Here is a 576,716-nt window from a genome sequence, read left to right on the forward strand (position 1 = left end):
TAAGACGTTTGTCATCCAGATATGGGCCAGGCCTGCCATAGATGGCACTGTCTATGTGATGTCATGCCATATCTGGCTCGATTGTGGTTTGGTTTATGTGGCCCAGGCTCATAGAAAACAGGCCTGGCCGGGATCCAGCATCAAGCTGGCACTTCTGACTGACTGGTGTCATGGCAGAGTGTATGTCAACCAGATGCGGGCCAGGTCTGGCAATGAGGCACTATTTATGTTCCTATTTTCCTATTTTAGTTAGAAGACCCAAATGCCATGTTGCAATACTATACCGCAATGGTAGCCAATGTTTCAAGTGCACGTTTGACAGGTTTGTGAGTGTACACTTTATCCAAAACCTAGTGAGGGTTTACTCATCTTTGCCAGTGAGTGGATGTAGCTCAGGCGGTAGAGCAGGTCACCTATTGATCGGAAAGTTAGTGGTTCGATCCCTGGCTTCTCCAGTCTGCATGTCATGAGTGCGAGCATATATGAATGTAGTTAGGAAGCACTCAGTTAAGAGAAAGTGTGTGAATGTAGCATGTTGCATAGAGCACTTTGAGTAATCTGGGAGAGTTGAAAAATGCTGTATAAGAATCATTCCATTCACTGTCTGAACAAAATTTGTCATGTTGCTTTTGCACTATTATGCACATGTTGTTATTACATGGCTTAATTAAGGTACACATTAGGCTGAATTCTGGGACCAGAGCTGAAAGTGTTCTGGGACAGCACAGGGCCAGCAGTGTGTCTGCAACTGGCCTTGTGCTGGCCCATGTGTGGGTCACCAAAGGGTCGTCATTCTTTGTGGTATGTGGAACATGTGTAAGCACATTGTGTGGCCCAGATTCGGGCCATGCCAATTTTGCTATGTGGATAACAGGTCTAACAGTTCGTTCAGGGTCGGAGGTCATGTTGGTTTCATCCAGCTGATATGCAGATCTGTGAGAGCTCATTAAATAGTGATGGGATTTCCGGCTCTTTTTAGAGAGCCGACTCTTTCGGCTCCCAAACGGCTCTTCAGGTTGTTTTGTTGCTTTAATTAATTTATAATTAACAACAATATAAAATTATGCACAAAAGGGATAACTAATGTTAAAAAGGTGGTTTTATTTATATATGTTTATATATAAATATATACAGTGGCCCCTACAGACAAAGCACGTACAAACTCCAAAACACATTTCTAGCGTTAACTGAACTTCCAAAACAGAGCTACCTAGATCACTTAAATTACACAATTGAAAGCGTGTATTGTTTGTGTATTTATACACAAATAATATATTGTTCATTTACCTGTTACTACAACACACCAAATCCGGTCATTGGTACATCCTGGCTTGTGTAGCCACTAGGTAACAAAAGCTCAACACTGCGCCTAGCGTCCTGGAGCACTTCTGTTTGTGATTTGTACGTGTTTTGAGTTTTTATGTGCTTCTGAGTTTTAATGTGTTTTGGAGTTTTTACGTGCTTCGGGGTTTGTACGTGCTTTGTCTCTAGCAGCCACCGTAAATATACTTTGATTTATTCACTCCACATAAAATGTAATAAATATATCATATAATACAAAAACCAACTATTCACATTTCAACTTTTAACTTTAAATTTTCAGCTTTTTCTTTTTAAACAAATTTAAAGTGAAACAACACAAAACACTGCAAACCACAACACAATAAAATATAAATTAAAATATGAAAACAAAAAGATGCACATTCTCTGTCATATGGACCTGCATGAATAAACTTTCTGAATCCTTTATCATCCGCAACTGAAAATAGTTGTGGATGATTACTATACCTTTCTAATGTGATGTTGTTGTCCCTGGCTCTCTTTCTCTCTCTCTCCCTCCCGCTCTGTTCCTGTGCTACTTGAGTGTAACTACTGCCCCTCCCCCCTCTGCCCAGCGCAAAGCACAAGGCTCGCATGTGGAGTGAAGCGGAAAAAAAGTGCGAGAGAGAGGGTGTGAGAAAGAAGAAATAAAAAACCATGGCTCCCAATAATGAGCCGGCTCGCGTCGTTTACTTCAAAGACCCGGCTCTAAGAGCCGTTTCGTTCACAACCGACACATCACTATCATTAAAACATGCCTGAGACTTTTGGAAGGTCAAATCCTCGAATTTCTGAAAATGTGTTTGTTTATTATGAGGCTGGAACATCTGAACCTTTGATTCAGTGACAACAGCTCTGTCACACCAAACAAAGTACACTGTTTACATAATTTACAATGTTTATATATGAAGCACTTCAAATACTAGGATAATAATACTAAAAGTGCAAACTGAAAGAGGATTCTTTTAACACCTCAGTGAGCTCAGTGTGATTGTGTCATTAACCCTGATAATTATTGAATTAATTATCTTTAATTTCCTAATACAGTTGTTACACAGGCAAACTGGGGTTTGTCAGTGTACAAAGCTCAGCTCGTATGTTCTCAACCATGAATGAATTAATTTTAAAACAAAATTCAGAGGAGATGATGATGTAAGAGAACAACAATTTATCACAGCTGGTCCAGATGTGTCAGGGATCACTGATGATTTCAGCATGAGAGGTTCAAATTTATAATGTGATCAGTCTCCTCCAAAGTTTGTAGAACGATCCAGGCAGTGATTCTGGAATTTGGAAACTGCTTACAGATTAGTAACTCTGCTCAGCTGGTCTCAGGAACATTACAGCAAGAGGGCAGAAACTAGAGCTGGGCGATATAAATTTTTTCATATCACGATATGTTTTTTTCATTTCAGGCGATAACGATATAAGCCAAATAACTATATTTGTAAGATTTAAATGTGCCGTTGCTCACAAGTAAAATGTGAAATAATCAGCAGCTTGTTTGGATTTAAATATTTATTTCTCATAATAAGTTCAACAGGGTAGATGTACTTAAGGAACATGAGACTTTTTCAGATAAATAAAGGCAAATATTGCAAACTACACAAAAGGCAGCCGCTAAAGCGTTTAAGTTTCAAAATAGAACAAACAAAACAGACTACTAAATTGTCAATTCCACTTAGAAACAAAATATTAATTCTAAAAATAAATCTTAGTTTGTTTTACAGAAGAACAGACTGTTACGGTCGCTGACCTCTAGTGGCTCTCCCTCTGTAGAGGAGTGTCTTTTCTCCTTTTCTTGTGTTGCAGGTCTGCCTCATGAGCCACAGCTGAGGTGTGTTCGTCAGCCACGGCATATAGTCTGCCATCCTAAACTGCCACACCCCTGCCACTTCCCCCATTTTTGCCGGAGCTGTGAGCTGTTGTGTTTTGGGCAGCGGGCCTTAGTGTGTATGTGTGTGAGACCTTAAACTCTGTGGAACTTTGGTTTTCTTTCTTTCATTGTAAGCAAAGGTTGTGCGATTGTGTTATTGTGTTAATTAGTTCATTGTTGTGGAAGCAGGTAGGGGTTCTCTGCCATTTTAGTTTCAACTGTTTTCTCCTGTTTTTGGTTAGACAGGGAACTCAGCCATTGTATCTTGTTTTGGTTAGTGAGTACTTGGTTTGATTTCTAGCTAAAGGGGGTGTTTTGTTTGTTTTGGCCTTGGAGACCCTGAAGAAAAGAGCTTCCCTGTGTTTATTTTTACTGTAGTAGTTTTGGGCAATAAATCATGTTTAATGACATCTATTCTCCAGTAGTTCATGTGTTCTCTTTCACTTTGTGTTACCCCTCACCCCAGTCAACACTTCATTTGTAAGTGGGGCGTAACTCAGACAAAATTGACTAAGTTTTGTCAATATCAAATCAACTGAGAACTAAAAGGAAATTCTCAATCTCTCCTTGTTGTATAGCTTAGCTTTTCAAACAGTTTTAACAATTACTTTAGTCTGACAAAATCCCAATGACGAATTAGCGCTTCCAGTCAGAGATGAGCATGCACCGGTTTACTACTAAACTACTATGCTACTACTACTATGCTACTGTTTTTTGTCAGACTTGAAAAAGCCGAAATACCTTCACACTACGGAACTTCTATGGCTCTTCCGTTCGACAATTGGAACCATCATCTGTTTTCTCTTCGGTAACCTTCGGTCACGCTCTCGGTTGATTTTTCTCTAGTCGGCGCACTCATTTCCTCCATTACCCGGGCGGCACGGCGGCTGGCTGCTTCCCAAACAAATACACATGTGCGGCTTGGCACTTGGGCTGTACGTAACAAGTCACGTGATGTGATGCTGCGGCTGTGATTGGTTCGGCTCTGCGCTACTTAATTTAGATTGGCTGTTCTTTTTTTTTTTTTTTTTTTTTTTTAAAAAGAGGACAAGAGAGATGAGGCCTATCGCAATAGTTTAACTTTTCTATCGAGAAAACGTTATTTTGCAATACATATCGTTATCGTTCTATCACCCAGCTCTAGCAGAAACACAGCTACAGTATTTTGCCTTGATTTAAACATGGCAGACTGACAACAAACACACATCAACAACCAGGAAGCAGCTTCACCTCTGATCACACACACACTCAACTCTATGGGCTCAAAATGTGGTCATAAATAGATTTGTGCGTGCGTAAAAAAGATTTGTGCGTGGACTTAGCCAAAACAAACCCCTGCAAGTTACAACTACGAATTTTGACCTTATTTTTCTTCCTGTCATCTGATTGGTCAATGTCATGTCAATCACAAATGTAACAATCCAATCAGAGAACCGATGGGTTTGGCTGTCAGAGGGGCGCTTTTTTGAACTGCAGGTCCTTGAAGGGTAATACAGTTTGAAGCTGGACGATCTCTATATAAATATCCGATAGCAGCTAGGTCCCCTAACTTTCAGCAGCTGTTGAAAGGATAAAGTTGTGGTATATCAGTGGTTAGAAATACCATTATTACTTTAGGATTAGTTTAACACAACGTCAGGGCTGACCCGGGACCATTGCTGTGAGTCACAGTGCGCAGCATAAAAGTCCTTTCACATCGGATGCAGGATGTGCTGCTAATGCTAACTGCTAACTAAAAGCAAAGGATCCAGAATTTGTTGCTGGCTGCTGGGCTCTGTGGGTTTTTGCAGCAGCTCTACCTGTACTAGATGCACCTGCTTCTTGTCTTTTCTATCTCTGACTTTATGTCCTCTACAAGAGCTTCTTTTCTTTTTGCTAGTTCTTCCAATGTTCAATAAAAACATGTATGCTAATTCATAACGAAGAAAGCTTTGTAATGAAGACTGTCATTTCCAAAGCACTGCCCCCCCCCACCCTGCATCTCCAGCGCTGTTGAAAAGGCTGTGGAAGTCCCTGTATTGAACACGTAGTCCTGTGACACAAAATCACCAAACTCGGACGACCACAGATTGTTTTCCTTCGTGGTGATGAAGGAAAACGCTGGGTTGGCATGTAAAAGGGCATTTATTCCCTTCAAAGACCTGCAGTTCAAAAAAAAGCACCCCTCCGACAGCCAAACCCATCTGTTCTCTGATTGGATTGTTACATTTGTGATTGACATGACATTCACCAATCAGATGAAAGGAAGAAAAATAGGGTCAAAATTCGTAGTTGTAACTTGCAGGGGTTTTTGGGCTAAGTCCACACACAAATCTTTTTTACACATACAAATCTTTTTTACAAGTACAAAATATTTATGACCACATTTTGAGCCCAAACAACTCTACTCACTCACCTGGAGGATCAACAACAGTCAGGGAGATGGAGCTGATGAGTTTCCATGAGTTTGTTTCTGCCATGAAGCCATAACACTTGTATGTTTCAGCATCATTAATCGTCACATCCTTCAAAATCAAAGACACGTCTCCATCCTTCATCTGTCTGTCCTGCAGATCCACCCGGTCCTTAAAAGATGGATGCTGGCTGTCTGGAACAAAGTAACCATCTCGGTACAAAAGCACATATTCTTTCTTCAGGTCATCTCTGCTCCACTCTACAGCTCTGATGTTGTTGTGTGGAGCTCGACATGTCAGAGTGACGTCCTGTCCAGACTCAGCTCTGATGGTTTTCTGGACTGAAAGAGGAAACAACACAGAGCAGAGAGGTTAAAGGTCAAAGTACAATTATGATCAGAATGATTGACTTTAAATATTTTGTTTATTTCCTTTGACATTTGAGTTTTTAGTCATGTTGGATTTAATGAACCTCTGAACATCCAGCAGGTCATCCATACAACAAACACACATCAACAACCAGGAAGCAACTTTACCTCTACTCACTCACCTGGAGAAACCCTGAGGTAGATGATGCTGATGAGCTCCCATGAGTGAGTTTCTTCCATGTAGACATGACACTCATATGTTTCAGCATCATTAATCGTCACATCCTTCAGAATCAAAGACGCATCTCCTTCATCTGTCTGTCCTGCAGATCCACCCGGTTCTTAAAAGATGGATGCTGGTCGTCTGGATCGAAACGACCATGCTGGTACAAAAACACATTTTCTGGCAACAGGTCAGCTCTGCTCCAATACACACGTCTGATGTTTGGAGATCGACATGTCAGAGTGACGTCCTGTCCAGACTCAGCTATGATGTTTTTCTGGTCTGAAAGAGGAAACAACACAGAGCAGAGAGGTTAAAGGTCAAAGTACAATTATGATCAGAATGATTGACTTTAAATATTTTGTTTATTTCCTTTGACATTTGAGTTTTTAGTCATGTTGGATTTAATGAACCTCTGAACATCCAGCAGGTCACCAGTGACCCACTGAGGGGGAATTTTAGCCTCATGCTAAACATGCAAAGTGTCAGAAACTACAAGATGTTAGCTTCCACAGAACAACAACATGTGCTGATAATAAGTGAACATAATGTGTGAGAGAAAGCAGCCTCTCATTATAAGACACTGTGAGTCTCTGCATGCTGCCTTTATGGAGCTACAGCTGTTTGTATACACTGAACAAAAAGCTTTGTAGCTGCATCCTGACTCCTGACACTACAACACACCACACTGACACACACATTACACTTCTTTGTCTCTGTCACAGCTGGATTACAGATGTTAAGTGTCCACCCAGGTTCATGTCTCATTCACACACAAATGGCATTCTTTACTTTTAGTCTTATGACCATATGTTGTATATTTATTAAGTGTGCCTATGCGAAGGCACACTTATTACTATTGCTCGGATTTATTATTATTATTGTGTGGATGCTTTAAGCATCCACACTATTGAGTTCCTGTTTCTCTTTATTCTTTATTGTGTGGATGCTTTAAGCATCCACACTATTGAGTTCCTGTTTCTCTTTATTCTTTATTATTATTATTATTATTATTATTCTTCAAGTTGCTCATTTTTTGTCCTTTAACTACTTCCACAATTTTTGTGCTATTTTCACCGTTCAAATTTTAAACTATTCTGCTATTTCTGCTAATTTGCGCTATGATTTTTGCTATTTTTTGCTATTATACTTTTTAAAATATTAAGCTTTTTTCCTTTAATTTGTCCCATTGAAATGAATGGAAAACTTCCAAAATTCTGCTAAATTTTGCTTGTTTTTGAAACTTAACTACTTCCTCATACTTTCGCCTAGAAAAACCATTCAAACTTTAAAATGTTCACAAATTATTGGGCTATTCATGTATGATTCAGCTTTTTCAAATCTTTTACCATTTTACTTTTATGCCTCTTAAAGTTTTCAGTTGCACAATTGTGATTTTTCACAAAATACATGCGTTGTTATGGTTGCTATGCTCTTGGCTTCCAGTGTGTCACTGAAGGTTTTGCAATTTTCACTTCATGTCCGAACAACTTCTTGCTACTTGCTCAATTTTCACTCAACTTCCACAAATTATACATCAAAACGTAGGTATTTTTGCTGGCTTTCAGAAAATGTCACTATCATTGTTGTGGGATTTATAGAATTTTGGCAAATCTCCTCAGACCAACACAAGGTCTCAAAACTCTCCATATAAAGTCAATGGAGAGCTTGTTCAAAATCATCGCTGCATTTCTGTAATGAGAGGCATATTCGAATCGTCATATCTCCTTAACGAAGCGACTTTAAGACATGAGGCTTGTCCCCGAATATCTTCAGACACTCCTGACGCTCACAATTCAAGAATTTCTTTCTCACCTATTACCGTTCTGAAATGAGTTGGACTTGTTTGAGGGTAGGAAATTCGTCCGTCGCTCAGATTTCTTCAGATTTCAAACTGTGGAAATGAACCACTTTTTTCTCTCGTCATAACTTTTTGTTGGATTTCCACAGAGACCTGAAAATTTCTATGACTGTTCACCAAAGCCTGCTGTCTCTTACGGTGAAAGAATGATATCGATACTCCAAATAGATTTAGAGTTAGAAAGCGTTGTTTGAGGGCAAGTCAAGGCAGTTTTTGCTTCGCTCTGCTCAGTTATGGTGCATTAGAAGTCAAATATCTTTAATAATTCATATTTTAATGATAAATTGTTAACACTGGAATATTCCCCCATCTCTTCTGAACAAAACGGTGTAAGAATGACCGCTCTAGCCCCTACGGTTAGGAAATTATGGTCATTTGTTTGAGGGGAGTCCTCACTATGAGAAATAGGCTGCAATAATCCTGTGCCTCTCTGTCCTGCGTGTGTAAAAAGATGCACCTGTTTTGGCGGGAAAACGTAAACAGCCACTCTGATTGGTGGATTTAAATTCGGCAGCTCTCTCCCTCTGTGTGTGTGTGTGTGTGTGTGTGTGTGTGTGTGTGTGTGTGTGTGTGTGTTTAGTGGGAGAGAGAGGACCCTGCCCTTATTTGGCAGCATGTCATTGTAGGATTTAAATTGAATATAGTTAGACTGGTTGACTGGATTAGAGCCTGTGTTTGTGTGTCCTTCTGTGCATTTGTGTTTCAATATGCCTCCATATTTGTAATTTTGTAAGTTATTACTATTCGGCTAAATCATACTATTTCTGCTTTTCATAAGATTTGTGCCCAATATAGTATTTCTGCTAAATTATAGTATTTGTTCTTTTTATAGGATTTGTGCCTAACATAGTATTTCTGCTAAATTATAGTATTTCTGCTTTTTATACTATTTGTGCTTAATATACTATTTCTGCTTTTATAGGATTTGTGCTTAATATAGTATTTCTGCTTTTTATAAGATTTGTGCTTAATATAGTATTTCTGCTAAATGTAGTATTTATGCTTAATCATATTATTTCTGCTTTTCATAGGATTTGTGCTTAATATAGTATTTCTGCTAAATTTAGTATTTCTGATTAATTATAGTTTTTCTACTAAATCATAGTACAGTATTTCTGCTTTTTATGGGATTTGTGCTAAAACAAAGTATTTCTACTAAATGTAGTATTTATGCTTAATCATACCATTTCTGCTTTTTATAGGATTTGTGCTTAATATAGTATTTCTGCTAAATTATAGTATTTCTGCCAAATTATAATATTTTTGCTAAAACATAGTCTTAATTTAAAATTACAATATTCATAGTTCATCACAGTGTCTCTGGTAAATCACAATATTTCTGCTCTGTTGTACTATTTTTCTAAATCATAGTGTTTCTGTAATGTTTAAGTATTTTTGGCTAAATATATTCTTTCTGTTATCTTATACTATTTCTCCTAAATTCTTGTATTTTTGAGAAGTTATCATGTTTCTGGTAAGTTACAATATTTCTGCTAAATTCTGCTATGCTATTGTATTTCTGCCAAGTATTATGTTTCCTCTAAGATATTGCAGTTCTGCTAAGTTATTCCATTTTAGCAAACTTCTTTTGCTTCTGCAAAGTTTTTACAATTTCTGCAACTTTTCAGCTTTTTCAGCTACTTTTTGCATACAGCTTCAGCTTTAAGCATCCACACTGCATTTTCGCAGGAAATGCAAATTTTTCTAGTTATTATTATTATTATTATTCTTCAAGTTGCTCATTTTTCGTCCTTTAACTACTTCCACAATTTTTGTGCTATTTTCACCGTTCAAATTTTAAACTATTCTGCTATTTCTGCTAATTTGCGCTATGATTTTTGCTATTTTTTGCTATTATACTTTTTAAAATATTAAGCTTTTTTCCTTTAATTTGTCCCATTGAAATGAATGGAAAACTTCCAAAATTCTGCTAAATTTTGCTTGTTTTTGAAACTTAACTACTTCCTCATACTTTCGCCTAGAAAAACCATTCAAACTTTAAAATGTTCACAAATTATTGGGCTATTCATGTATGATTCAGCTTTTTCAAATCTTTTACCGTTTTACTTTTATGCCTCTTAAAGTTTTCAGTTGCAAAATTGTGATTTTTCACAAAATACATGCGTTGTTATGGTTGCTATGCTCTTGGCTTCCAGTGTGTCACTGAAGGTTTTGCAATTTTCACTTCATGTCCGAACAACTTCTTGCTACTTGCTCAATTTTCACTCAACTTCCACAAATTATACATCAAAACGTAGGTATTTTTGCTGGCTTTCAGAAAATGTCACTATCATTGTTGTGGGATTTATAGAATTTTGGCAAATCTCCTCAGACCAACACAAGGTCTCAAAACTCTCCATATAAAGTCAATGGAGAGCTTGTTCAAAATCATCGCTGGATTTCTGTAATGAGAGGCATATTCGAATCGTCATATCTCCTTAACGAAGCGACTTTAAGACATGAGGCTTGTCCCTGAATATCTTCAGACACTCCTGACGCTCACAATTCAAGAATTTCTTTCTCACCTATTACCGTTCTGAAATGAGTTGGACTTGTTTGAGGGTAGGAAATTCGTCCGTCGCTCAGATTTCTTCAGATTTCAAACTGTGGAAATGAACCACTTTTTTCTCTCGTCATAACTTTTTGTTGGATTTCCACAGAGACCTGAAAATTTCTATGACTGTTCACCAAAGCCTGCTGTCTCTTACGGTGAAAGAATGATATCGATACTCCAAATAGATTTAGAGTTAGAAAGCGTTGTTTGAGGGCAAGTCAAGGCAGTTTTTGCTTCGCTCTGCTCAGTTATGGTGCATTAGAAGTCAAATATCTTTAATAATTCATATTTTAATGATAAATTGTAAACACTGGAAGATTCCCCCATCTCTTCTGAACAAAACGGTGTAAGAATGACCGCTCTAGCCCCTACGGTTAGGAAATTATGGTCATTTGTTTGAGGGGAGTCCTCACTATGAGAAATAGGCTACAATAATCCTGTGCCTCTCTGTCCTGCGTGTGTAAAAAGATGCACCTGTTTTGGCGGGAAAACGTAAACAGCCACTCTGATTGGTGGATTTAAATTCGGCAGCTCTCTCCCTCTGTGTGTGTGTGTGTGTGTGTGTGTGTGTGTGTGTGTGTTTAGTGGGAGAGAGAGGACCCTGCCCTTATTTGGCAGCATGTCATTGTAGGATTTAAATTGAATATAGTTAGACTGGTTGACTGGATTAGAGCCTGTGTTTGTGTGTCCCTCTGTGCATTTGTGTTCCAATATGCCTCCATATTTGTAATTTTGTAAGTTATTACTATTCTGCTAAATCATACTATTTCTGCTTTTCATAAGATTTGTGCCTAATATAGTATTTCTGCTAAATTATAGTATTTATTCTTTTTATAGGATTTGTGCCTAACATAGTATTTCTGCTAAATTATAGTATTTCTGCTTTTTATACTATTTGTGCCTAATATAGTATTTCTGCTTTTTATAAGATTTGTGCCTAATATAGTATTTCTGCTTTTTATAGGATTTGTACCTAATATAGTATTTCTGCTTTTTATAGGATTTGTGCTTAATATAGTATTTCTGCTAAATTATAGTATTTCTGCTTTTTATAGTATTTGTGCTAAAACATAGTATTTCTACTAAATGTAGTATTTATGCTTAATCATAATATTTCTATATATTTCTGCCAGGTCCCCAGGCAGCCAATCCTCTGTGAGGACTGAGAAATTCAAATTTTCAAATCAGGGCCTGCACAGCTTCCCAGCCAGCCAATCATATATGTGGCCTCAGGCATTCAAATTTGCATATTGGGGAATTCGTGGCTTCTAAGTCAATAAGTCATCCATGTCATATATCTCTAAAAAATCATATTTTAATGATAAATTGTCAACACTTGAAGATTCCCCAATCACTTCTGAACAAAACGGTGTAAGAATGACCGCTCTAACCCCTACAGTTAGGAAATTATGGTCATTTGTTTGAGGGGAGTCCTCACTATGAGAAATAGACTGCAATAATCCTGTGTCTCTCTGTGCTGCGTGTGTAAACAGAAGCACCTGTTTTGGCGGGAAAAAGTACACAGCCACTCTGATTGGTGGATTCAAATTCAGCAGCTCCCAGGCTGACCTAGAAACTTACTTCTCTCTCCCTGTGCATTTTTTTGCTGATTTTTTCATTTAACAAGTATATTTGAGGGACCCTCAGCATGTTCAGCATTTTTTCAGCTGTCCATTTTGCTTTTCCAATTTTTCTGTTTAACTTATTACTATTGTGCTAAATCATACTATTTCTGCTATTTTATAAGATTTGTGCAAAATATAGTATTTCTGCCAAATATAGTATTTCTGATTATTTATAGTTTTTCTACTAAATCATAGTACAGTATTTCTGCTTTTTATAGGATTTGTGCTAAAACATAGTATTTCTACTAAATGTAGTATTTATGCTTAATCATACTATTTCTGCTTTTCATAGAATTTGTGCCTAATATAGTATTTCTGCTAAATTACAGTATTTATGCTTTTTATACTATTTGTGCTAAAACATAGTATTTCTACTAAATGTATTTATGCTTAATCATACTATTTCTGCTTTTGATAGGATTTGTGCCTAATATAGTATTTCGGCTTTTTATAGGATTTTTGCTCAAACATAATATTTCTACTAAATGTAGTGTTTATGCTTAATCATACTATTTCTGCTTTTTATAGGATTTGTGCTTAATATAGTATTTCTGCTAAATTATAGTATTTCTGCTTTTTATAGTATTTGTGCTAAAACATAGTATTTCTACTAAATGTAGTGTTTATGCTTAATCATACTATTTCTGCTTTTTATAGGATTTGTGCTTAATATAGTATTTCTGCTAAATTATAGTATTTCTGCTTTTTATAGTATTTGTGCTAAAACATAGTATTTCTACTAAATGTAGTATTTATGCTTAATCATAGTATTTCTATATATTTCTGCCAGGTCCCCAGGCAGCCAATCCTCTGTGAGGACTGAGCCATTCAAATTTTCAAATCAGGGCCTGCACGGCTTCCCAGCCAATCATATATGTGTCCTGAGGCATTCAAATTTGCATATTGGGGCCTTCATGGCTTCTAAGCCAGCCAATCATATCTGAGGGCTGAGGAATTCAAATCCACAAATCAGGGCCTGCACGGCTTCCCAGCCAGCCAATCATATATGTGGTCTGAGGCATTCAAATTTGCATATTGGGGAATTCGTGGCTTCTAAGTCAACAAGTCATCCATGTCATATATCTCTAAAAATTCATATTTTAATGATAAATTGTCAACACTTGAAGATTCCCCCATCTCTTCTGAACAAAACGGTGTAAGAATGACCGCTCTAGCCCCTACGGTTAGGAAATTATGGTCATTTGTTTGAGGGGAGTCGTCATTATGAGAAATAGACTGCAATCCGGTTGTTCAGTGATGACGCGACGAATCCTACTTCCGGGTCTAAAGTAGTCTGCGTTTAATATGGCATTTGTGTTGTTAACATGTTTAATGTTATGTATTTTCTTCTATTTGATCTCAAAAAGCTCCTAAAACAGTCAGCGATCACTGTTGACCTCCCTCGGCTTTTATTACCGCTAATCATTTATTTAAGCTCAGTTTTTAAAACCTTAGGATGTAACTACAGCCCAGCCCATGCAGCAGTATATGAATGACTAACCTCGTATTGTGGATGGATTATCTCAGTTGTTCTCCTGGCTGAAGTTTGGTCCGTTTACAGCATCCTGCCATGCAATTACATTTGTTCCTGACCACCGAGAACACTCACGGTAACTTTTATCAAGTGGAAAAAAAGTTAGCTTGTTTATATTATACTAACATAGCTGTGTCGCTAGCGGTCACGTAGCACATCATTATATACCAGCTAGCCAAACTTCAGTAACCCTACAAACGTCACTGCTGTTTAGCTTTCTGTCTTCATTTATGTTGGAAGTGATAACAGAGCTGTACGTTTTAATTTGTTTCCAAAACCCCGCAGTCAGGACATGCTATATTGTATTTAGATAGAAGCTAGCGAGCTAACTCCCTGCTAACTTCTAACTCCGTTAAATGTCATAAATTCTGTTTTCATGGATGCCTGGATGTTAAACTCAATTGTTACACCTGGTAGAGCAGAACGCTGATCATTTTATTAAAGATGAAAGACTTTAGACAGTTTTTCAACTCACAGTAATGCCATAGTGATCGTTTGATATATGGACCTGCAGCGGAGTTTAGACCCAGACACGGCTAGTGACGTCAGACTGAACAACCGGATAATCCTGTGTCTCTCTGTGCTGCGTGTGTAAATAGATGCACCTGTTTTGGCGGGAAAAAGTGCACAGGCTCTCTGATTGGTGGATTCAAATTCAGCAGCTCCCAGGCTGACTGAGCTAGAAACTTACTTCTCTCTCCCTGTGTGTGTGTGTGTGTGTGTGTGTGTGTGTGTGTGTGTGTGTGTGTGTGTGTGTGTGACAGAGAGAGAGAGAGAGAGAGAGAGAGAGAAGGCCTTTTAATGGGATGATCTCATTCTAAGATTCAAATTCAATATATTTAGACTGGTTGACTGAATTGGATCTTGTGTGTGTGTCTCTCTGTGCATGTGTGTTTCCTTATGTGTACATATTTCTGATTGTGTGGCTGTTATATATTTTTTTTGCTGATTTTTTTCATTTTACAAGTATATTTGAGGGACCCTCAGCATGTTCAGCATTTCTTCAGCTGTCCATTTTGCTTTTCCAATTTTTCTGTTTAACTTATTACTATTGTGCTAAATCATACTATTTCTGCTATTTTATAAGATTTGTGCTTAATATACTAGTTCTGCTTTTAATAGGATTTGTGCTTAATATACTATTTCTGCTTTTTATAGGATTTGTGCTTAATATAGTATTTCTGCTAAATGTAGTATTTATGCTTAATCATACTATTTCTATATATTTCTGCCAGGCAGCCAATCCTCTGTGCGGACTCAGACACATATCACATATCAGGGCCTGCACGGCTTCCCAGCCAGCCAATCATGTCTGAGGTCTTCCGTTTCCTCTCTCGTCATATCTCAGCGACGGTTGTACAAAGAGCAATGAAAATCGCAGTCAAAGTACACCAAAGTCCGCTGATTCACCCAGTACAAGAATTATGCCTCTAGTCCACCTAGTTTTTGAGTTACACAACGTTTTGTAACTCCAAAAAACGGCGTTTTTCGCCTCTCACCGGGATCTAATTCTGACTGCTCATCACCCTGTTTTTCAAAACGGCTCCTCTCTTTCCCAGTGGCGCAGTTGGTAATGACACGGGTCTGCAAGCCAAAGATCGTGGGTTCGATTCCACCTTGGTCAAAATGTTTTTTTCCCTACAAATTAATACACTGTCACAGACCAGTAATTCATATTCATCATTTATTACAATTCTGCAAACTTTTATGATTTTACCAGCTTTTCTAATATGGACCTCACATTCTTAACACTCCATGGCACAAATACTCTTCCCTTTAGGCTCTGTGTATGTGTGTGTGTGTATCAATATTTCTCCCATTTTAAAGTATTACTCCTCCATAATTGTATTTCTGTTAAATCAAAGTACTTTTACTACATCTTAGTACTTCTGCTCAATCATAGTATTTCTGCTAAATCATTGTTATTATGCTATATTGTAGTATTTCTGCTCAATCATACTATTTCTACTATATTATATTTTTCTTTCTAAATATAGCATTTCTGCTATATAATTGTATTTCTGCTATGTTATAATATTTGTGCTAAACCAGAGTATTTGTGCTGTATCATAGTATTTCTGCCAAATTATAATATTTGTGCTAAAACATAGTCTTAATTTAAAATTACAATATTCATAGTTCATCACAGTGTCTCTGGTAAATCACAGTATTTCTGCTATGTTGTACTATTTTTCTAAATCATAGTGTTTCTGTAATGCTTAAGTATTTTTGTCTAAATATATTCTTTCTGTTATCTTATACTATTTCTCCTAAATTCTTGTATTTTTGAGAAGTTATGTTTCTGGTAAGTTACAATATTTCTGCTAAGTTCTGCTATGCTATTGTATTTCTGCCAAGTATTATGTTTCCTCTAAGATATTGCAGTTCTGCTAAGTTATTCCATTTTAGCAAAGTTCCTTTGCTTCTGCAAAGTTTTTACAATTTCTGCAACTTTTCAGCTTTTTCAGCTACTTTTTGCATACAGCTTCAGCTTTAAAGCATCCACACTGCATTTTCGCAGGAAATGCAAATTTTTCTAGTTGTGTGGATGCTTTAAGCATCCACACTATTGAGTTCCTGTTTCTCTTTATTCTTTATTCTACTTTATTATTCCAGTTGCTTCCGTACACTTTTTGGCACTTAACTACTTCCACAATTTTCAGCCGATTTTCACCGTTCAAATTTTAAACTATTCTGCTATTTCTGCTAATGATCGCTATGACTTTTGCTATTTTTTGCTATTATACTTTTTAAAATATTCCACTTTTTTCCTTTAATTTGTCCCATTGAAATGAATGGGAAACTTCCAAAATTCTGCTAAATTTTGCTTGTTTTTGAAACTTAACTACTTCCTCATACTTTCGCCTAGAACAACCATTCAAACTTTAAAATGTTCACAAATTATTGGGCTATTCATGTATGATTCAGCTTTTTCAAATCTTTTACTGTTTTACTTTTATGCCTCTTAAAGTTTTGAGTTGCAAAATTGTGATTTTTCACAAAATACATGCGTTGTTATGGTTGCTATGCTCTTGGCTTCCAGTGTGTCACTGAAGGTTTTGCAGTCTTCTCTTCATGTCCGAACAACTGTTTGCTACTTGCTCAGTTTTTACTCAACTTCCACAAATTATACATCAAAACGTAGGTATTTTTGCTGGCTTTCAGAAAATGTCACCATCATTGTTGTGGGATTTATAGAATTTTGGCAAATCTCCTCAGACTAACACAAGGTCAGAAAACTCTCCATACAAAGTCAATGGAGAGTTTGTTCAAAATCATCGCTGGATTTCTGTAATGAGAGGCATATTCGAATCGTCATATCTCCTTAATGAAGCAAAGTTAAGACATGAGGCTTGTCCCCGAATATCTTCAGACACTCCTGACGCTCACAATTCAAGAATTTCTTTCTTACCTATTACCGTTCTGAAATGAGTTGGACTTGTTTGAGGGTAGGAAATTCGTCCGTTGCTCAGATTTCTTCAGATTTCAAACTGTGGAAATGAACCACTTTTTTCTCTCGTCATAACTTTTTGTTGGATTTCCACAGAGACCTGAAAATTTCCATGACTGTTCACCAAAGCCTGCTGTCTCTTACGGTGAAAGAATGATATCGATACTCCAAATAGATTTCGAGTTAGAAAGCGTTGTTTGAGGGCAAGTCAAAGCAGTTTTTGCTTCGCTCTGCTCAGTTATGGTGCATTAGAAGTCAAATATCTTTAATAATTCATATTTTAATGATAAATTGTTAACACTGGAAGATTCCCCCATCTCTTCTGAACAAAACGGTGTAAGAATGACCGCTCTAGCCCCTACGGTTAGGAAATTATGGTCATTTGTTTGAGGGGAGTCGTCACTATGAGAAATAGGCTGCAATAATCCTGTGCCTCTCTGTCCTGCGTGTGTAAAAAGATGCACCTGTTTTGGCGGGAAAACGTAAACAGCCACTCTGATTGGTGGATTTAAATTCGGCAGCTCTCTCCCTCTGTGTGTGTGTGTGTGTGTGTGTGTGTGTGTGTGTGTGTGTGTGTGTGTGTTTAGTGGGAGAGAGAGGACCCTGCCCTTATTTGGCAGCATGTCATTGTAGGATTTAAATTGAATATAGTTAGACTGGTTGACTGGATTAGAGCCTGTGTTTGTGTGTCCCTCTGTGCATTTGTGTTCCAATATGCCTCCATATTTGTAATTTTGTAAGTTATTACTATTCTGCTAAATCATACTATTTCTGCTTTTCATAAGATTTGTGCCTAATATAGTATTTCTGCTAAATTATAGTATTTATTCTTTTTATAGGATTTGTGCCTAACATAGTATTTCTGCTAAATTATAGTATTTCTGCTTTTTATACTATTTGTGCCTAATATAGTATTTCTGCTTTTTATAAGATTTGTGCCTAATATAGTATTTCTGCTTTTTATAGGATTTGTACCTAATATAGTATTTCTGCTTTTTATAGGATTTGTGCTTAATATAGTATTTCTGCTAAATTATAGTATTTCTGCTTTTTATAGTATTTGTGCTAAAACATAGTATTTCTACTAAATGTAGTATTTATGCTTAATCATAATATTTCTATATATTTCTGCCAGGTCCCCAGGCAGCCAATCCTCTGTGAGGACTGAGAAATTCAAATTTTCAAATCAGGGCCTGCACAGCTTCCCAGCCAGCCAATCATATATGTGGCCTCAGGCATTCAAATTTGCATATTGGGGAATTCGTGGCTTCTAAGTCAATAAGTCATCCATGTCATATATCTCTAAAAATTCATATTTTAATGATAAATTGTCAACACTTGAAGATTCCCCAATCACTTCTGAACAAAACGGTGTAAGAATGACCGCTCTAACCCCTACAGTTAGGAAATTATGGTCATTTGTTTGAGGGGAGTCCTCACTATGAGAAATAGACTGCAATAATCCTGTGTCTCTCTGTGCTGCGTGTGTAAACAGAAGCACCTGTTTTGGCGGGAAAAAGTACACAGCCACTCTGATTGGTGGATTCAAATTCAGCAGCTCCCAGGCTGACCTAGAAACTTACTTCTCTCTCCCTGTTTGTGTGTGTGTGTGTGTGTGTGACAGAGAGAGAGAGAGAGAGAAAGGCTTTTAATGGGATGACCTCATTCTAAGCTTCAAATTCAATATATTTAGACTGGTTGACTGAATTGGATCTTGTGTGTGTGTCTGTCTGTGCATGTGTGTTTCCTTATGTGTACATATTTGTGATTGTGTGGCTGTTATATTTTTTTTTGCCAATTTTTTTCATTTAACAAGTATATTTGAGGGACCCTTAGCATGTTCAGCATTTTTTCAGCTGTCCATTTTGCTTTTCCAATTTTTCTGTTTAAGTTATTACTATTGTGCTAAATCATACTATTTCTGCTATTTTATAAGATTTGTGCTAAATATAGTATTTCTGTCAAATTATAGTATTTGTGCTAAAACATAGTATTGATTTAAAATTACAATATTCATAGTTCATCACAGTGTCTCTGGTAAATCACAGTATTTCTGCTCTGTTGTACTATTTTTCTAAATCATAGTGTTTCTGTAATGCTTAAGTATTTTTGGCTAAATATATTCTTTCTGTTATCTTATACTATTTCTCCTAAATTCTTGTATTTTTGAGAAGTTATCATGTTTCTGGTAAGTTACAATATTTCTGCTAAGTTCTGCTATGCTATTGTATTTCTGCCAAGTATTATGTTTCCTCTAAGATATTGCAGTTCTGCTAAATTATTACATTTTAGCAAAGTTCCTTTGCTTCTGCAAAGTTTTTACAATTTCTGCAACTTTTCAGCTTTTTCAGCTACTTTTTGCATGCAGCTTCAGCTTTAAGCATCCACACTGCATTTTCGCAGGAAATGCAAATTTTTCTAGTTATTATTCTTTTTCCGCCTGAAATTTTGGACCGTAACTCATCCCACAGTTTTGACACAAGCTTCATATATGTTATATCATTTTGTGCGGCTGGATCAGGAATGAGTTGCTATGCCTTTTGGTGTTTATTACTTCTATAGTTTTTTAAATATGAATATTTTAATGCAAGTTTTTGCCCATTGGAATGAATGGGAACGAACGAAAGTGAAACTTAACTTACTTTGTGGTGTGTTTGCTCACTCACTTAATTTGTGGTGTGTTGGCTCACTCTAGTGGTATGTCCCCGTATTTGGATTACCATAATGACGACAATATCAACGGCGCGCACAGCGTCGGTGCTTTCAGGAACCATTGGAATTCTTAAGGTTGCACGAAGCATTGAATAGTTACGGTAACGGCAAGGGTGTATGCTTGGTGGAAAACTGCATATCCCACAATTCAAAGCACGCCTCTACCAGTCAAACAATGGCGGCTGCCACTTGGTTTAATATATTCCTCTTATTTGTGTTTCTAGGTCACAAAGTAAACTTTTAAGATATTTTCAGGTGAGAATGTGGGTGTGTAAACGTCAAATATCTGCTCGTTTTGTCAAAACATCCCATATTGGCAACAGATTTTTCACGATGTTGCGCCGCTTCACTCAAAAGCACCCAGGCTTGGCTTTCAGTGAGGCGTCTCTAACTCCTTTCATCCCCGATACCTCCGCAAACAGTCTTTGTCTTAGCTGGACTTATTTTTCGTTTATATGGGCCGATGATGCTGGTCGATGAGGAAAAACTAACTGAGTTGTTTGGTGGTGGCTAACGCGGAGCTAGCTAGCCACCGGTATGTGTCTCTTTCCCCTCATATGTGGGGAAAGAAACATGCGAGGCGGCCGCCGATCGACCGGTTTTCAGGTGAGAATGTAGGTGTGTAAACGTCAAATATCTGCTCGTTTTGTCAAAACATCCCATATTAGCAACAGATTTCTCACGATGTTGCTGCTAGCCGGCTAGCTAGTTCGGCCGGCCGGCTAGCTAGCTCGGCTAGCTAGCAAAAGCACCCAGGCTTGGCTTTCAGTGAGGCGTCTCTAACTCCTTTCACCCCCGATCACTCCGCAAACAGTCTTTGTATTAGCTGGACTTATTTTTCGTTTATATGGGCCGATGATGCTGGTCGATGTGGAAAAAATAACTGAGTTGTTCATATACCGGTGGCTAGCTAGCTCCGCGTTAGCCACCGGTATATGTCTCTTCCCCTCGTATGCGGGGAAAGAAACATGCGAGGCGGCCACCGATCGACCGGTGGTGGCTAACGCGGAGCTCAATCGTGGATAAGGGGAACCCAATGCAGGAGAAGCAGGCGGCTGGTGAACTGAATTTCAGGTAAGACGTTATTAACTGCACTCTATTTGGGTCAGATATAAACCGAGTTTAGGTGTAGTTTATTTTCGTTGTGCTGACAGTTACAATAACTGTACTGCGTGCTAGCTAGCACCACGGAGTTTCTATACAGCTGTGCGCGCTAAGTTACTGATGTTGAACTTTATGACAGCCTCCCCTATTTTCAGGCGATAATGTAGGGGTGTAAACTTCAAATATCTGCTCGTTTTATCAAGAAGTCCCATATTTTATCAAGAAGTCCCATATCTCTCACGATGTTACTGCTAGCGCCGCATGGCAGCTAGTCGGCTAGCTGGCTAGGGCGGCTTGGCTGACACCTAGGCCGGGCTGACTGATACCCAGGCCGGCTCACGCTCACGTTTCACCGCCGCATGGCAGCTAGCCGGCTAGCTGGCTAGCGCGGCTTGGCTGACACCCAGGTCGGGCTGGCTGACACTCAGGCTGGGCTGGCTGACACCCAGGCCCGCTCACGCTGTCGTGTTATTTTTCATTTATATGGGCTGGTGATTCAGTATGAGTGTCCGGTGAACTGAATGTCAGGTAAGACGTTATGTATATTTAAGGTAGTGACTGGAATAAGTCACAAGGTGTCGCTGTTGAGCTGCATATATGTTGTAAATTTTAGCAATTTTGACCATTTGTCCTCTGCAGGACACCGTAGTTCAGATTTCTCGTTCGCGTGGGCGCCATCTTGGTTCAGTGTTTACTGTGATGTGCAAAGGTAAGCACTGTCAGTGGCGAACTGCATTGGTTTTGTTTAAAAATAAGTGTTCCACTGTGTAAAATAGCGGTTTGTCATTTAAGCCGAGCATATATTTTGTTTATTGAGAGGTTCATGTATTGTCTGATGAGAGTATGAGACAAAGATATACTTTTCTTTCTTACTCTCATATAAAATATTTAGCTTTTATTAAATAGTTATCTGAATCTTACAACCAAAGTTTGTATAATAATACACAAGATTGGCTGTAGACCATTGTTAATCATTCAGAACACTGTGTAAAAATAACAAAAAACAAAAAGTGAATGAAAAGTGCATAAATATTTATTTTACGTGTTTGATGTGTGTGGCAGGGCGTGGTCTGCAGTGCCGCTGCAGGGGAGGTGGACCCACCTCAGCGATATCTGCAATCACGCCTCTCAGGTGTAAAGTCTGTGCTCTCTCTGCTTTTTTTTTTTTTTTTTTTTTTTTTTGTATGTGTCGGGCTGTGAGATGAAAAGCTACAAGCCGGCTGTGTGGGTACAGCAACTATGTGTGAAAAGTGGTCCATAACGTAATGCTTCAAAGTGTGTTCATGCAAACATTGTCGGGTCTGCTTATGAACCTCTGCGCACAGCGTCTACAAATTGGGGCTGTACGAAGTCACCTCATCTTTACACAAAACTGTAAGCTGTCATCTGTGAGGCGCGAGCGGTGTTTGGTTTTACCATAGTTAATGGTGGAGAATGGCTGCTCTGCTGAGTTTTGCTCTCTGTAGCCGTTTGAATGGCAAACTATACTGATTAGCGGCGGCATAGGCACACTTAAAATTTCTTCAGAAATTTTCGCTTTCTAGTTGTATATTTATCACCCTTAAAAACCTATGTCAGACATTGGTTTATGGACTTTGTATTTTGAAGCCTCAACATTTGCTTTATTGCTATCGCTATGTGGGTTTTTGTGAGCCTTTTGGGACCATATGAGGACGAGGGATCAGAATCTGGAGTTGTGCACACTACTGTTTCTTTTAGTGTGTATCCATAAGATTTGTACAGCAGATTCAAGTTGTGCCTTGAAAACAGGAAAGTCATCTGCATAGAGGAGAACTTTAATAGCAGGCTTGTATAAAGTGAGGCTTTGTGCTCACATTTGCTGCAAACACTCGTTTTACTTCTGTCACCCTGTTTTGATGCAGAATTCACTTGAAATCAGGGAAGAACGGGACTTTCTTTTTAAATGTGTTCTTGTGAATTGATTGTGTACCTCATACATTTGATTTGACTTTCTGTGAGACAACAGTCATCTGCTGGCCAAATAAGTTTTCCAAATACCTCCACGTGATCAAGCCTGGATTTAGAAAAGAATAGCAAAAACAATCTGCACCTCCTGCTTCAGATGCAAGTTGTGTTTCTGTGTTGAAAGACAGCGGCGGTTGGGGAGACCTCGGCTCATCCAGCTGGAGAGCCTGACCAGGAGGAGTCGAACATTAACTCAGCTCTTCCAGGGCACCCTGCAGACTCGGCTGCTGGCATTGGCGAGGGAGTGCGGCCGCCACTGGGATGACGTGAATGCCAAACTGGCATCTATCACAGATCGACTGCAGGTATGCGAGTCAGACCTTCTGAGGAGGGTTTCACTTTTCTCTTTTCTCTATAATTGACTCTTTTCTTTCTCTTTAAACTTCTTGTCTCAGAGTGGGAGGGATTTGAAGCACAAAGGGAGGAGCTTGTCGTTTGGTTGGCTGATATGGATGTCTGCCTGAGTGAGGTTGACCAGCTGACAGGAAACACCTGTGAAAAACTGAAACAACTGCAGGTGTGGGCTTGTTTTGATATGACATATATTTGATATGATACATACGTCAAGATATTGTCCTAAACTGGACTAACAAAGGACCATGAGTCCAACATGAAACTTACCTTACATAACACTGCAGTTCATTGATAATTTTAATCAAAAACTTGTTGTTTAAATATTTTTACTGAACATGCAAACATCTGCTGATGACAATGTCTTTATTGGTCTGTTATGAAGCTATTGCTATTTCTAATGTGTTTTTATCACTTTCTGATGTTTTGTTAATTAAACAATACATGTATTAATTGTTGTGTTATCTATAGATATAGTATTGATATATATTTATTTATAGTATAGTAAAAAATATTATTATCACTGTTTAAATGACTGATAAGTGACATGTATTAGTTGTGATGTTGTGCTGAGGGTTAAAATGCCTTTTTGTCTTTTGGTAACTACGAAATGGCAATAAACCATTAATATATGTCTATGCTGTGCTCGTATTTATTTTAGCCTACTCAACTTCAATTTATAATACATTTTATTTTGAAAGATTTGAAATGGTTCCCAACCCAGCGGTCCCCAACCTTTTTTTGCGCCACGGACCGGTTTATGCTCGACAATATTTTCATGGACCGGCCTTTAAGGTGTCGCAGATAAATACAACAAAATAAAACTAGTACCGGTACTGAAAAAAAGAAGATTTATTCATAACACACGTGAAAAGACCCAGGAAAACTGAGTAAACGATAAAAACGATAAAAATGATAACAAAATAATGCTGAAAACCGATAAAAAACCCTGAAAACCATACATTTCACACCTGACGCTCAACTCTTGCGGCCCGGAACCAAACGACTCACGGACCGGTACCGGTCCGAAGCCCGGGGATTGGGGACGGCTGCTTTAAAGAACTCAGGAGGATGGAGCCAATGAATTTGGAAACCCCCTAAATGTGATCTGATGAAGTGTGAGGTTGTGAGAAAGTCTCTGACTGCATTCATAGATGTGTCCTTTCAGCTGCTCGCTCTGATCCAACCTTTGGTCTCTAAGAAGAGGCTTCAGGGAGACGTTTGCTACGTTGGACTGTAGGACCATCAGAAATGTGTGCAGTAACAAAACAGGCAGCACTGAAAGCAGCTCTAAGTGTTTGTGTTGTTCAATGATTTGTGCACAACAACAACAATGGGACCTCTCTCATCCATCAGTCACCATGTGGACATTTTTCTGACACACTTTGAAGCTGATGGACGTTTTGTGTCTGCATTAAGTACGTTTTCAGCAGCTATGGCACCGGCAGGATTCACTTTCACAGACTCACAAGCACCAGCTTCACCCCTCCCCTCCCCCTCCAGCTGTAGGCTTTAACATTGAGTTTCCCCACACATGTTTACAGACGAGTTAGAGAGCAAGAGAAGAAGAGACGGATTCATAAATGTCTTTGTTTCTGGGCTATGTGCTGATCAGAGGTGGCCCATACTAAGGTTTCAGCAGTTGTAATGAATAAGGTTTATTGACATTATTAACATATTAGGAGAAGATTTGATAAACAAAGAAAGAAAAATACCACTGTTGATCACAGGTGGATTTACTCTATTGTGTGTTTTGTCTGGGCTTTTTTTCGTGAATGAACTGAATAAATTATGGAGGTGAAGAGGAAGCTCTCTGTACAAAAAGAACAAGGACAGTTTTTACAGGATGTTGTGTTTGTTCTAAACATTTCATTTTGCTCTTTTATTGTGAAATAATTTAACTTTCATAGCAGCAGTAAATAGACGTCATTCATGACACTGAGATCTGTGAGCTCAGCAGAGTGAACTCAGATTTTCAAATTAAAATATTCATATAAAAATGAGCAAAAAACAAAAAAAAACAGAGAGACTTGCTCTCAGTCCAGGATGTCCTTTATTGCGTCCATCCTTCTCTTGTCCTCCTGTGTGACCTGCAGGTGAGAAACAGGTGTGAGGTGTCAGCTGTCAGGTAGGTGATGAGTGAAGAACAGAACAGAATCCGTTTCCTCTTCAAACTGCTGTCAGACATTATCTACTGCACTCTGATCACATCACTCAGACCAGCTGCTTTTACAAAGTCTCATTGATGGGTCTGTCTAGCAGACCAGACCAGATACAGAGTAGGTGTCCGCCACTCCCCTGCACCTGTGTCAGTTTCCCAGGTAAGGGGGGCTGGGGCCCAGTCGGTCCCTGCTTCAGTTTCTGGGGCCGGCTGGTCCCTGCACCCGTATCAGCTCCTCGGGTGTGGACAGCAGCTGTCCAGTCGCTGCCAAAATCTGCACCGACCCCCGAGGTGAGGTCCGCCAGGACAACGCTAACCTCCGCACCTGTACCCACTCCTCGGGTGGGAGTGGACCAACTTCACAATCTCTTTTGCAGCCCATAGCTCAGCCATTAGCCCCGCTACCTGTAGCAGTTCAGCCTGCTGTGCAGTCGCCCTCAGTTCAGCCCATTTACAACATGATCCGAAGATCCGTTGTATATGAGCAGGAATAGTTTAAAGTTATGGCTGAACTGTCCCAGGCATCTTCTGTTGCCCAACTACAAATGGGTGGACCTCCAGGTCAACGGAAAGCCACGTGACCGTGAGAGTTCCTTATATCACAGTGCAGTGGTAGATACAAAGCCCTGTACTGCCCTATATTGCACCTTAATTTGTTTTTATATAATTGCGTGGAATGAGTCTTGAGCTGAATTTTTTAATAGGCAAAAAATATTTAATATATTTAAATAAGTTAATAAGTAAATGTTAAAATTTTGTCTTTTTTTCTTTTTTCGCTGATCCGAAAATTGATCCGAACCGTGAGATGTTTGATCCGTTGCACCACTACACACAAGTGTAATGTTTTTGACTCATCTAGCTGATTTTTGTCCACATTCAATCATGCCTCACCTCACAAAGGCCTATTCTGTGTTTTTGAGTTAATACACAAGTTCCTTAAGATTTAACTCGATATCACTGCAAAGTGTGTAATAGACAGTCCACCAGCATTCAGAAGTTGCAGGAAGCTGCAGTGACAGTAGAGAGATTTTCCTGTGTCCTGGGCCCCTTGGCTCATGCTGGACTGCCAGTTGCCTCTGTTTCTCTGGCAGGGGTGTCAAACTCAAATACACAGTGGGCCAAAATTCAAAACTGGAACAAAGTCGCAGGCTAACGTTAATATTTATTGAAATATATTTATTCCTCCAGATATAAGAATGAATCTTTTCTCAAACACGTTTTGCTGAAAAACTGAATATGGAACAAGTTCTGCTCCAATTATTTGGGTAAAGATAATAAACACTTTGATGGCCTATAAGTGAAAGTGAAAACGTGATAAACCAATAATATAATTAATAAATAATAAATAATTATATTTTTTGATAAGTGAAGTTCACTGAACTGAAAGGAAATTTTGGTTTGATGATGGTTGACATGTTTTCCAAATAGAAGTTTTTCCTCTAGTGAGGAGATGAAGGTGCAGCAGAGCATTGCTGGAAGAAATGATCCCAAGGGTGGAATCTCCTGAGAAATCTTCAGAGACCCAGCGAGAAGTAGGGACCATAGCTGACAGCCCAGGCAGGGGTTGAGGTCAAAGGTCATGCTGTTTGGGGACCTACTGGTCATCATGAGAAGATTCTGGAACCACAGCAATGACCATAAAGCTGCACTGGATGGAGAGCTGTGCCACGGGGCTTTCCAGAGGTAATCACGAGGAGATTGTGGACAACATGTGAAATGAGAGAAAAGCTCTTTATTAGTAACTTTTACAACTTCTGGCAGGTTAATGTCTGAACTTTGGAGTGAAACACACCCTTAGTTACAGGAAATAACACCACTGTCTGTAACTAAGTGAGTCCACCTTAACACCACCTGTGTGTGTGTGACTGCATTACACTCCCACTGCTGGGAACCTGAAGAAGAACCAGAACAAAGTCTAAAATAGAAGCTGACAAACAGCTGCACCACCGAGTGACACTTTATTTTATAACCTTCACAACAGGTTTCATGTTGTGACCTGTGGAGGTGAAAAGACACAAAACCTCTTTTACAGCTTTTGAGCTGCAGGCAGGATTGAAACACACCTTAGTTAAAAGTCCAACAGCAACATTTTCTCCTCCCCTCACGTCACTCAAATGTGACAAACCAGGAAACAGAAAGTTCTTCGTCCTCAGTAAAGAGAGACGCACAGACGATCAGACTGAGCTCAGACCAAACTAGCAGCTTCCTCTGAGTGAGTCCAGCTACAGGAGAGAAAAGTGGAAAACTCCAACACTGCTGCTTCAAGCTGCTGACGCTCCACACACTGAATGTGAGTTTGAGCAAAAACACGACTCAAAGGAAGTTTCAGTGAAGGTGGTAGAGGAGGGAGGGGAGCCAGGACTGACTGTACTTCCTGTCTGCTGTTTTCAGCTTCACTCACAGACTCAATGGCTTCCAGATCAGAGGAGGATCTCTGCTGTCCGGTCTGTCAGGAGGTCTTCAGAGATCCTGTTCTTCTGTCATGTAGCCACAGCTTCTGTAAAGACTGTCTGAAGAGATGGTGGATAGAGAGACCAACACACGAGTGTCCAGTTTGTAAGAGAAGATCTTCAAAGTCTGATCCACCTTTAAATCTGGCTTTAAAGAACCTGTGTGAGTCGTTCTTACAGGAGAGAGATCAGAGAGCTTCAGAGGATCTCTGCAGTCTGCACTCTGAAAAACTCAGACTCTTCTGTCTGGACCATCAGCAGCCAGTGTGTCACATCTGCAGAGACTCAGAAAAACACACCAATCACAGATTCAGACCCATCGATGAAGCTGCACAACAACACAAGAAGGAACTTCAGGAAACTCTGGAGCCCTTAAAGAAGAAGTTAAAGGTTTGTGAAGAAGTTCAAGTGAAATTTGATCAAACAGCAGAACACATTAAGGTCCAGGCCCGACACACAGAGAGGCAGATTAAGCAGCAGTTTAAGAAGCTTCAGCAGTTTCTAGAAGAGGAAGAGGAGGCCAGGCTGGCTGCACTGAGGGAGGAAGAGGAGCAGAAGAGTGGGATGATGAAGGAGAAGATGGAGGCTCTGAGCAGAGAGATAGCAGCTCTTTCAGACACAGTCAGAGCCACAGAGGAGGAGCTGAGAGCTGAAGACGTCTCATTCCTGCACAACTACAAGGCTGCAGTGGAAAGAGTCCAGCGCTGCCCCCTGCTGGATGATCCACAGCTGCCCGCAGGAGCTCTGATAGACCAGGCCAAACACCTGGGCAACCTGACCTTCAACATCTGGAACAACATGAAGGACATGGTCTCCTACACTCCTCTCATTCTGGACCCAAACACTGCAAATCCAAAACTCATCCTGTCTGAAGATCTGACCAGTGTGAGAGGAGGAGAGAGGCAGCAGCTTCCTGATAATCCAGAGAGGATTGATTATTACTGCTCTGTCCTGGGCTCTGAGGGCTTTAACTCAGGGACTCACAGCTGGGATGTTGAGGTTGGAGACAGTACATGGTGGGTACTGGGTGTGTCAGCAGAGTCTGTGCAGAGGAAGGGAGTCATACTGTCTGGATTATGGACAATATTTTTCCATGAAGGTATTTACTACACACACTCACCATCAGCTGTCACTGCTCTCCCAGTCCAGAAGAAGCTCCAGAGGATCAGAGTGAATCTGGACTGGAACAGAGGAAAGCTGTCGTTCTCTGATCCTGATACTAACTCACACATACACACCTTCACACACACTTTCACTCACAGGATGTTTCCATACATTAGCACTGATGATGGTGGTAAAGTGAAGGTGTGTCCGTTGAAGGTGTCAGTGTCAGTGCAGCAGATGAGTTGAGGATGATGATGTTTCTAATGTTGTTTCCTGTCAGTGAGTTGAAGCTGTTAAACTGCAGCTGTCCTCCTGCTGCCTCGTTGTTCCAAAGCTCTTTGTTTCTCTTTTAGTTTCACTCTTTCTTTCTGTTTCTGCTGTCCACCTTTTCACATGGAAAATCATTTCACTGTTTCTCACTGAATGACTCCCCAAACTAGAATTGTGTAAATGGAGATGATTTAGTTTGCTGGGATATGGACTGACATGTGTTGAATGGGAGGAGCAGTTTGTTGTTGTCTTCTTGTCTGTTTATGACAACAATAAATATGTTGTTGAAACAATGATTCATGTTTAACTCCATATATGAAATGTTTCTGATCTTTGAATTCTGTTTGATTAAAGACTTTCTTCATGACACAAATGAGATTTCAGTGTATTACAGTTTTTCTCGATTGCTTAAACACTATAACCAGGCCTCTAAACTAAAATTTCAAAACCGTAACGCTATTGTTCAAAAAGCTCACCCATTTCCCTGAACTATAAACACTATTCCCTGCTTTGACACATAACTCAAATTTGGTGAACTGTTACTGCAAATCCCTACATTTTACAGTGCTTACACCATGTAGTCATTTAGAAAGCACTAGCATGCAATAATGTTAACTTAAGTCAGCATAGCTTGAGCTCAATTAGCACACAATTAACCAGGTGGAAACACTAGGAGTCAAAATTTAGCACACACCAATCAGAACCTGCGATGGATAGATAAAAGGGCCAAAGTCAGCTCATTCAGGTTTGAAACAATGGATCCAAAGAGATGCAAAGGAAGAGGACGTGGTGGAGAAAGAGGACGTGTTGAAGGAGGAGGACGTGGTGGAGGAAGAGGACGTGGTGAAGGAGGAGGACGTGGTGGAGGAAGAGGACATGACATGGTGAAAGAGGAGGACATGGTGGAAGAGGAGGAGGAGGTGGTCTAGGACAACAGGAAGGTGGTGGAGGAGGAGGGAGAGGTGGAGGAGGAGGAGGACGTGGTGAAGGAGGTGGAGGTGGAGAACGACGGCGACAAGGAAGGGGAAGAGCAAGGGCATGAAGACAGTCAGTCTCGTATGAAATTCGAGCCACTTTAGTTGACCATGTCCTTGTCCATGGGATGACTATGAGGGAGGCTGGGCAACGAGTACAACCAAATTTGAGTCGCTTCACTGTTGCCTCCATCATCAGAACCTTCAGGGAGGAAAACAGGTAGGTGTACTTGCAGTAAGACTGCTTTGTACAGTAACGTTTAAGTTACTGAACTTATGTGTCTTGAGTTTCAGTATGTTTCCATTATTTTCCTGTAAAATGAATGTGTGACAGTTACAGTAATGAGTGCTTCTATTTTTGTAGGACACAGAGACGACCACCTGGTGGAGGCAGGTTAAGGCTTTTGTCGGAGGAGCAAGAGAGGGAACTTGTAAACATGGTAATTGCAAATAATGTAATCCGCCTGCAAGAGATTCAAAGGAGAGTGATTGAGGATGATCATCTTTCTCGAGGCATAAATGCCATCAGCCTCTCCACAATTGACCGCATCCTCCGAAAGAATCAATTCCGGATGAAACAGGCATACCGAGTCCCTTTTCGAACGAAACTCTGACAGAGTGAAAAACCAACGTGTGGAATATGTTCAGGTATGAGTTTTGATACTGTATAAAGTATTGTGTACCATCACAGCATGGCAGTTTATGCTGCCATTGCAGCACTCTTGAACTGTGGTTCAGGGTACCGATTGACTCTACTGTGTTATGTGTTTTGCAGAGAATCTTTGAGATTGAAGGACGGCCTCTTCCCCATGAAATAATCTTTGTGGATGAGGCAGGTTTTAACCTGACCAAAAGAAGGAAAAGGGGGAGGAACATAATTGGCCATCGGGCTATTGTAAATGTCCCTGGTCAGCGTGGGGGGAATGTCACTATGTGCGCAGCCATCAGCCAACGAGGGGTACTCCACCGCCATGCCGTACTAGGACCCTATAACACTATGCTTCTCCTTGCTTTTCTTGATGGTTTAAGACAACATATGTTCCAGCTGGACTACAGGGAACCAGCACAGCCAGAGCAGCCTCACTACGTTGTTGTGTGGGATAACGTCAGCTTCCATCGCGCTGCTCTGGTTCGTGACTGGTTTACCAATAACCCAAGGTTTTCTAATATCTTTCTGCCTGCATACTCTCCCTTTCTAAACCCGATAGAGGAGTTATTTTCGGCATGGCGGTGGAAAGTGTATGACCGAGAACCTTATGTCCGTGTTCACCTCCTTCAGGCCATGGAAGAGGCCTGCCTAGACTTATCAGTAGATGCATGCCAGGGGTGGATCAGGCATGCAAGAGGATTTTACCCCCGCTGCCTGGCTGGGGCCAATATAGCCTGTGATGTGGATGAGATTCTCTGGCCTGACCCAGACCAAAGACAAGATGCTGAGGTGGGATAATGTTTCTGGTGTGTGTTGTACTGTATAGTACATGAATGACAATGTGCCACTGTACATACATTGGTTGCGTCTTTTGTGTTTATCATGTGACAAGGGTTTTGAAGGGGAGAACCATAAGCAACCTAATTGTTTTGGAACTATTGTTTTGAATTAATTGTACCAGTGTGCAAAACTCTGTTGTAGTGTGTGTGTTTTTGAGGGCTTCTGTTTGATGTCTGAGGGCAAAGTTTGGTTTTTCAGCAGGAGTGAATAGTTTTGGGTGTAGAGCTTCATTTTGACCTGGAAAAAGGATGTTTGGGAAATTGAGTGAGATGTTATGGGTTTGTGTTTACTGTTGTTGGGATTCAGATTCTTTTATTGATACCATATAATTTGCCTTATGAAGAATGTATTAATAACATGTTTCACAGTATCATTTATCAGTAATATTTCCTACAGGGTTTATATTGCATTGAATATGTCTGTCATTACATTGACCTTTCTACTTTTACAGGTTGAGTTCATTTTATACACAATGCATGAATGTGCTTGGTTAAGAGTTGATGTTCCATTCTAGAAGGTCTAAAGCTTCGCTGGCGTGACTGTCCAGGTGATACATGCTGAGGGAAGATGAGAACATAGCAGGTTAATTGCATGCATGCTTACAATACACATATTAATCTAGTGGCAGGTTTGAGTGAAGGCCTAAGCGTCTTCTTCTTCAGTTTGAGACTGGCTGCAAAGTACTCTACTTAGTGATTAATGACGAGGGTCCAATTATTAGCTCTTAGAGATGCTAAGACCTGAAGTTATTACCTTAAAAGGCAAGTAATGAAGAAAGGAGAAGTTATATGTCGGTGTAAGGTTATATGTATGTGATGTACCCTTGTCTGCACGGGTTGAACTTTTGCCCGTCTGTCACCATGTATTTTTGAACTGTATTGACGTAGGTGTGATATTTTGTCCTATAAAACCAGAACTCAATGTATTCTTGTCAGAGCAACACATTCCGTATGCTGATGGTTGGTTGTTCTCCTGTGACAATAAAACTCATCGTTTGATTGCACTTTTCCAGAGCCTCTGTCGTTTGTTGTCTGGTCTAAAGTTGATCGATCTCGCAACATTTGGTGGAGAATGCGGGCAACTGAGGATCAGTAGAACGAGGTTCAGGTGTTTGTTGTCGGCGAAGGTTGAGGCCGGATCGGTGGATCAGACGGCAGACGTCACGGTGATCACTTTGACTATTGGGCCCACAGAACAAAAAGGTAAGGCACAAACCTCTTAAACAGAAATTGTGCTGTATTGGAGTATAATTCTAAAACAAGTAGTCAAGTGGTCATCCGTTGATCTCTGTTTTGAGTTTTGTTTAAAATAGAAATCTTTATTTGCAACGAAAGTGAAATTTGAGAGAATTGGCAGAGTCACAGTGTGGTCAGAGAATTGTTGCATTCACGGTTGACTAGGAAAAAGCAGTACTGAGCTAAAAGTAACTTGAGACGTCATTGTTGAAGAAATAGAGAAGAGAGACTGATTTGTGTGTAAGGAATAAAGGGATTAAGAAGTGTCTAAAGTCACGGAACCGAAGGATTCCACCCCCCGGAAAGACGTTTTCTGGGTACTAAACTAGGGGTGGGGCCCCGCTGAGACTTTGTGGCCTCAGATATAGCCCTGGTGATCGCAGAGGTGATCATCTTGAGAGACACTTAATAAATACATGTTTTAAGAGTAAATGCCGGACAGAAGTCCGAGGAGTTGACATAGGATTTAAGAGACTCAAGCCAGCTGTGAGCTTGAGGGGCACAGTAAATTGAGTTTGAAGTGACATGTGTTGAGAATAAATACCGGACAAGAAGGTCCGAGGTGTTGATATATGATTGAAGAGAAACTTAGGCAAAGCTCATGTAGTGAAGTGTGCTGATTATTGAAAGTGAGAAGTCTGCTATTACCTGTGCATTTTTGGGCCCGCCGTGGTCCGTGAAAAGCTGTGTTTTTGTCGATTATTCCTATTGCCGTCTGAAAGACGAGCGGCAGTGTGCATATCCGGCTTGAACTGAACTATGGTTGTGACGTAAGAAACTGTCTGAAATAATTTAAAGTGCCATAATTTAAAGCGCCTGCAGGCTGGCTGTGTGAGGCTTTTTAAAAGTCTCTTTTTCCTTTCTTTTCTCTCTGGCGAAAAAGTGTGCAGTTAATATTTGGGTGCAGCCTACTTCCCCTTTTTACTTCCCCTTTTAACAGGAGAAGAAACCAGCACTGTAGGCCTCTTTAAGATTAAAAGAAATAACGTTGCTTGTCTCTTGGTGATTTAAAATAACAGGCCTTGCTGAACGGTGTGAGTTTGACTCTAACAGAAAGAGAAGAGAATTGTTTTTAACTTTGTGCAGGTCTAAGGTATCTGAAATATACAACTGCGCAGTTTTTGGGTTGGCCCGCACTTCCTCTTTTTACTGAGGATCGGTCTACAAGTTGCATGAAGTATAAAAGCTCTGTGATTGGTTTTTAGAGCAAGAGTTGCAGCTGGTGTGGTGTGTTTATTTTGTAGCGCTGATAATTGTGGCTGTTTTGAGAATTTATGAAGCAAATGCTGTTCTGACCCAGTGCTGGTCAGTGAGTGTTATACCAAGCAGGGTACGAAAAGAGGAAGTGACTGTTCGGTGGCTGCAGGACATCTGATAAAGAAATAGGGAAGTTGCCTCAAGGAGCTTGCTAGGAGGAGTCATATAGCAGCCATTTTGGGGAAATCTCAGAGGAACCAAAACAAAGAGCTCAACTATGACATCTAGTGAACCAACGCTATATAAGCCACTAAATGATCAGCTGGAGCAGCTGACCAAAGCCATCCACATGTCTTGTGCAAGAACAACTAAAGCAGCAGATAAAGAATTCAAAGCTGTAAGGAAATATGTGGAGAAATTATGTGCTGCCCAACAAAAACTTTGCAGGACGGACACCCTTTATACTTGATCTTCAAAGAGGAAGTCCGACAGAAAACACCTGGTGCTGTCAGGATGTTTAAGTGACACAGAAGTTCAGAAAATCGAGTCAGAAATGGTTTTGTGGCTCTTGGTAAACTGATTTTGAAGGAAAATCAGTGTTTATTGTACTGAAGTAACAGATCCGGCGTGGTCTGATGGGAAGAATCAGCTGTACAATTCTGAGTGTGCAGCTTTGTTGATATTAACAGATCCGGCGTGGTCTGAGGAAGAAATAAATCGGTGAATGGTTGATATACCTACATGAATTTTGGTGGATCCGCTGAGGTCCAGAAAAATAATAAGATAATATGCTTACTTTTGGGTCTATGAGAATTGAATTACCGTGAGAAGGGGATCTTCTGAATGCGCATGCCGGGGTAAAAAGAGTGAGCTCAGACAAGGAAGCCCGAGAAAAGGACACCGTGAGTTGAGCAAGGTGTTTAACTGACTCAGGATTCAGAGAATCGAGTCAGCTGTGATCTTGAGTTCTAATGGTAAATTGATTTTAAAGGAAAATCAATGTTTACTATGATGAAGTAATTCTGAAGATATTACTAGATGTGCTGTGATACAAGTGAAGATTAAGTTGTGTACATGAGGATACACAATTGTGTCGATATTGCTGGATCGGCTGCGGTCCATTTGATAAGTGAATGCTGACAAGAAAGTGTTTTAAATCCTCACTGGCAGCGGTGAGATACATGCGCTAAAGACTACTGGACCCGGCGAGGTCCATTTGATGAAGTTCTTGGGCAGATAAATGACAAACAGTTCTTCAAGTGTGTGGAGAATTTAAAAAAGAAAAAACTGAACTTGCAGGTTCTCTGTACTGTGTGGACTCATATCAGAGTTATAAGTCCAAAGGTTATGCCCTGGAGGCCAAGAGTTGTGTATAGAGAAGAACATGACTTAGAAAAGGACATTTAAGGTCACATTTTGTCTAAGATGGGGAGAATTGTCCCATATGTGTTTATTTCTTTTCTCTTTTAAGAGGACAGACACAGTTACTGAGTGTTGTGTACTTCCTCTTTCTGATTCTTGAAAGCATGTTTGATAAAATACTCTTAGGAAAGCGTATTTTGAGTGATTCTAAGTGTGTGAATGTTGTGAGTACTCGATTTGAATGATTGTTGTAAATATATGAATGGTGACGGCGTTTCTAAGTAGAATATAAGAATTGTTTGTGTTTAAAACCAACGTTTAGGTAAGAAGATTTAAGGTGGATTTGAAGGTATATACAAGAAATAAAGGTGTGATGTTAGTAAAAAGGGTTACAGTCTGAAAGGGCTGTTAATTTATGAGCTGTCTGGATGCAGAGTAAGTGGAGTGGTCATCCTGAAAGGATCGAATGATGCTCTAACTCTGTGGTCAAGTCAGATAGGCTTTAAGCAACCATGAGCCACTAATAAGCGTGACAGATTAATGAGTATATGTAAATTGAACTTGTTAAATAGCCTTAATAGGAGTAACTCAATGAGCACGCAATTAGGTGGACTTTTTAGGGGTAGTTTACCACCGATACTATAAAATGAAACTTAATTAGTAGTTCAATAACAAATTTTAAAGATAACCTTTGTTATTTGATAAAAGAGAGAAAATTCAGGTTACATATAGTTACACATAAATAAGGGAATGCTAATCTTGGCGTCATATCAGATTGAAATTTCAATTGTAGGGGATAGTCTGGAGGTGAATTGTGTGGGGCACGGGGAGACAGAGGAGTCACCCAATGATTTTTCAGTGTGCATAGAGATAGAGGAGGCTGAACTGGAAGCCTGCCTGGGTCGTTGTTTTCTTTTATTTGAGGGTCAGCTTGAAATTTGTGAGAACGACCACATTGATATATGGGAGCCTTCTCGGGCAGCAATTTTTGTTAAACATGTGGTAGGCTGTGCAAAACGGAGAAAGCTTTGATATAATGTAAGGTGATTTCTTGGTTTTAGATTTATTAGTACGGGATAAGTTGAGGGCTTAGGTGTGATGTGTACAAAATAATAAATAACTAATAATAATAACTCATAGGCGAGTGTGTGAACAGAGGAAGTCTGAGAGAGAAGTGTGTGCGTAGGCAAACTGCAGAGTGTGTGCGTCAAAAGAGGGTGTATTGTTTTTACATCAAGATTTAGTAGAACTAAAGTAGAACGTCACAAACAAACAGATAAAAAAGTAAAATAAAGAGAGAAAATAACTGACAATTACATTAATGAATAGAAAACATACATACACAAAGTGCCATATGTGAAATTATTCTAGGAAAGAATCAGAAGTGAGATAGTTTAATATAAGATGCAATGAAGGAAGCAGCTTACACTCCAGAGCCAGCGTGTCCCCTCCCCTCATAGCACCCTGCCCCCTTGGCCCCCGTATCAGGCGAGTATGGAAGGCTGGATAGCCCATGCCGGGTAAGATCCCACCTCGAAACCCTGGGACAACCTAAGGCAGGCACAGTCACGATTACTCGCCTCAGTCCCTGTGAGCTCAGACTCACTGGTGAGATGAAGTGAAGAAGACGGGGACTTCAAGGGTAAAGCCGCTGGGCTGAGGCGGAGGTGGTAAGTGGCAAGTGGAGCCCTAACTTCTGGCTGAGGACAAGGAATGCTGTTATTTAAGGTGGGAAATCAGAATTTGGGTTAGCAAATTTGGGAAGGAGAAAATTGACTGTTTAAAGGCAAAATTATGAAGGAGTCTGACACATTGCAGAAGCAACATATGCAAATTCACACACACAAGCAGAAAATGCATTAACCTTATAAAGACAAGACAAGCCCATGATGATTAATGCATAGACACTGATTAAACCTGGCTAAGTTCTCTTGTTACAGCAAATCATTGAGATATGACTCAGTATGCAAATTAGCTGGAGTGAGTGGTGACGAAGGAGCTTCCTGTGTGTGTGTGACTGAGGCTTTCAGGAGAGGAAGCATGCCAAAGAAGAGAAAGTGCAGATTTGGGTAGGAAATTTATAGTTTAGTGATTATATGTTGTCGTAAGGGAGTTATGTCTTATGCTGAATTTAAGTATGTTAAAGAGCATAAAGGAGGTGATTGTTGTGTGCAAATTGTGTGGTTTTAATGAGACTTTCGGTGTATTGAGGAGGTGAAATTATGAGGTGGCAAAAACTTTTGTGCTTAAGGTTGTTGAGGTTGTTGTGGTGATGGATTGATTCGGTCAGTTTTCTTTAGATGTTCTTGTTGTTTTAGTAGAGGGAGTTTGATTAAACATGGACATGTCTAGAATTGGGCCATTATTTTTGTAACAGTGCACTTAAAGAAAACCTGTCAGGTGATTTTGTTTTGTGCTTTCATGAGCTAATAATCAGCTCTCTTTTTTCTCATTTTCGTTCTAAGCAGGCCTGCAACAGCACTGACAAATTCTCGGGGAGAGCAAATATAAGGTGGGCTTTCCAGATTTCAACTGGCTGAGGAGAAGCCTACCTGTGATCAGGTCTAAGTCCCTGTCAAAAAGGATTGTAGCGATTCAATCCAGTCAAAAGCATCAAGAACTAGTTTCCTAAAAAAGAAACAAAAAACAAAACAGAATAAAACAAATGAATGAGCTCATGTTGCTGAGAGTGGAGAGGCTGATTATTTGCGCGAGGGTCTCCACTATTAGCAATACCTGGTGTGAATACGTATGAATGGATGTGTGTAGATGGACGGTGACTGGACGGACGAGGTGTACTAAGGTTGGACCAACTGGACACTGAGGTAAAGACTGGACTAAGGCTAAGCACATGACTGATGACTGTTCTGTTTTAAGTTTTCTTTCTTATAACACAGATTGGATCATAAGTGAGGAAAACTCAGTATGAAATGTGAAGTTTGGGTTAACACACAGGTTTTGTTTACCTGAGAGGAGGATTGCTGAGGTGTGAAATGATATGACTAACCTTTTTCTTTAATTTTCTAAGCTCAGGTGAAGCATTTTGAGTTTGTAACACATCTTATGTGTCACAAAAAGAGGGATTTAAGGTTTAATTTGAAATGGGTTTAGGATCATTTTAGGACTTTTGGGGTGTTTGATGATTTAGATATGGTAAAACTGAGGCAGAAATTGTTATTTTCATGTTTAAGTTGAAGGATTAAAATGAACTGAATCCTGGTTAGAAGATAAACTCTTTACACACATAAAGAGCATTGAGATTAAGTAAAGTTAATATAAAGGATAGAGCCCAGAACATGATATTTTGAACCAAGTTTGAATAATTAAGGGAACATTAGATGAACACAGTAGATTAGTGAGGTGTAGCAGAGAGAGGCTTTTTGTTTTCTATCCTTTACAGGAGAACATTCCAGTAACACAGCGGCCACAGGGGTGGCGAGAATCTCCAGTTTCACAAAACAGGTCACATCTGGAGTACACGCTGTGAACAGGGCGACCCCGGAGGCAAAGGTGGTGTGGCTGAAGGTGCTCAAACGAAAGTGGAAGGAACCACGCTGGAAGGGTCCTTACGAGGTCATTACCAGAACGACTACAGCAGTTCAACTGGAAGAGAAAGGCGACACCTGGTACCACTGGTCGCAGTGTGCACCAGCACATGAGAGCTTGGTTGAGAAAGAGGCTTCAACCAACACAGGTGTCAACGAACAGAGGCAGAATAAACCCTCTCACCTGTGCAACGGGCCATCCAGTGGTCCACCTGGAAGGCTGAAGAAAGAAAGAAAGAAGAGCAGCAGCCTAGAAGGTCTCCACGCCATCAGAAAGGGGCAGTGATAAGTTAAAGGCTCCACAAAGAGGGGAGTTTCAGTCCAGAATCTAAAATCTATAACAATTCTAGAATACAAAGTTTATATAACATGATGCAAACAAACGAATCAGAGACACGTAATGGGAAGAAATGTATTAAAATGTTCCTTACAACTACATGTGTATTGTATGCAATAATAGTAACCATGGCTCTGTTGTCTTTTGTCTGTATTTTGCAAGGCACTCCGGACCCCTTGTCTGAACACGGAGGCCAGTCCAGCACAGCAGTTCCTGAGACAATAGTTGCTAAAACGGGATCGGTAGAAAGGCTAAAGCGCGAGGTGTCAGGTAAAGGTGATGAGTGTCTCAGCACATACAACGGCATAGAATTAAATTATGTTAAAGGGTCCACCAGCTCATTCACGTTTGATTTGTGTGACGTCATTAAGTGTGCAGGAGCTAGTAGCAGCTGGAGAGCATATGATGTGTGGGTCTGTAATCACCCTATGATATGCTCCAGTTATGCTTATTGCAAAGCCCCTCCTGGGGCAAACACATCCATACATACACAGCAGGTCAGTGGTGCTCCTGGGAAAATGAGGTAGGTTGGACAGGAGTAGGATGGCAGCCAAATGTGCCAGAAGGCCTGCAAGGAGTAGTAATTCAAAGGGTTTATTCTGTTTTTCATAACCCTGTCACTATCTTCTTAGGTCCATGGAACATACTGCCTGAAGCAGAGAGCCCGGGAGGCGTATTCTATCAGGTAATCAGGGTGGACATGTCAGGAACAGATTCGTTTGGGGTAATTAGGGTACACTTATTTTACCCCAAAGCCTGAGTAACACTTAAAAACTCAATGACAAATCTAACTGATAAACTAATAATCTCAGCTCCAAACACGATAGGGCAAGCGGAGAATGCCAATTCATTTATGCCAAAACAAGATAACTATACATGTTTGAGGTTTTCTACAGATAATGTAAAGTACCACGTGGGAGAAATCAACCCTACTTGGTGTGCCGTCACACCCACGGGAAGAACCACGAATAATGTGAGTGACCTGAGCACATTAATGGGAACATGGGCAAGAAGTGGGTTGTATTATTATTGTGGGCAAAGCACCCTTTTGGTTCGTGTCCCAATGGGAAGCGTAGGGACATGTGCGATGGTGCGACTGGGAGTTCCACTCATGCTGATTGGAAATCAGGTAAAGACTATTCAGCAACACAACACACGTACCTTAGCAGCCAGACATAAGAGACATGTTTTGGTAAAAAGAGGGACCCAGGGTATACATGCATATGACCCCTGGTTAAACTCTCCGACTAGGATAGACTCCATAGGAGTGCCTAGGGGAGTTCCAAACGAGTATAAGCTGGCAGACCCACTAGCTTCAGGGTTTGAAAGTATATTCCTTGGGATAATGCTTAATAAAAATGATGACCGCATTAACTACGTTCATTACAACTTGCTGAGACTCTCTAGCCTTACCAGGGACGCCATGGAACAACAATACTGCCCCAGATGGCTCAGTAACCCGAGCTCTGGAGGGCCGGAAAATTTGTCTAAAACGATGCATGAGCACTCAGGTATTGAAAAAACCGCTGGCATTCTGGATGACATCCGTGTTTGGTCAATGGAAAGATGTGGCTATATCAGTGATGTGTTCATTGGCTGTATTTTTGGGAATATTGGTCATCGCTGGTTGTTGTATCATTCCTTGTGTCAGAGGATTGTTGGTAAAGATAGTGGCAAGGGTTACGAACCCTGGCTGGGTTGAGGGCATCTACCAGATGAACCTGGAACCCATAGAGTGGGGCAGGGAGTGATACAACATGGAGTATGGTGACATTCCTGTTGGAATGTCAAAAGAGGGAATGTTGGGATTCAGAGATTCTTTTATTGATACCATATAATTTGCCTTATGAAGAATGTATTAATAACATGTTTCACAGTATCATTTATCAGTAATATTTCCTACAGGGTTTATATTGCATTGAATATGTCTGTCATTACATTGACCTTTCTACTTTTACAGGTTGAGTTCATTTTATACACAATGCATGAATGTGCTTGGTTAAGAGTTGATGTTCCATTCTAGAAGGTCTAAAGCTTCGCTGGCGTGACTGTCCAGGTGATACATGCTGAGGGAAGATGAGAACATAGCAGGTTAATTGCATGCATGCTTACAATACACATATTAATCTAGTGGCAGGTTTGAGTGAAGGCCTAAGCGTCTTCTTCTTCAGTTTGAGACTGGCTGCAAAGTACTCTACTTAGTGATTAATGACGAGGGTCCAATTATTAGCTCTTAGAGATGCTAAGACCTGAAGTTATTACCTTAAAAGGCAAGTAATGAAGAAAGGAGAAGTTATATGTCGGTGTAAGGTTATATGTACGTGATGTACCCTTGTCTGCACGGGTTGAACTTTTGCCCGTCTGTCACCATGTATTTTTGAACTGTATTGACGTAGGTGTGATATTTTGTCCTATAAAACCAGAACTCAATGTATTCTTGTCAGAGCAACACATTCCGTATGCTGATGGTTGGTTGTTCTCCTGTGACAATAAAACTCATCGTTTGATTGCACTTTTCCAGAGCCTCTGTCGTTTGTTGTCTGGTCTAAAGTTGATTGATCTCGCAACACTGTTATGAGGATATGAGGCGTAGTTTCAAGAAATGTGTTTTAGCAATCGAGAAAAACTGTAATAGAATAGCTTGTAGCTCTGTGTGTCCAGCAGGGGGCAGAACACCTCCAAACTGTGCCAGCAGCTCTCACTGTGAGCTCAGACGTTTGTGGACACTCAGTTTGTTTGAACATAGTAAATAATCAGAGCTTCTCACACTGTTTATGGGGACACCACCTGCCCGAGGGTGTACTGTGTCACAGAGGTGGTGTATGGTGCTGGGTGTAGTCTCTCTGCTGGTTCACAGTTTTTACTGAGGAGCTGTGTTCATGTCAGAAAGGTTTCGTCTGATCACTGTGGTGCAGTTTGGTTTACTCTGTTTCTGAGTGTTTGTAGGATCAGTCTCTGCAGGTCACCTGATACCTGGCAGTGAAGTGTTTATGAATCAGCTCCGTCAGATTTAATCCAACAGAATAACATGTAAAACACTCCAGGGCTTTTACTCTGAAACTTTCTCCAGAGCTGTCTGGAGTTTTCTTACATTAAAATATTCTGGGATTACCAGACTGTCCACATCATGTGTCCTACCAAAACTTTCATCCACAAATATACCCTGACATTAAACCCAAATAGATGTGAGAGCGAGTCATTAGTATCAGTACTGTGTGTGTGTGTGTGTGTGTGTGTGTGTGTGTGTGCGTGTGTGTGTGTGTGTGTGTGTGTGTGTGTGAGAGAGATATTCAGGTAACTTACTGGGTTACTGCACATGCTCACACCTTTTCAGCACAACAGGTGCAGTTTGGTGTTTTACTGCCTCCTGCTGGAACAATGATGGCAGCTCTCAAGACTTTATTGGTTATTGTCATTTCGTGTTACACAGCCTGAAACGAAATACTGTTCCTCAGCAGCCTCTACAGTGCAATAACCAATATATTTTAAAAAGAATAAATACAGTTTAAAGGGAATAAGTTTAAAAAAGAGCAGCAAAAAAGGCATAAATAGCTTAAAATCTAAGTTCTAAAAAAACCTCCAGTTTTTATTAATATTTTATTATTTATCAAATTATTATAAACTAAAAATATTTTTTACGTGATAAACGACTTCAGTGCTTCGTCCATGACCTCCTGAAGGTAAAGGGCCCAAAGAGCCAATCAGCAGCTCTGAAACAGGAAACATGACTCATGGAGAAGTTCACAACAGTTTCAGCTGCCAATTGTACTCATCACCATGGAGACTGTCTCCATGGTGGAGGCAGAGTGACAGTGTTGTAGATGCTGCATTTTGAAGCCTCAGTGTTTATATTTTTGTTCACAGCCATGTAGACAGAGAGGCAGAGAGAGACAGTGCTGTCACTGAGCTACATGTGTCAGAGCTCAGATGAGGCCCACACATGTGTGTTATCTGTTGTTGCTACACACAGTTAAGATATGGAACATGTGTGTAACCAACTTTCATAGGTTTTAATATCCTGATGTTGACAATTGATGCAAATACAATAAAATAATAACTACACATGTTATGTGTTAGTCTTTAATACAGCTCTCCAACACACACACACACACACACACACACACACACACACACACACACACACACACACACACACACACACACACACACAGCAAATAAATAATCAGTCACTTTGATTTTTTAAAATCAAATTTATCATTATTTTACTAACAGATTTGCAAATCGTTACATAAAAATATTATTAACTGCTTTTAGAAGTAGAAATGATTTATGAGGTTTTAGATATTTAAGATAACTAGATTGCCACCTATTGAATTAATGCACATTTTAAAACATCAGAAGCTGGTGGATAATAGAAGACAACTTAAGGAAGCGTTTCCCTTTTTACATGGTGAAAAGAAGATGACCACTGAAGGTGGAATGGTGAAAATGATTGTCATATATTTTAAAACTAACCCAGAGACATAAAAACACCTGATCTCCAGTCTCTAGACGCAGTGAGGCTCCATTAGAAGCTGTTCCGAAATGTGAGGCCTGACGCTCCCACGCTGAAAAAATGCGTTCTCCATTCTTAAACAACACAACAGCTACACCATAAACAGGATCTCCAGGTCCACATACGTACCACTCAAAGTGGTAGGCTCCTCTCACTGGTGCAGTGAAAATACCTGTGGGACATTTGTTAAGTGGAAAATCAGATGTTCGAACATCGTGAACATCAGTCTGACATCAACATAGCTGAGAAGTGACATTCAGTCTTATTACCTGTGTGTGGGTTGTAGGCATTTCCAATGTTTGTGACAAGATGTTTAAAGACAAGCGTAGTGTGTGTGTTAAATGGGCCAGATATTTTAAGATGAAAATAATCAGAGCCATGTTGACTTCATCACATTACCTCGTAGCTGTTGATTAAGATTTTCAATTGCAGTCCTCTGCTTATCCACTTCCTCCAACTTTGCTGCATTGTCTGAAAAAAAACAGTTTAAAAAATAACATTCTCTAAAAATGTATAAATACCCTGTGTGTGTGTTAGGAGTTTTAATTATTGTTCTAACTACAGAGTGCTACTGAGGATATCGTCGGGTGGTGGAAGAAATAATTCGAGGACCTCCTTAATCCCACTGACATGTCTTCCATTGAGGGAGATGAGTCTGTGGACAAGGAGGATGGCTCGTCTATCACCGGGGGCGGGGTCACTGAGGCAGTTACACAGCTCCTTGGTGGCAAGGCCCCTGGGGTGCATGAGGTTCGTCCTGAGTTCTTGAAGGGTCTGAATGTTGTTGAGCTGTCTTGGTTGACATGTGTCTAAAATGTTGACCTTCAACACGTCCTGGCATCCAGCTCCCACTGGAGCAGTATGCAGCCATGGTCCTCAGTGGAAAAGGGTAGAGTGCCCACTCCGTGTTAGGGACGTGTTCCTGCACAAAGTGGAGGAGTTTAACTATCTCAGGATCTTGTTTAAGAGTGAGGAGAGTGGGAGATCAACAGACAGATTGGTGCTGTGGCTGCAGTGATGTGGACTCTGTATCGGTCCATCATGGTGAAGAGACAGCTGAGTGAAAAAGTAAAGCTCTTTCCTATCCAACACGTTGCAACACGTTCTCACTCCCAAAGCGTAACATTTTACGCTAGGTGACAAATCGTCAACATATTACGTTTTCGGCTACCCACAACGTTCCTAAATGACGACCTCGGAAAAAAGAGGAAATATGAGAACCGTCTGGACTCCATCTACACGTTTTCACTCTTTTTCTTCAAATCGCTTAGAAACACGTTATTTAACATCATTATAGTCCTGGATGAGGTCAGGAATAAGGTTATGGTCAGGGCTAGGGATAAGGTCAGGTTTACGGCTGGAATACAGGGCTGGAACGTCTGTTACCGCGGGAGCGTCATTGCACTGGATTCCAGCCATAACCCGCCGCGCACCATAAGAACGCCGAAGGTCTCCTTTCGCGTTCCTCAGGAACGCCGCGGGACGTGACAAAACGTCGACATGTTACGCCTCGGGAGTGAGAACGGGCTGTCCTATCAGTTTGTCCCCACCTTCGCCTACGGTCACGAGCTTTGGGTAATAACCAAAAGAATCAGATTCTGGATAAAAACAGTGGAAAAGAGCTTTCTCAAGCCTGGGAATGCCTTGGTGTTCCCCCGGATGAGCTGCAGGTGGGGGCCGGGGAGGGGAATGTCTAGGCTTCTGTGCTTAAGCTGCCGCCCCTGCGACCCAGCCTTGGATAAGTGGAAGATGTATGGTTGGGTTGAAACTACCCTTAGATAAATTATACTTTGCACATATTAGTACATATTACATTTTCCCCACTGAACCCATAAAAAGCACAAATTTTGATGATTTCATATACTTTAACCTATAATTATTAATCTCACACATTGGAATAAATGAACTCTAACAAATAATAATGAATCACTAATATTCTGTTATACAATGAAACATGTGTACATACAGTACCTTGTTGTTGCTGTTTAAGCTTGTCAATTTCAGACCTCTGTCGCTGAAGTTCAACGTTCTGCATTTCCAGGTCTTTCAGTTTTGCGACATGGTCTGACAGAAAAGAACATAAATAAGTCAATATGAATTTTATTTATCTGCATCATTTGAATCCCTTTTCATTTTTCGTAGGCTAGATTATTGAATAAATAATGAATAAATAATAAAAATAAAAAGATTAATGAGAAACGTTAGTGATAGATTCATGAAGTGACATTGATTGAATTTCATTATCTGCCTCTGTCTGATTTGTGGAAACAGAGCAGACCAGAAGCAACAGCGAGAACTTCAGCGTGATCTCCATTCTGTCAGTGAAAACTCAACAGTATCTGTGTGTCATCTGCAAATCTGACTGACTTTTATATTACACAGTACAGAGGGGAGGTCACTGTAGCATTAGATTCAACCTTATTCTAGTGAATCAGTGACTAATGTAATCTTTATGACTTTCAGATGCAGTACAAGGAGAAGAACAAGTGAGTATCAATGATTGTCAACTGATAGTAAAACATGAGCATGTGTGTTTCCACCAACTGACCAGAGCTTAGAGGACAAATATCAAAATGTGTGCTCAGATACAGATGTTTAAGCAGCTGTGAAAGAACATATCTGGAAGTTTTTGGCACTGAGGAAGTAATTGCCTTTGATTATGGAATTCCTCTAATAACTCAGAGCAAAAATACTCTAAGCGACAAAATGCATAAAGTAATCTTTACAAATTTTACAAGGTACAAGACTACAAAGAGATAAACAAGTGAATGTCAATGATTATCAGCCGTTCATAAAATTAATCAGCACGTGTTGTTTTAGAAAATCCAATGTGAATGTAGGAACCATGAAGGTCACTGACATGGTATAACTTGAAGATGAACTTCTACTCTTCATGTGTAACATGACACTTGGTTGACCACCCTTCCCACTGCAGTTCAATAAAACCACAGCTGTCCTTTTTTGTTTCTTTCTTCTCTGACCACTTAGGTGAGAAAGCTAGTGTTCAATGCTTTTCAGAGAATGAATTAATCTCTGACCCTTCCACTCCAAGCACTCCTCCAGATGCAGCGAACAGTCTTATAAGCAATACAAGAGCATGCTGAAGAGTCTTGGTTGCTAAATACAGCAAAAGTATTCGGCCCCCTTGAACTTTTCCACATTTTGTCACATTACAGCCACAAACATGGATCAATTTTATTGGAATTCCACATGAAAGACCAACACAAAGTGGTGACCACGTGAGAAGTGGAACGAAAATCATACATGATTCCAAACATTTTTTACAAATAACTGCAAAGTGGGGTGTGAGTAATTATTCAGCCCCCTTTGGTCTGAGTGCAGTCAGTTGCCCATAGACGTTGCCTGATGAGTGCTAATGACTAAATAGAGTACACCTGTGTGTAATCTAATGTCAGTACAAATACAGCTGCTCTGTGACGGCCTGTGTTCACACCGAATGCGATAGAGGTGGCCAGAGCGTCAGGTTTATGGTTTTTTTTTTTTCTTTCCTTCCCCCTCTTTCTTCTTCTCTTTCTTCTCCCTTCTCCCTTCCACTCTTCCCAGTCTGGTGCAGGTCTACAATACTTTTCCTGGTGTCCTTCGAAAGCTCTTTGGTCTTGGCCATGGCGGAGTTTGGAGTCTGACTGTTTGAGGCTGTGGACAGGTGTCTTTTATACAGCTGATGAGTTCAAACAGGTGCCATTCATACAGGTAACGAGTGGGGGACAGAAAAGCGTCTTACAGAAGACGTTACAGGTCTGTGAGAGCCAGAGATTTTCCTTGTTTGAGGTGACCAAATACTTATTTTCCACCCTGATTTACGAATAAATTCTTTACAAATCCTACCATGTGAATTCATGGATTTTTTTTTTCACATTCTGTCTCTCACAGTTGAAGTGTACCTCTGGTGCAAATTACTGACCTCTGTCATCATTTTAAGTGGGGGAACTTGCACAATCGGTGGCTGACTAAATACTTTTTTTTCCCCACTGTATGTGCACATCTTTACTTTTAATAAGACGTTTCAACATGCAGACGTGAATCTAACACAGTAACAGCTGCCTTTGTTTCAGATCCAGCTCATTCCAGTTCCAGTAATAACCTCCCAGCAGCAACTATGACAGACACGTCTCCTGACAGTGACACTCTTACAGATACACATTCAAGACTCAAGAGCTTTATTGTCAATACAGCAGTAGACACAGTATACAGCTTACCACATGGTGCATTTATAAGTATACAAATGATATCTCTCTCCAAGAGATATAAAACTCAAAATTACAAATACATAACATACTAAACTTTGTGATGCGGCTGCTGCTCCACATGTTAGTAAATCTGACCCTAAATCTTCCTGCTTCTCTTAGAGCACACAGGTAACGGCTGCCCTGAGCATGAAGGTGTGTCTGCAACACGATGAAGCTCGTCTAGAGCAATGATTACAATCTGCTCCGGGGCAGCTGGAGAGTCCTGTTTGCTGTTTGCCTCCTTTAGAAAATAGAATAAGAGCCAGAAACTTCTTCTCAACACAAAATAGTCTTTGAATGTGTTTTATCTTATTTTCTAGGGTCCATTAGAGTGACCGTGGATACAAAGTGATGTTAGTGAGAATTAAAGGTTTTAGTAAAAAGTGTGAAGGTTGACAGTTTGATTACAGCTGCTCAAACTGATTTCCTGTTCTTTGTATGTTTGTCACACTTATTAAATGTTTCAGATCAGGATGATGTAGCTTTGGATTTGTTCCCTTAATAACAAACATCTTCATTTACAAACTTCAGTTTGTGTTTTCTTTGTTTAATATTTTAATGTGTTTGATCTGAAACATTTAAGTGTGACAAACATACGAAAACCAGGAAACCAGGAAGGAAACAAACTCTGTTTCACTCTGTTTGTTTCCATCTTATGTTCTTATATGTTGTTTGTTTGAAACTTGTGATCAGTATTTTAAAGTTTTTAAACTGAACTCAGACACATAAACTACAAACTGGTCAGACATTAGAAATAAATGGTTCCTCTGAGTATTTGAACCTGCTGTTGTGTTGCTTTAGTGTGCTGGTGTCACTGATGGCTGCTGCTGCTGTGACAACAGACACACAAACAGTTTGATGTCATCAGAAATCCCTCTGCATACACTGAGAGAAAAGCTGCTTTACTTTCACACTCCAACACTGTTGTCATGTCCTGCAGTCTGAGTGTAAAACAACACTGCCCCCGTGAGGTCAAACTGGAGCATTGCACATGATAATTCACATCCAGCAAACGTCTTGGACCTTCACACACATCTGACCCTGATTTAGTGGAGACTTTAGAAATTTCAGTGTTTCTAAAGTCTACCTCCTTTTTTGTGATAGTTTTTAATGAATCGGGACACAGCTGGGACACGTTGGTTATTGATTTCACTGTTTAAAGCTTTAAACAGATTAGAGAGACAGTCCAGGCAGATGGGATCACGTGGTGAGTGAAATAAATACAGAGGTGGTCACCTCTGTATTTAATCATTAGTTATTATTAATCTCTGGCTCTCTTCCACATCTTGTCTTGTCTCCTCCCTTTTCCTGGTTCTGCAAACAAACAAAGGTCAATCAAATGGATGATCCACTTGGTAAAGGCTAAAGAACCAATCAGGACAGGCAAAAATAAAAAGAACTAATTTCATCATTGGATGAGATGATCCAGTGCTAACTATATGCTTTATCAACAAGGAAAAAGGGTTTCTGTCTCCCTTTTAAGCCTAATCTTAAAAGTAGAGATAGTGTCTGTCTCCCGAATCCAAACTGGAAGCTGTTTCCACAGAAGAGGGGCCTGAAAACTGAAGGCTCTGCCTCCCATTCTACTTTTAAATACTCTAGGAACAACAAGTAGGCCTGCAGAGCGAGAGCGAAGTGCTCTAATAGGGTGATATGGTACTACAAGGTCATTAAGATCAGATGGGGCCTGATTATTTAAGACCTTGTATGTGAGGAGCAGGATTTTGAATTCAATTCTGGATTTAACAGGAAGCCAATGAAGGGAAGCCAGTCTCAGACCAACAGAATAGACCCAGCAGAAGAAGCTACTTCCATTTAGGAGTTTTCACGGCCTCTGAGGATTTCCTCCAGTTTTTATCCATCTATTGGTATCAAGACTGCATCTGCGAGATTTTCTGCCACAGAGGGAATTTTCCACGACTCCTACAGCTGCCAAACGTCTTGATGCATGCTCAATCATCCAGGTAAGTAAATCTCCAAAAGTTGATTCTGTTCATCTGGACGCAGCGTTTTGTGGGAGAAACGTTTCGTCACTCATCCAGGTGACTTCTTCAGTCTCAGCTGACTGCAGGTTTCCTCAATCTTATAAACAGAACATTTGCATAATGACTGAAAGCAGCCCACTGAAGGAAGAATGGGCTGGGAGGTCAGAGATCAGTGGGCTTTGGTCAGTGGTTGTTGATCATGAACTGACAGATCTGTATCCTGTGTGTGCACCCACTGTGGGCCTTTTCTGTGCTTAGTGTCAGCCTGAGCTCCATGCAGGCCTCAAAGGCCAAGCAATTTAAAAGCTTCACCAAAACAAGGCACCACTCAAATAGCTGGACCCAGGCTCGCCGCCCTTATGGAGGAAAACATAGAAGATGATCTCTGTGAGTTATTTTTACTGTCATATTATAAAATGTGATGTTCTAGCATCATGTTCTTCTTCTTAAGCCTTTGAAAAGCTTCCTCTGTGTCCATTAAACTGATGACTTTAGTGCTGATGTCTACTTGTTACATTTAGTACTGTTTCATTTTCAACCTAGGAAGATCTGTAAGAAGGACTCACAATATAACATAATACTGTAAGATTACTTACAGGTAAAATACTCAGATTGTACTTAGATAAAAGTCATCACAGACTCGCCCAGCCTGACTGCCTTGAAGTTCAGGTGTCTTCACTGCCTCCTCTGATAAGAGCTGGAGACCTGAGTAGGTTCGTCACCCATCAGCAGCAGATCACCTCTCGATCGGGCACGTTTTCATCTGGGAGGCTTTTAGAGCTCACTGCCCTCGGCGTCGCTGCTGGAACAACCAAGTTTTGCTATTGAATCTTTGACCTGCTGATCTCACAGAGGCAGGAGACCCAGAACATCCATGCCAGCTTCAGTTTATGCTCTGTCCTGTGATCCAATCAGATTTGCATGTAATACACTGATATTCAGCCCCAGCCTGGTGTTCTCTCCATCTCTGACCTTTCACACAATTTAAACTAACAAACTTTCTCTTTAAAACTGTTTGTCAATCACAATTTACTCGATTTATTATTCTTCTATCACATATTTATATCAGTCATAATGAACTCAGTATGATCTGAGCTGTAAACCTGTATTGATCATCACAAACCTTTATAGCGCTTCAGAGCAGCTCCTTCAGTGGCTGCGGCACCCACGATGTGGGACGGAGAGATTTCCTCCCCTCTGCTGTCAGACTCCACCACAAAGACTTTGCAGCTGATCAAACACACACATGTGCAATAGGACTAAGTGTAACACTCTTTTTCTGACAACGTTGTATTTGTACTCAGTTGTATGTAGCATGTGTATTCTATTTTTATCCTATCATTCTATTCTATTCTATTGGGTACAGTTGTGTACAGTTTCTTATTCTATTCCAGTGTTCTCTCATGTTTGCTATGTAACTGCACTGTCCACTTCCTGCTGTAACAAAACAAATTTCCCACATGTGGGACTAATAAAGATGCTCTTATCTTTACTGTATAACCACAGGTTCACTTCACATTTGTTAGAATATAAAAGGACAAAGCTGGACAATTGTCATCACATTTCTCATTAGTTGCTGTTAGCACAAGCACACAAAGAAAGCAGAGCTTTAGCTTTAGCTCCCTACATCACTTTTAAGCCTGGATGTTGAGGCTTTTGCTTCCTCTCAGCTGTGATGACATCTCTGTCTGCTCCATCTCACCCAACATCATCCATCTGACCTGATGCTACCTGACAAACTAAAGATAAAATATTAAATTCATTTTGCATCACTTACATTTAAAATACATTTAAGGTGGATTTCTTAAAAGGGAAGGGACTGACCTGACTGTTGTGTCGAGACAGGTGTGAAGGGAGTTAAATCCAGTCTTATACTACGGACGTGTTTGGTTTTGGTCTGTAATACGTTGAGTTTATTATCTATAAGTTAACATAGCAAATCCTCCATCCAGAGGCTAAAGTGATATCAGAGCTAGACTACTTTAAGTGAAAACAGATGATCGTCTGAGCCTTAAATGAAATAAGGTTAAAAAGAAATGCTGCTATCGACAGTGTGAGGCAGTGAGCTCTGTTATACCATATTTTTTAATTTGCTTTATTATTATTATATTATAGTGTTATTACCTTCCTGTTACTTCATAATAGAATGACAGTTAATGGTAAAAGTCTTGAATAGTTTTGAATTTATTTTTCCATGATCACATTTCATTCAATCACTCGTGGACTTGTGTGAATGTTACATGTGTTATTTTCACCCGTGGATTTACAGACACTGTGTGAACAGTTTTCATTTTATCCAAAGTTTTACTTGATGTCCAACTGATAAAATCACTGACAGACAACAGAAGCAGGAGCTCAGAGAGAAATTCAATTCAACTTTATTCATAAAGAGACAAATCACAACGTTTGGTTTTATTTTACAGAAACTTCAAACTAAACCAAATTCAGGACGTGTATTAAACCTGCAGCTGATCCCTGTCTGCTGTTCACTCCCTTTGATTTCTGTTACCAGCATCATCTCAGGTTCCCCAGGTTCACTGACAACGCTGAAACCACCAGCGGGAGACTAAGAGTGCTGATTTAAAAAGATTCAGACATTTTATTTTGCTGCAGCTCAACATGAGGCTGGATCCTGATTCTTTGTTGTTTTTGTTTTCTCTACATGAAGAAAACAGCAGCAACAAGAAGCACAGCAGGAACTGACAGGCTGACCTTCAGTCCAACAGATCCTCCTGTGTGACCTGCAGGTGAGAAACAGCTGTGAGGTGTCAGGTAGGTGATGATGAAGAACAGAACAGAATCCATTTGCTCTTCAAACTGCTGTCAGACATTATCTGCTGCACTCTGATCACATCACTCAGACCAGCTGCTTTCTACAAAGTCTCATCAGCAACATCTTTACAAACCAACATCAGATTGTGTGTTTTGTGGTCTAAAGTTTTGTGCCTCTGGTTTCTCATTGGCTCACACTCTTGCAGAGCCGTAACACGCACATGAATGAGAGGTGGTGAGTGTAGTTCCTGTTAACAGGGTATTGCAGACCATCCCGCTAATTGCCGAATTTACTTTTGTCTGTCATATTTATGATGAAAAACAAATGTAATCAAATTAGATATTGATATTTTCATATGGGAATTGATCCTGCAACATGAAACGCTGGGATTGGAAGTTCAGCATCGCTCCGCACATCATACCTGTGAGATGACAGACAGCAGTGTGGAGGAGAGTGCGACACAAAAACACAGAAATATGACTGACACCTGCAAACGAAGCAGCATCTGCTGCAGGTGAAAGATATTGGGACTAGCAGAGCAGAGTGGCTTCACTGTAAAACAAAATTAGCAGTGAGTGTGAAAAGTTTCTGTGTGTGGAGTTCAACACCGTCCACTCAGAAGCTGCATCACTGGATGGTAGATTTAAAAAGCTTGCATTCAGTGACAACAGAGCTGTTGATGAGGCACTTCAGAGAATAACTGCAGCAGCAAAGTGCACTCCCACCCAGCTCCACCATTACAGGGCCAAGTGAAGGAGGAGCCACAGACGTCTGCTGTGTGGAGCCTCTTTGATGAAAGAGCTACAGGAGATGCTGCAAAGAGAAATACTACAGCTGATGTTATGATGGAGATGAAATGTTATCTTGAGGAGCCCCTCATCCAACAAGGAGAAGGCCCACAGAGCTGGTGGGAGGCCAAGGCCACAGTCTTTCCCTACCTGTTGAAGGTGATGGAGGGGAGACTGTGCATTGTGGCAACATCTGTTCCTTTGGAGGGTCTTCTCAAAAACTGGGCAGATACTAAGGAGAAACCACATCAGCCCATCCAAGCTGAGGCAGCTGGTTTTTCTGAATGTCAACCTGCACTGAGAACAAACTGTTTGGCTGCTGAGTTTGGTTCTGTTCTGTGGATTTGTTCACAGTGGGGCTTTTTGTGCTGAATTAAACTTAAAGGTTTGAGTAAAATATTAAACAACAGTAAGAATGCCTGCTTTTGTAACAGAACAAAAACACAAAATTAGGCAATTATAAGGCTTTTCATAAAAACACTACATGCAAAAGGGTTTGTCAGCACACAAAGCATTCACATTTGCCAAGTAAAGCTAAAGTATGAGGCTACAGAGGATAATAACTTAAGAGACATTTGGGAGCCACGAGACGTGCAAGATAATCCAGAGCTTAGATCTAAATAAGGAAGTCTTAACTCAGTAATGGAGAATATCCTCACACATTAAGAAGCACCGAGGGAGGGAAGTCCTTCATTACTCTGTCAGTCAGGTAGGTGATCAGTGAAGAACAGCACAGAATCTATGTACCTGCATGTTCAGCTCAATTTGTGGATGCAATAAGAAGTAAAGTGAGAGTGATCAGCTTACCAGTGACTGTGATATTAACCAGGTTACTGATGGCACCATTACTGGACTCACACCAGTAAACTCCGGTGTCGTGAGGCACCAGCGTACTGATTGAACATGATTGATCACGTTGCTGTTGTCCCCGCCCATCTCCACACTCAGCCCTCTGCAGTTTGCTTGTGTTTCTCCTCACAGTCCAATCAGAAAAGCTTTGGTCCTCCTCACAGATTACAGTCACAACATCTCCCTCAGAGACATCAGAGCTGTGAGGAAGAGGAGAGGTTAGATCAGGGCAAGGCTGGACTGGGACAAAAAGTCGGGATGAAGATTGAAAATGTGACGTCATTCAGGGGTAAAACCGCAAAGGATTCTGGGAACTTGTGGCAAGAGGTACTAGCGCACGCAGGCTTTCAATTGAACTCAGTTACACAGCGATAAAAAGAAACACAAAAATGGCAAGAAGCTGTTGTATTATTAACTGCAACAGCCGGTCGCATGACAGCCACGGGAAGCCGACGGGTAAAGAGATCGTTTTTTTTTTTTATCGGATTACGTCGTTGAAGTGAAAATTTTTAAGCCATGTTTCCGAAGTAAGAGCCGACGGATGGTCTGGATATACCAAACATAACGTCCCAGAACTCTCCAGCTCACATGTTAGTCTGCTCCAAGCATTCCCACAAAGGTCAGAGTTTTGTTGTAGTTAATGCGTCATTTTTCTTAACATAATTGGTGATATAGGTTACAAGCAAGTCTGGCGCTGAACAGAAATTGCTCCTTTGTTTATTGTGCATAAATAGTGAATTGTCCTGACACAATATTGTGTTTCGCTTCTGTTATTATGGTACATTGACAGAAACATATACTTTTATTCACAGGGTAAAACAGGTGTTTTGTATCACTAATTGTCCAGTACGATTACAGCATACAATATTATTGTCACTGCTACATTTCTGTAACGCGTACCAGAAATTATTTCCACTACTAATTAATTACCGCTGAGCTCAAAGGTTATATTAATAAACTGTTAACGAATGTGTATTTATGACGACGATTTGTGAGACTGGTAAACTTACCTTTGTTCGTACGATGGTCTTTCGTTCTACACGGTGCATTTCAAGGTCCTGCACCCATCCGTCGGTAAACTGTACCTGGGCTTGTTGCAGTGACCTGAAGTTACTAAACTTCATGAGTGTATGCACTCACTCCAAGAACCGTATGATTATAAATATGAGCGTGGTGAAAGTTGGGCAGCACGCTGACGTCTTTGGTCCCTCTGTGTGCTCGTAAGGGTCTGACCCTTTCACTCCTTTGATTTTTTCCTCGTATCTTTTCTTTGTCTTTTCGTCGAGACTTTTTTGTGCGGCAAAGAAAAAACAAGAAGGTATTGGAACCGGAGAATGAACGTTTTGCGGTGCTGCAAATGCTTGCATTTGATGCGGTACTTGGATTGTTTTGCCACGAGTTCCCGGCATGCAATGCGCGAAAATCACGTGATTGCTAAACAAGGGGGAGGGTGCATCCGGCCTCCTCGGCTGTAATTGGTCCAGCCCAGAGTCGATCATGACCAATTGGCCAATCCAACACCTTTCATTATATATACCCTTCCTTAAAAAAAAAAATCCATCGGCCCATAAAAACAAAAAATCGCCAGCTATGGATCAGGGGTGTCAAACTCAAATACACAGTGGGCCAAAATTCAAAACTGGAACAAAGTCGCAGGCTAACGTTAATATTTATTGAAATATATTTATTCCTCCAGATATAAGAATGAATCTTTTCTCAAACACGTTTTGCTGAAAAACTGAATATGGAACAAGTTCTGCTCCAATTATTTGGGTAAAGATAATAAACACTTTGATGGCCTATAAGTGAAAGTGAAAACGTGATAAACCAATAATATAATTAATAAATAATAAATAATTATATTTTTTGATAAGTGAAGTTCACTGAACTGAAAGGAAATTTTGGTTTGATGATGGTTGACATGTTTTCCAAATAGAAGTTTTTCCTCTAGTGAGGAGATGCAGGTGCAGCAGAGCATTGCTGGAAGAAATGATCCCAAGGGTGGAATCTCCTGAGAAACCTTCAGAGACCCAGCGAGAAGTAGGGACCATAGCTGACAGCCCAGGCAGGGGTTGAGGTCAAAGGTCATGCTGTTTGGGGACCTACTGGTCATCATGAGAAGATTCTGGAACAACAGCAATGACCATAAAGCTGCACTGGATGGAGAGCTGTGCCACGGGGCTTTCCAGAGGTAATCACGAGGAGATTGTGGACAACATGTGAAATGAGAGAAAAGCTCTTTATCAGTAACTTTTACAACTTCTGGCAGGTTAATGTCTGAACTTTGGAGTGAAACACACCTTAGTTAAAAGTCAAACAGCAACATTTGTCTCCTCCCCTCACGTCACTCAAATGTGACAAACCAGGAAACAGGAAGTTCTTCGTCCTCAGTAAAGAGAGACGCACAGACGATCAGACTGAGCTCAGACCAAACTAGCAGCTTCCTCTGAGTGAGTCCAGCTACAGGAGAGAAAAGTGGAAAACTCCAACACTGCTGCTTCAAGCTGCTGACGCTCCACACACTGAATGTGAGTTTGAGCAAAAACACGACTCAAAGCAAGTTTCAGTGAAGGTGGTAGAGGAGGGAGGGGAGCCAGGACTGACTGTACTTCCTGTCTGCTGTTTTCAGCTTCACTCACAGACTCAATGGCTTCCAGATCAGAGGAGGATCTCTGCTGTCCGGTCTGTCAGGAGGTCTTCAGAGATCCTGTTCTTCTGTCATGTACCCACAGCTTCTGTAAAGACTGTCTGAAGAGATGGTGGAGAGAGAGACCAACACACGAGTGTCCAGTTTGTAAGGAAATATCAGTTTATGATCCACCTTTAAACCGAGCTTTAAAGAACCTGTGTGAGTCGTTCTTACAGGAGAGAGATCAGAGAGCTTCAGAGGATCTCTGCAGTCTGCACTCTGAGAAACTCAAACTCTTCTGTCTGGACCATCAGCAGCCAGTGTGTGTCGTCTGCAGAGACTCAGAAAAACACACCAATCACAGATTCAGACCCATCGATGAAGCTGCACAACAACACAAGAAGGAACTTCAGGAAACTCTGGAGCCCTTAAAGAAGAAGTTAAAGGTTTGCAAACGAGTTCAAGTGAAGTTTGATCAAACAGCAGAACACATTAAGGTCCAGGCCCGACACACAGAGAGGCAGATTAAGGAGCAGTTTAAGAAGCTTCAGCAGTTTCTAGCAGAGGAAGAGGAGGCCAAGCTGGCTGCACTGAGGGAGGAAGAGGAGCAGAAGAGTGGGATGATGAAGGAGAAGATGGAGGCTCTGAGCAGAGAGATAGCAGCTCTTTCAGACACAGTCAGAGCCACAGAGGAGGAGCTGAGAGCTGAAGACGTCTCATTCCTGCACAACTACAAGGCTGCAGTGGAAAGAGTCCAGCGCTGCCCCCTGCTGGATGATCCACAGCTGCCCTCAGGAGCTCTGATAGACCAGGCCAAACACCTGGGCAACCTGACCTTCAACATCTGGAACAACATGAAGGACATGGTCTCCTACACTCCTCTCATTCTGGACCCAAACACTGCTCATCCAGAACTCATCCTGTCTGAAGATCTGACCAGTGTGAGAGAAGGAGGAGAGAGGCAGCAGCTTCCTGATAATCCAGAGAGGATTGATCGTTTCTATTCTGTCCTGGGCTCTGAGGGCTTTAACTCAGGGACTCACAGCTGGGATGTTGAGGTTGGAGACAGTACACGGTGGGGACTGGGTGTGTCAGCAGAGTCTGTGCAGAGGAAGGGAAGCATACTGTCTGGATTATGGACTATATTGTTATATAAAGGTGAATACTCAGCACGCTCACCATCAGCTCCTCTCACTATTCTCTCAGTAGAGAAGAAGCTCCAGAGGATCAGAGTGAATCTGGACTGGAACAGAGGAAAGCTGTCGTTCTCTGATCCTGATACTAACACACACATACACACCTTCACACACACTTTCACTCACAGGATTTTTCCATACATTCGCACTATCTCTGGTAAAGCAAAGGTGTGTCCGTTGAAGGTGTCAGTGTCAGTGCAGCAGATGAGTTGAGGATGATGATGTTTCTAATGTTGTTTCCTGTCAGTGAGTTGAAGCTGTTAAACTGCAGCTGTCCTCCTGCTGCCTCGTTGTTCCAAAGCTCTTTGTTTCTCTTTTAGTTTCACTCTTTCTTTCTGTTTCTGCTGTCCACCTTTTCACATGGAAAATCATTTCACTGTTTCTCACTGAATGACTCCCCAAACTAGATTTGAAATTCTATCAAGTTTCTAATCATTCCAAGTGATTCATGTTTCTATTTGATGTGTAAATGGAGATGATTTAGTTTGCTGGGATATGGACTGACATGTGTTGAATGGGAGGAGCAGTTTGTTGTTGTCTTCTTGTCTGTTTATGACAACAATAAATATGTTGTTGAAACAATGATTCATGTTTAACTCCATATATGAAATGTTTCTGATCTTTGAATTCTGTTTGATTAAAGACTTTCTTCATGACACAAATGAGATTTCAGTGTATTAATAGAACTAAATAAGCTCAGAGTTGAAAGGCTGGAGTATTATGTACGTGCTTCACTGTCAGGATCTTCAGGGGGATTCAAAGGGAAACATCAAACTGCTGTAATGAGATAAACTAGTTGGGCTGAACACACTTATCTGTAGTTTGTCTCCATCCAGGATCATCAGAATATAATGAACATGTGTGAAGAGCCACAAAATGCTGCTGCCCTCTCAGCATGATGAGCTCCAGCCTTTGTTAGCAGGACAACAGGAAACATGAGACAACTTTCAGAGACAGTAACCAACTGTGGCCACAAGATGGCAGCAGCTGATCTGAGATCCTTTATTGGACAGAAGGACTCTGCTCTGTGACGTCATCAGAGAGACGGCCTTCACTCTGATAGATCTGACGTCATGTCTGCACTGATGATGAAAGCTGATAAACACATTGTTATTGATCCATGAAATCACCTCTGTCCTCTCAAGTGTAGCTGTTTACAGAGCTGAAGAAGTCCTTCATCATCAAAACAGACAAACATGTATTTCCTGTATTAAGTGACGTCATCCTCACTCTGACCTCTTACATACATTCTGTTCAGTTTTCCTGCTGTAAGAAATAAACTGTGTGAAAATAGAAATGCAGGGAAACATCCATTAATCACAGCTGAGCCGTTTGTTTCTGACTCACATTCAATGAGGCTTCAGGTGTAAATACCTCAGAAGTGTTTGTGAGTTCAGTAGAAGCAGACCCAGTCGACCATCATGGCCTCCACAGCACTACACAATGCAACAGAAAGGCCTTCATCATCTGCTGAACCACCTCTGAACCACGACGCTCTCCCTGCATCTAAAAGCTGTTAGTCAGGATGAGATGCTGCTGTGATCGCTCACAATTTACCTGTGAGACCTTTGTAAATATTGTCTTTGTTTCTGGCGGAAACACCTTTAGTCTGTTTGTATTTGGAGTGCAGATCTGGGCGTCCATCACTTTAACCTGCACACGTTTAGTTATTGAGTGTAGTTGATGTTTGGCAGCATTTTATAAGTGACAGTTCATGAACGGTGAAGGAACAGAGGACGCCTGACCATCCTACCTGTGTCAGTAAGAAGACTTTCATCACAACTTCACAACTTAACACAACTGAAACCTGAATTCAGTGTTGCATAGTTTACTAACAGTGTGTGCTGACACTGAAGTTAGCAGTTTGTTTCCTAAGAGCTGCTGGGACAAACCACAGTGAGCGGCTACAGAGTTTAGTTAAGGTGGTTCTAACATGTGACCTGTTGAATTATTTACAGGGATTTATTTTTCATTTAAAGCATCATTTGTGAAGTTTTTATGAAGTTTACTTCTTTTATGTTCTTTGTGTAACGTTTAGATTTTCTTCTCTGGTGTTTTAACTCTTCAGGTTTCCTGTAACAGAGATGTAAACCACCGTTTTCTGATGCTGCTGCACTGTGACATAAACACTGTCACTTTATTAGGCACACCTTGCTGGCTGCAGGTTATAACCCCTGCTGGAAACATCCCACAGATTTGGATCCTTATTGCCATGACAGCACCACACAGCTGCTCCAGATGCTGCAGGATGCTGGTCAGGGCTCTAACAGTGAAACTTTACTGAAAGTAAGAAACCTGAGAGGAAATAAACTTTGACTTTAGTAAGCTGAGCTCTGAAGCTGTGATGGAGCTCAGTCGGTGTGAAGGCGGCTGCTGTGTAACAAACGTTTGTCTGAGGTGCTGCGACTGATCGTGGTCATGTTTATTTAAAGAAGTCGGTGATGAAGCAGGCTGTGCAGTCCGAGCTCTTCATCAGTTAACAGTCCTCCAGAGCTGCTGCAGGGAGCTGACTGTCCTCCAGGTGGCGCTAAGTGAACAAAGTCCAAAGAAATAAACTTGGACTGTTTTTTGAAGCCTAAATAAAATGTGAATAAACTTTATAGATACATTTGAAACCAGCTACTCTGTGACTTTACACACTCACACAGTAACAGAGCTGATTCCTGATTGGAGCAGCACAGAGTTAGACTTCTTTTCTGGCTTTGGATTGGTTCGTCAGGATTTCCTCCTTTACAGGTTTAAAAACAATCTCTGTTTCTACATTTTTTGACCTCCTTCTTGTGTCTAAAGGTGAAGCAGCACCAGCCTCCTCTGATCCTCATGTTGTAGCTCTGTGTGTCCAGCAGGGGGCAGAACACCTCCAAACTGTGCCAGCAGCTCTCACTGTGAGCTCAGACGTTTGTGGACACTCAGTTTGTTTGAACATAGTAAATAATCAGAGCTTCTCACACTGTTTATGGGGACACCACCTGCCCGAGGGTGTACTGTGTCAGAGAGGTGGTGTATGGTGCTGGGTGTAGTCTCTCTGCTGGTTCACAGTTTTTACTGAGGAGCTGTGTTCATGTCAGGAAGGTTTCGTCTGATCACTGTGGTGCAGTTTGGTTTACTCTGTTTCTGAGTGTTTGTAGGATCAGTCTCTGCAGGTCACCTGATACCTGGCAGTGAAGTGTTTATGAATCAGCTCCGTCAGATTTAATCCAACAGAATAACATGTAAAACACTCCAGGGCTTTTACTCTGAAACTTTCTCCAGAGCTGTCTGGAGTTTTCTTACATTAAAATATTCTGGGATTACCAGACTGTCCACATCATGTGTCCTACCAAAACTTTCATCCACAAATATACCCTGACATTAAACCCAAATAGATGTGAGAGCGAGTCATTAGTATCAGTACTGTGTGTGTGTGTGTGTGTGTGTGTGTGTGTGTGTGTGTGTGTGTGTGTGTGTGTGAGAGAGATATTCAGGTAACTTACTGGGTTACTGCACATGCTCACACCTTTTCAGCACAACAGGTGCAGTTTGGTGTTTTACTGCCTCCTGCTGGAACAATGATGGCAGCTCTCAAGACTTTATTGGTTATTGTCATTTCGTGTTACACAGCCTGAAACGAAATACTGTTCCTCAGCAGCCTCTACAGTGCAATAACCAATATATTTTAAAAAGAATAAATACAGTTTAAAGGGAATAAGTTTAAAAAAGAGCAGCAAAAAAGGCATAAATAGCTTAAAATCTAAGTTCTAAAAAAACCTCCAGTTTTTATTAATATTTTATTATTTATCAAATTATTATAAACTAAAAATATTTTTTACGTGATAAACGACTTCAGTGCTTCGTCCATGACCTCCTGAAGGTAAAGGGCCCAAAGAGCCAATCAGCAGCTCTGAAACAGGAAATATGACTCATGGAGAAGTTCACAACAGTTTCAGCTGCCAATTGTACTCATCACCATGGAGACGGTCTCCATGGTGGAGGCAGAGTGACAGTGTTGTAGATGCTGCATTTTGAAGCCTCAGTGTTTATGTTGTGCCCTTAAACAGGGGAAATAGTGAGGAGAGGTGAAAGAGCGGCACAGACACGCAGCTCTCACTCTCACTCGTCTGTATTGAGTGAAGGAGGAAGCGCGCGAACCCACCTACTGGAGCCCTGAGGCATTAACAATGGATCGACGCACAATCAACCCAGGCAAAACTTTCACTACTTATCTCCCTCTATATTCCCACTGCATATTCTATTCGAAAACAGTCAAAGCAACAAATAAAACATTAATAAGGGCATGACATGAAATGTAAGGAACAGAGATGTACAACTTCAAAACTAATCAAATTTATGATCCACCACATTTATATTTTTGTTCACAGCCATGTACACATCAAACTCTCATCTTTCTGTCCAAAAACAAAACAAAAAGATTCCCTGTAAATTTGACCTTTTCCTTCAACTGTCCATTATAGCGTGGTCTTCCTACTTATCTTGACACAATACTCAGTCGCGTTGCCTGCTGCAAACTTAAAAGAAGTCTGACGAATGAAGTGACTGTGAGTGTGTCTGACGTCACGGTGTGTGTGAAAAGGTATCCAGCTGGGGCAGACATGATTCTGCAGGTCACCTGCCCAGTGGACAAAAAGAAATAAAATAGTTGTGTGGATGATATATGAATGATAATACGAAGAGCGTTTTGTGTCTCTCAGCCTGAAACAACTGTAATGCCACTTTCTGTTTTGGAGAAAGGACAGTTAAAAAAAGATGTGTGTTGTTTTAAGCAGTGATGAGAATAATGAAGATGTGATGAGAGAGCAACACAAAAGTATAAGTACAGGGATGATGCTCTTTACAGGAAGGGTCAGAGCAGACTCTACCTGCTGAGGCGGCTGAGGTCATTTGGAGTCCAGGGAGCGCTTTTAAAGACCTTCTATGACTCTGTGGTGGCATCTGTCATTTTTTACAGTGTGGTATGTTGGAGCAGCAGTTTATCTCCCGCCCCATGCATGTAGATGTTGCTGAACTGCAGAGCTGCTTCAGTGACAGACTGCTGCATCCTCGATGCATGAAGGAGCGTTTCCACAGGTCCTTCCTCCCTGCAGCTGTCAGACTGTACAATCTGAACTGCTCCCAACAAACACAGATGTTTACATCAGCGCTGTATCGTGCACTGTTTTATCAACCGATTCACACTACAACCAGGGTTGCCTCTTATCTGTATTTAATTTTATTTAATTTAACAACAGTATGGTACTCAGTTTTTGGTAACCATTGTCCTTCATGTAAATATGTAAGAATTGTGTATGTTTCTGTTCTGTGTCATGTGTACTGTTTGTTTGTATATGTGTTTTCTTGCTGCTGTTACACCCAAGTTTCCCCTTGTGGGACAATTAAATTGATATAACAACACTCGTGGTAAAGTTGTGGACTGGAAGAATACCTGACCAAGATTATCTTGCAATGTTTTGCAGCCGCCAGTCAAGCCGGTAGATAAATGTCTGTGATTGTCGCAGGTGGCTGTGTGGCTGGCAGGAGCTCTTTCCTATCAGTTTGTCCCCACCTTCACCTATGGTCACGAGCTTTGGGTAATAACCAAAAGAATCCGATTCTGGATATGAACTGCAACTCTCTTTACATTGGCCTTTCCTCCACCCTTCTCGTTAGATTGCAGACTGTCCAGAATGCGGCGGCACGCCTTTTGACAGGTAGCAGGAAGTTTTCTTCCATCACTCCTGTTCTTGCTGGCTTGCACTGGCTTCCAATTAAATACCGTATTCAATTTAAAATATTACTTTTCACCTACAAAACCATTAATAACTTTGCGCCGAGCTACCTCAATGAGCTTCTCAGGTTACACACTCCTGTCAGAGCACTTAGCTCTGCTACCCAAATTCTTCTGGAGCAACCTCGTTCTCGGCTGAAGTCTCGCAGTGACCGCGCGTTTGCTGTAGCTGCCCCGGTCTTATGGAACAACCTTCCTGTCGCTATCCGGGCGTCTGACTCTATGCCACTGTTTAAATCACGGCTTAAGACTTATTTCTTTAATCTTGCCTTTCCACCCAGTTAACACTTGTGTGCGCTGGTACATTTTTTATGCTTGTGAACTACTTTTATATCTTATGATGGTTTTTATAATTGATACGTGCCAGGTCCTTTCTCTTTTCCCTCCCATCTCCCTTTTCCTATTTTATTTTTGTCAAGCACCTTGGTATACCCTTGTTTTTTTAGTGTGCTTTATAAATAAAGTTTATTTATTTATTTATTATTTGTTGCTGTTTAAGTTTGTCAATTTCAGACCTCTGTCTCTGAAGTTCAACGTTCTGCATTTCCAGGTCTTTCAGTTTTGCGACATGGTCTGACAGAAAAGAACATAAATAAGTCAATATGAATTTTATTTATCTGCATCATTTGAATCTTTTCATTTTTAGTAGGTTAGATTATTGAATAAATAATGAATAAATAATAAAAATAAAAAAAATTAATGAGAAACGTTAGTGATAGATTCATGAAGTGACATTGATATCTCTGTAACAGGGGCTCATATGAAGGTTTCCTCATGCTGTCATTTTTCTCACTACCTGACATCATACTCTACCTTTATTCTCTTGTTTTAAGGTCCTGATTTCCACTTTCTGTTCAGCCACTGAGGCAGTCAGCTCTCTGAGCACAGCATGGACTTCCTGTGGACAGGGTTGTTGGTTTGAAATCTGCTGGTCAAGAATTTCATTATCTGCCTCTGTCTGATTTGTGGAAACAGAGCAGACCAGAAGCAACAGCGAGAAAAACAGCGTGATCTCCATTCTGTCAGTGAAAACTCAACAGTATCTGTGTGTCATCTGCAAACCTGACTGACTTTTATATTACACAGTACAGAGGGGAGGTCACTGTAGCATTAGATTCAACCTTATTCTAGTGAATCAGTGACTAATGTAATCTTTATGACTTCAGATGCAGTACAAGGAGAAGAACAAGTGAGTATCAATGATTGTCAACTGATAGTAAAACATGAGCATGTGTGTTTCCACCAACTGACCAGAGCTTAGAGGACAAATATCAAAATGTGTGCTCAGATACAGATGTTTAAGCAGCTGTGAAAGAACATATCTGGAAGTTTTTGGCACTGAGGAAGTAATTGCCTTTGATTATGGAATTCCTCTAATAACTCAGAGCAAAAATACTCTAAGCGACAAAATGTATAAAGTAATCTTTACAACTTTTACAAGGTACAAGACTACAAAGAGATAAACAAGTGAATGTCAATGATTATCAGCCGTTCATAAAATTAATCAGCACGTGTTGTTTTAGAAAATCCAATGTGAATGTAGGAACCATGAAGGTCACTGACATGGTATAACTTGAAGATGAACTTCTACTCTTCATGTGTAACATGACACTTGGTTGACCACCCTTCCCACTCCAGTTCAATAAAACCACAGCTGTCCTTTTTTGTTTCTTTCTTCTCTGACCACTTAGGTGAGAAAGCTAGTGTTCAATGCTTTTCAGAGAATGAATTAATCTCTGACCCTTCCACTCCAAGCACTCCTCCAGATGCAGTGAACAGTCTTATAAGCAATACAAGAGCATGCTGAAGAGTCTTGGTTGCTAAATACAGCAAAAGTATTCGGGCCCCTTGAATTTTTCCACATTTTGTCACATTACAGCCACAAACATGAATCAATTTTATTGGAATTCCACGTGAAAGACCAACACAAAGTGGTGACCACGTGAGAAGTGGAACGGAAATCATACATGATTCCAAAATTTTTTTACAAATAACTGCAAAGTGGGGTGTGCGTAATTATTCAGCCCCCTTTGGTCTGAGTGCAGTCAGTTGCCCATAGACGTTGCCTGATGAGTGCTAATGACTAAATAGAGTGCACCTGTGTGTAATCTAATGTCAGTACAAATACAGCTGCTCTGTGACGGCCTCAGAGGTTGTCTAAGAGAATATTGGGAGCAACAACACCATGAAGTCCAAAGAACACACCAGACAGGTCAGGGATAAAGTTATTGAGAAATTTAAAGCAGGCTTAGGCTACAAAAAGATTTCCCAAGCCTTGAACATCCCACGGAGCACTGTTCAAGCCATCATTCAGAAATGGAAGGAGTACGGCACAACTGTAAACCTACCAAGACAAGGCCGTCCACCTAAACTCACAGGCCGAACAAGGAGAGCGCTGATCAGAAATGCAGCCAAGAGGCCCATGGTGACTCTGGACGAGCTGCAGAGATCTACAGCTCAGGTGGGGGAATCTGTCCATACGACAACTATTAGTTGTGCACTGCACAAAGCTGGCCTTTATGGAAGAGTGGCAAGAAGAAAGCCGTTGTTAACAGCAAACCATAAGAAGTCCCGTTTGCAGTTTGCTACAAGCCATGTGGGGGACACAGCAAACATGTGGGGGACACAGCAAACATGTGGAGGACACAGCAAACATGTAGGGGACACAGCAAACATGTGGGGGACACAGCAAACATGTGGAAGAAGGTGCTCTGGTCAGATGAGACCAAAATGTAACTTTTTGGCCAAAATGCAAAACGCTATGTGTGGCGGAAAACTAACACTGCACCTCACTCTGAACACACCATCCCCACTGTCAGATATGGTGGTGGCAGCATCATGCTCTGGGGGTGCTTCTCTTCAGCAGGGACAGGAAGCTGGTCAGAGTTGATGGGAAGATGGATGGAGCCAAATACAGGGCAATCTTGGAAGAAAACCTCTTGGAGTCTGCAAAAGACTTGAGACTGGGGCGGAGGTTCACCTTCCAGCAGGACAACGACCCTAAACATAAAGCCAGGGCAACAATGGAATGGTTTAAAACAAAACATATCCATGTGTTAGAATGGCCCAGTCAAAGTCCAGATCTAAATCCAATCGAGAATCTGTGGCAAGATCTGAAAACTGCTGATCACAAACGCTGTCCATCTAATCTGACTGAGCTGGAGCTGTTTTGCAAAGAAGAATGGGCAAAGATTTCAGTCTGTAGATGTGCAAAGCTGGTAGAGACAGACCCTAAAAGACTGGCAGCGGTAATTGCAGCAAAAGGTGGTTCTACAAAGTATTGACTCAGGGGGCTGAATAATTACGCACACCCCACTTTGCAGTTATTTATTTGTAAAAAATGTTTGGAATCATGTATGATTTTCGTTCCACTTCTCACGTGTGCACCACTTTGTGTTGGTCTTTCACGTGGAATTCCAATAAAATTCTGTCTGGACAATGTCATATCATGAGTAATAATTAAAAATAATCCATATACATAAAACAAACACATGCGCACACACAGTGACATTTTAGACCTTCAGAATACTGTATATACTTTGGGCATCTCGGTGCTGATCCAGAATCCTTACATTATTATTTATTACTAGAGCTACAATAATAAAGCAAAGAGGAGGGGGAAGTAATAAATATGAAATAATGTATTTATGATGATTCCATTTGTTTCACTATCCACTCTGTGCAGGGCAAAGCTTATTACATGTTTAAACTGTAGAGATACAATAATTTTACTGCTGTAAAATCCAAATTTTGTCTTATTTAAAATATAAATCTAATATAATCTGCTTCTTAATGTATGTTCTTTAAAATACAGTGTGGCGTGGGTGTGGTCTCTGGCCAGCTGCAGAGGAGGGGTGACGCAGTGAGCTCCCGGGGCGGTGCAGGGGCGGGGTGAACAGGTGTCCTGGGATCTGACAGTGATTGTGTCTCTTTATATGTTGGCAGTGACAGTCGGAGGAGGAGGGCGGACATGACAGCAGAGAGAGAGCGGGAGTGTCTGTGTCCCTGTACAAACGCACAGTATTAAATAAAAGTTCGGCTGTCGTCAAATTCGCTCCAGCTTATATTTCTTGGGTCCAACGTTACATACAGCTTATGTTTTTTAATATATCATAATTATAATAATGCATAATTATGTGGACATGCATATTAGATCGTTTTTTAGTGGAATATAATCCCTCCAGAAAGGCAGGAAAAGCTCAGTAACTTGCTTTAAAACTAAATATGTTCCCTAAAACGGTGACAGAGCTACAGACACATGACAGCCTTACACAGGTAGCCAGCAGCTATGACCAGCACTACTTGTGCAGTTAATAAAAGGACAGGTAATGTTTGTCACCCTGTTGCACACACAGCACGCTCATTTGTTTCAGTTCGTCAGTTGCAACAAGACAGCTTACCAACGTGTACGTAATAAGCTGATACTCCTGGGTGCTACACACTACAGTGTGCGCTGTACACCTACTTACTGGTTTTGTCGCATCAGTCTGTGTCTCTGAGTTAACTTGTGTTTCTCCTACAGCTCCGGACCGCTAAAACTGCGCGTGCTCTTTGTGAGCTCGTTCCCGGCTCGTAACCAGCGCGTTCTGCCGTCAAGGGCGATCATTGGTTAAATGTGATCATGTGACTGATGCAAGCCAGATCCTTTTATTTAGCAAAACTATGATTAATAGTTAAATATTATTGTTGAGGGGCACAGACAAGACTCCGCAAAAAATTTTTAAAAGTTGCCTCAACAAAAGGGCACTCTGGGCACCCATCAGGAAAGGGGCGGGTGCTCAAGCCCCCCCCCCCCCCCCCCTGCACGTGCCTGCTGTTACACCATCGTAGGTTATACAGGCACTGATCCAATAGGTGTTTTGGCAGCCATCTGCTGTGACTGGTTGGGGGTGACGGAAAAGAGACGAGGGCAGATGGCGACAGGATAAAAGACACACATCAGGAAGAGACAAAGTTTATTACTCCTACTGATTAAATATCACAAACAACAGCCAATACAAACTAAACAACAAGCTAACAGGGGTGCTGCAGTCTTGGAATAAAACTGCAGAGATGATCAGTCTATGAAACCAAAGGTGCGTTTTATATTGGGAGAAGTACCAAAAAATGTAAATAATGGGATATAAACTTGGCACTAGGACAAGCAAATGATTTTAAACTGGGCAGGAAAAATAAGATGCTTTTGAGTGGAGTCTCATGGGTCCCCCAAATATTTGTATCTTTACAAAAAATAATAATAACCAAAGCGCAAAAAAAGAGTAATATTTGGCATAATTAAAACTTGCCTACTAAGAATGACATAAAAATTACATAAAGTAGCACAAACACTTTAATATGCCACGGGTAAATTGAGCTGTGGCATTTTTCCTTTTTAAATCCGCCTTTTTTCTGAGCTAATTGAAAGCTGTTTAGAGATCCGTGGTTCTTTCACAGAAAATGATGCATTACTGTAAACTGAACACAATATAAAGTATTTAAAATGAGTTAAGCTTTACACATGTGCCGCAGTGACATTACTGCAGGTGTGATTCACTGACAATCACTTCCTCACTGAATGTTTCAGTGGTGCAGTTGCTCGGGCCTCTGAATCTCTGTTTTTTTGTATTTACCTGCTGCTGATGCTCCTCATGCTTACCTCTGGTCTTACCTTTGCTTCTTCCCCTCTGCTTGGATCTTCACCCATGTGCCTGTTGGACTGTCCTCTCCTCTGTAAACTCAGAGACCTCCTTGCCCTCCCCATTACACATTCTGGCTAAACTTGATAAAAAAAACTACTGTAAAACCAATGTGTCCTGCATTTGAGTCCAATTATCATGAACATAATTTCTCTCTTTTTAGTTAATAGATCAGATTGTGTGCTTTATAACATGTTTCCTTTATTTGCCTTTTCTTTCTGTGGTCATGTTAAAAAGCAGAGTGTAGTATATTGTTAGAGAATTGAGCCTGTCCACAGTAAAATAGTCACTTCTTTAAACTTAGTCCAAAATGGTGAGAAGAACCTTAACCTCACCTCAGAGTCTGACCTTAAACAACATTCAGTGTTCTGTTCTTCTTTCTGCTTTGTCCTCTCTTGTTTTCATCCATGTTTCTAGAGTTACATTTATTTATACTTTGTGTCGGCTCAGTGATTTATTTTTCTGTCTGCAGGTAGAAAAATCATTGACGTTTGCAGATGACACAGATGCTGTTATGTTTTCAGTGACTGAATGGAGATCATTGCAGTTTTCTTTGTTCTTTTTCCACAGATCAGACCACGAGCAGACTGCACTCCAACAACCCCGTCCACACTACATTTGACTGGTACTCACACTGCCCTTGAACATAAACTAAACAACATGTTGATTCCACCATGTTAGAAGATTTATAGAACTATCATATCATCCCCTTTATGCCTCCGTACTTAAGTAAGTACTTAAGTAAGTAAGTACTCATTCACCCCTCTTTCTGTCATGGTATAAAAAGCTCAGGTTTGCACAGACACACATACTACGTCTGAAAAGAAGATCCAAGGTAAAGTGTTGGGTCGGGTAGTGAGACTATGCTTAATGGTAATTTGTGACATGACAATATTGCTGTAATTTCCAGAGAAATTGATGGCGGAAGGAAGAAGATCTTGCACAGTTCATTTTGCACTTGCATTAGAGCATGAAGCAAAGGTGGAGAGTCAGAAGACTGAAACTGACCAGTTGAAACAACAGCAGTTTTTTTTAATCATACGCACTGGACTCTAAACTAAAAAGTGATTATTAAATGTGAAAAAATGTAAAATTGCTGTACTGCATGGTAATTGGTTTGTTTCAGTGTCATGGAGCTGCAGATGTTTTAGAACATAAATCCTGAAAAACGCAACCAAAACCACCCCAAAAAATTATATATATATATATATATATATATATATATATATATATATATATATATATATATATATATATATATATATATATATATAATTTTTTGGGGGTGCAACGATACACAAAATTCACGGTTCGGTTCGGTTCGATACTTTGGTGTCACGGTTCGATATTTTGTCGATACAAAAAAATGTTCATGCCTTTTTAATTTGTCATTTATTAAAATTATAAATATATATTTTAACTCAAAAGTACAGTTTTTAAATTTAACCCTAACCCTTGTGCGTGTTTTTTATTTTGACAGCGAATGCGCACCTGCGGACCACTTATGTGCAGCCCTGGTTATTTAGCTCGTCATATTGCAGCCACAGAAATTCTTTTGTCCATGAAACCATAAAGCTGCACTTTCTTTTTGCCTTATAGTCTGATTTGTCATAACTTCTCCGTTTTGTGGTAAGCTTTTCTTTGGCTGTCACTTCTTCACCCTGACCTGTCTTATTTGGCTCAGCAGAACTGAAATATAAATCCTGCTGGTTTTACACACACACTCACATAAGCTCAGCGATTCTCTGCGCGATCAACCTCTCACATGTTTAAGCTGCGGGAGATTTCACTTGTCATGTTTGCATAGTAAGCTAACGATTAATAAGACGATGTCAGAGGAATTGGTGCACAAATTATCATCACTCACAGATCAGTGCTGTCGCTCTCTATACACAGTTCGCACGATTGCAAAGTGAAAGCAAAAAAACAAGCGCAAATTCAAACGCGACTTCAATATGTCACATATTGACAGTGGCTCACCGATGCCAATGACATAATTACCCAGCTACATTTCTGAAAGAATGCAAAAGCATTGACATATATTTTTCCTACAATAGCCCGACGGGCAGGGAAGAGATAGATTTTGGTAGCCCGACTGAAAAAATCGCTAGCTCCGGGACGTCGGGCTAGCGATATTGCAAGCCCTGTATCTGATTGAGGAATCACTCATCTTTGGAAAAGAGAGTTTATTACAGAGAAATGGCTCTTTCCAAAATAAAAGCTATACTATCCGCTTCTTCTGGGCTATATTCTCAGCAGCATAAGGAGAATCATGTGCTAACAGCTGTCTAAATGACTCGGCTAAAGTTAGTAGCATGCTTGCTTTTTTTTGTCTGCTTCCACTTGTCTTTGCACTAGGATGATGTCGGCGTAAATGTGCAGTCATATTCGTTGTGTTCCCACTAGTGCTTTCAGGTTAATCTCGTTGAAATGACCTTAACGCCACAACACGGCAAATCTCCGTTAACGAGCTACCGCCGATCGCCCCGTGCATGGGGCTAGACGGCCAACACGTTAACGAGCTAACTGCGCTAACACACTAGTTCCCACCCATGTAATTGAGCATTGCATGGCACATCCAACATACTGTTTTACTTTAGTCCATGACTCGCTTACCTTCAGGGTCATACGTCACATTAAAACCAAAATAATTCTAAACGCCAGATCTGAATGAGGTTCAATTTGCCTGTTGCAAGGAGAGCTTAACTTCTGTCTCGCTAGCTTGCCCTGCGCTCTTCCTTCTGACGATGCTGTCTGTGTTGAGCGCTCAGTGGATCTGCGCTCGACAGTGCAGCCTAGGCGGAGTAGTCGAACACAGATTCACTGAGCGCTCAACACAGACAGCATCGTCAGAAGGAAAATTGATAAAATAAATTACAAATGTTGTATTGTTCGATACATATGCGTACCGAACCGAAAGCACTGTATCGAACGGTTCAATATCGATACGAATATCGTTGCACCCCTAATATATATATATATTAGGGGTGCAACGATACACAAAATTCACGGTTCGGTTCGATACTTTGGTGTCACGGTTCGATATTTTTTCGATACAAAAAAATGTTCATGCCTTTTTAATTTGTCATTTATTAAAATTATAAATATATATTTTAACTCAAACGTGCAGTTTTTAGATTTAATGTTGCTGAAACAACAAAGGGATAAAATAAATCTATCTGATCAAGAAATCACTCATCTTTGGAAAAGAGAGTTTATTACAGAGAAATGGCTCTTTCCAAAATAAAAGCTATACTATACGCTTCTTCTGGGCTATATTCTCAGCAGCATATTAAACATATCAGGTCCCCATAAGGAGAATCATGTGCTAACGGCTGTCTAAATGACTCGGGTAAAGTTTGTAGCATGCGTGCTTGTTGTTTTTGTCTGCTTCCACTTGTCTTTGCACTAGGATGATGTCGGCGTCAATGTGCAGTCATATTCGTTGTGTTCTCACTAGTGCTGTCAGCGTTAATCTCGTTGAAATGACGTTAACGCCACAACACGGCAAATCTCCGTTAACGAGCTACAGCGGATCGCCCCGTGCGTGGGGCTGGACGGCGTCAACACGTTAACAAGCAAACTGCGCTTCACCTCTTCAGTTCTGAAAGCTGATGGAGAGTCTCGGGTGTTTAACTCCCAGTGAGGTTGTGATGCTGGCGGAGGTCCTGAGAGTGGATGACCCACCCTGCTGTCAACTGAGTTACTGAGGTCACATGGGTCAATGTGTGAGGGGGGGGGGGGGGGGGGGGGGGTGAATGGCCCGGAAGTGATCCCAGGACTATGTTATAGGTAGCCAACACTTTTTCCATGTTTGAACTTAATGTGACCACTAGAGGGAGGTATGTGCCTGTTAGTGCCATAAGCCAGCTGTGCAGCAGGCAGGTTGTTTGGCTTCATTTTTGCACAATGGGAGGAGGCGCTGTCGCGTCGTCCATGTTTTCTACAGTCATTGATTTGGACACAGCCAATGTGTTTAGTTTTACTCTTCCCCATGTGATGTCATTATGTCCATTTGTGTCAGCTTTTTTCCCAGGTGCCTCCACTTCCCCATCACCTCATATGTGTATGTAAGTCTTCTGTCTCCCTTTGTTCATTGTTGCTTCGTCTGTGTTCCCACCCCCATGTCCTCATAGTCACAGAGTCATAGTGTGTGTCATAGTGCCCTCATATTATCACAGTATGTCATAGTTGTTCATAGGTTTCTTAGTTCTCCTGTCACCAGCCAAATAAAGGCTCGCTTTTGGTTTCAAGTTCCATCTCTCTGCCTATGTCTGTTCGTGGGTCGTCTACATACACTCCACAACCGAGACAGGAGAGGAACCTGATAACAGCTGAACGTTCTTTTGTTCACACGGAAAATAGGTGTGAAAGGCAAAATTATAAATTGTTTCTAAAAAAAATTAAATAAAGCTGTTTTATTAAATGAATATATACATAATGCAAATGTGCTCATAAATGAGTTGACTCTGTGTTTTCAGAGTTAACAGATTCATTCAGCGATATTGTCTGGATCTGAAATATTGCAGGTACACGCAGAGTGCAGAGGATTTTTACACATACACTGATAATTGTTTTCTATAAGTCTCTGGGTCAGGAAGTCCAAACATGACGTCCTGAACTGGGCCTTAGAATAAGCTGAAGGATAACATTAGATAATCAAGGCAGGATGTGTTTTTGTGTCCATGTGTTTCTGATTCCAGGAGGAGCAGATACCAGGTGAGGTCGGATGTGGACGGGGAGGATTCGCAGCAGACTGCCACGTTGGATTTGGGAGAAGATAATAATATTTTGTCATTGTCAAAGTATAAAAGCTGTACAGCCCATTTCAGGGTTAGGGTTGGGGTCAAAGTGAAACTAGAAATATTTAGAATCACAATGAGTTCAAAGCGTGAGGAGGTCTGATGTTCCAACAGTGTTCAGGATGAGAATTATTACCTGCAATGCTCCAGTTTGACCTCATGGTGGCAGTGCCGTCTCACTGTTATAATGGCTACACTCAGACTACAGGAGAGAACAAGAGGCTGTACTAAAACTCTGATGTTTTATCGTGTGTTTATGACATCATGCTGACGTCAGCCTGATAATACCTGTTGATTCAACTAAACAGCCAAGGTTTCCAAGGTTCTTAAATGAACCACAAACTACAGGGTAAGAGTGAGCTGCTGAAAGTCAGATCTGTTCTTCAAAGCAGACTTTCAGCTTTATTACAAACTAAGAGTCGGATCAGCACAAATACTGACACAGAGATGGCTGCTGGCACTGCGCTGCTCTGCTGCACTTTGCTGTTTGTCCTTGTCTTCGTCTCTGCAGGTGAGATTGAACTAAACTGAGGTTCTCTCTGAGATAACAAGAAGTACAGGAGGATTATTTTCATCTGGATTCAGTTTGTCTGTGTGTGAAGGAGACACCAGGCTGGATGGACACTTAACATCTGTAATCCAGCTGTGACAGAGACAAAGAAGTGTAATGTGTGTGTCAGTGTGATGTGTTGTAGTGTCAGGAGTCAGGATGCAGCTACAAAGCTTCTTGTTCAGTGTATACAAACAGCTGTAGCTCCATAAAGGCAGCATGCAGAGACTCACAGTGTCTTATAATGAGAGGCTGCTTTCTCTCACACATTATGTTCACTTATTATCAGCACATGTTGTTGTTCTGTGGAAGCTAACATCTTGTAGTTTCTGACACTTTGCATGTTTAGCATGAGGCTAAAATTCCCCCTCAGTGGGTCACTGGTGACCTGCTGGATGTTCAGAGGTTCATTAAATCCAACATGACTAAAAACTCAAATGTCAAAGTGTTGTTTCCTCTTTCAGAGCAGAAAACCATCACAGCTGAGTCTGGCCAGGACGTCACTCTGACATGTCGAGCTCCAAACAACAACATTAGAGTAATAAAGTGGGAGAGATTTGACCTGGGAGATGATTATGTGCTTTTGTACCAGGATGGTCTCCCTGATTCAACACACCAGCATCCATCTTTTAAGAACCGGGTGGATCTGCAGGACAGACAGATGAAGGATGGAGACGTGTCTTTGATTCTGAAGGATGTGACAGTTCATGACGCTGGAGCATACGAGTGTCGTTTCTTCATGGAAGAAACTCGCTCATGGAAGTCCATCAGCAGCCTCAACCTGATTGTTACAGGTGAGTGAGTAGAGTTGAGTGTGTGTGATCAGAGGTGAAGCTGCTTCCTGGTTGTTGATGTGTGTTTGTTGTATGGATGAGCTGGTGGATGTCAGAGGTAGACAGATGTTTCTCCAGCTGTTGTCTTTGTGGCTGGTAGTCTAGAGTTGTAGAGCAGCATTGTTTGGTTAGAGCAGAAACAAAGACATTTATGAATCCGTCTCTTCTTCTCTTGCTCTCCAACTCGTCTGTAAACATGTGTGGGGAAGCTCAATGTTAAAGCCTACAGCTGGAGGGGGAGGGGTGAAGCTGGTGGTGAGTCTGTGAAAGTGAATCACAGTCAACTACAGCCCCTTAAATTGCCTTATTACACAATGCTGAGAAAGCATTCGAACGGGTGGAGTGGGATTATCTGTTTTATACTCTAAATAAATTTGGATTTGGCCCTAATTTCATTTCATGGATTCAGTTACTTGACTCCTCACCTATGGCACGTGTTAGAACAAATTTGTTATTCTCTTCTTATTTCCCACTTCTCCGTGGTACGAGACAAGGATGTCCCTTATCCCCTCTCCTTTTGCGTTATCAATTGAACCATTGGCGATTAAAGCCAAGCTGACAGCTGACAGTTGCATTAAGGGCATCTTCAGAGCTGACCAGGAGCACAAAATATCCGTATATGCTGACGATCTCCTGCTGTATATGTCAGAGCCTTTATAACACTGAATAAGCATATCCCTGCATTTATTTGGAACGGCAAAAGTCCATGAATTCGTAAAGATTTCATGCAGAGGACTAGGCCAATGGGTGGATTAGCCTTGCCAATTTTTCAGTCTTATTATTGGGCAGCAAATATTCGAAATATGCTGGATCAGTAATTTTACCACAGAGACTCCAGCTTGGCTCCAAATTGACTCATCCAATTGTGGCAAAATGTGCCTATCAGCTTTGTTGAGTTCAGCTCTCCCATTAGAACTGTACACCTATAAATGTAACCCTTTGTTGTATGACTCGCTCAGAATCTGGGTGCAATGTAAGGTTTGGGTTACACTATCAGCTCAAATCATATGTTCCCACCCTCAATGATGGATTCTGCCTTTAAAATATGGGAAGGTAATGGACTTAGAAATATCAAAGACCTTTTTGCAGATGGAATTTTTCTCATTCACGCAGCTCCTGAAGCAGTTTAATGTTCCTCGCAAACATTTTTTCCGCTATTTACAAGTTCACCACTTTGTAAAGAGTCGATTTCCTTCATTTCCAGAAGTACCTGAGGAAACTTCTTTGGATAAAATTATTAATATAAACACTCATAAGAGAGGGGCGATTAAAGAAATGTATGCTATATTATTAGATCTTCAATCTCCTTCTCTCTCCATCCTTAAAGCTCAGTGGGAGAAAGACCTTGGGATGACTTTAACAGATGAGCTCTATGTTTTCTCCATAGGGTACACTCTTCTTCTATATGTGCCAGACATGGGCTGACCCCCTGTGTAACAGATGTAAAGCAGAAACAGGTTCACTCCTTCATAGTTTTTGGCCCCAATCTTCATAACTATTGGGTGTCTACCCATACGGAAAAGATGCATATAAATCTTATAAAGTTTGTATCGGTCTTGTGTGAAGCTTTTATGAAAAGCATACAAGAGTGAAAACAGATTAAGATCCCTTGAAAATCATATAAATGAAACTTGTATGTTTTGGATATTTACTAAAACAATATAAGAAAGTAATGAGAAAGTGGCCACTTTCATGAGTAAATCATATAAGCCTTATATGATTGACTGTATGAAGTAAGCCACATCTTATGCAAGTCTTATAAGTTTTTTCTATTTCTTTTCCATATGGGTATATTTAACACCTTTTCAGAGATATATAACGTTAATTATGATCCCTCTGCTCTAATCTTTGGGGTGATACCTCAAAACATCACTTTGCCAAAATACTATTCAAATTCTTTGCTTCACTCATTGCAAGGCGCCTTATACTTTTAAGATGGAAGCAGGAAGCTCCTCCCACACATGAACAGAGGCTTGCAGAGCTCATGAAGTTTTTGCATTTAGAAAAGATGAGATATACACTGGTAGGTTCAACCACCAAATTTCTTGAGGCATGGCAGCCTTTTCTAATGTACATGGAAACATTTAAAATGACCACATTGTCATGACCAGATACCATCCATCCATTTTATTTTTGTTGTTGTTGTTTGTTTGTTTTTTGTTTTGTAGGGGTTTCTTTAGTTTGTTTGTTTGTTTTCTTTCTGTTTTCTTTTGGGGTATTGTAAAAACTGAACAGCAAACTACTGTATGTTCAAAGTTTTGCTATTAACATGCTGCTGTAACTGAAAATAAAATGAAAAAATAAATAAAACTCAAATGTCAAAGGAAATAAACAAAATATTTAAAGTCAACCATTCTGATCATAATTGCACTTTGACCTTTAACCTCTCTGCTCTGTGTTGTTTCATCTTTCAGATCAGAAAACCATCACAGCTGAGTCTGTACAGGACGTCACTCTGACATGTCGAGCTCCAAACAACAACATCTTCGCTCTAGAGTGGGAGAGAGCTGACCTGAAGTCAGGAAATGTTCTTTTCCGAGTTGGTTGTGATATTATTCTAGACGACCAGCATCCATCTTTTAAGAACCGGGTGGATCTGCAGGACAAAGAGATGAAGGATGGAGACGTGTCTTTGATTCTGAAGGATGTGACGATTAATGACGCTGGAACATACGAGTGTCGTTTCCTCATGGTAGAAGCACGCTCATTCAAACACAGCTTCATCAAACTGGTTGTTGATCCTCCAGGTGAGTGAGTAGAGTTGAGTGTGTGTGTGATCAGAGGTGAAGCTGCTTCCTGGTTGTTGATGTTTGTTTGTTGTATGGATGAGCTGGTGGATGTCAGAGGTAGACAGATGTTTCTCCAGCTGTTGTCTTTGTGGCTGGTAGTCTAGAGTTGTAGAGCAGCATTGTTTGGTTAGAGCAGAAACAAAGACATTTATGTCTCTTCTTCTCTTGCTCTCTAACTCGTCTGTAAACATGTGTGGGGAAACGCAATGATAAAGCCTACAGCTGGAGGGGGAGGGGAGGGGTGAAGCTGGTGGTTGTGAGTCTGTGAAAGTGAATCCTGCCGGTGCCATAGCTGCTGAAAACGTACTTAGTGCAGACACAAAACGTCCATCAGCTTCAAAGTGTGTCAGAAAAATGTCCACATGATGACTGATGGATGAGAGAGGTCCCATTGTTGTTGTTGTGCACAAATCATTGAACAACACAAACACTTAGAGCTGCTTTCAGTGCTGCCTGTTTTGTTACTGCACACATTTCTGATGGTCCTACAGTCCAACGTAGCAAACGTCTCCCTGAAGCCTCTTCTTAGAGACCAAAGGTTGGATCAGAGCGAGCAGCTGAAAGGACACATCTATGAATGCAGTCAGAGACTTTCTCACAACCTCACACTTCATCAGGGCCCTGTTTCAGGAAGCCGGTTTAGTGGAAAAACTGAGTAAGTATACCCTGAGTTAACGAAAACTCTGGGTTTTCGGTTTCACAAAGCGAGTTCAGCTGAAGCCTGAGTGAGTCACTATGACGACACACGCCGTGAAGCTAACCTGCCCCCTAGCAGGTTTACTACAACTAACCCTGACTGTCTCCGCCCCTTTGTCGGAAACCTGACAGTAGGAAGTGTCAGACATGGCGTGTCCCTTCCTTGAAGAGCCAGTAGATCGTGAAGCCCAAATTCTCCGCAGAGCTCTCCGCCGGGAGAGAGTGATTAGAGCGCGTTTGGACATTTTATCATTTCCTGATGATTGTCTGTGCGAACGTTACCGTTTCTCAGCACAATCAATAATTTATTTGGATAACATCCTCAGGCCATATATTACGCATGTGACACATCGCGGACATGCTCTCAGTTCTGTACATATTATTTGTATTGCACTTCGGTTTTTTGCAAACGGGAGCTTTCTGTATAATATTGGTGACGCTGAGCACGTTTCCAAGGCTACCGTCTGTCGGGCAGTCAGGAATGTTACAGTTGCACTGAAACGTCTCCTGTACTCGTTTGTGGTGTTCCCCGGTCATAGACCCACACGATTTATCAAAGAGGGATTCCACAAAATTGCAGGTATCAGGATGACCAAAACTTAATTTATGATGTGGTGATACTTGAACTACTACTTAAATTTTACATTTATTTTCAGGGTTCCCAGGCGTGATTGGCTGTATAGATGGCACTCACATTCCAATCATTGCTCCTTCAGTAAATGAAGGAGACTATGTGAACAGGAAGTCTTTCCACAGCATTAATGTACAGGTACATAGTTCCCTGTAGCATTTCAAACTAACAAATTATTTCATCATAGTAATGGATGCTAATTTGTGTTCTCTGCACTGTGAAGATCATATGTGATGCTGCCAACATTATCACAAATGTGGAAGCCAAGTGGCCAGGCTCTGTCCATGACTCACAAATATTCCGTGAATGTACACTGAGCACAAAATTTGGACATGGTGAGTTGAGAATACTTTAAAATATATAAAGACCAATTGCTTCAGGGACATTTGAACTGAAGTGTATCCTTCTGTCTTAGGAGAGTTCACTGGCTACTTGCTTGGTGATAGGGGGTATCCATGTTTACCCTATTTGCTTACCCCTTACCCTGACCCTGAACCGGGCCCACAGCAGCGATATAATCTGGCTAATTGCAGGACAAGAGCCAGAATTGAAATGACTATCGGAATGCTTGAGGCCCGGTTCCAGTGCCTGCAAAGACTCAGGGTCACCCCAGAAAGGGCATGTGACATTATTGTGGCATGTGTGATTCTTCACAACATTGCCACAATTAGAGGAGAACACTGTCCTTCTGAACCAAACATCAGCAGTGATCCAAACCATGAACATCCTGACCCTCCCACGGACATACAAGATGGAAGCGCAGTCAGAGACACCATATGTCACAATCATTTCTTTTGACCCATCACCTCAACATGTTGAAAGAAGAATAAACAGATTTTTTGTTCAACTGGCTTTATTGGTCACCTGTATTTCCTGTACACAAAGTATTAAAAGATGTACACCTCATAAAGTGTCTCTGTTGCTTCCTCCTCTGTAACAGCTGTCAATGTTTCTTCATTATTTTCCTGTAGTAAAGAAATAAACAACATTGCTGTTCTACTGTAAACTCATATAATCTGTGGAGTATTACTCACAACTGCATGTTGGTCTGGCTCAACAGGAGGCTGCACCAGATGCAGTACACCACCACCATCAACTGATAGAATATGAGGTTTATACAGGTCACTTATAACTTACAAGGGACCAAATGGCAATTAACAAACATACCAATCACCTTACACTTCATTGTCATTATGCTCTCAAAGACAACCAAGACTGAGGGAAGGCAAAATCAGTAGGAAAATAACTTCACTACAAAATAATCCATTATGGTAAAGAGTTTATCAAATGAATGAGTAGCACTGCAAAGGTGACTGTGAAGAAAGGATGTATGCACATCATGTATTATTTTGAATTTACCCCCTATGTAGGCACTTGTGTCTTGCGGGGTTATTGACTCAGAGGATGTCCCCGCAGAGATGCCTTCGGCCACAGGGCGCCCACTGTTTTGGCTGAGGGCCAACTGCTCAGCCTCTGTGAGTGGTGGTGGTGGAGGACCCCCACCTGTTTTTCGGGCCTCCGCTTTTTTTCTGTTGGCTATAACGGGTCACATTTGAGCATACAGAGTAAGCAAATATGTACTTGTAATGTGCTCAGATAATTTCAATAAGTGCTTACAGAAAGAAAATTAATGTAGCCTCTAACTGCAATTGATTTACATGGGACAAACAGACCAAGCACTATGGCTCATAATACAATTACACCTTACCTGTTTGGACTATATTTTTATATTTCATTTTTACTTGCTGCCAGGAACGTTTGGGGCCTGTTGGGTTGCACCTGCGCTCACATCACGTCACCAAATAAAATGTATAAAACAACAAATAAAATAACATATGATAAAATAACGTGTTAAATGGGTGGAAATCCCTAGATCAATGTTTAAATTAACACTCACGCATTGACTCTGTCGGCTATGTTTTGCCATGCATGCTCCCTTTCTTTTGCAGCTGTGGCTGTGTTACTTTTTTCCGCGGAATTTGCATGTTATCGGCATATGCTGCCATCAGAATTTCGGCCTCAAGCGCTGTAAAATACATTGACCGCGCCTTCTTTCCCTCCGTCTCCATGGTGACTCGCTTAATCTGTGCTCCGCTTATCAGGGCTTTATGTATCCTCGTCCGCGCGCTTCACTTGGGGTTAAAGCAACTCCGCGTTGACTGAACTACTTGTTATCAGCCTTTCTGAAACCGAATATTCCGAGTTGGACAGTTCGGGGTTACTCAACCCTGCGTATCGTTTTTCACTCTGAGTTTTCTAAACCGGCTTCCTGAAACAGGGCCCAGGTCACATTTACACTCAGGTTCTCTGTTAGTCACTGAGATTACAGACTCGCACATTTAAAATAATCTGAATGTTGGATCAGATGAAGTTAATATTTTTTATTTCTTGAACATATGTTTAATTAGCATGTTGCTAAAGCTTTAAGTAATGCACTGGTGACCTGGTGTATGTTAACAGGTCAATTAATCAAATCCAGAATAACTCAAATGTAAGCTAAACAGCATAAATATTAAACATAAACAACATCATATTTCCCCCATGGCACAGTCCACTCAGCACTTCCTGGAGTTTCTCATTTGATCGTTCATTGACACTCATGACTTACAGAGACTCTGATCATCAAACACAGGAATAAAACAAGCAGTGAGCACAACAAAGGATTATTAAAGAAGGAATATTAACTCTATTCTAACTCTAGTAACTCTACACCAGGAAACCACCAAATCTTCTGCAAATGTGATTTTAACCAGTCAAAATGTTTTTGGATATTTATTCAGTGTAGAAACCTAAAAAGTCAGTTTTTTTTAGATGTTTGGTTGTTTTGAACAATTATATCAAACTGTAAGTATGATGTTTGGTATATAGTATTATATATTGCATGATATTGATATATTGCACTGTTTGAAGTGCTTCGTATATAAAAGTAGTAAACTGTGTACACAGTGTTTGGTGTGACAGAGCTGTTGTCACTGAATCACAGGTTCAGATGTTTCAGCCTCATAATAAACAAACACGTTTTCAGAGACTCGAGGATTTGACCTTCCAAAAGTCTCAGACATGTTTTAATGAGCTCTCACAGTCTGCAGCCAAACAGGTCAAATTATAAAGAACAGCTGGATCAACCCAACATGACCTCTGACCCCGAAGCAGCTGTTAGACCTGTGTATTTGAAAAAAAATATGATTTTTTTATGGTGAAAGCAAGATTCCAGACTGCAGTTTTGGTCAGATCATGTTTTTAAATAAAAAGCAGAAAAATCAACATTAACATTTTCTCACTTTATAAATATTATGAATGATTTTTTCATCTAATCTCCTGAACTAGAAGAGGACACCTCACAGCTGTTTCTCACCTGCAGGTCAGCCAGGAGGAGACAGAGATGAACTGTGAGTCGGACGATCTGAGGACAGACAGAAACTCTCCTGAACATCCAGCAGTCGACTCTGATGATCATCATGTTCAGACTCGGACCAACAGTGTGTGTCTGTGCTGTCAGTGACTCTGAACTACAGTTTATTCATCTTGTTCATGAGATTTACTGACACAAAGTCAAACTGTGTTACAAACACACATGAATTTCTGATCTCAGAGTCAGTGAGTGTTGGAGCTTCAGGTTAGACAAATTAACTATTTTATGTTGGTGTGATTGTTTATTAGCTTCATGTGACTTTTTCTTCTTTAAGTACAGTCCACTGGAAAACACTTTGTATAAAAATCATCTCTTTGGCTGGCATTGTTTTTAGTTTGTAAACCAATCTTACCCAGTTTAACAGATTGTACAAACTGTTAACGTCTCTCTCTGATCCTGCACTGAGAAGTTTGACAACCTCTTCAACTTTTCTTTAACATGACACACTGTTCAGCTCAGATTTAAACTGCTTTGACCTTTGACACCAGCAAAACATCCTGAACAACTTTGCTGGGTTGAGACCTGATTACTTTTCATAAACAGACCCATAAGACTCAAAAATATGAAACATATTTTCACATTTATACTGTTGTATAGATGATGCAAACTTTTGTACACTGATGCTCTTTTGGGTGAAGTTTGACTCATTTGTTTAGATGGATTTTCAGATCCACCAGTTTGGCTCAAGTTAGAAACATTGTGATTTTAGGGAAAATTGCCACTCATAATGTATAAATATAGACGTCATGTTTGTGTGGATTTGTAATGAGACAGCAGTGAAGCAGTGAAGTCATCCTGTTGCCCACAGAAACAGACTGTGAATTAGTAAAGTAACACATGGAGCGCATGAGGAACAAAGGTCATACATGTATCTCCTGAAGTGGATTCTGGGTCTCTGACTTCCTCCCACAGTCCAAAGACATCAACGGGTGTTTTTTATTTATCCGTGTATGCTGTGTGTGAATGTGTGGTTCCTACAGAACTTAATGGTCAGTAACACTAACATGTAAACATGAGTGCATCACATCAGCACATGAAAGAACAACAGTGTGGCATTAATATTACAGCAGTGAGGACAGTGTGATGAACTGATGCTCTGATCTCTGGTCTGACCAAAGCTTTAACTCCAAACATCTCTCCACTGTTAGAGCTTCTGCACTGTTTCAGGTTCAAATCATGGTTCATACTTTCATGGCCTGATGGTGTGACGCCTCCACCTACATCACTGAACTGCTCCACTTCTGTACTCTTCTCTCTGTGGCCTTCTTGAAACATCCTCTTGGTGTTTGTGGGGTTTTTCTCAGTTCATGTGTGCCTTATAAGAGTTTGTTTTTTAAAGACAATGACAATCAGTGAATTCCTTCTGTGATTGAATGAAATATGAGCACTATGTAAGTGTGTAAGTGTTAATAAAGATTTACATGTACCTGTTGAATTCTCTTTTCATTGTTTTTGTCCCTCCAATAACAGACAAACCTCTGTTTCTGAAGTGCCTTAGAGCAACGTCTTCCTCTGTAACTGAATGCTGTGGGTAAACATGTCTTTACTTCTGTGCCTGAAAACAACATCTCCCTGTAGAAAGTGAAGGCTGAGCTCACTCAGATCACTCAGTCAGATCAACTGAGCTTAGAAATAAATGGATTTGTTGATTTTACAATGCTGTGATTGCAGCTATTCCACAACTCTCTCTGTTAATGGTACACATGGCCACTGATTAAATGGTCATTGATCAATGATCATTATTCTTTCGGATAGCGATTGAGATTGTGGATAGAAGTGGCAGAAATGGGCTTCCTCCAAAGAGTGGTTGGCCTCTGCCTTACAGATAGGGTGAGCAGTTTGGCTATTGGGGGGGCTCAGGGTAGAGCTGCTGCTCCGTCACATCGAAAGAAACCAGTTGAGGTGGTTTGGGCATCTGACGAGGATGCCTCCTGGGTGAATTGTTCCATGCATGTCCCACAAGAAGGAATCGAATGGAACTGAAGAAATCACTTGGAAGAGTGACAAAGCATTTCTCCAATTGAATGCGTCCAGATAAACAGAATCAACCTTTTGTGACACTTTTATAATGTTCAACACGATTACTAACAGATAACACACCCAGTGCACTAAACTCACTGTGTGCAGGACTTTGTTTGGTGTTTACATAAACGGTAAATGGTCTGAATTTCTATAGCGCTTTACTAGTCCCTATGGACCCCAAAGCGCTTTACACTATATTCAGTCATCCACCCAGTCACACACTGGTGATGGCGAGGCATTCAGTGGGGCAAAAAAGTATTTAGTCAGCCACCAATTGTGCAAGTTCCCCCACCTAAAATGATGACAGAGGTCAGTAATTTGCACCAGAGGTACACTTCAACTGTGAGTGACAGAATGTGAAAAAAAAAATCCATGAATCCACATGGTAGGATTTATAAAGAATTTATTCGTAAATCAGGGTGGAAAATAAGTATTTGGTCAATAACAAAAATACAACTCAATACTTTGTAACATAACCTTTGTTGGCAATAACAGAGGTCAAACGTTTACTATAGGTCTTTACCAGGTTTGCACACACAGTAGCTGGTATTTTGGCCCATTCCTCCATGCAGATCTTCTCGAGAGCAGTGATGTTTTGGGGTTGTCGCCGAGCAACACGGACTTTCAACTCCCGCCACAGATTTTCTATGGGGTTGAGGTCTGGAGACTGGCTAGGCCACTCCAGGACTTTCAAATGCTTCTTACAGAGCCACTCCTTTGTTGCCCGGGCGGTGTGTTTTGGATCATTGTCATGTTGGAAGACCCAGCCGCGTTTCATCTTCAAAGTTCTCACTGATGGAAGGAGGTTTTGGCTCAAAATCTCACCATACATGGCCCCATTCATTCTGTCCTTAACACGGATCAGTCGTCCTGTCCCCTTGGCAGAAAAACAGCCCCATAGCATGATGTTTCCACCCCCATGCTTCACAGTAGGTATGGTGTTCTTGGGATGCAACTCAGTATTCTTCTTCCTCCAAACACGACGAGTTGAGTTTATACCAAAAAGTTCTACTTTGGTTTCATCTGACCACATGACATTCTCCCAATCCTCTGCTGTATCATCCATGTGCTCTCTGGCAAACTTCAGACGGGCCTGGACATGCACTGGCTTCAGCAGCGGAATACGTCTGGCACTGCGGGATTTGATTCCCTGCCGTTGTAGTGTGTTACTGATGGTGACCTTTGTTACTTTGGTCCCAGCTCTCTGCAGGTCATTCACCAGGTCCCCCCGTGTGGTTCTGGGATCTTTGCTCACCGTTCTCATGATCATTTTGACCCCACGGGATGAGATCTTGCGTGGAGCCCCAGATCGTGGGAGATTATCAGTGGTCTTGTATGTCTTCCATTTTCTGATGATTGCTCCCACAGTTGATTTTTCACACCAAGCTGCTTGCCTATTGTAGATTCACTCTTCCCAGTCTGGTGCAGGTCTACAATACTTTTCCTGGTGTCCTTCGAAAGCTCTTTGGTCTTGGCCATGGCGGAGTTTGGAGTCTGACTGTTTGAGGCTGTGGACAGGTGTCTTTTATACAGATGATGAGTTCAAACAGGTGCCATTCATACAGGTAACGAGTGGGGGACAGAAAAGCTTCTTACAGAAGACGTTACAGGTCTGTGAGAGCCAGAGATTTTCCATGTTTGAGGTGACCAAATACTTATTTTCCACCCTGATTTACGAATAAATTCTTTACAAATCCTACCATGTGGATTCATGGATTTTTTTTTCACATTCTGTCTCTCACAGTTGAAGTGTACCTCTGGTGCAAATTACTGACCTCTGTCATCATTTTAGGTGGGGGAACTTGCACAATCGGTGGCTGACTAAATACTTTTTTGCCCCACTGTACATACATTGTAGCCACAGCGGCCCTGGGGCGCACTGACAGAGGCGGGGCAAAATGAAAACAAACTACAAACTGCTGAGCTGTTGAACAGCTGATCCAGCCTTTAGTCTGAGCTGCAGTCAGTCACACAAACGGGTTGAACAGGGTGTGTTCTGTGCAGCACCTGCATGTAAAACAGAAGCAAAGCTGTTCCTGTGAAATGAAAGTGAAAGCCTCTCTGAGCGTCTCCCTGTAGAAAATGGAGGCTGAGCTCAGTCAGATCACTCAGCCTGCAGACAAATGGAGGCGTGTTTGAGACGTGCAGATAAACAGTCAGCTTTGTGTCGGCCTCTGAGGGCTCAGGGCCGTCCTGATTTCATGTTATCAAGTGCATGACGGCTCTCTGCAGACACTTTGAGTCCTTATGCACATTTTCACGAGTCCTCATCTCTGTGGACCTGAAGGGATTACCCACAGTTCATAGTGCTGTGATGGTGAAAGCATTAAGAACAAGGATGGAAAATAAATAAATAACCAAACTGAAGGTTCAGAGGAATGTAGCTCATCACAAATGCTTCATGATGAAGTTTTCACAATGATGAATAATTTGATTATTTTACAGTTTCTTCCTGTAAAGTTAGAGCCTGAAAACAGACAAAATCAATCAGTAAATGTCAGATCACACGACGAGGTCTGAGGCACCACGACAGTTAGCATCACAGCAGAGGTGACAAAGTGCTTTCTGTGGCCTGTTTATCTTCAGTTCTTTGAATTTAATTAGACATTAATTTCATTAATTAGAATTAATTTCAGTACATTAAACATTAGCAGAAGGATGGAGAGCGTGCTATATGTATTTCTTGCACTTGCACAAACACAAACAGCAGCTCTTCTTGTTTTTGCCACTCAATCTAGAAGAGAATTTAGATCAAGAAATTTCCACGATCATTATGATTTTATTTTATTTTATAGGAAATGCAGTTTGACGTGTTTCCAATACTGAGGATGAGGATACACTATAAAAAATTTAAAGCTGTTAGTTTTCCTGTCTTGTAAAAAGTAAAGTTTTTGTTCATGCACAGAAAATGAATATTTTTCAGATTTCAATGGACTTTCTGTCATTTTTGTTTTGTTTTGTTGGGGTTAAAACGATGCCACCTTAAAATGAAACTGAAAAATAAATATTGACATTAAGACAAGAAAAAAGTTTTCACACTTACATCTTTTTTTTTCTTTTTTGCTTACAGTTTTTTTTCAGTTTCAGTTTGCTGGCACTGTTTTGGCGTCTGGGGGCACGATTGTTAATAACAAACACACAAATATTACATCTTTTGAATCTGTGATGACATGTGACAATATGATGAAGTTCACATGATGTAGCTTCTCTGCCAACAACACAAATGAAAGAATAAATAATTTAAACCAAAGTAAGAGTTTATTGTTCAAATACAGAGACACTCTCACACTGACCTTTGTTGTTTGTTCTCTGTCCTTCATACAAACATTTGGGGCTTACAGACTCTGTGAACACTGAGTTTTCAGGCTTTTCTAATGCTGTGTGAGCAGCAGGAAAATACAATCAGAGCATAAACACACATACATACAAGGTCAAAGACGAGTAGCTACACTTTTTAAACGCAATAACTGATCACTGATGTGAAGTCAGCGAGTACCGAGGTGAACTTTTCTTATCTTTGAGATCTATTGAAACAACTACATTAAATCATACTGCTGAGTGACAACAATAGCGTTATCTAAGGTTAGAGGGTTACCTAGGCAACCAGGGATGTGCATAACCATCTGTCAGCTACAAATTGATGCATGAACGATGGGATGAGTTCATACTTGGATGTAATTTTAGTGAAACAGCTGATCGAGGATTAGTGTTGTTGAGGTTTTGTGGTCCACAGCTCACACTCACATAATGAGGTCATATTTGATCTTATAAACAAAAACACTGATCCCAGGTCTGTAACACTGTTCATGGATACTGAGGGTAAACAACACACACAGCTCACAAAGATAAAGAGAAAACTGAAACCAGATCTTGATGATTGAAACATTCAGGTGTGAAAAACTTCATAAATATGTAATCTGAGCTCAAAATGATGTAACTACAGTCAGTGGAAACAAAACCATCAAAGTGAAAAATGTTCAAGTGTTGATTTCATTTGTTTGAAGAGTTAAAAGTAGGCGTGCACAACAAAATGTCTCAGTGAGCTGTGTCACACTCAAAGTCAGAGCTTTCTGTGTCAGAAAGAGGCTAAATCACCATGGTAACTGATGGTGAAAGATCACCTGGTCAGGAGCATTTCATGTTCAGAGTTTTGTTTTTAAATCAGCTGTTAGAGCCACGTTTTCACTGTGATGTCGATTCTCTGCTGGAGGAAATGTTTCATATGTGCAGCTTGTTAAACTGTAACTTACTGAAGCCACTGAGTGAAGCTAAACTGCACATCACACTGTTACAATGTACCTGTATTCATGTAGTGGAGACATTAGTGAAGTTATCAGTGAGTAACGTCTCTGATTGGACTGGGTGGCGCTCACAGGGACCATTTTGTGTAGAAGAAAAGTCACATGGTACATGAAATGCTCCTTTTCATCTGAGCGTGCTCAGAGCCTGAAGCAGAGAAAGGTGATAATCACCACGGTGATACCTGCTGTCTCTGACTGCAGTTTCAGGTTTAGTTGAGCCAGCTAACACAACGTGCTCAGTTCATCTGTTTCTGCAGGATTTTAAACACTGACAACACCCAGAACTCTGAACAGCAGCAGCAGACTCAAAGCTGGAAAAACCTCTGAGACATTTTAAACCTGCTGCACTTAAACAGGAGGCTGGTTTGTTTCCTCACTCTGCGATTGTCTACGTTTGTAGATCAAAAAACAACAACAGCAACAACAAGAAGAAGCAGAGCAGGAACTGACAGACCAACAATCAGTGCAACAGATCCATCCTCCTTCTCTTTGTCTTCATCCTTCTCTTGTCCTCCTGTCTGACCTGCAGGTGAGAAACAGGTGTCAGCTGTCAGGTAGGTGATGAGTGAAGAACAGAACAGAATCCATTTCCTCTTCAAACTGCTGTCAGACATTATCTACTGCACTCTGATCACATCACTCAGACCAGCTGCTTTCTACAAAGTCTCATCAGCAACATCTTTACAAACCAACATCAACAACCAGGAAGCAGCTTCACCTCTGATCACACACACACTCAACTCTACTCACTCACCTGGAGGAACAACAACACTCAGGTTGGTGCTGATGATTAGAGTCATAGGTCCTCCCACTCGCTGGACAACACGACACTCGTATGATCCAGCATCATTAATCGTCACATCCTTCAGAATCAAAAGACAAGTCTCCATCTTTCATCTGTCTGTCCTGCAGATCCACACGGTTCTTAAAAGATGGATGCTGGTTGTCTGGAACAAAGTGACCGTCCCGGTACAAAAACACATATTCATCTCCCAGGTCAGCTCTGCTCCACTTTACAACTATGATGTTGTTGTTTGGAGCTCGACATGTCAGAGTGACGTCCTGTCCAGACTCAGCTGTGATGGTTTTCTGGTCTGAAAGAGGAAACAACACAGAGCAGAGAGGTTAAAGGTCAAAGTGTTCACTTCTACAGCAGCCAATCAGAAACACACAATAAAAGATTGTCTTCTGTTATTAGATGATGATCTTTGATTGTGTTTCTTCTTGTGTCCCTTCAAGCGTCACCACAGCGAGTCTTCTCCTCCTCCTCACCTGATCCCGAGCATCTTCATCAGGGCTGATTTGTGACAGAAGGACAGCAGCAAGAGTGAAAGGGAAGGTTTGAAGATGGCAGTGAGCTGCTGTCATGTTTGCTTTGGAGACTCTGACACAAAGACAGGAGGCCGAGCTGAACATGTTCAGATTTTCATTGAGAGCAGAATGGACGAGATTATGAACGAGTTCATCGGAGGGAAGCTCAGGCTGAGACGTTTGGAGACAAAGTTCATGAGCAAAGACTGAGATGGATGAAAAACATCATCTGAAAAACAAATCTTTGGTTTTAGAATCTGTTAGTTTGATAAAATGTTGTTGATGGACGAGTTCATTGAGACTCTGGATGTCTGTCAGACTGAGTCACTGCTTTTTATTGTAACAGCTGTACTGATGCTCCTGAATCTGGCCTCTGACACAAACCTCCAAACAGTAAGAATGAAAAAAGAATAAAACTATTAAAACTCTTCAAGCAATAAATAATCAAACCTGAAAAAGAAGAAAATCATCTGGAAACTAAACTGAACTAAACACAAAAAGTCCAAATGGAATAAAAACTCAAACTAATGAGAAAAAACTACAATAACTCTGTTCCACAAACAACAACATGTGCTGATAATAAGTGAACATAATGTGTGAGAGAAAGCAGCCTCTCATTATAAGACACTGTGAGTCTCTGCATGCTGCCTTTATGGAGCTACAGCTGTTTGTATACACTGAACAAGAAGCTTTGTAGCTGCATCCTGACTCCTGACACTACAACACATCACACTGACACACACATTACACTTCTTTGTGCCTGTGCTGCAAACTGCACCAACACACAGACTCCACCCAGCTTTGTGTCGATCGCAACACTGAATGAGTAATAAACTGCTTCTTAGAGAAATATAATCAGCATGTAAACCAGACTGAGACTCTTTATCTCAGAAATAAACTCAGTTTAGTTTCTATCAGTTAAATCTCACCTGCAGAGATGAACAGGACAAACATCAGCGTGGAGCAGAGCGACGCAGTTACAGCAGACATGTCCATGTTCTCTGTTTCTGCTGATCTGACTCTTAGTTTGTTCTAAATGTCTGAGTCTGTTGGTGTTTTCACTGAATAACTGAACCTGAGTTTAAACCTGAACACATCAGATTACATTTAAGGTTTAAATAAAGTTAAAGCTGCGGCTCAAACTCTTCCGTGTCTCGTGAGGACGTCGCGTTAGAGTGACGTTTGGTAGGTTGGACTGAGGATGCGCAGAAATAAGTGCATCACAACAAACGAGGCGAAGTAGAAAAGTTTTAGTGTTCAGCTGTTGAACGATCTCCACAGAACAAAATCAGAACCTCTCATGTGTCGTCATGTAGGAACAGTTTGTGTTTCAGTCGCTGAAGCAGAAGAACGTTTTGTTTCTGACGGCAGTTTGATTCTTGTTTCATCGTCACAAACAGAAAAACTGAAACAATATGAAAATAAGTCTCAGGGAAATATTTTTACTGTGCAGCCAAAACTTCCTGTTTTATCTCAGAGTTAAATCTCACCTGCAGAGACGAACAGGACAAACATCAGCGTGGAGCAGAGCGACGCAGTTACAGCAGACATGTCCGTGTTCTCTGTTTCTGCTCATCTGACTCTTAGTTTGTTCTAAATGTCTGAGTCTGTTGGTGTTTTCACTCAATAACTGAACCTGAGTTTAAACCTGAACACATCCGATCAGATTAAAGGTTTAAATAAATCTGAATGTCACTGAGGGTTAGAGCTGATCTGTTGTTCAGCTGCTCGTTTAAACTCAACACTTTGAAGATGCTTTGAAAGTCTGATATGTTCGACCAATATAATTTGAATTTTCTACCAATGATCTTTCAGGCTTTTCATGGTTAACATCCACTGAAAATGAAATTATATTTTAAATTTAGTTTCACTCGTTTTTGGAGTTTCTGTTCAAATATTTTTGTGGGTTGATGTTAACCAAACGTTAACCAAGAAAACTGAAACGTTTTACCTAAAAAACTGAAAATCTCTGTTCTTTATGGAGAACCAGTGAGTCCTACTTCCTGTGTCTAGTTTTACTTCGTCTGTCTCGTCCTCTGTGATTGGCCCATGAAGGTTATAGTTTCAGATGGTGATGAGTAGATGACACATGGAGTGTGTGGCACATTCACTTTGCTGTGTTGACACTGTGTTGGTGTGACACTGAAGGGCGATTGATTAATAATTGCCAACAACCTGGATAAAGAGTGTGAGACTAAACTTGGGTGATTCATTCTGACAGCTCTGTACTGTACTGTGTTACACGAGCGCTGATGGCTCACGTCTGCTTGTAGATCAGCTGATCACAGCCTGGAAACAGCTGGAGCTCACAAAACAAATGATTCCGACTTATTTCTTTATCCCTGCTGCACTCAGTCGTAGAGTTCCTCTACCTGCCACATCCACTTTAACCCCAGACTACCTTTTACTGAGTACTACGGTAGGACCTGAGTACTTTTCAGAGCCTGTAGTTTTCACTTTTACTTCTGTAAAGAAGTTTAATGAGTACTTCAGCTATTACCAGAGTATTTGTACAGCTTGAGTAGCTGTACTTCTTAACTACAGATTTTTTTTTTTTTTTACTTTTGTCCCTCTGAAAGTGTCTAATTATCAGTAATTATCTATTATTTACTGAATAATATGTAGAATATAAAGCAGAAGCTGTGGATGACTTACTGTAGTCAGTTCAGGAGAATCCTCAGAGTTTCTGCTCCTCATCATGATGGAAACATGAAAACATGTTGATGCTCTTTGAGCTGGAATCAGTCCAAAGCAGCCGTGAGTGTGAACCAACAGACATCCTTATAATAAATCTGACATGAATCCTGATAGAAATCCTGCTCACTGACCTCTCTAACTGTAACTCTGTCACTGACACATCTGCCAACATCTGTTCCTGTAACAGCTCAGAGGAGTTCAGCACTTTCTGATTATTATCAGAAAAATCAGAACAGGAGGAGCGTTTTTGTAAATGTGGCTGAAAGCGGCGAGGCAAGTTTATTTATATAAGTTCATTTATATAGCACAATTCAACAACAAGGTGATTCAAAGTGCTTTACAGAGACATTAAAAAACAAAAACAATAAAAAGCATGATTTAAAAAAACTGTAGATAAAATCAGAACAATAGATAAAATCAGTAGTTAAAATGTTAGTTTTGAAATTTAAGCTTAAAAGTGTGGATTTGGTGCTTTATTCAAATCCAGCTGAGAACAGGTGAGTCTTCAACCTGGATTTAAATAAACTGAGTGCTTCAGCTGATCTGAGGCTTTCTGGGAGTTTGTTCCAGATATAAGGAGCATAAAAGCTGAATGCAGCTTCTCCATGTCTGGTTCTGACTCTGGGAACTGATAAAAACTGGATCCAGATGACCTGAGGGATCTGGAAGGTTCATACTGGGTCAGGAGGTCACTGATGTATTTTGGTCCTAAACCATTCAGAGCTTTATAGACCAGCATCAGAACTTTAAAGTCTATCCTCTGACGGACAGGCAGCCAGTGTAAAGACCTCAGAGCTGGACTGATGTGGTCCACTTTTTTGGTCTTAGTGAGGACTCGAGCAGCAGAGTTCTGAATGAGCTGTAGTTGTCTGACTGATTTTTTAGGTAGACCTGTAAAGATGCTGTTACAGTAATCAAGCCTACTAAAGATGAATGCATGGACTAGTTTTTCCAGGTCCTGTTGAGACATCAGATCTTTTATCCTTGAAATATTCTTGAGGTGATAGTAAGCTGACTTTGTTATTGTCTTAATGTGTTTTTCTAAGTTTAGGTCTGCATCCATCACTACACCCAAATTTCTCGCCTGGTTTGTGGTTTTTAGGTGTATAGATTGAAGTTCTCTGGTGAGCTGTAATCGTTTTTCTTTGGCACCAAAGACTATTACTTCAGTTTTGTTTTTGTTTAGCTGGAGAAAATTGTGGCACAACCAGTCATTAATTTCCTCAATGCATTTACCAAGAGCCTGTACAGGGCCTCGGTCTCCTGGTGACATTGTGATATATATTTGTGTGTCATCTGCATAGCTGTGGTAGTTTATTTTGTTGTTCTTTATAATCTGTGCCAGTGGGAGCATGTAGATGTTAAACAGAAGGGGTCCCAAGATGGAACCTTGGGGAACTCCACATGTGATACTAGTCTGCTCAGATGTGAAGTTACCTATTGATACAAAGTATTTCCTGTTTTCTACGTATGTTTTGAACCAGTTTAGTACAGTTCCTGAAAGACCTGTCCAGTTCTCCAGTCGTTTGAGTAATATGTTGTGGTCAACTGTATCAAATGCTGCACTGAGATCCAGTAAAACTAAGACTGACATTGTTCCACTGTCTGTATTCAGACATATGTCATTAAACACTTTGGTCAGAGCGGTTTCAGTGCTGTGGTTCTGTCTAAAACCTGACTGGAAGGCATCGTAGCAGTTATTCTGTTTTAAGAAGTAATTGAGCTGTTGAGAAACTGCTTTTTCAATGATCTCACTTACAAATGGGAGATTTGAGATCGGCCTGTAGTTTTTCATTTGTGTCTTGTCAAGATTGTCCTTTTTCAGTATAGGTTTGATTACAGCAGTTTTTAGTGGTTCCGGAAACACACCTGACATTAAAGAAAAGTTGACGATCTGTAACAGGTCTGACTCCAAAGTCTTTGAGACCTTTTTGAAAAAACTTGTTGGCAGTACATCTAAACAGCAGGAGGAGGAGTTCAGTTTACCTAAGATGTCCTCCAGGTCTTTGCTGTTAATCGGGTGAAACTGTTTCATGGTGTTTAAACAGTTTTTCGGTGGACACAGTACATATCCTGGATCTGCTGTTGATGTACCTGCTTGTCTAATCTTTTGGATTTTTTCTGTGAAGAATTTGGCAAAGTCATTGCAGGCCATGGTTGAATGAAGTTCAAGCTCAGCTTTCCTACACTCTCTTTTTTCATTTTTCACCAGTGTGGAGTTTCTCCATGGAGACTTTTTCCTTCCAGAGATAACCTTCACCTTAATGGGAGCAATAGTGTCCATTACATTTAACATGTTAGCATTGAAGCTATTGACGAGCTCATTGACTGAACCTTTGGACAGGTCAGGTGTTATTGGGAAGACCTGGTTAAAGATCTCACTACTGTGTTCAGTTATACACCGTTTTGTGATCACAGCTGTTGATATATTTGTGTGGGCTGAGATTTTACTTTCAAAGAAAACACAGTAATGATCAGACACGCCCACATCAGACACAGTAATGTTTGAAATGCTCAGGCCCTTGGAGATCAGTAGGTCAAGAGTGTGTCCTCTATTATGTGTGGCCTCTGTTACATGCTGAGTCAGCCCAAAGTTGCCCAGAGTGTTACTCAGGTCTTTAGTCCCTTTGTCCTGAGGGTTGTCCACATGGATGTTAAAATCCCCAACAATAATTACACAGTCGAAATCAACACAGATCACAGACAGCAGTTCACTGAGGTCATTAAAAAAGTCTGTGCAGTATTTGGGAGGCCTGTAAACATTAAGAAACACAACTTTGGATGAGGCCTTCAGCTGTAAAGCCACATATTCAAAAGATAGCTGCTTACATCGAAATGATTCATAAAATAAGACAGCAAAATAATTATTCTGTCCTGATTTTAGTTTTTATAAAAAAAACCCAAAAATCCTCAGGAATAAAAACTGAATGTAAATAAATAATAAGTAAAATATATTACATATAATCAACACACCGTACTAAATGAAAGTTTATATAAATCACATTTATAACAAATAAATTCTAATCAGAAGCCTCTTTATGATTATGATTTCCCCACCATCAAATAAAACAGAAGAGATAAATGCTGATTATAGATCTTCTTTTGTTGTTGTTCCTTAAATTATTTATTTATTTAAAATATTCTGGAAACATCCAGAGGATGTGTTTTAGTTACATTTTTGGTCATGTGTTTTTTAAAACTTTATTTAAATTGAATGTTTTTCTCAATAATTACTCCAAGGTTTTTTTTGTCCAAATGTCAGCTTGTTGTTGTCATAGTAACAATGTCAGTCAGTGTACTTACTGCTTTCCTTGGGTTACTGTGTCTATAACATAGCTAGCATTGTTTTATCCTATTAAACAGAAATGAGGCATCTTTGGCACAATTTTGGTTTTAGATGCTGTGATTTGAAGCATTGGGTTTTGCATTATGTCCACTGACATTTTTACATGGTGTTCAAAATTACTGCCCAAATATCTGCCCAGAGATGTATGCAACACAAAAAATGACTTCCCCATTCAAGCACCAATGCCACAGCAAGTTTTACAGTTTCACCAAAACAAAATGTTTTATTTGTCTTTAGAGGAACATCAGAGGGACACATCTAACACAACAAACAAAGCCTTGTAGAAAGGAAACAAAAATGACGTAAAAGGCTTCCCACTCCTACAGCTACAAAAATGTATAATTAATTACAATAATAATAATTTCTACAAAAAACTAATTTAGCTCTTCTAGATGCAGAAACTTCATCACACAAGTAAGCACAGCCTGATTGGAAATGGGGCATAGGTAGGGACAACCAGTCTTGTAGTCGTCCCCATTCAATCTCCAACCGATGATCACCTTCCAGCTGGAACTTACATAACCATAAAGGTAAGGAAAGGAAAAACTCAATGCTTCATGGGAATCCCCCGGCAGCCTACGTCTATTGCAGCATAACTAAGGGAGGATTCAGGGTCTAACTATATGCTTTAGCAAAAAGGAAAGTTTGAAGCCTAATCTTGAAAGTAGAGATAGTGTCTGTCTCCCGAATCCAAACTGGAAGCTGGTTCCACAGAAGAGGGGCCTGAAAACTGAAGGCTCTCCCTCCCATTCTACTTTTAAATACTCTAGGAACAACAAGTAGGCCTGCACAGCGAGAGCGAAGTGCTCTAATAGGGTGATATGGTACTACAAGGTCATTAAGATAAGATGGGGCCTGATTATTTAAGACCTTGTATGTGAGGAGCAGGATTTTGAATTCAATTCTGGATTTAACAGGAAGCCAATGAAGGGAAGCCAGTCTCAGACCAACAGAATAGACCCAGCAGAAGAAGCTACTTCCATTTAGGAGTTTTCAAGGCCTCTGAGGATTTCCTCCAGTTTTTATCCATCTATTGGTATCAAGACTGCATCTGTGAGGATTTTCTGCCACAGAGGGAATTTTCCACGACTGCTACAGCTGCCAAACGTCTTGATGCATGCTCAATCATCCAGGTAAGTAAATCTCCAAAAGTTGATTCTGTTCATCTGGACGCAGCGTTTTGTGGGAGAAACGTTTCGTCACTCATCCAGGTGACTTCTTCAGTCTGAGCTGACTGCAGGTTTCCTCAATCTTATAAACAGAACATTTGCATAATGACTGAAAGCAGCCCACTGAAGGAAGAATGGGCTGGGAGGTCAGAGATCAGTGGGCTTTGGTCAGTGGTTGTTGATCATGACCTGACAGATCTGTATCCTGTGTGTGCACCCACTGTGGGCCTTTCCTGTGCTTAGTGTCAGCCTGAGCTCCATGCAGGCCTCAAAGGCCAAGCAATTCAAAAGCTTCACCAAAACAAGACACCACTCAAATAGCTGGACCCAGGCTCGCCGCCCTTATGGAGGAAAACATAGAAGATGATCTCTGTGAGTTATTTTTACTGTCATATTATAAAATGTGATGTTCTAGCATCATGTTATTCTTCTTAAGCCTTTGAAAAGCTTCCTCTGTGTCCATTAAACTGATGACTTTAGTGCTGCTGTCTACTTGTTACATTTAGTACTGTTTCATTTTCAACCTAGGAAGATCTGTAAAAAGGACTCACAATATAACATAATACTGTAAGATTACTTACAGGTAAAATACTCAGATTGTACTTAGATAAAAGTATGTAATCACAGACTCGCCCAGCCTGACTGCCTTGAAGTTCAGGTGTCTTCACTGCCTCCTCTGATAAGAGCTGGAGACCTGAGTAGGTTCGTCACCCATCAGCAGCAGATCACCTCTCGATCGGGCACGTTTTCATCTGGGAGGCTTTTAGAGCTCACTGCCCTCGGCGTCGCTGCTGGAACAACCAAGTTTTGCTATTGAATCTTTGACCTGCTGATCTCACAGAGGCAGGAGACCCAGAACATCCATGCGAGCTTCAGTTTATGCTCTGTCCTGTCATCCAATCAGATTTGCATGTAATACACTGATATTCAGCCCCAGCCTGGTGTTCTCTCCATCTCTGACCTTTCACACAATTTAAACTAACAAACTTTCTCTTTAAAACTGTTTGTCAATCACAATTTACTCGATTTATTATTATTCTATCACATATTTATATCAGTCATAATGAACTCAGTATGATCTGAGCTGTAAACCTGTATTGATCATCACAAACCTTTATAGCGCTTCAGAGCAGCTCCTTCAGTGGCTGCAGCACCCACGATGTGGGACGGAGAGATTTCCTCCCCTCTGCTGTCAGACTCCACCACAAAGACTTTGCAGCTGATCAAACACACACATGTGCAATAGGACTAAGTGTAACACTCTTTTTCTGACAACGTTGTATTTGTACTCAGTTGTATATAGCATGTGTATTCTATTTTTATCCTATCATTCTATTCTATTCTATTGGGTACAGTTGTGTACAGTTTCTTATTCTATTCCAGGGTTCTCTCATGTTTGCTATGTAACTGCACTGTCCACTTCCTGCTGTAACAAAACAAATTTCCCACATGTGGGACTAATAAAGATGCTCTTATCGTATACTGTATAACCACAGGTTCACTTCACATTTGGTAGAATATAAAAGGACAAAGCTGGACAATTGTCATCACATTTCTCATTAGTTGCTGTTAGCACAAGCACACAAAGAAAGCAGAGCTTTAGCTTTAGCTCCCTACATCACTTTTAAGCCTGGATGTTGAGGCTTTTGCTTCCTCTCAGCTGTGATGACATCTCTGTCTGCTCCATCTCACCCAACATCATCCATCTGACCTGATGCTACCTGACAAACTAAAGATAAAATATTAAATTCATTTTGCATCACTTACATTTAAAATACATTTAAGGTGGATTTCTTAAAAGGGAAGGGACTGACCTGACTGTTGTGTCGAGACAGGTGTGAAGGGAGTTAAATCCAGTCTTATACTACGGACGTGTTTGGTTTTGGTCTGTAATACGTTGAGTTTATTATCTATAAGTTAACATAGCAAATCCTCCATCCAGAGGCTAAAGTGATATCAGAGCTAGACTACTTTAAGTGAAAACAGATGATCGTCTGAGCCTTAAATGAAATAAGGTTAAAAAGAAATGCTGCTATCGACAGTGTGAGGCAGTGAGCTCTGTTATACCATATTTTTTAATTTTCTTTATTATTATTATATTATAGTGTTATTACCTTCCTGTTACTTCATAATAGAATGACAGTTAATGGTAAAAGTCTTGAATAGTTTTGAATTTATTTTTCCATGATCACATTTCATTCAATCACTCGTGGACTTGTGTGAATGTTACATGTGTTATTTTCACCCGTGGATTTACAGACACTGTGTGAACAGTTTTCATTTTATCCAAAGTTTTACTTGATGTCCAACTGATAAAATCACTGACAGACAACAGAAGCAGGAGCTCAGAGAGAAATTCAATTCAACTTTATTCATAAAGAGACAAATCACAACGTTTGGTTTTATTTTACAGAAACTTCAAACTAAACCAAATTCAGGACGTGTATTAAACCTGCAGCTGATCCCTGTCTGCTGTTCACTCCCTTTGATTTCTGTTACCAGCATCATCTCATGTTCCCCAGGTTCACTGACAACGCTGAAACCACCAGCGGGAGACTAAGAGTGCTGATTTAAAAAGATTCAGACATTTTATTTTGCTGCAGCTCAACATGAGGCTGGATCCTGATTCCTTTGTTGTTTTTGTTTTCTCTAGATGAAGAAAACAGCAGCAACAAGAAGCACAGCAGGAACTGACAGGCTGACCTTCAGTCCAACAGATCCTCCTGTGTGACCTGCAGGTGAGAAACAGGTGTGAGGTGTCAGGTAGGTGATGATGAAGAACAGAACAGAATCCATTTGCTCTTCAAACTGCTGTCAGACATTATCTGCTGCACTCTGATCACATCACTCAGACCAGCTGCTTTCTACAAAGTCTCATCAGCAACATCTTTACAAACCAACATCAGATTGTGTGTTTTGTGGTCTAAAGTTTTGTGCCTCTGGTTTCTCATTGGCTCACACTCTTGCAGAGCCGTAACACGCACATGAATGAGAGGTGGTGAGTGTAGTTCCTGTTAACAGGGTATTGCAGACCATCCCGCTAACTGCCGAATTTACTTTTGTCTGTCATATTTATGATGAAAAACAAATGTAATCAAATTAGATATTGATATTTTCATATGGGAATTGATCCTGCAACATGAAACGCTGGGATTGGAAGTTCAGCATCGCTCCGCACATCATACCTGTGAGATGACAGACAGCAGTGTGGAGGAGAGTGCGACACAAAAACACAGAAATATGACTGACAGCTGCAAACGAAGCAGCATCTGCTGCAGGTGAAAGATATTGGGACTAGCAGAGCAGAGTGGCTTCACTGTAAAACAAAATTAGCAGTGAGTGTGAAAAGTTTCTGTGTGTGGAGTTCAACACCGTCCACTCAGAAGCTGCATCACTGGATGGTAGATTTAAAAAGCTTGCATTCAGTGACAACAGAGCTGTTGATGAGGCACTTCAGAGAATAACTGCAGCAGCAAAGTGCACTCCCACCCAGCTCCACCATTACAGGGCCAAGTGAAGGAGGAGCCACAGACGTCTGCTGTGTGGAGCCTCTTTGATGAAAGAGCTACAGGAGATGCTGCAAAGAGAAATACTACAGCTGATGTTATGATGGAGATGAAATGTTATCTTGAGGAGCCCCTCATCCAACAAGGAGAAGGCCCACGGAGCTGGTGGGAGGCCAAGGCCACAGTCTTTCCCTACCTGTTGAAGGTGATGGAGGGGAGACTGTGCATTGTGGCAACATCTGTTCCTTTGGAGGGTCTTCTCAAAAACTGGGCAGATACTAAGGAGAAACCACATCAGCCCATCCAAGCTGAGGCAGCTGATTTTTCTGAATGTCAACCTGCACTGAGGACAAACTGTTTGGCTGCTGAGTTTGGTTCTGTTCTGTGGATTTGTTTACAGTGGGGCTTTTTGTGTTGAATTAAACTTAAAGGTTTGATTAAAATATTAAACAACAGTAAGAATGCCTGCTTTTGTGACAGAACAAAAACACAGAATTAGGCAATTATAAGGCTTTTCATAAAAACACTACATGCAAAAGGGTTTGTCAGCACACAAAGCATTCACATTTGCCAAGTAAAGCTAAAGTATGAGGCTACAGAGGATAATAACTTAAGAGACATTTGGGAGCCACGAGACGTGCAAGATAATCCAGAGCTTAGATCTAAATAAGGAAGTCTTAACTCAGTAATGGAGAATATCCTCACACATTAAGAAGCACCGAGGGAGGGAAGTCCTTCATTACTCTGTCAGTCAGGTAGGTGATCAGTGAAGAACAGCACAGAATCTATGTACCTGCATGTTCAGCTCAATTTGTGGATGCAATAAGAAGTAAAGTGAGAGTGATCAGCTTACCAGTGACTGTGATATTAACCAGGTTACTGATGGCACCATTACTGGACTCACACCAGTAAACTCCAGTGTCGTGAGGCACCAGCGCACTGATGGAACATGATTGATCACGTTGCTGTTGTCCCCGCCCATCTCCACACTCAGCCCTCTGCAGTTTGCTTGTGTTTCTCCTCACAGTCCAATCAGAAACGCTTTGGTCCTCCTCACAGATTACAGTCACAACATCTCCCTCAGAGAAATCAGAGCTGTGAGGAAGAGGAGAGGTTAGATCAGGGCAAGGCTGGACTGGGACAAAAAGTCGGGATGAAGATTGAAAATGTGACGTCATTCAGGGGTAAAACCGCAAAGGATTCTGGGAACTTGTGGCAAGAGGTACTAGCGCACGCAGGCTTTTGAACTCAGTTACACAGCGATAAAAAGAAACCCAAAAAATGGCAAGAAGCTGTTGTATTATTGACTGCAACAGCCGGTCGCATGACAGCCACGGGAAGCCGACGGGTAAAGAGATCTTTTTTTTATCGGATTACGTCGTTGAAGAGAAATTTTTTAAGCCATGTTTCCGAAGTAAGAGCCGACGGATGGTCTGGATATACCAAATATAACGTCCCAGAACTCTCCAGCTCACATGTTAGTCTGCTCCAAGCATTCCCACAAAGGTCAGAGTTTTGTTGTAGTTAATGCGTCATTTTTCTTAACATAATTGGTGATATAGGTTACAAGCAAGTCTGGCGCTGAACAGAAATTGCTCCTTTGTCTATTGTGCATAAATAGTGAATTGTCCTGACACAATATTGCGTTTCGCTTCTGTTATTATGGTACATTGACAGAAACATATACTTTTATTCACAGGGTAAAACAGGTTTTTTGTATCACTAATTGTCCAGTACGATTACAGCATACAATATTATTGTCACTGCTACATTTCTGTAACGCGTACCAGAAATTATTTCCACTACTAATCAATTACCGCTGAGCTCAAAGGTTATATTAATAAACGGTTAACGAATGTGTATTTATGACGACGATTTGTGAGACTGGTAAACTTACCTTTGTTCGTACGATGGTCTTTACTTTCTACACGGTGCATTTCAAGGTCCTGCACCCATCCGTCGGTAAACTGTACCTGGGCTTGTTGCAGTGACCTGAAGTTACTAAACTTCATGAGTGTATGCACTCACTCCAAGAACCGTATGATTATAAATCTGAGCGTGGTGAAAGTTGGGCAGCACGCTGACGTCTTTTGTCCCTCTGTGTGCTCGTAAGGGTCTGACCCTTTCACTCCTTTGATTTTTTCCTCGTATCTTTTCTTTGTCTTTTCGTCGAGACTTTTTTGTGCGGCAAAGAAAAAACAAGAAGGTATTGGAACCGGAGAATGAACGTTTTGCGGTGCTGCAAATGCTTGCATTTGATGCGGTACTTGGATTGTTTTGCCACGAGTTCCCGGCATGCAATGCGCGAAAATCACGTGATTGCTAAACAAGGGGGAGGGTGCATCCGGCCTCCTCGACTGTAATTGGTCCAGCCCAGAGTCGATCATGACCAATTGGCCAATCCAACACCTTTCATTATATGAATGAATGAATATTCTTTATTGTTATTGTCACAGGTACAATGAAATTGAAAGATGTCTCTGGTCAGTGCAACATCACAAAAGATAAATACTTAAAAACTATAATTAAATACTTAAAAAATATATAATGATAGGATATAAAAGATAGAAATACATATAAAATACAGTATTCTCATACCGTAGATACACCCAAGCAATCCAGGCCTAAGGCCCCATACAGACACTCAACATACGACCTAGTTGATATATCACTCAAACAATCAATCACTCAATCAATTTGTTAGCGCATCCAACAAAACATGTCTGAAAGCATTCCAACATCAAGGGCACAAATGACAACAGGGGCAATGAAAGTCATCTACTTTTAGTAGCATTGAGACATGATATTGCAATTGGGTAGAAACTGTGTTTGAGTCTGTTAGTCCCAACCCGTTCTCACTCCCAAAGCGTAACATTTTACGCTAGGTGACAAATCGTCACCATATTACGTTTTCGGCTACCCACCACGTTCCTAAATGACGACCTCGGAAAAAGAGGAAATATGAGAACCGTCTGGACTGAACCTACACATGTTCGCTCTTTTTCTTCAAATCGCTTAGAAACACGCTATTTAACATCATTAAAGTCCTGGTTACGGTCTGGAATAAGGTTATGGTTAGGGCTAGGGATAAGGTTAGGTTTAGGGCTGGAATACAGGGCTGGAACGTCTATTACCGCGGGAGCGTCATTGCACTGGATTCCAGCCATAACCCACCGCGTACCATAAGAACGCCGAAGGTCTCCTTTCGCGTTCCTCAGGAACGCCGCGGGACGTGACAAAACGTCGACATGTTACGCCTCGGGAGTGAGAACGCTCTGTTAGTCCTTGTGTATGTTGTTCTATACCGTTTACCTGAAGGCAGCAGTTTGAACATGGAGTGTCCAGGGTGTGAGGTGTCCTTTATGATGTTATGGGCTCTTTTGAGGCAGCGGGAACTGTGTAGGTCTTTCAGTTTGAGGAGAGGGCAGCCGATTGTCCTTTGGGCAGCGTTGATTACTCCCTGGAGTGCTTTCCTCTGAGCCACTGTGCAGCTAGCGTACCATATGCCTATGCAGTACGTTAGTATGCTTTCGATGGAGGCTCTGTAGAAAGACACCAGCAGTCTCTGTGTGATGTTGTTCTTCCTAAGCACTCTCAGAAAGTACAGTCTCTGTTGTGTCTTTTTCAGTAGCTCAGAGGTATTCACACTCCAGGATAGGTTTCCCTCTATGCTGACTCCCAAGAAGCGGAAGTCTGCCACCCTCTCCACACAGTCGTCGCTGATGATTAGTGGTTGGATTTCTGTCTTGTGTCTTCTGTAGTCAATTATGAGTTCTTTGGTCTTTTTTGTGTTTAGGAGAAGGTTGTTATCCTTGCACCATGAAGACAGCCGCTCCACCTCATCTCTGTAGGCAGACTCATCTCCCCCAGATATGAGCCCCACCACAGTAGTGTCATCTGCGAACTTTACAATGGCGTTGCTCTGGTGGGCGGGGGTGCAGTCGTGTGTATAAAGCGAGTAGAGCAGTGGACTAAGCACGCAGCCCTGTGGCGACCCAGTGCTTAGATTTAGGGCTGGAGATGTGTAACATCCCACTCTCACTCTCTGTCTGCGGTCGGTGAGGAAGCTATTGATCCACTTACAGGTGCTGTGAGGAAGCCCTAGGTCTTTTAGCTTGGCGTCCAGTTTGTATGGAAGAATGGTGTTAAATGCCGAGCTATAATCCACAAAGAGCATACGCACATAGCTTCCTTGCCTCTCCAGATGTGTTAATGCTACATTGAGTGCTGTTGCTATGGCGTCCTCTGTCGATCGGTTTGCTCTGTAGGCAAACTGGTGTGGGTCAAGGCTGCTGGGTAGGGCTGCTGTAATGTGGTAACGCACAAGTTTCTCAAAGCACTTCATCACCACCGGGGTTAGTGCCACTGGTCTATAGTCATTTAGGCTAGAGATATGAGATTTCTTGGGCAATGGTATTATGGTGGAGGTCTTGAGGCAGGGTGGGACGTTTCACTGTTCAAGGGATTGGTTAAAAATCCTGGTGAAAATATAGGCAAGCTGGTCTGCGCAGTCTCTCAGCACACGTCCTGGTACGCCATCTGGGCCGGCTGCCTTCCTCGGGTTAACAGCCCGCAGGGTGCGCCTCCCTTCATGCTCCTCCAGAGTGATGATGGTACTGCTGCTGTGGGCTGTATGGTGTAGCTGTTCCTCTGAGGCATAGGGTGCAGTGACCTCAAAGCGTGTGAAGAAGATGTTCAGCTCCTCCGCCAATGCTGGGTCACCTTCAGCCATACCTGATTTGGACTTGTAGTTTGTCAGCTGCTGGACACCCTGCCACACCAGCCGGCTGTTCTTACTCTCCAGGTGGTTCTCGATCTTCTTCCTATAGTCCGCCTTGGCCTTCTTAATGCCTTTTTTCAGGTTGGCTCTAGCCCTGCTGTAGCTCTCCCTGCTTCCGGACCTGAAGGCGCTGTTCCTCTCTTTTAACAGCTGCTGGACTTCCCGGGTCATCCATGGCTTTTGGTTGGTGTAAACCCGGATCTGCTTGTCTACTGTGACAGTGTCTATACAGTGTTTGATGTAACAGAGGACACTGTTTGTGAACATTTCCAGGTCTTGATGTTGGAAGATATTCCAGTTGGTTCTGTCAAAGCAGTCCTGTAGCTGTTGAGAAGCGCCCTCTGGCCATGTTGTTATAGTTTTAGTGATGGTCGACGCAGTTTTCCTGATTGGGGCATATGCAGGAATTAGGAGCAGGGATAAATGGTCAGATTGGCCCAGATGTGGTAAGGGTCTTGCCCTGTAGCCCTTCTTGATGTTGGAATAGACTTTATCTAAGGTGTTAGCCCCTCTCGTGGCACACTTCACATGCTGGTGGAAATTAGGGATAGCTGTTTTTAAATCCACCTGATTAAAATCACCCGCTATAATGTGCACTGCGTCAGGGTATTTATTGAGTTTATTGTTGATGTTCGTGTGCAAAAGCGCTAGTGCCACGTTAGTATTTGCATCTGGCGGTATGTAAACAGTTGTTATTACCACAACAGTGAACTCCCGTGGAAGATAGATGGGCCTGCATTTGACAGTCAGATATTCTATGTCCGGAGAACAGTGACGGTCTATGATCACTGTGTTAGTACACCAGCTGTTATTCACGTATATGCAGATTCCCCCTCCTTTTCTCTTACCGGAATTGTTTGTTCTATCCTGGCGCTGTGCGGTGTAGCCTGCTAGCTCAATAGCAGAGTCCGGGATGGACTGATGCAGCCAGGACTCAGTGATTAGAAGAATACATGAGTTTTTGATGTGATTGTCCGTTGTTATTTGTAACCTTAGTTCGTCCATCTTGTTCGCCAAGGATCTGACATTCGAGAGATATAAACTCGGGAGCGGTGGTTTGAAAGGCTTCCTCCTTAGCCTGGTTAGCACGCCAGCCCGGCAGCCTCGCTTCCTCCTTCTCTCTCGTCGCCGTCTGCGTCTCCCTCCCGCCGGAATAGTAATCCAAGGAGCGCCCGGTCTCCTCGCTACTTCCTCTGGTATTTTGTGTGAGTGGATAAATTCCATGGTCACGCTCACACGGTAACTCACTCCGATCTTAAGAAGATCATGTCTGCTGAAGATGTTATTCGCTTGACTGATCGCGCACAAAACAAAACACAAAACGTACAAAGATAACCAAACACCACACTGACCAGTTGTACATCGAGCTGCTGCAACTGTGGGCGCCGCCATCTTAGTTAGTTAGGGATATATACCCTTCCTTAAAAAAAAAAAATCCGTCGGCCCATAAAAACAAAAAATCGCCAGCTATGGATCAGGGGTGTCAAACTCAAATACACAGTGGGCCAAAATTCAAAACTGGAACAAAGTCGCAGGCTAACGTTAATATTTATTGAAATATATTTATTCCTCCAGATATAAGAATGAATCTTTTCTCAAACACGTTTTGCTGAAAAACTGAATATGGAACAAGTTCTGCTCCAATTATTTGGGTAAAGATAATAAACACTTTGATGGCCTATAAGTGAAAGTGAAAACGTGATAAACCAATAATATAATTAATAAATAATTATATTTTTTGATAAGTGAAGTTCACTGAACTGAAAGGAAATTTTGGTTTGATGATGGTTGACATGTTTTCCAAATAGAAGTTTTTCCTCTAGTGAGGAGATGCAGGTGCAGCAGAGCATTGCTGGAAGAAATGATCCCAAGGGTGGAATCTCCTGAGAAACCTTCAGAGACCCAGCGAGAAGTAGGGACCATAGCTGACAGCCCAGGCAGGGGTTGAGGTCAAAGGTCATGCTGTTTGGGGACCTACTGGTCATCATGAGAAGATTCTGGAACCACAGCAATGACCATAAAGCTGCACTGGATGGAGAGCTGTGCCACGGGGCTTTCCAGAGGTAATCACGAGGAGATTGTGGACAACATGTGAAATGAGAGAAAAGCTCTTTATTAGTAACTTTTACAACTTCTGGCAGGTTAATGTCTGAACTTTGGAGTGAAACACACCCTTAGTTACAGGAAATAACACCACTGTCTGTAACTAAGTGAATCCACCTTAACACCACCTGAACACTACCTGTGTGTGTGTGACTGCATTACACTCCCACTGCTGGGAACCTGAACAAGAACCAGAACAAAGTCTAAAATAGAAGCTGACAAACAGCTGCACCACCGAGTGACACTTTATTTTATAAACTTCACAACAGGTTTCATGTTGTGACCTGTGGAGGTGAAAAGACACAAAACCTCTTTTACAGCTTTTGAGCTGCAGGCAGGATTGAAACACACCTTAGTTAAAAGTCAAACAGCAACATTTGTCTCCTCCCCTCACGTCACTCAAATGTGACAAACCAGGACACAGGAAGTTCTTCGTCCTCAGTGCAGAGAGACGCACAGACGATCAGACTGAGCTCAGACCAAACTAGCAGCTTCCTCTGAGTGAGTCCAGCTACAGGAGAGAAAAGTGGAAAACTCCAACACTGCTGCTTCAAGCTGCTGACGCTCCACACACTGAATGTGAGTTTGAGCAAAAACACGACTCAAAGGAAGTTTCAGTGAAGGTGGTAGAGGAGGGAGGGGAGCCAGGACTGACTGTACTTCCTGTCTGCTGTTTTCAGATCCACTCACAGACTCAATGGCTTCCAGATCAGAGGAGGATCTCTGCTGTCCGGTCTGTCAGGAGGTCTTCAGAGATCCTGTTCTTCTGTCATGTAGCCACAGCTTCTGTAAAGACTGTCTGAAGAGATGGTGGAGAGAGAGACCAACACACGAGTGTCCAGTTTGTAAGAGAAGATCTTCAAAGGATGAACCACCTTTAAACCGAGCTTTAAAGAACCTGTGTGAGTCGTTCTTACAGGAGAGAGATCAGAGAGCTTCAGAGGCTCTCTGCAGTCTGCACTCTGAGAAACTCAAACTCTTCTGTCTGGACCATCAGCAGCCAGTGTGTGTCGTCTGCAGAGACTCAGAAAAACACACCAATCACAGATTCAGACCCATCGATGAAGCTGCACAACAACACAAGAAGGAACTTCAGGAAACTCTGGAGCCCTTAAAGGAGAAGTTAAAGGTTTGTGAAGAAGTTCAAGTGAAGTTTGATCAAACAGCAGAACACATTAAGGTCCAGGCCCGACACACAGAGAGGCAGATTAAGGAGCAGTTTAAGAAGCTTCAGCAGTTTCTAGCAGAGGAAGAGGAGGCCAGGCTGGCTGCACTGAGGGAGGAAGAGGAGCAGAAGAGTGGGATGATGAAGGAGAAGATGGAGGCTCTGAGCAGAGAGATAGCAGCTCTTTCAGACACAGTCAGAGCCACAGAGGAAGAGCTGAGAGCTGAAGACGTCTCATTCCTGCACAACTACAAGGCTGCAGTGGAAAGAGTCCAGCGCTGCCCCCTGCTGGATGATCCACAGCTGCCCTCAGGAGCTCTGATAGACCAGGCCAAACACCTGGGCAACCTGACCTTCAACATCTGGAACAACATGAAGGACGTGGTCTCCTACACTCCTCTCATTCTGGACCCAAACACTGCTCATCCAAACCTCATCCTGTCTGAAGATCTGACATGTGTGAGACGAGAAGGAGAGAAGCAGCAGCTTCCTGATAATCCAGAGAGGTTTGATTGGTTCTACTCTGTCCTGGGCTCTGAGGGCTTTAACTCAGGGACTCACAGCTGGGATGTTGAAGTTGGAGACAGTACAGGGTGGTTACTGGGTGTGTTAGCAGAGTCTGTGCAGAGGAAGGGACGCATACAGTCTGGATTATGGAGAATAGGGTTCTGTTTAGGTAAATACTACACACTCTCACCATCAGCAGAATCTTTTCTCTCAGTCCAGAAGAAGCTCCAGAGGATCAGAGTGAATCTGGACTGGAACAGAGGAAAGCTGTCATTCTCTGATCCTGATACTAACACACACATACACACCTTCACACACACTTTCACTCACAGGATGTTTCCATTCATCAGCACTGTTGATAAATTGAAGGTATGTCCGTTGAAGGTGTCAGTGTCAGTGCAGCAGATGAGTTGAGGATGATGATGTTTCTAATGTTGTTTCCTGTCAGTGAGTTGAAGCTGTTAAACTGCAGCTGTCCTCCTGCTGCCTCGTTGTTCCAAAGCTCTTTGTTTCTCTTTTAGTTTCACTCTTTCTTTCTGTTTCTGCTGTCCACCTTTTCACATGGAAAATCATTTCACTGTTTCTCACTGAATGACTCCCCAAACTAGATTTGAAATTCTATCAAGTTTCTAATCATTACAAGTGATTCATGTTTCTATTTGATGTGTAAATGGAGATGATTTAGTTTGCTGGGATATGGACTGACATGTGTTGAATGGGAGGAGCAGTTTGTTGTTGTCTTCTTGTCTGTTTATGACAACAATAAATATGTTGTTGAAACAATGATTCATGTTTAACTCCATATATGAAATGTTTCTGATCTTTGAATTCTGTTTGATTAAAGACTTTCTTCATGACACAAATGAGATTTCAGTGTATTAATAGAACTAAATAAGCTCAGAGTTGAAAGGCTGGAGTATTATGTACGTGCTTCACTGTCAGGATCTTCAGGGGGATTCAAAGGGAAACATCAAACTGCTGTAATGAGATAAACTAGTTGGGCTGAACACACTTATCTGTAGTTTGTCTCCATCCAGGATCATCAGAATATAATGAACATGTGTGAAGAGCCACAAAATGCTGCTGCCCTCTCAGCATGATGAGCTCCAGCCTTTGTTAGCAGGACAACAGGAAACATGAGACAACTTTCAGAGACAGTAACCAACTGTGGCCACAAGATGGCAGCAGCTGATCTGAGATCCTTTATTGGACAGAAGGACTCTGCTCTGTGACGTCATCAGAGAGACGGCCTTCACTCTGATAGATCTGACGTCATGTCTGCACTGCGATGATGAAAGCTGATAAACACATTGTTATTGATCCATGAAATCACCTCTGTCCTCTCAAGTGTAGCTGTTTACAGAGCTGAAGAAGTCCTTCATCATCAAAACAGACAAACATGTATTTCCTGTATTAAGTGACGTCATCCTCACTCTGACCTCTTACATACATTCTGTTCAGTTTTCCTGCTGTAAGAAATAAACTGTGTGAAAATAGAAATGCAGGGAAACATCCATTAAGTGAACAAAGTCCAAAGAAATAAACTTGGACTGTTTTTTGAAGCCTAAATAAAACGTGAATAAACTTTATAGATACATTTGAAACCAGCTACTCTGTGACTTTACACACTCACACAGTAACAGAGCTGATTCCTGATTGGAGCAGCACAGAGTTAGACTTCTTTTCTGGCTGTGGATTGGTTCGTCAGGATTTCCCCCTTTACAGGTGTTACGTTTCGGTGTGTCAGTGTTTTGTTTTTACGTGACTGTCATGTGTTTCCTGTTTTACTTTGAAGGTCTGTTGTTATCTTAGTGTGTTCCGTTTACATTTTCCCTGTCTCGTCAGTTCTAATTTGCCCCAGCTGTGTTTCCCTCCTGTGGTCCATTCCCTAATTGCTCCTTCTATGTATTTAAGCCTTGTGTTTCAGTATGTCAGGGTCGCGATCTCCCCCGTGTTGTAAATAGTTTGGTGTTTTGTTGTGAATAAATAGTCTGTTGTAAATAGTTGTGAATGGGTTGGTTAATAATTTCGTCATGGGATATTTTCGTTTTGGGATTTTGGTGGAGAGCCTTCGTGGTTTTATTTTTCCTTATCTTTGTTTTTCTACGTTGCACCCCGGTTGCCTAGGCCGGGGTGTAACATATGGGGGCTCGTCCAATCGCTGAGGGGTCCGAGGACCGCTTCAGCCGTCCGCCGTCGCTGGAGGGTCCGAGGGAGGGACCGCTTCAGCCGTCTGTCTTCGCTGAAGGGTCCGAGGGACCACTCCAGCCTTCATCCGTCTTCGCTGGATGGTCCGTGGGACCGCTCCAACCTTCGTCGTCTGCTGGAGGGTCGGTGGGGCCGCTCCAGCCGTCATCAGCCTTCATCTGCCTTCGCTGGAGGGTCCGAGGGACCGCCCCAGCCTTCGTCCGCCTTCGCTGGAGGGTCGGTGGGACCGCTCCAGCCTTCCTCCGCCTTCGCTGGAGGGTCCGTGGGACCGCTCCAGCCTTCGTCGTCTGCTGGAGGGTCGGTGGGACCACTCCAGCCTTCATCAGCCTTCGTCTGTCTTCGCTGGAGGGTCCGTTGGAGGGACCGCTTCAGCCTTCGTCCGCCTTCGCTGGAGGGTCCGAGGCACCGCTCCAGCCTTCGTCTGCCTTTGCTGGAGGGTCCGGGGTACCGCTTCAGTCTTCGTTTGTCTTCGCTGGAGGGTCCGAGGCACCGCTCCATCCTTCGTCTGCCTTCGCTGGAGGGTCCGGGGGACCGCTCCAGCCTTCGTCGTCTGCTGGAGGGTCCGTGGGACCGCTCCAGCCTCCACCAGCCTTCATCCGGTTTTGATCAAACATTTCACTTGGGGTTACATGTTTGATTTTTGGGTAGGGGGAAATGTTACGTTTCGGTGTGTCAGTGTTTTGTTTTTACGTGACTGTCATGTGTTTCCTGTTTTACTTTGAAGGTCTGTTGTTATCTTAGTGTGTTCCGTTTACATTTTCCCTGTCTCGTCAGTTCTAATTTGCCCCAGCTGTGTTTCCCTCCTGTGGTCCATTCCCTAATTGCTCCTTCTATGTATTTAAGCCTTGTGTTTCAGTATGTCAGGGTCGCGATCTCCCCCGTGTTGTAAATAGTTTGGTGTTTTGTTGTGAATAAATAGTCTGTTGTAAATAGTTGTGAATGGGTTGGTTAATAATTTCGTCATGGGATATTTTCGTTTTGGGATTTTGGTGGAGAGCCTTCGTGGTTTTATTTTTCCTTATCTTTGTTTTTCTACGTTGCACCCCGGTTGCCTAGGCCGGGGTGTAACACAGGTTTAAAAACAATCTCTGTTTCTACATTTTTTGACCTCCTTCTTGTGTCTAAAGGTGAAGCAGCACCAGCCTCCTCTGATCCTCATGTTGTAGCTCTGTGTGTCCAGCAGGGGGCAGAACACCTCCAAACTGTGCCAGCAGCTCTCACTGTGAGCTCAGACGTTTGTGGACACTCAGTTTGTTTGAACATAGTAAATAATCAGAGCTTCTCAGACTGTTTATGGGGACACCACCTGCCCGAGGGTGTACTGTGTCAGAGAGGTGGTGTATGGTGCTGGGTGTAGTCTCTCTGCTGGTTCACAGTTTTTACTGAGGAGCTGTGTTCATGTCAGGAAGGTTTCGTCTAATCACTGTGGTGCAGTTTGGTTTACTCTGTTTCTGAGTGTTTGTAGGATCAGTCTCTGCAGGTCACCTGATACCTGGCAGTGAAGTGTTTATGAATCAGCTCCGTCAGATTTAATCCAACAGAATAACATGTAAAACACTCCAGGGCTTTTACTCTGAAACTTTCTCCAGAGCTGTCTGGAGTTTTCTTACATTAAAATATTCTGGGATTACCAGACTGTCCACATCATGTGTCCTACCAAAACTTTCATCCACAAATATACCCTGACATTAAACCCAAATAGATCTGAGAGCGAGTCATTAGTATCAGTACTGTGTGTGTGTGTGTGAGAGATATTCAGGTAACTTACTGGGTTACTGCACATGCTCACACCTTTTCAGCACAACAGGTGCAGTTTGGTGTTTTACTGCCTCCTGCTGGAACAATGATGGCAGCTCTCAAGACTTTATTGGTTATTGTCATTTCGTGTTACACAGCCTGAAACGAAATACTGTTCCTCAGCAGCCTCTACAGTGCAATAACCAATATATTTTAAAAAGAATAAATACAGTTTAAAGGGAATAAGTTTAAAAAAGAGCAGCAAAAAAGGCATAAATAGCTTAAAATCTAAGTTCTAAAAAAACCTCCAGTTTTTATTAATATTTTATTATTTATCAAATTATTATAAACTAAAAATATTTTTTACGTGATAAACGACTTCAGTGCTTCGTCCATGACCTCCTGAAGGTAAAGGGCCCAAAGAGCCAATCAGCAGCTCTGAAACAGGAAATATGACTCATGGAGAAGTTCACAACAGTTTCAGCTGCCAATTGTACTCATCACCATGGAGACGGTCTCCATGGTGGAGGCAGAGTGACAGTGTTGTAGATGCTGCATTTTGAAGCCTCAGTGTTTATGTTGTGCCCTTAAACAGGGGAAATAGTGAGGAGAGGTGAAAGAGCGGCACAGACACGCAGCTCTCACTCTCACTCGTCTGTATTGAGTGAAGGAGGAAGCGCGCGAACCCACCTACTGGAGCCCTGAGGCATTAACAATGGATCGACGCACAATCAACCCAGGCAAAACTTTCACTACTTATCTCCCTCTATATTCCCACTGCATATTCTATTCGAAAACAGTCAAAGCAACAAATAAAACATTAATAAGGGCATGACATGAAATGTAAGGAACAGAGATGTACAACTTCAAAACTAATCAAATTTATGATCCACCACATTTATATTTTTGTTCACAGCCATGTACACATCAAACTCTCATCTTTCTGTCCAAAAACAAAACAAAAAGATTCCCTGTAAATTTGACCTTTTCCTTCAACTGTCCATTATAGCGTGGTCTTCCTACTTATCTTGACACAATACTCAGTCGCGTTGCCTGCTGCAAACTTAAAAGAAGTCTGACGAATGAAGTGACTGTGAGTGTGTCTGACGTCACGGTGTGTGTGAAAAGGTATCCAGCTGGGGCAGACATGATTCTGCAGGTCACCTGCCCAGTGGACAAAAAGAAATAAAATAGTTGTGTGGATGATATATGAATGATAATACGAAGAGTGTTTTGTGTCTCTCAGCCTGAAACAACTGTAATGCCACTTTCTGTTTTGGAGAAAGGACAGTTAAAAAAAGATGTGTGTTGTTTTAAGCAGTGATGAGAATAATGAAGATGTGATGAGAGAGCAACACAAAAGTATAAGTACAGGGATGATGCTCTTTACAGGAAGGGTCAGAGCAGACTCTACCTGCTGAGGCGGCTGAGGTCATTTGGAGTCCAGGGAGCGCTTTTAAAGACCTTCTATGACTCTGTGGTGGCATCTGTCATTTTTTACAGTGTGGTATGTTGGAGCAGCAGTTTATCTCCCGCCCCATGCATGTAGATGTTGCTGAACTGCAGAGCTGCTTCAGTGACAGACTGCTGCATCCTCGATGCATGAAGGAGCGTTTCCACAGGTCCTTCCTCCCTGCAGCTGTCAGACTGTACAATCTGAACTGCTCCCAACAAACACAGATGTTTACATCAGCGCTGTATCATGCACTGTTTTATCAACCGATTCACACTACAACCAGGGTTGCCTCTTATCTGTATTTAATTTTATTTAATTTAACAACAGTATGGTACTCAGTTTTTGGTAACCATTGTCCTTCATGTAAATATGTAAGAATTGTGTATGTTTCTGTTCTGTGTCATGTGTACTGTTTGTTTGTATATGTGTTTTCTTGCTGCTGTTACACCCAAGTTTCCCCTTGTGGGACAATTAAATTGATATAACAACACTCGTGGTAAAGTTGTGGACTGGAAGAATACCTGACCAAGATTATCTTGCAATGTTTTGCAGCCGCCAGTCAAGCCGGTAGATAAATGTCTGTGATTGTCGCAGGTGGCTGTGTGGCTGGCAGGAGCTCTTTCCTATCAGTTTGTCCCCACCTTCACCTATGGTCACGAGCTTTGGGTAATAACCAAAAGAATCCGATTCTGGATATGAACTGCAACTCTCTTTACATTGGCCTTTCCTCCACCCTTCTCGTTAGATTGCAGACTGTCCAGAATGCGGCGGCACGCCTTTTGACAGGTAGCAGGAAGTTTTCTTCCACCACTCCTGTTCTTGCTGGCTTGCACTGGCTTCCAATTAAATACCGTATTCAATTTAAAATATTACTTTTCACCTACAAAACCATTAATAACTTTGCGCCGAGCTACCTCAATGAGCTTCTCAGGTTACACACTCCTGTCAGAGCACTTAGCTCTGCTACCCAAATTCTTCTGGAGCAACCTCGTTCTCGGCTGAAGTCTCGCAGTGACCGCGCGTTTGCTGTAGCTGCCCCGGTCTTATGGAACAACCTTCCTGTCGCTATCCGGGCGTCTGACTCTATGCCACTGTTTAAATCACGGCTTAAGACTTATTTCTTTAATCTTGCCTTTCCACCCAGTTAACACTTGTGTGCGCTGGTACATTTTTTATGCTTGTGAACTACTTTTATATCTTATGATGGTTTTTATAATTGATACGTGCCAGGTCCTTTCTCTTTTCCCTCCCATCTCCCTTTTCCTATTTTATTTTTGTCAAGCACCTTGGTATACCCTTGTTTTTTTAGTGTGCTTTATAAATAAAGTTTATTTATTTATTTATTATTTGTTGCTGTTTAAGTTTGTCAATTTCAGACCTCTGTCTCTGAAGTTCAACGTTCTGCATTTCCAGGTCTTTCAGTTTTGCGACATGGTCTGACAGAAAAGAACATAAATAAGTCAATATGAATTTTATTTATCTGCATCATTTGAATCTTTTCATTTTTAGTAGGTTAGATTATTGAATAAATAATGAATAAATAATAAAAATAAAAAAATAAATGAGAAACGTTAGTGATAGATTCATGAAGTGACATTGATATCTCTGTAACAGGGGCTCATATGAAGGTTTCCTCATGCTGTCATTTTTCTCACTACCTGACATCATACTCTACCTTTATTCTCTTGTTTTAAGGTCCTGATTTCCACTTTCTGTTCAGCCACTGAGGCAGTCAGCTCTCTGAGGACAGCATGGATTTCCTGTGGACAGGGTTGTTGGTTTGAAATCTGCTGGTCAAGAATTTCATTATCTGCCTCTGTCTGATTTGTGGAAACAGAGCAGACCAGAAGCAACAGCGAGAAAAACAGCGTGATCTCCATTCTGTCAGTGAAAACTCAACAGTATCTGTGTGTCATCTGCAAACCTGACTGACTTTTATATTACACAGTACAGAGGGGAGGTCACTGTAGCATTAGATTCAACCTTATTCTAGTGAATCAGTGACTAATGTAATCTTTATGACTTCAGATGCAGTACAAGGAGAAGAACAAGTGAGTATCAATGATTGTCAACTGATAGTAAAACATGAGCATGTGTGTTTCCACCAACTGACCAGAGCTTAGAGGACAAATATCAAAATGTGTGCTCAGATACAGATGTTTAAGCAGCTGTGAAAGAACATATCTGGAAGTTTTTGGCACTGAGGAAGTAATTGCCTTTGATTATGGAATTCCTCTAATAACTCAGAGCAAAAATACTCTAAATGACAAAATGCATAAAGTAATCTTTACAACTTTTACAAGGTACAAGACTACAAAGAGATAAACAAGTGAATGTCAATGATTATCAGCCGTTCATAAAATTAATCAGCACGTGTTGTTTTAGAAAATCCAATGTGAATGTAGGAACCATGAAGGTCACTGACATGGTATAACTTGAAGATGAACTTCTACTCTTCATGTGTAACATGACACTTGGTTGACCATCCTTCCCACTCCAGTTCAATAAACCACAGCTGTCCTTTTTTGTTTCTTTCTTCTCTGACCACTTAGGTGAGAAAGCTAGTGTTCAATGCTTTTCAGAGAATGAGTTAATCTCTGACCCTTCCACTCCAAGCACTCCTCCAGATGCAGTGAACAATCTTATAAGCAATACAAGAGCATGCCGAAGAGTCTTGGTTGCTAAATACAGCAAAAGTATTCGGCCCCCTTGAATTTTTCCACATTTTGTCACATTACAGCCACAAACATGGATCAATTTTATTGGAATTCCACGTGAAAGACCAACACAAAGTGGTGCACACGTGAGAAGTGGAACGGAAATCATACATGATTCCAAACATTTTTTACAAATAACTGCAAAGTGGGGTGTGCGTAATTATTCAGCCCCCTTTGGTCTGAGTGCAGTCAGTTGCCCATAGACGTTGCCTGATGAGTGCTAATGACTAAATAGAGTGCACCTGTGTGTAATCTAATGTCAGTACAAATACAGCTGCTCTGTGACGGCCTCAGAGGTTGTCTAAGAGAATATTGGGAGCAACAACACCATGAAGTCCAAAGAACACACCAGACAGGTCAGGGATAAAGTTATTGAGAAATTTAAAGCAGGCTTAGGCTACAAAAAGATTTCCCAAGCCTTGAACATCCCACGGAGCACTGTTCAAGCCATCATTCAGAAATGGAAGGAGAAAGGCACAACTGTAAACCTACCAAGACAAGGCCGTCCACCTAAACTCACAGGCCGAACAAGGAGAGCGCTGATCAGAAATGCAGCCAAGAGGCCCATGGTGACTCTGGACGAGCTGCAGAGATCTACAGCTCAGGTGGGGGAATCTGTCCATAGGACAACTATTAGTCGTGCACTGCACAAAGTTGGCCTTTATGGAAGAGTGGCAAGAAGAAAGCCGTTGTTAACAGCAAACCATAAGAAGTCCCGTTTGCAGTTTGCTACAAGCCATGTGGGGGACACAGCAAACATGTGGGGGACACAGCAAACATGTGGGGGACACAGCAAACATGTGGAAGAAGGTGCTCTGGTCAGATGAGACCAAAATGTAACTTTTTGGCCAAAATGCAAAACGCTATGTGTGGCGGAAAACTAACACTGCACCTCACTCTGAACACACCATCCCCACTGTCAGATATGGTGGTGGCAGCATCATGCTCTGGGGGTGCTTCTCTTCAGCAGGGACAGGAAGCTGGTCAGAGTTGATGGGAAGATGGATGGAGCCAAATACAGGGCAATCTTGGAAGAAAACCTCTTGGAGTCTGCAAAAGACTTGAGACTGGGACAGAGCTCACCTTCCAGCAGGACAACGACCCTAAACATAAAGCCAGGGCAACAATGGAATGGTTTAAAACAAAACATATCCATGTGTTAGACTGGCCCAGTCAAAGTCCAGATCTAAATCCAATCGAGAATCTGTGGCAAGATCTGAAAACTGCTGATCACAAACGCTGTCCATCTAATCTGACTGAGCTGGAGCTGTTTTGCAAAGAAGAATGGGCAAAGATTTCAGTCTGTAGATGTGCAAAGCTGGTAGAGACAGACCCTAAAAGACTGGCAGCTGGAACTGCAGCAAAAGGTGGTTCTACAAAGTATTGACTCAGGGGGCTGAATAATTATGCACACCCCACTTTGCAGTTATTTGTAAAAAATGTTTGGAATCATGTATGATTTTCGTTCCACTTTTCACGTGTGCACCACTTTGTGTTGGTCTTTCACGTGGAATTCCAATAAAATTCTGTCTGGACAATGTCATATCATGAGTAATAATTAAAAATAATCCATATACATAAAACAAACACATGCGCACACACAGTGACATTTTAGACCTTCAGAATACTGTATATACTTTGGGCATCTCGGTGCTGATCCAGAATCCTTACATTATTATTTATTACTAGAGCTACAATAATAAAGCAATGAGGAGGGGGAAGTAATAAATATGAAATAATGTATTTATGATGATTCCATTTGTTTCACTATCCACTCTGTGCAGGGCAAAGCTTATTACATTTTTAAACTGTAGAGATACAATAATTTTACTGCTGTAACATCCAACTTTTGTCTTATTTAAAATATAAATCTAATATAATCTGCTTCTTAATGTATGTTCTTTAAAATACAGTGTGGCGTGGGTGTGGTCTCTGGCCAGCTGCAGAGGAGGGGTGACGCAGTGAGCTCCCGGGGCGGTGCAGGGGCGGGGTGAACAGGTGTGCTGGGATCTGACAGTGATTGTGTCTCTTTATATGTTGGCAGTGACAGTCGGAGGAGGAGGGCGGACATGACAGCAGAGAGAGAGCGGGAGTGTCTGTGTCCCTGTACAAACGCACAGTATTAAATAAAAGTTCGGCTGTCGTCAAATTCGCTCCAGCTTATATTTCTTGGGTCCAACGTTACATACAGCTTGTGTTTTTTAATATATCATAATTATAATAATGCATAATTATGTGGACATGCATATTAGATCGTTTTTTAGTGGAATATAATCCCTCCAGAAAGGCAGGAAAAGCTATGTAACTTGCTTTAAAACTAAATATGTTCCCTAAAACGGTGACAGAGCTACAGACCCATGACAGCCTTACACAGGTAGCCAGCAGCTATGACCAGCACTACTTGTGCAGTTAATAAAAGGACAGGTAATGTTTGTCGCGCTGTTGCACACACAGCACGCTCGTTTGTTTCAGTTGGTCAGTTGCAACAAGACAACTTACCAACGTGTACGTAATAAGCTGATACTCCTGGGTGCTACACACTACAGTGTACGCTGTACACCTACTTACTGGTTGTGTCGCATCAGTCTGTGTCTCTGAGTTAACTTGTGTTTCTCCTACAGCTCCGGACCGCTAAAAATGCGCGTGCTCTTTGTGAGCTCGTTCCCGGCTCGTAACCAGCGCGTTCTGCCGTCAAGGGCGATCATTGGTTAAATGTGATCATGTGACTGATGCAAGCCAGATCCTTTTATTTAGCAAAACTATGATTAATAGTTAAATATTATTGTTGAGGGGCACAGACAAGACTCCGCAAAAAAATTTTAAAAGTTGCCTCAACAAAAGGGCACTCTGGGCACCCATCAGGAAAGGGGCGGGTGCTCAAGCCCCTCCAGCCCCCCCCTGCACGTGCCTGCTGTTACACCATCGTAGGTTATACAGGCACTGATCCAATAGGTGTTTTGGCAGCCATCTGCTGTGACTGGTTGGGGGTGACGGAAAAGAGACGAGGGCAGATGGCGACAGGATAAAAGACACACATCAGGAAGAGACAAAGTTTATTACTCCTACTGATTAAATATCACAAACAACAGCCAATACAAACTAAACAACAAGCTAACAGGGGTGCTGCAGTCTTGGAATAAAACTGCAGAGATGATCAGTCTATGAAACCAAAGGTGCGTTTTATATTGGGAGAAGTACCAAAAAATGTAAATAATGGGATATAAACTTGGCACTAGGACAAGCAAATGATTTTAAACTGGGCAGGAAAAATAAGATGCTTTTGAGTGGAGTCTCATGGGTCCCCCAAATATTTGTATCTTTATAAGAAATAATAATAACCAAAGCGCAAAAAAAGAGTAATATTTGGCATAATTAAAACTTGCCTACTAAGAATGACATAAAAATTACATAAAGTAGCACAAACACTTTAATATGCCACGGCTAAATTGAGCTGTGGCATTTTTCCTTTTTAAATCCGCCTTTTTTCTGAGCTAATTGAAAGCTGTTTAGAGATCCGTGGTTCTTTCACAGAAAATGATGCATTACTGTAAACTGAACACAATATAAAGTATTTAAAATGAGTTAAGCTTTACACATGTGCCGCAGTGACATTACTGCAGGTGTGATTCACTGACAATCACTTCCTCACTGAATGTTTCAGTGGTGCAGTTGCTCGGGCCTCTGAATCTCTGTTTTTTTGTATTTACCTGCTGCTGATGCTCCTCATGCTTACCTCTGGTCTTACCTTTGCTTCTTCCCCTCTGCTTGGATCTTCACCCATGTGCCTGTTGGACTGTCCTCTCCTCTGTAAACTCAGAGACCTCCTTGCCCTCCCCATTACACATTCTGGCTAAACTTGATTAAAAAAAATACTGTAAACCAATGTGTCCTGCATTTGAGTCCAATTATCATGAACATAATTTCTCTCTTTTTAGTTAATAGATCAGATTGTGTGCTTTATAACATGTTTCCTTTATTTGCCTTTTCTTTCTGTGGTCATGTTAAAAAGCAGAGTGTAGTATATTGTTAGAGAATTGAGCCTGTCCACAGTAAAATAGTCACTTCTTTAAACTTAGTCCAAAATGGTGAGAAGAACCTTAACCTCACCTCAGAGTCTGACCTTAAACAACATTCAGTGTTCTGTTCTTCTTTCTGCTTTGTCCTCTCTTGTTTTCATCCATGTTTCTAGAGTTACATTTATTTATACTTTGTGTCGGCTCAGTGATTTATTTTTCTGTCTGCAGGTAGAAAAATCATTGACGTTTGCAGATGACACAGATGCTGTTATGTTTTCAGTGACTGAATGGAGATCATTGCAGTTTTCTTTGTTCTTTTTCCACAGATCAGACCACGAGCAGACTGCACTCCAACAACCCCGTCCACACTACATTTGACTGGTACTCACACTGCCCTTGAACATAAACTAAACAACATGTTGATTCCACCATGTTAGAAGATTTATAGAACTATCATATCATCCCCTTTATGCCTCCGTACTTAAGTAAGTACTTAAGTAAGTAAGTACTCATTCACCCCTCTTTCTGTCATGGTATAAAAAGCTCAGGTTTGCACAGACACACATACTACGTCTGAAAAGAAGATCCAAGGTAAAGTGTTGGGTCGGGTAGTGAGACTATGCTTAATGGTAATTTGTGACATGACAATATTGCTGTAATTTCCAGAGAAATTGATGGCGGAAGGAAGAAGATCTTGCACAGTTCATTTTGCACTTGCATTAGAGCATGAAGCAAAGGTGGAGAGTCAGAAGACTGAAACTGACCAGTTGAAACAACAGCAGTTTTTTTTAATCATACGCACTGGACTCTAAACTAAAAAGTGATTATTAAATGTGAAAAAATGTAAAATTGCTGTACTGCATGGTAATTGGTTTGTTTCAGTGTCATGGAGCTGCAGATGTTTTAGAACATAAATCCTGAAAAATGCAACCAAAACCACCCCAAAAAAATTATATATATATATATATATATATATATAATTTTTTAGGGGTGCAACGATACACAAAATTCACGGTTCGGTTCGGTTCGATACTTTGGTGTCACGGTTCGATATTTTTTCGATACAAAAAAATGTTCATGCCTTTTTAATTTGTCATTTATTAAAATTATAAATATATATTTTAACTCAAAAGTACAGTTTTTAAATTTAACCCTAACCCTTGTGCGTGTTTTTTATTTTGAAAGCGAATGCGCACCTGCGGACCACTTATGTGCAGCCCTGGTTATTTAGCTCGTCATATTGCAGCCACAGAAATTCTTTTGTCCATGAAACCATAAAGCTGCACTTTCTTTTTGCCTTATAGTCTGATTTGTCATAACTTCTCCGTTTTGTGGTAAGCTTTTCTTTGGCTGTCACTTCTTCACCCTGACCTGTCTTATTTGGCTCAGCAGAACTGAAATATAAATCCTGCTGCTTTTACACACGCACTCACATAAGCTCAGCGATTCTCTGCGCGATCAACCTCTCACATGTTTAAGCTTGCTGCGGGAGATTTCACTTGTCATGTTTGCATAGTAAGCTAACGATTAATAAGACGATGTCAGAGGAATTGGTGCACAAATTATCATCACTCACCAATCAGTGCTGTCGCTCTCTATACACAGTTCGCACGATTGCAAAGTGAAAGCAAAAAAACAAGCGCAAATTCAAACGTGATTTCAATATGTCACATATTGACAGTGGCTCACCGATGCCAATGACATAATTACCCAGCTACATTTCTGAAAGAATGCAAAAGCAGTGACATATATTTTTCCTTCCTACAATAGCCCGACGGGCAGGGCAGAGATAGATTTTGGTAGCCCGACTGAAAAAATCGCTAGCCCCGGGACGTCGGGCTAGCGATATTGCAAGCCCTGTATCTGATTGAGGAATCACTCATCTTTGGAAAAGAGAGTTTATTACAGAGAAATGGCTCTTTCCAAAATAAAAGCTATACTATCCGCTTCTTCTGGGCTATATTCTCAGCAGCATAAGGAGAATCATGTGCTAACAGCTGTCTAAATGACTCGGCTAAAGTTAGTAGCATGCTTGCTTTTTTTTGTCTGCTTCCACTTGTCTTTGCACTAGGATGATGTTGGCGTAAATGTGCAGTCATATTCGTTGTGTTCCCACTAGTGCTTTCAGGTTAATCTCGTTGAAATGACCTTAACGCCACAACACGGCAAATCTCCGTTAACGAGCTACCGCCGATCGCCCCGTGCATGGGGCTAGACGGCCAACACGTTAACGAGCTAACTGCGCTAACACACTAGTTCCCATCCATGTAATTGAGCATTGCATGGCACATCCAACATACTGTTTTACTTTAGTCCATGACTCGCCTACCTTCAGGGTCATACGTCACATGAAAACCAAAATAATTCCAAACGCCAGATCTGAATGAGGTTCAATTTGCCTGTTGCAAGTAGAGCTTAACTTCTGTCTCGCTAGCTTGCCCTGCGCTCTTCCTTCTGACGATGCTGTCTGTGTTGAGCGCTCAGTGGATCTGCGCTTGACAGTGCAGCCTAGGCGGAGTAGTCGAACACAGATTCACTGAGCGCTCAACACAGACAGCATCGTCAGAAGGAAAATTGATAAAATAAATTACAAATGTTGTATTGTTCGATACATATGCGTACCGAACCGAAAGCACTGTATCGAACGGTTCAATATCGATACGAATATCGTTGCACCCCTAATATATATATATATTAGGGGTGCAACGATACACAAAATTCACGGTTCGGTTCGATACTTTGGTGTCACAGTTCGATATTTTTTCGATACAAAAAAATGTTCATGCCTTTTTAATTTGTCATTTATTAAAATTATAAATATATATTTTAACTCAAACGTGCAGTTTTTAGATTTAATGTTGCTGAAACAACAAAGGGATAAAATAAATCTATCTGATCAAGAAATCACTCATCTTTGGAAAAGAGAGTTTATTACAGAGAAATGGCTCTTTCCAAAATAAAAGCTATACTATCTGCTTCTTCTGGGCTATATTCTCAGCAGCATATTAAACATATCAGGTCCCCATAAGGAGAATCATGTGCTAACGGCTGTCTAAATGACTCGGGTAAAGTTTGTAGCATGCGTGCTTGTTGTTTTTGTCTGCTTCCACTTGTCTTTGCACTAGGATGATGTTGGCGTCAATGTGCAGTCATATTCGTTGTGTTCTCACTAGTGCTGTCAGCGTTAATCTCGTTGAAATGACGTTAACGCCACAACACGGCAAATCTCCGTTAACGAGCTACAGCGGATCGCCCCGTGCGTGGGGCTGGACGGCGTCAACACGTTAACAAGCAAACTGCGCTTCACCTCTTCAGTTCTGAAAGCTGATGGAGAGTCTCGGGTGTTTAACTCCCAGTGAGGTTGTGATGCTGGCGGAGGTCCTGAGAGTGGATGACCCACCCTGCTGTCAACTGAGTTACTGAGGTCACATGGGTCAATGTGTGAGGGGGGGGGTGAATGGCCCGGAAGTGATCCCAGGACTATGTTATAGGTAGCCAACACTTTTTCCATGTTTGAACTTAATGTGACCACTAGAGGGAGGTATGTGCCTCTTAGTGCCATAAGCCAGCTGTGCAGCAGGCAGGTTGTTTGGCTTCATTTTTGCACAATGGGAGGAGGCGCTGTCGTGTCGTCCATGTTTTCTACAGTCATTGATTTGGACACAGCCAATGTGTTTAGTTTTACTCTTCCCCATGTGATGTCATTATGTCCATTTGTGTCAGCTTTTTTCCCAGGTGCCTCCACTTCCCCATCACCTCATATGTGTATGTAAGTCTTCTGTCTCCCTTTGTTCATTGTTGCTTCGTCTGTGTTCCCACCCCCATGTCCTCATAGTCACAGAGTCATAGTGTGTGTCATAGTGCCCTCATATTATCACAGTATGTCATAGTTGTTCATAGGTTTCTTAGTTCTCCTGTCACCAGCCAAATAAAGGCTCGCTTTTGGTTTCAAGTTCCATCTCTCTGCCTATGTCTGTTCGTGGGTCGTCTACATACACTCCACAACCGAGACAGGAGAGGAACCTGATAACAGCTGAACGTTCTTTTGTTCACACGGAAAATAGGTGTGAAAGGCAAAATTATAAATTGTTTCTAAAAAAAATTAAATAAAGCTGTTTTATTAAATGAATATATACATAATGCAAATGTGCTCATAAATGAGTTGACTCTGTGTTTTCAGAGTTAACAGATTCATTCAGCGATATTGTCTGGATCTGAAATATTGCAGGTACACGCAGAGTGCAGAGGATTTTTACACATACACTGATAATTGTTTTCTATAAGTCTCTGGGTCAGGAAGTCCAAACATGACGTCCTGAACTGGGCCTTAGAATAAGCTGAAGGATAACATTAGATAATCAAGGCAGGATGTGTTTTTGTGTCCATGTGTTTCTGATTCCAGGAGGAGCAGATACCAGGTGAGGTCGGATGTGGACGGGGAGGATTCGCAGCAGACTGCCACGTTGGATTTGGGAGAAGATAATAATATTTTGTCATTGTCAAAGTATAAAAGCTGTACAGCCCATTTCAGGGTTAGGGTTGGGGTCAAAGTGAAACTAGAAATATTTAGAATCACAATGAGTTCAAAGCGTGAGGAGGTCTGATGTTCCAACAGTGTTCAGGATGAGAATTATTACCTGCAATGCTCCAGTTTGACCTCATGGTGGCAGTGCCGTCTCACTGTTATAATGGCTACACTCAGACTACAGGAGAGAACAAGAGGCTGTACTAAAACTCTGATGTTTTATCGTGTGTTTATGACATCATGCTGACGTCAGCCTGATAATACCTGTTGATTCAACTAAACAGCCAAGGTTTCCAAGGTTCTTAAATGAACCACAAACTACAGGGTAAGAGTGAGCTGCTGAAAGTCAGATCTGTTCTTCAAAGCAGACTTTTAGCTTTATTACAAACTAAGAGTCGGATCAGCACAAATACTGACACAGAGATGGCTGCTGGCACTGCGCTGCTCTGCTGCACTTTGCTGTTTGTCCTTGTCTTCGTCTCTGCAGGTGAGATTGAACTAAACTGAGGTTCTCTCTGAGATAACAAGAAGTACAGGAGGATTATTTTCATCTGGATTCAGTTTGTCTGTGTGTGAAGGAGACACCAGGCTGGGTGGACACTTAACATCTGTAATCCAGCTGTGACAGAGACAAAGAAGTGTAATGTGTGTGTCAGTGTGATGTGTTGTAGTGTCAGGAGTCAGTATGCAGCTACAAAGCTTCTTGTTCAGTGTATACAAACAGCTGTAGCTCCATAAAGGCAGCATGCAGAGACTCACAGTGTCTTATAATGAGAGGCTGCTTTCTCTCACACATTATGTTCACTTATTATCAGCACATGTTGTTGTTCTGTGGAAGCTAACATCTTGTAGTTTCTGACACTTTGCATGTTTAGCATGAGGCTAAAATTCCCCCTCAGTGGGTCACTGGTGACCTGCTGGATGTTCAGAGGTTCATTAAATCCAACATGACTAAAAACTCAAATGTCAAAGTGTTGTTTCCTCTTTCAGAGCAGAAAACTGTTAGATTTGTATTGTTGATTGTCATTTATGCTTAGAAATATTTACTTATATATGCTTAGAGTTTTGTAATTAGTTGTAGATTGGTAGAGGTTTTGATCCTTGATAGTCTGCAAACTTTGTGTGTATTAGACAGCACTTTGGGAGCATGAGAGGTCATACCGTGTCTTATTGTTTTATGGTAGGATTAACGTAGTTGCGTCTGTTCTAGTCTAAGTGCTCTTTGTTTAGATGAACTGCAGGACTTCCTCACCGTGTTATCTAGGATGAACCATCTAGGGTGAGGGGGAGGCTACCCTCTTCCTGACCAAGGATGTTTGACCCTTTGATCAGCAGTCCACACACACACACACACACACACACACACACACACACACAGGCAAGGTACTCTTTGTTTGTATGTAGACGTCGTATGTTAATGAACCTATGCATATTCATGTAACCTCAAAAAAAGGACAGTGTATGGGAGAACGGACGAGAGCAACTGGGGTCAAGCGAAGGGACGGCGCTCTGTCCGGTCTCTCCCGTGCACGAGTAACATGAAGAACTTTGCCTATTTGTGTCTTGCTTAGCAGTGTAATTATATTGTCTTAACGTTCCAGCGAATAGGTTCAAGCTACAAACCTATCATTAATTGGTCCTTCGATGCCGGAGCCCTGGAATCGCATTCACCGAGGGGAGGAGAGGCACGCTGAAAGACTGACGTCAGCCAGGAAGTTCCTGTGGATTCGCGGTCTGTCTTTTCTCCTCGATGAATGACGGTCGGCGGGATTCGGGCTGATATTACACTCTAAGCAACGCCAAGTAAGTTTAAAGAGGCCGACTCTATAACCGTGTCGTTGTGCAGTCTCCGCCACTGTGTGAGGCGTTGAGAAGAGCCCGACTCTATAACCGTGTGGTTGTGCAGTCTCCGCCACTGTGTGAGGCGTTGAGAAGTTCGCTACTTTGTGGAGCGATACCCGGGTTCCTTGCTACTTTGTGGAGCAAGAGGTTCCTCGCTACTTTGTGTGGCGAGAGGTGAGTTCTCCGCCACTTTGTGGGGCGTTGAGAAGTTCCGCGGGGTCCAGACTGTGCTGGACGATAGGCCTATTTTGTGTTGTTTTTGTTGTTGTCGTCGTCGTTGTTGTTGTTGTGTGGGTGTGTGCGGAGCAGAACATGTGGTCTGTGACACCGACTGTTGTTGTTATCATGGGTTTCTAAGCAACCAAGAGTGAGTCGGAGGGAGACAGACGTTTGTGCTGGACTTTGCTCCTGGCAGCACAAAGTATTTATGTAAAAAAGAGAGGGAGCGACGGCTCCACAGCTGCGCGGGTTCACGCAAGCGCGGTCACGCGGGTTTCACGCGGACCTGAGCCTTGCGGTTAATCGCAGGCTTATAAATGAAAGAGGTTCAAATGTTAGAAGTTTTCAGAAAACACACCAGCCTTGAAGAGTGTGTGGAAAAGGCCAGCCCACATCAGCAGCTATGCTCTGGTGGGTGGCTTTCCCCCCACCCCTTCCTGACACAAAATGTTAACAGCCTGTGTGCCAAACCATAGACGTTATTGAGGTGGATAGTTGTTAAAAGTAATCTACATTAAGCTTGTGGTTGCTTAGATTCAGTACAATGACATGTGAGGAGAAGTGATATAGGTAAATATTTAAACTAATGAAGTGCATAGAGGCACTTGACCTGTGTGAAAGACTGTCGTCTTATTATGAGCCATTGTTGAGATGTAGAGCACACCTGTGAAAACAACTAATATGCTGAACCCTGTATGAAACATCTAAAAGTACATGATGGAGAAGCTGAGTTGAATATGAAAGTGTAAGACTTTGCCGCTGTGGGCAGAGCAACTACTGTGTGATGTCGCGTTGCAGTTTTGTTTTTGTTTTTTGAGCTGATGAGCAAGCTACACATTATCAGATCAAGAGCTGTCTGAGAACTACTCAAAGAGAGGGAAACGGAGAGTGTGCAGCGTTTCATGAGCAGTTTTTCTGCACCTTGACTCGTGTGTGTGTGTAGCATCAGCATCATGTTTTTGTTTATTTGTTTTGTTGGATTAAAAATAATTAAATAAACTGGTGATCATGCTTATGGATCACCATGGCACATATCTCCAGCCACATGGTTTATTTATGCAGATGAAAAAGTGAGTGTGAATGTGTCTGACATCACAGTGTTTTTGTGCGCTGTGTAAAAGTAATTGCCTTTGATTGTGAGTGAGAGCGGTGATTCTGCAGGTCACCAGCTATTGTAACGAAAAAAAAAGAAAAAAAAGAGTGAAAAAGAAAAATAATCATAGGAAAAAGGTTTTGTGTTGATCAGCCAAAAACAACTACAATTTCATTTTCTGCTTTTAAGAAAGGATTGTTCACAAAAACACAGAGCGAGAGAGAGAGAGAGAGATGTGTGTTGATTAAGCAGTGATGATAATAATGAACATGTTTTAGTTTGTCACTTTCAGGTGAAAAGCAGACCTGAATCAATTTTCCACATGCAGCAGTCGGAAGAAAGTTATATTTTAACATCATTGGAAACATGCAGGCCAAGTTTCTGGCTGACTTATTTACAGCGCCATGTGTCTCTCAACCTCACAAGCAAGCAAGCTCTCACCCCTCCCTGAAGACAAGGAATGCAGCTCCAAAGCAATAACATGATAAAGAGACAGCATCAAGTCCTGAGCAAAAAAGTCCCAACAAGCAGCAGTAATGTGGATAAACAGCAGCAGAAGAAGAAAGCAAACCCATCTTCCTGTCTGATTGGTTGAATTTCACGGAGGGGCGAGCAAGATGGCAGCGTGAAGAGGAGTTTTTGTTTGAGTTCTCAGCACGAGACACTTATTTGACGTCTTTCTGGCCTTCGGGACTTTTTTGGAGATCAGCGCACTAAACTTGCTGGATCTGAGGCCAGGGTCTGCGGCGGCAGCATGTTGAAATGCTCAAAAAGGACTGAGTGACTCGGGCAAGCCACATGCGGCTAGCATGCTGGCTAGCGACCATAGCTACATGAAAGAAATGGACCCTTCATGATGCGCTCAACGTGCCGGCGCTGTGGTGGGAAAGGCTCCATCATAAACACGCCCTGCGCCCTGTGCAGAGGTTCAGGCCAAGAAGAAGAAGACGACGACTTCCAATCCCAAGAAGGTCGGCCCCAGTGTGGGCGAGCTGATTGTGAAAGCCGTGGCCGCCCTCAAGAAGGCTCTGGCTGCCGGAGGCTACGATGTGGACAAGAACAAGGCCCGTGTCAAGACCGCCATCAAGAGTCTGGTGGCGAAGGGCACTCTGGTGCAGACCAAGGGCACCGGGGCCTCCGGATCCTTCAAGATGAACAGGGTTACTGAGACCAAAGCTAAGACGCCCGCCGCGGCCAAAGCCAAGAAACCGGCAGCAGCTGCTAAGAAGTCGCCCAAGAAGGCAGCAGCAGCACTTCAGCTACTAGACAGGACAAAGCTGAAGGAGAACTGCCGGGACTGTTGAAGTGGGAGAGGACAAAAGAGTGAGAGGACAACAGAGTGAGAAGACTAGGTGAGAACACATAGGAATTATTTAATGTGGGAAATCAAAATTTGGGTTAGCAAACCTGGGGAAAAGAAAACTGACTGCTTAAGTTGGAAAATTGAGACGGAGTCTGAAACATTGCGAAAATAGAAACATATACAAAATCACACACACACAAGCAGAACATGCATTAACCCTACTAACAATTCCAAACACAAAATGACTCATGAAGACTCATAGCACATTAGTTAAGAAATGATTAAATAATAGCAGAGAAGTGTGTAGGAAAGGCAGCTTTAAGAACATGCTCTGCTGGAGATGCAGCTCCACAGACATGCATTAGACCTGCCTAATAACACAAACACATGTAATGAAAATTAGCTTGTTATCTTTCATCAGTGTTAAATTAGTGTCAATTTAGCAGACACTTGTTATCAAATACTGAATTTATCCTAAAAAAAAAAAAAATTGACTCTCCAAGTTGCAGGACAACAATTTAACTTTTGTGGGAAAAAAAAAAAAATCCTGGTTTGATAAATCAGTGATCGGGCAATAAATTTAGTGTTAAAATGGTAAATTGGGAGAAGCTTCCTGCTTGATTGATGCAGCAAGTAATTTACTGTATGAGGGAAATTGTCTTTTGTGATAATATTTTGAACATGCTTTCCTGTCGTCCTGTCAACTTAGTGGGTTAATAGCTGATATGCAAATTAGTTGATTGGTTTTAGATTAATGAAAGGTGACTGAATTCTAGCACGAGTGAATGAGATGTGTTTGAGTGGAAACTCTAAAACACTGAGTTCCTGCTTTGATGTGCGAGTGAATTCTGTATTTAGATATATAACTCTGAATACGTCAGAACAAACTTTTTTTATGAAGTGCATGACAGCATGTCACATGTTTTATGATGAAGGGGAAAAGGAAAAATTGAATAAAATAGATCTGTGGCCTAAATGAGTGAAGAGCACAGACCTGGTGATTAAACTCATAGTTATGTGGTGTGGTGTGTTGTGCAGCTGATGGTTGGTTTGGAGTGAATCTAGCTGATGATTCTTCTCCTGTTGTGAAGATGATGAGGAGTTTGTGTCATGACTTAACAAGGCCTTTTTATTTTGATACTTTCACAGTGCACTGAGAGTTTGGTTTGATAATCTCTGTTATTTTTTATTTTTCATTTTTGAACAAGCACTGATTTTTGCTTGTGAATTTCTTTTCTTTGAGCAGATCTGCAAGTCGGGAATTAAAAGCGTTACACGTCGTCAAGACAATTGTGCCAAGTGAGTTCTCCACATTTAAATGGACTCTGGAGAAAGCCACTTATTTGGGACAATTATTAAATGACAGTCCCAGTCCAAAAGGATTCAGCGATGTAATCCAAACTAAAGTTCTTCTTTTTCTTTTTGAAATGACGTCATTTTGCTGAGAGTGGAAACTAAATGCGACGATAGGTTCCACTATCAGCAAAGAAAGAAAGAATGAATGCATGAATGAGTGAGTGAAAGGAAAACAAACTGACTGACTGGTAAAAGCTGACAAAAGCTGACAAGACTTTACTGATGTAACACGACTGTGTGAAGTTGACCCCCGCCTGGCAGGGGTGCAGATGAGTCTGTGTGTGCTTCCCTTTACAGAAGCAGAAAGATGACAGCAACACTCGAGGTTGCGTGATGATTTAACATTTTAAATGACATTTTCTGTGTCTGTGAATTTACTATGTGTGTGTCATTCACTAGCTTGTGTGCTCACAGAGATAGCTGTGACAAAGTATGCATACGCCTGCGCAAGCGCTAACATTTGCATTTTCGTTTTTACAGCATTACGGTTCTTCATGTGTTTGATCATGTGATTTATAGGAATACTGGCTAATGTTTCTCTACTACAAGATTTCTGGGTTTATGTGTGAAGAAAACTGTAGTTACAGGCTATATGTTGATGGAGAAATTAATATAGTTTGAGACATACTGTGATGAGACCAGTGTTACTTTTTCCACAGCGAGTGTTAACTTTATGGTGTTTTATGGCACCTCTGGAATGTGGATGGCCGACGCCTGCCCACCAGGATGGTCAATGTTGCTAATGTTTGTTTTTCTGAGACTGCATTTAGAAGATTCAGCTGAAGCGGACAAGTGACATGAGTACAACAAATAAGAGATTACGGTAATTATGGAATAGTTTATTATGGGCTCATTTGCTGGCCACTTTTGAACCCATAATAATAATATATGAGTGGAGTGACTTTGCTTAAGAGAAGTCACTGATTACATTAATGTTAACGGAGTACATGGGGTAATCCATGTCTGAGGTGAATTAGGGTAATAGTTGTAGTTACTGATTTGAGAAAACCTGCACATGACACTTGTCTTGCTGATGTTGAATGCTTATTACTCTTATGATACAATTGTTTACAGGTATGAAGTTTGATTTCACTTCCAGATTTTGCTTTCCAGGCCGTGATGGTGTGTATGCAGGCTCCTGGGAGAGCCAGGTGTTAGGCAAACTTAATATGCAACACACGCTAACATCTTTTATTGCAGGGTTACGGAGCTACTCCGGAGGAGGTGCCCTGATGTTGCCTGGGACATGATCTAGCTAATCTTTTTCTTTAAGACAGGGATCCAGGTTTGGTGAGTTGACGCATGGGAATGTCCATGCGTCAAGAGGTGGAGTGCAAGGATTAACATTAAACAATGTTTACTATTATTGTTGCAGTGATTTGTGTGATTAGCCGTTTATTTACAAGTATTAAACCTATGCAAGTGGTGCATCCATGTTCAGATGAGGCTTTGATGGCCTATAAGTGAAGTTCACTGAACTAAAGAATGTGGTTTGATGATTGTTGACATGCTCTCCAAATAGAAGTTTTTCTTCTTAGCAAGGAAATACAGGTGCAGCAGTAATCTCCTGAGAAATCTTCAGAGGCCCAGTGAGAAGCGTGAACCATTCCAGGCATAGCTGACAGCCAGGCAGTGGTTGAGGTCAAAGGTCAAGCTGGTTGGGGCCCATCATGAGATCAGACCTTGGAGCCACAGCAAGGACCATGAAACTGCCTGCAAAATAGAGGAGAGGATCGTCCACAAGATGGGAGCTGAGGCCAGGAGAGAGGCTTCAGGAGGATCAGAGATCATCTTCAGCACAGCAGACATCACACAGAGGGCTGTGCTACTGAGCTTCCAGGAGATTTTAAATAAAATGAAAGATTCAATATTGACGCTGAGGAAGACAACTAAGGTGTACGACGTGCTCTGCCTTAAACCTTCAGCAGCGTTGGAACATGAAAACTCGTGGGATGAGGGGAGCGTGCCAAGCTCCATCGACAGCGCAGAAGGAGTTCGAGGATGACATCATGATTCTGTGAAAGCACAGGAACCGGAAGCTATGGTGGTGATGACAGCAGTTTCCTATGAACATCACCTAATGCTGTGCCACTGTACTGTGCATACGATGACACTCTGAAGGCTGCTGGGATCATAACAGCAGTAAGATGACGGAACCCAGCACCCTTTCCACAGAGAGCTTTTCTGCAGAGCGTGGACAATTAAGGAGTCATAAATATCCCCCTCACAAGACGAAGGTCTGAAGTCAGGTGATGGGGGCTGGTAAGAGGCCATAAAACTAGAGTGCTGAGAGGTCTGCAGCTTTGGAAATAGCTGAGACCCATGTTGACAAACAACAAAACCAACTGGTATGTTTGAATGTTTATTCTACATACATTTGGACTCTGGTCCTATGGACAACGAAACAACTAGAAGAGACATTCATGACGCCCTGCAGAACTCAAACCACTCTGCAGAGAGACATGTGATGTGCACACCTGGAGGAAGCACCACCAAGCTGAGATGTTTTTGGAAATGTTATCTTCTTATTTTCACTATTAAATTAACAATTTGTTTGTTTGTGGGATGCAGTTTGCCATGAGATGAGATCAATGAGGAATGGGATAACTGCTAATACATTTGTTAAACTGTGTACCTTTTCAGTAATTTAGGGTGATTTGACATATGCTGAGTATAAAAAGGTTTGCATTGAAACTGTCAGACATGAGGTATTCATACCTGGGAACTTTTCAAGCATAAAGGTCAAAAAGGGGGGAAATGTTAGATTTGTATTGTTGATTGTCATTTATGCTTAGAAATATTTACTTATATATGCTTAGAGTTTTGTAATTAGTTGTAGATTGGTAGAGGTTTTGATCCTTGATAGTCTGCAAACTTTGTGTGTATTAGACAGCACTTTGGGAGCATGAGAGGTCATACCGTGTCTTATTGTTTTATGGTAGGATTAACGTAGTTGCGTCTGTTCTAGTCTAAGTGCTCTTTGTTTAGATGAACTGCAGGACTTCCTCACCGTGTTATCTAGGATGAACCATCTAGGGTGAGGGGGAGGCTACCCTCTTCCTGACCAAGGATGTTTGACCCTTTGATCAGCAGTCCACACACACACACACACACACACACACACACACACACACACACACACACACACACACACAGGCAAGGTACTCTTTGTTTGTATGTAGACGTCGTATGTTAATGAACCTATGCATATTCATGTAACCTCAATAAAAGGACAGTGTATGGGAGAACGGACGAGAGCAACTGGGGTCAAGCGAAGGGACGGCGCTCTGTCCGGTCTCTCCCGTGCACGAGTAACATGAAGAACTTTGCCTATTTGTGTCTTGCTTAGCAGTGTAATTATATTGTCTTAACGTTCCAGCGAATAGGTTCAAGCTACAAACCTATCAAAAACCATCACAGCTGAGTCTGGACAGGATGTCACTCTGACATGTCGAGCTCCAAACAACAACATTAGAGTAATAAAGTGGGAGAGATTTGACCTGGGAGATGATTATGTGCTTTTGTACCAGGATGGTCTCCCTGATTCAACACACCAGCATCCATCTTTTAAGAACCGGGTGGATCTGCAGGACAGACAGATGAAGGATGGAGACGTGTCTTTGATTCTGAAGGATGTGACAGTTCATGACGCTGGAGCATACGAGTGTCGTTTCTTCATGGAAGAAACTCGCTCATGGAAGTCCATCAGCAGCCTCAACCTGATTGTTACAGGTGAGTGAGTAGAGTTGAGTGTGTGTGTGATCAGAGGTGAAGCTGCTTCCTGGTTGTTGATGTGTGTTTGTTGTATGGATGAGCTGGTGGATGTCAGAGGTAGACAGATGTTTCTCCAGCTGTTGTCTTTGTGGCTGGTAGTCTAGAGTTGTAGAGCAGCATTGTTTGGTTAGAGCAGAAACAAAGACATTTATGAATCCGTCTCTTCTTCTCTTGCTCTCTAACTCGTCTGTAAACATGTGTGGGGAAGCTCAATGTTAAAGCCTACAGCTGGAGGGGGAGGGGAGGGGTGAAGCTGGTGGTGAGTCTGTGAAAGTGAATCACAGTCAACTACAGCCCCTTAAATTGCCTTATTACACAATGCTGAGAAAGCATTCGAACGGGTGGAGTGGGATTAACTGTTTTATACTCTAAATAAATTTGGATTTGGCCCTAATTTCATTTCATGGATTCAGTTACTTGACTCCTCACCTATGGCACGTGTTAGAACAAATTTGTTATTCTCTTCTTATTTCCCACTTCTCCGTGGTACGAGACAAGGATGTCCCTTATCCCCTCTCCTTTTGCGTTATCAATTGAACCATTGGCGATTAAAGCCAAGCTGACAGCTGACAGTTGCATTAAGGGCATCTTCAGAGCTGACCAGGAGCACAAAATATCCGTATATGCTGACGATCTCCTGCTGTATATGTCAGAGCCTTTATAACACTGAATAAGCATATCCCTGCATTTATTTGGAACGGCAAAAGTCCATGAATTCGTAAAGATTTCATGCAGAGGACTAGGCCAATGGGTGGATTAGCCTTGCCAATTTTTCAGTCTTATTATTGGGCAGCAAATATTCGAAATATGCTGGATCAGTAATTTTACCACAGAGACTCCAGCTTGGCTCCAAATTGACTCATCCAATTGTGGCAAAATGTGCCTATCAGCTTTGTTGAGTTCAGCTCTCCCATTAGAACTGTACACCTATAAATGTAACCCTTTGTTGTATGACTCGCTCAGAATCTGGGTGCAATCTAAGGTTTGGGTTACACTATCAGCTCAAATCATATGTTCCCACCCTCAATGATGGATTCTGCCTTTAAAATATGGGAAGGTAATGGACTTAGAAATATCAAAGACCTTTTTGCAGATGGAATTTTTCTCATTCACGCAGCTCCTGAAGCAGTTTAATGTTCCTCGCAAACATTTTTTCCGCTATTTACAAGTTCACCACTTTGTAAAGAGTCGATTTCCTTCATTTCCAGAAGTACCTGAGGAAACTTCTTTGGATAAAATTATTAATATAAACACTCATAAGAGAGGGGCGATTAAAGAAATGTATGCTATATTATTAGATCTTCAATCTCCTTCTCTCTCCATCCTTAAAGCTCAGTGGGAGAAAGACCTTGGGATGACTTTAACAGATGAGCTCTATGTTTTCTCCATAGGGTACACTCTTCTTCTATATGTGCCAGACATGGGCTGACCCCCTGTGTAACAGATGTAAAGCAGAAACAGGTTCACTCCTTCATAGTTTTTGGCCCCAATCTTCATAACTATTGGGTGTCTACCCATACGGAAAAGATGCATATAAATCTTATAAAGTTTGTATCTTTCTTGTGTGAAGCTTTTATGAAAAGCATACAAGAGTGAAAACAGATTAAGATCCCTTGAAAATCATATAAATGAAACTTGTATGTTTTGGATATTTACTAAAACAATATAAGAAAGTAATGAGAAAGTGGCCACTTTCATGAGTAAATCATATAAGCCTTATATGATTGACTGTATGAAGTAGGCCACATCTTATGCAAGTCTTATAAGTTTTTTCTATTTCTTTTCCATATGGGTATATTTAACACCTTTTCAGAGATATATAACGTTAATTATGATCCCTCTGCTCTAATCTTTGGGGTGATACCTCAAAACATCACTTTGCCAAAATACTATTCAAATTCTTTGCTTCACTCATTGCAAGGCGCCTTATACTTTTAAGATGGAAGCAGGAAGCTCCTCCCACACATGAACAGAGGCTTGCAGAGCTCATGAAGTTTTTGCATTTAGAAAAGATGAGATATACACTGGTAGGTTCAACCACCAAATTTCTTGAGGCATGGCAGCCTTTTCTAATGTACATGGAAACATTTAAAATTACCACATTGTCATGACCAGATACCATCCATCCATTTTATTTTTGTTGTTGTTGTTTGTTTGTTTTTTGTTTTGTAGGGGTTTCTTTAGTTTGTTTGTTTGTTTTCTTTCTGTTATCTTTTGGGGTATTGTAAAAACTGAACAGCAAACTACTGTATGTTCAAAGTTTTGCTATTAACATGCTGCTGTAACTGAAAATAAAATGAAAAAAATAAATAAAACTCAAATGTCAAAGGAAATAAACAAAATATTTAAAGTCAACCATTCTGATCATAATTGCACTTTGACCTTTAACCTCTCTGCTCTGTGTTGTTTCATCTTTCAGATCAGAAAACCATCACAGCTGAGTCTGGACAGGACGTCACTCTGCCATGTCGAGCTCCAAACAACAACATCTTCGCTCTAGAGTGGGAGAGAGCTGACCTGAAGTCAGGAAATGTTCTTTTCCGAGTTGGTTGTGATATTATTCTAGACGACCAGCATCCATCTTTTAAGAACCGGGTGGATCTGCAGGACAAAGAGATGAAGGATGGAGACGTGTCTTTGATTCTGAAGGATGTGACGATTAATGATGCTGGAACATACGAGTGTCGTTTCCTCATGGTAGAAGCACGCTCATTCAAACACAGCTTCATCAAACTGGTTGTTGATCCTCCAGGTGAGTGAGTAGAGTTGAGTGTGTGTGTGATCAGAGGTGAAGCTGCTTCCTGGTTGTTGATGTGTGTTTGTTGTATGGATGAGCTGGTGGATGTCAGAGGTAGACAGATGTTTCTCCAGCTGTTGTCTTTGTGGCTGGTAGTCTAGAGTTGTAGAGCAGCATTGTTTGGTTAGAGCAGAAACAAAGACATTTATGTCTCTTCTTCTCTTGCTCTCTAACTCGTCTGTAAACATGTGTGGGGAAACTCAATGATAAAGCCTACAGCTGGAGGGGGAGGGGAGGGGTGAAGCTGGTGGTTGTGAGTCTGTGAAAGTGAATCCTGCCGGTGCCATAGCTGGTGAAAACGTACTTAGGCAAGGCAAGGCAAGTTTATTTGTATAGCACAATTCAACAACAAGGTGATTCAAAGTGCTTTACAGAGACATTAGAAACAAGAACAAATAAAAAGCATGATTTAAAATTGAATAAAACAAGCAAATAAACTAACTAACTAATTAACAAACAAACAAACAAACAACAGTATATAAAATCAAAACAGATAAAATCAGAACAGTAGATAAAATCAGTAGTTAAATGTAAGTTTTGAAATTTAAGCTTAAAGTGTGGATTTGGTGCTTTATTCAAATGCAGCTGAGAACAGGTGAGTCTTCAACCTGGATTTAAATAAACTGAGTGTTTCAGCTGATCTGAGGCTTTCTGGGAGTTTGTTCCAGATATAAGGAGCATAAAAGATGAATGCAGCTTCTCCGTGTCTGGTTCTGACTCTGGGAACTGATAAAAGACCGGATCCAGATGACCTGAGGGATCTGGAAGGTTCATACTGGGTCAGGAGGTCACTGATGTATTTTGGTCCTAAACCATTCAGAGCTTGAAAGAGAAGGTGGGTATAACTTAAGAGGGAAATGGAATTTAAAAATACAAAGTGCTAGAACCACTTTAAGAACTATGTCAATCTCAATTGCAGGAGTTAAATTATGGAACAGTCTAACAGAAGAAATAAAAGACAGTCAAAACATAAAACAGTTTAAAGTAAAATATAAAAACCTAATTTTAAATAAGTATAAGAATGAAGAAAACGGGGTTAACCCAGGATGGTAATGTTGCTGGTAATGGTGTTGCGGTTCTTTTTTGGTTGTTTTTTTGTTTTGTTTTGTTGTTTTTCCATAACTTGTGTATCTGCAAATATACACATTCTGTATTTTTCATATGAAAGAAACTATACTGTGGTGGGGCTTGCTAATTTCTTGTTTTTGATTTATGTATGTTATGTTTTGTTTTACTTCATATGTTTATATGTTTCATATGTTGTTTGTTTAATTTAAGACAAAAAAAAAATTAAATGAATGAGAGGTAAAACTTGAGGGGGTAGGGACAAATAAGTAAATACTTCAGCCTACTCCTTTTCAAACAAATAATGGAATGATATTTTGTAATGATTGTGAAGGCACATGTTTGAAATGTTTGAAATAAAAATGAACTGAACTGAACTGAACTGAACTTTATAGGCCAGCATCAGAACTTTAAAGTCTATCCTCTGACGGACAGGCAGCCAGTGTAAAGACCTCAGAGCTGGACTGATGTGGTCCACTTTTTTGGTCTTAGTGAGGACTCGAGCAGCAGAGTTCTGAATGAGCTGTAGTTGTCTGACTGATTTTTTAGGTAGACCTGTAAAGATGCTGTTACAGTAATCAAGCCTACTAAAGATGAATGCATGGACTAGTTTTTCCAGGTCCTGTTGAGACATCAGATCTTTTATCCTTGATATATTCTTGAGGTGATAGTAAGCTGACTTTGTTATTGTCTTAATGTGTTTTTCTAAGTTTAGGTCTGCATCCATCACTACACCCAAATTTCTCGCCTGGTTTGTGGTTTTTAGATGTATAGATTGAAGTTCTCTGGTGACCTGTAATCGTTTTTCTTTGGCGCCAAAGACTATTACCTCAGTTTTGTTTTTGTTTAGCTGGAGAAAATTGTGGCACAACCAGTCATTGATTTCCTCAATGCATTTACCAAGAGCCTGTACAGGGCCTCGGTCTCCTGGTGACATTGTGATATATATTTGTGTGTCATCTGCATAGCTGTGATAGTTTATTTTGTTGTTGTTTATAATCTGTGCCAGTGGGAGCATGTAGATGTTAAACAGAAGGGGTCCCAAGATGGAACCTTGGGGAACTCCACATGTGATACTTGTCTGCTCAGATGTGAAGTTACCTATTGATACAAAGTATTTCCTGTTTTCTACGTATGTTTTGAACCAGTTTAGTACAGTTCCTGAAAGACCTGTCCAGTTCTCCAGTCGTTTGAGTAATATGTTGTGGTCAACTGTATCAAATGCTGCACTGAGATCCAGTAAAACTAGGACTGACATTTTTCCACTGTCTGTATTCAGACATATGTCATTAAACACTTTGGTCAGAGCGGTTTCAGTGCTGTGGTTCTGTCTAAAACCTGACTGGAAGGCATCGTAGCAATTATTCTGTTTTAAGAAGTAACTGAGCTGTTGGGAAACTGCTTTTTCAATGATCTTACTTAAAAACGGGAGATTTGAGATCGGCCTGTAGTTGTTCATTTGTGTCTTGTCAAGATTGTCCTTTTTCAGTATAGGTTTGATTACAGCAGTTTTTAGTGGTTCTGGAAACACACCTGATAATAAAGAAAAGTTGACGATCTGTAACAGGTCTGACTCTAAAGTCTTTGAGACCTTTTTGAAAAAACTTGTTGGCAGGACATCTAAACAGCAGGAGGAGGAGTTCAGTTTACCTAAGATGTCCTCCAGGTCTTTGCTGTTAATAGGTTGAAACTGTTTCATGGTGTTTAAACAGTTTTTTGGTGGACACAGTACATATCCTGGATCTGCTGTTGATGTACCAATTGCTTGTCTAATTTTTTGGATTTTTTCAGTGAAGAATTTGGCAAAGTCATTGCAGGCCATGGTCGAATGAAGTTCAGCTGCCACTGACACAGGAGGGTTTGTTAGCCTGTCAACTGTAGAAAATAAGACCCGAGCATTATGGCTGTTTTTAGTGATGATGTCAGAGAAGTAGGACCTCCTTGCATTCCTCAGTTGTAAATTATAATTGTGAAGTTTCTCTTTATAAATGTCATAATGAACCTGGAGGTTTGTTTTTCTCCATCTGCGCTCAGCTTTCCTACACTCTCTTTTTTCATTTTTCACCAGTGTGGAGTTTCTCCATGGAGACTTTTTCCTTCCAGAGATAACCTTCACCTTAATGGGAGCAATAGTGTCCATTACATTTAACATGTTAGCATTGAAGCTATTGACGAGCTCATTGACTGACCCTCTGGGCAGGTCAGGTGTTAATGGGAAGACCTGGTTAAAAATTGCACTACTGTGTTCAGTTATACACCGTTTTGTGATCACTGTTGTTGATATATTTGTGTGGGCTGAGATTTTACTTTCAAAGAAAACACAGTAATGATCAGACAGGCCCACATCAGACACAGTAACCTTTGAAATGCTCAGTGCAGACACAAAACGTCCATCAGCTTCAAAGTGTGTCAGAAAAATGTCCACATGGTGACTGATGGATGAGAGAGGTCCCATTGTTGTTGTTGTGCACAAATCATTGAACAACACAAACACTTAGAGCTGCTTTCAGTGCTGCCTGTTTTGTTACTGCACACATTACTGATGGTCCTACAGTCCAACGTAGCAAACGTCTCCCTGAAGCCTCTTCTTAGAGACCAAAGGTTGGATCAGAGCGAGCAGCTGAAAGGACACATCTATGAATGCAGTCAGAGACTTTCTCACAACCTCACACTTCATCTGGTCACATTTACACTCAGGTTCTCTGTTAGTAACTGAGATTACAGACTCGCACATTTAAAATAATCTGAATGTTGGATCAGATGAAGTTAATATTTTTTATTTCTTGAATATATGTTTAATTAGCATGTTGCTAAAGCTTTAAGTAATGCACTGGTGACCTGGTGTATGTTAACAGGTCAATTAATCAAATCCAGAATAACTCAAATGTAAGCTGAACAGCATAAATATTAAACATAAACAACATCATATTTCCCCCATGGCACAGTCCACTCAGCACTTCCTGGAGTTTCTCATTTGATCGTTCATCGACACTCATGACTTACAGAGACTCTGATCATCAAACACAGGAATAAAACAAGCAGTGAGCACAACAAAGGATAATTAAAGAAGGAATATTAACTCTATTCTAACTCTAGTAACTCTACACCATGAAACCACCAAATCTTCTGCAAACGTGATTTTAACCAGTCAAAATGTTTTTGGATATTTATTCAGTGTAGAAACCTAAAAAGTCAGTTTTATTTTTAGATGTTTGGTTGTTTTGAACAATTATATCAAACTGTAAGTATGATGTTTGGTATATAGTATTATATATTGCATGGTATTGATATATTGCACTGTTTGAAGTGCTTCGTATATAAAAGTAGTAAACTGTGTACACAGTGTTTGGTGTGACAGAGCTGTTGTCACTGAATCACAGGTTCAGATGTTTCAGCCTCATAATAAACAAACACGTTTTCAGAGAGTCGAGGATTTGACCTTCCAAAAGTCTCAGACATGTTTTAATGAGCTCTCACAGTCTGCAGCCAAACAGGTCAAATTATAAAGAACAGCTGGATCAACCCAACATGACCTCTGACCCCGAAGCAGCTGTTAGACCTGTGTATTTGAAAAAAAATATGATTTTTTTATGGTGAAAGCAAGATTCCAGACTGCAGTTTTGGTCAGATCATGTTTTTAAATAAAAAGCAGAAAAATCAACATTAACATTTTCTCACTTTATAAATGTTATGAATGATTTTTTCATCTAATCTCCTGAACTAGAAGAGGACACCTCACAGCTGTTTCTCACCTGCAGGTCAGCCAGGAGGACACAGAGATGAACTGTGAGTCGGACGATCTGAGGACAGACAGAAACTCTCCTGAACATCCAGCAGTCGACTCTGATGATCATCATGTTCAGACTCGGACCAACAGTGTGTGTCTGTGCTGTCAGTGACTCTGAACTACAGTTTATTCATCTTGTTCATGAGATTTACTGACACAAAGTCAAACTGTGTTACAAACACACATGAATTTCTGATCTCAGAGTCAGTGAGTGTTGGAGCTTCAGGTTAGGCAAATTAACTATTTTATGTTGGTGTGATTGTTTATTAGCTTCATGTGACTTTTTCTTCTTTAAGTACAGTCCACTGGAAAACACTTTGTATAAAAATCATCTCTTTGGCTGACATTGTTTTTAGTTTGTAAACCAATCTTACCCAGTTTAACAGATTGTACAAACTGTTAACGTCTCTCTCTGATCCTGCACTGAGAAGTTTGACAACCTCTTCAACTTTTCTTTAACATGACACACTGTTCAGCTCAGATTTAACCTGCTTTGACCTTTGACACCAGCAAAACATCCTGAACAACTTTGCTGGGTTGAGACCTGATTACTTTTCATAAACAGACCCATGAGACTCAAAAATATGAAACATATTTTCACATTTTATACTGTTGTATAGATGATGCAAACCTTTGTACACTGATGCTCTTTTGGGTGAAGTTTGACTCATTTGTTTAGATGGATTTTCAGATCCACCAGTTTGGCTCAAGTTAGAAACATTGTGATTTTAGGGAAAATTGCCACTCATAATGTATAAATATACACATCATGTTTGTGTGGATTTGTAATGAGACAGCAGTGTCGGAGGTCACAGTCATCCTGTTGCCCACAGAAACAGACTCCTCCTGTGAATTAGTAAAGTAACACATGGAGCGCATGAGGAACAAAGGTCATACATGTATCTCCTGAAGTGGATTCTGGGTCTCTGACTTCCTCCCACAGTCCAAAGACATCAACGGGTGTTTTTTATTTATCCGTGTATGCTGTGTGTGAATGTGTGGTTCCTACAGAACTTAATGGTCAGTAACACTAACATGTAAACATGAGTGCATCACATCAGCACATGAAAGAACAACAGTGTGGCATTAATATTACAGCAGTGAGGACAGTGTGATGAACTGATGCTCTGATCTCTGGTCTGACCAAAGCTTTAACTCCAAACATCTCTCCACTGTTAGAGCTTCTGCACTGTTTCAGGTTCAAATCATGGTTCATACTTTCATGGCCTGATGGTGTGACGCCTCCACCTACATCACTGAACTGCTCCACTTCTGTACTCTTCTCTCTGTGGCCTTCTTGAAACATCCTCTTGGTGTTTGTGGGGTTTTTCTCAGTTCATGTGTGCCTTATAAGAGTTTGTTTTTTAAAGACAATGACAATCAGTGAATTCCTTCTGTGATTGAATGAAATATGAGCACTATGTAAGTGTGTAAGTGTTAATAAAGATTTACATGTACCTGTTGAATTCTCTTTTCATTGTTTTTGTCCCTCCAATAACAGACAAACCTCTGTTTCTGAAGTGCCTTAGAGCAACGTCTTCCTCTGTAACTCAATGCTGTGGGTAAACATGTCTTTACTTCTGTGCCTGAAAACAACATCTCCCTGTAGAAAGTGAAGGCTGAGCTCACTCAGATCACTCAGTCAGATCAACTGAGCTTAGAAATAAACTGATTTGTTGATTTTACAATGCTGTGATTGCAGCTATTCCACAACTCTCTCTGTTAATGGTACACATGGCCACTGATTAAATGGTCATTGATCAATCATCATTATTCTTTCGGATAGCGATTGAGATTGTGGATAGAAGTGGCAGAAATGGGCTTCCTCCAAAGAGTGGTTGGCCTCTGCCTTAGAGATAGGGTGAGCAGTTTGGCTATTGGAGGGGCTCAGGGTAGAGCTGCTGCTCCGTCACATCGAAAGAAACCAGTTGAGGTGGTTTGGGCATCTGACGAGGATGCCTCCTGGGTGAATTGTTCCATGCATGTCCCACAAGAAGGAATCGAATGGAACTGAAGAAATCACTTGGAAGAGTGACAAAGCATTTCTCCAATTGAATGCGTCCAGATAAACAGAATCAACCTTTTGTGACACTTTTATAATGTTCAACACGATTACTAACAGATAACACACCCAGTGCACTAAACTCACTGTGTGCAGGACTTTGTTTGGTGTTTACATAAACGGTAAATGGTCTGAATTTCTATAGCGCTTTACTAGTCCCTATGGACCCCAAAGCGCTTTACACTATATTCAGTCATCCACCCATTCACACACTGGTGATGGCAAGGCAGACATACATTGTAGCCACAGCGGCCCTGGGGCGCACTGACAGAGGCGGGGCAAAATGAAAACAAACTACAAACTGCTGAGCTGTTGAACAGCTGATCCAGCCTTTAGTCTGAGCTGCAGTCAGTCACACAAACAGACTGAACAGGATGTGTTCTGTGCAGCACCTGCATGTAAAACAGAAGCAACGCTGTTCCTGTGAAATGAAAGTGAAAGCCTCTCTGAGCGTCTCCCTGTAGAAAATGGAGGCTGAGCTCAGTCAGATCACTCAGCCTGCAGACAAATGGAGGCGTGTTTGAGACGTGCAGATAAACACTCAGCTTTGTGTCGTCCTCTAAGGGCTCAGGGCCGTCCTGTTGTCATATTATCACATGCATGACAACATGCGTCTCAGTCCTCAGAGTCCTCTGCACAGTGCTCAGGGATTTTCCTCATCTTTCATATTGTGTGCCTGTTTGAATTCAAGCATCATCGTCTACAACTGGACACCCAGCTCTATCTGTCCATGAAGCCAGATAACACACACCATTTAGTTAAACTGCAGGAATGTCTTAAAGACATAAAGACCTGGATGATAACTTTCTGCTTCTTAATTCAGATCAAACTGAGGTTATTGTAATCGGCCCTGAAAATCTTAGAAATATGGTATCTAACCAGATTCTTACTCTGGATGGCATTACCTTGGCCTCCAGTAACTCTGTGAGGAACCTTGGAGTCATTTTTGACCAGGACATGTCCTTCAATGCACATATTAAACAAATATGTAAGACTGCTTTCTTCCATTTGCGCAACATCTCTAAAATTAGAAATATCCTGTCTCAGAGTGACGCTGAAAAACTAGTTCATGCATTTATTACTTCCAGGCTGGACTACTGTAATTCATTATTATCAGGATGTCCAAAAAACTTGCTGAAAAGCCTTCAGCTGATCCAAAATGCTGCAGCAAGAGTCCTGACAGGGACTAGAAAGAGAGAGCATATTTCTCCTGTTTTGGCTTCCCTTCATTGGCTTCCTGTTAAGTCCAGAATTGAATTCAAAATGCTGCTCCTCACATACAAGGTCTTAAATAATCAGGCCCCATCTTATCTTAATGACCTTGTGGTACCATATCACCCTATTAGAGCGCTCCGCTCTCGCTCTGCAGGCCTACTTGTTGTTCCTAGAGTATTTAAAAGTAGAATGGGAGGCAGAGCCTTCAGTGTTCAGGCCCCTCTTCTGTGGAACCAGCTTCCAGTTTGGATTCGGGAGACAGACACTATCTCTACTTTTAAGATTAGGCTTAAAACTTTCCTTTTTGCTAAAGCATATAGTTAGGGCTGGACCAGGTGACCCTGAATCCTCCCTTAGTTATGCTGCAATAGACGTAGGCTGCCGGGCAATGTTCCCTCTAATTTTTCATGTGTCTGAGCGAGTCGCAATATGGCGCCCCCCAGTGGCTGCAGCCAGACTCTTGGGGCCCCTTTTGGTCTCTGCAGGCATAATTAATCAATCACATGGATCATTTCTCAGAAAGGCTCAACAAGTACACGTAATTTTTAATGGAACTATTTTATTTGTAAATTCTATTTATTTTTTTAATGAATACATTCTCTTCTGACCATAGTTGTTTTATTGCCTAATGAGATTTGACTAATCAATATAATAGTCCACTCTTGTGCGCTCTATCCTCGATGAGGACATGACCCTCACTGTCCAATCAAATTCTTTCCTCCCATTAAAGGTTTGTGATTGGACAGTAAATTTATAAAAGGTCACGTCAGCACATAGTGTCCATAGTAGTAATGGTAAATTTGATTCTTTTTACTGAATCGAGTTTTAATGAGTCACTCACCAAAGTGAATCGGGTTTGTTGACTCATTTGATTCACTGAGTCGGTCGACCAGAGAGTGCAAAAAATGTACATTTTCACTCAAACTTAATTTGTTTCTCTTTTCATGTAAATCCTACTGCTAAGATGAATGATTCTAAAAGAAAACAACAATTTTACAGAGCAAAAAAGAGCAAAACATTTCTAAAATTAAGCAATTTTCAATCAAAATTGCTTAATAAACATTTATTTTATTTTATTTTAATATATTTTTATTTTTTATTTTATTAGTATTTTCCTTAAATGTGTTAAATATATATTTTCTCATCTAAATGTCCACTGAGCTGTGAGCCAGTAATGCACCTTAACATTGGTTGCCAACCAAGAAGAAGAAGAAGCTGTGAGCCAGGAGGGAGGGGGTGAGTGAGTCCTGAGTGATTTGCTTATGCTTACAAATCAGCACAGGAGGGAGGGGGTGAGTAGCTCAAATGTGCTGTTAGCATGTTAGCAGAGCGATGCTACTGTGAACCGAGGAGCTATTTTCTTGATGTGAGCTTCTACTCAGGGTTTTTTCTTCCAGTTCAGAGCAGAAATTTTTTGTTACGATACTGGATGTTGTGTTTTTCTCCACAATTTTAATTATAAGCTAGATACATTGCTGCTAACAGCAACAGGGATGAGTCAGTGAGTCAGTTGGGCTTGTGAATCATGATTCACGAGTCAGTAAAGTGATTCTCGAGTATTGAACGATTCGTTCATGATTTGCGCATCACTAGTCCATAGTTATAAATCCCACCACTCAGTATTATTAACACATTCTCTCCATGACCCCAGTAAGCTACTGAAGGCTAACCCAGGCAAATATCCCAGAATGCATTTCGTCGAAAACGTAAGAGGCAGTTTCGGAGGGATGCACAGTTTAAAATATTCTTTCTGAATGTAGCTGTGTAAACTTCAAATATCTACTCGATTTATCAAGACATCACAGATTTGCAAAAGTGCTCTAACGTTTTCCGAGATGTGGGACAGTCCACAGTGGGTTGAGAGTGTGGATCTGTGACCTGCGTGAGAATCAGCTTCCTAACATTTGTCTGGAAGAAACACACAGACAGGAAGCAGCAACAAGTGTGAACATTTCACAGATCATGTGTAATCGGTTATTATCAGGATGTCTTAAAAACTCCCATAAAACCTTCAGCTGATGCAAAATGCTGCAGTCGAGTCCTGACAGGGACTAGAAGGACAGAGCAGCTTCCTCCTATTCTGGCCTCTCCTCATTGGCTTCCTGTTAAATCCACAATTTAAAATCCTGCTCCTCACATAGAAGAACTTTAATCAGGCCTATCTTATTTCATTGACCTTAGAGTACCATATGTCCAAATCATGGTTCAACAGCAGCTAGGTGGATGTCAGCAGCTTCGATGGTGGAGATAAATCCAGGGTTTGAGATTGTTTACAACTTAAACTCAGAGCCTTTTAACACAATTACTGACAAATAACGCACTCAGAGTACTAAACACACTGTGTACAGGACTTTGATTGGTGTTTGCAGAGATGAAAATGATGCAGCCTGCTGACCAGTTGAATCAGCTGATCCAGCCTCTTATCTGAGCTGCAGTCAGTCACACAAACAGACTGAACAGGATGTGTTCTGTGCAGCACCTGCATGTAAAACAGAAGCAAAGCTGTTCCTGTGAAATGAAACTGAAAGCCTGTCTGAGCGTCTCCCTGTAGAAAATGGAGGCTGAGCTCAGTCAGATCACTCAGCCTGCAGACAAATGGAGGCGTGTTTGAGACGTGCAGATAAACAGTCACAGCTTAGTGTCGGCCTCTGAGGGCTCAGGGCCGTCCTGTTGTCATGTTATCAAGTGCATGACGGCTCTCTGCACACACTTTGAGTCCTTATGCACATTTTCACGAGTCCTCATCTCTGTGGACCTGAGGGATTACCCACAGTTCATAGTGTTGTGATTAGGGATGGGTATCGTTTAGGTTTTATCCGATACCGGTGCCAAATCGGTACTTTTGAAACGGTGCCGGTGCTCAAACGGTGCTCAAACCGGTGCTTAAAGAATGGAGAAGACAAAATTGGTCCAAAAACCTCTCATGTTCAGCTGGTTTTATGTAAAAAGATAACAATGTTAGCCTTTTCTGCAGCTATGGGGCATATATGGTATCACTCTTGGCTGGAAGCAGTGCTTAACCAATGGAAAAAATACAAACTTTGTCCAAAAACCTCTCATGTTCAGCTGTTTCCCTCTTTTTCTTTGGTCATTTTAGCCTTTTTGGCCAGGGTGAAGGGAACATCTGCCATCAAACAAGAAGACAGCCGCATGTAGCTATGATGATGTTTGCTAGTTCACCTTACATGCATTAATGTAATAACGTGGTTAGCCTACTCAACGTAAATTACACGCGAACAACATTAAGCTACTCACGCAGAGAAGAACGGCTGCTGCTGCCATCAAATACGGTGCATTTCTCGGCTTTAAAAAAAAAAAAAAAACGCTATGCGTCGCCAGGTGTTTCATCGGATTTGAGGTGTTACCTCCTTTGCACAGTATCACAGTATCAGCTTAAAGCACTTGTTGCTGCTGAGTTTGCATATTTTGCTGTGAAGTACAGCCAGACTTTTGACTGCTTCGCCTTGGACATTTTTAATCTGTAGCTCTGCTCTAACAGAACGCACGTACCTGGACCTGCCTACTATCCTCGGAAACGTAAAATGATTGGCTAGGAGTGTATCACAGCTCAGGAAAAAAAAGCACCGAAATAAAGCACCGAAATAAAGCACCGAAATGTGCGCTGCTTTTTGGTCTGGTTACTACCGTTTATGTCAGAACCGGTGCCATCATGGAACCGGACACCGGTACCCATCCCTAGTTGTGATGGTGAAAGCATTAAGAACAAGGATGGAAAATAAATAAATAAATAACCAAACTGAAGGTTCAGAGGAATGTAGCTCATCACAAATGCTTCATGATGAAGTTTTCACAATGATGAATAATTTGATTATTTTACAGTTTCTTCCTGTAAAGTTAGAGCCTGAAAACAGACAAAATCAGTCAGTAAATGTCAGATCACACGACGAGGTCTGAGGCACCACGACAGTTAACATCACAGCAGAGGTGACAAAGTGCTTTCTGTGGCCTGTTTATCTTCAGTTCTTTGAATTTAATTAGACATTAATTTCATTAATTAGAATTAATTTCAGTACATTAAACATTAGCAGAAGGATGGAGAGCGTGCTATATGTATTTCTTGCACTTGCACAAACACAAACAGCAGCTCTTCTTGTTTTTGCCACTCAATCTAGAAGAGAATTTAGATCAAGAAATTTCCACGATCATTATGATTTGATTTGATTTTATAGGAAATGCAGTTTGACGTGTTTCCAATACTGAGGATGAGGATACACTATAAAAAATTTAAAGCTACTGTTAGTTTTCCTGTCTTGTAAAAAGTAAAGTTTTTGTTCATGCACAGAAAATGAATATTTTTCAGATTTCAATGGACTTTCTGTCATTTTTGTTTTGTTTTGTTGGGGTTAAAACGATGCCACCTTAAAATGAAACTGAAAAATAAATATTGACATTAAGACAAGAAAAAAGTTTTCACACTTACATCTTTTTTTTTCTTTTTTGCTTACAGTTTTTTTTTTCAGTTTCAGTTTGCTGGCACTGTTTTGGCGTCTGGGGGCACGATTGTTAATAACAAACACACAAATATTACATCTTTTGAATCTGTGATGACATGTGACAATATGATGAAGTTCACATGATGTAGCTTCTCTGCCAACAACACAAATGAAAGAATAAATAATTTAAACCAAAGTAAGAGTTTATTGTTCAAATACAGAGACACTCTCACACTGACCTTTGTTGTTTGTTCTCTGTCCTTCATACAAACATTTGGGGCTTACAGACTCTGTGAACACTGAGTTTTCAGGCTTTTCTAATGCTGTGTGAGCAGCAGGAAAATACAATCAGAGCATAAACACACATACATACAAGGTCAAAGACGAGTAGCTACACTTTTTAAACGCAATAACTGATCACTTATGTGAAGTCAGCGAGTACCGAGGTGAACTTTTCTTATCTTTGAGATCTATTGAAACAACTACATTAAATCATACTGCTGAGTGACAACAATAGCGTTATCTAAGGTTAGAGGGTTACCTAGGCAACCAGGGATGTGCATAACCATCTGTCAGCTACAAATTGATGCATGAACGATGGGATGAGTTCATACTTGGATGTAATTTTAGTGAAACAGCTGATCGAGGATTAGTGTTGTTGAGGTTTTGTGGTCCACAGCTCACACTCACATAATGAGGTCATATTTGATCTTATAAACAAAAACACTGATCCCAGGTCTGTAACACTGTTCATGGATACTGAGGGTAAACAACCCACACAGCTCACAAAGATAAAGAGAAAACTGAAACCAGATCTTGATGATTGAAAGATTCAGGTGTGAAAAACTTCATAAATATGTAATCTGAGCTCAAAATGATGTAACTACAGTCAGTGGAAACAAAACCATCAAAGTGAAAAATGTTCAAGTGTTGATTTCATTTGTTTGAAGAGTTAAAAGTAGGCGTGCACAACAAAATGTCTCAGTGAGCTGTGTCACACTCAAAGTCAGAGCTTTCTGTGTCAGAAAGAGGCTAAATCACCATGGTAACTGATGGTGAAAGATCACCTGGTCAGGAGCATTTCATGTTCAGAGTTTTGTTTTTAAATCAGCTGTTAGAGCCACGTTTTCACTGTGATGTCGATTCTCTGCTGGAGGAAATGTTTCATATGTGCAGCTTGTTAAACTGTAACTTACTGAAGCCACTGAGTGAAGCTAAACTGCACATCACACTGTTACAATGTACCTGTATTCATGTAGTGGAGACATTAGTGAAGTTATCAGTGAGTAACGTCTCTGATTGGACTGGGTGGCGCTCACAGGGACCATTTTGTGTAGAAGAAAAGTCACATGATACATGAAACGCTCCTTTTCATCTGAGCGTGCTCAGAGCCTGAAGCAGAGAAAGGTGATAATCACCACGGTGATACCTGCTGTCTCTGACTGCAGTTTCAGGTTTAGTTGAGCCAGCTAACACAAAGAAAGCCTGACTGTGTTGAAGTTGATTTGTAGTCACAGCCCTCTGGATGTTCCAGTTACTATGAAATGTAAAGACTGTTTTTAAAGATGAAACTCGTCCACTGAGATGAGCTGTCAGCAAAAACAGAAGCAGCCATTAAAGATAAAACTGAAATAAACCTACAGTGCTGTGGGCCTGCTGTCTGTGCTCAGTTCATCTGTTTCTGCAGGATTTTAAACACTGACAACACCCAGAACTCTGAACAGCAGCGGCAGACTCAAAGCTGGAAAAAGCTCTGAGACATTTTAAACCTGCTGCACTTAAACAGGAGGCTGGTTTGTTTCCACTCTCTGCTGTTGTTTATGTTTTCTGTAGATCAAAAAACCAACAACAGCAACAAGAAGCAGAGCAGGAACTGACAGACCAACAATCAGTCCAACAGATCCATCCTCCTTCTCTTTGTCTTCATCCTTCTCTTGTCCTCCTGTCTGACCTGCAGGTGAGAAACAGGTGTCAGCTGTCAGGTAGGTGATGAGTGAAGAACAGAACAGAATCCATTTCCTCTTCAAACTGCTGTCAGACATTATCTACTGCACTCTGATCACATCACTCAGACCAGCTGCTTTCTACAAAGTCTCATCAGCAACATCTTTAGAAACAAACATCAACAACCAGGAAGCAGCTTCACCTCTGATCACACACACACTCAACTCTACTCACTCACCTGGAGGAACAACATGAAGGTGGATGCTGCTGATGAACTTCCATGAGCGTGTTTCTTCCATGAAGACACGACACTCATATGTTCCACTATCAGCAGTGTTCACATCCTTCAGAATCAAAGACACGTCTCCATCCTTCATCTGTCTGTCCTGCAGATCCACCCGGTTCTTAAAAGATGGATGCTGGTCATCTGGAACAAAGTGACCGTCCCGGTAAACAAACACATATTCATCTCTCAGGTCAGCTCTGCTCCACTCTAAAATAATGATGTTGTTGTTTGGAGCTCGACATGTCAGAGTGACGTCCTGTCCAGACTCAGCTGTGATGGTTTTCTGGTCTGAAAGAGGAAACAACACAGAGCAGAGAGGTTAAAGGTCAAAGTACAATTGTTCACTTCTACAGCAGCCAATCAGAAACACACAATAAAAGATTGTCTTCTGTTATTAGATGATGATCTTTGATTGTGTTTCTTCTTGTGTCCCTTCAAGCGTCACCACAGCGAGTCTTCTCCTCCTCCTCACCTGATCCCGAGCATCTTCATCAGGGCTGATTTGTGACAGAAGGACAGCAGCAAGAGTGAAAGGGAAGGTTTGAAGATGGCAGTGAGCAGCTGTCATGTTTGCTTTGGAGACTCTGACACAAAGACAGGAGGCCGAGCTGAACATGTTCAGATTTTCATTGAGAGCAGAATGGACGAGATTATGAACGAGTTCATCAGAGGGAAGCTCAGGCTGAGACGTTTGGAGACAAAGTTCATGAGCAAAGACTGAGACGGATGAAAAACATCATCTGAAAAACAAATCTTTGGTTTTAGAATCTGTTAGTTTGATAAAATGTTGTTGATGGACGAGTTCATTGAGACTCTGGATGTCTGTCAGACTGAGTCACTGCTTTTTATTGTAACAGCTGTACTGATGCTCCTGAATCTGGCCTCTGACACAAACCTCCAAACAGTAAGAATGAAAAAAGAATAAAACTATTAAAACTCTTCAAGCAATAAATAATCAAACCTGAAAAAGAAGAAAATCATCTGGAAACTAAACTGAACTAAACACAAAAAGTCCAAATGGAATAAAAACTCAAACTAATGAGAAAAAACTACAATAACTCTGTTCCACAAACAACAACATGTGCTGATAATAAGTGAACATAATGTGTGAGAGAAAGCAGCCTCTCATTATAAGACACTGTGAGTCTCTGCATGCTGCCTTTATGGAGCTACAGCTGTTTGTATACACTGAACAAAAAGCTTTGTAGCTGCATCCTGACTCCTGACACTACAACACATCACACTGACACACACATTACACTTCTTTGTGTCTGTGCTGCAAACTGCACCAACACACAGACTCCACCCAGCTTTGTGTCGATCGCAACACTGAATGAGTAATAAACTACTTATTAGAGAAATATAATCAGCATGTAAACCAGACTGAGACTCTTTATCTCAGAAATAAACTCAGTTTAGTTTCTATCAGTTAAATCTCACCTGCAGAGACGAACAGGACAAACATCAGCGTGGAGCAGAGTGACGCAGTTACAGCAGACATGTCCGTGTTCTCTGTTTCTGCTGATCTGACTCTTAGTTTGTTCTAAATGTCTGAGTCTGTTGGTGTTTTCACTCAATAACTGAACCTGAGTTCAAACCTGAACACATCAGATTACATTTAAGGTTCAAATAAAGTTAAAGCTGCGGTTCAAACTCTTCCGTGTCTCGTGAGGACGTGGCGTTAGAGTGACGTTTGGTAGGTTGGACTGAGGATGCGCAGAAATAAGTGCGTCACAACAAACGAAGTAGAAAAGTTTTAGTGTTCAGTTGTTGAACGATCTCCACAGAACAAAATCAGAACCTCTCATGTGTCGTCATGTAGGAACAGTTTGTGTTTCAGTCGCTGAAGCAGAAGAACGTTTTGTTTCTGACGGCAGTTTGATTCTTGTTTCATCGTCACAAACAGAAAAACTGAAATAATATGAAAATAAGTCTCAGGGAAATATTTTTACTGTGCAGCCAAAACTTCCTGTTTTATCTCAGAGTTAAATCTCACCTGCAGAGACGAACAGGACAAACATCAGCGTGGAGCAGAGTGACGCAGTTACAGCAGACATGTCCGTGTTCTCTGAGTACTTTTCAGAGCCTGTAGTTTTCATTTTTACTTCAGTAAAGAAGTTTAATGAGTACTTCAGCTATTACCGGAGTATTTGTACAGCTTGAGTATCTGTACTTCTTAACTACAGATTTTTTTTTTTTACTTTTGTCCCTCTGAAAGTGTCTAATTATCAGTAATTATCTATTATTTACTGAATAATATGTAGAATATAAAGCAGAAGCTGTGGATGACTTACTGTAGTCAGGAGTTCAGGAGAATCCTCAGAGTTTCTGCTCCTCATCATGATGGAAAAATGAAAACATGTTGATGCTCTTTGAGCTGGAATCAGTCCAAAGCAGCCGTGAGTGTGAACCAACAGACATCATTATAATAACTCTGACACGAATCCTGATAGAAATCCTGCTCACTGACCTCTCTAACTGTAACTCTGTCACTGACACATCTGCCAACATCTGTTCCTGTAACAGCTCAGAGGAGTTCAGCACTTTCTGATTATTATCAGAAAAATCAGAACAGGAGGAGCGTTTTTGTAAATGTGGCTGAAAGCGGCGAGGCAAGTTTATTTATATAAGTTCATTTATATAGCACAATTCAACAACAAGGTGATTCAAAGTGCTTTACAGAGACATTAAAAAACAAAAACAATAAAAAGCATGATTTAAAAAAACTGTAGATAAAATCAGAACAATAGATAAAATCAGTAGTTAAAATGTTAGTTTTGAAATTTAAGCTTAAAAGTGTGGATTTGGTGCTTTATTCAAATGCAGCTGAGAACAGGTGAGTCTTCAACCTGGATTTAAATAAACTGAGTGCTTCAGCTGATCTGAGGCTTTCTGGGAGTTTGTTCCAGATATAAGGAGCATAAAAGATGAATGCAGCTTCTCCGTGTCTGGTTCTGACTCTGGGAACTGATAAAAGACCGGATCCAGATGACCTGAGGGATCTGGAAGGTTCATACTGGGTCAGGAGGTCACTGATGTATTTTGGTCCTAAACCATTCAGAGCTTTATAGACCAGCATCAGAACTTTAAAGTCTATCCTCTGACGGACAGGCAGCCAGTGTAAAGACCTCAGAGCTGGACTGATGTGGTTCACTTTTTTGGTCTTAGTGAGGACTCGAGCAGCAGAGTTCTGAATGAGCTGTAGTTGTCTGACTGATTTTTTAGGTAGACCTGTAAAGATGCTGTTACAGTAATCAAGCCTACTAAAGATGAATGCATGAACTAGTTTTTCCAGGTCCTGTTGAGACATCAGATCTTTTATCCTTGAAATATTCTTGAGGTGATAGTAAGCTGACTTTGTTATTGTCTTAATGTGTTTTTCTAAGTTTAGGTCTGCATCCATCACTACACCCAAATTTCTCGCCTGGTTTGTGGTTTTTAGGTGTATAGATTGAAGTTCTCTGGTGAGCTGTAATCGTTTTTCTTTGGCACCAAAGACTATTACTTCAGTTTTGTTTTTGTTTAGCTGGAGAAAATTGTGGCACAACCAGTCATTAATTTCCTCAATGCATTTACCAAGAGCCTGTACAGGGCCTCGGTCTCCTGGTGACATTGTGATATATATTTGTGTGTCATCTGCATAGCTGTGGTAGTTTATTTTGTTGTTCTTTATAATCTGTGCCAGTGGGAGCATGTAGATGTTAAACAGAAGGGGTCCCAAGATGGAACCTTGGGGAACTCCACATGTGATACTAGTCTGCTCAGATGTGAAGTTACCTATTGATACAAAGTATTTTCTGTTTTCTAAGTATGTTTTGAACCAGTTTAGTACAGTTCCTGAAAGACCTGTCCAGTTCTCCAGTCGTTTGAGTAATATGCTGTGGTCAACTGTATCAAATGCTGCACTGAGATCCAGTAAAACTAAGACTGACATTGTTCCACTGTCTGTATTCAGACATATGTCATTAAACACTTTGGTCAGAGCGGTTTCAGTGCTGTGGTTCTGTCTAAAACCTGACTGGAAGGCATCATAGCAGTTATTCTGTTTTAAGAAGTAATTGAGCTGTTGAGAAACTGCTTTTTCAATGATCTCACTTACAAATGGGAGATTTGAGATCGGCCTGTAGTTTTTCATTTGTGTCTTGTCAAGATTGTCCTTTTTCAGTATAGGTTTGATTACAGCAGTTTTTAGCGGTTCCGGAAACACACCTGACATTAAGGAAAAGTTGACGATCTGTAACAGGTCTGACTCCAAAGTCTTTGAGACCTTTTTGAAAAAACTTGTTGGCAGGACATCTAAACAGCAGGAGGAGGAGTTCAGTTTACCTAAGATGTCCTCCAGGTCTTTGCTGTTAATCGGGTGAAACTGTTTCATGGTGTTTGAACAGTTTTTCGGTGGACACAGTACATATCCTGGATCTGCTGTTGATGTACCAACTGCTTGTCTAATCTTTTGGATTTTTTCTGTGAAGAATTTGGCAAAGTCATTGCAGGCCATGGTCGAATGAAGTTCAAGCTCAGCTTTCCTACACTCTCTTTTTTCATTTTTCACCAGTGTGGAGTTTCTCCATGGAGACTATTTCCTTCCAGAGATAACCTTCACCTTAATGGGAGCAATAGTGTCCATTACATTTAACATGTTAGCATTGAAGCTATTGACGAGCTCATTGACTGAACCTTTGGACAGGTCAGGTGTTAATGGGAAGACCTGGTTAAAGATCTCACTACTGTGTTCAGTTATACACCGTTTTGTGATCACGGCTGTTGATATATTTATGTGGGCTGAGATTTTACTTTCAAAGAAAACACAGTAATGATCAGACACGCCCACATCAGACACAGTAACCTTTGAAATGCTCAGGCTCTTGGAGATCAGTAGGTCAAGAGTGTGTCCTCTATTATGTGTGGCCTCTGTTACATGCTGAGTCAGCCCAAAGTTGCCCAGAGTGTTACTCAGGTCTTTAGTCCCTTTGTCCTGAGGGTTGTCCACATGGATGTTAAAATCCCCAACAATAACTACACAGTCGAAATCAACACAGATCACAGACAGCAGTTCACTGAGGTCATTAAAAAAGTCTGTGCAGTATTTGGGAGGCCTGTAAACATTAAGAAACACAACTTTGGATGGGGCCTTCAGCTGTAAAGCCACATATTCAAAAGATAGCTGCTTACATTGAAATGATTCATAAAATAAGACAGCAAAATAATTATTCTGTCCTGATTTTAGTTTTTATAAAAAAAAACCAAAATTCTCAGGAATAAAAACTGAATGTAAATAAATAATAAGTAAAATATATTACATATAATCAACACACCGTACTAAATGAAAGTTTATATAAATCACATTTATAACAAATAAATTCTAATCAGAAGCCTCTTTATGATTATGATTTCCCCACCATCAAATAAAACAGAAGAGATAAATGCTGATTATAGATCTTCTTTTGTTGTTGTTCCTTAAATTATTTATTTATTTAAAATATTCTGGAAACATCCAGAGGATGTGTTTTAGTTACATTTTTGGTCATGTGTTTTTTAAAACTTTATTTAAATTTAATGTTTTTCTCAATAATTACTCCAAGGTTTTTTTTGTCCAAATGTCAGCTTGTTGTTGTCATAGTAACAATGTCAGTCAGTGTACTTACTGCTTTCCTTGGGTTACTGTGTCTATAACATAGCTAGCATTGTTTTATCCTATTAAACAGAAATGAGGCATCTTTGGCACAATTTTGGTTTTAGATGCTGTGATTTGAAGCATTGGGTTTTGCATTATGTCCACTGACATTTTTACATGGTGTTCAAAATTACTGCCCAAATATCTGCCCAGAGATGTATGCAACACAAAAAATGACTTCCCCATTCAAGCACCAATGCCACAGCAAGTTTTACAGTTTCACCAAAACAAAATGTTTTATTTGTCTTTAGAGGAACATCAGAGGGACACATCTAACACAACAAACAAAGCCTTGTAGAAAGGAAACAAAAATGACGTAAAAGGCTTCCCACTCCTACAGCTACAAAAATGTATAATTAATTACAATAATAATAATTTCTACAAAAAACTAATTTAGCTCTTCTAGATGCAGAAACTTCATCACACAAGTAAGCACAGCCTGATTGGAAATGGGGCATAGGTAGGGACAACCAGTCTTGTAGTCGTCCCCATTCAATCTCCAACCGATGATCACCTTCCAGCTGGAACTTACATAACCATAAAGGTAAGGAAAGGAAAAACTCAATGCATCATGGGAATCCCCGGCAGCCTACGTCTACTGCAGCATAACTAAGGGAGGATTCAGGGTCACCTGGTCCAGCCCTAACTATATGCTTTAGCAAAAAGGAAAGTTTGAAGCCTAATCTTGAAAGTAGAGATAGTGTCTGTCTCCTGAATCCAAACTGGAAGCTGTTTCCACAGAAAAGGGGCCTGAAAACTGAAGGCTCTCCCTCCCATTCTACTTTTAAATACTCTAGGAACAACAAGTAGGCCTGCAGAGCGAGAGCGAAGTGCTCTAATAGGGTGATATGGTACTACAAGGTCATTAAGATAAGATGGGGCCTGATTATTTAAGACCTTGTATGTGAGGAGCAGGATTTTGGATTCAATTCTGGATTTAACAGGAAGCCAATGAAGGGAAGCCAGTCTCAGACCAACAGAATAGACCCAGCAGAAGAAGCTACTTCCATTTAGGAGTTTTCAAGGCCTCTGAGGATTTCCTCCAGTTTTTATCCATCTATTGGTATCAAGACTGCATCTGTGAGATTTTCTGCCACAGAGGGAATTTTCCACGACTGCTACAGCTGCCAAACGTCTTGATGCATGCTCAATCATCCAGGAAAGTAAATCTCCAAGTTGATTCTGTTCATCTGGACGCAGTGTTTTGTGGGAGAAACGTTTCGTCACTCATCCAGGTGACTTCTTCAGTCTCAGCTGACTGCAGGTTTCCTCAATCTTATAAACAGAACATTTGCATAATGACTGAAAGCAGCCCACTGAAGGAAGAATGGGCTGGGAGGTCAGAGATCAGTGGGCTTTGGTCAGTGGTTGTTGATCATGACCTGACAGATCTGTATCCTGTGTGTGCACCCACTGTGGGCCTTTCCTGTGCTTAGTGTCAGCCTGAGCTCCATGCAGGCCTCAAAGGCCAAGCAAGCCTTTGAAAAGCTTCCTCTGTGTCCATTAAACTGATGACTTTAGTGCTGATGTCTACTTGTTACATTTAGTACTGTTTCATTTTCAACCTAGGAAGATCTGTAAGAAGGACTCACAATATAACATAATACTGTAAGATTACTTACAGGTAAAATACTCAGATTGTACTTAGATAAAAGTATGTAATCACAGACTCGCCCAGCCTGACTGCCTTGAAGTTCAGGTGTCTTCACTGCCTCCTCTGATAAGATTTTCTCAGAATTCCTGAGAAATCTTCAGAGACCCAGCGAGAAGTAGGGACCATAGCTGACAGCCCAGGCAGGGGTTGAGGTCAAAGGTCATGCTGTTTGGGGACCTACTGGTCATCATGAGAAGATTCTGGAACCACAGCAATGACCATAAAGCTGCACTGGATGGAGAGCTGTGCCACGGGGCTTTCCAGAGGTAATCACGAGGAGATTGTGGACAACATGTGAAATGAGATAAAAGCTCTTTATCAGTAACTTTTACAACTTCTGGCAGGTTAATGTCTGAACTTTGGAGTGAAACACACCCTTAGTTACAGGAAATAACACCACTGTCTGTAACAAAGTGAATCCACCTTAACACCACCTGTGTGTGTGTGACTGCATTACACTCCCACTGCTGGGAACCTGAACAAGAACCAGAACAAAGTCTAAAATAGAAGCTGACAAACAGCTGCACCACCGAGTGACACTTTATTTTATAAACTTCACAACAGGTTTCATGTTGTGACCTGTGGAGGTGAAAAGACAAAACCTGTTTTACAGCTTTTGAGCTGCAGGCAGGATTGAAACACACCTTAGTTAAAAGTCAAACAGCAACATTTTCTCCTCCCCTCACGTCACTCAAATGTGACAAACCAGGAAACAGGAAGTTCTTCGTCCTCAGTAAAGAGAGACGCACAGACGATCAGACTGAGCTCAGACCAAACTAGCAGCTTCCTCTGAGTGAGTCCAGCTACAGGAGAGAAACGTGGAAAACTCCAACACTGCTGCTTCAAGCTACTGACGCTCCACACACTGAATGTGAGTTTGAGCAAAAACACGACTCAAAGGAAGTTTCAGTGAAGGTGGTAGAGGAGGGAGGGGAGCCAGGACTGACTGTACTTCCTGTCTGCTGTTTTCAGCTTCACTCACAGACTCAATGGCTTCCAGATCAGAGGAGGATCTCTGCTGTCCGGTCTGTCAGGAGGTCTTCAGAGATCCTGTTCTTCTGTCATGTAGCCACAGCTTCTGTAAAGACTGTCTGAAGAGATGGTGGAGAGAGAGACCAACACACGAGTGTCCAGTTTGTAAGAGAAGATCTTCAAAGGATGAACCACCTTTAAGTCTGGCTTTAAAGAACCTGTGTGAGTCGTTCTTACAGGAGAGAGATCAGAGAGCTTCAGAGGCTCTCTGCAGTCTGCACTCTGAGAAACTCAAACTCTTCTGTCTGGACCATCAGCAGCCAGTGTGTCACATCTGCAGAGACTCAGAAAAACACATCAATCACAGATTCAGACCCATCGATGAAGCTGCACAACAACACAAGAAGGAACTTCAGGAAACTCTGGAGCCCTTAAAGAAGAAGTTAAAGGTTTGTGAAGAAGTTCAAGTGAAGTTTGATCAAACAGCAGAACACATTAAGGTCCAGGCCCGACACACAGAGAGGCAGATTAAGGAGCAGTTTAAGAAGCTTCAGCAGTTTCTAGCAGAGGAAGAGGAGGCCAGGCTGGCTGCACTGAGGGAGGAAGAGGAGCAGAAGAGTGGGATGATGAAGGAGAAGATGGAGGCTCTGAGCAGAGAGATAGCAGCTCTTTCAGACACAGTCAGAGCCACAGAGGAGGAGCTGAGAGCTGAAGACGTCTCATTCCTGCACAACTACAAGGCTGCAGTGGAAAGAGTCCAGCGCTGCCCCCTGCTGGATGATCCACAGCTGCCCTCAGGAGCTCTGATAGACCAGGCCAAACACCTGGGCAACCTGACCTTCAACATCTGGAACAACATGAAGGACATGGTCTCCTACACTCCTCTCATTCTGGACCCAAACACTGCTCATCCAGACCTCATCCTGTCTGAAGATCTGACCAGTGTGAGACGAGGAGGAGAGAAGCAGCTTCCTGATAATCCAGAGAGGTTTGATTTTTGCTGGTCTGTCCTGGGCTCTGAGGGCTTTAACTCAGGGACTCACAGCTGGGATGTCGATGTTGGAGACAGTACATGGTGGGCACTGGGTGTGTTAGCAGAGTCTGTGCAGAGGAAGGGAGACAAACTGTCTGGATTATGGACAATATGGTTCTATGAAGGTAAATACTCAGCATTCTCACCATCAGCTCCTCTCACTGATCTCTCAGTACAGAAGAAGCTCCAGAGGATCAGAGTGAATCTGGACTGGAACAGAGGAAAGCTGTCGTTCTCTGATCCTGATACTAACACACACATACACACCTTCACACACACTTTCACTCACAGGATGTTTCCATACATTCACACTGATGATAAACTGAAGGTGTGTCCGTTGAAGGTGTCAGTGTCAGTGCAGCAGATGAGTTGAGGATGATGATGTTTCTAATGTTGTTTCCTGTCAGTGAGTTGAAGCTGTTAAACTGCAGCTGTCCTCCTGCTGCCTCGTTGTTCCAAAGCTCTTTGTTTCTCTTTTAGTTTCACTCTTTCTTTCTGTTTCTGCTGTCCACCTTTTCACATGGAAAATCATTTCACTGTTTCTCACTGAATGACTCCCCAAACTAGATTTGAAATTCTATCAAGTTTCTAATCATTACAAGTGATTCATGTTTCTATTTGATGTGTAAATGGAGATGATTTAGTTTGCTGGGATATGGACTGACATGTGTTGAATGGGAGGAGCAGTTTGTTGTTGTCTTCTTGTCTGTTTATGACAACAATAAATATGTTGTTGAAACAATGATTCATGTTTAACTCCATATATGAAATGTTTCTGATCTTTGAATTCTGTTTGATTAAAGACTTTCTTCATGACACAAATGAGATTTCAGTGTATTAATAGAACTAAATAAGCTCAGAGTTGAAAGGCTGGAGTATTATGTACGTGCTTCACTGTCAGGATCTTCAGGGGGATTCAAAGGGAAACATCAAACTGCTGTAATGAGATAAACTAGTTGGGCTGAACACACTTATCTGTAGTTTGTCTCCATCCAGGATCATCAGAATATAATGAACATGTGTGAAGAGCCACAAAATGCTGCTGCCCTCTCAGCATGATGAGCTCCAGCCTTTGTTAGCAGGACAACAGGAAACATGAGACAACTTTCAGAGACAGTAACCAACTGTGGCCACAAGATGGCAGCAGCTGATCTGAGATCCTTTATTGGACAGAAGGACTCTGCTCTGTGACGTCATCAGAGAGACGGCCTTCACTCTGATAGATCTGACATCATGTCTGCACTGCGATGATGAAAGCTGATAAACACATTGTTATTGATCCATGAAATCACCTCTGTCCTCTCAAGTGTAGCTGTTTACAGAGCTGAAGAAGTCCTTCATCATCAAAACAGACAAACATGTATTTCCTGTATTAAGTGACGTCATCCTCACTCTGACCTCTTACATACATTCTGTTCAGTTTTCCTGCTGTAAGAAATAAACTGTGTGAAAATAGAAATGCAGGGAAACATCCATTAATCACAGCTGAGCCGTTTGTTTCTGACTCACATTCAATGAGGCTTCAGGTGTAAATACCTCAGAAGTGTTTGTGAGTTCAGGAGAAGCAGACCCAGTCGACCATCATGGCCTCCACAGCACTACACAATGCAACAGAAAGGCCTTCATCATCTGCTGAACCACTTCTGAACCACGACGCTCTCCCTGCATCTAAAAGCTGTTAGTCAGGATGAGATGCTGCTGTGATCGCTCACAATTTACCTGTGAGACCTTTGTAAATATTGTCTTTGTTTCTGGAGGAAACACCTTTAGTCTGTTTGTATTTGGAGTGCAGATCTGGGCGTCCATCACTTTAACCTGCACACGTTTAGTTATTGAGTGTAGTTGATGTTTGGCAGCATTTTATAAGTGACAGTTCATGAACGGTGAAGGAACAGAGGACGCCTGACCATCCTACCTGTGTCAGTAAGAAGACTTTCATCACAACTTCACAACTTAACACAACTGAAACCTGAATTCAGTGTTGCATAGTTTACTAACAGTGTGTGCTGACACTGAAGTTAGCAGTTTGTTTCCTAAGAGCTGCTGGGACAAACCACAGTGAGCGGCTACAGAGTTTAGTTAAGGTGGTTCTAACATGTGACCTGTTGAATTATTTACAGGGATTTATTTTTCATTTAAAGCATCATTTGTGAAGTTTTTATGAAGTTTACTTCTTTTTTGTTCTTTGTGTAACGTTTAGATTTTCTTCTCTGGTGTTTTAACTCTTCAGGTTTCCTGTAACAGAGATGTAAACCACCGTTTTCTGATGCTGCTGCACTGTGACATAAACACTGCCACTTTATTAGGCACACCTTGCTGGCTGCAGGTTATAACCCCTGCTGGAAACATCCCACAGATTTGGATCCTTATTGCCATGACAGCACCACACAGCTGCTCCAGATGCTGCAGGATGCTGGTCAGGGCTCTAACAGTGAAACTTTACTGAAAGTAAGAAACCTGAGAGGAAATAAACTTTGACTTTAGTAAGCTGAGCTCTGAAGCTGTGATGGAGCTCAGTCGGTGTGAAGGCGGCTGCTGTGTAACAAGTGTTTGTCTGAGGTGCTGCGACTGATCGTGGTCATGTTTATTTAAAGAAGTCGGTGATGAAGCAGGCTGTGCAGTCCGAGCTCTTCATCAGTTAACAGTCCTCCAGAGCTGCTGCAGGGAGCTGACTGTCCTCCAGGTGGCGCTAAGTGAACAAAGTCCAAAGAAATAAACTTGGACTGTTTTTTGAAGCCTAAATAAAATGTGAATAAACTTTATAGATACATTTGAAACCAGCTACTCTGTGACTTTACACACTCACACAGTAACAGAGCTGATTCCTGATTGGAGCAGCACAGAGTTAGACTTCTTTTCTGGCTGTGGATTGGTTCGTCAGGATTTCCCCCTTTACAGGTTTAAAAACAATCTCTGTTTTTACATTTTTTGACCTCCTTCTTGTGTCTAAAGGTGAAGCAGCACCAGCCTCCTCTGATCCTCATGTTGTAGCTCTGTGTGTCCAGCAGGGGGCAGAACACCTCCAAACTGTGCCAGCAGCTCTCACTGTGAGCTCAGACGTTTGTGGACACTCAGTTTGTTTGAACATAGTAAATAATCAGAGCTTCTCACACTGTTTATGGGGACACCACCTGCCCGAGGGTGTACTGTGTCAGAGAGGTGGTGTATGGTGCTGGGTGTAGTCTCTCTGCTGGTTCACAGTTTTTACTGAGGAGCTGTGTTCATGTCAGGAAGGTTTCGTCTGATCACTGTGGTGCAGTTTGGTTTACTCTGTTTCTGAGTGTTTGTAGGATCAGTCTCTGCAGGTCACCTGATACCTGGCAGTGAAGTGTTTATGAATCAGCTCCGTCAGATTTAATCCAACAGAATAACATGTAAAACACTCCAGGGCTTTTACTCTGAAACTTTCTCCAGAGCTGTCTGGAGTTTTCTTACATTAAAATATTCTGGGATTACCAGACTGTCCACATCATGTGTCCTACCAAAACTTTCATCCACAAATATACCCTGACATTAAACCCAAATAGATCTGAGAGCGAGTCATTAGTATCAGTACTGTGTGTGTGTGTGTGTGTGTGTGTGTGTGTGTGTGTGTGTGTGTGTGTGTGTGTGTGTGTGTGTGTGTGAGAGAGAGAGATATTCAGGTAACTTACTGGGTTACTGCACATGCTCACACCTTTTCAGCACAACAGGTGCAGTTTGGTGTTTTACTGCCTCCTGCTGGAACAATGATGGCAGCTCTCAAGACTTTATTGGTTATTGTCATTTCGTGTTACACAGCCTGAAACGAAATACTGTTCCTCAGCAGCCTCTACAGTGCAATAACCAATATATTTTAAAAAGAATAAATACAGTTTAAAGGGAATAAGTTTAAAAAAGAGCAGCAAAAAAGGCATAAATAGCTTAAAATCTAAGTTCTAAAAAAACTTCCAGATTTTATTAATATTTTATTATTTATCAAATTATTATAAACTAAAAATATTTTTTACGTGATAAACGACTTCAGTGCTTCGTCCATGACCTCCTGAAGGTAAAGGGCCCAAAGAGCCAATCAGCAGCTCTGAAACAGGAAATATGACTCATGGAGAAGTTCACAACAGTTTCAGCTGCCAGTTGTACTCATCACCATGGAGACTGTCTCCATGGTGGAGGCAGAGTGACAGTGTTGTAGATGCTGCATTTTGAAGCCTCAGTGTTTATGTTGTGCCCTTAAACAGGGGAAATAGTGAGGAGAGGTGAAAGAGCGGCACAGACACGCAGCTCTCACTCTCACTCGTCTGTATTGAGTGAAGGAGGAAGCGCGCGAACCCACCTACTGGAGCCCTGAGGCATTAACAATGGATCGACGCACAATCAACCCAGGCAAAACTTTCACTACTTATCTCCCTCTATATTCCCACTGCATATTCTATTCGAAAACAGTCAAAGCAACAAATAAAACATTAATAAGGGCATGACATGAAATGTAAGGAACAGAGATGTACAACTTCAAAACTAATCAAATTTATGATCCACCACATTTATATTTTTGTTCACAGCCATGTACACATCAAACTCTCATCTTTCTGTCCAAAAACAAAACAAAAAGATTCCCTGTAAATTTGACCTTTTCCTTCAACTGTCCATTATAGCGTGGTCTTCCTACTTATCTTGACACAATACTCAGTCGCATTGCCTGCTGCAAACTTAAAAGAAGTCTGACGAATGAAGTGACTGTGAGTGTGTCTGACGTCACGGTGTGTGTGAAAAGGTATCCAGCTGGGGCAGACATGATTCTGCAGGTCACCTGCCCAGTGGACAAAAAGAAATAAAATAGTTGTGTGGATGATATATGAATGATAATACGAAGAGTGTTTTGTGTCTCTCAGCCTGAAACAACTGTAATGCCACTTTCTGTTTTGGAGAAAGGACAGTTAAAAAAAGATGTGTGTTGTTTTAAGCAGTGATGAGAATAATGAAGATGTGATGAGAGAGCAACACAAAAGTATAAGTACAGGGATGATGCTCTTTACAGGAAGGGTCAGAGCAGACTCTACCTGCTGAGGCGGCTGAGGTCATTTGGAGTCCAGGGAGCGCTTTTAAAGACCTTCTATGACTCTGTGGTGGCATCTGTCATTTTTCACAGTGTGGTATGTTGGAGCAGCAGTTTATCTCCCGCCCCATGCATGTAGATGTTGCTGAACTGCAGAGCTGCTTCAGTGACAGACTGCTGCATCCTCGATGCATGAAGGAGCGTTTCCGCAGGTCCTTCCTCCCTGCAGCTGTCAGACTGTACAATCTGAACTGCTCCCAACAAACACAGATGTTTACATCAGCGCTGTATCGTGCACTGTTTTATCAACCGATTCACACTACAACCAGGGTTGCCTCTTATCTGTATTTAATTTTATTTAATTTAACAACAGTATGGTACTCAGTTTTTGGTAACCATTGTCCATCATGTAAATATGTAAGAATTGTGTATGTTTCTGTTCTGTGTCATGTGTACTGTTTGTTTGTATATGTGTTTTCTTGCTGCTGTTACACCCAAGTTTCCCCTTGTGGGACAATTAAATTGATATAACAACACTCGTGGTAAAGTTGTGGACTGGAAGAATACCTGACCAAGATTATCTTGCAATGTTTTGCAGCCGCCAGTCAAGCCGGTAGATAAATGTCTGTGATTGTCGCAGGTGGCTGTGTGGCTGGCAGGAGCTCTTTCCTATCAGTTTGTCCCCACCTTCACCTATGGTCACGAGCTTTGGGTAATAACCAAAAGAATCCGATTCTGGATATGAACTGCAACTCTCTTTACATTGGCCTTTCCTCCACCCTTCTCGTTAGATTGCAGACTGTCCAGAATGCGGCGGCACGCCTTTTGACAGGTAGCAGGAAGTTTTCTTCCATCACTCCTGTTCTTGCTGGCTTGCACTGGCTTCCAATTAAATACCGTATTCAATTTAAAATATTACTTTTCACCTACAAAACCATTAATAACTTTGCGCCGAGCTACCTCAATGAGCTTCTCAGGTTACACACTCCTGTCAGAGCACTTAGCTCTGCTACCCAAATTCTTCTGGAGCAACCTCGTTCTCGGCTGAAGTCTCGCAGTGACCGCGCGTTTGCTGTAGCTGCCCCGGTCTTATGGAACAACCTTCCTGTCGCTATCCGGGCGTCTGACTCTATGCCACTGTTTAAATCACGGCTTAAGACTTATTTCTTTAATCTTGCCTTTCCACCCAGTTAACACTTGTGTGCGCTGGTACATTTTTTATGCTTGTGAACTACTTTTATATCTTATGATGGTTTTTATAATCGATACGTGCCAGGTCCTTTCTCTTTTCCCTCCCATCTCCCTTTTCCTATTTTATTTTTGTCAAGCACCTTGGTATACCCTTGTTTTTTTAGTGTGCTTTATAAATAAAGTTTATTTATTTATTTATTATTTGTTGCTGTTTAAGTTTGTCAATTTCAGACCTCTGTCTCTGAAGTTCAACGTTCTGCATTTCCAGGTCTTTCAGTTTTGCGACATGGTCTGACAGAAAAGAACATAAATAAGTCAATATGAATTTTATTTATCTGCATCATTTGAATCTTTTCATTTTTAGTAGGTTAGATTATTGAATAAATAATGAATAAATAATAAAAATAAAAAAATTAATGAGAAACGTTAGTGATAGATTCATGAAGTGACATTGATATCTCTGTAACAGGGGCTCATATGAAGGTTTCCTCATGCTGTCATTTTTCTCACTACCTGACATCATACTCTACCTTTATTCTCTTGTTTTAAGGTCCTGATTTCCACTTTCTGTTCAGCCACTGAGGCAGTCAGCTCTCTGAGCACAGCATGGATTTCCTGTGGACAGGGTTGTTGGTTTGAAATCTGCTGGTCAAGAATTTCATTATCTGCCTCTGTCTGATTTGTGGAAACAGAGCAGACCAGAAGCAACAGCGAGAACTTCAGCGTGATCGCCATTCTGTCAGTGAAAACTCAACAGTATCTGTGTGTCATCTGCAAACCTGACTGACTTTTATATTACACAGTACAGAGGGGAGGTCACTGTAGCATTAGATTCAACCTTATTCTAGTGAATCAGTGACTAATGTAATCTTTATGACTTTCAGATGCAGTACAAGGAGAAGAACAAGTGAGTATCAATGATTGTCAACTGATAGTAAAACATGAGCATGTGTGTTTCCACCAACTGACCAGAGCTTAGAGGATTGATATCAAAATGTGTGCTCAGATACAGATGTTTAAGCAGCTGTGAAAGAACATATCTGGAAGTTTTTGGCACTGAGGAAGTAATTGCCTTTGATTATGGAATTCCTCTAATAACTCAGAGCAAAAATACTCTAAGCGACAAAATGCATAAAGTAATCTTTACAACTTTTACAAGGTACAAGACTACAAAGAGATAAACAAGTGAATGTCAATGATTATCAGCCGTTCATAAAATTAATCAGCACGTGTTGTTTTAGAAAATCCAATGTGAATGTAGGAACCATGAAGGTCACTGACATGGTATAACTTGAAGATGAACTTCTACTCTTCATGTGTAACATGACACTTGGTTGACCACCCTTCCCACTCCAGTTCAATAAAACCACAGCTGTCCTTTTTTGTTTCTTTCTTCTCTGACCACTTAGGTGAGAAAGCTAGTGTTCAATGCTTTTCAGAGAATGAATTAATCTCTGACCCTTCCACTCCAAGCACTCCTCCAGATGCAGTGAACAGTCTTATAAGCAATACAAGAGCATGCCGAAGAGTCTTGGTTGCTAAATACAGCAAAAGTATTCGGCCCCCTTGAACTTTTCCACATTTTGTCACATTACAGCCACAAACATGAATCATTTTTATTGGAATTCCACGTGAAAGACCAACACAAAGTGGTGCACACGTGAGAAGTGGAACGGAAATCATACATGATTCTAAACATTTTTTACAAATAACTGCAAAGTGGGGTGTGCGTAATTATTCAGCCCCCTTTGGTCTGAGTGCAGTCAGTTGCCCATAGACGTTGCCTGATGAGTGCTAATGACTAAATAGAGTGCACCTGTGTGTAATCTAATGTCAGTACAAATACAGCTGCTCTGTGACAGCCTCAGAGGTTGTCTAAGAGAATATTGGGAGCAACAACACCATGAAGTCCAAAGAACACACCAGACAGGTCAGGGATAAAGTTATTGAGAAATTTAAAGCAGGCGTAAGCTACAAAAAGATTTCCCAAGCCTTGAACATCCCACGGAGCACTGTTCAAGCCATCATTCAGAAATGGAAGGAGTATGGCACAACTGTAAACCTACCAAGACAAGGCCGTCCACCTAAACTCACAGGCCGAACAAGGAGAGCGCTGATCAGAAATGCAGCCAAGAGGCCCATGGTGACTCTGGACGAGCTGCAGAGATCTACAGCTCAGGTGGGGGAATCTGTCCATAGGACAACTATTAGTCGTGCACTGCACAAAGTTGGCCTTTATGGAAGAGTGGCAAGAAGAAAGCCATTGTTAACAGCAAACCATAAGAAGTCCAGTTTGCAGTTTGCTACAAGCCATGTGGGGGACACAGCAAACATGTGGGGGACACAGCAAACATGTAGGGGACACAGCAAACATGTGGGGGACACAGCAAACATGTGGGGGACACAGCAAACATGTAGGGGACACAGCAAACATGTAGGGGACACAGCAAACATGTAGGGGACACAGCAAACATGTGGAAGAAGGTGCTCTGGTCAGATGAGACCAAAATGTAACTTTTTGGCCAAAATGCAAAACGCTATGTGTGGCGGAAAACTAACACTGCACCTCACGCTGAACACACCATCCCCACTGTCAGATATGGTGGTGGCAGCATCATGCTCTGGGGGTGCTTCTCTTCAGCAGGGACAGGAAGCTGGTCAGAGTTGATGGGAAGATGGATGGAACCAAATACAGGGCAATCTTGGAAGAAAACCTCTTGGAGTCTGCAAAAGACTTGAGACTGGGGCGGAGGTTCACCTTCCAGCAGGACAACGACCCTAAACATAAAGCCAGGGCAACAATGGAATGGTTTAAAACAAAACATATCCATGTGTTAGAATGGCCCAGTCAAAGTCCAGATCTAAATCCAATCGAGAATCTGTGGCAAGATCTGAAAACTGCTGATCACAAACGCTGTCCATCTAATCTGACTGAGCTGGAGCTGTTTTGCAAAGAAGAATGGGCAAAGATTTCAGTCTGTAGATGTGCAAAGCTGGTAGAGACAGACCCTAAAAGACTGGCAGCGGTAATTGCAGCAAAAGGTGGTTCTACAAAGTATTGACTCAGGGGGCTGAATAATTATGCACACCCCACTTTGCAGTTATTTATTTGTAAAAAATGTTTGGAATCATGTATGATTTTCGTTCCACTTCTCACGTGTACACCACTTTGTGTTGGTCTTTCACGTGGAATTCCAATAAAATTCTGTCTGGACAATGTCATATCATGAGTAATAATTTAAAATAATCCATATACATAAAACAAACACATGCGCACACACACAGTGACATTTTAGACCTTCAGAATACTGTATATACTTTGGGCATCTCGGTGCTGATCCAGAATCCTTACATTATTATTTATTACTAGAGCTACAATAATAAAGCAATGAGGAGGGGGAAGTAATAAATATGAAATAATGTCATTATGATGATTCCATTTGTTTCACTATCCACTCTGTGCAGGGCAAAGCTTATTACATGTTTAAACTGTAGAGATACAATCATTTTACTGCTGTAAAATCCAAATTTTGTCTTATTTAAAATATAAATCTAATATAATCTGCTTCTTAATGTATGTTCTTTAAAATACAGTGTGGCGTGGGTGTGGTCTCTGGCCAGCTGCAGAGGAGGGGTGACGCAGTGAGCTCCCGGGGCGGTGCAGGGGCGGGGTGAACAGGTGTGCTGGGATCTGACAGTGATTGTGTCTCTTTATATGTTGGCAGTGACAGTCGGAGGAGGAGGGCGGACATGACAGCAGAGAGAGAGCGGGAGTGTCTGTGTCCCTGTACAAACGCACAGTATTAAATAAAAGTTCGGCTGTCGTCAAATTCGCTCCAGCTTATATTTCTTGGGTCCAACGTTACATACAGCTTGTGTTTTTTAATATATCATAATTATAATAATGCATAATTATGTGGACATGCATATTAGATCGTTTTTTAGTGGAATATAATCCCTCCAGAAAGGCAGGAAAAGCTATGTAACTTGCTTTAAAACTAAATATGTTCCCTAAAACGGTGACAGAGCTACAGACCCATGACAGCCTTACACAGGTAGCCAGCAGCTATGACCAGCACTACTTGTGCAGTTAATAAAAGGACAGGTAATGTTTGTCGCCCTGTTGCACACACAGCACGCTCGTTTGTTTCAGTTCGTCAGCTGCAACAAGACAACTTACCAACGTGTACGTAATAAGCTGATACTCCTGTGTGCTACACACTACAGTGTACGCTGTACACCTACTTACTGGTTTTGTCGCATCAGTCTGTGTCTCTGAGTTAACTTGTGTTTCTCCTACAGCTCCGGACCGCTAAAAATGCGCGTGCTCTTTGTGAGCTCGTTCCCGGCTCGTAACCAGCGCGTTCTGCCGTCAAGGGCGATCATTGGTTAAATGTGATCATGTGACTGATGCAAGCCAGATCCTTTTATTTAGCAAAACTATGATTAATAGTTAAATATTATTGTTGAGGGGCACAGACAAGACTCCGCAAAAAATTTTTAAAAGTTGCCTCAACAAAAGGGCACTCTGGGCACCCATCAGGAAAGGGGCGGGTGCTCAAGCCCCTCCAGCCCCCCCCCCCCTGCACGTGCCTGCTGTTACACCATCGTAGGTTATACAGGCACTGATCCAATAGGTGTTTTGGCAGCTGTTAGGTTTGTAGCATAAACCTATTCGCTGGAACGTTAAGGACAATCTGCTACGCAGCAAAAGCAAGACTCAAGGCACCAAAGTTCTCTGGTTACTCATGCATGAGGGAGACCTGGCTGGAGCCAAGCGTCGTTCCACCACTTGACCACTGTCAGACTCTCAGCCAGGTTTCCCCACAGCACTGCTTTTATTGTGGTTACATGAATATGCATAGGGTCATTAACATATAACATCTTACATGGGTATACATGTGAACAAAGAATACTGTGTGTGTGTGTGTGTGTGTGTGTGTGTGTGTGTGTGTGTGTGTGTGTTGCTGATCAAAGGGTTAAACATCCTTGGTCAGGAAGAGGGTAGCCTCCCCCTCACCCTAGATGGTTCATCCTAGATAACACGGTGAGGAAGTCCTGCAGTTCATCTAAACAAAGAGCACTTAGACTAGAACAGACGCAACTACGTTAATCCTACCATAAAATAATAAGACACGGTATGACCTCTCATGCTCCCAAAGTGCTGTCTAATACACACAAAGTTTGCAGACTATCAAGGATCAAAACCTCTACCAATCTACAACTAATTACAAAACTCTAAGCATATATAAGTAAATATTTCTAAGCATAAATGACAATCAACAATACAAATCTAACAGCAGCCATCTGCTGTGACTGGTTGGGGGTGACGGAAAAGAGACGAGGGCAGATGGCGACAGGATAAAAGACACACATCAGGAAGAGACAAAGTTTATTACTCCTACTGATTAAATATCACAAACAACAGCCAATACAAACTAAACAACAAGCTAACAGGGGTGCTGCAGTCTTGGAATAAAACTGCAGAGATGATCAGTCTATGAAACCAAAGGTGCGTTTTATATTGGGAGAAGTACCAAAAATGTAAATAATGGGATATAAACTTGGCACTAGGACAAGCAAATGATTTTAAACTGGGCAGGAAAAATAAGATGCTTTTGAGTGGAGTCTCATGGGTCCCCCAAATATTTGTATCTTTACAAAAAATAATAATAACCAAAGCGCAAAAAAAGAGTAATATTTGGCATAATTAAAACTTGCCTACTAAGAATGACATAAAAATTACATAAAGTAGCACAAACACTTTAATATGCCACGGGTAAATTGAGCTGTGGCATTTTTCCTTTTTAAATCCGCCTTTTTTCTGAGCTAATTGAAAGCTGTTTAGAGATCCGTGGTTCTTTCACAGAAAATGATGCATTACTGTAAACTGAACACAATATAAAGTATTTAAAATGAGTTAAGCTTTACACATGTGCCGCAGTGACATTACTGCAGGTGTGATTCACTGACAATCACTTCCTCACTGAATGTTTCAGTGGTGCAGTTGCTCGGGCCTCTGAATCTCTGTTTTTTTGTATTTACCTGCTGCTGATGCTCCTCATGCTTACCTCTGGTCTTACCTTTGCTTCTTCCCCTCTGCTTGGATCTTCACCCATGTGCCTGTTGGACTGTCCTCTCCTCTGTAAACTCAGAGACCTCCTTGCCCTCCCCATTACACATTCTGGCTAAACTTGATAAAAAAAATACTGTAAAACCTAGGGATGGGTATTGATAAGATTTTAACGATTCCGATTCCATTTTCGATTCTGTTTAACGATTCGATTCTTTATCGATTCTCTTATCGATTCTTTTTTTTTTTTAAAAAAAGGAGAACACTAAGGTCGATTAGCTCAGAGCTTTGTTTTATATCTTCTCTTTGAACAAGATAGAAATTTAGGAGTAACATGGCCTTACAAACCCAACAGTGAGATCTTGAGAGATCCAGCCTACGGCTCTTCAATGGGGTGTCACAGGGTCCCCAGGAAAAAAAAATTGTAAATGTAAAATAATAAAATAAATATTCTTGTGAGACATATCACATATTGACGGGGTCGGGTTATGTTAAAAAGTATAAATTGTTATACTTTGTTCATTGGTTCAAAGGTACCCCACACTTCTTTTTTTGTTTGCTTGTTTGTTCTGGTGTATTTTTCATTTGAACTGTTACTCTGCCAGAGTACTCATATTTACAAGATGGCATTGAACGCCCCATTGGTGTATCAGGAAAACTATTTTGTACGTATGTTCCTTGAAGGGGATTGAAGTCGTTCTTTTTTCCACCGCAGCGAAGGGCTAGGAGTAGGAGAGGAGCTGCTGTATGTTTTTGTTATCGAATCGATCTGATTGTGAAATAAAGCATATGCAGTGAGAAAGCAACTCCAGGAGTCATCCCTGCCTTAAAGCTGCAACATTCTTCTGTAGCAATAACAAAGTATAACATAAATTGTTCTGTGGCAATTACACAAGAATATCCAGTAATGTCCCTGCCCACAATTAAACACGTTCACTTACCAAAAATCGGGGGCATCTGCTGTGGCAAATGGGTGCAAGCCTTTGACCACAAACTTAGACACTGCTCGGTGACATTAGTCTATCCTGGCCTGAAAGGAGACGCTACCGGTAGACTGCAGCGAGAACTACCAGCGAGCGCCAGCCAGACTCTGTCTGTCTCTCTCATCATGGTCACCTACATGTACAGTAATGGGGGGGGGGGAGAGAAAGATGGCGGAATAAGCGGTTGTACAATCTGCGGGTCTGATTAAGAAACGTGATTTTGATGTCCTGTAAAATACTTTACTGACAAACTGTTACTCCAAAGGAAGTAGAACGCAAGCGAAACCCCCTGGAAGTTACTTTGACAGACCTTCAGGCAGACACAAAGATAAACTTAGAGTGATAAAAATGGCTAACCCCAAGCTAACAGGTAGCCTCTCCGACCATGATTACAACCTTGCTGCTATGCGGGAAGCATGTGAGGATGAAGATATAGAAGAGATGGAACTTCAGAAAGAGATCGGAAGACCCATAGGTGACCACACTCCGTTACCAAGTCCCAATCCCAAAAAAATGAAAAGCAAAATAACTGAGAAGCAGGTGAGCATCGAGAATGTGTATGAAATTTTACTTGGCTTCACAAAGAGATGCGAGGAAAGGTTTGATTCGCTTGAAAAGAAGTTGGAAGCCTTCGAACAACGCATTGAAGTAAATACACAGGCGACCCAAAAAAACAGAGAGGAAATTGACAAGCTGACGACAAAGGTAGAGTCGCTGATGAAGGAAAACAAAGAATTAAAGGAGAGCTGTCGGGAGAGTGCACGTTACCGCAGAAGATGGGACCTCAGAATTTTGGGTCTGACAGAGAAGGACAACGAGAATACACGTGAAACAGTGATCGGCATTCTAACAAGAGTGGTTCCTGTATCAGTGGAAAAACTGCAGCTCATGGTTGATACAGTACACCGACTGGGGAAGAAAGACAATGCAGTGAGCAACAAGGTGCCAAGACCAATCATCATACAGTTCAGCATGAGGACGGCAAGGGATGAAGTATGGAGGAAATCCAAAGAGGCCAGGGTCTGCAAAGAACTGAACATAAAATTTAAAGAAGACTTCTCCAAAGAAGACCGTGAAGCTCGGATCAAGCTGTGGCCCAAGGTGCAGGAAGCTCGAAACAACAGCAAAAGAGCATTCCTAAAGGAGGGTTATGCAATAATAGACGGTAAAAGGATCGATCTGTGAGATGCACTTGAAGAAGTCACTACAAGTTAACCATAAAATGTGGGTATGTATGTGTGTATATATATGTTTATACATACATATCTGTTAAAAATACACAAATAAAAAATAGGAGAGGGTCAAAAAGCAAAGCCGTAGTTAAACGTGGGCTATCCAGAGCTAAAATTGCCGCATATATAAAGGGGTAGTACTGTGATAGGGTTGGAGTACTGTTATGATTACATAGGTAGGACACTTCAAGCTTCAAGCACTTTTTTTTTTCTTCTAGTAAGTGCCAAGGAAGCCGTTACTGTTCTTGTTTTGTATTTTGTTCTTGCGTTTTTTGTTTTTGTTTTTTCTTTATCTTATAGATGGCTGTTCTATTAAGTTCCTTAAATGTTCGAGGCTTAAAAAACAATGTCAAACGTAAGGCCATGTTCTTATTCTGCAAGGAAATTAAGGCAAACATTTTGTTTTTACAAGAAACACATTCTGGTAAGGAAGAGGAAACATTTTGGAAACATCAATGGGGAGATAGTATTCTTTATTCACATGGTACTACTCACTCAGCAGGAGTTATGATCTTATTCAACAAATTTGCAGGGAGAGTTATTGATCATAAAAGCGACGGAATGGGGCATTGGATCATGGTGTTGGTAGAAGTCTGTGAACAGAAAATTATTCTTATTAACGTGTATGGATACAACAACAGGTCGCTAAATAGAAATATGATGTCTAACTTAAGTAAATTAATTGCAAAGTGGAGTACTACATATGGTTCTACCCAGGTGATAACTGGAGGCGATTTTAACCTGGCTCCTAACTCATGGCTTGACAGACAACCACAAAGAGGAAATCAACCAGAACACGATAGCATTATTTGTGACTTTTGTACGACAACCAATATGATCGATTATTGGAGGATGACAAACCCAAATACGAAGAAATATACTTGGTTTAGTCCATCAAATAAAAACGTATGTTCAAGATTAGATTATTGGCTTGTCTCCCAAACAGTATCATCATATGTTACGAAATGTGAGACCCAGTCAACCCCACTTACTGATCATTGTCTGATAAGTCTCTTATTATCTCTACGTAAACAACAAAGATCTGACAACATATGGAAATTTAACAATAGTTTATTACAAAACGAAGACTTCTGTAAACAAGTTAAAGAACTTAAATCAGAAATTAACAATATGAGCATGACTAATGTCAGTAAATGGGAATGGTTTAAATATAATGTGAAACAATTAGCTATAGAAACGGGAAAGAAAGTGTCTGCCCTACGCGTATGTGAACAGAAAAATCTAATTGAACAAATTCATTTATTATGTGGTAAACCCTGTATGACTGCGGAAGAGTCCGAACGCTTACAATCTTTACAAAATAAGCTAGATGAGGTGTACTTGATTAAAGCTAAAGGAGCATATGTAAGGTCTAGAGCCAAGTGGATTGAACATGGAGAAAAAAATTCATCTTATTTCTATAGTCTAGAGAAGCGTAGACAAACAAAGAAAAAAATAACTAAATTGAGTAAGGATGGTACTATAATTGAGGAACCAAACAAAATAAGTGAGGAAATTAACATGTTCTATAGTAATCTGTATAAATCAAGAACTGAAAAAGAAAATGCAGATATCTTTTTTGATATGATTAAAGATCAGGTTAAAAAATTGGAAGAGGATGATAAAACATGGTTAGAAGAAGATTTGAAAATATCCGAATTAGATACAGCTCTAAAACAAATGAAAAATGGAAAATCGCCTGGAATTGATGGTTTAACGATTGAATTTTATAAAACCTTTTGGCAAGACATTAAAGATTTGTTATTTAATGGCTTTTTGGATTGTTTAAAAAATGAAGAACTATCCCCAACAATGAAAACAGGATTAATAACCTTATTACCCAAACCAAACAAAGATTTACAAATGCTAGACAATTGGAGACCCATAACACTTTTATGTAACGACTACAAATTATTAGCCTTAGTATATGCAAATAGGCTTAAAAGCGTCTTAACCAAATTGATTGATGAGTGCCAATCAGCGTTTATTAAAGGAAGGCAGATTCATAATAACATAAGATTAATATTAGATATGATTGACTATCGATCCTTTATTAATTCAGAAAGTTTAATACTATTTATTGACTTTTTTAAAGCATTTGATTCAATAGACCATAATTTTTTATTTAGATCTTTAGAACTTTTTGGATTTGGAAACAAATTTTGCAAAGTGATCAAACTGTTCTACAAGCAAATTTATAGTTATGTTTCGCTCAATCCAGGCATAACATCTAGGATAGACATATTCTGTGGAATTCGACAGGGTTGCCCAATTTCTCCAAAATTATTTATTCTTTGCACTCAATTAATGGCTTACCTCATTGTGAACCATTCAGACATCGAAGGAATAAACATTTTTGATATTGAACTGAAAATAAGTCAGTTTGCAGATGACACAGTAATATTTTTAAAGGATAAATCAATACTCGAGAAAGCATTGAATGTCATTTCAATTTTTTCTAAAGCTTCAGGCTTGTGTCTGAACCTAAAGAAGTGTGAACTTTTGCCACTTTATGATTGTTTGGAAAATAGCATGAGGACGATTCCAGTGAAAAATGAAGTTAAGTATCTAGGCATCTATTTAGACAAAGACATCAACACTAGAGAATCAAAAAACCTAAAAGACAAAATTGATGGCATGTCCAAAACACTAAATCATTGGTTGACGAGAGATATTACAATTTTTGGACGCAATCTATTATCCAAATCAGAGGGCCTCTCAAAGATGGTTTATCCAGCATACTCACTATACATTACCCCGAAAAGCATTAAAAAGATTAACTCTATAATCTATCAATTCATTTGGCGCAATAAAACACATTACATTAAAAAATCACAACTTGTCAAAGATTACGCTAAAGGTGGTATAAAGTCAATTGATTTTCAATCAATGGTTGGAGTATTTAAAATAAACTGGATAAAAGCCTTCCTCTTGAAACCTGACTCCATATGGTTCCATATCCCAAAAAATATTTTCAAAAAGGTGGGAGGGTTGGATTTTCTCCTGAAATGTGATTTTGATATATTGAAGTTGCCTGTGAAACTGTCAGAATATCATAAGCAGGTCTTGTCTTATTGGAAGATGGTGTTTGCCCATAACTTTTCACCACATTGCTCCACCTTGTGGAATAACAGAACAATTACAATTAATAAGAAGTCATTGTTTATTAAAGAGTGGTTTGAAAAAAACATAATCTTTATAACAGACTTACTTGATGAAAGGGGTCTGTTTCTCTCAGTGGGTGTTTTTAATGCGAAGTTTAACATTCAGTGTTCCCTTAGAGAATATGACAAGGTTTGTAAGGCAATCCCCTTACCTCTGTTGAGTTTGATTCAAGGTTATTTGTATTACTCTAAGGCACAAATTAGTCTACCTTCTTTACATCTAAACCAGATTCCTTTGACGGATAAAAACTGTAATAATAAAACCATGAACAAGATATTTAAAAACAAATTATTTCACGACTTTAACAGTAACACAAAACTAAAAGGGAGTAATGTTAAAATAACGAACAAATATACGCACTTTTTAAAATGGCCTATCCCCCCCAAAGTCAAAGAAATGCAATTTAAAATAATTAATGGATATTACCCAGCAGCTGAAATGCTTAAAAAAAGGTTTGGGTTTGAGGTAGAGCCATGTGGATTTTGTTTTTTTCCTGCTCAGTAACAACTGACTTTTGGCAAGATCTAGTAGACTGGTTGAGTATAAGAATAGATGGGATGACCCCACTGACTCTAACACAAGTTTTATATAATAATGGTGATCCATCTAAGGAACTGTCCATGCTACACAAGGTGGTGATAATTATGGGCAAATACCACATACACAAATGCAAATGGCAAAGTAAAAGACCTTCCCTAACTGTATTGAAAATTGAATTAAAATCTTTTTTGTCATCTTTAGAATTACTGAGGGATTCATGTAAAGAGGCTGCTTTGATATGCGACAATGGGACTCAATCTCTATCCTTTTAATGATTGTGTTTTTGGTGTACTAAGTAAGCCACATGTATGTTAAAGTGTTCGCAGAAAGGAAACTGTTATATGTCATAAAAATGGCCTTCATATATTTATGTATATGTATATATGTGTTTTTTTTTTTGTGTGTTTTGTTTTGTTTTGTTTTTTTTGTTTGTTTTGTTTTTTTTCGTTTGATTTCTTATTCAACCTTTTCAAGATGTTGTTGCACAAATGTTGTCTCCCAACGAGAGATTGTAATATGTGCATAAATTTAATTAAAGTATTTAAAAAAAAAAAAAAAAAACATGTACAGTAATGGCAGGTCTTGTAATAAGGCAGATTGCGCTAACATAATATGCACTGTTAGTTGATTATTTACCTGCCGCATTAACGGGAGAGGACGTGCAAACGTTAGCGCTGCTGCTGGGTTGAGAGTCACGAGTCCGGAGCGGAATTAAAAACGCGTGTCATCGCGTGTTTTGTGAGCAAATGCTTTTGCATATTCGTAGTGTTTCCTCCCTTAAATGAAATATCTACTTTGCAAGTTGCCCTGTTGTCATCGGTTCTCATAAAGTATAATCAAACTTTTGAGCGTTTGAGCCGCTTAGGCGCCGTGTTTCCTGCCAGGTAAATGACGCTCCGCAACGTGGTGACGTCATTCGGGGCGACTGGAATCGATAAGGGAATCGTTTGCAAAAATGGCAAACGATTCCAAGGAATTGAAACAGTGGGAACCGGTTCTCAACAAGAACCGGTTTTCGATACCCATCCCTAGTAAAACCAATGTGTCCTGCATTTGAGTCCAATTATCATGAACATAATTTCTCTCTTTTTAGTTAATAGATCAGATTGTATGCTTTATAACATGTTTCCTTTATTTGCCTTTTCTTTCTGTGGTCATGTTAAAAAGCAGAGTGTAGTATATTGTTAGAGAATTGAGCCTGTCCACAGTAAAATAGTCACTTCTTTAAACTTAGTCCAAAATGGTGAGAAGAACCTTAACCTCACCTCAGAGTCTGACCTTAAACAACATTCAGTGTTCTGTTCTTCTTTCTGCTTTGTCCTCTCTTGTTTTCATCCATGTTTCTAGAGTTACATTTATTTATACTTTGTGTCGGCTCAGTGATTTATTTTTCTGTCTGCAGGTAGAAAAATCATTGACGTTTGCAGATGACACAGATGCTGTTATGTTTTCAGTGACTGAATGGAGATCATTGCAGTTTTCTTTGTTCTTTTTCCACAGATCAGACCACGAGCAGACTGCACTCCAACAACCCCGTCCACACTACATTTGACTGGTACTCACACTGCCCTTGAACATAAACTAAACAACATGTTGATTCCACCATGTTAGAAGATTTATAGAACTATCATATCATCCCCTTTATGCCTCCGTACTTAAGTAAGTACTTAAGTAAGTAAGTACTCATTCACCCCTCTTCCTGTCATGGTATAAAAAGCTCAGGTTTGCACAGACACACATACTACGTCTGAAAAGAAGATCCAAGGTAAAGTGTTGGGTCGGGTAGTGAGACTATGCTTAATGGTAATTTGTGACATGACAATATTGCTGTAATTTCCAGAGAAATTGATGGCGGAAGGAAGAAGATCTTGCACAGTTCATTTTGCACTTGCATTAGAGCATGAAGCAAAGGTGGAGAGTCAGAAGACTGAAACTGACCAGTTGAAACAACAGCAGTTTTTTTTAATCATACGCACTGGACTCTAAACTAAAAAGTGATTATTAAATGTGAAAAAATGTAAAATTGCTGTACTGCATGGTAATTGGTTTGTTTCAGTGTCATGGAGCTGCAGATGTTTTAGAACATAAATCCTGAAAAATGCAACCAAAACCACCCCAAAAAAATTATATATATATATATATATATATATATATATATATATATATATATATATATATATATATATAATTTTTTAGGGGTGCAACGATACACAAAATTCACGGTTCGGTTCGGTTCGATACTTTGGTGTCACGGTTCGATATTTTTTCGATACAAAAAAATGTTCATGCATTTTTAATTTGTCATTTATTAAAATTATAAATATATATTTTAACTCAAAAGTACAGTTTTTAAATTTAACCCTAACCCTTGTGCGTGTTTTTTATTTTGACAGCGAATGCGCACCTGCGGACCACTTATGTGCAGCCCTGGTTATTTAGCTCGTCATATTGCAGCCACAGAAATTCTTTTGTCCATGAAACCATAAAGCTGCACTTTCTTTTTGTCTTATAGTCTGATTTGTCATAACTTCTCCGTTTTGTGGTAAGCTTTTCTTTGGCTGTCACTTCTTCACCCTGACCTGTCTTATTTGGCTCAGCAGAACTGAAATATAAATCCTGCTGCTTTTACACACGCACTCACATAAGCTCAGCGATTCTCTGCGCGATCAACCTCTCACATGTTTAAGCTGCGGGAGATTTCACTTGTCATGTTTGCATAGTAAGCTAACGATTAATAAGACGATGTCAGAGGAATTGGTGCACAAATTATCATCACTCACAGATCAGTGCTGTCGCTCTCTATACACCGTTCGCACGATTGCAAAGTGAAAGCAAAAAAACAAGCCCAAATTCAAACGCGACTTCAATATGTCACATATTGACAGTGGCTCACCGATGCCAATGACATAATTACCCAGCTACATTTCTGAAAGAATGCAAAAGCATTGACATATATTTTTCCTACAATAGCCCGACGGGCAGGGAAGAGATAGATTTTGGTAGCCCGACTGAAAAAATCGCTAGCTCCGGGACGTCGGGCTAGCGATATTGCGAGCCCTGTATCTGATTGAGGAATCACTCATCTTTGGAAAAGAGAGTTTATTACAGAGAAATGTCTCTTTCCAAAATAAAAGCTATACTATCCGCTTCTTCTGGGCTATATTCTCAGCAGCATAAGGAGAATCATGTGCTAACAGCTGTCTAAATGACTCGGCTAAAGTTAGTAGCATGCTTGCTTTTTTTTGTCTGCTTCCACTTGTCTTTGCACTAGGATGATGTCGGCGTAAATGTGCAGTCATATTCGTTGTGTTCCCACTAGTGCTTTCAGGTTAATCTCGTTGAAATGACCTTAACGCCACAACACGGCAAATCTCCGTTAACGAGCTACCGCCGATCGCCCCGTGCATGGGGCTAGACGGCCAACACGTTAACGAGCTAACTGCGCTAACACACTAGTTCCCACCCATGTAATTGAGCATTGCATGGAACATCCAACATACTGTTTTACTTTAGTCCATGACTCGCTTACCTTCAGGGTCATACGTCACATTAAAACCAAAATAATTCCAAACGCCAGATCTGAATGAGGTTCAATTTGCCTGTTGCAAGTAGAGCTTAACTTCTGTCTCGCTAGCTTGCCCTGCGCTCTTCCTTCTGACGATGCTGTCTGTGTTGAGCGCTCAGTGGATCTGCGCTCGACAGTGCAGCCTAGGCGGAGTAGTCGAACACAGATTCACTGAGCGCTCAACACAGACAGCATCGTCAGAAGGAAAATTGATAAAATAAATTACAAATGTTGTATTGTTCGATACATATGCGTACCGAACCGAAAGCACTGTATCGAACGGTTCAATATCGATACGAATATCGTTGCACCCCTAATATATATATATATATTAGGGGTGCAACGATACACAAAATTCACGGTTCGGTTCGATACTTTGGTGTCACGGTTCGATATTTTTTCGATACAAAAAAATGTTCATGCCTTTTTAATTTGTCATTTATTAAAATTATAAATATATATTTTAACTCAAATGTGCAGTTTTTAGATTTAATGTTGCTGAAACAACAAAGGGATAAAATAAATCTATCTGATCAAGAAATCACTCATCTTTGGAAAAGAGAGTTTATTACAGAGAAATGGCTCTTTCCAAAATAAAAGCTATACTATACGCTTCTTCTGGGCTATATTCTCAGCAGCATATTAAACATATCAGGTCCCCATAAGGAGAATCATGTGCTAACGGCTGTCTAAATGACTCGGGTAAAGTTTGTAGCATGCGTGCTTGTTGTTTTTGTCTGCTTCCACTTGTCTTTGCACTAGGATGATGTCGGCGTCAATGTGCAGTCATATTCGTTGTGTTCTCACTAGTGCTGTCAGCGTTAATCTCGTTGAAATGACCTTAACGCCACAACACGGCAAATCTCCGTTAACGAGCTACAGCGGATCGCCCCGTGCGTGGGGCTGGACGGCGTCAACACGTTAACAAGCAAACTGCGCTTCACCTCTTCAGTTCTGAAAGCTGATGGAGAGTCTCGGGTGTTTAACTCCCAGTGAGGTTGTGATGCTGGCGGAGGTCCTGAGAGTGGATGACCCACCCTGCTGTCAACTGAGTTACTGAGGTCACATGGGTCAATGTGTGAGGGGGGGTGAATGGCCCGGAAGTGATCCCAGGACTATGTTATGGGTAGCCAACACTTTTTCCATGTTTGAACTTAATGTGACCACTAGAGGGAGGTATGTGCCTCTTAGTGCCATAAGCCAGCTGTGCAGCAGGCAGGTTGTTTGGCTTCATTTTTGCACAATGGGAGGAGGCGCTGTCGCGTCGTCCATGTTTTCTACAGTCATTGATTTGGACACAGCCAATGTGTTTAGTTTTACTCTTCCCCATGTGATGTCATTATGTCCATTTGTGTCAGCTTTTTTCCCAGGTGCCTCCACTTCCCCATCACCTCATATGTGTATGTAAGTCTTCTGTCTCCCTTTGTTCATTGTTGCTTCGTCTGTGTTCCCACCCCCATGTCCTCATAGTCACAGAGTCATAGTGTGTGTCATAGTGCCCTCATATTATCACAGTATGTCATAGTTGTTCATAGGTTTCTTAGTTCTCCTGTCACCAGCCAAATAAAGGCTCGCTTTTGGTTTCAAGTTCCATCTCTCTGCCTATGTCTGTTCGTGGGTCGTCTACATACACTCCACAACCGAGACAGGAGAGGAACCTGATAACAGCTGAACGTTCTTTTGTTCACACGGAAAATAGGTGTGAAAGGCAAAATTATAAATTGTTTCTAAAAAAAATTAAATAAAGCTGTTTTATTAAATGAATATATACATAATGCAAATGTGCTCATAAATGAGTTGACTCTGTGTTTTCAGAGTTAACAGATTCATTCAGCGATATTGTCTGGATCTGAAATATTGCAGGTACACGCAGAGTGCAGAGGATTTTTACACATACACTGATAATTGTTTTCTATAAGTCTCTGGGTCAGGAAGTCCAAACATGACGTCCTGAACTGGGCCTTAGAATACGATGAAGGATAGCATTAGATAATCAAGACTATGCAGGATGTGTTTTTGTGTCCATGTGTTTCTGATTCCAGGAGGAGCAGATACCAGGGGAGGTCGGATGTGGACGGGGAGGATTCGCAGCAGACTGCCACGTTGGATTTGGGAGAAGATAATAATATTTTGTCATTGTCAAAGTATAAAAGCTGTACAGCCCATTTCAGGGTTAGGGTTGGGGTCAAAGTGAAACTAGAAATATTTAGAATAACAATGAGTTCAAAGCGTGAGGAGGTCTGATGTTCCAACAGTGTTCAGGATGAGAATTATTACCTGCAATGCTCCAGTTTGACCTCATGGTGGCAGTGTTATAATGGCTACACTCAGACTACAGGAGAGAACAAGAGGCTGTACTAAAACTCTGATGTTTTATCGTGTGTTTATGACATCATGCTGACGTCAGCCTGATAATACCTGTTGATTCAACTAAACAGCCAAGGTTTCCAAGGTTCTTAAATGAACCACAAACTACAGGGTAAGAGTGAGCTGCTGAAAGTCAGATCTGTTCTTCAAAGCAGACTTTCAGCTTTATTACAAACTAAGAGTCGGATCAGCACAAATACTGACACAGAGATGGCTGCTGGCACTGCGCTGCTCTGCTGCACTTTGCTGTTTGTCCTTGTCTTCGTCTCTGCAGGTGAGATTGAACTAAACTGAGGTTCTCTCTGAGATAACAAGAAGTACAGGAGGATTATTTTCATCTGGATTCAGTTTGTCTGTGTGTGAAGGAGACACCAGGCTGGGTGGACACTTAACATCTGTAATCCAGCTGTGACAGAGACAAAGAAGTGTAATGTGTGTGTCAGTGTGATGTGTTGTAGTGTCAGGAGTCAGTATGCAGCTACAAAGCTTCTTGTTCAGTGTATACAAACAGCTGTAGCTCCATAAAGGCAGCATGCAGAGACTCACAGTGTCTTATAATGAGAGGCTGCTTTCTCTCACACATTATGTTCACTTATTATCAGCACATGTTGTTGTTCTGTGGAAGCTAACATCTTGTAGTTTCTGACACTTTGCATGTTTAGCATGAGGCTAAAATTCCCCCTCAGTGGGTCACTGGTGACCTGCTGGATGTTCAGAGGTTCATTAAATCCAACATGACTAAAAACGCAAATGTCAAAGTGTTGTTTCCTCTTTCAGAGCAGAAAACCATCACAGCTGAGTCTGGACAGGACGTCACTCTGACATGTCGAGCTCCAAACAACAACATTAGAGTAATAAAGTGGGAGAGATTTGACCTGGGAGATGATTATGTGCTTTTGTACCAGGATGGTCTCCCTGATTCAACACACCAGCATCCATCTTTTAAGAACCGGGTGGATCTGCAGGACAGACAGATGAAGGATGGAGACGTGTCTTTGATTCTGAAGGATGTGACAGTTCATGACGCTGGAGCATACGAGTGTCGTTTCTTCATGGAAGAAACTCGCTCATGGAAGTCCATCAGCAGCCTCAACCTGATTGTTACAGGTGAGTGAGTAGAGTTGAGTGTGTGTGTGATCAGAGGTGAAGCTGCTTCCTGGTTGTTGATGTGTGTTTGTTGTATGGATGAGCTGGTGGATGTCAGAGGTAGACAGATGTTTCTCCAGCTGTTGTCTTTGTGGCTGGTAGTCTAGAGTTGTAGAGCAGCATTGTTTGGTTAGAGCAGAAACAAAGACATTTATGAATCCGTCTCTTCTTCTCTTGCTCTCTAACTCGTCTGTAAACATGTGTGGGGAAGCTCAATGTTAAAGCCTACAGCTGGAGGGGGAGGGGAGGGGTGAAGCTGGTGGTGAGTCTGTGAAAGTGAATCACAGTCAACTACAGCCCCTTAAATTGCCTTATTACACAATGCTGAGAAAGCATTCGAACGGGTGGAGTGGGATTATCTGTTTTATACTCTAAATAAATTTGGATTTGGCCCTAATTTCATTTCATGGATTCAGTTACTTGACTCCTCACCTATGGCACGTGTTAGAACAAATTTGTTATTCTCTTCTTATTTCCCACTTGTCCGTGGTACGAGACAAGGATGTCCCTTATCCCCTCTCCTTTTGCGTTATCAATTGAACCATTGGCGATTAAAGCCAAGCTGACAGCTGACAGTTGCATTAAGGGCATCTTCAGAGCTGACCAGGAGCACAAAATATCCGTATATGCTGACGATCTCCTGCTGTATATGTCAGAGCCTTTATAACACTGAATAAGCATATCCCTGCATTTATTTGGAACGGCAAAAGTCCATGAATTCGTAAAGATTTCATGCAGAGGACTAGGCCAATGGGTGGATTAGCCTTGCCAATTTTTCAGTCTTATTATTGGGCAGCAAATATTCAAAATATGCTGGATCAGTAATTTTACCACAGAGACTCCAGCTTGGCTACAAATTGACTCATCCAATTGTGGCAAAATGTGCCTATCAGCTTTGTTGAGTTCAGCTCTCCCATTAGAACTGTACACCTATAAATGTAACCCTTTGTTGTATGACTCGCTCAGAATCTGGGTGCAATGTAAGGTTTGGGTTACACTATCAGCTCAAATCATATGTTCCCACCCTCAATGATGGATTCTGCCTTTAAAATATGGGAAGGTAATGGACTTAGAAATATCAAAGACCTTTTTGCAGATGGAATTTTTCTCATTCACGCAGCTCCTGAAGCAGTTTAATGTTCCTCGCAAACATTTTTTCCGCTATTTACAAGTTCACCACTTTGTAAAGAGTCGATTTCCTTCATTTCCAGAAGTACCTGAGGAAACTTCTTTGGATAAAATTATTAATATAAACACTCATAAGAGAGGGGCGATTAAAGAAATGTATGCTATATTATTAGATCTTCAATCTCCTTCTCTCTCCATCCTTAAAGCTCAGTGGGAGAAAGACCTTGGGATGACTTTAACAGATGAGCTCTATGTTTTCTCCATAGGGTACACTCTTCTTCTATATGTGCCAGACATGGGCTGACCCCCTGTGTAACAGATGTAAAGCAGAAACAGGTTCACTCCTTCATAGTTTTTGGCCCCAATCTTCATAACTATTGGGTGTCTACCCATACGGAAAAGATGCATATAAATCTTATAAAGTTTGTATCTGTCTTGTGTGAAGCTTTTATGAAAAGCATACAAGAGTGAAAACAGATTAAGATCCCTTGAAAATCATATAAATGAAACTTGTATGTTTTGGATATTTACTAAAACAATATAAGAAAGTAATGAGAAAGTGGCCACTTTCATGAGTAAATCATATAAGCCTTATATGATTGACTGTATGAAGTAGGCCACATCTTATGCAAGTCTTATAAGTTTTTTCTATTTCTTTTCCATATGGGTATATTTAACACCTTTTCAGAGATATATAACGTTAATTATGATCCCTCTGCTCTAATCTTTGGGGTGATACCTCAAAACATCACTTTGCCAAAATACTATTCAAATTCTTTGCTTCACTCATTGCAAGGCGCCTTATACTTTTAAGATGGAAGCAGGAAGCTCCTCCCACACATGAACAGAGGCTTGCAGAGCTCATGAAGTTTTTGCATTTAGAAAAGATGAGATATACACTGGTAGGTTCAACCACCAAATTTCTTGAGGCATGGCAGCCTTTTCTAATGTACATGGAAACATTTAAAATGACCACATTGTCATGACCAGATACCATCCATCCATTTTATTTTTGTTGTTGTTGTTTGTTTGTTTTTTGTTTTGTAGGGGTTTCTTTAGTTTGTTTGTTTGTTTTCTTTCTGTTTTCTTTTGGGGTATTGTAAAAACTGAACAGCAAACTACTGTACGTTCAAAGTTTTGCTATTAACATGCTGCTGTAACTGAAAATAAAATGAAAAAAATAAATAAAACTCAAATGTCAAAGGAAATAAACAAAATATTTAAAGTCAACCATTCTGATCATAATTGCACTTTGACCTTTAACCTCTCTGCTCTGTGTTGTTTCATCTTTCAGATCAGAAAACCATCACAGCTGAGTCTGGACAGGATGTAATTCTGCCATGTCGAGCTCCAAACAACAACATCTTCGCTCTAGAGTGGGAGAGAGCTGACCTGAAGTCAGGAAATGTTCTTTTCCGAGTTGGTTGTGATATTATTCTAGATGACCAGCATCCATCTTTTAAGAACCGGGTGGATCTGCAGGACAAAGAGATGAAGGATGGAGACGTGTCTTTGATTCTGAAGGATGTGACGATTAATGATGCTGGAACATACGAGTGTCGTTTCCTCATGGTAGAAGCACGCTCATTCAAACACAGCTTCATCAAACTGGTTGTTGTTTGTCCAGGTGAGTGAGTAGAGTTGAGTGTGTGTGTGATCAGAGGTGAAGCTGCTTCCTGGTTGCTGATGTGTGTTTGTTGTATGGATGAGCACAACAAAGGATTATTAAAGAAGGAATATTAACTCTATTCTAACTCTAGTAACTCTACACCAGGAAACCACCAAATCTTCTGCAAACGTGATTTTAACCAGTCAAAATGTTTTTGGATATTTATTTAGTGTAGAAACCTAAAAAGTCAGTTTTATTTTTAGATGTTTGGTTGTTTTGAACAATTATATCAAACTGTAAGTATGATGTTTGGTATATAGTATTATATATTGCATGGTATTGATATATTGCACTGTTTGAAGTGCTTCGTATATAAAAGTAGTAAACTGTGTACACAGTGTTTGGTGTGACAGAGCTGTTGTCACTGAATCACAGGTTCAGATGTTTCAGCCTCATAATAAACAAACACGTTTTCAGAGAGTCGAGGATTTGACCTTCCAAAAGTCTCAGACATGTTTTAATGAGCTCTCACAGTCTGCAGCCAAACAGGTCAAATTATAAAGAACAGCTGGATCAACCTAACATGACCTCTGACCCCGAAGCAGCTGTTAGACCTGTGTATTTGAAAAAAATTATGATTTTTTTATGGTGAAAGCAAGATTCCAGACTGCAGTTTTGGTCAGATCATGTTTTTAAATAAAAAGCAGAAAAATCAACATTAACATTTTCTCACTTTATAAATGTTATGAATGATTTTTTCATCTAATCTCCTGAACTAGAAGAGGACACCTCACAGCTGTTTCTCACCTGCAGGTCAGCCAGGAGGACACAGAGATGAACTGTGAGTCGGACGATCTGAGGACAGACAGAAACTCTCCTGAACATCCAGCAGTCGACTCTGATGATCATCATGTTCAGACTCGGACCAACAGTGTGTGTCTGTGCTGTCAGTGACTCTGAACTACAGTTTATTCATCTTGTTCATGAGATTTACTGACACAAAGTCAAACTGTGTTACAAACACACATGAATTTCTGATCTCAGAGTCAGTGAGTGTTGGAGCTTCAGGTTAGACAAATTAACTATTTTATGTTGGTGTGATTGTTTATTAGCTTCATGTGACTTTTTCTTCTTTAAGTACAGTCCACTGGAAAACACTTTGTATAAAAATCATCTCTTTGGCTGACATTGTTTTTAGTTTGTAAACCAATCTTACCCAGTTTAACAGATTGTACAAACTGTTAACGTCTCTCTCTGATCCTGCACTGAGAAGTTTGACAACCTCTTCAACTTTTCTTTAACATGACACACTGTTCAGGTCAGATTTAACCTGCTTTGACCTTTGACACCAGCAAAACATCCTGAACAACTTTGCTGGGTTGAGACCTGATTACTTTTCATAAACAGACCCATAAGACTCAAAAATATGAAACATATTTTCACATTTTATACTGTTGTATAGATGATGCAAACTTTTGTACACTGATGCTCTTTTGGGTGAAGTTTGACTCATTTGTTTAGATGGATTTTCAGATCCACCAGTTTGGCTCAAGTTAGAAACATTGTGATTTTAGGGAAAATTGCCACTCATAATGTATAAATATACACATCATGTTTGTGTGGATTTGTAATGAGACAGCAGTGAAGCAGTGAAGTCATCCTGTTGCCCACAGAAACAGACTCCTCCTGTGAATTAGTAAAGTAACACATGGAGCACATGAGGAACAAAGGTCATACATGTATCTCCTGAAGTGGATTCTGGGTCTCTGACTTCCTCCCACAGTCCAAAGACATCAACGGGTGTTTTTTATTTATCCGTGTATGCTGTGTGTGAATGTGTGGTTCCTACAGAACTTAATGGTCAGTAACACTAACATGTAAACATGAGTACATCACATCAGCACATGAAAGAACAACAGTGTGGCATTAATATTACAGCAGTGAGGACAGTGTGATGAACTGATGCTCTGATCTCTGGTCTGACCAAAGCTTTAACTCCAAACATCTCTCCACTGTTAGAGCTTCTGCACTGTTTCAGGTTCAAATCATGGTTCATATTTTCATGGCCTGATGGTGTGACGCCTCCACCTACATCACTGAACTGCTCCACTTCTGTACTCTTCTCTCTGTGGCCTTCTTGAAACGTCCTCTTGGTGTTTGTGGGGTTTTTCTCAGTTCATGTGTGCCTTATAAGAGTTTGTTTTTTAAAGACAATGACAATCAGTGAATTCCTTCTGTGATTGAATGAAATATGAGCACTATGTAAGTGTGTAAGTGTTAATAAAGATTTACATGTACCTGTTGAATTCTCTTTTCATTGTTTTTGTCCCTCCAATAACAGACAAACCTCTGTTTCTGAAGTGCCTTAGAGCAACGTCTTCCTCTGTAACTGAATGCTGTGGGTAAACATGTCTTTACTTCTGTGCCTGAAAACAACATCTCCCTGTAGAAAGTGAAGGCTGAGCTCACTCAGATCACTCAGTCAGATCAACTGAGCTTAGAAATAAACTGATTTGTTGATTTTACAATGCTGTGATTGCAGCTATTCCACAACTCTCTCTGTTAATGGTACACATGGCCACTGATTAAATGGTCATTAATCAATGATCATTATTCTTTCGGATAGCGATTGAGATTGCGGATAGAAGTGGCAGAAATGGGCTTCCTCCAAAGAGTGGTTGGCCTCTGCCTTACAGATAGGGTGAGCAGTTTGGCTATTGGGGGGGCTCAGGGTAGAGCTGCTGCTCCTTCACATCGAAAGAAACCAGTTGAGGTGGTTTGGGCATCTGACAAGGATGCCTCCTGGGTGAATTGTTCCATGCATGTCCCACAAGAAGGAATCGAATGGAACTGAAGAAATCACTTGGAAGAGTGACAAAGCATTTCTCCAATTGAATGCGTCCAGATAAACAGAATCAACCTTTTGTGACACTTTTATAATGTTCAACACGATTACTAACAGATAACACACCCAGTGCACTAAACTCACTGTGTGCAGGACTTTGTTTGGTGTTTACATAAACGGTAAATGGTCTGAATTTCTATAGCGCTTTACTAGTCCCTATGGACCCCAAAGCACTTTACACTATATTCAGTCATCCACCCATTCACACACTGGTGATGGCAAGGCAGACATACATTGTAGCCACAGCGGCCCTGGGGCGCACTGACAGAGGCGGGGCAAAATGAAAACAAACTACAAACTGCTGAGCTGTTGAACAGCTGATCCAGCCTTTAGTCTGAGCTGCAGTCAGTCACACAAACAGACTGAACAGGATGTGTTCTGTGCAGCACCTGCATGTAAAACAGAAGCAAAGCTGTTCCTGTGAAATGAAACTGAAAGCCTCTCTGAGCGTCTCCCTGTAGAAAATGGAGGCTGAGCTCAGTCAGATCACTCAGCCTGCAGACAAATGGAGGCGTGTTTGAGACGTGCAGATAAACACTCAGCTTTGTGTCGGCCTCTAAGGGCTCAGGGCCGTCCTGTTGTCATATTATCACATGCATGACAACATGCGTCTCAGTCCTCAGAGTCCTCTGCACAGTGCTCAGGGATTTTCCTCATCTTTCATATTGTGTGCCTGTTTGAATTCAAGCATCATCGTCTACAACTGGACACCCAGCTCTATCTGTCCATGAAGCCAGATAACACACACCATTTAGTTAAACTGCAGGAATGTCTTAAAGACATAAAGACCTGGATGATAACTTTCTGCTTCTTAATTCAGATCAAACTGAGGTTATTGTACTCGGCCCTGAAAATCTTAGAAATATGGTATCTAACCAGATTCTTACTCTGGATGGCATTACCTTGGCCTCCAGTAACACTGTGAGGAACCTTGGAGTCATTTTGACCAGGACATGTCCTTCAACGCACATATTAAACAAATATGTGAGACTGCTTTCTTCCATTTACGCAACATCTCTAAAGTTAGTTTTTTCAGTTTCAGTTTGCTGGCACTGTTTTGGCGTCTGGGGGCACGATTGTTAATAACAAACACACAAATATTACATCTTTTGAATCTGTGATGACATGTGACAATATGATGAAGTTCACATGATGTAGCTTCTCTGCCAACAACACAAATGAAAGAATAAATAATTTAAACCAAAGCAAGAGTTTATTGTTCAAATACAGAGACACTCTCACACTGACCTTTGTTGTTTGTTCTCTGTCCTTCATACAAACATTTGGGGCTTACAGACTCTGTGAACACTGAGTTTTCAGGCTTTTCTAATGCTGTGTGAGCAGCAGGAAAATACAATCAGAGCATAAACACACATACATACAAGGTCAAAGACGAGTAGCTACACTTTTTAAACGCAATAACTGATCACTTATGTGAAGTCAGCGAGTACCGAGGTGAACTTTTCTTATCTTTGAGATCTATTGAAACAACTACATTAAATCATACTGCTGAGTGACAACAATAGCGTTATCTAAGGTTAGAGGGTTACCTAGGCAACCAGGGATGTGCATAACCATCTGTCAGCTACAAATTGATGCATGAACGATGGGATGAGTTCATACTTGGATGTAATTTTAGTGAAACAGCTGATCGAGGATTAGTGTTGTTGAGGTTTTGTGGTCCACAGCTCACACTCACATAATGAGGTCATATTTGATCTTATAAACAAAAACACTGATCCCAGGTCTGTAACACTGTTCATGGATACTGAGGGTAAACAACCCACACAGCTCACAAAGATAAAGAGAAAACTGAAACCAGATCTTGATGATTGAAACATTCAGGTGTGAAAAACTTCATAAATATGTAATCTGAGCTCAAAATGATGTAACTACAGTCAGTGAAAACAAAACCATCAAAGTGAAAAAGTGTTGATTTCATTTGTTTGAAGAGTTAAAAGTAGGCGTGCACAACAAAATGTCTCAGTGAGCTGTGTCACACTCAAAGTCAGAGCTTTCTGTGTCAGAAAGAGGCTAAATCACCATGGTAACTGATGGTGAAAGATCACCTGGTCAGGAGCATTTCATGTTCAGAGTTTTGTTTTTAAATCAGCTGTTAGAGCCACGTTTTCACTGTGATGTCGATTCTCTGCTGGAGGAAATGTTTCATATGTGCAGCTTGTTAAACTGTAACTTGCTGAAGCCACTGAGTGAAGCTAAACTGCACATCACACTGTTCCAATGTACCTGTATTCATGTAGTGGAGACATTAGTGAAGTTATCAATGAGTAACGTCTCTGATTGGACTGGGTGGCGCTCACAGGGACCATTTTGTGTAGAAGAAAAGTCACATGATACATGAAACGCTCCTTTTCATCTGAGCGTGCTCAGAGCCTGAAGCAGAGAAAGGTGATAATCACCACGGTGATACCTGCTGTCTCTGACTGCAGTTTCAGGTTTAGTTGAGCCAGCTAACACAATGTGCTCAGTTCATCTGTTTCTGCAGGATTTTAAACACTGACAACACCCAGAACTCTGAACAGCAGCGGCAGACTCAAAGCTGGAAAAACCTCTGAGACATTTGCAGACCTTTTCAGAGGATGAGCATTTGTTCGAGGGTCCACTTTCTGCCCTGAGCCTGGTTCTGCCGGAGGTTTCTTCCTGTTAAAAGGGAGTTTTTCCTTCCCACTGTCGCCAAAGTGCTTGCTCATAGGGAGCCATATGATTGTTGGGTTTTTCTCTGTATCTATGAAGCGCCTTGAGGCGACTTTTGTTTTGATTTGGCGCTATATAAATAAAATTGAATTGAATTGAATTCTGCCAGCTCTTCATTTCTGTGTGCACAGGATTCTCTCCCTTTCCTCTCCTTTCACTGGTGGGTGAGAGGAAGTGGGCAAATTCTACAAATGTCATTTAAAGATTAAACGACTCACTACATGTTAGCTAGATAACACACATGTCTTAAAGATATAAAGACCTGGATGGCCGCTAACTTTCTGCTTCTTAATTCAGATAAAACTGAGGTTATTGTACTCGGCCCTGAAAATCTTAGTAATATCGTATCTAAGCAGATTCTTACTCTGACATTGTTGGGGATCACTCCTGAATTTACTTAAGCCTTAGAAAAGTAAAGTAGCCTAACAAAGTAGCTAAAATCGTGGACGTACAGCATTTGGACAGAGAGAGTGATATTAATTTTCTTTGCAAACAAACAAGAATCTTCAGGGTGCAATGTGTGCTGGGCAGCAGCCAGGAGCGAGGTCTCTGGTGAACCAATCCCTCGCTACAGATTCTAGCGAAGGGACGAGGCGTGTCACATCTCTGGTGGGGATGGAGCCTCAGTGCTTCTTTTAATATCTCTGAGCTTTCCCAATCACAACTATCTCTACTGAACTTTGGCTCCGTCTAAACAGTTCTTTGAATTACTTACTAAAACAATATATGACAGTAATGAGAAAGTGGCCACTTTCATGAGTAAATCATGTAAGCCTTATAAGATTTACTTATATGTAGTCTATGTTGTGATTCTACTGGTGTTACTGGTTCTGCTGGTGAGACGATGTGTTCACAGGAAACTTGAAGGTTTGTACATATTCATTCTTGTTCATTGTGGTATTTTGTTTCCATTCTGTCATCATAATTTGGTCCATTTAGATTCTTAAATCATAAAAGTGTTTACTTTAACTCATTTCAGCAGATGGAGAAGATGACATCACCAGTGACATCACATACAGTGTTGTGAAATCATCAAATCCTCAACAACCTCCAGTCAAAGAAACCAGAGATGGAGGTTTGTGTGTTCACCCAGGTGTCATCCACATACCTGAACCAATGACTTGGTGGTGTTTCAGGGTAGGATAGCAAAGCCCTCTTTCCCACGTCTTCCATATACAAGTTGCCCACAATGGGTGAAACTGGGGAGCCCACGGCACACCCACGTTCCTGCCTGTAGAACTGACCCTTGCATGTGAAACAGGTGGAATTAAGACACAGTTTCAAAAGCAAGCACACCTGGTCCAACAGCCTTGTCTTGTTCTAACTGCTTCAGACAGTCTGTCACCCTCGTCCTGTGACCACTTCCTGGGTCTCTTTCAGTCTTCAAATATAAAGTTTTTACAGCTTATAGATTTTAAGTTCTGCTCCAATCATTTGGGTAAAGATAATAAACACTTTGATGGTCAATAAGTGAAAGTGAAAATGTGATAAACGAATAATATAATTAATAAATAATTATATTTTTTGATAAGTGAAGTTCACTGAACTAAAAGGAAATTTTGGTTTGATGATGGTTGACATGTTTTCCAAATAGAAGTTTTTCCTCTAGTGAGGAGATGCAGGTGCAGCAGAGCATTGCTGGAAGAAATGATCCCAAGGGTGGAATCTCCTGAGAAATCTTCAGAGACCCAGCGAGAAGTAGGGACCATAGCTGACAGCCCAGGCAGGGGTTGAGGTCAAAGGTCATGCTGTTTGGGGACCTACTGGTCATCATGAGAAGATTCTGGAACCACAGCAATGACCATAAAGCTGCACTGGATGGAGAGCTGTGCCACGGGGCTTTCCAGAGGTAATCACGAGGAGATTGTGGACAACAGATGGAGATCTGAAGGATGAGGGGAGCGTTCCAAGCTCCAATCGACAGTGCAGAGAGGAAGTTCAAGGATGGCATCGTGATTCTGTGAACAGAAAGCAGAAGCTATGGTGGTGACGGGGAATGACTGACAGCAGTTTCCTATGAACATCACCTAATGCTGTGTCACTGTGCTATGCATGCTTTGACACTCTGAAGAGGGTCTTCCTTTGTGTCATTGTTGTTGTCATTTGCATCATGAACAAGACTGCTGAAGTGACTCAACAGGTGGGGTTACAACAGCAGTAAAATCATTGAATCCAATACCCTTTCCAAAAAAGGTTTTCTGCAGAGACGAAAGGACAATAGAGGAGTCATAAGTATCCCCCACAGGAAGAATGCATGAAATGAGGTGATGAGGGTTGATAGAGGCCATAAAACAGGAGTGCTGACAAAGGCCTGCAGCCTTGAAGATAACTGAAAGCCACATTGACAAACAGCAAAACTAACTGGTGTGTTTGTTATACCCATGTCTGCATTTGGACTCTGGTCATATGGACAGTGATAGAAACAACTGGAAGAGACATTTATGAAGCTCTGAGGAACTCAAACCACTCTGCATGTGTGATTTACACACCTGGAGGAGATGCACCACAAAGCTGGAACGATTTTGCAAATGTTAATTTCTATGTTTGACTGTTAACATTCATTTGCTTACTTGGAGGGTGTCAATGGAAAATTGTATTTAGTAGTCAGTATAATCTTTTAGTGATATAAGTTTGCATATGGTAGAATGCTGCATGTAATCATTTGTGTGTAGAAGTATATAGTTGGTGGCATATTGAAAGAATGTCTCATCCTAGGAGGTCTGTAACATTCTAGGGTGTTCACCCCACATCCTAGGAGCATGAGAGAGGTCGTACCTTGTCTTATTGTTTTATGGTAGGATTAACGTAGCTATGTCTGTTTTAGTCTAAGTGCCTTTTGGTTTGATGAACTGCTGGACTTTGAGACCAGCAGGTTTAGGGAAGATCTTATGGGGCCACACTCTGACCCCCCCCCCCCCCCCCCCCCCCCCCCCACACACACACACACACACACACACACACAATGAAGTATAAAATAAAGACCGGGGCAGTTTCTCAGGCGCGAGTCTCTCAGTCCGGAGACTGCCCTTGCTTGCAAGAAATTCTGTGTGTTTCTCTTCTCTGAGTCTTTGCTGAAGAAGTATTTTAGAATATATTCCTTAACAGAGAGAACGATGCTCGTCACAGTTCTCTCCCTCATGCACGAGCAACACAAAGAGCTCTGGTGACTTGCGTCTTGTTTTTGCCATTGTAGTAGAATTGTCTTGGCGTTCCAGCAATAGGTCTGTGCTAGATGAACGTATCAGCAACCTTCAAACACGTGTGGAGAATTCATTATTTCTTTGACAGATTCTTTAGTAAATAACAGAAAAAAGAAAGTAAGAGAAAAATCACCTGCACAAGTGCCGAGGTAGGTCTCCCTGCAGAATTGGTTTTCCCTTCATCAGGAGCAGCGCTGGGCTGTTTAAATCACGGACAAACAGGATCCTACAGTTGTTTATGTTTTTAAACCCATTTTGCACAGAGAGGCATTTTTTGGAAAATGCATTGATAGTAATATTGAATATTATTACACATCAAAAAAAATAACTACAGTAAAATAATCACATCGTGACGCCTCTGCCTTTCTAAATGGAGGGACAGTAACTGTGTGTGTATGTAAGCGTGTAAAACCTGAAGATGGTAAGATTAACAGTATTTTGTCTCTATCTACCATTCTGCTATTCATCTCAACAATAACGTGGCGCACAGCGTGGCGTGAAAATAGCCACATGCAATGGAGCAAAATATGGGTGTGTGTGGTTGGAGGATGTGTTCATGCGCACAAAGGGGGGGTGGAAATTTTTCTTGTGAAACAAAGTTTGGGAACCACTGGTTTAAACGATGTTAGCACAGAAATATTAGCTTCTGTCATGACTGATGAAGTTACTGGTTAATAAAGTTTCCAGTAAAGTGTTTAATCGCAGCCACAGATTGACTCTAAATATCCCGTTTTTCTTTAGTGCATCTGTAATAAATATGTGCAAGTTTCAGTGCTTCGTTTAAACTGTATGATACTTATACTGACCCAGGGTCAGTGTAAAATACAATCCTAGCTGTGTGAACAAAGCCTGGCTCCTTTAATCCTGCATGACAAACCTCAGGATGCAGGTTATTATTACTCTTTCCTGCTGGCACACCTGTCACACCTGAGAGTCACTAGAAACTTACAGTGACGTGGACATCATGCAAAGACTGCCAGACTCTGTAATACTGCAAATGATCAGTGACTCAGGTTAACAAAAAAGAAAGTAAGAGGAAATTTAATTCTATAAAACGTGAAAAATTCCACACACATGTAACTCACCACTGTGTGAAGATCACAGGGGAGAAATCGTTTCTCTGAGTCAGAGATGAGTGTCAGTAACACAGAAGTTGTCATGGTCCCCGCACCTCTCCAGCTGACAGCAGTCAGGCGCTTTGTTTTGTTTATTCTCCTCTCTCGCCTCTGCTCTCCCTTTCTCTCTCGTCCTCTCCCACTCTCTCTTTCTCCTGCTGGGGCGGAGCTCAGTATGGGCTCCTGCTCCTGGCCCACGCACCTGGAGATGATCAGCACACCTGCCGCTGATTATGAGAATTGGAGTCCTACTTAAGATGGCGAGTCTGCTCTACTCGTCGCTGGATCGTTGAGCCATCAGCGTCAGTCGTCCTGCACTCTGCAAAGTTTGTTCGTGTCTGAACCAGGAGACTAACTGTTTCTCTGTCTGTGTATAGATTTCCCCTGGACCTGTTTTCCCTGTGCACGGTGACTGAGCGTGAGCAAGAGTGATGGAGGAAAGAAGAGGAGCTGTGTGTGGTTGCGAGGGCTGTATGGAAATCTCCCCTCCCTGGACTCCTGCCCCTTTCACTCCCGGACCCTGGAACCCCTTTTCCCCAGACACCGTTGTGTGTGTGTGTGTGTGTGTGTGTCACCGTGGAGAACACTGTAAATAAATTCACTTTTGATTTGAAGAAACTTGTGGTCTGCGCCTGAGTCCGCTCCACTAATCGTGACAGAAGTAAAACTCAGTGTCATGCAGTGACTTTTACACAACCAGATCAGATGAACCAGCTCACACTAAAACATTTTGCTGCACTCTTTACACTTATTTCTTTTCTTTCTGCTTTCTGAGATAAAAGCTCTTTATTAGTAACTTTTACAACTTCTGGCAGGTTAATGTCTGAACTTTGGAGTGAAACACACCCTTAGTTACAGGAAATAACACCACTGTCTGTAACTAAGTGAATCCACCTTAACACCACCTGTGTGTGTGTGACTGCATTACACTCCCACTGCTGGGAACCTGAACAAGAACCAGAACAAAGTCTAAAATAGAAGCTGACAAACAGCTGCACCACCGAGTGACACTTTATTTTATAAACTTCACAACAGGTTTCATGTTGTGACCTGTGGAGGTGAAAAGACACAAAACCTGTTTTACAGCTTTTGAGCTGCAGGCAGGATTGAAACACACCTTAGTTAAAAGTCAAACAGCAACATTTGTCTCCTCCCCTCACGTCACTCAAATGCGACAAACCAGGAAACAGGAAGTTCTTCGTCCTCAGTAAAGAGAGACGCACAGACGATCAGACTGAGCTCAGACCAAACTAGCAGCTTCCTCTGAGTGAGTCCAGCTACAGGAGAGAAAAGTGGAAAACTCCAACACTGCTGCTTCAAGCTGCTGACGCTCCACACACTGAATGTGAGTTTGAGCAAAAACACGACTCAAAGGAAGTTTCAGTGAAGGTGGTAGAGGAGGGAGGGGAGCCAGGACTGACTGTACTTCCTGTCTGCTGTTTTCAGCTTCACTCACAGACTCAATGGCTTCCAGATCAGAGGAGGATCTCTGCTGTCCGGACTGTCAGGAGGTCTTCAGAGATCCTGTTATTCTGTCATGTAGCCACAGCTTCTGTAAAGACTGTCTGAAGAGATGGTGGAGAGAGAGACCAACACACGAGTGTCCAGTTTGTAAGGAAATATCAGTTTATGATCCACCTTTAAACCGAGCTTTAAAGAACCTGTGTGAGTCGTTCTTACAGGAGAGAGATCAGAGAGCTTCAGAGGCTCTCTGCAGTCTGCACTCTGAGAAACTCAAACTCTTCTGTCTGGACCATCAGCAGCCAGTGTGTCACATCTGCAGAGACTCAGAAAAACACACCAATCACAGATTCAGACCCATCGATGAAGCTGCACAACAACACAAGAAGGAACTTCAGGAAACTCTGGAGCCCTTAAAGGAGAAGTTAAAGGTTTGTGAAGAAGTTCAAGTGAAGTTTGATCAAACAGCAGAACACATTAAGGTCCAGGCCCGACACACAGAGAGGCAGATTAAGGAGCAGTTTAAGAAGCTTCACCAGTTTCTAGCAGAGGAAGAGGAGGCCAGGCTGGCTGCACTGAGGGAGGAAGAGGAGCAGAAGAGTGGGATGATGAAGGAGAAGATGGAGGCTCTGAGCAGAGAGATAGCAGCTCTTTCAGACACAGTCAGAGCCACAGAGGAGGAGCTGAGAGCTGAAGACGTCTCATTCCTGCACAACTACAAGGCTGCAGTGGAAAGAGTCCAGCGCTGCCCCCTGCTGGATGATCCACAGCTGCCCTCAGGAGCTCTGATAGACCAGGCCAAACACCTGGGCAACCTGACCTTCAACATCTGGAACAACATGAAGGACATGGTCTCCTACACTCCTCTCATTCTGGACCCAAACACTGCTGATCCAAACCTCATCCTGTCTGAAGATCTGACCAGTGTGAGACGAGGAGGAGAGAAGCAGCAGCTTCCTGATAATCCAGAGAGGTTTGATAATTACTACTCTGTCCTGGGCTCTGAGGGCTTTAACTCAGGGACTCACAGCTGGGATGTTGAAGTTGGAGACAGTACAGTGTGGGGACTGGGTGTGTTAGCAGAGTCTGTGCAGAGGAAGGGAGACATATGGTCTGGATTATGGAGAATATGGTTCTATCAAGGTAAATACTCAGCACACTCACCATCAGCTCCTTTCACTATTCTCTCAGTAGAGAAGAAGCTCCAGAGGATCAGAGTGAATCTGGACTGGAACAGAGGAAAGCTGTCGTTCTCTGATCCTGATACTAACACACACATACACACCTTCACACACACTTTCACTCACAGGATGTTTCCATTCATTAACACTGTTGGTAGAGTGAAGGTGTGTCCGTTGAAGGTGTCAGTGTCAGTGCAGCAGATGAGTTGAGGATGATGATGTTTCTAATGTTGTTTCCTGTCAGTGAGTTGAAGCTGTTAAACTGCAGCTGTCCTCCTGCTGCCTCGTTGTTCCAAAGCTCTTTGTTTCTCTTTTAGTTTCACTCTTTCTTTCTGTTTCTGCTGTCCACCTTTTCACATGGAAAATCATTTCACTGTTTCTCACTGAATGACTCCCCAAACTAGATTTGAAATTCTATCAAGTTTCTAATCATTACAAGTGATTCATGTTTCTATTTGATGTGTAAATGGAGATGATTTAGTTTGCTGGGATATGGACTGACATGTGTTGAATGGGAGGAGCAGTTTGTTGTTGTCTTCTTGTCTGTTTATGACAACAATAAATATGTTGTTGAAACAATGATTCATGTTTAACTCCATATATGAAATGTTTCTGATCTTTGAATTCTGTTTGATTAAAGACTTTCTTCATGACACAAATGAGATTTCAGTGTATTAATAGAACTAAATAAGCTCAGAGTTGAAAGGCTGGAGTATTATGTACGTGCTTCACTGTCAGGATCTTCAGGGGGATTCAAAGGGAAACATCAAACTGCTGTAATGAGATAAACTAGTTGGGCTGAACACACTTATCTGTAGTTTGTCTCCATCCAGGATCATCAGAATATAATGAACATGTGTGAAGAGCCACAAAATGCTGCTGCCCTCTCAGCATGATGAGCTCCAGCCTTTGTTAGCAGGACAACAGGAAACATGAGACAACTTTCAGAGACAGTAACCAACTGTGGCCACAAGATGGCAGCAGCTGATCTGAGATCCTTTATTGGACAGAAGGACTCTGCTCTGTGACGTCATCAGAGAGACGGCCTTCACTCTGATAGATCTGACGTCATGTCTGCACTGCGATGATGAAAGCTGATAAACACATTGTTATTGATCCATGAAATCACCTCTGTCCTCTCAAGTGTAGCTGTTTACAGAGCTGAAGAAGTCCTTCATCATCAAAACAGACAAACATGTATTTCCTGTATTAAGTGACGTCATCCTCACTCTGACCTCTTACATACATTCTGTTCAGTTTTCCTGCTGTAAGAAATAAACTGTGTGAAAATAGAAATGCAGGGAAACATCCATTAATCACAGCTGAGCCGTTTGTTTCTGACTCACATTCAATGAGGCTTCAGGTGTAAATACCTCAGAAGTGTTTGTGAGTTCAGTAGAAGCAGACCCAGTCGACCATCATGGCCTCCACAGCACTACACAATGCAACAGAAAGGCCTTCATCATCTGCTGAACCACCTCTGAACCACGACGCTCTCCCTGCATCTAAAAGCTGTTAGTCAGGATGAGATGCTGCTGTGATCGCTCACAATTTACCTGTGAGACCTTTGTAAATATTGTCTTTGTTTCTGGAGGAAACACCTTTAGTCTGTTTGTATTTGGAGTGCAGATCTGGGCGTCCATCACTTTAACCTGCACACGTTTAGTTATTGAGTGTAGTTGATGTTTGGCAGCATTTTATAAGTGACAGTTCATGAACGGTGAAGGAACAGAGGACGCCTGACCATCCTACCTGTGTCAGTAAGAAGACTTTCATCACAACTTCACAACTTAACACAACTGAAACCTGAATTCAGTGTTGCATAGTTTACTAACAGTGTGTGCTGACACTGAAGTTAGCAGTTTGTTTCCTAAGAGCTGCTGGGACAAACCACAGTGAGCGGCTACAGAGTTTAGTTAAGGTGGTTCTAACATGTGACCTGTTGAATTATTTACAGGGATTTATTTTTCATTTAAAGCATCATTTGTGAAGTTTTTATGAAGTTTACTTCTTTTATGTTCTTTGTGTAACGTTTAGATTTTCTTCTCTGGTGTTTTAACTCTTCAGGTTTCCTGTAACAGAGATGTAAACCACCGTTTTCTGATGCTGCTGCACTGGGACATAAACACGGCCACTTTATTAGGCACACCTTGCTGGCTGCAGGTTATAACCCCTGCTGGAAACATCCCACAGATTTGGATCCTTATTGCCATGACAGCACCACACAGCTGCTCCAGATGCTGCAGGATGCTGGTCAGGGCTCTAACAGTGAAACTTTACTGAAAGTAAGAAACCTGAGAGGAAATAAACTTTGACTTTAGTAAGCTGAGCTCTGAAGCTGTGATGGAGCTCAGTCGGTGTGAAGGCGGCTGCTGTGTAACAAGTGTTTGTCTGAGGTGCTGCGACTGATCGTGGTCATGTTTATTTAAAGAAGTCGGTGATGAAGCAGGCTGTGCAGTCCGAGCTCTTCATCAGTTAACAGTCCTCCAGAGCTGCTGCAGGGAGCTGACTGTCCTCCAGGTGGCGCTAAGTGAACAAAGTCCAAAGAAATAAACTTGGACTGTTTTTTGAAGCCTAAATAAAATGTGAATAAACTTTATAGATACATTTGAAACCAGCTACTCTGTGACTTTACACACTCACACAGTAACAGAGCTGATTCCTGATTGGAGCAGCACAGAGTTAGACTTCTTTTCTGGCTGTGGATTGGTTCGTCAGGATTTCCCCCTTTACAGGTTTAAAAACAATCTCTGTTTCTACATTTTTTGACCTCCTTCTTGTGTCTAAAGGTGAAGCAGCACCAGCCTCCTCTGATCCTCATGTTGTAGCTCTGTGTGTCCAGCAGGGGGCAGAACACCTCCAAACTGTGCCAGCAGCTCTCACTGTGAGCTCAGACGTTTGTGGACACTCAGTTTGTTTGAACATAGTAAATAATCAGAGCTTCTCACACTGTTTATGGGGACACCACCTGCCCGAGGGTGTACTGTGTCAGAGAGGTGGTGTATGGTGCTGGGTGTAGTCTCTCTGCTGGTTCACAGTTTTTACTGAGGAGCTGTGTTCATGTCAGGAAGGTTTCGTCTGATCACTGTGGTGCAGTTTGGTTTACTCTGTTTCTGAGTGTTTGTAGGATCAGTCTCTGCAGGTCACCTGATACCTGGCAGTGAAGTGTTTATGAATCAGCTCCGTCAGATTTAATCCAACAGAATAACATGTAAAACACTCCAGGGCTTTTACTCTGAAACTTTCTCCAGAGCTGTCTGGAGTTTTCTTACATTAAAATATTCTGGGATTACCAGACTGTCCACATCATGTGTCCTACCAAAACTTTCATCTACAAATATACCCTGACATTAAACCCAAATAGATGTGAGAGCGAGTCATTAGTATCAGTACTGTGTGTGTGTGTGTGTGTGTGTGTGTGTGTGTGTGTGTGTGTGAGAGAGAGAGAGATATTCAGGTAACTTACTGGGTTACTGCACATGCTCACACCTTTTCAGCACAACAGGTGCAGTTTGGTGTTTTACTGCCTCCTGCTGGAACAATGATGGCAGCTCTCAAGACTTTATTGGTTATTGTCATTTCGTGTTACACAGCCTGAAACGAAATACTGTTCCTCAGCAGCCTCTACAGTGCAATAACCAATATATTTTAAAAAGAATAAATACAGTTTAAAGGAACAAGTTTAAAAAAGAGCAGCAAAAAAGGCATAAATAGCTTAAAATCTAAGTTCTAAAAAAACCTCCAGTTTTTATTAATATTTTATTATTTATCAAATTATTATAAACTAAAAATATTTTTTACGTGATAAACGACTTCAGTGCTTCGTCCATGACCTCCTGAAGGTAAAGGGCCCAAAGAGCCAATCAGCAGCTCTGAAACAGGAAATATGACTCATGGAGAAGTTCACAACAGTTTCAGCTGCCAATTGTACTCATCACCATGGAGACTGTCTCCATGGTGGAGGCAGAGTGACAGTGTTGTAGATGCTGCATTTTGAAGCCTCAGTGTTTATGTTGTGCCCTTAAACAGGGGAAATAGTGAGGAGAGGTGAAAGAGCGGCACAGACACGCAGCTCTCACTCTCACTCGTCTGTATTGAGTGAAGGAGGAAGCGCGCGAACCCACCTACTGGAGCCCTGAGGCATTAACAATGGATCGACGCACAATCAACCCAGGCAAAACTTTCACTACTTATCTCCCTCTATATTCCCACTGCATATTCTATTCGAAAACAGTCAAAGCAACAAATAAAACATTAATAAGGGCATGACATGAAATGTAAGGAACAGAGATGTACAACTTCAAAACTAATCAAATTTATGATCCACCACATTTATATTTTTGTTCACAGCCATGTACACATCAAACTCTCATCTTTCTGTCCAAAAACAAAACAAAAAGATTCCCTGTAAATTTGACCTTTTCCTTCAACTGTCCATTATAGCGTGGTCTTCCTACTTATCTTGACACAATACTCAGTCGCGTTGCCTGCTGCAAACTTAAAAGAAGTCTGACGAATGAAGTGACTGTGAGTGTGTCTGACGTCACGGTGTGTGTGAAAAGGTATCCAGCTGGGGCAGACATGATTCTGCAGGTCACCTGCCCAGTGGACAAAAAGAAATAAAATAGTTGTGTGGATGATATATGAATGATAATACGAAGAGTGTTTTGTGTCTCTCAGCCTGAAACAACTGTAATGCCACTTTCTGTTTTGGAGAAAGGACAGTTAAAAAAAGATGTGTGTTGTTTTAAGCAGTGATGAGAATAATGAAGATGTGATGAGAGAGCAACACAAAAGTATAAGTACAGGGTTGATGCTCTTTACAGGAAGGGTCAGAGCAGACTCTACCTGCTGAGGCGGCTGAGGTCATTTGGAGTCCAGGGAGCGCTTTTAAAGACCTTCTATGACTCTGTGGTGGCATCTGTCATTTTTTACAGTGTGGTATGTTGGAGCAGCAGTTTATCTCCCGCCCCATGCATGTAGATGTTGCTGAACTGCAGAGCTGCTTCAGTGACAGACTGCTGCATCCTCGATGCATGAAGGAGTGTTTCCGCAGGTCCTTCCTCCCTGCAGCTGTCAGACTGTACAATCTGAACTGCTCCCAACAAACACAGATGTTTACATCAGCGCTGTATCGTGCACTGTTTTATCAACCGATTCACACTACAACCAGGGTTGCCTCTTATCTGTATTTAATTTTATTTAATTTAACAACAGTATGGTACTCAGTTTTTGGTAACCATTGTCCTTCATGTAAATATGTAAGAATTGTGTATGTTTCTGTTCTGTGTCATGTGTACTGTTTGTTTGTATATGTGTTTTCTTGCTGCTGTTACACCCAAGTTTCCCCTTGTGGGACAATTAAATTGATATAACAACACTCGTGGTAAAGTTGTGGACTGGAAGAATACCTGACCAAGATTATCTTGCAATGTTTTGCAGCCGCCAGTCAAGCCGGTAGATAAATGTCTGTGATTGTCGCAGGTGGCTGTGTGGCTGGCAGGAGCTCTTTCCTATCAGTTTGTCCCCACCTTCACCTATGGTCACGAGCTTTGGGTAATAACCAAAAGAATCCGATTCTGGATATGAACTGCAACTCTCTTTACATTGGCCTTTCCTCCACCCTTCTCGTTAGATTGCAGACTGTCCAGAATGCGGCGGCACGCCTTTTGACAGGTAGCAGGAAGTTTTCTTCCATCACTCCTGTTCTTGCTGGCTTGCACTGGCTTCCAATTAAATACCGTATTCAATTTAAAATATTACTTTTCACCTACAAAACCATTAATAACTTTGCGCCGAGCTACCTCAATGAGCTTCTCAGGTTACACACTCCTGTCAGAGCACTTAGCTCTGCTACCCAAATTCTTCTGGAGCAACCTCGTTCTCGGCTGAAGTCTCGCAGTGACCGCGCGTTTGCTGTAGCTGCCCCGGTCTTATGGAACAACCTTCCTGTCGCTATCCGGGCGTCTGACTCTATGCCACTGTTTAAATCACGGCTTAAGACTTATTTCTTTAATCTTGCCTTTCCACCCAGTTAACACTTGTGTGCGCTGGTACATTTTTTATGCTTGTGAACTACTTTTATATCTTATGATGGTTTTTATAATTGATACGTGCCAGGTCCTTTCTCTTTTCCCTCCCATCTCCCTTTTCCTATTTTATTTTTGTCAAGCACCTTGGTATACCCTTGTTTTTTTAGTGTGCTTTATAAATAAAGTTTATTTATTTATTTATTATTTGTTGCTGTTTAAGTTTGTCAATTTCAGACCTCTGTCTCTGAAGTTCAACGTTCTGCATTTCCAGGTCTTTCAGTTTTGCGACATGGTCTGACAGAAAAGAACATAAATAAGTCAATATGAATTTTATTTATCTGCATCATTTGAATCTTTTCATTTTTAGTAGGTTAGATTATTGAATAAATAATGAATAAATAATAAAAATAAAAAAATTAATGAGAAACGTTAGTGATAGATTCATGAAGTGACATTGATATCTCTGTAACAGGGGCTCATATGAAGGTTTCCTCATGCTGTCATTTTTCTCACTACCTGACATCATACTCTACCTTTATTCTCTTGTTTTAAGGTCCTGATTTCCACTTTCTGTTCAGCCACTGAGGCAGTCAGCTCTCTGAGCACAGCATGGATTTCCTGTGGACAGGGTTGTTGGTTTGAAATCTGCTGGTCAAGAATTTCATTATCTGCCTCTGTCTGATTTGTGGAAACAGAGCAGACCAGAAGCAACAGCGAGAAAAACAGCGTGATCTCCATTCTGTCAGTGAAAACTCAACAGTATCTGTGTGTCATCTGCAAACCTGACTGACTTTTATATTACACAGTACAGAGGGGAGGTCACTGTAGCATTAGATTCAACCTTATTCTAGTGAATCAGTGACTAATGTAATCTTTATGACTTCAGATGCAGTACAAGGAGAAGAACAAGTGAGTATCAATGATTGTCAACTGATAGTAAAACATGAGCATGTGTGTTTCCACCAACTGACCAGAGCTTAGAGGACAAATATCAAAATGTGTGCTCAGATACAGATGTTTAAGCAGCTGTGAAAGAACATATCTGGAAGTTTTTGGCACTGAGGAAGTAATTGCCTTTGATTATGGAATTCCTCTAATAACTCAGAGCAAAAATACTCTAAGCGACAAAATGCATAAAGTAATCTTTACAACTTTTACAAGGTACAAGACTACAAAGAGATAAACAAGTGAATGTCAATGATTATCAGCCGTTCATAAAATTAATCAGCACGTGTTGTTTTAGAAAATCCAATGTGAATGTAGGAACCATGAAGGTCACTGACATGGTATAACTTGAAGATGAACTTCTACTCTTCATGTGTAACATGACACTTGGTTGACCACCCTTCCCACTCCAGTTCAATAAAACCACAGCTGTCCTTTTTTGTTTCTTTCTTCTCTGACCACTTAGGTGAGAAAGCTAGTGTTCAATGCTTTTCAGAGAATGAATTAATCTCTGACCCTTCCACTCCAAGCACTCCTCCAGATGCAGTGAACAGTCTTATAAGCAATACAAGAGCATGCTGAAGAGTCTTGGTTGCTAAATACAGCAAAAGTATTCGGCCCCCTTGAATTTTTCCACATTTTGTCACATTACAGCCACAAACATGAATCAATTTTATTGGAATTCCACGTGAAAGACCAACACAAAGTGGTGACCACGTGAGAAGTGGAACGGAAATCATACATGATTCCAAACATTTTTTACAAATAACTGCAAAGTGGGGTGTGCGTAATTATTCAGCCCCCTTTGGTCTGAGTGCAGTCAGTTGCCCATAGACGTTGCCTGATGAGTGCTAATGACTAAATAGAGTGCACCTGTGTATAATCTAATGTCAGTACAAATACAGCTGCTCTGTGACGGCCTCAGAGGTTGTCTAAGAGAATATTGGGAGCAACAACACCATGAAGTCCAAAGAACACACCAGACAGGTCAGGGATAAAGTTATTGAGAAATTTAAAGCAGGCGTAAGCTACAAAAAGATTTCCCAAGCCTTGAACATCCCACGGAGCACTGTTCAAGCCATCATTCAGAAATGGAAGGAGTACGGCACAACTGTAAACCTACCAAGACAAGGCCGTCCACCTAAACTCACAGGCCGAACAAGGAGAGCGCTGATCAGAAATGCAGCCAAGAGGCCCATGGTGACTCTGGACGAGCTGCAGAGATCTACAGCTCAGGTGGGGGAATCTGTCCATAGGACAACTATTAGTCGTGCACTGCACAAAGTTGGCCTTTATGGAAGAGTGGCAAGAAGAAAGCCGTTGTTAACAGCAAACCATAAGAAGTCCCGTTTGCAGTTTGCTACAAGCCATGTGGGGGACACAGCAAACATGTAGGGGACACAGCAAACATGTGGGGGACACAGCAAACATGTGGGGGACACAGCAAACATGTGGGGGACACAGCAAACATGTGGGGGACACAGCAAACATGTGGAAGAAGGTGCTCTGGTCAGATGAGACCAAAATGTAACTTTTTGGCCAAAATGCAAAACGCTATGTGTGGCGGAAAACTAACACTGCACCTCACTCTGAACACACCATCCCCACTGTCAGATATGGTGGTGGCAGCATCATGCTCTGGGGGTGCTTCTCTTCAGCAGGGACAGGAAGCTGGTCAGAGTTGATAGGAAGATGGATGGAGCCAAATACAGGGCAATCTTGGAAGAAAACCTCTTGGAGTCTGCAAAAGACTTGAGACTGGGGCGGAGGTTCACCTTCCAGCAGGACAACGACCCTAAACATAAAGCCAGGGCAACAATGGAAGGGTTTAAAACAAAACATATCCATGTGTTAGAATGGCCCAGTCAAAGTCCAGATCTAAATCCAATCGAGAATCTGTGGCAAGATCTGAAAACTGCTGATCACAAACGCTGTCCATCTAATCTGACTGAGCTGGAGCTGTTTTGCAAAGAAGAATGGGCAAAGATTTCAGTCTGTAGATGTGCAAAGCTGGTAGAGACAGACCCTAAAAGACTGGCAGCGGTAATTGCAGCAAAAGGTGGTTCTACAAAGTATTGACTCAGGGGGCTGAATAATTACGCACACCCCACTTTGCAGTTATTTATTTGTAAAAAATGTTTGGAATCATGTATGATTTTTGTTCCACTTCTCACGTGTACACCACTTTGTGTTGGTCTTTCACGTGGAATTCCAATAAAATTCTGTCTGGACAATGTCATATCATGAGTAATAATTAAAAATAATCCATATACATAAAACAAACACATGCACACACACAGTGACATTTTAGACCTTCAGAATACTGTATATACTTTGGGCATCTCGGTGCTGATCCAGAATCCTTACATTATTATTTATTACTAGAGCTACAATAATAAAGCAATGAGGAGGGGCAAGTAATAAATATGAAATAATGTATTTATGATGATTCCATTTGTTTCACTATCCACTCTGTGCAGGGCAAAGCTTATTACATGTTTAAACTGTAGAGATACAATAATTTTACTGCTGTAAAATCCAAATTTTGTCTTATTTAAAATATAAATCTAATATAATCTGCTTCTTAATGTATGTTCTTTAAAATACAGTGTGGCGTGGGTGTGGTCTCTGGCCAGCTGCAGAGGAGGGGTGACGCAGTGAGCTCCCGGGGCGGTGCAGGGGCGGTGCAGGGGCGGGGTGAACAGGTGTGCTGGGATCTGACAGTGATTGTGTCTCTTTATATGTTGGCAGTGACAGTCGGAGGAGGAGGGCGGACATGACAGCAGAGAGAGCGCGGGAGTGTCTGTGTCCCTGTACAAACGCACAGTATTAAATAAAAGTTCGGCTGTCGTCAAATTCGCTCCAGCTTATATTTCTTGGGTCCAACGTTACATACAGCTTGTGTTTTTTAATATATCATAATTATAATAATGCATAATTATGTGGACATGCATATTAGATCGTTTTTTAGTGGAATATAATCCCTCCAGAAAGGGTAGCCAACACTTTTTCCATGTTTGAACTTAATGTGACCACTAGAGGGAGGTATGTGCCTCTTAGTGCCATAAGCCAGCTGTGCAGCAGGCAGGTTGTTTGGCTTCATTTTTGCACAATGGGAGGAGGCGCTGTCGCGTCGTCCATGTTTTCTACAGTCATTGATTTGGACACAGCCAATGTGTTTAGTTTTACTCTTCCCCATGTGATGTCATTATGTCCATTTGTGTCAGCTTTTTTCCCAGGTGCCTCCACTTCCCCATCACCTCATATGTGTATGTAAGTCTTCTGTCTCCCTTTGTTCATTGTTGCTTCGTCTGTGTTCCCACCCCCATGTCCTCATAGTCACAGAGTCATAGTGTGTGTCATAGTGCCCTCATATTATCACAGTATGTCATAGTTGTTCATAGGTTTCTTAGTTCTCCTGTCACCAGCCAAATAAAGGCTCGCTTTTGGTTTCAAGTTCCATCTCTCTGCCTATGTCTGTTCGTGGGTCGTCTACATACACTCCACAACCGAGACAGGAGAGGAACCTGATAACAGCTGAACGTTCTTTTGTTCACACGGAAAATAGGTGTGAAAGGCAAAATTATAAATTGTTTCTAAAAAAAATTAAATAAAGCTGTTTTATTAAATGAATATATACATAATGCAAATGTGCTCATAAATGAGTTGACTCTGTGTTTTCAGAGTTAACAGATTCATTCAGCGATATTGTCTGGATCTGAAATATTGCAGGTACACGCAGAGTGCAGAGGATTTTTACACATACACTGATAATTGTTTTCTATAAGTCTCTGGGTCAGGAAGTCCAAACATGACGTCCTGAACTGGGCCTTAGAATAAGCTGAAGGATAACATTAGATAATCAAGGCAGGATGTGTTTTTGTGTCCATGTGTTTCTGATTCCAGGAGGAGCAGATACCAGGTGAGGTCGGATGTGGACGGGGAGGATTCGCAGCAGACTGCCACGTTGGATTTGGGAGAAGATAATAATATTTTGTCATTGTCAAAGTATAAAAGCTGTACAGCCCATTTCAGGGTTAGGGTTGGGGTCAAAGTGAAACTAGAAATATTTAGAATCACAATGAGTTCAAAGCGTGAGGAGGTCTGATGTTCCAACAGTGTTCAGGATGAGAATTATTACCTGCAATGCTCCAGTTTGACCTCATGGTGGCAGTGCCGTCTCACTGTTATAATGGCTACACTCAGACTACAGGAGAGAACAAGAGGCTGTACTAAAACTCTGATGTTTTATCGTGTGTTTATGACATCATGCTGACGTCAGCCTGATAATACCTGTTGATTCAACTAAACAGCCAAGGTTTCCAAGGTTCTTAAATGAACCACAAACTACAGGGTAAGAGTGAGCTGCTGAAAGTCAGATCTGTTCTTCAAAGCAGACTTTCAGCTTTATTACAAACTAAGAGTCGGATCAGCACAAATACTGACACAGAGATGGCTGCTGGCACTGCGCTGCTCTGCTGCACTTTGCTGTTTGTCCTTGTCTTCGTCTCTGCAGGTGAGATTGAACTAAACTGAGGTTCTCTCTGAGATAACAAGAAGTACAGGAGGATTATTTTCATCTGGATTCAGTTTGTCTGTGTGTGAAGGAGACACCAGGCTGGGTGGACACTTAACATCTGTAATCCAGCTGTGACAGAGACAAAGAAGTGTAATGTGTGTGTCAGTGTGATGTGTTGTAGTGTCAGGAGTCAGGATGCAGCTACAAAGCTTCTTGTTCAGTGTATACAAACAGCTGTAGCTCCATAAAGGCAGCATGCAGAGACTCACAATGTCTTATAATGAGAGGCTGCTTTCTCTCACACATTATGTTCACTTATTATCAGCACATGTTGTTGTTCTGTGGAAGCTAACATCTTGTAGTTTCTGACACTTTGCATGTTTAGCATGAGGCTAAAATTCCCCCTCAGTGGGTCACTGGTGACCTGCTGGATGTTCAGAGGTTCATTAAATCCAACATGACTAAAAACTCAAATGTCAAAGTGTTGTTTCCTCTTTCAGAGCAGAAAACCATCACAGCTGAGTCTGGACAGGACGTCACTCTGACATGTCGAGCTCCAAACAACAACATTAGAGTAATAAAGTGGGAGAGATTTGACCTGGGAGATGATTATGTGCTTTTGTACCAGGATGGTCTCCCTGATTCAACACACCAGCATCCATCTTTTAAGAACCGGGTGGATCTGCAGGACAGACAGATGAAGGATGGAGACGTGTCTTTGATTCTGAAGGATGTGACAGTTCATGATGCTGGAGCATACGAGTGTCGTTTCTTCATGGAAGAAACTCGCTCATGGAAGTCCATCAGCAGCCTCAACCTGATTGTTACAGGTGAGTGAGTAGAGTTGAGTGTGTGTGTGATCAGAGGTGAAGCTGCTTCCTGGTTGTTGATGTGTGTTTGTTGTATGGATGAGCTGGTGGATGTCAGAGGTAGACAGATGTTTCTCCAGCTGTTGTCTTTGTGGCTGGTAGTCTAGAGTTGTAGAGCAGCATTGTTTGGTTAGAGCAGAAACAAAGACATTTATGAATCCGTCTCTTCTTCTCTTGCTCTCTAACTCGTCTGTAAACATGTGTGGGGAAACTCAATGTTAAAGCCTACAGCTGGAGGGGGAGGGGAGGGGTGAAGCTGGTGGTGAGTCTGTGAAAGTGAATCACAGTCAACTGCAGCCCCTTAAATTGCCTTATTACACAATGCTGAGAAAGCATTCGAACGGGTGGAGTGGGATTATCTGTTTTATACTCTAAATAAATTTGGATTTGGCCCTAATTTCATTTCATGGATTCAGTTACTTGACTCCTCACCTATGGCACGTGTTAGAACAAATTTGTTATTCTCTTCTTATTTCCCACTTGTCCGTGGTACGAGACAAGGATGTCCCTTATCCCCTCTCCTTTTGCGTTATCAATTGAACCATTGGCGATTAAAGCCAAGCTGACAGCTGACAGTTGCATTAAGGGCATCTTCAGAGCTGACCAGGAGCACAAAATATCCGTATATGCTGACGATCTCCTGCTGTATATGTCAGAGCCTTTATAACACTGAATAAGCATATCCCTGCATTTATTTGGAACGGCAAAAGTCCATGAATTCGTAAAGATTTCATGCAGAGGACTAGGCCAATGGGTGGATTAGCCTTGCCAATTTTTCAGTCTTATTATTGGGCAGCAAATATTCGAAATATGCTGGATCAGTAATTTTACCACAGAGACTCCAGCTTGGCTCCAAATTGACTCATCCAATTGTGGCAAAATGTGCCTATCAGCTTTGTTGAGTTCAGCTCTCCCATTAGAACTGTACACCTATAAATGTAACCCTTTGTTGTATGACTCGCTCAGAATCTGGGTGCAATGTAAGGTTTGGGTTACACTATCAGCTCAAATCATATGTTCCCATCCTCAATGATGGATTCTGCCTTTAAAATATGGGAAAGTAATGGACTTAGAAATATCAAAGACCTTTTTGCAGATGGAATTTTTCTCATTCACGCAGCTCCTGAAGCAGTTTAATGTTCCTCGCAAACATTTTTTCCGCTATTTACAAGTTCACCACTTTGTAAAGAGTCGATTTCCTTCATTTCCAGAAGTACCTGAGGAAACTTCTTTGGATAAAATTATTAATATAAACACTCATAAGAGAGGGGTGATTAAAGAAATGTATGCTATATTATTAGATCTTCAATCTCCTTCTCTCTCCATCCTTAAAGCTCAGTGGGAGAAAGACCTTGGGATGACTTTAACAGATGAGCTCTATGTTTTCTCCATAGGGTACACTCTTCTTCTATATGTGCCAGACATGGGCTGACCCCCTGTGTAACAGATGTAAAGCAGAAACAGGTTCACTCCTTCATAGTTTTTGGCCCCAATCTTCATAACTATTGGGTGTCTACCCATACGGAAAAGATGCATATAAATCTTATAAAGTTTGTATCGGTCTTGTGTGAAGCTTTTATGAAAAGCATACAAGAGTGAAAACAGATTAAGATCCCTTGAAAATCATATAAATGAAACTTGTATGTTTTGGATATTTACTAAAACAATATAAGAAAGTAATGAGAAAGTGGCCACTTTCATGAGTAAATCATATAAGCCTTATATGATTGACTGTATGAAGTAGGCCACATCTTATGCAAGTCTTATAAGTTTTTTCTATTTCTTTTCCATATGGGTATATTTAACACCTTTTCAGAGATATATAACGTTAATTATGATCCCTCTGCTCTAATCTTTGGGGTGATACCTCAAAACATCACTTTGCCAAAATACTATTCAAATTCTTTGCTTCACTCATTGCAAGGCGCCTTATACTTTTAAGATGGAAGCAGGAAGCTCCTCCCACACATGAACAGTGGCTTGCAGAGCTCATGAAGTTTTTGCATTTAGAAAAGATGAGATATACACTGGTAGGTTCAACCACCAAATTTCTTGAGGCATGGCAGCCTTTTCTAATGTACATGGAAACATTTAAAATGACCACATTGTCATGACCAGATACCATCCATCCATTTTATTTTTGTTGTTGTTGTTTGTTTGTTTTTTGTTTTGTAGGGGTTTCTTTAGTTTGTTTGTTTGTTTTCTTTCTGTTATCTTTTGGGGTATTGTAAAAACTGAACAGCAAACTACTGTATGTTCAAAGTTTTGCTATTAACATGCTGCTGTAACTGAAAATAAAATGAAAAAAATAAATAAAACTCAAATGTCAAAGGAAATAAACAAAATATTTAAAGTCAATCATTCTGATCATAATTGCACTTTGACCTTTAACCTCTCTGCTCTGTGTTGTTTCATCTTTCAGATCAGAAAACCATCACAGCTGAGTCTGGACAGGACGTCACTCTGACATGTCGAGCTCCAAACAACAACATCTTCGCTCTAGAGTGGGAGAGAGCTGACCTGAAGTCAGGAAATGTTCTTTTCCGAGTTGGTTGTGATATTATTCTAGACGACCAGCATCCATCTTTTAAGAACCGGGTGGATCTGCAGGACAAAGAGATGAAGGATGGAGACGTGTCTTTGATTCTGAAGGATGTGACGATTAATGATGCTGGAACATACGAGTGTCGTTTCCTCATGGTAGAAGCACGCTCATTCAAACACAGCTTCATCAAACTGGTTGTTGATCCTCCAGGTGAGTGAGTAGAGTTGAGTGTGTGTGTGATCAGAGGTGAAGCTGCTTCCTGGTTGCTGATGTGTGTTTGTTGTATGGATGAGCTGGTGGATGTCAGAGGTAGACAGATGTTTCTCCAGCTGTTGTCTTTGTGGCTGGTAGTCTAGAGTTGTAGAGCAGCATTGTTTGGTTAGAGCAGAAACAAAGACATTTATGTCTCTTCTTCTCTTGCTCTCTAACTCGTCTGTAAACATGTGTGGGGAAACTCAATGTTAAAGCCTACATCTGGAGGGGGAGGGGAGGGGTGGAGCTGGTGGTTGTGAGTCTGTGAAAGTGAATCCTGCCGGTGCCATAGCTGGTGAAAACGTACTTAGTGCAGACACAAAACGTCCATCAGCTTCAAAGTGTGTCAGAAAAATGTCCACATGGTGACTGATGGATGAGAGAGGTCCCATTGTTGTTGTTGTGCACAAATCATTGAACAACACAAACACTTAGAGCTGCTTTCAGTGCTGCCTGTTTTGTTACTGCACACATTTCTGATGGTCCTACAGTCCAACGTAGCAAACGTCTCCCTGAAGCCTCTTCTTAGAGACCAAAGATTGGATCAGAGCGAGCAGCTGAAAGGACACATCTATGAATGCAGTCAGAGACTTTCTCACAACCTCACACTTCATCTGGTCACATTTACACTCAGGTTCTCTGTTAGTCACTGAGATTACAGACTCACACATTTAAAATAATCTGAATGTTGGATCAGATGAAGTTAATATTTTTTATTTCTTGAACATATGTTTAATTAGCATGTTGCTAAAGCTTTAAGTAATGCACTGGTGACCTGGTGTATGTTAACAGGTCAATTAATCAAATCCAGAATAACTCAAATGTAAGCTAAACAGCATAAATATTAAACATAAACAACATCATATTTCCCCCATGGCACAGTCCACTCAGCACTTCCTGGAGTTTCTCATTTGATCGTTCATCGACACTCATGACTTACAGAGACTCTGATCATCAAACACAGGAATAAAACAAGCAGTGAGCACAACAAAGGATTATTAAAGAAGGAATATTAACTCTATTCTAACTCTAGTAACTCTACACCAGGAAACCACCAAATCTTCTGCAAACGTGATTTTAACCAGTCAAAATGTTTTTGGATATTTATTCAGTGTAGAAACCTAAAAAGTCAGTTTTATTTTTAGATGTTTGGTTGTTTTGAACAATTATATCAAACTGTAAGTATGATGTTTGGTATATAGTATTATATATTGCATGGTATTGATATATTGCACTGTTTGAAGTGCTTCGTATATAAAAGTAGTAAACTGTGTACACAGTGTTTGGTGTGACAGAGCTGTTGTCACTGAATCACAGGTTCAGATGTTTCAGCCTCATAATAAACAAACACGTTTTCAGAGAGTCGAGGATTTGACCTTCCAAAAGTCTCAGACATGTTTTAATGAGCTCTCACAGTCTGCAGCCAAACAGGTCAAATTATAAAGAACAGCTGGATCAACCCAACATGACCTCTGACCCCGAAGCAGCTGTTAGACCTGTGTATTTGAAAAAAAATATGATTTTTTTATGGTGAAAGCAAGATTCCAGACTGCAGTTTTGGTCAGATCATGTTTTTAAATAAAAAGCAGAAAAATCAACATTAACATTTTCTCACTTTATAAATGTTATGAATGATTTTTTCATCTAATCTCCTGAACTAGAAGAGGACACCTCACAGCTGTTTCTCACCTGCAGGTCAGCCAGGAGGACACAGAGATGAACTGTGAGTCGGACGATCTGAGGACAGACAGAAACTCTCCTGAACATCCAGCAGTCGACTCTGATGATCATCATGTTCAGACTCGGACCAACAGTGTGTGTCTGTGCTGTCAGTGACTCTGAACTACAGTTTATTCATCTTGTTCATGAGATTTACTGACACAAAGTCAAACTGTGTTACAAACACACATGAATTTCTGATCTCAGAGTCAGTGAGTGTTGGAGCTTCAGGTTAGACAAATTAACTATTTTATGTTGGTGTGATTGTTTATTAACTTCATGTGACTTTTTCTTCTTTAAGTACAGTCCACTGGAAAACACTTTGTATAAAAATCATCTCTTTGGCTGACATTGTTTTTAGTTTGTAAACCAATCTTACCCAGTTTAACAGATTGTACAAACTGTTAACGTCTCTCTCTGATCCTGCACTGAGAAGTTTGACAACCTCTTCAACTTTTCTTTAACATGACACACTGTTCAGCTCAGATTTAAACTGCTTTGACCTTTGACACCAGCAAAACATCCTGAACAACTTTGCTGGGTTGAGACCTGATTACTTTTCATAAACAGACCCATGAGACTCAAAAATATGAAACATATTTTCACATTTATACTGTTGTATAGATGATGCAAACCTTTGTACACTGATGCTCTTTTGGGTGAAGTTTGACTCATTTGTTTAGATGGATTTTCAGATCCACCAGTTTGGCTCAAATTAGAAACATTGTGATTTTAGGGGAAATTGCCACTCATAATGTATAAATATACACATCATGTTTGTGTGGATTTGTAATGAGACAGCAGTGTCGGAGGTCACAGTCATCCTGTTGCCCACAGAAACAGACTCCTCCTGTGAATTAGTAAAGTAACACATGGAGCGCATGAGGAACAAAGGTCATACATGTATCTCCTGAAGTGGATTCTGGGTCTCTGACTTCCTCCCACAGTCCAAAGACATCAACGGGTGTTTTTTATTTATCCGTGTATGCTGTGTGTGAATGTGTGGTTCCTACAGAACTTAATGGTCAGTAACACTAACATGTAAACATGAGTACATCACATCAGCACATGAAAGAACAACAGTGTGGCATTAATATTACAGCAGTGAGGACAGTGTGATGAACTGATGCTCTGATCTCTGGTCTGACCGAAGCTTTAACTCCAAACATCTCTCCACTGTTAGAGCTTCTGCACTGTTTCAGGTTCAAATCATGGTTCATACTTTCATGGCCTGATGGTGTGACGCCTCCACCTACATCACTGAACTGCTCCACTTCTGTACTCTTCTCTGTGGCCTTCTTGAAACATCCTCTTGGTGTTTGTGGGGTTTTTCTCAGTTCATGTGTGCCTTATAAGAGTTTGTTTTTTAAAGACAATGACAATCAGTGAATTCCTTCTGTGATTGAATGAAATATGAGCACTATGTAAGTGTGTAAGTGTTAATAAAGATTTACATGTACCTGTTGAATTCTCTTCTCATTGTTTTTGTCCCTCCAATAACAGACAAACCTCTGTTTCTGAAGTGCCTTAGAGCAACGTCTTCCTCTGTAACTCAATGCTGTGGGTAAACATGTCTTTACTTCTGTGCCTGAAAACAACATCTCCCTGTAGAAAGTGAAGGCTGAGCTCACTCAGATCACTCAGTCAGATCAACTGAGCTTAGAAATAAACTGATTTGTTGATTTTACAATGCTGTGATTGCAGCTATTCCACAACTCTCTCTGTTAATGGTACACATGGCCACTGATTAAATGGTCATTGATCAATGATCATTATTCTTTCGGATAGCGATTGAGATTGCGGATAGAAGTGGCAGAAATGGGCTTCCTCCAAAGAGTGGTTGGCCTCTGCCTTAGAGATAGGGTGAGCAGTTTGGCTATTGGAGGGGCTCAGGGTAGAGCTGCTGCTCCTTCACATCGAAAGAAACCAGTTGAGGTGGTTTGGGCATCTGATGAGGATGCCTCCTGGGTGAATTGTTCCATGCATGTCCCACAAGAAGGAATCGAATGGAACTGAAGAAATCACTTGGAAGAGTGACAAAGCATTTCTCCAATTGAATGCGTCCAGATAAACAGAATCAACCTTTTGTGACACTTTTATAATGTTCAACACGATTACTAACAGATAACACACCCAGTGTACTAAACTCACTGTGTGCAGGACTTTGTTTGGTGTTTACATAAACGGTAAATGGTCTGAATTTCTATAGCGCTTTACTAGTCCCTATGGACCCCAAAGCGCTTTACACTATATTCAGTCATCCACCCATTCACACACTGGTGATGGCAAGGCAGACATACATTGTAGCCACAGCGGCCCTGGGGCGCACTGACAGAGGCAAAATGAAAACAAACTACAAACTGCTGAGCTGTTGAACAGCTGATCCAGCCTTTAGTCTGAGCTGCAGTCAGTCACACAAACAGACTGAACAGGGTGTGTTCTGTGCAGCACCTGCATGTAAAACAGAAGCAAAGCTGTTCCTGTGAAATGAAAGTGAAAGCCTCTCTGAGCGTCTCCCTGTAGAAAATGGAGGCTGAGCTCAGTCAGATCACTCAGCCTGCAGACAAATGGAGGCGTGTTTGAGACGTGCAGATAAACAGTCAGCTTTGTGTCGTCCTCTAAGGGCTCAGGGCCGTCCTGTTGTCATATTATCACATGCATGACAACATGCGTCTCAGTCCTCAGAGTCCTCTGCACAGTGCTCAGGGATTTTCCTCATCTTTCATATTGTGTGCCTGTTTGAATTCAAGCATCATCGTCTACAACTGGACACCCAGCTCTATCTGTCCATGAAGCCAGATAACACACACCATTTAGTTAAACTGCAGGAATGTCTTAAAGACATAAAGACCTGGATGATAACTTTCTGCTTCTTAATTCAGATCAAACTGAGGTTATTGTAATCGGCCCTGAAAATCTTAGAAATATGGTATCTAACCAGATTCTTACTCTGGATGGCATTACCTTGGCCTCCAGTAACACTGTGAGGAACCTTGGAGTCATTTTTGACCAGGACATGTCCTTCAATGCACATATTAAACAAATATGTAAGACTGCTTTCTTCCATTTGCGCAACATCTCTAAAGTTAGAAATATCCTGTCTCAGAGTGACGCTGAAAAACTAGTTCATGCATTTATTACTTCCAGGCTGGACTACTGTAATTCATTATTATCAGGATGTCCAAAAAACTCCCTGAAAAGCCTTCAGCTAATCCAAAATGCTGCAGCAAGAGTCCTGACAGGGACTAGAAAGAGAGAGCATATTTCTCCTGTTTTGGCTTCCCTTCATTGGCTTCCTGTTAAGTCCAGAATTGAATTCAAAATCCTGCTCCTCACATACAAGGTCTTAAATAATCAGGCCCCATCTTATCTTAATGACCTTGTAGTACCATATCACCCTATTAGAGCACTTCGCTCTCGCTCTGCAGGCCTACTTGTTGTTCCTAGAGTATTTAAAAGTAGAATGGGAGGCAGAGCCTTCAGTGTTCAGGCCCCTCTTCTGTGGAACCAGCTTCCAGTTTGGATTCAGGAGACAGACACTATCTCTACTTTTAAGATTAGGCTTAAAACTTTCCTTTTTGCTAAAGCATATAGTTAGGGCTGGACCAGGTGACCCTGAATCCTCCCTTAGTTATGCTGCAATAGACGTAGGCTGCCGGGCAATGTTCCCTCTAATTTTTCATGTGTCTGAGCGAGTCGCAATATGGCGCCCCCCAGTGGCTGGAGCCAGACTCTTGGGGCCCCTTTTGGTCTCTGCAGGCATAATTAATCAATCACATGGATCATTTCTCAGAAAGGCTCAACAAGTACACGTAATTTTTAATGGAACTATTTTATTTGTAAATTCTATTTATTTTTTTAATGAATACATTCTCTTCTGACCATAGTTGTTTTATTGCCTAATGAGATTTGACTAATCAATATAATAGTCCACTCTTGTGCGCTCTATCCTCGATGAGGACCAACCCGTTCTCACTCCCAAAGCGTAACATTTTACGCTAGGTGACAAATCGTCACCATATTACGTTTTCGGCTACCCACCACGTTCCTAAATGACGACCTCGGAAAAAGAGGAAATATGAGAACCGTCTGGACTGAACCTACACATGTTCGCTCTTTTTCTTCAAATCGCTTAGAAACACGCTATTTAACATCATTAAAGTCCTGGTTACGGTCTGGAATAAGGTTATGGTTAGGGCTGGAATACAGGGCTGGAACGTCTATTACCGCGGGAGCGTCATTGCACTGGATTCCAGCCATAACCCACCGCGTACCATAAGAACGCCGAAGGTCTCCTTTCGCGTTCCTCAGGAACGCCACGGGACGTGACAAAACGTCGACATGTTACGCCTCGGGAGTGAGAACGCTCTGTGAGGACATGACCCTCACTGTCCAATCAAATTCTTTCCTCCCATTAAAGGTTTGTGATTGGACAGTAAATTTATAAAAGGTCATGTCAGCACATAGTCTCCATAGTAGTAATGGTAAATTTGATTCTTTTTACTGAATCGAGTTTTAATGAGTCACTCACCAAAGTGAATCGTGTTTTTTGAGTCATTTGATTCACTGAGTCGGTCGACCAGAGAGTGCAAAAAATGTACATTTTCACTCAAACTTAATTTGTTTCTCTTTTCATGTAAATCCTACTGCTAAGATGAATGATTCTAAAAGAAAACAACTATTTTACAGAGCAAAAAAGAGCAAAACATTTCTAAAATTAAGCAATTTTCTATCAAAATTGCTTAATAAACATTTATTTTATTTTATTTTAATATATTTTTATTTTTTATTTTATTAGTATTTTCCTTAAATGTGTTAAATATATATTTTCTCATCTAAATGTCCACTGAGCTGTGATCCAGGGGGCGGTAATGCACCTTAACATTGGTTGCCAACCAAGAAGAAGAAGAAGCTGTGAGCCAGGAGGGAGGGGGTGAGTGAGTCCTGAGTGATTTGCTTATGCTTACAAATCAGCACAGGAGGGAGGGGGTGAGTAGCTCAAATGTGCTGTTAGCATGTTAGCAGAGCGATGCTACTGTGAACCGAGGAGCTATTTTCTTGATGTGAGCTTCTACTCAGGGTTTTTTCTTCCAGTTCAGAGCAGAAATTTTTTGTTACGATACTGGATGTTGTGTTTTTCTCCACAATTTTAATTATAAGCTAGATACATTGCTGCTAACAGCAACAGGGATGAGTCAGTGAGTCAGTTGGGCTTGTGAATCATGATTCACGAGTCAGTAAAGTGATTCTCGAGTATTGAACGATTCGTTCATGATTTGCGCATCACTAGTCCATAGTTATAAATCCCACCACTCAGTATTATTAACACATTCTCTCCATGACCCCAGTAAGCTACTGAAGGCTAACCCAGGCAAATATCCCAGAATGCATTTCGTCGAAAACGTAAGAGGCAGTTTCGGAGGGATGCACAGTTTAAAATATTCTTTCTGAATGTAGCTGTGTAAACTTCAAATATCTACTCGATTTATCAAGACATCACAGATTTGCAAAAGTGCTCTAACGTTTTCCGAGATGTGGGACAGTCCACAGTGGGTTGAGAGTGTGGATCTGTGACCTGCGTGAGAATCAGCTTCCTAACATTTGTCTGGAAGAAACACACAGACAGGAAGCAGCAACAAGTGTGAACATTTCACAGATCATGTGTAATCGGTTATTATCAGGATGTCTTAAAAACTCCCATAAAACCTTCAGCTGATGCAAAATGCTGCAGTCGAGTCCTGACAGGGACTAGAAGGACAGAGCAGCTTCCTCCTATTCTGGCCTCTCCTCATTGGCTTCCTGTTAAATCCACAATTTAAAATCCTGCTCCTCACATAGAAGAACTTTAATCAGGCCTATCTTATTTCATTGACCTTAGAGTACCATATGTCCAAATCATGGTTCAACAGCAGCTAGGTGGATGTCAGCAGCTTACATGGTGGAGATAAATCCAGGGTTTGAGATTGTTTACAACTTAAACTCAGAGCCTTTTAACACAATTACTGACAAATAACGCACTCAGAGTACTAAACACACTGTGTACAGGACTTTGATTGGTGTTTGCAGAGATGAAAATGATGCAGCCTGCTGACCAGTTGAATCAGCTGATCCAGCCTCTTATCTGAGCTGCAGTCAGTCACACAAACAGACTGAACAGGATGTGTTCTGTGCAGCACCTGCATGTAAAACAGAAGCAAAGCTGTTCCTGTGAAATGAAACTGAAAGCCTGTCTGAGCGTCTCCCTGTAGAAAATGGAGGCTGAGCTCAGTCAGATCACTCAGCCTGCAGACAAATGGAGGCGTGTTTGAGACGTGCAGATAAACAGTCACAGCTTAGTGTCGGCCTCTGAGGGCTCAGGGCCGTCCTGTTGTCATGTTATCAAGTGCATGACGGCTCTCTGCACACACTTTGAGTCCTTATGCACATTTTCACTAGTCCTCATCTCTGTGGACCTGAGGGATTACCCACAGTTCATAGTGTTGTGATTAGGGATGGGTATCGTTTAGGTTTTATCCGATACCGGTGCCAAATCGGTACTTTTGAAACAGTGCCGGTGCTCAAACGGTGCTCAAACCGGTGCTTAAAGAATGGAGAAGACAAAATTGGTCCAAAAACCTCTCATGTTCAGCTGGTTTTATGTAAAAAGATAACAATGTTAGCCTTTTCTGCAGCTATGGGGCATATATGGTATCACTCTTGGCTGGAAGCAGTGCTTAAACAATGGAAAAAATACAACCTTTTTCCAAAAACCTCTCATGTTCAGCTGTTTCCCTCTTTTTCTTTGGTCATTTTAGCCTTTTTGGCCAGGGTGAAGGGAACATCTGCCATCAAACAAGAAGACAGCCGCATGTAGCTATGATGATGTTTGCTAGTTCACCTTACATGCATTAATGTAATAACGTGGTTAGCCTACTCAGCGTAAATTACACGCGAACAACATTAAGCTACTCACGCAGAGAAGAACAGCTGCTGCTGCCATCAAATACGGCGCATTTCTCGGCTTTAAAAAAAAAAAAAAACGCTATGCGTCGCCAGGTGTTTCATCGGATTTGAGGTGTTACCTCCTTTGCACAGTATCAGCTTAAATCAGAATCAGAATCAGAATCAGAATACTTTATTGATCCCTGGGGGAAATTATTTTTTGTTACAGTGCTCCATTTTAAACCAACATTAAGACAAGACAGACAATACACTAACTAAGAATAGTACAATATATACATATATATACATACATACATACATAAGTCACTTATAAATAAATAGTTGGAAAAGAAACATGTGTAGTTGTAGCAGCAAACAGTGTGTTAAGTGGATGCGTTGTACAGGGAGATGGCCACAGGCAGGAATGATTTCCTGTGTCGTTCAGTGGTGCTTTTCGGTAATCTCAGTCTCTCACTGAACGAGCTCCTGTGACTGACCAACATGTCATGGAGTGGGTGGGAGGTGTTATCCAACATTGTCTTTATCTTGGACAGCATCCGCCTCTCCGACACCACCTTGAGGGAGTCCAGCTCCATCCCCACAACATTGCTGGCCTTACGGATCAGTTTATTAAGTCTGTTGGCATCTGCGACCCTCAGCCTGCTCCCCCAGCATGCAACAGCATAGAGGATCGCACTGGCCACCACAGACTCATAGAAAATCCTCAGCATTTTCTGGCAGATGTTGAAGGACCTCAGTCGCCTCAAAAAATAGAGACGACTCTGGCCCTTCCTGTAAAGTGCTGTGGTGTTTTTAGCCCAGTCCAGTTTATTGTCAATGTGTACTCCAAGGTATTTATAGTCCTCCACAATGTCAACACTGACCCCCTGGATTGAAACAGGGGTCAAGTGTTTCCTGGTCTTCCTGAAGTCCACGATCAGTTCCTTGGTCTTTGCCACGTTGAGCTGCAGATGATTCTGCTCACACCACGTGACAAAGGAGTCGACCACAGCCCGGTACTCTGTCTCATCATCCCTGCTGATGCATCCAACCACCGCAGAGTCATCAGAAAACTTCTGAAGATGGCAGGTCTCTGTGCAGTGGCTGAAGTCTGTGGTGTAGAGGGTGAAGAGGAAGGGGGAGAGGACAGTCCCCTGTGGTGCCCCTGTGTTGCTAATCACCTTGTCAGACACACACTGTGGGAGACGTACATATTGTGGTCTTCCTGTCAGGTAATCAACAATCCAGGACACCAGAGAAGCATCCACCTGCATCGCTGCTAACTTATCACCCAGGAGGGTCGGCCTGATGGTGTTGAAAGCACTGGAAAAGTCAAAAAACATGACCCTCACAGTGCTCGCCGGCTGGTCCAGATGGGTGTAGACACGATTGAGCAGGTAGATGATGGCGTCCTCTGTTCCGAGACGAGGCTGATAAGCGAACTGAAGGGGATCCAGATGTGGTCTTACTATGGGTCGCAGCTGGTCCAGGATGAGCCTTTCCAGGGTCTTCATGATGTGGGAGGTCAGTGCCACGGGCCTGTAATCCTGGGGGCCACTGGGACGAGGCGTCTTTGGTACAGGGACGAGGCATGATGTCTTCCACATCACCGGGACCCTCTGCAGACTCAGACTCAGCATAAACAGTTTATGAAAGACTCCACACAGCTGGGGGGCACAGGCCTTGAGGACAAGGGGACTCACTCCGTCTGGTCCAGCAGACTTGCCTGAGTGAAGTCTCCTCATTTGCATCTCAACCTGGTATTGAGTGAAGGTGATGGGTGGGGGAGGGGTGTCAGGAATCTCACAGGAGGCAACATGTGAAGAGAGAGGCTGGCACAGTGGTGTGGCTCTGGATTCCAGGCTGACTGCAGGTGAGGTTGTGGGGGTGGGAGCAGACACTGTGGTGTCGAATCTATTGAAAAACAGATTCAACTCGTCGGCTCTATTCTCACCTCCCTCAGCTCCCCTGCTGTTGGTTGGCCTGAATCCAGTGATGGTCTTCATGCCCCTCCACACCTCTCTCATGCTGTTCTGCTGGAGTTTCCACTCCAGCTTCCTCCTGTAATTGTCCTTAGCCTCTCTGATCTTGTCCTTTAGTAACACCTGGACCTTCCTCACCTCCTCTTTGTTGCCCCCTCTGAAAGCCCTCTTCTTGTTGTTGAGGAGGGCTTTGATGTCCTTAGTCACCCACGGCTTGTTATTTGGGTAACAATGAACAGTCTGAGCTGGAACAATGGAGTCGGTGCAGAAAGTTATGTAGTCTGTGATACACTCAGTAAGCCCATTGATGTCCTCGGCGTGAGGCTCACAGAGTGTTTCCCAGTCGGTCACCTCGAAACAGCCCTGTAGTTCCGCTATTGCCTCCTCTGACCACCTCCTAACAGTCCTGGTGGTCACAGGTTCCCTCCTCACAATTGGCACATAGCGGGGGGTGAGGTGAATCAGGTTATGATCTGACCTACCAAGTGGGGGGAGGGAGGAGGAGCTGTATGCATCCTTGACGTTAGCATACAGTAAGTCTAAAGTTTTCTCTCCCCTGGTGGGACAGTCCACATATTGTTTGAATGTTGGTAGTGTATTGTCCAGTGATACATGGTTGAAGTCACCCGAGATCACAATAAAGGCACTCGGGTGCTGAGTCTGTAGCCGAGCTATGGCAGAGTGGATAGTGTCACATGCAGCTGTGGGGTTAGCAGAGGGGGGAACATAAACAGCCACCAAGATGACGTGAGAGAATTCCCTGGGTAAATAATACGGCCTGAGTCCAACAGCACACAGTTCAGTGTCCGGGCAACAAATCCTTTCTTTGATTGTTATGTTGGCAGGGTTACACCACCGGTTGTTAACTAAAACAGCAAGCCCACCTCCTTTACGCTTACTGCTAGCGATGCTGTCCCTGTCCGCCCGAACAGTGTGGAAGCCTTCCACGGAAGCATTCTCATCGGGAATGACCTGGTGCAGCCATGATTCGGTGAAACACATCAGGCTACACTCTCGGTATTCCCTCTGACTCCGTACCAGTGCTGAGAGCTCGTCGATTTTACTTGCCAACGATCGCACATTTCCCATCACGATAGACGGCAGACACGGTTTAAACCTCCTCCTCGCTTCGAGCCTCCGCTGTCTCACCGTCACCTTTTTTCTTCTCTTCTGTCCTTGACCTCTGCATCCCCGATGTGTTTTCCTCCAAATTTCAGCTGGTACTTCTGCGGGCACTTCTGCGGGCCTGGCCAGCGAGCTGGCCGGCATCAGGGCGATCAGCTGATCTCTGGAGTAAACAGTCCGTGCGTGTAGGAGATGTGCCGCGGTCCCGTTCCATGATAAAAGTAACAGTTCCACGGCCACCAGAAGAACAAAAACTCTCTCAATCCACATGATTGAGTAAGAGATAGAAAACGGAGGAAAATACAAGTCAGAAAAAAAAAAGAATACGTAAGAAAAAAGAGCTAAACTAAGAGAAAAGCAGGAGCGACTGTAACAGGCTGCACGCTGGTTGGCGCATGAGCACTTAACTTTAAGCACTTGTTGCTGCTGAGTTTGCATATTTTGCTGTGAAGTACAGCCAGACTTTTGACCGCTTCGCCTTGGACATTTTTAATCTGTAGCTCTGCTCTAACAGAACGTACGTACCTGGACCTGCCTACTATCCTCGGAAACGTAAAATGATTGGCTAGAAGTGTATCACAGCTCAGGAAAAAAAAGCACCGAAATAAAGCACCGAAATGTGCGCTGCTTTTCGGTCTGGTTACTACCGTTTATGTCAGAACCGGTGCCATCATGGCACCGGACACCGGTACCCATCCCTAGTTGTGATGGTGAAAGCATTAAGAACAAGGATGGAAAATAAATAAATAAATAACCAAACTGAAGGTTCAGAGGAATGTAGCTCATCACAAATGCTTCATGATGAAGTTTTCACAATGATGAATAATTTGATTATTTTACAGTTTCTTCCTGTAAAGTTAGAGCCTGAAAACAGACAAAATCAATCAGTAAATGTCAGATCACACGACGAGGTCTGAGGCACCACGACAGTTAACATCACAGCAGAGGTGACAAAGTGCTTTCTGTGGCCTGTTTATCTTCAGTTCTTTGAATTTAATTAGACATTAATTTCATTAATTAGAATTAATTTCAGTACATTAAACATTAGCAGAAGGATGGAGAGCGTGCTATATGTATTTCTTGCACTTGCACAAACACAAACAGCAGCTCTTCTTGTTTTTGCCACTCAATCTAGAAGAGAATTTAGATCAAGAAATTTCCACGATCATTATGATTTGATTTGATTTTATAGGAAATGCAGTTTGACGTGTTTCCAATACTGAGGATGAGGATACACTATAAAAAATTTAAAGCTACTGTTAGTTTTCCTGTCTTGTAAAAAGTAAAGTTTTTGTTCATGCACAGAAAATGAATATTTTTCAGATTTCAATGGACTTTCTGTCATTTTTGTTTTGTTTTGTTGGGGTTAAAACGATGCCACCTTAAAATGAAACTGAAAAATAAATATTGACATTAAGACAAGAAAAAAGTTTTCACACTTACATCTTTTTTTTTCTTTTTTGCTTACAGTTTTTTTTTCAGTTTCAGTTTGCTGGCACTGTTTTGGCGTCTGGGGGCACGATTGTTAATAACAAACACACAAATATTACATCTTTTGAATCTGTGATGACATGTGACAATATGATGAAGTTCACATGATGTAGCTTCTCTGCCAACAACACAAATGAAAGAATAAATAATTTAAACCAAAGTAAGAGTTTATTGTTCAAATACAGAGACACTCTCACACTGACCTTTGTTGTTTGTTCTCTGTCCTTCATACAAACATTTGGTGCTTACAGACTCTGTGAACACTGAGTTTTCAGGCTTTTCTAATGCTGTGTGAGCAGCAGGAAAATACAATCAGAGCATAAACACACATACATACAAGGTCAAAGACGAGTAGCTACACTTTTTAAACGCAATAACTGATCACTGATGTGAAGTCAGCGAGTACCGAGGTGAACTTTTCTTATCTTTGAGATCTATTGAAACAACTACATTAAATCATACTGCTGAGTGACAACAATAGCGTTATCTAAGGTTAGAGGGTTACCTAGGCAACCAGGGATGTGCATAACCATCTGTCAGCTACAAATTGATGCATGAACGATGGGATGAGTTCATACTTGGATGTAATTTTAGTGAAACAGCTGATCGAGGATTAGTGTTGTTGAGGTTTTGTGGTCCACAGCTCACACTCACATAATGAGGTCATATTTGATCTTATAAACAAAAACACTGATCCCAGGTCTGTAACACTGTTCATGGATACTGAGGGTAAACAACACACACAGCTCACAAAGATAAAGAGAAAACTGAAACCAGATCTTGATGATTGAAACATTCAGGTGTGAAAAACTTCATAAATATGTAATCTGAGCTCAAAATGATGTAACTACAGTCAGTGGAAACAAAACCATCAAAGTGAAAAATGTTCAAGTGTTGATTTCATTTGTTTGAAGAGTTAAAAGTAGGCGTGCACAACAAAATGTCTCAGTGAGCTGTGTCACACTCAAAGTCAGAGCTTTCTGTGTCAGAAAGAGGCTAAATCACCATGGTAACTGATGGTGAAAGATCACCTGGTCAGGAGCATTTCATGTTCAGAGTTTTGTTTTTAAATCAGCTGTTAGAGCCACGTTTTCACTGTGATGTCGATTCTCTGCTGGAGGAAATGTTTCATATGTGCAGCTTGTTAAACTGTAACTTACTGAAGCCACTGAGTGAAGCTAAACTGCACATCACACTGTTACAATGTACCTGTATTCATGTAGTGGAGACATTAGTGAAGTTATCAGTGAGTAACGTCTCTGATTGGACTGGGTGGCGCTCACAGGGACCATTTTGTGTAGAAGAAAAGTCACATGGTACATGAAATGCTCCTTTTCATCTGAGCGTGCTCAGAGCCTGAAGCAGAGAAAGGTGATAATCACCACGGTGATACCTGCTGTCTCTGACTGCAGTTTCAGGTTTAGTTGAGCCAGCTAACACAACGTGCTCAGTTCATCTGTTTCTGCAGGATTTTAAACACTGACAACACCCAGAACTCTGAACAGCAGCAGCAGACTCAAAGCTGGAAAAACCTCTGAGACATTTTAAACCTGCTGCACTTAAACAGGAGGCTGGTTTGTTTCCTCACTCTGCGATTGTCTACGTTTGTAGATCAAAAAACAACAACAGCAACAACAAGAAGAAGCAGAGCAGGAACTGACAGACCAACAATCAGTGCAACAGATCCATCCTCCTTCTCTTTGTCTTCATCCTTCTCTTGTCCTCCTGTCTGACCTGCAGGTGAGAAACAGGTGTCAGCTGTCAGGTAGGTGATGAGTGAAGAACAGAACAGAATCCATTTCCTCTTCAAACTGCTGTCAGACATTATCTACTGCACTCTGATCACATCACTCAGACCAGCTGCTTTCTACAAAGTCTCATCAGCAACATCTTTACAAACCAACATCAACAACCAGGAAGCAGCTTCACCTCTGATCACACACACACTCAACTCTACTCACTCACCTGGAGGAACAACAACACTCAGGTTGGTGCTGATGATTAGAGTCATAGGTCCTCCCACTCGCTGGACAACACGACACTCGTATGATCCAGCATCATTAATCGTCACATCCTTCAGAATCAAAAGACAAGTCTCCATCTTTCATCTGTCTGTCCTGCAGATCCACACGGTTCTTAAAAGATGGATGCTGGTTGTCTGGAACAAAGTGACCGTCCCGGTACAAAAACACATATTCATCTCCCAGGTCAGCTCTGCTCCACTTTACAACTATGATGTTGTTGTTTGGAGCTCGACATGTCAGAGTGACGTCCTGTCCAGACTCAGCTGTGATGGTTTTCTGGTCTGAAAGAGGAAACAACACAGAGCAGAGAGGTTAAAGGTCAAAGTGTTCACTTCTACAGCAGCCAATCAGAAACACACAATAAAAGATTGTCTTCTGTTATTAGATGATGATCTTTGATTGTGTTTCTTCTTGTGTCCCTTCAAGCGTCACCACAGCGAGTCTTCTCCTCCTCCTCACCTGATCCCGAGCATCTTCATCAGGGCTGATTTGTGACAGAAGGACAGCAGCAAGAGTGAAAGGGAAGGTTTGAAGATGGCAGTGAGCTGCTGTCATGTTTGCTTTGGAGACTCTGACACAAAGACAGGAGGCCGAGCTGAACATGTTCAGATTTTCATTGAGAGCAGAATGGACGAGATTATGAACGAGTTCATCGGAGGGAAGCTCAGGCTGAGACGTTTGGAGACAAAGTTCATGAGCAAAGACTGAGACGGATGAAAAACATCATCTGAAAAACAAATCTTTGGTTTTAGAATCTGTTAGTTTGATAAAATGTTGTTGATGGACGAGTTCATTGAGACTCTGGATGTCTGTCAGACTGAGTCACTGCTTTTTATTGTAACAGCTGTACTGATGCTCCTGAATCTGGCCTCTGACACAAACCTCCAAACAGTAAGAATGAAAAAAGAATAAAACTATTAAAACTCTTCAAGCAATAAATAATCAAACCTGAAAAAGAAGAAAATCATCTGGAAACTAAACTGAACTAAACACAAAAAGTCCAAATGGAATAAAAACTCAAACTAATGAGAAAAACTACAATAACTCTGTTCCACAAACAACAACATGTGCTGATAATAAGTGAACAACATGTGTGAGAGAAAGCAGCCTCTCATTATAAGACACTGTGAGTCTCTGCATGCTGCCTTTATGGAGCTACAGCTGTTTGTATACACTGAACAAGAAGCTTTGTAGCTGCATCCTGACTCCTGACACTACAACACATCACACTGACACACACATTACACTTCTTTGTGCCTGTGCTGCAAACTGCACCAACACACAGACTCCACCCAGCTTTGTGTCGATCGCAACACTGAATGAGTAATAAACTGCTTCTTAGAGAAATATAATCAGCATGTAAACCAGACTGAGACTCTTTATCTCAGAAATAAACTCAGTTTAGTTTCTAACAGTTAAATCTCACCTGCAGAGACGAACAGGACAAACATCAGCGTGGAGCAGAGCGACGCAGTTACAGCAGACATGTCCATGTTCTCTGTTTCTGCTGATCTGACTCTTAGTTTGTTCTAAATGTCTGAGTCTGTTGGTGTTTTCACTGAATAACTGAACCTGAGTTTAAACCTGAACACATCAGATTACATTTAAGGTTTAAATAAAGTTAAAGCTGCGGCTCAAACTCTTCCGTGTCTCGTGAGGACGTCGCGTTAGAGTGACGTTTGGTAGGTTGGACTGAGGATGCGCAGAAATAAGTGCATCACAACAAACGAGGCGAAGTAGAAAAGTTTTAGTGTTCAGCTGTTGAACGATCTCCACAGAACAAAATCAGAACCTCTCATGTGTCGTCATGTAGGAACAGTTTGTGTTTCAGTCGCTGAAGCAGAAGAACGTTTTGTTTCTGACGGCAGTTTGATTCTTGTTTCATCGTCACAAACAGAAAAACTGAAACAATATGAAAATAAGTCTCAGGGAAATATTTTTACTGTGCAGCCAAAACTTCCTGTTTTATCTCAGAGTTAAATCTCACCTGCAGAGACGAACAGGACAAACATCAGCGTGGAGCAGAGCGACGCAGTTACAGCAGACATGTCCGTGTTCTCTGTTTCTGCTCATCTGACTCTTAGTTTGTTCTAAATGTCTGAGTCTGTTGGTGTTTTCACTCAATAACTGAACCTGAGTTTAAACCTGAACACATCCGATCAGATTAAAGGTTTAAATAAATCTGAATGTCACTGAGGGTTAGAGCTGATCTGTTGTTCAGCTGCTCGTTTAAACTCAACACTTTGAAGATGCTTTGAAAGTCTGATATGTTCGACCAATATAATTTGAATTTTCTACCAATGATCTTTCAGGCTTTTCATGGTTAACATCCACTGAAAATGAAATTATATTTTAAATTTAGTTTCACTCGTTTTTGGAGTTTCTGTTCAAATATTTTTGTGGGTTGATGTTAACCAAACGTTAACCAAGAAAACTGAAACGTTTTACCTAAAAAACTGAAAATCTCTGTTCTTTATGGAGAACCAGTGAGTCCTACTTCCTGTGTCTAGTTTTACTTCGTCTGTCTCGTCCTCTGTGATTGGCCCATGAAGGTTATAGTTTCAGATGGTGATGAGTAGATGACACATGGAGTGTGTGGCACATTCACTTTGCTGTGTTGACACTGTGTTGGTGTGACACTGAAGGGCGATAAATTAATAATTGCCAACAACCTGGATAAAGAGTGTGAGACTAAACTTGGGTGATTCATTCTGACAGCTCTGTACTGTACTGTGTTACACGAGCGCTGATGGCTCACGTCTGCTTGTAGATCAGCTGATCACAGCCTGGAAACAGCTGGAGCTCACAAAACAAATGATTCCGACTTATTTCTTTATCCCTGCTGCACTCAGTCGTAGAGTTCCTCTACCTGCCACATCCACTTTAACCCCAGACTACCTTTTACTGAGTACTACGGTAGGACCTGAGTACTTTTCAGAGCCTGTAGTTTTCACTTTTACTTCTGTAAAGAAGTTTAATGAGTACTTCAGCTATTACCAGAGTATTTGTACAGCTTGAGTAGCTGTACTTCTTAACTACAGATTTTTTTTTTTTTTTACTTTTGTCCCTCTGAAAGTGTCTAATTATCAGTAATTATCTATTATTTACTGAATAATATGTAGAATATAAAGCAGAAGCTGTGGATGACTTACTGTAGTCAGTTCAGGAGAATCCTCAGAGTTTCTGCTCCTCATCATGATGGAAACATGAAAACATGTTGATGCTCTTTGAGCTGGAATCAGTCCAAAGCAGCCGTGAGTGTGAACCAACAGACATCCTTATAATAAATCTGACATGAATCCTGATAGAAATCCTGCTCACTGACCTCTCTAACTGTAACTCTGTCACTGACACATCTGCCAACATCTGTTCCTGTAACAGCTCAGAGGAGTTCAGCACTTTCTGATTATTATCAGAAAAATCAGAACAGGAGGAGCGTTTTTGTAAATGTGGCTGAAAGCGGCGAGGCAAGTTTATTTATATAAGTTCATTTATATAGCACAATTCAACAACAAGGTGATTCAAAGTGCTTTACAGAGACATTAAAAAACAAAAACAATAAAAAGCATGATTTAAAAAAACTGTAGATAAAATCAGAACAATAGATAAAATCAGTAGTTAAAATGTTAGTTTTGAAATTTAAGCTTAAAAGTGTGGATTTGGTGCTTTATTCAAATCCAGCTGAGAACAGGTGAGTCTTCAACCTGGATTTAAATAAACTGAGTGCTTCAGCTGATCTGAGGCTTTCTGGGAGTTTGTTCCAGATATAAGGAGCATAAAAGCTGAATGCAGCTTCTCCATGTCTGGTTCTGACTCTGGGAACTGATAAAAACTGGATCCAGATGACCTGAGGGATCTGGAAGGTTCATACTGGGTCAGGAGGTCACTGATGTATTTTGGTCCTAAACCATTCAGAGCTTTATAGACCAGCATCAGAACTTTAAAGTCTATCCTCTGACGGACAGGCAGCCAGTGTAAAGACCTCAGAGCTGGACTGATGTGGTCCACTTTTTTGGTCTTAGTGAGGACTCGAGCAGCAGAGTTCTGAATGAGCTGTAGTTGTCTGACTGATTTTTTAGGTAGACCTGTAAAGATGCTGTTACAGTAATCAAGCCTACTAAAGATGAATGCATGGACTAGTTTTTCCAGGTCCTGTTGAGACATCAGATCTTTTATCCTTGAAATATTCTTGAGGTGATAGTAAGCTGACTTTGTTATTGTCTTAATGTGTTTTTCTAAGTTTAGGTCTGCATCCATCACTACACCCAAATTTCTCGCCTGGTTTGTGGTTTTTAGGTGTATAGATTGAAGTTCTCTGGTGAGCTGTAATCGTTTTTCTTTGGCACCAAAGACTATTACTTCAGTTTTGTTTTTGTTTAGCTGGAGAAAATTGTGGCACAACCAGTCATTAATTTCCTCAATGCATTTACCAAGAGCCTGTACAGGGCCTCGGTCTCCTGGTGACATTGTGATATATATTTGTGTGTCATCTGCATAGCTGTGGTAGTTTATTTTGTTGTTCTTTATAATCTGTGCCAGTGGGAGCATGTAGATGTTAAACAGAAGGGGTCCCAAGATGGAACCTTGGGGAACTCCACATGTGATACTAGTCTGCTCAGATGTGAAGTTACCTATTGATACAAAGTATTTCCTGTTTTCTACGTATGTTTTGAACCAGTTTAGTACAGTTCCTGAAAGACCTGTCCAGTTCTCCAGTCGTTTGAGTAATATGTTGTGGTCAACTGTATCAAATGCTGCACTGAGATCCAGTAAAACTAAGACTGACATTGTTCCACTGTCTGTATTCAGACATATGTCATTAAACACTTTGGTCAGAGCGGTTTCAGTGCTGTGGTTCTGTCTAAAACCTGACTGGAAGGCATCGTAGCAGTTATTCTGTTTTAAGAAGTAATTGAGCTGTTGAGAAACTGCTTTTTCAATGATCTCACTTACAAATGGGAGATTTGAGATCGGCCTGTAGTTTTTCATTTGTGTCTTGTCAAGATTGTCCTTTTTCAGTATAGGTTTTATTACAGCAGTTTTTAGTGGTTCCGGAAACACACCTGACATTAAAGAAAAGTTGACGATCTGTAACAGGTCTGACTCCAAAGTCTTTGAGACCTTTTTGAAAAAACTTGTTGGCAGTACATCTAAACAGCAGGAGGAGGAGTTCAGTTTACCTAAGATGTCCTCCAGGTCTTTGCTGTTAATCGGGTGAAACTGTTTCATGGTGTTTAAACAGTTTTTCGGTGGACACAGTACATATCCTGGATCTGCTGTTGATGTACCAACTGCTTGTCTAATCTTTTGGATTTTTTCTGTGAAGAATTTGGCAAAGTCATTGCAGGCCATGGTTGAATGAAGTTCAAGCTCAGCTTTCCTACACTCTCTTTTTTCATTTTTCACCAGTGTGGAGTTTCTCCATGGAGACTTTTTCCTTCCAGAGATAACCTTCACCTTAATGGGAGCAATAGTGTCCATTACATTTAACATGTTAGCATTGAAGCTATTGACGAGCTCATTGACTGAACCTTTGGACAGGTCAGGTGTTAATGGGAAGACCTGGTTAAAGATCTCACTACTGTGTTCAGTTATACACCGTTTTGTGATCACAGCTGTTGATATATTTGTGTGGGCTGAGATTTTACTTTCAAAGAAAACACAGTAATGATCAGACACGCCCACATCAGACACAGTAATGTTTGAAATGCTCAGGCCCTTGGAGATCAGTAGGTCAAGAGTGTGTCCTCTATTATGTGTGGCCTCTGTTACATGCTGAGTCAGCCCAAAGTTGCCCAGAGTGTTACTCAGGTCTTTAGTCCCTTTGTCCTGAGGGTTGTCCACATGGATGTTAAAATCCCCAACAATAATTACACAGTCGAAATCAACACAGATCACAGACAGCAGTTCACTGAGGTCATTAAAAAAGTCTGTGCAGTATTTGGGAGGCCTGTAAACATTAAGAAACACAACTTTGGATGAGGCCTTCAGCTGTAAAGCCACATATTCAAAAGATAGCTGCTTACATCGAAATGATTCATAAAATAAGACAGCAAAATAATTATTCTGTCCTGATTTTAGTTTTTATAAAAAAAACCCAAAAATCCTCAGGAATAAAAACTGAATGTAAATAAATAATAAGTAAAATATATTACATATAATCAACACACCGTACTAAATGAAAGTTTATATAAATCACATTTATAACAAATAAATTCTAATCAGAAGCCTCTTTATGATTATGATTTCCCCACCATCAAATAAAACAGAAGAGATAAATGCTGATTATAGATCTTCTTTTGTTGTTGTTCCTTAAATTATTTATTTATTTAAAATATTCTGGAAACATCCAGAGGATGTGTTTTAGTTACATTTTTGGTCATGTGTTTTTTAAAACTTTATTTAAATTGAATGTTTTTCTCAATAATTACTCCAAGGTTTTTTTTGTCCAAATGTCAGCTTGTTGTTGTCATAGTAACAATGTCAGTCAGTGTACTTACTGCTTTCCTTGGGTTACTGTGTCTATAACATAGCTAGCATTGTTTTATCCTATTAAACAGAAATGAGGCATCTTTGGCACAATTTTGGTTTTAGATGCTGTGATTTGAAGCATTGGGTTTTGCATTATGTCCACTGACATTTTTACATGGTGTTCAAAATTACTGCCCAAATATCTGCCCAGAGATGTATGCAACACAAAAAATGACTTCCCCATTCAAGCACCAATGCCACAGCAAGTTTTACAGTTTCACCAAAACAAAATGTTTTATTTGTCTTTAGAGGAACATCAGAGGGACACATCTAACACAACAAACAAAGCCTTGTAGAAAGGAAACAAAAATGACGTAAAAGGCTTCCCACTCCTACAGCTACAAAAATGTATAATTAATTACAATAATAATAATTTCTACAAAAAACTAATTTAGCTCTTGTAGATGCAGAAACTTCATCACACAAGTAAGCACAGCCTGATTGGAAATGGGGCATAGGTAGGGACAACCAGTCTTGTAGTCGTCCCCATTCAATCTCCAACCGATGATCACCTTCCAGCTGGAACTTACATAACCATAAAGGTAAGGAAAGGAAAAACTCAATGCTTCATGGGAATCCCCCGGCAGCCTACGTCTATTGCAGCATAACTAAGGGAGGATTCAGGGTCTAACTATATGCTTTAGCAAAAAGGAAAGTTTGAAGCCTAATCTTGAAAGTAGAGATAGTGTCTGTCTCCCGAATCCAAACTGGAAGCTGGTTCCACAGAAGAGGGGCCTGAAAACTGAAGGCTCTCCCTCCCATTCTACTTTTAAATACTCTAGGAACAACAAGTAGGCCTGCACAGCGAGAGCGAAGTGCTCTAATAGGGTGATATGGTACTACAAGGTCATTAAGATAAGATGGGGCCTGATTATTTAAGACCTTGTATGTGAGGAGCAGGATTTTGAATTCAATTCTGGATTTAACAGGAAGCCAATGAAGGGAAGCCAGTCTCAGACCAACAGAATAGACCCAGCAGAAGAAGCTACTTCCATTTAGGAGTTTTCAAGGCCTCTGAGGATTTCCTCCAGTTTTTATCCATCTATTGGTATCAAGACTGCATCTGTGAGGATTTTCTGCCACAGAGGGAATTTTCCACGACTGCTACAGCTGCCAAACGTCTTGATGCATGCTCAATCATCCAGGTAAGTAAATCTCCAAAAGTTGATTCTGTTCATCTGGACGCAGCGTTTTGTGGGAGAAACGTTTCGTCACTCATCCAGGTGACTTCTTCAGTCTCAGCTGACTGCAGGTTTCCTCAATCTTATAAACAGAACATTTGCATAATGACTGAAAGCAGCCCACTGAAGGAAGAATGGGCTGGGAGGTCAGAGATCAGTGGGCTTTGGTCAGTGGTTGTTGATCATGACCTGACAGATCTGTATCCTGTGTGTGCACCCACTGTGGGCCTTTCCTGTGCTTAGTGTCAGCCTGAGCTCCATGCAGGCCTCAAAGGCCAAGCAATTCAAAAGCTTCACCAAAACAAGACACCACTCAAATAGCTGGACCCAGGCTCGCCGCCCTTATGGAGGAAAACATAGAAGATGATCTCTGTGAGTTATTTTTACTGTCATATTATAAAATGTGATGTTCTAGCATCATGTTATTCTTCTTAAGCCTTTGAAAAGCTTCCTCTGTGTCCATTAAACTGATGACTTTAGTGCTGCTGTCTACTTGTTACATTTAGTACTGTTTCATTTTCAACCTAGGAAGATCTGTAAAAAGGACTCACAATATAACATAATACTGTAAGATTACTTACAGGTAAAATACTCAGATTGTACTTAGATAAAAGTATGTAATCACAGACTCGCCCAGCCTGACTGCCTTGAAGTTCAGGTGTCTTCACTGCCTCCTCTGATAAGAGCTGGAGACCTGAGTAGGTTCGTCACCCATCAGCAGCAGATCACCTCTCGATCGGGCACGTTTTCATCTGGGAGGCTTTTAGAGCTCACTGCCCTCGGCGTCGCTGCTGGAACAACCAAGTTTTGCTATTGAATCTTTGACCTGCTGATCTCACAGAGGCAGGAGACCCAGAACATCCATGCGAGCTTCAGTTTATGCTCTGTCCTGTCATCCAATCAGATTTGCATGTAATACACTGATATTCAGCCCCAGCCTGGTGTTCTCTCCATCTCTGACCTTTCACACAATTTAAACTAACAAACTTTCTCTTTAAAACTGTTTGTCAATCACAATTTACTCGATTTATTATTATTCTATCACATATTTATATCAGTCATAATGAACTCAGTATGATCTGAGCTGTAAACCTGTATTGATCATCACAAACCTTTATAGCGCTTCAGAGCAGCTCCTTCAGTGGCTGCAGCACCCACGATGTGGGACGGAGAGATTTCCTCCCCTCTGCTGTCAGACTCCACCACAAAGACTTTGCAGCTGATCAAACACACACATGTGCAATAGGACTAAGTGTAACACTCTTTTTCTGACAACGTTGTATTTGTACTCAGTTGTATGTAGCATGTGTATTCTATTTTTATCCTATCATTCTATTCTATTCTATTGGGTACAGTTGTGTACAGTTTCTTATTCTATTCCAGTGTTCTCTCATGTTTGCTATGTAACTGCACTGTCCACTTCCTGCTGTAACAAAACAAATTTCCCACATGTGGGACTAATAAAGATGCTCTTATCGTTACTGTATAACCACAGGTTCACTTCACATTTGGTAGAATATAAAAGGACAAAGCTGGACAATTGTCATCACATTTCTCATTAGTTGCTGTTAGCACAAGCACACAAAGAAAGCAGAGCTTTAGCTTTAGCTCCCTACATCACTTTTAAGCCTGGATGTTGAGGCTTTTGCTTCCTCTCAGCTGTGATGACATCTCTGTCTGCTCCATCTCACCCAACATCCATCTGACCTGATGCTACCTGACAAACTAAAGATAAAATATTAAATTCATTTTGCATCACTTACATTTAAAATACATTTAAGGTGGATTTCTTAAAAGGGAAGGGACTGACCTGACTGTTGTGTCGAGACAGGTGTGAAGGGAGTTAAATCCAGTCTTATACTACGGACGTGTTTGGTTTTGGTCTGTAATACGTTGAGTTTATTATCTATAAGTTAACATAGCAAATCCTCCATCCAGAGGCTAAAGTGATATCAGAGCTAGACTACTTTAAGTGGAAACAGATGATCGTCTGAGCCTTAAATGAAATAAGGTTAAAAAGAAATGCTGCTACCGACAGTGTGAGGCAGTGAGCTCTGTTATACCATATTTTTTAATTTTCTTTATTATTATTATATTATAGTGTTATTACCTTCCTGTTACTTCATAATAGAATGACAGTTAATGGTAAAAGTCTTGAATAGTTTTGAATTTATTTTTCCATGATCACATTTCATTCAATCACTCGTGGACTTGTGTGAATGTTACATGTGTTATTTTCACCCGTGGATTTACAGACACTGTGTGAACAGTTTTCATTTTATCCAAAGTTTTACTTGATGTCCAACTGATAAAATCACTGACAGACAACAGAAGCAGGAGCTCAGAGAGAAATTCAATTCAACTTTATTCATAAAGAGACAAATCACAACGTTTGGTTTTATTTTACAGAAACTTCAAACTAAACCAAATTCAGGACGTGTATTAAACCTGCAGCTGATCCCTGTCTGCTGTTCACTACCTTTGATTTCTGTTACCAGCATCATCTCATGTTCCCCAGGTTCACTGACAACGCTGAAACCACCAGCGGGAGACTAAGAGTGCTGATTTAAAAAGATTCAGACATTTTATTTTGCTGCAGCTCAACATGAGGCTGGATCCTGATTCTTTGTTGTTTTTGTTTTCTCTACATGAAGAAAACAGCAGCAACAAGAAGCACAGCAGGAACTGACAGGCTGACCTTCAGTCCAACAGATCCTCCTGTGTGACCTGCAGGTGAGAAACAGGTGTGAGGTGTCAGGTAGGTGATGATGAAGAACAGAACAGAATCCATTTGCTCTTCAAACTGCTGTCAGACATTATCTGCTGCACTCTGATCACATCACTCAGACCAGCTGCTTTCTACAAAGTCTCATTAGCAACATCTTTACAAACCAACATCAGATTGTGTGTTTTGTGGTCTAAAGTTTTGTGCCTCTGGTTTCTCATTGGCTCACACTCTTGCAGAGCCGTAACACGCACATGAATGAGAGGTGGTGAGTGTAGTTCCTATTGACAGGGTATTGCAGACCATCCCGCTAATTGCTGAATTTACTTTTGTCAGTCATATTTATGATGAAAAACAAATGTAATCAAATTAGATATTGATATTTTCATATGGGAACTGATCCTGCAACATGAAACGCTGGGATTGGAAGTTCAGCATCGCTCCGCACATCATACCTGTGAGATGACAGACAGCAGTGTGGAGGAGAGTGCAACACAAAAACACAGAATTAGGCAATTATAAGGCTTTTCATAAAAACACTGCATGCAAAAGGGTTTGTCAGCACACAAAGCATTCACATTTGCCAAGTAAAGCTAAAGTATGAGGCTACAGAGGATAATAACTTAAGAGACATTTGGGAGCCACGAGACGTGCAAGATAATCCAGAGCTTAGATCTAAATAAGGAAGTCTTAACTCAGTAATGGAGAATATCCTCACACATTAAGAAGCACCGAGGGAGGGAAGTCCTTCATCACTCTGTCAGTCAGGTAGGTGATCGGTGAAGAACAGCACAGAATCTATGTACCTGCATGTTCAGCTCAATTTGTGGATGCAATAAGAAGTAAAGTGAGAGTGATCAGCTTACCAGTGACTGTGATATTAACCAGGTTACTGATGGCACCATTACTGGACTCACACCAGTAAACTCCGGTGTCGTGAGGCACCAGCGTACTGATTGAACATGATTGATCACGTTGCTGTTGTCCCCGCCCATCTCCACACTCAGCCCTCTGCAGTTTGCTTGTGTTTCTCCTCACAGTCCAATCAGAAACGCTTTGGTCCTCCTCACAGATTACAGTCACAACATCTCCCTCAGAGACATCAGAGCTGTGAGGAAGAGGAGAGGTTAGATATCACTCACGACTGAACTTCTGGGACCGCTCCGCCCCCTGGTGGCCTGATTTGATAGTGAAAAATTATTTTCTACCAGGCTGATGCAATAAAGCTGTGGAATCAGGACTGAGGTTTCGGGCATTTCCCCTCGGCTATTTGCAAGTAAGAAGAGCAAACATCTGAAGAGGCACAAGCTCCAACATTTTAGTAATATGAAGAACAACTTTGTTGCCTGACCAGCACGTTGTGGCCTGCAGCCTTCATAGGTTTAAGGTTTAAAAACATTTTTAGGATTATTTGGTTCAGTGGAAACTACTGCTACTGACAGTGAAAACATTTGCAGACCTTTTCAGAGGATGAGCATTTGTTCGAGGGTCCACTTTCTGCCCTGAGCCTGGTTCTGCCGGAGGTTTCTTCCTGTTAAAAGGGAGTTTTTCCTTCCCACTGTCGCCAAAGTGCTTGCTCATAGGGAGCCATATGATTGTTGGGTTTTTCTCTGTATCTATGAAGCGCCTTGAGGCAACTTTTGTTATGATTTGGCGCTATATAAATAAAATTGAATTGAATTGAATTCTGCCAGCTGTTCATTTCTGTGTATGCACAGGATTCTCTCCCTTTCCTCTCCTTTCACTGGTGGGTGAGAGGAAGTGGGCAAATTCTACAAATGTCATTTAAAGATTAAACGACTCACTACATGTTAGCTAGATAACACACATGTCTTAAAGACATAAAGACCTGGATGGCCGCTAACTTTCTGCTTCTTAATTCAGATAAAACTGAGGTTATTGTACTCGGCCCTGAAAATCTTAGTAATATCGTATCTAAGCAGATTCTTACTCTGGATGGCATTAACTTGGCCTCCAGTAACGCTGTGAGGAACTGGAGCTGGAGGCTGCATGCCCCGTTGGAAGGCTTTAATTCATTTCATCTGTGTTTGTTTAACAGGAAAAAATAATCACAATAAAAGTGAGACTAGTGAGGAACATAAGTATTTGAACTCCCTGCGATTTTGCAAGTTCTCCCAGTTAGAAATCATGGAGTAGATGCATTCCCACTGTGATAGACAGCTTTGAAGAAACAATTCTGGAAATCACATTGTATGATTTTTAAAGAATGTATTTGTGTAGCGCTGCTGCAATACAAATATAGCAGCAGTGCTACACAAATGCTATATATCAGTACGTCAGCAGTACCTGTCATTTTGGTCATCCTGAAATTATTTTTCATGATTTTAAGGATCCAAAAAACTACTTTGGCTTTACTGAAGCAGTCGCATTTCCCCCCTACCGTCTAAAACTAAATCAGGGAAATGTTTACGCTCTGTCAAATATGCACTGAGAGGAACTACCAGGAGGGGCACTGTAACCATAGAAACAAACATAGAGCTCTGACATTGTTGGGGATCATTCCTGAATTTACTTAAGCCTTAGAAAAGTAAAGTAGCCTAACAAAGTAGCTAAAATCGTGGACGTACAGCATTTGGACAGAGAGAGTGATATTAATTTTCTTTGCAAACAAACAAGAATCTTCAGGGTGCAATGTGTGCTGGGCAGCAGCCAGGAGCGAGGTCTCTGGTGAACCAATCCCTCGCTACAGATTCTAGCGAAGGGACGAGGCGTGTCACATCTCTGGAGGGGATGGAGCCTCAGTGCTTCTTTTAATATCTCTGAGCTTTCCCAATCACAACTATCTCTACTGAACTTTGGCTCCGTCTAAACAGTTCTTTGAATTACTTACTAAAACAATATATGACAGTAATGAGAAAGTGGCCACTTTCATGAGTAAATCATGTAAGCCTTATAAGATTTACTTATATGTAGTCTATGTTGTGATTCTACTGGTGTTACTGGTTCTGCTGGTGAGACGATGTGTTCACAGGAAACTTGAAGGTTTGTACATATTCATTCTTATTCATCGTGGTATTTTGTTTCCATTCTGTCATCATAATTTGGTCCATTTAGATTCTTAAATCATAAAAGTGTTTACTTTAACTCATTTCAGCAGATGGAGAAGATGACATCACCAGTGACATCACATACAGTGTTGTGAAATCATCAAATCCTCAACAACCTCCAGTCAAAGAAACCAGAGATGGAGGTTTGTGTGTTCACCCAGGTGTCATCCACATACCTGAACCAATGACTTGGTGGTGTTTCAGGGTAGGATAGCAAAGCCCTCTTTCCCACGTCTTCCATATACAAGTTGCCCACAATGGGTGAAACTGGGGAGCCCACGGCACACCCACGTTCCTGCCTGTAGAACTGACCCTTGTATGTGAAACAGGTGGAATTAAGACACAGTTTCAAAAGCAAGCACACCTGGTCCAACAGCCTTGTCTTGTTCTAACTGCTTCAGACAGTCTGTCACCCTCGTCCTGTGACCACTTCCTGGGTCTCTTTCAGTCTTCAAATATAAAGTTTTTACAGCTTATAGATTTTAAGTTCTGCTCCAATTATTTGGGTAAAGATAATAAACACTTTGATGGTCAATAAGTGAAAGTGAAAATGTGATAAACGAATAATATAATTAATAAATAATAAATAATTATATTTTTTGATAAGTGAAGTTCACTGAACTGAAAGGAAATTTTGGTTTGATGATGGTTGACATGTTTTCCAAATAGAAGTTTTTCCTCTAGTGAGGAGATGCAGGTGCAGCAGAGCATTGCTGGAAGAAATGATCCCAAGGGTGGAATCTCCTGAGAAACCTTCAGAGACCCAGCGAGAAGTAGGGACCATAGCTGACAGCCCAGGCAGGGGTTGAGGTCAAAGGTCATGCTGTTTGGGGACCTACTGGTCATCATGAGAAGATTCTGGAACCACAGCAATGACCATAAAGCTGCACTGGATGGAGAGCTGTGCCACGGGGCTTTCCAGAGGTAATCACGAGGAGATTGTGGACAACAGATGGAGATCTGAAGGATGAGGGGAGCGTTCCAAGCTCCAATCGACAGTGCAGAGAGGAAGTTCAAGGATGGTATCATGATTCTGTGAACAGAAAGCAGAAGCTATGGTGGTGACGGGGAATGACTGACAGCAGTTTCCTATGAACATCACCTAATGCTGTGTCACTGTGCTATGCATGCTTTGACACTCTGAAGAGGGTCTTCCTTTGTGTCATTGTTGTTGTCATTTGCATCATGAACAAGACTGCTGAAGTGACTCAACAGGTGGGGTTACAACAGCAGTAAAATCATTGAATCCAATACCCTTTCCAAAAAAGGTTTTCTGCAGAGACGAAAGGACAATAGAGGAGTCATAAGTATCCCCCCACAGGAAGAATGCATGAAATGAGGTGATGAGGGTTGATAGAGGCCATAAAACAGGAGTGCTGACAAAGGCCTGCAGCCTTGAAGATAACTGAAAGCCACATTGACAAACAGCAAAACTAACTGGTGTGTTTGTTATACCCATGTCTGCATACATTTGGACTCTGGTCATATGGACAGTGATAGAAACAACTGGAAGAGACATTTATGAAGCTCTGAGGAACTCAAACCACTCTGCATGTGTGATTTACACACCTGGAGGAGATGCACCACAAAGCTGGAACGATTTTGCAAATGTTAATTTCTATGTTTGACTGTTAGCATTCATTTGCTTACTTGGAGGGTGTCAATGGAAAATTGTATTTAGTAGTCAGTATAATCTTTTAGTGATATAAGTTTGCATATGGTAGAATGCTGCATGTAATCATTTGTGTGTAGAAGTATATAGTTGGTGGCATATTGAAAGAATGTCTCATCCTAGGAGGTCTGTAACATTCTAGGGTGTTCACCCCACATCCTAGGAGCATGAGAGAGGTCGTACCTTGTCTTATTGTTTTATGGTAGGATTAACGTAGCTATGTCTGTTTTAGTCTAAGTGCCTTTTGGTTTGATGAACTGCTGGACTTTGAGACCAGCAGGTTTAGGGAAGATCTTATGGGGCCACACTCTGACCCCCCCCCCCCCCCCCCCCCACACACACACACACACACACACACACACACACCCACCCACCCAATGAAGTATAAAATAAAGACCGGGGCAGTTTCTCAGGCGCGAGTCTCTCAGTCCGGAGACTGCCCTTGCTTGCAAGAAATTCTGTGTGTTTCTCTTCTCTGAGTCTTTGCTGAAGAAGTATTTTAGAATATATTCCTTAACAGAGAGAACGATGCTCGTCACAGTTCTCTCCCTCATGCACGAGCAACACAAAGAGCTCTGGTGACTTGCGTCTTGTCTTTGCCATTGTAGTAGAATTGTCTTGGCGTTCCAGCAATAGGTCTGTGCTAGATGAACGTATCAGCAACCTTCAAACACGTGTGGAGAATTCATTATTTCTTTGACAGATTCTTGAGTAAATAACAGAAAAAAGAAAGTAAGAGAAAAATCACCTGCACAAGTGCCGAGGTAGGTCTCCCTGCAGAATTGGTTTTCCCTTCATCAGGAGCAGCGCTGGGCTGTTTAAATCACGGACAAACAGGATCCTACAGTTGTTTATGTTTTTAAACCCATTTTGCACAGAGAGGCATTTTTTGGAAAATGCATTGATAGTAATATTGAATATTATTACACATAAAAAAAAATAACTACAGTAAAATAATCACATCGTGACGCCTCTGCCTTTCTAAATGGAGGGACAGTAACTGTGTGTGTATGTAAGCGTGTAAAACCTGAAGATGGTAAGATTAACAGTATTTTGTCTCTATCTGCCATTCTGCTATTCATCTCAACAATAACGTGGCGCACAGCGTGGCGTGAAAATAGCCACATGCAATGGAGTCAAATTATGGGTGTGTGTGGTTGGAGGATGTGTTCATGCGCACAAAGGGGGGGTGGAAATTTTTCTTGTAAAACAAAGGGGGGCCCAGCAAAAAAAGTTTGGGAACCACTGGTTTAAACGATGTTAGCACAGAAATATTAGCTTCTGTCATGACTGATGAAGTTACTGGTTAATAAAGTTTCCAGTAAAGTGTTTAATCGCAGCCACAGACTGACGGTAAATATCCCGTTTTTCTTTAGTGCATCTGTAATAAATATGTGCAAGTTTCAGTGCTTCGTTTAAACTGTATGATACTTATACTGACCCAGGGTCAGTGTAAAATACAATCCCAGCTGTGTGAACAAAGCCTGGCTCCTTTAATCCTGCATGACAAACCTCAGGATGCAGGTTATTATTACTCTTTCCTGCTGGCACACCTGTCACACCTGAGAGTCAGCTAGAAACGTACAGTGACGTGGACATCATGCAAAGACTGCCAGACTCTGTAATACTGCAAATGATCAGTGACTCAGGTTAACAAAAAAGAAAGTAAGAGGAAATTTAATTCTATAAAACGTGAAAAATTCCACACACATGTAACTCACCACTGTGTGAACATCACAGGGGAGAAATCGTTTCTCTGAGTCAGAGATGAGTGTCAGTAACACAGAAGTTGTCATGGTCCCCGCACCTCTCCAGCTGACAGCAGTCAGGCGCTTTGTTTTGTTTATTCTCCTCTCTCGCCTCTGCTCTCCCTTTCTCTCTCGTCCTCTCCCACTCTCTCTTTCTCCTGCCGGGGCGGAGCTCAGTGTGGGCTCCTGCTCCTGGCCCACGCACCTGGAGATGATCAGCACACCTGCCGCTGATTATGAGAATTGGAGTCCTACTTAAGATGGCGAGTCTGCTCTACTCGTCGCTGGATCGTTGAGCCATCAGCGTCAGTCGTCCTGCACTCTGCAAAGTTTGTTCGTGTCTGAACCAGGAGACTAACTGTTTCTCTGTCTGTGTATAGATTTCCCCTGGACCTGTTTTCCCTGTGCACGGTGACTGAGCGTGAGCAAGAGTGATGGAGGAAAGAAGAGGAGCTGTGTGTGGTTGCGAGGGCTGTATGGAAATCTCCCCTCCCTGGACTCCTGCCCCTTTCACTCCCGGACCCTGGAACCCCTTTTCCCAGACACCGTTGTGTGTGTGTGTGTGTGTGTGTGTGTGTGTGTGTGTGTCACCGTGGAGAACACTGTAAATAAATTCACTTTTGATTTGAAGAAACTTGTGGTCTGCGCCTGAGTCCGCTCCACTAATCGTGACAGAAGTAAAACTCAGTGTCATGCAGTGACTTTTACACAACCAGATCAGATGAACCAGCTCACACTAAAACATTTTGCTGCACTCTTTACACTTATTTCTTTTCTTTCTGCTTTCTGAGATAAAAGCTCTTTATTAGTAACTTTTACAACTTCTGGCAGGTTAATGTCTGAACTTTGGAGTGAAACACACCCTTAGTTACAGGAAATAACACCACTGTCTGTAACTAAGTGAATCCACCTTAACACCACCTGTGTGTGTGTGACTGCATTACACTCCCACTGCTGGGAACCTGAACAAGAACCAGAACAAAGTCTAAAATAGAAGCTGACAAACAGCTGCACCACCGAGTGACACTTTATTTTATAAACTTCACAACAGGTTTCATGTTGTGACCTGTGGAGGTGAAAAGACACAAAACCTGTTTTACAGCTTTTGAGCTGCAGGCAGGATTGAAACACACCTTAGTTAAAAGTCAAACAGCAACATTTGTCTCCTCCCCTCACGTCACTCAAATGTGACAAACCAGGAAACAGGAAGTTCTTCGTCCTCAGTAAAGAGAGACGCACAGACGATCAGACTGAGCTCAGACCAAACTAGCAGCTTCCTCTGAGTGAGTCCAGCTACAGGAGAGAAAAGTGGAAAACTCCAACACTGCTGCTTCAAGCTGCTGACGCTCCACACACTGAATGTGAGTTTGAGCAAAAACACGACTCAAAGGAAGTTTCAGTGAAGGTGGTAGAGGAGGGAGGGGAGCCAGGACTGACTGTACTTCCTGTCTGCTGTTTTCAGCTTCACTCACAGACTCAATGGCTTCCAGATCAGAGGAGGATCTCTGCTGTCCGGTCTGTCAGGAGGTCTTCAGAGATCCTGTTCTTCTGTCATGTAGCCACAGCTTCTGTAAAGACTGTCTGAAGAGATGGTGGAGAGAGAGACCAACACACGAGTGTCCAGTTTGTAAGGAAATATCAGTTTATGATCCACCTTTAAACCGAGCTTTAAAGAACCTGTGTGAGTCGTTCTTACAGGAGAGAGATCAGAGAGCTTCAGAGGCTCTCTGCAGTCTGCACTCTGAGAAACTCAAACTCTTCTGTCTGGACCATCAGCAGCCAGTGTGTCTCGTCTGCAGAGACTCAGAAAAACACACCAATCACAGATTCAGACCCATCGATGAAGCTGCACAACAACACAAGAAGGAACTTCAGGAAACTCTGGAGCCCTTAAAGAAGAAGTTAAAGGTTTGTGAAGAAGTTCAAGTGAAGTTTGATCAAACAGCAGAACACATTAAGGTCCAGGCCCGACACACAGAGAGGCAGATTAAGGAGCAGTTTAAGAAGCTTCACCAGTTTCTAGCAGAGGAAGAGGAGGCCAGGCTGGCTGCACTGAGGGAGGAAGAGGAGCAGAAGAGTGGGATGATGAAGGAGAAGATGGAGGCTCTGAGCAGAGAGATAGCAGCTCTTTCAGACACAGTCAGAGCCACAGAGGAGGAGCTGAGAGCTGAAGACGTCTCATTCCTGCACAACTACAAGGCTGCAGTGGAAAGAGTCCAGCGCTGCCCCCTGCTGGATGATCCACAGCTGCCCTCAGGAGCTCTGATAGACCAGGCCAAACACCTGGGCAACCTGACCTTCAACATCTGGAACAACATGAAGGACATGGTCTCCTACACTCCTCTCATCCTGGACCCAAACACTGCTCATCCAAACCTCATCCTGTCTGAAGATCTGACCAGTGTGAGACGAGGAGGAGAGAAGCAGCAGCTTCCTGATAATCCAGAGAGGTTTGATTATTACGGCTCTGTCCTGGGCTCTGAGGGCTTTAACTCAGGGACTCACAGCTGGGATGTTGAAGTTGGAGACAGTACATGGTGGGCACTGGGTGTGTTAGCAGAGTCTGTGCAGAGGAAGGGAGACATACGGTCTGGATTATGGAGAATACGGTTTAATGGAATTAAAAGTAAATACTCAGCATGCTCGCCATCAGAATCTGCTCTCTCAGTAGAGAAGAAGCTCCAGAGGATCAGAGTGAATCTGGACTGGAACAGAGGAAAGCTGTCGTTCTCTGATCCTGATACTAACACACACATACACACCTTCACACACACTTTCACTCACAGGTTGTTTCCATACATTTGGACTGATGGTAAAGTGAATGTGTGTCCGTTGAAGGTGTCAGTGTCAGTGCAGCAGATGAGTTGAGGATGATGATGTTTCTAATGTTGTTTCCTGTCAGTGAGTTGAAGCTGTTAAACTGCAGCTGTCCTCCTGCTGCCTCGTTGTTCCAAAGCTCTTTGTTTCTCTTTTAGTTCTCACTGTTTCTTTCTGTTTCTGCTGTCCACCTTTTCACATGGAAAATCATTTCACTGTTTCTCACTGAATGACTCCCCAAACTAGATTTGAAATTCTATCAAGTTTCTAATCATTACAAGTGATTAACGACATAAGTGACCATCTTCCAATTTTTACAATCTATGATAGGAATTACAAGATCAATAAAATGGACAGTAAAAAAGAGTACAGACGAGTAAGAACAGAAGAAAGAATGAATGCATTTAAAAAAGATTTATTGAAGGAAAACTGGGGTGAAGTATATCAGGAACAGGACGTTAATAGTGCTTATAATAAATTCCTTAGAATATTTACATTACTGTACAATAACAACTGTCCAATAAAGCAATATAGTAGGAAACAGAAATATATGGACTGTCCATGGATAACAAAAGGTCTGCAAAATGCATGTATAAAGAAAAATGCTCCCATAAAAGATTATGGGAAATCCTGAACAGTGTTATAAAATGTGGGACTGGACAAAAGAACTATCCCAAGTATTTCATTTGTAATGACCATGAAGAATACAATATGGATGTTGTGGCAAATAGTCTCAATGAATTCTTTGTAACTGCTGGACCAAATTTAGCAAGAACAATCACTCATCCTGGGAAAGCACAGGAAAAACCCGATACACTGATTGACAGAAATCCATATTCTATGTTTCTCACAGCCGTTGATGAAAATGAAGTTCTTGAAATTGTCAAAAAATGTAAAAATCACAAATCTTTGGATTGTAATGATATTGATATTATAGTGGTTAAAAGAGTCATTGAGGCTATTATAAAACCATTTACATACATCTGTAATTTATCATTTCAAACTGGTCGATTTCCAGACAGAATGAAAATAGCAAAAGTTATACCTCTATACAAATCTGGAAACAAACACCATTTCACAAACTACAGGCCTGTCTCTTTACTACCTCAATTCTCAAAAGTTCTTGAAAAACTGTTTAAAAACAGACTGGAAAAATTTATAGATAAGCATAAACGCGTGAACGCGCGCAAAGCTACTGGTCCGGACGGGATTCCCGGCCGCGTCCTCAAGTCATGCGCGGCTCAGCTGGCTGGAGTGTTCACACACATCTTCAACCTTTCCCTCTCTCTGTCTGTAGTCCCAGCCTGCTTCAAAATGGCCACCATCGTCCCTGTACCCAAATCCTCCACCATCTCCTCATTGAACGACTGGCGACCTGTAGCCCTGACCCCCATCGTGAGCAAATGCTTCGAGAAGCTGGTCAGGGACTTCATCCGCTCTGCACTACCCGACTCACTGGACCCTCTACAGTTTGCATACCGCCACAACAGGTCCACTGATGATGCCATAGCCCTGACACTACACACTGCCCTGTCACACCTGGAGAAGAGAGACACGTATGTGAGAATGCTGTTTGTAGATTACAGCTCAGCATTCAATACCATCGTTCCCTCGAAGCTGGACAGGAAACTGCAGGATCTAGGACTGAGCAGCTCCCTCTGCAGCTGGATCCTTAGCTTCCTGTCTGACAGACGCCAGGTGGTCAGACTGGGCAGCATCACCTCATCCCCCATCACACTGAACACTGGTGCTCCACAGGGGTGTGTACTGAGCCCTCTCCTGTACTCACTCTACACCTACGACTGCACAGCCACTAACAACTCCAACATCATTGTGAAGTTTGCGGACGACACTACAGTGGTGGGTCTTATCACCAACGGTGATGAGACGGCTTACAGGGAGGAGGTCAGCGCCCTGACCCACTGGTGTCAAGACAACCATCTCACCCTCAACGTCGCAAAGACAAAGGAGTTGATAGTGGACTTCCGGAGGTGCAGAGAAGTACACACCCCCATCACCATCAACGGCGCTGCTGTGGAGAGAGTGAGCAGCTTCCGGTTCCTTGGAGTACATCTGGCTGAGGATCTTACGTGGTCAGTACACACAAACAAAACAGTGAAGAAGGCGCAGCAGCGCCTCTTCTTTCTCAGGAGACTGAAAAGATTCGGCATGAGCCCCCGCATCCTCAGGACCTTCTATCACTGTGCCATTGAGAGCATCCTCACTGGATGCATCACCACCTGGTTTGGCAACAGCACCGCCTACAACTGCAAAGCTCTCCAGCGAGTAGTGCGGTGCTCTGAACGGATAATTGGAGGTGAGCTTCCCTCCCTCCAAGACATCTACAGGAAGCGCTGCCTGAGGAAAGCGGGGAGGATCATCAAGGACTCCAGTCACCCCAGCCATAAACTGTTCAGACTGCTTCCATCAGGAAGGAGGTTCTGCAGCATCCGGTCCCGTACCAGCAGACTGAGAGACAGCTTCTTCCACCAGGCCATCAGACTGCTGAACACTTCATAGACACCTCAGCTTCACTACGGGAACTGCAACACTATGCACTCCACACTGTATATAAATGCCACTTGTTTTGCACATATTCAACTCTGTATATTTTATATATTTTATTTATTATTATTATTATTATTTTTTACTATTTAATTTGTAAAAATGTGTATACACACACACACACACACACACACACACACACACACACACACACACACACACGTAGGATAATATTTAGTATACACATCCAGAAATGCATACACTATTATATATTGTACATATATTTATTAGTTTCAGATGTAGCCATTCTTGTATTTTGCTCGTTTGTGTTGTTGTGTTTTGCACATCTCTGTTGCTTGTGGGGCTCGCACACAAGAATTTCACTCGCATGTGCTGTGCCAGTGTGCCTGCACATGCGATGTGACAATAAAAGTGATTTGATTTGATTTGATTAAACTACTCACTGAGAGTCAGTACGGATTCAGATCAAGCAGATCAACATCATCGGCACTATTAGATTCAATAGAATACATCACAAATTCCATAGACAAAAAGCAATATGTGGCTGGGTTATTCATAGACTTTACAAAGGCATTTGACACTATAGATCATGATATATTAATAAGAAAACTGGAACGTTATGGTGTCAGAGGGGTAGTTTTAGATTGGGTCCGGAGTTATTTAAGTGACAGAAAGCAGTTTGTGAAAATAAATGGTGGTTGCTCCTTATGTATGGACATTGCTTGTGGTGTACTATTAGATTATTCTGTTATTATATGTTACCTTATATATGTAATCAAAGTAGTTGAATTAGAATACTGCTGTAGATCACATTATACCCTTTAATATAGAGTGTGTGAGCTGTATGTAGTTTAGTTCTCATTATACTTTTGAGTTAACAGAACATATTCACATATTAGTTCATTAGATAAATGTGCATCACTCTGTATCCTTGATCTGCTGGGAATGTGTTACACTGTTTTCTTGACATGCTTAATTGTTGAATCATGAAGAGAAGGTTGTAAGCAGGAGACTCTGTGTCTAAAGACAGGGGAGATAGATAGACCACATTCCACACCCCCACCTTACAGAAAGCAGAGAAACAACTGCCGAGGTCATAACTTAGGCGCTGTAACAGAGAAAAAATGTGATGTTTTGGCTTTTACGACTAGCTGGGGGCCACTAGAGACTATAAAAAGCTGAGCAACCCGTCACCATTTTGAGACATGTGCCTGACCCTCTGGTGGCATCTCTCCCGTCCGGACGTTGTAATGCTCTTATTGTTGAATTGTATGGAAATAAATGATTGTTGATTGAGCATTTATACACCGAGTATTGTCCTTCCTTCAGCCCAAAGATTCAAAGAATTGGGAGAACACAACAGTACCCCAAGGGTCAGTTTTGGGTCCAAAATTCTTCAACTTGTACATTAACGACATCTGTAAAGTGTCCAAAGTATTAAAAATGGTTCTCTTTGCTGACGATACAAACATTTTTTGCTCTGGTGATGATCTGCAGAATTTATTGGAGGATATGACAAATGAAATAAGTAAAGTGAAGTTCTGGCTTGATAAAAACAAATTATCATTAAATTTGAATAAATCTAAACTTATGTTATTTGGAAATAGTAGTTTAAATACAAATGCAAAGATTCAAATAAATGGTGTTGATATTGAAAGAGTCAGTGAAAATAAATTTCTGGGGGTAATAATAGATGAAAAACTTAACTGGAGAGCTCACGTAAGATATATTCATTCCAAAGTATCACGAAGCATTGCAGTACTAAACAAGGCAAAACAGGTATTCGACAGAACATCACTTCATATTCTCTACTGTTCACTGGTTTCACCATACTTAAGCTATTGTGCAGAGGTCTGGGGCAATAACTATAAAACCACATTACATTCACTTTTTACTCTTCAAAAAAAAGCAATTCGAATCATCCACAATGCAGGTTATAGGGAACATACAAACTCACTATTTTTGCAGTCTGAAATATTGAAAATTGACGATATAGTGAAATTCCAAACAGCACAAATTCTATTCAAAGCAAAAAATAAAGAACTGCCAGGTAATATTCAGAGTATGTTTTTTTTGAAAGAAGGAAGTTATAATTTAAGGGGTTTTTGTAAATTCAAAACAATGAAGGTACGTACTACAAGAAAAGGCTTTTGCGTTTCTGTTCAAGGAGTGAAATTATGGAACAAACTGAATATGGAATTAAAGCAATGTCCAAACATAAAACTGTTCAAAAAGAGTTATAAAAATATGATCTTCTCGATCTATAAAGAAAAGGAAAATATTTAAATTATGTGAATGTCTCTATTTAAAAACAAACAAACAAACAATAAATTCATGATGTGATATTATAGTATATAGTATATCAGAAATCTGTTCACTATTTTTATTACAAATTATATCAGTAAGGAAGCTGACTAAATATTCACTGATAATTTATGGGACAGGGGTGGGATTAAATAAGTGTATACTTCTTCCCACTCCCTTTCAACATGTAAATTAATCAGAATGTTTTTTGTATGTAATTTGTATAGTATTTTTTTCTCTCTTATTTCTTTTCTAAATGTACTTGTATATTGTTCACATGTTGAAATAAATTACCAATCAATCAATCAATTCATGTTTCTATTTGATGTGTAAATGGAGATGATTTAGTTTGCTGGGATATGGACTGACATGTGTTGAATGGGAGGAGCAGTTTGTTGTTGTCTTCTTGTCTGTTTATGACAACAATAAATATGTTGTTGAAACAATGATTCATGTTTAACTCCATATATGAAATGTTTCTGATCTTTGAATTCTGTTTGATTAAAGACTTTCTTCATGACACAAATGAGATTTCAGTGTATTAATAGAACTAAATAAGCTCAGAGTTGAAAGGCTGGAGTATTATGTACGTGCTTCACTGTCAGGATCTTCAGGGGGATTCAAAGGGAAACATCAAACTGCTGTAATGAGATAAACTAGTTGGGCTGAACACACTTATCTGTAGTTTGTCTCCATCCAGGATCATCAGAATATAATGAACATGTGTGAAGAGCCACAAAATGCTGCTGCCCTCTCAGCATGATGAGCTCCAGCCTTTGTTAGCAGGACAACAGGAAACATGAGACAACTTTCAGAGACAGTAACCAACTGTGGCCACAAGATGGCAGCAGCTGATCTGAGATCCTTTATTGGACAGAAGGACTCTGCTCTGTGACGTCATCAGAGAGACGGCCTTCACTTTGATAGATCTGACGTCATGTCTGCACTGCGATGATGAAAGCTGATAAACACATTGTTATTGATCCATGAAATCACCTCTGTCCTCTCAAGTGTAGCTGTTTACAGAGCTGAAGAAGTCCTTCATCATCAAAACGGACAAACATGTATTTCCTGTATTAAGTGACGTCATCCTCACTCTGACCTCTTACATACATTCTGTTCAGTTTTCCTGCTGTAAGAAATAAACTGTGTGAAAATAGAAATGCAGGGAAACATCCATTAAGTGAACAAAGTCCAAAGAAATAAACTTGGACTGTTTTTTGAAGCCTAAATAAAATGTGAATAAACTTTATAGATACATTTGAAACCAGCTACTCTGTGACTTTACACACTCACACAGTAACAGAGCTGATTCCTGATTGGAGCAGCACAGAGTTAGACTTCTTTTCTGGCTGTGGATTGGTTCGTCAGGATTTCCCCCTTTACAGGTTTAAAAACAATCTCTGTTTCTACATTTTTTGACCTCCTTCTTGTGTCTAAAAGTGAAGCAGCACCAGCCTCCTCTGATCCTCATGTTGTAGCTCTGTGTGTCCAGCAGCGGGCAGAACACCTCCAAACTGTGCCAGCAGCTCTCACTGTGAGCTCAGACGTTTGTGGACACTCAGTTTGTTTGAACATAGTAAATAATCAGAGCTTCTCAGACTGTTTATGGGGACACCACCTTCTCGAGGGTGTACTGTCAGAGAGGTGGTGTATGGTGCTGGGTGTAGTCTCTCTGCTGGTTCACAGTTTTTACTGAGGAGCTGTGTTCATGTCAGGAAGGTTTCGTCTGATCACTGTGGTGCAGTTTGGTTTACTCTGTTTCTGAGTGTTTGTAGGATCAGTCTCTGCAGGTCACCTGATACCTGGCAGTGAAGTGTTTATGAATCAGCTCCGTCAGATTTAATCCAACAGAATAACATGTAAAACACTCCAGGGCTTTTACTCTGAAACTTTCTCCAGAGCTGTCTGGAGTTTTCTTACATTAAAATATTCTGGGATTACCAGACTGTCCACATCATGTGTCCTACCAAAACTTTCATCCACAAATATACCCTGACATTAAACCCAAATAGATCTGAGAGCGAGTCATTAGTATCAGTACTGTGTGTGTGTGTGTGTGTGTGTGTGTGTGTGTGTGTGTGTGTGTGAGAGAGAGAGAGATATTCAGGTAACTTACTGGGTTACTGCACATGCTCACACCTTTTCAGCACAACAGGTGCAGTTTGGTGTTTTACTGCCTCCTGCTGGAACAATGATGGCAGCTCTCAAGACTTTATTGGTTATTGTCATTTCGTGTTACACAGCCTGAAACGAAATACTGTTCCTCAGCAGCCTCTACAGTGCAATAACCAATATATTTTAAAAAGAATAAATACAGTTTAAAGGGAATAAGTTTAAAAAAGAGCAGCAAAAAAGGCATAAATAGCTTAAAATCTAAGTTCTAAAAAAAACCTCCAGTTTTTATTAATATTTTATTATTTATCAAATTATTATAAACTAAAAATATTTTTTACGTGATAAACGACTTCAGTGCTTCGTCCATGACCTCCTGAAGGTAAAGGGCCCAAAGAGCCAATCAGCAGCTCTGAAACAGGAAATATGACTCATGGAGAAGTTCACAACAGTTTCAGCTGCCAATTGTACTCATCGCCATGGAGACTGTCTCCTGTTGTAGCTACACACAGTTAAGATATGGAACATGTGTGTAACCAACTTTCATAGGTTTTAATATCCTGATGTTGACAATTGATGCAAATACAATAAAATAATAACTACACATGTTATGTGTTAGTCTTTAATACAGCTCTCCAACACACACACAACAAATAAATAATCAGTCACTTTGATTTTTTTAAATCAAATTTATCATTATTTTACTAACAGATTTGCAAATCGTTACATAAAAATATTATTAACTGCTTTTAGAAGTAGAAATGATTTATGAGGTTTTAGATATTTAAGATAACTAGATTGCCACCTATTGAATTAATGCACATTTTAAAACATCAGAAGCTGGTGGATAATAGAAGACAACTTAAGGAAGCGTTTCCCTTTTTACATGGTGAAAAGAAGATGACCACTGAAGGTGGAATGGTGAAAATGATTGTCATATATTTTAAAACTAACCCAGAGACATAAAAACACCTGATCTCCAGTCTCTAGACGCAGTGAGGCTCCATTAGAAGCTGTTCCGAAATGTGAGGCCTGACGCTCCCACGCTGAAAAAATGCGTTCTCCATTCTTAAACAACACAACAGCTACACCATAAACAGGATCTCCAGGTCCACATACGTACCACTCAAAGTGGTAGGCTCCTCTCACTGGTGCAGTGAAAATACCTGTGGGACATTTGTTAAGTGGAAAATCAGATGTTCGAACATCGTGAACATCAGTCTGACATCAACATAGCTGAGAAGTGACATTCAGTCTTATTACCTGTGTGTGGGTTGTAGGCATTTCCAATGTTTGTGACAAGATGTTTAAAGACAAGCGTAGTGTGTGTGTTAAATGGGCCAGTAATTCCACCACCTTCAGCCAGTAAAGAAGCTGAAAAAGCCACCTGTTTGACTAAGAAAGAGAGAAATGTCATAAATTTAAAATTTTTGCTGCGGTGTCCCCCCCTCCCCAAAAGACGAAATGAAAAAGTTTTAGTGAAAGCATTTGATAGATTTCATTCTTACAGAAGCCAAAACCAACTAAGAACAGCTGCAGTGTGGTAGCTGTCCACAGACAATTTGGAGGAGGAGTGCTGAGATAAATACATTTAAAGAAAAGGTTGTAGATATGTTTTGCCACACAGTGTGTAGCAGTCTTCTTGGTAACTGGATTGCAGCCTTAATACACAAAAAAATACACAGATATTTTAAGATGAAAATAATCAGAGCCATGTTGACTTCATCACATTACCTAGTAGCTGTTGATTAAGATTTTCAATTACAGTCCTCTGCTTATCCACTTCCTCCAACTTTGCTGCATTGTCTGAAAAAGAAAGTTTAAAAAATAACATTCTCTAAAAATGTATAAATACCCTGTGTGTGTGTTAGGAGTTTTAATTATTGTTCTAACTACAGAGTGCTACTGAGGATATCGTCGGGTGGTGGAAGAAATAGTTCGAGGACCTCCTTAATCCCACTGACATGTCTTCCATTGAGGGAGATGAGTCTGTGGACAAGGAGGATGGCTCGTCTATCACCGGGGGCGGGGTCACTGAGGCAGTTACACAGCTCCTTGATGGCAAGGCCCCTGGGGTGCATGAGGTTCGTCCTGAGTTCCTGAAGGGTCTGAATGTTGTTGAGCTGTCTTGGTTGACATGTGTCTAAAATGTTGACCTTCAACAGGTCCTGGCATCCAGCTCCCACTGGAGCAGTATGCAGCCATGGTCCTCAGTGGAAAAGGGTAGAGCGCCCACTCCGTGTCAGGGACGTGTTCCTGCACAAAGTGGAGGAGTTTAACTATCTCAGGATCTTGTTTAAGAGTGAGGAGAGTGGGAGATCAACAGACAGATTGGTGCTGTGGCTGCAGTGATGTGGACACTGTATCGGTCCATCATGGTGAAGAGACAGCTGAGTGAAAAAGTAAAGCTCTTTCCTATCCAACACGTTGCAACCCGTTCTCACTCCCAAAGCGTAACATTTTACGCTAGGTGACAAATCGTCAACATATTACGTTTTCGGCTACCCACAACGTTCCTAGATGACGACCTCGGAAAAAAGAGGAAATATGAGAACCGTCTGGACTCCATCTACACGTTTTCGCTCTTTTTCTTCAAATCGCTTAGAAACACGTTATTTAACATCATTATAGTCCTGGATGAGGTCAGGAATAAGGTTATGGTCAGGGCTAGGGATAAGGTCAGGTTTACGGCTGGAATACAGGGCTGGAACGTCTGTTACCGCGGGAGCGTCATTGCACTGGATTCCAGCCATAACCCGCCGCGCACCATAAGAACGCCGAAGGTCTCCTTTCGCGTTCCTCAGGAACGCCGCGGAACGTGACAAAACGTCGACATGTTACGCCTCGGGAGTGAGAACGGGCTGTCCTATCAGTTTGTCCCCACCTTCACCTACGGTCACGAGCTTTGGGTAATAACCAAAAGAATCAGATTCTGGATAAAAACAGTGGAAAAGAGCTTTCTCAAGCCTGGGAATGCCTTGGTGTTCCCCCGGATGAGCTGCAGGTGGGGGCCGGGGAGGGGAATGTCTAGGCTTCTGTGCTTAAGCTGCCGCCCCTGCGACCCAGCCTTGGATAAGTGGAAGATGTATGGTTGGGTTGAAACTACCCTTAGATAAATTATACTTTGCACATATTAGTACATATTACATTTTCCCCACTGAACCCATAAAAAGCACAAATTTTGATGATTTCATATACTTTAACCTATAATTATTAATCTCACACATTGGAATAAATGAACTCTAACAAATAATAATGAATCACTAATATTCTGTTATACAATGAAACGTGTACATACAGTACCTTGTTGTTGCTGTTTAAGCTTGTCAATTTCAGACCTCTGTCTCTGAAGTTCAACGTTCTGCATTTCCAGGTCTTTCAGTTTTGCGACATGGTCTGACAGAAAAGAACATAAATAAGTCAATATGAATTTTATTTATCTGCATCATTTGAATCCCTTTTCATTTTTCGTAGGCTAGATTATTGAATAAATAATGAATAAATAATAAAAATAAAAAGATTAATGAGAAACGTTAGTGATAGATTCATGAAGTGACATTGATTGAATTTCATTATCTGCCTCTGTCTGATTTGTGGAAACAGAGCAGACCAGAAGCAACAGCGAGAACTTCAGCGTGATCTCCATTCTGTCAGTGAAAACTCAACAGTATCTGTGTGTCATCTGCAAACCTGACTGACTTTTATATTACACAGTACAAAGGGGAGGTCACTGTAGCATTAGATTCAACCTTATTCTAGTGAATCAGTGACTAATGTAATCTTTATGACTTCAGATGCAGTACAAGGAGAAGAACAAGTGAGTATCAATGATTGTCAACTGATAGTAAAACATGAGCATGTGTGTTTCCACCAACTGACCAGAGCTTAGAGGACAAATATCAAAATGTGTGCTCAGATACAGATGTTTAAGCAGCTGTGAAAGAACATATCTGGAAGTTTTTGGCACTGAGGAAGTAATTGCCTTTGATTATGGAATTCCTCTAATAACTCAGAGCAAAAATACTCTAAGCGACAAAATGCATAAAGTAATCTTTACAACTTTTACAAGGTACAAGACTACAAAGAGATAAACAAGTGAATGTCAATGATTATCAGCCGTTCATAAAATTAATCAGCACGTGTTGTTTTAGAAAATCCAATGTGAATGTAGGAACCATGAAGGTCACTGACATGGTATAACTTGAAGATGAACTTCTACTCTTCATGTGTAACATGACACTTGGTTGACCACCCTTCCCACTCCAGTTCAATAAAACCACAGCTGTCCTTTTTTGTTTCTTTCTTCTCTGACCACTTAGGTGAGAAAGCTAGTGTTCAATGCTTTTCAGAGAATGAATTAATCTCTGACCCTTCCACTCCAAGCACTCCTCCAGATGCAGTGAACAATCTTATAAGCAATACAAGAGCATGCCGAAGAGTCTTGGTTGCTAAATACAGCAAAAGTATTCGGCCCCCTTGAATTTTTCCACATTTTGTCACATTACAGCCACAAACATGAATCAGTTTTATTGGAATTCCAAAGCGTGCAAGACTGAAATCCCGTGCGGTGACGCAGTAAATTATTGACTTACTTCACTCAAACATGATATGAACAATTTAATCTAGCCTCTCTGCATATCATGTAGTTTCTACACTATATAGTTACACTTAACTTTAAAGCATGAGGCACTTATGTTAAATACACGCAAGATGCTTATGTAAATCCAAGAGTTGGCCAATCCCTTTTTTTCAGTGCACTGTTGCCAAAGTGCTTGCTCATAGGGGGTCATATGATTGTTGGGTTTTTCTCTGTATCTATGAAGCGCCTTGAGGCGACTTTTGTTTTGATTTGGCGCTATATAAATAAAATTGAATTGAATTCTGCCAGCTGTTCATTTCTGTATGCACAGGATTCTCTCCCTTTCCTCTCCTTTCACTGGTGGGTGAGAGGAAGTGGGCAAATTCTACAAATGTCATTTAAAGATTAAACGACTCACTACATGTTAGCTAGATAACACACATGTCTTAAAGACATAAAGACCTGGATGGCCGCTAACTTTCTGCTTCTTAATTCAGATAAAACTGAGGTTATTGTACTCGGCCCTGAAAATCTTAGTAATATGGTATCTAAGCAGATTCTTACTCTGGATGGCATTAACTTGGCCTCCAGTAACGCTGTGAGGAACTGGAGCTGGAGGCTGCATGCCCCGTTGGAAGGCTTTAATTCATTTCATCTGTGTTTGTTTAACAGGAAAAAATAATCACAATAAAAGTGAGACTAGTGAGGAACATAAGTATTTGAACTCCCTGCGATTTTGCAAGTTCTCCCAGTTAGAAATCATGGAGTAGGTGCATTCCCACTGTGATAGACAGCTTTGAAGAAACAATTCTGGAAATCACATTGTATGATTTTTAAAGAATGTATTTGTGTAACGCTGCTGCAATACAAATATAGCAGCAGTGCTACACAAATGCTATATATCAGTACGTCAGCAGTACCTGTCATTTTGGTCATCCTGAAATTATTTTTCATGATTTTAAGGATCCAAAAAACTACTTTGGCTTTACTGAAGCAGTCGCATTTCCCCCCTACCGTCTAAAACTAAATCAGGGAAATGTTTACGCTCTGTCAAATATGCACTGAGAGGAACTACCAGGAGGGGCACTGTAACCATAGAAACAAACATAGAGCTCTGACATTGTTGGGGATCACTCCTGAATTTACTTAAGCGTTAGAAAAGTAAAGTAGCCTAACAAAGTAGCTAAAATCGTGGACGTACAGCATTTGGACAGACAGAGTGATATTAAACAAGAATCTTCAAGGTGTAAGTCAGATGTCGTAAATGAGGAAGACTTTAATGCTTTACATTAAGGATTACCGTATGAAACAGGGCTGCTGATGAACTCGTCTGCATTAGCGCTGTCCTCTGTAATCTGATGGAGACTCTGCAGTCCCATTTGCAGAAGGCAGCACTTCTATTTCCCAGGGCCATAGGTTATAACTCTTTTAATTAGATTTAAAGGCTGATGTTGATCTTCCTCTTTCACAGAGGGATAGTGAGTCTGTGTAAGTGGATTTCTCATCCTGATGTCTGACGTGTCTCTTGCAGGCTTCTGTGCAGCTTGGAGGTGACGATTAGACTCAGAACTGCCCAATCAGATGCAGTCTCCAGTTTCCTGGTTTATTAACAGGTCAGTGAGGATCCCGATGCTGGGAATTTGAACTGTCAGTCTAAAGGCTTCTCAGTCCAGACTGGGTGCTGTGTGGAGAAGCACCTGATTCTCTCGGAAAGTATGGCTCCAGTACGTCTGCCTCATGTGGAGCTGAAGTTTCACTTTTTATATGCTGAAGTTTCACTTTTATTGTGATTATTTTTATTTTCAGGTTAAACAAATGCAAATAAAATGACTTAAAGCCTTCCAATGGGCATGCAGCCTCCAGCTCCCAGCTGGTCACTGCAGATGGCCGTCCCTCCCTTAACCTGGTTCTGTTGCAGGTTTCTTAATGTTATAAAAGAGTTTCCTTTACCCACTGTCACCAGTGTTTACTTAAAGATGATTGTGTGATTGTGGGGAATTTCTCCTGAAAGCTATGGGGCCGTTATCCTGCATTTCTGATTAAACGAGAGGAGTGACATCTTTGAGCTGCATCAAGGCTGGACCAGCACTGAACTGTTAAATCGTAATTATATTCATACAGTCCTTCTGTTGCCTTGAAATTTCATAAGTTTCAAAGTTTGACAGAAGAAAGTTACTGACCTCCGTATCCTGTGCAGCTCAGCAATAAAGTGGGAACTGAAAGGAGGTAACAGTCACGTTATTTAGATTTTTCACACTTGGAAAAAGCAGAAGTTGTGAACTTCTGCAACACTACAACCCGCTCTTTTCTCTTCACTCTTTCTCTGTGAGACTGTTGTTGATCTACTACAGATCATCAATCCCACCCAAAAACGTTTAAACTCTTAATGTTCACCTGGTCTTTGGGGACCCATTTATGGCCAGGGTTAGTTTCATCCACTTGCTATATTTTTTATATCTATCAATGTGTGCATCTAGGTCCTGCTCTCATGAGGTTTTCCACTTGAGAAAGCCAGAAATAGGCCACAAAAGAAAAAGAAGGTGGATGTTAATTCTTTGTCACTACCTGGTGAAGATTAACAGGTCTTCCTTGTTGGTCTTCAGACAACAATTCTGATGGCTAAAGAACCAAATGGGACAGGCAAAAAAAAAAAAAAAAAATGGAGCATGCCCGCTCCGACCGGCTTTAACGGGTTAACAGACCTCTCTGCATTGAATCATATCTGTTATTAACCTCTGTCTCTCTTCCACAGCATGTCTTTATCCTGTCTTCCTTCTCTCACCCCAACCAGTCACAGCAGATGGCCCCGCCCCTCCCTGAGCCTGGTTCTGCCGGAGGTTTCTTCCTGTTAAAAGGGAGTTTTTCCTTCCCACTGTTGCCAAAGTGCTTGCTCATAGGGGGTCATATGATTGTTGGGTTTCCCTCTGTATCTATTATTGTATGATCTACTTCATAATATAAAGCACCTTGAGGCAACTGTTGTTGTGATTTGATTTAGATAGGGTTTTAATTTAGATAGTAATGGTTAAAGCTTGTGTTACTGACTCGTTTATAGTACGTTTTGGAAATATGTATATGTTTGTTATGTGCTCTAATGTTATTGTATGTTTGTTTGTGTGGAGGGTTGCGTTTTCATTTTGATTAGTTAACCCCCATACTTGGGCTAGTCCGGATGCTCACCTGAATAGGTAGAGTATAAAAGAAAGCCATTTTGTTTTTAGTCAGTTGGTGTTTGTGCTGTTAACATGTGCCTTCTTTAATAAAGTACACCTTAGCGTTAAGGTTGTTCTTGTCCAATTCTTGGTCTTCAAAGTTTAAGACCACGGTAATGTTTACAAATTCACGCCAGTTAGGTGTGTTTGATTTAACCCAGTAGTTGAATAAGTGGGCGTTGGTCAAGACAAAGTTGTCAAATAGCACAAACTCTGTGCCTTGCTTTATGAAGGAACCAGTTATGAGACAAACTGACTCGCTCAGTTCGAGCAGCAACATAACACTGCGAATTTCAGTAAAAGACTGTCAGCTCTTTCCAAAGTTCTCCATTCTGTATTTCACTGCTTCCTGGAAAGAATTTCTGGGGAATCTACTCTCCATCCATTGTTTCAGACGCGGACACTGCTGACAAAGTAGATCGTAAACCTCCTTACGGTCAATGTTGCTGCCGTTTCTTTGATTAGGGTTTTTAAACACAATCCGTTCTGCTGTGCTACATCTAAGACCGTCATTGCACCTCTGCGCTTTGCATTATTTGATGCATGTGGGTGGAGGTTTCTGCTACCATGGGATGGCTACATCTTTTATTTCTGTATCTGCTCCTTGTGGAAAACATATTTTGGATTTTCTTATTGTCCAGATGATCAATTATGTCTCTGCACTCAGTCTTACGTTCGTCATTGATGTTAACCAGCTCAAAGTAGCCCAGGGTCATCGGTGAAGCGACCGTCTCTTTCAGAACCTCGGCCGCAGTTAGTCCCTTCTCCCACAAAGATACTTGAACTGTTTTAAAGCGTCATTTAAAAAAAAACAACTTCTCTCTTTTTTGGCATTTAGTCCCCCCTTTGTACCGATGTAAAAGACAGAATAGTAATCTCTCACCTTAACCATCTTCTTATATTTATTGAAAGGCCTCTGTGCAAGGTTGAACACAGTTAGTGTTGTGTGTGCCATCTGAACTGGATTTCAGTCTGAACTGATGTCCGTGTTGGTCCTGCAGAAAATCCGAGTTGGAAAAGGTAGAAGTTTTTTATGTTGCATAAACAAAATGTATTTCATTTTGTTCATAGTCTATTTAAAGCCATGATCCTTTTCTTATCGCTTTCACTGGAGTGGGTAAAATGAGTCTGCAAAGTTAAAAAAAGAGATTTACATTTATTGTTTATTACTTTTATTGGACATCATCCGATCCCATTTATACACATTTAGGATGTACAATAGATGAGAATGACATGGTCAGCTGAAATTAAAAATTCAGCTGAAACCAGGCCAAGAAGATGAAAATTCTGTTGAAAATGGGTGAAGAAGCAGAACAATGCTACTGAAAAGTTGTAAATAAGCAGAACCTTGCACAGAAAAGAGGTCACAAAGCTGAAGTTTCTGCTGACAACAGCTGAAGAATCTGGAATTTTGCTGAAAAGGGGTGAAGAAGCTGAAATTTGTGTTGAAAAGACTTTTAAAAAAGTTTAACTGCAAACTGAAAAAGAAATGTTGCCATCAGCGGGACTTAAAACCCAGGCCCCCCACTCTGAGAATGGCTGCTCATCTCACTGAGCTAAGACACAGCTCACCATGCAAGCAAAATCAGTGATCACACTTGTCATGTGGTCCATTAATTTCAATGGGCCAAAAAATTGCAAAAAAGCTCAATATCTCAAAAGGTATAACTGTTATGATCACCAAAATATACTGCAGTCTTGCGTAAAGATGAAGTGACTTCGTACAGCCCCGATTTGCAGACGCTGTGCGCAGAGGTTCAGGAGCAGAAGTCCCATTGTACCAGGGCAGACCCGACGATGTTTACATGAACACGCTTTTTAGCATTTCTCAATTGACCACTTTTGACACATGGTTGCTGCACCCACTGGGAGATGGATTATGAGTTTCTGAGAATTTCAGAGATCCTTTGTGTTAAGTCTAATTGTTGAATGTTATCATTATGCTTCTTAAATTTGTAAGGTCTGAGTTCAATCTATAGGATCAAGACATTCCTTTGTCTCTGACCACTGTGCTGGGAGAGGCTTTTATTGCAGATACATCCTATCTGGAAAATCTGTTTCTTGTGATGTTGCTTCCTGCTTATATGACCCTTTTGGTCAGCAGGAGGTCACACACACACACACACACACACACACACACACAGTGCCTTGTCTTAGAACCATTTGGGGGGTTTTACGTGGGAGGTGCTGTGATGTGTATTGTGTGTATTGTGCTAGCAAGTAAAAGATGTTCATCTTGTTTTTGTCGTTAACAAGAATACGTTTCTAAACCAGCAGGGCTTGTGGAAACACAGGCCCAACACTTACAGATGAAGGTCATGTGAAGGTAGGTGTAAAGCATCTGGTTTACTGTTGGCTGGTTTCATCTGTGAAAAAACAGCATATGAAATGAATTCAAGAGAAGCTGTCAGGCTTTATCTTTATCCTCACAAAGAGGAAGTGTATTCAGTTACTCTCCTCTACTCTGATTTCTTGTAATTTACAGGAAGTTGCTGAATACCTGATGTGTTCATGCAGTCAGTGACTCTTGGCTTTATTCTAAAACTGTCATTCTCACTAATCCACTCAAGTTTTTGTCGAAGACTGTTTGACAGATAGGAGATGGAGGCTAAACTCAGTATTCTGGGGATAAAATTAAACTCAAGAGCAGCTTTAATACTCCAGTGATCGGTCTGTCCGCACAGCAGATACAGGTTCATAATTTTATCAACACATCCATCCACAGATGTAAATCCAGAGCAGCCATGTTTACCCACAGCATTATATTACAGAGGAAGATGTATATTAGTTGCTCAAAGGCACTTCAAAAATAGAGGTTTGTCTGTGATTGCAGGGACAAAAACAATGAAAAAAACGCATTCAACAGGTATATGTGTAAATCTTTATTCAATTCAATTCAATTTTATTCATATATCACCAAATCACAACAAAAGTCACCTCAAGGGCTTTATTAGCCCTTACATTCTGCTCATATTTCATTCATTCACAGAAAGAATTCTGATAGGTTTGTAGCTTAAACCTATTCGCTGGAGCGTTGAAGGTTCATTAACATATGACGTATACATACACACAAAGAGTACCTTACCTGTGTGTGTGTGTGTGTGTGTGTGTGTGGGGGGGGGGGGGGGGGGGGGGGGGGGGTGTCAGTGTGTGACCCCATAAACAACTTCCCTAAACCTGCTGGTCTGGAAGTCCAGCAGTTCATCTAAACAAAAGGCACTTAGCCTAAAACAGACATAGATACGTTTATCCTACCATAAAACAATAAGAGAAGGTACGACCTCTCCCATGCTCCCAGGATGTGGGTGTGAATGCCAGAACACTCTGGAATGCACACAAAGTTTTTGCAGACTATTAAGGATCAAACCTCTACCATTGACTATAAAACTCTAAGCATATATGAGTAGATATTTCTAAGCATAAATGACAATCCACTATATAAACCTGACAAATTCCCTCATTATCATTGTCTTTAAAAAAATGCCCTTTCCTTTGCAGAGATATAACAGTGTTCATAAAGGCACAGTGGACACATGAACCAAACAACACAGAAAACACCAAGAGGCTGTTTAAAGAAGACCACAGAGAGAGGAGTAAAAAAAGTCGAGCAGGGTGGAGCACTTCAGTCATGTAGGTGGAGGCTTCACACCGTCAGGCCATAAAAATAAGAACCATGATTTGAACTGAACCTGAAACAGTCAGTGCAGAAGCTTTAACAGTGGAGTGATGTTTGGAGTTAGAGCTTTGGTCAGACCAGACAACAGAGCATCAGTTCATCATACTGGCTGCTGATTAAAAATGGTCCTTACTGCTGTAATGATTAATGCCACACTGTTGTTCTTTCATGTGTTAGTGTAATGTACTCATGTGTTTATGTGAGTGTCACTGACCAAGTTCTGTATGAACCACACATTCAAACATTTGCAAATATGTGATATCTTGATAAACCGAGCAGATATTTGAACTTTCCACAGCTACATTCTCGCCTGAAAATATGTTAAAAGTTTATTTTGTGACCCAGAAAGAGTAATAAGAGTAATATTAAAAACTTAGTAGCTGCCGACATCGTTGAAAACTGGAATTGGCTGGGCCGCGCTATGAATTCTGGGATATGGTGGGCCACGAAGGACACACCCGACCCATCCTTCAAATTCGGGGAAAAGGAGAAGAGATTTGTCAGCTGCATTCGGAGAAGTCTACGAATTTGGACAGCCTTCGTCACGTCGCTGTGACATAATCGGCCTACAAATGCAGCCTCAAGAGGATGCAGCCCATGAATTTGGACACCCCTATAACAGTTTGTAAAACCTCTTAAGTCTGATGAGATGGATTTACAAACTAAAAAAATGTCAGGCAAAGAGAAGATTTTTTTTATACAAAGTACTTAAGGAGGAAAAAGTCACATGAAGCTAATAAACAATCACACCAACATAAAATAATTAATTTGCCTAACCTAAACCAACACAAAAACACTCACTGATCCTGACATTAGAGCTCACAAAAATTCATGTATGTTTGTAACACGGTTTGACTTTGTGTCAGTAAATCTCATGAACAGCCTGAAGATGAATAAACTGTAGTTCAGAGTCACTGACAGACAGCACAGACACACACTGTTGGTCTGAGTGTGAGCATGATGATCATCAGAGATGTCTGCTGGATGTTCAGGAAAGTTCATTGGTGTCTGTCCTTAGATCGTCTGACTCACAGTTCATTTCTGTCTCCTCCTGTCTGACCTGCAGGTGAGAAACAGGTGTGAGGTGTCAGCTGTCAGTGAAGAACAGAACAGAATCCATCCCCTTTTCCCTCATAGCAAGCAGGTCTGGCCCGGATCTGGTATCAAGCCGGCACTGCTGGCTGACTTCTGGCACGATAAGACGTTTGTCATCCAGATATGGGCCAGGCCTGCCATAGATGGCACTGTCTATGTGATGTCATGCCATATCTGGCTCGATTGTGGTTTGGTTTATGTGGCCCAGGCTCATAGAAAACAGGCCTGGCCGGGATCCAGCATCAAGCTGGCACTTCTGACTGACTGGTGTCATGGCAGAGTGTATGTCAACCAGATGTGCGCCAGGTCTGGCAATGCGACACTATTTATGTTCCTATTTTCCTATTTTAGTTAGAAGACCCAAATGCCATGTTGCAATACTATACCGCAATGGTAGCCAATGTTTCAAGTGCACGTTTGACAGGTTTATGAGTGTACACTTTATCCAAAACCTAGTGAGGGTTTACTCATCTTTGCCAGTGAGTGGATGTAGCTCAGGCGGTAGAGCAGGTCACCTATTGATCGGAAAGTTAGTGGTTCGATCCCTGGCTTCTCCAGTCTGCATGTCATGAGTGCGAGCATATATGAATGTAGTTAGGAAGCACTCAGTTAAGAGAAAGTGTGTGAATGTAGCATGTTGCATAGAGCACTTTGAGTAATCTGGGAGAGTTGAAAAATGCTGTATAAGAATCATTCCATTCACTGTCTGAACAAAGTTTTGTCATGTTGCTTTTGCACTATTATGCACATGTTGTTATTACATGGCTTAATTAAGGTACACATTAGGCTGAATTCTGGGACCAGAGCTGAAAGTGTTCTGGGACAGCACAGGGCCAGCAGTGTGTCTGCAACTGGCCTTGTGCTGGCCCATGTGTGGGTCACCAAAGGGTCGTCATTCTTTGTGGTATGTGGAACATGTGTAAGCACATTGTGTGGCCCAGATTCGGGCCATGCCAATTTTGCTATGTGGATAACAGGTCTAACAGTTCGTTCAGGGTCGGAGGTCATGTTGGTTTCATCCAGCTGATATGCAGATCTGTGAGAGCTCATTAAATAGTGATGGGATTTCCGGCTCTTTTTAGAGAGCCGACTCTTTCGGCTCCCAAACGGCTCTTCAGGTTGTTTTGTTGCTTTAATTAATTTATAATTAACAACAATATAAAATTATGCACAAAGGGGATAACTAATGTAAAAAAAGTTGTTTTATTTATATATGTTTATATATAAATATATACAGTGGCCCCTACAGACAAAGCACGTACAAACTCCAAAACACATTTCTAGCGTTAACTGAACTTCCAAAACAGAGCTACCTAGATCACTTAAATTACACAATTGAAAGCGTGTATTATTTGTGTATTTATACACAAATAATATATTGTTCATTTACCTGTTACTACAACACACCAAATCCGGTCATTGGTACATCCTGGCTTGTGTAGCCACTAGGTAACAAAAGCTCAACACTGCGCCTAGCGTCCTGGAGCACTTCTGTTTGTGTTTTGTACGTGTTTTGAGTTTTTATGTGCTTCTGAGTTTTAATGTGTTTTGGAGTTTTTACGTGCTTCGGGGTTTGTACGTGCTTTGTCTCTAGCAGCCACCGTAAATATACTTTGATTTATTCACTCCACATAAAATGTAATAAATATATCATATAATACAAAAACCAACTATTCACATTTCAACTTTTAACTTTAAATTTTCAGTTTTTTCTTTTTAAACAAATTTAAAGTGAAACAACACAAAACACTGCAAACCACAACACAATTAAACATAATTTATAATATGAAAACAAAAAGATGCATATTCTCTGTCATATGGACCTGCATGAATAAACTTTCTGAATCCTTTATCATCCGCAACTGAAAATAGTTGTGGATGATTACTATACCTTTCTAATGTGATGTTGTTGTCCCTGGCTCTCTTTCTCTCTCTCTCCCTCCCGCTCTGTTCCTGTGCTACTTGAGTGTAACTACTGCCCCTCCCCCCTCTGCCCAGCGCAAAGCACAAGGCTCGCACGTGGAGTGAAGCGGAAAAAAAGTGCGAGAGAAAGGGTGAGAGAAAGAAGAAATAAAAAACCATGGCTCCCAATAAGGAGCCGGCTCGCGTCGTTCACTTCAAAGACCCGGCTCTAAGAGCCGTTTCGTTCACAACCGACACATCACTATCATTAAAACATGCCTGAGACTTTTGGAAGGTCAAATCCTCGAATTTCTGAAAATGTGTTTGTTTATTATGAGGCTGGAACATCTGAACCTTTGATTCAGTGACAACAGCTCTGTCACACCAAACAAACTACACTGTTTACATAATTTACAATGTTTATATATGAAGCACTTCAAATACTAGGATAATAATACTAAAAGTGCAAACTGAAAGAGGATTCTTTTAACACCTCAGTGAGCTCAGTGTGATTGTGTCATTAACCCTGATAATTATTGAATTAATTATCTTTAATTTCCTAATACAGTTGTTACACAGGCAAACTGGGGTTTGTCAGTTTATAGTACAAAGCTCAGCTCGTATGTTCTCAACCATGAATGAATTAATTTTAAAACAAAATTCAGAGGAGATGATGATGTAAGAGAACAACAATTTATCACAGCTGGTCCAGATGTGTCAGGGATCACTGATGATTTCAGCATGAGAGGTTCAAATTTATAATGTGATCAGTCTCCTCCAAAGTTTGTAGAACGATCCAGGCAGTGATTCTGGAATTTGGAAACTGCTTACAGATTAGTAACTCTGCTCAGCTGGTCTCAGGAACATTACAGCAAGAGGGCAGAAACTAGAGCTGGGCGATATAAATTTTTTCATATCACGATATGTTTTTTTCATTTCAGGCGATAACGATATATATCACGATATAAGCCAAATAACTATATTTGTAAGATTTAAATGTGCCGTTGCTCACAAGTAAAATGTGAAATAATCAGCAGCTTGTTTGGATTTAAATATTTATTTCTCATAATAAGTTCAACAGGGTAGATGTACTTAAGGAACATGAGACTTTTTCAGATAAATAAAGGCAAATATTGCAAACTACACAAAAGGCAGCCGCTAAAGCGTTTAAGTTTCAAAATAGAACAAACGAAACAGACTAAATTGTCAATTCCACTTAGAAACAAAATATTAATTCTAAAAATAAATCTTAGTTTGTTTTACAGAAGAACAGACTGTTACGGTCGCTGACCTCTAGTGGCTCTCCCTCTGTAGAGGAGTGTCTTTTCTCCTTTTCTTGTGTTGCAGGTCTGCCTCATGAGCCACAGCTGAGGTGTGTTCGTCAGCCACGGCATATAGTCTGCCATCCTAAACTGCCACACGCCTGCCACTTCCCCCATTTTTGCTGGAGCTGTATTGTTTTGGGCAGCGGGCCTTAGTGTGTATGCGTGTGCGACCTTAAACTCTGTGAAACTTTGGTTTTCTTTCTTTCATTGTAAGCAAAGGTTGTGCGATTGTGTTATTGTGTTAATTAGTTCATTGTTGTGGAAGCAGGTAGGGGTTCTCTGCCATTTTAGTTTCAACTGTTTTCTCCTGTTTTTGGTTAGACAGGGAGCTCAGCCATTGTATCTTGTTTTGGTTAGTGAGTACTTGGTTTGATTTCTAGCTAAAGGGGGTGTTTTGTTTGTTTTGGCCTTGGAGACCCTGAAGAAAAGAGCTTCCCTGTGTTTATTTTTACTGTAGTAGTTTTGGGCAATAAATCATGTTTAATGACATCTATTCTCCAGTAGTTCATGTGTTCTCTTTTACTTTGTGTTACCCCTCACCCCAGTCAACACTTCATTTGTAAGTGGGGCGTAACACAGACAAAATTGACTCACTTTTGTCAATATCAAATAAACTGAGAACTAAAAGGAAGTTCCCAATCTCTCCTTGTTGTATAGCTTAGCTTTTCAAACAGTTTTAACAGTTACTTTAGTCTGACAAAAGCCGAATGACGAATTAGCGCTTCCAGTCAGAGACCGAGGCTACGTCCACATGTACACGGGTATTTTTGAAAACAGAGATTTTCCGTTTTCGTTTTAAAAAATAATCCCGTCCACACATAAAGGCAGAAATGAAGGAAAACGCTGCTATGAACATGCCAAAGCACCAGGTGGCGCTAGATTCCTAACCGTGCAGAAATGTTGGCCAATCAGAAGTCTAGAAGCCTCGGTGGGAAAAAGTAAACAAAGCTGGGGCATAGAAGCAGAACCGAGTCGTATGTGTGGACGGACAGTAACTGTGTGTATATGTAAGCATTTAAACACTGCAGAGAGTAGAATTAACAGTATTGTAGAAATTCATTTCACCGAAACAATAACGTGGCGCAGTGTGACGCATGCACCAGTTTATTGTATTTCCAGACTTGCTTTCGGCACAATTTACAGTGCACGCTACTCTGTTTTTTGTCAGACTTGGAAAAGCCGAAATACCTTCACACTACGGAACTTCTATGGCTCTTCCGTTCGACAATCTCTCCGGCATTGGAACCATCATCTGTTTTCTCTTCGGTAACCTTTGGTCACGCTCTCGGTTGATTTTTCTCTAGTCGGCACACTCATTTCCTCCAATACCCGGGCGGCACGGCGGCTGGCTGCTTCCCAAACAAATACACATGTGCAGCTTGGCACTTGGGCTGTACGTAACAAGTCACGTGATGTGACGCTGCGGCTGTGATTGGTTCGGCTCTGCGCTACTTAATTTAGATTGGCTGTTCTTCTTTCTTTCTTTTTTTTAAGAGGACAAGAGAGATGAGGCCTATCGCAATAGTTTAACTTTTCTATCGAGAAAACGTTATTTCGCAATACATATCGTTATCGTTCTATCGCCCAGCTCTAGCAGAAACACAGCTACAGTATTTTGCCTTGATTTAAACATGGCAGACTGACAGTAGCCGTTCTCTCTCTGTAACAGCAACACCTGAAACATGCAGGGAGGACTGAGTCTGCTCAACTACACATGGTTTAAATTCTAAGGTTAAAGCTATCAGGACATAATGTAAGTAAATTAATTAATAAAAAATGAGCTCAGTGTGGAGCCTCACACTCTCACAGATGAGGATGGTTAACACCGATTCCAGAGCGAGCAAGACTGTGCTAAAGAAAACTGATGGAGGCCATCTAAGTGGCTGGATGCTTGACTTCAAGCAGTCAGTGATACGGCCCTAGCAGGACCTCCTGAAACTACTATTGTGTGGGTGTGGTGTTCTCTCTTTGCCTCCTACTCTCTTGCTCCGCCCCTCTGTCTCTCTCTCTCTCTTCTCTCTCCCCAGGACACAGCTGCTGCTCATTGGCCTCATTTACCACCTGGGCCCAGTCAGCAATCACCTCTCTGAGGTCATATAAGCTGGGGATGAACTGGATGACAGAGGGTGGTTTTCTCTGGTGTCGCCACTTTGTGTTCTAGGTGTGTGATTGTTCTGCCTGAGTTGTGGAAGCAGTAAAGCTAGCTGCTGCTAGTGACAGGGTGAGATTGTGGGCCCCTGGAAGTATCTCCTCGTGGTGTGGAGTTTTTGTTTGGTTGTTGTGTTTTTTGTTGTTGCGACCTTTTTCCTAGTGTTATTGGTAAAACGGCGTCTTTATGTTAAGTTTATCTATAATAAAAACTACTTTATTTACTAAACACCTCTGTCTGTTCTCCTTTCATTCTGTTCTGGACCCATTTGTTACCAGTCCGCACACACCCCCTTGACCTTCATCGTTGGGACTGTTGCGGGAATTGCCGTCTTGTGTGTGGCTGGGTGCAGTAAGGAGTGTATGTGATGTGTGTGTGAGCATGCGCGTGAAGGAAACGTGGGGAGCGGAAGAGAAAAAAAGAGAGAGTGTGTCATGGGTAGAGAGGGCGACCGGGAGCAACGTTCTAACGGGCTACAGGCTATGCAGTGTGTTTTCGAAGTGTGCAGTACTGTTATTAAAGTCTCATCTCTTCAGTACTCTCCGGTGTCCCGGCTGATTTCTGTCTGCCTCACTACTCCACAAAAGTGAAGGGAGTTAACCCCAAAGGAGGACAAACTTCGGCCCTGGAGGAAGCATCTCCCCTCACGTCTCCCGACCACGGTCAGGGGACTGACGGCGAGGAATGGTTAACAGGACGTAACAGTCAGTCAGACAGTTAATCCTTCAACACTTGTCTGCATTTATACTGATTGATGCACTTTGTATTTGTTGTGTATTGTGTACATATAAAGAGTTATTAGGATAGGTGGGACAGAGCTGTGATCATTTACCAGATCACAGGTACAGCCGTGTTTTAGCCTCATGCTAAAGAAAAACATTTTCAAACTAGTGATGATTTTACTTTTCAAAAATAATGTATTTTAATGAGCTCTCGCAGATCTTCAGTCTTCGTTTTTCTGCTGATTGAGCCAAAGATGACGGCTGACTTCACATGGGTTGTTAAAAAACCCTGCGAGTTAACTGGTAATTTTAGTATGTTAAAAAAAAAGATTTAAAATTCGGTCCCTAAATATAAATCATCACATCAGACAGTGTGTCCTCCATCGCTGTTGAAATAGTGGAAACGCAGGTTTGTTGGGTTTTCTTTTGGTTTGGCGGCCATGTTTCAAAACAATATGGAGGCTGCAGTTTTGGTCGATTGCGTTTCTTGTTTTTAAATGAAAACAGAAAAATCCACCAGTACAGTACACTATATGCCAAACATCATAAAGTCTGATACACTGAAAACAATGTTTCAGGGGTGACAACAATCAAGCATCTATAAAATTGATTATTTAAGTTTTTACACTGTATAAATATCTCAGACATTTTCACTGGTTAAAATTCAGTAAAATTACATTTGTAGAACATTTGATGGTTTCCTGGTGTAGAGTTACTTTTAATATTCAGTGCAGTTATTGTGCTTAATCGTTTTCTTTTTCTTTATCCTATGTTTGATGCTCAGAGTCTCTGTAAGTCATCAGTGTCGATAAATGAGGAAAGAAACCCCAGGAAGTGCTGAGAGGATGGTACCACGTGTACCTTATCATGAGGGAATTCTGTTTTCTATGTTTTATTTTTAGATTGTTTATCTTAGTTTTGAGTTGTTCTGGATTCGATTAGTTAAACCGGTTGCCACACACCAGGTAACCAGTGCATCACTTAAACGTTCAGCCACATGCTAATATTTTCAGGAACAAGAAAATATTAACTTTCAAACAAAGTCAAATCCATAATTAATTATCTCTGAATGGTTTTGTGGTTGCCTTTGACTTTCATCAGGTGCAAAAAATTTGAATTTAAATGTGATCAGATGAAGTGTGAGGTTGTGAGAAAGTCTCTGACTGCATTCATAGATGTGTCCTTTCAGCTGGGTTAGGGTCTTTAACATTGAGTTTCCCCACACATGTTTACAGACGAGTTAGAGAGCAAGAGAAGAAGAGACGGATTCATAAATGTCTTTGTTTCTGCTCTAACCAAACAATGCTGCTCTACAACTCTAGACTACCAGCCACAAAGACAACAGCTGGAGAAACATCTGTCTACCTCTGACATCCACCAGCTCATCCATACAACAAACACACATCAACAACCAGGAAGCAGCTTCACCTCTGATCACACACACACTCAACTCTACTCACTCACCTGGAGGATCAACAACACTCAGGTAGATGATGCTGATGAGTTTCCATGAGTCTGTTTCTGCCATGAAAACACCACACTTGTATGTTTCAGTGTCATTAACCATCACATCCTTCAGAATCAAAGACACGTCTCCATCCTTCATCTGTCTGTCCCTCAGATCCACACGGTTCTTAAAAGATGGATGCTGGTCATCTGGAACAAACTGATGATCTCGGTACAAAAGCAAATATTCTTTCTTCAGGTCATCTCTGTTCCAGTGCACAGCTAAGATGTTGTTGTGTGGAGCTCGACATGTCAGAGTGACGTCCTGTCCAGACTCAGCTGTGATGTTTTTCTGGTCTGAAAGAGGAAACAACACAGAGCAGAGAGGTTAAAGGTCAAAGCACAATTATGACCAGAATGATTGACTTTAAATATTTTGTTTATTTCCTTTGACATTTGAGTTTTTAGTCATGTTGGATTTAATGAACCTCTGAACATCCAGCAGGTCACCAGTGACCCACTGAGGGGGAATTTTAGCCTCAGGCTAAACATGCAAAGTGTCAGAAACTACAAGATGTTAGCTTCCACAGAACAACAACATGTGCTGATAATAAGTGAACATAATGTGTGAGAGAAAGCAGCCTCTCATTATAAGACACTGTGAGTCTCTGCATGCTGCCTTTATGGAGCTACAGCTGTTTGTATACACTGAACAAAAAGCTTTGTAGCTGCATCCTGACTCCTGACACTACAACACATCACACTGACACACACATTACACTTCTTTGTCTCTGTCACAGCTGGATTACAGATGTTAAGTGTCCACCCAGCCTCATGTCTCCTTCACACAGATAGTGGAAACTGTGTTTGGTTTCTAACTGGTATACCTGACCTGCTTAATGTGATCTGCTCTAACTTTACCCAAACAATGCTGCTCTACAACTCTAGACTACCAGCCACAAAGACAACAGCTGGAGAAACATCTGTCTACCTCTGACATCCACCAGCTCATCCATACAACAAACACACATCAACAACCAGGAAACAGCTTCACCTCTGATCACACACACTCAACTCTACTCGCTGACCTGGAGAAACCCTGAGGTAGATGATGCTGATGAGTTTCCATGAGTGAGTTTCTTCCATGAAGCCATAACACTCGTATGTTTCAGCGTCATTAATCGTCAAATCCTTCAGAATCAAAGACACGTCTCCATCCTTCATCTGTCTGTCCTGCAGATCCACCCGGTTCTTAAAAGATGGATGCTGGTTGTCTGGATCGAAACGACCATGCTGGTACAAAAACACGTTCTCTTGCAACAGGTCATCTCTGCTCCAATACACACGTCTGATGTTGTTGTTTGGAGCTCGACATGTCAGAGTGACGTCCTGTCCAGACTCAGCTGTGATGAGTCTCCGCTCTGAAAGAGGAAACAACACAGAGCAGAGAGGTTAAAGGTCAAAGTACAATTATGATCAGAATGATTGACTTTAAATATTTTGTTTATTTCCTTTGACATTTGAGTTTTTAGTCATGTTGGATTTAATGAACCTCTGAACATCCAGCAGGTCACCAGTGACCCACTGAGGGGGAATTTTAGCCTCATGCTAAACATGCAAAGTGTCAGAAACTACAAGATGTTAGCTTCCACAGAACAACAACATGTGCTGATAATAAGTGAACATAATGTGTGAGAGAAAGCAGCCTCTCATTATAAGACACTGTGAGTCTCTGCATGCTGCCTTTATGGAGCTACAGCTGTTTGTATACACTGAACAAAAAGCTTTGTAGCTGCATCCTGACTCCTGACACTACAACACATCACACTGACACACACATTACACTTTGTCTCTGTCACAGCTGGATTACAGATGTTAAGTGTCCACCCAGGTTCATGCCTCCTTAACACACACAGTGGAAACTGTGTTTGCTTTCTAACAGGTATACCTGACCTGCTTAATGTGACAAACACAACAATGGCGTCAAAAACAAAGCTGAAAATTAAAATCTTATTTTAAAGTTGAGTTCAAACCTGAGTCTAACTTTGATCAGATGAAGTGTGAGGTTGTGTGAAAGTCTCTGACTGCATTCATAGATGTGTCCTTTCAGCTGCTCGCTCTGATCCAACCTTTGGTCTACTAGAACTCCCAGAGAGCAGCCATTTGGCTTTTCTACCTTTAAAACCCAGAGAGCAGCCAAATGGCTTTTAGCTAAGCTTTAGCTTCAGCCAAGTGGAAGCTAAATTGGCTAGTCATTCATATGTATATTAGGTTGTTAAAAAGGAATGCAGGAGGGAGGGGAGTGGGGGTGTGTGGATGAGGGGGTGCTGGAGCTGCTAAAAGCTGTGAACTTCCTTTTGTGTTTCATCTTGATGCATTCTCAATCATCCAGGGAAATAAATCTCCAAAAGTCACCAACTTGGAGTGTTTCAGTTTGCCATCTTAGGGAGAAATCAACACACATGGGTGTATGTCCTTTGTTGCTGAGATTTATTGATAAAACAGTACAAAAAAACCAACCATTTGTATACATTTCAACATTTTCAGCAATCACTCACAATCCTGGCACTGCCATGGTATCTGTAGTCTGCATTTGCCACATGTGTATCTGTTGCAGTGAACACATTGCACAGTGGCATGATTGTTCTTGCAATTGTGTTTGACCTGACACGTGGCTCTTTTTCCAGGGCTCGTTGTGGAGGGTTGTGTGCAAAGCAACTGTTCTTTTCTTGCCTTCTTCGCAGCTACATGAGAGTGAGCCAACTCCCTTGCAAGCTCCACCAGGAAGTCCAGGAAGTTATAAAACACGGCAACTGGCCAGCGCCGTGTTTTATAACATGATTGACATGGCAGCACTGAATGCACATGTGCTGTTTCAAGCATGCACCGGGACGAAGGAAAGACGGGTGGACTTTGTTGTTTGCTATCTCCTCTGTTTGTTTGTTTTTTTTTCTCCATACAGGTGACCCAGGAGTTTGTTTTTTTTGTTGTTTGTTTTTTTTTCTCTCTTCCCCCCCTTCTCACCGTCTCTTCTCCCCTTTGGTTTTCTTTCTTTCTCTCCCCCTCTTTCTTTCATTCTTTCCCCCTGTCCTATTAAAAAAAAAAAAAAAGATGACAAAGGATGAACTGAAGCTCCGCCATCACGTGATGTCACATGCTGCTGTTTCTGATGTCACTTTAAAAAAAAACAAAAAAAAACCAAAAAACTGAGCAGTGGTTTCACTGAAGTAACGGTGGCCTCCATTATTGGGTTTGGCCTGCCTGGTTATTGCCAATAGCAGCGTTGCTGTCTTTTTCTGTTGAAGCCTTATAGTTGTTTTCTTTGTTGAAGTGGTCACTATCTCTTTGGGTTGACCTGTCTGATTTATCATTAAAGCAGCGGTGCTGTCTCTTTCTGTTGTTACTATTTATATGATTATTGAGTTAATTGATTACAATAAAGATTTATTTTGTGTTAAATACCTCTGCCTGGCATTCGTTTCATTTCAACCCGGATCCAACTCTTACTGTCAACCCCACCCTCTTCGCCTAGCTTTCATGTGGGGACGTAACAGAGACGTTTGCTACGTTGGACTGTAGGACCATCAGAAATGTGTGCAGTAACAAAACAGGCAGCACTGAAAGCAGCTCTAAGTGTTTGTGTTGTTCAATGATTTGTGCACAACAACAACAATGGGACCTCTCTCATCCATCAGTCACCATGTGGACATTTTTCTGACACACTTTGAAGCTGATGGACGTTTTGTGTCTGCACTAAGTACGTTTTCAGCAGCTATGGCACCGGCAGGATTCACTTTCACAGACTCACAACCACCAGCTTCACCCCTCCCCCTCCAGCTGTAGGCTTTAACATTGAGTTTCCCCACACATGTTTACAGACGAGTTAGAGAGCAAGAGAAGAAGAGACGGATTCATAAATGTCTTTGTTTCTGCTCTAACCAAACAATGCTGCTCTACAGACTACCAGCCACAAAGACAACAGCTGGAGAAACATCTGTCTACCTCTGACATCCACCAGCTCATCCATACAACAAACAAACATCAACAACCAGGAAGCAGCTTCACCTCTGATCACACACACACTCAACTCTACTCACTCACCTGGAGGATCAACAACAGTCAGGGAGATGGAGCTGATGAGTTTCCATGAGTTTGTTTCTGCCATGAAGCCATAACACTCGTATGTTTCAGTGTCATTAATCATCACATCCTTCAGAATCAAAGACACGTCTCCATCCTTCATCTGTCTGTCCCTCAGATCCACCCGGTTCTTAAAAGATGGATGCTGGTTGTCTGGAACAAAGTGATGATCTCGGTACAAAAGCAAATATTCTTTCTTCAGGTCAGCTCTCTTCCAGTGCACAGCTAAGATGTTGTTGTTTGGAGCTCGACATGTCAGAGTGACGTCCTGTCCAGAATCAGCTGTGATGGTTTTCTGGACTGAAAGAGGAAACAACACAGAGCAGAGAGGTTAAAGGTCAAAGCACAATTATGACCAGAATGATTGACTTTAAATATTTTGTTTATTTCCTTTGACATTTGAGTTTTTAGTCATGTTGGATTTAATGAACCTCTGAACATCCAGCAGGTCACCAGTGACCCACTGAGGGGGAATTTTAGCCTCATGCTAAACATGCAAAGTGTCAGAAACTACAAGATGTTAGCTTCCACAGAACAACAACATGTGCTGATAATAAGTGAACATAATGTGTGAGAGAAAGCAGCCTCTCATTATAAGACACTGTGAGTCTCTGCATGCTGCCTTTATGGAGCTACAGCTGTTTGTATACACTGAACAAAAAGCTTTGTAGCTGCATCCTGACTCCTGACACTACAACACATCACACTGACACACACATTACACTTCTTTGTCTCTCTCACAGCTGGATTACAGATGTTAAGTGTCCACCCAGCCTCGTGTCTCCTTCACACACACAGTGGAAACTGTGTTTGGTTTCTAACTGGTATACCTGACCTGCTTAATGTGACAAACACAACAATGGCGTCAAAAACAAAGTTGAAAATTTTAATCAGACTTTTAAAGTCAGATTTAATTGGGTGTCCAAATCCATGGGCTGCATCTTCATGAGGACCTGGCCTTCCTGGTCTACGTGGGCTAGGTCCTCAGGAGGCCTGGTACACCGAAGGGAGCGTCTGTGAAATTGGACGTTCTTGCCTTCTAGTTTTGTGTCACCAGATGTCTCAGTGGAGTTTAATAAACCCAGCCGTGTGCTCCATGCTATTTAAGATATAACAGGATACCGGCATAAATTCTCGATCATCTCACACTTCTGTTTAATCAGTTTTCTGTTGGACATTTATTCAGCTGTGTGAAAACTTTAGAACTTTAATCTCAGCCAAGCCAATTTACTGAGGAACAAATAAAATACCGAAAAAAGTAAAAAAAACAAACAAACCATTTTTAAGTTATCTAAGTGACTTATACATCGTGTTTACACTTCCGATGCCCCTTGCGTGTGACAGCCTATTACAGCAGCTCTGGTCATTCTCAGTTTCTTTCTCCTCTTTCGATTCAATTTATTTATATAGCGCCAAATCACAACATAAGTCGCCTCAAGGTGCTTCATAGATACAGAGAAAAACCCAACAATCATATGACCCCCTATGAGCAAGCACTTTGGCAACAGTGGGAAGGAAAAACTCCCTCCAGCAGAACCAGGCTCAGGGAGGGGCAGCCATCTGTTGCGACCGGTTGGGGTGAGAGAAGGAAGACAGGATAAAGACATGCTGTGGAAGAGAGACAGAGGTTAATAACAGATATGAGTCAGTGCAGAGAGGTCTGTTAATACATAGTGAGTGAGAAAGGTGACTGTAAAGGAAAATCTCAATGCATCATGGGAATCCCCCGCCAGCCTATGTCTATTGCAGCATAACAAAGGGAGGATTCAGGGTCACCTGGTCCAGCCCTAACTATATGCTTTAGCAAAAAGGAAAGTTTTAAGCCTAATCTTAAAAGTAGAGATAGTGTCTGTCTCCTGAATCCAAACTGGAAGCTGGTTCCACAGAAGAGGGGCCTGAAAACTGAAGGCTCTGCCTCCCATTCTACTTTTAAATACTCTAGGAACAACAAGTAGGCCTGCAGAGCAAGAGCGAAGCGCTCTAATAGGGTGATATGGTACTACAAGGTCATTAAGATAAGATGGGGCCTGATTATTAAGACCTTGTATGTGAGGAGCAGGATTTTGAATTCAATTCTGGATTTAACAGGAAGCCAATGAAGGGAAGCCAAAACAGGAGAAACCTGCTCTCTCTTTCTAGTCCCTGTCAGGACTCTTGCTGCAGTATTTGGATTAGCTGAAGGCTTTTCAGTGAGTTTTTAGGACATCCTGTTAATAATGAATTACAGTAGTCCAGCCTTGAAGTAATAAATGCATGAACTAGTTTTTCAGCGTCACTCTGAGACAAGATATTTCTAATTTTAGAGATGTTGCGCAAATGGAAGAAAGCAGTCTTACATATTTGTTTAATATGTGCGTTGAAGGACATGTCCTGGTCAAAAATGACTCCAAGGTTCCTCACCGCGTTACTGGAGGCCAAGGTAATGCCATCCAGAGTAAGAATCTGGTTAGACACCATATTTCTAAGCTTTTCAGGGCCGAGTACAATAACCTCAGTTTTATCTGAATTAAGAAGCAGAAAGTTAGCGGCCATCCTGGTCTTTATGTCTTTAAGACATTCCTGCAGTTTAAGTAATTGGTGTGTGTTATCTGGCTTCATGGACAGATAGAGCTGGGTGTCATCAGCATAGCAGTGAAAATGTATGCTATGTCTTCTAATGATGCTGCCTAAGGGAAGCATGTATAATGTAAACAGAATTGGTCCTAGCACTGAACCCTGTGGAACTCCATAATTAACCTCAGTGTGTGAAGAGGACTCTCCATTTACATGCACAAATTGGAGTCTATTAGATAGATATGATACAAACCACTGCAGTGCAGTACCTGTAATACCTACAGCATGTTCTAATCGCTCTAATAGGATATTATGGTCGACAGTGTGATATTATTCTGTTATTATATGTTACCTTATATATGTAATCAAAGTAGTTGAATTAGAATACTGCTGTAGATCATATTATACCCTTTAAAATAGAGTGTGTGATCTGTATGTAGTTTAGTTCTCATTATACTTTTGAGTTAACAGAACATATTCACATATTAGTTCATTAGATAAATGTGCATCACTCTGTATCCTTGATCTGCTGGGAATGTGTTACACTGTTTTCTTGACATGCTTAATTGTTGAATCATGAAGAGAAGGTTGTAAGCAGGAGACTCTGTGTCTAAAGACAGGGGAGATAGACAGACCACATTCCACACCCCCACCTTACAGAAAGCAGAGAAACAACTGCCGAGGTCATAACTTAGGCGCTGTAACAGAGAAAAAATGTGATGTTTTGGCTTTTACGACTAGCTGGGGGCCACTAGAGACTATAAAAAGCTGAGCAACCCGTCACCATTTTGAGACATGCTGTCGAACCTCTGCAAGCATCTCTCCCGTCCGGACGTTCTAATGCTCTTATTGTTGAATTGTATGCAAATAAATGATTGTTGATTGAGCATTTATACACCGAGTATTGTCCCTCCTTCAGCCCAAAGATTCAAAGAACTGCGTGTTTTCAACAACTTGGTGCCGTGACCCGGATCTTTGGTGTGCTGAGGAGGTGTAGATTTGACCTTTGGTGAGATCGTGAGGCGAGGTGAACAGAGGACCGGTCCAAAAATAAAAAGGTAAGCACAGCCTGTTGTATTATAAATACCAAATGTGCATATTGGGCTTTCCAAATTAATCTGTTCGCTGAGTCACATGTATTTTCACAGTAAATTTGTCGGTGTCTGGTTTTTGGCGCAAGATACTAACAACATAAGTTGAGGCTGAATTCCAGGGTGTTAAATAAACTGCTTCTACCGAGATACTAATAACATACTACGTTGGTCTAGATTGCAGTAATCTGCTTCTACCGAGATACTAATAACACACTACGTTGGTCTAGATTGCAGTAATCTGCCTCTACCGAGATACTAATAACATACTACGTTGGACTAGAGTGCAGCCACTTTACCTTCCACATTTAATTTTGTCTAATACTGGCTTCTGTAGCAATAATACGTTAGAATTTCTTCTGAAGACGCGGCCATTAGTTCAGTACATTGAAGTTGAGGTTTGTTTATTTTGTTTATGGTGTCAGTGACGTCCTGGCTTTTGCCGGCTATGAAATAGAAGTTGATTTAAGGATAAGCAGATACTGGCTTCACGGTGCAGTTGGACGCTGGCAACGCGAGAGCGAAACACGTCCGTAGGTTTGGTTTATGATACGGCGTGTTCCGGTGGTGCGGCCGTGAAGTGCAGTAGTGGTTGGTGCTAATTTTAGTACATTTGATAGAGGTTTTGACGGTGGTTTGTGGCGTCAGTCGAGTATAAAGGGCTGCGGCCATAATACAAAGTAAAAATTTAAGTAAATAGCAACACCTGGTTTATGATGTCAGGTATAACTTCGGGGATGCAAGCATCACTTTTATGATGCGACTTTGCCCCGTGGTGGCGGTCATAATCGCAGAGAAAAGGGTATTTTGGTCTATGGTGCAGTGTGCTTTAAGAAGATCTAATAGTTGAGCTCAGAGGTTTCTGTGTAAAATTCCCGCTGAGGAAGAGTGTTGTGTGTGAGTGTCAAAGCGCGCTCTGGGTGAGAGAGTGTGTGTGAAGCTGCGAGGCGCGCTCTGGGTGCTGTCTTGTGGGTGAAGCGCGCACTGAGTGAGAGTGTGAGTGAGGCGCGCTCTGAGTGTGTTTTTGTGTGGAGGGTGAAGCGTGAACACAGTGACAGTGACGGTTAATGTGTTTGATTAGGAGGACATTAGAGCAAATACACATTTTAGGATCAAAGGTTGATGCCTAGTGTACCTGTGGAACTTTGCCCTAGGAGTGGCGACCCTCCTGTCCGTGGACGCGTGGCCAGGACCGGCGTTGTCCGGGTGCCGAGGTGGTGACTTGGGGAGGTGAGGGCCCCCGCATAGCTACGGAAATAACACTGGAACGGCCGTGTAATCACGGGTTCACATTTATTTCCGGACTAGAACAAGACACATTTTGCGAACAAACGTTGAGTCTAGATTAGTAAAGAAATATAAAAAGGTTGAATTCCTCGTTTCAGTGGTTGAAATTGTTGTGTGCCTGTCCCCTGACGAGTGTGAAATTAAAATAAAGAGGGAATTTGGAGCCACATAGAGATAGACGGGCATAATTGGGTGTATTACTCTGTGGTGTAATAAAAATAAAAAGGAGAGATAGTAAGAGGTGTGCAGTGGAGAATTATGGAGGAGTAGAGAGAGGAATGTGTTGGGAGACTGGCGTACAGTTTACGCTGTCAAGGTAGGCGTGTGGCCTGCTTATCTGTTTAACATGTGATGAAAATGAAATTAAATAAATCTCTTAGTGTGTTAATACAGGAAGCTGCGGACCTGGACCAACTGCCCCCACAAGCACAGCGGCCGAAGCAAAATTATAGGTAATGGGAACCACACCCAGCACGAATCAGCAGCTGTGAAACAGACAGCAGCGAGGAGAGAATTAGAGGAGAAATTAAGAGAAGTTTTAACACATAAAATTGGGGCCAACGGACTTGTGGAGGTTGGGAAGGCGTCCGGAGCATCACAACAAAAAGGTGAAACAAAAACACACACAAGCAGAGAAATCTGAGAGAAAGGCTCCTTTTAAGGTAACGCCTAGTTTGAGAAAAGATCAAATTAACCTGCTTTTATACAGATGCACATACACGCAATGAAGAAACAGCTTACACTCATGAACACGTGAAGATTTTCCAGCAAGGTTAAAGACAAATTAACATACTTAAATGATGAAGTCTATACATTACTGACAAAGAAACCCTCTGGGTTGCAGGACAACAATTTAACTAAAAAAAAAAAAAAAAAGGAACACTGGTCTAACCAACCAGGCAAGACACAACAAATTTAGTGGTTAAAAGATTCAAATTGTGACATGTTTTCTGTTGATTGATTAATAAAAGTGATTACTGAAGGAAAGAAAGTTCCTTTTTTGGGCTTTTAAACATGATTTTAAGAATTTTAACATATACCGGTGTTGTCCTGTCAACTTGGTGGGTTAGGAGTTGATTATATCGGGAGACAAAAAACAAAAAAAGGGGGAGAGAAGGCTGACACAGGGCCTGGCCCCGTTGCCTCCCCTCTGAATAACACAGCCAACACAACATCATTTTCCTGTTCGTTTGTTTTTGTTTGTTTTTGTTTTGTTTTGTTTTTGTTTTTTCTATACATATTTAATTACAGGCTGCTTTGCCGGCCCTGAAAGCCGAGGCTGACTGGACTCCTGCTCTCCCCCATACGTGACACTGACCAAATGCTGCAACAGCTGGACCCACAACAACGACCTGAGAATGTCAACAGACCTGCAGGAATGTGATCTCATGCAGCCGAGACGGAGAGCACTAAACCTAAGGCCCGTTTCACTACACGGGGGAAAATTCCCAGACTGCGTCAGCTGACAGAGCTGTGACGAGACGCCCGCCAAGCCCGAATGAAAAGTAAGGCCGAGCGAAAGAATGCTGACCTTGATAACTTTGCATTCACACTGTGCAGGACAGTGATGGACCAACACGGATGATCGGGTGGCGAAAAAGGGCGTGACCGAGACAGGAGGAGTAACTGAGGACAGAAGGCACCTCAGAATGGACAAAAACACAGAAGAAGATGCAGGTTTCACCTGCGGTGAACATCGACACTGGAGAAAGGACTGCCCCAATTGGGGTCAGAACCAGGACGGACTGAATTTTGAGCAGCAGCAGCAGCAGCAATGGTCGCAAACAAACTGAAAAAGGAGGGGGGCAGGACCCCAGGGCACGCTTCAGGCCGTGGTTTACCCAGAACACCAGAACAGGAAAGTGATGAACACAAACACCCACACAAACACACACATCTACATGCACTGACTCAGAATGAAGAGAAACACACACACACACACACACACACGTCTCCAAACACACAGATTCAGAATAAAGTGAAATACACACATGAACACGTGCACTCGTTGAGTGAGTGAGAAATGACACACACACACACACACACACACACACACACACACACACACACACACACACACGGGAATGTTGATTCACTGAGAAGTGATGCACACACATACACATGCACACGCTTGTGCAATAAAGAGTGATCCACACGCACACACACATACACGCTGATGCAATGAAGAATGCTTTGCTTATGCTGATATGCAAAATGCTGCACACAAACATCCCAATGCATAATTTTTATGAGGAGCCATTGATTACCATTAAAAACTTAGAATGTGTTATATGTCACCCAGAGGGCATTTATGTAGATTTTAGGAATAAGCTCTAAAACGGTTTGGTTATGAAAACAATGTCTGTGCGTGATGTCTGTTTATGGCTCAAGGCCGTGACTGAATTCTTTGCTGTGCTTCACACAGCCCTGATGAGGAACAGTGGCACAGAGTGAAATTGATGAATTAATAGTGTAAGTTTAGGTTGGAGTACGGCATTTTCTGTGATTGAGTTTTAATTCAAGGAGGAACAAAAGGTGTTACGGCACCTGAGCTTCTCATTCCCACACAATATTGTCCCGGCAGGAAGCAAAACGTTCCTGTGAATTTCTGGTTGATTGTTTGGTTTTGCTTAGCGCTAGCTTGATGTTATCAGTGAGCTTTGGCTTGTGTTCTGTCTCGTAAGCGAGAGAGGGATAGTTTTATGCTTGGACATGTCTGCAACGGGCCCTAGTTTGTGTTATTGTAGTAGTATTTTGTTGGTTATGTCTGTTTTCGTTTTTGTTACAGTGCACTGGAGAAAAAACATCTGAGAGGTGTGATCCACCGGTGGTGATATGTTGATATTTTGTGAGTTCATGATTTAACAATCAGCTCTTTAAACAAGGCCTGAAAGATTGAAATTTAAAGCGCTATAAAATATTATTACTGTAAACAGTTGCAAAGTGTGTTTCTCCATGATTGTAATTGGCTTGGGAGAAATTCACTTATAGGGAACACTGAGAAGTTCTGAGTCTAAAAGGATTGCACCGAGTCAATCCGGCCCAAAAAACAACAAGGAATTGTTTTCCTTTAAAATGATGACGTCATCTTGCTGGTGATGGATGCTCGAATAGGTTGCGCGTGAGACTCCATTATCAGCAACATCTGGTATGAATGTGTATGGAGGTATGCATGTGAATGGACTGTGATGGACTGACGACTAAAAGTTTTGACTAACTTGATACTGAGACAATGACTGCACCCACTTTAGGATTAGTAAATGCCAATAAACAATTCATAAACAATTCACCCAGCCGACAAGAGAAGGGTGGATGCTTCGCTTTGTTTTGTTTTGTTTTTTCAGGAGCAGGAGGATAAGAGAGACTGGAGGAGGAGACTCTAGCTTCACATAAGTATGAACTGCAGACTTAACACTGTGGTTGCTGATTTTGAGTTACTGATGTTTGCATTAAGAAAACTGTGCTATATTAGCTGTGTTTTGATTAAGGTATCATGTTATATTGTTGGGAATGCCAAATGCTACAGTGGAGATAACTATTGATATCACTCATGACTGGAATATGTTATTATTAACCATAGCAGGCCACTGTAAAAAGTCAATTAAATTTTATAGAGGAAAATCGCCAAAATTGAACAATACCTATGAATGACTGGCCACATTCAGAATAGAGATATGCAATAATAAACATTGGTCCACGTGATTTAGGTTCTCACTTGAAATAGTAAGTTATTAAATGTAGAATATAATCGACAGGGACATTTGATAGGATGTGGTACTGAAAAAGAACAAGAGCAAAGTAAATAAAGAAAATATTGTGTTTAGTTTGGATAAATTCAAATTAAAATGTACCATTACACTCAGAGGATCAATATGGAATAAAACATATGCAAAATTTGTAGGAAGTACATGACTGGTAACTGTTCTGTCCTGAGCGTTTGTTTCCAGAGCACCCACTTGACCACACCAACAGTTTCTCGCCACCGAGGAGGGGTACTTGCAAAAAGAATAAAATAAAAATCTGAGTTTAACAAAACATTTTAAATGTAAATATCAAGCTTACCTTTCTTTTTCCATGAAATGTGCTTGTGGGCACGTCAGCCATTTTGAAAAGGTGGGCAAAACAATTGGCAAGGCCACACCCCCACACGTGTGATATAATTTTAAAGGTACTGTTGCCCTCTCTAAGAAACATCAGGACTTAGAGGAGTGGCAAGTAGAGTATGCGAGCTACAAGCAAAAACTAAAATGTGTACTACAGTGTGCAAAAATGAAATACTGGGTCATCAGGGGGTCATGAGGGACATTTATAAAACTAAAAGTCCCACTAACCTTAAAGTGCACTTGAAAAGCCCACACAAGAAGGTTAACCTAGCTTACCTAGAAGACCTCATCAGGGGGAGCACACTCCCCCTCCTTGAAGAGCTCACCCACTCAACCCGCATCCCCAGGAAACAGCTAACCCCAGATAAGGCAGCGTGATGCATCCCGAGACAACAGGACTGGGACATCTAAATAAAGGTGTGAAACAATCGCCTTCAAAAGGTTATCAATTCACTTGAACCAAAATTAGGACCACACGGTGCGGCAAGAGTTAATAGTTATTAGTCTCAACACCCAAGGATAACCAGAAGAGCATGACTGATATGATGGAACTGGGATTTTGTTACACTTAATTTTTGCAAAACACAAATAAAACTAAATTGAAACTAAGGATTTTCAGAAAATAAAAACTACACTAAACTAGCAAAGAATTGGTAAAAACTAATTAAAACTGATATAAAATTGAAAATCTGAAGTCGAAGCTAAATAAAAATAAAAACTGATGAAAATTGCAAAACTATTACAACCCTGGTGCAGAGATTGGCAAATCTGACCAGGAAACGTTATAAAATGGATTGTCAGGATAGTCAAGAGATAACAAAGTGCTTTACAAGGTATAGACACAGATTAAAAAGACGAAGTACAGTCAAAAGTTAACAAAATGCAATTTTAAAAAGATGTTTTTAGCTGTTTTTTTAAAAGTAATCAGTGAATCAGCAGATCTTAAGTTCTGAGGAAGAGAATTCCACAGTCTGGCGGCCACAGTAGCAAAAGCTCGATCACCCCTAGTTTTCAGTCTCGTATACTTAATAACAAGTAGGCCCTGACCACAAGACCTCAGAGACCTACTAGGGGCATAGGGCTGTAAGAGTTCAATGATGTATGATGGTGCTTGTTCTTGAAGAGCCTTAAATGTGAGAACCAGAATCTTAAAGTGGACTCTGAATTCGACAGGGAGCCAGTGTAACTGTATAAGCAGCGGTGTTATATGTGAGTATTTCGATGTTTTCGTCAGAAGCCTTGCTGCAGCATTTTGGACAGTCTGCAGACACTCCAGGGAACTCTTGTTTAGACATGTAAACAGTGAATTGCAATAGTCCAGTCGTGATGAAATAAAAGCATGAATAACAATCTCCAGTTCAGTATGAGCTATTATGGGGCTCAATTTAGAAATATTTCTTAAATGATAAAAGCAAGACCGAACCAGAGATTTGACGTGAGTATCCAATGTAAGAGCAGGATCGAAGGTTATCCCTAGGTTCCTGATAGATGGTTTCACAAACGTTGAAAGGGGACCAAGAGCATTCATTATGCTGGGTACATGTCTGTCTGGAGCACATAACAGGACTTCAGTTTTATTTTCATTTAGTTGGAGGAAAGCATCAGGTTTTCAAATGAATTAGAAGTCTGTCTTGGTCTTTCATTAATTAATAGGCTGGTGTGAAAAATTGCTGCCACACCGCCCCCTCGGCCTGTGCTTCGAGATTTCTGGTAGTTAGAATGACTCGGGGGTGTTGATTCATTTAAACTAACATAATCATCCTGCTGCAACCAGGTTTCTGTAAGGCAGAGTAAATCGATTTGTTGATCAATTATTAAGTCATGTACTAACAGAGACTTGGAGGAGAGAGACCTAATATTTAATAATGTTTGTTGCTGGTTTTTAGTTTGTTTTTTTGTCTTTTTGGAAGCTGACACAGTCTCTATGGAGATGGGTTTTTTTGGGGGGGGGGGGGGGTAGCAGGAGGAGAGAAGCTGCAGAGAGGTGTGTAAGACTGCAACTCTGCTTCCTGGTCCCAACTCTGGATAGTCATATTTTGGGGGGTTTAATAAATTTGTCCATATTTCTAGAAATGAGAGCTGCTCCATCCAAAGTGGGATGGATGCCATCTCTCCTAATAAGACCAGGTTTCCTCCAGAAGGTTTGCCAATTATCTATGAAGCCCACATCGTTTCTGGGACACCACTCAGACAGCCAGCAATTTAAGGAGAACATGTGGCTAAACATGTCACTCCTGGTCAGATTGGGGAGGGGACCAATCAGACCATTTTCTCGTAATGTTTTCTAAGTAAAGTATTAGCAAATAGATTCCGCAATCATGTTACCATTTTGTGCTAGTCATGGTCGTTTTTCTCAGTTTTTTTTTTTCACTTTTTTCACCCATGTTTCACCCTCAGCCAAACTGATTTACTCCGGAACAAATTAACACCGAAAAAAGCCAAACAATAACAATTTTAAGTTATCCGAGTGACTTATATATCATGTTTGACCCGAGTGGCGAAAGAGCAGGGGTCTGAAAACAGTGAAGCCGGGAGTCCGCTGCTCTCACCGGCTTGAGTGATCATTGAACCCCCCGGCTTGCTATCGAACAGGTGGGTAACAGACGTCTCTGAAAACAACGGTGCACTTTTGAAAATATGTGATACCTTGATAAAATATGCAGATATTTGAAGTTTACACAGCTACTTTCTCGCCTGAAAATGTCTTAAAAACTTATTTTGTCACCCAGAAAAAGTAATAAGAATAATGTTAAAAACTTAGTAGCAGCCACCATTGTTGGAAACTGGAATTGGCTGATCCGCGCTATGAATTCTGGTATAGGCAGGGCCATGAAGGACACAAAGGACCCATCCATCAAATTCAGGGAAAAGGAGTGCGCATTTGTCGGCTGCATTTGCAGGACTCTACGAATTGGGACAACCTTCGTCGCATCACTGTGACGTATTCGGCCTACAAATGCAGCCTCAGGAGGATGCAGCCCATGAATTTGGACACCACCTAACTGTGATGAGATGAAGTGTGAGGTTGTGAGAAAGTGTCTGACTGCATTCATAGATGTGTCCTTTCAGCTGCTCGCTCTGATCCAACCTTTGGTCTCTAAGAAGAGGCTTCAGGGAGACGTTTGCTACGTTGGACTGTAGGACCATCAGAAATGTGTGCAGTAACAAAACAGGCAGCACTGAAAGCAGCTCTAAGTGTTTGTGTTGTTCAATGATTTGTGCACAACAACAACAATGGGACCTCTCTCATCCATCAGTCACCATGTGGACATTTTTCTGACACACTTTGAAGCTGATGGACGTTTTGTGTCTGCACTAAGTACGTTTTCAGCAGCTATGGCACCGGCAGGATTCACTTTCACAGACTCACCACCAGCTTCACCCCTCCCCTCCCCCTCCAGCTGTAGGCTTTAACATTGAGTTTTCCCACACATGTTTACGGACGAGTTAGAGAGCAAGCGAAGAAGAGACGGATTCATAAATGTCTTTGTTTCTGCTCTAACCAAACAATGCTGCTCTACAATTCTAGACTACCAGCCACAAAGACAACAGCTGGAGAAACATCTGTCTACCTCTGACATCCACCAGCTCATCCATACAACAAACACATCAACAACCAGGAAGCAGCTTCACCTCTGATCACACACACACTCAACTCTACTCACTCACCTGGAGAAACCCTGAGGTAGATGATGCTGATGAGCTCCCATGAGTGAGTTTCTTCCATGTGAACATAACACTCGTATGTTTCAGCGTCATTAATCGTCACATCCTTCAGAATCAAAGACGCGTCTCCATCCTTCATCTGTCTGTCCTGCAGATCCACCCGGTTCTTAAAAGATGGATGCTGGTTGTCTGGATCGAAACGACCATGCTGGTACAAAAACACATTTTCTGGCAACAGGTCATCTCTTCTCCAATACACACGTCTGATGTTTGGAGCTCGACATGTCAGAGTGACGTCCTGTCCAGACTCAGCTGTGATGTTTTTCTGGTCTGAAAGAGGAAACAACACAGAGCAGAGAGGTTAAAGGTCAAAGTACAATTATGATCAGAATGATTGACTTTAAATATTTTGTTTATTTCCTTTGACATTTGAGTTTTTAGTCATGTTGGATTTAATGAACCTCTGAACATCCAGCAGGTCACCAGTGACCCACTGAGGGGGAATTTTAGCCTCATGCTAAACATGCGAAGTGTCAGAAATATGGCTGGGTATCGTCGCTGATTTCTAGAATCGATTCAATTCCGATTCACAAGGTCCCAAATTGATTCGATCCACGTTTCGATTCAGGGAAATTTTGCCTCCGTCAGAAATATTATAATTCTGATTATGTATCAGTACATTTCCATGTTTTTTTTTTTGTTTTTTTTTTAATATATATATATATATATATATATATATATATATATATATATATATATATATATATATATATATATATATATAAATAAAAAGAAATCTGACACTTGTGAGACTTTATCAAAAGTGTAAGCATCACAGCAGATGCCTTTGTGTCAAAGTAACTGAGGATAAAACACAGAAAAACACAAAGGCAACTTTTCTTGTCTGGGATTTTATATCAGATAACCTTAAAAAAAATATTTTGCAGTAGATCAAAAATGAAAGAAAACCATTAACATATGAACATTACCTGATGCTGTTGAAGTAAGGCAGAGCAAAGTTACAGAGGTTTTATTAGAGGCACAGCTAAGCGTTTTGCAATTTTTGCATAACTTTAAGTTTACATTTGTCCATTAACTGTTAGGTGTGGCTGTGTGCAGACAGGAATAGGACCCAAGGTGCAGACTCCGGAGACAGTCATAAACTCAAAATGGCTTTAATGTGATACTCAAAATATAACATAACTGAAAAAACTCGAAACAACCTTAACCTGGAGAAATGACAGAACACACAGCTAGGAAAACGGTAGATCGCGACACGGACACAGAGAAACACAGGGCTTAAATACACAGAGGGAGCAATCAGGGAATGGGTAACAGGAGGGAAACACAGCTGGGGCAAATCAGGCCTAACGAGACAAGGGGAAGCAAAACCAGACACATTAACATCAGACATGGACTTTCAAAGTAAAACAGGAAACACATAACACAGACTGAACAAAGACAGACTCGCACGCACTGCAACAGAGGGAACAGAGATGTGGGACCAGGGCAGACACAGACACTGACTGGACACGGGGATATAGCCACTAAGGACACAGAGACGCAAACTAGACAAGGGGATACAGCTGACAGGGGAGACAGAGCAGCTAGAGAAGACAGAGACATAAACTATAAGACAGAACTCAAAGAAACCAAAGACTAGAAAGTATAAATAATATAATAAACTCAAAACCCCTGGGTCAACGACCCAGGCATCCTAACAGTACCCCCCCCCCCCCTTAAGGGCTGGCTTCCAGACAGCCCAAACCAAAACATCAAAACAAAAAACCCCAAAAACAACCCAACCAGGGTGGGCGGCGGGGGAAACAGGATGGAGGGCTTGAAACAAAACCAAACAAGGAGCCAGAAACAAAAAAAAAAAAAAAAAAAAAAAAAAAAAAAAGAACAAACAATGGAGCCTGGAAAGCAACAGAACAAAACACAGGAACAAAGTCCAAAACAACAGCACCAAGGCCCAGGCGTAGTCCAAAAGCAAACAAACAAAAGAGCTCACGAAAGGCGCAGAGGCCCAGGCAATAGTCTCAAAAAAGTTCAGGGGGGCCGGCCCGGAGGCTAACGGCACAACAGTCCAAACCCGGGCAGGTCAGGGGGGCGGCCCGGAGGCTGATGGTCCAATAGCCCAGAAAACAGGTCAGGAGGCCAGCCAGGCAGGAGGCACCGACGGCGACAGAGCAGATCAGGAGGCCGGCCGGGCGGGAGGCACCGACGGCGACCGAGCAGATCAGGAGGCCGGCCGGGCGGGAGGCACCGACGGCGACCGAGCAGATCAGGAGGCCGGCCGGGCGGGAGGCACCGACGGCGACCGAGCAGATCAGGAGGACGGCCGGGCGGGAAGCACCGACGGCGACGTAGTTCAGGGGGCTGTCCATGACGGCAAGGACGTGCAGGACGAGCAGGCCGGACAAGACGTGCAGGACGTGCAGGCCGGACAAGACGTGCAGGACGTGCAGGCCGTGCAGGCCGGACAAGACGTGCAGGCCGGACAAGACGTGCAGGAACAGACGAAGCTGAACACTCGGAGGCCGGACCAGGCGGAGCTACAGAGGCTGAGGTCGGATCAGGCAGAGCTACAGAGGCTGAGGTCGGATCAGGCAGAGCTGCAGACTCGGGGGCCGGACCAGGCGGAACTGCAGACTCGGGGGCCGGACCAGGCGGAGCTGCAGATGCAGGACCAGACGGAACTGCAGACTCGGAGGCCGGACCAGACGGAGCTGCAGATGCAGGACCAGACGGAACTGCAGACTCGGAGGCCGGACCAGACGGAACTGCAGACTCGGAGGCCGGACCAGACAGAGCTGCAGACTCGGAGGCCGGACCAGACAGAGCTGCAGACTCGGAGGCCGGACCAGACGGAACTGCAGACTCGGAGGCCGGACCAGACGGAACTGCAGACTCGGAGGCCGGACCAGGCGGTGGAGCCGGTGGTAGCTGAACGGCCTCGCCAGAACCATCAGCAGACACTGGGACGTGCTGGCTGGGTCCTCCCGGACCCCCAGCTGACGAGGCAAGAGGCTGAAGCGGTTCCTCGGACCCTCCAGCGAAGACAGGCGGCTGAACGGGCCCCCCCTCGGACCCTCCAGCGGAGACAGGAGGCTGAACGGGCCCCCCCTCGGACCCTCCAGCGGAGACAGGAGGCTGAACGACAGGTGGCTGAACGGGCCCCCCCTCGGACCCTCCAGCGGAGACAGGTGGCTGAACGACAGGTGGCTGAACGGGCCCCTCGGACCCTCCAGCGGAGACAGGAGGCTGAACGGGCCCCTCGGACCCTCCAGCGGAGACAGGTGGCTGAACGACAGGTGGCTGAACGGGCCCCTCGGACCCTCCAGCGGAGACAGGTGGCTGAACGGGCCCCTCGGACCCTCCAGCGGAGACAGGTGGCTGAACGGGCCCCTCGGACCCTCCAGCGGAGACAGGTGGCTGAACGGGCCCCTCGGACCCTCCAGCGGAGACAGGTGGCTGAACGGGCCCCTCGGACCCTCCAGCGGAGACAGGTGGCTGAACGGGCCCCTCGGACCCTCCAGCGGAGACAGGTGGCTGAATGGGCCCCTCGGATCCTCCAGCAGGAAGAGACGGCTGAAGCGGTTCCTCAGACCCTCCAGCGGAGACAGACGGCTGAAGCGGTTCCTCGGACCCTCCAGCTGAGACAGACTGCTGAACGGGCCCCTCGGACCCTCCAGCGGAGACAGACGGCTGAGCAGCTAAGTGACCCCGTGGCTGAGCAGCTGATGCAAAAAATATAGCCCCAGAATAAATAGTCCCATGGCCCGAAGAAAAAGGAAAAAGTGTCCTTTTTGCTCACCACAGCCGGTTGTTTTGACATTCCGGGGTCCAGCTGTGGGGTGACACGCCGGTGGTGCGGCCGCCGCTTCCTCCTCGGTGATGGCTCCAATGGGCCGGGCAACTCCAAGTCCGGCGGGCTGGGCAGCACATCTTTCTCCGAGTTGGGTAGGTGAGCGGTAGCAACAGGGGGATGCAGATCAAGCTCATTAAGGAAAAACTCCTGTATGAGTGGGTGAAGTGAGTACAAAAGCCAGGGGAGACCAGAACCCAGTCGCTGTAGCCGGTTCGCTACAGCACGCTGAAATTCCTCCCCAGAATGATTCAGCCACAGGTCACATAATTTATCCACTGAATAAATTATATCCTCCCGGAGCTCTTCAGACGGGGCGAGTGCTGCTGGGTCCATGTTCTGGTCGCGATCTTCTGTTAGGTGTGGCTGTGTGCAGACAGGAATAGGACCCAAGGTGCAGACTCCGGAGACAGTCATAAACTCAAAATGGCTTTAATGTGATACTCAAAATATAACATAACTGAAAAAACTCAAAACAACCTTAACCTGGAGAAATGACAGAACACACAGCTAGGAAAACGGTAGATCGCGACACGGACACAGAGAAACACAGGGCTTAAATACACAGAGGGAGCAGTCAGGGAATGGGTAACAGGAGGGAAACACAGCTGGGGCAAATCAGGCCTAACGAGACAAGGGGAAGCAAAACCAGACACATTAACATCAGACATGGACTTTCAAAGTAAAACAGGAAACACATAACACAGACTGAACAAAGACACAGACTCGCACGCACTGCAACAGAGGGAACAGAGACGTGGGACCAGGGCAGACACAGACACTGACTGGACACGGGGATATAGCCACTAAGGACACAGAGACGCAAACTAGACAAGGGGATACAGCTGACAGGGGAGACAGAGCAGCTAGAGAAGACAGAGACATAAACTATAAGACAGAACTCAAAGAAACCAAAGACTAGAAAGTATAAATAATATAATAAACTCAAAACCCCTGGGTCAACGACCCAGGCATCCTAACATTAACATTTGTTTACATTTAGCCTATTGAACGGCAGAAATTAGGTTTTCATTTTGGAAGTAAGCAAAAGGGAAAAAAACACAGCGGCCGACAGCGCTGTAAACAACGGTAGACTTGTGCATAATAAACAAGCGAATAATGCAGAAAACAGATTTTTAGATGGGAAACTGTTCTTGAAGAGAGAGAGAGAGAGAGAGAGAGCTCTGCATGAAGTGTGATTTTTATCGCGGTGAAAGCAAAAAAGCAAAACCAATTTATGACGATGTTTATGTGAAGCGTAGTTTGGATCTTCTTTTGCTGCTGGTTCAGTCAATATTGTTTGGAGAGAAATAAAACCTGCAGCTTCAGAATCTATCGCAAAAAGGAATGAGCAGACTGAGTAGTACAAAAAATGTTTGCAGTTACTACAGTAGTGCAAATTTTTTCCCTTAATATAAATACTAATAAAGTGAAGTGACCAGTGCAGATTGTACAGAGTACTTGTGAAGCTGCAGGGTAGCTTCTGAGTGCGTCCTGTGGACTGTGTTGTGTGTGTTTAAGTGTTGTGGTTGAGGTGTCGTATGGCTTGATGGGAGAAACTGTTTTTAAGTCTTGTAGTCCGAGCAGACAGACTCCTGTAACGTCTGCCAGGTAGTAACAAGGAGAACAGCTGATGTGCTGGGTGGCTGTGGTCCCTGATGATGCTGTGTGCTTTGCAGAGGCATCGTTGAAGACAAATGTCCTGAATGGCAGCAAGCCTCGTGCCAGTTTTGTGCTCTGCTGCTTTCACCACCATCTGTTTATAGCTATTTGGTGGTTGATGAAATTTTGTTTAACCTGAGATTCTGGCGTTTCGGGAGAAATAAAATTATATCTAAAAGTCGATTCAGGATTTTAATGAATCAATTTTATGTTATCCAAGCTAGAATCAATTTTAATCGATAAATCGATAATCAAACCCACCCCCAGTCAGAAACTACAAGATGTTAGCTTCCACAGAACAACAACATGTGCTGATAATAAGTGAACATAATGTGTGAGAGAAAGCAGCCTCTCATTATAAGACACTGTGAGTCTCTGCATGCTGCCTTTATGGAGCTACAGCTGTTTGTATACACTGAACAAAAAGCTTTGTAGCTGCATACTGACTCCTGACACTACAACACACCACAGACAAACTAAATCTATATGATAATAACTCATAAGTAATAAATATCATTCAAATATAAACCAGACTGATACTTTATTCCTCATTATCCCAGAAACAAATAGTTAAATCTCACCTGCAGAGGCAACCACGACAACCAGCAAAGTCCAGCAGAGTGATGCAGTTAAAGCAGACATGTCCGTGTTCTCAAGATCTGCTGATCTGACTTTTAGTTTGTTTAAGTGACCAAGTCTGATATTGATTCTGTTGCTCACTTAAAATGTGATTTTAAAATCTGAGATTACATTAAAGTTTCAAACAAAAATTTAATTCATCAACTATTGTAACAAATGTATTTCAGCCCGTCTACACTTGTCAGTCAACATATCGTAAGGAATTCAATATATAGTGTCTTTGGTAGGTTGGGCTATGGGACGATCATAAATAAGTGCGTCATAACGAAAGCAATGGAATGTAAAGCAGGTCTGAGTGTTTAACAGGTTTACAGGTGCGGGTTTCTTTTATTGACATAAGCCTGTATATCTACGGGTAGTTTCCAGTAGAAGGCTCTGCCGGATGTTGTGGCTCACATGTGCCAGAATGTTCTCAGTGAAGGTTGAAGCAAAACACCGGACTCTGACGAAGTTAACATATTGCAGTATTTGGAAGGCGTAGCGAGGTACATGTTTTAAGCTGTACTTGATTATTTAGATGATATTTCATTGTATTCTCTAGTTTTTGGATTTATGCTTAAGTTTATATTAATAAGACGCATCTAGGATATGTATTTTCTGTTTTCTGTTTCGTTTTCACCAGATACATGTATGTAAGTATCTGGTGAAAACAAAACAGATAAGTCAGACTTCATTAGCCGTGTCTTGGCCCAAACTCTGCTTCAGGTCACAAAATCAAGACTTCAGCATTACTGATTTACGGATAAATTCTTTACAAATCCTACCATGTGAATTCATGGATTTTTTTTTCACATTCTGTCTCTCACAGTTGAAGTGTACCTCTGGTGCAAATTACTGACCTCTGTCATCATTTTAAGTGGGGGAACTTGCACAATCGGTGGCTGACTAAATACTTTTTTGCCCCACTGTATCTCTGCAAAGGAAAGGGCGTTTTTTTAAAGACAATGATAATGAGGGAATTCTTTCTGTGAATGAATGAAATATGAGCAGAATGTAAGGGCTAATAAAGCCCTTGAGGTGACTTTTGTTGTGATTTGGTGATATAAATTGAATTGAAATGAATAAAGATTTACACATATACCTGTTGAATGCGTTTTTTTCATTGTTTTTGTCCCTGCAATCACAGACAAACCTCTATTTTTGAAGTGTCTTTGAGCAACTAATATATATCTTCCTCTGTAATTGAATGCTGTGGGTAAACATGGCTGCTCTGGATTTACATCTGTGGATGGATGTGTTGATAAAATTATGAACCTGTATCTGCTGTGCGGACAGACCGATCACTGGAGTATTAAAGCTGCTCTTGAGTTTAAGTTTTATCCCCAGAATACTGAGTTTAGCCTCCATCTCCTATCTGTCAAACAGTCTTCGACAAAAACTTGAGTGGATTAGTGAGAATGACAGTTTTAGAATAAAGCCAAGAGTCACTGACTGCATGAACACATCAGGTATTCAGCAACTTCCTGTAAATTACAAGAAATCCAAGTAGAGGAGAGTAACTGAATACACTTCCTCTTTGTGATGGAAGTGATTTTCTTCTTTATATTGTGTCAGATAAAGTCTGACAGCTTCTCTTGAATTCATTTCATATGCTGTTTTTTCACAGATGAAACCAGCCAACAGTAAATCAGATGCTTTACACTAACTGCACATGACATCCATCTGTAACCACTTCCTGTTGTTCCCAAACCATCTCTGAAATCCTCAGAAACTTAGAATACATCTCCCAGTTTTTAGGTCAAAACAGCTTTGAGCAGTAATCAGCAGGATTCTGGTGAACAGGTGTTGAAGTATAGGATGGAGCTCAGACTATTCTGGTCACACTGAGCAGTGACTGTTTGCTCATCTGCATCTGGACTTTGTACATGTTTTTTTTATGTTAAGATTATTTTTCATGCTGTTGTTTCCATTCATGTGTTCATCAGGAGCTCTCCTCTCAGTACTAAAACACTAAGTACACTTTGTTCCGGGAGCACGTAGCACACGCCAAAACGTACTCCCTGGCGTCCTTGTCCAAGGAGGGCCACCAGAAAAATCGCAGGAGGAAGGTGATGGTGCGGCGGACGCCTGGATGAAAGGTGAATCGGGCAGTGTGGCCCCAGTGGAGCACCTGGGCGTGGTCGGCAGCAGGGACAAACAACCGCTGCTGACCTGTTGAATCAGCTGATCCAGCCTTTTGTCTGAGCTGGAGTCAGTCACACAAACAGACTGAACAGGATGTGCTCTGTGCAGCAGCTGCATGTAAAACAGAAGCAAAGCTGTTCCTGTGAAATGAAAGTGAAAGCCTCTCTGAGCGTCTCCCTGCAGAGAATGGAGGCTGAGCTCAGTCAGATCACTCAGCCTGCAGACAAACGGAGGAATGTTTGAGATGTGCAGATATACAGTCGGAGCTTTGTGTCGGCCCCTAACGGCTCAGGGCCGTCCTGTAGTCATGCTATCAAGTGCATGACGGCTCTCTGCAGACACTTTGATTCCTTATTATGTAGATTTGGATTTGTTCCCCTTAATAACAAACACCTCTATTGAGAAACTGCATTTGGGGTTTTTCCTTGTTTAACATTTAAATGTGTTTGATCTGAAACATTTAAGTGTGACAACATTAAAAAAAATAGGAAAGTTTCACACCTCTGTGTGTTTTTGTTTCCTTTCCATCTTATGTCCTTATATGTTGTTTGTTTGAAACTTATGATTTGTACTTTAAAGTTTTTAGACTGAGCTCAAACACAAACTAACTGTTCAGACATTAGAAAGGAATTGTTCCTCTGAGTATTTTAAGCTCCCGTTGTGTTGCTTTTGTGTGCTGGTGTCACTGATGGCTGCTGCTGTGACAAAAAAGACACAAACAATTTGATTTAATCAAAAATCACTCTGGAAATGCTCAGAAAAAAGACAGTTCATGGTTTAAAGTAGATTTACTTTAATACTCCAACACTGTTATTAAGTTGTCCAGTCTGTGTATAACAGCACTGCCTGCATGAGGTCAAACTGGATCATTGAACATAATGTTTCTTGATGCATGCCACTAAAAGAACAGTGCGCTGGTTTCAGTTATTGTGCAAATGTAAAGTCCAGATGAACAGAATCTACTTTTTTGGTATTGCACATAACAATTTTCATCCAGAAGACTTCATTAGACCTTCACACATGTCTGACCCTGATTTATTCCAAATTTTAGAAACTTCAGAGCGTTTCCAAAGTCTGCTTCCTGTTTAATGATTATTATTATTGTTATCACTATCATTTATTTATTTTATTTTGATGTGTCATTAACTTTTAGTTGTTCAAAGTGTTTTTTCTTTGTCTCTGTGCTTTATGACGTTATCAGGGATGAAAAATGCTGTAGAAATGAATGAAAAGCCCAAACATGGACTCACCTCAGTACTAAAAACACTAGGTACAGGAGTTTGTTTGGATTTTGCATAGATGAAAAAGATAAAAACTGCTGACCTGTTGAATCAGCTGATCCAGCCTTTTGTCTGAGCTGGAGTCAGTCACACAAACAGACTGAACAGGGTGTGTTCTGTGCAGCACCTGCATGTAAAACAGAAGCTAAGCTGTTCCTGTGAAATGAAACTGAAAGCCTCTCTGAGCATCTCCCTGTAAAAAATGGAGGCTGAGCTCAGTCAGAGCTCACAGACAGCCATGAATGAAGGTGTTCTCATGGTTCAGCTGTGTTCACAGTAACAGTCCACGAACCCTAAGATGATCACGCTCCACCTGTCAGCTGGTTAAAAATCATCAGAAAAAGGTGAAAGTTCCTCAGAGACTCTTCATAGGCCGCCTCCTCCATTAAGAGGTTGTCTTTCCTTTTCACGTAAATGGCTTGCTTGACTAGGGGACCTAAGGGTACATCTTTCGCCATCTTTAAACCAATCTCTAAAGTACCGTTCCTGTCCAAAGTCCTGGAGAAAATTGTTTTCCTTCAGCTCCAGGCTTTGCTGGACATTAAGGGGCATCTCAGAAACATTTCAGTCTGGTTTCAAAGCGCTGTATAGCACTGAAAATGTGCTTTCTAGTGGTCTCTTTTTAAAATCTTTCATTAACTGCTGACCCTGATATCTCATTTGAATGCTTTTAGATTTGAGTGCTGCATTTGATACAGTGGATCATGGGATTCTACTGTCAAGATTTGAGAGCAGTGAGGGTATTAAGGGAACCGCACTTGAATGGTTTAGATCTTATTTAACTGACAGAGGTTCTTCTGGTCGCTCTTCATTCACATCCATCCCCGTTACACGTGGGGTCCCTTAAGGATCTATCCTTGGCCTTGTACGTTTTTCCCTTGACATGCTGCCATCAGGCTCTATTTTCAGAAAATACAGAATCTCATTTCACTGTTATGATTCTCAAATCTACTTTCCTCTCAAAAAGAATTCTACAGGCTGTTTAAATGTTTTGCTAGACTGCCTCGATGACATTAAATCATGGTTGGCAGTGGTGGTCCTAGCCTGTTTGGTGCACTGGGCGAACACTCCCTCTGGTGTCCCCCCCCCCACACACACACACACACACACATAAATCATATTAAGGACTGTACATTAACATAAAACTGTTGTGTACACACACACACACACACTATGCAAATGGCTACCAAACAGCCATCATAATTCGTCATACAATGAGAACAGGACAAATCAACAATTGACTAATTAATATTAAAATCTGTAACATAATGTATTGTTTGGAGTTTAGTCTGTTACTGTTGCTATTTTTACCATTTCTTCTTGGAGCAACTGTAACCCACATTATTTCCTTAGGGATTAATAAAGTATTCTGATTGTTTCAGGATGACCTGCCATTATCCAATGACAAATCTTCTTACCTGCATCTTTTGCTCGTTTCTCCTCCTCTTCTTTTCTCTTTTTTCTAAACTTAGCACCTGATGGCTTTGGACTTTTCTTGTCCATCTTACATTGGTGTCACGGTCCGCTGTGACGGACCGAGTGGAGAATGCGTGTAATGGACCCAGGTGCGTACACAAGTGAGCTTTAACAGAAGGCGAGCCTTTTATTGTGGCTGGTAACACAAGAGAAACAAACAAGAATAAGGGCAGCACAAAAGCAATAACTAAACAGAAACCTAAACTGGGAATGAACTAAGGTAAGGCTATGACTTAGAATACAACAGACCGGGCATGGAAACACGGAGGGTGGGAACACAGACGACGCGACACAGACTGTAAGAAACACAGAGACTAAATACACATGAGGGATGATCAGGGGAAGTGGCCACACATGGGATCACAGCTGACACACATGAACCTAACGACAGGACAGGAGGGTGCAACTGAATACACTGACAATGAATACAGACTTACAAAGTAAAACAGGAAACATGGAGATTAGACATAACAAGAACTAAACATAACCACGCAGACAGGACTCATGACCCAGGGAAACTTAGTACAGGGGAGATGACATAACTGACAGCATGAACTTGACAGTACAAGACACACAGACATAAACACACGAAGGGCAAGGGAGACTTAATGCAAGGGTAATAAATACAAATGGCTGGACTACCTTAGAGAACCTAAACAAACAATAAACATCAAAATAGGCTAAACATAACACACTGGGTCACACGACCCAGGACCATGACAATTGGTTTTAATTTTGCACTCCAGTATGAACACAAATCCCTCAACCCGAGGATCACCACAACATGATCTAATAGACCTACACCTTAGTTCAAAGATTTGCTTTGTCTAAGGTTTATTTCTCGGATTTCACACAACCCAGGATTCAAATCATGAATAGATAATGGGCTCGTATTTACAACATTATAAATGAAATGCGCTCTATTTGGAAGCAGCTGCGCCCCTCCCCTTTCGACGGGTTGTGTGTGAGACTTTAAATCATCAAACTGTAAATTATAAATTTTAAATTGTTATTGATCCCTTAACCCCGAGTCCTAAAGTGTATATTTATTTTCCGACTCTTCTTATATTTATTGTTTGGTTTTTTTGCACTGATGTAACTGGAGCCTCTTCGTCTCATCTCTCTGTACTGTGTATAGCAGAGATGACAATAAAGTTTACTTTGACTTGACTGCCACCATGTGGCGCAGGAATACTGTATATTAAACAAGTGTTTAAGGTGGAGTGATTATTTCCAGTTTTCTTGGTGATAGGCTCAGCTTAAACAGTTTTCTGAGTGAGGTGTGTCCTATGAGCTGTTTTATACTGTTTATACCTGTACTTTTATACTTGTAAGTTTGCATTATTTGTCATTTCGAACATACTGTTACAGATTTCTGTCCAGAAGTCAGAGATAGGGTACAGCCTTTTCCCCACTTTTCTATCTGTAGTTTTGTTATTATTATATTATTTAAATGAACTTATAAAGTTTAGAGGTTATTTTTCTGGCACGTGTGGTTTTCATTATTTCAGCTAATCTAGAGGAAGGCAGTGGACTGTTATTATAGACTTTAATTATTGTTGCTGGAGGAACTGTTCTTCCCCAAACTCACACTGTCCTCCTGGACTACAGGACATAAATTCTCTTGATTCCTATCTGTTCCCACCAGTGGCGATTTTAGCCCATTTTTTGGGGGTGCTGAAGCACTCTGCTCTGGCTCTAGCGCCGTTGCTGCCAGAGCGATAGTGGCTGAGACGCAGCGGAGCGGCTTAAAACAGGACCTATTAGCTGCATTTAACCTTCAGTTACTCTTCATATAGTTAGGTAGGACTCAGACCATGTTTCTTTTTAGATGAAAAACATTACACCAGGTAACCTGCAGTGTTGGAAACGTGTTTTCCGACGATGTTTGCTACCCTACAATCCGTCCTGCTCTGTAGTAAATTCAGCGACATTTGGCCTTCCTGTTGCTCCCATTGAAATGTATACAGCCTATTTAAAATCTGTCTGTAGCCTGCTGTTGTTACCACTGTCCTGTTTTTGTTTTGTCCTGTTTGAAATGTAATGAGAGAAGTTAGTTATTTTGTCATATGTGCATGTGCCAAGATTAAACCAAGGAACAACATTCAGGTAAAAGTGTAAGATCAACTGATCTGTCAATAAAGGATAATGTTGGATCAGTGTTTCAATATTTATAGCTTACATGTGGTTTGGTTATTTGCCTTTTGGTTGAAAGTACACTGAGAGAGGACTTTTTGTTAGTGATCTTAATAGCATTTGTTTTTTCATATTAATGTAATTTTTTCATCTAATTGAATACAATCTATTTGTGTATGATTGTCAGTCCAAAGAGGGAGAGAGGAAAGGAACCTGAGGAGGAAGTACAAGGTCAGGAAGAACCAGATAAGAAAACAGACAGGTAATAGTGACAGGCACAACAGAAATCCACTCCACCTTGCCTGGATGGGCAGCTCTCTGGGTGCTCAGCGCCCCCAAAGCTCTGATCCTACAATCGCCCCTGGTTCCCACTGAACCCACAGGCTTATTGTACATTTTGAATTCTGGGTTATGCAAAACTGGTCATCATCACCCTTTTCTTTACATGGTGATTTTTTTTTCTTTGCTTTCCACCACTGTCACACTGTCAGAGTTTTGCAATAGGAATGGTTTTATTTCCAAAGAAAAGAATGTCCACATTCTCACTGCTAACACAAATGCAAACACACCTGTTAAAATGAAGAAAAGGGATTGAAGCACAAATACAAACTGGAAGGTGGGACTAAGGTTTCAGCAGTTGTAATGAATAAGGTTTATTGACATTATTAACATATTAGGAGAAGATTTGATAAACAAAGAAAGAAAAATACCACTGTTGATCACAGTTGGATTTACTCTATTGTGTGTTTTGTCTGGGCTTTTTTTCGTGAATGAACTGAATGAATTATGGAGGTGAAGAGGAAGCTCTCTGTACAAAAAGAACAATGACAGTTTTTACAGGATGTTGTGTTTGTTCTAAACATTTCATTTTGCTCTTTTATTGTGAAATAATTTAACTTTCATAGCAGCAGTAAATAGACGTCATTCATGACACTGAGATCTGTGAGCTCAGCAGAGTGATCTCAGATTTTCAAATTAAAATATTCTTTTAAAAATGAGCAAAAAAAAAAAAAAAACAGAGAGACTTGCTCTCAGTCCAGGATGTCCTTTATTGCGTCCATCCTTCTCTTGTCCTCCTGTCTGACCTGCAGGTGAGAAACAGGTGTGAGGTGTCAGCTGTCAGGTAGGTGATGAGTGAAGAACAGAACAGAATCCGTTTCCTCTTCAAACTGCTGTCAGACATTATCTACTGCACTCTGATCACATCACTCAGACCAGCTGCTTTTACAAAGTCTCATTGATGGGTCTGTCTAGCAGACCACACCAGATACAGAGTAGGTGTCCGCCACTCCCCTGCACCTGTGTCAGTTTCCCAGGTAAGGGGGGCTGGGGCCCAGTTGGTCCCTGCTTCAGTTTCTGGGGCCGGCTGGTCCCTGCACCCGTATCAGCTCCTCGGGTGTGGACAGCAGCTGTCCAGTCGCTGCCAAAATCTGCACCGACCCCCGAGGTGAGGTCCGCCAGGACAACGCTAACCTCCGCACCTGTACCCACTCCTCGGGTGGGAGTGGACCAACTTCACAATCTCTTTTGCAGCCCATAGCTCAGCCATTAGCCCCGCTACCTGTAGCAGTTGAGCCTGCTGTGCAGTCGCCCTCAGTTCAGCCCATTTACAACATGATCCGAAGATCCGTTGTATATGAGCAGGAATAGTTTAAAGTTATGGCTGAACTGTCCCAGGCATCTTCTGTTGCCCAACTACAAATGGGTGGACCTCCAGGTCAACGGAAAGCCACGTGACCGTGAGAGTTCCTTATATCACAGTGCAGTGGTAGATACAAAGCCCTGTACTGCCCTATATTGCACCTTAATTTGTTTTTATATAATTGCGTGGAATGAGTCTTGAGTTGAATTTTTTAATAGGCAAAAAATATTTAATATATTTAAATAAGTTAATAAGTAAATGTTAAAAACTTTTTTTCTTTTTTTGCTGATCCGAAAATTGATCCGATCCGTGACTTAAAACCGTGATCCGATCTGAACCGTGAGATGTTTGATCCGTTGCACCACTACACACAAGTGTAATGTTTTTGACTCATCTAGCTGATTTTTGTCCACATTCAATCATGCCTCACCTCACAAAGGCCTATTCTGTGTTTTTGAGTTAATACACAAGTTCCTTAAGATTTAACTCGATATCACTGCAAAGTGTGTAATAGACAGTCCACCAGCATTCAGAAGTTGCAGGAAGCTGCAGTGACAGTAGAGAGATTTTCCTGTGTCCTGGGCCCCTTGGCTCATGCTGGACTGCCAGTTGCCTCTGTTTCTCTGGCACCCCTGCTCTTTTGCTGGGGTAGTTACATCCATTGAGTGTGTTTTGTTACAGATGTAGCACTTGGAGACCCAGCATCTCTGTTGGCTTCATCCCCTCTTTTTATGCTTTCTTTTTGTCTCACTTCTTTTTAAAATTTTCCTCCTGATTTTTGCAGGCCTGGTATTCATCCACATAGATGATAATATGATGAGTAATAAAATAAACTAAATAAAACAAAAAGAGACTGCTCCTTCTGGGAAACAAAATGTGTCAGCAGAATTCACACCATCTTCTTTCTGCCAGTTCTTTTACTTCCTCTAAAAGAACAAAACCTGTTTTGCCATTTCATTTCCTCTATGATTGTTTGTGTTTAAAAAAATTGAGGGTGATATACAAGATACTGGCCATTTCCCAAAAAACTTACTTGTGTGTACTTGCATCACCGTGGACTTGGATTACGTCATCAGTCTCAAACCAAAAACTGTTCCAATGCAAAGTATGCATCAAGCCAAGTATTCTCAAAATTCCCAGATGTTTTCTTGATCATTCATTCATTCTTTCAAGCATGCATCAAATGATCCTCAGCACTGTGTTATTGCCCTTCCATATGGGCTCAAATTGTGGTCATGAACATTTTGTACTTGTAGTCAGTTTTGTGCCTGTAAATCAGGATTTATATGCGTAAAAAGAATTTGTGTGTGGACTTAGCCAAAAAATACGTGTGAAACTCTGCACTCAAGCTTCAAGTTACAAGTACGAACTTTGACCCTATTTTTCTTCCTTTCATCTGATTGGCCAATCTCATGTCAATCACAAATTTAACTATCCAATCAGAGAACAGATGGGTTTGGCTATTGGAGGGGTGCTTTATGGAGCTTCAGGCCACGGGCAGCGTGGACAACTGAACAACAAAGTCATGTAGGATTGTCAAATTCATCCCACAGGTGCAGCTACTAAAAAGATTTTTAATCTTGGTGACCTTGACCTCTCAAGGTGAAAATGATCTAAGATTTTCAAAATTGTGCCACAGGTGTATCTGGTGTATCTGGTGACTGGGGGAAACCACTGGCAGCCCCCAGTGTGTATGTTTTTTTTTATTCTAAAATGAATAGACATAACTGAAAATGATTAGACTATTTAGCTATGACATCCTATTTTATCTACATGCTGACATGCCACACTTTCACTTTTTAATGGACACATTTAATAAATATTGGGGCCACCTTATTTATTAGACAATATACTGTATGGCCTGGAAGAGTTTATAAAAAAATATTCATGAAATGCTTGGATCCAGCTAACGTCCTGGTTTTGGATCATAGTTTAGCACAGTTCAGATGCTAGTATGTCAACGGTTATTGCTTTTGACAAAATTAGCATAATAACCAAAAACCAGACTAAATCGACAAGCTTGTTTTGCGTCAGTCATTACTTTGTAAAAATGCTGCTTTATTCAGCGTCCTTTCTAAACCATGGCAAAATGTAGTTATCTACTAATAAATGGGTTGAACGTCACCTTAACCAAGGGAGAAAGAGATACAGAGACATGTCTATATGGGTTAGAGAAGATGTTATGTTTAGGTGTTTTACTTTTTTTTCCTTCTACATGCATTACGACCATGTGTTGAGGTCATAGTTGAACACCTCTTCATTCTCTGACAGTATTCTGCTTCTTTGCAATGACCAGTGTTCTGTTGAATTTAATTTTGGGAATGTGCATTTTCCAGGCCACAGATGAAGGAGTTATCCAACAATCTATTGAGGAAACAACCATGGGTATCTACATCATAAAGTCAAGAGATGCCAGTGACAGCCCTGAGGACATCGGGATAGTCCTTGAAGGCCAGAGAGTCTTGCAGGATTTAGATAACTGTGCCCTAGCAGCTGCTATGCTATTTGGATTAATGCACACTTTGAACCTGGCCTACCCATCAGAACTGAAGTATACCTTCGAGATATTACAGAAAGTGGTTATGGAGCTCGAAGGGAACAGCCTTTCAAAGAAGGTTCTCAAGAACAGACTGTACGAGTGAGCAGTTATGACATGGAAACAATATGTCTGCCTCTCTGAATATGTTGCATTGTTTCTATTACAGTATATAGTGAAACTGATTTTTCTCACAATTTTATAGGTTTTTACTGGTAGGAGCAACTTTCACTTTTAACTTTGGGGCCATCATTACTATAGCATTTAATGTTCATTTTAAAGCTTTGGCTCTTTTGAGGAATAGTTTGTACTGTAGTGTTTTTTTCTTGTATTTGTTTGTTTGTTTTTCTCGTCACATTGAGGCTGAGTGTGCCACACTTTCTGCTTCTGCACAAACATTTTCAATCAAGGTGTATTGCCACTGACATTGCATGTAATTGCCAACTCAGTCCCATTCAATTGTAAAATGGTCGTTGCATCATTGCCGTCACAAAAGTCATTTTGAAGCTGGTAACTGCTCTCAGGTCAAAAGGCTGAAGTAATTGAAGCAGCTGTTTAGAAGGCAGACAGTTTTTAAGTTCATTGGACATGGTTACAGTAATTTTGGTTACGTTGTGATGTCCAGCCACTGTTTTGTTTGTTAGTATAAGTTATTGTGATGTTTTAGTTATAGCAGCAAGTCAAAACTAATCACATGTTAGGGCTCTTGGTTTTGTGCTTGTGGGTGAAAATGTTATTTTCAAGCTTTTCTTCGTCACATTTTAATATTTGCATTCCTGTTGCCATAGTGCCTGAAGGCTCTTACAATTTAAAAAGAAAAAGAAAAGATTTTACCGGAGGAATTCTCACCTTTTACCTTTGGGCCAGTATTCGTAGAACATTCAGTGTTAACCTGTTCATAGGCCCTAGAATGTTGAATTCAGGATCCAGCAGATGTTTGTGAGGTACATTTTGGAAGAGCTGGATAAACATCGTCTAACTTTTCTTTGCTCTCCAGTATCATTGCAGGAAAATGCAGGCTTTATTAAAACTGATACAATTTAACACTCAATCCCAAAAACAGACTTGACATGTTTCCATGAAGACTGCTTCATAAATCAACAGCTCTGAAAATCCATTAAAAAACAGTAATGTAGAACATGATCGCTCTCACTCTGTGTCTCTAAAAAACCCAGCAAACTGGTGATCACTTCAACAAAATGGGCATAGTTTATGGCTTTATCAGCTGCAACACCATGTGGCACCAATACCCACCCTGCTGGCCCTAGGTGTCTGACCTCCAAGCCTTGTTGCCATATGTCCCTCTGAGGTCCTTGTGCAGTAGCAGTAGCTGTACTAGTAGAACAAGAAGTAGTGGCAGTAAGAGTACCAGTATTGTGCAACAACCAGGCTTCAAGAGCAGTCACTCTTCTGGCTTACAAATGGTGAAAACATGTCATGTGCACATGCCACACTCTTAACTGTAAATCAGAAATTTTGAGAGGCAAATTGGAAAAGCAGTTTAAAATTCTGGTTTGGCATAGCCACAGACTTTAGTAATCCCACACTGGGGAGATTCACATGTTACAGCAGCACAAGGGTCAGCAAGAAAAAGTGAAACAGAGATATATTAGAAAAATACACAAATAAATAAGTAGTGGAAAAATTTAAAACAAGGAAAAACCTACGCAAGAGTAATTACTACTGATCTGCAAACTGCTAACTGGTTGTTAGAGACAGCAAATACACTCAGAGAATATCAGCATGTCAGTATAAAGCTGACTGTAGTTCCTGGTCAGGCTGGCTGCACTTCAGTTAACTTCAGTTTTTTTTCTAATTTAAAATTTCAATCAGGATTAAGTTTCAAGTTTTATTGTCATGTACAGATAAAAAGCGTAGTCACATTTACCCATTATGAAATTCTTTGGCTCGTGCTCCTAATAAATGTGTTTATTTATTAGATCTACTGATACAGCCAAAACATATAGTCACAGCGTGAGGAGATTCTGGACCCAAATGCAGGCACAGCAGCAAGGGCAGATGAATAACAAATGGGAAGCCTTTATTTTGAAGGCTTAACAAAACATAAATAGAAGGCAAGGAACAGGAAGGAACTAACAAAACATAAACTGGGAAAGCTAAACTAAAGAACATGAGGAATATGTAAAACAAATTCAAATTGAAATTCAGATTTTATTTGTCACATACACAGTCATACACAGTACGATATGCAGTGAAATGCTTACACGACTGCTCGTGACCTAAAGAAAAAAAAGGCTATGAATAAGATAGGAAATAAATATGAAAATTTAAAAGGGTCAAGATAAAAAATATGAATTAAAGTTGAAAATAAAATAACTGTACAACAAAATACACAATATAGAAATATATAAGAATGTATGAAGAAATATAAATATATATGTACAATAACAGCAGCTGTACAGTATTAAGTGGAAATGAAGAAATATAATGTCCAGTGTTGTGGGGTCATTACACACAGGCTAGAAGTGCAAGTCACTCTTTACTGACACATTGTAAATACGTTTAATGCTGGATGGTTGAAGTTTTTGTACAATGGTTTAGCCACAAGCATAATTTCCACTTCTGGATAAAGATCACTCGATCTTCATGCTTCTTAACAAATTAAGAGTGTAATGTCTTTATTAAGTTGTTATTTATTAATGCATACATAATAATGTGCTCAGTGACATAAAGGTCCCCTTTCCAGAGTTTGTGTGCTGCGTAGCTTTTTTCTCTTTGTTTTAGTTGTTTTGTTTTTCCATCTTCTATTCACAACCCAGTGTTTAAAATGTTTAAAAGGTTAAATAATATGCTTATTTAATAATGTTCTACAAAGGGGTCAATGTGTTTGGGATCTTATTAGATCTCTCAGAAAAGCTGTCAGAGCAAAACTTTTTTTCTTTCATAATAACAGCTTAATGTTAAACCGCTGAGTCCATCTAAAACATGTTTGTGCATCAGGACCAACCTGATACATAGAGTTCTGCTGGAGGATGTTGCTTAGTGGCAAAACATTGGTCTGATTGAGCTTTTTGGTTGTTCAGAACTCACTCAGCCTTTGGAGTTAGTTTTTAGGACATCCTGATAATAATGAACTACATTAGTCCAGCCTAGAAGCAATAATAATATTACTTTAAGATAATAATAACAATAATATTTCAGGTGAATACCTCATGAAGTTCCTCAACAGAGTGCCAAGAGTGTGCAAAGCAGTAATCAAAGCAAAGGTCGACTATTTTAAAAAATATAACATAAACATAACCAAACATATTTATTTATAGTTATTTCATTCTTTTTTCTTTACTACAAAATTACACATGTGTTCATTTAGAGTTTTGGTGCCTTCAGTGACAATCTACAAAATAAAGAAGTAAAAATAAAGTAAAAAGAAGTAAAAATGAAAAGCTGTGTCCAAACTGTTTGTGTGTATTATGTAGAAACGTCTCCACTAGTTTCACATAAGCATGATCTCACAAAATAATTTTTAATCCAGCAGACCTGACGTTATTTTGTCCCTCCAAAGCGTAAAACACAACAAAATCATCCTGATTCCTCACAGGATTGTGGCATAATATTACACAGAATCTGACACCTCAGCTCTATAGAAGATGGATGGACTAAGCAAATTTAGTCCATCCATCTTCCTCTGCTTATCCAGGGACTGTCACTAACCAAATTTTTAAGCAGGAGAAAAAATACTTGTAAGGACATGAAAAGCTTTATTGACAAAAACAAGAAACGCTGCCCCTGTAATCTTTTATTTACAATATTGTATTTGGTTAAAATGTTCTGATGGTTCAAATATTTTCTTTTCTTTAGTTGTTGCAAAATAATGTGTGTGCCAGTCTCCAATGAGACATTTACAAGTGTGTAACAATATACTATGTCTATATATTTGCAGGTAAAGAGATAAAAACAGTAAATAGTTTGACCTTGGTCTAAAGATAAGTCCACACGGTTGCAGGGAATGTGTGGAAGTTGGCTGTTAATTCCCATTATGTGTGGTTACTGTATATTACTGGTAGTGATGTAGATTAGCCATGATGCTACCGATTAGCAGCTGGAGCTAATTTGCCCGTTCGTGTGGAAACCTCGTGGCGCTGTGGTGGATCTCCACCTGTACTGGGCTGTAATCACAGTGGATTCAGACCTGGGAATCACATCTTCTGTTTATGTTTATTTCATCTATGCTACTGTAAGAAGTATCGGTGTTTCGAGTTTGAAACAAGCCAGGCCACTCACCATAATGCAGTGCACCTAAGAAACTGTGTACCAGTGTATAAAAGTGTTTTTATATATTGCAGAAGATACAGTAAAGGCAGACTCACAAAGCTGCCTAATTCTTTTTAATCAAAGTGTGTAACATATGACATTTTAAAGAATTCTTCATGTGGACATTATCCATGTTTTATTTGTGTAACACAAAGTCACTCATAATGTGACCTCTGTGTTAAATGTAGCAGTGTAGTTTTCATCTGTTGCTTGCAAAGATAAACAACAAACTGGGCAAAGATGTAAGGCTTCACGGGGTCCGTAGCGCAGTGCTTTCTAGGTCTAGATACTTAAATACTAATTAGAAATCTCCACAATTAAAGAAGAATAACAGCCGTGTTGCATTATTCTTTTAATCCTGATCTTGCTGAGCGACTGTGTTAAAACTTCTTTAAAGAACTGAATTGTTGTCTTATTAATTGCGTTCATTTGATTGATATTTCAGCTTCATTAAAATTTCTCTCTTGGCAGAGGTGGAAACGTCTTTTTTCCCTCTCTCTCTATGTTTCCCTGCTTGGCTTGTACTGTACGTATAATTATGTACACATGTTGTGCAACTGGAACCAGATGATGTTTGAAGATTTGTAATTATCTCGCTGATATTTTGCAGAATTGAATGATTGTACAACATATATCTTTAGATTCTTAAAAGAACAAGACTTGGGTGCACAGGTATACATTTATTTGAGATTTTCTCTAATCCACAAGGCACAAAAATTCTTCAGGCTTAAATATCTACATAGACTCACTTAAATCTTTTAAGAAGTGGTGCTAAAGCTTCTACAGAGCCAAGATCAGCTAAAACAGTTGTGTGTCAGTACAGGTTAATCTGATGTGTCACCAAGACTGAAGCTGCCACATTCAAATGAACATTGACTCTACATCTACATCATCAGTGTGCGTGTCATTCATAGAAGCTGCTGGGAGAGTTCAAGTAACATAATAATGAGTATACACACTTTGTACGTCAAAATGTTTTAGAAATGTTAAAGAAAACAGTATAAATGTATAAACGACTTAAAGAAATTAAAGGAGCAAATTTTAAAATATTTGAGGAAGGATAAAAAGTAAAGACTGTTATTCATGAAACTCTATTTTCATCCAACTCTTGGTAAATAAGTGGTTTAAAGAAAAGTGGACTGTGATCTTTTTTCCCGTCAGCTAAGAGAAAAAGACCAAAGAGATCAGCGGGGCCACAAAAAGCAGGAGGTGGGCTGTTGTACTGCTGGCTCTGTTGCAGAGGTCACCCTGGCAGCAGCTGATTTCTCCTCCAATGTCTGCTGAGAGCTGTTGAGTTGCTGAATTTGAACAAATCATCTTGGAGGCACAGCCCTTTACTTTAGTAGTTGTCACTCCTGCATTCACTGAGAAAACAAAAATTATTCAACTACAAGTTTGAAAAAAGAATCACTGAATGTTCCTCTAAGCAGAAAAGAAGAAACATGCATAAACGTAATGCTGTAGGCCCATTACCTGCTGCTGAGATGCAGTAGTCCTCATTTCCATTGCAGCTGAGAGTTTTGGTGCAGTCCTTTTCATCACACTGGAAGCACTTTTTCCCATTTGGAGAGGAGATGCTCCAATCTATGAAGCACAAAAATATATGTCATATTTCTTTCATTGATTATTCCATCAAGTGCCAAAAAACTTCAGATACGCAAATACTGGATTCTTTCTCATCAAGTGAACTTGGTGAGTGAAAAAATAAACAGTCTTAAACCTCATTTTGTAACTTTTTTCACATAATTAATAAAATCTAGTTATTTATCACAACAGGGAATACTATTCCACAATACCAAGAAACATGGTATGAATTACCAGGGACATCTTGAGAGTTGCAAAGATCAGAGGTGCAACACATGGTGTTAATTACAGCTTGGGAAAATCCAAGGTTGAGTGAGCCATTGAAGCACTGATCAGGTGTAAAACAGGTTCTCAACACACGTTTAGTTTCCAAACCACCTGAAACCAAAGAGGAACCACTGTCAGCTCAGTAAGGTCAAAAAAGAATAGAAGAAGAACTATCAAATAAAATCTTACCCATTTTTGTATTAATTCTGGCTGAACCACAGCGAGTATGGGACGAAGGACAATCTATTTTTGTCTCAGTGCAGCCTCCAGATGTTCCAGGTATGCAATCATAGCATTTCAATGGGCAGGCTGATAAACCACAAAATATTTTTAAAAAGAGAGTTAAATCATGTTTTCTTGCATTAACTGTGTGGATAAATTATGAAACACTGACTAAAATAGATTCAAACAAAGAACAAAAAAAATCATTTACAGGAAGTAGACACATTGCTGGGTTGTACATGTTGTAAAAGCAATTTAAAAAAGTTTCATTGAATATTAGAGTACACACTTCCTTTAAAAGAACAGATAACTGAACAAAAACTTGCCTTTGGGGAGCAGCACAATCCCAAGGATCAGCACAAGGATCTGCATCGTGAGATGATCAGACAGAAGTGAATTTTAGTTTAGTTTCTGTTCAGGTTATAAGTAATTCTTATTGGGGGAGTGGTCTCCTCTCTCTGACCACTCCTTAACTCGTCCTTTGACAGTGAAGGAGCCTGACTATCACAAATGTTTATTTGCACAGCAAATATTAGCCTTTCTTCAATTTGTAAATTAACAATCATACTGGCAAACACGTTATTTGAAAAGATCTTTGAACTTTTAGATGCTTCTGAGATCCTATGAAAGCTCGTAAATAATCAGTTCAAAGAAAAGGCTAGTCCAACATTAACACCTTGAATAATTTGAAAATGATTTGGTTAACTTCAATCGGTGACTAGCTTTGGGAAAAGCCACTAATGAAATGTAATCAGTTAAAATCCAGACAAATACAAAACTCTTGTGGAAAAATACTGTACAAATATTACTAGTTTACTAGTGGACTAGTTGCATCAAAGGTCGCACTTCCTGCTGTCGCTGCTGTATTGTCAGGGGTTGACATTTGTTCTATCACAAATAAGAGAAATAAGACACTGCAGACCAACTCAGAGAGTTTTTAAACGTGCGCACGGGTGGGTGCCTCTGAGAAGACACACACACCGATTGCAGGCTTGCTTGCTTTATTTATAGGGCAAAGCAGGTTACATAGTACTTCCTCTTCTGCGAGAAGTCGGGGAGAGTTTAGGCATTAGCTCAGCTTATCTGACCTTACACACACTGGAGTAAAGAATACAGAAGTATATCATGCTTTATCTGACATCACAGACACTGAAGTAAAGAATGCATCATGTTCTCTTTAACAATAGGCTCGGTTATGTGAAAATATATGAACACTTGAATATAAGGCACACTTGATTATATTGTATTTCATAAAAATCCTCTTACATGTATAAAAGTAAATGGGAGGAGAGAGACCACTTCCTCTACACTGAAAAATCTGCACTTGTTCCACAGTGTTACGACCGGGCTCAAAAGCCACAAAATAAACATGGAAACTAACACTGGAATTTGACAGGGAAGAGGGTGCAACACACGGGGATTAGCAATGGTTTATGTGGGAAGTCAGTGTTTAAAGACGTTCATGATGTCTTTGTAAGCAAACCTATTTAAAAGGTAAACATGAAAGAACGTCTTTCTACAGTCATGTTGGTTGTCCTGTTTTTTTAATTCATGGATTTTTAATGGTAGCAAATGAATAAAATGGCCTAATCAGTTATTCTAAATGTGAATAGAAGTTTATAATGTTTACCAGTTTTTCTCAGTGAGAATAGTGTGTGACAGCTGACAGCGGCATGGTCAGTATTCGGCTGGAGCTTTGAAACCATGGTGGAGGATGCAGGGTGTCCTCTATAGCCCGGGAGCAGAGAGAACAGTGGGTATGCTCCTGACCCAACATGCAAAAATAATTGCATGTTATTATTATTATGTTATACTTATTATTATTGCATGCAATAATAATAAGTTTCTGAGAAAAAAACACGTGTTATAGAATAAGAAAAGGTGTGGCCTGCACCTCAGACGTGCTGCTTTGTTTACAGCAGTGGTCTTCAAACTTTTCACAATAAGTACCACCTTATAAAATATATGGCTCTTAAAGTACCACCTTATGACCGACATTATAGTAGTATTTAACACCATATACAGTTTACATGAGAAATTTTATTTCTTATACTAATTATATTTTATTTAACTGTCATAAACAGGATGTGACAAGTGATAATAATAACAACTGTACTGCATTAAAACATTCACAGCAGGTTGGAAATCCAGTCATTAAGTCATGAACCCTCCGTCCAGGTCCAAACTACTCCGTGTTTATCAAGGCTGTTGTGTTTTTAACATGTTTAAATTCTTTGTATCTTGCTCTTTTTAATCTGAACAGGCCCCTAAAACGAGGCAGTGATCACTGTCAGACTCTCTTGGTCTTTGTTTCCATCGTTCGTTTTAAAGCTCAGTTTTTAAAACCTTGTAATGTAACTACAGCCAACACATACAGCAGTAAATTAAAGACTAGACTCGTCGTATTGTGGCTGGATTATCTCAGTTGTTCTCGTGACTGAAGTTTGGTCCATTTACAGCACCTGCCGTGTGATTGCATTTGTCCCTGACCATCGGGAACCCTCATGTTAACTTGCAAAGGAAGATGTTTGGAGGGGGTGAGTGCAGGTCTGTGTCAGTGTACATGCCTATGTTTGTGTGTGTGTGTGTGTGTGTGTGTGTGTGTGTGTGTGTGTGTGTGTGTGTGTGTGTGTGTGTGTGTGTGTTGTGTGCAGTGTTGGGACTAATGCGTTACAGTAACTACGTTATTATTGTGGTAACGAGCACGGTAACTAGTTATTATACCAAAATCAGGAACGCGTTAATCATTACTGGGATTTAGATAGGCTCGTTATTCGTTCGTACTTTTCTAAGTAGCTGACAGCTGGTAACTGTGCAGGGGCGGGTCTAGCAAAGTGTTGCCAGGGGGCCAGGTAGGGCATTAACAGGGAAAGGGGGGCACAAAGAAATACTTTTCTTTCTTATTCTCATTTAAAATATCTAGCATTAAAAAAAATAATTATCTGAATCTTACAACAAACGATTGATAGATTGATACATATATACCATCAGAACAGTGTACATCACTGTCACAACAGCGTTTGTTTTCATTCAAAGGCTTTATGATTTTTCCTATAATGGTGGGCCGGTCTCTAGTCTAAATGCCCGGGCTGATTTTTTTTGTCGCAGTCCAGCTCTGTATGCAGCTGATCTGCAGTCTGGTGTTACCTACATCTTCCTATTCAGAAGCAGAATTTCCGAGTTCTGAGTACAATCAAAGCACCACGACTGCAGTTTTTGTGTTGGTTGTAAAAAGCAGGCTAGAATCATGGCGGCGGTCAACAACGGTCCAGGCGTGGGATTTCTCTCGTGGAAATGTGCACATTATTTTTTCCTTTCTATTGGTAGGTGGCACAGTGCACTTGTGGCAAGTAAGCAAGTTAGAAGACTGGCAGTCTGGCTGGTATTCAGTTACGGAAGCAACACATTAACAAGAGAATTCTGAGTAAAACCAAAGTTACATTCCCTAGTAACTAGTTACTTTGAAAGTAATGAGTAACTTGAAGTAACTGAGTTACTTTTGATAGAAGTAACTAGTAATGTAACTAAGTTACTAATTTAAAGTAACTTACCAAACACTGGTTGTGTGTGTTCTGTGCACAATCACGAGAAAGTGTCCCTTCACCCAGTTAAGCAAAAGTCAACAATCTTTGATCAACGCGGCCTTGAATGAGGGGAAAGAGAGTCACAACAAACAGTCTTATTATCTAAAGCACGTGATAGCAGAGCTGTACTCAATCAGAGCATTGTATATTATTTAATCGAAAAGGTTAAAAACCCACATATATTTGCATATATTATAGAGGCCAACAATAGTACTGAACGATGACCGTAGAAAACATGGACGACCTAACAAATGTAGCAGCTGCAGTCACGGAGAAACTTTATCTCTAAAATGGCCACAACAGTTCCTATTTTCATGGCCTGACAGTGTGAAGCCTCCACCTACATCACTGAACTGCTCCACCCTGTTCGACTTCTGTACTCTTCACTCTGTGACCTTCTTTAAACAGCTTGGTTCATGTGTTGCCTTCATCAACACTGTGTTTGTATGTCTGTAAATAAGAGTTTTGGTTGTTGTTGTTTATTTAAATGAAAGAAACAATGATAATGAGTGAATTCCTTCTGTGAATGAATGAAACATGAGCAGTATGTAAGTTTTAATAAAGATTTGCATGTAAATGCTCTTTACTCTGAGGATCCTCAGCGTCACTGTGACACGTGCCTTTATGTGCACATCTTTACTTTTAATAAGATGTTTCAACATGCAGACGTTAATCTAACACAGTAACAGCTGCCTTTGTTTCAGATCCAGCTCATTCCAGTTCACTGACAGAGACAAAGTTTTGGTGCTGCGATAACGACTCTGAGCCGATGAAGCTCTGATAACTCTGATAACATCTCCCTCCCAGTAATAAACTCCCAGCAGCAACTGCCACAGGCAAATGGGCATGAGGCAGGGTAGTTTCACTTCCTCTGTGGTGGATCATAAATTTGATTAGTTTTGAAGTTGTACATCTCTGTTCCTTACATTTCATGTCATGCCCTTATTAATGTTTTTATTGGTTGCTTTGACTGTTTTCGAATAGAATATGCAGTGGGAATATAGAGGGAGATAAGTAGTTTTGCCTGGGTTGATTGTGCGTCGATCCATTGTTAATGCCTCAGGGCTCCAGTAGGTGGGTTCGCGCGCTTCCTCCTTCACTCAATACAGACGAGTGAGAGTGAGAGCTGCGTGTCTGTGCCGCTCTTTCACCTCTCCTCACTATTTCCCCTGTTTAAGGTAACTGTCATGCACAAATCTGTATAAATGTGTGTTACTGTTGATTATTACATTGTTATCATTGTTCATTGTAGCGGAAGATGTGAATTGCGGACTATTTTGCTGAGAAGTTCCAGTTAATCTCTGTTGCTGCGTATGCTAGTTTTTGCTATTGCTCCGCCATATTGTGTGAAGATTTTTCTGTTACTATCTGTATAAGTTAACTACTGAAAGACATGCAGTACTTAAAGTATTATTTCATTGCTGTGGAAAGTTAGTGACTGTGTCAGCTAACATGTGCGAGTTAAAAAGATGTTTTTGTCTAATGCTACAGTTCATGTTATCTAAAGTATTCTCATCAGCTAATGCAGCGAACAATAGTGACTTAGTTTGGATACAGTTGTCCTGAGACTGAGTGCATCCATAAGAATATTGTTTTGGTTGTATTGCTTCTGAAACTCAATACAGACGAGTGAGAGTGAGAGCTGCGCGTCTGTGCCGCTCTTTCACCTCTCCTCACTATTTCCCCTGTTTAAGGGCACAACACCTGCAGTTACAGTAAAACAGTCTTTGTAATTCACATCTGTGTGACTCGTTTAAGTTTTTTGTCCTGACAGTGAAACTCTTACAGATACAGATGTGATGCTGCTGCACATGTTAGTAAATCTGTCTCTAAATCTGCTTTATAATTTCAGCCTTTGTTGTGAACACGTATTTTTCAAACAGCAGGGTCAGACACACTGTGGAAAAGTAAGATGCACGTTTTGTAGTCCATCTTCTGGTAATTGTAGTTTTAACCCTGTGGACATCCAGCATCACGTTGTTAATGAAAGAGTGTGTAAGGTCATTCTCAGCACATGGCTCTGTTATTTCCTAACTCCTTATCAGTTCTCCTAGTGACCTTTCCTTGACCTCAGTGGAGTTTTCACTGAGGTCAAGCTTGAGCATGAAGGTGTGTGAAAATTTCAAAAAATTGTCGAAATTTCCTTCACCTCATTGGTGTTTTAGGACTTTCAGACTGTTTATTAAAAAAGGTTGATGGTTTGCTGTTCAAACTGATTTCCTGTTCATTGTATATTTGTCACACTTACATGTTTCAGATCAGGAAGATGTAGCTTTGGATTTGTTCCCTTAATAACAAACGCCTCCATTTACAATCTTTATTTTGTATTTTCCTTGTTTAATATTTTAATGTGTTTGATCTGAAACATTTAAGTGTGACAAACATACAAAAACCGGGAAACCAGGAAGGAAACAAACACAGTTTCACTCTGTCTGTGTTTGTTTCCAACGTATGTTATGGTAAATGGCCTGTATTTATATAGCGCTTTTCTAGTCCCTAAGGACCCCAAAGCGCTTTACATATCCAGTCATCCACCCATTCACACACACATTCACACACTGGTGATGGCAGCTACATCGTAGCCACAGCCACCCTGGGGCGCACTGACAGAGGCGAGGCTGCCGGACACTGGCGCCACCGGGCCCTCTGACCACCACCAGTAGGCAACGGGTGAAGTGTCTTGCCCAAGGACACAACGACCAAGACTGCTTGAGCCGGCAACCTTCTGATTACAAGGCGAACTCCCAACTCTTGAGCCACGATCGCCCAGATGTTCTTATGTGTTGTTTGTTTGAAACTCGTGATCAGTATTTTAAAGTTTTTAAACTGAACTCAAACACAAACTACAAACTGGTCAGACATTGAAATGAATTGTTCCTCTGAGTATCTGAACCTGCTGTTGTGTTGCTTTTGTGTGCTGCTGTCACTGATGGCTGCTGCTGTGACAACAGACACACAAACAGTTTGATGTCATCAGAAATCCCTCTGCATACACTGAGAGAAAAGCTGCTTTACTTTCACACTCCAACACTGTTGTCATGTCCTGCAGTCTGAGTGTAAAACAACACTGCCCCCGTGAGGTCAAACTGGAGCATTGCACATGATAATTCGCATCCAGCAAACGTCTTGGACCTCCACACACATCTGACCCTGATTTAGTGGAGACTTTAGAAATTTCAGTGTTTCTAAAGTCTATTTCCTTTCTTATGATAATTTTAATTACTATTATTTGTTTTTGTTATTTTATGTGTCATAATCTTTTATTTTGTAGTTGTTTCAAAATGTTTTATTCTTTGTATCTGTACTTTATGAACTAATGAGGGATCAAAAATGCTGTAAAAATGAATTTTTTGTATGCTTGCTCTGCATATACTGCAGAAGCTGGGTCTTCCTTCTGAAAGGCACAAGTTGTTCATCCACTGTAACACAATCACTGAGAATCACTGACAATCACCCTCGACTCCCGTGACGTGTCCTCTTCTCTGCTCCTGTGCCTACACACACCCCGTGTGTCCTGCAGTCCTGTGTTCCGCTGTCCTCCTGAGGAAAAACAACAGACACAGCCGTCATGGCACCAACTCCAGGAGGTATACACTGAACAGCACTTTAAACACTGACATGGAGTCTAACTCAACGATCCTGCGCCGGAGGAAGCTCCATCACTCTGTGGAGACGAGCCTGATCAGACTCTGTGAACACTGAGTTTTCAAGCTTTTCTAATCCTGTGTGTGTAGCAGGAAAATACAGTCAGAGTTCAAAGGCCAAACATTCAAAACCAGCAGCTACACTTTTTAAACAAAACTCAGTCGAGGAAATAACTGATCACTGATGTGAAGTCAGGGAGTACCGAGGTAAACTTTTCTTATCTTTGAGAGCTATTAAAACAACTACCAATGACATTAAATCGTTCTGCTGAGTGACAAAAATACCAGTAGTTAATACATTAGATGGTTACCTAGGCAACTAGGAATCTGTCAGCTACAAATTGATGCATGAACGATGGGATCAGTTTATACTTGCATGTAATTTTACTGAAACAGCTGATTGAGGATTAGTGTTGTTGAAGTTTTTTGGTCCAAAGCTCAAACTCACATAATGAGGTCAAATTTGATCTTATAAACAAAAACACTGATCCCAGTAACAGTGTTCATGGATACTGAGGGTAAGCAAACCATACAGCTGACAAAGATAAAGAGAAAACTGAAATCAGATTTTGATAAATGAAACATTCAGGTGTGAAAATAATATAAATATGTAATCTGAGCTCAAAATGATGTAACTACAGTCAGTGGAAACAAAACCATCAAAGTGAAAAATGTTCAAGTGTTGCCTTCATTTGTTTAAAGACATAAAAGTTATTTTTGCTGACTGCAGTTGCAGAGAGCTGTCTCTGACTGCAGTTTCAGGTTTAGTTGAGCCAGCTAACTGTCACGGCTGGGGCGGCAGTCGTGTGGAGGGTGAGAAAGGAGGATCCAATAGCAGACAATGGCAGAGGTGCAAGTGGGTTTTATTTACAGTGCACAAAACCAAGGTGTGGGGAGAACCGAACATAAACCTAAACTGGGAAACCTAATGCAAAAATGGAGGACATGAAGCGAGGAGCAGAGAGACACGAAGAAACATGGAACAGTGCAGACTACACGGGAGGTTCACAGAGAAATACAGACGACGCCACGAGAAGCAGACACCAACTTAAATACACACACCAGGTAATCAGGCAATGGCACACAGGAGGGGACACAGCTGGAACTAATGGACATAACGAGACAGGGGAGAGGTAAAACTGAACACACTGACATGAGACATGAACTTTCAGAATAAAACAGGAAACAGACACAGAACCAGACAGGACACTGAACTTGACAGGCAGACTCATGAGCAGACACAATAACACCATGGACAGACAGAGGGAACACAGAGAAGTGGGAGCAGGCAGGCAGAGAACAGAAACCTAACAAATGGCAAAATCACAACAGAATACACACTCGGAATGAACAAAAGCATAAGGAAACAAAACACTGAGTCCTCAGACTCAGGACTAGGGATGGGTATCGTTTAGGTTTTATCCGATACCGGTGCCAAATCGGTACTTTTGAAACGGTGCCGGTGCTTAAATGGTGCTCAAACGGTGCTCAAACCGGTGCTTAAAGAATGGAGAAGACAAAATTGGTACAAAAACCTCTCATTTTCAGCTGTTTTTTGTAAAAAGGTAACAATGTTAGCCTTTTCTGCAGCTATGGGGCATATATGGTATCACTCTTGGCTGGAAGCAGTGCTTAAACAATGGAAAAAAAACACAAACTTTGTCCAAAAACCTCTCATGTTTAACTGTTTTCCACTTTTTCTTTGGGCATTTTAGCCTTTTTGTCCAGGGTGAAGGGAGCATCTGCCATCAAACAAGAGGACAGCCGCATGTAGCTATGATGATGTTTGCTAGTTCACCTTACATGCATTAATGTAATAACGTGGTTAGCCTACTCAACGTAAATTACACATGAACAACATTAAGCTACTCACGCAGAGAAGAACGGCTGCTGCTGCCACCATCATCCTCATCATTTCTGCTACACTGGCAGGGCTAGGGGCCAGGACTCTCCTCTTCGTGTTTTTGGGGGATGTTGCTCCGGGTCCGATAACAGGCACCACTCCCGCAGTAGATGTGCTCGGTGTGAGGTCTCGCAGCAAGCTATCATACGGCGCATTTCTGGGCTTTAAAAAAAAAACGCTATGCGTTCGCCTTGGGCATTTTTAATCTGTAGCTCTGCTCTAAAAGAACGTACGTACCTGACCCCGCCTACTATCCTCGGAAACGTAAAATGATTGGCTAGAAGTGTATCACAGCTCAGGAAAAAAAAGCACCGAAATAAAGCACCGAAATGTGCACTGCTTTTCGGTCTGGTTACTACCGTTTATGTCAGAACTGGTGCCATCATGGCACCGGACACCGGTACCCATCCCTACTCAGGACCATGACACTAACACAAAGAAAGTCTGACTGTGTTGAACTTGATTTGTAGTCACAGCCCTCTGGATGTTCCAGTGAACTACAGAGCTGAAATGTAAAGACTTGTTTTAAAGATGAAGCTCGTCCACTGAGATGAGCTGTCAGCAAAAACAGAAGCAGCCATTAAAGATAGAAACTGCTGTCTGTGCTCAGTTCATCTGTTTCTGCAGGATTTTGAACACTGACAACACCCAGAACTCTGAACAGCAGCAGCAGACTCAAAGCTGGAAAAACCTCTGAGACATTTTAAACCTGCTGCAGTTCAATAGGAGGCTGGTTTGTTTCCTCACTCTGCTTTTGTCTACATTTGTAGATCAAAAAAACAACAACAGCAACAACAACAAGCACAGCAGGAGCTGACAGACCAACTTTCAGTCCAACAGATCCATCTTCCTCCTCTTTGTCTTCCTTTCCTCCATCTTTGTTGTCTTCATCCTCTGTGTGTCCTCTGTTACGGATTCAAATATTGGGGATGGATACAAGAGGAAAAACCACAATAACAACACTGGTCCGGCCGGGTTGAGTCAAACGATGATTTTAATGATCACACACGTGGGAGATGGACACCGTATGCAGACAGCCTCAGATCTCAAAATGGTGGAGCATTGATCAAACTCTTATAGCCTCTAGTGGCCCCCACCTAATCATAAAAAGCCTAAACATTCACATGCTTTCTCTCACACGGCGCCTAAGCTACGACCTTGGCTCCCTGTTTATCTGCTCCTGCTGAGATGGGGCAGAAAACTCCAGCATGTTCTGTTCTCTTCTAATCAGACAAATAAGGCAATGACTTTCTGCAAACAGTATTTCTTATAACTCAGCAGTATAATGCATCATAAAACAATATCATTCATTCACAATAAATCAGCAGGCTAATGTAATGAAAATCAGTTTAACAAATGCAACAGTTATCAGCTTCTTCTAATTCAGGAGAATAATGCAAACTAAAACTACATAATAATTCACAGTCTTTAATTAGGGGTCTAACATGGCATAAAATAATATTATAATCCCACACCTCCTGTCTGACCTGCAGGTGAGAAACAGGTGTGAGGTGTCAGCTGTCAGGTAGGTGATGAGTGAAGAACAGAACAGAATCCGTTTGCTCTTCAAACTGCTGTCAGACATTATCTACTGCACTCTGATCACATCACTCAGACCAGCTGCTTTCTACAAAGTCTCATCAATAACATCTTTAGAAACAAACATCAACAACCAGGAAGCAGCTTCACCTCTGATCACACACACACTCAACTCTACTCACTCACCTGGAGGATCAACATGAAGGTTGGTGGTGTTGATGACCTTCAAATACTTTGTTCCTATCAGGACGACACCACACCTGTAGGTTCCAGCATCATTAATCGTCACATCCTTCAGAATCAAAGACACGTCTCCATCCTTCATCTATCTGTCCTGCAGATACACCCGGTTCATAAAAGATGGATGCTGGTTTTCTAAAAGAAAGTGACCATCCCGGTACAAAAACACACATAGACAACCGTAGCTTGCCTCCACCAGTGTGTGAATGCGAGAGTGAATGAATAATGGTATTGTAAAGCGCTTTGGGCGCCTTGAAAAACGCTATATAAATCCAATCCATTATTATTATTATTATTATTATTATTATTATTATTATTAATAGACGTAGGCTGCCGGGGATTCCCATGATGCATTGAGTTTTTCCTTTCCAGTCACCTTTCTCACTCACTATGTGTTAACAGACCTCTCTGCACTGAATCATATCTGTTATTAATCTCTGTCTCTCTTCCACAGCATGTCTTTATCCTGTCTTCCTTCTCTCACCCCAAGCGGTCGCAGCAGGTGGCCCCGCCCCTCCCTGAGCCTGGTTCTGCCGGAGGTTTCTTCCTGTTAAAAGGGAGTTTTTCATTCCCACTGTCGCCAAAGTGCTTGCTCATAGGGGGTCATTAGATTGTTGGGTTTTTCTCTGTATCTATTACTGAACGATATACTGTACAATGTAAACCACCTTGAGGCGACTTGTTGTGATTTGGCGCTATGTAAACAAAATTGAAATGAAATGAATTGAGGGAGCAGGAACACAAGGAGGAACAGGAGGTTGCTCAGAAAAGAGTCATGATGTGGTTTCTTTCTTTCTTTCTTTGTGGTTTCTTTCGCATAGCTTAGCATGATGGCTGTAATCAGGGTGAGCAGCTAGCTTGTCTCTGTTCACAGTCAAAGAGAAAGAGCAGCTGCATTATGATGGTTGTTTGTCCATAACTGACGTCTTCAGTTCTCACTGCTGAGACCATCCACCTCAAATTCTTAAGAGAAGACTTTTTCCTCATATCTCTTAGTGTCTTAATTTAACAGTCTAAATCCAAAACTATTCTAGAAATGATTTCTAACAGTTGAACAGTTTCTGAAAGTTATAATAATGTAAAGAAAAGAAAGCAACCAAACTCCTGGGAAATCAGCAGATGAGCGATTACAGATATTCCTTGTTGTACTTTAGACTAAATAAAAATAGCTTAAGTTTGCTGCTTTAGGTCATGAGTGGAAGGGAGTGCAGTCCTATACCAGTCCTGTGCCTGGTATATTCAATTAGGAAAAAAAGATCAGACCCAAACATGTTTCATCGCATGCATTTTCCACATTTTCCATTTTCCACATATTTCTACTAATATTGTAGTTTGATTCCAAAAATCAAAGAAAAGGCTGTAAAAGTTTTTTTTTTTAACTGTTCACATTAATATATATTTTCTAAAATGCATTCATATACATTTTCATATGAAGGATATATTTGTGGGTCACATTTGGAGGACCCTTTGTTTCCTTGCGATGATAAAATTGGTCTCCAAATAAAATGCTTTTCAGTTTAATTAATATTGGGCCAAATGACAACAACATATTGTCTCAAAGCACTTTCTTATTGTAAGGTAAATACACTACAATAACAAAAAGAAAACAAAGAAAACTCATCAATCATATGACTCCCTATGACCCTGTGGGGACTTTGGAGACAGTTGGGATGGAGAAACTCCATTTCAACAGGAAGAAAACTCCAACAGAACATGCTCAGGATGACTGAATAGAGAGAGGACAGTATTAGCTGGTACTCTCTCACACATGAGCACCTCCAGAGACCTAATCCAGGGCAGGTATGGAGTTATTGGAGAGACAAAGTGGCTGATGTAATCTGCAGAAGCCAGATCTGTTGCATTGGAGAGACCCTGGAGGGAGTCCTTATGGCGATGCTGAAGAGAGGGAGGCTTCACTGAAATCCCTTCCTGCTGTTACGGGGCGATTGTGGCTCAAGAGTTGGCAGTTCATCTTGTAATCAGAAGGTTGCCGGTACGAGCCTCTGACGGTCTTGGTCGTTGTGTCCTTGGGCAAGACACTTCACCCGTTGCCTATTGGTGGTGGTCAGAGGGCCCGGTGGCGCCAGTGTCCAGCAGCCTCGTCTCTGTCAGTGCGCCCCAGGGTGGCTGTCGCTACAATGTAGCTGTCATCACCAGTGTGTGAATGGGTGGATGACTGAATGTAGTGTAAAGTGCTTTGGGGTCCTTAGGGACTAAGTAATGCGCTATAGAAATACAGGCCATTTAAGGAGAAACAATCTGCGACTTCTGATGCATGTAACAGCATTGAAATTTCCTGCTCTCACTGCTGCTGCTGAGTAAGAAAGCTTCTGCAAAAGGAAGAAACATCTGGCTGAAACAGGAAAAACCACCATTAAAATCCCCTTCTGCTAGGGCAACACCCAAGTAAAAAAACACAATATGTGGGGCCCATCTGGCTTCCCTAAGAAGCCTAAGAAATAACAGTTTCAGAAGTGTGGTCATTATAAAAGTGTTTGCGGATATGAGAGCTTATCTACAGATTAAAAGGCTGGGCGTGATGAATAAGATCGAATGTGCCTGTGAGCCTGTGGATGTTATTATATTTACTCCTCACCCCAGGGCACTCTATGTGGTCCACATTATTGATGTCCAACCATGACCCAACTTTTACTTCAACATGACGTTCAGCATTTGGATGGGGTAATTTATTGGACATCATGTTGATGTCTATGACAGGTGCTGGAAGTTTACATGATTAATAAATGTCATAGCGTGTATCCACCAAGAAACGTCCCTCCGGGACAATCTCCTGATAAAAGGGTGTCAACTGCATTGAGGGACCAGTTGATCGAATCCATATCTGACTTGGGTTGTTTCCAGTGGGAAGATTACTTTTAAAATGTATTCCACTACAGATTACATGCCCCAAGTTAAGTTACTCAATGAGAGTAACATATTCTGAATACTTTTGATTACTTAATATATTGTTATGGTTTTTACAACTACACGAATGTACTATTGCTGTGTGATTTACTATTTTACTATTACTGAAGGTTACTCCCCATACCAATGCCAACTACATCTTTACATTTTGATATAAAATGAGTAACAGTAGGGTGGGCATTATGTAAGGCTGCACTTTTTCTAGTGACCTCATATAGAAAACTATTTCTGCATCAGTAATGTGTTTTCTTCTTGTCTGTTAATAATCACAAGGAACTGCACATGCTTATTTGCAGCTAGCAGGTTGTTAATGCTATCCATTAAGTCTAAAATAAAAAGCATGTTAATACGTGGAGATCCTGAAGGCTGCTTCAAAAATGATCAGATTATATTTTAAATATTTGTTCAATTCTCTTCCAAACCCTAGCCTTCTGTTGAAAGTTTTGAGTGTCGACTAAAATAAAAATTAAACTGTTCTAACATCTCACCTGTTTGGTTTTATTACAATTGGTTTTCATGTAGTGAACTTAACTTACTTAACTTAACTGTATAAGGCTGATTAGACATTATAAAACAGATGATATGTAAAATCTAATTTTTTCCAAAGTGCTTAAGATACCTTTTTTAAATTATTTTTTTTTCTTAAAGAAATCATACATCATGTGCAATTTTATGTCATGTGTAATTACCATTGCAAATATTCTAAAAAGCTTGGACAGAAAAGCATCGGGACTTCTTTAAGTTACTTGAAGACGCTTCACCTCTCGCCCGAGAAGCTTCTTCAGTTCTAGGATCAAATGGTGGAGAGTCCCAGGTTTAAGCCATGTGGGAGTGTCCCCCAAAAAGGGACAGTGGACCCCTTAATAATCTTTAAACCATCTGTCTTCTCTGTCCTTCTATCTCCATCCATGTCCACTGTGAACAACCATCTTTGAACAGAGGTGGTGGTTTACGACACCAACTGTCTGCCATCTATAATCCCGTTCTGAGATCCCTTCCCAAATAAATGTAAATAAATATAAATAAATGCAAATAAATGTAAATGAGACGTTGAGTCTCAATGGGAATACAGTTGTTCTTCGCTATAATGCAGTTCCCCTTTCGCTGCCTCGCTGTTTGGCTGATTTTTTTTTTTTGTGTGTGTGTGCAACTTTTTTTTTACAGCACATTGTGTTCTGCATCCTGATTGGCTGTAGAGCATTGTCAATCAATCTCCTCCGTGCCGTGTCTTCTGTTCAGTACAGAATGCTTTCAGCTTGTCAAATTTACATAAATCTTCGATCGCTAGCAGTGTGACTCTGAAGTTCTGTACTGTATGTTTGTAAGTTTTCTCCCCAACAAAAACAATGTCTCCTGATTACGGTAGCTTTAATGTTCTGACAATCCATCAAGTGTTGCGACTTCATAGCTTAATAAAGTCGTGCTAAAACTTCTGACAGATTTTTGAGTGCTGTTTACTATATAAAATCAGTTTGAGGTCAGTAAGCACAACCAGAGTTCATACCTTTAATTTGAGAAAAAATAAAAGGATTTTAAGTGCGTCTTATAGTCCAAAACCATGTTACATGACTGTAGGGCACCATTAATAGTAATTATTATTACTATTCAATTATAATAATTAATAATAAGAATTTGTTAGTTCGATCTTTATTATTTATAGGAAAACATTTATATTTTTATTTCTCTAACTAATATTTGGACTTGAAAACAGGGTTTGTTATTAATAATGGATTGCACTCATAATTCTTATTCTCATGTATATCTCATGCACATATCTTTCTACGTAGCACTTTTAATTCTTATTCTTACTTTTATTTTTTTTCATGTCTATTTAAGTGCTATTTATGACACTGTTTGCACTGAAGCACCGCAGCAATTTCCTAATGTTGTAAACCTCAACATCTGGCAATAAACCCCATTCTGATTCTGATTTATATAGTGCTTTTTGAGACCCTCAAAGCACTTTACAATTCCACTATTCATTCACACACTGGTGGAGGCAGCTACAGTTGTAGCCACAGCTGCCCTGGGGCAGACTGACAGAAGCCAGGTTGCCATATCGCGCCATCGGCCCCTCTGGCCAACACCAGTAGGCAACGGGTGAAGTGTTTTGGATAAGGACACAACGACCGAGACTGTCCGAGCCGGGGCTCAAACCAGCAACCTTCCGATTACAAGACGAAGGGCTAACTCTTGAGCCACAATCGCTCCTAAAATTATATTTGGTTTCATTCTATAATACTGGACTTATTTTTCTTCAAAGGTTTGAACTTTGGGAGTGTTTAAACAAGAGAGAAAAGTGTGAAAAGGTTAATGCCTGTCTGAGAAAAGTGTATAAAGTGTGTAGTGATGGGTTTCACAGCCTTAAATCATCTATAATAATTGTAAAAAATAAAGCGGACTTTGCGGGGTTTTTTTGGAATGTAACTTCCGCGATAAACAAACAACAAACAACACTTTACCAGTATGGATAAAGGTTAAATTAAAAAGTACTTTTTGTGCTATTTTACCTTGAAGAGTATTTAACCTTTAGAATAATCTCTTACAGACATATGTTCATAAGATTTCTTTTTTTTTTAAAGAAATAATTGTCTGAATCTTACATACAGATATAACAGAATAGCTTTAGTGTTTTGAGTATGAGTACTTGAGTATGAACATATACAAAATGCAGCAAGATATTTGTAAAAGAAAAACCCAAAACAGTTTTATTGATTATAAAATGAGTTATATCGGATTCATATCAGCATTGGCAGATATCCAAAGTTTTGATATCAGTATCTGACATTAAAAAGTGGTGTTGTGCCATCTCTAAAACATAATATATGAGAGAAAGCATGTCACCGAATCTGGCAGACTGTGTGGAGTTTCATGAATGAACCCAAAGCAGAAGCTTGGAAATCAAAGCTTAATGTAATAAGTAATGTAGTAAGAGTGAGCCATTTATTTAGGCTGAAAGGGATACAAAGAAAAGGCCTGAGGAAACTACGGCAAAACTGACTGGGAAAACTAAACTAACAGTAAACATATGTATACCTGAACATGATGCACGAAGAACAGAAACATGAACAACTGAGCAGACGTCCTGACAATGAAAAGATTAATACAGAAGAGAGTAATTAGGAAGAGTGAAAACATCTGGGAAAACAGCTTTGATGAACAGACATAAAGACCCAGAGAAAGAAACACTAAACACAGTACTCGACACTGTCAAAGTAGAAGAGGAAACAACTCGTCACAGAAGCTGGGAGGGAGGAATGCTCAGGGAAACTAGATGTACACAACAGCAGGAGACATAAATAGAAGAAACTTGGAAACAGTTACGGGAAAAACCCCAACTAACCCAAATAATAGAAAACTAAAACATTCCAACACAAAGAAATCAGAAAAACACCATGAACTCAAAATGCTGCATCAAATGACAAAGAACTACAAAATAGCAGGCCTCTCGTTATCAGACACTCAGTCTCTGCTTTCACTTTTTATTGAGATTAAACAGATAACAGTCCAGACGGAAATCTAATTAGTCCACTCTTCATTTCCCAACATCTGTTCTCTAAATCTCACACGAGCATTGTTAAACAGAGAGCCAAACAGAGAGCCCCACTTGAAAACTGGTCCCAGAGTCTTTGACACAGGGTTTTCATTTTTTGGTCTTTTTTTCTCTAGTTTTGTACTTTCAATCACCCTTTGAATATGGCTTTATATTTTGGTTTGATTTTCTATTTTCTGTTATTTCTTAACATTTTTGTGTCTTTCTCTCCACCGAAGGACCTCGGCTGGTCCCTCAACACCAGCTCCCTGCACAAGAAAGCCCAACAGCGTCTCTTCTTTCTGAGAAGACTGAGAAAGGCCCGGCTTCCACCACCAATCCTGACCACCTTCTATAGAGGAACTATCGAGAGCATCCCGAGCGGCTGCATCACTGTCTGGTTTGGGAACTGTGCCACATCGGACCGCAAGACCTTACAGCGGATAGTGGGAACAGCAGAGAAGATCATCGGGGTCTCTCTCCCCTCTATTGAGGACATCTACACCACACGCTGCATTTGCAAAGCCACCAGCATTGTGACACCCCTCTCACACACGCTTCACACTCCTGCCATCTGGAAAAAGGTACCGAAGCATTCGGGCACACACATCCAGACTGTGCAGCAGCTTTTTTCCACAAGCCATCCGTCTCCTCAGCAAAAAGGGACTGACTGATAAACACGCGCACACACACACATACACACACACACACACACACAGAGAGAGAGAGAGAGAGAGGGGGAGATCATTAATACAAAGGATTGAATACGTTTTTGGATTTTCACTTGTTGGCTTTACAGTTTTTTACAGACGCTAGGACACATGTCTCAATACTTAGGTCACTTTTGCAAAACTCTTCACACACTTCTCCTAACTGACCCTCAGCTTGGCAAAGCAGTTCATTTCACATTCAAATGCACTACAACTACCAAAACACTTCATTCAGGTGTCAAATAAACACATTCCTCCAGAACACTAGCAAAGGTTGACAGCCGACAAACACACTTTGTCACCCACAAAACAATGACCTAAAAAACACTAACGACATGTAGCATTACACAGTGTTTTCCTGTGTAAAACAAGGACACATCTCTGTTTATAATTTCAATATATGTTACTGGAATGAATCAGACATCATGCAGAATTTGTTAATATTTGTTTATGTATTTTTATGTTTTTGCACTGAGTAAATGGCCTGCATTTGTATAGCACTTTTCTAGTCCCCAAGGACCCCAAAGCACTTCACACTACATTCAGGCATCCACCCATTCACACACTGGTGATGGCAGCTACATTGTAGCCACAGCCACCCTGGGGCGCACTGACAGAGGCGAGGCTGCCGGACACTGGCGTCACCGGGCCCTCTGACCACCACCAGTAATCCCAAAATACAAGCATTTGTATACACACCATCCACTGATACACATACAATAGTAATGCTAATCTACTCGGTCTTCTCCATTTGGCCACAGGTTCTCATCCACATCACATCTTATGTCATCCAGGGCAATACACCTAGGAAAGAATCTTCTGGCTGCCAGAATTGAAGGAGTTGAAAAAGTGAAGGAGTAACACCTGTGTAGATGTTCATCTACAATGAGAATCAGCTGTGGCTGGTTAAACTGCATTTTTAGATTTTAAATATGTTTCAATAAAAGATTGCTGTTGAATTTTGCTGTCTTTTCAAGTTTTGCATTGTGTTATTGTTTTGACCATGAGTTTAACAGTTTTGAAAACAGTATGTAAGCACATGCAAAATGTCCTGTACGTACAAAGGTTCTTGGCAGTTGTTGTGTCTGAGTGAGAAGATGATTCATGAAATTTGAGAGATGTAGTCATTGAATGCATTTTGTGCCAAAACAATGATAACTGGTCCTCAGTTTAGCCCACATAGACGACGTCTGTTGTGCTCACTGTGTGAGGAGTTTTGCAAAAGTGACCTAAGTATTGCGAAATGTGTCCTAGCGTCTGCAAAAAACTGTAATATTACAGTTTTTTCTGATTGCTTAAGCACATTTTTTGTAACTATTGGCTAATTTTGCAAAACTCTTCACACAAATAAGAAAACCTGTCACCCAATAATCAAAACATTGTAGTTCTCTTGCAAAAGCAAACACAGCTAGATTAACTCTTCACACCTTCGTAAAAATGGTGTTTCCGTATCAAACAGTGCACACAAGCCATCATCTACTAAGCACACAATGCGCCAACTGCACACTGATGGTATGAATACAAAACACATCTGGCTTTTGCTTTCTCTGTGCACAAGGTAGGCTATGTCAGTTTGAGCTCATACTTCTGTCATAGATCCATAAGCATAGAGGGATCCAAACTTCAAGTACTGGTGTTTATTCAAACACATCAAAACAAACACAAGTGTTCATTTCCAAGTATAGGATTATTTGCAATCGCCATAATGACTATATGGGTTACTTGGTCTGCAGTGAACATGCTTCCTCTGCCCCAGCATCTGGTCATCTAGCAATTCTGTAAAGTAACAACTTCAGTATTTTTACATCAATGGTATTGGTGTGTTTCTCATTGGCATACGGCAGTGCTACAAATCTTTGTGCAAAGTGACTGTACTAACCGATTCCCATTTCAAAATGTCCTTATGGTACTTGCTACAGTGTAGCGGCTCGAGTTAGGCTGGACCCGTTGGCCAGCTACCCTCAGGGTCATTCCACGGTTGATTACATGGTCCACTATTGTAGCTCTGATGTCATCAGCAATTCTATTTCTTACTCTTCTTACCCTTCCTCTCCCCCCTCCTCGTCTTCCTCTTGCTCCTCCTTGTCCTTGTCGTCCTCTTCATCCTACTTCTTCACCTCCACGTCCTCCTCGGCCTCCTCTACTTCTCACTCTTTCTGCTCCCTCCATTGTACTCCGCACACACAGCTTACCTGTATTATAGTGCTTAGGCTGATTGCAAAGTGAACTAATTATCTAAAAAAGTTTTCACATGTGAAAGTGTGCCAGACAGTTGCCAAATTAGTGTTAATGATAGCCATACATGTGTATACTTTTGCTAGGAGTGTGTTGGAAATTTGGTAATTGAGTGTTGTGCAGTGAATTGTGCCTACAGTTTTGCAAAGTGTGTGTTACAAAATTGCAAACTGAGTGCAAAGCAGTTTTTGTGCTTTTAGTTTTGCAAACTCAGTGAGTGGTTTTGCTATAAGTCTGAATAGTTTTAGAAACTGTGCTACAGGAATCACAGTTAGGGTTTAAGCATTCAGAAAAAACTGTAACAGTCACATAAAATTCATTCCAGTTTTTTTTTTTTTTTTGCCTTTGCTTCAATTAAGATGTTTCTTTAAATCTACAACAGCTTCCTTTTCAATAAAGTTTACTGACATAGTAAGGAAGTAGCTAGGGACCTCAGTAAGTATGAGCAACAATAGCTTAGGGACAGTTTCTACAATAAAGAGGATTTCATCATCTGCTGTTCGTCAAAAAGTGCCGTATTAAAAACAATTCAGCAGCCCCTCAGAGTGCGGATACAAACTGTTTTCAGCTGTAGAGGTAGAGGTACGCTTCATGTACTTATCAACATACAGTTTAGCGGAGTGGATTAGAGTGCATTGGTGCTTGGGCCTCTTTTATTTAGCACGGTTATACCATTGTGAATTTAGCTATATAAATATGCTCAAGAGTCTATCATATGTTTGACATGCAACTAAAAATTCGAAAATATATATTTTTTAAATCAGTAACTTTGCAAATTTAGAGGAAATGTTTTCGGACAACAAACGTGTCACATTTTAAACAGGGTTTGAATAATCAGCACTGACATACAGACATTTATGCCCTGGGTATAACAGACATGCTTACCTTGTGAAAGGCCCTCGGATTTCTTGGCGCAGAGAAACACTCTGTATTGTTGCTTTTCTCTATTGTATAAGCAGCACCCGACTGCCAGAAACGCTCTGTGCGGGTAGCGAAGTCGGCTCCAACGCACATTCAAGTGAAAAATAAAAAGTTAAAACGATATACCTCGCAGCAGTTGTGAAGTGCTGAGGAAAATACTGTGTGTCTGATGGGGTGTTTTTATATAGGTGGACTTGGTTTCAGTTGGGCTCTGAGATGTAGAGATAAAAGAGTGTGATGTAAGGAAGAAAGGTGGAAAGCCTTTGGAGACTCTGTTGGTCATGGTTTCTGCTGGCCTCTGACATGATAAGACTAGTTGCATTAAAGCCATTAACTGTTTGTGAATATACACCTTTGGGCTGGGATGCTCTTGATAAGGAGCATCTTTTGTTGCTTCATACCTTTTTACAGACTGTTGGGAGCCTAGCTGCTGCACCCCCTCTGTCTAACGGTTACAGGGTGTGTGAATATGTGTTTTTTAGAACTATCACAGCTTATTTCTAAAAGAAATACATGTTGTTTGCGGTGCTCTATTTAAAACTATTGGCCTGTGAAACTTTTAGAAAAGTGAAATGCCCCTAAAGTAGTTAAATCATCTATGTGTAATCAGCGAGTCTAACTGTTGCAGACTAGTAGATAATTATAAGACTACATTAAAGCCACATTGAGGTTGATACAGCTCTAGTGTGAATATATACTTTTAGAAGTATCACAGTTTATTTCTAAAGGGATACATGTTGTTTGTGGTGCTCTATTTAGAAAAAAACTACTAGCCTGTGAAACTAATAGAAAAGTGAAATCTTCCTAAACTAGCTAAATTAAATGCTGTGTGGGAATACACGGTTTTTAGAAGTATCACAGTTTATTTCTAAAGGGATACCTGTTGTTTGCTCCTAAATAGCACTGAAGAAAATGCAAAAGACTCCTAACTAGTTAAAATACCCCTAAAGTAGTTAAATTAAATCATCTATGTCTAAATAACAGAACTCTGAGACCTATACAATCCTTTAAAAAGAGTTTAATTAAAACGCATAATGGTTTCATTAAATAATACTCTATTAAACACATGTGAACTCATATGACCCCTGGACACACACGCACGTGCAAAAAGTCCGTTCTCGCGCACGTGCACACGCACATGGACGCGGCGGGGGATAGGGGAGGGGGGGAAATGCCCTCGGGGTGGGGGGGGGGGGGGGGGCAAAAAAAGGTACAGGTATATTACTACTTTTATCTCAATTCTCAGACAGACAGAGTGGAGGGTTGTCTCTACATTTCCCTGTTTCCTTGGAAAAGTTCATTTCCTGTTACTGTGAAACCTGTTAAATGTGACGTCAAAGTGAAACAAGAGTCAGTTGTTGAGCTGTCTGGCACAGAGGTCAGTTCACCAACAGATCTTCTTACACTTCTTACAAAAAGCAGTAGATTCCTTTTGACCTACAGAGAAAGCAGATGGATCTTTATTTAAACCTTAAATGTAATCTGATGTGTTCAGGTTTAAACTCAGGTTCAGTTATTGAGTGAAACACCAACAGACTCAGACATTTAGAACAAACTAAGAGTCAGATGAGCAGAAACAGAGAACACGGACATGTCTGCTGTAACTGCGTCACTCTGCTCCACGCTGATGTTTGTCCTGTTCGTCTCTGCAGGTGAGATTTAACTCTGAGATAAAACAGGAAGTTTTGGCTGCACAGTAAAAATATTTCCCTGAGACTTATTTTCATATTGTTTCAGTTTTCCTGTTTGTGACGATGAAACAAGAATCAAACTGCCGTCAGAAACAAAACGTTCTTTTGCTTCAGCGACTGAAACACAAACTGTTCCTACATGACGACACATGAGAGGTTCTGATTTTGTTCTGTGGAGATCGTTCAACAACTGAACACTAAAACTTTTCCACTTCGCCTCGTTTGTTATGACGCACTTATTTCTGCACATCCTCAGTCCAACCTACCAAACGTCACTCTAACGCCACGTCCTCAAAGACACGGAAGAGTTTGAGCCGCAGCTTTAACTTTATTTAAACCTTAAATGTAATCTGATGTGTTCAGGTTTAAACTCAGGTTCAGTTGTTCAGTGAAAACACCAACAGACTCAGACATTTAGGACAAACTAAGAGTCAGATGAGCAGAAACAGAGAACACGGACATGTCTGCTGTAACTGCGTCACTCTGCTCCACTTTGATGTTTGTCCTGTTCGTCTCTGCAGGTGAGATTTAACTGATAGAAACTAAACTGAGTTTATTTCTGAGATAAAGAGTCTCAGTCTGGTTTACATGCTGATTATATTTCTCTAAGAAGTAGTTTGTTACTCATTCAGTGTTGCGATCGACACAAAGCTGGGTGGAGTCTGTGTGTTGGTGCAGTTTGCAGCACAGACACAAAGAAGTGTAATGTGTGTGTCAGTGTGATGTGTTGTAGTGTCAGGAGTCAGGATGCAGCTACAAAGCTTCTTGTTCAGTGTATACAAACAGCTGTAGCTCCATAAAGGCAGCATGCAGAGACTCACAGTGTCTTATAATGAGAGGCTGCTTTCTCTCACACATTATGTTCACTTATTATCAGCACATGTTGTTGTTTGTGGAACAGAGTTATTGTAGTTTTTTCTCATTAGTTTGAGTTTTTATTCCATTTGGACTTTTTGTGTTTAGTTCAGTTTAGTTTCCAGATGATTTTCTTCTTTTTCAGGTTTGATTATTTATTGCTTGAAGAGTTTTAATAGTTTTATTCTTTTTTCATTCTTACTGTTTGGAGGTTTGTGTCAGAGGCCAGATTCAGGAGCATCAGTACAGCTGTTACAATAAAAAGCAGTGACTCAGTCTGACAGACATCCAGAGTCTCAATGAACTCGTCCATCAACAACATTTTATCAAACTAACAGATTCTAAAACCAAAGATTTGTTTTTCAGATGATGTTTTTCATCCGTCTCAGTCTTTGCTCATGAACTTTGTCTCCAAACGTCTCAGCCTGAGCTTCCCTCTGATGAACTCGTTCATAATCTCGTCCATTCTGCTCTCAATGAAAATCTGAACATGTTCAGCTCGGCCTCCTGTCTTTGTGTCAGAGTCTCCAAAGCAAACATGACAGCAGCTCACTGCCATCTTCAAACCTTCCCTTTCACTCTTGCTGCTGTCCTTCTGTCACAAATCAGCCCTGATGAAGATGCTCGGGATCAGGTGAGGAGGAGGAGAAGACTCGCTGTGGTGACGCCTGAAGGGACACAAGAAGAAACACAATCAAAGATCATCATCTAATAACAGAAGACAATCTTTTATTGTGTGTTTCTGATTGGCTGCTGTAGAAGTGAACACTTTGACCTTTAACCTCTCTGCTCTGTGTTGTTTCCTCTTTCAGACCAGAAAACCATCACAGCTGAGTCTGGACAGGACGTCACTCTGACATGTCGAGCTGCAAACAACAACATCATTATTTTAGAGTGGAGCAGAGCTGACCTGGGAGATAAATGTGTGCTTATTTACCGGGAGGAGCACTTTGTTCCAGACAGCCAGCATCCATCTTTTAAGAACCGGGTGGATCTGCAGGACAGACAGATGAAGGATGGAGACGTGTCTTTGATTCTGAAGGATGTGACGATTAATGATGCTGGAACATACGAGTGTCGTGTCTTCATGGAAGAAACACGCTCATGGGAGCTCATCAGCATCATCCACCTTCATGTTGTTCCTCCAGGTGAGTGAGTAGAGTTGAGTGTGTGTGTGATCAGAGGTGAAGCTGCTTCCTGGTTGTTGATGTTTGTTTCTAAAGATGTTGTTGATGAGACTTTGTAGAAAGCAGCTGGTCTGAGTGATGTGATCAGAGTGCAGTAGATAATGTCTGACAGCAGTTTGAAGAGGAAATGGATTCTGTTCTGTTCTTCACTCATCACCTACCTGACAGCTGACACCTGTTTCTCACCTGCAGGTCAGACAGGAGGACAAGAGAAGGATGAAGACAAAGAGAAGGAGGATGGATCTGTTGGACTGATCGTTGGTCTGACAGTTTCTGCAGTACTTCTTCTTCTTGTTGCTGTTGTTGGTTTCCTGATCTACAGGAGATGTAATCTGAATCCTGCTGATCCACATGTAGCAGAGCGTCTTCAGCACAAATGTGAGTCAGATGAACAAACACAAAGAAAGATAAATAAATGATGGTGAACATTCAGCAGACGCTGTAGAAAGCTGGATGTTCAGAGTCTGATGTTATTTCTCTGATGATCATCATGTTCAGACTCAGACCAACAGTGTGTGTCTGTGCTGTCTGTCAGTGACTCTGGTCCGGCCGGGTTGAGTCAAACGATGATTTTAATGATCACACACGTGGGAGATGGACACTGTATGCAGACAGCATCAGATCTCAAAATGGTGGAGCATTGATCAAACTCGTATAGCCTCTGGTGCCCCCACCTTATCATAAAAGCCTAAACATTCACATGCTTTCTCTCACACGGCGCCTAAGCTACGACCTTGGCTCCCTGTTTATCTGCTCCTGCTGAGATGGGGCAGAAAACTCCAGCATGTTCTGTTCTAATCAGACAAATAAGACAATAACTTTCTGCAAACAGTATTTCTTATAACTCAGCAGTATAATGCATCATAAAACAATATCATTCATTCACACTAAATCAGCAGTCTAATGTAATGAAAATCAGTTTAACTAATGCAATAGTTATCAGCTTCTTCTAATTTAGGAGAATAATGCAAACTAAAACTACATAATAATTCACAGTCTTTAATTAGGGGTCTAACATGGCATAAAAGAATATTATAATCCCACATGACACTTTGCATGTTTAGCATGAGGCTAAAATTCCCCCTCAGTGGGTCACTGGTGACCTGGTGGATGTTCAGAGGTTCATTAAATCCAACATGACTAAAAACTCAAATGTCAAAGGAAATAAACAAAATATTTAAAGTCAATCATTCTGATTGTGGCGAGACGAGGTTGGGATATAAAGTAAATACTCTGCAGTTTTAAAGAACGACAACGCCACCCTGGGAATTTCACCCAGAGAATACTGGAAATGACACTAAATCACCAAAAAGGCACTTAGGTTCGCTATACTCAATCCAGAGACGAGGTTCAATGATCAACAAATTCACAATTTATTAATAATTATTTAAAACACCATATAAAAGCACAATCATAAATATTCAAGTACAAATATGCTTAAAAAGGTATTCAGAGCTGAGGCTTACCAGTGGAGGGGCAGGGATGCCACACACAAACTAAAGAAAGAAAACACACCCAAAACACAAGTGCAACAGACTATCACACACACTCACACTAATAAACTAAACAAGGCAGGTGTGTACACTCAAGGGATCCCACCACCAAGGCACCCTAGTCTCCTCCACGTCGGCACTCCGCATCTGAATAAAAAGAAACAAAGAAAATTTTAATATATTACAACAAACTAATGTGTAGCACCGGGGGATAACCCAACTGCAGGACCACACTGGTGATCCACAGCTAGAAAAAGGGCCTCCCACCAGTGGTGTAACAGAGAATCCAAACTACAAATCAAAAACAATAAAACAACATACAATCTGATTAAAACTCTAAAATCTGGAGCAAACGGAATCGCCGTACTGCTCCAACTTGCCGTCCACACGACGATAAGTTAACAGTCAATCAATATGCACGCCAGCTGACTCCGATAACCGGCATGCATATGGCCGTTGTCCACGCCGACATCCACTGTAAAAGCTGACAGCAGCAGGGAAAGAATTCTCACAACGGGAACAGACGGTAAAAGCACAGCAAGGCAAAACAGCAGCACTTCAGTTCACGTAGCTTGGCGCAAAACTAAGGCCCACACTTCCTGCGAAACATAATAAATAATTACTATAAAAGAACAATAGAAGGCAGAGAGCGTAACAAAAGTTGATTACGTACCAAGTAAGCCAGGTCACAGAACGTAAGCAGAATAGCTCAGAGGAGGCTTCTATAGCTACGACCAGCCGCGATGGAGACTTTAGAGGAGTAACCCACAAACGATCTCTACCACACCGAGGAAGTCAGGTGACCAAAAAGGAGATCACAGGCAAGCGATGCAGAGACACTCAAATGGCCACTATTTATACCAGCGCCCCCTAATGGGCCAGGCTGAAAGTGGGTTGGACCGAGGGATAACATTCATCCTGCCACATTCTACCCCTCCTTCTTGCATCGTCGCCCCGACGATGAATTACAAAGACACCCAGATTAGTCCCAAGGCCTAAAAAATGCAGAGACAGCATGTACCCTAGGCTCAGAAATAGAGTTAGCAGCCCCTTGTGCCACCTCCCCTGTTGGTCTTGGGAGATGATGGATGTTTGAATGCTGGCCAGCTGTGGACCGGGTTGTTTTTCGCACCACCACATTTCTTGTATCAGAACTCGTAGAGGGAGCAGGAAGAGAGCTAGATGGAACTGGTGCTACACTCGGAGTAACTGTACAAGTGGCTGGAACATCAGAAGTTCGGTCTTCTGGTGGAAGCAACAACTCAGGGCTACTTGGAATCACTGCCACTGGGCTGTAAGATGGTGAAACATTTACTTGAGGAGCTCCTATGCTCAGGAATAACAGGTCACTGTCACGTGATGAGTCATGTCCTGGTTCTGGGGAGGATATTTCTGGGCCATGTGAGCTACTGCTTGGAGCAGGCCCTTCTGATGGTGTAGCTGCCGGTACCACAGCCTTCAACAAGGTACGATGAACATGCTTCACACTGCTGGGATCATCTGCAGGTGCAATGGTATATACTGCCCCACCTCCTTTAGGTGCCTTCAGGATTCTATATACCACGGGTTTCCATCGATCTTGGATTTTACATCTCCCTCTTCCACTCAGATCGCGCAGGAACACCAACTGGCCATTGTTCAATGGTGCCTCTTTCACCTTTTTATCGTGGTGCCTCTTTCTGCGGTCGGCAGCCAATTGCAATCGTTCCTTGGCTCCTTCATGTACAACCTGTAGCCGGGCTTGATGCTCCTGAATCCACTCGTGCACATCTCCACTGATGGGGTCCGGTACTCTGCCCAACAGAAAGTCCACTGGCAACCTGGGTTCTTGCCCAAACATCAATAAGAATGGGGTTTCCCCAGTAGCCTGATGGGGAGTGGTATTATAACAGTAGAGTAACTGGGGCAAACATACATTCCAGTCTCTTTTTCTGGATACTGGCAGGGTCCGCAACAAATTGTGCAAGGTCCTATTAAAACGTTCACACTGACCATTTCCAGCCGGATGATAAGGAGTAGTGTGGGACTTCTCGATACCATAAAACCTGCAGAGCTGCTGGATCAGGGAGCTTTCAAAGTTACGACCCTGATCGGAATGGATACGCGCTGGTACACCAAACTTCGAAAACCACTCAGTCACGAGAACCTGGGCCACTGTAGCAGCACATTGGTCACGAGTGGGGACAGCCAATGTATACTTGCTGAAAACATCAGTCATCACCAAAACGTTCTCCAGCCCATTCCGGGAAGGTTCGAGCAAGGTGTAATCAATGGCCAAGATTTCATTTGGTCGAGAAGCCAACAAATGTCCCATGAAACTTTGAGCTGCTGGTTGGGTGTCTTTTGCAACTTGGCAACGTTCGCATCTCTGACACCAACGAGCTACCTCAGCAGACATACCTGGCCAATAGCACCGTGAGCGGAGAAGCGCTAGGGTCCTTTCCACACCTTGATGGCCGTGCTCCTGATGAACATGAGTCAACACCTGCTCAATTAGTGCACTAGGCAGCAAAAGCTGAAGTACCACCTCGGCACCGTCAGGGCGATGAACCTGACGATACAGAACTCCTTCCCTTTCAATCAGACGATCCCATTGTCGTAGCAGCACCAGAGCAAGTGGAGCAAGCTGCTGCCGCTCCTCAAAGCTGGGTCGCTGCTTCCGTCTCCAGAACACCAAGATCTCCTTTATCACTGGGTCGACCTGTTGGAGGGCATGAAGATCAGGAGTAGTGAGATGGGGCAAAACCGTAATGGCAGCTTGTGATACCTCAGCTGGTCCCAGCCGCAAGGCTTGTTGAAGAGGTCCAGGCAAGGCTGTACCAGGAACCATGGCTTTAATCTCCTGAGGATCAGGTGGATGCTGGCGAGATAAAGCGTCTGCGTTCTTATTACTCCTTCCTGACCTGTACTTTAAGTCGAAGTCGAACGAAGCGAGCTGAGCTGCCCAGCGCTGTTCAGTAGCCCCAAGTTTAGCAGAAGACAAGTGACTAAGAGGATTGTTGTCGGTGTAAACAATACACTTGTGGCCCAACAAGTACTCTCTAAATTTCTCAGTCATGGCCCACTTAAGTGCCAAAAACTCCAGCTTCATGGAGCTATAATTTAGCATATTGCGCTCAGGGGGCCTCAAACCCCGACTGGCATAGGCTATTGGCCTCACTTTACCTCCCTGCTCCTGGGAAAGCACTGCCCCTAGGCCGGCATGGCTGGCATCCACTTCTAAAATAAAAGGCAAAGAGAAATCTGCATAAGCGAGCACTGGTGCTGTTGTCAGTTTAGTCTTTAATGCCTCAAAACTGTGAGCACACTCTGCAGTCCAGTTCTCCACGACACCATGCTCTGACCTCTTCTTTGATTTTCTGCCTCCCCACTCTGCCACCAGTCTATGCAGAGGTGCCGCCAACTTGGCAAAACCCTCTACAAAACGGCGATAATACCTGGCAAACCCAAGAAAGGAGCGTAGTTCCGAGACAGTCTTAGGAGGCTGCCAGTTAGCCACCACTTCCACCTTGCTAGGGTCCGTAGAGACACCTTGATCGGAGATAACATGGCCTAGGTAGCGAACCTCCCGCTGGAAAAAGGCACATTTGGCAAGCTTGGCTTTTAAACCTTCCTGCTGAAGCCGACCTAGCACCACATCCAGCCGCTCAAGATGTTGCGATACTGTTGATGAAAAGATTACAATGTCATCAAGATAGAGAAGCAGAGACTGGCACTGTTGATCACCGAAAAGGCGTTGCATTAGTCTCTGGAAGGTGCTAGGGGCATTACAGAGCCCAAATGGCATTCGGTTCCATTCAAATAGGCCGAAAGGAGTACAGAAGGCAGTCTTGGGCCTATCCTCTTCCGTAACTGGGACCTGATTATAGCCACTTGCTAAATCCATGGTGGAAAACCAACGGGCACCAGTCAGCGCATCTAAGGATTCTTCAATGCGCGGCAGGGGGAATGCATCTTTCCTTGTCTTGTTGTTCAGTTGCCGATAATCAACACACATGCGCGGGCTGCCATCCTTCTTCTTAACGAGCACAATGGGAGAAGCATAGGGGCTGCTACTCTCTCTAATCACCTTGGCCCCTAACAACTGGTTAATATGCTCTTTCACAACCTCGTACTCTGAAGGGGGGATGCGCCTGTAACGCTGCCGCACGGGGATATCGTCTAAGAGTGGAATGTCATGGGAGATCAAGTTAGTGCAACCCAAATCAGTATCATGAGCAGAAAAGACAGAGCTGTATTTCTTAAGGAGAGACCTCACCTGTCCCTGTTCCTCTGCTGACAGTTTAGACAAATCAATCCCTTCCATCTGATCCTGCACAGTAGGAGTGGCGGTGTGAGATGCCATTGTGGCTACGTTAGGGGGTATTTCTGTCACACCAGCGGGCAAACTGACCACATGAACATCTTCCAGGGTCCCTATAACGGTCCTAGGGTAAAGCAAGACCGCCGTAGTCCCTACATTAACAACTGGTATGTATGCAGTACCTCTAACCACTCGAACCAATGCAGGGGACGCTAAAAGTCCAGCAGGCAAGTTAACATCAGTAGGTTCAAATAACACAGTGGCACCTGAATATTGCTCAGAACAGGTGGCGGCCACTACTTTCATTACACCACCCGGAATGCAACATGCTCGCTTACCCCTCACTCTCACATGGCCAGACAAATCCAGTGGGGCTCTTATACTAACGTCATGGCACTTTTGCAGCGCCTGCACAAGGGGTTTAGGGGCCTCTGTGACAAAGCCCAAACTAAACAATGCTTCACCGTGTTGCCCAAAAAGCTCGTGGTAACACTTCCGAATGACATTCATCCCCAATACACCCGGAACCGTGGAAGGTCCTGCACCTGGAGGATCTTTAACGACCAACACCCCACACTGTGGAAGGAACTTGTCACAGAGCTCTACACTTAGCTCGATATAGCCAAGGTAAGGAATGGACAACCCATTAGCCGCTTTAAGCTGCAACCAATGACAAGCTTGGAGACGCTCTTGACCCCAGGACTCAAAATGCTGACGGAAAAAACTTTCAGTAATGGTAGAGACCATGGACCCTGTATCAACCAAACAAGGTACTTTTATACCGCCCATGTCCACATCTATATGAGGACAGGATGAAATTAATTTCGAGACTGCCTCTGGACCATTAGAAACAACCCTTGAGCCAATAGACACCCCACCCGAACTGTGGCTCGGCAATACGGAGGGTGCTAGTTTTCCGAAGCCGTATTTAAAGGAGAGTGCCTGCGATTATGCAGAGGGGCCTGTGAAGGAGGCCGGGAACGAGGAACGCGTTCCCCATCACACTCCCGAGCAAAATGTCCAGGTTGCTGACAACGACGGCATATAATGGAGTCGCCCCGTCCTGAGCGAGGCATTCGATGGGGGCCCTGCAATCGAGCAATGCTCTGAGTGAGCTGATTAAGTTGCTCCTGCTGGCGCTTTAACAATTCCTTCATCTCGCTCATCTCAGACAAATGGGTAGACTGAGCTATTCCTGAGGGACCGCTATGGACCCCATACTGAATGCCATAAACAGAAGGGACAGAACTGCTTCTATGCCTAACGCCACTAGGCAACCCTTCACGTTCCCACCTAATAGCTTCCCCTCTAATCTCCAGCAATGTCAGTGTTGGCTGCCTCCTTACTAGCTGCTTTAACTCCCGCCGCAAGGTACTATCTAAGACCTGTTCAACAAATTGATCTCTTAATAAAACGTCAGCATTGGGCATGCCATTGGGGGCACTCGATTTAACTTTTTCCATAAGACCCAAGAGAGCGAGGGAAAACTCTTGCAGTGTCTCACTTTCCTGCTGTTTTCTAGAGAAGAAAGCTTCCTGCAATGCTACATAGGAGTCTGAACAGCCATACAGTTCTTGCAATATAGTGATTATCTTAGCAGGATCAGTCCTCTCTGCACTAGAGCGATATTTGATCTCCTCACGTGCTTCCCCTTCTAGGTGGTCAAACAGGAAAAATGCTTTATCAGCCAAAGACAAATGACGTGCTCTAGCACAACCTTCTATTTCCTCCAACCATTCATTCAACCCTATACCTGATTTTCCTCTAAACATAGGGCACTTTCTGTCACGGGGCACAAAAACTAGTCTCTCTGCTACAGAGACACCAGCCGTTGGGGGGTTCACAGATGATGCAGTTGAAGTAGAAGGTGTAGCACTAGTACCTGACCCAACAGCCCTCTCCTGACGCAGCCTCTCATTGTCTGCTTTCAGCTGCGCGATCAAGTCCCTGAGTTCCTGTAACTCTTCCTCCATCTCTGTAACACAGCTGTGAAATCCCACACCAAAGTAGCTGCTGCTTTGCCTTTATTCTGTACAAAAATAATATAAAAAAACAATTTACGTTACACCAAACAAAAAAAGAAGAACACACGTCTCTGTTTTAAAGAGTATATCCTGTCGACAACAACGCCAAGTTTGTGGCGAGACGAGGTTGGGATATAAAGTAAATACTCTGCAGTTTTAAAGAACGACAACGCCACCCTGGGAATTTCACCCAGAGAATACTGGAAATGACACTAAATCACCAAAAAGGCACTTAGGTTCGCTATACTCAATCCAGAGACGAGGTTCAATGATCAACAAATTCACAATTTATTAATAATTATTTAAAACACCATATAAAAGCACAATCATAAATATTCAAGTACAAATATGCTTAAAAAGGTATTCAGAGCTGAGGCTTACCAGTGGAGGGGCAGGGATGCCACACACAAACTAAAGAAAGAAAACACACCCAAAACACAAGTGCAACAGACTATCACACACACACACTCACACTAATAAACTAAACAAGGCAGGTGTGTACACTCAAGGGATCCCACCACCAAGGCACCCTAGTCTCCTCCACGTCGGCACTCCGCATCTGAATAAAAAGAAACAAAGAAAATTTTAATATATTACAACAAACTAATGTGTAGCACCGGGGGATAACCCAACTGCAGGACCACACTGGTGATCCACAGCTAGAAAAAGGGCCTCCCACCAGTGGTGTAACAGAGAATCCAAACTACAAATCAAAAACAATAAAACAACATACAATCTGATTAAAACTCTAAAATCTGGAGCAAACGGAATCGCCGTACTGCTCCAACTTGCCGTCCACACGACGATAAGTTAACAGTCAATCAATATGCACGCCAGCTGACTCCGATAACCGGCATGCATATGGCCGTTGTCCACGCCGACGTCCACTGTAAAAGCTGACAGCAGCAGGGAAAGAATTCTCACAACGGGAACAGACGGTAAAAGCACAGCAAGGCAAAACAGCAGCACTTCAGTTCACGTAGCTTGGCGCAAAACTAAGGCCCACACTTCCTGCGAAACATAATAAATAATTACTATAAAAGAACAATAGAAGGCAGAGAGCGTAACAAAAGTTGATTACGTACCAAGTAAGCCAGGTCACAGAACGTAAGCAGAATAGCTCAGAGGAGGCTTCTATAGCTACGACCAGCCGCGATGGAGACTTTAGAGGAGTAACCCACAAACGATCTCTACCACACCGAGGAAGTCAGGTGACCAAAAAGGAGATCACAGGCAAGCGATGCAGAGACACTCAAATGGCCACTATTTATACCAGCGCCCCCTAATGGGCCAGGCTGAAAGTGGGTTGGACCGAGGGATAACATTCATCCTGCCACATGATCATAATTGTACTTTGACCTTTAACCTATCTGCTCTGTGTTGTTTCCTCTTTCAGAGCAGAAAATCATCATAGCTGAGTCTGGACAGGACGTCACTCTGACATGTCGAGCTCCAAACAACAAGATCGGAGTTGTAAAGTGGAGCAGAGCTGACCTGGGAGAAGAATATGTGCTTTTGTACCGTGACGGTCACTTTGATCCAGACAACCAGCATCCATCTTTTAAGAACCTTGTGGATCTGCAGATGAAGGATGGAGACGTGGCTCTGATTCTGAAGGATGTGACGATTAAAGATGCTGGAACATATGAGTGTCATGTTATGTGTGGTGTCTTCATGGCAGAAACACACTCGTGGAAGATCATCAAAATCAGTCTGAATGTTGTTGATCCTCCAGGTGAGTGAATAGAGTTGAGTGTGTGTGTGATCAGAGGTGAAGCTGCTTCCTGGTTGTTGATGTGTGTTTGTTGTATGGATGAGCTGGTGGATGTCAGAGGTAGACAGATGTTTCTCCAGCTGTTGTCTTTGTGGCTGGTAGTCTAGAGTTTTAGAGCAGTGTTGTTTGGGTAAGGTTAGAGCAGAAACATTTAGGAATCTTCTTGTTGCATTCTCAATCATCAAGGTAAATAAATCTCCAAAGATTGATTCTGTACATTTGAGCGGAGTCAAGGAGGCCATTTACATGAAAAGGGAAAGACCATCTCTGAATTGAGGAGGGGGTCTAAGGGTACATCTTTCACTATCTTACAATGCTGTGATTGCAGCCATTCCCCAACTCTCTGTGAATGGTACTCATGGCCATTGATCAGTGGTTGTTGATCAATGGTCATGAGAATTTGCATAATTAAGATTAAGGAACAGACCGGCAACCCATTGTTCCTTCAGTGGGCTGGTTTCAGTCATTATGCAAATGTACTGTTTATAAGATTGAGGAAACCTGCAGTCAGCTGAGACTGAAGAAGTCACCTGGATGAGTGACGAAACGTTTCTCCCACAAAATGCTTCATCCAGATGAACAGAATCAACTTTTGGAGACATTTATGAATCTGTCTCTTCTTCTCTTGCTCTCTAACTCGTCTGTAAACATGTGTGGGGAAACTCAATGTTAAAGCCTACAGCTGGAGGGGGAGGGGTGAAGCTGGTGGTTGTGAGTCTGTGAAAGTGAATCCTGCCGGTGCCATAGCTGGTGAAAACGTACTTAGTGCAGACACAAAACGTCCATCAGCTTCAAAGTGTGTCAGAAAAATGTCCACATGGTGACTGATGGATGAGAGAGGTCCCATTTTTGTTGTTGTGCACAAATCATTGAACAACACAAACACTTAGAGCTGCTTTCAGTGCTGCCTGTTTTGTTACTGCACACATTTCTGATGGTCCTACAGTCCAACGTAGCAAACATCTCCCTGAAGCCTCTTCTTAGAGACCAAAGGTTGGATCAGAGCGAGCAGCTGAAAGGACACATCTATGAATGCAGTCAGACACTTTCTCACAACCTCACACTTCATCTGATCACATTTACACTCAAATTTTGACTCAGGTTCTCTGCTATTATAAAAACAATAAAACCTAAGTTTCAGTTTCAGTTTTATTTGTCATATGCAAGTTAGCACATTGCAATGAAATGTGTTTAAAGTGTAGGATCAGCACTAATAGTATCACAGATGTCTGCTGTAACTGTGTCAGTCTGCTTGACAGGTGAAAGTTATAAACCAAATTGTGTTTATATCAGAGATCAAACTGGTTTACATGTTAATAAAATTTCTCTAATATGAATTCATTTTGTCTGTGTGTGTGAAGTTTCTGACACTTTGCATGTTTAGCATGAGGCTAAAATTCCCCCTCAGTGGGTCACTGGTGACCAGTGTTGGGAAGGTTACTTTTAAAATATATTCCATTACAGATTACAGAATACATGCCCCAAAATGTATTCTGTAACGTATTCCGTTACGTTACTCAATGACAGTAACGTATTGTGAATACTTTGGATTACTTAATATATTATCATGCTTTTTACAACAACATGAATGTACTATTGCTGTGTGATTCATTACTATTACTGAAGGTCCGCGACTCCGAACTGTAGTAAAGGGACCTCTGACTAATACGGCGGGGTCCCTGTCGGCTCGTAGCCGAAAAATAGCTTTACTTTGTTGTGTGGGTCAACTTTACTTGCGAGAGACAGAGAGAGGCGTTGAAAGGCTGCTCCAATGGAACTTATTGTTTTCGGAGGAAAACACGAACACAGCGTACAGTCGAGTCTTAATAGCTTACTTACAGCTGGGCTCGTCAGGCACTCTTCTTGGCTGAAGTGGTTATTATTATATTTACATGCTTCCAGCTCCCGTTTTTGCTCGGTGAACACTCGTACCTTTCCACTCCCCTTTTTTCCCTCCTCGCGCTCACAGACCCATAACGTGTATGGCAGTCCATTCTCCCTGCAGCACGGACTACACTGCCCATGATGCTACATTCTTTAGAGCTATGCTTGTAGCATTCTGCCTGTTAGCTTAGCACAACAACAACAACAACGAAAAGGCACTCTCTCACCCAGGAAACACACAGTCGCAGAGAGAGAGAGAGCGTCGCCCTGTAACCATGGCAACCGTAACGCTGGAACAACAGAACGTAGCTGTCAAACAAAACCCAAACAGTCCTGACCCGCGACAAAATGAAACAGGAAAGTATCGCAGTGTAATCCATTTATTTCAACAAAGTAACTGTATTCCGAATACCACCTTTATAAACGGTAACTGTAACGGAATACAGTTACTCATATTTTGTATTTTAAATACGTAACGGCGGTACATGTATTCCGTTACTCTCCAACACTGCCGGTGACCTGCTGGATGTTTCCTGTTGTTTCCTCTTTCAGATCAGAAAACCATTGTCACAGCTCTGGACAGGACGTCACTCATGTCGAGCTCTGAGGAGTGAGTCAGAGAAAATGAACCAACAGCCTCATCAACCTGAGTGTTGACACAGACCTAAACTCAGACATTTTTCTCAGTCTGATCAGACCATCTGATCCAGACACTCCGACACTATAGACTCTACAGAATTCTGACAGTTTGTCACGGTTCTGGGTCCGTTGGACCCAGTATTTTGAGTTTATTGTGTTTTGGTTTAGTTTTGCATCATGGAATGTTTTCTTGTTCTCTTGTTGTGGTTGTGATGATTATTATTAGAGTTTCATGTTTGTGTTATCCATGTTTTAGGAATTGTGGTTTCATGTATAGTTCAGTTCCATGTGTCATTTTCTGTCTCTCTGTGTTGAGTCCGTGTCTCTGAGTTGTAAATCATGTTTCCTGTTTTATTGTGAAAGTCTTTGTCTTATGTTAGTGTGTGCAGCTTTGTTCCCCCTGTCTCGTTAGCCCTGATCTCTCCCAGCTGTGTCTCCCTCCTGTTGCCCATTCCCTCATTACTACCCTGTGTATATAAGCCCTGTGTTTTCCCGTGCTTGATGTTGCGTCGTACCATCAGATTATGCCTGTGTGTTTCTGGTCTCCGTAGTCAGTGTTCACTTCATGTTTTGTTTTCGTACCAACAATAAAGCTGAGGTTTTTGAGCTCAAGTTAGTGTCTGAGTCCTGCGTTTGGATCCTCCTCTCCGCCTGCCCACACACAGAGCCCTGACACCAGTGATGGCCAAATGAAGCTTTCTGAGGCACTGAAGCTTGTATTGAAAAAAGGTTCATTACTCGAAGCTTTTCAATACAATCCTCTCTGGTGACATCTGGTGGTCAAAAATATGAAGTGCAGCTTGAATCCACAAAATAAAACCAACTGCTTCATTAAGATTGCTCACTCTACAGAGTGGAATTCTGTCTGATATTGGGCTGCTGTTGTGTTGCTTTGAACGTGTATTTCCGGGGGGTTAAAAAAATGTGGTTTATTTCTTTAATAAATAATTTTGACCAGTAAACTCTTTCCTTGTTCAAACATGCACCATGGTGTGGTCTTTCTTTGCCTGTGACTTCTTGATGTTGGTAAATACAATAATTGAAAAATACCACGTTACATATAATATACATATAATAATGTACAACACATTATGGCGTATGCTTCTGCTGTGAGGTCCTGCCTCCATGCACTTGTGCAAGTGCTAGACGGGTATATTTATAAATAATATTATATTAGGGAAATTTTCCTAGACATATTTTTGACCTGGGGTAGAATTGATTGTGAAATGGAAAGGGAAAATGCTTTTGAACTTGAAGTGTGTGAGGACAGAGAAGGATCAGCTTTATTTCAGATTTGAGAGATAAACTTTATATTTGAGTTTGATGGTTCTGTTCTCTTTGTGATTACAGGAGCTGCCCTCAGATTCAGACCTCAGCACCACCCAGTGACAGCAGACAGTAGTGATGTGCGGATCAATCCTGAAATATCGATTCCTTCCATTTATGTTCTAGAATCGATTCTCACATTAAAATATCGATATTTTAGTCATTTAGGGTAAATTTGTAGTTTATCATTAACAGGAACACAGTGGAAAGAAACTATAACACTCGGATTGTCTACATTCAAAGGAACTACTTCCTCTTCCGTCTTTCATAGTCACGTGCGAAATACGGCTGTATAAATGTCTCGCAGCCCCTTGGTGCGCACGCACTCACAACAATGGCTGAGCGTAATTGTGCAGATGTATTTTACCTCCACAAATAGCCGAGACGTGGTTTGCGATACATGTGGCAAAAAAGTGCTCCAAGAGTGAGGTGTTGTGGCCATACTAGCGAGACATTCAAAAGGGCTGTTTTGGGGTGATAAATAAATTTTACATTGTTTATTTATCGGATAAAATACGTTAAATATCACCGTTATTATTGGCCAGCCCAGAAACAGCGGGGGTGTCCAAATTAAGAGGCTGCTTCCACCTGAGGACCCGGCCTTCGCGGTCTAAAGAAAGCCGGGTAGTACGTCACGACCCAGAAAGAGAAATAAGAGCAATATTAAAACTAAGTCGCTGCTGCCATTGTTGGAAACTGGAATTGGCTGGGCCGCGCTATGAATTCTGCGATCTGGTTTTTCAATTTTGTTGTCCGGGTGGAAAATCGGGAGAAATTCGGGAGAATGGTGGCTCCGGGAGATTTTCGGGAGGGGCACTGAAATTCGGTATACTCCCGGAAAAATCGGGAGGGTTGGCATGTATGGTTGTGGCAACATCACTAACCTTGTCAAACACCTCAGAGTAAATCATATCACAGAATATGACGAGCGTATGTTGAGACGAACTGAAGAGGAGGAGAGGGACAGGTGCTGCTAGGGCGAGACAGACGTCTCTCACGGAGTCCTTTAGTGCTGCAGGCAGGCAACGTGTTCAAATAGCACAACTTCATTTTTTTATTTCTATATGATGAACTCTGCATTATTAAGTGATAAGAACAAGAAATCTGTCCTGTAATCATTATGACGCTGTAACTTGAGATACAATAAATAAAATAAGTTTTTGTACAAAGTATCGGTATCGGATCAGTATCGTTGATACCACCCTGAATATTACTTGGTATCGGATCGGAAAGGAAATCAGTGGTATCGCACATCACAAGCAGACAGATCATCCAACTAGGGCTGGGACAACACGTTGACATAATCGATTACATCGACGGGTAAAATACGTCGATGTAAAAAAATCTGCGTCGATGCGTCACTTTCAAAACAGACATGGTGGCAGCGAGTAGCGGCAACATGAGTGAGGCAGTCGCAGTCGACTTAAACCACTCCACCCAAACACGCAGTTCTACAGTATATAGGATATAATATAATGTATAGGGGATATTTTAACCAAAAAGGAAGTGATTCAGTCGTTTGCCGGCTTTGTAAGGTGGAAATAGCCTATCATAAAAGCACGACGGCTATGCACCAGCACCTCAAACGATGGCATCCAGGAGCAGCTTCTGAAAAGGACAAACCACCGTAAGTTTTCAACTTTTTTTTACTAATGCTGGTTTTTACCCTTTAATTCATCCAGACACCCCCCAAGTAGGCATACACTCACTCATAGACAGAGATAAACACCCAACCTCCGTAAATGCAAAACTCATTTAAGCTGCTTTGCAGTAACATATAGCAGCTGCTGTTTAGGTGTTTTTTATTTGTGAGGGTGAGGGAATGCTGACCACTTTCCAACCAGGTTACACTCTGCCGTCTAGGCATCATTTTACAAGCATGATGGAGAGAAAGTATGAAACGTCAGTAGAGAAACTAAGGAATCAACTAAAAAAGGCCACATCCAAAATCTCCCTTACCACTGATGCTTGGACAAGTCTGGTCACAGAGTCCTACTTAGGGGTAACTTGTCATTCTTAGTTAGCGTATTGTCTGTCTTGTTAATGTTGGTTTATAATGGAGCACTGTAACAAAAAAATAATTTCCCCCAGGGATCAATAAAGTATTCTGATTCTGATTCATTTCATTAATGACAATTGGGATCTTCTCTTCTTCAGAAGAGCGCCACACTGCAGAAAACCTTGCCTCCTGGGTGGAGAAGGTGGCAGAAAAATTCCACATTTCCTTGCATAATGTCCTTGTCATTCTGCATGATAATGCAAGTAACATAGTGACAGCCCTCCACATCCTGAAAGAGAAGTTTGGAGTGGTGTCCTATCGGTGTGCCGGGCATACACTGCAACTGGTTGTAAACCATGCACTGAAAGACCCCAAGATTGATAAGGCACTATCAGCTGCATGGGGCCTTGTAAAGCACATCAGGAAAAGTGAGCCAGCTAGCACCAAACTTAAGAAGAAACAAACTGCATGATTGAACGTCTGTTGGAACAGAAATGGTCAGTGGTTGCGACGCTTTCAGATCCAGAAGTCACACAGCGTGGGAAACAGTACCTAGATCTGAAAAATGATCAGTGGATTCTTCTGGATGAATTGAAGGAGGTGCTCAAGCCTTATGAGCAAATCACTAATGTTCTCAGTCTTATATCACATTTTCTGTTCATCCTGCTGAAATCCACCCAAAACAAATCATTTGATTCTGCAGCAATGAACTCTTTCTAGAACTGTGCAGAAGAGGAAATCTTGTATAGGCCAGAAGTATCTGCATTTCAAGAAGATGGGAAAAATGTGTCACTTATTGCTGCTGCCCTCGATCCACATTTTTGTAAACGGAAATTCCTTTCTCCAGAAGATGCTCTGAAACTGCAAGTAAGAGTACAGAGGGAGGCACTTGATCTCAAAAGGGAGCAGAGATCACAGCTACAGCAGGAACATGTGGGACAGGAAGCCTCAGCAAGTCCCCCAACAAAGAAGATAGTTTTTTGGACACTTTGTTGGGTACAGATTCTGAGGAGGAAGATTGTAATGAAAACACTGACCAGGGTGGGGATGGAGAAAATGAGGCCGTGAGGAAAGAAGTACTGCTGTATTTTTGGGAAGCCCCTATTCCAAGGGATAATGACCCCCTTGCATGGTGGAAGAATAATGCAACAATATTCCCCACACTGGCTACTTTAGCCAATTCATATCTGGCTGTAGCTGCCACATCAACACCATCTGAAAGGCTTTTTTCAGTTGCTGGAAACATTGTCACCAAAAAAAAGGGCAAGTCTGACTGCTGAGCACGTAGAAATGCTAACATTCCTCCACTCCAATGCATAACTACTTCATGTGATGAACGTGATTGAACACACACACAGAAAATAACAATTAAACAGGAATATTTCTATCAAAACAACGATATTTAAAGGTAATAAAAAAAACCAATATTTACAGTTGAACACACAGGATTAACCTGAGTGACCTGTTCCTGGACTGTTTCTTTAACAACTGTAATAGATTACAGGAAGCCTCTGGCAGTGTTGCTGAATCTGCCAGAGGCGTGGATGGGCTGCTGCAACTGACACCTGAGGTTTGTCTTTTCTGGTTGGCGAGTGGAGAATCACACAGGATGGTCTGTGTATCAGGATCAGGATGCTTCCTCCTGCTGTCCACTGCATCGTCCATCCACAGGGTTTGCAGGGCTGGCTCACTCGACAGCTGCCACACCACTAAGATGTTTTCAGAAATATGTAAGCAGGAGATGGTGGATGTAGTAAAAGAAATGTGGTGGGTCTCACTGTGGAGAAAACTTTCTGAAGGTTCTCAGCATTAACCAGGACAAAGCTGTCCAGTGTCTCCTCAGGTACAATCGAGCCCTCAGATGTGTTTACAAACATATCGCGATTAGATAAAATATCAGATCTGATGGCGCTGATCTTTCCCCTGAAGTGGTCTGCAAACTGCTCACAGAGCGAGTCTGTGGGGTTCTTTGGGAGCTGTTAAAATCAGGGTTAAATAAATGATCTATGGTGGAAAAGAGGACCTTGGGATTATTTTTGTTATTACTGATTATTTTGCCGAAGTATGAATTTCTTGACTTCCTTAATGTATTATTGTACATTTTAAGTTGCTCGCAGAGTATTTCATGGTTGATAGTATTTTTATTTTTCCTCCATCTCCTTTCTGCTGCCCTGCAATTTCTTTTGAGTTTTTTGACTTCTTCGTTTCTCCAGGGTGATGCATGTTTTACGTTAATCTGCGTGACGTGCTGGATAAAATCCAAACAGTGAAGAATGTTTAAGAATGCTTTTGCTGCAGGGTCAGAAGGATTATCTATGTGCAGGTTAAAATCACTGGTTAAAATTATCATATTATATTTTGAATGTATGTTTGTTAAAAATTCTGAGAATTCCTTGATAAAAGCAGCGCTGTCTTTAGGTGGTCTATAAATTGTGACAGATAAAACTGGAGGGCTGCTGAAAACAATAGCGTGGAATTCAAAAGTGGTAAAATGATCAAATAAAATTTGTTTGGAGGTGAGTGTGTTGTTGGCTAAAGATGCAGTCCCACCTCTCTCACCACTTCTAATAGAAAAAGAGAAATTAAAATTTGGTGGGGAGGCCTCAGTGAGAACAACTGGTGCATCCGAACCCAGCCATGTTTCAGTTAAAAATAAACAGTCAAGTTTATTATCTAAAATTAAATCATTAATAATAAAAGACTTGTTCGACAGAGAGCGTACATTTAAAAGTGCCATACTGATTGAGACTGGTGGATTTTTGACAATAGAGTTGAATGGATGTTGATATTTTTGAAGAGGCCAGAGGTTATTAATGTTTTTGGAGTTACTGGATTTATGATAATTCTGTTGCTCTCTGTTTGTGATTATGACGGGTATTATGTTGACTGTGGGAGAGAGAGGTCCGAGTCCAGAGTTTTGTGTATTACTGTTAAAAGTGGAACAAATATAGGAGCTGGGACCAGGGGAACATCAGTCAGTGGCAGACGGATCAGCAGGTAATGTCAGTTTGGGGTAGTGACAGGGCGATGTGCGGGAGTGCTGTACGCCAAATGCCAAATTGGCGGACAGCAAACGGCGTCCCCAGGCGTTGAGGTGGAGCCCGTCTGCCCCAAAAAGATGCCTCCTCTCCCAGAAGGCATCAAAATTGTTAATAAAACCCACGCCGTGGGAGACACAGGCGGAGGAAAGCCAGGTGTTAAGGCTGAGCAGCCGGCTGAAACGGCCTATCCCTCTGCCACAGGTGGGGGTCGGCCCAGAGATAAAAGCACTCACCTGCAACTGGCTGCTGGCCATCTGAGACGTCCGCGCCGCGGCACCGGGGGTGTTCAGATGGAGATGCGCCAGCCGGACTGCATGAGTGACTCCCAGGTAGCCGCGCCGTGGGTCCTCTTCTCCGAGGAGCCGGGGTAAAGCACAGCTCTCCGCGGTGAGTTTGCACCACAGCGTCGGGTTGCCCGCCACAGCTCTGGGGGCGTAGTGGTGGAGATGGCGCAGACCTCAGCGACACAGCGGGATGGCGAGGGCTAGCGGTCAGAGGAGGAAAGTCCACAGGATCCAGGACATTGAATTTATTCTCCAGTACTACCGCGCCGGAGGGGTGAGGGTGCGAGAGACGGATCCTCCTGCCCCCTCTGCAGCCACCACGCGTCTCAACCAGTTAGTTAAAATTAAGTTAAAATGTTCAATCAAAACATAACACAGAACGTGAGAACGAATGATGGTTATAAAAATGTTTCACTCCTATTCACAAGAGAACCAGTCATTGGTAATTTACATAACAGCATTCTCTTGATGTGTGGTTTTAGAAATCTTCCTATCCAGTAGCAATTTTGTTCTTCAGCCCAAGGACTTTGGGGGAGAGCTTTTCCCCATCCAATCCCATCAACACTTCCTGAATGAATTCATAATAGTGCCTCAATTCCTTGGGGTAGGCTAGGTTTAGTGCATAGATTACTCCAAACATCAATGCACAAGCTTGGGCCGGAGATCCAATGTTGTCCATGAGTATCTCCCCTTCAACAAATATTCCAATGTCATCATAATGTCCATTTTGTCCATCCTCCCTGTTGATGACATAAATGCCCATGGTGTGCTTCTTTAGGCCTCTCTGGATGTCATCTCCTTCAATGTCCTAAACATTTAATAAAAAGGTAAAAGAAAAACAATTAACTCTACAATTAAATTCCAATCTAGTCGTTTGTGTGTTTGTGTGTGTGTGTGTGTGCGTGCGTGTGTGTGTGTGTAAATATCTATCTAAAAAGTGTGTGTATAGATGACTTGCTAACAATGATTTAAATGACTTACCAAGTACTCCCGAATAAGGCTTGTGTCCTCTTCACCAAGGTAGAGGCAAAGTGCCCTGAGAACTGCTTCCCTTTTCACGTTAACATCACTTTCAGCCTGTTTAAAGAGAGTTGCTGATTAAATCAATTTGGAAAAAAATAACAACAATGTCTGACATTCGCAATAAGTAAATTTCCCACTGACACGTCTTCCGAGGAGGAAGCAGGGTCTGGGGATGAGGGGAATGACCCTCCAATTTCCGGGGGCGAGGTCACTGAGGCAGTTAAACAACTCCTTGGTGGCAGAGCCCCTGGTGTTGATGAGGTCCGCCCCGAGTTCCTGAAGGCTCTGGACGCTGTAGGGCTGTCCTGGTTGACACGCCTCTGCAATGTTGCGTGGAGATCAGGGGCAGTACCTGTGGACTGGCAGACCGGGGTGGTGGTCCCCATCTTTAAGAAGGGGGACCGGAGGGTGTGTTCCAGCTACAGGGGGATCACACTCCTCAGCCTCCCTGGGAAAGGAGCCAGCTGAGGTGGTTCGGGCATCTGACAAGGATGCCCCCTGGGCGCCTCCTGGGTGAGGTGTTCCAGGCATGTCCCACCGGGAGGAGGCCCCGGGGCAGACCCAGGACACGCTGGAGAGATTATATATCTCTCGGCTGGCCTGGGAACGCCTTGGTATTCCCCCGGATAAGCTGGAGGAGGTGGCTGGGGAGAGGGAGGTCTGGGCCTCTTTGCTTAGGCTGCTGCCCCCGCGACCCGGCCTCGGATAAAGCGGATGAAGATGGATGGATGGATGGATAATTTTATTCATGTTTCTACACTTTAAGTCACTTATGTTTTTCATACACAACTTGTATTTTAAGTGCTGCTCAAATAAATACTCTGTACGGTACACAGGTCAATCACTATAAATGCTAGCCTCTTTATACCTATATTTGGGATCGTCTTAATCCAGATTAATTAATGTATAACATAAGGAATTACTGAAAAGAACACTCAGCAAAAAAAAGCATGCCTTTACCTCATTACTCTGGAAAAGTGCAGGCCACCTAGCTTTAAACTCCCCAGCAGTTGGACTTCCCTGCACCACCTCTTGTCTACGGTAGGAAAATGTTCTTGACGTCTTCTGTCTTACATCTGAGGCACTGTTTCTTCGTCTGACGTCGGTCAAAAGCTCAACCCCGATGTTTTCTAGACTCTCATCCGTTTCGCCAGCTGGGTGTAATGGACAAAAATTGACCTCAGCCTTTTTAGGTTTCTTAACATTTTTGGCTGGGAGGCAATCATCACTGGATTTGTTTTTCAAAGCATTTATAGTCACTTCAGGACAGCCAATGTTGCGCATCTTTGTCCTGTAATTAGCCATCTTATATTTCAGGCTAATCATCCAGCCATAGTAACCTGTGGCAGATGGCTCTCGCAGACAAGGGAATTTTTTGATCAGTGCCCCTGCAACTTCATCTACCGTATTTGGTAATTTTGAGGATAAGCAGTAAACTGAAAAATCGCCTCAGCTAGCTTCTCTAAGATGTCAGATTTAACACCTGGAGTAATCTTGAGCCGAGTTCCATTTTTTCTGAAGGTCTCATTTCCACGCTGAAGTTGCACCTCTACATTGAATGAAAATCAAGGAATAGTAAACTCGCGAGGCCATGCACATGATCTCAGCTCACTGTCTGACTGTGGTAGAATTATGGTGCTGTCTGAGTTGGATGAAGACGATGAGAGACTGGAGTTTCTTTGAATACTTTCTGGACTTGCAGAGGAGTCAACACTGCATGTGGGATACTGCTTTGACAAAGATGCACTTGTATCCAGATTTGCCATGTACACAAGTTTGATTGTACTTCGGTCTTGAATGTCTTGCATTGATGTTATGTTCATAAACTCATTGTTGAAGTCAGGATCCATGAATTGAATACGAAAGTCTCTTTCAATTCCAAATGCTTGGCAAATTGTGCTCTGAAGATCAGTCAAAGTTCTTGGCATCCCAGATGGAACGTCAAGTCTCCTAAAATCATCATCTGCCACGATGACTCTCAGCTTCAGCTGCTCTGCCATTCTTCAATCTGATTTTTAAAGACATTAGGAGAAAAAAAAGTTAAAATACTTTGCATTGAATAATTTTATTAGGGAGCACGAGAGTGCAGAACTGCAACACAGGTTTTACGGGTAAAAAGCAGTTTATTTAATTTTATTCTATAGCTTCATACAGTTTTTTTGTAAACTGTGCTTGCGACTTTTGTGTGACTTAAAGGTACTGTAAATATTTGATTTGTAGTCACAACCTTTAAACATACATGTTACTGTCTCATTGTTTTTTACATGACGGCTAATGTGCACAAAATATTCACGCTCTGTTCCTAATTCACTACAACAACATAACTGACAGGAAAAAGTTGTAAATTTGTCAGAGTGCTCTGGGGTATTGCTATGATTCCTTGACAAGTGTGTCAGAAGTGAATTCCAAGTCTTTAAAAGACATGGACACTCAGGATATAGGCACTTAATGTGATGGCCACGCCCAAAATGACTATGTTTCAGGCTATAGTGCTTAAGAAGTTCTGATCGTCTAGAAACTTCAGCACTGCAGTCTTTACACTTCCACATAAACTGGACAAACAAAGAGAGAAAATTTGAAACAAAAACAAAAAACACACTTAGTACTTTACACAAAGAAAGCTTTAGCCGTGGTTAACCTACAAGATTGGATGCATCTTAGAAGTATGCTTGTAGGCTGTATTATCTAGAGCATTCTTTTCCCAACTCTGTTCCTTGAGGATGCCCATCCTGCATATTTTTGATGTTTCTCTGCTTCAGTGCACCCTGACATATTAACTGTGTCAGTGACAGACTTGTGCACAACTTAATGAAGAAATTAGGCTAAACATTAATTCAAATCAGTGTGGCGATGCAAGGAGGCATCTAAAAGAATGCAGAACAGAGGTCTTTGAGGAACAGGGTTGGGAAACACTGATCTAGAGTGCACCTAAAATCTGATCAGGTTAGAAAGCAATACCATAACAGTGCCAATTGAACAATCAAATAAAAGAAAAAAACAAAAACTAATATGTTACAGCCAGCAACTTTCATGTTCAACTTTAAATAATTTGCTCTAAAGCATGGGAACTGTTGGCAACACATGGAATCAGTGTTCTACGCCCTAGAACACTGAAAAAAAAAAAAAAACTGTGCAAAAATATAGAGGCATCTTTTCTTAAACTATATTAATCATATGTAATAACTGATATTAATTCATATCAATATTAATAATCACAAGAACCCTTAAGATGAGATAGATAAACTTTTCACTGCAATACTGTCGTGATAAATATGTAAGGAATTTGCATGTACTTACCAAAATAACGCTGTTTCCTTGAATAAACAATAACACACAAGTGGAAGAAAATCTGCCAGAAAAGGAACACAAATACAAAAAATTTAAATGAGGACTTTAGAAAGACAAACAATTACCATTTCCAAGCCACTTCATGATACTCCCTTGTAACAAAACAAATCTTACTTGTGCCTCTGTACAAACTACAGATGGCACGATACCACTTTTCTTATGTCCGATATGATATCATAAATTTGATTATCTGCCGATGCCGATGTGAATCCGATATAGTGTTTTTTTTTAATCAATAAAAGTGTTTTTTAAATATCTTAAGTTCGTACTCATTTTTAAAAAACATTAAAACTATTCTGTTATACCTGTATGCAAAAAATACACTGCACCCAAAATATTTTATACTTCAGCAATACTGATCAACCTAAAAAACTTACACCATCCTCCTTATTCAGGTATTCTAAACAGTACATAGAAATATTAAACAAACTAATAGGGCTGCCAACTTCCAGCAAAAATATTAGGAAACCACCCCCACCCTCTGCCTCATAATGCTTAATTGACGTAATCTACTTTAATGCACAGAAACAATTATTTTCCAACAATAATTAGATTCAACATTTTCTTCAATACAGTTGCAGACAGCACAGATGGTACTTTCCCAAAGGAAAAAGTGCTATATGTACTACTATTACTAGGGTATATATTAGACTTAATATTTACTACATACAATAATGGATTTCTATACATTTAACCAGATCACCACTTTGCTTGTAAGATTTAGATAATTATTTATTAAAAGCTAGACATTTTAAATGAGAATAAGAAAGAAAATTATTTATTTGTGCCCCCCTTTCCCTGTTAATGCCCTACCTGGCCCCCTGACAACACTTTGCTAGATCCGCCCCTGCACAGTTACCAGCTGTCAGCTACTTAGAAAAGGATCCTGGTGTTTTTTGTCTTTCAGAAACAGTTCATAACTTCCTTTCAACTCATTCATGTCACCTAAAAGGTAAACCTGTTTCTTCATTACCTGTTCAGCTCTGATGATTCAGTAAAAACATCTCCTGGTTTCACCTTCATGTTTCCCTCTCACCACATATCCAAACTGATATCATGACCAGCAGCTATTACGGCTGTGCCTTCAGAAAACACAAGCGGATACTAGAGAGTAATATTAAAAAAATTCTAGCAACAGCTTATCAAGCTTAAACGTGCTGCTGTTGTTTATTTGCCGTTTTCCACTTTCTAGCGCAAACTGGGCGATTAACAAACAAGAGAGGCAGGACTAGCGACAGAAAAGCCGATCAGCTGATAATTGATCAGTTTCATGATTGAAGTAGCAACAGGAGAGGGAGGGGTGAGAATGAGGGAAGAAGTTTTAGCTGTTCAGCATGAAGACACCGAATAACTCCAGCTTTGTGTCTTTTTTCATTCTAGCTGAAGTATGAAACAAATCGCTTCCTTACAAAACTCTGACAGCCAGTCCAGCTGTGGCTCCATACATCGGTTGTTAAGCTCAACATGGAAATACTATGCAAACATACAGAGATGAACTTACACACTTGCTTTACTTCTCTGTGTTAGTTTTCTCTGAGATTAAATGCAGCGGTTTGGAAGCACGTAGCGAGGCTTCAAATGCTAAACCAGACCGCTGACAGGTCTCGCACTCAACAGCTCTATCAGCTGAAGCAACTTCTTATCTGAGTTAATTTCAGTCCTGACAAACATCACTCTCAGTGCCTTTTGAACTCACATTATTGGCAACCACTGAGTTATTCAATTCAATTCAATTCAATTTTATTTATATAGCGCCAAATCATAACAAAAGTCGCCTCAAGGCGCTTCATAGATACAGAGAAAAACCCAACAATCATATGACCCCCTATGAGCAAGTACTTTGGCGACAGTGGGAAGGAAAAACTCCCTTTTAACAGGAAGAAACCTCCAGCAGAACCAGGCTCAGGGAGGGGCGGCCATCTGCTGCGACCGGTTGGGGTGAGAGAAGGAAGACAGGATAAAGACATGTTGTGGAAGAGAGACAGAGGTTAATAACAGATATGATTCAATGCAGAGAGGTCTATTAATACATAGTGAATGAGAAAGGTGACTGGAAAGGAAAAACTCAATGCATCATGGGAATCCCCGGCAGCCTACGTCTATTGCAGCATAACTAAGGGAGGATTCAGGGTCACCTGGTCCAGCCCTAACTATATGCTTTAGCAAAAAGGAAAGTTTAAAGCCTAATCTTAAAAGTAGAGATAGTGTCTGTCTCCCGAATCCAATGGAAGCTGGTTCCACAGCTTCCAGTTTCTCCTCCACAGTTTACAACCATTGTTTGTTTCTGCACAAAAGACGTTGGGCAACGCCAATCCTACTTCCTACTGCACCCCTGACTGTGGAGGTGCATTCAGAAGCCCCCTCCCCCGCCCGACTATTCCTTAATGCCAATGTTGTGGCGGGAGGGACGATTTCTCAATTTAAAACTGCAGGCGACTGTACAGTGAACTTTACAGCTAACTACAACAGAGAAATTGCCTCGTTCCATAATTTGTTAGTACAAAGTGTGCCACCAGAACTAAGCTAAAAACATATGACATTTTAACGCATCAATACAATTACTCTTTTAATAGAGTAGTAGCTAATAGAGCACATAGCTAGCTTAAGTCAAATCACGACAAAGTTCAGAGGTGTACAACTACTTAGACTTCTTTCTCCATGTGCACACGTCTTAAAGAGTCAACATGCTTTGACTGAGGTAAAAAAAAATAAAACAAAAACGACCGTAAAAGGTTTACTTACCGAAGCTAGACCACCTTTACACGAAGTTGTGTGATTAGCTTGAGCCCGCTTGCAGCACACAAAGCGTCCGCTTTCAGTCCATGCAAAATGGTGGCCTGTCCTAACGCATGCGCAAAATGGCCCAGCAGGATGCTATGAAAAACATACTTAAGCATTTTGAGCTACATTTAATTAACTAAAATTAATTGGATTAAAACGCAGGGAATGTATTCTGGAGTTACTCGAATTATATATGTAGACAGGAATTACTCATTTGAATTAAAAAGATATACCAAAATAAAATATGCTATATCTAAAAGGAGCCAATATCACTTTTTTCAGTGTACTCCATAATGTGTTTTACATTATTATATGTATATATGTGTAACGTGGTATTTTTCAATTATTGTATTTACCAACATCAAGAAGTCACAAGCAAAGAAAGACCACACCATGGTGCAGATTTAAACACGGAGAGTTTACTGGTCAAAACTATTTATTAAACAAATAAAACACATTTTCTTAACCACCAAAAAATACACGTTCAAAGCAACACAACGGAGGCTCAATATCAGACAGGATTCCACTCTGTAGAGTGAGCAGTCATAATGAAGCGGTTGGTTTTATTTTGTGGATTCAAGCTGCACTTCATATTTTTGGCCTCCAGATGTCACCAGAGAGGACTGTGTTGAAAAGCTTCGAGTAATGAACCGTTTTTCAATACAAGCTTCAGTGCTTCAGAAAGCTTCATTTGGCCATCACTAGTATTCAGGTGTGTTGCAACAGGAACATATGGAAAAGCTGCAGGACACCGACCTTGAGGACTGGAGTTTGAGACCCCTGTTCTAGAGACTGTTGCAGTCATGTGTATAAGCCTGGACTGGTTTCAGCTGTTATATTTTAATGACATGGGCTTTTTTACTGTAAATAAATCACATGTTCTTAACTGCTGACCTGAGTTCTTACACCTCTTGGCTACCATCCCTTTTTAGCTGCTCTTCACCTGATGGAAAAGGACTCTTCAAATTTTCAAGCCGATATGATAACCTTATTAAGCCAGTGATGTGGAGGTTCAGCTTTTCAGATCGATTTAAGATCAAATCACTCAAAAAGATCCTCTGGAAAAGAGAATGATTCTTGGGACAGAGTTTAATACACAGAATCACATGAACAGCAAAATCTTACATTTTACAGCAAAATAATAGCAGAAAAGCGAAACGAGCCGCGGGGTGAAGAGCCTTTAAGCACAAACAGCTCAGACACGCAAAATGACAGACAGGGGAAAAAAAGCAGCAGCATCCCAGGACATCTCGACCCTCCTCTTTATATAGGGTAAGTGACCCCTCATCGTGCTGTTGGGTATTTTCCATTCCTTGCTTTTCCCCTAATCTGCATTAAAAAAAAATTTTTTTTGCCTGTCCCGTTTGGCTCTTTTGCATCAGAATTATTGTCTAAAGGCAAAGAAAGATGCCCAACGGATTTACTTTACCAAATTGACCATCCCAGCCTTGCCATAATGGTCTATTTGATTCACCTTTTATTGTTTATTTTATTTTCGCTTGCTGAATACGGGACAGACTTGACTGGAGGAAAGAAGGGGAGAAAGAAAGAGGGAAAGAGAAACAGCTGAGAAGAGGGACGGGGGAGAAGGGCAAAAAACAAAAACCAACAGAATGGGCAGAAGAAGAAAAAAGGAAAATGCATCTATCGATCACGTGGATCACCTGTTGAGAAAGAAAAAAGAAAACAAGCAGAAGAGAACAAGAGTAATAGAATAAACAACATCACAATGATATATGGGAATATGACAGTAAACACTAAATATTAAACATTATTGTGCAGCACATAAGATCAACAGAACACAGTGTGCTTTGAGGTAGGAGCCAAAAAGGGTGTAGTTTGTGGGTGTGATCACCCGTGTGTACACCTGTGAGCATGGACGCGCTTGTTTTTTTAAAAGGTTCCTTCATGTAATGATCTGCTAGAGGGTGTGGGGGGGCCACAGCCCCGTCCTCCAGGGCATGAAGCAGGTATGGAGGAGATCAAAACTCCAGACATCCAGAGGCCCTCAGAACACAAGAGACCAAGGAAGACCCACAGAGGGGCAGCTGCGCCACTGTCCCAGAAAGAGCTGAGGAGAGTCCCAGATGAGGGCTCACTCAGCAGCCGTGGAGCAGAAGCCAGGGGGAGCTGCAGTGACGCGCCCGTGAGCTCCGCCGGCAGCCAGCTGTGCCTGAGTGACCGAGCCCGAGGCCGAGGGGCCGGGGGCACCCCACCTCCGAAGTGGCCCGAGCGAGCTCCAATAAGCGGCCTCCAAGGAGTGAGCCGGTGTGTACCTGGACACCCATCCCCAGACACAATGAACCACCAACGCACCGATGTCTGAGGGAGTCCGCCACTGGCAGGGGAAGTGGTGGTGGGTGGAGATAGGCCTCCAAACCTTGGAGGGCCTGAGATGTCCCCAGAGAGGTGGCGTCTGATACCCAACCTGACATATAGACACAGACATACAGGCACACACAGACACAAACATCCATTCCCACCCTCATGCTCTCATATGCACTTACTCCACACTCAACCAACGTGGAGACAGACATAAAGAGACGCTGTATACACGATCACACTCCCCAAGCGTACTCTACGAACCGGGTCTAGGTACCCTTGCCCCTGGAGGGGGGAACTGCACCCAGACCCAGGTGGTGTTACCCTTTTCCCTGCGGTGGGGAGAGGCAGACCGCCCCGACTCCGCAGCAGCAGGGAGGCCCCACACCCCAGACCGCAGTCGGACGGCCAACTCCTCCTCCTAGCCCCCCCGCTCCAGCAGGCCGCAGAGAACGGGGGTGAGAGAAGACTCCAAGCCTCCCTCCACCCGCTCACTGTAGTGTTGATGCATGTGTGTTCTAAGGTGCATTTAAAACCCAGGAGGGCATGGAGCTACCTGCCAGAGAGCAGCAGGTAAGCGCATAGTCCCTCCTGCTAGCCCTCAATGTCTACGTGTATTTAAAATTGAGAGGTGGGCAACGACGCCAGGGGTGAGGTGTACACCCTGATGGTAACCTGGACTCCGTGTATCGTGCCCACCCCCAAGATCCTATATGTATGTGTAATGAGGGTGTGAGTAATGTGAATGTCTAAGTTGTGGAATAAAATTGAGGCAGAGGCAGCCAGAAGGGGACGGGGGGGGGGGGGGGGGGGGGGTAGCCTCCTCTGCACCCTGGTGACACACCCCTACTCCAAGGCCCTGCATGTGTGGGTGGTTGTGGTGGAGCGGGAGGAGGGAGGCAGCTGGAGATGGGGAGGGAAGGAAGGGAGGGGCAAGTGACCCCTCCCTGGGGCCAGCTCCCCCGCTGACCCCAGTAGGCACTCCCATACTCCGCGACCCGCCAGGGAAAGGGGGCCCAGGCCCATCCAGACCGGGGCCCAGTGCAGCAGCGCCTCCCGGCCTCACAGAGCCCAGGACAGTCCACCCAACCCCACCACAGAGAAAACTGCACCCACCCCACCATCCACTCATCTTCCAGACTACATAAGACAATAGACGCCCAGGCTGAGATCTTCCTCCACCTCTCCTATTTCTCCCCCTCCTGCAGAGAGGAAAGCTCCTGCACGATGTGACAATCTCCCCCACCAGTTGAAGAGCCCCCCCGGTGACTCGACGCACCGGCGGCACCCTGTGCCAGGGCTGGGCCCCCATGCACCCGCCCGCCCACAACCCCGGCAACACATCAACCAGGACCCAAGCCCCCGAGGCCCAGCCAGGGCCCCAGCCCAGAGACGGAGCGCCCCCAGAACCTCACGCCTAGCCCCGCTGCACGCAGCCACGAGGAAACAGTCACCTGAGAGCCAACAGAGCCCCTAACCGGACATGACCGCTACCCCGGGTTGAGCCCCCCAAGGAAGATGCCTCCGGGGAACCCCCCGACACCCTAAGCCTGTCCCAATCCCCACACCAATCACAACAGTGAAGGCGGGACCAAACTATGACCCCCCCCCCCCTCCCCCAAGCAGAATGTAAGTTTGATTATAGAATTGCCTCCACGCTTGCGTTTAGACAAAAGTCTGATATTAAGTTTTTCTATGAATAAAATATAGTACCTTTTATGTACCAGCAATTTTAGAAGTCTTTTTCTAATAAATGTAAGTTTTTGTCAGAATAGGTGACAACAAATAAGGAATATTAAGCACAGTGGAAACAGCAGCCAGGTTTCAGTCTGCAAAGATAAAGATAAAAATGTTTGCTCCAATAAATTAATTAACTGATTGCAAAAAGCAATCAGTTAATTGATTTATTGGCATGCCGTTATTGTATGGCATTAGTTTTACATGTTTTCCTCGTGTGGTCCTGTGGCTTTCAAAGGTGGAAATTTTGACTCATTCTAGTTTGGTTGTGGCAAACTGACACACTGCTCTCTTCAGAGCAGAAAAGGGATATGTTTCAGGGGTGCCGAACTCCAGGCCTCGAGGGCCGGTGTCCTGCAGCTTTTAGATATCACCCTGGGTCAACACACCTGAATCAAATGTTTAGTTCATTACCAGGCATCTGGAAAACTTCAAGACATGTTGAGGAGGTAATTTATCCATTTCAATCAGCTGTGTTGGATTAAGGACACATCTAAAACCTGCAGGACACCGGCCCTCGAGGCCTGGAGTTTGACACCTGTGCATTATATGTTAAAGTTATGCTTTCACATGGACAAAGAGGAAATAAACCTTGACTGTCAGGTGTCCTGTCCTGTCTTACTCAGTAGTTTGTGATCTGTGTGTTTTGGTTCCTGATAAACTTAAAAAAAATTTTGACTCAGACTGGACTTCCCTCTGGATCACATACCCTGAACAAGCACCGAGTCCTATTCCTATTGAACCTCTCAGTGAAGTTTAATGAAAATCTGCTGCCATCTCTTGGTGAAACTTGGTGTTACATCACATCAGCTGCTTTATAAATGACAACCACCACTAGGTCAGCGCTTAAGTGTAGAAGGGTGTGTGGGCTAATTTGAACAGCAGCAGGATTTTTTTTAAAAAGTTGTTAATCCAACTTCTAATCCATATGTTAATCCCTGAGCGAACAGGAAAGGGAAATGGATTTTGAAATGCAGTTTATTAAAGTGGAATTTGAAAATGTTTGTTGAAATGAAGACTTAAAAAGCATTTTAAAAATCAGTTTATTAAATTGGAATTCAAAAATGAATTTACAAATGCAGATCTTATTCTACAATTCATTAATTAAGCACAGAATTTTTTATTTCGATGCGCGTGGCTCTTGTGGTCCTTCATACTTTTCTGCATACCTCATACACAGAGTTTAAGTTCATTGAAAGATCGTACGTGGTATATGGTATAGCTGGAAACACATAGAATACAGACACTGATGTTGTTCAGATATGCCTGCTTAAGAATGTCATGTGTATTTGCAATTGCATATTCATGTATGTGACAATAAAAAGGACTGGAATAAAAGCTTCTGAGGATTTTAGAGATCCTTTGGGAACAACAGGAAGTGGGGGTTTATCTAGGCACAAATCCCACTGGAACACAAGCTCAAACTGCACGACAAAACAAGACAAGACCGAGCTCTTTGTCTTTGTGGCTCGCGAGGGAAGTCAGCCCAGGCTTTCACTTGTCCTTAGCCAACTTTGACTAACTCCTTTGCTACCAGTTTTCAGGTCAAAGCAGTTTTGAGCAGTAATCAGCAGGATTCTTGTGAACAGCTGTTCAGGTTTAGGACGGAGCTCAGACTATCCTGGTCACACTGAGCAGCGACTGTTTGCTGATCTGGACTCTTTGTCTTAATATTTATGTGCCTCCCTGCCTGGGTTTGCTTCTTGTCTCTTTTTGAGCAATTCCTGTTTTATTGTGAAAGAATCTGTTCTCCACACAGATTTCTACCTTCCAGCAGTGACCCTGAACTATCTGCAGCTATGATCTGAGCAGACTGACTAAACACTAAACACCTCGATTACCTCCTTTCAGATACACTGAAGTCTGACCTGCGTATGTGTGTCCAGGACTTATGTGGAAGACCAAAGTCCAGCATTTTATACTTTTAGCCACAATGTTCAGTAAGTGTGTTTGAAGAGTCCACCCGAGAAAAGAAGACATTTCCCTTTATGGCTATATATATATATATATATATATATATATATATATATATATATATATATATATATATATAAGACTGATCACAGGCAGAGAACAAAAGCCAACAAACATCAAGTCAATGAACTGACTTCCAGTAAGTAGTTCTGGGTCATCAGAGTCTAATTCAGTGATAAAAAAGACAAAACATCTGTAACATGTGGATGTCCTCTGGTCTGAGGTGCTGGGAGGACCAGTTGGAGACAGCTGGACGTCAGTGGTTGGACTGGTGGACTACTTCAGTGAAGAGTAGACGACGTCTGGCTCTGGTTTAAAGTCTGAAAACAAACACAGACAGTTCAAACAACAGGAAACATGATTACAAGTTTTGTAGTTCAATAAAGACCTCCAATCTCCACCTCTCTGCATCACACACAGTCCCAGTTCAGACTTTACTGGGAACCAGCTCAGATACAAATCACACAGCGTCCATATTGCTCACACTTCTTAAGAAGTCAGGGAGAAAAGGAGATCATGTAATCGATCCTGTAATCGATCTTAGGTTGCAAACAGACAATCAGACAATAGTATGAAGGTTATTTTTTGCATGGCTTCTAAATAAACATGTAGAGAATTTATTTTGACTTTCTTAAATGTGTTTCATCTTTATGCTGCTCTTGGATGTAAATGATGTCTTACTGTGAGAATATTTTATGGTAATTCTGATGAGAAAAAACAGATAAAATGTCTCTACATTTACATCACTGCAGATTAAAATAATTTCTAGATTTACAAAAACAGCAAGAATTCATCTTTATAATGTTACGTCCAAAGCTGTTTCATGCATTTATTTTTTAAATAATTCAGTTGAAGCATTGTTTGAAAAGCAATGTCTGACTTTCATTGGTTAAGATTTATAGAATTTCTATTTTTCTTGAATTTTACTTTTGTCAGATTAAAGTTATTTCTGTGTCCACTGTGAGTTTTTCTTTCACTGACCGAAGGGTACAAACAATTTTGTCCACGTGTGTAAGCCAAATGTTTTCTCGCAGATGTTTGGCAAGTGTTTGGGACTTCTGCGTCTGTGAAACAGGATTGTGAGCAGTCTGCCTCCTTTAATTATGCTATTAGCTTTTTTAATGATCATTTTTATTTAATTTTTTAAAAATAATTTTCAATATTTTTCTTGCCTCTCTAGTTTTTCCTGACTCTGAGTTTGTCTTGTATTTCTTTGATTATGCTAAGTTAAGTTAGCATAAGGCAAACATCATGCTAGTTTAGCATGACGGCTGTAAACAGTGTGAGCAGCTAGCTTGTTTCTATCCAAAGTCAAAGTTAAACAGCAGCTGTACCTCTGGTCTTCTTTGGTCTGATGATTATTTGTCCATAACTGACGTCTTCAGTTCTCACTGCTGAGTAGACAGCAGCTGGATCACTGTCTGCACAATAAAACAAAATAAAACACATTAAAACACAATAAAACACACTGCAGGTACAACTGCAGCAGTATTTGCACCACAGGATCATTTCATCACAAAGCAAACCTTTAGAACATTTCTAGCATCATCATTTACAATGTGAAAAAATGTTTTTTTATTAGTGTGTGCGTAGATATTTTACTTTACAGGACAGCTTCATTTTTTCATAGACTCTGACATTTTTTATTTATCTGTCGCAAACTTCAATTCCTGATTCATTTTGATGATAAGAAAGACCAATTTGAAGATAAAATGAAGGAGAAGTTATGATGCGTTGAGATGGCCCGGCAGCAATGGAAAAACATTTAATTAGTTTTTTTATGCAGCATTGCAAAGACATTTGGTGATACATTTTATAAACTGCAGCAGCTTTTCACAGTTTTTTCCTGATCTTAACACCTCAGCTGTGAAACAGCGCCTGCATACAAAGAACTGGGGCGAGTTTCTGTGTAAAAGATGTGGACGACCACAAAGCTGCCATCTTCAGTTAGAACAGGCTTGACACCCTTCACCACAGAGCACAACGCAAACATGCTCTCATGAAACATGAACACTATTATTAGCCAAACCAGAACAATGGTGAGAAATCGCACCCATGTCGGACTGACTGCAGTCAACAACAGGATGTATCTGCTGTGGTTTTACATGCAAAAAAAATTATTAATTATAACAAAGAATACTGCTCATGTGTTTTTTCATCACATGTGAACACACTGTAAACTCCATAAAGCTGCCACAAAGACAAATATGCATCAATTTATGACTGAAAAAAGTGCAGCATTTTCCTCACAGAGCTGTTTTAGCAAATAAATAAATTATATATATATATATATATAATCACAATAATTATGTTCAGCAGTTAGTGGAATATTACTGTATTTGTTCATAAGTTTCTCACAAGTGAATTTTCCTGACCTTTTTTTTAAAAAAGTAACTAATACAACAATGTTTAGCACTCTTGATAGTCGCTTCAGCCTGGTGCTAATTATGAACTGCTAATATTAGCATGTGCAGTGAAAATGAAAAGTAAACTCTCATGCTAAAATACCTGATTTATTATTTTAACCTCCTAGGAGCTGGTGTCCACATGTGTGGACATCACATTTTGGGTTATTTATGCCAAAATACAAAATTTTACTCTACAAGGGCCTGATTACGAGGACATTATACTGTATACTGTACTCTATTAAAATTTAAAACGAATGGCGTCATATGTGGACCAAATTTCTCTCAGAAACAAAAATCAAGTAAAAAAACAAAACAAAACAAAACTGTTAATTCTTTATTTTTACATTATTCAAGTCTCAAACAGCCCAAATAGCAAAGAGAATTTTAAAATGCATGACATAGGTCTTAGCAGGTTAAAAATAAGACTGCAATAAACCATTTCAAAACTTCATATCTTTATATCTTTAATGTGACCTTTAACCTCTACGATTCAACTGAAAAGCAAACAAACCTGTTATGGAAAAAGATGGTTGCGCAGTTACTTTGTTGAAGAACGTTTTAATCACAGTATTCTCGGGCACGAGTCTCTCAGCACATCTTGACTCTGCAATATTTGCCCACAGTCAGATTGAGAGGGCATCTCTTGTTCACAGCTGTCTTCAGGTCACGCCACAGATTTGGATTTAGGTCTGGATGGTCTCATCAAATTAAAAGGTGCTTAAACAAAGCTTTAGTTTAAGGGTGGACGCACTTATGCAACCAGCTTATTGTACATTTTCATCATATTCACATTATTAACTTTTTTTGCTGTAAAAGTTTTGTTTGTTTTTTACTTAAATTTTACAGGTTATAGGTTGCATCAAAGATTGGAAGAGTTTTGAAATCATTTATTGTGGTCTCATTTTTTATTATCCCAAAAATCTTTTCATCTTCATACCCACTGTAACATGAATCAGAATCAGAATCAGAATACTTTATTGATCCCTGGGGGAAATTATTTCAGCCTCAGTTTCTGGCTGTAAAAGTGAATCTTGATATAGACAAAGAAGAGCAGCTGTACCTTCAGTCTTTGATGTTGTCTTCCTGTCTTTGATGATGATTGGTCCATAACTGATGTCTTCAGTTCTCACTGTTGCGTAGACTTCAGCTGGATCACTGTCTGCACAATAAAACACACGGAGGACATGTGGCAGTTCAGGTCACAGCAGAGGACATCATATGTAAACTGCTGCTAATGCTGCAGTAATATTTGTTGATGTTTTCTCCAAGGATTAAGAATTTTAGTTTAAAATAATTACAAACAAAGTAAAATGATGGCTTATTCATACATGTTCTTTACTAATCTGATTAAAAAAATATCTTTTTTTTTGTCATCTCATGTTTGGTTTCACACAAATGGCATCAGGAGAGTGAAGACATCTTTGATGACATTTAATCTCATCTTTGCTTTTATTTTAAAGTTCTGCTCTAGGTCAACACACTTGGCTAAATTATTTGCAATCCTCACTGCATCTTTTGTTATTTTCAAACCTTATACTTGAAGCAATTTAGCCAGTAATGGATGGAGATGACAGACTGACTGTTTGCCTATGTTGGTGAACCATCGGGCCATTCCTTTTCACCAGTTACCTTTAATGGAGTTACCGTTTAGCATGGACCTCATCAGGCAATTTCACCAGAGTGCACAGGGATGCCATTTTGTTTTAACCCTTTAAGACCTACCATAGAACCAAGTTCGCCAGAGCTTATATTATATTTTTACATGCTGTGGAGCCATTTTTGGGAGCATTTCAAGTTGCTATACATCAATACAACCATTATAGCCCAAACTTTAATAATATGTCTGCATTAGGTGCATAGTAATTACATAAATTGCAAAAAAGTGCAATAAACTACAAAAAAATTGAAAATCGTTTTTGTTTTTTTAACATATATTTCTAGTTAGAGAAATTTAAGAGGCTTATCCCTCAAAACTGTAAATACAAAAAAGTTACACAAACTAGTTTCCCACCACAGGAAATTTATTTTGAGTGTCTTCATAGTTTTATTTTTGAAATACACCAATTTTTATATACTGCAGGAAAAACGAAAATAAATATTATAGTGCAAATTTGCAAAATAACAGCATATGCATCAAAATAAACTATTTCCAGCAGTGCAATATGAGTCCTAAGCATCCCAGAAATGACACAGAAAGTCATAAACTCAAACATAACTTTTTAAAACACATAACAAGTAAAACACAAGCTCATAAGGCCCCGATCGTTAAAAACTACATTTCCGCAAAATGACGTCACTTCCGGTTTCGGTCAGGTCATGCGGTCATGTGATAGTTCGCGCTGATGGACGTAGGAAGTGTTACAAACAGCTGATGGATCGGCGAAGCGTGTTTCTGGAATATCATGTTTTTGTTGCTGCAAGTGATTTTTATGCAGTTTTTGCAAAGCTATATGTGGAAGGAAACTGTGACCTAGGACAAGCTGATGGCATAAGATGTAAGTACAACTCCTCCAGTTTCATATGCAAAAAAAATTATTGCGCTAGCTTACGTGGTTGCAGTGCTACCGGTATTTTAAAATAGTTACGCAAAATGGAGCGTGCCCGCTCCGATCGGCTGTAAAGGGTTAAGCAAAATGATATCCCAAAGCAGTAGCGGTTTTTGATACTGGCGACACAGGTGGCATCACGGGCATCAGCAAAAAAACAAAAAGCTATATATTATAAATATTATAAATTATAAAAATTTACAATTTACATTTTGATGATTTAAAGTCTCACACACAACCTGTCAATGGGGCGGGGGGGGGGGGGGGGGGGCTTCTTCCAAATAGAGCACATTTCATTCATAAAGTTGTAAATCCAAGCCCATTATGTATTCATGATTTGAATCCTGGGTTGTGCGAAATCCCAGAAATAAACCATAGACAAAGTGAATCTCTGAACTAAGGTGTAGGTGTGTTAGGTTATGCTGTTGTGATCCCTGAGTTAAAGGATGGGTGTTCATACTGGAGTGCAACATTAAAACCAATGGAAGATGGACAAGAAAAGCTCAAAGCCATCAGGTGCTCAGTTTAGAAAAAATAGAAAAGAAGAGGAGGAGAAACGAGCAAAAGATGCAGGTAAGCAGATGTGTGATTGGATAATGGCAGGTCATCCTGAACCAATCAGAATACTTTATTAATCCCTAAGGAAATTATGTGGGTTACAGTTGCTCCAAGAAGAAATGGTAAAAATAGCAACAGTAACAGATGGGAGTGTTCGCCCAGGGCGAGGACCGCGACTGTCCCAAAGCAATGCTGCTTCACAGCAATTCTGCAAAGTGTGTAGCACAGAGAGTATCCTGAAAGAAATGACTGACTGACCAGGGCATCTCGTTCATGTCTCACATGTTAAAAGAACTGCATGAATTACTAAGCATTAAATCTACTTGGACTATCATGTACCGCAAACCAACAGGCTGGATAAGACCTTAAAATCTATAATTCATAAAGATGAATCACCCAGGATCATCTGGTGGACATTAGCTGTTTTGTAGTGCAAGAGTTGTCACAGGCCTCCACGCCTTTCTCCCTTTGAATTAATATTTGGCAGGAAACCACAGAAAGTGTTGTACTCTCTTATAGAAACTGGGTGGAAGGGCCAAACCAGATTGAGAATGAAATTCAGCACATTCGGACAGCAGCCGAGCCACAAATAAACACACACACACACACACACACACACACACACACACAAAAATAATAATAATAATAATAATAATAATGTCAGCCTCCTCAAAGCATGGAGAGAGACCGAATCGTTTTTTCTGGTGATCCTGGTCAAAGACAAAGATGAGTTGGAGCCTAAAGGGGTCCCTTTTTTTGTATGTCCTGTACTCACAATTAGTGTCTGAAGGCCAAGAAAAACTGTCCAACAGATGTATTTGTTCCATGATCCAAGTGGATCATTATGGCTTTGCCAAAGTGGTTGAGTTATTACAATCAGAACTGACAGGACTGACAGGAAAGAGAAAGAAAGAGGCTGGGAAGAAACATGACAGTGCATGTTTGTGGCTTTTGTTGTGTACAGTGGTCCCTCGCTATAACGCGGTTCAACTTTCACGGCCTTGCAGTTTCGATTATTTTAGTGCAATTTTGTACGCTTTTTTTTCCTTATTAGCTGTAGACCATTGTCAGTCAATCTCGTGCCGTGTCTCCAGTCTCCAGTACAGAATGCGTTCAGCTTGTCAAATTTACTTAAATCTTAGATCGCTAGCAGAATGACTCTGAAGTGCTGTACTGTATGTTTGTAAGTTTTCTCCCCAGCAAACCCAACCATGTCGACCAACTGTTTTGCACCATCAAAGGCACCTGCTGTAGCACACAAAAGGCAGGGGAAGATGCTAACCATTGCACAAAAAGTTGGATTTCTGGACATGCTAAAGGAAAGTAGAAGTTATGCGGCTGTGGGGCGGGTGAAAATGTTCATGAAATGTTCATGTTCTGAGAAAAGTGTATAAAGTGTGTAGTGAGGGTTTTACAGCCTTAAAACATTTATAATACAGGGAGTGCAGAATTATTAGGCAAATGAGTATTTTTTCCACATCATCCTCTTCATGCATGTTGTCTTACTCCAAGCTGTATAGGCTCGAAAGCCCACTACCAATTAAGCATATTAGGTGATGTGCATCTCTCCCATCTTCCTCCTCATCCCCGGCTACCTCCCTCTTCCCGCTCTACCACACTCACCCACACAGGCAGGGCCTTGGGGTGTGGGTGTGTCACGAGGGTGCAGGGGAGACATCCCCCCCCCCCCCCCCCCCCCCCCGTCCCCTTCTGGCCACCTGTGCCTCAATTTTATCTCACAACTTAGACATCCACATTACTTACACTCTCATAACACACACATATATATATATAGGGCCTTGAGGGTGGGCACGTTAACGCCGTCCAGTGGATGGTCTGTGTACTCAAACCTACCTCTGGCGCTGGTGCCCACCTCTCAATTTTAAATCCATGTAGACATTGAGGGTTCTCGGGAGGGGCCGTGCTAACACCTGCTGCTCTCTGGAGGCAGCACCATGCTATCCCTTGTTTTAAATGCACTTTAGAACAACACGCAGCAACACTACACGAGCGGGAGGAGGGAGGTATGGGGTCTTCACACACCCCCGTTCTCTGCTAGCCATCGGGGCGGGGGGGCTGGGAGGAGATGTTGGCTGTCCAATTGGCCTCCCTGCTGCTGCGGAGCCTTGGACGGTCTGCTTGCCTCCACCCCGGGGGGAAGGGTAATATCTGTCTGGGTTCTGTTTCCCCCTCTGGGGGCGAGGGTACCTGGACCCGGGGTATAGAGTATGTTTGGGGAGTGTGATTGTGTGTACATGTCCATTTATGTCAATCCTTACGTTGGGTGAGTGCTGAGTGTTTGTATATGTGTGCATGAGGGTGGGAACGCATGTTTGTGTCTGTGTGTGCCTGTTTGTCTGTGTCTATATGTCAGGTCGGGTCTTAGACTCCGCCTCTCTGGGAACTCCCAGGCCCTCCAAGGCCTATCTCCCCTCACCACACTCCCTGCCGGTGACTGATGCCCTCAGGGGTCAGTGCATTGTTGTTCTTGGTGTCCAGGGCTGGGCTCTCAGGTATGTACCGGCTCACTCCCGGTGGCTACCTGGCGGGGCCTGGCGCCTGTTGCTCGGTCAGGCCTCCTCCGGGGTGCGGGGGGCCCTATTAAAAACTATTAATGAGTTTTTTGGGTTCATTGAGAACATGGTTGTTGTTCAATAATAAAATTATTCCTCAAAAATACAACTTGCCTAATAATTCTGCACTCCCTGTAATTGTAAAAAAATAAAGCTGACTACTTCGCGGATCTCTGGTCTTTAAGTAATAGCGTGACAAATTCTGGTTCCAGGCCTAAAGTGCTCTGCGTTTAATAAGGCTGTTGTGCTTTTAACATGTTTTAATGCTTTGTGTCTTGTTCTATTTAATCTCAACAAGCTCCTAAAACCAGTCAGTGATCACTGTCGGCCCCTCTCATTTTTATTACTGCTAATAATTTTAAAGCTCAGTTTTTAAAACCTTACGATGTAACTACAGCCCAGCCCATGCAGCAGTATAATAATGACTAACCTCATATTGTGAATGGATTATCTCAGTCCTGACTGAAGTTTGGTCCGTTTACAGCATCCTGCCATGCAATTACATTTATCCCTAACCATCGGGAACACTTACATTAACTTTTATGGAGTTAGTGTTCGTCCTCCAGCTTCACAGTTTTTATTTTATGCTAACATAGCTGTGTTGCTAGCAATCACGTAGCATATCATTATATACCAGTCAGTCCAACTTCAGTAACCCTACAAATGCCACTGTTTAGTTTTCTGTCTTCATTTATGTTGGAAGTGATAGCAGAGCTGTACGTTTGAATTTGTTTCAGAAATCTAGCGAGCTAACGCCCTGCTAACTTCTAACATTGTTAAATTTAATAAATTCTGTTTTCATGGATGCCTGGATGTTAAAATTATTCGTTACACCTGGTAGAGCAGCCACACTTACATGTATCATTTTATTCAAGATAAAGGAATTTAGACAGTTTTTCACATCTCAGTGATGCTGCAGTGATCGTTTGACTTGGACATGGCTAATGACGTCAGACTTAAAGACCAGATTTCAGATTATTTTTAGAACTCCTGCGATAAACGAGGGTCCACTGTATATTTAGGCATAAAATAGACGTTTGCATAGATGCAATTGAGCTGAAAGTTGTTTCATTACATGTTTTGTTTTATAAAATGGTTAATAAACAAATATCTTTATGATCTGAATCATGTCTCTGTCTGAGGTATAATGTGTCATGATCCTGGGTCCTTTTGACCAAGCGTTTTGTGTTTTCTATTATTGTGATTTTGGTTCTGTTCTTACTCTGTTTAGTGTTTATTCTGTTCTGTATTCCTGTGTTAAGTCCGCCTTTCTCAGTCTGTGTCCTTGCATGTGTAAGTTCCTGTTTTATTGTGAAGGTCTGCGTCTTATGTGAGTGTTTTCAGTTTGCCTCCCTTGTCTTGTCACGTTAATCTCTCCCAGCTTTGTCCCCCACCTGTGTGTAATCTCCCTGTGTTTCTCTCAGTGTATTTCAGTTGTGTCTTCTGTCTAATTTAATTTGGTTACAATTTAAAAATGTAGGTGGTCATTAAATATGAGGCAGTAAAGATTCTTTAAAAAAAGAATAGTGTAATAATTAATGCAGTTAACTGGATTTTATTTGTAGGAAATCTCATTGAGATTCACAGTCTGTGTGCAGAGTTTACAGCTTTTAGAAACGATCTCTACATTTTTCTTTCTCCTTTGAAAACCAGCAGCTCTGTGGTGAAACACTTGTTGCCTACACGTTTCTATAATGAGAAACAGGATGCTGGACGACTGCAGAGCTGTTTGTTTCAGTTAACCACAGACCACAAACAGCTCACAGTGAACAACACCAAGTAAGTACAGAGTCAAAGGAGCTTGCAAAGAAAAGCGTCTGGACTCCTTTAAGTTACTTGAAGACGTTTCACCTCTCATCCGAGAAGCTTCTTCAGTTCTAAGATCAAATGGTGGAGAGTCCCAGATATAAACCTAGTGGGAGTAACCCCCCACAGAGGGACAAAAGGACCCCTGATGATCCTCTAATCACCTGAGCCAAGGTGTGAAACTGGGTGTGGGTCCCAATCAGCCAGAGTTTCGGGTGAGTTCATTGTGAAACCTGGCCCCACCTTATCATGCGAATTCCTGAGATCAGATGGCCCAGGATTTTAAGATCCCTTCCCAGACGCCTTAACGCCCACTCACATCCTTTAAATCAATAAACAACTTAAGGAACAACAACAATAAAAGAAGATCTATAATCAGGTTTTATGTCTACTGTTTTATTTGATGGTGGTAAAATCATAATCATAACGAGGCTTCTCATTAGAATTTATTTAATATAAATGTAACCTGATGCCTAAAAACTTTAATTTGGCAGGATGTATTAATTATATGTAATAGATTTTGTTTTTATTTCTGAGCATTTTTGCCTTTTGTTGTAGAAATTAAAATCATGACAGAATAATTATTTTATTAGTAGCAGCCGTGACTCTAAGAAGATGTATATATACAGATTTGTGCTTAATGTTTTTGAACCCCTCCCTCTCCCCATCCAATTTCCACCAAAGAAAAATAAATGAAAAAAATCTACCTCTGATTTGACTGATTGGCTCTTGTTGATGATGTGATATTTTGATGTCACTGTACATGATGTCATCTTCAATGACACTGTTGTCATGTCTGCCTTTTTTTTGATCTGTTGAAATAAACCAAAGTAAACATTTAAGAATCTACCGTATTTCCTGGACTACAAAGCGCACCTGAATATTAGCCGCACACGCTAAAATCAGGGGAAAATCCTGTTTTGTACATACATTAGCCGCACCTGACTAAAAGCCGCAGGTGTTTCAATGTTGACTTATCATATGTAAGAGAATATGCACAAAGGGAATTGTCAGGAAAGAGATGGCTGTTTGGAGACACATCACTTTTATTAATATTTTGAAAAACAAGTTATGGGTACATATTTGCATAACTTTTTAGGTATATGTACAAGTAGCGGTAATTACAAGTACGAAACGTACTGTGCTTCATAAATGAGTAACAAATGTAGTACATAACAATAACCTACAGCACACCAGAAAAATAGATTCAGACTACCTTTTAGGCTCAGGTGCAGCGACACGGCTTTAACAAGAAGAAAAGTCAGTCATTCACCATCTTTCTCTTTTTCCTGCGCACTAAAACCACCAAAGTCCTCTTCTCCAGTGTCGGAAACGAACAGGCTCAGGGTGGCTTCATCATCCACTCTCAGCTTCTTTCCTTTGTTGTCACTTTCAAAACCAAAGAAATCCTCGTTGTCAGTGTCAGAGTCGAACACCCTCAGAAAGGCCGTGGTGTCCTCCTCTCCATCATGCAGCAGTCCAGCCCTTCGAAATCCGTTGGTGATCGTGGATGTTTTCACACTTTTCCACGCTGTCAGATTCCACTGGTGGAGTTGAGCATAACTTCCTTTTCGCAAGTTTATCACCGCTCATCATCCACGACTCCCGCTGAACGCATAGCGCTACTTTGAAGTTTGTTTTTCGCGCTACTTGTACAGCACTATGTTGCCTGGCGGATGGACACGTGACCAACATATCACTCTTGAACCCCGATACTGTGTGTCTGATCACATGCCCTTCCGCCAGGAAACGTAGTGCCGTACAACAGCGGAACAAACAAAACAAATCGTCTTACGATATGACAAAAATCATGGATAATCCATAGAAAAGCCACACCTGACTAAAAGCCGCAGGGTTCAAATTCAAATTCAAATTTTATTTGTCACGTACACAGTCATACACAGTACGATATGCAGTGAAATGCTTACATCAAATCATAATAAACATAATAAACATAAATAGCATAACACATGGATTTACATAACCACATATATTGAAAAGTCTGAGTCTCACCTTCAGGTTTCCTGTGAACACATCGTCTCACCAGCAGAACCAGTAACACCAGTAGAACCACAACACAGACTGATCCAACAGATGACAACACAGAAAGAAGAGATGAAACAGGAGGAGAGGTGGAACCAGGTGGAGGTGTGGATGTAGGTGTGGATGTAGGTGGAGGTGTGGTGGTGTGTTTGTCTAAAATAAAGCAAACACAGTCATCAAGTTGTCACATTGTGAATGTTGAAAGCTGCAGAAACACAGACAGGTGAGTGTGTCACCTGTGACAGTGATCCAGCTGGATGGAGACTCTCCATGACCGCTGATGTCACACTTGTAGAGGCCTTCATCAGACCTGGAAACATGCTGGATGGTCATGTGACCTGTAGGCTGCTTCCTGATGAGGGAGCCATCTTTATAGAAAGCAGCTGGGAGGTTGGAGGGAGTGGTCTTTGTTTTACAGAGCAGAGTGACGTCATCTCCCTCCATCACAGGGAGGACAGGACTCTGCAGGATCACTGATCCACCTCAACACAGAGACAAACTACAGCATTTCATCCATTTACACACAGCTTCATCAACACTAACTCCACACACTCAGCTTACCAGTGACTGTCAGGTTAACCATGTTACTGATGGGACCCTCTGTGGACTCACACCAGTAAACGCCACTGTCCCATGGGTACATGTAGCTGATGTTACAGGAAGAACCAGCTGCTTTTCCCCACCCAACTCCACACTGAGTCCTCTGTTGTTTGCTTGTGTTTCTCCTCAGAGTCCATCCAGCAGAGCTGTCGTCCTCCTCACAGCTCAGAGACACAAAGTCTCCTTCAAAGATCTGAGAGCTGCTGGGACTCACAGTCAGACGAGCTGTGAGGGTTACAATGAAAAACTGATGATCTGTTACACATGACACAATTATGTATGCTGTATGTATGCTGTGCTTTATCATTTATCTCATAAGTTTTATATGTGAGATCCATTCTGAAACCCAATCAGGTCATATCAGTGAACATTTCTCAGGTCTAAACTGTGACAGAAGAAGGTTACTGACCTTGGTTTGTTGTGCAGCTCAGCAGTGAGATCAGAACTAAAGAGAAATGACACTCAGGTTGATTTGAGGTGAACATAAAGAACAACTCCACACAAACAGCTGACAAACACAAACTCATCTCTCTGATATATCTGCAAATTTTCTGTTTGATTGAATGTATTTCAAGAAAATTTGGAAAAACAAAAGGTGAAAAGTATGTAATGGTAAAACAGGAACATCTCATGTGTATATTCATACAGTCTGTACTCTTCTTGTTCCTGTACTCAAATTTAATTAATTTATTAAATTTTTTATCTTAAAAGTAGCACTGAAAGTAATTGTTGTGATCATAAATGGGTTGATTTGAGGTCAGTGTTGGGGAGTAATGGAATACATGTATCAGCGTTACATATTTAAAATACAAAATATGAGTAACTGTATTCCATTACAGTTACTCATATTTATATACCATTTAAAAGGTAGTATTCAGAATACAGTTACTTTGTTGAAATAAATGGATTCCACGGCGGTCTTTTCCTGTTCCATATGTTACGCTATGCTGCTCCTAGTTTTGGTAATTCTAGCTGGTGGAAACCCAAACAAATCACGCAATAAAAGTAGTGATGGGATTTCTCTTTTTAGAGAACCGGCTCTTCAGGTTGTTTTGTTGCTTTGATTAATTTACTGTTAACAATAATATAAAATTATGCACAAAAGGAATTACTAATGTAAAAAAAGTGGCTATATTTATATATGTTTATTTATAAATATATGTGGTGGCCCCTAGAGACAAAGCACGTACAAATTCCAAAACACATTTCTAGCGTTAACTGAACTTCCAAAACACCAAAACACCAAAAAACCTAGATCACTTAAATTACACAATTCAATTCAATTCAATTTTATTTATATAGCGCCAAATCACAACAAAAGTCGCCTCAAGGTGCTTCATAGGTACAGAGAAAAACCCAACAATCATATGACCCCCTATGACCAGCACTTTGGCAACAGTGGGAAGGAAAAACTCCCTTTTAACAGGAAGAAACCTCCGGCAGAACCAGGCTCAGGGAGGGGCGGCTATCTGCTGCGACCGGTTGGGGTGAGAGAAGGAAGACAGGATAAAAGACATGCTGTGGAAGAGAGACAGAGATTGATAACAGATATGATTCAATGCAGAGAGGTCTGTTAACACATAGTGAGATAGAAAGGTGACTGGAAAGGAAAAACTCAATGCATCATGGGAATCCCCCGGCAGCCTACGTCTATTGCAGCATAACTAAGGGAGGATTCAGGGTCACCTGGTCCAGCCCTAACTATATGCTTTAGCAAAAAGGAAAGTTTTAAGCCTAATCTTGAAAGTAGAGATAGTGTCTGTCTCCCGAATCCCAACTGGAAGCTGGTTCCACAGAAGAGGGGCCTGAAAACTGAAGGCTCTGCCTCCCATTCTACTTTTAAATACTCTAGGAACAACAAGTAGGCCTGCAGAGTGAGGGCAAAGTGCTCTAATAGGGTGATATGGTACTACAAGGTCATTAAGATAAGATGGGGCCTGATTACTTAAGACCTTGTATGTGAGGAGCAGGATTTTGAATTCAATTCTGGATTTAACAGGAAGCCAATGAAGGGAAGCCAAAACAGGAGAAATATGCTCTCTCTTTCTAGTCCCTGTCAGGACTCTTGCTGCAGCATTTTGGATTAGCTGAAGGCTTTTCAGCAAGTTTTTTGGACATCCTGATAATAATGAATTACAGTAGTCCAGCCTTGAAGTAATAAATGCATGAACTAGTTTTTCAGCGTCACTCTGAGACAGGATATTTCTAATTTTAGAGATGTTGCGCAAATGGAAGAAAGCAGTCTTACATATCTGTTTAATATGTGCGTTGAAGGACATGTCCTGGTCAAAAATGACTCCAAGGTTCCTCACAGCGTTACTGGAGGCCAAGGTAATGCCATCCAGAGTAAGAATCTGGTTAGATACCATATTTCTAAGATTTTCAGGGCCGAGTACAATAACCTCAGTTTTATCTCAATTAAGAAGCAGAAAGTTAGCGGCCATCCAGGTCTTTATGTCTTTAAGACATTCCTGCAGTTTAACTAATTGGTGTGTATTATCTGGCTTCATGGACAGATAGAGCTGGGTGTCATCTGCATAGCAGTGAAAATGTATGCTATGTCTTCTAATGATACTGCCTAAGGGAAGCATGTATAATGTAAACAGAATTGGTCCTAGCACTGAACCCTGTGGAACTCCATAATTAACCTCAGTGTGTGAAGAGGACTCTCCATTTACATGTACAAACTGGAGTCTATTAGATAGATATGATACAAACCACTGCAGCACAGTACCTGTAATACCTACAGCATGTTCTAATCGCTCTAATAGGATATTATGGTCGACAGTATCGAATGCTGCACTAAGGTCTAGCAGGACAAGCACAGAGATGAGTCCACTGTCAGAGGCCATAAGAAGATCATTTGTAACCTTCACTAAAGCTGTTTCTGTGCTGTGCTGAGCTCTGAAACCTGACTGAAACTCTTCAAATAAACCATTCCTCACCAGATGATCTGTTAGCTGTTTGACAACTACTCTTTCAAGGATTTTTGATACGAAAGGAAGGTTGGAGATTGGCCTATAATTAGCTAAGACTGCTGGGTCTAGAGATGGCTTTTTGAGTAAAGGTTTAACTACAGCCAGCTTGAAGGCCTGTGGTACATAGCCGATTATTAGAGATAGGTTGATCATATTTAAGATCGAAGAATTAATTAATGGCAGGACTTCTTTGAGCAGTTTTGTAGGAATGGGGTCTAAAAGACACGTTGATGGTTTGGAGGAAGTAATTATTGAAGTTAACTCAAAAAGATCAATTGGAGAAAAAGAGTCTAACTTAACAACAATGGTACTAAGAGTAGCTGTAGATAATATTACATCTGTGGGATGATTACTGGTAATTTTTTGTCTAATGATAAAAATTTTATTTGTGAAGAAGTTCATGAAGTCATTACTAGTTAACGTTAAAGGGATGGTTGGCTCAAAAGAGCTCTGACTTTTTGTCAGCCTGGCTACAGTGCTGAAGAGAAACCTGGGGTTGTTCTTATTTTCTTCAATCAGTGATGAATAGTAAGATGTTCTGGCTTTGCGGAGGGCTTTCTTATAAAGCAGCAAACTATTTCTCCAGGATAAATAATGATTCTCTAAATTTGTGACACGCCATTTCCTCTCCAGCTTACGAGTCATCTGCTTTAGGCTACGTGTTTGAGAATTATACCACGGAGTCAGGTACTTCTGATTTGAGACAGGTTTCTGTAAGGCAGAGTAAATCAATTTGTTGATCAATTATTAAGTCATGTACTAACAGAGACTTGGAGGAGAGAGACCTAATATTTAATAATCCACATTTCACTGTTTTACTCTTTGGTTCAGATGTGGATTCTGTGTTGTTCTTTCTTTGTGATTGTTTATGTTTAAGTTGTTTGTTGCTGGTTTTTAGTTTGTTTTTTGTCTTTTTGGAAGCTGACACAGTCTCTATGGAGATGGGTTTTTGGGGAGGTAGCAGGAGGAGAGAAGCTGCAGAGAGGCGTGTAAGACTGCAACTCTGCAACACCGATTACCAGAGTTTGACCCCCGGCGGGTGTGTTGCCGAGTGGGGAAAAAATGTTAGACACATAAACAGGTTGGTGATGTACCTGGGGCTTCTGTTTAGGATTATGCTTCCTCCTCACCGTCACCCAGCCGCCCTCTTTCCCCAGCTGCTTGGGGTCTGCCAGGGAACAGCTAGCTATGCTATCTTCGGCTGCACCAGCTACAGGGGCCTGGCTATCTACGGGTGAATGAAGGGTGCGAAGCCGAGTCTCCAATTCAGTAATCCTGGCCTCCAGAGCTGCAAATATGCTACATTTGTTACCGATATCATTACTGCTAAAGGAGGCCGAGGAGTAACTAAACATCTGACACTATGGCTGTGTCCCAATTAAGAGACCGCACGCTTGAAGTACGCATTTTAAGTGCAATTACGTCACCGCCACGCGACGACAGCTGTCCCAATTCGAAATGTACTTCAAATGCGCCGTCGATTTCGAGTGTGGTCCGGTGCACGCTTCGTGGTCAAAAGTAAGTACTGAATATGACGTCACTTATTTATGTGCGAATGTTTAATAATGAAGAACATTAAAACATTACTGTTGCCACATGTCGGCAAAGTTATGTGACATTAGTGATGTTTGTACTTTCAGCGTTAACTTGGTTTTAAAGCCTCTACTTCAAAATAAATATATAGTTGACTTTAATCTTACAGAGAATGTGATGATTATATGGATAATTAAAGTCAGTCATATATCCACAAACACAACAAGATGAAAGTCAGTGATGCTGCTCGGTTTGCAGTCCTGAATATCACGGCACAAGCAGGATTCACTGCACTGTTAATGTTAGCTGTGTTATATTGCTGCCTCTGTTCGGTGGTGTCGAGCCAAACGGACTTTAACGTGTGTTTGAACGAGCTGACGGTTCACTCGTTAAGCTGAAAGAAAGATGCTTTAATCACAGCAGTCACACATTTGTCCACTGTACCATCTGGGAACTCTTCTTGTTTAGCACTCGTAATAACACAAACACTAAATCCTCCTTCTCTTGTGCTGTTTTGTAGCAGTGTGTACACCTGAGACTGTCACCTGTCTGTCTGTCCTGCACTCTCTCTCTGTTTCTTTCTCTCTGATTGTGGAATAAAAGTATGAACATGTGTTTATAAGTTACACTTGTGTTTGAATCCTGCAGCTTATCACACATTTGACTTCCATGTGTGACGACTGCAAGTGTCCAGAGTGAGGACAGACTGAGGGAGCAACTGCTGCACATCATCTGTGAGGCTTTGCAGCCCTGATGATCCACCAGGACAAACTCAGCAGTGTGTGAGGAAGAGGAGGAGGAAGAGCCAGCAGCAGCTGACAGATGGAGAGAATAGACAGACTGTTCCCTGTTTGTGAAGGACTGATAGGAAAGTTTAACATAATTGTCTGTCCTGAATCAGTCTTATTAGGTAATGTTCAAATAATGTGATCCTCCCAGTGTTTTCAGTGTGGGAGAAAGTACTCAGGGCCTTCAAGTTACACACTATGAAAGGCAGCAACAAGTTTAACATTCAGAAACCTAAAGTATGTATCAGTAGCAGAATGGAGCTAAAAATAAATGTTTGTTTCAGTTCTATGAAGCTTTGAGTATTTTGGATTAGTAGCACTGCTGTGTTTGTTGCATCATATTGCTGTAATTGTTTATATGCTTTATATATTCTGAGGTAAGTTGATCTATAGTGTTACATCATATTCTATAAGGATGTTATGTGTTTGATTCAATTCAATTCAATTCAATTTTATTTATATAGCGCCAAATCACAACAAAAGTCGCCTCAAGGCGCTTCATAGATACAGAGAAAAACCCAACAATCATATGACCCCCTATGAGCAAGCACTTTGGCAACAGTGGGAAGGAAAAACTCCCTTTTAACAGGAAGAAACCTCCGGCAGAACCAGGCTCAGGGAGGGGCGGCCATCTGCTGCGACCGGTTGGGGTGAGAGAAGGAAGACAGGATAAAAGACATGCTGTGGAAGAGAGACAGAGATTGATAACAGATATGATTCAATGCAGAGAGGTCTGTTAACACATAGTGAGATAGAAAGGTGACTGGAAAGGAAAAACTCAATGCATCATGGGAATCCCCCGGCAGCCTACGTCTATTGCAGCATAACTAAGGGAGGATTCAGGGTCACCTGGTCCAGCCCTAACTATATGCTTTAGCAAAAAGGAAAGTTTGAAGCCTAATCTTAAAAGTAGAGATAGTGTCTGTCTCCCGAATCCAAACTGGAAGCTGGTTCCACAGAAGAGGGGCCTGAAAACTGAAGGCTCTCCCTCCCATTCTACTTTTAAATACTCTAGGAACAACAAGTAGGCCTGCAGAGCAAGAGCGAAGCGCTCTAATAGGGTGATATGGTACTACAAGGTCATTAAGATAAGATGGGGCCTGATTATTTAAGACCTTGTATGTGAGGAGCAGGATTTTGAATTCAATTCTGGATTTAACAGGAAGCCAATGAAGGGAAGCCAAAACAGGAGAAATATGCTCTCTCTTTCTAGTCCCTCTCAGGACTCTTGCTGCAGCATTTTTGGATTAGCTGAAGGCTTTTCAGTGAGTTTTTTGGACATCCTGATAATAATGAATTACAGTAGTCCAGCCTGGAAGTAATAAATGCATGAACTAGTTTTTCAGCGTCACTCTGAGACAGGATATTTCTAATTTTAGAGATGTTGCGCAAATGGAAGAAAGCAGTCTTACATATTTGTTTAATATGTGCGTTGAAGGACATGTCCTGGTCAAAATGACTCCAAGGTTCCTCACAGCATTACTGGAGGCCAAGGTAATGCCATCCAGAGTAAGAATCTGGTTAGATACCATATTTCTAAGATTTTCAGGGCCGAGTACAATAACCTCAGTTTTATCTCAATTAAGAAGCAGAAAGTTAGCGGCCATCCAGGTCTTTATGTCTTTACGACATTCCTGCAGTTTAACTAATTGGTGTGTGTTATCTGGCTTCATGGACAGATAGAGCTGGGTGTCATCTGCATAGCAGTGAAAATGTATGCTATGTCTTCTAATGATACTGCCTAAGGGAAGCATGTATAATGTAAACAGAATTGGTCCTAGCACTAGAAAGTTTGTAGACTTTCTGCCCAGTTTGACCCATTTAGCAGAAGTCAGCCTGTTTAAGGCTCTGATATCTATTCTGTATGACTTAAAGCAGTTATGACATGGTCTGATTTTCTCACCCAACAAAGGAATATTTAATATATCAGTCTACTCTTCATTCTATCAGACACAGTTATCACAGCTCATACATTTTGTTTTTACACATGTATGTAATCAATGAGCCAAATGTAATGGCTTAAATAATTTCTCTTCCACGACGTAATCCGATAACAACCGATCTCTTTACCCGTCGGCTTCCCGTGGCTGTCATACGACCGACTATTGCAGTTAGTAATACAACAGCTTCTTGCCATTTTTTGTGTTTCTTTTTATCGCTGTGTGACTGTTTTCACGTGAAAGCCTGCGTGTGCTGGTACCGCTTGCCACTCGTACCCAGAATCCTTTGCAGTTTTACCCCGGCATGACATCACATTTTCAATCTCTATAAGAGGCCAGCTTGCGTCGTTCACTTCAAAGATCCGTCTCTAAGAGCCGTTTCGTTCGCGACCGACACATCACTAATTAAGAGGCTCTAATGCCTGTGTTTCAATCTCGCAGCCCATGCCACCCCTACTTGTGGCCCGCATAATGATGTGAAGAAATATTGTTTTAAATTTTTATTCAAAAGATGATTTAATATGAAGGCAATCTGCAGAGTGTTACAGGCATAGCCCTAAAGAATGTAGCCTTATGGGCAGTGTAGTCCGTGCTGCAGGGAGAATGAACTGCCATACCCGTTATGTGTCTGTGAGCGCGAGGTTGGAGAAAAAGGAGATTGCTAGAATTAACTGAACTTCCAAAACACAGCTCACATCACTTAAATTACCCAATTGAAAGCATATGTGTATTTTTTGTGTGTTTATACACAAACACTCATATATATATTTAAAATACAAAAAACAACTATATTTCGACTTTTAACTATTTAAATTTTCAGCTTTTTCCTTTTCCTTTCACCCCCGTACTTCAGTGTTGCTGATCAGAATTGCCAGTCAGTTTTAACAGCTCCGAAATTTACATTAGAAACATTTTTCACCACCAAATTCAGTTCAGTGGGTGGGTCAATGTGTTGTTCAGTGAGTCGTTTAGTGGTCATTCAGTGGGTTGTTCAGTAGGTCGTAAAAGTGGGTCTTTCATTTTTGCCATTCAGTGGCAGATGTAACAAAGTTGATTAAAACACTCAAAATTCAACAAAATAGGTGCTCATCACTTTTATATGTTCAAGTGCATATTGTGGAGGATGTCATAAGGCCTTGAGGCAATCGGATGTAAAACACAATATTTATGAGATTTTAAATTTGTAAATCGGTCAGATTTGACCTGAACACGACAAAAAGGTTAAACAAATTTAAAGTGAAAATATCAATTAAAATATGCAAAAAAAGAAGATGCACATTCTCTGTCATATGGGCCTGGGATGCTTTTTGGGAGAGTGTTTTCCTGCTTGGAATTGCATACATAGGATGCATGAATAAACTTTCTGAATCCTTTATCATCCGCAACTGAAATTAGTTGTGGATGATTACTATACCTTTCTAATGTGACCTTGTTGTCCCTGGCTCTCTTTCTCTCTCTTTCCCTCCTGCTCTGTTCCTGTGCTACTGAGTGTAACTACCGCCTCCCCCCTCTGCTAAGTGCAAGCACAAGGCTCGCATGCAGAGTGAATCAAAAAAAAAGGGCGAAAGAGACTTAGAGCTTTTAATTGTCATTGTGCAGTTTCTTGGGTGGCTGAACCACAAAGGTGCTAAAGTAAGAACAAGAGAAAACCAATATACAACGAAGGCGGAAAATAAATAGAATAAAATAAAATAAAAACAGTGTATATGTATACATATGTGAAAGAGAGGGTGAGAGAAAGAAAAAAAAACACGGCTCGTGTTGTTCACTTCAAAGGGTCGGCTCTAAGAGCCGTTTTGAGACCGACACATCATTATTCCCAACACTGTTTAAGATGAACATAAAGAACAACTTGAGTTCCCTCCCCAGACGCCTGAACGCCCTCTCACATCCTGGGCCATCTGACCTCAGGAATTCGCATGATAGGGTGGGGCCAGGTTTCACAATGAACTCACCCGAAACTCTGGCTGATTGGGAATGTTAGAGTTTGTATTGTTGATTGTCATTTATGCTTAGAAATATTTAACCATAGATGCTTAGAGGTGTATAATCAATTCTGTAGTGATAAGTTGTGTGATCTTTAACAGGCTACAGAGGCTTGGTGTGTATTCCATACTGGAATGCACACCTACATCCTGGGAACATGGGAAAGTTCGTACCTTGTTTAATTGTGTTATGGTAGGATTAACGTAGTTACGTTTGTTTTAGTCTAAGTGCTTTTTGTGTATAAATGAACTGCTGGACTTCCTTACTGTGTTATCTAGGATGAGGGGGGGTCTACCCTCTTCCTGACCAAGGATGTTTGCTTGTGTGCTTTTATGATCCTTTGATCAGCAGTACCCCCCACACACACCCACATACACACACACACACACACACACACACACACACCCTCATACACAGGCAAGGTACTCTTTGTGTGAATGTAGACGTCATATGTTAATGAACCTATGCATATTCATGTAACCTCTATAAAAGAACAGTGGTACGGGAGAACGGACGAGAGCAACTAGGGTCAAGCGAAGGGACGGCGCTTTGTCCGGTTCTCTCCCGTATACGAGTAACATGAAGAAGCTTGCCTATTTGTGTCTTGCTTTGCAGTGTAATTATATTGTCTTCAACGTTCCAGCGAATAGGTTTATGCTACAAACCTATCAGGGACCCACACCCAGTTTCACACCTTGGCTCAGGCGATTGAAATGAAACGTGCTGGGTTTAGATTTTGTTATTGTCATTTGTATTAAGAAATATTTAACCATATATGCTTAGAAGTGTATAATCATTTGTAGATTGAAAGAATGTCTCATCCTAGGAGGTCTGTAACAACTCTGTGTAGCATGAAGAGGGGAGTGCGTTCACTCCTCTACAGAGTGTTCTGGCATAGATCACACACCTCCTAGGAGAGGTCGTATCTTCTCTTTATTGATATATGGTTTACCAAACACACGTATATCTCTTTAAGTATAAGAGCCTTTTGTTCAGATGGACCCGCTAGACTCTTGGCACCAGCTTTGGGGAGTCTTCACAGGGTCACATCTTGACCTCACACACACACACACACACACATACACACACACACACACACACACACACAGTATTCTTTGTTCACATGTATACCTATGTAAGATGTTATATGTTAATGACTCTATGCATATTCATGTAACCACAATAAAAGGAGTGCTGTGGGGAACCTGGCTGAGAGTCTGACGAAGGTCAAGTGGTGGGACGACGCTTGGCCCCAGCCAGATCTCCCTCATGCATGAGTAAACCAGAGAACTTTGGTGCCTTGAGTCTTGCTTTTTGCTGCGTAGCAGATTGTCCTTAACGTTCCAGCGAATAGGTTTATGCTACAAACCTATCAAAACGTCTTCAAGTAACTTAAAGAAGTCCAGACACTTTTCTTTGCAATCTCTCCTTTGACAACAACTCCACACAAACAGCTGGCAAACACACAAACTCGTCTCTCTCTGATGAATCTGCTTATTTTCTATTTAACACCAGCAACATGTTTAAAATATATATATATTTTTTTAATATAAATGTATTTTGCCCAAAACGCCAGAATCTCTGGTGAAATCTCACAAAATTTCAAGAACCACCAAACAGCTAAGACAGTAAATGAGAGCAGGTACAGGGATTCTGCACATAGACTTAAACACACAGCGCGGACCTGCGGATCAGAATCAGTTAGATGTCGCCTTTCTCACAGTCGGGGCTGAAAGCTGACAGCTCACTGATTCTGATCTGTCGGCGGGTCCGTGCTTTGTGTTCACGCCCTTTTTGCGCTGATTCTAAAGCTGTTAGTTTGATGTCTCTCCAAACAATATTGACTGAATCAGCAGCAAAAGAAGATCCAAACGCTTCACATAAACATCGTCATGAATTCACTCTGACTTTTACTGTTTTGCTTCCATCGCGATGCACAGCTCTCTCTCTCTCTCCCTCTCTCTCTCTCTCTCTCCCTCTCTCTGTACTTCAAGAACAGTTTCCCGTCTAAAAATCTGTTTTCTTCATTATTCGCTTGCTTGTTACGCACAAGTCTACCGTTGTTTACATGCTGTTGGCCGCTGTTTTTTTTTTTTCCCCTTTTACATTCTTCCAAAAAGAAAACCTCATTTCTGCTGTTCAATACTGAACAAATGTAAACTTTAAATTTTAAAATTATGCAAAATGCAAAACGCTTAGCCGTGTCTCTAATAAAACCGCTGTAACGTCAGAGGTGATGTTCATATGTTGATTAATGGTTTTCTTTCGTTTTTGATGTACTGCAGAATATTTTTATAAAATCCCAGGCCAGGAAAATCACCTTCATGTTTTTCTGTGTTTTATCCTCAGCTACTTTGGCACAAAGGCATCTGCTGTGACGCTTACACCTGTGATAAAGTCTTGCGTGTGTCAGCTTCCTTTTTATAGATACAAAAATATGTAAATGCACTGATCTGAATTATAATATTTCTGACTGTCAAAATTTCCCAGATTTAATCGAATCGAATTGAATCGATTCGGGACCTTGTGAATCGATTCTAGAAATCAGTGACGATACCCAGCCCTACTAACTACACTGTGATCACTACATTTAAATAACACAGTACAGTCATTTGTCCACTGTCCAGCTGTGTTAATATAATGAGTGAATGATTTGATCTTTCCACTGCCTGCTGTGTTTCCTCGACTCCTGAGCAAAGATAAAGAGTCAGTTCAGACCTGCAGTTGGTCCTCGTGGTGTTTGAACTTGAATTCAGCCTGATTTGTTTTTCATGTCTTCTCCTCCATCATCAGTTATCAGGAGAGCAGACAGTCAAAGTACAAGAATTCAAACAAACACAGAGATTCTACTTACAGAGCAGACACAGCACAGATGTTTCCTTCATCGTCCTTCTCACTCATTTGAGCTTTTTTTTCATTTCTGTCTCTGACACCAAGTAAAGCCCGCCCTCTTCCTCTGAGAACCAGCTTTTCTATTGGTTCCAACACAGTGAGCGGTCAGTGTGTCTCTGTGTGTGTGTGCACATCCCCCTCAGTGAGAGAAGCAGATATGAGCTGAAACACAGGAATCAAACCAGGGACGCTGCTGTTATGGAGCTGAACTGGAACCATTCAGACACTGAGGCCCTCTGAACACATTTTAATTACAGCTGTGCAGAGACACACTGATGACTGACTGGAACACTATGATTCACATTTTACATTAACACCATCCTCACACATTGTTCATATATGGCCACTAGAGGCAGATGTTTTTACGGTGGCCCTGAGGGGCCTAACGGCCTAACGAACTGCAACTTAAGAAATCACCAGCAAATAGAAAAGCACAGCAAAAGCACACAACTCACAAGGAAATCGACAAAAACTGAAAGAAAAAAATCAGGAAAGAAAACTGAAATGTTTCTGGGGACACAATAGGACTGAAGCTTGGTGGTTGAGGATAATTTTCTTCGAAAAATGGCGAAAAGCTCGGACAAACTGGCTGAAGAGTAAACTTCTAAAATGAAGTATTGATTTTTATCTCACTGATTTATGTAGCGTTACAAAGGTTCCAATAATCGTTAAATTTGGCTGAATGTTGTAAACGTCACGTGACATTAGTGATGGTTGTTCTTCATGCGACTCAGGCTCCACTTGCTTTAAAGCCTTTACATTATTTTGCAGCCTAAGCTGGTTCTGTTGGTGGTGTTGAGCCAAACCGATGTTTGTTTTAAGGAGAAACAAGCTCATTGATTGCATTCAAAGAATAGTAGTTTGTTCACAAGAGCCTGACATTTGGACAGTGTAGTAACTTTAAATCCTAACCTTTTTAGTAACCCTAATAACACAAATACTAACACAAATAATAGCGTAATACCTTGGTAATAATAAGATAACATGCTGTTAATATGAAAATAATGTCTGTGAGTTTGGATTTTTTAGACAGTATTACTAAATTACAATGGTTTAATTCAGAGCTTCCCAAAGTGTGGGGCCTGCCCCCTGGGGGGGGGGGGGGGGGGGGGGGGGGGGGCAGGGGGTGCAGAGCCATTACAGGGGGGGCGTGGTATGAAAAGGGAAAAAAAACAAAAACGCTTGGACTCTGCTAGCACAGGGCGCCCACACAAACGCAAATCAGGAGATGGCACGCGAAGGGTTAACTGATGGCACGACCATAGCTGGACTGGCCATCGGGCATACTGGGCATGTGCCCGATGGCCGATGGGGATTTTTCGTTTTTATGATTTAAAAAAAAAAATTGGTAAGAGTTTAAACAATGAAAGATGGTGGATTGGCCAGATGCTGGCAGATGTGTAAAAATAACTCAGTTGTTTGGTGGTGGCTATGGCGGAGCTTCCACAAGAGGCCAGGTGGATGAGGAAAAGGTGAGGTAGGAGGAGGAGAGACCCGAGGCGGCTGCCAGTCCGAGTGTCAGGTGAACTGAATTTCAGGTAAGAAGTTATGACCTGCAGTCTATCTGAGTCAGATATAAACCAAGTTTAGGTGGAGTTTATTTTCGTTGTGCTGACATTTTACTGTCAGTTGCAATAACTCGTACTGCGTACTAGCTAGCATGACAGAGTTTCTATACAGCTGGGTGGGTGCTATGATGTTACTGATAGTGAACTTTATTTTATTCATAAGGTTAGTTAGTAGAGTTGCCAACCATCCGTAAAAAATGGAATCGTCCCGCATTCAGAGAAAATATTACGCATTTCGTATTGAGCGGAGAAGGAACGCAGTTTGTCCTGAACTTCAGCTAGAATGAAAAAAAAGACACAAAGCTGGAGTTATTCTCTGTCTTGCTGCACAGCTGCCTCTTCTTCTCTCATTCTCTCCCCTCCCTCTCCTGTTTCTACTTCAATCATGAAACTGATCAATGATCAGCTGATTGGCTTTTCTCTCTTGTTTATTCATCGCCCACTTTGCGCCAGAAAGAGGAAACCAGCGGATGTTACGATAAACAACAGCAGCACGTTTAAGCTTGATCAGCTGTTGTTAGAATTTTTTTAATATTAATTTCCGTCATCGGTTGATGTTTGCTGGAGCCACAGCTGTAAAACTGCTGGTCATGATATTGGTTTGCATATGTGGTGAGAGTGAAACGAAACCAGGAGATGTCCTTACTGAATCATCAGAGCTGAGCAGGTGATGGAGAAACAGGTTTACCTTTTAGGTGACATGAATGAGTTGAAGGGAAGTTATGAATTGTTTCTGAGAGACAAATAACCCCAGGATCCTTTTCTAAGTAGCTGACAGCTGGTAACTGTGCAGGGGTGGGTCTAGCAAAGTTTTGCCAGGGGGGCCAGATAGGGTATTAACAGGGAGAGGGTGGCACAAAGAAATACTTTTCTTTCTTATTCTCATTTAAAATGTCTAGCTGTTATTAAATGATTATCTGAATCTTACAACCAAAGTTTTTATCTGATGTAAAATGTATAGAAATCATACATATACCAACAAGACAGTGTACATTACTGTCACAACAGCGTTTGTTTTCATGCAAAGGCTTTATGGCTTTAATACCTGGTGGGCCGGTCCGATTGCCCGGGCCGATTTTTTGTCCCAGTCCAGCCCTGGGCACGACACGCAGTGAATTAATCTGAGAGGGTGCATTAAAAAATAAATGGCCGGGCCAGCATCGCAAAGTAGCTCACATAGACACATTAGTTGATTAGTTGTGCTGCTTCTTAATGACGGTATCTTAACTAACAACCCCAACTACCAGATTCGACTTGTAATTGGCTAAAAATAACTTAGCCTACCGGTGAGAGGGATGTTGCTAGCTGGCAGTTTTTTCAAGCGATGTTGAAATTTCCACATTCCGACATTTCAAATGGTTCGGGAGCTGTCAGCTCAGCACAGCATCAGTGTTAGAGTTTGTATTGTTGATTGTCATTTATGCTTAGAAATATTTAACCATAGATGCTTAGAGGTGTATAATCAATTGTGTAGTGATAAGTTGTGTGATCTTTAACAGGCTACAGAGGCTTGGTGTGTATTCCATACTAGAATGCACACCTACATTTGTTTTTTTTTTCTCTTCCCCCCCTTCTCACCGTCTCTTCTCCCCTTTGGTTTTCTTTCTTTCTCTCCCCCTCTTTCTTTCATTCTTTCCCCCTGTCCTATTAAAAAAAAAAAAAGATGACAAAGGATGAACTGAAGCTCCGCCATCACGTGATGTCACATGCTGCTGTTTATGATGTCACTTAAAAAAAAAAAAAAAAAAAGAATGCACACCTACATCCTGGGAGCATGGGAAGAGGTCGCATCTTGTCTTAATTGTTTTATGATAGGATTAACGTAGCTACGTTTGTTCTAGTCTAAGTGCTTTTTTGTTTAGATGAACTGCTTGACTTCCTCACCGGGGGAGTCTAGTCTACCCTCTTCCTGACCAAGGATGTTTGACCCTTTGATCAGCAACATACACACACACACACACACACACACACACCCACATGCACAGGCAAGGTACTCTTTGTGTGTATGTAGACGTCATATCTTAATGAACCTATGCATATTCATGTAACCTCAATAAAAGAACAGTGGTACGGGAGAACGGACGAGAGCAACTGGGGTCAAGCAAAGGAACGGCGCTTTGTCCGGTCTCTCCCGTGCACGAGTAACATGAAGAACTTTGCCTACTTGTGTCTTGCTTTGCACTGTAATTATATTGTCTTCAACGTTCCAGCGGATGGGTTCAAGCTACAAACCAATCAATCAGCACCACGGAAACACACGGATACATCTGTAGACTTGAGACAGAATTCACAATGTGTTTTCGGGACTTTCAGGTGTTTGGACCTGTCATGTACTGGGCTTTACGGCTTTACGCCACTAGGACCTGCTCTGCGGCAGGGGGCTGTCTATATCCTGTTCTATGTCTTAGCTGTCACACACATTGTTGTGCTGTTATAACCCATGCTGGATACAGGTTCAATAAAGCAGCGTTACAAGAAAGCAACCGAGTGGTCATTCTACATGGTGTCAGAAGTGGCCCGGACCATCGCCGAATAACGCCATAGGGGAGAAAACAGCAGAATGGCTAAGTTTAATCCCCCGACGGGCTTCCCCTTCGATAAGCCGACGGAATGGCCCGACTGGAAACAGCGTTTCGAGCGCTACCGGATCGCAACGAAACTCCACAAAGACGAAGGACAGGTACAGGTGAGCTGCCTAATCTACGCGATGGGAAATGAAGCAGAGAACATTTACAAGTCACTCACCTTCGCCGCCGATGAAAGTCGTGACGACTTCGCCGTCGTAATGAGAAAGTTCGACGAGTATTTTTTCCCGCAGCGGAACACTATACATGAAAGAGCATGTTTTCACCAGTGAGTCCAGCGGCCAGGCGAAATGGCGGAGAGTTTTATCCGAGCCCTGTATGACCTCTCAGAGCACTGTGAGTTTGGTGCATGTAAAGAGGAAAATATCCGCGATCGTATTGTGGTCGGGATACGAGACAAGGACCTCTCCCGCAGGCTACAGCTGATGAAGGACCTCACATTGGCACAAACGACCCAGATCGTCAGACAGTCGGAGGAGGTCGCAGCGCAGGTCAGCTTGCAGGGAGATGCGGGAGGCTCAGTACAGGAGGTACGGGATAAACGGAAAAGCATGGACTGGAAATCACAACAACAGCGAGGTAGGCTACCCGCGAAAACAAAATGGGCGGGGCGTGACAAAAAATGCGGTAAATGTGGGAAGACACAGCATGCCGGGGATGAAAGGTGCCCGAAAGCAAAATCTGTTTGCCATGGATGCCAAAAAATTGGACACTGGGCCAGGGTGTGTCGTAACACCAGATCAGTGAATGAGGTTACAGAGACAGAGAAAAGAGAGCAAGCCTCATATTTTCTAGGCTCAGTGTGTAATGCAAACGGAAATAGTGAAGCATGGACTGTGCAGCTACTGCTAGACTCTGCCCCAGTAGAATTTAAGATTGACACAGGAGCAGATGTCACTATCATAAATGAGGACACGTTGCACACTCTTGCTCATAAGAGAACGCTAGAGCCTTCAGATCGCCCTCTAGATAGCTCCGGAGGAGAGCTGCTATGTCTCGGTTACTTAAAGGCCACAATAAGTTATAAAGGCAAAGACTACCTGTCCAAGGTGTATGTGGTTCGTGGACACAGAGTCAGCAACCTTCTCAGCCGCTCCTTGCCAGTGCAGATGAACCTGGTGAGAAGAATTGATGAAGCAACGATCGCACCCACCAGGAACCAACCACTTTACGGTGAACACGGAACACTAAAAACTGAGCCAGTCAAAATTCAGTTAAGGGACGATGCTGTGCCATACGCGGTGCATACGGCACGCCGTGTGCCTTTCCCCATGCTGCAGAAAGTGAAGGAGGAACTACAAAGAATGGAGAACCATGGTGTCATTGAGAGGGTGACCCAACCTACCGAATGGTGTGCCCCAATGGTGCCTGTCTTGAAGAAGACCACAGCAAAGGCCAGGATCTGCGTTGATCTGACAAAACTGAATAAGTCTGTCAAAAGAGAGTGCTATATCTTGCCTACCCCTGAGGAAACGATGTCCAGGTTGAGTGGGGCAACGGTCTTCTCCTCGCTGGATGCAGCCAGTGGATTTTGGCAGATCCCATTGCATCACGAGAGTTGCAAACTAACGACATTCATCACGCCATTTGGCAGGTATTGCTTTAAGAGGCTGCCCTTTGGGATAACGAGTGCACCAGAGATCTTTCAGCGAAAGATGTTGGAGACCTTAGAGGGGCTCGAAGGTGTGGAGGTCTTTATGGATGACATCCTGGTCTATGGGGACACCATGGAACAACACGACACCCGACTTGAGAAGGTGCTGCAGCACATTGAGCTAGCAGGATTGAAGCTCAACCGAGAGAAGTGCTCCTTCAGACAGAGCCAGCTTCGCTTCCTAGGGCACCTGATCGACCATTCTGGGGTCAGGCCAGACCCTGAGAAAGTGAGCGCCATTCTTCGGCTGCCGTCACCAGAAAATGTGCAAGAGCTTAAACGGATCCTAGGAATGGTTAATTACCTGGGCAGATATATTCCTGCTCTTGCCACAATATGCCAGCCACTGTACGAGTTGCTTAAAAGCAAAAACAGTTGGACCTGGGATCACCCACAGCAGGCAGCCTTCGAGAACATAAAGAGAGCGCTTACATCAGCACCTGTTCTCGCCTTCTATGACGTCAACAGACTCACAGCCGTATCTGCCGACGCCAGTAGCTACGGGCTTGGGGCTGTGCTGCTTCAGCTTCATGGCGCAGAGTGGAAACCTGTTGCCTACTGCTCTAGACGCCTCACGGAGGCTGAAACACGCTACTGTTACGATTCGGTGTTGTCAGTGTTTTGTTTTTCCGTGACTGTCATGTATTTCCTGTTTTACTTTGAAAGTCTGTGTTATCTTAGTGTGTTCAGATTACGTTTCCTTGTCTCGTCAGGTCTAATTTGCCCCAGCTGTGTTTCCCTCCTGTGGTCCATTCCCTGATTGCTCCTTCTATGTATTTAAGCCTTGTGTTTCAGTGTGTCATGGTCGCGATCTCCCCCGTTGTAAATAGTTTGGTGTTTTGCTGTAAATAAATGTCCTATTTTGCTTTAATGTAAATAGTTGTCGATACTTTCGTTTTGGGATTTCTTTGTGGTGAACCGTAGTAGTTTTTTTTGTTTGTTTTTTTTTCTCCCTTATTTTTATTTTTCCTGTGTTGCACGCCGGTTGCCTAGGCCGGGGTGTAACATATGGGGGCTCGTCCAATCGCTGGAGGGTCCGAGGGAGGGACCGCTTCAGCCGTCTGTCTTCGCTGGAGGGTCCGAGGACCGCTTCAGCCGTCCGTCTCTGCTGGAGGGTCCGTGGGGGCTCGTCCTAGGCGTATGATTCTCGCTTTGGGTGCGAGAGGTCCAGGATTGTCTCCGCTGGGGGGTCCGGGGACTGCCCCAGCTTTTGTCGTCTGCTGGAGGGTCCGTGGGACCACTCCAGCCTTCATCCGTCTCCGCTGGAGGGTCCGTGGGACCGCTCCAGCCTTCATCCGTCTTCGCTGGAGGGTCCGAGGGACCGCTCCAGCCTTGATCAGCTTCGTCTGCCTTCGTTTCAGCCATCCGCCTTCGCTGGAGCGTCCGAGGGACCGCTCCAGCCTTCATCTGCCTCTGTTGGAGGGTCCGGGGGACCGCACCAGCCTTCGTCGTCTGCTGGAGGGTCCGTGGGACCGCTCCAGCCTCCATCAGCTTCGTCTGCCTTCATCCGCCTTCGCTGGGGGGAGGGTCCGTGTGACCGCTCCAGCCTTTGTCGTCGCTGGAGGGTCCGTGGGACCGCCCCAGCCTTCATCCACCTTCGCTGGAGGGTCCGAGGGACCGCTCCAGCCTTCGTCGTCTGCTGGAGGGTCAGTGGGACCGCTCCAGCCTTCATCAGCTTCGTCTGCCTTCGCTTCAGTCGTCCGTCTCCGCTGGAGGGTCCGAGGGACCGTCCCAGCCTTCATCCGCCATCGCTGGAGGGTCCGAGGGGCCGCTCCAGCCTTCGTCGTCTGCTGGAGGGTCCGTGGGACCGCTCCAGCCTTCATCGGCTTCGTCTGTCTGGATCAAACTTTTCACTTGGGGTTAAATGTTTGATTTTTGGGTGGGGGGAACTGTTACGATTCGGTGTTGTCAGTGTTTTGTTTTTCCGTGACTGTCATGTATTTCCTGTTTTACTTTGAAAGTCTGTGTTATCTTAGTGTGTTCAGATTACGTTTCCTTGTCTCGTCAGGTCTAATTTGCCCCAGCTGTGTTTCCCTCCTGTGGTCCATTCCCTGATTGCTCCTTCTATGTATTTAAGCCTTGTGTTTCAGTGTGTCATGGTCGCGATCTCCCCCGTTGTAAATAGTTTGGTGTTTTGCTGTAAATAAATGTCCTATTTTGCTTTAATGTAAATAGTTGTCGATACTTTCGTTTTGGGATTTCTTTGTGGTGAACCGTAGTAGTTTTTTTTGTTTGTTTTTTTTTCTCCCTTATTTTTATTTTTCCTGTGTTGCACGCCGGTTGCCTAGGCCGGGGTGTAACACTACGCACAAATCGAAAAGGAGTGTTTGGCAAGTGTTTGGGCCTGCGAGAAGTTTGATAAGTATCTATGTGGCTTAGATCGCTTCAGGCTTGAGACCGACCATAGACCTTTGGTACCCCTGGTCAATAGCCGGGACCTTGACAATGTTCCATTGAGGTGTCAACGCCTCCTGATGAGGCTCATGAGGTACAAGCCGGAGGCCGTCTATGTCCCTGGCGAAACGCTTGTCATCGCCGACATGTTGTCACGGAGTCCACAGACTCGGGCTGAGGATGACACTAGCACTCACAGTGAAGTGGACTGCTACATAGCCACCATGTTACAGGGCATTCCAGCGTCCCCAAGCCGAATGGAAAGCATTAAAGCAGCCACTGCAACGGACGTTGAACTACAGACCGTCATTACGTACATTCGCAGGGGTTGGCCTGCACACGGAGCTAGTGTGCCATTGAACATTAAAGCGTACATGAAAGTGAAAAACGAGCTATCAGAGGCTGACGGCCTGGTTATACGAGGCTGCAGAATTGTCATTCCAAAGTCGCAGAGAACAGCCATTCTACACAAACTACATGAAGGGAACCAAGGCCTCACCAAGTGCAGGGATAGGGCTAATTCATCTGTGTGGTGGCCGGGGCTCTCCACTGAGTTAAAGAATGTAGTGCTGCAGTGCCACACATGTCTGGCCCAGAGGCAAACACAGACAAAGGAGCCGCTCATCTCCACACCTTTGCCAGATCGTCCATGGCAAAGGATAGCCCTGGATCTCTGTGAACACAACCGGAATAATTACCTCGTTGTGTCGGACTACTACTCACGTTTTCTGGAAATACTTCACCTACCATCCACGACCAGCGGCCAAGTTGTTCAGAAACTGAAGTTGACCCTTGCTAGGTTTGGGATCCCTGACGTGGTGGTGAGTGACAATGGCCCTCAGTTTTCCAGCTCTGAGTTCCAGGCCTTCGCGAGAGAGATGGATTTCGCCCACATAACGTCTAGTCCCCACCACCCACAGGGAAATGGTCACGCGGAGAGGGCAGTACAGACTGCAAAGAAAATCCTCCGGCACGACGACCCACTGATAGCGCTAATGTGCCTTAGGTCTACTCCCTGTGCCACTACAGGCTTCAGCCCAGCGGAACTTCTTATGGGGAGGAGGATCAGGACAACCCTGCCTACCTTGGAGAAGAATCTTCAACCTAAATGGCCAAACAAAAGAGAAGTTAAACGAAGGGATGCTGGTCAGAAGGCCGAGCAGGCGTTCTACTTCGACCGCCGCCATGGTGCTAAGCCCCTACCTCCACTTCATCCAGGGGATGAAGTGGAGGTAGGGGCTCCACTGGACCAGGAGAAGGCTTGGGCAACTGCGGCCATCATCTCCAAGGAGAGTGTCACTCCGAGGTCCTATCTCGTTGCCACACCCCAAGGTGCGATGCTGCGACGGAACCGCCGCCATCTCCGCCTCGAACCATCTCCACGGGCTATGCCATAACCCCTTCCAACACCCACTGTGGACGCTGAGGAGCCGCCACCTCAGTGCGCTGGTGCGTCCACTCTCGCACCCACTCACGCTGACGTACCAACTCTGCTACGCACGAGGTGCGGCCGGGTACGCAAGCCAGTCAGCAGGCTGGATCTATAGACATTGGGGTGATGGGACAGAAGGAAGGACTGGGGAGTGGGAATGTTGTATTGTTGCTGTTTTGCACTTATGTTTTCAGCTGCAACCAATACTGCTGTTACCTGGTTGAGTTAATTACCTTAAAGGTTTGCCATGTTTCATGAGTCCTGTTTTGTGGACACTGCCCTTCAGGCTGACAGTACGCCATTTGTGCTCGACCCTAAGAGAACTGCCCAGAGGCTATTATAGTGTCGCATGTTATCATTGTGTCATTGCTGTTCTATTTGGGGTTTGTTATTGGACATAACTTGAAAAGGGGGGAGATGTCATGTACTGGGCTTTACGGCTTTACGCCACTAGGACCTGCTCTGCGGCAGGGGGCTGTCTATATCCTGTTCTATGTCTTAGCTGTCACACACGTTGTTGTGCTGTTATAACCCATGCTGGATACACGTTCAATAAAGCAGCGTTACAAGAAAGCAACCGAGTGGTCATTCTACAGGACCAACGTTTTCTTTTCTGATCAAACCAGAAAGCTTTAATGAGCAGCTGGGTTTGTCCCACATTAACTGGCTGGACACAGAGGACATCAAAATGCAGTTGACTGAACTGAAAAGCTCGACTCTGTGGGGGTCAAAGTTTGCAGAACTACAGACGCAGCTGGAATCCACAGCTGTGCGTGTTCATGGAGCTGCATTTTCACCTGCTGGACATCACTACCTGACAGGTTTAACTGTCTTCAGAACATTGCAGAGGCCTTATTGACAGGATTTGGCTCTACACATCTGTGTGAGCAGATTTTCTCTCACATGAGTGTCCTCAGGTAGACATCTGAATGCTGGACACTCTGAGACCTGTGTCTCTGAGTGGGAGACCAGAGATCACATTAACATGTGTGTCTCTGTATTAACAAACATGCCATATTGGCCCAGTTTATTTTTCTTATCATTGTTGTGAGGAGGACATAAATAGCATTTGCATTTTCTGTTGTACAATCCATTTGCTGTTATGGAGTTCTTGTTATGGATAAAAAGTGTCTGTTTTTTTGTTTCAAAATAGCTGATAACTATTCGCTGATAGCTGCCAACATCTGTGAACAAATATAATTCCATAAAGTTGTTCTATATAGTGTGTAACTGTTCATATAGAGCGTTATTAAATTTATTGTTAATGAAATCATATGGCACATTGACTTCTGAGGAAATTTTAGATGGCACTTATGATCAGAAAGGTTGCCAACCCCTGTTCTAAGCCAAAGACTAGAAAATATGGTGAAGCAAATCTTCCCTTTGATTTCACCTGCACAAGTTAGTTTGCATTATTCTCCTGAATTAGAAGAAGGTGATAACTATTGCATTTGTTAAACTGATTTGCATTACATTAGACTGCTGATTTATTGTGAATGAATGATATTGTTTATGATGCATTATACTGCTGAGTTATGAGAAATACTGTTTGCAGAAAGTCATCGCCTTATTTGTCTGATTAGTAGAGAACAGAACATACTGGAGTTTTCTGCCCCATCTCAGCAGGAGCAGATAAACAGGGAGCCAAAGTCGTAGCTTAGGCGCCGTGTGAGAGAAAAGCATGTGAATTTTTAGGCTTTTATGATAAGGTGGGGGCCACCAGAGGCTATAAGAGTTTGATCAATGCTCCACCATTTTGAGATCTGATGCTGTCTGCGTACGGTGTCCATCTCCCACGCGTGTGATCATTAAAATCATCGTTTGACTCAACCCGGCCGGACCAGTGTTGTTATTGTGGTTTTTCCTCTTGTATCCATCCCCAATATTTGAATCCGTAACATGGTCTTACCAAAAATAAATTATTTATTCTCAATGATCCCAACTAAACCGCCACAAGATTGGTTCAGATCTCTTGATTCATGTATGTCCAAATTCCTTTGGAAAAATAAACCCCCACGTATAAGCTTAAAAACACTACAAAAGACCAAGGATAAAGGAGGACTAGAACTGCCTAACTTTCAGCACTACTTCTTAGCCAAAGGGCTTCAGTTTATCTCAGGATGGCTAAAACAATAATCTAGAGATTTCAGATCTACCATTTATCAGCTCAAATGAGCGAGGGAACCCCACAACCACAACCAAAGCAGACATGACGCCAGACCACCAACCTCTGACTCTCTCCCCCACCGATGTAGGAGTGGTGCTGAGCAGGATCAATGTCCACAAGGCTGCAGGTCCAGATGGCATCCCCGGGCGTGTTCTCAGAGCGTGTTCTGGGGAGCTTGCAGGAGTGCTCACAGACATATTCAATCTGTCCTTGGCCCACGCTGTGGTACCGGCCTGCTTCAAATCCACCTCCATCGTCCCGATACCCAAAAACTCCAACCCATCTTGCCTCAATGACTACCGCCCAGTAGCACTCACCCCCATCATCGCTAAGTGCTTAGAGCAGCTGGTCCTAGCACACTTCAAATCCTGTCTCCCCCCCACCCTGGACCCCCACCAATTCGCATACCGCCAGAACAGGAGCACAGAGGATGCAGTCTCCATCGCACTGCACTCTGTCCTCTCACACCTGGACAACAACAACACCTACGCCAGAATGCTGTTTATAGACTTCAGTTCAGCATTCAATACAATCCACCCCTCACAACTCATCAGGAAACTGACAGACCTGGGCATCAGTTCCCTCATCTGCAAATGGTTACTGGACTTCCTGACCAACCGCCCCCAACATGTCCGGCTGGATAACCACTGCTCATCTACCATCACAATGAACACCGGTGTACCACAAGGCTGTGTGATGAGCCCTTTCCTCTACTCCCTCTTCACCCACGACTGCAGACCTGCTGATGGTTCCAACACCATCATTAAGTTTGCAGATGACACCACGGTGATTGGCCTCATCAGTGACAACGATGAGGCCGCCTACAGGGAGGAGGTGGATCGTCTGGCTGAGTGGTGCGACACAAACAACCTGCTGCTTAACACCGAGAAGACCAAGGAGCTCATCGTGGACTACAGGAGGAATGCTGACCCACATCCACCCATCCACATTAAGGGGACGGCTGTGGAGCGTGTGAGCAGCTTCAAGTTCCTGGGAGTCCACATCTCCGAGGATCTCACCTGGACGACCAACTGCTCCAAGCTGGTCAAGAAGGCTCACCAGCGCCTCTTCTTCTTGAGGACCCTGAGGAAGAACCACCTGTCCTCAGACATCCTGGTGAACTTCTATCGTTGCACCATCGAGAGCATCCTGACCAACTGTATAACAGTCTGGTACGGGAACTGCTCTGCCTCGGACCGGAAGGCGTTGCAGAGGGTCATGAAAACTGCCCAGCGCATCGCCGGAGCACCACTTCCTGCCATAAAAGACATCTACAGGAAGCGGTGTCTGAAAAGGGCTGGGAAAATCATCAAAGACCCCAGTCACCCATCACATGGACTCTTTACCCTCCTGCCCTCTGGGAGGCACCACAGGAGCCTCCGGACTAAGACCACCAGGTACCGGAACAGCTTCTTCCCCACAGCTGTCAGACTCTTGAACTCTGCCTCCTGACATCTGACCCACGTTAAACTCATGGACTGAACATACACACACACCCACAATGGACAACTGTACCCTCAAACACACAATAATAACATGGAGTGAACCACCACTCACAACCACTAGCACTTTATATAGCCTCTGTAGAAACTATCTACACCCTCACTTATCTTAACTGCACTACTGTATAGCTCTGTGTAAATAATCATTCTGTACATTCAATAATCTTTAATCCTACAACTGTTTACAACTTGCATAGTTCCCATTTCTGTATAGCTGTATATCTCAAATTTCTGTAAAGTTATTTATTTCATATTCTGTATAGTTTTTCATATTTATATCCTGTTTATATCCCCCACCTCTCCCCCCTCCATAGAACCATCACCACCATCAAACACTTCACCTACAACACCCCCCTCCTCACCCCACACAAAAGAGGATTTCACACCACCTCCTCCGACCACAACTCTTCATATTCATGAAGCAGATGTGAGGAAGCAGTTTAGGAGTCTGAATGCTCGGAAAGCTCCCGGCCCAGACGGTGTGTCTCCTGCCACCCTCAGACACTGTGCAAACGAGCTGGCCCCAGTGTTTTCTGGCATCTTCAACTCCTCACTGCAGGCATGTCATGTGCCTGCCTGCTTCAAGTCCTCTACCATAATCCCTATCCCCAAGAAACCTAGGATCACTGGACTAAATGACTACAGACCCGTGGCTCTGACATCTGTGGTCATGAAGTCATTTGAGCGCCTAGTTCTCTCCCATCTCAAGACCCTCACGGCCCCCCTCCTGGACCCCCTGCAGTTTGCATATAGAGCCAACAGGTCTGTAGACGACGCCATCAACATGGCCCTACACTTCATCCTGCAGCATCTGGACTCCCCAGGAACCTACGCCAGGATCCTGTTTGTGGACTTCAGCTCTGCCTTCAACACCATCCTTCCAGACCATCTCCGAGGCAAGCTTTCCCAGATGAATGTGCCTGATCCCATCTGCCGGTGGATCACCGACTTCCTGACGGACAGGAAGCAGCATGTGAGGCTGGGAAAGAATGTCTCGGACTCCCGGACCATCAGCACCGGCTCCCCTCAGGGCTGTGTTCTTTCTCCTCTGCTCTTCTCCCTGTACACCAACTGCTGCACCTCCACCCACCAGTCTGTCAAGCTAATCAAGTTCGCAGATGACACCACTGTTATTGGGCTCATCTCGGACGGGGATGAGTCTGCCTACAGGAGGGAGGTTGAACGTCTGGTGACCTGGTGCAGCCACAACAACCTGGTGCTGAATGCCCAGAAGACAGTGGAGATTATTGTGGACTTCAGGAAGCACACAGCCCCACTCCCCCCATCATCCTGACTGACACCCCCATCACCTCTGTGGACTCATTCCGCTTCCTGGGTACCACCATCACCCAGGACCTGAAGTGGGAGCCCACCATCACCTCCGTCATCAAGAAAGCCCAGCAGAGGATGTACTTCCTGAGGCAGCTGAAGAAATTCAACCTGCCAACACGGACGATGATGCAGTTCTACACTGCAATCATCGAGTCCATCCTCACCTCCTCCATCACCGTGTGGTACGCTGGAGCCACTATCAGGGACAAACAGAGACTGCAGCGTGTTGTGCGCTCTGCTGAGAAGGTGATTGGCTGCAGACCCCCATCTCTGCAGGACCTGTACACCTCCAGGACACTGCGGCGTGCAGCTCGGATCTCAGCTGACCCTTCTCACCCTGGACACAGTCTGTTTGACCTGCTCCCCTCAGGCAGGAGGCTCCGGTCCATTCGCACCAGAACCTCTCGCCATAAGAACAGTTTCTTCCCCTCTGCTGTTGGACACATGAACAATAACCACATGACTGTCCCCGCCACTAACACATGACCCTACGCTGTGTCACTGCATCATTTCATGTTTGGCACCGATCACCACCTGCACTCATGTATATATCTTTCTACGTAGCACTCATAATTCTTATTCTCATGTATATATCTCATGTATATCTCATGCACATATCTTTCTTTCTACATAGCACTTTAATTCTTATTGTTTGCACTGAAGCACCGCAGCAATTTCCTAATGTTGTAAACCTCAACATCTGGCAATAAACCCCCATTCTGATTCTGATTCTGATTCTGATTCTTCTGTTCATAGCCTGTACATAGCTTGTACTCACTACAGCCTGTACATACTTAGTTATAGAATATTCACAACATACTTCATACCGTGTACATTATAACATACCATAATAGACCCATTTCTGTAATATACTTACATATCTATACTATTGATAATATATATTGTAATATATCTATATCACTAAAGCACTTCTGGATGGATGCAAACTGCATTTCGTTGCCCTGTACCTGTGCATGTGCAATGACAATAAAGTTGAATTCTATTCTATTCTAATTCTAAACATCCAACGACATGAATGCTTTAAAAGCATCAACATCAGCTCTTCTCTGACAGCATGGTGGGAGTTTCTAAAAATTGACGGAGTCTTCATTAATCCCATGCAAACGTACACCTAACTGAAACAACCCTGACATATTACAAAACAATAATATGATAAACTTTTCAGATTGGAGTGGTAAAGGAATCAAATATTTAGAACATATACTAGAAGGAACACAATACACAATATGGGATCAACAAGAAAAGATTTTTAGAATATCAACAAATTAAATCCATAGTAAAAAGTAGAAATTTAAACCGGGTCAAGTTGAACTACAAACAGCACCAAGTGTGGTTCAATTTCTTACTCTTAAAACCCCCAAATTACTATCCAAAGTATACAGAATGCTTTCTAAAACAGATGAATCAATATCACTTCCTATTGCAAAATGGGAAGCGGATTTATCAGTTAACTTAGACCTAAACTTCTGGCCTCAGATTTGCTTAAAAACCTTTCATCTAATCAGAAATCCCAGTCTTCAATTAATTCAATACAAAATACTACATAGAGTACACTATACAGGTCATTGGATGTTCAAGATGGGCTTTACGTCTACCAACAACTGCTCACACTGCCAAACCAATTCACCGGACAATTATATCCACGCTCTTTGGTTCTGTCCACCAGTTCAGAAGTTTTGGCGGGAGATATGTGAAGACTTATCAAAGTGTCTGAAATGTAAAATTCCAACTTCCCCCTTAGTCTGTTTGTTGGTCAGCTTAGATAATGTCACTACAGATAAGAATATAGCCCATATGGTTTTCACTGCCCTATGCATAGCCAAGAAAACAGTCCTCATGAACTGGAAAAATAAAATAATCTTAATTCTAACCAATATAGAAATTATCTATTAGATTACATTAGTTTTGATACAGCCTCTGCCACCACATCAGATCAATTGCTCTGGGCTCCTTTGATCAGCTCCATCACCTAGTGGGGGGTCATAGTTTGGTCCCACCTTCACTGTTGTGATTGGTGTGGGGGTAGGGACAGGCTTAGGGCGTCGGGAGGTTCCCCGGAGGCATCTTCCTTGGGGGGCTCAACCCAGGGTAGCAGTCATGTCCAATTAGGGGCTCTGTTGGCTCTCAGGTGACGGTTTCCTCGTGGCTGCGTGCAGCGGGGCTAGGGGAGGGTCTGTGCTGACGGACGTGGGTTACTGACCTGGTAGCCTGGCTGCCCCTGGGTGGGATGATGATGGGCGTGAGGTTCTGGGGGCGCTCCGTCTCTGGGCTGGGGCCCTAGCCGGGCATCGGGGGCTTGGGTCCTGGTTGATGTGTTGCCGGGGTTGTGGGCGGGTGGGTGCATGGCGGTCCAGCCCTGGCGCATGGTGCCGCCGGTGCGTCGAGCCACCTGGGGGGCTCTTCAACTGGTGAGGGAGGTTGTCACATCTTGCAGGAGCTTTCCTCTCTTCAGGAACTCTCTCTGCAGGAGGGGGAGATACAGGAGAGGTGGAGGAAGATCTCAGCCTGGGCGTCTATTGTCTTATGTCTTATTGTCTGGAAGATGAGTGGATGGTGGGGTGGGTGCAGTTTTCTCTGTGGTGGGGTTGGGTGGACTGTCCCGGGCTCTGTGGGGCCGGGCCGCGCTGCTGCACTGGGCCCCGGTCTGGATGGGCCTGGGCCCCCTTTTCCTGGCGGGTCGCGGAGTATGGGGGTGCCTACTGGGGTCAGCGGGGGAGCTGGCCCCAGGGAGGGGTCACTTGCCCCTCCCTTCCTTCCCTCCCCATCTCCAGCTGCCTCCCTCTTCCCGCTCCACCACAACCACCCACACATGCAGGGCCTTGGAGTAGGGGTGTGTCACCAAGGTGCAGAGGAGGCTACCCCCCCCCCCCTCTGTCCCCTTCTGGCTGCCTCTGCCTCAATTTTATACCACAACTTAGACATTCACATTACTCATACTCTCATTACACATACATAGGATCTTGGGGGTGGGCACGATACACGGAGTCCAAATTACCATCAGGGTGTACACCTCACCCCTGGCGTCGTTGCCCACCTCTCAATTTTAAATACACGTAGACATTGAGGGCTAACAGGAGGGACTATGCGCTTACCTGCTGCTCTCTGGCAGGTAGCTCCATGCCCTCCTGGGTTTTAAATGCACCTTAGAACACACATGCATCAACACTACAATGAGCGGGTGGAGGGAGGTTTGGAGACTTCTCTCACCCCCGTTCTCTGCGGCTCGCTGGAGCGGGGGGGGCTAGGAGGAGTTGGCCGTCCGACTGCGGTCTGGGGTGTGGGGCCTCCCTGCTGCTGCGGACTCGGGGCGGTCTGCCTCCCCCCACCTCAGGGAAAAGGGTAACACCACCTGGGTCTGGGTGCAGTTCCCCCCTCCAGGGGCAAGGGTACCTAGACCCGGTTCGTAGAGTACGCTTGGGGAGTGTGATTGTGTATACAGCGTCTCTTTATGTCTGTCTCCACGTCGGTTGAGTGTGAAGTGCATATGAGAGCATGAGGGTGGGAATGGATGTTTGTATCTGTGTGTGCCTGTATGTCTGTGTCTATATGTCAGGTTGGGTGTCAGACGCCACCATGGCATTCTGTCAGTCACATTGACAAGATGGCGCCAGTATGTTCGGCTCGCCGTCACTCCTCCTCCTGTTTTTTGGTTTTTTGTTTGCTGTTCTTTGCCTTAACTGTGGAAATCAACTCGCTCCGGACTTATGACCGGCAAACTCTCTTTATTATTCGAGACTCAGCAGTGTCAGCACCTTTGTCCTCTGTCTTTGATGGACAAACAAGCGGTGTGCCTCCACTGTTCGATGGTATTCCACCTTACCTACGTCGCACCTGGTTCCTCCCTCCCAAGCTACACCGGAAAAAACGTTGGAGAAGACGAGGGAAGCGAAGTGGTCTCCTGGCTCGCACAAAGGCATTTCTATCACTCTCCTGCCTGGCTGATCCTCCCCTCGCTCAGATGGGTTTCTGCTACTCTGCTGCGGTGAGGGGCTCACTCCAGCCCAGAGGACCCTGGGTGAAAACCGTCTCTCAAACTCCGCCTGCTGTTGCTACGGCTTTACCGGTAGGCCCGCTTCTTGGCCCGCGCCTCCCTCGGTCATCTGGCTCACTCCTCGCCATGCCGGCGGCGGCGTTCTCCTCTGGTAGGCGACTCTCTGCCATCTCCGGCCCACGCCTGGTGTTTGCTCCCTTCCTGCGTGACTCTCCGGGTCCGTCGCTCGCTGTTTCCGTTCCGGGTCCTCGGTCATCGGCTCTCCTACAGCCACGGATCCGCAGATTTGGTGCTACAAACTCTAACCTACACCCACTCACCCGCATATCAACCCCGATGACAGCTACTGATCTCACCTTATCTATGGCTTTGATCAACACTCGATCCCTCTCCAATAAGACGTTTCTGCTCAAGGATTTTTTCTCTTCTTACGACTTGGATTTTATGTTCCTGACGGAGACCTGGTTACGCGCTGGTGAGACTGTGGCTTTCTCTGAGCTTCTTCCTCCAGGCTGTTGTTTTTTAAACACTCCCAGGTCCTCTGGCAAAGGCGGAGGCCTCGCCTGTGTTTTTAAATCTGTTTATGACTGCCATCAGATTTCTTTTTCCTCTTTTTCCAGCTTTGAACTACAGCTTTTTAAACTAAACTCATCCACTCCGTTACTGATTGCAGTGGTATATCGTCCTCCCAAATTTAACAAGGACTTTATCAGTGAGTTTGGGGAATTCCTTTCAGGGCTTTCAGTAGATTTCGATCATTTTCTTATTGTTGGTGACCTGAATATTCATGTGTGCTGTCCATCTAAACCCCTGGTTAGAGACTTTGTTTCACTGTTGGATTCCTTCAACCTTACTCAGTGTGTGTCTGGCTCCACACATGAGAAGGGTCACACTTTGGACCTTGTCATGTCTCACGGCTTGGGTATCCACATCTCTGAAATTTGTGAGAGTGCGTGTATCTCCGATCATTTTCCTGTTCTATTTTCTGCCACTGCACATTGTTCTGATGCTGCAGTTAAACCTCCTTCACGCCGTCACCGGATCATCAATACCCATGTACCATCTCAGTTTTCTGCTGCTTTTAGCAACTCTGAGCTCTCCGCGGTGGACTGGATTGATTCCTTGTGTGCAGAAGATTTAACTGCTCTTTTTAACTCAACATGTACTTCTATTTTGGACCTCATCGCTCCCTTAAAAACACTCCGTCCCAAAGCTCACGCTGAACCCTGGATTACAGACTCTGTTCGTGCTCTCAGGCGCACCTGTAGGTGTGCTGAGAGAAAATGGAAAAAGGACAAGCTGCACATTTCTTTTAATATCCTCAGAGACTCTCTTTCAACCTATCAGAAAGCCGTTAAAGAGGCCAAGTCCTCCTACATATCAAACCTGGTTAGCAGTAGTGTCCATAAACCTCAGACTCTGTTTCGTGTTTTAAATTCCATTGTAAATCCTTACACATCCACCAGCCTCACACCTTCTGTTACCCTCTGTAATGACTTTCTAAAGTTCTTTGTAAACAAGATTTCCTCCCTGCAGTCTGTCATTCCATCTTCACCTTCCAATCCCTGTGTTTTGTCTTTGTGCCATTCTGCCTTTAATCAGTTCGAACCAATCTCTCTCTCTCAGCTGCATGAAATAGTCTGCAAGGTTAAGACTACCAACTGTTCCACCGATGCTATCCCCTCTCGGCTTCTGAAGCTGGTTCTGGACTCAGTCGGACCTTTCCTTCTGGTCCTGATCAATGCCTGCCTCAGTTCTGGTTGTTTTCCTACACCCTTCAAGCACGCTGTTGTTCAACCTCTCCTTAAAAAGCCTAATCTAGATCCATCCCTACTCTCTAACTATAGGCCCATTTCCAACCTCCCTTTTCTGTCTAAAGTACTGGAACGAGCCGCCCTCACGCAGCTCCAGCTATTTCTTGACAATAACAATCTCTATGAGAAGTTCCAGTCTGGTTTTAGAGCTCGGCATAGCACAGAAACCGCCCTACTGAGAGTTTTTAATGATTTGCTTTTAACTGTTGACTCTGGTTGTGCTGCTGTCTTAGTAACCCTGGACCTGACAGCAGCCTTCGACACTGTTGATCACAACATACTGCTATCCCGCCTTCAACATTGTGTCGGTTTAAAGGGCACTGTCTTAAAGTTTTTCCAGTCCTATTTGAATAATAGGAGTTTTTCTGTTCACCTTGGTGAACTGTCATCTCCCAGAGCTCCTTTAACCTGTGGCGTGCCTCAGGGGTCCATACTAGGCCCCCTGTTGTTTATTCTGTACTTGTTCCCTTTGGGCGATGTGCTCCGTAAACATAATGTGTCCTTCCACATCTTTGCCGATGATATTCAGATCTACCTCCCTCTGAGGTTGAACTGCAATGTTTCTTTGCAGCCGCTACTCTCCTGCTTGTCTGACATTAAGACTTGGATGACTCTTAACTTCTTACACCTTAATGAAAGCAAAACTGAAGTCATTGTGTTTGGGCTTCCTAAAGATCCCAACTTCTCTCTTGACTTTTTGGGACCCCTAACCTCCGATTGCACTTCTTCCATTAAGAGTCTTGGTGTTATTTTTGACAATGCTTTTAAACTTGATAAACAAATCAGCTCTGTAGTTAAGGGATCTTTTTATCATTTGCGGATTTTAGCCAAAGTCAAGTCTTACCTTTGCAGGAACGATCTAGAAAGAGCGGTCCATGCTTTTATTACTTCACAGCTTGACTACTGCAATTCCCTCTATGCTGGCCTAGATCGTTCCTGTCTACATCGCCTTCAACTGGTGCAGAACGCTGCCGCTCGCCTGTTGACCGGTTCAAAAAAAAGAGACCACATCACTCCGGTTCTCTGCTCTCTCCACTGGCTCCCTGTTGCCTTTAGGATTGATTTTAAAATCTTATTGCTGGCTTTTAAGGTTTTAAATGGCACTGCACCTTCTTACCTGTCAGAACTCCTTAGTACTTATCGCCCCAGGAGATCTTTGAGGTCAGCCGACCTGATGCTTTTAGATGTTCCCAGGTATAAATTAAAGACAAGGGGAGAGAGGGCGTTTGCTGTGGCTGCACCCAGACTGTGGAACAGTTTACCTCCTCACGTCAGACTCTCCAAAAGCCTAGAAACTTTTAAAACCGCTCTTAAAACTCACCTCTTTTCATTGGCTTTTAGAAAGGTTTAATTTATTTGTTTTATATATTTTTATTTTATTTTTATCAGCGAGGTGTTATTACGATATTGTGTTCTATTGTATTTTTATCTGTATTTACTGTACAGCACTTTGGTCAGCCTTGGTTGTTTTTAAATGTGCTCTATAAATAAACTTGACTTGACTTGACTTGACTTGACTCTCTGGGGACATCTCAGGCCCTCCAAGGTTTGGAGGCCTATCTCCCCCCACCACCACTTCCCCTGCCAGTGGCGGACTCCCTCAGACATCGGTGTGTTGGTGGTTCTTTGTGTCCGGGGATGGGCGTCCAGGTACACGCCGGCTCACTCCTTGGCGGCCGCTTATCGGGGCCTGGAGCCTGGGGCTCGCTCGGGCCACTTCGGAGGTGGGGTGCCCCCGGCCTCTTGGCCTGGGGCTCGGTCACTCAGGCACGGCTGGCTGCCGGCGGAGCTCACGGGCGCGTCACTACAACTCCCCCTGGCTTCTGCTCCGCGGCTGCTGAGTGACCCCTCATCTGGGACTCTCCTCAGCTCTTTCTGGGACAGTGGCGCGGCTGCCCCTCTGTTGGTCTTCCTTGGTTTCTTGGATGTCTGGAGTTTTGATCTCCTCCATACCTGCTTCATGCCCTGGGGGACGGGGCTGTGCCCCCCCCCTCCCCCCCCCACACCCTCTAGCAGATCATTACATGAAGGAACCTTTTTAAAAAAACAAGCGCGTCCATGCTCACAGGTGTACACACGGGTGCTCACACACACAAACTACACCCTTTTTGGCTCCTACCTCAAAGCACACTGTGCGCCGTCGATCTTACGTGCTGCACAATAATGTTTAATATTTAGTATTTACTGTCATATTCCCATATATCATTGTGATGTTGCTTATTCTATTACTCTTGTTCTCTTCTGCTTGTTTTCTTTTTTCTTTCTCAGCAGGTGATCCAGGTGATTGATATATGCATTTTTTTTTTTTTTTTTTTTATTCCCCTAATAAAGAAATTAATAATAATAATAAAGAAAAGTTGACGATCTGTAACAGGTCTGACTCTAAAGTCTTTGAGACCTTTTTGAAAAAACTTGTTGGCAGGACATCTAAACAACAGTAGGAGGAGTTCAGTTGACCTAAGATGTCCTCCAGGTCTTTGCTGTTAATAGGGTGAAACTGTTTCATGGTGTTTAAGCAGTTTTTCGGTGGACACAGTACATATCCTGGATCTGCTGTTGATGTACCAATTGCTTGTCTCATTTTTTGGATTTTTTCTGTGAAGAATTTGACAAAGTCATTGCAGGCCATGGTCGAATGAAGTTCGGCTGCCACTGACACAGGGGGGTTTGTTAATCTGTCAACTGTAGAAAATAAGACCCGAGCATTATGGCTGTTTTTAGTGATGATGTCAGAGAAGTAGGACCTCCTTGCACTCCTCAGCTGTAAATTATAATTGTGAAGTTTCTCTTTATAGATGTCACAATGAACCTGGAGGTTTGTTTTTCTCCATCTGCGCTCAGCTTTCCTACACTCTCTTTTTTCATTTTTCACCAGTGTGGAGTTTCTCCATGGAGACTTTTTCCTTCCAGAGATAACCTTCACCTTAATGGGAGCAATGGTGTCCATTACATTTAACATGTTAGCATTGAAGCTATTGACGAGCTCATTGACTGACCCTCTGGACAGGTCAGGTGACAAGCCCCTTGTGGGCTCAAAAACGCCTCTTTCAGAGCTTTGAGGGGTCCCCGTGGCCTATGGCCAAATACTAGCTCAGAGGGACTAAACCCAAGTGACTCCTGAACGGCGTCACGGGCAGCAAATAACACAAATGGAACACCCTCGTCCCAGCTTTTATCACTCTCCAGGCAGTATTTGCGTAGCATCGTCTTCAAGGTCTGGTGCCACCGCTCTAATGCACCTTGCGATTCAGGATGGTAAGCAGAGGACACAATATGCTTAACACCCAGAGTGCTAACTGCTTGTTTGAATACCTTAGACTGAAAGTTCGAGCCCTGGTCGGTTTGTACGACCTTAGGCAAGCCAACCAATGAAAAGGAGACCCTGGCTTTGTTGTTGGCTCTTCAGCACTTTCACGTGTACCTGGGGTCCAGCATGTTGCCTCTTGTTGTGTACACAGACCACAACCCACTTGTGTTCCTGGCTCGTATGTTTAATCACAACCAGCGCCTTATGCGCTGGGCTCTGTTGTTGCAGGAATACAACTTAAGTATCCACCACAAAAAGGGGACTGAAAATGTTTTAGCTGACGGTCTGTCCCGTTTGTAAACATGTTTTACTGCTTTTGTCTTTTGTTGTTGTTTATGCTCTGTAACGTTGGCTTCAGCCCAACATAGTTGGTATTTTAAGGGGAGGGGTGTTACGGCCGCTGGCCTCAGGTGGCCCCGCCTTCCTCCCTGGAATCTACAGTGCTCCAGGACTCACGGGGGATTGGCCGAGCCTGTCAGACTACACACACCATTGGCTCCCGCAGGACCCTGGAGTACGACGGACAAGTGACACAGCTGACTGCAGTTATGACAAGTGACACAGCTGACTGCAGTTACCTGATAGTATAAAAGGCTGAGGAGTCTTCATTCGTCGAGGGACTTGTTGATTTGAACAGACTGTACAGAGAGTCCCTCCCTTTTGCCTTTTGCCTTCTGCCTGTGTTTTCTGTTGCCTCCTGCGAGACGTTTAGTAGAGCAGTGCTCTACTGGTGTTATTAATCGTGGTGTTTGTTTAAAGTTTCTCTGCTGCCTAGTGAGTTGTTTCACTAACGGATTTCAGTTGTGTTAATAAACCTTATGTTTGTCTTCCTATCTAACTCCTTGGTCTCTGGGCTCGTTTATGTTACGTCCGCTGCCGCCTAGCAGAGCCGGGCCGTAACACAAGATACAGTTGTTGAGACCAGGCTAGTTTGAAGTTATTAATTTGACGGCAGCTAGACTTTGGTTTTGGTTCATGAAACTGTCCCACATAGGAATCCCACCACAGGTCATATGACCCACATAACCCATGCATTGAGTCACACGTCAGCTGAACTGATGGGACCCTTAACGACCTGCAGAGAAACCGAGCAGGTCAACGATCCATCATGCATGAGAGGTGAAATGTCTTCATGAACCAAAACCCTGGTTTCCTTCAACTAGCTTGCAGTTCAGTTTAATGTATTTTTCTTTATTTTCCAATTACATTGAATTCAGAAAGTCAACCAGACAACCACAGGTTAGCAGATTGCACAGCGCAGAAGAGCTAGCTCATCAGGCCTGGACTCTGGTCTGTTTACACCTACAGACCAGTGGCAACTCTTTCAGTGACGATGTGCACACTGCTTCCTGGTTGTTGATGTGTGTTTGTTGTATGGATGAGCTGGTGGATGTCAGAGGTAGACAGATGTTTCTCCAGCTGTTGTCTTTGTGGCTGGTAGTCTAGAGTTGTAGAGCAGCATTGTTTGGTTAGAGCAGAAACAAAGACATTTATGAATCCGTCTCTTCTTCTCTTGCTCTCTAACTCGTCTGTAAACATGTGTGGGAAAACTCAATGTTAAAGCCTACAGCTGGAGGGGGAGGGGAGGGGTGAAGCTGGTGGTTGTGAGTCTGTGAAAGTGAATCCTGCCGCTGCCATAGCTGCTGAAAACGTACTTAGTGCAGACACAAAACGTCCATCAGCTTCAAAGTGTGTCAGAAAAATGTCCACATGGTGATTGATGGATGAGAGAGGTCCCATTGTTGTTGTTGTGCACAAATCATTGAACAACACAAACACTTACATTTCAGAGATTACAGTTATTACTCATCTTGCACTTCAACCACTTCATCACAGTTTGGAATTCTGATCAAATCAAAGGCAATCATCAAAATATTCAGACATATTTAACAGGAAGATAAATATACAGAGCAGAGTTGATTTCATTTCAAAGATAACATCTTCTAGTTGCTGAACATATGATTGTTTAGCATGGGGCTAAAACTGTAAGTGATTTACTGGTGACCTGCTGGATGGTAACAGGTTAAAGATTTTAATCTGTCCAAATGTTTGTGATATTTTATATTTTTATCTGAGAGTGTGTAAACTTAAATAGTTTTGCTTGGCTTGTATTGATCTTGATACATTGCAGTCATTATATTATATGGTGGATTTTATGTCTTTCATTTAAAAACTGACCAAAACTGAAACTGTTTGTGCAACTCAGTGATTCTCAAACTTTTTACATCATTCCCCAAATTGGCCCAATGTAAACAGAACAATGACAGAAAAGCTGCAACTTTATTTATTCAAACTCATTCGAGACTCCTTTTTAAATAGAACATATCTTAAAACCACTTCCTGGGTGGCTGCAGCTCACGTTGGACCAAGTTGTTTACTAACTGGAAAGTTTGTAGTTTGAAAATAATATTTATTTCCCTCTACCTTCAAGTCTATTCAGTGTTAAACGGTCAGTTTACTGAACCACAATTTCTCTGCAGATTTTAAGATTTTAGTTGAAATACTAACTAATATGTTGTGTTGATATAAGATTTTGAGAAATATTTTCAGGGACAAAAACACCCAAAACCTTTGTTTTTGGCTGTCCGTGGTGTTCCTGCTTGATTATCTTACTCATGGTAACTGACCACTGAATGCATTGCGTAACCTTTTCATCTAATTCATACTTATGATTAAATGATCAGCTGTCAGGGGTGGACATTTGTTCAAAACACAAGTAAGAGAAATGAGACAACTGCAGACCGACTCAGAGTGTAATTAGAAAACGTGCGCACGGGTGAATGTCTCTCTGAGAAGACACACACTCCGAGCACAGGCTCGCTTGCTTTATTTATAAGGCAAAAATGGGTTACATAGTACTTCCTCTTTTAACAGATGTTGACGAGAGGTTAAACATTAAATCAACTTATCTGATCTTTCACACACTGGGATAAAAATACAGAAGTATATCATGCTTTATCTGACATCACAGACATTATAGGAAAGAATGCATCATTATATCATGCTGTCAAAACATCTCAAACACTTAGGTAAGGAATGCACCAGTTTTCCTTTTACAATAAACTTGGTTAGGTAATTCTTCAACAATAGGCTTGGTTATGTGAAAATATATGAACACACAAAATATAAGGCATACTTGATTAGAATATAAGGCCTACTTGATTATATTGTATTATAGAGATTTGTTTATAATGTATAATGTAGAAAATCTTCTAACATCAGCTCACTCATCAACATGTGTTCTTGATCCAAACGATGCTCCTTGATTTTATGCCGCTCTGACTCACAAGTGTTTGATGCCTCGATGGTTAAGTCAGAATCAGAGGTGCAGGTTTTGTCCTCCGCAGCTCTCCTCGTGTTTGCCAAATTGCCGTCCACGTTATTTTTCTCATCACAGTTGTCAGATATTGTAGCTGTGCTTTTTTCAAAAACTAATTTATAAATTAGAAATTTTACAAATTCTCTTGTGTGAGGCGGCATGCTCTCCAGAGCAGGGACGAGGCTGAGGAGGAAATGCTCCATTGGAGACTGGCATGGCCTCTTCAGGGACTCCAGGATGGCCAGCTCCACCGCTGATGGACCATCCCTAATCCGCCTCGGAGCTGTCCTCCTCTGTGGGCCTGTAAAACAAAGCACAAAACAACACAAAGAAATGAGAAGGCTGCTACTAGATTTTCATTTTCAACATTGAAAAAAACAGGATATATTCAGATTGGTTGTAGATATTTAGTAAAGGTAATCACAAGGGAATCCAAGCGAGTAAAAAAAAGAAAAGTATAAAATACAGAAATTGTTGTAAAAGTTAAAAGCAGCTTTGTGTTTTAGGGCTTTGAATGTTGTAATCTTTACAGTGAGAACAAACAAATTTAAAACCTGCTCAGAACAAAGTCTGGACTTTGGTCTTCCACATAAGTCCAGGACACTCAGACGCAGATCCTGCACTGATGTTTCATAGGAAAGTCCAAACAGCCCCACTGGTTCTCCATGAAGAACAAAGATTTGCTCTCTGTGGCTCCAACACAACTTAAAGACAATCAAAGGTAGACAAAGTTCTCCAGAACAGCCACACAGGAGGTCATGACCTTTGACTTTATTCATTAGAACAGGTTTATCTCAGTTCACTGACAGACAGAGTGGAGCTTGTCTCTACACATCTACCTGTTGCATTGGAAACTTTTTCATTTCCTATAACTGTGACACCTTGTTTTACCTGTTAAACAGGACAGCAAAGTGAAACAAGAGTCAGTTGGTTCAGCTGTTTGGCACAGAGGTCAGTTCAGCCACAGATTTACTGCTCACATTAAAAAAATGCTCATGTTGAATAAATGTTAAGTAGGTTCCTTTTGACCTACAGAGAAAGCAGATGGAATACACCAACCTCACACTTTGTATCTTCATATGGATGTTTGTTCATCCTGATGATCAGAGGAGTGTTTGGGGATTTAACAGATCTGTTAAGAACAACAGTAAGTGTTTGCTGCGTTTTTCTAAAATCATTTTCAGTCTTTTAGGTAAAAGTTTCAATTCGGTTACCATCCACCCACAAAAATGTTTGAACAGAAAAACTGTTTAAAAAAACGAGGGAGACAACATTTAAAATGTCATTTCCTTTCTAGTGGATGTTAGCCTGAAACATGAAATCATTGGTAGAAAATCCAACATATCAAACGTCACTCCAACGCAGCTTACATACAAGATATTGAATCGGAAGTGTTGAGTTCAACAGCAGCTGAAAGACAGATCCGTTCTAACAGTCAGTGACTTTCAGCTTTATTTAAGCCTTAAATTTGTAGTCTGGTGATGTCAGGTTTAAACTCAGCTTCAGTTATTTAGTGATTTAAGACATTTAGAACAAACTAAGAGTCAGATGAGCAGAAACAGAGAACACGGACATGTCTGCTGTAACTGCGTCGCTCTGCTCCACTTTGATGTTTGTCCTGTTCGTCTCTGCAGGTGAGATTTAACTCTGAGATAAAACAGGAAGTTTTGGCTGTTTAGTAAAAATATTTCCCTGAGACTTATTTTCATATTGTTTCAGTTTTTCTGTTTGTGACGATGAAACAAGAATCAAACTGCCGTCAGAAACAAAACGTTCTTGTGCTTCAGCGACTGAAACACAAACTGTTCCTACATGACGACACATGAGAGGTTCTGATTTTGTTCTGTGGAGATCGTTCAACAACTGAACACTAAAACTTTTCTACTTCGTTTGTTGTGACGCACTTATTTCTGCGCATCCTCAGTCCAACCTACCAAACGTCACTCTAACGCGACGTCCTCACGAGACACGGAAGAGTTTGAACCGCAGCTTTAACTTTATTTAAACCTTAAATGTAATCTGATGTGTTCAGGTTTAAACTCAGGTTCAGTTATTGAGTGAAAACACCAACAGACTCAGACATTTAGAACAAACTAAGAGTCAGATCAGCAGAAACAGAGAACACGGACATGTCTGCTGTAACTGCGTCACTCTGCTCCACGCTGATGTTTGTCCTGTTCGTCTCTGCAGGTGAGATTTAACTGATAGAAACTAAACTGAGTTTATTTCTGAGATAAAGAGTCTCAGTCTGGTTTACATGCTGATTATATTTCTCTAAGAAGTAGTTTGTTACTCATTCAGTGTTGCGATCGACACAAAGCTGGGTGGAGTCTGTGTGTTGGTGCAGTTTGCAGCACAGACACAAAGAAGTGTAATGTGTGTGTCAGTGTGATGTGTTGTAGTGTCAGGAGTCAGGATGCAGCTACAAAGCTTCTTGTTCAGTGTATACAAACAGCTGTAGCTCCATAAAGGCAGCATGCAGAGACTCACAGTGTCTTATAATGAGAGGCTGCTTTCTCTCACACATTATGTTCACTTATTATCAGCACATGTTGTTGTTTGTGGAACAGAGTTATTGTAGTTTTTTCTCATTAGTTTGAGTTTTTATTCCATTTGGACTTTTTGTGTTTAGTTCAGTTTAGTTTCCAGATGATTTTCTTCTTTTTCAGGTTTGATTATTTATTGCTTGAAGAGTTTTAATAGTTTTATTCTTTTTTCATTCTTACTGTTTGGAGGTTTGTGTCAGAGGCCAGATTCAGGAGCATCAGTACAGCTGTTACAATAAAAAGCAGTGACTCAGTCTGACAGACATCCAGAGTCTCAATGAACTCGTCCATCAACAACATTTTATCAAACTAACAGATTCTAAAACCAAAGATTTGTTTTTCAGATGATGTTTTTCATCCGTCTCAGTCTTTGCTCATGAACTTTGTCTCCAAACGTCTCAGCCTGAGCTTCCCTCTGATGAACTCGTTCATAATCTCGTCCATTCTGCTCTCAATGAAAATCTGAACATGTTCAGCTCGGCCTCCTGTCTTTGTGTCAGAGTCTCCAAAGCAAACATGACAGCAGCTCACTGCCATCTTCAAACCTTCCCTTTCACTCTTGCTGCTGTCCTTCTGTCACAAATCAGCCCTGATGAAGATGCTCGGGATCAGGTGAGGAGGAGGAGAAGACTCGCTGTGGTGACGCTTGAAGGGACACAAGAAGAAACACAATCAAAGATCATCATCTAATAACAGAAGACTGTCTTTTATTGTGTGTTTCTGATTGGCTGCTGTAGAAGTGAACAGTTGTACTTTGACCTTTAACCTCTCTGCTCTGTGCTGTTTCCCTTTCAGACCAGAAAACCATCACAGCTGAGTTTGGACAGGACGTCACTCTGACATGTCGAGCTCCAAACAACAACATCATTATTTTAGAGTGGAGCAGAGCTGACCTGAGAGATGAATATGTGTTTTTGTACCGGGACGGGCACTTTGATCCAGACAACCAGCATCCATCTTTTAAGAACCGGGTGGATCTGCAGGACAAAGAGATGAAGGATGGAGACGTGTCTTTGATTCTGAAGGATGTGACGATTAATGATGCTGGAACATACGAGTGTCGTTTCTTCATGAGAGAAACTCACTCATGGGAGCTCATCAGCATCATCCACCTTCATGTTGTTCCTCCAGGTGAGTGAGTAGAGTTGAGTGTGTGTGATCAGAGGTGAAGCTGCTTCCTGGTTGTTGATGTGTGTTTGTTGTATGGATGAGCTGGTGGATGTCAGAGGTAGACAGATGTTTCTCCAGCTGTTGTCTTTGTGGCTGGTAGTCTAGAGTTGTAGAGCAGCATTGTTTGGTTAGAGCAGAAACAAAGACATTTATGTCTCTTCTTCTCTTGCTCTCTAACTCGTCTGTAAACATGTGTGGGGAAACTCAATGTTAAAGCCTACAGCTGGAGGGGGAGGGGAGGGGTGAAGCTGGTGGTTGTGAGTCTGTGAAAGTGAATCCTGCCGGTGCCATAGCTGCTGAAAACGTACTTAGTGCAGACACAAAACGTCCATCAGCTTCAAAGTGTGTCAGAAAAATGTCCACATGGTGACTGATGGATGAGAGAGGTCCCATTGTTGTTGTTGTGCACAAATCATTGAACAACACAAACACTTACATTTCAGAGATTACAGTTATTACTCATCTTGCACTTCAACCACTTCATCACAGTTTGGAATTCTGATCAAATCAAAGGCAATCATCAAAATATTCAGACATATTTAACAGGAAGATAAATATACAGAGCAGAGTTGATTTCATTTCAAAGATAACATCTTCTAGTTGCTGAACATATGATTGTTTAGCATGGGGCTAAAACTGTAAGTGATTTACTGGTGACCTGCTGGATGGTAACAGGTTAAAGATTTTAATCTGTCCAAATGTTTGTGATATTTTATATTTTTATCTGAGAGTGTGTAAACTTAAATAGTTTTGCTTGGCTTGTATTGATCTTGATACATTGCTGTCATTATATTATATGGTGGATTTTATGTCTTTTTATGTCTATTATTTAAAAACTGACCAAAACTGAAACTGTTTGTGCAACTCAGTGATTCTCAAACTTTTTACATCATTCCCCAAATTGGCCCAATGTAAACAGAACAATGACAGAAAAGCTGCAACTTTATTTAGATCGCAAACTCATTCACAATGAATCAGTAATTTTTGTTTTAAATATAAAAAATATATATAATTTAGTCGGAGTTTAATATTATTCACTCTTAGTGGCTGCAGTCAGCCAGGTTTTGACTGCAGAGCTGTGGTGGGGTCCAACTCTAATAAACACTGTCACCTCTTCTTATTAAAAATAATCCTTTTTTCATGGTTGTGAGAGCGTCTTGAAACCTGATCTTTGTATTTTAAACCTATTCTCACTCAATCCCATAAAAGTCACAATCCACAGTTTGTGTAACAGCTGTGTTATGAATATTTACAGAACTTAATTCAGTAATTATGTAAAGTATTGATCACACTGAGCACACAAACATCTGGAAACTGTTGTTGCAAAGTCATCTTTTAGCTGCAATTCTGAAATTAGGAAAGCAGTTTATCACACAACTGTTATACAAAGCACCATTTGATGCTTTGTATAACAGTTGTGTGTGTTTACAAAGTATAGTTTGGTTGGTGTGACTGTATCACAGGTTCAGATGTTTCAGCCTCGAGGATTTGACCTTCCAAAAGTCTCAGACATGTTTTAATGAGCTCTCACAGATCTGCAGCCAAACAGGTCAAATTATAAAGAACAGCTGGATCAACCCAACATGACCTCTGACCCAGAAGGAGCTGTCAGACCTGCTCATTAGTATATTTTTATTTTCATATTTTTTTTTTTTTTATGGTGAAAACAAGATTACTGCAGTTTTGGTCAGATCCTGTTTTTAAATGAAAAAGCAGGAAAAATCCACTAGTATGAACATTTTCTCACTTTATACATGTTATCAAATTATTTCTTTATCCTCATCTCCTGAACTAGGAAATGGATTCTGTTCTGTTCTTCACTCATCACCTACATGACAGCTGACACCTGTTTCTCATCTGCAGGTCAGTCGGGAGGAGACACAGAGGATGGAGGGAATAGAGGACATCGTGAATGGTTGATTGGTCTGATAGTTTGTCTGGTAATTGTTCTTGTTGTTGTTGTTGTTCTGTACAAAAACAGACAACAATGGAAAATAAAACGTCGCAAGCCAAGCAGTTTGGAAGGGTTTTGAAAGCTGTATGTAGTATATAAGCTATGAGCCGGGCAATGCGAGGCAAGTCAGAAGGCTCAAAGGTATAAAGTATAGAGTCAGTGAGTGTTTTTGTGTTGGAGCTTCAGGTTCAGCAAATGAACTCTTCTATATTGGTGTGATTCATGTGACTTTTTCCTCCTTAAGTACCGCCCACTGGAAAACAGTTTGTATAAAAATCTTCTCTTTGGCTGTTTTAGTTTGGAAATCAATCTTACCCAATCAGATTGTACAAACTGTTATAGACAGTTATTATATATAGACAGGTATTTCTCTCTCTCTGATCTCTCTGAGAAGCTTCAACCTTTCTTTAATCAGCAGTGTGATGAACTGATGCTCTGATCTCTGGTCTGACCAAAGCTTTAACTCCAAACATCTCTCCACTGTTAGAGCTTCTGCACTGTTTCAGGTTCAAATCATGGTTCATACTTTCATGGCCTGATGGTGTGACGCCTCCACCTACATCACTGAACTGCTCCACTTCTGTACTCTTCTCTCTGTGGCCTTCTTGAAACATCCTCTTGGTGTTTGTGTTCTTTTGCTCAGTTCATGTGTGCCACTGTTTTTTTTATGAAAACTATTAGTATATCTCTGTAAATAACTTTTTTTATATATATAAAAACAATGATAATGAGTCTATTTGTTGAATGAGTGAATAAAATATGATCGGTATGTTAATAAAGAGTTACACATAAACCTGTTTAATGCTCTTTTCTGAGTCTGTCCCTGACAATCACAGACAAAACTCTATTTCTGAAGTGCCTTTGAGCAACTTCATAGACTTCTTCCTCTGTAACTGAATACTATGGGTCAACATGGCTGCTTTTTGGCTTTACTTCTGTGCCTGAAAACAGCTCTTGTATATCCCCAAAAGTTGATTCTGTTCATCTGGACATAGCATCATTAATAAAAATTAACGATGAAGGAACTGACCTGCAGCCCATTCTTCCTTCACTGGGCTGGTTTCAGTCATTATGCAAATGTTCTGTTTATAAGATTTGAAACCTGCAGCCAGCTGAGACTGAAGAAGTCACCTGGATGTGTGACGAAACATTTCTCCCACAAAATGCTGCGTCCAGATGAACAGAATCAACTTTTGGAGATTTACTTACCTGGATGATTGAGCATGCATCAAGAAGGTCTTATGTATAAAACAGTGAAATAATCTGATTCTGTGTGATGAGTGTGGACCCAACATGGCTGCAGCCTTTCAATTAGGAGTGTTTTTACGCTTGAATGATTTATGTTTTGGTCTTAAATAAACACCTTCATCCGTCAGCTACAAAGACTAAAAATGTATGGGGATAAAAAGCAAAAGAAAAGTAAAAAAAAAAAACTTTCAAAGAGCCTGAGAAAGCTGAAGGTCTGCTGCCTGAGATCACTTTAAAAATTCAAAGAAAGTCTGTCTACTTAGAATCAAAACATAAAGAAGGGAGAGGTGGTTTAAGACTTTTTCACAGTACTGTAAGCCAATGTTAAGTTAGACCACAATATGATATTTATTTACTATTATGTCATTTTCATGACAAAATAAACAGCTGACTGAAGAAAATCTCCTATATTCTACATTTCTCTATAGTCATGTGATTTCCAGGAAGTGCTGCAGCAGCTGCAGGCTCTCTCTCCCTGCAGACTGTTTGCTGCTGCTCGTTGTTGTTATTTTGGAGGATAGATTTTAATCCCAAACTGAGGAGATGTGAGACTGCCACTGGTTGTAGTTTCTCATCTCCACATCTCTCTGCATTCAGATTTCTTCCAGTGATGATGAGCCTGTTGCCCCATCAGTGCAGCGATCAGCTCTCTCCACGTCTTCTCTCTTTGACTTCATGACCCACATGCTGTAGTTGGGAAGAGTTTCCTGTTGTTTTAGATTCTTTGTTCCAGACATCGAGTGCTTTTATACTTTGCGGGTTCTGGATTAAAGCTACTCTTAAGTTTTTGCTCCTGAATCCTCTATTTAGGCTCTATATTCTACCTTCTTTGACAAAAACTAAATTAGGAAGAATTACAGTTTTAAAATAAAGCTTAGAGTCACTGACTGCAAGAACACATCAGGTTTTCAGCAGCTTCCTGTAAATCACATGACTGTAATCAGAGTATAGGAGAGTAACTGAGTACACTTCCTCTTTGTTATGAAGAGCATTTTTCTTCTTTATGTTGTGTCAGTGTGTCTGAGCTGGAGTCAGCCACACAAACAGGTTGAACAGGGTGTGTTCTGTGCAGCGCCTGCAAGTAAAACAGAAGCAAAGCTGTTCCTGTGAAATGAAACTGAAAGCCTCTCTGAGCGTCTCCCTGTAGAAAATGGAGGCTGAGCTCAGTCAGATCACTCAGCCTGCAGACAAAATGGAGGAGTGTTTGAGACGTGCAGATGTCCACTTTGTATGTGCACATCTTTACTTTTAATAAGATGTTTCAACATGCAGACGTGAATCTAACACAGTAACAGCTGCCTTTGTTTCAGATCCAGCTCATTCCAGTTCACTGACAGAGACAAAGTTTTGGTGCTGCGATAACGACTCTGAGCCGATGAAGCTCTGATGACTCTGATAACATCTCCCTCTCAGCAGCAACTGCCACAGGCCAACAGCCACGAGGCAGGAATGTTTCACGGTTCAACTTCCTGCAGTTACAGTGAAACAGTCTTTCACATCTGTGTGACTCGTTTAAGTTTTCTTGTCAAAACAAAATTGTACATAGTGTGATCAGCTACATGAAATGTGTCTTCTTATGGATCAATAAGCAATCCACATGTCTACGTGACTTTTCACTTAATCTCTCGTGTGATAAACATATTTAGCAACTAACAGCTTCCTCTTTTCTAAGAACATACACACTTAGAAAAGGGGAACCTCAGCTCTGAGTTCCTGGAATAACTTTGTTGTCTTTGTACACACACAAGCTTGTATAAATAAAGAACACAGACAGTGACAGAGCGCGAGTCCGTGAGTGCCTCCTGCAAGGACGAGCGTTCTGTGACCGTCCTCGCGACAGACAACTGCAGTGTTTGTGTTTTCTAACTCAGGTGTCTCAGCTGAAGAATTGTGAGGTGATTCTTAGAAATTCATTTCTTGTCCTGACTGTGAAACTCTTACAGATACACATCTGCTGCACACGTTAGTAAATCTGACCCTAAATCTTCTTTAAAATTTCAGCCTTCGTAGTGAACACATATTTTTCAAACAGCGCACAGGTAACGGCTGCACTGAGCATGAAGGTGTGTCTGAAACATGCCGAAACACATCTGGTGCAATGATTACAATCTGCTCCGGGGCAGCTGGAGATTCACAGGTTTTTGTATGTTTGTCACATTTAACTGTTTCAGATCAGGACAATGTAGGTTTGAATCTGCTCCCTTAATAACAAACACCTCCGTGTAGAAACTAAATGTTGTGTTTTCTTTGTCTAATATTTAAATATGTTTGATCTGAAACATTTAAGTGTGACAAACAAGGAAGTAAACAGCAGGTTTAAAAGATGGTTTATGGTTTAAAGCTGATCTGCAGTCTGAGTGTTTAACAGCACTGCCCCCATGAGTTCAAACTGCACATGATAATTCTCATCCAGCAACCTTCTTAGACACACATCTGACCCTGATTCCGTGGAGAGACTTTAGAAACTTCCATGTTTCTAAAGTCTACCTCCTTTTTTTATGATAATTTTTACTGTTATTTGTTTTTGTTATTTATAATCTTTTTTTATCGTTCAAAGTGGGTTTTTTTCTTTGTCTCTGTACTTTATGAACTTATGAGGGATCAACAAAGCAGTAAAAATGAATGAAAAGTCCAAACATGGACCCACCTGTTTGTACTCAGGTCTGTACGAAAGCCCAGCAGTGACACCTGGTGGCAGAGAGGTTACCTGCAGTCACGTGACTGTCTGCCTTTTGCTGCGTATTGTGGTGTTATTGTTGTGCCACTAATCTGAGGGCACGTAAAAAAAAAAAATCCAAGTTCAAGTGTTGCATTTTCAGGAGAAATTTGTTTTTGAGTGAACAAAATTCATTGCTGCATGATTCGTTTTATTTTTTTAGATTTTGTTTAAACAATTATTGCACACTTTCTGTAAATCCAATAAATTTCCATTCAACTGAAATCACATAGATTGCAGATTTCAAATTACATTTTGGACTACCAGTGAGCCCGTGAGCCCGTGAGGGTAAGCTAATATAGGAGAATAACTTTCTATTTCTACAGCCTGTCAGTCCTCTCACCGCACCATTTGGACCAACTGAAGGCTTAAAGACCATTTAGAACAACCTGATAACACAGAATTAGAATAGTTGAGCATAGAATATGAATGTTTTTCAGAATCATTCTGAGACAGGATGCTTCTAAATTTGGAGATATTGCCCAAATGGAGGAAAGCAGTCGTACATATTTGTTTAATACACACACTGAAGAACAAACCCTGTCAGAAACCACAGAAACAACATTTTGACGAACCTGAGATTTATCATAAGGTAAGGCCATTTAGACCACGTATCTGCTTAGTAACCATGTTTTTAAGATTTTATGACTAAGCACAATAAACCAATATTCCTCATTTTTTTTCCTCATTAGAAGCAGGACATTAGACCTGGGACGAGTCTTTAAAGTCTTCAGCAATGAAAATGTCTCTGATACCTTTTAATAATCTTACCTAAGGAAAGCATGTATAATGTAAAATATTATTCTATAACGGTCCCAGCACAGAACCCTGTAAAAATGTGAAGCCCCCCATTTACATGAATACATTTGAGTCTAGTAAATAGATATGTTTCAAACCACTGCAGCCCAACACCTGTTCTAAAAGCTCTGATCAGAGGCTGTAGAAACATACCCAAAGGCAGCTCCCTGATGTTATTTCAAGGTTTTAGCTGCAAATTCAACTGATAACATGAAAGAAAAAACTATGAGCTCTAATAAAATGACTTCCTGGGTCAGAGTCAGAGGCCATCTCTGTTGTACAGCCTGCACTGATTCTCACATACTAAGATGTTGGGCTGGGTGTGAAGTGCTGGGAAAAAGTAGAAAATACAGTTTTAAAATAGTGATTATACTTACAGTCATTATTTAAAATGGCCTGAGGCCTGCCAGTGTGACAGACATGCAAAAAAGCAGAAAATCAGGAAGGAGTCCCCTTTTTTAGTTTTTCCCAGGACTGTAACAATCAGCTGTTTCTGTCATTTGCTGATGCACTTACAGTTGGCTGCATGTATTTGTTTTACAGTATTTCAGAGTTCTGTAAATGGAGGATGAGAAAATGAGTCTACATCCACTTATAATCCAGAGCTTAACTTCACAAAGCTTAGAAGAGGATGAAACACAATTAGCCACGTGGCTATTGTCAAAACACCAGTGGAAGCTGGGGGTCATCCGGGGGTACGCATTGTTGTCATAGCAACAAATGCGTCTTTCATTTCCGCGGATTTGAAGGATGGGTCGGGTGTGTCCTTCGTGGCCAAAGCTATCCCAGAATTCAAAGCGCAGCCCAGCCAATTCCAGTCTCAACAATGGAGGCAGCTACTTAGTTTTAATGTTACTCTTATTAATCATTCTGGGTCACAAAATAAACGTTTAACATATTTTCAGGTGAGAATGTAGCTGTGTAAACTTCAAATATCTGCTCAGTTTATCAAGATATCACTTATTTACAAAAGTGCTCCGACGTTTTCGGAGACGTTGGTTACCCACCAGCTCGATACCTAGAAGAGAACAGCTAACTCGTGGCACATAGTTTTCGCTACTCAGGTTAAAAATGATCTATAAGTCACTCAGATAACTTAAAAAAAATTATTGTTTGACTATTTCCAATGTTTTATTTGTTCCTGAGTAAATCGGTTCAGCTGAGATTAAAGTTTTCACAGCTGAATAGACGTCAAACAGAAAACCGATTAAACAGAAGTGTAAGATGGTAGAGAACGTACTCCAGTGTCCTGTTATATTTTAGCAAGCGAGGAGCAGATGGCTGAGTTTATTAAACTCCATCGAGAAAGCTGGTGACACAAATCTGAAGGGTGCAGCCTAGAAATTTGGGAAAATTGGGACACTGCTATGTAAAGCCATAACCAATTGGCTAGTGCAGTATACAGAAACATCTTTGCCAAGTATGGCTGGAGGTCCCAAGGTCAAAATGAGAGACACCCCCTTGGGTGGCGGAGAATGACCGAGCTAAGATCCTGTGGGACTTCCATATACAGATGGAGAAGCTGGTGGTGACTAACCAGCCGGACATAATGATGGTAGATAAGCAACAGAAAATGGCCGTAGTGATCGATGTAGCGATCCTGAATGACAGCAACATCAGGAAGAAGGAATATGAGAAGCTTGAGGAATGCCAGGGGCTCAGAGAAGAGCTTGAGAAGGTGTAGACGGTGAAGGTAACAGTGGTATCAGTGATAATCAGAGCACTAGGTGCAGTGACTCCAAGCTAGGCGAGTGGCTCCAGCAGATCCCGGGAACAACATCGGAGATCTCACAATCCTAGGAACAGCAAAGATACTGCGCAGGATCCTCAAGCTCCGAGGACCTGAGCTTTAAGGAATTTTGTAATGGGTGTGTGTGTGTGTGAAGACCGAGAAGGCCGGAAGTGCAAGGCTGCAAACTGGGACGGTCTAGCCTTCAGATTTGTGTCACCAGCTGGAACAAAGGAACAAACTGGAGGAAGAGAAGACTGATCCCATCAGCAGCATGTACCTGAGTGTTGATACTCCAGGTGGGTGACTAGAGTTCAGTGTGCGTTCAAAGGTGAAGCTCTTCCTTTGTTTTTGGGGTGTGTTTGTTTATGGATAACTGAGACGTGAACTAAAGAGTTAGATTAGTGTCTCAGTGAGCTGTGTTGAGCCTAAACTCAGAGTTTTCTCTTTGTGAAAGTGTCGATCATTTTACCTGGTTAAATCACCAATTTATTAACTTAACAAGAATTTCTGTGTATTAATTTAGTGATCTATAAAATGTAAAAATATTTTGTTAACTAATTGTTGAACATATACGATGTAGACTGAGAAGGCTGCGTCCTCTGGGTTTTGGGACATAGCTAGAATCTTTGTCCACATCTCCTATTTTTCTCAAAACAACAGTAATAAATTACATTACTTTAACATTTTTTAATTGTACAAAAACAATTTGCTATAATTGGCAGCTTAAATTTACTACAAGTCGCATTTACTGAAAAAATGTGTTGCAGGGCTGGTTTGGATCTTTACAGCTCAGTTACAGCACAGCCAAATGTTCTGTGGCACAGACATGGCCCTGAAGTCACTCCACACGAAGGAAACACAGATGAGCCCTGTGTGGGCCAAAAAACACAGATAGTGTATGTGATTCATACTGAAACACATCAGGGGAGTCTCATTGTTGAATCGGCTGACCTCAATTACCATCGAAGCCCACTGCAGGTAACTGTCTACAAAAAACAATAAATACATTCAGTATTTTCTGTCTGGGAGATCCTAAATCGTCTGTTTTGATTTAGAAAAGTATATGTACCCGCTAAGACTGGTGGCCCTACATCTTCACCACCACGTCTGTATACATACAAGCAGAAAGGGGAGCGAGCGGGTCAGCGCTCAGGGCACAGAAACTAAGCTGGTTTCAAACACCATTTATTTCCAGGATAAAAAAAACACAGCCAGAGTCACAAATACAAGATAAAATTCCCCGTATACAATAAGAATAGTGTTTACAACCCGCTAAAAACCCTGCCGGCAGAAATAACTATACACTATTAAAACAAGGCTAAAACATGTTTTCCATATGCTAAGATTACCCTCCCACAGTCTCATAATCCCACAGTCCAGCCACACATGGGCGAATGGTCCTTATATGCGAGAGACAGGAGAGGAACTTCTCTTCCGGTATGGTAAAACTCGCCAGTAGCAGACCAGGGAGGAGGCCCCTATCACAGACCTGTCTCCTCCTGACAGCGCGTCGCCGCACAGTCCCGCCCCACTCCACACCTGAACACGGCCTCCCTCGTCTGACCGTCAGATGCAGGCAGAAGGGCATCCCTGCCCTGTTGTGCATTGCAGCCATCGCCACCCCCTGTTGCTGTTGGGACTAGATCGCCGAACGACTCGCGGCACCCCACAGTCAGGCAGCAGTTCCTTCCACACCCGTGCGGGCTTGCACGCGTTCCTTTTTCTCCTGCCCACCTTCCGTGCGTCACTCCTCTCTCTGTCTCTGCGCTCGCTATCCCCTTTAACAGGTCAACCTGGCGGCTGATAGGCCACCTTGGGGAACGCCCCCACCTCACAGGTGCCTACAATTGTCTGTTTAGTCCACAGTGGATTAAAGGAACATGGTACAACATTAACACACATAATATAAATATGAGGATAAAACCATGCCGTATAAATATAAACAAACATGCAATATAAATATCACAATAAAATCATGCAAATAAAATCAACACTATGTACCAATACACAGATTGATAAAACATAAAAACACAAATTTCCACTGTGTGACATATAAAACTGTATGATTATGAAAGATCTAATTTCGCTGGTTCTTATATAGTGAGACTCATTCACCCATTTCCACACCCACGTGTTTTCTGTGTGGAGCAGCTTGATGTTTGTATCTTTCCCAAAGACTTCTCAGAGTGCAGACTGGAACACTCAGGGGTGAAACCACCAACCTTTCAACCAGCTCAACCTCTGAGCCACAGTTAGCCCAAAAACATTCAACAGGACACACAGAGTAGAAACGTCAGGAAGTGTTGTTTAATATAATATTGAAATACAGAGCTGAGGTTCAACAGGATGACTGGTGATGTTAGGATGTTTTCTCATTCATCATGTTGATCAGATTTAATCTTGATAACATGATAAGAATTAAGCATGATTAATTATTATCAAAGGAAACAAAAGTATAACTTTAAACTTTGTCTGTTTATATCATCTGAGTCGCTGTTCTGCTGTCAAGTGTGATGATGATGTCCAGCATGACATTGATTATCTGTATTTCATCATGTTTGGTGTCAGCACTGAGAGTTTAGAGCACCGGCTGAAGACTCGGTTTAGAGTTTAGCAGACAGTCTAGTCCTGATCATCGGGAGGCTGGAAGGAATCCGGACTCTGTGGCTTTTGTTTTCTGCAGAACGATAAACCAGCAGCAGCAGCCACACCTGCAACTATCAGGCCAACTATCACTCCAATAGATCCAGTTCCACCCGGTCCTGATCCATCTGCAGGTGAGAAACAGGTGTGAGGTGTCATGTCTGGGCCAAAAAAACAGAGATACTGTATGTAATTCATACTAAAACACACCAGGGCCGAACAACATGTTGGTCCTGGACCAAGCTCAACACTGGAGATCAACAGAGGTCCCCCCATAAGCCTTTGAGGAAGATTCGGCTGACCGCAATCTGGGTCTGCACAGCCTGTTCTCCACTGCATGTGGTGATGACCCCAGTTTTTCTCAACCATCTGTCCCAGTTGCACCTGATCCTGTTCCAGTTGTGCTTGTTCTATGATCCCCGTTACATGTATGGGGCTGCAGTGGGCAAGCTACACCATGTGGACCAGCAGGCACAACTACTCAGTGTTGAACACTTGTTCTAATGTTTTAGGGGGAAAAGGGGGCAGTGCTTACATTCAATCTTTGGTTTGTATTTGTTTCCTCCTGAAAACTAGGAATTAGTGAGTGGTCAAAGGAGCTTGGAAAGAAAAGCGTCGGGACTTGTTTAAGTTGTTTAAGCTCCTTAGACTACGATGACCTGGATGACTGAGAACCTTCACAGACGAATCAGTGAGTGTTATTCCCGGCCACTATACAGTGATTACCATTATTACATCTTTCCCACTGTGAAGCACTTACAATGTTTATTCTTGCACATATGCTACACTTTAAAGGAGCTAATTTCATCACTGCATTTGCCGTGTGTCCCCCGACCACTGTTAGGTGACCAAAATAGGAAAGTTTAAATGAAGTGTAACATTTTCACTTACCAGCATGTTTTCAGTGAGATATAGATTCTCTGCTGGGGGATAGAGGAAGCTGTACCTTACTAAAAACCACTGAATGAAGTTTTCTAAATGATTTACAGAAAAATCAGAGTTACTCACTCACCTGGAGGAATTCTCAGATTGATGGTGATGTTTTTCCATGAACGTGTTTCTGCTATTTTAAAAAGACACTTGTATGTTCCAGAGTCAGCAGTGGTCGCTTTCTTCAGAATCAAAGACGCGTCTCCATCCTTCATCCCTCTGAGAGCCACTCGGTTCTTATATGATGGATGCTGGTTGTTTGGAACAAAACGCCCATCCTGGTACAAAAAGACATTTTTCTGTCCCAGGCCAGCTCTGCTCCACTCTACAGCTGTGATCTTATTGGTAACTCGACATGGAAGCGCGACGTCCTGTCCAGACTCGGCTGTGATGTTTATCTGGACTGAAAGAAAAAACAACACAGAGCAGAGAGGTTAAAGGTCAACATGTAATTATAAGCAGAATTATTTACTTTAAATATTTGTTTATGTCTTTTAACATTTGGATGGATTTAATTCATCTCAGAAGGGCATTATGTTAGTTTCTAACAGTAAATCTCACCTGCAGAGACGAACACGAAGATGCTGAAAAACAGCAAAGTTGAGTCGAGCGAGACACTGACAGCAGACATTTCTTGACTCCACCCTTCAGAGTCAGAGAGAGAGACGTTAGGCTGCGCACCGCTGGTCTGAAAGGCTCTTAGCACATAAACCGTACGTACTAATTTACTTACTCGGGTTTCATATGTGATAGTTTGTATGCAGGACTTAGTTTAAGGGCTGAAAATGAATCTGAATAAATCCTGTTTTTCCCTCTCAAAGACTCACAAACTCCTGGCATCCCTGTTAGAAAGAAACATAAATATTTGAGAGTAAATGTTTGAGAAAATTAAATAAAAAAAATCTGCCAACATTTTAAAATTTTGTCCCTGAAATAAAAAAAAAAAGGTAAGTGTGGTTGCTGAGAGAGATCTGTCCTTAAATGGACTTTGGTGAGGCTGATCTGTTTGTTCTGTTACTGGCAGTTAAAGTTTGATATACTTTGATTTCATATGATATAGAAAATTTAAAAAAGAAATGATTTAAAACTCGTGTAAGTCAAAACATGATGGTGGACTAAAAGTTTACGTCTTTCAGTATTACAAAATTACTGTTATTTAAAAAAACAACTCGCTTTTAATCTGATTGGTTGAGCTAAATTATGGCATAAATGTGATGATGAAATTAAAGAGCTGGCTGGAAAGTCGCCCAGTATTCATGAGAAAGCTCCTTTAACTCCAGGGTGAGAGATGATTTCACTGTGAGGGATCAGGCCTGCTGTCACACAGAGACTGATGACAGACATGCTGAGGCCGTTAAGTTTGCTTTTCTGATTAATATGTCTAATGAGAATTAGCAGATTTGTATCATAAACCATGAGGAGAAACTCTCATTCTCTTTATTTGGACCTTTGTTCTGCTGTGGAGGAGATCATCCAGCGACGTTGGTCATGACGTCGAGGTTTTACACTGAATCTGCTGCTCCTCTTTCTCCATGTGTTCCACCACAGAGGTGTTGAAAATACCTGTAGTCAGCAGAGGCATGTCACTCTTGATCCCCTCTGCCGGTGTCTCGGTGGCTCGGGGTGAGCCACTCAATGTGTGGAGCAGGTGAGATATGACGTCGTCTGTGGAACAATTAGTCTGGTATGCAAACTGAAGTGGGTCAATGGTGACAGGAAGTGAAGGAGTGACGTGATCTCTTACCAGTCTCTCTAAACACTTCATCACCATTGGTGCTACTGGGCACCGCGGGAATCTGCTGTTGAAAAGATAGCAGACTAAAGCTGACTCAGTTGGCTGAGGACACACGCAAGAAAGAGTGTTTAACTTCCTGTTTAAACAAAAGTTTAATAAATCAATAATCCTTGTAGAAGTATTGTGATGATGGCACAGTTATCTCACTGGATTCTGACTCTGTGTCCACAGTTCAAGAGCATAAACAATCATTTAAACCAGAAAAGGAAATAAATCCATAAAGATGCTGCACACAATGATGCCTTTGATAATGAGGCATCTGGGCCAGAGCTCCCCTATAACATAGTCTCCCCAGCGACTATGTTATAGGTGTCCAACACTTTTTCTATGTTTGAACTTAATGTGACCACTAGAGGGAGGTGTGTGCCTATTAGTGTCATAAACCAGCTGTGTGCAGCAGGCAGGATTGGACCCAAAGACTGTAGACTGGCAGATGAAACTGAACTTAAATGCAGCTTTATTACTGAATCACCAAACATTTAAGATTAAGGAACTCACAGTAAGGAAATCTCTGAGAAACACAAAACTAAACACAAGGAGGAACTCACTGCATGAGGGAGGACGCAATGCTGGGCAGAGGAAAACAGAGGGTTTAAATACATTAGGAAGGACGAGGAAACAGGAGCTGGGACTAATGGGACCTGATGAGACAGGGAGGAAAGCAAACTGAAAACACCAACCCAGGACACAGACTGTCAAACTAAAACAGGAAACATTGTGAGATGTAGATTGTGACAACCGGACATGGAACATGCAGACATGAAACATACGAACAACTGGGGAGACTGGGTGGAACATGAGAAGAGGGACACGGGAACAGGCAAGGGGGACAGAACACAGAGACCTCTATGAGGACAAAGGAGGGCGAGAGGGAGCGAGAGAGGGAGAGATGACGTGCTGGGGGAACGTAGATAGACATGATAGGTGTGGAAAACAGAATGAAACAAGACACAAACACACATAAACAGACACACAGATCGACACAGAGGACAAAGACAAGGGGAACCTACCAAGGAGCTAAAATGATCACAAGTAATTCTCAAAGAGGTAATAACAATAAACTCGGAATTAAACAGTAAACTACAATAATGATAGTAATACATTAGACACCAAACACAAGAAAACTCAAAACGCTGGTCAAAAGAACCGTCACAGCTGTATGTAGAACAAGTGTGAACACCTGTGTTCTCATTATGCTACAAACCAAAACCTTATACATGAATGAATAAATCCTTTAATTATAAAACAAAGGTATCATTGAAGTGACGTGTGGAGGAGCTCAGCATCTTCACTCAGCCTTCCAGATAATGTGGTGGAGTTATTTCAGTGTAAAACAGGAAGTGGTTCAAACAGAGAACAGAGTTCTTCCTCTTCGGCTGAAAGCTCTGAATAGAAACTTCAATGACAGACAGCTGCTCTCTGGATTTGTATACTGTAGGTACGGCCTCAATGCAAACCTGTTTGCTTAGTGTGGGCAGCACACAGCCCACAATAGGGGCTCCTCACTGGGGCACATCTGGAGCCCACAGTATGAGTAACGTATGTGTCCTGCTTTTCACATCAGTACTGGGCCCACTGTGGGCTGTGTCGGTCTGCATCTGCTCACAGTGGCTCAACATGAGGCCCAAAAGCGCAGGAGGCCACACAGCAAGCTGGAACATAAACTGGTCATATCGCATAATCCAACTCAGCAGTGGAGAAATACTTTTATTTTGAAGGATTTTACACTTTTCTGTCAGATATCATCAATCCCACCTTCCAAGATTAGGTACCAAACCCCAAGAACACCTGATGTGTTGAAGGCGTGGAAGATGAGAGCAGCTGACCTGAAAGAGAAGATGATAGCTGAGCTGGAAACCTGGACCCTCTGTATAAAACTACCCAGACTACATGAAGTACCCTCTCAACTAGATGATGTGAATGAAGCATCACTGACAATACATGCTGTGACCATCACTGAAACCAATCAGCTGATGTACACCATGGCAGCAGTGATCAGTGAGATACTTGGCTACAGGATGAGCAGCCACAAGGAGCATTGCCCTCCATGGAGAAGGAGACTAGAGGCCAAGATCAAGGTAGAAGGGGAGTTAGCCAACTATCAGAGCTGCAGAAAGGTGTGAAGAAGTACAGCAAGTTGCCCATTCCCGAGGCCTTGGAAACTGCTACTCACAGCCTTGGCCAGTCGCCAAGAGATATACCTGTCAGGGCTCTGTGTGCGGGCAGGTGGAGATGTGGATCCAAGTGCAGGACTCAGAGACGGAAATGTAACTGAAAACCTCAGCTTTATTGCTGGCACCAAACAAAACAGAAACCAAACATGAAAACACCAACTGGAACACACAGGCAGGATATGAGGGTACGATGCAACACTGAGCAAGGGCAAACACAGGGCTAATATACACAGGGAGGTAATCAATGGAAGACAGGAGGGAGACACAGCTGGGAGAGATCAGGGCTAACGAGACGGAGAGCGAAGCTGGACACATTAACATAAGACTCAGACCTTCACAATAAAACAGGAAACCACACTTTACCAAGACATGGGCTAGACAGAGAGGCGGACTTGATACTGGACAAAACCTACTAATACAATAATAAACCCAGTATCAAAGTAAACAGCATACAACTCATAATCCCGAGAAATACCATGAACATAAGAACTAATCCCTCACCAAGAATAAGACATTTATAATCATAATCAAAGCACCAGAGAATAAGAAATAATCCATAATGCAAAAATAAACCAAAACATAAACTCAAAATGCTGGGTCGAACCGACCCAGGACTGTGACAATACCACAGAGACAGAAACCAGGAGAATAAACCAGCTGTTCTCCACATCCACAGTGTACTCTCAGTGGCAGGGGAACAACATGGGAACAGCCCCACCAAGCTAGGAGATGGAGCAGGGTTATTTGTGCTGCCAGACACTCATGGAGTGCCATCAGTGTGCTGTCAGAGACCAAAACCTGCCTCAACACAACATGGAAACTACTGTCAGGCAGAGGTAAGATGAACAGGCACATGATTCAATTCATGAGCAGGGCACAGAAAGGAATTGGCAGGAACACCAGAGGAGCAATGGAGCAGCTACTGGTGAACAGAACAGTCACTCGAAACTACAAGACCAGACTGAGCAACCCCCTGTGACACGTGGCTTGATTACAAAAAAGCTTATGACTCGATGCTCCACACCTGAATGCTCAAATGCCTAGAACTGTACAAGAACAACAAAACAGCCAGTAATACAAGTCACCATCAAGTGTGGGATTTACCATCTCTGTGCCCCCCGTTGTTCTGCATAAGCCTGAACCCCCTAAGTGAGATTATTAAGAAGACGGACCTCCTCAAATGGACAGGAGTGATGCCCTGCTAAATGAAAATAAACATGTTCATGATCCAAACTGCAGCTCAATGCCACCAGAGGACATTTGATATCTCTGATTTTTCCAGAAATGATGTTAAAGCAGCAACAGGGTTTTGATTCAAATTATTTTGAGGTCAAGAGGCCTTGCAGGATTTTAAAGGTTTAATTTGAAAAAAACAACCCAACTTCCACCCAAGAGCATAAAAACCACAGACTCAGAGGAAGAGGGCGGGCTTTACTTGGTGTCGGTGACAGAAATGAAAAAAAGCTCAAATGAGTGAGAAGGACGATGAAGGAAACATCTGTGCTGTGTCTGCTCTGTAAGTAGAATCTCTGTGTTTGTTTGAATTCTTGTACTTTGACTGTCTGCTCTCCTGATAACTGATGATGGAGGAGAAGACATGAAAAACAAATCAGGCTGAGTTCAAGTTCAAACACCACGAGGACCAACTGCAGGTCTGAACTGACTCTTTATCTTTGCTCAGGAGTCGAGGAAACACAGCAGGCAGTGAAAAGATCAAATCATTCACTCATTATATCAACACAGCTGCACAGTGGACACATGACTTTACTGTGGTATTTAAATGTAGTGGATATGTTTCTGTATGTCCCCAGTTAGTGCACCTAATAATGGTCACTTTAAGTGCTGGGAATCATTAAGTGTCGTGTAAAATGTGCTTAAATCAAGTTCAGGACACATTCAAGATTTTGGGATTTTAAATTGCTGAGTGAAAGTAGGTTTTTTTTTTATATCTCTGTGTTAACTCTGCATTTACTGGTGACCTATGACATTCATACTGTGCCCACTTCCCCTCTACGTTGAGCCAAAGTTTGATGATTGGTTAAGCAGCTGGATGTTGATGTTTTTGTTTATTCTTTTTATGTACAAACTTTACTGAGACATGTTGCTGTCATCAAATAGAAAATGAGCAGATATAACAGAGAGATGAGTTTGTGTGTTTGTCAGCTGTTTGTGTGGAGTTCTTTATGTTCACCTCAAACCAACCTGAGTGTCATTTCTCTTTAGTTCTGATCTCACTGCTGAGCTGCACAACAAACCAAGGTCAGTAACCTTCTTCTGTCACAGTTTAAACCTGATAAATGCTCACTGATATGACCTGATTGAGTTCATGTTTCACAATGTAAAGTCTAACAGATCATCAGTTTTTCATTGTAACCCTCACAGCTCGTCTGACTGTGAGTCCCAGCAGCTCTCAGTTCTTTGAAGGAGACTTTGTGTCTCTGAGCTGTGAGGAGGACGACAGCTCTGCTGGATGGACTCTGAGGAGAAACACAAGCAAAGAACAGAGGACTCAGTGTGGAATCAGGTGGGGAAAAGGTGCCGGTCCTTCATGTAGCATCAGATACATTTATCTATGGCACAGTGGAGTTTACTGGTGTGAGTCCAGAGAGGGTCCCATCAGTAACATGGTTAACCTGACAGTCACTGGTAAGCTGAGTGTGTGGAGTTAGTGTTGATGAAGCTGTGTGTAAATGGATGAAATGCTGTAGTTTGTCTCTGTGTTGAGGTGGATCAGTGATCCTGCAGAGTCCTGTCCTCCCTGTGATGGAGGGAGATGACGTCACTCTGCTCTGTAAAACAAAGACCACTCCCTCCAACCTCCCAGCTGCTTTCTATAAAGATGGCTCCCTCATCAGGAAGCAGCCTACAGGTCACATGACCATCCAGCATGTTTCCAGGTCTGATGAAGGCCTCTACAAGTGTGACATCAGCGGTCATGGAGAGTCTCCATCCAGCTGGATCACTGTCACAGGTGACACACTCACCTGTCTGTGTTTCTGCAGGTTTCAACATTCACAATGTGACAACTTAATGACTGTGTTTGCTTTATTTTAGACAAACACACCACCACACCTCCACCTACATCTTCACCTCCGCCTACATCAACCTTTCCTCCTCGGTCCACCTCCGTCACTCTTCCTCCATCACTCCCTCCTCCTGTTCTCTCTGTGTTGTCATCTGTTGGATCAGTCTGTGTTGTGGTTCTACTGGTGTTACTGGTTTTGCTGGTGAGACGATGTGTTCACAGGAAACCTGAAGGTGAGTCTCAGACTTCCTGATCTTTCATGTCTGAGTTTGTTTGGTAGAATAAAGTTCAATCTCATTCTGATTACATTAAAAACTTTCATAAATGTAATCTCTGTTTAGATATTTAATTTATTTTCTTGTTCATTTTGGATCATTTTAGCAGATCGAGATGAAGATGACATCATCACTCATGTCATGTACAGTTACATCAAAACATCAAATCATCAGCAGCCAATCAGAGACAGCAGAGGTAATATTTCAATTCATTCTTCTTCATTCACCCTTAATACCTATTTAACCTCCTTGTACATAGCGTCCACATATGTGGACATCACATTTTGGGTTATTTAGACCAAAATATTCAATTCTGCTCTACAGGGGCCTGATATCCACGTACAATGACATTATACTGCTACAGTTCTATCAAAATTTTTAAAGTAATATCCTCATATGTGGCTCTTATTTTTCATAAAAACAAAAATAAGGTAAAAAAAATCTGGTAATTCTTTGTTTTTACATTCATTGGGCCCCAATATGCCCAAATATCAAAGAGAAATTAAAAATGCATGTCATGGAAGAGTTTGGGTCTTAGGAGGTTAAAGCCTGTTGACTGAGTTTGGGACATTTTGGAGTATATCCAGGGCTTCACTGGAAATCCTGAACAGGACCCAATTGCAGTAATCCAGCCGGGGTCGACAAACAATGGCATAGACAAGAGTCACTGCCACAGAGTCAGTGAGTGAAGTTAAGAGATTTTCATTAGGTGGGGAAAAAAGCTGTTCTGGGAATCCCACAGGCAAATGGGAACCACGAAGGCGCTGCTATTATTATAGTACTAACTATTTCTTCTAACAGAAGTGGACTTGAGTGATGATAGGCTCATCACACCTTGAGGCCTCCTCCTCAAGGTGTGATGCCAGTGGTCATAAGTTGTTCCCTTTAGGTTTATGGTGATGTTGTTGATGTCTACTGGAACACCTGCCAGACAGTACAGAGGGAATGACATGATCTCAGCTGCCAGGCTTTTAACAGGGCACTAAGCTCTGGGAACATATCACCCCCACCCTAAAACCTTAGTCCGATGTAACCATGTGTCTTTTACGCTGTTCTTGCTGAGTGTTGTTCACTGTGAGCTGGACTGTGTGTTTGTGGTCTGTGGTTAACTGAAGCTAACAGCTCTGCAGTCGTCCAGCATCCTGTTTCTGATAGAAAGAAACACTTCAGCTGCAGGTGTTTCAACACAGAGCTGTTTATTTTAAACACAGGAAGCAAAATGGACACATCATTTGGAAACTCGGCACACAGACCAACAACTCAAGATTGTATTTAATGTAATTAATACTATCAGATTCAGACTGAATTCAGTTCAATGAAATCATTACTGACCAAGTATGTGTACACATACAAGAAATTGGGTTCTGGCTATTTCTTCAAATACATAAGGAGAGCTTCTCACACAGTGCAACACATCTCCAGGAGGAGACAGAAGCCACTGTGCATGTGTGAGTTTGGTGATGGAGTTTGTTATGAATGAAGTATGATTTTTTAGGAATTATTATGTCTGTTTTTTTATGTTTATGGACAACAGATGGAAATTAGCCCTTGGCTATAATCTGGTATGTTTACATTCATGTAATTTTTTTTACATTTATGTTCATTAACATGCACTGTCCTAAATAAATAAATCAAACTACACTGACATCAAGACAAGGAAGCTCCTGACCATGCATGGAGGGTTTCACCTCAAGTCCATCCTGAGGCTGCATGCTAAGCGGAAGGAAGGAGGCCGGGGACTAGTGAGTGTCAGTACCACAGTCCAGGATGAGAAAATGAACATCCATAAATACATGAGGAAGATGGCCCAAACCAATCGCATGCTCAGTGAATACCTCAGGAAGCAGAAATCTAAGAAAGACAAGAAACCCAAAGAAATGCCACCCAACACCATTACTGACCCACTGCCAAACTGGTCATGCTGGAGGATGTTGCAGGCAGCACAACATTCTCCACGGCATCTCCAGACTCTGTCACATCTGTCACATGTGCTCAGTGTGAACCTCCGTCTCATGCTATCACTAGTGTGAAATCAACTCCAACTCTGTAGTCATTTAACCCAGGGTTAGAGAGTTTCATGGGAATGTTTTTATTGTGGACTTTTTGAAACAGGAGGGACTTTGATAGATCCGTTGACCTGTGCAAAAATCAATGTTCTCCCTTTTTTTGCTTTATATTTACACTTTGCCTTTTGTATGTATGTGATTCCAACATTTACATTCTATCTTAGTGTCTTTACTTAAATTTTGAATGTTCACTTTTATAAAGTTAATAATTTGTAAGTTTCTATGATGTCCTAACCACATACATTCAACCTTTTCATGAAGTTACATTTACAAGGCTTTTCACCCCACTGTGTCCTGTTCTGGTTAATATCCGTGTTTCTGTTGTGAGAATATGTTTGCTTTGTGCTCTGAGGTGAAGTGTGTGAGTCTGCGTTGACAGATAATGTCAGCGTTGTCTTCGTCCACATTCTTTTTCACATAAACAACCCGAACCCCAGTTTCATGTGTGTTAACTGTGTTTCACAGCACAGGTGTGAAAATAAGAAACCTGTGAAAAGCTGCTGCAGTTTATAAAAGTTATCACTTAATCTTTTCATAATGGAAAATTACAAATAACAAAAATGTTTTGCCAAAGCTGTGGAGGAATAACAGTGATGTCATTGTTGTACCTGCATCTGTTTTATTTTGTAGAGACTGATTCAGCTGTGGTCTACTCAGCAGTGAGAACACAAGACGTTGGTTATGGACAAAAAACCCACCAGAACAAGGAGGCCCAGGTACAGCTGCTCTTTATCTTTGGACAGAGACAAGCTAGCTGCTCACACTGTTTCCTGTCATCATGCTTAGCTAACCAAAACCACACCATGACTCAGAAAAAAGATGGCATATTTTTTAATATGTGCAGCAGAATGTATGATTGGTTATAGATTTGCTTAAGAATACAACTCTGATATTATGTTTTTCTATGACTAGGATAAAGTACATTGTATGTACCATCAAATGTAATGTTAAAATTCTCTTTCTAATAAATGTAAGTTGTCAGAATAGGTGAAAACAAGTCTGAAATATACATAGAATAGAATAGAATGCCTTCATTGTCAGTATACTGTTGTACAATGAGATACAGAGCATCTCCTACTCAGTGCAAACATGCTGGGGGGGAGAGTTCTGCAACACTTTATACATATGGACGGTATTAACAGAGGAAAAACATTATATGTAATATGTACAAATATACAAGCCAGTTTTGAAAAATAATATGTAATTAATAGTATTATGCATATACTGTTGGGTTATTGCACATAGAATTTTGTATTGCACAGTGAACCACCATTGTACCACTATAGAGGAAATGGGGAGAAAAGATGGGGGGGCTGTGTTATCAGTGCATGTGTAAGTTCAGGGTGCTTAAGGCTTTAGGGAAGAAACTGTTTTTGAGTTTGTGGGTCTTTGTGCTGATGCACCTGTAGTTCTTCCCTGAGGGAAGCAGGCTGAGCAAGTTAAAACCAGGGTGGGAGTTGTCCTTGATAATGTTTGCTGCTCTGCTGAGGCAGCGGGAGGAATAAATGTCCATCAGGGAGGGGAGAAGGCAGCCGATGATCTTCTGTGCTGTCTTGACCACACTCTGAAGCCTCGCTCTGTCCGCCTTAGTGCAGCTGCATTACTATACTGTGATGCAGTAGCTTAGCAGCAGTGTTGGTCAAGTTACTTGAAAAAAGTAATCAGTAACTAATTACTGATTACTTCCCCAAAAAAGTAATCCAGTTACTTTACTGATTACTTATTTTCAAAAGTAATTAATTTCTTAGTTACTTTTTAAAAACACGATTTACAACCTGAATAGGTGATAAAGCGATAGATCTTTCAGCCCAATTCTACTTTTTCTGCATAATCCATCATACAAAATGTAATCAAATGGAAACGTCTCTTTTTTAAACTTGTTTTATCAGTTTTAATCTTTTAACTTTATGCATCAAGCAAAAATTTAATTATATGCAACATTCTCTGACTGGAAGAAATTTGTATAATATTTAAACCTATTTTCTGCACATTCCAGCACATAAAATAAAATACTTTTTGTGTTTACACTCAGTCTTTCAAATAGATGCAAGTAAAACACAGCAGAAAATAAATAACATCAAAGACTAGCGGTCCTGTTGCTCTATTTTCACCTGTAAAGCAGGAGTAGGGTAGGCGGAGGTGTGCTCTGGTGCAGGTGTGCCGCAGCGGTCAGTGGAAGAATCCACGAGTTTCATTTCATTCATTTATTTGTTCATTTTCAGGCACAACAAATACCTATATTGAACATAAAATGCACAAAACAAAAAACAAAAATTGCCTGAAAAAGGAGTGGGACGAAGAAAACTTATTAAATCCCACCCCTATACTCACTCATCAACAAAAAAAAACAATAAACTTCCCGCAGCTACGCCCATCATTGCATACAGACCCATCAACAGCCCCGGGCACATACAAGCATCTAAACGGCAGCTCGCAAACAACAATTAGAGCCTTCATAACTGAATACAGAATATATAAATTATAAATTGCATTACCACAGGTAACAGGCAGTAATAACTACAAGTAACAAACACACATACATATACATACATACATATCTATCTACACACACATGCACGTATATATACATACATACGCACACTCTTTTTTTTTTTTCTTTTTTTTCCCTCTCTTGGAATCCATACCAGCAATGGTAAGAGAACAAACATTACAGAGCACACTAAAAACCATCATTGAGTATACTGTGACCAGACCAAAGAAATTTAAATCTATGAATATTTTTGCATTGTTTCAATTGTAAACTCAGACTGTTCCAGTTTTTCACACCACATACAAACACACAAAAGCCTTTACGGGTTGTTCGAGTTCTGGGTAATTTGAATTCTCCAAAGCCTCTCACATTATAAACCTTTTCTCGAATTTCAAATCTAGTTTGTAAATTTGCCGGTAAAAGTTTAGTAAAAGCTTTATACAAAATTATGGATGTATTGTAATTAACCAGATCCTGGAATTTAAGTAACTTTGCCTGAAGAAAGAATTTGTGAGTATGATCTAAATAACCAGCCTTGTGAATAATACGCAGTGCTCGTTTCTGTACTGTGACTAATGGATTAGTTGTATTTTTATATGTATTTGTTTTCACTCACATTATCAATTGGTACACCTTCAATGATAATTGGTAATTCTATATTATATTTTAAATTACCAAAAAACATTGCTTTAGTTTTATTTATATTTAATGATAATTTATTTATGTCCATCCATTTTTTTTTATTAATTTTAGCTCCGTATTTACAGTCATTACAAGATCAGTATAATCATCGCTACTGAAAAATATGTTGGTGTCATCTGCGAACAGTATGAGTTTAAGTACTTGAGAAACATCAAAAATATCATTTATGTACACATTGAAAAGTTTTGGTCCCAACACTGACCCTTGGGGAACACCACATGTAAAACCAAGTTTTTCTGAATGGTAATGCCCTATGCTAACATATTGTTCCCGACCCGTTAGGTAACTTTTTAACCAGTTACCAGCTTCCCCTCGAATACCATATCTTTCCAATTTATCCAATAAAATTGAGTGATTGATTGTGTCGAAGGCCTTTTTGAGATCAACAAAAATACCAACTGCATATTTATTTTTATCCAGTGTATCAGTAATTTCTTCTACTGCCTCAATTATCGCCATTGAAGTGGTTCTTTGCGTTCTGAAACCATACTGACCAACATTTATTATTTGATGTTTTTCAAGGAATTTTTCTAATCTTGAACTAAAAAGTTTTTCTAAAATTTTTGAGAATTGAGGCAGTAGAGAAATAGGCCTATAATTGGTAAAACTGTGTTTGTCATTACTTTTATATAGTGGTATTACTTTTGCAATTTTCATTTTTTTTGGAAAACAACCGGACTGAAATGATAAATTACAGATATATGTTAAGGGACTAGCAATATTCAGAATAACCTGTTTAACTACAGACATATTTATGTCATGATAATCCATTGAAGACTTACTTTTACATTTTAATGTGATATTTATTTCTTCTTGCTCATTTGTAGCTGAGAGGAACAGTGAAAAGGGATTTGGTTTTATATTACTGATATTTTCATTTTTATGACACGGGATGTCCGCTGCTAGTTCAGGGCCAACATTTATAAAAAATTTATTGAACCCATCGACAATATTACGCATGTTGTGATTTTCACCATTTGCATCAGTAAAATATTCAGGATATGATGTTCCAGAAGATCCTTGTTTAATTAAGTTGTTTAACACATCCCAAGTTCCTTTTATATTGTTTTTATTTTCATATAATCTTCTTCTATAATAAAGTTGTTTGCTCGTTCTTATAATATCAGTCAATTTATTTCTATATGCTTTATATCTTTGTTCCACTTCTTTTGTTTTTACTTTGATGAACTGTTTATATAGATTGTTTTTCTTTTTGCAAGCATTAATAATTCCTTTTGTGAGCCAAGGACTTTTTATCTTTTTTTTCTTTGTCATGTGTTCGTTTACAGGGCAATGTTTATTGTACCACATAGTAAAAATATCTAGAAAATTAACATAAGCCTTGTCCACATCTGACTCTTCATACACCGAACTCCAATCTTGTTGTGCTAAATCGAAATTGAAGGCATGAATTGCTTCTTCATTTATTATTCGCTTTGCTATCATGATCTTGGTATCTATTTTTTTTTTTAATCACAGTCACACAAAGTAAAAACTGGTAAGTGGTCAGTTATATCACAGACAAGCAGGTCACTATTAATTTGGAAATCCATGACATTAGTAAAAATGTTGTCAATAATAGTGGCGCTATGTGATGTTATTCTGCTTGGCTTTGTTATTGTTGGATATAGTGATAAGCTGTACATCGTGTCAGTAAAGTCATCAATGGCTTTTGACCTTGTTGGGTTTAGCAAATCAATGTTAAAATCACCACAGATAAATAGTAATTTTTGGTTCACTGAAGCAAATGTTTTTTCTATCCATTCATAAAAAGTGTCAATACTTGAACTGGGTGTCCGATATATGCAACTTATTATAACATTTCTCTTTTTTTCATTCATGATCTCAATAGTCAAACATTCCAAAATTCCATCAATAGCCATGGACATAGTTGTTACAACATTATATTTTATAGAGTTATGAACATATATAGCAACCCCGCCGCCCGCCTTATTTAATCTATTCATGTATTTTAAATCATATCCATTCAAACAAAAATCTATTCCTTTATCGACATTGAACCAAGTTTCAGTGATGGCTATAACACTAAAGGGGCGAGAAAATTGTTGCAAATAGTCCTTAATGAAATCAAAATTAGAGTACATACTTCTGCTGTTAAAGTGAATTAATGAGAGCTTCCCGTCTAAGTTAATTTCTTTTTCATATTGTTCCTGAGTGAAATAATTACAATTTTTAACAAAAGAAGAGAGAAAGTTACTTTCAGAATCTATTTCTGGATCTATTATATTATGCTCCTTATATTCACAATCTAGATCAATTACTTTCTGTTGAAGAATTGATTTCAACGTGTCCATGTCATTTCCTGGTGTAATTGATACATTGGTGTCAGTTATACTTGTCCAGATCCTCCATGTTCCTCACTATCAGTACTTTTGCCTCTTCTGGTGTCCCGTTTAGCTTAATGAAAATCTTACAGTTTGTTACCCATGTATGTTGTATTTTACCGTTCTTCTTCAGTTGCCCCTGCCTTCCTCGCGATGTTTGCGTTTTTTCGTGTCAGATGCTCATTAGTGAAAACGTCCGTGCCTTTCAGTTTGCGTCCTTGTTTCAGCAGTGCGACCTTGTTCTTCCGATTGACAAATCTCATAACGACGGCCGGCGGTCTGTCACTCCTCCTGGGCAGTGAGTGACATGCTTCTATGTGCTCCAGGTCCATCTCTATCCCCTTGCTTTGGAGGAAGGACGCCACCTGTTGCTCCACCGAGCGGGTCTCCTCGTCGCTGGGCTCCCCGACGTTCCCGGCCACCGCGCGCGCGTACGAGCGCGGCTTGATTTTAATACTGCTGATGACCACGTCGTTCGTACGGGTGTACTGCTCCAGCTCATCCACCCGCCGCTCGAGATCCATGATCCGTCTGTCATTCTCGGCATTTTGGAGGCGTAGCTGTTTTACCTCCTCCAGAAGCCCCAGAAGCAGCTCCTGCTGCGCCCTGACTGCGGCCACGTCTCCGCACAGCGCTCCGAGGGAGGTTTTAATGTCCTCAACCTCCTCTGGTGTTGGGCCTTTCTTGGGTGGCATACTTGTTTCTCTGTGAGTTTCCCATTACGTCGTTGCGCACTCGGTGCTCGTTTAGGGGTTTTTTTTTCGCTGTAAAAAGACATTTTCTTCCCACACACAACGGACACTAATGTTTTTGTCACTTTTATGGAATCAAACTCAAAGTAAGGTCTGTACTTCCACGCTTTAAACGCTGCACGCTCATACTCTCTCCCGCACTCGATATATTATCCACTGTTGATCTGCACACAGCTGTTGTCACGAACGTTGCACTCGCTTACGTCACTGTCATGAGACATTCTCGCAAAAAAAATCACGGTTTTAGTAACGCAGTAACGCAGCGTTCCTACGGGAAAGTAACGGTAATCTAATTACCATTTTTGCAATAGTAATCCCTTACATTACTCGTTACTTGAAAAAAGTAATCAGATTACAGTAACGCGTTAGCAGGCTCTCAATGGATGAGTGGTAGAAGGTGAGCAGCAGGTCGGAGTACTTGTACTTCCTGAGGACCTTCAGGAAGTGCAGCTGCTGTTGGGGCTTCTTGACGACCGCTGAGATGTTGTCTGTCCAGATGTCAGCAGAGATGAGGACACCAAGGAACCGGAAGGTGTGGACCCTCTCCACACACTCCCTGTTGATGTAAAGGGGGCCTAAGTCAGTGCTGTGCCTCCTGAAGTCGACAATGAGTTATTTGGTTTTCTCGGTGTTCAGTTCCTGGTTGTTTTCTTAACACCAGGCTGCCAACTTCAGGACTTCCTCTCTGTAGTCTTCCTCGTCTCTCTTTGAGATGAGTGTGACTATTGTGGTGTCATCAGCAAACTTGATGATAAGATTGTTTTTGTGGGGCAAACTGCAGTCGTGGGTGTAAAGAGAATACAGGAAGGGGCTCAGCACACAGCCCTGTGTGGAGCCGGTGCTCAGTGCGGGAGTGGGGTGGAGATGAGGGCCGAGTCTTACAGTCTGGGGCCGGTTTATGAGAAGGTCCTTTATCCAGGCACATGTGAGAGGAGAGAGGCGAAGAGTGACCAGTTTGGTGATGAGGATGTCCGGGATGATTGTATTGAAGGCTAAGCTGTAGTCCACAAAGAGCATTGGGACGTAGCTTTGCTGCTGTTCTAGGTGACTCAGCACAGAGTGGAGGGCTGTGGCGATGGCGTCTTCTGTGGATGTTTGTGCAGTATGCCAACTGGTAGGGGTCAAATTCTGGGGGGAGGTAATCCTTGATGTGCTGAAGGACTAGTCTCTCAAAGCATTTCATGATTACTGGCGTGAGGGCCACACGGTGGTAATCATTCAGGCTGGTGATGGGAGACTTCTTCGGCACTGGGATGATTGTGGCTGATGGGATGGCTGCTAGATCCAGTGAGAGCTTGAAGACTCTGGTGAAGATGAGGGTGAATTGGTGGGCAAAATAGTGGAAACAGAGCCCACCAGCTGCCTAGTTTCAGTCTGATATATGCAAAGAAAACACTTGTTTCCACTGGTAAAGTGGACCTGTTCTGTGTTTCCTAATTTCCTGTCATATATCTCATATTCCAGTGGTGGATGTTCATTGTAAACATGGCCACAGTTTTCTAATAATTTTAGAATTTTATTATCAATTAATGTGCAAGTAATCCAAAATCCAAAAGTGATCTGAAGTCATTCATCCAAATGAGGAACAACTCAAACTGAAACCAGAAATGGTGACACATGAATAAAGCAAAACAGGGAACAGAGACGAGACAGAGGGAGGACAGACAGGGAACACAGAGGGAACTAATGACAAACTCAAAGGCGACCGTGGCTCAGGGGGTTGGGAAGCGCATCTGTAACCGGAAGGTCGCCGGTTCAACGTTCGTTGTGTCCTTGGGCAAGACACTTTACCCTACCGCCTACTGGTGTTGGCCAGAGGGGATGGCGCGATATGGCAGCCTTTTCCTCTGTCAGCCTGCCCCAGGGCAGTAGCTGCCTCCACCAGTGTGTGAATGTGAGAGTGAATGAATAGTGGCATTGTAAAGCGCTTTGGGTGCCTTGAAAAGCGCTATATAAATCCAATCCATTATTATTATTATCAAAGTAAGAACTGACGCTGAGAGAAAGAAACACTAGAAGAAATCATGTGATCAAAGTTAAAGCTCAGCACAGATCTGTGGGCTCCAGGTTTGAGGAAGCAGTTACAGTGTGAGCAGTATGGAAGCTCTGATTTGTATCTGAGCTGGTTCCCAGTAAAGTCTGAACTGGGACTGTGTGTGATGCAGAGAGGTGGAGGTTGGAGGTCTTGATTGAACTACAAAGCTTGTAATCATGTTTCCTGTTGTTTGAACTGTGTGTGTTTGTGTTCAGACTTTAAACCAGAGCCAGACGTCGTCTACTCTTCACTGAAGTAGTCCACCAGTCCAACCACTGACATCCAGCTGCTGGTCTCTAACTGGTCCCCCCAGCACCTCAGACCAGAGGACATCCACATGTTACAGAGACTTTTATAAGATTTAAGACTTTTTATCACTGATTTTGACTCTGATGACCCAGAACTGCTTACTGGAGGTCAGTTAATTATTTATTGCAGTTATTGTATGTCGTCAGTTATACGTTTTCCTCGTGTGGTTCTGTGGGTTTGACAAAGGTGTCAGTTGGAAATTTTGACTTGTTCTAGTTTGGTTGCGGCTAATGGAAACCATCTCTGCAGTGCAGAAAACAATGAACATTAAACCTCAACCACAGACTAAAAACAGCAGGAGCATCATTCAGTGTCTTTAAACTGCACAGGCAAGCTTCAGTACAGGACGTGTCAAGAATTTTTATTTTGCGACTTGAAAGCAATTAAAACAGGTTAAAATGTGCTTTAGCAAAAAAGAAAAATCAAGGATATGTTTCATTACATGTTACAGTTATTCTTTCACATGAACAAAGAGGAAATAAACCTTGACTGTCAGGAGCTGTCCTGTCTCACTCAGTAGTTTGTGATCTGTGTGTTTTGGTTCCTGATAAACTCATAAACATGTGACTCAGGCTGGACTTCCCTCTGGATGACATCCCCCGAACCACCACAGAGTCCTTCCTATTAAACCTCTCAGTCAGTGGTTCTTAACCTGGGTTCGATTGAAGATGAGGTAAAATAGAGGTAAAATTCTACTTAATTAAAAGGTAATTTACATGCAATTAACTTGAAGTTAAATATACCTGAAAGTCTGCTGAATGTTCATGATGGTTAATGTAGTGGCAATTAAAACACTGAAACAAATATTAACCTACAAATAAACTTGTAAATAAACCCCAAAATATAAGTAAACTAACAACAAACTTTAACTAATTTCAAAATAAGAAAAAATAAGAACAAATAGCTCCAACAGTTAATTTCTAAGTAATCTTCAGATCATCTATGTAACAGTCCTCCAAAAGAGGCTGACGTAGTTTTTTTATCCGGAAATGAACAACAACACCACCAACAACAACAAGAAGAAGAAGCACAGCAGCACAAAGAAACAGAGCAGAAACTGCCACTCCAACTTTCAGTCTAAAAGATTCATCCTCTGTATCTCCTCCTGTCTGACCTGCAGGTGAGAAACAGGTGTGAGGTGTCAGGTAGGTGATGAGTGAAGAACAGAACAGAATCCATTTCCTTGTCTAGTAGATTAGGTCAAAAAATAGAAGTTTCAAAATACACTCAACAAAAATATAAACGCAACACCTTTGTTACTGCTCCCATTCCCCATGGGATGGACGTAGAGACCTAAAATTCATTCCAGATACACAATATAACCATCCCTCCCAAACAGTGGTCACAAATCAGTCCAAATGTGTGGTAGTGGGCACATCTGCTATATTGAGATAATCCATCCCACCTCACAGGTGTGCCACATCAGGATACTGATCTGACATCATGAGTAGTGCACAGGTGTGCCTCAGACTGCCCACAACAAAAGGCCACCCTGGAATGTGCAGTTTTGTCTCACAGCAAAATGCCACAGATGCCACAAGCAATGAGGGAGCGTGCAACTGGCATGCTGACAGCAGGAATGTCAACCAGATCTGTCGCCCGTGCATTGAATGTTCATTTCTCAACCATAAGCCGTCTCCACAGGCGTTTCAGAGAATATGGCAGCACATCCAACCGGCCTCACAACCGCAGACCTCGTGTAACCACACCAGCCCAGGACCTCCACATCCAGCAGGTTCACCTCCAAGATTGTCTGAGACCAGCCACCCAGACAGCTGCTGGAACAATTGGTTTGCACAACCAAACAATTTCTGCACAGACTGTCAGAAACCGTCTCAGGGACGCTCAACTGCATGCCCGTCGTCCTCATCGGGGTCTTGACCTGACTCCAGCTCGTCGCCGTAACAGACTTGTGTGGGCAAATGCTCACATTCGATGGCGTCTGGCACGTTGGAGAGGTGTGCGCTTCACGGATGAATCATGGTTCACATTGTTCAGGGCAGATGGCAGCCGAGAATGTCCCAGTTCTTGCATGGCCAGCATACTCACCGGACATGTCACCCATTGAGCATGTTCGGGATGTGCTTGACCGGCGTATACGACAGCGTGTACCAGTTCCCACGAATATCCAACAACCTCGCACAGCCATTGAAGTGGAGTGGACCAACATTCCACAGGCCACAATTGACAATCTGATAGACTCCATGCGACGATGTGTTGCACTGCATGAGGCAAATGGTGGTCACACCAGATACTGACCGGTTCTGGGTCCCCAGACCCCCAATAGCGCAAAAAACTGCACATTCCAGGGTGGCCTTTTGTTGTGGGCAGTCTGAGGTACACCTGTGCACTACTCATGATGTCAGATCAGCATCCTGATGTGGCACACCTGTGAGGTGGGATGGATTATCTCAATATAGCAGATGTGCCCACTACCACACATTTGGACTGATTTGTGACCACTGTTTGGGAGGGATGGTTATATTGTGTATCTGGAATGAATTTTCGGTCTCTACGTCCATCCCATGGGGAATGGGAGCAGTAACAAAGGTGTTGCGTTTATATTTTTGTTGAGTGTATGTAGAAAGTGTGAAAATTTACATACTGGTGGATTTTTCTGTGCTTTTCATTAAAAACATGAAACACATGATCTGACCAAAACTACAGCAGCCATCTTGTCATTATAAATGCCCCCCCTCCCCTTGGGACATTTCCACTATTTCAATACTGCCAGAGCATACACTGACAAATAAGGTGATTTCTATTTATGGACAATTAATTTCAATTTAATTTCCCCGGGGTCAGTGTTAGTGTTAAATTTAAATATATGTTTGAGGCATTTGAAAAATCTTTGAGTTTCTGAAAATAAACTTCTAAAATAAAGCTGCATCTGCTCCGTGCTGGAGCAGGTATATATAGATGTGTTATATATAATTTTTGGGACTTCATGGTTTTGTGTTTGTTTTTTTTAATGGTGAACAATCTTTAAAAAGATGGTGGCTGCTGTTTTGGTGTCAGGATCAAATGAAATTAATTGGACTTAAAATGTATTCTTGAGGATAAATATCCTGATGAAGTTAATAATCTATCTTATAGTAGCTTTAACGTCAGCAGCCTGGGCAATAGATTAGAATCAAGTTTGAAAACATTTACACGTTTTACACATCACTAAATTAAAACTCAGACAAAAACTCTGAACATGACCAGGTTATGTTTTTAACATTAGTCACCATGGTGATTTAACCAGGTAAAAAGAGAGTCTGACACAGGAAGTAACATAGTTCGCTCAGACATTAATCAACTCTGTACTGTAAGTAAAAAACAAACAAACAAAAACAACAGCCACAAAGACAACAGCTGGAGAAACATCTGTCTACCTCTGACATCCACCAGCTCATCCATACAACAAACACAGATCAACAACCAGGAAGCAGCTTCACCTCTGATCACACACACACTCAACTCTACTCACTCACCTGGAGGAACAACAACACTAAGATTGATGATGCTGGTGGATTTCAATGATTGTGTTTCTTTTATAAAGACACCACACTCGTATGTTCCAGCGTCATTGATCGTCACATCCTTCAGAATCAAAGACACGTCTCCATCCTTCATCTGTCTGTCCTGCAGATTCACCCGGTTCTTAAAAGATGGATGCTGGTTATCTGGTTCAAACTTCCCATCCCGGTACAAAAGCACATGTTTATCTTCCAGATCAACTCTGCTCCACTCAACAGCTATAATCTTGTTGTTGTTTGGAGCTCGAAATGGCAGAATGACGTCCTGTCCAGACTTAACTGTGATGATCTTCTGGTCTGAAAGAAGAAACGACACAGAGCAGAGAGGTTAAAGGTCAAAGTACAACTGTTGACTCTACAGCAGCCGTCTTTGTCTCTCTCACAGATGTTAAGTGTCCACTCAGCCTCTTGTCTCCGTCACACACAGACAAACTGAATCCATATAAAAAAAATTCTTTACGAAATTTTGTTAACATATAAAGAGGCTAATACTATTTAATCATCTTCATGTCAGAGTCAGATATATTTGGGCTTAAAACAGTTAAATCTCACCTGCAGAGACGAACACGACGAACATCAGCGTGGAGCAGAGTGACGCAGTTACAGCAGACATGTCCGTGTTCTCTGTTTCTGCTGATCTGACTCTTAGTTTGTTCTAAATGTTTGAGTCTGTTGGTATTTTCACTCAATAACTGAACCTGAGTTTAAACCTGAACACATCAGATTAAATTTAAGGTTTAAATAAAGCTAAAGCTGCGGTTCAAACGCTTCCGTGTCTTTGAGGACGTGGCGTTAGAGTGACGTTTGGTAGGTTGGACTGAGGATGCGCAGAAATAAGTGCGTCATAAGGCGAAGTGGAAAAGGTTTAGTGTTCAGTTGTTGAACGATCTCCACAGAACAAAATCAGAATCTCATGTGTCGTCATGTAGGAACAGTTTGTGTTTCAGTCTTTGAAGCAGAAGTACGTTTTGTTTCTGACGGCAGTTTGATTCTTGTTTAAGTGATCTGTTAAATCCTCAAAACACTCTGATCGTCAGGATGGAAAAAAATCCATATGAAGATAAAAAAGTGTCAGGTTGGTGTAATCCATCAGCTTTCTCTGTAAGTCAAAAGGAAACTGCTTAACGTTCAACATGAGCATTTTTTTTATAAAAACAAGAGCAATGAAAAAGAAGGGTAAGAAGTCAAACTGTGGCTAAACTGACTTCTGTGCTAAATAGCACCGCGGTCAAGTGAGCCGTCAGTTGTGAGCCGCGGTCAAGCCAGCCGCTTCTTATCCGCAGGATAAATTTTCTTGCGCTTCTACACCAGTCTTTACGGTAGTGCCTTTTCTCGTTATATCCCATATTTTTATGTTTGTCACATGTGTTGTTTGTTGGTCTGTTTGATTTGATTTGACTGAAACTCTTCCAATAAGCCATTCCTCTGCAGATGATCAGTTAGCTGTTTGAATCTTTCAAGGATTTTTGATATGAAAGGAAGGTTGGAGATTGGCCTATAATTAGCTAAGAGCGCTGGGTCAAGTGATGGCTTTTTAAGGATCTGTGTACGGTCTGACCTTGAGGTGAAGGTCCACTCCTGTCTCGAATGTTTTTGACCTGTGGATAATCTCTTTCACTGCACAACGATGGTTTGTTTAGTAATACTGTTTAAACCCTTCTGAGACTCATGGGCAACAGTTGCTTCAGTCACACTCCAGTCCAGAAGGTGGCGGTAAGTCACCTGAAGTTGTTTGTCAACCGCCATAAACAATAGAAGAAGTAGTAGTTAAATCTGAAGTGTGGTGTTTGAATGAATTGCTCAAGACTTTCAGCTTTATTTAATCTTTAAATTTAATCTCATCAGGTTTTAAACTCAGGTTCAGTTATTCGCTGAAATTAGCGACAGATTTAGACTTCAGAACAAATCAAAGAAGCGCTGGATGATCAGTAATAATGACACGGAAATGTCTGCTGTAACTGCATCACGCTGCTCCGCTTTGCTGTTTGCTGTCGTCGTCGTGTTCGCCTCTGCAGGTGAGGTTTACAGTTAGAAACTAAACTGAGTTTATCTGACAACAATAGACCAGGGCCCTATTTCAGGAAGCCGGTTTAGTGCAAACTCTGAGTAAGTATACCCTGAGTTAACGAAAACTCTGGGTTTTCGGTTTCACAAAGCGAGTTTAGATTAATCCTGAGTGAGTTACTATGACGACACACTCCGTGAAGCTAACCTGCCCCCTAGCAGGTTTACTACAACTAACCCTGACTTTCTCCGCCTCTTTGTCGGAAACCTGACAGTAGGAAGTGTCAGACATGGCGTGCCCCTTCCTTGAAGAGCCAGTAGATGTTGAAGCCCAAATTCTCCGCAGAGCTCTCCGCCGGGAGAGAGTGATTAGAGCGCGTTTGGACATTTTATCATTTCCTGATGATTTTCTGTGCGAACGTTACCGTTTCTCAGCACAATCTATAATTTATTTGGATAACATCCTCAGGACTAATATTGCTCATGTGACACATCGCGGACATGCTCTCAGTTCATTACATATTATATGTATTGCACTTCGGTTTTTTGCAAACGGGAGCTTTCTGTATAATATTGATGACGCTGAGCACGTTTCCAAGGCTACCGTCTGTCGGGCAGTCAGGAATGTTACAGTTGCACTGAAACGTCTCCTGTACTCGTCTGTGGTGCTCCCCGGTCACAGACCCACAAGATTTATCAAAGAGAGATTCCACAAAATTGCAGGTATCAGGATGAACAAAACTTAATTCATGATGTGGTGATATTTGAACTACTACTTAAATTTTACATTTATTTTCAGGGTTCCCAGGCGTGATTGGCTGTATAGATGGCACTCACATTCCAATCATTGCTCCTTTGAAGGAGACTATGTGAACAGGAAGTCTTTCCACAGCATTAATGTGCAGGTACATAGTTCCCTGTAGCATTTCAAACTAACAAGTTATTTCATTATAGTAATGGATGCTAATTTGTGTTCTCTGCACTGTGAAGATCATATGTGATGCTGCCAACATTATCACAAATGTGGAAGCCAAGTGGCCAGGCTCTGTGAGTGGTGGTGGTGGAGGACCCCCACTTGTTTTTCGGGCCTCCGCTTTTTTTCTGTTGGCTATAACGGGCCACATTTGAGCATACAGAGTAAGCAAATATGTACTTGTAATGTGCTCAGATAATTTCAATAAGTGCTTACAGAAAGAAAATTAATGTAGCCTCTAACTGCAATTGATTTACATGGGACAAACAGACCAAGCACTATGGCTCATAATACAATTACACCTTACCTGTTTGGACTATATTTTTATATTTCATTTTTACTTGCTGCCAGGAACGTTTGGGGCCTGTTGGGTTGCACCTGCGCTCACATCACGTCACAAAATAAAATGTATAAAATAAAAAATAAAATAAAATAACGTGTTAAATGGGTGGAAATCCCTCGATCAATGTTTAAAGTAACACTCACGCATTGACTCTGTCGGCTATGTTTTGCCATGCATGCTCCCTGTCTTTTGCAGCTGTGGCTGTGTTACTTTTTTTCCGCAAAATTTGCCTGTTATCGGCATATGCTGCCATCAGAATTTCGGCCTCAAGCGCTGTAAAATACATTGACCGCGCCTTCTTTCCCTCCGTCTCCATGGTGACTCGCTTAATCTGTGCTCCACTAATCAGGGCTTTATGTATCCTCGTGCGCGCGCTTAACTTGGGGTTAAAGCAACTCCGCGTTGATTGAACTAATTGTTATCAGCCTTTCTGAAACCGAATATTCCGAGTTGGACAGTTCGGGGTTACTCAACCCTGAGTATCGTTTTTCACTCTGAGTTTTCTAAACCGGCTTCCTGAAATAGGGCCCAGTATCGACTAGTTTACATGTTGTTAAGAATAATAATAATAAAGAATTATTTTCATATTGATTCAGTTTGTCTGTGTGTGTGAAGGAGACACGAGGCTGGGTGGACACTCAGCTGTGACAGAGACAAAGAAGTGTAATGTGTGTGTCAGTGTGATGTGTTGTAGTGTCAGGAGTCAGTATGCAGCTACAAAGCTTTTTGTTCAGTGTACAGAGATTGAAAATGTGACGTCACTCAGGGGTAAAACCGCAAATAATAATAATGGATTGGATTTATATAGCGCTTTTCAAGGCACCCAAAGCGCTTTACAATGCCGCTATTCGTTCACTCTCACATTCATACACTGGTGGAGGTAAGCTACAGCTACGGTTGTAGCCACAGCTGCCCTGGGGCAGACTGACAGAAGCGAGGCTGCCATATCGCGCCATCGGCCCCTCTGGCCAACACCAGTAGGCGGTAGAGTAAAGTGTCTTGCCCAGGGACACAACGACCAGGACAGAGAGCCCAGGGATCGAACCGGCGACCTTCCGGTTACAGATGCGATTCCCAACCCCCTGAGCCACGGTCGCAAAGAATTCTGGGAACTCGTGGCAAGAGGTACTAGCGCACGCAGGCTTTCAATTGAACTCAGTTACACAGCGATAAAAAGAAACACAAAAAATGGCAAGAAGCTGTTGTATTATTAACTGCAATAGCCGGTCGCATGACAGCCACGGAAAGCCGACGGGTAAAGAGATCGGTTGTTATCGGATTACGTCGTTGAAGAGAAATTGTTCGAGCCATGTTTCCGAAGTAACAAAGAGGCGACTGGATTGCAGCCATTCAAAGACCAAATATAACGTCCCAGAACACTCCAGCTCACAGGTTAGTCTGCTCCAAGCATTCCCACAAAGGTCAGTCTGCTGTTGTAGTTAATACGTAATTTTTCTTAACATAATTGGTGATATAGGTTACAAGCAAGTCTGGCGCTGAACAGAAATTGTCACGCTATGCTCCTTTATTTATTGTGCATAAATAGTAAATTGTCCTGACACAATATTGTGTTTCGCTTCTGTTATTATGGTACATTGACAAAAACATATACTTTTATTCACAGGATAAAACAGTTGTTTTGTATCACTAATTGTCCAGTACGATTACAGCATACAATATTATTGTCACTGCTACATTTCTGTGATGCGTACCAGAAATTATTTCCACTGCTAACTAATTACCGTTGAGCTCAAAGGTCCTATTAATAAACGGTTAACGAATGTGTATTTATGAAGACGATTTGTGAGACTGGTAAACTTATGATATGTACGATGGTCTTTACTTTCTACACGGTTCATTTCAAGGTCCTGCACCCATCTGTCGGTAAACTGTACCTGGGCTTGTTGCAGTGACCTGAAGTTACTAAACTTCATGAGTGTATGCACTCACTCCAAGAACTGTATAATTATAAATATGAGCGTGGTGAAAGTTGGGCAGCACTAGAGCAGGGCGATATGGCCAAAAATATTTATCACGATATATATTTGAAAATTTGCGATAACGATATAACTGACGATATAATTGATGCGAGACAAAATACAACTCCACAACATTACTAGCGCAAAAAGACAACCTTCCATTTATTTTCACTTAAACAAGAAGCTGGTTTTTATGTACATTAAAGCTTTATAAAAATGTAACAGTGCAAATGCAAATTCCTTGCTGAAAGTTTAACCAAAAGGCATTTCCAGTAGAAATGGGCTGACATATCCTGAGCATAACCATGTATAATATCCACTGAAGTTAAAAAGAGGTGCTTTGCAACATTAAACTGCAGTGTGCAGTACGTATTTTTCGGACCATAAGGTGCACGGGATTATAAGGCACATTAAGCGAAACAAAGCAGTCAGATAAATCAAACTTTATTAAACTCATTCTTCTTGCTTCCTCCACTTCTGTACCATTGATTCATTAATGTTGAATTCTCTGGCAGCTGCTCTATTCCCATGTTGTTGCAGTATATTAATGACTAACCTCGTATTGTGGATGGATTATCTCAGTTGTTCTCCTGACTGAAGTTTGGTCCGTTTACAGCATCCTGCCATGCGATTGCATTTGTCTCTAACCATGAAGAACCTTCACGTTAACTTTTATAAGTGGAAAAGTGTTAGTGTTCGTCCTCCAGCTTCACTGTTTATGTTATGCTAACATAGCTGTGTCGCTAGCGATCAGGTAGCACATCATTATATACCTGCTAGCCCAACTTCAGTAACCCTACAAACGTCACTGCTGTTTAGTTTCCTGTCTTCATTTATGTTGGAAGTGATAGCAGAGCTGTACCTTTTAATTCTTTCAGAAATCTCTCAGTCAGAACATGCAATATCCTGCTTAGGTAACTAGCGAAACTAGCGAGCTAACTTCCGCTAGCTTCCTGCTAACTTCTAACTCCGCTAAATGTAATAAATTTGGTTTTCATGGATGCCTGGAAGTTAAACTTTATAGTTACACCTGGTTAAGCAGCAATGCTGATCGCTTTATTAAAGATGAAAGAATTTAGACAGTTTTTAACTCTCAGTGATGCTGCAGTGTTCATTTGACCTGAAGCATACGGAGTTTAGGACCCAGTTTACTCCCAGATTTAAGAGCATCTTAGTCCGACAAATACGACAATAACGACGGCCGCTTGCATGTTCTGCAAAAAAATGTGCTTTGTTGTGTATCTGACGGACAAACACCAAACCAGTTCCACATCACTGAAGTTGCACCATTTTTACAAACCAATTCTGGTTCATCTGTTTCACTCAACAATCGGCCATGTGCGTATGAAAACAAGGGCACTGCGCATGCGCGTTTTACTCCCATTCTATCGCGATATTTCATTTTCCTATCGTTGCCTAACATTATACCGGTATTACCGTGAACAGTATAATATGGCCCAGCCCAGACAAAATACGTTAGCACGCTAACGTATTTTGTCCCTCTGTGTGCTCCTAAGGGTCTAAACCTTTCACTGGTTTGATTTTTTTCCTCGTATCTTTTCTTTGACTTTTCATCAAGTCTGTCTTTGTACGGACCGGCATTGTTCTCCTTCGTTTTGTACATACCTTTTTGGGGGGCAAAGAAAAAGCAAGAATTTATTGGAACCGAAGAATGAACGTTTTGCGGTGCTGCAAATGCTTGCATTTGATGCAGGTACTTGGATTGTTTTGCCACGAGTTCCCGGCATGCAATGCGCGAAAGTCACGTGGTCTGTCAATTTCTATACAAACAGCTGTAGCTCCATAAAGGCAGCATGCAGAGACTCACAGTGTCTTATAATGAGAGGCTGCTTTCTCTCACACATTATGTTCACTTATTATCAGCACATGTTGTTGTTCTGTGGAAGCTAACATCTTGTAGTTTCTGACACTTTGCATGTTTAGCATGAGGCTAAAATTCCCCTCAGTGGGTCACTGGTGACCTGCTGGATGTTCAGAGGTTCATTAAATCCAACATGACTAAAAACTCAAATGTCAAAGGATGGGGATGGGTGTCCAGGTACACACCGGCTCACTCCTTGGTGGCTGCTTATCGGGGCCTGGAACCTGGGGCTCGCTCGGGCCACTTTGGAGGTGGGGTGCCCTCGGCTTCTTGGCCCGGGGCTCGGTCACTCTGGCACAGCTGGCTGCCGGCGGAGCTCACGGGCACGTCACTGCAACTCCCCCTGGCTTCTGCTCCGCGGCTGCTGAGTGAGCCCTCATCTGGGACTCTCCTCAGCTCTTACTGGGACAGTGGCGCGGCTGCCCCTCTGTTGGTCTTCCTTGGTCTCTTGTCTTCTGGGGGCCTCTGGATGTCTGGAGTTTTGATCTCCGCCATACCTGCTTCATGCCCTGGAGGACGGGGCTGTGGCCCCCCCCCCACACCCTCTAGCAGATCATTACATGAAGGAACCTTTTAAAAAAACAAGCGCGTCCATGCTCACAGGTAGGGCTGCACGATTAATCGTTAGAAAATCGCGATCTCGATTCATACTTATGTGCGATCTCATTTCCAAATGACAACGATTTAAAAAAAAAAAAAAAAAAAGACGACAACGACGACTGTACCGCATTTTGATCCGGGACGTACTCTGCATGAAAACAAGCGCTCACTCTTCCTGCTCAACAAATGACAAGGGCGGAGCCTTATACCACGTGATACAGAAGCTGTGCCGTGTGATGCTAAAATTAGTAGGGAAAAAACAACGGAGAGCACGTCAGGGATGACGAGAAAGTGACTGGAGAAAATCCATCCCGGTCAACCACCCAAACATCAATAACGGGAACCTTATACAGCGCTTCCCTATACACGTCGAACTCCCGCAGGCACAAAGAAATTACGGAGGCTATCACTTATCACCTGACCAAAGATATGGCTCCCATCAACACTGTGCAAAACGAGGGATTTAGGAAAATGATCAACACCCTAGACAAACCCTACACAGTGCCGTCCCGCAACTATTTTTCAAATGTTGCACTACCTGCTGTATACACACAGTGTCGAGCAACGGAGGAGACGGAATTTCAAGCAGTACAACATTTTGCAGCAACAACAAAACGTGAGACATTTGTTGTTTTTATGTTTATTTATTGTTTTTATGTTCAGTCTCAACTGTTACGAAGTTGATGTGCAGTTAATAAGTGCAATAAATATTGGAAAAGAAAATCGTGAGAGAATCGTGATCTCAATTCTAAGCCAAAAAAATCGTGATTCTCATTTTATGCAAAATCGTGCAGCCATGCTCACAGGTGTACACACGGGTGATCACACCCACAAACTACACCCTTTTTGGCTCCTACCTCAAAGCACACTGTGCGCTGTCGATCTTATGTGCTTCACAATAATGTCTAATATTTAGTATTTACTCTCATATTCCCATATACAGTGGGGCAAAAAAGTATTTAGTCAGCCACCGATTGTGCAAGTTCCCCCACCTAAAATGATGACAGAGGTCAGTAATTTGCACCAGAGGTACACGTCAACTGTGAGAGACAGAATGTGACAAAAAAATCCATGAATCCACATGGTAGGATTTGTAAAGAATTTATTTGTAAATCAGGGTGGAAAATAAGTATTTGGTCAATAACAAAAATACAACTCAATACTTTGTAACATAACCTTTGTTGGCAATAACAGAGGTCAAACGTTTACTATAGGTCTTTACCAGGTTTGCATACACAGTAGCTGGTATTTTGGCCCATTCCTCCATGCAGATCTTCTCAAGAGCAGTGATATTTTGGGGCTGTCGCCGAGAAACTCCCGCCACAGATTTTCTATGGGGTTGAGGTCTGGAGACTGGCTAGGTCACTCCAGGACTTTCAAATGCTTCTTACGGAGCCACTCCTTTGTTGCCCGGGCTGTGTGTTTTGGATCATTGTCATGTTGGAAGACCCAGCCTCGTTTCATCTTCAAAGTTCTCACTGATGGAAGGAGGTTTTGGCTCAAAATCTCACGATACATGGCCCCATTCATTCTGTCCTTAACACGGATCAGTCGTCCTGTCCCCTTGGCAGAAAAACAGCCCCATAGCATGATGTTTCCACCCCCATGCTTCACAGTAGGTATGGTGTTCTTGGGATGCAACTTAGTATTCTTTGTCCTCCAAACACGACGAGTTGAGTTTATACCAAAAAGTTCTACTTTGGTTTCATCTGACCACATGACATTCTCCCAATCCTCTGCTGTATCATCCATGTGCTCTCTGGCAAACTTCAGACGGGCCTGGACATGCACTGGCTTCAGCAGCGGAACACGTCTGGCACTGCGGGATTTCATTCCCTGCCGTTGTAGTGTGTTACTGATGGTGACCTTTGTTACTTTGGTCCCAGCTCTCTGCAGGTCATTCACCAGGTCCCCCCGTGTGGTTCTGGGATCTTTGCTCACCGTTCTCATGATCATTTTGACCCCACGGGATGAGATCTTGCGTGGAGCCCCAGATCGTGGGAGATTATCAGTGGTCTTGTATGTCTTCCATTTTCTGATGATTGCTCCCACAGTTGATTTTTTCACACCAAGCTGCTTGCCTATTGTAGATTCACTCTTCCCAGTCTGGTGCAGGTCTACAATACTTTTCCTGGTGTCCTTCGAAAGCTCTTTGGTCTTGGCCATGGCGGAGTTTGGAGTCTGACTGTTTGAGGCTGTGGACAGGTGTCTTTTATACAGATGATGAGTTCAAACAGGTGCCATTCATACAGGTAACGAGTGGGGGACAGAAAAGCGTCTTACAGAAGACGTTACAGGTCTGTGAGAGCCAGAGATTTTCCATGTTTGAGGTGACCAAATACTTATTTTCCACCCTAATTTACGTGAATTCATGGATTTTTTTTTTTCACATTATGTCTCTCACAGTTGAAGTGTACCTCTGGTGCAAATTACTGACCTCTGTCATCATTTTAGGTGGGGGAACTTGCACAATCGGTGGCTGACTAAATACTTTTTTGCCCCACTGTATCATTGTGATGTTGTTTGTTGTTATTACTCTTGTTTTCTTCTGCTTGTTTTCTTTTTTTCTTTCTCAACAGGTGATCCAGGTGATTGTTATATGTATTTTTTTTTCTGCTTATTTAGTTGGTTTTTGTTTTTTTGCCCTTTATCCCCGTCCCTCTTCTCCGCTGTTTCCCCCCCCCCCCCCTTCCTTTCTCCCTTTTCTTTTCCTCATTCAAGTCTGTCCCGTATCTAGCAAGTGAAAATAAAAAATAAATAAAATAAACAATAAAAGGTGAATCAAATGGACCATTACGGCAAGGCTGGGATGGTCAATTTGATAAAGTAAATCCGTTTGGCATCTTTCTTTGCCTTTAGACAATAATTCTGATGGCAAAAGAGCCAAACGGGACAGGCAAAAAAAAAAGTCAAAGGAAATAAACAAAATATTTAAAGTCAATCATTCTGATCATAACTGTACTTTGACCTTTAACCTCTCTGCTCTGTGTTGTTTCCTCTTTCAGACCTGAAAACCATCACAGCTGAGTCTGGACAGAAGAACGTCACCCTGCCATGTCGAGTTACAAAAAACAACGAGATCATAGTTGTAAACTGGACTAGAGCTGACCTGGGAGATAAATATGTGCTTTTGTACCAGGATCATCCTGATCTAGCCAACCAGCATCCATCTTTTAAGAACCGGGTGGATCTGCAGGACAGACAGATGAAGGATGGAGACGTGTCTTTGATTCTGAAGAACGTGACGATTAATGACACTGGAACATACAAGTGTCACATTGTCCAGCAAAAGGGAGGAAACATGACTCTAATCAACAACATCTACCTAAATGTTGTTCCTCCAGGTGAGTGAGTAGAGTTGAGTGTGTGTGTGATCAGAGGCGAAGCTGCTTCCTGGTTGTTGATGTTTGTTTGTTGTATGGATGAGCTGGTGGATGTCAGAGGTAGACAGATGTTTCTCCAGCTGTTGTCTTTGTGGCTGGTAGTCTAGAGTTGTAGAGCAGCATTGTTTGGTTAGAGCAGAAACAAAGACATTTATGAATCCGTCTCTTCTTCTCTTGCTCTCTAACTCGTCTGTAAACATGTGTGGGGAAATGTCTTTATTTAAAAACAAGAAACCCAGAATCTGACCAAAACTGCAGCCTCCATCTTGTTTTAAAAATTACCATCAATCAAAAGAAAACCATTCCCATTATCTCAACACTGCTGGAGCATACACTGGCTGATGTGATGATTTGGCAATATTTAGGCCAAACTAAGCTAGCAGTTCCTCTGAATACATGCAGTGTTTATTGTAATATATCTTGTGTATATATCTTTACTGTAGCTGTGTTGCTGATCTCTTGCCTTAAGGTTCTTGAGACCAGCTTGGACCGATCTACAAAGTGTAGAGGAGACTGATCACATTGTGGCTTTGAACCTCTGAAATTATCATCATCCCTGTGACTTTTTGATCAGCTGTAATAAACAGCTGTTCTGTCATGGCGTTATCTAACTCTGATTTTTGTTTTTAAATTAATGATTTAATCTTTGTACTATAAACTTACCCGTCAGAGTGAAATAAATAAAAGCAACAATGTACAGTTTGTCGGTGTAACAGCTGCACTGAATATTGTAAATCTTACAGAAAGTAATTCACAAATTATCTGAGTTGATGATCACACTGAGCTCACTGAGGTGTTGTAGTTGAAAAAGTCCTCTTTTAGCTGCAACTTTGAAAGCAGTCTGTCAGTTTGAACTGTTTGAAGTGCTTCATATATAAACATTGTAAACTGTGTACACAGTGTAGTTTGGTTGGTGTAACAGAGCTGTTATCACTGAAGGTTCAGATGTTTCAGCCTCATAATAAACAAACACATGTTCAGAGACTTGAGGATTTGAAAGTGTCAGATATGTTTTAGCGAACTCTCACAGATCTGCAGCCAAACTCTGTGTGTGTGTGTGTGTGTGTGTGTGTGTGTGTGTGTGTGTGTGTGTGTGTGTGTGTGTGTGCATTATATAGAACAGCTGGATGAACCCAACATGACCTCTGATAAGCTCTCACAGGTGTGTTAAATGGTCATTTCTGTTTTTATAATTGTTTCTTTAGTTATGGCAGCCATTTTTTTGAAAACCAGATTGCAGACTGCAGTTTTAGTCAGATCATGTGTTTCCTGTTCTTAAATTAAAAGCACAACCCGAAACCCACCAGTATGAACATTTTCTCACTTTATACATGTTGTGAATTATTTTTTAACCTAATCTCTAGTACAGTGGTTCTTAACCTGGGTTCGATCGAACCCTAGGGGTTCGGTGAGTCGGTCTCAGGGGTTCGGCAGAGCCTCCACCATGACATGCATGGCTCAATTTGTGCACCAGTAAAAAAATCACATTTTATTTTTCACTAAAGAGGGGTTCAGTGAATTCGCATATGCAGCTGGTGGGGTTCGGTACCTCCAACAAGGTTAAGAACCACTGCTCTAGTAGTTTGTATTAATCTGTTCTCCTGAACTACAAGATGATTCTGTTCTGTTCTTCACTCATCACCTACCTGACAGCTGACACCTCACACCTGTTTCTCACCTGCAGGTCACACAGGAGGACTCACAGAGGATGTTAAACTGATTGTTGGTCTGTGTTCTCTTGCTGTGCTTCTTCTTTTTCTTGCTTTATGTTTCCACAAAACATATGGAATCCAGAAATCCTTTGCTTTGTTTTGGAATTTTGTTTTGCACGGAAGGTGGTCAGTCCCTACAGATGACAACGAGTAAAAACAGTTGCTTCTCTGTCCGTAGTGTGGTTATTTTAAATATAAGAGAGAGAGAGAAGTTTAAGAAATTACTATAGCCACTACAGTGGCCATCAAAACGGTGAAAGATTATTGCCGTAAACAGTTTATTTTGTGACACCACGAAACAAATAGCATTCATAGCGTATATTATGAAACAATACCAGTTTTCATATCGTCATCCGATATATATCCTCATATCAAACAGCCCTGTTATATAAAGATTTTATACTGTTGTACAAATGATTCCGATTTTCTTACGTTGGTGCTTTTTTGAGTCAAATTTGGCTCGTATCTCTTCAGATGAAGTTTCAGATCCACAAGTTTGGCTCAAATTAGAAACATTGTGATTTTTTTTTAGGGAAATTTGACCCTGTGAATATGTACACGTCATGTTTGTGTGGATTTTTAATGAGATAGTGATGTCAGAGGTCAAAGGGCACCTCGAGGTGTTCACACCACATTTCTTCTGCTGCCCACAGAAACAGACTCTTTCAGTGAATTAGTAAAATAATGCATGGAGCACATGAAGAACAGAGGTCGTACATGTCTGACCAACTCTACAGCTGCTGAAGTGGATTCTGGGTCTCTGACTTCCTCCCACAGTCCAAAGACATTAATGAGTGTTTGTTGTTTAGCTGTGTGAATATGTGGTCTCATACAGAACTTTATGCTCAGTGAACATGAGTACATCACATTAGCACATGAAGCCCAACAGTGTGGCATTAATCACTCCAGCAGTGTGATGAACTGATGCTCTGTTCTCTGGTCTGACCAAAGCTTTAACTCCAAACATCTCTCCACTGTTAGAGCTTCTGCACTGTTTCAGGTTCAGTTCAAATAATGACTCTTATTTTTATGGCCTGATGGTGTGAAGCTCAGCTGCTCCACTCCTTGAGATTTTGTACCAAAGTAAGATGGATTGTGCCTTACAAACCAAACTAGCTGCAAAACTTTTGTACTCTTCACTCTTTGACCTTCTTCAAACACCATGTTTTTGTGTTTGTTGTGTTTTGCTCAGTTGATGTGTCCACTTTACCTTCATGAAGACTGTTTTTCTATATCGCTGTAAAAAAACAAACACTTTTTTAAAAAGACAAAGACGGTTATGAGTGAATTCCTTCTGTGAACAAATGAAATATAAGCAGTATGTAAGAGATAATAAAGAATTACATGTAAACCTGTTGAATGATATTTTTTTTTTCATTGTTTTTGTTACAGCTTAAACCTTCTGAGTCTGTCCCTGTAATAACAGACAAAACTATTTCTGAAGATCCTTTGAGCACTAATAGACGTCTTCCTCTGTAACTGAGTGCTGAGCGTAAACATGTCTGCTCTTTATTTCTGTGCCTGTAAACAGCTCTTAAATATGAAACAGTGGATGGATCTGATTATAAAATTATAAACCTGAATCTGCCGTGTGACCAGACTGATCCCTGGAGATGGTTTATAGTTGTAATAATTAATTGGACATGAGTTTATATGCAGATTGTTTTTGTGTTCATCTTTCATGGATTCAACCAAAGAAAGAAGAACTACATGCGTTATGCTTGAAAGATTCATATTTCAGTATTAAATAAACACCTTCATCTGTCAGCTACAAGGACTGAAAATGAGTGAAAAAGCAGCCAATGTCCAAAGAAAAACTTTGAAAGAGCCTCAGAAAGCTGGAGAACTGCTGCCTAACATCACGTTAAAATTTCAAAGACAGTCTGTCTGCTTGGAATCAAAACATGAAGAGATTGATGGTTCAACACTTTTGCACAGTACTGTTAGCCAATGTTAAGTTACACCACAATATTATATTTATGGACTATTATGACATTTTCATGAATTTCTAAACAGGTGACCAAAGAAAATCTCTACATGTGATCCAGAGGAAGTGCTGCAGCAGCTGCATGCTCTGCAGCACTTCCTCTGTTGCTGCTCGTTGTCGTTGTTATCTCAGAGGGCAGAATTTAATCCCAGACTAAGGAGATGTGACACTGTCACTGGTTGCAGTTTCTCATCTCCACATCTCTCTGCATTCAGTTTGTTTCCAGTGACGATGACTCTTATTTTTCTAGTGAGGAAAATTTTACACAGTTAATAAAGTTGTTCCTCTTTACTTTTAAGTGTTGTTGGACTTCCTGCGTTGTTAGTTTCTCATCCTCTCCCTGCACCTTGGAAGTCGGTGAAGTTTTGCCACAAATTTTTGCTGCTAGGAAAATTTCACTCCACACCATCACACTGGCTCCATCTTTGACAAAAGCTTGACTGGATTAGTGAGAATTACGGTTTTAAAATAAAGTCAAGAGTCACTGACTGCAAGAACACAGCAGCTTCCTGTAAATAACATGACTGTGATCAGAGTACAGGAGAGTAACTGAGTACACTTCCTCTTTGTTATGAAGGGGATTTTTTTTCTTTGTATTGTGTCATTTTTTCTGAGCTGGAGTCAGTCACACAAACAGACTGAACAGGGTGTGTTCTGTGCAGCACCTGCATGTAAAACAGAAGCAAAGCTGTTCCTGTGAAATGAAACTGAAAGCCTGTCTGAGCGTCTCCCTGTAGAAAATGGAGGCTGAGCTCAGTCAGATCACTCAGCCTGCAGACAAAATGGAGGAGTGTTTGAGACGTGCAGATAAACAGTCACAGCTTAGTGTCGGCCTCTGAGGGCTCAGGGCCGTCCTGGTATCAAGTGCATGACGGCTCTCTGCAGACACTTTGAGTCCTTATTCACATTTTCTATAAGTCCTCATCTCTGTGGACCTGAGGGATTACCCACAGTTCATAGTGCTGTGATGGTCAAAACATTAAGAACAAGGATGGAAATAAATAAATAACCAAACTGAAGGCTCCAGTCAAATATCCCAGTCGGCAAGTTTGGGATATTTGACTGGAAATCTGACTGGAAATCCCTGAGCACTGTGCAGAGGACTCTGAGGACTGAGCTTCTGTGAGAGCTGCAGGATTATAAAGTGACCTCTGTGATGTGCAGAAGAGCACAGAGCACGACTAACTGTCAGATCATCAGCTGACACTGTGACACGTGCCTGTATGTGCACATCTTTACTTTTAATAAGATGTTTCAACATGCAGACGTTAATCTAACACAGTAACAGCTGCCTTTGTTTCAGATCCAGCAGAGAAGAAGCTCATTCCAGTTCACTGACAGAGACAAAGTTTTGGTGCTGTGGTAACGACTCTGAGCTGATGAAGCTCTGATAACTCTGATAACATCTCCCTCCCAGTAATAACCTCCCAGCAGCAACTGCCACAGGCACAACGGGCACGAGTCAGGAATGTTTCACGGTTCAACTTCCTGCAGTTACAGTGAAACAGTCTTTGTAATTCACATCTGTGTGACTCGTTTAAGTTTTCTTCTTCTGACAGTGAAACTCTTACAGATACAGATGTGATGCTGCTGCACATGTTAGTAAATCTGTCTCTAAATCTTCTTTAAAATTTCAGCCTTTGTAGTGAACACATGTTTTTCAAACACCAGGGTCAGAACACACTGTGGAAAAGTAAGGTGCATGTTTTGTAGTCCATCTTCTGGTCATTGTAGTTTTTACCCTGTGGACGCTGTTAACGACAGACGAGTGTAAGCTCATTCTCAGCACACGGCTCTGTTACTTTCCTAACTCCTTATCAGTTCTCCTAGTGACTTTTCCTTCACCTCATTGGTGTTTTCACTGAGGTCAGAGAAAGGAGGTTAGGGAAGGAGACAGGAGAGACTTTTAGAGCACACAGGTAACGGCTAAACTGAGCATGAAGGTGTGTCTGAAACATGCTGAAGCACGTCTGGTGCAATGATTGCAGTCTGCTCCAGGGCAGCTGGAGAGTCCTGTTTGGAGTTTTCCCCTTTTGAAAAATACAATAACATCCAGAAACTTCTTAACTATTTTCAGAAAATAGTCTTTGAATGTGTTTTATTTTATTTCGTAGGATCCATTAGAGTGACAGAAGATACATGTTAGTGGAGAATTGTCAGAGTGTTTAGTAAGAGGTCAGCGTGACAGTTTATGGTTCACCTCTCTATGTGTTTGTTTCCATCTTATGTTCTTATATGTTGTTTGTTTGAAACTTATGATCAGTATTTTAAAGCTCTTAAACTGAACTCAGACACTTAACAAACTGGTCAGACATTGAAATGAATGGTTCCTCTGAGTATTTGAACCTGCTGTTGTGTTGCTTTTGTGTGCTGGTGTCACTGATGGCTGCTGCTGTGACAACAGACACACAAACAGTTTGATGTCATCAGAAATCCCTCTGGAAATTGTTGGAATTAAATAATTTGCAGTGCCTCGATAATTCTATGCGTTTTATTAACAATAAGTGTTATAAAGTTATATAGTATTAAGTGGACACAGCCCTGAGAAATAATTGGATTATTGGATGCCTCTGAGGAATCAAAAGAACAAATGAGTATTTACAAAATACTCAGAAAAAAAAAAGACAATTTATGGTTTGAAGCTGATGTACTTTCACACTCCAACACTGTTATTATGTCCTGCAGTCTGAGTGTATAACAGCACTGCCCCCATGAGGTCAAACTGAAGCATTGCACATTATAATTCTCATCCAGTAAACTTTAAACCTCTACTATGGGCTCAAATTGTGCTCATAAATATTTTTGCGTAGTTGTGAACTGAGTTTTGTAACCATGTAAACAAAATATCTCGAAATTTTATGTTTGTGCATCTACAGATGAGAATTTGTGTGTGATTTGTGTTTGTAAAAAACTAAAGTTACACAAAAGTTACAATTTTTTTGTTAAGGTATGTTTACTACAAAGAAAACGACCTGTGAAACTCTGCGCTCAAGTTTCCTGCTTGTGTGTGAGTTTCAACTTGCAAGTACAAATTTTGACCCGATTTTTCGTCCTTTCGGCTGATTGGTCAATGTCATGTCAATCACAAATTTAACAATCCAATCAGAACAAATGGGTTTGGCTGTAGGAGTGGTGCTTTACTGAGCTGCAACCCGTCCACTCAGGGTCAGAGGGGCAGGAGAAACAGGCTGGGGTCCAGGAATGTCTGTAAAACGAGAGAAGAAGGTTATTAGGAGAAAGCACTAAGAATTACTTGGCCAGCCGGAGCTACACTGATGGTAGTTAGCACAATGATCCAACGAAGAAGCAGACTCTCCTGCGTTCTTAAGTAGTGTGAGAGGGGCATCACTCATGATGAGAAGCCATTGGGTGAATATGGTAGATGGCCACAGGTTATAATCCAGAGCTTAACTTCACACAGCTTAGAAGAGGACGAAACATAGCCACAGGGCTATTGTCAACACACCAGTGGAAGCTGGGGGTCATCCGAGGGTATCTTTTGTACTTCCATCACATAGAATGAAGTCCAACTTGGATTTAGCAAAACTGACCTTCCTCTCACATTTTACACACCTTTTAGACAGGTTCCACATTGTTATCATAGCAACAAATGCATCCTTCATTTCCACGCATTTGAAGGATGGGTCGGATGTATCCTTCATAGCCCAAGCTATCCCAGAATTCATAGCGCAACCCAGCCAATTCCAGCTTCAACAATGGTGGCCGCTACTTAGTTTCAATATTACTCTTATTACGGTTTGTGCGTCATACTTTTAAGATATTTAGACGAGAATGTAGCTGTGTAAACTTCAAATATCTGCTCGGTTTATCAAGACATCACATATTTGTAAAAGTGCTTCGACGTTTTCGGAGACGTCTGTTACCCACCAGCTCGATAGCTAGAAGAGAACACATTGAGGGCACATTGTTTTCAGATCCCCGTGGTGAATTGTTACCCAGGTTAAACATAATATATAAGTCACTCAGACAACTTAAAATGTTATTGTTTGGCTATTTCCAGTGTTTTATTTGTTCCTGAGTAAATTGGTTCAGCTGAGATTAAAGTTATAGTTTTCACAGCTGAATAAACTTCAAACAGAAAACTGATTAAACAGAAGTGTAAGATGGTAGAGAACGTACTCCAGTGTCCTGTTGTATTTTAGCAAGCGAGGAGCAGACGGCCGAGTTTATTAAACTCCACCGAGACAGCTGGTGACACAAATCTGAAGGCTAGACCGTCCCATTTCACAGCCTTGCACTTCCAGCCTTCTCGGTCTTCAGAGGACATGGACGATGTAGACTGAGAAGGCTGCGTCCTCTGGGTTTTGGGACATAGCTAGAATCTTTGTCCACATCTCCTATTTTTCTCAAAATGACAGTAATAAATTACATTACTTTGACATTTTTTTAAATCGTACAAAAACAATTTGCTATGATTGGCAGCTTAAATTTACTACAAGTTGCATTTACTGAAAAAATGTGTTGCAGGGCTGGTTTTGATCTTTACAGCTCAGTTACAGCACGGCCAAATGTTCTGTGGCACAGACGTAGCGCTGAAGTCACTCCACACGAAGGAAACACAGATGAGCCCTGTGTGGGCCAAAAAACACAGATACTGTATGTGATTCATACTAAAACACATCAGGGGTGTCTCATTGTTGAATCGGCTGACCTCCATTCATTACCATCGAAACCCACTGCAGGTAACTGTCTACAAAAAACAATTAATACATTCAGTATTTTTTGTCTGTCCTAAATCATCTGTTTTGATTTACAAAAGTATAAAACTGTATGATTCTGAAAGATCTAATTTCGCTGGTTCTTATATAGTGAGACTCATTCACCCATTTCCACACCCACGTGTTTTCTGTGTGGAGCAGCTTGATGTTTGTATCTTTCCCAAAGACTTCTCAGAGTGCAGACTGGAACACTCAGGGGTGAAACCACCAACCTTTCAATTAGTAGACAACCAGCTCAACCTCTGAGCCACAGTTAGCCCAAAAACATTCAACAGGACACACAGAGTAGAAAAGTCAGGAAGTGTTGTTTAATATAATATTGAAATACAGAGCTGAGGTTCAACAGGATGACTGGTGATGTTAGGATGTTTTCTCATTCATCATGTTGATCAGATTTAATCTTGATAACATGATAAGAATTAAGCATGATTAACTATTATCAAAGGAAACAAAAGTATAACTTTAAACTTTGTCTGTTTATATCATCTGAGTCGCTGTTCTGCTGTCAAGTGTGATGATGATGTCCAGCATGACATTGATTATCTGTATTTCATCATGTTTGGTGTCAGCACTGAGAGTTTAGAGCACCAGCTGAAGACTCGGTTTAGAGTTTAGCAGACAGTCTAGTCCTGATCATCGGGAGGCTGGAAGGAATCCGGACTCTGTGGCTTTTGTTTTCTGCAGAACGATAAACCAGCAGCAGCAGCCACACCTGCAACTATCAGGCCAACTATCACTCCAATAGATCCAGTTCCACCCGGTCCTGATCCATCTGCAGGTGAGAAACAGGTGTGAGGTGTCATGTCTGGGCCAAAAAAACAGAGATACTGTATGTAATTCATACTAAAACACACCAGGGCCGAACAACATGTTGGTCCTGGACCAAGCTCAACACTGGAGATCAACAGAGGTCCCCCCATAAGCCTTTGAGGAAGATTCGGCCGACCGCCATCTGGGTCTGCACAGCCTGTTCTCCACTGCATGTGGTGATGACCCCAGTTTTTCTCAACCATCTGTCCCAGTTGCACCTGATCCTGTTCCAGTTGTGCTTGTTCTATGATCCCCGTTACATGTATGGGGCTGCAATGGGCAAGCTACACCATGTGGACCAGCAGGCACAACTACTCAGTGTTGAACACTTGTTCTAATGTTTTAGGGAAAAAGGGGGCAGTGCTTACATTCAATCTTTGGTTTGTATTTGTTTCCTCCTGAAAACTAGGAATTAGTGAGTGGTCAAAGGAGCTTGGAAAGAAAAGCGTCGGGACTTGTTTAAGTTGTTTAAGCTCCTTAGACTACGATGACCTGGATGACTGAGAACCTTCACAGACGAATCAGTGAGTGTTATTCCCGGCCACTATACAGTGATAACCATTATTACATCTTTCCCACTGTGAAGCACTTATAATGTTTGTGTGTCCCCCGACCACTGTTAGGTGACCAAAATAGGAAAGTTTAAATGAAGTGTAACATTTTCACTTTCCAGCATGTTTTCAGTGAGATATAGATTCTCTGCTGGGGGATAGAGGAAGCTGTACCTTACTAAAAACCACTGAATGAAGTTTTACAGAAAAATCTGAGTTACTCACTCACCTGGAGAAATTCTCAGATTGATGGTGATGTTTTTCCATGAACGTGTTTCTGCTATTTTAACACGACACTTGTATGTTCCAGAGTCAGCAGTGGTCACTTTCTTCACAATCAAAGACGCGTCTCCATCCTTCATCCCTCTGAGAGCCACTCGGTTCTTATATGATGGATGCTGGTTGTTTGGAACAAAACGCCCATCCTGGTACAAAAAGACATTTTTCTGTCCCAGGCCAGCTGTGCTCCACTCTACAGCTGTGATCTTATTGGTAACTCGACATGGAAGCGTGACGTCCTGTCCAGACTCGGCTGTGATGTTTATCTGGACTGAAAGAGGAAACAACACAGAGCAGAGAGGTTAAAGGTCAACATGCAATTATAAGCAGAATTATTTACTTTAAATATTTGTTTATGTCTTTTAACATTTGGATGGATTTAATTAATGTTATTGTCTTAAAGCCCAGCAGAGGCCTGTACTATAAAGTACTATACTATTATAGTACTACTATAAACCAGCTTTGGGTTCGAGGTTTTCTGTGCTAGGAAGTTGGTTCACATCTTATAACAGTGCATTGCCATGGTAACTTATTCTGTGAACCTGCTCCTGATCAGATAAAATCCAGATTAGAGATCTTGATGTATAAAATAAATCTATGAACCAATAATGTTTTATAAGAGTTAATATCTGGTTGAAAACAAGATGCCTGCACTTCACTTGTGGAGCTCATGTTAAATTTGTACATAAACTAAGTTTAAATCCTGTTTTTGTATTTAGTCTTAAACAGCACAGAATCTGCATTCAATCAACATTTTTCATTACCTGACTGATTATCCTGATTTCCATTATCAGAGTAAATAGATGGGACAGACATGTTGTTGTTATCACTTCACAGAACCAGGCGAAGGTCATTTTAGCCTCATGCTAAACATGCAAAGTGTCAGAAACTACAAGATGTTAGCTTCCACAGAACAACAACATGTGCTGATAATAAGTGAACATAATGTGTGAGAGAAAGCAGCCTCTCATTATAAGACACTGTGAGTCTCTGCATGCTGCCTTTATGGAGCTACAGCTGTTTGTATTCACTGAACAAAAAGCTTTGTAGCTGCATACTGACTCCTGACACACGTTACACTTCTTTGTCTCTGTCACAGCTGGATTACAGATGTTAACTCCACACAAACTGCACCCAGCCTTGTGTCTCCTCCACACACAGACAGTCTACTTTACTCCTCGTTTTCTCAGAAAGGCATTATGTTAGTTTCTAACAGTAAATCTCACCTGCAGAGACGAACACGAAGATGCTGTAAAACAGCAAAGTTGAGTCGAGCGAGACACTGACAGCAGACATTTCTTAACTCCACCCTTCAGAGTCAGAGAGAGAGAGACGTTAGGCTGCGCACCGCTGGTCTGAAAGGCTCTTAGCACATAAACCGTACGTACTAATTTACTTACTCGGGTTTCATATGTGATCGTTTGTATGCAGGACTTAGTTTTAGGGCTGAAAATGAATCTGAAGAAATCCTGTTTTTCCCTCTCAAAGACTCACAAACTCCTGGCATCCCTGTTAGAAAGAAACCTAAATATTTGAGAGTAAATGGTTGAGAAAATTTAATTAAAAAAATCTGCCAACATTTTAAAATTTTGTCCCTGAAATAAAAAAAAAGGTAAGTGTGGTTGCTGAGAGAGATCTGTCCTTAAATGGACTTTGGCTGATCTGTTTGTTCTGTTAAAGTTTGATATACTTTGATTTTATATGAAATAGAAAATTTAAAAAAGAAATGATTTAAAACTCTTGTAAGTCAAAACATGATGGTGGACTAAAAGTTTACGTCTTTCAGTATTACAAAATTACTGTTATTTAAAAAAACAACTCGCTTTTAATCTGATCGGGTGAGCTAAATTATGGCATAAATGTGATGATGAAATTAAAGAGCTGGCCGGAAAGTCGCCCAGTATTCATGAGAAAGCTCCTCAAGCGGACTGTTGCTTCTTTGGGACGATGATGGACTCTTTGAAGCACGTGGGAACCACTGCTTGGGCCAAGGAGAGGTTGAAGATCTCCCGGTGCTAGCTGGTCAAAGCAGGCTCTCAGGACCCGACCCCCTTGCATCTGGTCCTGCTGCCTATAGCGTTCAGTCTCCTGAAAGCTTTCCTGCTCTGTGATGATAAAAGTGCTGTTGTCACTGGTGCACTCTGAGACACAGAACTGTACAGAGGGGTCTGACAGCATGAATGAAGATACTGTCATTCTTTGTGTTGGACTGCCATCTTGTGTTGCAGTTAAGAATGGTTTTTAATCTTTAAATGCACCGTGCATTTTGTGCATGCTTACACAATTAGAGTGATGAAACTCCATAAAAAGATTTGAGACAAGTAATATTAACTGTATTTATCTTGTACTGATGCTTTTTCAGAAACCACATCTACTCCTCGTGCACCGTCACATAGCACATGAAACTTTCTCTTGCACGTAAATCTCTGGATGTTAACTGTCCCTTCTGACTTAGGATAATTGCAGTAACACAATCCAGTATTAATTGTGTGTAAATATTTATTAACAAGGTGAAGTTGAAGATGACACAGGGTGTAGGTGAGGAACTTTACATTATTTACTCCTTGCAGCACGAGTTAAATTAAGGAAAGTGGCAAACTTCACAGTTCAGGATCAGAGAGAAATATCTACACATCAACTACACCACCGGGCAAAAGTTTTAGAAACATCGATGGATTTCCACTTATTTATTTATTTATTGCAGTTCAAGTCCAATGACTAGCTTGAAATGGTACAAAGGTGAGTATTGAACTTCCACAACAAAAAAGGTAAGGTTACCCAAAACTGAAAAATAATGTACATTTCAGAATTATACAAAAGGGCCTTTTTCAGGGAACAAAAAACGTGTTAAAATTTAAAGCTGTTCTGCTGTAATGGAGGTCGATCAAGCCGTGAAAGCTGGTGCTACTAACTCCTACAGGTGTTTCAACTTTTCTGGATTTCTTCCAACCCTCTGTCTGCATAAAAGTGCTGGAACATACTGTGGTACCACACCCATGAGCATCAGTGAACAGTACTGCAGAAAGTAGTGTGCTGCTATAGAAATGGTGAGAAAAGGGCAATTAACAATGGAAGAGAGACAGACCATCATAACACTTGTAGAGTATGTTCATACAGAGAAATTGCCAAGAAGAGCACAGATTAATCACGGTCATAGCAAGCCTCAGTTTCAGCTTTGAAGGGAAGACTTTGAGCTGCAGGATTGACAGGATGAGTTGCAGCAGGAAAGCCACATGTCAGGATAAGACACTGGATTGCCTGGGCCATGAAACACCACCATTAGACTACTGAAGACTGAAAGAAGGTTTTTGGACTGATGAATCAAAATTGTAAATCTTTGGTTCATGCAGGATCTTTGTACGACGTTGAGTAGATGAACAGATGTTTCCACAGTGTGTGGCATCAACCAGGTGATGGTCTGCGGCTGTTATGCTGGATCCAGGATTGGTGACTTGTATAGAGTGAGACGCACAGCAGTGGGAGCCGTTTTGTTTGTTTACTAAAAAAGCTGATCTCTGCATGAGGATCAGTTTGTTTGGTTCACAAGTTCTTACAAACAGCTGAAGCTGAAGCTCCAACACAAAAACACTCACTGACTCTGAGATTAGAGCTCAGAAATTCATGTGTGTTTGTAACACAGTTTGACTTCAAATTTTTCAGAAGGAATTCGGGAGAAATATCTGTCATCTAAAAAGATTTAATTGCCTTTGGCAGGTGAAATTACAAGTACACAAGGCCGAACCCCAGTCTGTCTAGAAACATATGAACACAAAAACACACCCTGCATAGCCTTGATTATCTAATGTTATCCTTCAGCTTATTCTAAGGCTCGGTTCAGGACATCTTTATTCTTTAACCAGAGACTGATAGAAAACTATTATCAGTGTATGTGTGAGCATGCAGCAAAGACTCTCTGCGTCCACTCTTCAGTACTTCAGCCCAGTCTTAGCACCGGAAGAAGCTCATGATCCTCAAAACACAGAGTGCCAACATGTTTATGAGCACATTTTCATTGTGTACATATTCAAATAATAAAACAGCTTTATTGAATTCTTTTATAAACAATTTATATTTTTTCAACCCTAACAGCCAGAGTCTGAACATTAATCATCAGACATGTTAGACGTCTACAGTCGTCTGCTGGGTGTTCAGGAGAGTCCTGACTCATCATGATTTCAGTCACAGACCAGCTCTTGGGGGGAAAGAGGCTGTTCATCCTCTGGATGATTATGAGTGTTAGAATGGCGTCGTTTTCTTTTGTAGATCAAAAATCCAACAACTAAAACAACAGCAGAAACACCGATGATCAGTGCAACAGATCCTCCTGTCGGACCTGCAGGTGAGAAACAGCTGTGAGGTGTCAGGTAGGCGACGAGTGAAGAACAGAATCTCTTTCTTTGTCAAATAGATTAGGTTAAAAAAAAGAATAAAGGGTGAATAAAGAATGACAATTTGGACACTCTGCATTTGAAGTATTTCAATACTGCCAGAGCTGATAAGAGGATTTATATTTATGGGGAAAAATACCATTTAAATTTCCCATAGGGTTAGGAGACATAAATGTCTTTGTTTCTGCTCTAACCAAACAATGCTGCTCTACAACTCTAGACTACCAGCCACAAAGACAACAGCTGGAGAAACATCTGTCTACCTCTGACATCCACCAGCTCATCCATACAACAAACACACATCAACAACCAGGAAGCAGCTTCACCTCTGATCACACACACACTCAACTCTACTCACTCACCTGGACGATCAGTAACTCTCAGACGTACGTAGCTGATATATTTCCATGAGCGTGTTTCTTCCATAAAGACACCACACATGTATGTTCCACTGTCAGCAGGCGTCAGATCGTTCACAATCATAGACATGTTTCCATCCGTCATCTGTATGTCCAGGAGATCCACCCGGTTCTTAAAAGACCGATCCTGGTTGTCTCGTTCAAAATTCCCATTCTGGTACGAAAGAACATGTTCACCTTCCAGACGAGATCCCATCCATTTTACACCTGTGATGGAGTTGTTGTTGTTTGAACTTTGACATGGCAGAGTGACATTTTGTCCAGACTCAGCTTTGATGTTCATTTTCTGACCTGAAAGAGGAAACAACACAGAGCAGAGAGGTTAAAGGTCAAAGTACAATTATGATCAGAATGATTGACTTTAAATATTTTGTTTATTTCCTTTGACATTTGAGTTTTTAGTCATGTTGGATTTAATGAACCTCTGAACATCCAGCAGGTCACCAGTGACCCACTGAGGGGGAATTTTAGCCTCATGCTAAACATGCAAAGTGTCAGAAACTACAAGATGTTAGCTTCCACAGAACAACAACATGTGCTGATAATAAGTGAACATAGTGTGTGGCTCTCATTATAAGACATGGTGATGGGTGATCTGGCAGCAGAGAGCGGGACAAGAAATGGGCAAATAGTTCAAACTGTGAGTGCACTTTATACACATGTATGAAAAGAAGTAATGATTGCCTTTGTGTGTTTGACTGTCTGCTAACCAACTAGTATAGTATCATAGTATTGTAGCACTTTTTTTTCTAATATCTCTCTAATACATTTTTCTTCCTGAAGTCTATGTTTCACAAAAACTCTTGAGGCATGCTCAGTCATCCAGGTGACTAAATCCCCAAAAGTTGATTCTGTTCATCTGGATGTTGGTTACCAGAGATTTCGTCACTCATCCGAGACACTTGGATGAGTGACGAAATGTTTCTCCCACTGACAACATCCAGATGAACAGAATCAACTATTTGGGGTGTAACAAAAAGCTTTGTAGCTGCATACTGACTCCTGAAACTACAACACATTACACTTCTTTGTCTCTGTCACAGCTGGATTACAGATGTTAAGGCCACACAGATATGTGTCACCTTCATATGCACAAACATAATCAATATTAAAATTACTCTAAGAAGAGGCTTCAAGGAGACGTTTGCTACGTTGGACTGTAGGACCATCAGAAATGTGTGCAGTAACAAAACAGGCAGCACTGAAAGCAGCTCTAAGTGTTTGTGTTGTTCAATGATTTGTGCACAACAACAACAATGGGACCTCTCTCATCCATCAGTCACCATGTGGACATTTTTCTTACAGACGCCACAACTTTAACATCCACCAGCTCATCCATACAACAACAAACATCAACAAGCAGGAAGCAGCTTCACCTCTGATCACACACACTCAACTCTACTCACTCACCTGGAGGAACGACAATCAGATAGTTGTTAATGAGCAATTTCCACGAGCGCGTTTCCTCCATGAAGACACGGCACATGTATGTTCCACTATCAGCCGTGTTCGCATCCTTCAGAATCAAAGACACGTCTCCATCCTTCATCTGTCTGTCCTGCAAAGTCAGACGGCTCTTAAAAGATGGATGCTGGTTGTCTGGATTTAAATGCCCGTCCTGGTACAAAAGGACATATTTATCTCTAAGGTCAGCCCTGCTCCATTTTACACGTTTACTGTTGTTTTGGAGCTCGACATGTCAGAGTGACTTTCTGTCCAGACTCAGCTGGGAGGATTTTGTGTTCTGAAAGAGAAAACAAAACAGAGCAGAGAGATGTTAGTTGTTTATTTACTTTTGCATCTGAGTTTAGGGCCTTGTGGTGGTATGGTAGTTATCACTTTTGCCTCTCGGAAAAGTCCTTGGTTCAAATCCATGATCTACTCTTTCTGTATTAGCCCTGTAACAGACCGGCATCCTGTCCAGGCTTCACCTGCTACTAACTCAGTATCTGTGATACAGTCCAGGCCCAATAACCTTGGCTTAGTTAAACAGAAGGAGATGGATTGAAGTTTTTTGCCATTTTTTCTTTCATTCATGTAAACCTGCTAGCATCCACCAGATCATCAGTGTAGCCTCATGCTAAACACAACAGCTAGCGGACCTCAGAAATCCACAGCAACTGGGCCTCGCCCACCATAATGGTATGTAAGAAGGATGAGATATACTGTCTCTGCATTGTTGGCTATCCACTGGGCCCAGTAGCAGTTTTTGATACAGGCGACATGGGCGGTTGCCCAGGGCGGCATAGTGGTGGGGGCGGCAAAAAAAAGCCTGACATCATGCCGGCGGATTTTGGGGATGGCATAGGCACTGATCGGTTTTCTATCGCCCATTTGCTGGGAGTAAGGGCACCCTCCGTTGCTCAGCTCAGCAAAAAAATGGAAAAAAAGAGGAGGCGAAATAAGCAAAAGATGCCCTTTAGGCAGGCACAGATGATGACAGTCTGTGCTGGCTAAAAAAAAAAAAGAACATAGAGCCTGAAGGACAGTTATCTCGGTGGCTGCAGAAGCTGACCTAATACACACTGGTCGATTGGTGTATTGCACACTGATGTTTATAGTCTTTCAGAAGACATTGCGACCAGTCCTGCCCATGCAAACAGCAGGATCCCTCCAGGCACCAAGGGAGTACTAGTCATCAGGCAGTCCGGTGCAATTTGGACTCTGAAAACAGGTCCCTGCTGCATTTTGTTTTGGACCTTGGATGTCTACAGAGCTCAGAAAGAAAAGCGTCTGGACTTCTTTAGTTGCTTGAAGACGTTTCACCTCTCATCCAAGAAGATTCTTTAGCTCTAGAGTCAAATGGTGGAGAGTCCCAGATTTAAACCCTGTGAGAGAGTCACAGAAGAGGGAAAGTGGACCACCTAATGATCCTCTACGTAATCACATGAGCCAAGGTGTGAAAACAGGTTCATCAGCCAAGGTTTCGGGTGAGCTCAACCTAACGCCACCCTATCATGTGATGCCTTAATGCTCACTCACATCCTGGGCCATCTGACCTCAGGAAATCACATGACAGGGTGGGGTTCGATTTGAGCTCACCCGAAACCCTGGCTGATTTTTATCAGCATGTTTTCAGTGAGATTCTCTGCTGGGACTGCTGAATGAAGTTTTCTGAATGATTTACAGAAGTTTACAGTTACCTTGCTCACTCACCTAGAGGAACACTGAGGGTGATGGTGATGTTTTTCCATGAACGTGTTTCTGCTATTTCAAAAAGACACTTGTATGTTCCCGAGTCAGCAGTGGTCACTTTCTTCAGAATCAAAGACACGTCTCCACCCTTCATCTGTCTGTCCCGCAGAGCCACTCGGTTCTTATATAATGGATGCTGGTTGTTTGGAACAAAACGCCCATCCTGGTACAAAAAGACATTTTTCGGTTCCAGGCCAGCTCTGCTCCACAGTACAGCTGAGATCCTATTTGTAATTTGACAGGGCAGAGTGACGTCCTGTCCAGACTCGGCTGTGATGTTCATCTGGTCTTAAAGAGAAAACAAGACAGAGCAGAGAGGTTAAAGGTCAACATGCAATTATAAGAAGCATTGTTTACTTTAAATGTTCTTTATTTTCTTTGACATGTTTAGTCCCCATGTTAATGTCTTAAAGTCCAGCAGAGGCCTGTACTATAAAGCAGCTTTGGGTTGAGGGTTAACACTGGGTTTTCTGTTCTAGGAAGGTGGTTCGCGTCTTATAACATCCAGTGCATTGCCATGGTAACTTTCACTATCTTAAGTAGCTAACTTAAATTATGCTTTGAACCTGCCCCTGATCTGATCTGCTCCTGAACCTGATTAGATCCAGACTGAAACATCAATCAGGTTCCACAGAACAAAAACGTGCTAATAATAATTGAACATAAAGCAGTCCTCTCATTATAACACACTGTAAGTCTGTGCATTCTGCTCTACAACTCGAGACTTCCCGCCACAAAGACGACAGCTGGTGGTTGTCTGTCGAACCCAGACATCCACCAGAGGCCTTTACTTCATCTCTCTGCAGGGAGAGGCTAATGTTTTCAGTAGCCTCTAAAGTCTTTGTGTTTCCCTAATAAGCATCAGAAGCAAATAATATATATATATGTACAACTTTCCCACATTTTGTCACATTACAGCCACAAACATGACTCAATTTTATTGGAATTCCACGTGAAAGACCAACACAAAGTGGTGTACACGTGAGAAGTGGAATGAAAATCATACATGAGTCAAAAACATTTTATTTATAGATAGATAGATAGATAGATAGATAGATAGATAGATAGATAGATAGATAGATAGATAGATAGATAGATAGATAGATAGATAGATAGATAGATAGATAGATAGATAGATAGATAGATAGATAGATAGATAGATAGATAGATAGATAGATAGATAGATAGATAGATAGATAGATAGATAGATAGATAGATGTGTGTATACTTGTTCAAGCCACTGCATGCATACAGAACAGGCCTGTGTTTGAATTCAGTTTTAATATTCAATCTTTATTCGCAAATGAAAAAATGGAAATGTAAGTGTTGCAGGAATTGCATTAACTCATATGTGATGAAAGCTCAGTGGTTTGTGGTGTGTGCGTGAGCGTAGGCAACGTTTTCTTTACAGCATGTTTTCAGTGTTGAATAGATTATCTGCTGGGAGAATACAGAAAGCTGCACCTTAATAAACCAATGAATGAAACACAAACTCCATGCCAGATTTACAGAAAAATCAGAGTTACCTTACTCACTCACCTGGAGAAACTTTCAGATTGATGGTGACGTATTTCCATGAGCCTGTTTCTGCTATTTTAACACGACACTTGTATGTTCCAGAGTCAGCAGTGGTCGCTTTCTTCAGAATCAAAGACGCGTCTCCACCCTTCATCCCTCTGAGAGCCACTCTGGTCTTATATGATGGATGCTGGTTGTTTGGAACAAAACGCCCATCCTGGTACAAAAAGACGTTTTTCTGTCCCAGGCCAGCTCTGCTCCACTCTACAGCTGTGATGTTATTTGTGACTCGACATGGCAGAGTGACGTCCTGTCCAGACACAGCTATGATGTTTATCTGGACTAGAAGAGGAAACAACACAGGGCGGGGAGGTTAACGGTCATCGTACAATTATGAGCAGAATTATTGACCTTTTGTTTAATTGTTGTTTATTTCTCCCCTGTGAATTGAACACACTCGCATAAGACAAGGACTTTCAGAATAAAACAGGAAACTAACAGACAGAGGACCAGACAAAACACTGAACTGAACAGACAGACTCACGAGCAGACACAGTGACACCATGGACAGACAGAGGGAACACAGGCAGGTATAAAACAAAACTCTAACACACAGCACACCTACACACAAGACATAACAGAATAAACAAGAATATAGAATAATATAAAGAGTCCTCAGACTCGGGACCATGACAGAAGGTGGTTTGCCTCTTTCAAGAGTGCACTGCCATGGTAACTAGTGCTAACGTTTAACTAGCTAACTTCACTTATGCTGTGAACATAACCTGCTTTGGATCAGATTAAGATCCAGATTAGAGATCATCAGGTTTGAAACATCTATGGACCATTCAGTTCTCCAGAAAATAAATAGCATAACTACTCCTGGATGATCCCTCAGTCCTCTCCGTGCAAAGAATGGGAGGGTCTAATTTTGTTTTGTTTGTTTGTAATTGGGTCTAATGTCTTTGTTTCCCTGATGAGCATCAGTAATAAATAATAAATAATGTCAAATTTTAGATTCAACTTTATCCTGTGATTTTCTATTTTTCTATTCTGTTAGAGGCAAAGACATTTTAAAACAGTTGTAGTGGTTCTAAAAGTGTTAATATCTGATCGAAAACAAAGTACCTGCACTTTGCTTGTCGAGCTCATATTAAATTTTGACAAAGACAAAGTTTGAATTCAGGTTTTGTATTTAATCTTAAACAGCACAGAGTCAGTATTTAATCAATGTCTTTTTATCCCCTGACTGATTATCCTCACGTCCAATGTCAGTTTGAATAAACTCAGCATACCCTGGATGTTGATATCACTTCCTAGAACAGGGCCCAGGTCACTAAGGACCATCTCTGGGTAAATTTCTGCCTCATGCTATATTCGCAAAGTGTCAGAAACTACAACCTGTTAGCTTCCATAGAACAAAATCATGTGCTGTCAACCTCTGACATCCACCAGCTCATCCATACAGCAAACAAACATCAACAACCAGGAAGCAGCTTCACCTCTGATCACACACACACTCAACTCTACTCACTCACCTGGAGGATCAACTCTCAGGTTGATGATGGTGAACTTCCATGAGCCTGTTTCTCTCAAAAAGACACGACACTTGTATGTTCCAGAGTCAGCAGTGGTCGCTTTCTTCAGGATCAAAGACGCGTCTCCATCCTTCATCCCTCTGAGAGCCACTCTGGTCTTATATGATGGATGCTGGTTGTTTGGAACAAAACGCCCATCTTGGTACAAAAAGACATTTTTCTGTCCCAGGCCAGCTCTGCTCCACTCTACAGCTGTGATGTTATTTGTGACTCGACATGGCAGAGTGACGTCCTGTCCAGACTCGGTTGTGATGTTTATCTGGACTGAAAGAAAAAACAACATAGAGCAGAGAGGTTAAAGGTCAACATACAATTATGAGCAGCATTACTTTAAATATGTTGTTTACTTTAAGTAATTTTAACATCTTAACATCCATCAGTGTCCTGTACTATAAAGCAGCATTTGGGTTCATTGTTAACATTGGGTTTTCAGTGCTAAGAAAGTGGTTCGCATCTAATATGAGTGTATCACCATGGTAACTTATGCTAACTTTTAACTAGCTAGCTTATTGTTACCTCACCAGATCCACGGCCCCGATCCATAGTAAGGAGCGCGCTGTCAAGTGACGCACTTCAAGGACAGCTTCCCGTCTCAAATCTCTGATTTTCTGCATTATTCATTGGCTTATTACCCACCAGTCTACTGTTGTGTACACCGCTCTTGGCCGCTGTCTTTTATTTTTAAGGCTATCTGCTATAAAAAGCCAGGCCAGGAAAACCTCATTCATGTTTTTCTGTGTTTTATTCTCAGTTACTTTGACACAAAGGCATCTGCTGTGATGTTCCCACGTCTGATGAAGTCTCACATGTATCAGTACTGATAAATGATCAGAATTATAATATTTCTGACTGTCTGAGGCAAAAATGAATCGAATCAAAACCTTGTGAATCAGAATCAGAATGGATTATAGAAATCAGTGATGATACCCAGTCCAAGTGAGTAGCCTAGGCCTGACAGAAGTGGATGTAGCTGTGGGTAATAGGAAAAGATGAAAAGAACTATTGATAACTTTTTGGTTAAGGCCTGGTCCGTCTAAAATTCATAACCAGTGCTCTGACACAGAGCCACTAACCTCTGAACGCTAGATAAAGCACAGTGTATCCAGAAAACACACCATAAGCCGTGATAAATGCACTGCCCAAGTGTCCCCTCTCCCCATTGCCTTTCAGCAGCATGCAACAGCAAACAGGTCGTCAGAGGAGTAGTGATGTTTCAGTTGCGAACGAAACAGCTCTTAGAGCCGGATCTTTGAAGTGAACGACGCAAGCCGGGGTTTTTTTTTTTCTCTCACCCTCTCTCTCGCACTTTTTTTCCGCTTCACTCTGCACGCGAGCCTTGTGCTTATGGATTCAGAAAGTTTATTCATGCAGGCCCATATGACAGAGAATATGCATCTTCTTTTTGTTTTCATATTTTAACTTCATATTTAATTGCGTTGTGGTTTGCAGTGTTTTGTATTGTTTCACTTTAAACTGGTTTAAAAGGAAAAAGCTGAAAATTTATATGAGTGCTTGTGTATAAATACACAAACAACACACATATGCTTTCAATTGTGTAATTTAAGTGGTCTGGGCAGCTCTGTTTTGGAAGTTCAGTTGACGCTAGAAATGTGTTTTGGAGTTTGCACGTGCTTTGTCTATATTTATACATAAACATATATAAATAAAACCACGGTATTTTTTTACATTAGTAATTCCTTTTGTGCATAATTTTATATTGTTGTTAATAATGAATTAATTAAAGCAACAAAACCAACTGAATAGACGGTTGGGAGTCGGAAGAGTCGGCTCTTTTTAGTGAGTCGAGCCGAAAGAGCCGGTTCTCTAAAAAGAGTTGGAAATCCCATCACTACAGAGGAGGCCGATATCATGATTAAGTTTAATATTGTCTACAATATTGCCAAAGAATTTCAAAGCACTTTAAGCACAAAATTGTTAATTAATCATTTACAAGTCAACACTGTCTGTATGGACATCAAATTCCCCCCCAAAGAAGTGCACATGTAAAACTGCGGTGTTTGTGTTTCCTGTTATGTTTCTTCGGTAGCTACTCGTAATCCCTTTCCCCCACTCCCTTCCTCTCTCTCTCTCTCTCTCTCTCTCTCTCTCACACACACACACACACACACACACACACACGGCGAGGGCGGGCCGTCCCGCACATCCTCCCCACAGCCCGGAATACATTTCCCTCAAGGGAAGGGCATAACATTGTGAACTGTGAACCTAGCCAACTTCTGCTTCCACAGAACAACAACACGTGCTCGTGAAACGTGAACATGTGTGAGAGAAAGCAGCCTCTCATTATAAGACACTGAGTCTCTGCATGCTGCCTTTATGGAGCTACAGCTGTTTGTGTACACTGAACAAAAAGCTTTGTAGCTGCATCCTGACTCCTGACACTACAACACATCACACTGACACACACATTACACTTCTTAGTTTCTGTCACAGCTGGATTACAGATGTTAACTCCACCCAGCCTCGTTTCGTCTTCGTCTACTTTACTTATCGTTTTCTCAGAAGGGCATCATCTAACAGTAAATCTCACCTGCAGAGACGACCACGAAGACGCTGAAAAACAGCAAAGTTGAGCCGAGCGAGACACTGACAGCAGACATTTCTTAACTCCAAACTTCAGAGTCAGAGAGTGAGAGTGATGTGACGTCAGGCTGGCTGGACCCGAGCCCACCAATCTCTGGACAAACAAACGTTACGTAGTAATTTACGTCCTCGGGTTGTGATGGTTTGAGCAGCTGTTTGTAACGAATCTGACTAAATCAGTTTTCCCCCTTTAAAGACTAAATTATTGGCATATTTGTTACAGAGAAACTTATATTTGGGAGTAAATGTATGCAAAAATTTAATTAAAAAAAAAAAACTAGACACCTTTTAAAATGTTGTCCCTGAAAAAATGTGTTGTGTAGTTAATGAGAGATGTTTACTTAAGGCCTGTTTGTGTTTCCTTATTGGCAGATAAAGTTTGATTTGGAAAAATTAACAAAATATATTTTTTAAATCTTGTAATGCAAAAAAGAAAAATGATGGTGGACTAAAAGCTTTATGTTTCTTAGTGTTAAATAATGTTACTTTTAAAAAACAGCCACCTTTAATCTGATCAGTTGAGCAACATTATTGCATAAATGTGACGAGGAAATGAAAGTCGCCCAGTTTTCATGAGAAAGCTCTTCTGGCTCAGTTCCAGTGTGAGAGTGTTCACACTCAGCCTGTGAGGGATCAGGGCTGTCACATACAGACATGCTGAGGCCTTTAAGTCTGCATTTATGATGAATTTGTCTAATGAGAATTACCAAACTTAGATCATAAACCATGAGGAGACACGTGGTAGTTCAGATATTGAAGAAACTCTCTTTATCTTTATTCAGACCTTTGTTCTGCTCTACACTCTGCTGCTCCTCTTTCTCTGTGTTCATGACATACTTACACCAGAAGCTCGGTGGGAACAAAAGCAGGGAAAAAAATCCATTTGTAGTGAGGATTGTTAAGAAAAGAGTTCCTGCCTGCATACTGTGCAGGTCAGAGGATGGAGTCAAGCAAGCCAACAAATAACATTTTGTGTTGAAAGCAGAAAAACTAGAGATCAGAGTTACAGCTGAATATTTTCTACCTGCTTTGTTTTCATGCTCAAAGCCACAGATGCTGTCTGTTGTTGCACTCTCTCTCTGTCTTTCTGCTCTGAGTCAATGGAGCTCACCCAGCAGTCTGAGTAATGACAGTAACCATTAGAATATATTGATGCCATTACACTTTGGATCTCAGCCTTTAAGTGGATGGATGGACTACACTGATCTTCATTCACAGAAAACATTCACAGTACCTCTCACACAGATAACCTTCTTACACTCTTAAATGCTGTTGATGGAGGAGAAGAAACCGTCCACAGCTTTTCCACATTTGAAGCTCTGCAGGAAACCCTGACAGCAGCTTTTTAGCTCCAAAGCAGGTTTAGCTCAGGTGCAGAGTGTTGGTGACTCTGCCCGTGGACACAGTTATTTCTGCAGGTGACCTTGTTACAGGTGCATTTGGAGGAGACTCAAAGCTTTGTGGCAGGGAGTTTACTGCAGACTGCAGCATGTTTAATAGCAAGCATGATGTGAGCCTGATGTGGCTGATAGCTGCTTCTAGCAGTCTTCATGTATGTGGAATGAGAGGGGAGATGTTATCAGGACCAGTTGCTGATTGGACGTCTCAAAGCTGTGAGCGCAGCGCTGAAACTTTGTCCTGTAGCTCTTCACTCAGTCCTCACCCTGAGTGTTTAGAGCCCAGCCCCACATATTCCTGCTCCTCAGGAATTCTGGGATTTGGATGAAACACAGCTAAACTGACCTGAAGCTAAGGGGGAGGAGCCACAATACAAGCTGCATCCAGCCAATGGGTGCACTGTTGCCCCTGAGCCCATGGATGTGCAGAGGGTCACATGTTTAGTCCCATTTGTAGAAATGTGTCCATGATGAAGACAAATGCAGTCACACAGCTCTGCAACAGCACAAATCACTTTGATGGAGTTTGTTTGTGCTGCTCTCAGATCTGTACAACACTGACATGTGTGTCAACATGCTGCAGACTCACACAGATGTGCCGTGTTAGCTTCATGTGTCCATCTATCACAAACATGCTGCTTCTTCTAACAGGAAGGACTCCTCAGCCGTGTCCACAGCAAAGTAGAATCAAGGCTTTAACCAGGCTTTTATTGTGAAACACTGAACATGTGGAAAAGTCAGCCTGAAAGTCAGAGAGAGAGTGGGCAACGATCCCACAGGAAAAGAATGAAAGAGAGAAGACACATCCAGGGAGAGATGGAAGCAACATGTAGCAGCTGATGAAGATGGTCAGACAGGTGGGCTGGGCACACAGAGGACTTTATGATCTGGTTCTCAGCTTCACCTCTCCATCGCTCTCCCCACGGCTACAGTACAGGTGAGCTGACACATCCATCAGTGGAGGCTGTGGTGGAGCAGCAGCTGAAGCAGGTTCATTCGTGTTGATGGTTTACAGGTTTCCTTGGTCAAAGGTCACTCAGACCTTTGACCAAGGAAACCTTTGAGATTCAGCTCTGTGATTTCACCTTCTACTGATGGAGTGTAGACCACATCACCTTCACAGAGGACGACCACACAGTCGCCCGTGTGCAGGCCGATGAGTTTAGTAGCCAGCGACTGAAGATGTTAGCGTAGCTTACCAGTGACAGGAGCCAGTGGGTTTTCCCAGCTGATCATGATGGATGCATCTCCCACTTCCTCCACTTCTTGCTCTTTGGGATCATCAGCTTCTATGAAACAAACGTTGATGCATGACACAAACTGTATTTCAGTCTGGCTGCACTTATTTTTAAAATTAAGATGACGAGGAATAAAACCAGAAATGGAGTCAGAACATAGAGTACGAGTGTTCGCACCTGTTGTTTGTCAAGTAGTAAGAATGAGGTTGTCCTCGCCTCCCTCAGTAACCTCGCAGACATTAACAGTGTACCAGAGGTAGCTGTGCAGGACACATCTGACAGAAACAAATCTGTGATGAGCAGGAGAAGTTGTAATCAGGCAAGATTTCAACACACAACACTTTTGAACTGAACTTGTAAATGTCTGAATCTGCCCCTGCCAAGAACAACAGGTGCTCAATGAGCCCGTACTCCACTCTGAAACCTGAAACTGTGTCCAAGGCTGCTGCAGGTCATATCGCTCACAGACTACAGGACAAACAGAGAAAGTCAGAGATTCGTTACTCAGGACAGTCTCATACATGCATTCACTGAGGTGACTCACCCAGCTTCTCTTAACTTACACGATCCATAAGTGGTGGTGAAGTCAAAATTCATACCAGAGATGGTGTAGGAGTTTAGATGGCCAGGAACTGCCACCTCTCTCCTCGGGCTGTGAGATAATTGACTGAGAGACAGTTTACAGGCTGAAATTATTACACATGAAAAAAAGACATTAAGTTTAGCCCAATCATGGAAGAAGAGGAAACAAATCTAAAAAAACAAACCCTTTCCACTCTCCATTTAAGGATGTACTGGGTGATGATCCACTGAATAGGGAGTCTGGTTGGCTTCCTGATTCTGTGATGATCACCTGGACGGGACGGGGACCACCTGAGACAGAGACACAGGAGTAGAGACAGCTGCTTTACCACTGAGGAGAACAGTCACATCGGTTCTCCAGAGTGGGAAATCATTTTGTTAAACCAGTAGCTTTACATAACCCAGTTTAACAGTGAGTGGGTGTGTGGGAGGATTTTCCTGAACAGAGCAGAGAAAAAGGTGAGATCCCAGCACAGTTTCCACCTTAGTTTACGATTTTTCCTGTTTCTCAGAAAGAAGTTAAAAAAAGTGAAAAACACTTTAAAAACTGACACCAGTATAAAGCTTGTAGTTCTCTTACAGTGTAATCTGACATATAAAACTTATTCTTCCACCATGAACAGCTTGTGTTGCTATATAGTCTCTTTTCCATCCAAGAAACATGTTTCACTGCAAAATTAAGCATCAAACTTCACTATATTCACCCAAACAGTGAGACTGCTGTTTGTAGATTACAGCTCAGCGGTGAAACACAACAGTGCTCCGCAGACTGTTCACAAAGCTGAGGACAAATTAAAGAGAATCAGAAACGTTTAAAGCAGCAGATCAACGGTAAAATACACACCTGCCAAGAACAGCCTGCAAGTGCAAACCTTAATGTGGCAGTGATATCAGACGCAAACATTACCGTGTACATCATTACACGCTGCCTACAAACACTCAGTTTACCTGCACAGCTCCTGTTACAGCTGCACTTTGAATCTCGAGTCAGAATTATTTCACAATCAGAATACTTTATTAATCCCTGAGGAGATTATGCGAGGGAAATGGGGTTAAAGGGGGAGACTGCTGCAGACTTTGGGAGAGCAGCAATAGCTGTAGCTTGTTTGATGTACTACAGCACCACCATGTGTTAGAAATGAGTCATGGCAAAAAGCAGACTTCAGGGTTGTCTGAGGTGCAGTTTGACCTGAACTTTACAAACAGAGAACGACTTCACACAAATCTCTGGATCTCCTGATCAGACACGGTGCAGGCTTCACCTTCAGGTGTACAGTCTGTGTAGGACGGGGCTCCACGAGTTACAACAACAAAGGATGTACCACTAAAAGCATGCACTGTGTATCCATGTATCTTCAGTAGGGTGGATTTCATATCAACACTGTGTGCACACCTCACTTTGTAGTTCTTCTAGTGTGAATTTATGAATAAAAGTGGAAAAAGTTCAACAAACGCAGTCAGATTTACCTCCAGCCTGCATCTGCACCCCGGGGGTCATGTGGATGAACTCTGGCCTCTCTGTGAGCTTGGAGCCACAGATAAACCCCATCACAGAGTCCGAGTGCTCCTCTGCCATTTGCACCTGTGAAACACAAAACAGCTGTAAGCTGAAAAGAACACAAAGCACATGTAAACAAACTGAGAACAAGTCCCACACAGTTGTGCTCACCGCAGCCTTTGTGTATTCACCAGCAGCCAGGGTTCCCTGGCAGCTCATCTGAGCTATGAGCAAACAGCCTCGGCCCAGAGGCTTTCCTACAGCGCTCAGACCTTTCACCACTCCCGGCCCCGGAACTGCGTGGGCATTCACTATGTGGGACCAGGAGGAAATCTGGTACAAACCACCTGGAGAAAAGACAGAAGATCACAGCGTTCAAATACTTTGGATATAAACAACATGATTTTTAAGTTATCCTGAATTTACACGACAAAAAGAAAGTGTGAAATCGTCTCACCATCATACTGACGCTTGACTGTGTTCCCGATGTCAGCAAACTTGCGATCTTCAAAGATGAGGAAGTTGTGTTTCTCTGCTAAGGCTTGCATGTTCTGAATGAAGGCTGATGTGTAGTCCTGTAACACATATGGAAAAAACCATCATCTTGTTTGTTACATGTACAGACTCAAGGTTTGAGTTGACCTGCCATCTTCAGAAGTTTTCTGATGACTCTGCGGTGGTTGGATGCATCAGCAGGGATGATGAGACAGAGTACCGGGCTGTGGTCGACTCCTTTGTCACGTGGTGTGAGCAGAATCATCTGCAGCTCAACGTGGCAAAGACCAAGGAACTGATCGTGGACTTCAGGAAGACCAGGAAACACTTGACCCCTGTTTCAATCCAGGGGGTCAGTGTTGACATTGTGGAGGACTATAAATACCTTGGAGTACACATTGACAATAAACTGGACTGGGCTAAAAACACCACAGCACTTTACAGGACGGGCCAGAGTCGTCTCTATTTTTTGAGGCGACTGAGGTCCTTCAACATCTGCCAGAAAATGCTGAGGATTTTCTATGAGTCTGTTGTGGCCAGTGCGATCCTCTATGCTGTTGCATGCTGGGGGAGCAGGCTGAGGGTCGCAGATGCCAACAGACTTAATAAACTGATCCGTAAGGCCAGCAATGTTGTGGGGATGGAGCTGGACTCCCTCAAGGTGGTGTCGGAGAGGCGGATGCTGTCCAAGATAAAGACAATGTTGGATAACACCTCCCACCCACTCCATGACATGTTGGTCAGTCACAGGAGCTCGTTCAGTGAGAGACTGAGATTACCGAAAAGCACCACTGAACGACACAGGAAATCATTCCTGCCTGTGGCCATCTCCCTGTACAACGCATCCACTTAACACACTGTTTGCTGCTACAACTACACGTTTCTTTTCCAGCTATTTATTTATGAGTGACTTATGTATGTATGTATGTGTATATATGTATATATTGTACTATTCTTAGTTAGCGTATTGTCTGTCTTGTCTTAATGTTGGTTTATAATGGAGCACTGTAACAAAAAATAATTTCCCCCAGGGATCAATAAAGTATTCTGATTCTGATTCTGATCCTGCTGTACCTCCAGGATGTCTGCATGGGTCTTCAGCATGCAGATCTTTGGACCGAGCGACTCGGCCAGCTGCAGCAGCTCCTCGCTGTTGGTTACATCAGCAGACACACAAAGGTTGGACTGCTTCTCCTCCATAATCTTCAGCAGCTTTGATGCTAGAAGGTAAATGTCTGCAGATAAAAGAAGGAACAAATGAAGAAGGAACAGAAAATGAGAAACCAAAGAAAACACCACCAGTCTCTGTTTGAACTTTAAATAATTAAATTAGGACAGATGGTTTGAAAGAGGAGTGAAAGAAGCCATCTATGTCCACTGTGAGCGACCATCTTTGAACAGAGGCGGTGGTTTACGATACCAACTCTCTGCCATCTATAATCCAGTTTTGAGATCCCTTCCCAGACGCCTTAACGCCCACTCACATCCTGGGCCATCTGATCTCAGGAATTCGCATGATAAGGTGGGGCCAGGTTTCACAATGAACTCACCCGAAACTCTGGCTGATTGGGACCCACACCCAGTTTCCCACCTTGGCTCAGGCGATTAGAGGATCATCAGGGGGTCCTTTTGTCCCTCTTTGGGGGGAAACTCCCACTAGGTTTATATCTGGGACTCTCCACCATTTGACCTTAGAACTGAAGAAGCTTCTCGGATGAGAGGTGAAACGTCTTCAAGTAACTTAAAGAAGTCCAGACGCTTTTCTTTGCAAGCTCCTTTGGCTACGATGACCTGGATGACTGAGAACCTTCACAGACTTTAAATAATTAAAGTTTTAAAACTACATACTTCCTAACTCGGCTCTTTCTGAATAACTAAGCTCCAGCTTCTTACTGGCAGGAGAGTCGCTGCCATTCTTGGGGCTGAGAGAGAGTGAAGGTGACAGAGTTACTGTACTGATTTTTTGTTCCTGGATTGTGAAGCAACACAAATAAACACATGAGCCCCACTGAGGGAAAAACTCTGTAAAGTTGTACCAGAAAGTGTTGTTGTCCCGGATGAACTTGTGGACACTCTGGGAGGTTTGGGCGTCGATGCGTTCGGCTGCCTGCAGCACACGGAGCAGCTGAGACATGGAGATGATGGGATGGAGCTTGATTCCCTTTGAAGCCAACATCTCCACACCACCTTGCTCTCTGTCCATTAGGACCACTGCATCCGTCACCGTGAATAAAAACATGTCAGAGGTCATTCTTGTGTGCTGCTGCTCTTGCTGACATCAGTGCAGCGTAACGATCGTATCTTTGCTGTAACGTTAGATTCTGGACCTTCTTTGCAGAGCCCTTCAGCCGTCTCCAGGATGCTGGTGCCGCTGGTCACCGTGTCCTCAATGATCAGGCACGTGTCCCCCTGACGCAACGACCACCAGCCGTTTGGTTGCTGAAGCAGAGTTACAGAAGGCAAATTACGAGTCCATACTGAAGGACAAACTTCCACTTATTCTCAAACTGGGAAATATTAAACAACAATATCACAGACACAGTTAACTATCTGACTGCACTGGATACCTGTGGGTACAGCCTGAAGCATCAGGCTTTTCAAACATGTGGACTAAGTCTGTTAGCCTTTTGAAAATCAGTTGAGGGCAGCTCACCATAGTCTTTGGCCTCCTTCTGCCTGATGACCAGGGGCAGTTCATACCGTGAGCAGGTCACTGTGGCCAAAGGCAAGGCTGTGTAAGGAACACAGAGTGGAACTGCAGCCCCTCTTCTTCCACTCGCTCGTAGATGAGACTCGCCACCTGGAAGAAAAAAATATATTAGAAGAGAAAAATGAGCACAGTTTAGAGTGATGTGCTGCAGATGATGAACTTTTAATAAAATGTTCATTAAAAAGTTGATACATTTAGATGATCAGCTGTTTAAGGCTGGATAGTTTGAACTGCTCATCCTTATCTTATCCTGAGTGACCTGAAGAGGAGCTGCAGAAAGCTGCTGATTCATTTAAACATCATTGAGGCTTGAGTGAGTGATTAGCTGCTGACAGGTCCAGTCTGATCTGTTTGAACTGCCTCACGCTATGTGAAAGGAGGAGTTCCCTGAAACTCAACCATTAATGTTACACAGGAGCTGACGAGTGCCTACACAGACACATTTGCCTTCAGAAAGTGCATCCAGCAGACGTTTCCTGTGTCCGGTATCGCTTTCAGCTGTTCTGAAGTCAGTATGCTGTGCAGTCATGAAGGCAGCACGTGGTTACCTGGTGCGTGAGCGCGGGGTGGGACACGAGCACCCTCAGGTGGATATAAATGGGTGCCAGCAGGCCGCTCTTCAGCTTGTATTCTCCAAACTTCACTCCGTTCACGTCGTGGAGCTTCAGGATTAAACTGTCAGTGGAAGCGCTACCTGGAAGCCTTGCGCCAAATGTTTCAGAATAAAAGCGTCAATGTATGTTTTGAGAGCATTTAATGTTTACAGATAAAACGTCGCGTAGGTCAGTGAGCATGTGTGATGAAGCCTGGTAGAAAGAGTTGTTGTTTGTGAAAGTTAAAATAAGCTGATGGCAGACATGTTTCATTAACACCTCAACATAAAGAAGTGCTGAGGGGTGTTGGCAATGAATGTGAGACAGAGATCAGTGGATGAAACCATCAGAAGCTCATGTTCTGCAAAAAGAGAATACGTTTTTGTTTTCTGAAGCTATTCTGGACATTTTTAAAGTCTTCAGCATGAAGTTGTTGTTCATCGTACTGTGAGGTTACAGGCTAGACTGCTTAATAATGGCCTCCAAGTTTAACCTGACACTTTTATTCATATTTACTTCATATTTGTATTCTGTGTCTCCAAAGTCAGAATACAGTTACATTTTAGTGTCGCTGATTTGCAAAACAAAAGCTAAACTCGGTTCAGACGTGAGTTACAAGTTACAAAACAAAGATCTCAAACTAAAACCCACGTTCTCAGTCTGTCCCAATAAGTAAACACAGTGAAGCTCTGCTGTAAGTCTTTCTGACTGAATAAAGTCATACAAAGACAAACTTGCATTATGCAGCATTTTATTCAGATTGCAACTAATCCATGTTCAGATGTTTTTACGTCTGTTCTACTGTATTCTACTGGTTACACTTTTATTTTTCTTGATAAGAACTGATTTATGCTGAGGTACATCCTTATACTATTCAATGTGGAACAACAATATAACTCACTGATTTTCCATGTTGTTGTTGTAAACAACAGGAGGAGATTCATTGTCTGTGTTTTTGCCATGAGCGGCTGAGTCTTTGTGTGAATGCATGTATGCATCTTTTCAAGGAGCGTCAACAGCAGAGGGCCTCCTTCTTTGTTTTTTGGACCTTATTGTCTCTATTTTCTCTCTCACAGTGTCTCCTCTGCCTCAGGCCAACAGCCAGGTGTTGAAAATACCTGCAGTTAACAGAGACATGCGACTCTTGAGACGGCATTTCAGATAGAAACACTGCTGAGCCTGAAGTGTTTCTGTCTACAATCACCAGATTTCACAAGATACAGACACAGAAAGCTGTGTGTGCATCAATAAGAAGGCGTTACACAAAATAATAAATCTTCACCTTTATCATTTACAGCTTTCAGACTAAAATATAACTCTTTAAGTAACGGTGCACTCACTTCGTGGAACGCACTAAATTACTTTTATTTTGTTGTGGGTTAAACATAACCTAAGGTTTCTAACCAAGGTCCTAACACGATTTACAGTCCACAAGTAGAAGTCTGTGTAACTGTGTAAACAGTACACAATACAAGTAATGCAAGTAAACACTGACAGTAGGGCTGTACCACAGTTATGTCTAGTTGTAGAATGCAGCTTCCATATTTAACAAAGCCCCAATATTTCTTCTTATACTCCTTATAATATTTCTTCAGAGTAAAAGATCTCTCAGCAGAATTATGCAACATTTTAGGCACACTATTGCCCCTATCAACTCAGTGAGCTGGGATTGTTTATTCTAAACATGAACTACTGTTAAAGCAACACACATGGACTACTGGAGCCCCACACAACAACATCTATACTGTCCAGTCTCTCCTGGTGGACATGGCATCACGTTATTCATGGTTACAAACAATTTTAGACTGATGTGGGCCAAGCCCAGCACCTACTTGCCAACATTGAGACCTCAGGTGGAAGCTGCGCCCACCTGAGGACCCGCCCTTCGCGGTCTAAGTGGGCGTGTCATACGAAAGCCGGTTTGGCCGGAAGTGAGCGACTGTGACGATCCAGCCTTCAGAATTCCGTCACGAGCTCTCTCGGTGGAGTGACACTGCCGTCTGCTCCTTTTTATCTAAAATATAACCGGACACTGGCGTAAATTCTCGACCGTCTCGTTCTTCTGTTTAATCAGTTTTCTGTTTGACGTTTATTCAGCTGTGTGAAAACCCCGGAGGAACCTCCCGAGGGATTAATAAAGTTTTATTTAATCTAATAACTTTAATCTCAGCCAAACCGATTTACTCACGAACAAATAAAACACTGAAAAAGGCCAAACAATAACATGTTTAAGTAACTTTAGCGAAAGACCGCGAGGGTTTGCTGCTCTCGCCGGAGCTCAGATATTTGAAGTTTACACAGCTACATTCTCGCCTGAAAAGACGCTAAAAGTTTATTTTGCGACCCAGAAAGAGAAATAAGCGCAATATTAAAACTAAGTAGCTGTAGTAATAGTAGCCATTGTTGGAAACTGGAATTGGCTGGGCCAATCTGGGATATGGTTTTTCAATTTTGTTGTCCAGGTGGGAAATCGGGAGATATGGGGAGAATGGTGGCTCCTGGAGAGGCACTGAAATTCGGGATTCCCACAGAAAAATCGGGAGTGTTGGCATGTATGGCCTAGCATAGCCTGTAACGTTATTATGACGGACACATTTTATGAGTGAACTTGACTTTAAGTGACTTACAGGTTTCTTTGAAAAACACTTTCTTATATCCAGGTTCTTCCTCTTTGCTGCCGTCCTCCTCGCAGCGCAGGCTTGCCGCTGCTAAAACTAAACAGAGCTCCCTGAAAGGCACAGCCAATCACATTTGCCATATTTGTCACATGACGTAGGACTCCAGTAGAGGACGTAATTTAACTCTTTCTGCACCGCTGGGTGAATGAGACGCTGACAGATCGGGTTTTTTTCTTTCTATCGGGTTAGTTTTTCTTTACTCGAAGACATCAAATTATTGGTGGGGACATGTCCCTTCCGTCCATGCCAAATCTACGCCTTTGTTCAGCAGGAAATACTTGAACCAACAGATTTTCCTCATCATCATTTCCCCATAACCCTTTAATGACTCTTGAGTACTTTTGAGATTTAAATTACAACAAAATAACACAATAAAAAACAATAAAACTGTCAATCGTGCATAGAAATTACTTTCCTGCACCGGATTGTATTTTCACATGAACCTCTATGAGGTCAGATGTAGAAGGGTTTAGGGCTACAGTGCAAATGTAAGATTGTTTGTTTCTGGGCAGGATTAAAGACAGAGAACAGAATCAGCATTGAAAATAGCTGCAAAATGTCATATTGGTGGGTTTTGTGTGGGTGTTTTGTTTTACTTAACTTTGCACATTAATAATCTAATTATGGGACTTGGACATGAGGTCAAGGACACTCTAAACCCAGGCACAATGTACATTTCAAATTCCTTTCATTTTAAATATGTTTATATTGTCTATCCTGTAAAATAGTCAGATGTCTTATTAATGTACAGAATTCACCTGCTTGCTGCTACTGCTGCACATTCACCCAATATATATACTATATATATATATATATATAATGTTCTTCCTCCAACCCCCCCACACCCCCTCCCATTTTTGCACATGTCGAGGAGCGTGTCAGGTTACATTTCACTGTGTGTTATACTTGTATAACTATGCATGTGACAAATAAAGAACCTTGAACCTTGAAGTTCTTTCTCTACTGGTGACCTGCTTTATTGTAGAGCTGTTTGCAGTAAAAGGTGAGCGGCAGCTAGTTATTTTGTTAATCCCTTGGATAACAGAGACAAAAAGGATACAGCAAATGGATGATAGTGGAAGATGGATGCAGATTGTTTTTTCTCTGTGAGGACACATTTGAGAATCCCAGAGTTACTAAAACTGATTTAGAGCCACTTCAGTTTTCACAACAGTCAAAAACGTTTTCATCATTTCTCTGCAAAAGCTGCATTTAACCAAATCAAAAAAAAAAACAACCCACAATTTCATTGTGTGTAAAGAAAAACAAAACATGAGAATGTAGAACAATGAGAGCGACATGTTTAAGATGCAAGATGCAGCTCTTTCACTACTTTTAAGGAGAGGTTTACACTTTTTACTGAATTTATATTGATTTCTGCGTGTGTTGTTGCTGACTGTGTCTATATGTGTCATTTTTTCTAACTGTGAGATACTTGCTGCAGGTCTCCCTTGAAAAATGTTTTTAATCTCAGTGGGATCTTCCTGGTTAAATATAGATTTAATAAATAATAAAGAGACAGATGATTGAAGCCTGTAAGTATTTCTGTGCGTTTCTTTAAGGCATACAGAGCTTTTGGATCGTAGCAGAAAAAGCAAAAAGTGGAATCAAAACATGTAAACAGTTTGTTCACAGTGGCTCACAGCACAGACACGTGGACATGAAGTCGTGTCATCGAGTCAGCTTTCTTTTCTGACTCGATGCAATAAAACATTTAAATACTTGTATTCATGAATCTCGTGATAATTTGGGGGTTTTCATGATTTCTTTGAACTTTTGCTTTTCCAGGGTGTTATTATTGCACTTCATACGTCTTCAATAAAGTATTTTCCACAGCAAACTGTGAATTGCTTGGAAATGGCAGTGTAGCCTTTCCACTTATTATGAGCCTCTACGATCTTCTTTCTGATTTCCTTTGTCTTTGGCGAGTAACAGTCGTCCCTGTCATGTGTTCGAGTGCCCTGTTCCTTGGAGTCTTTTTTATGCTGATTGGATGTTGTTAGGAAGCCAACTGATTTAAATTGAGGTGTGTTTTTAAAGGTGATTCATTACTGTAGGTGTGTTTTGAAAGCAAACATTCACATGGGGCTTTTTACTACATTTGGTACAAAGCAAGCCTACAAATGTATTTTATATTACAAAATGTACCAGAAGCTACTAAATAGCACCAGTGACTCTGATTATATCAAGTTTCATCAATACTGCATAAAATTGGGAAGAAGTTTAGGAAATTGTTCCATGTTTCCTGGGGGGCTAATAATTTTGGCCTCAACAGGATATTATGTGTCTGACAACTCTTTTAAAAAATAACAGTGTAAATTGTCATGTATTAGTGGGAAATGTGTTTTTGCATGAATGATTTTCTTTTCTTCTCTGCATGAAACAGTAACGGTCGCCTTGAGGCAAATCAAAACTGGTTTAACGAGAGCCAAATGGAGCAGAAACAAAATTCACCCGAAAACAAAAAAGCAGATTTGCTTCCCTGCTGTGAGGCTGCCATATATGGAGAGTCTTCTTGCTGCAGTTTCAGCCATTACCAAGCTGCTTCTCAGATTACACTTAGTCCCGCCCCCTCAGCACACAGCTTAAGCCACTGGTGAGGCAGCTTTTCAGCATGAAGGCGTTGCTTTCAGGCTTAACTGCCTGGTTTCCTAGGGAACCGTGCAGCAGACAGGCTGGGCGGAAAAGCGTTTCCGGGTCGGTCAAACTTGGAGAGAGGAGCAGAGAGACAAAGAGGAGGTGATAGTGAGGTGGGGGAGGGAGAAGGCTCCGTGGAGAGGCAGTGGGGGGAGGCTGAGGTGCTGGCTCTACTCTCAGTGTGGGACCAGGGTGGACATCAGCACGTGGTAGAGAACAGAAGCACATTTGAGGGGATTTCAGAGCGTCTGAGGAGGCTCAGTGTTGTGCGCAGCTGGAAGGAGTCTCAGCTAATTCAGAAGCATGAGACTTCAGAGCAAGAGGCCTGATGCAGGCACGTCAGTGAACTACAGCCCAGGAGTGGAAGAAAGGCCACGGGAGGAAGGTGTGGATAATCAAAGAAGAATCTACCCAGTCCAGCAAGGTAACTGTGTTCAACACCAACTGTACTAACGACGATAACAACATGACTTTGTTCACTTGGGGAAAAAACAAAAACTAGCATCAAAGGATAAAGCTTGCTTGTGCTACAAACTCAGACAATTACATTAACCTCCTAAGACCTGAACTCTTCCATGGCATGCATTTTTAATTTCTCTTTGATGTTTGGGCGGATTGGGACCTGTTGAATGTAAAAACAAAGAATTATCAGAATTATTTTTTCACCTGATTTTTGTTTCTAAGAAAAACGAGATCCACATATGAGGAGAAGAGTAGCAGTTTAATGTCCTCGGAGGTGGATATCAGGCCCTTGTAGAGCAAAATTGAGTTTTGGTCTAAATGTGATGTCTCTATATGTGGATCCTAGGAGGTTAAAGTTTCTTTTATTTAAAAAAAAACAATCACCCTTTAGCCAAAAATGACAATGTCTTCATGTTTGCACAGGAATAAAGATTCAATTTCATTCAGCTGTTTCTGACTCTACGAATGTGGCTGAAGAGGGAATCCGCAACTGGACAGATGATGAAGTAAAAGCGCTGCTGTGCGTCTGGGCCGACCGCAACATTCAGGAACGTTTGAAAAGCACGCTGCGCAACAAATCCATATTCCAAGAGATGGCTCGGCAGATGCAAAGAAAATATGGGGTGATACGCGACTGGAGACAATGCCGTACAAAATACAAGAATTTGAAATATGACTATAAGATTGCTAAAAGTGCACACGCTGCAGGAGGCAGCAGTGCAGGAAGCCTGGGGAAGTACATGAAGTTTTTTGATGAAGTGGAAGCTATTTTACTGGACAAAGGACTGGAAAATGGGAGCATGGAGATGCAGAAGAGACTGTATGATGGTGAACTGAAAGCAGGGAGGCTACAAACGCCAGCAGGCCACACAGGGCAGATAACAGGCTCTGAGAGTGAGGTGGTCATCGACATGGATGATGGTAAGCATCACGTTTGCAAGCAGTTGTTTTAGATTCAAGACTCCATGAAAATAATTTTCTTATTTTTCCTTATTTAAGATGACAACAGTGATGATTGCAACATGGACGGAGAAATGGAAATAAAGAGAGAGAGAAGTACAGGTATGCCAACAAAGAAAAGAAAATCTGCCACCTGTGGAGTTTAGCTGCATATGTAAGCTTTTCCTTCCATATCTGTTCTTTTATTCCAGATGCCCATCGAGCACACACAGACTTCTGCTCTGACCAAGTGGTCATGGTGTCGGACGCTGGTCGCAACTGGAGCGACCAAGAGGTGCGAGCCCTGATCCAAGTCTGGGCCGATGAGCGCATATGCAGGAAGCTGGAGAGCTCAACCAGAAAGAGGGACATCTTTGTCCAGATCTCGAGGAGGTTACTGCAGCAAGGCATCGATCGTGACTGGAAACAGTGCCACACTAAGTACAGGAACCTCAAGTATCTCTACAGGTCCCTTCAAAGGGGCAAGACTGATGAAGCTGACCCGAGATGCCTCATGAGGTTCTACGAAGAAGTGGACTCCATTATGAATCGCGCGACTAACGACTACACAGAAGAAGATTCAGACAGACTTACAATATCTGACAACTGTGATGAGAAAAATAACGTGGACGGCAATTTGGCAAACACGAGGAGAGCTGTGGAGGACAAAACCTGCACCTCTGATTCTGACTTAACCATCGAGGCATCAAACACTTATGAGTCAGAGCGGCATAAAATCAAGGAGCATCGTTTGGATCAAGAACACACGTTGATGAGTGAGCTGATCATTTAATCATCATTATCATCAGTATGAATTAGATGAAAAGGTTACACAATGCATTCAGTGGTCAGTTACCATGAGTAAGATAAGCAAGCAGGAACAGCACGGACAGCCAAAAACAAAGGTTTTGGCTGTTTTTGTCCTTAAAATATTTCTCAAAATCTTATATCAACACAACATATTAGTTAGTATTTCAACTAAAACCATAAAATCTGCAGAGAAATTGTGATTCAGTAAACTGACCCTTTAACACTGAATAGACTTGAAGGTAGAGGGAAATAAATATTATTTTCAAACTACAAACTTTCCGGTTAGTAAACAACTTGGTCCAACTTGAGCTGCAGCCACCCAGGAAGTGGTTTTGAGATGTGTTTTATTTAAAATGAGTCTCGTGGTGGTCGTAAGCCAGTCTTACTTTGTTTAATACCAAGACAATGCTTTTCTTTTGCAGCAAAGAAGCATGTCTATATCTGTGTTTTAACTGCCTTAAATATATTTTTGCAGGTGCTTCTGAGAGTGAGGTCGACAAAGAGAATACTACTGCATCAAACAGAAGACTGAAGAGGAAAGCTGTGGATGAAGGTCTGAAATGTGTCTCCTTCTGAAATAATTAAATATGGATAAGAACACGGCTGTGAGCTAAAACAATGCACAACTCATGAAACCCTGTTAGGAGCTGACATGTTACACTAGTCGTACGTTAACCTTTGTCCTTCTTATTTCCAGACCCTGGACTGCACACATCACCGAAAAAGCTGAACCCTCTCGGCCCTGTTGCTGCTGACAGACTGCACACCCAGTGTAAAGAAGAGCAGGACCACATCCCCATATTAAAGATCAACTCAGTCTGTTCAGTGGCCTCCCCTGCTCCATCGCCACAGGTAACGTACACTGATCTCACGTGACCATTACAAAACTGACGTATTCTCCGACATAATAAACGCTGGTGTGGGTTCTTTTAAAACTACCCCAACTACTTGATTAATCGAGTGACAGATTATTATATAATTATTTTTCAAATAAAAATGTCCCACATTAAAATTACATTTGTCAACTTTAACATGTTTAGGTTTCAGATTGTTTCAGATTGCAAAAACAAAGATGAATTGATTCATGCAAATATTGTAAAGCCTAAAGCTGCAGCTCTATGATGTATGTTGGGCTGACGTTTGTTAATCAAACCTGAGGAAAAGTTATGTCTTCAGTGTTATTCACTAATCCATGTTAGAAAGTTCCAGAGTTGGTTTTGTTCACCTGGTCACAGGATTTTAAATGGGAGAAATATTTCACTGCTTATCCAGGTGACTCCTTCAGTATCAGCTGACCACAACCTTAACAGTGCAGTACTTAAGCAGAACAGCTGCATAACAACTGAAACCAGCACCACTGACTAACAATGAGCCACCGATTCAGTTTCAGGATCGTCAGTATGCAAACTGGTACCACGAGTACCAATCGCATCACTGTGAGATGATGAGCAATCGTTCAGAGGTGTCATCGCCTTTTCACGTAACGGCTCCCCACTCAAACCATGATGTGCACACCGTCACTGTGAGAGTTGCCACTGGTCTGTAGGTGTAAACAGACCACCGCGTCTCAGCCTGATGAGCTAGCTCTTCTGCGCTGTGCAATCTGCTAACCTGTGGTTGTCTGGTTGACTTTCTGAATTCAATGTAATTGGAAAATAAAGAAAAATACATTAAACTGCAAGCTAGTTGAAGGAAACCAGGGTTTTGGTTCATGAAGACATTTCACCTCTCATGCACGATGGATCGTTGACCTGCCCGGTTTCTATGCAGGTTGTTAAGGGTCCCATCAGTTGAGCTGACGTGTGACTCAATGCATGGGTTATGTGGGTCACATGACCTGTGGTGTGATTCCTATGTGGGACAGCTTCATGAACCAAAAACAAAGTCTAGCTGCCGTCAATTTAATAACTTCAAACTAGCCTGGTCTCAACACCTGTATCTTATGTTTCATCAGAAATAAGAACGTGGCAATCATGTGACATCCTTACAGACAAGCTGCATGATAACATGTCGCTAACAACAGTGACACTTGAAAAGGCGATTTGTGTTTCCACTATTTTCTTCTTTAAAAAAGAAACAAGTGCTGCCTGCTAGGAAATCAAATCCGGCTTTTATGGGCGTAGACTAAAATGAAGCAATTCTTCTGTAAGTTCACTGGCGTGTTGTGTGATTTGTCTTTCAGGCCTGCTCAGGATCCACGAGCGCCATGGCCTTCACCCCAGGTACTGCACGAGCCTTAATCCGCACTTTAGCGCTTCAGTTAGATGTGCATGTTTTAATTCTTTCCTTGTTTTCAGAGTTGAAAATCGGCCAGAAGCTCAATGAGGGCAAGACTAAACAGATTTTTGAGCTCGTGGACCAGCCGGGACTGGTTCTAGTCCAGTCTAAAGACCAGATCACTGCTGGGAACGCCGTGACCAAAGATCAGATGGAGGGCAAAGCTGCCGTTGCCAACAAAACCACGAGCTGCGTGTTCCAGCTGCTGCAGGAGTCTGGTGAGGTTTTTATTTCTGCACAAGGTTTTGGGAACAACAGATTTCATCAAAGGTTGATTCAGTGACAGGAAACAAACAGCCTAAATCTCGTGCATGAACAGAAATGATAATCATGCAGTAATACTTCATGTATACAAATTCAATAAAATATCGTTTTTAATCTCAGATGTTGTCATTTATCCGTGAGTTTGAGGTTGCTCTGATATCCACCCTTCTCTCCTCAGGCATTAAGACGGCCTTTGTTAAGCAGCACTCGGACACGGCGTTCATCGCTGCGCGCTGCGAGATGATACCCGTTGAGTGGGTGTGTCGCAGGGTGGCGACTGGCTCTTTCCTCAAGAGGAATCCAGGAGTCAAAGAGGGCTACCGCTTTTCTCCTCTAAAGATGGAGATGTTCTTTAAAGTGAGTCTTGCTGCGTGCGGCGATTCTCTCCGTGTGTTTTCAGTCTGAATGTTGCCGCAAACTCATCACTGATTGTGTTTTTAGGATGATGCCAACAATGATCCTCAGTGGTCAGAGGAGCAGCTGCTGGAGGCCAAACTGTGTCTGGCTGGGCTCACTATTGGTCAGTGTGAGGTGGACATAATGAGCCGCAGCACTCTGGCCATTTTTGAGATGGTGGAGAAGGCCTGGGCCACTCAGAACTGCTCCCTGGTGGACATGAAGGTAGGCTGTGCAGCAGCGCCCCCTGCTGGTTGAAGTCACATCTTGGTGCGATCACTTCTCTCCTGTAGCTGCAGCAGAACTACAACTAAGGACTTTTTCTTTGCTTCTAGATTGAATTTGGCGTCAGTGTGAAAAGTCGAGAGATTGTGCTCGCTGACGTGATTGACAACGATTCGTGGAGGCTTTGGCCAGCTGGAGATCGGAGCCAGCAAACAGACAAACAGGTGATGGACTGACTTTGATTTATTTTCATGCTGATATGAAAAAGAAACAAGCCTCAAACTTTTCTTTTCCCCTTTGTAGGTGTACAGAGAGCTGAAGGAAGTGACCCCAGAGGCAATGCAGATGGTGAAGAGGAGTTTTGAGTGGGTCTCTGAAAGGGTCAAGGTACAGCAAACAGATGCCTCTAATCTATTCTTGATCTTGTAGGAGTGTTTAGCTCTTTCTTTGCTTTGAACATCCAAACCAACAAACACTGTTTAACATCACAGAAGCCTGCAGCTGCTTTTGATGTAATTCAGGAAAAAACCAGCACAGCTGCACGATTTTTCTTTTGAGCAGGTAAAACTGACATAAAGTGATGATTCAATGGTTTCTGTGTGTCTACAGTTGCTGCTGGAGCCCCAGGCAAGCAGCAGGGTGGTGCTTTTAATGGGCTCCACCTCAGACGTGGCCCATTGTGAAAAGATAAGAAAGGCGTGCGCCTCCTACGGGATCCCCTGTGTCCTCAGAGTCACCTCGGCACACAAGGGTCCAGATGAGACGCTCCGCATTAAAGCTGAATATGAAGGTGAGCTTTAATGTTGACGTAACTGCGTCTTTGTACTGATGTGGGATTCTTTCTAATCGGATCGTTTCTTTATGCTGTGCTGCAGGTGATGGCATACCCACTGTGTTCGTGGCTGTGGCTGGGAGGAGTAACGGCCTCGGCCCAGTGATGTCTGGTAACACGGCTTACCCTGTGATCAGCTGCCCTCCTCTCACTCCAGACTGGGGACCACAAGATGTCTGGTCATCCCTCCGCATGCCAAGTGGTGAGCAGAGCTCTTTACTGTAGCGTGCAGCGTTAATCGTTCGTGCTGTTTTTGGATTTATTTATTTTTGTCCTGCAGGTCTTGGCTGCTCCACCGTGTTGTCTCCTGAAGCTTGTGCTCAGTTTGCAGCGCAGATCTTGGGGTTGAGGGACCACCTGGTGTGGTGCAAACTGAGGGCATCCATGCTCAACACCTGGGTGTCTCTCAAGCTGGCTGACAAGAAGTTACAGGCCTGCAGCCTCTGAAGAGCCCAGCGTGCATCACACTCAACAAAAGAGCTTTGGTCCATTTAGCACCCTTGAAGCGAACTGCAGGACTGAAAACGACACAATTCATTTATTGAGACCAAGTTTATAACATGGAACAGTTTCTAACAGATTTGTTGTAGTTACTCATTTTAATGGAATTTTATAGAACTTTTTAATTTGTTTATTTATTTTTGCATGCATGTTGTTGCTGCCTGTGTTTCATTGTATCATTTTTGTAACTAGCTGCTGCCTATCGTCAGGTCTCCCTAAAAAAAGGTTTTTGTTTCAGTGGGATCTACCTGGCTGAAAAAAAAGTTCAATTACAAACATTGTTTACTATGAAAACCCATTAACTGTAGGTGTTTGTCACACATATGATTGAAGCCTGTATGTATTTGTGTGCTTCTTAAGACACAGCTTTTGGATCACAGCAGAAAAAGTGGAATCGAAACATGTAAACAGTTTGTTCACGGTGGCTCACAGCACAGACACGTGGACAGGAAGTTGTGTCATGGAGCTTTCTTTTCTGACTCAATGCAATAAAACATTTAAATACTCGTATTCATGAATCTCGTGATAATTTGGGGGTTTCCGTGATTTCTTGAATCTCACTCAGTGCACGTACTCATGAATACAGTCAAAACATCCTGTAAATATTAGTCTCAGACTGGAAGAGAGGTTGCTGAGAAATGTGAGGGAAAGAGAGATGGGAACATAGATTTCTTAAATTATGAATAAAATCAGTTTAATATCGCTCACGTTTATACACTGTTCTTTTTTTTTTTTTTTTTAAATCTGATGCTCCCCTGATCTGCCTGGAAACAGTCACACTGAGTACAAGAACCTGAAGTTTCTCTACAGGTCCCCTCAAAAGGGCAGGACTGACGAAGCTGACCTGACTCATGAAGTGGACTCCATGATGAATCACATGACTAACGACTCTGCCAGACACCGTTACAATATCAGTGATGATGTGTCTTTAAAATCAAATCAGTCTTTTATGTCTGATAAATATTATAAATATGTGTTTAACACTGTATCTAAACTAATTCAGCACCACAGAGCTAATTACAGACACGTTACTACTTCAAACAAACTCCCTGATTGTCCCCCACTGTGCTCCATCTGGGTGTTTGTGTGCGAGTCATGCTGTGTTTGCCACATACACAGCATCTTTATCTTTAAGTGATTATATGACAGACCGGGTGGCCGAGAGGCTTTGTGTGGTGAGGAGACAATAGCTCTGTGAAAAATAGTTTGTTGCTTAATTTGTTTATGCTGCTCTAAGAATAAAATAACGCATCTTTGACAAAGTCGTTCTAACTACTATGATTGATGCTTTGACAAAAGCTAATTTACTTTTTTGCTTTACTTGGGAATGAAAATTCATTTTTTGAGCTACAAAGTCCCAGAAATGTTATTACACCAAATAAATAATGCATCTTAAACTATAGTGGGCAGAAAGGCTGGATTAAAAGCTGCTTGGCAAGATGGCTGCGTCTACATCGGCTCACTTCTCACCCTGTTTGTCATGTGCTTCATGGTGTTGTGATGTGAAGCTGTGCTCTCTGCGTGCAGACGAGTCTTTTGTTTTCTGTTCTCATGCTGACCTCCCACAAGCAGCCCAGTATGAGCAGGGGCCTCTTTCCCCCTCCTCCAGTTGCCCATTGAGCTGTGCATATCTTCCAGTTACTACCCGTCTCCCATGTGGTGTCTGTGCTGTGTATGTGTGGTCGGGGTTTGCAAACTTGCATGTGACAAATGAAGGTTTCATTAAAAGTTTTAGGTCTAATCTTAAAGGTAGAGACAGTGTCTGTCTCCTGAATCCCAGCTGGTTCCACAGAAGACGGAACTGGAAGTACTGTGTTGTGACAATAAAGCACTATGAGATCTTTTAGCAGGTATTTATCCATCTGACCTGCAGCCGTACTGGCTTTATTTAAGGAACACTGATTATTTACATTTTTACAAAAATGACACCATTAAAACACAGGCAGCAACAACATGCATGCAAAAATAAATAAACAAATTAAAAAGTTCTATAAAATTCCATTAAAATGAGTAACTACAACAAATCTGTTAGAAACTGTTCCATGTTATAAACTTGGTCTCAATAAATGAATTGTGTCGTTTTCAGTCCTGCAGTTCGCTTCAAGGGTGCTAAATGGACCAAAGCTCTTTTGTTGAGTGTGATGCACGCTGGGCTCTTCAGAGGCTGCAGGCCTGTAACTTCTTGTCAGCCAGCTTGAGAGACACCCAGGTGTTGAGCATGGATGCCCTCAGTTTGCACCACACCAGGTGGTCCCTCAACCCCAAGATCTGCGCTGCAAACTGAGCACAAGCTTCAGGAGACAACACGGTGGAGCAGCCAAGACCTGCAGGACAAAAATAAATAAATCCAAAAACAGCACGAACGATTAACGCTGCACGCTACAGTAAAGAGCTCTGCTCACCACTTGGCATGCGGAGGGATGACCAGACATCTTGTGGTCCCCAGTCTGGAGTGAGAGGAGGGCAGCTGATCACAGGGTAAGCCGTGTTACCAGACATCACTGGGCCGAGGCCGTTACTCCTCCCAGCCACAGCCACGAACACAGTGGGTATGCCATCACCTGCAGCACAGCATAAAGAAACGATCCGATTAGAAAGAATCCCACATCAGTACAAAGACGCAGTTACGTCAACATTAAAGCTCACCTTCATATTCAGCTTTAATGCGGAGCGTCTCATCTGGACCTTTGTGTGCCGAGGTGACTCTGAGGACACAGGGGATCCCGTAGGAGGCGCACGCCTTTCTTATCTTTTCACAATGGGCCACGTCTGAGGTGGAGCCCATTAAAAGCACCACCCTGCTGCTTGCCTGGGGCTCCAGCAGCAACTGTAGACACACAGAAACCATTGAATCATCACTTTATGTCAGTTTTACCTGCTCAAAAGAAAAATCGTACAGCTGTGCTGGTTTTTTCCTGAATTACATCAAAAGCAGCTGCAGGCTTCTGTGATGTTAAACAGTGTTTGTTGGTTTGGATGTTCAAAGCAAAGAAAGAGCTAAACACTCCTACAAGATCAAGAATAGATTAGAGGCATCTGTTTGCTGTACCTTGACCCTTTCAGAGACCCACTCAAAACTCCTCTTCACCATCTGCATTGCCTCTGGGGTCACTTCCTTCAGCTCTCTGTACACCTACAAAGGGGAAAAGAAAAGTTTGAGGCTTGTTTCTTTTTCATATCAGCATGAAAATAAATCAAAGTCAGTCCATCACCTGTTTGTCTGTTTGCTGGCTCCGATCTCCAGCTGGCCAAAGCCTCCACGAATCGTTGTCAATCACGTCAGCGAGCACAATCTCTCGACTTTTCACACTGACGCCAAATTCAATCTAGAAGCAAAGAAAAAGTCCTTAGTTGTAGTTCTGCTGCAGCTACAGGAGAGAAGTGATCGCACCAAGATGTGACTTTAACCAGCAGGGGGCGCTGCTGCACAGCCTACCTTCATGTCCACCAGGGAGCAGTTCTGAGTGGCCCAGGCCTTCTCCACCATCTCAAAAATGGCCAGAGTGCTGCGGCTCATTATGTCCACCTCACACTGACCAATAGTGAGCCCAGCCAGACACAGTTTGGCCTCCAGCAGCTGCTCCTCTGACCACTGAGGATCATTGTTGGCATCATCCTAAAAACACAATCAGTGATGAGTTTGCGGCAACATTCAGACTGAAAACACACGGAGAGAATCGCCGCACGCAGCAAGACTCACTTTAAAGAACATCTCCATCTTTAGAGGAGAAAAGCGGTAGCCCTCTTTGACTCCTGGATTCCTCTTGAGGAAAGATCCAGTCGCCACCCTGCGACACACCCACTCAACGGGTATCATCTCGCAGAAGGTGTGCAGGCAGCCGAGGAGGGGAAATGGGCGTGTCTTACCTGTGCCGGGAGCCAATCGCGGTCCTCAGCTCATCTAACCAGCCAATCACAGCCGGGCATTGATTTCCACGTGAGGAGAAGACGCTCAAACATCAAGAGAAGACGTTTAATTAGGTACAAATAAAAAATAAAAACCTTTGGAGCTTTTTTCGCAAAAGTTAATCGTTTTACTCTTTGATAAGAAGTGATGGCCAAATGAAGCTTTCTGAAGCTTGTGCTGAAAAACGGTTCATTACTTCAAGCTCTTCAACACAGTCCTGTCTGGTGACACCTGGTGGCCAAAAATATGAAGAGCAGCTTGAGTCTACAAATTAACGTGTACTGCTTCATCATGACTACCCACTCTACAGAGTGATTCACTTCCCTATAATCCACTGACTCAGATATTGAAGCAGTTACGTTCTAAAGGAAGCTTCAGTCGTCACTGATCATGTGATGTTTTTTGACACACACGTCGGAGCGTCAGCTTCAAGCTGGCCATCACTAATAAGAAGCTTGTCTTATCAAAAGCTCCAACAGGTCAAAACAGTGTGTTTTTGATTGAATCGATTAGTTTGAGAAACTGAGCTGTTTGCACGTTATCTGTGGAGGAATGTTATCAAAGTAAACAACATAGTCTCATGACAGCAGTGGGTAAAGGCTTTGTTTATTTTGTGGAAAAGTCCTTTCATTCATCCTCATCATTGTGTATGTGGTGTGTTGCAGTGATGGACTGTAACAACATGACAGCTCAACCAAAGCAGGGCAGCAATGAAACCCACACAAATGGACGATTGAAACTATCAGCAACACCGACTCGTGATCTAGAGCTGGTGTCACCCAGAGTTTTGTTTTTAGAGATGTGTAACAGAACCAGGCACAATGGATCCTCTTACATCAGGTCTTAGCTGAAAGAAAAAAGGACAAATAGGAGCAAAGAGGCAACAAGGCTAAATGAATACAGGAAGCATAGATAATAACTGGAGTTAACATTCTAGACAGCAGCTACTGATGTTGTTGAATGTGATGTGTTGTTTTTACTTGTATTGGTCTGTAATGCAGTAATAAAACGCTAAACTCAGTGATCACACTGCAATAATGTTTCCCATTACAAACCACCAAACATGCCTTTGTCTCCTGTGCAGCGTGAGCTACAATCACCTGATTTCAGTTCATGCAGAGGAAGAAAAAGGTGGAATCATCTTACAACCTTTGAGGAGTGAAGATATGGACATTTCTTTGTTTTTAATTATTGGATTATTTTGAGCAGTATCACTGTGGTTGTGACTGTGTGGAACTTTTAACCTCCTAGGACCTGGCGTCCACATATGTGGACATCACATTTTGGGTTATTTAGACCAAAGTACTCGATTTTGCTCTACAAGGGCCTGATATCCACTTACGAGGACATTATACTGCTACTGTTCTATCAACGTTTTAAACGAATATTCTCATATGTGTCTCTTATTTAAAAAAAAAACAAAAATAAGGTAAAAAAAAAAATCTGGTAATTCTTTGTTTTTGCATTCATCAGGCCCCAATATGCCCAAATATCAAAGAGACATTAAAAATGCATGGTGTGGAAGAGTTCAGGTCTTAGAAGGTAAAGGCCCCGAACTACCAAAACTGTCTCTGTGTGGTAATAAATCATTTTATTTAATATGAATATAACTGTAGAACCAATTGGAAATGTTGACAAATGACCATGGACAAGTCAAATCTGTTAAATGTGAGGTGAGCAGTGAAAAATCATGTGACTGACATAAACTTGGGGGTGACGGCCTGGAAGGTAAAATGAGCTTTTTAATCTCTCTGAGACAAACTGTAAAGAACAAGAACAGATTCAGTGCGGCTCTTCGTGTGAGCACGTCTCTCTAAATCCTGTCACACAATCACATGATGAGATAAGCTTTGATTACAAAAGTTACTGAGCTGGGGCCTGTTCTTCGTACCGCGCTAAGTGAGTTAGCTGGATGAGATTGTTGACGATTTCGCGTGATCCTGGATCGTTCGGTTCCCCGAAGCCCATCCGGGACTTGCTGTCATAGCAACAGAGCCGTAAGCGTAAACCTGCTGGGGAGCAGGTTTACTTTATGTAAACAGGATTAGATCGCGGCCACGCAGGTATGTCCGCGTCATTCATACGAAAGCAACAGCGATATTCCACCACTGTTTCACCATAAATAAATAACATCAATGTAACTAAAGACAATGCAGCACCTGATCCATTTATTGATTTCACACAGGTCATTTCCTAAAAAAGGGAAATGTACTATTAACATTCTATTACATGTATGTGATTATTACAGATTTAATTCATATTTCAGAGTAGTAATTGTAAATTACTTCGTGTAATCAAGATGAGAGACCACGGCTATAAAAGCGAAGGTGGATTTGGGAAGCCTGTTGCAGCCATGTCCTGTCCGTATACGCGAGCCACCCATTGCGGAAGGTGCAAGATTGATAAGGAGAGTCCTCAGAATTCAGCGTATATTGCGGGACAGACAGGATCCTTTAGCTCAGCGCGACAGTGTGCTCATAGAGAGATATCGATTTTCCCGTGAGGATATTATTTACTTAACCAACTTGTTGACGAGGGGGTGCAGGACCACCACCTGTCTTTTGTTGCTCTGCCCTTTTCTTGGTTGCTGTTATAAACAAACAGATTATTCCAGGGTCTCTTTCCAAGAGACGACAAGCAATATAAGTGATAAATATTACCATTCTGTAGAATATTCTTATATTTCACTTTTACCTGTTCCCATGTTCTAGTGGGTCCTGTCGTGGCTCTAATGTGAAAGAGGATAAAATATTATAATATAATGTAATATAATATTGGATAATATAGTGTAATATAATAAATCTACCCTACCGCCTACTGGTGTTGGCCAGAGGGGCCGATGGCGCGATATGGCAGCCTGGCTTCTGTCAGTCTGCCCCAGGGCAGCTGTGGCTACAACTGTAGCTGCCTCCACCAGTGTGTGAATGTGAGAGTGACTGAATAGTGGCATTGTAAAGCGCTTTGGGTGCCTTGAAAAGCGCTATATCAATCCACTCCATTATTATTGTTATTATTAAATTACTTACGAGTTTAATTTGTCAGCAACTTCCTGCCAGCCCTCGCTCCTTGCTTTTGCAGCCTTTGCAGTGTTCCCTTGCGTTCTGATTAAACTCTGAAACTCCTGAAATCCCTCACTCAAGAGTTCTTGCTCTGCTGCCGAAAAATACCGAGCCAAGCGCGCTCCGTCGACATTTTCGCCGACCAATCAGAGGGTTGCCGATCAATGTTTCTACTATCGATGCGTAGCCCCTTTTACGACACCCAGTGATGTCACATTACTGCGTCCAGCTGTACTAATCGTCAACAGCAGGTGTGTTCGGGGAACCGGATTAGCGCGCTCACGGTTAGCGCGATGGTTTGGTCTTGGATGTTTCATTTGATCTTGGATGTAGTAAGCGACGTACGAAGCACAGGGCCCTGTTGTGCTCGATCAGTCAACACCTTGCATCACTGCTGCACTGGAACGCTGACTCTGAAACAGCCCAACACACTGAATATTGTTCGGTGTCCACAAACATGTCCAGTTGGTGTCCAGTTGTTCTGCAAACATACACTGTACAGGATCGGCAGCGTTTTAGAGTGATTTTTTTATTCTGTTTCCTGGGACTTAAGACCATGAATGAAACATTTAAGACAGAATGAGACACAGGGGTCAAATGTCACATTTTGCAGAGCCTCTGATCCTCCCACAGGCTACAGCAATGTAAAGGTTTTAAATTTGACTTTTTAAAAGCATTTATGATTTTACTTGAGTGATTCCTGGTTTATCTTTTACCTCATTGTTCCAGTGAGCGATTAAAGGAAATCTGTCTCACATGCACGTTCAATTTAGGCTCACCAGTTTACCAAACGAGCGTGTGTTTGGATTGTGGAGGAAAGCTGGAGTACTTGGAGGACTGCAGGTAGGTAGAGAGCAAACAATCTCCTCATAATAGGTGTTCAAACCAGTAACCACCTTACTGTGCAGCTGAGTTTAACAGCACTATCATGAGGCAGTTATTCCTCTGCTGTCATGAGACTGCATCGTGCCCCCAACAAAGAAACTGCATGAAAACAATAGCAAAGGAAAATCATCATCTCGATTCCTCTTGTTCTGTGTCAGTATACAAATCGCTTATCAGTACACTAAGCTAACGTTGTAACTAAAGAAATATAGTGATTATAATTTATGATGTAACAAGAAACCTCTCTGATTGACTCTGATGACCTTTAAAGTTATGGTGTAGAGTTTAGAGGGGTTTCCTGTTACACTATAAGTTATGGTGTGATTTAACATGTAGATTTCCAGCTGAGGCATCAAAGCTTAGTGTTTGTGTCCATTTCTGTAATGATACTGAATGACAAGATCTAGTTACTTTGTACAGATTCCGGTTTGAAAATGTCATTATGCACAACACAGGCGACTTTTTCAGCTTTTTTATTGAATGACTTTGAAGCTGAAATTGAGGCCCTGTGTCATTATGCTACTCTATAAAACATTTACTGCAACCCAGTAACCCAGGGGGCAGCTTTTCATTTTTCCCTTGTCAGTGTCCAGCAGTACTTCCAGATAGCAACTCCGTTCTATCCTCTTGTGGTGTTCATTCAGTTATATACCTTAATCTTAACTGTATCTCCTCCTCTAACTTCATATTTTCTCTCTCCTCCTCCTCCTTCTCCTTTCCCTCTCTCTGCTCTCTCCATGGCTGCCACCCTCAGATCGCCTGTCCAATCTTTGCTGGCCTTCTGCATTTCTTCTTCTTGGCTGCCTTCTCCTGGATGTGTCTGGAGGGTGTGCAGCTCTATCTCATGCTGATGGAGGTCTTTGAGAGTGAGTACTCACACTGGTGGTGGGCATGTCTGCAGCCATAGACTACAGGAGCTATAGGACCAAGAAAGCGTACGTGTGAGTACAGGCCTTTTGCACCTGCAGATTGAGAAGTAGGATTGTGCTATTCCCCCAGATGGAAATGTAATGTCAACCTCTTTCCGGTTGAGTGAACGCTGGCGCGACTGGCGGCCGCTACTCACCGGCCGCCACTCACCACTATCGCTAACGTTAACGCTACTGGACTCTGGACTTTTGGACTTCTGTCCTACTCCTGTTTCTAAGGCCCACCGGTGTCCCTGCCTGGCTGTTCCTGTCCATGATGTGGCCTTTCAGGATCTATGTACTCTCAGTGTGGGTCTGGATCCTTATGTCATCGACCTACCGACTCGGCACTGGACTTCATCAATATACAGCTGATGAGCTCCTCCGGCTCCGCTTCTCTTTAGCTGCTCCGCCGTTGGCTGCTCTTCATTTCCACACGGACATTGCCTTCCTCCCTCGCCGAAAGTACGTACATCGAGGCTCCCGTCGGTATTTCCATCAGGATAGTTCCAAACCAATTCAGTCCTTCTGGTCCACCTCTGGTCGCTCTCAACGGAACCCCTGCAGGTCTATTGACCACAATGTTCTGACTGGTCTGCCTAGGTCGGCTAACACTCTCATCCAGTCCGACAGTATTCCTGTCAACTTCGGCCTGCTTAATATCCGTTCGCTTACGAACAAAGGACATCTCATCCAGGATCTCCTAACAGACCGTAAGTTTGACTTTTTCTGCTTGACTGAGACATGGCAACAGCCCAATGACTTTTCGCAACTCAACGACTCCACCCCCCCGGGGTCCGGCCGTGGTGGTGGCCTCGCGATAATCTATCGCGAGAACTGGAAAGTCTCGCCGCTGTCCGCCCCTACGTACAGCTCCTTTGAATCTGTTGTTTGTCAACTTTCAGGACCTACCCCAACTGTAATAGCTGTCATCTACCGCCCCCCAAAATTTAATTCTGTTTTTATCAGTGACTTTGCCGATCTGCTGACCAATTTAGCTACTGTCTCCCCTAATATAATATTGCTGGGTGACTTTAACGTTCACGTGGATAATTGCGACCATCCTCTTACCAAGGACCTTCTATCCTGCCTTGACAGCTTCAGCCTTAAACAATACATAAACTTCCCTACCCACATTAAGGGCCACACTTTGGACTTAGTCTGCTGCTCTGGACTTACCCCCTCCATCTGTACAGCTGACGAACTGCCAATTTCGGACCATCTGCTTCTCTCCTTTAATGTTCACATGACCCTCTCTGTAATTAACAACCCCCGTATTATCTCTTTCCGGAATATCAAGAATATAAATCTTGATATCCTTTCCTCTGCTTTTTCTAGCTGCTTGTCTTCTAACAATTTAGCTATTCAAGAGGACCTGGTACTTTTTTATAATCATAGCCTTAGTAGTATTTTAAATTCCCTGGCTCCACAAAAAACCAGAACTGTACTTTTTTCTCGCTCTGCACCCTGGTACACCCCTGAACTCCGGCTACTGAAAGCTAAAGGCCGACAGCTTGAACGTCTCTATAAGAAAACTGGCCTTACTATTCATAAGGATATGTTTAATAACCACGTTCTGTTTTACCAGGAATGTATTAGTCAAACCAAATCTGCTTACTACTCTGCTATTGTCTGCTCAAGTGAGAACTCTACCAAGACCCTTTTCTCACTATTCAATTCTTTTAACAGGCCACCTGATTCTCTCCCTGCTCATCTCTATTCATCTAACTTCTGTGATGCTCTAATGCTATTCTTTATTGATAAAATTCATAAAATACACTTAGACCTGGACCCTAATGCTCAATGTAGCTTCTCTGTCCTAACTCCCCCCCCTTCTCACTTCCTCTCTGTTTTTCAACTTCCATCCTTAGCTGATATTGCTGATCTCATCCATAAATCAAAGCCTTCTACCTGCCAGCTCGATCCTATCCCCACTGTCCTCGTCAAAGCCTGCTTACTCCCTCTCCTTCCCCTCATATCTGCTATTATTCACTCTTCACTCACCACTGGAACTGTTCCTGCTTCCTTCAAAGTTGCTGCTATTACCCCAATCCTGAAAAAAACTGGTCTAGATCCCAACAACTTTAATAACTTTCGTCCTATCTCCAATCTACCATTTCTCTCAAAAATCCTTGAAAAAATAGTTGCTTCACAAGTCCATCTTCACCTAACTGATAATAACCTCTACGAACAGTTCCAGTCCGGCTTTCGTCCTTTACATAGCACTGAAACTGCTCTTATAAAAATAACAAACGACCTTCTTATAGCAGCTGATTCTGGTCTCCTCTCTATCCTTATTCTTCTTGATCTGAGTGCAGCTTTTGACACCATCTCTCATCCCATTCTCCTTAGCAGATTAGCTTCTATTGGTCTCTCTCACACTCCACTAGCCTGGTTTAAATCATATCTATCTGATCGCACTCAGTTCATTCAATTAAAATCCTTCACTTCTCAACTTTCTCCTTTATCCACTGGCGTGCCCCAGGGATCTGTCCTCGGGCCCCTTCTCTTCATCATCTACCTTCTTCCACTCGGATATATTTTTCGTAAATATAATATTCAGTTCCACTGCTACGCCGATGACACCCAGCTCTATCTCTCTACCAAACCTGACTCTACTCTTCCTCCACCCTCCCTTATCCTCTGTCTAGCTGAACTCAATTCTTGGTTCTCCTCCAACTTTCTTAAACTCAACAGCAATAAATCGGAACTTCTTCTGGTTGGCACCAAACGACTGCTATCCAGAATTAACAATTTCTCTCTCACCATCAATAACTCGCTGGTCCCTATCTCTCCTTCTGTGAAAAGCTTGGGTGTCATTCTCGATAGCACATTATCCTTTAACTCGCATATCAATAATATTACACGTGCAGCATATTTCCAACTCCGTAACATTAATCGCCTCCGCCCCTTCCTCACACCTTACGCCACTGCCATTCTCATCCATAATCTTGTTATCTCTAGAATTGACTACTGCAACTCATTATTATTTGGCCTCACACAAAAATCTATCAACAAGCTCCAACGTGTCCAGAACTCTGCTGCCCGTATTATTACTAGGACTTCTTCTACCCACCACATCTCCCCAATCCTGAAGCAACTTCACTGGCTCCCGGTCAAATTTCGCATCCATTTTAAAATAATTCTGTATACATTCAAGGCTATTCATTCTCTCTCTCCACCGTACCTCTCTGACTTATTACAGATGAAGCTCCCATCCCGCTGCCTCAGATCTTCATCTTCTCTTTCTCTCTCTGTTCCCTCTGCTCGTCTGATCACAATGGGAGGGAGGGCCTTTAGTTGCTCTGCCCCTCGACTTTGGAATCCCCTACCCCCGGACCTCAGAAATATTAGCTCATTCTCTCTTTTTAAGTCCACCCTTAAAACTCATTTGTTTAAAATTGCCTATTTCTGTATGTTTTAACTTTTATCTTCTATTCTTATCATTGTGTATATTTCCAGTTTTTATCTGTTGTACAGTGTCCTTGGGTGCTTTGAAAGGCGCTATTTAAATAAAATGTATTATTATTATTATTATTAATATGCAGTGCCATGTGAAGGGCTCTTGCGCCTCCCCACAGACTGGGTTCTCTGAACAAAGCCTGATGATTAGCCTTCATAAGATCATCCGCTGAGACAGAGAAATAGTGTGTGTATTCATGTGCATGAGCTCAGTGTGAGTGTACAGTTGTTTGTTGGTTTAGTTGTGCATAACTCCCTCGTCTCCTCTGTGCCACTCAAGATGCTGGCTGTGAGTGGATAACTACTTCATCTGGAGCTTCATTGGACCTGTTTCATTTGTTATTATGGTATTAGCTTTACTGTCAAGCTGTATTATTAGCCTCCATATTTCGATATCCCGCAGTCAGAAGTATTTCACCAGCATGCAATTTTCCAATGTTATTAACAATATGAAATCAGTAATTTTGGACTAGAGTGCTCACTGCGCATTTTTTTTATTTCTTCCTATCGTCTTTCCTTAGCTCAACCTCATTTTCCTCATGATCACTTTGTACAAGATGATACGCAACTCTTTGGCACTTAAACCTGACTCCAGCCACCGGATAATATTAAGTGAGTTTAAATTATTCAGTGAGACTCACACATTTTCCTTTTTGAAGAAAAAAGAAATTTCAAATTGTCTTAGTATATCTGTGCATTAACTCAGTGTTAGTGAATGCCTCGTTCTCCGCTTCGATCAGGTCCTGGGCACTAGGGCCCATCACTCTGCTCTTCCTACTTGGCTTGACATGGGCCTTTGGCCTCCTCTTCATTAACGAGAATACAGTCATCGTGGCCTACCTTTTCAGCACCTTCAACGCCTTCCAGGGCATGTTCATCTTTATCTTCCACTGTGCCCTGCAGAAGAAGGTAACAATTCCAAACTACATCTTAAACAAACTTTATATAAATTGAATTAATTACGACTAAGCATCTGAAATGTTGTGTAGATGAACAAATGGATGGATGTGCCAGTCTAACTGAAATTCAGTAGACGTGCTCAGAAATATTGGATTTTGTTTCATTTCGCTGTGGCTGTGCGATAAAAGGCTCTGTTGCTCCACATTCAGTTATATATATATATATATATATATATATATATATATATATATATATATATATATATATATATATATATATATATATATATATATATATATATATATATATGACCAGTTCTGGGTCCCCAGACCCCCAATAGAACCGGTCAGTATCTGGTGTGACCACCATTTGCCTCATGCAGTGCAACACATCGTCGCATGGAGTCTATCAGATTGTCAATTGTGGCCTGTGGAATGTTGGTCCACTCCACTTCAATGGCTGTGCGAGGTTGTTGGATATTCGTGGGAACTGGTACACGCTGTCGTATATGCCGGTCAAGCACATCCCGAACATGCTCAATGGGTGACATGTCCGGTGAGTATGCTGGCCATGCAAGAACTGGGACATTCTCAGCTGCCATCTGCCCTGAACAATGTGAACCATGATTCATCCGTGAAGCGCACACCTCTCCAACGTGCCAGACGCCATCGAATGTGAGCATTTGCCCACACAAGTCTGTTACGGCGACGAGCTGGAGTCAGGTCAAGACCCCGATGAGGACGACGGGCATGCAGTTGAGCGTCCCTGAGACGGTTTCTGACAGTTTGTGCAGAAATTGTTTGGTTGTGCAAACCAATTGTTCCAGCAGCTGTCTGGGTGGCTGGTCTCAGACGATCTTGGAGGTGAACCTGCTGGATGTGGAGGTCCTGGGCTGGTGTGGTTACACGAGGTCTGCGGTTGTGAGGCTGGTTGGATGTGCTGCCATATTCTCTGAAACGCCTGTGGAGACGGCTTATGGTTGAGAAATGAACATTCAATGCACGGGCGACAGATCTGGTTGACATTCCTGCTGTCAGCATGCCAATTGCACGCTCCCTCATTGCTTGTGGCATCTGTGGCATTTTGCTGTGAGACAAAACTGCACATTCCAGGGTGGCCTTTTGTTGTGGGCAGTCTGAGGTACACCTGTGCACTACTCATGATGTCAGATCAGCATCCTGATGTGGCACACCTGTGAGGTGGGATGGATTATCTCAATATGGCAGATGTGCCCACTACCACACATTTGGACTGATTTGTGACCACTGTTTGGGAGGGATGGTTATATTGTGTATCTGGAATGAATTTTAGGTCTCTACGTCCATCCCATGGGGAATGGGAGCAGTAACAAAGGTGTTGCGTTTATATTTTTGTTGAGTGTATATATATATATATAGGTGCGGCTGCAGCAATAGGAGTGACTCAGACATTTACTGTACTCCTTATGGACCTGTAAAGAAAATAACACCACCGGCACAGTGGGCAGGTTTGAGAGTCACTCATAAACACAAACACTTTCGTTTCTATAGGCTAAACTGAATGGTAAATGGCCTGTATTTATATAGCGCTTTGTATATATGTTTATGGACAGGTAGTGTAGTGACAAGGATTGACAAGAACTAATACTGCATAATACTGCACATAAAAACTACTACTAATATGGTGTATTGTAGGCTGCAGGTACTTTGTTGTTGAGTCTGACAACGATTGGAAGGAAAGACCTTCTCCTGGTTCTCTCCTGTCTCCTGAATCTCTCCTGGTTGGGGGTTTGGGGGAGGGTATGTTTGCACAGCAAAAGCAGGAGAACAATGGAGCTTAAGGCCTCTCAGCGGGGTGCTAGGAGGTGTTAGGTTCAGGGGAATTTGCGCAAATTTGAGCAGGGCTAGTAAATGTAGTAGTAGGGACTTGCACCAGGAAAAAAAAGGGGTCAGTAATTCTAGTGTTAAACGCGTCGCTCTCATTGTTCTACATTCTTATGTTTTGTTTTTCTTTACACACACTGAAATTGTGGACTTTGTTTTTGAAAATCTTCAATCCATCTTCCACTATCCTCTATTTGCTGTATCCTTTTTGTCTCTGTTATCTGTTATCACCTTTCACTGCAAACAGCTCTACAATAAAGCAGGTCACCAGTAGAGAAAGAACTTGACCTCATGTCCAAGTCCAATAACTAAAAGTATTAATTTGCTCACAGATTTTGTTTTTCAAGAAAAAAAAAAGCAAAGTTAAGTAAAACTTAACTTAAAATAAAATTTGAATTTTGAATTTGAAAAGAAAACATCCACAAATAACCCACCACTCTGACATTTTGCAGCTGTTTTCAATGCTGATTCTGTTCTCTGTCTTTAATCCTGCCCAGAAACAAACAATCTTACATTTGCACTGTAGCCCTAAACCCTTCTACACCTCATAGAGGTTCATATGAAAATATAATCCAACTTTAACCTGCCATCCCCATAGTACAGTATCTATGCTACTGAATTAGCAGATAGCAGTGTGGTGAACAAGTGTGTGTGTTTGTGTGATGTATTTCCAGTAGTCTGAACACATGTGAGGGACTGTTTCTTGCTGTGTTTATACATACGGGAAAGATCAACTGATCAAATGTCCCAACTTGTCCAAAGGTCACATGTGAATGTCCACAGTTTACTCCGTCAACCGTGCATAGAAATTACTCCTCTGCACAGTCTTATTCCTGTCTTATGATAAAATGTTAATTTATCATGTGTATAGAGATTGACAGACCACGTGACTTTCGCGCATTGCTTTGTGGGTACCCGTGGCAACAAAATCAAAACACTGCATCAACCGCTAGCATTTCCAACACCGGTAATCATTAATTCTGCGGTTTTAATCCCTACTTACATTTTATTTGCCCCAAAAACAGTGATGTACAAAACGACGGAGAACACGGCAGGTCCGTACAAAGACAGACTTGATGAAAAGGCAAAAAAAAGGACGAGGAAAAAATCAAAGGATTGAAAGGGTCAGACCCATACGAACATACAGAGTGGAGTAAGGACGTTAGCGTGCTGCCCAACTTTCATAACGCACATATTTATTATTATATGGTCCTAAGTGTGAGTGCATACACTCACAAAATGTTTAGTAACTTCAGATCCCTGCAACAAGCCCAGGTCCAGTTTACTTTGGTGATTTGGACTATTCCACTTCACAGCTGTTGTTCCTTTTTTCTTTTATCTCCTGTACAGGCCAACGCATCTATTTGTCGTTTCAGGTTGTAGTATTACACAACATTTTCAGATCTAATAGAAATAGAATGAGTGTTTTGTAATTCATTCAATGTATTGTCTTTATTTATAACTGGCATTATTGTTTCATTCTATTATAGAGTCTTACAAGAAAGAGGCAAAATTGTATTTGATTATGCTTTATCAGCTGCTTTGGTGAAAGACAAATCAACAATGCAACAAAAAAAAAAACATTGCAAAACAACATACTGGAAAACAGTTATTCATCACTTGATTGCTTCAGTACAACACTTGGGCACATATATGTGGGACTTTTCGTGGCTGTTTTGATATCGCTCTCTCTCTTAACCGATCAAATCTCGCTGTTGTAGCAGCTTTAAACTCGGTATGACCCAGGTTGATAGAGGGGGCCCAGTCTGGATCGCATTCCAGCATTTTGTAGGCTGGTTTTCCTACAAAACTCAACAAACTTTAGCCCGCAAAGCCACAGTGAACAAAGCAGCACAGCGCAATGAATTCAATTCAAATTAAGACTCATTTATAACCTACATCAACAATTATGTTATGATAAATTACGTAATAACTACAACAGAAGACTTACCTTTGTGGAAATGCTTGGAGCAGACTAACATGTGAGCTGGAGTGTTCTGAGACGTTATATTTGGTCTTTGAATGGCTGCAATTGAGGCCATTGAGGCTATTTGTTATTTTGGAAACATGGCTTAAACCAGGGGTGTCAAACTCAAATACACAGTGGGCCAAAATTCAAAACTGGAACAAAGTCGCGGGCTAACGTTAATATTTATTGAAATATATTTATTCCTCCAGATATAAGAATGAATCTTTTCTTATGGACTCAAACACGTTTTGCTGAAAAACTGGATATGGAACAAGCAAAGCTTAATACTAAACAATATATATATTAGCCGTATAATACCAGTAGGCCAGCTCTAATAATAATTTGGTATGGCTTCGCAGGCCAAATGTAATTAGGCTGCGGGCCAAATTTGGCCCGCGGGCCAGAGTTTGACACCTATGGCTTAAACAATTTCTCTTCCACGACGGAATCCGATAACAATCTCTTTACCCGTCGGCTTCCCATGGCTGTCATGTGACTATTGCAGTTAATAATACAACAGCTTCTTGCCATTTTTTGTGTTTCTTTTTATCGCTGTGTGACTGTTTTCACGTGAAAGCCTGCGTGCGCTAGTACCGCTTGCCACTTGTACCTACAATTCTTTGTAGTTTTACCCCTGAATGACGTCACATTTTCATTCTCTACAGGCCACTGAACAGAGCATCTGTGGTAGGATGATGGAGTGTTGCCATGGTAATGCACGGGGGGGGGGGGGGGGGGCGTCAAACAAAGCACTAAAGGTGGACTTTGTGTGGATGCATATATGCATTCATGTATGCCGAGAGGCCGGGGGCACCCCACCTCCGAAGTGGCCCGAGCGAGCCCCAGGCTCCAGGCCCCGATAAGCGGCCGCCGAGGAGTGAGCCGGCGTGTACCTGGACGCCCATCCCCAGACACAAAGAACCACCAACGCACCGATGTCTGAGGGAGTCCGCCACTGGCAGGGGAAGTGGTGGTGGGGGGAGATAGGCCTCCAAACCTTGGAGGGCCTGAGATGTCCCCAGAGAGGTGGCGTCTGATACCCAACCTGACATATGGACACAGACATACAGACACACACAGATACAAACATCCATTCCCCCCCTCATGCTCTCATATGCACTTACTCCACACTCAACCAACGTGGAGACAGACATAAAGAGACGCTGTATACACGATCACACTCCCCAAGCGTACTCTACGAACCGGGTCTAGGCACCCTTGCCCCTGGAGGGGGGAACTGCACCCAGACCCAGGTGGTGTTACCCTTTTCCCTGCGGTGGGGAGAGGCAGACCGCCCCGCTGGAAGTCTTTCCAAACACAGGAAACAGATCAGGGAGCAGAGACCCACGTGGTTCACGCTGATCTCAGCTACAATCCAGGAGAGGGTGTGCAGATCGATGCAGACATCGATCCAAACGTTGGTAGTGTTATATGTTCCTGTAAGTTCACTACTTTACTCCCGTTTCATGAAAAAGCAGCTCTCTCTGCTCGACTCCTCTCCTGCACAGACACTTTGCGCCGCCTCCTTTTCCGGCTCTGCTGTGATTTGTTGCTGCGAGGTCACGTGACTCAGCGTCACAAGGTAACCACGTGGGGTGTTATTTCAAAAGTAGCGCCTATCTCCTTTTCCTAAACTCTTTTCCTTGGCCTCGATGAAAACTTCATCGTGGGAAGGATATTTGCTAAGGACTCAGGGAAAGAGAGGAGCGATGTGACACCGGATGTCCGCCTGTTGAAACTACATTGTGCAGAAGATGGACTACAGAACAAACATCTTACTTCGTCACAATGTGTTCTAACCCTGTTGTTTTATGGAGGTCATATAAACGAGAACAGCCTGTTAAAAATATCCTTTCATTACAAAGTTTTGAAGAAAATTTTAAAGAAGAAGGAACCTTTAGGGTCAGATTTACTAACATCTGCAGCAGCTCAAAGACATCTTTTGATGTTAAAAAGCTGCTGGATTTACTGAAGAGACTCAGTGTCAGTTTGTGACTCAAAGTTATGACAAATGTGTTTGTAAGAGTTTCACTTCCAAGAGAAGAAGATTTAAATGAGTGACACAAATGTAAATTACAAAGTCTGTGGTGCACAATTTACTACAAATTGCACAAAATCTACCACAGAATCCTGTCTTGTTCATGCTGTGGTTGTGATAGTGAGGACAGTTTATTGTTTTAGGGGGAGATGTTATCAAAACAAGTCTCTGATCCGCTCAAAGTTGTTATTTCAGTTCCAACAGTTTGGCTCTGTCCTAAAACTCTCCAGTCAGATCTTATACTGATAGTTTTGAGGTGAGCCCCACTTATTGTTCCTTAATAATACAGTTTATGTGAAACCAAGCAGAAATGAATTACGCTTCTTAATTTTTTATAGTGCACACAGCTAACTCTTTCTGCTGAATATGTAAAAAATAAAAGTGTTACTGTGTTACATGCCTGAATGTTGCTCATGGTCTGATGGGAAATAATGTTTTCTGTTCTTTAGCACATCGAACAGTCAACTGTTCACAGAGTTTAGGTTTAAAGGATGAAACAGTTTGCACTGATGCATCTCTCCTCTCCTATCTGAAGAGTATGTAAATATCTGGTTTCAACTGTATATTTGATGATGTTGGTGTTTGGCTTGATTGTCAGAACAAAGAGGGAGAAAGAGGAGCAGAGAGAGAGAAACAGAGAGGGAGAGTGTACTTTGGTAGAATTAAAAAAAAGGTGCAGTGCAGGTCTATGATGATTTTTAGTGCTACTATCATCTAGTTCTGATTCTGGTTCTGTCTTGGTTAAATCCTAAGTAGTCCTGATTTTAAACTGTTGTAGTCCTGTTTTAATTCCAGATCAGTTCTGGGTCTGGTTGAATTGGGGTTTAGTCCTCGTGTCTTGATACAGCCCCGACTTTGACCCGAGCAGCACCAATTAGTGGCTGAACGACAGAGTTGTCTATGAAGACTATGAGTGTCTTCATAGTTTTATTTTTGATATTCACCAATTTTTATATACTGCAAAAAAAAAACAAACAACGAAAATAAGTATTATAATGCAAATTTGCAAAAATAAATAGCATATGCATCAAAATAAACTATTTCCAGCAGTGCAATATGTATCCTAAGCATCCCAGAAACGACACAGAAAGTCATAAAGTCAAACATAACTTTTAAAAACACCAGTATAGGCTTACAAGGCCCTGATGGTAAAGAACTAAATTTCTGTGAAAATGACGTCACTTCCGGTTTTGGGCAGGTCATGGCGCATATGTGATAGTTCGCGCTGATGGACGTAGGAAGTGTTACGAAAAGCTGATTGGATCGGCAAAGCCTGTTTCTGGAATATTATGTTTTTGTTGCTGCAAGTGCTTTTTATGCAATTTTTGCAAAGCTTTATGTGGAAGGAAACTGTGACCGAGGACAAGCTGATGGCATAAGATGTAAGTACAACTCCTCCGGTTTCATATGCAAAAAAAATTATTGCGCTAACTTTCATGGTTCCAGTGCTACTGGGATTTAAAAATAGTTATGCAAAAGGGAGCGTGCCGCTCCGACCGGCTTTAAAGGGTTAAGGGAGACTGTTGATCGTTTTAAGCCTTCAGGGTCTCCAAATGATGCTGTCCCTCCTCGACTCTTATAAGAGGTGTTACCTACAGTTGGACCTTTGGTTCTCAAGCTGGTAAACCATAGTTTGATGTCAGGTGTAGTCCCTAAAGATTGTAAACATGCTGTAGTCAAACTCCTGATTAAAAACCTGTTCTTGATCCTACGAATCTTGCAAATTACAGGCCTATCTTCTAACTACCTTTTCTTTCCAAAATTCTTGAAAAGAGAGTTCACAAATGTTTTACAGGTTTTCCAATCTATTTTTAAACCCTTTCATAGCACTGAATCAGCCCTTTTAAAAGTGTTTACTGACATATTGCAGTAATGACACCTGGTTACGCCAATCGGAGGTCACTAAAATCAATATAGAATCGGTGTGTAACTTTGCCAAAACAATGTTGGACTCTGTAGTTTTCTCTGGTCCCCTCCCCAGTCAGACCAGGAATGACATGTTTAACCGCATGTTCTCCTTAAATTGCTGGCTGTCTGAGTGGTGTCCCAGAAACGATGTGGTCTTCATAGATAATTGGCAAACCTTCTGGAGGAAACCTGGTCTTGTTAGGAGAGACGGCATCCGTCCCACTTTGGATGGAGCAGCTCTCATTTCTAGAAATATGGACAAATTTATTAAATCCCCCAAAATATGACTATCCAGAGTTGGGACCAGGAAGCAGAGTTGCAGTCTTACACACCTCTGCAGCTTCTCTGTTCCTGCTACCCCCCGTCTCCATAGAGACTGTGTCAGCTCCCAAAAAGACAAAAAACAAACTAAAACCAGCAACAAACAACTTAAACATAAACAATCACAAAGAAAGAACAATACAGTATCCACGTCTGAACCAAAGAGTAAAACAGTGAAATGTGGATTAATTATTAAATATTAGGTCTCTCTCCTCCAAGTCTCTGTTAGTAGATGACTGTGGCGGAGGTGTGGTCCCGGGCGCGGCTGCAGGGGAGGAGTGGTGCAGTGGGCTCAACGGGGCGGTGCTGGAGATGCCGGTGAGAACAGCTGACGGCGATTTGGACTGATAATGGTTTCCTTCCCTTTTTATAGTGAGACGGAGAGGAGCGGAGGGAGAGGGAAATCAGCTGGGACCGACAGCTGTCAGACTGTGTTCAGTCATAACCTCGGAAAACTGTAAATAAATGTGGAACCTGGTGATAAAGACCTGTGTGTGTGAGTACCTGTGTATAGTGCATTTCACAATGACTTAATAATTGATCAACAAATTGATTTACTCTGCCTTACAGAAACCTGGTTGCAGCAGGATGATTATGCTAGTTTAAATGAATCAACACCCCCGAGTCATTCTAACTACCAGAAATCTCGAAGCACAGGCCGAGGGGGCGGTGTGGCAGCAATTTTTCACACCAGCCTATTAATTAATGAAAGACCAAGACAGACTTTTAATTCATTTGAAAGCCTGATGCTTAACATTGTCCACCCCAGCTGTAAAACTCAGAAACCAGTCTTGCTTGTTATCATCAATCGTCCACCTGGGCCTTACACAGAGTTTCTGTCTGATTTCTCAGACTTTATATCTAATTTAGTTCTGAGCTCAGATAAAATAATTATTGTGGGTGATTTTAACATCCATGTAGATGCTAAAAATGACAGCCTCAACATGGCATTTAATCTGTTATTAGACTCAATTTGCTTCTCTCAAAATGTAAAAGAACCCACCCACCACTTTAATCACACTCTAGATCTTGTTTTAACATATAGCATAGAAACTGAACATTTAACAGTGTTTCCTGAGAACCCTCTCCTGTCTGATCATTTCCTGATAACATTTACAATAATTGATTACACAGCAGAGGAGAGTAGATTTTATCACAGTAGATGTCTTTCTGAAAGTTTAAGAATATAATCCACCCACTGTTATCATCTCCAATGCCCTGTACCAACATAGAGCAGAGCAGCTATCTGAATACGACTCCAACAGAGGTCGATTATCTTGTTAATAATTTCACCTCCTCACTACGTACGACTCTGGATACTGTAGCTCCGGTGAAAACTAAGGTCTCTAATCAGAAGTACCTGACTCTGTGGTATAATTCTCAAACACGTACCCTAAAGCAGATGACTTGTAAGCTGGAGAGGAAATGGCGTGTCACAAATTTAGAGGATCATCATTTAGCCTGGAGAAATAGTTTGCTGCTTTATAAGAAAGCCCTCCGCAAAGCCAGAACATCTTACTATTCATCACTGATTGAAGAAAATAAAAACAACCCTAGGTTTCTCTTCAGCACTGTAGCCAGGCTGACAAAAAGTCAGAGCTCTGTTGAGCCAACCATCCCTTTAACGTTAACTAGTAATGACTTCATGAACTTCACAAATAAAATTTTTATCATTAGAGAAAAAATGACCAATAAACATCCCACAGATGTAATATTATCTACAGCTACTCTTAATACCATTGATGTTAAGTTTGACTGTTTTTCTCCAATTGATCTTTCTGAGTTAACTTCAATAATTACTTCCTCCAAACCATCAATGTGTCTTTTAGACCCCATTCCTACAAAACTGCTCAAAGAAGTCCTGCCATTAATTAATTCTTCGATCTTAAATATGATCAACCTATCTCTAATAATCAGCTATGTACCACAGGCCTTCAAGCTGGTTGTAGTTAAACCTTTACTTAAAAAGCATCTCTAGACCCAGCAATCTTAGCTAATTATAGGCCAATCTCCAACCTTCCTTTCATATCAAAAATCCTTGAAAGAGTAGTTGTCAAACAGCTAACAGATCATCTGCAGAGGAATGGTTTATTTGAAGAGTTTCAGTCAGGTTTCAGAGCTCATCACAGCACAGAAACAGCTTTAGTGAAGGTTACAAATGATTTTCTTATAGCCTCTGACAGTGGACTCATCTCTGTGCTTGTCCTGCTAGACCTTAGCGCAGCGTTCGATACTGTTGACCATAATATCCTATCAGAGCGATTAGAACATGCTGTAGGTATTACAAGTACTGCGCTGCAGTGGTTTGTATCATATCTATCTAATAGACTCCAATTTGTACATGTAAATGGAGAGTCCTCTTCACACACTGAGGTTAATTATGGTGTTCCACAGGGTTCAGTGCTAGGACCAATTCTGTTTACATTATACATGCTTCCCTTAGGCAGTTTCATTAGAAGACATAGCATACCAAATTTCCCCTTGAGGATTATTCTATTCTATATATTTTCACTGGTATGCAGATGACACCCAGCTCTGTCTATCTATGAAGCTAGATAACACATATCAATTAGTTAAACTGCAGGAATGTCTTAAAGACATAAAGACCTGGATGGCCGCTGTTGGGGGAAAACTCTGCAAAAGACCCAGGAGAAATAAAGACACAATGAGACAAGATTACTTTTGATGCTTTAACGTGCGCACGGGTAAGCTGTTAAAACAACTCACACCCATGAACAGAGGCTTGGCATTTTTATAGGCACAAATCACAGAGACAGTGAGAACAGGATAAGAAAATAATAAACCGATAAAATAAACAACTCCATATGTGGCGCTAGTCTCGTCAGCAGAGAGCTGGGAGAAAGCTGTGAGAGATAAAACAATCTAAAACAATATGTCCCAAAACAATATGTCTTCGCTGGGAAAGTCTAAAAGGATAATTCTAAACTAATCTAACCATAGACAAAGGGCAGACAAAAGGGCATCTTTGTACATTTAAAAGAAGGTAAAGAAACATAGAATCATTTTCCACTAACATTCCCTCCTGTTTTAACTTATTTTATATGTATACAACAATTGTCTGTGAAGGTTATTTATTAAGTATCTTTAGCAATTTTTTAATTTTCAAAATGTCAACATAGCAGAAGTGTAAATCATGTGGTCTAAAGAATAAAACAAATAAAAGATAATAAAAGAACAAAGAAAAGCATAGTAAATGAAATAACAACAGGAATAATCAAGAGAAAACGATAAAACTAAAACTACAAAAAATAAAAGGATAAAACCTTATATTGTACCTGCATAAACTACTAATGTGTTAATCAGTGCATGATCACTTGACAAGTCATTTTTAATCACCACGTCATTTATTAGCAGCTATTACAAGTTGTCCTCTAACAGAATTGCAACGGGATGCTGTTCTTCTTGAGGCACGGCAACATAAGCTGTCATTGTAGTTGTTATCATCTTTGAAATCATTACTCTTAGACATGGCAATACACACAACACTAATATGAGCAGTGCTATCATGATGAGACCTAGAAGGACAAACGGCTTTGCTACAGCAGCCAACCATGAACCGCCGAACAGCCAGTCCAGCCAGTCCAGCCAGCCTTGTGCTGTAGCTGCTCCAGGTGTGTGGTCAGTGACATATTTCTGCAGAACAGTCAAATTCTGCAAAGCTTCATAAATGTCTCCTCCAGCTTCGTATCCATCAGGGATAAAAGTGCAACATGTCTCCCCTATCAGCTTGCAAACTCCTCCTTGTGATGCTGTTAGCAGGTCTAGAGTCAGTCTGTTCTGCAGCACCATCGTTCTGATGGCCTGCTGTTCTCCTGCTAAGGCCGTTCCCAGGGCCTTAGTTAAGTTGATGTGTCGTAGCAGAGCATATCGGTTGATTTCCACGTGATCCCGCACCTCGGCAACTCCAATGCCGGGGATCAAGCTCTGTAAGAATTTCACTCCTCCTCAGATGCGAAACTCTGGTTCCTTTACTGCTTGGTGCCGTCCGTGCACATCCTGAGTACTGAGTCTTTGTTTGTAGTGGCATCCGGTAGATAGGTGAGTAGGCAGCTCCCCCACTGCCCGCGATCCATTGTTCATCACACATACTGGCAGTTGCGCTGCGTTCAGCTTGTTCAGTAGAATTACATCAGGCAGTGGGTCTGAGACTTGGGGCCAGGTCAGTAGGTAGGTCTGTCCGGAACAGTTCACATTTGTGGGTGATGATGACCTCCAGGTTGCTTTTGCTGGGATGCTGTAGTTGGCCTTGGACCAAAGAGTACCGTAGCCTGGATGTGTTGCCAGGCCCAACAGGCACCAACTGCGATCTTCAGGTATGCTGTACGGCCACAGGCCAGACGTCTGTGAGGATAGGGGCATATGGGTACATGCATAGCAGTCAGTTTTATTATTCAAGTGAGCTGTAGTGTTCATAAACTGCCACCAGAAATTAGTGGCGTAGCCATGGGGAAACTTGGTGTACTTTCCTTTGTCATACAGTGTCTGCCTTTTCTTCATATAGCGTGACTTGTTGTCCCTCACGGAAGCAAAGATGTGGACCCCGGCCAGGGTCAGGGCCGCTGCAGTTATTAGGAGCCACCACCTCATGACAACAGGACACACCCTCCTGTCGTGAGTAGACCCCCCGGCCAGAAAGGCTGTTCCCTCCACCGGGCGAGATCACGACAATTGGGCGAGCCTGTGTCGGCTGAGTTTAGATGGCTTCACTTACTCGTCTGCAATGGCTCAAGATGGTCGTTCCGCTATTTTGCAAGCGGTGGGCGTGGTGAGGAGAACCTGATGTGGTCCCTCCCACCTGGGTGCGCTCCAGTTTTTCCTTTGGAGCACCTTGATCAGAACCCAGACACCGGGCTGTAATCTGCAAGACACTTGATAGACATTATTACATTCTTCGTTATTTACAATCATCTCTTTATTTTCCTACAACTTAGACATACATTTTGCTACTGAAATTGTATCTGCCTTTTTCACTGGGTAGATTTCTGGCCACTTTGAGAATACATCTATAACCACTAGGGCGTATTTTTACCCTTGGCATTCCTTTAGCTCAATAAAGTCCATATGGATTGTGTGAAAAAGATAAGGTGGAGTGGGAAAACGGCCTCTTTTTGGTCTCAGGTTTCCCTGAGCATTATATTTTTGACACGTCATGCACATTCTGACAAATTGTTTTGCTGAAGTTTCAAAATTTACAGTGTAAAAATGAGAGTTGACAATACAGGTCATTCCCCCCGATGACAAATGCGTACAGCCATGAGTCACTAATGCCGCCATCTTGTGGAGGGATTTTGGCAACACTGGCTTGCCATAACACATCATTAAGTCGTTTGTCAGAACTGCACCGTGTTTTAGCCATTTTGCCTGCTCTGCTGTGCTTGCTGCTTTATGTTCATTTTTCAACACATCCAGTGGAATCTGATGTGTGTTTAATGCCATCAATGTGATGTTTGTCGTTTGCGCCGCCTGTTTTGCTGCTCTGTCAGCAAAGTTATTGCCTGTAGTAATGAAAGAGCCATCAGTTTTGTGTGCTGCACATTTACACAATGCGAGTTGTTGTGGTAAATGTATTACAGTCAGTAGGCGTTGTAGCAGGCTGGCATGCTGAACCGGCTTTCCGGTTGATGTAATCATTCCCCTGTTTTGCCAAAGTTTTGCAAAATGATACACAGCAGAGAAAACATACTGGCTGTCTGTATGTATATTTATTAGTTTGTCTTTGTGTATTTCACATGCGCGAATCACAGCTATCAGCTCAGCGCTCTGTGCAGAATATGAAGAAGAAAGTGGTTTTGCTTCTATTATTTTACTATCTGTGGTTACTGCGTAACCTACACAATTTCGGCCTGTGCTGTAAGGTCAAATAAGTTCTTAAGTGGCTGCCTCAAAACTGTTTTGCATTATTTCTCTGTGGCCTCCTCCTACAATCTCGTGTGAAGTGACCTTCCTCTCCACGGTTCTAGCAGGCGTTGTCTCTATGTTATCTGCTGTTTCTGCGTGGCTGTCTGCGGCCTTGGTGTTTGTGACTTTGCTCGCCTCTCTGTTCCTGATAGCCACCTGCGGATTAGTGTTTTAGTCTATTGTCAACACGTCAGCCTTATTTTTAAGTTACAGAATGCTTCTTCCTTTTTTTTTTGTCTTGGTTTGGGAGAATAGATGCAACACTACATTTTCACTTAAGGCAGTTTTAAATAATTTCTAGTTTTTCAAACAAATCATGGATCTCACACATTTCAAACTTTGAAGTTAGGGTTGTTTCCCATTTATACATATATATATTTAACTTTGCATTGCTCACAGCTCATAGCTCACAGCTCTAAACCTAGGCATTTTTCAATCATATGCCTAATCACTATGTGTCACTGTGATTCTCAAGTATTGTCACAAAGTTCGTTTAAATTCGTTTCCAAAACCAACAAAATAATCAAACAAAAACAAAAACATAAACGTGTCAGGACACAAAAGAAAAAAGAAAAATGCTGCCACCCGAACAAGGCAGAAGTCTGCATATGTTGGCTTGTAATAGCATGCAGCTTGTAACATGGTAGACTAATGTGCCTGTGTTAATTCAGCTTTATATTATTGTGTGAAGTTGCACTGGGTTGGGAGTGGTTTTGTGTGTGTCACATTTTTGGTGAGCCAATGGCTGGAATGGGGTTGGACTAATTAGAGGCAGGTGTACTTGATTGCACTGATACACTGGTCTACTTATAGCCCACACTACAAACACTGCTGTGTCGTTTTGTCTCTCTGTGCAGGTATGTAATGTGATGAAATCAGATATGTTTGGGATGGATGGGTTTTGCGCTATGAATTTTATATTAAGTGTGTCGTTTTGTCTCTCTGTGCAGTCCAGGGCCTATTATATGCCACAGCCTAAAGGCAGCAGAGTTGCAGAGGCTTGAGTGACCACTGACTATATGCTTGCAGGGTGGTGGGTCTCCAAGGACAACTTCTAACCCTGTTAAAGGCAACATGTGGAGTGTAACTTGGCCATGTGGCATAGCTGGCTCTGGCCTTGGGACTGTGTGTTTTTATACAATTCATAAATGGGACACTGGACTGTTTTATCTTTTATCTCTTGATATATTTTTCGTCAATAAATTATCTTTTAGAATTTTATTGACTGTTATCTTTTTGCCCACGACTGAGACGGTTGGTCAGACCTAGAGTCTTTCTTTTGGTGTGTTACAGCAGCTTCTGCTCTAAAAGAAACAAATAAATAAAATAAAAGAAAATGTGGAACATGCTCATCAGCTTAGCAGTGTCTACATATTTAATTCAGCTTCTCAATCCTGTAGTTTTAGCTGTTGTCTACAGGGTTTTGCTTATTGGTTGTTATTATAGGTGTGCTCTATATCTCAGCAATGTGTCATGCTAGAATGATAGGTTTCAAGCTGGTCAAGTGCCTCTATGCACTTCATTAGTTTAGTTATTCTCTGTATTGTCTTCATCTCACATGTCATTACACTGAGTTTCAGCAAACCTTAAGCTTGATGCAGACTACTGCTTAACAATTATCCACCTCACATCATAACCGACTAAGGTGCCTCTTCATATTAATATTATGTCATTGTTAATATTATCCTCTTTGTCTTATATAACAGCAATAGCATATTATATTTTATCAGTGTGTACCACTATACTACTCCTGAGCCAATTTGTTAGTTAGGATCATCTTATTCAGCAAACAGATAATTTAGAATTCATCCAATCTGCGGTCACATTTGTTCTCTCTGTTGCATGGCGGACCAGGCAGTTCTATTATAATATATTATTTATATTTTATTTTGTATCCATCAAGGGCTTCAGATGACCTGCAGAATCATCCTTTTCCCAAGATGGAGACAGTTACCTTTTCACACACTGTCCTTGGCTGAACAGTGACACAGCCTTAATATACTTTATTTATGTTATTAAAATATTTTCATGTGAATTATTTGCTTTATATTCATTTTATACATTGTAGGCATGGTCATCATGCCAATTGTGTTTCATTGATAATATCACTTTACAGGTTGTTATCCTTGCTATTATTAATTTCAAATACTCTAAAGATAATTTCTACTGTAATTTTCCCTTTGTTTATCTTTATTTCGTACTTTCTATATTTATATCTACTCAGTGGGGTCTTTTTTCAACCCTTTTAAACTACTTCAAACTACTTTGATCTCTAGTTTTCACTTAATAAGGGATTATTATGTTCTTCCTGATATGGGTGTTGCTGCAGATGCGGCTGCAGGAATGGGTGATGGTTTACTAAAAGGATTGTGGGAATTGCACAGTGTCTCGTCTTCTGGTTTTACTAAACTGGCAGTTGAGTTCTGTTCTTCTGACTGTTTATATTTTGTTTTCTTAAATTTCTCAATTTACAGACATTGTTTTGTCCGGCCCCTGGACTTTTCTTTTCTCACCACTGCTCGTCAGCAGGAGTGAGTTTTAATTTCACTTACTTGATTACCCATCTTATTTATGTATTTACTTAATTTTTGTTTAAGTAATATATACACGATACAGCTGCTATCACCTTCGCTGGTATTAGAAATGAGAGTGGTTGCTCACACGCCCTTCTACTTTCGGACTATTTCCAAAAGCGGTGTGAACTTTACGAGACGGAACTTGACCGTTCTCTCAACTCACCAGCACGTCAGTGAACAGCAGTAAAAGAAAAACACAGTAGGAGCAGCTCAGTCTCTTATTGGACCGTGAAAATTCAGCTTGCTCCGTTAATTAAAACAATACACACACACATTCACATTCACACCTATTCGCGCGACCGGAACCCTTATCATAAGGGGAGCTGCCAGTCTTTCTGTAGACGAGCTACTTATTCCCTAGACCCAGCTGGGGGAGCTACCCAGAGCTCCAAACCTAACCCACAGAGGTGGGGAGCTTCCAGTCGACGAGCTCCAAGCTACCAGTCGACGAGCTACTTCCGCTATTTCAAATTCCCTGAATTTAAAATACGCTTTTACGCAAGATTGTGTCAGTGTGTCTGTATCTACCTGGTCAGTGTCGCCGGGTCTAGTCCACCTCGATCGGGCCCCACCACCATGGGTTGGCCAAGACCCGAATTTTAACGCTCTTGGGCTTTTATCACACACCTGGTGTGTGAGCTGTCGACAGGCGAACAACGTGGACTGGTCACGGAGATGGGACACGATGGAGGCGCTCCGGCTCCGAAGGACCAAGAAATGTTGGGGGAAAACTCTGCAAAAGACCCAGGAGAAATAAAGACACAATGAGACAAGATTACTTTTGATGCTTTAACGTGCGCACGGGTAAGCTGTTAAAACAACTCACACCCATGAACAGAGGCTTGGCATTTTTATAGGCACAAATCACAGAGACAGTGAGAACAGGATAAGAAAATAATAAACCGATAAAATAAACAACTCCATATGTGGCGCTAGTCTCGTCAGCAGAGAGCTGGGAGAAAGCTGTGAGAGATAAAACAATCTAAAACAATATGTCCCAAAACAATATGTCTTTGTTGAGAAAGTCTAAAAGGATAATTCTAAACTAATCTAACCATAGGCAAAGGGCAGACAAAGGGCATCTTTGTACATTTAAAAGAAGGTAAAGAAACATAGAATCATTTTCCACTAACAGCCGCTAACTTTCTGCTTCTTAATTCAGATAAAACTGAGGTTATTGTACTCAGCCCTGAAAATCTTAGAACTATGGTATCTAACCAGATTCTTACGCTGGATGGCATTACCTTGGCCTCCAGTAACATTGTGATGAACCTTGGAGTCACTTTTGACCAGGACATGTCCTTCAACGCACATATTAAATAAATATGTAAGACTGCGTTCTTCCATTTGCGCAACATCTCTAAAATTAGAAATATCCTGTCTCAGAGTGACGCTGAAAAACTAGTTCATGCATTTATTACTTCCAGGCTGGACTACTATAATTCATTATTATCAGGATGTCCAAAAAACTTGCTGAAAAGCCTTCAACTAATCCAAAATGCTGCAGCAAGAGTCCTGACAGGGACTAGAAAGAGAGAGATTTCTTCTGTTTTGGCTTCCCTTCATTGCCTTCCTGTTAAATCCAGAATTGAATTCAAAATCCTGCTCCTCACATACAAGGTCTTAAATAATCAGGCCCCATCTTATCTTAATGACCTTGCAGTACCATATCACCCTATTAGAGCACTTCGCTCTCGCTCTGCAGGCCTACTTGTTGTTCCTAGAGTATTTAAAAGTAGAATGGTAAATGGTAAATGGCCTGTATTTATATAGCGCTTTACTAGTCCCTAAGGACCTGTGGAGCAGGGAAATTATTTTACTGCTATTGTTAAATAATCATCATTATTACCATTGCATTAATAATATAATCTGGAGTTTATATTGCATTCAGGGGTTGAACAGTGTGTGTCTTTCAGAAAGGCTAAAAGTCACAGGCTGACAGGAAACAGGCTTGCAGAGAGTTTGCAGAAGCAGGAAGTTATTTTGAGCAGCAGGCTAAGACGAGGCTTTAACAATGTAACAGATAGCTTTAAGATGGCCTTAAGATGTTTAGGATGATGTTAATTTTGTATTTCAGATGCAGTTATAACTATTGTGTACCAGAGGCGGAGCCAGACATTTGAAACACCCGGGGCTTAGCCCTAAAGGGTAGTATGCATGTGGGATTTTTTATTTTATTTTATTTTTTTTTGGGGGGGGGGGGGGTGTTTAGAAATGACTGAAAAATTAATTGGCTCTGTTTTGAGTTAGGGAAAAATAAATATCACATATGCAGGACACCTTAAACTAGTTTTTTAATTAAGCAGCGAGGCAGAACAAAGTCAGGGCTGTATCAAGACACGAGGACTAATCCCCAATTCAACCGGACCCAGAACTGATCCGGAATTAAAACAGGACTACAACAGTTCAAAATCAGGACTACTGAGGACTTAACCAAGACAGAACCAGAATCAGAACTAGATGATAGCAGCACTAAAAATCATCATAGACCTGCACTACACTTATTTTTTAATTCTACCAAAGTACAATATTTAGATTGAGAAAAGTTTATATAATTATTTAGCCTTGTTGTGCAAACAAGCTGCAAAACTTAATAAATGTAGAATTTGAAAAGTAACAAACCTAAAAAGAAACACGAGATACATGAGGACCTATGATACGGTGATACTTTTGGTAAACAACCATTTGACTAACATGTGTGTCTCACCTGCTCTTGTTCATCTGTTCTGTCCTCATTCTCCATCTCCCTCTCTGTTCCTCTCTCTCTCTTTGTGCTGACAATCATCAAATATACAGTTGAAACCACATATTTACTCTTCAGATAAAAACACTTTTTTAATTGTAACATCAAATCAGACTAAAAGTTTATTTTTTTAGATTGATAAATATAAAAAAACATATTTGTTAACTTTAAGAGTAAAGAGAGAAACTGTCTGTATTTCTTAATTGTAAATGGCACCAAATTGTATTCAAACTGAGCCACACTTATGGAGCTCCACAGTTCTGTTCCTGGTGTTTGTTTTGGTTGACATTAGAGCAGGGCGATATGGCCAAAAATATTTATCACGATATATATTTGAAAATTTGCGATAACGATATAACCGACGATATAATTGATGCGAGACAAAATACAACTCCACAACATTACTAGCGCAAAAAGACAAACTTCCATTTATTTTCACTTAAACAAGAAGCTGGTTTTTATGTACATTAAAGCTTTATAAAAATGTAACAGTGCAAATGCAAATTCCTTGCTGAAAGTTTAACCAAAAGGCATTTCCAGTAGAAATGGGCTGACATATCCTGAGCATAACCATGTATAATATCCACTGAAGTTAAAAAGAGGTGCTTTGCAACATTAAACTGCAGTGTGCAGTACGCATTTTTCGGACCATAAGGTGCACGGGATTATAAGGCACATTAAGCGAAACAAAGCAGTCAGATAAATCAAACTTTATTAAACTCATTCTTCTTGCTTCCTCCACTTCTGTACCATTGATTCATTAATGTTGAATTCTCTGGCAGCTGCTCTATTCCCATGTTGTTGCAGTATATTAATGACTAACCTCGTATTGTGGATGGATTATCTCAGTTGTTCTCCTGACTGAAGTTTGGTCCGTTTACAGCATCCTGCCATGCGATTGCATTTGTCTCTAACCATGAAGAACCTTCACGTTAACTTTTATAAGTGGAAAAGTGTTAGTGTTCGTCCTCCAGCTTCACTGTTTATGTTATGCTAACATAGCTGTGTCGCTAGCGATCACGTAGCACATCATTATATACCAGCTAGCCCAACTTCAGTAACCCTACAAACGTCACTGCTGTTTAGTTTCCTGTCTTCATTTATGTTGGAAGTGATAGCAGAGCTGTACGTTTGATTTTTTTCAGAAATCTCTCAGTCAGAACATGCAATATCATGCTTAGGTAACTAGCGAAACTAGCGAGCTAACTTCCGCTAGCTTCCTGCTAACTTCTAACTCCGTTAAATGTACCGTATTTTCACGACCATAAGGCGCACTTAAAAGTCTTAGATTTTCTTCAAAAAGTACGGCGCGCCCTATAGCGCAGTGCGCCCTGTGTGTTGTAAGGAGGACGTAGTAGAGAACACCATGAGAACGCTAAAGGGTGAAGTGTGGGCGCAACCCTGAAAATGGCAACGAGACACGCTTATGAAGCACAGTTTAAACTGAAGGCCATCAGCTACGCGGAGGAACATGGAAATCGAGCAGTGGCGAGAGAATTTAAGATTAACGAATCGATGGTTCGCAAATGGAGGAAGCTGGAAAACAAGCTCCGGCAGGTCAAGAAAACGCAGCTGAGTTTCCGCGGACATAAGGCGAGGTGGCCCGAGTTGGAGGAAAGACTCGAGCGGTGGATCATCGAGCAAAGAACGAGCGGGAGAAGCGTTTCGACGGTCACCATTCGGCTAAAAGCAGTTTCACTTTCACTTTTTATGAAACGGTGCCATTTTTCCATCCGGACCAGGACTACGGTAGCGCAGCAACTTCCAGCGGATTATAAGGAAAAGCTGGCCATCTTCCGCTCCTACTGCAGCAAACACATCGGCGACAAAAACATCCAGCCCAGCCACATCACAAACATGGACGAGGTCCCGCTCACTTTTGACATCCCGGTGAGTCACACTGTGGAGAAGAAGGGGACCAGCACGGTAGCGATACGCACAACAGGGCACGAAAAGTCTTCTTTTACTGTTGTGCTTGACTGCCATGCTAATGGACAGAAACTGCCGCCTATGGTGATTTTTAAGAGAAAGACTTTGCCTAAAGAGAAGTTTCCAGCAGGAATCATCATTAAGGCAAATGAAAAGGGCTGGATGGATGAGGAAATGATGAAAGAGTGGCTGAGGGAGGTGTATGTAAGGAGACCAGGTGGTTTTTTCCACGCGTCACCATCGCTCTTAATCTGTGACTCTATGCGTGCCCATCTCACAGCCGATGTGAAAAAACTAATGAAACAAAGGAACTGTGAGCTTGCTGTCATTCCGGGAGGCCTGACAAAGGAACTCCAACCGCTGGACATCGGTGTGAACCGCCCGTTCAAAGTAAGGCTGCGAGCGGCCTGGGAGCGATGGATGACCGATGGAGACCACAGTTTCACTAAGAGTGGAAGGCAGCGCCGGGCGAGTTACGCCACAATTTGCGAATGGATTGTAGATGCTTGGGCTAACATGTCTGCTGGCACTGTTGTTCGAGCTTTCGCAAAAGCCGGCATCATTTCCGAGGAGCCGCACGGCACGGAAAGTGACTCTGACAGTGAAGAAAGTGAACCTGGCATGTTTGATGGAGATTTAGCGCAGCTGTTCAATTCAGACACAGAGGATGAGGACTTCGATGGGTTTGATTGATGATAAAAATGTGAGTACCAAACTTTGTTTTGCTCCTGCTTTATTGTTAAATATGCACACTTGTATGCTTGTGTGTTGTTGATGATGACGATTACTGGTAATAAAAATGTGAGTAAGGTACCGAACTCAGGTTTGCTCCCGCTTTATTTTTAAATACGCATACGGTACTTGTATGCGCCCTATGGTCCAGTGCGCCTTATGTGTGTGTTAAATACAGTAAGGGCACACATAACTGAGACTGCGCCTTTTAGCACAGTGCGCCTTATGGTCGTGAAAATACGGTAATAACTTTTGTTTTCATGGATGCCTGGAAGTTAAACTTTATAGTTACACCTGGTAAAGCAGCAATGCTGATCGTTTTATTAAAGATGAAAGAATTTAGACAGTTTTTAACTCTAAGTGATGCTGCAGTGTTGTTTGACCTGAAGAATACGGAGTTTAGGACCCAGATTACTCCCAGATTTAAGAGCATCTTAGTCCGACAAATACGACAATAACAACGGCCGCTTGCATGTTCTGCAAAAAAATGTGCTTTGTTGTGTATCTGACGGACAAACACCAAACCAGTTCCACATCACGGAAGTTGCACCATTTTTACAAACCAATTCTGGTTCATCTGTTTCACTCAACAATCGGCCATGTGCGTATGAAAACAAAGGCACTGCGCATGTGCGTTTTACTCCCATTCTATCGCGATATTTCATTTTCCTATCGTTGCCTAACATTATACCGGTATTACCGTGAACGGTATAATATGGCCCAGCCCTAGTTGACATCTCTTGATGTTCCCATGTCACAGAAACAGGCTCTGTGTTTTGCCTTATATGCATCCACAGCTGTGCCACCAATTTACTCACATGGACTCTACGAACCAATCAGAAGCTTCTTCAGCTCAGAATGGAATCGTCTGGAGTTTCTTATTAATTAACAATAAACTTAGTGTACATGTACTCCTAAATTTGATGAAAGTGATGATAAATAGAAGCTCTGTCTCTCTTTATTCTGACATTTAATTAATTCAAAAGATATTTCAATATTTATCCAAAACAAAACAAGTTTACTCTAAATGACGTTGTACAGTAAAAAAATGTTCTTGTGTTTTCCATAAAGTGTAAATATCTGGTTTCAGCTGTGAATACACACATGTAAGCTGAGACTCTCCAAAGAAACAGCATTGTTGTTGTTCGGCTTTTCATTTCGCCATTTGTTGATTCACTTGAAGAGCAATAACGTAATATTGGTCAAGTGATCAGTTTGATATCAATCTTTCGTGATGCACCGTCATATTTACATTATTTGTACGGTACGAATGATTTGCTTTGGTACCTGGTCAAACTTAAGCTCTCCTTAGTATGGCTGGCTCCGTCTCTCCAACCTCCAACAGCGCACTCACAGGCGGCAGCTGCCCCGCCCCCTCGCTCAGTCGCTTAGTGCCTGAGCTCGGATCATACCAATATCAGGGGGGATTCACGCACAGTCGTAAATTCCCACAGTGTGCACTATGTGCTTCGACTATTGTGTGTACTTTTTGTTTTATACAGTTGTCAGCCAGACATCTAACTATGAAAAAATTACACCCCAAAATACCCCGGGCTTCTGACAAAACAACCCGGGCTTAAGCCCAGTAAGCCACCCCCACGCTCCGCCACTGTTGTGTACACAATGCATATCTGTGCTTATTTGAGTTGATGTTCAGGTTCTTTAAAGGTCTTAAGCTTCACTGACGTGACTGTTCAGGTGATACATGCTGAGGGAAAACTAGAACATAGAAGGAATTGCAATACATGCTTACAAAACACTTATATATCAGGTCATTTTATATTAAGGTTTTAAGTAGAGGTTCTTGGTTAAAACATTTATTTAGTAGAAGACATACATATAGTCTCAGTGAGCCTCTGGTCTGGTGAAAGGTCAGAAGTGCAACAGGTGAATTGAGAAAGAGCATTTGAGGACGAGACACAGACAGTTAGTAGGTGAAGAGGTGACACAAAGAGCATGTGAGGTCAACACACACACACACACACACACACACACACACACACACACACACACACACACACACACACACACACACACACACACACACATATGAGTTAGATTTATTTAGAGGAGAGATTAGTCATGTCTCGGTAAAAGAGGAACCGTCCTTGTTGTCTCGGCAAGAAAGAGGAACAAGACAAGAACTGAAAGGTAGACAGGAAGTGCCAGCCATGAAGATAGAAGACGATGTTCTTTTTAAACTATGTTAAAAGTCATTGTGGTGTTGATCTGATCTATGTATAAAATGTATCTGTGACGCATGAAGGGGCGTCAGTAAATCAAATCCTGATGCTATAAAATATCTGTTCATGCTTTGATTAAGTTGAAGACTACTTGCTGTCTGCGTACAGAGTTGTCTTCCCACACGTGTGTATTCATTAAAAATCATTGTTTGACCAAGAGCTTCTGGACCAAGGGTGGTTTGTACTCTCCCTCCTCAATTGTGAACCTTAACAGACCCCAAAGCGCTTTACATATCCAGTCATCCACCCATTCACACACACATTCACACACTGGTGGGAGGCAGAGCCTTCAGTGTTCAGGCCTCTCTTCTGTGGAACCAGCTTCCAGTTTGGATTTGGGAGACAGACACTATCTCTACTTTTAAGATTAGGCTTAAAACTTTCCTTTTTGCTAAAGCATATAGTTAGGGCTGGACCAGGTGACCCTGAATCCTCCCTTAGTTATGCTGCAATAGATGTAGGCTGCCGGGGATTCCCATGATGATGAGTTTTTCCTTTCCAGTCACCTTTCTCACTCACTATGTGTTAATAGACCTCTCTGCATTGAATCATATCTGTTATTAACCTCTGCCTCTCTTCCACAGCATGTCTTTTATCCTGTCTTCCTTCTCTCACACCAACCGGTCGCAGCAGATGGCCGCCCCTCCCTGAGCCTGGTTCTGCCGGAGGTTTCTTCCTGTCGAAAAGGAGTTTTTCCTTCCCACTGTCGCCAAAGTGCTTGCTCATAGGGGGTCATATGATTGTTGGGTTTTTCTCTGTATCTATGAAGCGCCCACGTCTCTCAGATCAGCTGATCAGCTGTTCCTGAATGTACCCAGGACTGAGCATAAACTTAGAGGAGATCGTGCTTTTTCTGCAGCAGCTCCATTTATTCATTCAGTCATTTATTCTATGTATTTTGCCAGAAACGCCAGGCGCTCACAAAACTATTACAATGACCACCAAACAAACAATAAATGAGAGCAAGTGAACAGATTCCACACAAAGACATGAACACAAAGCACGGACCCGATGCATCAGTGACATGTCGTGTTTCTCACCTGGCGACATGAACACGGACACGCCGTCGGGGCAGAAAGTCAACATCTAACTGATTCTGAGCTGCAGCTTTTGTTCCTCTCTGGCCAAAAGAAAGCTAAATTTTTTCTGCTTAATACATTTTTTCTTTAAATTATGCCAAATTGAAAAATGCTTAGCTTGCTGTTGTTTTGTGTTTTATCCTCAGTTACTTTGAAACAGTTACTGAGTCAAAATTGAATTTAATCAAATCAATTATAGAAATCAGTGATGATACCCAGCCCTAGTGAGTAGCCTAAGCCCAACAGAAGTGGAGGCAGCTGTGGGTAATGAGAAAAGATGAAAAGGTTGATAACACATTATATGCAGTAAATACACTGCCCAGGTGTCCCCTCTCCCCACTGCCTGTCTATAAAGAACTTTGTGTTGACAAGATTGTTAGCTAATCATTTACAAATCTATAATATCTGCATGGACAGCGTTAACTGATGAGGTTGAAAAATTCAATACTCAAAAGTTTACTCTTCAGCCACCACGCTTCTGCCATCTGCCTTTTTTTTTATTAGCCACAGTAAAGGCTGCGCTATGAATTCTGGGATATGTTGCGCCACGAATGAATAGAATAGAATAGAATTCAACTTTATTGTCATTGCACATGCACAGGTACAGGGCAACGAAATGCAGTTTGCATCCATCCAGAAGTGCTTTAGTGATATAGATATATTACAATATATATTAGCAATAATATAGATATGTGAGTATATTACAGAAATGGGTCTATTATGTTATAATGTACATGGTATGAAGTATGTTGTGAATATTCTATAACTATAAGTATGTACAGGCTGTAGTGAGTACAAGCTATGTACAGGCTATGAACAGGATAAAAATATGAAAAACTATACAGAATATGAAATAAACAACTTTACAGAAATCTGAGATATACAGCTATACAGAAATGGGAACTATGCAAGCTGCAAACAGTTGCAGGGTTAAAAATTATCGAATGTACAGAATGATTATTTACACAGAGCTATACAGTAGTGCAGTTAAGATAAGTGAGATATAATTCCTACAGAGGCTATATAAAGTGCTAGTGGTTGTGAGTGGTGGTTCAGTCCATGTTATTATTGTGTGTTTGAGGGTACAGTTGTCCATTGTGGGTGCGTGTATGTTCAGTCCATGAGTTTAACGTGGGTCAGATGTCAGGAGGCAGAGTTCAGGAGTCTGACAGCTGTGGGGAAGAAGCTGTTCCGGTACCTGGTGGTCTTAGTCCGGAGGCTCCTGTAGCGCCTCCCAGAGGGCAGGAGGGTGAAGAGTCCATGTGATGGGTGACTGGGGTCTTTGATGATTTTCCCAGCCCTTTTCAGACACCGCTTCCTGTAGATGTCTTTTATGGCAGGAAGTGGTGCTCCGGCGATGCGCTGGGCAGTTTTCACGACCCTCTGCAACGCCTTCCGGTCCGAGGCAGAGCAGTTCCCGTACCAGACTGTTATACAGTTGGTCAGGATGCTCTCGATGGTGCAGCGATAGAAGTTCACCAGGATGTCTGAGGACAGGTGGTTCTTCCTCAGAGTCCTCAAGAAGACGAGGCGTTGGTGAGCCTTCTTGACCAGCTTGGAGCAGTTGGTCGTCCAGGTGAGATCCTCGGAGATGTGGACTCCCAGGAACTTGAAGCTGCTCACACGCTCCACAGCTGTCCCCTTAATGTGGATGGGTGGATGTGGGTCAGCATTCCTCCTGTAGTCCACGAATGATACACCTGACTCCTTCAAGTCCGGGGAAATGAAGTGCGCATTTCCGGCCGCATTTGGAATTGGGACAGCCTTCATCACGTCGCTGTGGTGTAATCAGCCTCCAAATGGGGTCTCAAAATTGTACCAAAAAACTCTGTACCTCCCTCCAACCACACACTTCTTCGGGTTTGCCATCAGCACTGCCTGCCTCAGGGAATCCAGGACTGTGACCAACCACTGCACATGCTCCACTGAGGTATCACTATGAATGATGACATCATCCAGGTAGGAAACAGCATATGCAGTGTGAGGACACAGCTATCGCTACAGGAAGTGCTGAAAACTGGCCGGGGCTTCAAACAAGCCAAACGGAAGTGTGACGAATTGGTACGAACCACACAGAGTGGAGGAGGCCGTTTTTGTCTTTGGACTCTGCAGACAAGGGAATCTGCCAATCAGCTGTGTTTCAAAGTGGTGCTCCATGAGAGTCGTGCACACGGGCAAGGGGGAGAACACATCTGCAAAGCGCTGTTGCAATGCAGGAACATCTGCTTTATTGGAATGTGTGAAATGTTAATCACAATGCATCTTAAACACACGCTCTAAAAGCGTCATGCCCACAGCACGTTTTTGAGAAAAATCAAATATTTTGGTCCTTGAAGATCATTTCAGAGTGTTTAATTAGCTGCAGGAACCCTGTTCTGTGTGAGTGGAGAACAGCCAAGTCGCCTCCTCCACATGTACCACTGAAAACAGTTAAATTAGTTTGAATCTGAAATCAGAGCTCAAACTACTTGTTCTGAGACCATTTCTTCATTTTCACACCAAACTGTTTAATAACACAAACTTTACACAGAGTTCATCAAATATAACTAACACTTTAATATTATCAAGATTTCATAATACAAACGTCAAATCAACAGGGAAACAGCTGCAGAACATGTGGATCAAAATGAAGTCATTAAAAAACAACATGTGGACTTCAAGGATACAGTAAATACACTAAAGTGAAAGGAGAAGCCAAAATTTGAAGGAATTTGAATTAAGTAAAAGTAGTCACCTGTGATCTTTAAATTGGTCCTGATGTGTGCTGCTGTTTATAACTTTCAACATTTCTTTGCTGCCACTGTGAATATGAATGTGGTCTTTGCCTAATTAAATAAAGGTTACACTGACTCACTGCTTCATCTTCAGGTACAAACTGGTATTATATGGAAATACAGCCCAAAACCAGTTTAGCTTGAGTTTCTTTTTTCTGGACATAAAGTCACAGCAGGTGTTGTTTCAAAGCTGGTGGACATATTTAGTTCATTTTGGAGGTTTTAAGAGCAACTGCTGTGAAAACATTTGTAGTTTTGGGAGAAAATGATTTAAGAGAAGATTTTACCACAGCAAAAGATTAAATATGAAGGAAGGATTGAAATTTAACTTAGGTAACACATAAAATGAATACAACTACTAAACACTACTGTGTCCTAATAAACAAAGAATAAAATGTAACAGCGATAACATTTTAGAGAATTAAAATCCCTCAAAGGAAAAAAAAATAAAATTGATATGCATATCTATACATGCAGCTTCCTAAATGTAGCATTCAGGATTATTCACTGCAGGTCCAGAAATCAGAGCTACCTCATCAGATCCAAGTGTGGCATCAGCTGACACTCTTTACAGGAGATTCCATCTGAACTCTGTGGAGCCTGATCTCAAGGTTTTTAAGTCTGAGCCTGAAACCAGAAGAGGATCTTTCTCTCTCTTCAGATTCATTGTGATCCAGTGATTTCAGTCCTGCATAATCAGGCTGATGTTTGCACAGAGCAGATAATGAAGTGAAGGTTTTTGCACATTGGTAACAGTGAAACAGTTTATTTACAGCGTGGGATCGTTTGTGTTCGGAGTATGAACTGAGATTCCTGAAGCTCTTGTCACACTGGTCACAGCTGAAGTTCACCTCCATGTGTGTACGTTCATGTTTGTTACGATGACCTGATTGTGACCAGCTTTTGTCACAGTGTCTGCACTTGTATGGTGTCTCTCCTGTGTGGATTCCCTTATGCTTTTTCATTGAGCTTATTTCCAGTGGTGAAGGATGACTCACACTGGTCACAGATGTGCGTTTTGACCCCACTGTGGAAGAGTTCATGTATTTTAATGTACTTGGTGTGTGGAAGCCTCTCCCACATTCTTTGCAGTAGTTCATTTTGTCTCCAGTGTGGCTACGTTGATGTGGTTTTAGGTCCCGTTGATGATTGGAAGTTTTTCCACAAAGATCACAGAGAAACTCTTTCCCACCACCACAGTGACAACAGGGTTGAGAAATGGATCCATGTGCGTCGCTCCACTTCTAAACAAAGACATTGTAAGTCAGGGAATTCCTTCAACGTTTTTATCCTGAACGTCGCCTGAAACAAAGAGCATCTCTGCCAACGTCCAATTACATTTTACTGTTTACATTATAACACTCAGCTTACTGAGAGAAAATGAGTCTTCATTTTTCCAAACAGTTCATTCAGTATAACTCCATAAGTTTACTGATCATATTTGTTCCAAACAATCAGGTTAAAATTACAAGATAAAAAACTAAATACATCCTCACAGTAACTGCACTTGTAGAGTTACTTTCTGGTGTGGATCTGTTGGTGTTTTTTCAGCTGATGTGGAAATTTAAAAGACTTTCCACACAAGTCACAGCTGTAGGCTTTAACTCTACTGTGGATGATTTGGTGGTTTTTTAAGTGTCCAGCCTGGGTAAAAGACTTTCCACACAAGTCACAGTTGTAAGGTTTAAATCCACTGTGGATGAGTTGGTGTGTTTTTAAGCTTCCAGCGTGGGTAAAAGACTTTCCACACAGGTCACAGTTGTACGCTTTAACTCCACTGTGGATGACTTTGTGTGTTTTTAAGTTTCCAGCCTGGGTAAAAGACTTTCCACACAAGTCACAGATGTAAGGTTTAACTCCACTGTGGATGACTTGGTGTTTTTTTAGGCTTAGAGCCCAGGTAAAATCCTTCCCACACAAGTCACAGCTGTAAGGTTTAACTCCAGTGTGGATGAGTTGGTGTGCTTTTAAGTTTCCAGCCTGGATAAAAGACTTTCCACACAAGTCACAGCTGTAAGGTTTAACTCCACTGTGGATGAGTTGGTGTTTTTTTAGGGTTAGAGCCCAGGTAAAATCCTTCCCACACAAGTCACAGTTGTAAGGTTTAACTCCAGTGTGGATGAGTTGGTGTGTTTTTAAGTGTCCAGCCTGGGTAAAAGACTTTCCACACAAGTCACAGTTGTAAGGTTTAACTCCAGTGTGGATGAGTTGGTGTTTTTTTAAGTGTCCAGCCTGGGTAAAAGACTTTCCACACAAGTCACAGCTGTGAGGTTTAACTCCACTGTGGATGAGTTGGTGTTTTTTTAAGTGTCCAGTCTGGGTAAAAGACTTTCCACACAAGTCGCAGCTGTAAGGTTTAAATCCACTGTGGATGAGTTGGTGAGTTTTTAAGTTTCCAGCGTGGGTAAAAGACTTTCCACACAAGTCACAGCTGTAAGGTTTAACTCCACTGTGGATGACTTGGTGTCTTTTTAAGTGTCCAGTCTGGGTAAAAGACTTTCCACACAAGTCGCAGCTGTAAGGTTTAAATCCACTGTGGATGAGTTGGTGTTTTTTTAAGTTTCCAGCGTGGGTAAAAGACTTTCCACACAAGTCACAGCTGTAAGGTTTAACTCCACTGTGGATGACTTGGTGTCTTTTTAAGTCTCCAGCCTGGACACAATCCTTCCCACACTCATCACAGCTGTAGGTTTTCTCTCCCTTTCTTCTGTGAGGTTTGTCGGCCTCCTGAGAGCGCTGACTTCTCGCTCCATGTTGGTCCTGCAGTGACAGAGATACAAACACAGGCAGTGAGTGAAATGCAGTCGTGGAACAAACTGAAACTCCCTCCATTGGTGGAATCAGACATGTCAAAAAAACACATTGTTGGTGTGTTACCACCACCTTCTGGTAATACTATCACATTACAATGATGTGCTACAAAGAGAGTTGTAATGAAAATGACATTATTGAAGAAATATTGATCATCAAAGAAACTCTTTTACTTCAAAAAAAATTCTGAGTTCGACTGATGATATTGTTGTTTCAATGTGTGTAGAGAAAATATGATCTTTGTATTTTCTTGTAACTTCTGTGGTTTTTGGTTGTGAATGTAGATTCTGTATATATGGAGGAGCCCAGGATGGAAAAGATAAAGCTGCTGTTAACAGGTTTTTAAAAACCAACCAGCTGTGCACGCAGTTTCAATAACAGTGTAACTGTGATGTTTTTCTTACCTTTTGTGTTGAAGACATTGTTTCCTCTGTAGTGGCTGAGCTGAGTCCAAATGGCTGAAATTGTTCCTCTGCTGCACCACCAGACTCTTCTCCTCCTGTTACTCAGCTTGGACACAAAAAGTATATATATGTGTATTTTATCCCTGACAAAAAGAAGCAGAGCAAATAAACATGACTAAACTCCTCAGTGACAACAATACCTATGAAGCTTCAAGGTGAAACCCCAGAAGCAACTACAAAAAGAAAGTCATCAGTTGCCTACAAGAACTTGAAAGGGAAAAACCACTGACCCCCCCTGCACATCACCACCTTTACCCAGGGGATGCTACACCCTGTATATATGGACTTCCATAGATCCACAAAGATGGAGTCCCGATCAGTCTCAATGGTAGCAGTATAAACTCAGCCACCTACAACATTTCAAGCACCTCATTACCATCCTAGCTTCCCTAGGATGGTAATGAGGACTTTAAAAAACATTTCGAAACTCACTATGTTAATGTGGAATTATTTTACAAATGGAGAATTTATTCTACAATTCATTATTTAAGCACAGAATTCTTTATTTTGATGTGCGTGGCTCTTGTTGTCCTCCATATAGGGGTGTCAAAAATCATAGAGGAAGTGGCATGAGGAGGTACATGTTTAAGGTGTTAACAACACACGGTGTGGTTTGCTAGGTTAACTCACAAGCAGAATTTAGCTGTGCTTGACTACAATAGAGACTTTCCTCTTTAGGTGTTTCTGAAACAAGAAGGTGTAGTAAACAGATTTGTTTCAGAAAAAGGCGACAGTAATTAAAACGACATACATAAGCACTAGGGCTGCCACAAATGATTATTTTGATAGTCGACTAGTCACCAATATTTTTTGCGATTAGTCGACTAATCAGATCATGCATCCATTGGACGTAAAACATACAGCTTATTGCACCAGCATGCATCTGCTCTTATATAACTATCATTAGCTTACAGCTTTAAGTGTTTAAAGTATGTGCTAAGTAAAAATAAAGACAAGATGATAGTTTATTACATTTTAATGAAATTTGCAGATTGTTTCGGTGAAGTTTAATAAACTCCTTGCTATCTAAAATATAACGGGACACCGGAGTATATTCTCGAGCATCTCATGCTTCTGATAATCAGCTGTCTGCTTGACGTTTATTCAGCTGTGTAAAAACTATAACTTTAATCTCAGCCAAACCGATTTACTCAGGAACAAATAAAATACTAAAAAAAAGCCAAACAATAACATTTGTAAGTTATCTAAGTGACTTATATATGTTTAACCTGAGTAGTGAAAGACACCGGTGGGTTTGACAACGATTTGCCGGGGGTCCGGTGCTCTCATGGGCTCTAGTGAGCCTTGAACCCCGGCTAGCTATCGAGCTAGTGGGCAACAGACGTCTCCGAAAACGTCGGAGCGCTTTTGAAAATATGTGGTGTCTTGGTAAACTGAGCAGATATTTGAGGTTTATACAGTTACATTCTGAAAATATGTTAAACGTTTATTTTGTGACACAGAAAGAATAATAAGAGTAATATTACAACTAGCTGCCACCATTGTTGAAAACTGAGCTGGGCTGCGCTATGAATTCTGGGACAGAGCTACTTCTTCTTCGGGGTTTAACGGCAGCTAGCATCCTTGTGCATGCAGTGCTGCCATCTTCTGTTTCAGTCCGTTATTACACTCTTAAATCCTACTACTTATTCCTGCGTCTTTTGTGATCTTACAAAGCTTCAAACGATGCGTCGACTATTAAATCAGTCGTCGACGCTTTTGATAGTCGACGTAATCGTGGCAGCCCTAATAAGCACAGAATGTTTTAATCCTACTAACACATACACACACATGCAATGCAATGAATACCAGATGGTATTTTAAGCCTGTGTTTCTGATTTTATCATCTTGTTCAACTCACTTAGTAAGATGAGAAGTTTTCAGGAATAATTTTTGATTTACGTCTTAAATTGGACAAGTATGTAAAGAAGATTGCTAAGACGGTCAAGGCTAATCTGAATTGTTTTGAGTTAATTCAGCACTATATACCTGCTTCAGCAGCTCAGTTATTTATGCATTTGTCACGTTCCTGGGTCTTTTGAACCAGTGTTTTGAGTTCTATGTTTAAGTTCTTTAGGTCAGCGAAGTTCATTTGGTTATTAGATTTCTCTTTTATTTTCTTCCCCTGTATTTAAGTTTCCTCACCCTTTGTGTTTCATGCCGAGTGTCTTATGTTATCAAGTTTGTATTGTCATGTCTGTGTCTCATGTTTCCTGTTTTATTTTGAAGGTCTGTCTCCTATGTCAAATCTGTCCGATGGCATCATTTAGGGCTGCACAATTAAATGTTAGAAAATCGCGATCTCAATTCATACTTATGTGCAATCTCATTTCCAAATGACAATGATGTAAGAAAAGAAAAAAAAAGATGACGATTGTACCGCGTTTTGCTCCGGGACATAATCTGCATGAAAACAAGCGCTCACTCTTCATGCTCAACAAATGACAAGGGCAGAGCCGTATACCACGTGATACAGAAGCCAGCTGGAAGGGGAAAAAACAACGAAGAGCACGTGAGAGAAACTGCCGGAGGGGAGAAACCACAATGAGTGCAGAGGAAAAGCTCTGATGGTGGTGAGAATGACAACCCCACTGTAACATTAATTCCAAGAAAAGGTTCTCGTTCCTCCATGTGGAAGGTTTTTGGTTTCAAAGAAGATGAGAGTCAAAAAGATATCATTTGCAAGCTGTGTTTTGCCATAGTAGCAGCACCGCAAGCTAACACTACGAATTTGTATAACCACCTTAAACGTCACCATAAAGTGCAATATGACGAAGCTGTAAAGGCCAAGAAAGTGACAGGAGAAAATCAGTCCCCGTCAACCACCCAAACATCAATAACGGGAACCTTATACAGCACTTCCCCATACCCGTCAAACTCCCCCAGGCACAAAGAAATTACGGAGTAAGTGCAATAAATATTTATATTGGAAAAGAAAATCGTGAGAGAATCGTGATCTCAATTCTAAGCAAAAAAATTGTGATTCTCATTTTATGCAAAATGGTGCAGCCCTGGCATCATTGTCACATTTTAGAGAAACATAATCTACTTAGTTTTAGGAGTTTTAATCATTTGTGTTTGTAGCAAGGGGAATTGCATTTACCTGTGTGTTCCGCCCGGAGTCTTGAGAGTGTAACACCCGAAGGTGAGAAGCAGAGACTCATGACTGTTTATTAAGAGTTTAATAAAAGTTTACCTCGGAGGAGGGAAAGTTCAACCGAGCATCTTGTGAAGTTTAGAGAGAACAAGATGAAACATGGTGGCAGCTGAGGCAAGGGTAACAGTAAGTGAGCTGATGAGAAAAATCGATGAACACTGTAATCCCAAAGTTAATGAGACTGTCGAGAGATACAGATTTTTTGCATGCAATCAGGCTCCAGGAGAAAATATTGATAAATATGTTACGGACCTGAGAATGCTGGCGAGCACCTGCAACTTTGGACAATTAAAAGACTCACTGATCAGAGACAGGATCGTCTGTGGCACGAACAGCTCCAGTTGGAGGGAAAGGTTGCTCAGAGAAGAGAACCTCACATTAGACAGATGTCTAGATATTTGTAGAGCAATGGAGATTTCAAGAGAATACAACAAAACAATAGCGGGACAGGCTGTAGAGGAACTGCATGCAGTAAAACAAAAAGAGAGAAAAAGACTGGATAAAGAGATATCATGCAGATTTTGTGGAAGAGCACATGAAAGACTCAAATCAAAATGCCCAGCATATGGAAAAAAATGCAAAAAATGTGGCAAAGAAAATCATTTTGCATGCAGGAGTAAAAGCAGACAGAGTGAAAATGGAAAAAAGGTCCACACAGTGACGGAGCAGGACTCTGATTCCTGTGAGGACATAATGACTGTCACAGCTATGACACAGACTGCAGTAGAAGTGAACCAGATCAGAGAATCAGACATGAAAAAACGAGAGCAGCTGTTTGCAGGCATGATGATTGGCAACAGCCTGGTCAAGTTTCAAGTTGACTGCAGTGCAACCTGCAACGTTATTCCCATCAACTTGTTGAACCCGAACATCAAAATGGAGCACACAGACAAGGTTCTTGTGATGTACAATAAGTCAAGGCTGTGTCCATTAGGAAAGTGTAAGGTCAAGCTGACAAACCCAAGAAAAAACAAATAGTACAGAGTCGAGTTCCAAGTGGTAATAATAATGGATACTTTATTGATCCCCATGGGGAAATTACTTGTTTTTCTCTGCATTTGACCCATTCACTCAGTGAAGCAGTGGGCAGCCCACTAAGCAGGCGCCCGGGGAGCAGTGTGTAGGGACGGTACCTTGCTCAGGGGTACCTCAGGGTAGCCGTTAAGTGGATTCGAACCGCCGACCTTCCGATCATGGGGCGACCACTTTACCTACTGAGCTATCCCTGCCCCTAGAGGAGGATTGTAAAACACCTCTACTTGGGAGAACAGCTAGTGAAGCGATGAAGCTAATACAAGTTAAATATGATAACATCTGTGCTTTGGACAGCTCAGTGACAACAGCTCCATCAGAGAAAAACGCATGGTTGTTGGAAGAGATAAAGCCTGAGTTTCAGGATGTGTTTACAGGAGATGGATGTTTGCAAGGTGAATATGAGCTGGAAATCGACACAACAGTGCAGCCCGTCAAACTGCCAAAACGCACAGTCCCAGTGTCGATGATGAAACCACTGAAAGAGGAACTGATGAGTCTTGCAGACAGACAAATAATAGCACCAGTGGAAGGTAGTACTGATTGGATCAGTGGGATGGTGACAGTGCAGAAGCCAAATGGCAAACCCAGGATACAGTATGTATTGACCCAAGACCACTCAACAACGCTTTGAAGTGGCATTTGCAAGTCGTGCACTGACGCTCACTGAACGAGGTTATGCACAAATTGAAAAGGAATGCTTAGCTATTGTGTTTAGGATGGAGAAATTCCACCAATATACATATGGCCGTCTTGTGAGAGTGCAATCAGACCACAAGCCACTCGAGATCATTATTAAAAAGCCACTGTTACATGCACCTAAGAGACTGCAAAGGATGTTATTAAGGCTGCAAAAATATGATATAACCATAACATATGTTCCAGGCCGCGACATGCTACTTGCTGATATGCTGAGTAGGGCCTACCTGCAGGATAGCATCAAAAGCCAGACGGAGTTGGAGACAGAATGTGTCAACATGGTGGACTATGTACCTGTTTTAACAGAAAGCATGGACAGAATACGGGCAGGGACAAGAACCGACCACACACTACAAACGCTGATAAAAACAATACAAAAGGGGTGGCCGGCCTGTAAGAAAGATGTACCTGTTGAAATAACCCAGTTCCAATCTTTGCAGGATGAACTGAGCACACAGGATGGATTGGTCTTCAAGGGAGAGAGAGTGGTGATTCCAGAAGCACTGCAGGCAGATATAACACAGCGAATTCACTCAACACACATCGGCACAGAAGGGTGCCTCAGGAGAGCTAGAGACTGTGTCTACTGGCACGGTATGAACGACCACATCAAAAAGTACATCGCTACACGTGACATATGTCGGTCTGTGGATGTAAAACAACAGAAAGAGACACTAAAACCACACGAGCCGACCACTAGACCATGGACCAAAGTTGGGACAGATTTATTCAACTTTGAGGGTAGGGACTACCTAATAACTGTTGATTATTACTCCAACTTTTGGGAGATAGATAATCTACCTGATACCAAGTCGAGTACTGTGATTAGGAAACTAAAGGCTCATTTCGCACGTCAGGGAATCCCAAATATTGTTTTTTCTGACAACGGGCCCCAGTACAGCTCAACAGAGTTTGCCAACTTCAGCTGGAAATGGGAATTTCGACACCATACCTCATCACCTGGCTATCCGCAGAGCAACGGCAAAGCTGAGTCTGCCGTTAAAACTAGAGATGGACCGATCCGATATTACGTATCGGTATCGGTCCGATACTGACCTAAATTACTGGATCGGATATCGGAGAAAAATAAAAAATGTAATCCGATCCATTAAATATCACGAAAGCACCTCACAAAACTTGCAACACGCCGTAACTCACCTCAGAACGTTAGCACGTCGGAGCAGTGTGGTCACGTGATAGAGCGGCTGTGGCATGCGGGACCTGTCGGTGGTCTGGATAGCATGTGGAGCTTCGCTAGCAACCCGGCATTTCATCTCCGACAAAGTTATCCCGAGAGAAGTAAAGCAATTGTGTAAGTCCATCTCTGAATGTTTGTAAAGCATTCCTGCGTTAATCTTAACAAGCGACTGCCTCTCGCTCTCCGGCTGCTACTTCAATCGTGAAACTGCTTAACGATCAGCTGATCGGCTTTTCTGTCGTGAGTCCGTGTCTCTGGTTTGCTTTTGGCCCACTTTGCACCAGAAAGAGGAAACCAGTGGCTGAACAACAGCAGCACGTTTAAGCTTGATCAGCTGTTGTTTGAATGTATTTAATATTACTTTCTACACCAGGATCTTTTTCTACGTAGCTGACGCTGGTAACTGTGCAGGGGCGGATCTAGCAAAGTTTAGCCAGGGGGGCCGATAGGGCATGAACAGGGAAAAGGGGGCACAAAGACATACTTTTCTTTCTTATTCTCATTTAAAATGTCGAGCTTTTAATAAATAATTATCTGACACCCAAAGTTTTAATTGCAGTGGCACATTTCCTTTCCTATAAATCATATCACATTAGTAATAGTAATATTATTTCCTCACTTTAGTGTTCACCAGTTGTATGCATGCATGTAGAATGTTATCACCAGTGGGCCCCATGTTATTGCACCCTCACAGTGGACCCATCGTAGACTGGAAGAGCTCTAGACATCCTGCTCTAAGGGAGGTGACGGGTGGTCATAACGTTTCTTAGTGTGGGAGAAGGTCATGGATGAGCTGGACTGAACCTTTAGGTATGCATGATGTGCTGTGGAATGTTCTTTGTTTGAGAGTGTCTGTGATGGTGTATATAAGATATAAGGGTGGTGGCCGAATTTCCGAGATGATCCTTGTGTTGGCTGGCATGTTTCCATTCAAATTGTAAAGTGTTTATTAAACCCACTTCAAATCCAGCTCACAAGGTGTGTTGCAGCTAATTTTGAAATGTTCTATAAGAATGTGGCGTTGTCAAGCAGGATTCCTCAGGTGAGTTTTGCTAAATCACCAGCACGCGATGCCTGGTCATCCTAAGGGAAAATTGCCTCAGTCCGGTGCATTTCAAGGTCCTGTAACCATCCGTCGGTAAACCGTACCTGGGCTTGTTGCAGTGGCCTGAAGTTACTAAACTTCATGAGTGTATGCACTCATGAAGTTTATTAACTTCAGGTCACATTGTTCTCCTTTGTTTTGTACATACCTTTTTTGGGGGGCAAAGAAAAAGAAAGAATTTATTGGAACCGGAGAATGAACGTTTTGCGGTGCTACAAATGCTTGCATTTGATGCGGTACTTGGAATGTTTTGCCATGAGTTCCCGGCATGCAATGCGCAAAAGAAGAGCTGGGCGATAGAACGATAACGATATCTATCGCGATATAACTTTTACTCGATAGAGAAATTAAGCTATCGCGATAGACCTCGCCGCTCTTGTCCTCTTTAAAAAAAAAAAAAAAAAAAAGAGGTCAGCCAATCCAAATTAAGTAGCGCAGAGCCGAACCAATCACAGCCGCAGCGTCACGTCGCATGACTTGTTACGTACAGCACAAGTGCCAAGCCGTACATTTGTATTTGTTTGGGAAGCAGCCAGCGACCGTAACGCCCGGGTAATGGAGGAAATGAGTGTGCCAACTAGAAAAATCAACCGAGCGTGACCGAAGGTTACCGAAGAGAAAACAGATGATGGTTCCAATGCCGGAGAGATTGTCGAACGGAAGAGCCATAGAAGTTCCGTAGTGTGAAGGTATTTCGGCTATTTCAAGTCTGACAAAAAACAGAGTAGCGTGCACTGTAAATTGTGCCGGAAGCAAGTCTGGAAATACAATAAACTGGTGCATGCGTCACACTGTGCGCCACGTTATTGTTTCGGTGAAATGAATTTCTATAATACTGTTACTGTTAATTCTACTCTCTGCAGTGTTTAAATGCTTACATATACACACAGTTACTGTCCCTCCACACATACGACTCGGTTCTGCTTCTATGCCCCAGCTTTGTTTACTTTTTCCCACCGAGGCTTCTAGACTTCTGATTGGCCAACATTTCTGCACGATTAGGAATCTAGCTCCACCTGCTGCTTTGGCAAGTTCATAGCAGCGTTTTCCTTCATTTCTGCCTTTATGTGTGGACGGGATTATTTTTTAAAACGAAAACGGAAAATTTCCGTTTTCAAAAATACCCGTGTACGTGTGGACGTAACCTCAGTCTCTGACTGGAAGCGCTAATTCGTCATTCGGCTTTTGTCAGACTAAAGTAACTGTTAAAACTTTTTGAAAAGCTCAGCTATACAACAAGGAGAGATTGATAATTTCCTTTTAGTTCTCAGTTTATTTGATATTGACAAAAGTTAGTCAGTTTTGTCTGTTCTTCTGTAAAACAAACTAAGACTTATTTTTAGAATTAATATTTTGTTTCTAAGTGGAATTGACAATTTAGTAGTCTGTTTCGTTTGTTCTATTTTGAAACTTAAACGCTTTAGCGGCTGCCTTTTGTGTAGTTTGCAATATTTGCCTTTATTTATCTGAAAAAGTCTCATGTTCCTTAAGTACATCTACCCTGTTGAACTTCATCCATCCATTCGCGTCCGCTTAATGGATGAACTTATGGGAAATAAATATATAAATA

General features: G+C 41.7%; 22 protein-coding genes, 1 long non-coding RNA gene and 4 pseudogenes across 32 annotated transcripts; 11 read left to right on the top strand and 16 right to left on the bottom strand.

The window, feature by feature from the left end:
- The first annotated feature begins 27,915 nt into the window (after nt 1-27,915).
- On the top strand, nt 27,916-29,319 carry LOC146635025 (nuclear factor 7, ovary-like). Its single transcript, XM_085345024.1, has one exon. It carries the CDS (start codon nt 27,928-27,930, stop codon nt 29,317-29,319), a length of 1,392 nt encoding a protein of 463 aa, XP_085201150.1. The 5' UTR covers nt 27,916-27,927.
- Nucleotides 29,320-43,886: 14,567 nt separating this feature from the next.
- Nucleotides 43,887-69,966, bottom strand: LOC146635026 (uncharacterized; annotated as a pseudogene).
- LOC146635027 (nuclear factor 7, brain-like) lies at nt 56,435-58,678 on the top strand. Of its 2 annotated transcripts, none has more exons than XM_085344869.1 (2): nt 56,435-56,445; nt 57,520-58,678. In XM_085344869.1, exons 1-2 carry the CDS (start codon nt 56,435-56,437, stop codon nt 58,676-58,678), a joined length of 1,170 nt encoding a protein of 389 aa, XP_085200995.1. The 2 variants fall into 2 exon arrangements, with proteins under 2 accessions (XP_085200995.1, XP_085200988.1); XM_085344862.1 differs by lacking the exon at nt 56,435-56,445 and adding an exon at nt 57,287-57,322 and having other exon boundaries at nt 57,506-58,678.
- Nucleotides 69,967-75,150: 5,184 nt separating the features above from the next.
- On the top strand, nt 75,151-347,021 carry LOC146635028 (hemicentin-1-like). The gene is made up of 13 exons (XM_085344351.1): nt 75,151-75,214; nt 75,718-76,047; nt 78,501-78,833; nt 136,387-136,725; nt 139,187-139,519; nt 188,636-188,965; nt 191,427-191,759; nt 205,721-205,728; nt 216,320-216,581; nt 280,163-280,187; nt 309,517-309,528; nt 317,492-317,514; nt 346,678-347,021. Exons 1-13 carry the CDS (start codon nt 75,151-75,153, stop codon nt 347,019-347,021), a joined length of 2,736 nt encoding a protein of 911 aa, XP_085200477.1.
- Nucleotides 90,339-92,334, bottom strand: LOC146635029 (coxsackievirus and adenovirus receptor homolog; annotated as a pseudogene).
- LOC146635030 (nuclear factor 7, brain-like) lies at nt 109,541-117,455 on the top strand. 3 transcript variants are annotated; one of them, XM_085344712.1, is made up of 2 exons: nt 109,547-110,917; nt 117,435-117,455. In XM_085344712.1, the coding sequence occupies exons 1-2, from the start codon at nt 109,547-109,549 to the stop codon at nt 117,453-117,455; spliced, it is 1,392 nt and encodes a 463-aa protein (XP_085200838.1). The 3 variants fall into 3 exon arrangements, with proteins under 3 accessions (XP_085200852.1, XP_085200838.1, XP_085200845.1); XM_085344719.1 differs by lacking the exon at nt 117,435-117,455 and having other exon boundaries at nt 109,547-109,577; nt 109,791-110,935; XM_085344726.1 differs by lacking the exon at nt 117,435-117,455 and having other exon boundaries at nt 109,541-110,935.
- Nucleotides 153,926-155,989, bottom strand: LOC146635031 (butyrophilin-like protein 2). Its single transcript, XM_085345121.1, has 3 exons — nt 155,818-155,989; nt 154,330-154,665; nt 153,926-154,098 (listed from the first exon to the last, which is right to left on the bottom strand). The coding sequence occupies exons 1-3, from the start codon at nt 155,876-155,878 to the stop codon at nt 153,926-153,928; spliced, it is 570 nt and encodes a 189-aa protein (XP_085201247.1). The 5' UTR covers nt 155,879-155,989.
- On the top strand, nt 162,683-170,321 carry LOC146635032 (nuclear factor 7, brain-like). Of its 3 annotated transcripts, none has more exons than XM_085344738.1 (2): nt 162,695-164,065; nt 170,301-170,321. In XM_085344738.1, the coding sequence occupies exons 1-2, from the start codon at nt 162,695-162,697 to the stop codon at nt 170,319-170,321; spliced, it is 1,392 nt and encodes a 463-aa protein (XP_085200864.1). The 3 variants fall into 3 exon arrangements, with proteins under 3 accessions (XP_085200878.1, XP_085200864.1, XP_085200870.1); XM_085344744.1 differs by lacking the exon at nt 170,301-170,321 and having other exon boundaries at nt 162,695-162,725; nt 162,939-164,083; XM_085344752.1 differs by lacking the exon at nt 170,301-170,321 and having other exon boundaries at nt 162,683-164,083.
- Nucleotides 203,128-204,528, top strand: LOC146635033 (nuclear factor 7, ovary-like). Of its 2 annotated transcripts, XM_085344901.1 has the most exons (2): nt 203,140-203,170; nt 203,381-204,528. In XM_085344901.1, the coding sequence occupies exon 2, from the start codon at nt 203,743-203,745 to the stop codon at nt 204,526-204,528; it is 786 nt and encodes a 261-aa protein (XP_085201027.1). In that variant the 5' UTR covers nt 203,140-203,170; nt 203,381-203,742. The 2 variants fall into 2 exon arrangements, with proteins under 2 accessions (XP_085201035.1, XP_085201027.1); XM_085344909.1 differs by having other exon boundaries at nt 203,128-204,528.
- LOC146635034 (coxsackievirus and adenovirus receptor homolog) lies at nt 234,331-236,374 on the bottom strand (annotated as a pseudogene).
- LOC146635035 (nuclear factor 7, ovary-like) lies at nt 253,135-254,535 on the top strand. Its single transcript, XM_085345028.1, has one exon. The coding sequence runs from the start codon at nt 253,147-253,149 to the stop codon at nt 254,533-254,535; it is 1,389 nt and encodes a 462-aa protein (XP_085201154.1). The 5' UTR covers nt 253,135-253,146.
- On the bottom strand, nt 262,312-270,112 carry LOC146635036 (complement C1q-like protein 2). Its single transcript, XM_085349808.1, has 6 exons — nt 270,104-270,112; nt 269,894-269,981; nt 264,733-264,825; nt 263,164-263,235; nt 262,693-262,824; nt 262,312-262,595 (listed from the first exon to the last, which is right to left on the bottom strand). The coding sequence occupies exons 1-6, from the start codon at nt 270,110-270,112 to the stop codon at nt 262,312-262,314; spliced, it is 678 nt and encodes a 225-aa protein (XP_085205934.1).
- Nucleotides 273,925-304,550, bottom strand: LOC146635037 (neural cell adhesion molecule 2-like). The gene is made up of 7 exons (XM_085344764.1): nt 304,490-304,550; nt 298,375-298,705; nt 294,515-294,518; nt 285,637-285,970; nt 282,624-282,956; nt 281,554-281,892; nt 273,925-273,956 (listed from the first exon to the last, which is right to left on the bottom strand). The coding sequence occupies exons 1-7, from the start codon at nt 304,548-304,550 to the stop codon at nt 273,925-273,927; spliced, it is 1,434 nt and encodes a 477-aa protein (XP_085200890.1).
- Nucleotides 321,175-322,458, bottom strand: LOC146635038 (phospholipase A2 inhibitor and Ly6/PLAUR domain-containing protein-like). 2 transcript variants are annotated; one of them, XM_085345081.1, is made up of 5 exons: nt 322,413-322,458; nt 322,054-322,173; nt 321,832-321,975; nt 321,487-321,597; nt 321,175-321,377 (listed from the first exon to the last, which is right to left on the bottom strand). In XM_085345081.1, the coding sequence occupies exons 1-5, from the start codon at nt 322,456-322,458 to the stop codon at nt 321,175-321,177; spliced, it is 624 nt and encodes a 207-aa protein (XP_085201207.1). The 2 variants fall into 2 exon arrangements, with proteins under 2 accessions (XP_085201207.1, XP_085201203.1); XM_085345077.1 differs by having other exon boundaries at nt 322,054-322,176.
- A 1,374-nt stretch (nt 347,022-348,395) lies between the features above and the next one.
- Nucleotides 348,396-355,517, bottom strand: LOC146635039 (uncharacterized). Its single transcript, XR_014905013.1, has 3 exons — nt 355,345-355,517; nt 354,731-354,877; nt 348,396-348,692 (listed from the first exon to the last, which is right to left on the bottom strand). It is a non-coding gene; the product is annotated as an uncharacterized LOC146635039 (long non-coding RNA).
- Nucleotides 355,518-362,374: 6,857 nt separating this feature from the next.
- Nucleotides 362,375-363,814, top strand: LOC146635040 (E3 SUMO-protein ligase ZBED1-like; annotated as a pseudogene).
- Nucleotides 363,815-379,280: 15,466 nt separating this feature from the next.
- LOC146635041 (Fc receptor-like protein 1) lies at nt 379,281-392,023 on the bottom strand. 3 transcript variants are annotated; one of them, XM_085344972.1, is made up of 8 exons: nt 391,948-392,023; nt 391,500-391,763; nt 391,175-391,420; nt 390,909-391,091; nt 389,603-389,695; nt 382,473-382,571; nt 380,339-380,425; nt 379,281-379,324 (listed from the first exon to the last, which is right to left on the bottom strand). In XM_085344972.1, exons 1-8 carry the CDS (start codon nt 392,021-392,023, stop codon nt 379,281-379,283), a joined length of 1,092 nt encoding a protein of 363 aa, XP_085201098.1. The 3 variants fall into 3 exon arrangements, with proteins under 3 accessions (XP_085201098.1, XP_085201113.1, XP_085201107.1); XM_085344987.1 differs by lacking the exons at nt 380,339-380,425; nt 382,473-382,571; XM_085344981.1 differs by lacking the exons at nt 380,339-380,425; nt 382,473-382,571 and having other exon boundaries at nt 389,603-389,707.
- A 40,667-nt stretch (nt 392,024-432,690) lies between these two features.
- LOC146635042 (CD226 antigen-like) lies at nt 432,691-480,998 on the top strand. Its single transcript, XM_085350015.1, has 4 exons — nt 432,691-432,931; nt 434,083-434,418; nt 478,755-479,093; nt 480,817-480,998. The coding sequence occupies exons 1-4, from the start codon at nt 432,871-432,873 to the stop codon at nt 480,996-480,998; spliced, it is 918 nt and encodes a 305-aa protein (XP_085206141.1). The 5' UTR covers nt 432,691-432,870.
- On the bottom strand, nt 445,528-447,109 carry LOC146635043 (butyrophilin-like protein 10). Its single transcript, XM_085345087.1, has 3 exons — nt 447,040-447,109; nt 446,561-446,881; nt 445,528-445,676 (listed from the first exon to the last, which is right to left on the bottom strand). Exons 1-3 carry the CDS (start codon nt 447,107-447,109, stop codon nt 445,528-445,530), a joined length of 540 nt encoding a protein of 179 aa, XP_085201213.1.
- LOC146635044 (uncharacterized) lies at nt 451,900-457,318 on the top strand. Its single transcript, XM_085349809.1, has 8 exons — nt 451,900-451,963; nt 452,671-452,706; nt 452,830-453,093; nt 453,173-453,418; nt 453,502-453,705; nt 453,857-453,943; nt 456,444-456,529; nt 457,223-457,318. The coding sequence occupies exons 1-8, from the start codon at nt 451,933-451,935 to the stop codon at nt 457,316-457,318; spliced, it is 1,050 nt and encodes a 349-aa protein (XP_085205935.1). The 5' UTR covers nt 451,900-451,932.
- Nucleotides 464,424-468,906, bottom strand: LOC146635045 (coxsackievirus and adenovirus receptor homolog). The gene is made up of 3 exons (XM_085345066.1): nt 468,521-468,906; nt 467,924-468,265; nt 464,424-465,561 (listed from the first exon to the last, which is right to left on the bottom strand). Exons 1-3 carry the CDS (start codon nt 468,579-468,581, stop codon nt 465,368-465,370), a joined length of 597 nt encoding a protein of 198 aa, XP_085201192.1. The 5' UTR covers nt 468,582-468,906; the 3' UTR covers nt 464,424-465,367.
- A 7,195-nt stretch (nt 480,999-488,193) lies between the features above and the next one.
- Nucleotides 488,194-490,506, bottom strand: LOC146635046 (hyaluronan and proteoglycan link protein 1-like). Its single transcript, XM_085345131.1, has 3 exons — nt 490,437-490,506; nt 489,161-489,481; nt 488,194-488,342 (listed from the first exon to the last, which is right to left on the bottom strand). The coding sequence occupies exons 1-3, from the start codon at nt 490,504-490,506 to the stop codon at nt 488,194-488,196; spliced, it is 540 nt and encodes a 179-aa protein (XP_085201257.1).
- A 5,060-nt stretch (nt 490,507-495,566) lies between these two features.
- On the bottom strand, nt 495,567-502,949 carry LOC146635047 (CD276 antigen-like). The gene is made up of 5 exons (XM_085350016.1): nt 502,880-502,949; nt 500,269-500,592; nt 498,752-499,072; nt 497,174-497,500; nt 495,567-495,761 (listed from the first exon to the last, which is right to left on the bottom strand). Exons 1-5 carry the CDS (start codon nt 502,947-502,949, stop codon nt 495,691-495,693), a joined length of 1,113 nt encoding a protein of 370 aa, XP_085206142.1. The 3' UTR covers nt 495,567-495,690.
- Nucleotides 502,950-505,561: 2,612 nt separating this feature from the next.
- On the bottom strand, nt 505,562-511,526 carry LOC146635048 (uncharacterized). The gene is made up of 15 exons (XM_085345016.1): nt 511,401-511,526; nt 510,767-510,942; nt 510,463-510,581; nt 510,179-510,367; nt 510,099-510,111; nt 509,991-510,057; nt 509,217-509,377; nt 508,105-508,222; nt 507,819-507,994; nt 507,617-507,731; nt 506,335-506,440; nt 506,131-506,234; nt 505,958-506,035; nt 505,745-505,827; nt 505,562-505,618 (listed from the first exon to the last, which is right to left on the bottom strand). The coding sequence occupies exons 4-15, from the start codon at nt 510,343-510,345 to the stop codon at nt 505,562-505,564; spliced, it is 1,245 nt and encodes a 414-aa protein (XP_085201142.1). The 5' UTR covers nt 510,346-510,367; nt 510,463-510,581; nt 510,767-510,942; nt 511,401-511,526.
- A 5,522-nt stretch (nt 511,527-517,048) lies between these two features.
- On the top strand, nt 517,049-523,412 carry LOC146635049 (uncharacterized). The gene is made up of 15 exons (XM_085344398.1): nt 517,049-517,184; nt 517,646-518,143; nt 518,222-518,284; nt 518,374-518,937; nt 519,447-519,524; nt 519,669-519,823; nt 521,154-521,193; nt 521,269-521,466; nt 521,691-521,869; nt 521,954-522,133; nt 522,244-522,357; nt 522,437-522,520; nt 522,743-522,923; nt 523,009-523,167; nt 523,246-523,412. The coding sequence occupies exons 1-15, from the start codon at nt 517,064-517,066 to the stop codon at nt 523,410-523,412; spliced, it is 2,781 nt and encodes a 926-aa protein (XP_085200524.1). The 5' UTR covers nt 517,049-517,063.
- A 2,211-nt stretch (nt 523,413-525,623) lies between these two features.
- Nucleotides 525,624-527,295, bottom strand: LOC146635050 (bifunctional phosphoribosylaminoimidazole carboxylase/phosphoribosylaminoimidazole succinocarboxamide synthetase-like). The gene is made up of 7 exons (XM_085345158.1): nt 527,167-527,295; nt 526,903-527,082; nt 526,679-526,792; nt 526,516-526,599; nt 526,113-526,293; nt 525,869-526,027; nt 525,624-525,790 (listed from the first exon to the last, which is right to left on the bottom strand). Exons 1-7 carry the CDS (start codon nt 527,281-527,283, stop codon nt 525,624-525,626), a joined length of 1,002 nt encoding a protein of 333 aa, XP_085201284.1. The 5' UTR covers nt 527,284-527,295.
- Nucleotides 527,296-566,195: 38,900 nt separating this feature from the next.
- Nucleotides 566,196-567,913, bottom strand: LOC146635051 (uncharacterized). The gene is made up of 2 exons (XM_085344813.1): nt 567,896-567,913; nt 566,196-567,440 (listed from the first exon to the last, which is right to left on the bottom strand). Exons 1-2 carry the CDS (start codon nt 567,911-567,913, stop codon nt 566,196-566,198), a joined length of 1,263 nt encoding a protein of 420 aa, XP_085200939.1.
- Nucleotides 567,914-576,716: the final 8,803 nt, after the last annotated feature.

This window comes from Diplotaxodon limnothrissa, linkage group LG3, assembly GCF_057381915.1.
Source record: "Diplotaxodon limnothrissa isolate DT_005_m linkage group LG3, D_limnothrissa_male_GT1.1, whole genome shotgun sequence".
NCBI lineage: Eukaryota > Metazoa > Chordata > Actinopteri > Cichliformes > Cichlidae > Diplotaxodon > Diplotaxodon limnothrissa.

Excerpts from the sequence above, each read along its gene's own strand:
- LOC146635047 (XM_085350016.1), bottom strand. The coding sequence starts at position 502,949 with ATGTCTGCTGTCAGTGTCTCGCTCGGCTCAACTTTGCTGTTTTTCAGC. Across the intron at positions 499,073-500,268 it reads CCTGAGAGTTGATCCTCCAG|TCCAGATAAACATCATAGCT; the intron begins GTGAGTGAGTAG and ends TTCCTCTTCTAG. Across the intron at positions 497,501-498,751 it reads CAATCTGAAAGTTTCTCCAG|ACCAGATGAACATCACAGCC; the intron begins GTGAGTGAGTAA and ends TTTCTCTTTAAG.
- LOC146635042 (XM_085350015.1), top strand. The coding sequence starts at position 432,871 with ATGTCTGCTGTAACTGCGTCACTCTGCTCCACGCTGATGTTTGTCCTG. Across the intron at positions 432,932-434,082 it reads TGTCCTGTTCGTCTCTGCAG|ACCAGAAAACCATCACAGCT; the intron begins GTGAGATTTAAC and ends TTTCCCTTTCAG. Across the intron at positions 434,419-478,754 it reads CCTTCATGTTGTTCCTCCAG|ACCTGAAAACCATCACAGCT; the intron begins GTGAGTGAGTAG and ends TTCCTCTTTCAG.
- LOC146635028 (XM_085344351.1), top strand. The coding sequence starts at position 75,151 with ATGGCTGCTGGCACTGCGCTGCTCTGCTGCACTTTGCTGTTTGTCCTT. Across the intron at positions 188,966-191,426 it reads CCTCAACCTGATTGTTACAG|ATCAGAAAACCATCACAGCT; the intron begins GTGAGTGAGTAG and ends TTCATCTTTCAG. Across the intron at positions 216,582-280,162 it reads TGCTGGAGCATACGAGTGTC|TTATTAGGATAGGTGGGACA; the intron begins GTTTCTTCATGG and ends ACATATAAAGAG.
- LOC146635036 (XM_085349808.1), bottom strand. Across the intron at positions 262,825-263,163 it reads TCTTAATCAACAGCTACTAG|TCAAACAGGTGGCTTTTTCA; the intron begins GTAATGTGATGA and ends TCTCTTTCTTAG. Across the intron at positions 262,596-262,692 it reads TGCCTACAACCCACACACAG|GTATTTTCACTGCACCAGTG; the intron begins GTAATAAGACTG and ends AATGTCCCACAG.
- LOC146635035 (XM_085345028.1), top strand. The coding sequence starts at position 253,147 with ATGGCTTCCAGATCAGAGGAGGATCTCTGCTGTCCGGTCTGTCAGGAG.
- LOC146635032 (XM_085344738.1), top strand. The coding sequence starts at position 162,695 with ATGGCTTCCAGATCAGAGGAGGATCTCTGCTGTCCGGTCTGTCAGGAG. Across the intron at positions 164,066-170,300 it reads CGTTGAAGGTGTCAGTGTCA|GTTAGATTATTGAATAAATA; the intron begins GTGCAGCAGATG and ends CATTTTTAGTAG.
- LOC146635037 (XM_085344764.1), bottom strand. The coding sequence starts at position 304,550 with ATGTCTGCTTTAACTGCATCACTCTGCTGGACTTTGCTGGTTGTCGTG. Across the intron at positions 281,893-282,623 it reads CTACCTCAGGGTTTCTCCAG|ACCAGAAAAACATCACAGCT; the intron begins GTCAGCGAGTAG and ends TTCCTCTTTCAG. Across the intron at positions 273,957-281,553 it reads GAGTGTTGTTGATCCTCCAG|GTCAGACAGGAGGAGACAGA; the intron begins GTGAGTGAGTAG and ends TCTCACCTGCAG.
- LOC146635044 (XM_085349809.1), top strand. The coding sequence starts at position 451,933 with ATGAAGGAAACATCTGTGCTGTGTCTGCTCT. Across the intron at positions 451,964-452,670 it reads ATCTGTGCTGTGTCTGCTCT|TTCTGATCTCACTGCTGAGC; the intron begins GTAAGTAGAATC and ends ATTTCTCTTTAG. Across the intron at positions 452,707-452,829 it reads GAGCTGCACAACAAACCAAG|CTCGTCTGACTGTGAGTCCC; the intron begins GTCAGTAACCTT and ends TAACCCTCACAG.
- LOC146635033 (XM_085344909.1), top strand. The coding sequence starts at position 203,140 with ATGGCTTCCAGATCAGAGGAGGATCTCTGCTGTCCGGACTGTCAGGAG.
- LOC146635049 (XM_085344398.1), top strand. The coding sequence starts at position 517,064 with ATGAGACTTCAGAGCAAGAGGCCTGATGCAGGCACGTCAGTGAACTAC. Across the intron at positions 517,185-517,645 it reads AATCTACCCAGTCCAGCAAG|GAATAAAGATTCAATTTCAT; the intron begins GTAACTGTGTTC and ends ATGTTTGCACAG. Across the intron at positions 522,134-522,243 it reads GCTCCCTGGTGGACATGAAG|ATTGAATTTGGCGTCAGTGT; the intron begins GTAGGCTGTGCA and ends CTTTGCTTCTAG.
- LOC146635048 (XM_085345016.1), bottom strand. The coding sequence starts at position 510,345 with ATGGACAGAGAGCAAGGTGGTGTGGAGATGTTGGCTTCAAAGGGAATC. Across the intron at positions 507,732-507,818 it reads GTGAATACACAAAGGCTGCG|GTGCAAATGGCAGAGGAGCA; the intron begins GTGAGCACAACT and ends TGTGTTTCACAG. Across the intron at positions 506,235-506,334 it reads TTAAATGGAGAGTGGAAAGG|TCAATTATCTCACAGCCCGA; the intron begins GTTTGTTTTTTT and ends ACTGTCTCTCAG.
- LOC146635030 (XM_085344712.1), top strand. The coding sequence starts at position 109,547 with ATGGCTTCCAGATCAGAGGAGGATCTCTGCTGTCCGGTCTGTCAGGAG. Across the intron at positions 110,918-117,434 it reads CGTTGAAGGTGTCAGTGTCA|GTTAGATTATTGAATAAATA; the intron begins GTGCAGCAGATG and ends CATTTTTAGTAG.
- LOC146635046 (XM_085345131.1), bottom strand. The coding sequence starts at position 490,506 with ATGTCTGCTGTCAGTGTCTCGCTCGACTCAACTTTGCTGTTTTACAGC. Across the intron at positions 489,482-490,436 it reads CTTCGTGTTCGTCTCTGCAG|TCCAGATAAACATCACAGCC; the intron begins GTGAGATTTACT and ends TTCCTCTTTCAG. Across the intron at positions 488,343-489,160 it reads CAATCTGAGAATTTCTCCAG|ATGGATCAGGACCGGGTGGA; the intron begins GTGAGTGAGTAA and ends TCTCACCTGCAG.
- LOC146635050 (XM_085345158.1), bottom strand. The coding sequence starts at position 527,283 with ATGATACCCGTTGAGTGGGTGTGTCGCAGGGTGGCGACTGGATCTTTC. Across the intron at positions 526,793-526,902 it reads GCTCCCTGGTGGACATGAAG|ATTGAATTTGGCGTCAGTGT; the intron begins GTAGGCTGTGCA and ends CTTTGCTTCTAG. Across the intron at positions 526,600-526,678 it reads GCCAGCAAACAGACAAACAG|GTGTACAGAGAGCTGAAGGA; the intron begins GTGATGGACTGA and ends TCCCCTTTGTAG.
- LOC146635031 (XM_085345121.1), bottom strand. The coding sequence starts at position 155,878 with ATGTCTGCTGTAACTGCGTCACTCTGCTCCACGCTGATGTTTGTCCTG. Across the intron at positions 154,666-155,817 it reads TGTCCTGTTCGTCTCTGCAG|ACCAGAAAACCATCACAGCT; the intron begins GTGAGATTTAAC and ends TTCCTCTTTCAG. Across the intron at positions 154,099-154,329 it reads CCTTCATGTTGTTCCTCCAG|GTCAGACAGGAGGACAAGAG; the intron begins GTGAGTGAGTAG and ends TCTCACCTGCAG.
- LOC146635045 (XM_085345066.1), bottom strand. The coding sequence starts at position 468,581 with ATGTCTGCTGTAACTGCGTCACTCTGCTCCACGCTGATGTTCGTCGTG. Across the intron at positions 468,266-468,520 it reads CGTCGTGTTCGTCTCTGCAG|ACCAGAAGATCATCACAGTT; the intron begins GTGAGATTTAAC and ends TTCTTCTTTCAG. Across the intron at positions 465,562-467,923 it reads TAGTGTTGTTGTTCCTCCAG|GTCAGACAGGAGGAGATACA; the intron begins GTGAGTGAGTAG and ends TCTCACCTGCAG.
- LOC146635027 (XM_085344862.1), top strand. The coding sequence starts at position 57,287 with ATGGCTTCCAGATCAGAGGAGGATCTCTGCTGTCCG. Across the intron at positions 57,323-57,505 it reads AGGAGGATCTCTGCTGTCCG|GAGAGAGATCAGAGAGCTTC; the intron begins GTCTGTCAGGAG and ends TCGTTCTTACAG.
- LOC146635025 (XM_085345024.1), top strand. The coding sequence starts at position 27,928 with ATGGCTTCCAGATCAGAGGAGGATCTCTGCTGTCCGGTCTGTCAGGAG.
- LOC146635041 (XM_085344972.1), bottom strand. The coding sequence starts at position 392,023 with ATGTTCACCTCAAATCAACCTGAGTGTCATTTCTCTTTAGTTCTGATC. Across the intron at positions 391,421-391,499 it reads GGTTAACCTGACAGTCACTG|GTGGATCAGTGATCCTGCAG; the intron begins GTAAGCTGAGTG and ends CTCTGTGTTGAG. Across the intron at positions 389,696-390,908 it reads TGTTCACAGGAAACCTGAAG|GCAGACATGACAACAGTGTC; the intron begins GTGAGACTCAGA and ends ATCAAAAAAAAG.
- LOC146635043 (XM_085345087.1), bottom strand. The coding sequence starts at position 447,109 with ATGTCTGCTGTCAGTGTCTCGCTCGACTCAACTTTGCTGTTTTTCAGC. Across the intron at positions 446,882-447,039 it reads CTTCGTGTTCGTCTCTGCAG|TCCAGATAAACATCACAGCC; the intron begins GTGAGATTTACT and ends TTTTTCTTTCAG. Across the intron at positions 445,677-446,560 it reads CAATCTGAGAATTCCTCCAG|ATGGATCAGGACCGGGTGGA; the intron begins GTGAGTGAGTAA and ends TCTCACCTGCAG.
- LOC146635038 (XM_085345077.1), bottom strand. The coding sequence starts at position 322,458 with ATGCAGATCCTTGTGCTGATCCTTGGGATTGTGCTGCTCCCCAAAG. Across the intron at positions 322,177-322,412 it reads GATTGTGCTGCTCCCCAAAG|CAGCCTGCCCATTGAAATGC; the intron begins GCAAGTTTTTGT and ends TTTGTGGTTTAT. Across the intron at positions 321,378-321,486 it reads CTACTGCATCTCAGCAGCAG|TGAATGCAGGAGTGACAACT; the intron begins GTAATGGGCCTA and ends TTGTTTTCTCAG.